The 559326-nt window shown below is 47.4% G+C and overlaps 10 protein-coding genes, 2 long non-coding RNA genes and 4 other non-coding genes across 37 annotated transcripts; 9 read left to right on the top strand and 7 right to left on the bottom strand.

Annotated features, from left to right (window-relative positions):
• The first annotated feature begins 65444 nt into the window (after positions 1-65444).
• METTL16 (methyltransferase 16, RNA N6-adenosine) lies at positions 65445-134598 on the top strand. Of its 2 annotated transcripts, none has more exons than XM_061390662.1 (10): positions 65445-65603; positions 71346-71473; positions 86221-86420; positions 92886-93026; positions 95432-95547; positions 98471-98613; positions 116930-116999; positions 117720-117809; positions 126564-126737; positions 126854-134598. In XM_061390662.1, the coding sequence occupies exons 2-10, from the start codon at positions 71346-71348 to the stop codon at positions 127475-127477; spliced, it is 1686 nt and encodes a 561-aa protein (XP_061246646.1). In that variant the 5' UTR covers positions 65445-65603; the 3' UTR covers positions 127478-134598. The 2 variants fall into 2 exon arrangements, with proteins under 2 accessions (XP_061246646.1, XP_061246645.1); XM_061390661.1 differs by lacking the exon at positions 65445-65603 and adding an exon at positions 65637-65893 and having other exon boundaries at positions 126854-128497.
• Positions 134599-141601: 7003 nt separating this feature from the next.
• MNT (MAX network transcriptional repressor) lies at positions 141602-158060 on the top strand. 4 transcript variants are annotated; one of them, XM_061390665.1, is made up of 7 exons: positions 142132-143846; positions 143952-144316; positions 147733-148312; positions 148854-148895; positions 149044-149155; positions 154172-154364; positions 154498-158060. In XM_061390665.1, the coding sequence occupies exons 2-7, from the start codon at positions 144286-144288 to the stop codon at positions 155253-155255; spliced, it is 1716 nt and encodes a 571-aa protein (XP_061246649.1). In that variant the 5' UTR covers positions 142132-143846; positions 143952-144285; the 3' UTR covers positions 155256-158060. The 4 variants fall into 4 exon arrangements, with proteins under 4 accessions (XP_061246650.1, XP_061246647.1, XP_061246649.1 ...); XM_061390663.1 differs by lacking the exons at positions 142132-143846; positions 143952-144316 and adding an exon at positions 141603-142125; XM_061390667.1 differs by lacking the exon at positions 143952-144316 and having other exon boundaries at positions 142132-143448.
• Positions 158061-162988: 4928 nt separating this feature from the next.
• Positions 162989-201168, bottom strand: SGSM2 (small G protein signaling modulator 2). 3 transcript variants are annotated; one of them, XM_061390653.1, is made up of 24 exons: positions 200792-201168; positions 195574-195649; positions 181420-181582; positions 181013-181174; positions 180682-180749; positions 180437-180582; positions 180036-180170; positions 179440-179564; positions 178981-179048; positions 178687-178847; positions 178397-178523; positions 176690-176824; positions 171733-171886; positions 170869-170933; positions 170621-170766; positions 170057-170185; positions 169645-169827; positions 167282-167659; positions 166948-167072; positions 166454-166536; positions 166199-166308; positions 165497-165593; positions 164806-164973; positions 162989-164590 (listed from the first exon to the last, which is right to left on the bottom strand). In XM_061390653.1, exons 1-24 carry the CDS (start codon positions 200846-200848, stop codon positions 164502-164504), a joined length of 3150 nt encoding a protein of 1049 aa, XP_061246637.1. In that variant the 5' UTR covers positions 200849-201168; the 3' UTR covers positions 162989-164501. The 3 variants fall into 3 exon arrangements, with proteins under 3 accessions (XP_061246637.1, XP_061246640.1, XP_061246638.1); XM_061390656.1 differs by lacking the exon at positions 169645-169827; XM_061390654.1 differs by lacking the exon at positions 176690-176824 and having other exon boundaries at positions 200792-201167.
• A 291-nt stretch (positions 201169-201459) lies between these two features.
• TSR1 (TSR1 ribosome maturation factor) lies at positions 201460-212551 on the top strand. Of its 2 annotated transcripts, none has more exons than XM_061390659.1 (15): positions 201460-202305; positions 202493-202596; positions 202922-203141; positions 203260-203394; positions 203774-204198; positions 204930-205089; positions 205470-205627; positions 205884-206080; positions 206822-206984; positions 207338-207448; positions 208619-208751; positions 209874-209990; positions 210372-210512; positions 210619-210693; positions 210821-212551. In XM_061390659.1, the coding sequence occupies exons 1-15, from the start codon at positions 202209-202211 to the stop codon at positions 210997-210999; spliced, it is 2415 nt and encodes an 804-aa protein (XP_061246643.1). In that variant the 5' UTR covers positions 201460-202208; the 3' UTR covers positions 211000-212551. The 2 variants fall into 2 exon arrangements, with proteins under 2 accessions (XP_061246643.1, XP_061246644.1); XM_061390660.1 differs by having other exon boundaries at positions 202227-202313.
• On the bottom strand, positions 206094-229707 carry SRR (serine racemase). 5 transcript variants are annotated; one of them, XM_061390676.1, is made up of 8 exons: positions 229563-229707; positions 216010-216181; positions 214254-214380; positions 213942-214045; positions 212778-212897; positions 212582-212656; positions 211890-212099; positions 206094-211561 (listed from the first exon to the last, which is right to left on the bottom strand). In XM_061390676.1, exons 1-8 carry the CDS (start codon positions 229571-229573, stop codon positions 211361-211363), a joined length of 1020 nt encoding a protein of 339 aa, XP_061246660.1. In that variant the 5' UTR covers positions 229574-229707; the 3' UTR covers positions 206094-211360. The 5 variants fall into 5 exon arrangements, with proteins under 5 accessions (XP_061246660.1, XP_061246662.1, XP_061246661.1 ...); XM_061390678.1 differs by lacking the exon at positions 229563-229707 and adding an exon at positions 227934-228092; XM_061390677.1 differs by lacking the exon at positions 229563-229707 and adding an exon at positions 227978-228092.
• LOC133233157 (small nucleolar RNA SNORD91 family) lies at positions 207590-207683 on the top strand. Its single transcript, XR_009731632.1, has one exon. It is a non-coding gene; the product is annotated as a small nucleolar RNA SNORD91 family (small nucleolar RNA).
• LOC133233156 (small nucleolar RNA SNORD91 family) lies at positions 208883-208977 on the top strand. The gene has a single exon (XR_009731631.1). It is a non-coding gene; the product is annotated as a small nucleolar RNA SNORD91 family (small nucleolar RNA).
• Positions 228101-428774, top strand: SMG6 (SMG6 nonsense mediated mRNA decay factor). 6 transcript variants are annotated; one of them, XM_061390647.1, is made up of 19 exons: positions 228108-228320; positions 230469-232203; positions 232746-232938; positions 233518-233628; positions 236801-236907; positions 237141-237219; positions 245149-245259; positions 245641-245853; positions 275310-275371; positions 282212-282357; positions 320326-320442; positions 322039-322207; positions 333839-334040; positions 406439-406615; positions 410319-410465; positions 420343-420496; positions 423357-423568; positions 423815-423896; positions 427055-428774. In XM_061390647.1, the coding sequence occupies exons 1-19, from the start codon at positions 228233-228235 to the stop codon at positions 427183-427185; spliced, it is 4236 nt and encodes a 1411-aa protein (XP_061246631.1). In that variant the 5' UTR covers positions 228108-228232; the 3' UTR covers positions 427186-428774. The 6 variants fall into 6 exon arrangements, with proteins under 6 accessions (XP_061246633.1, XP_061246634.1, XP_061246631.1 ...); XM_061390651.1 differs by lacking the exon at positions 228108-228320 and adding an exon at positions 228449-228578; XM_061390648.1 differs by lacking the exon at positions 228108-228320 and adding an exon at positions 229761-229878.
• Positions 313639-313711, top strand: TRNAK-UUU (transfer RNA lysine (anticodon UUU)). The gene has a single exon. It is a non-coding gene; the product is annotated as a tRNA-Lys (tRNA).
• On the bottom strand, positions 380094-380201 carry LOC133233099 (U6 spliceosomal RNA). Its single transcript, XR_009731579.1, has one exon. It is a non-coding gene; the product is annotated as a U6 spliceosomal RNA (small nuclear RNA).
• On the bottom strand, positions 397888-413135 carry LOC133231925 (uncharacterized). The gene is made up of 2 exons (XR_009731266.1): positions 413048-413135; positions 397888-407938 (listed from the first exon to the last, which is right to left on the bottom strand). It is a non-coding gene; the product is annotated as an uncharacterized LOC133231925 (long non-coding RNA).
• Positions 428775-428925: 151 nt separating the features above from the next.
• HIC1 (HIC ZBTB transcriptional repressor 1) lies at positions 428926-436219 on the bottom strand. Of its 2 annotated transcripts, XM_061390657.1 has the most exons (3): positions 434115-436219; positions 433408-433915; positions 428926-431935 (listed from the first exon to the last, which is right to left on the bottom strand). In XM_061390657.1, exons 2-3 carry the CDS (start codon positions 433847-433849, stop codon positions 429771-429773), a joined length of 2607 nt encoding a protein of 868 aa, XP_061246641.1. In that variant the 5' UTR covers positions 433850-433915; positions 434115-436219; the 3' UTR covers positions 428926-429770. The 2 variants fall into 2 exon arrangements, with proteins under 2 accessions (XP_061246641.1, XP_061246642.1); XM_061390658.1 differs by lacking the exons at positions 433408-433915; positions 434115-436219 and adding an exon at positions 432277-433120.
• Positions 436220-443061: 6842 nt separating this feature from the next.
• OVCA2 (OVCA2 serine hydrolase domain containing) lies at positions 443062-444558 on the bottom strand. The gene is made up of 2 exons (XM_061390680.1): positions 444246-444558; positions 443062-443882 (listed from the first exon to the last, which is right to left on the bottom strand). The coding sequence occupies exons 1-2, from the start codon at positions 444556-444558 to the stop codon at positions 443383-443385; spliced, it is 813 nt and encodes a 270-aa protein (XP_061246664.1). The 3' UTR covers positions 443062-443382.
• Positions 444559-444622: 64 nt separating this feature from the next.
• DPH1 (diphthamide biosynthesis 1) lies at positions 444623-458487 on the bottom strand. 5 transcript variants are annotated; one of them, XM_061390672.1, is made up of 12 exons: positions 458392-458487; positions 451211-451363; positions 451025-451088; positions 449280-449401; positions 448737-448894; positions 448496-448617; positions 446799-446867; positions 446243-446399; positions 446028-446128; positions 445284-445362; positions 444869-445009; positions 444623-444712 (listed from the first exon to the last, which is right to left on the bottom strand). In XM_061390672.1, exons 3-12 carry the CDS (start codon positions 451075-451077, stop codon positions 444623-444625), a joined length of 1092 nt encoding a protein of 363 aa, XP_061246656.1. In that variant the 5' UTR covers positions 451078-451088; positions 451211-451363; positions 458392-458487. The 5 variants fall into 5 exon arrangements, with proteins under 5 accessions (XP_061246656.1, XP_061246653.1, XP_061246652.1 ...); XM_061390669.1 differs by lacking the exon at positions 458392-458487 and adding an exon at positions 453174-453281; XM_061390668.1 differs by lacking the exon at positions 458392-458487 and adding an exon at positions 452647-453280.
• On the top strand, positions 457028-531597 carry RTN4RL1 (reticulon 4 receptor like 1). The gene is made up of 2 exons (XM_061390673.1): positions 457028-457475; positions 528492-531597. Exons 1-2 carry the CDS (start codon positions 457463-457465, stop codon positions 529817-529819), a joined length of 1341 nt encoding a protein of 446 aa, XP_061246657.1. The 5' UTR covers positions 457028-457462; the 3' UTR covers positions 529820-531597.
• Positions 458565-461418, top strand: LOC133231924 (uncharacterized). Its single transcript, XR_009731265.1, has 2 exons — positions 458565-458876; positions 461243-461418. It is a non-coding gene; the product is annotated as an uncharacterized LOC133231924 (long non-coding RNA).
• Positions 531598-559326: the final 27729 nt, after the last annotated feature.

Below are 559326 nucleotides of genomic sequence, written 5' to 3'. Positions count from 1 at the left end.
CTCATGTCCACTGAGTCAATGATGCCATCCAACCAGCTCATCCTCTGTCACACCCTTCTCCTGCCCTCAGTCTTTCCCAGCATCAAGGTCTTTTCCAATGAGCTGGCTCTTCGTATCAGATGGCCAAAGTATTGGAGCTTCAGCTTCAATATCAGTCCTTGCAATGAATATTTAGGGTTGATTTCCTTTAGGATTGGCTGGTTTGATCTCCTTGCTGTCCAAAAGACTCAAGAGTCTTCTCCCAAAGGGAACCCTCTTACACTGTTGGTGGGAATGCAAACTAGTACAGCCACTATGGAGAACAGTGTGGAGATTCCTTAAAAAACTGGAAATAGAACTGCCTTATGACCCGGCAATCCCACTGCTAGGCATACACACTGAGGAAACCAGAAGGGAAAGAGACACATGTACCCCAGTGTTCATCGAAGCACTGTTTATAATAGCCAGGACATGGAAGAAACCTAGATGCCCATCAGCAGATGAATGGATAAGAAAGCTATGGTACATATACACAATGGAGTATTACTCAGCCATTAAAAAGAATACATTTGAATCAGTTCTAATGAGGTGGATGAAACTGGAGCCTATTATACAGAGTGAAGTAAGCCAGAAAGAAAAACACCAATACAGTATACTAACGCATATATATGGAATTTAGAAAGATGGTAACAATAACCCTGTATACGAGACAGCAAAAGAGACACTGATGTATAGAACAGACTTTTGGACTCTGTGGGAGAGGGAGAGGGTGGGATGATTTGGGAGAATGGCATTGAAACATGTATAATATCATATATGAAACGAGTCGCCAGTCCAGGTTCGATGCACGATACTAGATGCTTGGGGCTGGTGCATTGGGACGACCCAGAGGGATGGTACGGGGAGGGAGGAGGGAGGAGGGTTCAGGATGGGGAACACATGTATACCTGTGGCAGATTCATGTTGATATATGGCAAAAACCGATACAATATTGTAAAGTTAAAAAATTTTAAAAATTTTTTAAAAATTAAAAAAAAAGAGTCTTCTCCAGCAACACAGTTCGAAAGCATTAGTTCTTCGGTGTGCAGCTTTCTTTATGGTCCTCATATCTAGAAAAGCACTAACTCCCTTCATGACGATATCAGCTCCTCATGACTAGACCTCTTGTAAAGTAAGCACTTGATTGAACTGATCTCCCCCTTTGCCAAAATTTTATATTGACCTTCCCCCACTACCTCTTTGGAGCAGTTCCTAAGAACTATCTGAGGTGCTGTCTCCTGGGCTGCAGTCCTCATTTTGCCCCAAATAAAACTTAACTTGCAACTCTCATGTTGTGCATCTTTTTAGGTTGACACCCTTCATGTTTTATTCCCTGAAGAGCCCAGAGAAGAAAGTAGCAGGAGAGAAGATCACAGAAACAGGTAGGAATTAGATAGTTCAGGGCCTTGAGAACGTAGTAAGGAGTTTGGATTTCATTTTAGAAGCTGTTGATAAAGGTAAGGACCCAAAAAAAGAACACATTTTGATTATGTCTTCTGACCTTAAAGACTTAAAAAAGTCCTTACCTTTTTACATATTATCTTACCTTTTTAATATGTAAATTTTCAAATATATAAAAGACATAATGGTATGCTGCTGCTGCTGCTGCTGCTAAGTCGCTTCAGTTGTGTCCAACTCTGTGTGACCCCATAGACAGCAGCCCACCAGGCTCCCCCGTCCCTGGGATTCTCCAGGCAAGAACACTGGAGTGGGTTGCCATTTCCTTCTCCAATGCATGAAAGTGAAAAGTCAAAGTGAAGTCGCTCAGTCGTGTCCAACTCTTAACAACCCCATGGACTGCAGCCTACCAGGCTCCTCCATCCATGGGATTTTCCAGGTGAAAGTACTGGAGTGGGGTATAACGGTATATTAACCCTCATATACTCATCACCAGGCTCTACAGTTATAAACTATGGCTAATCTTGTTCTTATTTCATTTATACACTAACTCATTTCCCCCTCATATTTTGAAGCACATGCTAAATACCACATTATTTTACTCATTTATCACATTATTTTACTAATAGACAGTTTAGTTTGTATCTTTAAAAGAAAAAAGACTCTTCTTAGGATACTTTGACCCTACCCTTTGGTTTTTTTTAAATATTTATTTCCCTTTCAATATTTATTTTATTTATTTGGCTGCATGGGATCTTCAGTCCAGCATGCGGGATCTCTTAGTTGTGGCATTTTGGGATCTAGTTCCCTGACCAGATATCAAACCCAGACCCTGTGAATTAGGAGCGTGGAGTCTTAGCCACTGGACCACCAGTGAAGTCCCCCTGCCATATGATTTTTGCTCGCCAAAGGCATGGAGTAATTAAAAGTTCTGGAGAAATTGGTCAAGCAATGCAGTCAAGCAATCTTTGACAATACAACTATCCTGGATTATTTGAGATCTCCCACTATTTTCTCATGAATGGTCCTTGATCCAATTAAAATGAATATTACTAGTAGAAATAATTTGCATGACATATACACAGAATGGGCTTCCCTAGTGGCTCAGATGGTAAAGAATCCACCTGCAATGCGGGAGACCTGGGTTCCGTCCCTGGGTTAGGAAGATTCCCTGGAGGAGGGCATGGCAACCCACTCCAGTATTCTTGCCTGGAGAATCCCCATGGATGGAGAAGCCTGGCAGGTCCCAATCTATGGGGTCGCAAAGAGTTAGACACAACTGAGCGTCTAAGCACAGTATAGCAGATACCCAGGATGGCTAAAGCTGCACACAGTGAAATTTAACCCAAGAGAATTGCATGTGGTAAAAATCATGGCCACAAAAGGACACTCGTAGTAATAGGAAAAGATAAGAGACTGAAAGAAAAACCCTGATAAGTAAATCAAATTTCCTTTGTAAAAGTACTAGAATTTTTCCCCAGTGGAGATAATTTTATTAAAATAAAAGTGAAAATAGAAAAATTGAAAGTGGTTTAACTCTGCAAAGTAGAGAATAGATCAGATAATGAATTTGACTAAATCGTCTGTCCTAATAAACACATTTGCCCTAAAAATTCACTGAAGTTGGTATAATTCTGATTAAAATACTAGGGCTCACAAACACTGAGGTAACATGTCCATATATATGTATTTTTTAAATTTTGTGGTGGCCACATTTTAAAAGTTTAAAGAGGTGAAATTAATTTCTATATTTTCTTTGTACTCTTTGATATCCAGTGTATATTTTTTAAAAGATTTGTGTGTGTGTGTGTGTGTGGACCATTTTTAAAGTCATTACTGAATTTATTACAGTATTGCTTCTGTTTTATGTTTTGGATTTTTGGCCCGTGAAGCATGTGGGATCATAGTTCCCCAAGCAGGGATCAAACCCACAGGCCCTGCATTGGAAGACGGAGTCTTAACCACTGGACCACCAGGGAAGTCCCTCCAGTGTGTATTTTATGCTTACAACATATCTCAACCCACACTAACCACATTTCAAGTGCCTAGTATTCCATGTGGCCTGTGGCTATCATACAGGACAGTACAGGTCTGAAGGAAAGACAATCCTAGGGTAAAAAGTGGTTTAAGCAAAGGCGTGGAGTTATAAGTGTGGAAGGCAAGCAAGTTATAGAAACAAGTGTTTCCAGAGTAGATGAAAAGGAGCGTATGGGCCTATGAGAGAGGGATAGGAGGAGGGTGAAGGCTTGAAGAGGGAAGAAGGTAGAAATGTCTGGACTGGAAGATTTCAAGTATTTTGATCACTAGTTTGCTAATGGGATGCTTATGGTTGTCTTTGTGAAGTCCATAATGGCCTTCCCAGGGGGCTCAGATGGTAAAGAATCCTCCTGCAACTCAGAACGGGGTTCGATCCCTGGGTAGGGAAGATATCCTGGAGAAGGGAATGGCTACCCACCCCAGTATTCTTGTGTGAAGACTCCCATGGACAGAGGAGCCTGGCCGGCTACAGTCTATGGGGTTGCAAAGAGTCTGACACTACTGAGCAAACGAGCACGCACAGACCATAAACCAATAACCTTCATCTTCCAAAGAGAACTTTTCTCTCTTCAATGGTGTCCTCTTTCCTCCTCCCAGCTGCTCTTCCTACTGTCCCTTCTTCCCCTATTGACGGAGCAGAGAAATGCAGAACTGAGTTCCAGGTCTCTAAATGATGGTCCAGGAAAAACCACTAATGCTAAGTTTCATCAAGACAGACCCTACATCATGATCTTTATGCTTTCTTTTTTTCCAAAGCTTTTTTTTTCTCAAACAAAGTATGGTACAGAATGCACATATACATGTAAACTAAAACAGAATTTCCCTGTTTGAAATAGGAGTTTGGGGGCACAAACTGACACCCCCTCTGACATACCATACCAACAGGACGCAATGTCTGTCATCTCACTGTGCATCCGCGACAGCATTCAGAACTCATACAAGATTCTTCATTTTATTTTATTTTTTTTAGGCTGTGCTGCACGGCTTGTGGGATCTTAGTTCCCTGACTAGGGAACTTAACCCCTGACCCCCAGGCCATGGCAGGGAAAACAATGAATCTTAACCACTGGACTGCCAGGGAATTCTGTATTTCTTCATTCAAAAAAAATGTAGTACATTAACTCCATCTTTCTTTAAAGTGAACAGATTGCAGCTACATATCCAGAACTTTCTATTTTTTCCCGGACCACAGTGCACAGTCCCTAGATAAAGATAATATTCTTTTCTCTATAATCACTTTTGACACATGTATATTTAAAAGTATGCAAAATTTTGTTCCAAATTTCTTCCTTATGAATTGGAGATTGTTTTAAACACCTGTGCATATTCTAAGACTGCAAACAGTTTAACAGGAGCACTCTCACAGGTGAGATGGTAATTCATATAGAACAGAAGGTCCATTTGTCCCACAAACCTCCACATGTTTATTTGTGAGTCTACCTTTTTCTGTGTCACTAGATATATGTTTATTTCTTTATTTCATTTCTTTATGACTTACGCCATAACAAAAAGAAAATGGAAAGTTCAGAAAGCATGTAGAGAAAGTCACAAGTAATCCCACAATTCAGATATAACCACAGTGAAAAAATCATATGCACCTTTCCATTTTTTTTTGCAGATATGTAAGTCATATTTTTTACAAAATTGGTTTAAGTGAAGTTTTGAATCTTAATCGTTTTTAATTGAAGGTTAAAAAATCAACATTTTCCCATGTCATTAAGCAGTCTTTAAAACACAATCTTTTCAAAATTAATTTTTATTGGAGTATGCTTGATTTCCCTAACGACTCAGCCAGTAAAGAATCTGCCTTCAGTGCAGGAAACATAAGAGATGCAGATTTGATCCCTGGGTAGGGAAGATCCCCTGGAAGAGGAATTAGCAACCCACTCCAGTTTTTTTGCCTGAAAAATCCCAAGGACAGAGCAGCCTGGTGGGCTATAGTCCCAAGTGTCATAAAGAGCGGGACACGACTAAGCAACTGAGCACATACACATAGTTGATTCACAATGTTGTGTTAGATTCTGCTATAGAGCAAAGTGACTGTCACACATACACATATAGCCACTCCTTCTTAGATTCTTTTCCCATATAGGTCATTACAAAGTATTGAGTAGAGTTTCCTGTGCTACAAAAGCACCATCTTTCAGTGGTTGCTAAACTGCCTGTCATTTAGTGTTTCTCACTCTTGGCATTTTGGATAGAACAATCCTTCATCATTTTTAAATATTTTATTAAACTTTTTATTTTGAGATGATTGTGCATTGACACGTAGTTATAAGAAATAACAGAGTGATCCCTTACACCATTACCCCTTACTCCAATGGTAATATCTTGCAAAACTATAGTATAATATCACAACTAGGATATTGACACTGATACATTCCCATCAATAAGAGGACCCTCCATGTTGCTCTTTTATAGTCACAGCTACTTCCCTTAAGTGTCAGTTTAAAGAACGTTATATAACTGGGGACTTCCCTGGGGGTCCAGTGCTGGATTCAGTCCCACATGCTACAACTAAAAAGGTCCTCCATGCTCCAACTAAAGGTTTTACATGCCACAACTAACACCTAGTACAGCAAATAAATAAGTAAATAAATAAATATTTTAAAAAGTAACTAAATCTTGATGAGATTTTGGTTGGAATTGCATCAAATATATATACAAAATTTGGAAGAATTGATATCTTAATATTAGTCTTCCAACCTATAAAAAATGGTGTATATCTCTATTTATTTGTATCTTCTTCAACTTCTCTCAGTAGTTTTCAGTTAGAGGAAATTACATATCTTTCATCAGATTCATTAGATTTATTTCTCCATATCGTGTTTTTGTTGTTGTTGTTTTGGGAGGCTGCATGCAGGATCCTAATTCCCTGACCAGGAATCAAACCTACATCCCCGGCATTGAGAGCACAGTCTTAACCACTAGACCACCACAGAAGTCCCCATATGATGTTTTATAATGCTATTGTAAATATTGTTTTGTTTTACAATTGCTTAATTGTAGAACAGTTCTTCTGTAAGTATACAGAAATGCAATTGATTTGTGTATATTGATCTTGTGTTTAGTAATCTTGCTAATTCATTTATTAGTTCTAGTAGGGCTTTTTTTGGGTAGATTCCATAGTGCACAATCATGTCATCTGCAAATAATAACAGTTTTACTTCTTCTGTCTAGTCATTATGGCTTGTTTCCACTATTAGGGGAAAATGGTCCACTATTAAGTACCATGTCAGCTGAAATTTGGTTCAGATGCTCTGTATCAGATTAAAAAACTCCCTTCCATTTCTAATTTGCTGAGGTTTTTAAAAATCATTAATGTATAGTTTTGAATTTTGTTAATACTTTTTTGGGGCATCTATTGAGATAATCATATCATTTTCTCCTTTATTTTAAATAAGATGAATTACATTTTTTTTAATGTTAAACCAATGTTGCATTCCTAGTATTAATTCCTTTGATACTCTAAATAGTTTGTTTTGTTTGAACTTTTTACCATGGGCATATATATACATATTAAAAATTAATCATTTTTAAAAATTTAATGTATACAACTGTAAATGAGCTGGGCTAATTCTGGGCATTTATCCTAAAGGAAAAATAGGATAAATGCAAAACTATGTGTCTATTCCAGGATATTCAATGTTGCTTTTTTTATAATAACAAAAAAAGTATAAACAACCCAGCCACCATTAAGGAAGTGGTAAATAGATTAATTTATATCCAGGCAATGACATAGTAGTCATCCATTAAAACTCATAACTTACATCCATACATGAGCATAGAAATATGATTAGGATAGTTTTTTAAATTTAAAAAGCAGATAACAAACCATATGTGTAGAGTAATACTAGTTTTTATTTTTTTGTTGTTGTTCCTTTTTTTTTTTTTTTTAGTTCATTTAATGTTTATTGCTTAATTCCTTTTTCCTGACATAATTTGGTAATCTCTATCTTTCTAAGAAATTATATTTCAGATTTGTTGACAATCTTTAATGTCCCTCAGGTTTGTTTCATTTTTTATTCTTTTTTTTTTTTTAAACTTTACAATATTGTATTAGTTTTGCCAAATATCGAAATGAATCCGCCACAGGTATACCCGCGTTCCCCATCCTGAACCCACCTCCCTCCTCCCTCCCTGTACCATCCTGGGTCGTCCCAGTGCACCAGCCCCAAGCATCCAGTACCGTGCATCAAACCTGGACTGGCGACTCGTTTCATACATGATATTATACATGTTTCAATGCTATTCTCCCAAATCTCCCCACCCTCTCCCTCTCCCACAGAGTCCATAAGACTGATCTATACATCTGTGTCTCTTTTGCTGTCTCGTACACAGGGTTATTGTTACCATCTTTCTAAATTCCATATATATGTGTTAGTATACTGTATTGGTGTTTTTCTTTCTGGCTTACTTCACTCTGTATAATAGGTTCCAGTTTTATCCATCTCATTAGAACTGATTCAAATGTATTCTTTTTAATGGCTGAGTAATACTCCATTGTGTATATGTACCATAGCTTTCTTATCCATTCATCTGCTGATGGGCATCTAGGTTGCTTCCATGTCCTGGCTATTATAAACAGTGCTGCGATGAACATTGGGGTACACGTGTCTCTTTCCCTTCTGGTTTCCTCAGAGTGTATGTCCAGCAGTGGGATTGTAGAGTAATACTAGTTTTTAAATACATACACAGACACACAGACACATACCCCAAGAAAGAGATCTAGAAGAATGAGGTAGGTCAATAGAAGTATTGACACTGAGAAATCTCCAAGACATATAAGTAAGTGAAAAAAATTAAATTGCAGAACAATATATGTAGTATAATCCCATTTATGGCAAAACAAAAACATTGTATATAAATATACAGTTTTATGTGTCAGGCTTCTTTGCTGGCTAACAACACAGATTGGCTAATTTAAGAAAACAACAATAGAATGAGTTTATCGAGTAATCAGGGTTCCCCCAGAGACTTAAAGAAAATGTTAAGAATTGGGTCTCAGAAAAACAGAAATCGTGCTGCCCAAGGGAACTGTTGAGAAACAACCAATGGGGTAGGTTCCTCATGTTACCGCTTTTGGAATGAACGCATGTCAATAGGTGTTTTCATTTTCCAAATCAACGTTCGAATTATAGGGAAAGAGATTTTTGATTGGCTGAGCTTGGGGTTGTGAAAATACCCATCCTTTGTCTGACAACCCAAGAGACTATATTCATTATAGATGGCTCTTTGAACAAGCAAAAATGGGATGACCCCTTTGGAATATAAATACACACATTTCTCTGGGGAGTGCATAGCCTTTCACATAAACTATGAAGAAATGGCACTCCCTGAATTTGTGCAGTTCAGCTGGTATGGAAAGGAAATTTACACTGATTACTTCTGAGCTTCTAGGTTATCTGAATTTTATTACAAGGAGAACGTACCCTTGTGTTCTCTGTGCTGACTAGGGCCAGAGCTGCCTGTGGCTCCTGTCTATGACAAATGCCAGTAGGAGAAAAAGAGTCCCACACAGGAAAACTGACATAGATAAGAAATAAAGAGAAGAAAGAACCTGATGAACTCTACATTCTAGGTCCAGTCATAACTGAGGTCACATCCATCCCTTCCCTTTTTAAGATTTAGAAGTGTGAGCCAGTAAATCACTGCCCCCTCCTATAATTTTTCCTCTTAAATTAGTTTGAATTTGACTTGCAATTAAAAGAATTGCAAATGAGAATAAGGAAAGATATCAATGACGTTAGTATAAGCACAGTAGCAAATAAGCTTGTCAGAAATAACATTGAAAAAATATAGCCAATATTATATAGAGATATAGTTATATATATAGTGAATAGTAATTATATAGTGAAAAGTTAACCTGTGAAATGGGAGGAAATATTTACAAATCATATATTTGATAAAGGGGTTAATATCTAAAATATATAAAGAACTCCTACAATTCAGCAATGCAAAATCAAATTATTTGAGTTAAAATTGAACAAAGGAGGACTCCCCTGGCTGCCCACTGGTTGTGGGGTGTGGGTTGGATCTGTGGGTAGGGAGGTAAGATCCCATGTGCCTTGTGGCCAAAAAAACAAAGCATAAAACAGAAGCAATGCTATAAATTCAATAAAAAACTTTAAGAAGATGGTCCATATCTTTTAAAAATAATGGACAAAGGACTTGCATAGACATTCTCCAAAGGTTATGTATAAATGGCCAAGAAGCATATGAAAAAAATGGGCAACATCACTAATCATCAGAGAAATGCAAATCAAAACCACAATGAGATATCATCTCACAGCTATTTGGATGGCTGCTATCAAAAAAAAAAAAAAAAAGGAAAGAAAGAAATAATAAGTGTTGGCAAGGCTGTGGAGAAATTGGAACTTGGAAACTGTGCCTGTTGGTGGGATTGTATGGTGCAGCCACTATAGAAAATACGCTAGTGATTCCTCAAAAAATTAAAAATAGAACTTCCAGGGGTGTTCTTAGTCACTTAGTCTTGTCTGACTCTTTGTGAACACATGGATTGTAGACCACCAGCTTCCTCTGTCCATAGGATTTTCCAGGCCAGAATACTGGAGTGGGTTGCCATTTCCTCATCCAGGGGATCTTCCCGACCCAGGGATTGAACCCATGTCTCCTGAATCTCATGTGTTGACAGCTGAATTCTTTACCACTGAGCCACCTGGGAAGCCCCTTGTTTTTTTTTTTTTCCTACATTTCTGTATTTTTTGTTTTATGTTTTTGTTTTATTATGGTTTTAACCATAATAAAAATATTAGCATATCAAATCTAGAAAGCACATTAAAACAATAACACTATGACAAGGAATGATTTACTCTAGGGATGTTAGATTTGTTTGACATTTGAAAATGTATTAAAACAATTCATCACACAAATTGAACTAAAAATAAAAACTGTATGATCATCTTGATGGGTGACAAAAAAGCTTTTAATAAAATTCAACAAGCACAATAAAAATCTCCAATTAAATAAGAATAGTAGGGTATTTCTTTGACATCATAAAGAATGTCCAGAAAACAGCAACCAGTATTAATTGAAAATATTTAAGATATTACTATTAAAGCCAAGAACAAGACAATGATGTCATTTGTTACTACTCTTAGTTACAATTATTCTTAAAATTCTAAGCTAATTCAACAAGATATAAAAAGAAAAATGTATAAAAATCAAGAAAGAGGAGACAAATTAATTTTCCCTCTTTATAGAAGAATAAATGCTCATTAAAATATTTAAACAACATACAAGATTAAAAGTAAACATTTCTCGTTATTCTGTCAATTCTATTACTCAGAGGTAATCACCTTCAATAAACCTTTTTGTATGTATATTTCTGAGATTTATATTTGGATTTTGAAAAATAAAATTGGGGTAATATATTATTATCTTGCAAAATATTTTTTAAAGTTAGCAAAATAGCGTGGACGGGAAGATCTTCCTGGTCGGGAAGATCCCCTGGAGAAGGGCATCACAGCCCACTCCAGTATTCTTGCCTGGAGAATCCCCATGGACAGAGAAGCCTGGCAGGCCCCCAGTCCATGGGGTTGCAGAGTCAGACACGACTGAGGGACTAAGCGCATAGACTTCCAGGTTGGTGCTAGAGATTTATCTTCTTCTCTTTAATGGCTTCACAGTATTTCATAGCATAAATGTACTATAATTTAATTCATGCCTTACTGATGAATTTTAAGTTGTTTAAATTTTTTTGCTATTAAAAATGCTTCAATGAATAACTTTATGCAACTATCTTTATTCACTTATGAAGGATAGTCTTTTAGAATCGAAATTGCTAAGCCAAAGGATATGGAATTTGAAAATTTTTACAGATACTCTCAAATTATTCTTCAAAAATACTTACAGTCCTGAGCATACCCACTTATCCATATTTTCACCAACAATGACATATTATAATTCTTGGCACTTTTACCCACCTGGTAAATTAAATCCCCCCCTAAAGTCATTATGTGTATATTATTTGATCATTTTCCTAGAAAAAGGCAAGAAAATAAGCTAGATAAAGTTTAGACTAGAGATCCTGTTTGTGAAGGAAAGTACTTCATACCTGGAGGAAGTATGAATTGTACTCTGGAGGGCAATTTCTCTGCATGAGTGAAAAATATTAAATATATGCATGTCTTCTGACCCAGTAATCAAAATCCAGGATTTTTCCCCTTGGGAAATAAGGAAGTGTATAAAGATTTAGCTGTAATAATTTTTACTGACGCATGGTTTATAGCTATGAAAAGTTGAAAACAACCTGAATATCCAACAACAAAGAACAAGAGATGATGGTTCATTGATATAGTCACACACAACACACCTGTGAGAAGTGATATTGTAGATTAAAATGTGTTGACAAATTAATATTTTCATGTTATAATGCTTAAAAAAGACCACCAAACAACACGTACAATATGGTGTCGATAAACATATATATAGTGCTGTATTATCAATCAGATTAATTTTGGTCAAATTTAATCTGCTCTAAAGGTAAATTCATTTTGAAGCCCAAGCCAAAACACCAACCCAAATGTAAGCTGAGCACCTGACATCCTAGCTAAGTTAACAAGAGTGGATGCAAATATAAAACTCAGAGATAATCCTGACATCAAAAGAAATGCCTGTTCTGGGACCTGAAGATGAGGCATCTTAATGAAATTAACAGCTGTTCGAATAACCTCTCTCTGTTTGTTTACAAAGAACACAAACTCTGCCAGCATATCTCCGGATTGTTCTAAGCGCCCCTGGGGACCCTGGGGACCCTACACTGCACCTGTCATTTAGAAGCTTATCCACTGGTTGGAAGAATCCAAACAAGATGCTTTCAGCGCCACATTGCAACGTACCCAGCAAAAAGGAGGGCCAGTGTTTGCTCTGTGACAATTCCCTGTTTTCCCAAGCCATGAATCAGCCCCATTGTCCCCACCCGCCTCTGTGCATCGTTCATTCTGTTCAGCACAGCTAATGGCCAAAGCAGGAACACAGCAAAGAAACCCAGACTCGGCAAAGAAAAAAACACGAGGCCCCAGTGTTTAATTCTGCTTGTGAAGAGAGAATCAAGATTTCACAAGGGCTGCTTCAGAGAAATGGCTGGAAATGTGTCAAAAGGCTAATTTCACAGAGAGGATCTAATTTACAGAATATAACTTGGCAGTGGACCAGCATTTTTCATCCAAAGGTGGAGGTGTTTCCAGATGTGATGTGAATGTGTAAAGATGTTCTGGGCACCACACCATGTCAGACTTTTCCTTACTGGCTTCCCTTCTACTCCAGTTTCCTCCTTCACTCCTCCTTCCTGTTTCTTCCCAGTTGGAAACAAATGCTAGTTTAAGCTGGGTAATTCTCTTGTTCTTCTTATACAAGCTGTTGTTCACTCAGCTGGCCTAATCCTTTCATGAAATTTATTTTATAAATAACAAAGGGGGAGAGATTTTTTGTCTCCCAGTTATAGCACCCATTGCCCAAAAAGTCAGCTCTCTTTTAATTAAAAAAATTTTTTTTATTTTTTGGCCATACTATGTGGCAATAGGGATCTTATATTCCTGGCCAGGGACTGAACCCAGAGTCCTGCATTGAAATTATGGAGTCCTAACACTGGACTCGAAGAAGGCAATGGCACCCCACTCCAGTACTCTTGCCTGGAAAATCCTATGGATGGAGGAGCCTGGTGGGCTGCAATCCATGGGGTCAATAAGAGTCAGACATGACTGAGCGACTTCACTTTCACTTTTCACTTTCATGCATTGGAGAAGGAAATGGCAGCCCACTCCAGTGTTCTTGCCTGGAGAATCCCAGGGACGGGGAAGCCTGGTGGGCTGCTGTCTATGGGGTCGCATAGAGTCGGACACGACTGAAGCAACTTAGCAGCAGTAGCAGCAGCAACCACTGGACTGCCAGGGAAGTCCCCAGCTCTCTTTTAAAATCCCCATAAGTCAGTCCATGGCCAGGTCTTTCTACTCTCTGGTAATTAAACTTACCTCCATTGTAATAGTTAGGACTCTTGGGTTGTAAGTAACAGAAACCCAGTTGAGTTTCAGATAAAAAGGACAATTTTTAAAGGACAGAGGGGTGCTTTCACAGCACCAAAAGACAGGTAGGAAGCGAGGCCACTGGAAGGGTCTGGAACCAGGAACAGTAAAGCAATCTTGAGCTCCTGCCTCTCCCCTCCCCTGACCTTACTCCTTTTCTCTCTACATATCTGTTTTTCTTTCTCCTTCAACCCACTTAACATGTGGGTTAGTAAGGCTGCTGTGTAGCTCCCAGTCCACACATTAAAATTCCAGCCAACTACAGAACGATGATCTGTTTCAGTACAGTCCTCAATTCCCCAAAGAAACAATCTCACCATCAACAAGGGTGGCCTGTCCCCCTCTGGTACAAATGGCCCTGGCCAGGGAGGCGGAGCCAGGTGGCAGCAAAATGGCTCCTAAGGGCCCCCTCCGATGATGTGCTATGTGGATGTGGTTCCCAGGGGTAAAGGGGTGGCTAGTGGGTAGAAGAAATGACTGAAAACATAAGCCAAATCACTTTATTGCTCTGCTATTGAATTATTTAGTGACAGATTTTTTTTTCTTGTTGAAGCTCAGCAATATACTTTAAACAATATCTCTAATTACATTTTCATACAATGAAGTTTGCATGACCATGGCCAGTTCACATGGCTGGGTTGAGACACTTCTCATGGGTAGTCCAAATGGCAGTCCTCCTGGATCTCAGCCGCACCAAATCGCTGAGTCTTTCCATTTTTCAAGGACCAGTGAGCTCAAAATGAAGTAGTGGGTATAGACTTTTGCTTCCTGTGCTCCTGAGTACCAGGCAGATTTATGAAACTCACCTGGATCCTGGAAAGGGCAGCTCAGTGTCTACCGAAGGTCAATAATGTATTGAAAATAGCACCGAAAGCTTTGCCATCTTAGCTGAATGCTTAACTTCTCTGAGTCTCTTTATCTGTAAAATAGGAGTAATAACATTTTTATTTCTACTTTCAGGGTTGACTGTGGGTCAAAGAGATTATATAAACAAAAGTACTTTGTAAACTATTAAAACTAAGTGCAACTATGTCATGTATAACTCCAAGTATCGCTAGATGTTGGTACAAATGAGGAAAAGAGCTCTTATATACAATATAATATGGCAGTTAAGAACAGGGTGCTTCTTAATTTCCAGCACCATTCAACAAATGGTGCTGGAAAAACTGGACATCAGTATGCAAAAAAGACTGAGCGACTGAACAGCAACAATGCAAGAAAGAAGAACTTTGATCTGCACCTTGAGCTACACACAAAAATGAAATGAGTCATAGACCCAAACATAAATATAAAGCTATAAACCTTCGAGAATAAAAATAGAGGAGAAAATATTTGTAACTTTGTTATTATTGTTCAGTCGCTAAGTCATGTCTTACTCTTTGTGACCCCATGGACTGTGTAGCCCAACAGGCTCCTCTGGGCCTCAGTCTGTGGGATTTCCCAAGCAAGGATACTGGAGTGGGTTGCCATTTCCATCTCCAGGGGATCTTCTCAGATCAGGGATGAAACTCTTGTCTCCTGCATTGGCACGCAGATTCTTTATTGCTGAGCTACCAGGGAAGCCCATTTGTGACTTAAAGTTGGGTAAAATTTTCATAGATAAAAAGGACAAACCATGAAAGAAAAAAATTGATAAATTAGGCTCATTAAAATGAAAACTTCTGCTCTTAAAGAGTCACTGTTAAGAAAATGAAAATGCAAGATTCAGACTGGAAGAAAATATTTGCAAAACATCTGATAAAAGATTTGTATTAGAAAAAAAAGATTTTGTTCAGGTCATAGAAAGAACTCTCACACTCAATAAGATGAAAACAACCCATTTTTTAAATGGTCAAGTAATTTGAACAGACACTTTACCAGAGAAGAGGAAAAGATGGTAAGTAAGCATATGGGGAAAAGTTCAACATCATCAGCCATTAAGGTTATGAAAATTAAAACCATAATAAGATACCATACCACACACCCACTAGAACAGCTGGAATAAAATAAGTTGACAATACCCAATGTTACAGAAGATACAAAACAGCTTAAACTTTCATGCATGCTGATAGACATGCATAAATGGTACAGCTTCTGTGAAAAACGGATAAACAATTTAAAGTAGTTAAACATACATTTACTGTGCAACCCAGAAGTTGCACTCCTATGTACTTACCCGGAGAAATAAAAACACAACTCTGCACAAAGACCTATATGCAAATGCCTACTCATCATTGCCCAAAACTGAAAACAAGTGTCCGCCAATTGGTGAATGGATAAATGCATGTATACTCTGTTGATGGAATACTATTCAGTAATAAAAAGGAGCAAGTGCTTGATACATTGACATGGATGGCTGAATTTTGAATAAATTGTGCTGACTGGAAGAAGCCAGGCTCCAGTGATTCCATTTGTATGACTGTCTGAAAAACTCAAAACTATACCCATCAGTTGCCATGGTGTAGGGGTAAGGGTTTGGGGTAGACTGCAGAGGGGCACATGTGGGCTTTTGAGGTGATAAAACATGTTGCTCTATCTTGATTGTGGAGGTAGTTACATGACTGTGTGTGTTGGACACAGCTCGTAGCACTGTACACCTAAAAAGTGAATTTTACTTTGTCTGCAGTATTCCTTATGGAACCTGACTTTAAAAAAAAAAAAGAACACAGTTTGTCAGTTCCTCAAAAAGCAAAGTTAGCATGTGATCTAGCAATTTCATTCCTAAATATACACCCAAAAGAAATGAAAGCTGGGACTAAAACAAACACAGCCACATGATTTACAATTGGCAAAAAGTGGAAACAACCCAGATGTCCATCAAGAGATGAACAGATAAACAGTATGTTGCATATACAAACGATGGAATATTATTCAACTATTAAAAGGAATGAAATTCTGATTCATGCTACAATGTGGATGAACCTTGAAAACAAAAAAAAAAACATACCAGAGGGACTTCTGTAGCAGTTCAGTGGTTGACTCCATGTTCCACTGCATGGGGCCCAGGTTCAATCCCTGGTCAGGGATCTAAGATCATATGGCAAAAAAAAAAAAAAAAATACACACACACACACATATCTTCTTTATCCATTCATTCATTGATGGACACTTGTCTCTCTCTCTTGGTTATTGTGAATAATGCAGCAATAAATGTGAGAGTGCAGAAGACAAGTATTGTATGATTCTACTTGTATGAGGCACCTAGAAAAGGAAAATTCATAGAGACAGGAGATGGAATACAGTCACCAGGGGCCAAAGGAGAGAGGAATGGAGAATTCTTATTTATTGGGTACAGAGTTTCTCTTAGAAATGATAAAGGAGGCTCTGGAAATGAGAAGTGGGGATGGTTGCACGATATTGTACATGTACTTAATGCCACTTAAAATTATACAGTAAAACAAAAATTGCTTCTGGATTTCTCTGGTGGTACAGTAGATAAGAATCTGCCTGCCATTGCAGGGGACAGAGGGTTTGATCCCTGATCCATGAGGATCCCACTTGCCACAGAGCAACAAAGCCCATGTGATACAACTATTGAGCCTGTGTGCCAGAGCCCACATGCCAAAACTCGTGTCTCTTACATCTCCTGCATTGGCAGGCAGGTTCTTTACAACCAGCATCACCTGGGAAGCTATGTTAGCATATTTTGCCACAACATTTAAAAAGAACACAGGTGGACTTGGGTATGAATCCTGACTCTGCTATGTACCAGCTGTGTCCTGTTAGGTAAGTTACTCAGACTCTCATGTATATGTGAAAGTGGTCAGGTCGTTTTGCAATTAAAACCAAACAAAACAAATACTGAAATCTTGGTAGCATAACAGACAAAGATTTATTTCTCATTTTTAGTGTTTATCTGACATGTAATGTTAGTCGGGGGGGAAGTGAGGGACTCTGCTGAAAGCACCTGGCCAATGCTGAATCTACCACCTCATCTGGAACTGACCTTTTGGGCACTACGTAAGGGGAGAGGGAAGCTGGAGAACCATGCACGGGCTCTATTCTACCAGCACCTCTGTGTCCCACCCAACTGCAAGGGACTGGGAAACGTGGGGGAGCAGGTGGATGTTGCATAACTCAGTATGTTCATCTGTAAAATAAGCATAGGAATTTTTTAATCTCAGGTTGAAGTGAAGAATAAAATGATATAAGCAAAGCACTTAGTATATATCATGAACCCTCAATAAAATGTTATGTTTCAAAAAAAAAGAAAAATAGAACCACCGTATGATCCAGATATCCCATTTTTGGGTATCTATCTGAAGGAAATTAAAACAAGTTATAGAAAAGAGATCTGCACTCTCACATTTATTGCTGTGTTATTCACAATAACCAAGATAGAGAAATGAGTGTCCATCAACAAATGAATGGATAAAGAAGATATATGTATGTGTGCGTGTGTTATTTTGTTTTTGCAGCCACGAGAAAAAGGGAAATCCTGTCATTTCTGAAATAAGAATGGACCTTGAGGACATTATGCCAAGTGAGGTAAGTCAGACGGGGAAAGGTAAATACTGTATGATATCCCTCATATGCGGAATCTTAAAAAAACAAATTCAAAAAAGCAGAGAATGTAATGATAGTCACCAAAGGCTGGGAGGTGGGAGAATGGGAGACACGTTGTTTAAAGGTATATACTTGTAACTAGTAAACAAATTAGTCCTGGAGACTTATAGTATAGGGAATATAAACAACAAAATTATACTATAAGTTTAAACTTTCTAAGAGACTAGATTTTAACTGTTCCTGTCACTAGATTTTAACTATTCCTGTCACAAGTCACTAGAAGAAAGGATAATTATGTGATAGAATAGAGGTGTTAGCTAACAATGGCAATTGTATTTCAATGTAAATGTATGAAATCAATCTGTTATACACCTTAAACTTACACTTATATATTGATTATATCTTCATTAAAAAAAAATTGTTACAGTCCATCCAGTTCTAGCATCTTATACTGAGGGTCAAGAGTAAGATGTGGAATTACTACATCTGTTTGTGAAGATTTTTTTCTTTTGATGTGGACCATTTTTAAAGTCTTTATTGAATTTGTTACGATATTGTTTTTGTTTTTATGGTTTGGTTTTTTGGGCCATGAGGCATGTGAGATCTTAGCTTCCCGACCAGGGATCGAACCTGCACCCCCTGCATTGGAAGGTGAAGTCTTAATAACCACTGGACCACCAGGGAAGTCCCCTAGATCTGTTTTTTTTAAGATGTCTGATATTGAACTCCACACAGATAAAAGCAACCATTTTGCCTCTGTCTCACCAGTGTTGTGTTCTAGTCAAAGCTCCTTCAGTTGTAAGGAGAAGAAATAGCTAAAGCTAGGAGAAGGCAATGGCACCCCATTCCAGTACTCTTGCCTGGAAAATCCCATGGACGGAGGAGCCTGGTAGGCTGCAGTCCATGGGGTCGCTAAGAGTCGGACACGACTGAGCAACTTCACTTTTCACTTTCATGCATTGGAGAAGGAAACGGCAACCCACTCCAGTGTTCTTGCCTGGAGAATCCCAGGGATGGGGGAGCCTGGTGGGCTGCCGTCTGTGGGGTCGCACAGAGTTGGACATGACTCAAGTGACTTAGCAGGAGCAGCAGATGAAAGTTTAGTGTAAAAAATAACTCGGAGAAAAGCACAAATGAGCCAGGAGCCTTGAGGAAGGGCAGGAGCCAGTCATTTTGAGGCCTGTGATCCTCTGAACCCTTCTGTGATGGTTTATCTGCTTCTGTAGGTGTATCTGCTCAGCCTTCTAGCTCCCTTGGAACTGTCTTCCCCTGGTCTAATTTCTTCCCAACTCTGGATTGCCCGTGCCCACAAACACGCTACACCATCTTTGATTCTACCTGGCCTTTCCATGAAATTGACTGTCTTGGATTAACAATTTCCTTCTAAGTTATTTCCTGAGACAGGACTCTGTTAGGTCAAGCTCATCTTTTCCAACCTGGCCACACAAACCACAAATAGCTGACCTGCTGGTGGGTTTACTCCCTTCAGATAAGGTGTTCCTTCTTTGGCTTATCAGCTTTAGTGCCTTACATTTTCTAGTTAGTAGAAGTGAATATTATCATAAAAATCTACCCTGTTAATTTGATATATGAAAAATGAGATTCCACTTTAATTTGCTTTTTTATTAGGAAGACCGAACATTTCCCCCTCTGTTTCTGTATTTGTAATCTCTTTTCACTTGTTTAATTTTAATGTTCTTCGTGTATTTCTCTGTTGCTCTTCCCACTTTTCCCTTGTTGATTAGTAAGACTATTAACCATTAGTCTATTATATGCATTGCAACTATTTTCCCCAGTTTGCCATTTGTACTTTAACTTGGCGGTGGGATTTGGCGTAAAAAAGTTTTTGTTGTGTTTTTTTGGAGTCAGAACTGTTATCTTTTCCTTCATGTTTCCCACCCTTAGGGTCATATTTAGAGAGTCCCTCTGCTCCCCAAGATTATAGTAATACTCATTTATTTTCTTCCTGGAACGTTTACGGTATCATTTTGTACATTACTTTGCATGTGGGATAGGGTGGATATAATAATAGCTAATATTTAAGAGGCATGTTTTGTGTGATAGGCACCATGTTTTCATTTTTTAACGCCCATTATCTCTTTTAATCCCCGTAATCATATGAGGTTGTCACTTTTATTACCTCATTTTTAAATATGGGAGAAATGAGACTTAAGGAAGTTAAATATCTTGCCTACAATTACACTGCTGCTGCTGCTGCTGCTAAGTCGCTTCAGTTGTGTCTGACCCTGTGCGACCCCATAGACGGCGGCCCACCAGGCTCCCCGTCCCTGGGATTCTCAGGGCAAGAACACTCATTGCCATTTCCTTCTCCAATGCATGAAAGGGAAAAGTGAAAGTGAAGTCGCTCAGTCGTGTCCGACTCTGCGAGACCCCATAGTCTGCAGCCTACCAGGCTCCTCTGTCCATGGGATTTTCCAGGCAAGAGTACTGGAGTGGGGTGCCATTGCCTTCTCCAATTACACAGCTAATCAGTGGCAAAAATGGCATTCAAACCCTATGTATATTTTCTCATTTCCTCGTAGAATCATTAGTCATTTGTTGTTAAATCCAGCATTTCCCTCACTGATTGAAATGCCACTCTTACCATCTAGTAGTTTTTGCGAAGTTCTTGGGTCAATTTCTGCCCTTTCTTTTCTATTGATTGTTCTGTCTATTTCTGTGCTGGTAACATACTGTTCTAGTGACTGTTGCATTATTTATATATTCTGTTATCTGGGAGGCCAAGTCATTCTTAGATGGTCTTCTTTTTCAAAATTTTCTTAACTTTTCTTCATTATTTTACCTTCCAGTAAAGCTTTAGAATTATGTTGCAAAATGCTCAAGACTTTCCACTGAGATTTCTGCTGAAAATGTTGGGGGCTGGGGGATATCTTGCATGCTGAGTTGAGTTCATTAGATTCCTCAGTTCAGAGCGAACACGGTCCTGTAAGTAAGGCCCTTGCTCATTTTAACCTCTCCCTTATTCTTGGTATACAACCTCCATCCCCTCCCACAGAAACACCCAGTGTTACGTGTTTGAAATGCGCCCTTGGATATGTATATATTCTTATAAAGCACATACTGCTGCTCTGTCGTGTGTCTTAAATTTACATGGTTGTATTGGTCTAAGGATCTTTTTGTGTTTCCTTTGTTTCAGTACTCAACACACTCTGCTGCATGTACATCTAACTCATAGATCCTCCTGCTGAACAGCACTGCAAAGCACCCAAATATTCCAAGAGTGATGGCCCCAATGCCTCATTTTCACAGCATAGCTTCAGTGAACATCTTTGAACATGGTTGTTTATGGACCTGAAATCTCTCTGGAGCACATCCCCCAGGTTGGGATGCTGGTTGTTGAATTTTTGCATCCCCAACGTCCCCAGTTCTGCCAGATTTCTTTCCAGAACATCTGTACCAGTTGGCACTCCCAGCATGACAAAAGGATTTTCATTTCTCTGATGCTCCTAATCATCTGCTATTTTCTAACTCTCGTTTTGTCCCTCTGGTGGATATAAAACGATATCTCATTGCTTTAATTTGCCTTCCATTGATTACCAGTGAATTTGAGCATCGCTTCTTACTTCTGTGAGTCACCTCCATTTCCCCTCTGGGAATTACCCACTGACAGTATTTGCCCATTTTTCTAGTTCATTTCCTTCTCTTCCTCTCTCTCTCCATGGTCTCTTGTCTTTCACATATAGATATTTAATTCTTCTGGAGTGTAGATTAGTGTATAGTAGGTGATAGGAATCACCTACTATTTTTATTTTTCTCCAAATAGTGAGATAGTTCCTCTGACATCATCTACTGAATAATGTGTCCTTTCCATATTGACTTGTGGTGTCATCGTCATCTGATATCAAATTCCCATAGATCTGGGTCTGTTTCTGAGCTCTGTTCTGTTCCTCTGGTTCATGTATCTAATCTCGCAGCATCACCATCCTGACTTTATGACTATGGCTTTATATTATAGCATAAAACTTGATTGAGCTAGTTCTCTCTTGTTGTTCTGTTTCCAAAATAAATTTAGTTACTCTGAGAAGAGTGAGTTTGTCCAATTTCTCAAAAAAAAAAAAAAATCCTGATGGTATTTTGCATGGAATTGCATTTAATTTATAGATAGACTTTGGGGAGAATTGATTTTTTAAAGTAATATAAGTGCATACATTTAAAATAAATTAGAACTACAAGGCTTATAATAAGGTTCAGCAATCCCTTGCTCTATCCTCGAATCTCAAGCCACAGCCCCCACACGCCACCACTTACACCCTCTTAGCTTTTTCTTCTGGTATTTCTCTCCATATCTCTAAACAAGATGTTTATTCTGTCATTTTAAAATGTTCCTATTTTAGATACTATCTATTGCTTTCTTACTATAGAAATAGGATTTTGCTCTATTTTACAGTAGATGTAGACACATAAGCACATCGTTTCTTATCCTCCCAATATAGTTTTACAATTTAAAAAAAAAACAAGCTTAACTTGTTATATCCATGTAATACAGCTGAGTCATACAGTAATATGCCACACTGAAGTGTCCTTTAACAACTTTCTGTTTTCCCTGACATTAAAACGACCTTGCTTTGCTCTGTTGGTTGGTTTTCCGTGTACTTATCACATGCTCAAAGTCTGCAGCAGCTCTAAAACTGCTCTCAGAGAACAGTTTAGAGTCTAAAACTGTTCTCGGCTTAGTCAAACACAGCTGTCTTGGCGATGTTGCCTCTGAAGCTTTCCATCCTCCTGCTCCAAAATAGATAAGTGATTCTAAGGATCCACTGAAAAACTGGATGTCCTTTCAGGCCATTCTTGGTCTCTGTTGGAGCCCCTGTTACACAGACCCATGGTATCATCGTGAGGGTGGAGATCATCCTCCTGAAGCTTACTGAGAAATTTACTTCTGTGGGAGATTTGTTTTTGGAGATCATGCATGTTCAAATATGTTTTTATTATCCCTTCACATTTGAATTACGGTTTGTTTAGACTTTTAGTTTGGAAATCAATTTTTCATCAGAATTTTGAAGGTGTTTCGCCACTGTCTTCTTTTTTTTTTTTTTCGCCACTGTCTTCTATCTGCCAACATTTATAATGATAAATTTAGTATCATTCCAATACCTGACACTTTGTGTGTATCCTGTCTCATTTCTCTTAAGATTTCCATTGTTTTCAGTGTTTTGAAATTTCATGAAGATTGGCTTGAGCGTGGGTCCTTCCTCAATAATCATGAAGGGCAATTGGTCAGCACTTTTTGTTTGAAAACATCCTTTAATTCTTGAAAATTACCTCATGCTTTAATACTTTCTTCCCAATTATTATTCTCTGTTCTCGTATTTCCTAAAACTTCTATTATTTAGTTGTTGGACCCTTGAAACCAGCAATTTTTTCTTTCCTCTCTTTACCCCCCCACCCCCTGCCACCTCCATTTTTGGAGATTTCTTTAGCTTTTCCTTCCAATGCATTCTGTTTACATATTTTTAATTTAAAGGAATGCTTCTTACTTGCTAAATATTCCTTTAAAAAATCATCCTGTTCTTATTTCATGAATGTGATATCTCTCCAAGCACTTTGGAAATGTTAATCATAGTTGGGTTTTTTGTAAAGTATCTTCTCTGAATTATCTCTATTTCACTGGAGCTCCACCAAATGTCTGATCCTTATCTATCCCTTTATTTCTAAGAGTGAGGCAGAGACAAGGTCATTAGGAACTCTGTAAGGAGAAGGAAATGGCAACCCACTCCAGTGTTCTTGCCTGGAGAATCCCAGGGATGGGGGAGCCTGGTGGGCTGTCGTCTCTGGGGTTGCACAGAGTCGGACACGACTGAAGTGACTTAGCAGCAGCAGCAGCAGCAAGGAAACAGACTCACAGACATAGAGAACAGACTTGTGGTTGCCAAGAGGGAGGAAAGGACTGGAAGCTTGGGATTAGCAGATGTAAGCTCTCACATACAGGATGTATAAACAGCAAGGTCCTACTGTACAGCATAGGGAACTTTATTCAGTATCCTGGGATAAACCATAATGGGAAAGAATATGAAAAAGAATATATGTGTGTGTAACTGAGTCACTGTAACGTACAGCAGAAATTAACACAATGTTCTAAATCAACTATAGGTAAATAAAATTTAAGAAAAAAGAATTTCACCCTTTTTAAAAGCTAATTAATATTCCATTGGATGTATTACCACATTTCGTTTATCTAGTCATCTATTATTATTGAGTCTTGTACACTGATCTTCTATTTGGTATTATTGCTAAATTCTATTTGCCTCTGAGAACTTGTTGATTCTGTTGGGTTTATATATAGATGATTATACCATCTGTAAATAATAATAATTTTGTTTTTTCCATTGTGTATTGGTATCCTATTACTGCTATAACAAATTGCCAAAACTTTCGTGGCTGGAAGCAACCAAATTTATTATCTTATTACAAAGCTACATATTTTCCTCCAATTATTTATTTACGGATATATAAATTCAATATATATTGATATGTAAATTCTCCATTGTTGATTTAAAAGATACATCTATTTTCATTCTCCTCTGGTTACCCCTCAATAGTCTAGTGCTGATAAATATTTAACAGCTGAGGGGCGGGGGAAGCCCTTATTTGTAATGTTTTTCCATTTCCATGATGTAAATATTGGCATCATGGCCAATTCAAAGCTTCCTACGTGACATCACTGGACGTGGAGAAAGGAAGAGAGGAACAACAGGACACAGTTATGTATTTTTACCATGCATATTAAAATAGATGTAAATAACCTCACAAACATAGATAACAGTAAAATGTAGTAAAATGAGTTTTTAATATTTTTTACTTTTGTTTTTAATATAATATAACATCATAATTGCTAAGTCACTTCAGTCGTGTCCGACTCTGTGTGACCCCATAGATGGCAACCCACCAGGCTCGCCCATCCCTGGGATCCTCCAGGCAAGAACACTGGAGTGGGTTGCCATTTCCTTCTCCAATACATGAAAGTGAAAAGTGAAAGTGAAGTCACTCAGTTGTGTCCGACTTAACGACCCCATGGACTGCAGCCTACCAGGCTCCTCCACCCATAGGATTTTCCAGGCAAGAGTATTGGAGCGGGATGCCATTGCCGCCTTCATAACATCATAATAAGGGTATATAAATTTATTTGAATGATGTTTGCATTTAACAACTGGCTTACTCAAAATATAACCTTCAGCTCTCACAAGCTGGATGAGGCAGTTCCAGCACACCACTGTCCCTAGATCAGTAAAATTCAAGCTTATATTTATATTCAAATATCAAAAATATATATCAAATTTTTGATAGATTTATTGAGAGATAATTGACATACAATAAGATGCACATATTTAAAGTATGAAAATTTATAAGATTTGACATATGTATATATCTGTTAAACATTATCATCATCAAACCTGTTTTAAGTTACATTACTTCCTGTGTATCTCAAAGCTGCTAGAGGTATTCTGTAGTTGTTGCTGGAATGCTTCATCCAGGGATGTTTTCAAGGAGACTCTTATATGATGAACATCTGATGCTTGGTTGTTCTACTGGCCTTTCCTGGAGTCATTCATCTATCTGTAGTCATCTGGGGTCTTAACTGCACTGAATGGTCTAAGATGGTCTTATTCACATGTCTGGCAGCTGGCCAGTAGGCAGGCTGCTGGCTGGGCATCCTCAGTTCTCTCCCTATGGCCTCTTCATTGAGCCAGGGCAGGCTTGTTCACATCTTGGTCTCAGGGTAATAGCCACAGCCTAAAGTGGGTAAGCCCTTTTGCACAAGCACTTTTCAAGTCTCTGCTTGCTTCATATTTGCTAATGTCTCATTGATCAAGCCCAGACTCAAGAAGTAAAGGACTAATTCCCATTCTTTGATGGGAGGTGCAAAGTCATTTTGCAAAGGGACTTGCATATAGGGATGGGAAAAATTATTGCAGCCATCTTTGTAAACAAATGGCCACTCCTATGAGCTATTCAATATATTTTCATTCAGTAAATATCATGTGCCATATGCTAGGACCTATGTATAAAAAGAAAACTGGAATATTTTCTGTCCTCAAGAAAATGTGGGACTTCCCTGGTGGCTCAGTGTTAAAGAATCCACCTGCCAATGCAAGAGACTCAGGTTCGATCCCTAATCTGGAAAGATCCCATATGCCATGGAACAACTATTAAGCTTGTGCTCTAGAGCCTGGGAGCTCTAACTCCAGAGCCCACATGCCACAACGACTAAACCCTGCGTGCCCTAGAGCTGGTGCTCTGCAGTAACAGAAGCCACCGCAATAAGAAGCCCAAGTACCACAGCTAGAGAGTTGCCCCCGCTCACCTCAACTAGAGAAAAGCCCACACAGCAAACAAGACCCAGCACAGCCAAAAATAAATAAAATCATTATTATTTTTTTTTTTAAAGTGATTGCACAAAGAAAACAGACAAACCAACATCATACTCCAGTGCAGCTGGAGTCGAAACACAGTTTAGAGGATACTATGCAAGTAGATGGGAGGCCACACGATTCCCACTGGGTGGAGGACACAGGAAGGCTGCCTGGAGAAAGTGACTGGTGTAAAGAGTCTGGAGACTCTCTCTACTTTGCCTTCTCAATGAGTAGAGAAGGAGGGAATGGAATAGGATAAAGAAGAACTGCTGCTGCTGCTGCTAGGTCGCTTCAGTCGTGTCCGACTCTGTGCGACCCCATAGACGGCAGCCCATCAGGCTCCCCCATCCCTGGGATTCTCCAGGCAAGAATAATGGAGTGGGTTGCCATTTCCTTCTCCAACGCATGAAAGTGAAAGTGAAGTCGCTCAGTCGTGTCCGACTCCTAGGGACCCCATGGACTGCAGCCTACCAGGCTCCTCCATCCATGGGATTTTCCAGGCAAGAGTACTGCAGTGGGGTGCCATTGCCTTCTCCCTAAAAAAGAAAAGAAAAGGAAAAAAAGAGACTTCCCTGGCAGTTCAATGGTTCTCTCCACTTCCAATGCATTGGTTGCAAGTTCAACCCCTGGTCAGGGAACAAGGATCCTGTGTGCTACAGGGTGTGGCCAAAGAAAAGAAGAACCAGCAGCCTTATGCTATAGCACAGGGAACTATATTCAATATCCTGGGATAAACCATAATGGAAAAGAATCTAAAAAAGAATGCATATGTGTGTGTATAACTGAGTCACTCTGCTTTATAGCAAAAATTAACATAACATTGGAAATCAAACTTCTATAAAAAATGGATTTTAAGAAAAGGGACTAGTAGCTTTAGCCAGACTTCAGTCTCCAATCGTCTTCCTTTTGCACATAAGTATGGAATCATGAAATCACCATGAAAGTCTGAAGTCAAGCAGAACCGAAGAAAAACCCAAGACCGTTTTTCCTGGGATTCCCCAGTCTCTCAAAGTCTCATCAGATTACATTCTCCATAAAAGATCCTTTGTCAAGGTGGCTTTCCCAGACCAAGCTTGTAGGCTGAGTGGCTGCTGCTTGCAGCTTTGGGTCTGGAGACAGTCTTTGCCACTCATTCTCACTGATGCCACTTGTGAAAAGTTTCTGCAAGAAGGCATTACCAACATCACAGCCATGATGCCCTACAGTTCTACAGAGGAGTGGGGTTGAAAATGTAACAGTGGTACAGAGTACATAAATACTTTCTGCTTGATAAATGATTGTTGAATTTTTTTTTAACTATTCAGAAGGAGGAATATATACTTAAAAGTTATCTGTGCTTACCTCTCATCTCGTCACCAGAATCTAGGGGGAGCAGAAAATTCATGATTTCCTATATTTGTTTCTTCGTTAGTTGAATGTTTTACAATCAGTAGAGCGTTCTGCTAGTACTTTAAGTTAAAACAATTTTGGGGGGTTTGAATGGCTTGTGGCATCCTAGTTCCCCGACCAGGGATCAAATCTGGGCCCCCAGCAGGGGTAGCACAGAGTCCTACTCACTAGATTGCCTGGAAAGTCCCACCTATTTTAAAAACTTTTTAAAAAGTCACAGGTCTGAAACATTTCCAATCGATACTACTACTACTACCAGTAATAATGCTTTAAATGAATCCTTGGTATGTGCTAAGCATTTTACAAGCATTAAGCATCTAAATAACTCTGAGTTAGATACAGTCATTCTTCTTGTTTTATAGATTAGGAAATAGAGACATGATTTCCCCAAGATATCATAGCTAAGAAGTGTCAGAGAAGAATCTGACTCTGTGCCATTTGGCTTAAGAGTCTATTAAAAAACACTGGTATGAAAATACCACTCTCATCTGGGGAATGGGACAGAGATTCCTAGAAATTGGAGAGTAAGCCCCAAAGAAGTAAATATAATTTCTTTAAAGCTTCCCATTTTACCCTTAAAATGCATCAGAAGTTACTTTCTGTCTCCTAAGACATGAAATTTATTTAAAAATAAAAACATGAAAATCATTTCCCATCAAGTCAAGTAAATGCTCCAGGCAGACATTCTTTGTCTGTCCTGGGGCTTCAAGTGTCCTGGACGCACTACTGTATATATTGGGAGAATTACTTGCCCCAGGTTGATAGACATAGACAAAATCAGTTCTCTGTGTCGCTGGCATTCCCTGGTAGATCAACAAGGGCAGAATGTTTTCCTAAGATCCTGTTGTTGTTGTTGTTTAGTCGCTAAGTCGTGTTGACTCCTCTGCAACCCCGTGGACTGTAGTCATCAGGCTACTCTGTCCATGGGATTTCCCAGGCAAGAATACTGGAGTGGATTGCCATTTCCTTCTCTAGGGGTTCTTCCTGCATTGGCAGGGGAATTCTTTACCACTGAGCTACCACGGAAACCCTGGAAGGGATCAAGCACCAGTTAACTCTGGTCTCTACCCAGTTTGGAGGAAAAAACTCTTCCTCATAAGTAAAGCACACACCAGATGACCCATCTGGTAACAGCTGATCGATTGGCAAACCTGTTGGCTTGGGTGAGGCATTCCTCAGGCTGGCCTTAGCTGTCTCAGACTTGGTCAACTCCTCCTCGCAGCCCACAGCCCACTTTCTAGGAATTCACATACAGTGACTGCTGCAATGACACAGTGCAATCCAACAATCAGTTGTTAAATGATTAACAAGTGCAAAAGTTCAACCTCAAAAAAAAAAATAGAGTTATATATTGGTAATGGTTGCACAACACTGTGAATGTAACTAAAGCTACTAAATTACACACTTAAAAATAGTTAAAATGGGAGAAGGAAATGGCAACCCACTCCAGTATTCTTGCCTGGAGAATCCCATGGACAGAGGAGCCTGGCAGGAACCATGGGGTTACATGACTGAGCACACGTGCATGAGGGTGGAGGGAGATGGGTTGGTAGCAAAAAACTGGTAGAACTAACAACAACAACAACAAAAATAGCTAAAATGGCAAATTTTATGTTACATATTTTCCTAAAAGAGTAAAATAATAAAAAACAAAACCTAAATTTATCTACAAGTAAACAGTATTTGGTTCTGGCCTCAAGGAAATTCTGGGGTTGTGCTAAGTCACTTCAGTTCAGTTCAGTCGCTCAGTCGTGTCTGACTCTTTGCAACCCCATGAATAGCAGCACGCCAGGCCTCCCTGTCCATCACCAACTCCCGGAGTTTACCCAAACTCATGTCCATCCATGTGATGCTATCCAGCCATCTCATCCTCTACTGTCCCCTTTTCCTCCTGCCCCCAATCCCTCCCAGCATCAGGGTCTTTTCCAATGAGTCAACTCTTTGCATGAGGTGGCCAAAGTATTGGAGTTTCAGCTTCAACATCAGTCCTTCCAATGAACACCCAGGACTGATCTCCTTCAGAATGGACTGGTTGGATGTCCTTGTAGTCCAAGGGACTCTCAAGAGTCTTCTCCAACACCACAGTTCAAAAGCATCAATTCTTCAGCGCTCAGCTTTCTTCACAGTCCAACTCTCACATCCATACATGACCACTGGAAAAACCATAGCCTTAACTAGACAGACCTTTGTTGGCAAAGTAATGTCTCTGCTTTTGAATATGCTATCTAGGTTGGTCATAACTTTCCTTCCAAGGAGTAAGCGTCTTTTAATTTCATGGCTGGAATCACCATCTGCAGTGATTTTGGAGCCCCCAAAAATAAAGTCAGCCACTGTTTCCACTGTTTCCCCATCTATTTCCCATGAAGTGATGGGACCAGATGCCATGATCTTAGTTTTCTGAATGTTGAGCTTTAAGCCAACTTTTTCACTCTCCTCTTTCACTTTCATCAAGAGGCTTTTTAGTTCCTCTTCACTTTTTGCCATAAGGGTGGTGTCATCTGCATATCTGAGGTTATTGATATTTCTCCCGGCAATCTTGATTCCAGCTTGTGCTTCTTCTAGCCCAGCGTTTCTCATGATGTACTCTGCATAGAAGTTAAATAAGCAGGGTGACAATATACAGCCTTGATGTACTCCTTTTCCTGTTTGGAACCAGTCTGTTGTTCCATGTCCAGTTCTAACTGTTGCTTCCTGACCTGCATATAGGTTTCTCAAGAGGCAGGTCAGGCGCTCTGGTATTCCCATCTCTTTCAGAATTTTCCACAGTTTATTGTGATCCACACAGTCAAAGGCTTTGGCATAGTCAATAAGGCAGAAGTAGATGTTTTTCTGGAACTCTCTTGCTTTTTCGATGATCCAGTGGATGTTGGCAATTTGATCTCTGGTTCCTCTAACTTTTCTAAAACCGGCTTGAACATCTGGAAGTTCACGGTTCATGTATTGCTGAAGCCTGGCTTGGGGAATTTTGAGCATTACTTTACTAGCGTGTGAGATGAGTGCAATTGTGTGGTAGTATGAGCATTCTTTGGAATTGCTTTTCTTTGGGATTGGAATGAAAACTGACCTTTTCCAGTCCTGTGGCCATTGCTGAGTTTTCCAAATTTACTGGCATATTGAGTGCAGCACTTTCACAGCATCATCTTTCAGGATTTGAAATAGCTCAACTGGAATTCCATCAGGTCCACTAGCTTTGTTCGTAGTGGTGCTTCCTTAGGCCCACTTGACTTCACATTCCAGGATGTCTGGCTCTAGGTGAGTGATCACATCATGAAGCAGGGCAAAGGCTAATAGAGTTTTGCCAAGAGAACACACTGGTCATAGCCAACAAGCCAAAGTCACTTCAGTTGTGTCCAACTCTTTGCGACCCTATGGATTGCAACCCACCAGGCCTCTCTGTCTGTGGAATTCTCCAGGCAAGAATACTGGAGTGGGTTACCATTCTGGGGTTGAGGGGATGGGAACTATATTCCAGGTGAATAGAACTACCAGCCGGGGGAGAGCAAATCTAATCCCATAATCTCTCACCAAAACTCCTTCAGTGGCTCCCTATTACTCTTGGGATAAATACCAAAAGCCTTAACTGGTTTATGAGACTCTGTGATGGTCATCTTTCTGACCTCATTTTGTGCCACTTCCCATTTTGCTTTTTCTGTCCCAGCCACCCCACAGACTGTAACCTGCCAGGCTCCTCTGTCCATGGGATTTCCCAGGCAAGAATACTGGAGTGGGTTGCTGTTTCCTTCTCCAGGGGATCTTCCTGACCTAGGGATCAAACCTGCATCTTGGGTGTCTTCCTTCTCTTCCTTTCAACATACCAAATTCCTTTCCACGTTGGGGGCTTTGCATGGGATTGTCCCCTTGCTTGAAAATCTTTTCCATCCCACTCTCTTCTTGGCTAACTCAATCCAAGCATCTCTTCCTCTAAGAAGACCCCCAGCATGTTACATCTGCTTATGGAACTATGTATCTTCCTGCAAATACAGGTGCAAATCACGGAGTTGCATTTGTTTAGAGAAAGAAGCTGTGATTTAGAGAAACTAATGTTTTGCTCAGGGTCACACGGCTGGGAAGAAGCAGAGTGAGGACTCAAACTAAACTCTGGTTCTGATGTCAGTGCCATTAACCATCACTCAAGTCTGTTTCAGGACAAGGCTGCAATGGTAAACCTCATCTCCCCTATTCCTGCCTATCAGTCTCAAGCTAGCTCAGCATCTCCCACCGCAGCCTTGGCATCTCCAGACAGCTCAGTCTAAATCAACACAGTCTTCCATTATAAGTAAACTTCTGACATATGGAGAAAGACTAGGAGAGAAGAGGGGGAAAAATCAGTGCTCACATCCGTTAGAATGGCTATTATGGGACTTCCCTGGTGGTCCAGTGGTTGACTCTAAGCTTCCAATGCAGGAGCCGTGAGTATGATCCCTGGTTGGGGAACTAAGATCCCACATGCCATGTGGCGTAGCCAAAAAAAAAAGCCCATTAGTGAAAAAAGAAAAGAAAAAAGAGAAATAACACATGGTGGATGGCTGTGGAGAAGCTGGGATCATTTTGTTATTGCTAGTAGGAATGTAAAATGATGTACCTGCTATGGAAAATGATATGGGAATTCCTCAAAAAATTAAACATAGAATTACCATGTGACCCAGCAATCCCATTTCTAGGTATATACTCAAAGAAAAGTGAAAGTGAAACTAGAATAGATATTTGCACACCCATGTTCATAGCAGCACTAATTATAATAGCCAAAAGATGGGAGCAACCCACAGGTCTGTCGACAGATGAATGGATAAACCAAATATGGTATATATGTATGAAGGAATTATTCAGCCTTAAAAAAGGAAAGACATTCTTCAATATGCTACGTGAATGAACACATTATGCTAAGTGAAGAAGCCAGTCACAAAAGGACAAACATTCTATAAGTCCACTTATATGAGGCTCCCAGAGTAGTCAGATTCATAGAGACACATAGTAAAACGATGATTGTCAGGGGCTGGAGGAGGGGAAAATGAAGATGGATGGTGTGATAGTTGTACAACACGCTGAATGTACTTAATTCCATCAAGCTGCATAATTAAAAATGGTTAAAATGGCAAACTTTATGATACGTGTATTTTCTCTTTCACACACACACACAAAGTCAGCGTTTCCTAGTAGGATTCCTTGGCTAGGCTTCTAGAGGCAAGAAAGTGAAGAAGCAAGAAGGGAGCTTTTAAGGACTTGGAGGGATGTTCAAGAGGGAAGGAGGATATGTAAACACAGAGCTGATTCACTTTGTTGTACAGCAGAAACTAACACAGCATTGTAAACCAATTATACTCCAATTTAAAAACACTGGGAAAAAATTTTAAAAAAAGCAAATTTCATTTACAAAAAAAAGAAGAAGAAGGGGAGCTTTGTCCAGGCACCTGGTCCTGTCTTCCTTTAGTGGTTTGCCTCCAGCAGGGTCGAGGCAAGGATTAGGGGGAGACAGAAGAGCTAAGTGGATGTTGTGAACTTGTCCGGGTCCCTGGGTTCTTTAGCAGAAAGACACTAGGTCCTGTCTGTCTCTCTGAAGCTCTCCCACCTCCAGCTGCAGCTGGCTCACCACTGGGCCCCAGTGGGACACGCAGGGTCAAAGTAATGAACTAACAGAACCATGCCTGGGCTCCTTCCCTCCTCTATTCTCCGGCAGTGTCTTCTGGCCTTAGGGGTCCTCCTGAGGGTGACTGTCCTGCTGCTCTGTTAGCCCCAACCATTTGACTTTTTTGTGTGGAAAGGGCCTCTGCCATGTGGCCGTCAGAGCCGCAGGGATGTGTGGGGGTGTCCTTTCCCGCCCGCTTAGTCATTCAGCCAGCCTGCATGGGCGAGGTGTCCCATCCTGGTCACAGTGCCCAACAAAAATGTGGCCCAACCAGGATGAGAGCAGGAAGCAGGGATCCGCTTGACATCACTGGGAGGAGAGGAGCCGAGGTAGCACCACACCTGTATCCTGATCATCGAAGGGAATTTTAAAACATTCTATTAAAATTTTTATATTTGATAACATATGTCCAGAACTCAAAAGCTAAAAAGTCAAATAAAAGAAAAAGGCCTAAAGGTGAAGCAGCAGTTCTCTGCTCCCAGATTCTCCTCCCAAGTCTAGCTCCTCAGATCCAACCCTTGTAACCCATTTTCACCTGTTTCTTCTGGTGTGCTCGTCAGACTCTGTGAGCCCGTGGACTGTAGCCCGCCAGGCTCCTCTGTCGCTGGAATTCTCCAGGCAAGAATCCTGGAGTGGGAAGAGGATTTAACTCTTCTTTCACCTCTTCTTCTCCCTCCTCAGTGTTTTTTTTTAAGCCAATTTTGGTTAAAGCCATACCTCACGTCTTGATTATTATGACTCTAAATTCCATTCCCTGACCCCCTGCCCCCTTCCCTCCAGCCTGCAGCCCCTCCCCCTCCCCGCACTAGTTGCCCTCTGGGCCCCTCTGAGGCTCCCTTCCTGAGGCTTTCCTTTGCTGAACTCTGAAGAGAATTGTTTTATAGCTATTTTTAAATGATTTCAAAAGGCTTAATAGTTCACTGGAGAAGTTTTTTAAAGGCCCAAGAAAGAAAGATAATATATTCTTCTACTTAAACATAACCATTAACATTTTGGTGTATATCTTCACAATCTTTCCTATATTTCTCAATATATCAAAGAGGGAAAGTGCTGTTTAGAAAATAAAGGCCATGATTGTTGCATTTCTACCCCTAGGAGAGTAGCTTGATTCCTATCTGAGCGATAATTCTTCCATAGAGGAAAATAGCTTGTTGGACCCCATGAATCTACAAATATAAAAAAATGGTACCTCCTCCTGCCCCACCAGAGTATGGTTAAGAAAAGGGAGAAAGTATTTTTGAAAAAAAAACAAAGCGAGCAATAAAATGGTAGCAATTAAGGACTGTAAAATTAAATGTTAAAAAATTAAGGCATGGAACAAACTGAGACAGAGTTTGAAAGAAGAAAAGAGTCTAGAGCCACATCATCCAACACAGTAGGCACTGGTCACAAGAGGCTACTGAAATTTAACAAAGTTAAAAATTCAGTTCCTCAGTTGCATTTGCTGTGTTTCAAGTCCTCAACAGATACACGTGGCTAGTGGCTACCCTATTGGTCAGCACAGAGAAGGATGTTTCCGTCATCACAGAAAACTATAGGATAGCACTGGTCTCTAAACAAAGAGCAAAAACTTGCAATATATGGGCCAGATTTAGTTCATAGCAGAAAAGCATGATAGTTTAAGAGGGTGGTCTCTAGAGCCAAATCGTGTTCTTCCATTTATTATCCATATGACTTTGAGCAACTTAACCTCTGCATCTCAGTTTCCTCATCTGTAAAGTGGAGATAATGATAGTAACTACCTAATAGGCTGTTATAAAGACAAAATAATTAATACCTATAAAGTAATTAGGGGACTTCCCTTGTGATCCAATGGCTGGGGTTCCCTGCTCCCAGTGCAGGGGGCCTGGGTTCGATCCCTGGTCAGGGAATTAGATCCCACGTGCTACAACTAAAAATCCTGCCTGCTGCAACTAAGACCTGGCTCAGCCAAATAAATAAATAAAAATAAATATATTTTTTAAAATTCATGTTTAAAAGCCATATAGTAAATACTTAATAAATACCTTGATTTGCCTGTTAGTTCCTAACAAATGAAGTTGAGGATTTCTAAATAAAAATCTAGGTTTCTGGCTTTTTTTTTTGTAATGCCTAGCAACCCTGGCTGGAGTTCCTGCAATGCTGCAATCAGCTGGAATGGAGTAGCAATTGCCCAGTTAAGATGGAGCACAAATCTCCAGTTGCCCACATGTTCTTTTGGGGCGTGTTTTACCTCAGCTCCTCTCAAAGCAGGTATCTTCCCCTTATTCGCACAAAGGCACATGGTAGGCTAGTGTGCAGCCCTGGGGGAGGTGGCGAACACATAGGGATCAAGAAGTGTATTAAGAAGGGAGAACGCACTGATGTGTAATGTTGAATTTGGAGCTATCACCCAGACTGTAGAGTGATTCTAAGCCTCACATCTTTAGTAAAAATCTGCTGCACACAGTTTGAGGTTGGCGAAGCAGTGCTTTTGGAGAAATGAAGGAATGAGGTGGTCGAGCAAGGAACAAAATTGGGGGTGAAAACAAGGTGAAGATACAGAATTTTGCAAGTTGTCCAAAAGACTAAGGAGCCCCTTGAAAAATCATAGGAGTTTTTTTTTTTGAGGATGGTCACTAGAGGACATGGAATAGAGGCTGGAGTCATTCTATTTGGATAATCAGGAAAGCATGACTCTTGAAGGCTGAAAATAGAGGCAATCTCTTGAGGCAGACATCTGGGTTATAGACTCAAGCACATTAAGGAAGGAGAGCAGAAAATCAGACTACAGTATTGGTAACTTTGTAATTTCCTTTTATCTCTTAGTGTATCCTGAACCATGTCATTATTCTTTTACATCAGTAATTCTCAAGAAGGCAAGAGGTCATATCAGAATCTAACCATACAGGTGCTTCTTTAAGCCACACAGCCGTATCAGTCAGGGATCAGGTGAGCAAACACAATCACTTCCAGCGCTTCCCTGATAGCTCAGTTGGTAAAGAATCCACCTGTAACACAGGAGACCCCAGTTCGATTCCTGGGTCAGGAAGATCCGCTGGAAAAGGGATAGGCTACCCACTCCAGTATTCTTTCCTTGTGTCTCAGCTGGTAAAGAATCCGCCTGCAATGCAGGAGACCTGGGTTCAATCCCTGGGTTGGGAAAATCCACTGGAGAAGAGAAAGATTACCCACTCCAGTATTCTGGCCCGGAGAATCTCATGGACTATATAGTCCATGAGGTTGAAAAGAGTTGGCCACAACTGAGTGACTTTCACTTCACTTCATATATGTACATATACATACATACATATATATATATGGACGATTTTAAGCAACTACTTTATTTATTCTAATAAGGAAAAGCATTTATTTGTGCATTGCACCATTTTCAAAAGCCATTATTGCTATTCAATTTCTGATATTTACTGCAGTGCTGGGTGCAAAGTTTGAAGCAGACCATTTTTAAAGACTTTCATTGAATTTGTTACAATATTGCTTCTGTTTTACATTTTGTTTTTGTTTGTTTGGCTATGAGATATGTGGGATCTTAGCTTCCTGACCAGGGATTGAACCCACAACCCCTGCATTGGAAAGTGGTCTTAAACACTGGACTGCCAGGGAAGTCCCCTCCAGTGTTTAAATAGAATGGATTCAGTACAAAAATTAGCAATAACCAAATCCTTGGATGGGCACATGGAATAGGCTCAGGGGGAGTCAGTCCCTCTGTCTTCCTTTAGAAGGGTGAGTCTTAGGACATACTTTTCTAGCTAGAATCCAAGTATCAGAAAGCTGAGACCACAAGGCTGTTGCTACTCACCCCAACCAACCTGGACACTGGAACGTGGAATTCTGCCAATGTTGCCCCCACAATTTCCTCTCAACATCTTTGAACCTGGAGACTGGATGTTGGCATCTCATGGCTTTGTTTGCCAGAAGCAAACAGTCCAAAGCAAGAAGAACATGGCATGACTTCTGCGTCACTTCCGCTTTTCAAATCTCATAGAAATGTATCTAAGTGGCAGGGCTTAATTTGTACCCAGAATCCTTGCTGCATACAATCTGGGAAGTAAATGCAGCTCTAGTTTTTCAGCCTCTGCAACAGAGGAAGGACCACTGGAGTAAATGCTGAAGAGTCCATCAACCCTATCTAACACATGATCACCTCTAGAGACTTATCAATGTCTCTGTTATGGGAAGAGCTATTTTTGCCTGCCCTGCTGTCTACTTCCCCCAATTTTCCTTTGGAGGATCACCTCTCTCACTTTCAATCCATGGCTGGGTGAGGCTGATCTCAGACCTCAGTCCCAAAAGAGGTACATGAACTATCCCTGGGCAATTAGAGTATTCCATCTCCTGCTCTTGCTCAGCATGTAATCCTTCAGAGAATATTTGTAATCCTCCTTCACAGGATGTGATATTATATCCCTGGAGATATCAGAAAAAGAAAAGACAGTTATTTACATTGGATTATGGAGACATGTACCAGCCTAGCACCTGGAGGTAGAATACTGACTCTTTATTTTCTGTGCTATGATTTAGCAATTGTCTGTCCTTGGTGATACAGATGAGCAAATCATTCACACATATCTTTCAGAGTTTCAAACTATCTACAAAAAAAAGAATCTTGATTTCAAACATTCTGTCTTTAATTAAATGAAGCATTAGATCACAATCTCAGTAATATTTGAAAGGGGGACTTCTGTGGTGGTCCACTGGTTAAGACTCCAATCAAGCTGTCAATACAGGGGACACAGGTTTGATCCCTGGTTTGGGAATTAAGATCCCACACGCCACTCAGTGTGGCAAAAAATGAAAAAGAAATAATAGTTGAAAAATATCGTCCCCATAAACCCTTCAGATTCAGCCTAATTTTCCTCCCCAACACACACTTATCCTAGCTTTACTTCTTATTTGCTCTTACTTCTTTCTTCCTAGGTTGGGATCTACATTCCTTAGCACGACTATCCGCACAAGCTGGGTCATTTATCTTTCCTAGAATTAAAGACAAGGACATCAAACTAAAGGAAGGAGGGAAAAGAAGTAGAGAAGAGTAATCTGTTTAAGAAGTTGCTGTTGACTATGTGTGCCTGGAGACACAAGTCTGCTTTCTGTGGGGTCCAGTCCTGTTTGGCTGAGGCCTGGGCAGTCTGTAGTGGAAACAGTTGTGAATGACACCAGGGGTCTGGCTCCAGACCTGCACAGCCAAGGGATCCTGAGTAATCTCTCTTGGGGAAGAGACAGTTTGGGATCAAAACGTACACATCGCTATGTTGTTTTTTTAATTTATTTATTTTTATTTCTTTTCTTTTTATTTATTTTTAATTGGAAGGTAATTGCTTTACAATATTGTGTTAGTTTCTGCTGTACATCAACATGAATCAGTCATAGGTATAGCACTGCTACGTTTTAAATGGATAACAAACAAGATCCTGCTGTATAGCACAGGGAACTCTGCTCAGTGTTATGTGGCAGCCTGAATGGGCAAGGAGTCTGGGGGAGAATGGCCACACATATATGTATGGCTGAGTCCCTTTGCTGTCTACTTGAAACTCACAACATTGTTAATCTGCTATACTCCAATATAAAATTAAAAGTTTAAAAACATAAAATGACTAGATAGTACTCATTTATTTTCTAGTTTTGATGGTTTACAGTCTCATTCTGAGTCAGTGTTGATTTGAGGGTAAGATCACAAAGCACAACAGAGTTCTTTAGAAATACCCCATTTGCAAAAAAGACGAGCAGTATCACAGTGAAGCAAGAGTTCTGAGTTAGGAGTCAGGAACCCTGGGCTTTGCTACCTGCGGCATCATAAACTGAGTAGCTCTGGGCACGTGGTTTGGCTTCTCTGTGCTGCAGAAGGAGAGGCTTGGAGCAGGTGGTATCTAATGGCCTTTCTAACTCCGTGGCCGTATATGAGCCCACGATCTATAGTCACCAAGAAGATATCAGCCCTAACATTTCACTGTGAAGTAAATCAGAAGGGAAAGTGAATGCCCTCAGCTGGGGGAAGAGGTTTGATGGCCCCCTGAGCTTGTGGGAAGCTTCCCTGCTGTCTGTCCCCGCCTCAGTCCCAGTGTTCAGATTTAAGGGTAGGGCTGGCCAGCTAAGTGAGCAGGACTTTGAGTTCTGCTGAGTTCTCCCATGACTAGAGTCCAAGGGTTGAAGACCAGACCTTCTCAGCAACTTATCAGGATCCATTAATGGCCCAGCCCAGGTGATTACTTGACAGGGAACTTTGGTTGACCTATTAAGTGCCCCAGAAGTGCCACTTTGGCTGGCACCCTCGTTTACGCCAGGGCCCCACAATGCAGAGGACTGTGACCTCCAAGTCTGGCTGCAGTGAAGGTCAGTTAAGGTCAACTGTCCTTGGAGATTTTCCAGGCTGAACCACTTAAGTGAGATATCATGTGGGTGAGGTACACCACTTCTGAAAAGAACATGGAGTAAGGAAGCCTGGCGGGGACAGAACAGGGGCCTGTGGGAGGAGGCAGAGGCAACCAGAGAAGGGGAACAAGAATGGGGGATTCCGGACTTAAAGCCCGAGGAAGAGCAGGGCTTGAGTTGAATGAAATGAAAAAAAGTATGAAGTCCAAGGGGACTTCCCTGGCAGTCCAGTGGTTAAGACTCTGCACTTCCAATGCATTGGGTACAGGTTCTATCCCTGGTCAGGGAACTAAGATCCACATGCCATGGGACATGGACAAAAAAACAATAAATGAAGCCCAAGAAATTAGTGCAGATAGATTGCAGTGCAGATAGATCATTATGTGAATAGCAAATTAAAATGTATAAAATAACATTCCAAGTGGCCTAATTATGTATGCTACCTTTCAGTGTTTATTTCCCTTGATTTTAAAAATAATGTAATTTAAGGTAAAAAATATGGAAAAGAATAACCAAGAAAAGAAAATAATTTTGCCCTCTAGTGATAACCACTACTAATATGTTGGTGTGTTTCCTTCTGGTCTTTTATTTTATGCATCAACACAATGGCACCCCACTCCAGTACTCTTGCCTGGAAAATCCCATGGACGGAGGAGCCTGGTAGACTGCAGTCCATGGGGTCGCTAAGAGTCGGACACGACTGAGCAACTTCACTTTCACTTTTCACTTTCATGCATTGGAGAAGGAAATGGCAGCCCACTCCAGTGTTCTTGCCTGGAGAATCCCAGAGATGGGGGAGCCTGGTGGGCCGCCGTCCATGGGGTCGCAGAGTCGGACACGACAGAAGTGACTTAGCAGCAGCAGCACGCAATGTGAGGAGCTTCCCTGGTGGCTCCTGCAATGCAGGAGACGTGTGTTCGATCCCAGGGTCAGCAAGATCCCCTGGAGAAGGCAATGGCAACCCACTCCAGTATTCTTGCCTGGAATATCCCATGGACAGAGGAGCCTGGTGGGCTACAGTCCATGGCGTTGCAAAAGAGTCGGACACGACTGAGGAACTACACAACAACAACACAATATACATTTAAAAGGGATGATACTATGTAAGATTTTTCTTCTAACCTTTTTTCACTGTGCACTATATCTTGAATATATTTTTCTTCTCAGCCAATACTGATTCTTGTTTTTAATGACTGCATGATGTTTGATCATACGGATGTACTTTTTTTTTAATTAACAATCCTTTATCATTAGATAATTAAACCATGTTTACTTTTAACTATTATACATATGCTTCTTTGAACCTCCTGGCACATACATCCTGTATATCTAATTATTTCTTTCAGATAAATTCCCAAAAGTGGAGTGCTAGGTCAAACTGTGGTACATATATTGACATGTTGACAAATTTCCCTGCAGAAAGATCATACCAATTTATTCTTTACCGCCGGGGTCTGATGCTTGATCCCCTTTGAGTTAACAGTTTTACACTTTTTGTATAAGACATCGAATTATTTAACATCGGAATTACACAAGTTTTATCCTTTGACCCAGTAATTTCGCTTCTGGGACAATATTTAAAGGAAATAAAAAAACAAATAAACAAAAACCAAAAAAGCAAAAAACAAAACATCTAAATCATATACACATAAAGGGTTTATGTAGATTGCTTGATTGCTGAGTGAATGACAGATTGTGAGGAGCAGGGACTGTCTGAATAAACTAGTTGTTTTGGGCAATCATCATTGGCCCTGTGGGTTGGAAAGGGCAACCTTCAGTGTGTCAAAGACTTCTCCCAGTCTTTACTCACTGAGGGAGGAGGGGCAGGCAATTACTCATAGTTTCCTGGATGGTACCGCCATTGTTTCAAGGGTGGACCACATGTTTATATCTTTCTCTCCACCCTCATTCTCCAGAACCTCCCCTTGTCTTCCTTAACGACCTCAGGCCTTCATTCACACTTCCTCCACCCTGTCTGTCAAAGGTGCCATGGTGCTGTCTCAGCAGCATTATCATGAGGCAGGATGATAGTTTAAGAGCATAACTGCTGTGTTCTTTCCCTTCCCCCAAATCCCTTTTAGTTCAACATCACCATCCCGCCATTTTTTTTTCATCCTCACCTCCCTCTGCCCCTCCAGGACACCTAGAAAAAAAAAGAGTCCATAAAATATTGGCTCTTGGGGATCCCCTGGTGATCCAGTGGTTAGAACTCACTGCTTTCACTGCTGTGGGCCCAGGTTCAATCCCTAGTCTGGGAACTGAGATCCCGCAAGCCGCACAGTGTGGGGTGGGGAGCTGGCTTTTAAACTTGAGTATAAAACCAAAAGATGAAGGAAGAGACATGTCAAAACTACAGTGAAAAACAATCTTCCCCACCTCCACATTAGAGAAAATAAGACCTATTTAGAGAGGAAAGGCAGGCGGAGAATTTGAAGAGGAAACAGAACAGCAGGAACTGTGTCTGACCCCACCTGAAGTTCAGTAAACCTCTTTTATTGTTTGAGGCAAGGTTTAGGCAGGCAACAAAGGAGACTTATTAGGCAAATCTCCCTCTGTTATGGTGCAGACACCATGGAGTTGAAATGATACCTTTGGGTATCTAGGCTTGGGACTGGAAACAGATTCTCCCAGCTTCTACAGCCTACTCCTGGCAGGGGTGGGTGGTGGGGACCCCTGGCTGGGTTAGGAGAAGTCACATGGACAGATAAGATGTGGTTACACATAAACAGGTTGTCAGGATACTAGGGGGACCCTTCCCAACTCCCACAGGCACAGCACCACCACTGCCCCCTTTCTATGAGTGAGACAGGGAGGGCTCACCTGTTATACTGGAATAGGAGACCACCGTGGGACAAAGCAGATGGAGATCAAGGAGAGGTTGGCCCCTCTTTGTTTACTCCTTCGTGATATTTGCATAATTCCTTCTGCAGCAGAGGTGAAGAACAAGATAGAGTAGAAAGATTCTGGTTATGACTGGGTTTACCTAGAAATGATTATGATTATTGATTATGTTTTTGTTCTAGAGAACTGGGGTTCTCTAGAACTTCCTGCAAGAGAACTTTCTTTAAGAAAGAAATTTAGTTCAGTTATAGGAAAATAATGGAAGTTGTATTTTTCTGCATGAGTTCATGCAATTGTGAAATTCGAACCTCCTTTTACTTTTTACAATAGTGAAAAATTGCAAAATCTGGAGTATTTGAAAAAAGGGGAACAATTTCATTGTGTGCAATCATTTAATGTTTGTATTATTATACAAGTGTATAAATACTGTATAATAATACAAAATGTTTATGATATAATGTGACAAAACAGAATATAAAAATATATGTCTTTTTTGATCACAACAATGTTTAAAAGAAAAACTTTATAGCACAGGAAACTATAGTTACTATCTCATAATAACCTATAATGGAAAATAATTTTAAAAATAATATATGTGTATATGCATAACTGAACCACCCTTGCTGTGCACCTGAAATTTGTAAGTCAACTGTACTTTAATAAAATATGTATATTAAGAAAAATTAAAATAAAAAAGAGATAAACCTCATAAAATATAGTTGAAATGAAATTCAAGAAGTAAATGTACAAAAATTAAATATTAAGTGGCTGTCTTTGGATGGGAAAGCAGTTGGTAATTTTTTTTCTTCTTTCTACTTTTTCTTAATTCTCTTCCATCAGCACCTTCTTCTTACAGTGAAACTTATATATCTAAATACATATATGTGTGTATTTTTTTAAGCATGGCTTGATCTACAGCCTGGAGGCTTAAAGAGATTGGAGAAAAGAGGGGGAAGATAAAAAGGATTTTCCAGGCCTCGTTTAACTGTTCTGCTGAGTGACTGAATAGGTCATGAGTTGTCTCCTTCTTCTTGCCTGGGAAGTAAATGTTGGCTGATGTCATAGCCAGAATGAGCCAAGAAATGATGGGTCATGATGAATGCAAGTCTGTGTTCATGAGAAATACAGGAAAATTCATATAGTCTCAGTTTTATGTCAGTGGTTCTCAGAGTGTGATCCACAGATTAGCACTCTCAGCTCTGATGATTAAAAGCACAATTTCTCTGGCCCCATCCCAGACCTACTGAATCAGAGCTCAAGGAGTAGGGCCCCATAAGGTATATTCCAACAAGCCCTGCAGGCGATTCTAATACCTGCTAAAGTTTGAAAACCATTTTCGTCTTTTAAGTTTTATTTCCATTTATTTTTTGAGTTGTTATTTTTTTGTAAAACTTTGAATAGTTTTGGATTTACAGAAAAACTGCAAAGATAGCACAGAGTTTCTTATGCCACCCGCTTCCCGCCTAACGTCTCCTATTAGTAACATCTTACATTAAAATGGCACACTTGGAGAACCACTTTTCTAATGAATACTCACCAAACAGCTTGCTTTAGACTCATCCCTGGGGTAGGTATCAGTCCTCAGGCCGGAAGGAGCTAAGAAAGGTGCTTGTCATCACCGTCACCTCTGTTCATATTTAAACAATATATATTTTAATGTAGTATTTTTTTTAATGTCCAACTGAAGGATAATTGCTTTACAATATTGTGTTGATGTCTGACAAACATCAACGTGAATCAGCCATAGGTATCCACATATCCCCTCCCTCCTGGTTATTTCATTTGATTCTCAATAGAAGTCTTAAAATAGGCCAAGGAAGTTCCCTACTTTACAGACGAAAAACACTGAAACTCTGAAAGAGTAAATAATTTCCCCAAGGGACTTCCCTGGCAGTCCAGTGGTTAAAAGTCTGCCCTTCCACTGCAGGGGTCACAGGTTCAATCCCTGGTTGGGGAACTAAGATCTTGTATTTTGAGGGGAACAATCGTAAATAAATAAATAAATAATTTGCCTAAGATCAGAAAAAAAAAAAAAACCAACCATGATATTTATTGAACTGTTCCAATGGGCCAAGTCTTACTGATACTGTATCAAGAGTGTCTCTATACTACCTCATTTAAACTTCACACAAATTTTATAAGTACTACTACTGTATCTTCATTTTGTAGTCAAAGAAACTAAGCATAGAAAAACTAAGTAACTTACTCGTGAACACACAGCTTGAAATAAAGGAACTGCATGTGATTCAAACCTGGAAAGTCTGATTCTAGGGCCTGAGTCCATAACCATTAAGCTATACAGTAAGTACAATGGCTTTGAAATGTATTAACTTTGCTGGGCTGAATTGCATTTCCCAGAATTCCCTTTCTGGTATGTTTCCAGTTAGCATGGGCCACCAGGAGTTTCTTGTAGTAGATTTGGAGGGTGGAAGTGAAGCAGCAGCCATTTTGTAGCTGACACATGTTGCTGGTTACCTGCTGCCTCACCTCATCAGCAAGAGGCAGAAGCCATGTGTGTAACTGCTTCACCTTCCCCTTACTCTTCCTTGAGCTTCTCTGACTCCTGGGCCAGGTGTGTACATTTGGTTCTGTGCAAAGAGCCCTGGCTTCTGCAGAATGCCCACACCATCAACATTTGAGGCAATAAGAACCAACATGGACTTCAGAGGTCCTTGTGGGCTCCAGCTCATGTTGTAAGTTCTAGCTTAGTCTTGCTCTCCTCCACATGACAACCATTTTCCCCTTCCAATTGCCTGCTCTGTGGACTTCAAGCTCCAGCATCAGACGTGAAGACAAAAGCCTTCCAGAAATTGCTTAACCAGCTCCCAAGATTATGTAAGTCCAAATCCCGGTAATAAATATATACAGACAATCTCTGCTTTGCATGGCAAAGCAGGACCATAAAATGACTGTGAAAGCTGAAATCATGCATAGCAATCTTAATAGTCAGTGAGAAAAAGTATCATTGTTCTGTGACCTTTAATTAGTTTGATTAAAACATTAAAAACTCTACTGTCAGTTATAACTGTTTGTGTGTGTTAGTTGCTCAGTCGTGTCCAACTCTTTGCAACCCCATAGACTGTAGCCCATCAGGCTCTTCTGTCCACAGGATTCTCCTGGCAAGAATACTGGAGTGGGTTTCCATGTCTTTCTCCAGGGGATCCTCCTGACCCAAGGATCAAACCCTGGTCTCCTGCACTGCAGACAGATTCTTTACCATCTGAGCTAGCAGGGAAGTCCATTATAACTATTTAGGAAAATGAAAAAAATACAAGGAAAGTTAACATTTACTCAGTACACTAATTTAAAACACTAGAAACATTGAAAATTAAGATGTTTTATTTCTTTGTAAAAGATTATCAGTGCTTGCCTTCTCATATAGTTTGTGATACAAACAGGCTCATTTTCTATGACTTGGCCAATTGTTATACCCATTTCTAAGTTTGGATCAGCTTCCCACATGTTATCCTTTGAATGTTCGACATCATGAAATAACCCTGAGACTTCCTTTATTGGGACCACCCAGCTAAGCTCCTGCCAAATTAATAACCTACAGAAACTGTGTAAGACAATAAATGTTTATTGTTCTTTAAGCTGTTAAGTTTTGGGTAATTTGTAGAGCAGCATTTGATGCTTTTGAACTGCAGTGCTGGAGAAGACTCATGAGAGTCCCTTGGACAGCAAGATCAAACCAGTTGATCCTAAAGGAAATCAACCCTGAGTATTCATTGGAAGGACTGATGCTGAAGCTGAAGTTCCAATACTTTGGTCACCTGACTCATTAGAAAAGACCCTGATGTTGGGGAAACTTGAGGGCAGGAGCAGAAGGGGAAAGCAGAGGATGAAATGGTGGATGGCATCATCGACTCAATGGACAGGAGTTTGAGCAAGCTCCGGGAGATAGTGAAGAACAGGGAAGCCTGGCCTGCTGCAGTTCATGGAGTTGCAAAGAGTCTGAACAATGGATAACAATTACAATAACAATCACAATTAGACTAAACACTGCAATTAAAGGAAAAAGATTCTCAAATGGATTAACAAGGAAGCACATGCTTCTTATAGTAGGCACACCCTAAATATCAGGATGCAGAAAAGATGGATATAAAATAATCCCAAAAGATATACCACTCAGCAACAACAAAAAACCCCAAACAACCCAATTAAAAAATGGGCAAAGGACTTGAGTAGGCATTTTTATGAATAAAATATACAAATGACCAACAAGCTCATGAAAATACACTCAACATTGTAACCGTTGCTGCTAAGTCGCTTCAGTCGTGTCCAACTCTGTGCGACCCCATAGACAGCAGCCCACCAGGCTCCCCCGTCCCTGGGATTCTCCAGGCAAGAACACTGGAGTGGGTTGCCATTTCCTTCTCCAATGCATGAAAGTGAAAAGTGAAAGTGAAGTTGCTCAGTCAGAGAAATGCAAATCAAGAGCACCAGGAGATACTATCTTACTATAATTATGATGGTTACTATTAAAAACAACAATAAAAACAAAACACCCAGAAAGTAAGTATTGGTGAGAGTTGACTGATTTTTCAGTAAAAAGGAGGAGGGTTTCACCATGCATATGCTAACAGTAACAACAAAAAACTTGCTGAGGGTATCTTTTTTTTTTTTTTTTAAGATGCTACTTTATTTTATTTGTAACATTTTTAAAAAACCATCTTGCTTGGACATTATGCCAAATATACTTTATCCCTTCTTTCCGAAGTACAGATGAACAAATATATATTCTTTAGCTTTTTCTTCAGCATATAGGGTCATAGTGATGAATATTAGATATTGTTAGCTCAGAGAAATCAAAATACATATAGTTATTTGCTTCTACACTAACTAAATCTTTCCAGTTTTCTGATTTCAGGCTGTTTGCAAACACCTTGGGTATTACAAATGTGTTTTCTTAATAGCAACATTCCCCGTTTTGAAATGTACTCCTCTTTTTTCCATGAGTTAAAAAATGAGACTCTCAGGTACGTTAGGATTGTGTGAAAACTGCCGTGTGGTGTGTGTGTGCTTAGTCGCTCAGTCGTGTCCGACTCTTTATGACCCCCATGGACTGCATGGAGACCGCCAGGTTCCTCTGTCCATAGGAATTCTCTAGGCAAGAATACTGGAGTGGGTTGTCATGCCCTCCTCCAGGGGATCTTCCCAACCCAGGGATCCATCCCAGGTATCCCGCATTGCAGGCAGACTTTTTTACCGTCTGAGCCACCAGGAAGTGTGTGTAAACTAGGAGTAAATAAACCTTGATGAAAGTAAAGATGGAACATTTTTGTTAAGATATTAACCGATGTATGTACTTTCTCCTTCAATCAAGCAGATAACAGGACTTGTGCTACTTAGTCTCAGGGAGAGTTTGTGACTTCTTCTGAAGAAATGATGCCAAGCAGGGCCCTGTGGGACTCCTGGTCATGGAAGTCTTTTCGTCCCCCATTTCTCATAGGCAAGACTACAGCCTCCATGACCTTCTCTCAGTTCCAAAGGGCAGAACAGTTGCTAATTAAAGAAGGAAAAGCAATGGAACTACCTGCAGCAAGACTACAGGACCAGAAAAGGAAGTGAAAGTCGCTCAGTTGTGTCCTACTCTTTGCAACCCCATGGACTATACAGTCCATGGAATTCTCCAGGCCAGAATACTGGAGTGGGTAGCCACTCCCTTCTCCAGGGGATCTTCCTAATCCAGGGATTGAACCCAGGTCTCCCACTTTGCAGGCAGATTCGTTAGCAGCTGAGCCACCAGGGAAACCCAAGAATACTGAAATGGGTAGCCTATCCCTTCTCCAGTAGATCTTCCCAACCCAGGAATGAAACCAGGGTCTCCTGCATTGCAGGTCGATTCTCTACAAGCTGAGCTACCAGGGAAACCCCAGGGTTCATCAAGATTAGGAGACTAGACCACCTAAGGCCCTTTGCTGTTGTTGTCATGCCTGACTCTTTGCAACCCCATGGACTGCAGCACGCCAGGCTTCCCTGTCTTCACTATCTCCCGGAGCTTGCTCAACCTCATGTCCTTTTAACAGCGATGCCATCCAACCATCTCATCCTCTGTCACCCCCTCCTGCTCCTGCCCTCAATTTTTCCCAGCATCAGGCCCTGAACACATCTTAATCTTGTTAGCAACCCCATCTTTTAAAATTTTGCAGAATATAACTGTTACTGCACATATGCCTGCCTGACTCGATAACCTTTCCCTACTCACCAGGGAGGGGGTCACAGTTCTTGAGGCTCTAGCCTACTGTGTTCCCCCTTTGCCTGGCAAAGTAATAAAGCCACGTCTTTCCTTTTCCTCCATAACTCTGTCTCCACATTTCTATTTGGCATTGGTGCACAGAGAGCCAAGATTTTGGCAGCGGAAATGAGGATTGAGAAGAGATGAATTTCTTCTGACCAAGGTTTCTTATGACTTGGGACCCTTGAACTTGGATGGGAAAAAAATTACATTTTTTATTTTCACTAACCTGTATCTGAAAAATAGCATTTCCTTCAATTATAAGTGTAGGCAACAAATTGCCTTCATTACCAGAGAAATGAGCTATTTTCAGATCTTTTGATGATTATTGCAATATGTTGAAATATTGTTTATATCTATCACTACCTCAAAAGTATGAAATTATTAGATCTGCCATTAGATCTAAGTACTTCATGTGTTTTTGAGAAAACCCATACGTTGCTCTATCATAAGTCTTTAAAAAATATTTTAATAATCGTACATCAGTATTTCCCCTCAGGCTGGTGGAAGGAAAGAAGCAGAGAGCTGTGAGACTGAGAGCAGGAAGGCTGGGTCCTCGGGGAGGTTGCGGCCGCTCACTGCATCCAGGGAAGTCCCAGGTCGCCAGGTTGGAATAGAAACAGTTGACAGAGCCACTTCAACCTGTGATGATCAATGCCTGAGAACCTGGTGGCCCCCCACCCCCACCCCAACAAAAGCCTTCCCCAAACTGTACTTGGGCTTCCCTGATAGCTCAGCATTAAACAATCTGCTTGCAACACAGGAGAGGCGGATTCGATCCCTGGATTGGGAAGATCTCCTGGAGAAGAAAATGGCAACCCATTCCAGTATTCTCGCCTGGGAAATCCCGTGGACAGAGAAGCCTGACGAGTTACAGTCCATGGGGTTGCAAGAGTCAGATACGACTTAGCAACTAAACCACCACCACCAAACTGTACATAATCTATGGGAATGGGAGATTTCCCCAAAACTGAGCTCCAGTTCTAATACAATTGAATTTGGGAGCTGAAGTCTTTGGCAGCTACAAAGACTCCTCTAGTGACTGAAAGGCATGGCTTCAATTACAGGACTTCTGTGCACTGTAGACAGGAACAGCACAGAAAAGGTTAATACCTTTTCTAGATCTTCAGATTGGAAGATCTAGCCCAGACTTGCTGTGTATAGTGTAATTTTAAACGAAAAAAGAACTCCCTTTTGTGCTATAGTCATGTATGACAGCTGAATAAAAAAAAAATAGAAGAGAAAAAACCATCTCTAGTTGGATTGCTGAGTGCCTTTGCTGGAATTCCTGAATAGGGCCTCTGTTTCAGACTGGGGCTGAAGTATGGCAGCCTGCGTGAGTCCAGAGCTTGGAGAGGCTGTGCACAATCCCAGCCTCCATGTTAGCTGCCTCATGAGTCAGGGGGTCAAACTGGGACCCCAGACATCTTTGCATCAAGTCCAGTTTCCACTGCCTCCATTAGAGTCCACGCTGGCAGCCTCACAGACCAACTCAGCTCTCTGTCTCACGTCCTCCATTTGGAAATGGAGAATGTCTTACCTTTCTCCATTTTGAAGATAAATTCTTAGCTCATGGACTGAAAGCAGGACCAGGCCAAAAGCTTCTTCTTCCTTTCTACCTTGTCCTCAAATTTCCTCCCCCAAATAGAAGACCCATTTAGGGGTGAGGAGGAGGACTAGACCTGCCCCCTTTAGCTCACACAGAGAGCTTGCTTTCCCCACTCCTGTTTCCACTCCTCAGGTCTCTTTTACCCTCAATGTACCACAACGCCTACAGGGAGTGGGGAGTAGGATCTGAGGGAAAGGTAGGGGTAGTGTTCACATTTTTTTTTTTTTTTTTTTTGGCTGTAACTCATCTTAGTTGTGGTCTGCAGACTCTTAGTTGCAACATGTGGGATCTAGTTCCTGGACCAGAGATTGAACCCAGGCCCTGTGCACTGTGAGCGTGGAGTCTTAACCACTGGACCACCAGGGAAGTCCCCACCTCTTTTGTTGTTCCCTACAACCTGACCTGTCCTACAGCTGAGCCTGGTGTGGGAAGGGAAGTCTCAGGCCTCAACTTGCCAAGTTGCGCAATGGACCAGCTGACAGCTGAGGCAAGCTCTTCCCGCCCCCAGATAATGTCAGTAGTTTGAAAAGCAACATCTTCTAAGGTTGAACACCTGGACCTTGGATGGAGCTGGGGCAGGGCTAGGCAACTGGCCGTAGGTTCCTCCTGTCACACCTCTGTGTCTCAGCAAGTATCAGGGAGGCAAGGTAATGGAGAGGTACGAGGCCTGGGTTCTAGGCACCTGCCAGTCAAATGTCCCCAGTCCATCCAGGTCTCCTCCTCATCTTCAGCTTAGTTTTTCCATTGAAGACAAGTGGGTGAAACTAGATGAACTTTAACATCCTTTCCATCTTTTAATGGTTCTCACACATTATCAGCATCCCCAAAGACAAGACTCTCTTGGACTTCTCTAGTTCGACAGCTAAGACTCTGAGCTCCCAGTGCAGGGGGACATGGGTTCGATCCCAGGGAAGGGGATTAGATCCCACATGCCGCAAGAAAGAATTCCCATGCTATGACTAAAAGATCCTTTTGTTGCAATTAAGGCTTGCTGCTGTTGCTAAGTTGCTTCAGTCGTGTCTGACTCTATACGACCCTATGGACCATAGCCCGCCAGGCTTGTCTTTCCCTGAGATTCTCCAGGCAAGAATCCTTGTATGGATTGCCACGCCCTCCTCCAGGGGATCATCCCGACCCAGGGATCGAACCTGTACCTCCTATGTCTCCTGCATGGGAAGGCAGGTTCTTTACCACTAGTGCCATCTGGGAAGCCCTGAAACTAAGACCTAGTACAGTCAAATAAAGAATTTAAAAAAAAAGAAGAAAGAAGGAAATCTTTGGGGACTTCCCTCATGGTCCAGTGGTTAGAATTTCACACTTCCCACGCAGGGGGCAGGGTTCAATCCCTAGTCAGGGAACTAAGATCCCACATGCTATGCAGTGAAAAAAAAAAAACCAACAACAACAACTCTATCTTACAGGCAAACCAATAGGATCTGTGAAACCCACCTAACCTATTCAACTGCTTTGGTCAAGGCAAAACCTCATCTCAGGAGCTCTGCCCTCTTCTGACGGATGGGTGGTGTTTGAATTAGGAAACATGGCAGAAGGTGAACAATCAAGGCCTTGGAGAGTTCCAGATGTGCTGAGCTCATAAGCAGGGAAGAAGGAAAGAGAGAAAGTGCCTCATCAAAGACGCAAAAGGAAGCCTGGAGAAGCAGACAGATGTGAAACCGGCAGATTCAAGAGTGATTTCTAGGGATGCATTCAGATAAGAAAAGTAGGTGGTAGGCTGGCTTGCTTGTTTAGAAGAACAATGTCCCAAGGATAGTCCTGCTGTCAGCAGAGAAAAAATGCTAAGCATGGCGTCAGCCTGACCAAGTCTGAAAAAAAAAGCCATTACTTAGTGATAGACACAGTCTATGAGAAACAGACTGGGAAGGGGCAGAACAGGGGCTTGCCCTGGTCTCTGAATGCTGAGATGGAAGTGGGTTTGAGCAACGTTCCTTTGGTCTCTTTAGGCCTGACATCTTGCTTTCTGGTCTACAGTGCCTGTCGGAGGAGAGATGGGGGGACCCAAGAATTAAATAACCTTGAGAGAACACAGTAGTGGCTAGAGGATTTCATCTTTCTCTCTCTTCATTTTAAAAATTTCAAGATGTTTGATATAGCCAAAAGAATATATGTTATAGAGTTATATATACTAAGTCACTTCAGTTGTGTTCGACTCTTTGCAACCCTATGGACTGTAGCCCATCAGGCTCCTCTCTCCATGGGATTCTCCAGGCAAGAGCACTGGCATAAGTTGCTATGTCCTCCTCCAGGGGTTCTTCCTGACCCAGGGATCGAATCAATGTCTCTTATGTCTCCTGTATTGGCAGGCAGGTTCTTTACCACTAGAGCCACCTGGGAAGCCCATATAGAGTCATATGGGCATATAGGCAAGTGGTATCTTCTTGGACCAAAGATCAAACCCGTTTCCTCTGCATCAGCAGGCAGGTTCTTAACCACTGGAGCCTCAGAGAAGCCCATCCCACAGTCTTTTGCTTTCCTTTATATTTACCCACAAGTAAATCCCCAATGAATTGCATAGTTTTGCTTATTTTTTAACAAGAATGCCTTTTTTTCTGTGATGACTATTTTCATTTTTTATGTTTCCAAGACTCATCCACGCTGATCTGTGTACAGTTCACTCGTCTGAAATATGCATAGTGTTCCACTGTGTGACTATGCCACAATTAATACGTCCATTCTTTTGTCCAAGGGCATTTGGATTCTTTTAAGTTTTTTTTTTTTTTTCTTTGCTCTTTTGGAAATTCTGCTGAGAACATCCTGGATATTTATGTTTCCTGGAGTTTAAGCATGCGACTTCCTATGGAGTATATACCCTGCAGTGGAGTTATTGGGTCAAATTGTTTTTCTGAGTGGTTAGACCCATTTATGTTTCACTCATTAGAGTTCCTGTTGCACTCCATCCCCTCACTGAGCTCAGAGGTGTTCTCCCACTTTCCAGCAGCATCCCTAACCTCGGTTATCTCTGCTGGTGACCATGGGGCACTCCCACCTTTCCCAGCCTGAGCCCATGATCCTTTTAAAGCCCCAGTGAACGTGGTGAGATGTTTCTGTGTATCCCTATGCTCCTAGCTGAGCACAAGAAAGGAAACAACAGGTTAGAGATAGACTGGGGGTCTTAGGGTCTATGTGACCATCAGAATTCCTGGATCATTTTGGAGAAGGAAGGCCAGTGGATAGATTTGTTAGTTCTGTCCTAACACGAAGCACACTGGAGCCCTGGAGTAACTGAAGAAGACTGATTAATTTCCCTCCCTACCTGCTCCCCGACAGCCTCTCCTGTTTCTCAAGTGAACACTATTTACCTCCCTCCACTTTCTCTTCCACTGTCAGTATTTCTCCAGGTGTGGTCTACCAGCCAGCTACATGAGAATCAGCCGTGATGCTTGTTAAAAATGCAGATTCTCAGAATCTAAACGAGAGTGGGCATATGTATAGGTACAAGTGATTCACTTTGCTGTACGCCTGAAACTAACACAAAATTGTAAATCAACTGTGATTTGTAACACTGAGGTATTTTATACCCCAATAAAAGTAAAAAAACACAAAAAGTTATTTAAAAAAGCAGATGCTCAGAGCCCTCCTCCTCCTGAACCAGATTCTCTGGGGTTCCGCTCAGGAACCTGCTCTGTAACAAGTTCCCCAGGTGATCTATATGCACATTGAGGTTTCAGAGCCGCTGCTGTAAGCACTGCCATCAGGGAGGTCAAGCCAAGGTCATCTCTAGGCAAGTTCAGACACTCTCTCAATACCTCCTCCAGAAAAAATGAGTTGAGGGACTTCCCTGGTGGTTCAGTGACTAAGACACCACACTCCCAATGCAGGGAACCCGGGTTCGACTCCTGGTCAGGGAACTCCATCCCACACGCCAGAACTAAGACCACGTGGAACCAAATAAATAACTAAATAAATGCTGTGCTGTGCTAAGTCGCTTCAGTAATGTCTCTTTGCGACCCCCATGGACTGTAGCCCACCAGGCTCCTCTGTCCACGGGATTCTCCAGGCAAGAATACTGGAGAATTGGGTTGCCATGCTCTCCTCCAGGAGATCTTCCCAAACCAGGGATGGAGTCCCTGTCTCTTATGTCTCCTGCATTGGCAGGTGGGTTCTTTACCACTAGCGCCACCTGGGAAGTCCCAACTAAATAAATACGTAATATTTTTAAAAATAAAGAGTTAAATCCCATCTTCTCATGACCCTTCTACTTCCCACTGTACCCCAGGGCAGCAGGGATAAGAACACTTAAATTGTAGCATCTGTGTGGTCCAGATGAGCATCCCACCCCTGTTTACAGTAGAGAGAAGCTGCAAACGGCTGCCTTTTGGTGGAGACCCAGTTTCATTACAGTACATCTTTCCAGTAGAATGCTATACAATTATTAAGAGAGACTTTGTCTTTATCATTGCATCTCCATTTTAATGGAACTGAAAATAGGTATTCAGACAAAATCTTGTGCAGGAATAGTTCAGTACTACTCACAATAGCCAAAACATAGAAACAACCCAAATGTCCATCAACTGATGAATAGGTAAGTAAAATGTGATATATCTGTATGCTGCTGCTGCCGCTACAGTCGTGTCCGACTCTGTGCGACCCCATAGATGGCAGCCCACCAGGCTCCCCCGTCCCTGGGATTCTCCAGGCAAGAATACTGGAGTGGGTTGCCATTTCCTTCTCCAATGCATGAAAGTGAAAAGTGATATATCTGTATAGTGGAATAGTATTATTCAGCCATAAGACAGAATGAAGTATTGATACCTGCTGCAACATGGATAAATGTTGAAAATATTACCCTAAAAGAAAGATGCTGGACACAAAAGGTCACATATTGTATGATTCCATTTATATGAAATTTCCAGAATAGGCAAATCCATAGAGATGGAAAGTATATTAGTGGTTGCCTGGGGCTAGGGGCAGAGGGAGGTGAGGAGTGACTGCTTAAGGGTTATGTGGTTTCTCTTGGGGGTGATGAAAATGTTCTGGTAATGGATGTGCAATACTGTGAATATAATAAAAACTGAACTGCAGACTTAAAATGGTCAAATAGCTTTATGTAAATTCGGTCTCAATAAGGACACGTTCAATTGTAACATCCAATTCCAACTGCCTTAAACAATTAAAAAAAAGATGTGTTTTGAGTTGAAGGTACTTAAAAACAAAAACTACCCAGTGTGCACATTTTACTTCCATTCCTCAAGGGCCGCAAACCCACTTTGCTCCAAGACCCTTGCTCAGAAGCTCTGGAGAGGTGCTGTGGGGACAGCACATCGTGGAGGTAAATAGATGCCTGAGAGCCAAATAGTCTGGGATTCCAGCTCTGGTCCCACCACTAACTTACTGCCGCAACTTCTGCAGAATTCTTAGTCTTCCTCCTCTCTAAAATGGGGCAATCACAGTCCCCATCTCATTCGGTGCTTGTGAAGGAGAAGAGAGAACGTCTTTGGAGCCCCAGACACAGCGCCTGGCCGTAATAAACACTTAGATCAGCTGTTTAATATTAGCAGAGGACAGCCTCTTGAACGCGGACGAATGGGAACGCCCCTCCAAGCCAGAGTGAGCAGTTTAATTAAGCCTAATGAAGCAAAGCAGGTAGGAGAGAATTTCAGAGAAAAGCAACATTAGCTCATCTTTTCTGGGCGCTGTCTCAGCGGCAGGTTCCCAGACCCTTCCTCGAGTGAGTTCGTCTCGCTACCCACCCCGCCTGGCCACCCGCCCCCGGCAGAGATGCGCCGAGAACCAGAGACGCGGGCGGCCGCAGCCCCGCCCCAGCGGCAAGGAAGGCGCAGCCGTGGGGCGGAGAAATGCGGGCAGTGGTCTGCGGCCTTGCTGGCCTTCTGGTCCCAGGCGGGGCGGCGGGGGTGGGCGAAGGCCGGGGAGAACCAGAGGCCTTCGCCCGGCGCAGCGCGGTGCGGCCTTCAGGGAAAACCGGGCTTAAGGGCCTGGAGGAACTTGAGGACCGGGCTGAGGCGGAAGGGAATTGGGGGATGCCAGGGCGCGGGGCGAAGGGTACCGGAACCCGGAGGTGGACGGGCGGGGACGAGGAGCCAGAGGAAGCGGGGACCTGAAGGAACCCGGGGGGTGGGTGTGGATTAGAGGGTTAAGCGAACCAAAGGGGAGTTGGAATCCGCCGGCCCCGCCTCCACGAGACGCCTTTGACCGAGCTCGGTGCCCTTCCCTTAAAGCCCACGCTTTGGGCTCCGCGCGAACCCTCCCTGTTCACAAGGCTATGATTACTCACTTGTCTCTTCCACTGGTCTGCGATTGTTTTCGAAGTTGTTTTTATTTCGTTTTAAACAGTGCACACAGGATCAAAACTGTGTCCCTCTTCTGCGCTTCAGCAGAGACCTCGGGGCTCCTTGAGAGCAGGCCTGGTCTATTTCCACATCTCCAGTGCCTGGCACAGGGTAACCTCTCCGCAGTTGGTGGTTGAGTACATAATGGTTGCCTGATTGAACTGCCTTTGCTGGGAGGCATATCCCACCCTTGGGACTCCAGAAGCAGAGGTGGAGGGACTGTGGCAGCGACCCTGGCTCAGAAGTACTAAGAGCTACTACACTCCCTTACGTGTGTGGTGGTGGTGTTCAGTGGCAAAGTCGTGTCTGACTCCTTGTGACCCCATGGCCTGCAACAGGCCAGGCTCCTCTGTCCCCCACTGTTTCCTGGAGTTTACTCAAATTCGTTTCCTTTGAGTCGGTGATGCCCTCTAACCATCTCATCTTCTGCCGCTCCCTTTTCCTTTTGCTTTCAATCTTTCCCAGCATCAGAATCTTTTCCAATGAATCGGGCTTTTCGCATCAGGTGGCCAAAATATTGCAGCTTCAGCTTCAGCAATAGTCCTTCCAGTGAATATTCAGGGTTGATTTCCTTTAGGATTGACTCATTTTGATCAATGGCGAGGCAGTAATGAGCAGTGGTGTAAAGTGTGATCTTACTTTTCTGCCCAGGAATTGAACCTGGGTAGCCGGAATGGTTAGATGGCATCACCGACTCGATGGACATGAGTTTGAGCAAGCTCTGGGAGTTGGTGATGGACAGGGAAGCGGCATGCTGCAGTCCATGGGGTTGCAAGAGTCGGACACGACTGAGCGACTGAATTGAGCCTGGATGAAAAGCCAGAATCCTAGCCAGGGTTAGAGGCTAGAAGCTATTTTCCCCTGGATCTTTGTCCCCAGTGAAAAATGCATTTATCATGGAGGCAAAACTGTAAATGCAGGTACAAAGTTTATTTCTAGACACATAGCAGACAAGTGGGAGAGCACATGGAGAAACAATTTGTTAAGACAGAAGCAAGACAAAGATGCACACCTGGAGAGAAAGGGTATGGATGTCCCCTCCATACCCTGAGGAGTGAGGAGGAGCACCGTAAAGAGGCTGTTAAGGCATTTATACAGGTCAGTTCTTCTGGGCCTTTGTCTTCCTTCAGGCCAATTAGCTGGCTTCTTTTCCCCTGGGATCCTCTTCTGGGTGTGCATGCACCCCTCTGCCAAGATGGATCATGAAGTGAAGGCTTCTGGGAGGAGCAAGACTCCTGATGGCCTGGCATTATCCCTTGACTTTTTACCTACAGGGCATCTTTCTGCATGTGTATAGTGTCTTCCTTGTCCCCAAAGAGGGAGGGGTGGAGAGCCCTTAATCCTTTACTCAAACAGGGTTTTGCCCCTCTTTGTCCTTGCTATGACTACTACCTTAACGTGTTTACAAGAGACAAACACTGGCTATTTACCCTGTTTCTGTTGTTACATCCATTTTGGAGGTCAAACAGGAGGCTAATTGTAAATGCCTTAACTGGAGCCCATCTATCTCTTGTCTCAGGAAATGCTAACAACTGTTAAGTATCCAGCTTGAAGCCCACTTCTTCATGCCTCCTGAAATGCAAAAAGGAGGCCAGTTGTAAATGTCTAACCTGGAGTCTATCTCCCCTCAGCTTGATTTCCTTGCTGTCCAAGGGACTCTCAAGAGTATTCTCCGGCAACACAATTCAAAAGCATCAATTCTTCGGTGCTCAGCCTTCTTCACGGTCCAATTCTCACACCCGCACGTGACTACTGGAAAAACCACAGCTTTGACTATGTGAACCTTTGTCAGCAAACTGATATCTCTGCTTTTTAACACACTGTTCTAAGTGTTGTGTGCTGGTGGACAATGTCAGAGCACACTCATTGCTCTTCCCTCTTCTGAGCCTCACACTATCCTTGGGAAGTAGGTATGGCTAATGCTGTAATTCTCATTTCACAGGTGAGAAAAACGAGATTCAGAGCCAGAAGTTAGGTGGAACCCAGCCTTGCCTGCTTTCTGAGGCCAGCCTTCCTAGAGCTCCTGCACCAAGCTTGTAGCAACTGATGCCAGGAGGGCTGGCATTCCTCCTGCTTTTCCTTTTGCCTGCTGCAGATTTCAGGGCTGCAGGGTGCAAAGAGGGGGCCCTGGACTGGTGACTACAGTCAATAGTAGGTGGAATGTTGGTAAAGATATTAAAATAGAGCAAAGTTGTCATTTAATACCAGTTCAAGCTTGATTCAATGCAGGTGTACTTGCCAACCCTTTACAGGGCTATGTACTTGGGGAGGAGGGTGAGCTGATGAATGAGACATAGGACTTGCACTCAGGGAGCCAAAACTTGGTAGGACATTAGCTTTAATATTTATATTTATTTATTTGGCTGTGCTGGGTCTTAGTTGCAGCACTCAGGATCTTTAGTTTTGGTATCCCAACTCTTAGTTGTGAAATCCAGTTCCCTGACCAGGGATCAAATCCAGGCCACTTGCACTGGGAGCATGAAGTCTTAGCCCCTAGACCACCAGGTAAGTCCCAGGACATTAGGTTTATATATAGGATATTTAGGAGCTCAAGAGGTTTATCTAAAAACAGCGATTCTCAACCAAAGGTACACAGCATACCTGTGGAGATTTTTAAGAATATCTGTGCAGAATATTGCTGTCAGTCACACCTCAGACACACTGGGTTAGAATTTCCTGGAATGGGATCAAAGTATATGGATTTAAAAAAAAGCTTTCCCTGGATTCTGATGTACATGCCTACATAAGACCTGTTGCTTTAATATGGTTTTTATTTTTTAACGATATATGGAATTCCCTGACAACCCAGTGGTTAGGACTCCGCCCTTCAACTGCCAGGGGCCTGGGTTTCATCCCTGGTGAGGTAACCAAAACTCCCCAAGCTGTGTGGTGGGGGTAAGGGTTGAGGGGGGAGATAAACAGTCACTGGACCTCCAGGGAAGTCCCTGTGCTAAATGTTTTATATATATATTTTAATTTACTTCTCACAGCAACCCTGTGAGATTTGCACAATGAGCAAATCAAGGCTTGAATAGTTTAAATTATCCATAATCAAAGGGCTAGTAAGCGGTGGGGGCAGAATTAAGGCTTTAATTTAATTTAAATCCCTGTCTGCAGAGCTATGATCTTTCTGGTTTGACCCACAGAGGAGCTGGCAATCTGTGTGATGCTAACAGAGAAATTCACCAGCAATCCACTTTCAACTTTACTAGTCATACCTCCAAGGCCATCTTCTGTTTTTACCTTTCCAGAAGCAAGCACTAGATAATTTAAAATTAAAAAGTCACTACCAACTAAAGACATAAAACTTTCTGTAGTATTCTGTTCCACCAGGGGACCCAGTGAACCATACCTTCCAGTACTGGAAGATACCCTGACACAGTCCCCTACTCCTGAATTTGGGCTGGCCCTTTGATTTGCTTTAACCAATTGAATATGGGAAAGCACCGGTCCTGAGGCTATCTTGCAGCTTCCACTTTTGCCTTTTTTGGGAAGCCACCATGGGGGGCTTCCTTGGTGGCTCAGAGGTAAAAAAAAAAATCCACCTGAAATGCAGGAGCCACAGGAGACACGGGTTTGATCCCTGGGTCAGGAAGATCCCCTGGAGGAGGGCATGGCAACCCACTCCAGCATTCTTGCCTATAGAAACCCATGGACAGAGGAGCATAGTGGGCTATAGGCCATAGGGTCCAAAGAGTTGGACATGACTGAAGCAACTCAGCATGTACACACGCAATCCAACATGTAAGAAATCTGGCTATTGTGTTGGACAGATTATGTGGAAAAGTCATGGGGAAGGAGAGAATTTAAGTCTGCAGGAAGAGAGAGGCCCAATCATTCTTGTTGAACCAGTCCCCAGCTGATGCTATGACCTACAGTAAGGCCAGCAGAAAAATGGCAGGGCTAATCCCAGACTAGATTTAATAGTGAGCTAATTACATGGTTGTTTTAAAACTTTTTTTTTTTAAACTCTCACTGTTTTTATTTTCAGTTATGCTTCTTTCTAGTTTTATTTATATACATACACACATTTTTCACAGTTGATTTCCCAGGCTATTGATAATCCCTTTTCCTCCACAGTTAACACTAGAACATAAACATTTTTCCCACATCATTTTAAAACATTCTAAGAACACTGTTTTCATGGCTGCATTACCGTGTTCTACCTAACTGGTCTCCATTTACGACCAATCCAGTTCCCTTAGATAAAATATTTATGATGATATTTTAATTTGAATTTCTTTAAGATCGATTTGTTGTTGTTGTTTAGTTGCTAAGTTGTGTCTGACTCTTTTGCAGCCCCGTGGACTGTAGTCCACCGGGCTCCTCTATGAATGAGATCTGCCAGGCAAGAATGCTGGAGTGGTTTGGTTTTTTTTTAAACAATTCTATTTATTTACGGCTGTGTTGGGTCATCGTTGCTGTGCACTGGCTTTCTCTAGTTGTGGGCAAGTGGGGGCTATTCTCTAGTTGCCTTGCATGGGTGTGTCATTGCAGTGGCTTCTCTTGTTATAGAGCACGGGCTCTAGGGTAGATAGACTTTAGTCGTTGCTATTCCTGGGCTCTGGAGCACAGCCTCAAATAGTTGTGATGCACAGGCCTACTTGCTTCCTGGCATGTGGGATCTTCCTGGATCAGGGATGGAACTCACGTCTCCTGCTCTGCCAGGTCGACTCTTCAGCACTGAGCCACCAGGAAAACCAGCGTTATTGTTGGTGGATAACCAAGAACAATCTGTTGTATAGCACATGGAACTCTGCTCAATGTTCTGTGCCAGCCTGGATGGGAGAGGAGGTGTGGGGGATACTGGATACATGTATATGTGTGGCTGAGTCCCTTCTCTGTTCACCTGAAAGTATCACAACATTGTTAACCAGCTATACCCCAATATAAAATGTTTTTGGTGTTAAAAAGTTTATGTTTTGGGGTGTTTTGTTACACGACAAATAATGAAAGCACTTCCTCACCTCTCCTCTAGTGACAACTGGTACATTCAGTTATGCATGAAGCTGAAGTCTTCACTATTTTTCTCAATTGTATTATTAATACAACAGTTTGCCAGAAGCTTTCACATTAATTACTAGGGCCCAAGAATGCTTTTTTCAAAAGAAAGAGGTGCTAGGTAGGGGTCCAGAAGCTCAGCCTTTGACCCTAGTTTTGTTACTAGCTGCATGCCTTTTGAAAGCCATTTATCTTTTTGTCTCAATTGTAAAATGGGGAGACGAATGCTCACTCTACTTACCAGAGAAGGGTAAAAATTAGTAAAGCCAAGTTGAAAAGTAAAACGAATTTTCAAAAGATACAAACATCTCGATATAAAAAAACCCAAACAACCCAGTCAAAAAATGGGCAGAAGATCTAAATAGACATTTCTCTAAAGGATACATACAAATGGCAAACACACACACACACACACATGAAAAGATTATCAACACCACTAATTATTAAAGAAATGCAAATCAAAACTAAATGAGGTATCAGATGGCCATCATCAAAACATCTACAAACAATAAATGCTGGAGAGGGTGTGGAGAAAAGGGAACCCTCCTACACTGTTGGTGGGAATGTAAATTGGTACAGCCACTATGGAAAGCAGTATGGAAGTTCCTAAAAGAAAAAAAAAACCACTAAAAATAGAGTTACAATATGATCCAGCAATCCCACTCCTAGGCATATATCCAGAGAAAGTTAATTTGAAAAGATACATGCACCCCCAGTGTTCATTGCAGCACTATTTAAAATAGCCAGGACATGGACACAACCTGTGCCCATCAACAGAGGAATGGATACAGAAGAGGTTGGGAACTTCCTTGGTGGTCCTATGATTGAGACTTCTTCCAATGTAGAGTGTGTGCATTTAATCCCTGATCAGGGAACTAAGATCCCACATGCTTCATGGCCAAAAAACCACAACATAAACAACAGAAGCAATATTGTAACAAATTCAGTGAAGGCTTTAAAAATGATACACAAGAAGACTAGTACATATACACAAGGGACTATTAGTCATAAAAAGAACAAAATAATGTTATTTGCAGCAACATAGATGGATCTAGAGATTGTCATAATGAAGTCAGAGAAAGAAAAATATGATATCACTTAAATGTGGAATATAAAAATACAGTACACATAAATTTATGTACACAACAGAAATTAGCATTGCAGATGGAAAAAACAAATTTATGGTCACTGTGGAGAAGGCAATGGCACCCGACTCCAGTACTCTTGCCTGTAAAATCCCATGGACGGAGGAGCCTGGTGGGCTGCAGTCCATGGGGTCGCTAAGAGTCAGACATGACTGAGCGACTTCACTTTCACTTTTCACTTTCATGCATTGGAGAAGGAAATGGCAACCCACTCCAATATTCTTACCTGGAGAATCCCAGGAACGGGGGAGCCTGGTGGGCTGCTGTCTATGGGGTTGCACAGAGTTGGACACGACTGAAGTGACTTAGCAGCAGAGAGAGAGGGGGAACAAATTGGGATATTGGGATTGACATATACACATTTTGTTGCTGTTCAGTCACTCAGCTGTGTCCGACTCTTTGCAACCCCACGGACTGCAGCACATGAGGCTTCACTGAGTCAGTAATACTATCCAACCATCTAATCCTCTGTTGTCCCCTTCTCCTGCTTTCAATCTTTCCCAGCATCAGGCTCTTTCCCATTGAGTCAGCTCTTTGCATCAGGTGGCCAAAGTATTGGAGCTTCAGCATTAGTCCTCCCAATGAATATTCAGGACTGATTTCCTTTAGGATTGACTGGTTTGATCTCCTTGCAGCCCAAGGAATGCTCAAGAGTCTTCTCCAATGCTACAGTTCAAAAGTATCAATTCTTATTTAAGCGTTCAACCTACTTTATGGTCCAATTCTTACACCCATACATGACTATTGGAAAAACCATAGCCTTGACTATACAGACTTTTGTCGGCAAAGAAATATCTCTGCTTTTTAATATGCTGTCTAGGTTGGTCAGCAGGTTGGTCATAACTTTTCCTTCAAGGAGCAAGAGTCTTTTAATTTCACGGCTGCAGTCACCATCTGCAGTGATTACAGAGTCCAAAGGTCTGTCATTGTTTCCATTGTTTCCCCATATATTTGTCGTAATGGGACAAGTAATGGGACTGGATGCCATGATCTATTTTTTTGAATGCTGAGTTTTAAGCCAGCCTTTTCACTCTCCTCTTTCACTTTCATCAAGAGGCTCTTTAGTTCCTCTTTGCTTTCTGCCGTAAGGGTGGTGTCATCTGCATATCTGAAGTTATTGATATTTCTCCCTGCAATCTTGATTCCAGGTTGTGCTTCATCCAGCCCAGCATCTCTTGTGATATACTCTGCATATAAGTTAAATAAGCAGGGTGACAATATACAGCCTTGATGTACTCCTTTAACAATTTGGAACCAGTCTGTTGTTCCATATCTGGTTCTAACTGTTGCTTCTTGACCTGCATACAGGTTTCTCAGGAGGCAGGTCAGGTGGCCTGGTATTCCCATCTCTTTCAGAATTTTCCACAGTTTGTTGTGATCCATACAGTCAAAGGCTTTAGCATATGAAGCAGAAGTAGACTTTTTTCTGGAATTCTCTTACTTTTTCTATGATCCAACAGGTGTTGGAAATTTGATCTTTGGTTCCTCTGCCTTTTCTATATCCAGCTCGTACATCTGGAAGTTCTTGGTTCACGTACTGTTGAAACCTAGCTTGGAGAATTTTGAGCATGACCTTGCTAGCATGTGAAATGAGTGCAACTGTCCAGTAGTTTGAACATTCTTTGGCATTGCCCTTATTTGGGATTAGAATGAAAACTGACCTTTTCCAATCTTGTGGCCACTGCTGACTTTTCCAAATTTTATAATATATTGAGTGCAGCACTTTCACAGCATCATCTCTTAGGATTTGGTACGTATAGTCAAAGCTGTGGTTTTCCCAGTAGTCATGTACAGATGTGAGACCTGGACAATAAAAAAGGTTGAACACCAAAGAATTGATGCCTTTGAACTGTGGTTCAACCTGAATATTCATCAGAAGGATGGATGCTGAAGCTAAAGCTCCAATACTTTGGCCACCTGATGCAAAGTGCCAACTCATTGGAAAAGACCATGATTCTGAGAAAGATTGAAGGCAGGAGGAGAAGGGGATGACAGAGGATAAGATGGCTGGATGGCATCATTGACTCAATGGACATGAACTTGAGCTAACTCAGGGAGATAGTGAAGGACAGGGAAGCCTGGTGTGCTGCAGTCCATAGGGTCACAAAGAGCTGGACACAACCTAGCAGCAACAGAAGAATTCCAGCACCTCCACTAGCTGCTTGTGGTGATGCTTCCTAAGGCCAACTTGACTTTGCATGCCAGGATGTCTGGCTCTAGGTGAGTGATCACACCATTGAGGTTATCTGGGGTCATTAAGATTTTTTTTTTTTTTTTGTATAGTTCTTCTGTATATTCTTGCCACCTCTGGCTCACACTACTATAGAAAAAATCAATAGATAACTAATAAGAACCTACAGCACAGAGACCGCTACTCAATACTCTGCAATGGCCTATATGCGAAAAAAATCTTAAAAAGAGTGGATATATTTATATGGATAACTGCTTCACTATGCTGTACACCCGAAACTAACACAATCTGAAAAAACTTGCTAGCACGCCCCCCCTCCCTCTAACAGAAAGAGCCGCAAACTCCAGGTCTCGCGACAGTTTCTCCTTTCTTCGGAAACTGCTACAGATCTCGCGATAATTACCTGTCCAATCACGAGGCTGAATGGAGGCCCAAGATGGCGGCGCACTGGGAGCGTAACATCTGCGTTTCTAGGATCTTCGCGCAGCGGGTGGTTAAGACTCTGGGGTTGTAGAGGTCCGCACTATACTAGTCGTCTGGCAGGAACTTTGACTTCAGAGGTGAGTCACTTAATATCACTCATATGGGTTGCGAGTCCACTTAACCTTTGTAGCACCCAGGTTCCCTATTCCCAGTTTCTGGGCCTGTGAGGTGCTGGCTTTGGGATCTAGGGAGAGAGACCTGATTGTGTATGTGTGTGCGTGCGTGCGTGCGCGGGGGCGTCTGTGTGGTGGGGATGGGTGGGAGGAGTTGGCAAATAGAATGGAGACTGGTACTGAGAAGGAAAGACCCCCTAGGCGGAGGCGGTTTAGAGAGATCCAAAACTGAGGCGGGAAAACAGTATGAGTGGGTAAGGTGAGCACGTGAAAGGAGTGGAAGAGATGGAGAACTGGCAGTGGCGGAACTGTGGAAAAAGTCGGATTTATGAGAAAGGGAGACGAGAGAAAATAGAAATTAGAAGTGGTAGGGATCTGTGCAGAAGGAATTAAAAGTTCTGAGAGCAGAATTTATTTTACAGAATTATGTATTAAGTAACGAGTGATAGTTGAAGAGGAATATTGAGGGTCGGGAGGAACCAAGGAAACAGAAGCATGGAGATGGGAAAGATGAAAGAAAGTGGAAGCGTCAGCTTACTTAAATGAAGGTCTACCACTTTGGCTTTCTGCACTGACTTGGGTAACCCGGAAGAAAAAGGTTCAGTCCTAGGCCTGAACCTTTTAGAGACTCAAGATGGGGGCTGCTTATCAAGAATGAGAGTTCTGTGTTTTAAGTGCCCTGGACAGTGTAAGAGTTCCATTGTGCTTTCAACCAAAAAACACTTATTGCTTACCTACTCTCCAGGTCCTACTTTAGGCTCTGGGATATCGCAGTGAAAAAGATAGACAAAGTATTTTCCCTCATGAAGCTTACTGGCAAGGCAAATTTTAAAAAGTAAAATATATGGAATGTCAGATGGGCAAGTTCTTTGAAGAAGACTGAAGCAACTAAAGGAGACAAAGGGTTCACTCGCTGCTCATTTAAATGGGGGTACTCAGAAAAGGTCGGAGAAGGCAGTGGCACCCCACTCCAGTACTCTTGCCTGGAAAATCCCATGGACGGAGGGGCCTAGTAGGCTGCAGTCCATGGGGTCGCTAAGAGTTGGATACGACTGAGCGACTTCACTTTCACTTTTCACTTTCATGCATTGGAGAAGGAAATGGCAACCCATTCCAGTGTTCTTGCCTGGAGAATCCCAGGGACGGGGGAGCCTGGTGGGCTGCCGTCTATGGGGTCGCCCAGAGTTGGACACGACTGAAGCAACTTGGCACTTAGCAGAAAAGGTATCAGTAAGAAAGTGAGGTTTGATCAAAGACCTGAACAAGCTGAGGGTACCTTGCATGTATGTATTTCTGGGGGAAGAGCAACTCGTGCAGACCAGACAGCAAGTACAGAACCCCTGAGGCAGGAGTGTGCCAGACCTGGTAGAGAAACGACGAGGAAGCTTGTGTGGCTACAGCAGAATGAGCCAGAAAGAGAAAAGTGTGGAGAGAAGAGAGTGACAAGGCTGATGCCAGGTAAGGGCTGACACTCAGTTAAACTCTGAGGAATGGGGTAGATTTAGTTAAGAACCCATTGCCTGTATAGGGAGCTCCTAGCAAAGAAGTGGCTTTATTGATTCGATGTGTATCTGTTCTGACCAAGAGGGTTGAATAATGGAGGGAGTGATTTTACCGTATCTGTAGTTTAATTTGTCCATGTGTATTCAGAGTGTCATGTGTGTTCTGTGATGTACACCGGACAGGGAGGAGAAAGTGGCAACAAAGGAGTTTGGAGGGATAGATTTATGTGTGGCTTGTTAATTATTTTGAGTTTCATCAGCCTAAAAGCTTTAGGAAGCTGCTGAAGGGATTTACCTAGGAATGTTCAGTTTTGCATTGGAGTGGGAGGAGGGGTATGTTGTCACCAGGATGAAGTGGATTGTTAGGGCAAGAGTGGTTAGAGAGACATCAGTTAGAGGCTATTGTAGTCAGCCAAGAAAGAGATGATTATGATCTCTGGCCTAGAGATGTGGAGTTGCGAAGGGTGAAAAATGGATGAAAATGAAGTGAAAGTGTTAGTCGCTCAGTCGTGTCCAACTCTGTGACCCCATGGACTATAGCTTCCCAGGCTCCTGTGTCCATGGAATTGTCCAGGCAAGAATATTGGAGTGTCTGTAAAGCAATTATCCTTCCATTAAAAAATAAATGATTGAAATTAAAAAAATGAAATACAATAAAAATTCTGGAGAAAAAAAAAAAAAGGATACTTTGGAAGTATCCTTTTGGAGAAGGAAGATATTTCCTTCTCCAAAAAATGGGCCAAGATATAATTAGGAGACAGAATAATCAGGACATAGTGTGTTTGAAATGGAGGAGGTGAGGTAGAAAAGGTGCTGAAGGTTTCTTGCTTTTGTGCCATGAGGAAGATCTTGGTGTCATTCAGCAAAATAGGGAAGATTAGAGGAGGACCTATTTGGGGTGGGTAGAAATGGTTTCATTTTGGACATGTTGTGCATGAAGTGCTTTTGAGCCTTTCAAGTGAGTGGTCTGGTGGGCAGTTAGCTGCATGATTTCGATTGTCTGCAATGAAGACAATTCTTTTTTGAAAATGGTTCTTAAATGTGAAAAGCTATCAAAAACCTGAGTGAGAGAGAGTGTTAACATTTATAACCATGTAAAGTTATATTTCTAACAAAGCCTGCAAAGGAAATGTGCTTACTGCTAGGAGATTCTATTGTTTAGTTGCTAAGTCATGTCGACTCTTGCAGCCTCTTGGATTGTAGCGTTCACGCTTCTCTATCCATGTGATTTTTTAGGCAAGAATACTGGAATGGGTTGCCATTTCTGTCTCTAGGGGATCCTCCCGACCCAGGGATCCAACCCGTGTTTCCTTCATTGGCAGTGGGTTCTTTAGCACTGAGCCACCAGGGACGCCCTAAGAGTTTACAGTAGCTGCTATGGCTGACCTGGGGAAATTAAGGAAAGAAGGACCTTCGTGAAGAGGAGATGCTTGAATTGTGGTAGTAAGGATGAGTAGGAATTAATCAGGTGAAGAGGGGGAGGAAAGAATGTTATAGGCAAAAGGGGTAATCTGTGTAAAGACCCTATTGCCCGAGTGGAGGGAGAGAAAGAAGAGCAAGGGCGAGACTTCAGCTCATGCTGAAGCTGCACTGTGCTGGGTCTTGTGTATATGCTGAAGTAATGTTTTTTGTTTTTCTCCTAAAAGTAAAGTTTTGAGCAAGTGGGCATGGGAGGAGGACACAGTGAGATTTGTGTTTAGAAATGATCCCTGCATGGTGGAAAAAGGCATGGAGAGAAAAAGCGTGGGTTCATGGAGACCAGTTAACGGGCTGCTGTAGCAGTGTGGGCAGATTGTATGGGCTGCTGTCGGTGAGCCTGGGGAGAAATAGATGGATCTGAGAGATATTTAGCAGGTAAAATCCATACAAGAGGGATAGAGAACTATCAGATGACTCTTAGGATTCTGACTTACATAGTACCATTTAGATGAATGTGTGTTATGAAAAAAGTAGAAAATGCACAATGATATAAAGAAAAGAAAAATCACCTACCATCTAGAGATATACACTAAATAAAATTACCAACTGCTTAGAGAGTTACTCAACTACTGCAGTGACTTTTCTTCTGGTTTTTATTTCTTGCTATAAATGTGTTAACTTTTTTCTTCTGTGTATTCTCAAGGAAAACAAAATTTTTGTTTTCATTTGGTTTTAGCTACCTAGAAATGGCAAGACTGAAATTTATAAAAGAAGTTGGAATAGAAGATGTTTTTTGGTAGAGTTTGAAATCAGGAAGTTAAAAAAAGAAAAAGATGTTTTTTGGAACTCTAGTGACTTCAAACCTCTGACGGTAGTGTTCTTGGTGGTAGATTATATTGCCTTCTGCCACGCTGATGCTTTTATTATTTATTTATTTGGCTGCACCAGGTCTTAGTTGCAGCATATGGGATCTGGTTCCCTGACCAGGGATTGAACTTGGGGCCCCTGCATTGGGAGCCTGGAGTCTTAGCCACTGGACCACTAGGGAAGTCCCACTTTGATGCTTTTAAAGGGTTTCAATTTTCTTCCCTGGGTTCAAAAGAAAAAGATTCATCATATGTTGCATATACGTTTTTTAAAATTGTGGTAAAATACATATAACAAAATTTACCATTTTAACCTTTTTTAAGTGTACCATTCAGTGGCTTTAAGTATATTCACAGTGTTGTGCAACCATTACTACCATCCATTTCTATGAGTTTTTCATCATTCTAAACACAAACCATATACCATTAAACAGTAATTCACCGTTTCACCCTCCTCCCACTCCCAGTAACCTCTATTCCACTCTGTATGAATTTGCCTATTGTTGGCTCTTCATATAAGTGTAATAATAGAGTATTTGCCCTCCTGTGTGTGGCTTATTGCCCTTAGCATAATGTTTTTAAGGTTCATACATGTTGTAGTGTGTGTCTGAATTCATCCCTTTAGGGTTGAATAATATTCCAATGTATATACTTCCCACATTTTGATTATTTGTCTGCTTGTGGATATGTGAAGTTGCATCCCACCTTTTAACCATTGTGAATAACTCTGCCATGAACATTCAGTCAGTTCAGTTCAGTTGCTCAGTCATGTCCAACTCCTTGTGACCCCGTGGACTGCAGCCCACCAGGCTTCCCCAACTCCTGAGGCTTGCTCAAACTCAGGTCCATTGAGTCAGTGGTACCATCCAACCATCTCATCCTCTGTCATTCCTTTCATTAAATCTTTCCCAGCATCAGGGTCTTTTCAAATGAGTCAGTTCTTCCCATTAGGTGGCCAAAGTTTTGGAGCTTCAGCTTCCTCATCAGTCCTTCCAATGAATATTCAGGACTGATTTCCTTCAGGATTGACTGGTTTGATCTCCTTGCTGTCCAGGGGACACTCAAGGGTCTTCTCCAACACCACAGATCAAAAGCATCAATTCTTTGGCGCTCAGCTTTCTTTATGGTCCAACTCTCACATCCATATATGACTACTGGAAAAACCATAGCTTTGACTATACAAACCTTTGTTGGCAAAGTAATGTCTCTGCTTTTTAATATGCTGTCTAGGTTGGTCATAGCTTTTCTTTCAAGGAGCAAGCGTCTTTTAATTTCATGGCTGCAGTCACCATCTGCAGCGATTTTGGAGCCCAAGAAAATAAAGTTTGTCACTGTTTTCATTGTTTCCCCATCTATTTGCCATGAAGTGATGGGACTGGATGCCATGATTTTCGTTTTTTGAATGTTGAGTTTTAAGCCAGCTTTTCCCCCATGAACAGTATGGAAAGGCTATGAGCATTCCAAGTACTTATTTGAATCTCTGCTTTCAGTTCCTTTGGATCTATACATGGGATTGGAATTGCTGGATCATATGGTAATGTTTAATTTTTTAAAGAACCACCAAACCTTTCCACAGCGGTCATACCATGTTCATTCCCACCTGCAATGCCTGAGGGCTCCAGTTTCTTCACGTGCTCGCCAGTACTTGCTATTCTCTCTCTCTCTCTTTTTTAATAATAGCCATCCCATTGTGTATGAATTGATAGCTTACTATGGTTTTGATTTGTGTTTCCCTAATGACATAGAACATCTTTTCATGTGCTTATTTGTTGTATACTTTTAAAAATATAGCTTCTTCTTTCTCACTTGATTAGCGAAGATGTGTTGGCTGTAACTGTTGACTTGACAACCACAACTTTTCTTGTTGATTTTGTTTAACTAAATATGCTGATTCCCGCCCTTTTTTTTTCTTTTTAAAGATGGCTCTGAGTAAATCAATGCATGCAAGAAATAGATACAAGGACAAACCTCCTGACTTTGCATATCTGGCAACCAAATATCCAGATTTTAAGCAGCATGTTCAGATAAATCTGAATGGAAGAGTGAGGTAGGTAACAGATGAAGAATTCTTGATACAGTATTATTCTAGTCTAATTTGAATGGACCCTGCGTAGTGGAAAGTATACTGGACTGATAGTAAACCTGAATACTAATTCTATACTTTTCCTTGAACTTCTCATCTGACCTTGGACAAATCACTTCTGTTTTAGCTTTTTAATCTATTAAATTAGACTGGACCAAAGGCTTTTAAGTTTCCTTCTGACTTAAAAAACCCCAGAAAGCAACAACAAGAAAAACCTCTTGATGTCCAGATTATTGCTTACTCAGCAGGGTAACTGCAGAAAGCTTAGGATTGTGCCCTCAGACCTGATGGGCGTCTGAGGTCCTTATTTTAAGTGTATATTTATTTTGTTGTGAGGTAGAATAATAACCAGGACCTCAAAACTGATTTCACTTCAGTATTACTTAAGATGTCACTAAATTCAAGTTTAAAAGTTAATTACTAAAAATTAAGAAAATAATAGGTATGGTGCTTCAGGAAGTGGCAGAGATGATGATAATGGTATGGGAATAACTGATGTTTGTGTTACACCCTTGAGAAGGAGATCTTTAACTGCCATCCTAAATTCTATGTGAGTTACAGAGGAGGGTGGAAATTTCAAGCCTGCCTGGGGAAAATGTGTTGATTCACCTGTGGGGAGGAAGAAGAGCAGGATTTGGGGAGAAGTGGGAAGGTCAGGAACAATAGGATCAGAAGGCTTGAGGCGTTTTGCTGACCTCAGCCTTCCTCCTGGCGGACTTGTAGGAGTGGAGGCCCCAGGGCAGGACTTAACTGGGGCTAAGGTATCCTACAAATCCTAAAACTTTATATATATATATAATACATATATATGTATTTATATTATTTTTCTGGGATATAATCCTTGGTTTTCACCAGTTTCTCAGAGAGATCTGTGACACCACCCTCCCACCAATATACAAGGTTAAGTCAAATACCCTAGAACTATGATTTCCAAGCTTTATTGTCTATTTCACTCAGTGAAAGTTGAGCACAGCTCCATGTATGAATGCTTATATTACTTACCATGTTACTATATTAAGCATCTTAGAAAACAAACTTCAAACTGGAAATTAAAAATATATTTAAATAAGAGTTCTAAAGATTCAACTTTGGCACCTTATTTCCGAGATCACTCTGAAAATACTGAGTTGGTGTTTCTCTGTGTTTAGATCACCTCTACCATTGTTCTTAAACCTTTATTTCATAATTATGTCTGTGGAGGTTTGTTTATCCTAGTAGCTTTAGAACAAATACAGTTTTGTTATTCTTTGTTTCTTCTCTATACTTTTGTACTTAATTTTTTTTCTTTTGCTTTTTTTTTTATTATGTGCTTAATTATTAAATATCTGTTGTTTTTTTTTAACTATTTTGTGCCATGTTCTGGGAAAGCTGCAGTAAACAAGAAAGACCTGGTCATGGCCATGTTTGGAGTTGACACACTAGTGGAGGAAGTGGACAAAGAAGCAGTTAGCCTTCAGTGTGGCCGAGCCTGTGGAGCACGCAGTGGAATCACACAGAAGGGAAACCTGACCCCAACCTTGGGATTTAGAGAATAATTTGAAACAGAAAAGTGGTCTTAGTTGTGTTCTGAAGAATGAGCCAGGTAGAAAGAAGAGTGTTACAGGCAGAGGGAGTGGCACGTGTGAAGAGCACAGAGTTGTGGGGGACTGGAAAAGCTGCTGAGGTGTGGTGGACACATGACCAGAGGTGAGGCTGAGAGGGCGATGCTTGCACTGCTGTATAAGGCCGTGAGTTTGGGATTTATCTTAGGCTCATGTGCGGTGAGTTCTTGTGTCTTCAGAATTACCCATCCCCATCCTTATCTACTTAAGTTTTAAAGCAAGTCAGTAGCATTCAGAATTGTTTCAGTTCAGTTCAGTCACTCAGTCGTGTCCTACTCTTTGTGACCCCATGAACCACAGCACGCCAGGCCTCCCTGTCCATCACCAACTCCCAGAGTCCACCCAGACCCATGTCCATTGTGTCGGTGATGCCATCCAACCACCTGATCCTCTGTCGTCCCCTTCTCCTCCTACTCTCAATCTTTCCCAGCATCAGGGTCTTTTCAGATAAGTCAGCTTTTCACATCAGGTAGTCAAAGTATTGGAGTTTCAGCTTCAACATCAGTCCTTCCAATGAACACCCAGGACTGATCTCCTTTAGGATGGACCAGAATTGTTTAGATAGATGTAATCTAGGAGCACTGTAGAAGATGGATTGCAGGGGGAATTAAGACTGGAAGTATAAGTGAGTAAGTAGGGACTGGTTTCAGTAATCCACATTAGATATATTGATGGCCTAACTCGGTAGAGGGAGGAGGGATATAGATCACTGGATGAATTTGAGAGAAATTGATGAATAGGATTAGCAGGACATGGTAGAAATTAAGAATGAGCCAAGTGACCTCAATTTAGCAAGAGATTAGGTGATAGTGCTGTTTACTGCAGTAAGGAACAAGGCAGAATGAGCTGGTTTAGGGGAGATGATATATTTTCATTTGGGGGCACATCGAATCTGAAAAGTCTATGCAGTATCCAAGGTGGGGTATTGGGTAGACAATTGAAAACGGAAGTCTGAAGAGAAGGACCCATGGTGATTTGGAGGTGGTATTAGTGAAGGCCTTGGTCTTTGAACTGAATTCTGATGGCTGAATAGAAGGGCGGAAGAGTTCCAAGTACAGAGAACAGAATTTTGTGAAAGGCCTGGTACATTTGCAGAGCTGCATTAGATGGGGCTAAAGTGGATATAGGATAACAGCTTAGGGAATACTGGGAGATGAGACCGAAAGGAAGACAAAGAACAGGTCACAAAGAGCCTTTCATAGCATGCAAATAAGAATGAACGTGATTGCTCAGACTTTAAGGAACCAGAGGAAGATTTTTAAAATGGTTAGATTTTTAAGATGGCTTTAAGATTTATATTTTTTAAAAAATCACTCAGAGCAGACCACAAAATCTGTTATCACAACATATCTGAATGGTATTGGTGTCTGACAAGTAGTAGACATTCAATAAATGTTTGCTGAATGCATGAGAATAATTCTTTAAAATCTTAACTATATGCCATTTATAGATACCATGCTCAAAACTTAAAATTGCCGATAAAAAATAAAGGGATGGGCAAAATCATGCTAGAAATGAGGCTTCCCTCCAAATTAAAGAAAAGTAAAATAGAAGACAAAAAGGCTCAATTTATTAAAAAAAGAAAACACGTTTGTCTTTTGTCTTCTGAGAGGAATAACTTTCAGAAGACTTAAGTGTTTGATATAGTTCAGAGACATTTTTCTTTGTAGTTCGAACCAAGTAGATAGAAATAAACAACAATGGCCTAGGGATTTTCAGAGGATCAGTGAATGCTTCAAAGACAATTAGGCAAAAATACTTTTTATATGTGCTCTTTTTCTTGGAGTTGTTGTTTAGTTGCTAAGTCGTGTCCAAATCTTTGCGACCCCATGAACTGTAGCCCACCAGGCTCCTCTGTCCATGAAGGACTTAAATCTTTAACCTATAATTTAGAACTTCACTTTTAAAAGAGTAGCTGACCCAGAAAAGGTTAAGAACTACTGATAGAGAGCCTAAATAAGATAATCAATGGGTTTGATTTAATGATATATTTTGAACTTTTTAATCTGCAAACATGAACACATATTGTTTTTAAATAGCTTGCACAAGCTTCTAACACTAGAAGTGACTGAGTTGGAACTCTCTAACTCAGTCTTCTGCTTCTCTTATTTATTGAGTTCAAAGATTAGAAAGAAAAAGAATTGCAGTTTTACAGATGGCTTGATTATTGTCTACCTGAAGAAACATTTGAGAATCACCTAAAATTTTTCAAATGATTACTGAATAAAATATACATATATACATATGTTTTAAATGTATATAAATAAATAAAGGAAAATTGATAGCTTTCCAGATACTAGTTGGAAAATATAATTACAATAAAAGATCCTGTACACAGTAACAAAGAGGAATAGGCAGATACTCGGCAAAGAAATACGTTAAGACTGTGTGCATAAAGCAACAGAATTGCTCTCAGGTGTCTAGGGGAGACAGTAAATCTAGGGACATGGTATATTTTTGGATGGGAGAGCTCAATACAGTTAATATGTCACTTCTTCCCCAAATCAGAATCCTCCTGAGGTTTTTGTGAAAGAAAATGACATGCCATGTCTTTTATTCAAAGAAAAGATGGTCAAAGCAAATATTCTAAATGGATGATGGAAAGGTGAAGGAGTATAAACTCTCCCAGATGGGTATTTAATATACTGTGAAGTTCAAGGAATTAAAACATTAGCAAAGTATTACCACAGGAATGGGCCCCCATTGTCTGGCAAAAAGTGGCGTTCATGTCTAAACAGCATGTGCACATTCAATAGAGTGAGTCCAGCCTGCACTCTACTCAGTACTGAACCTCCCAGAGGGAGTGTAGAGTGGACAGGGTGAATCTTCTATTCTTAATCAGTCTTGACTCCTGTGTCTTCCTCATAATGTGAACATTACAGTGCTGTGAATGATTAAAGAGATGTCACAGTGTTATTTTGGATTTTCACTTTACAGGGTTACTTAGAACCTGACTCCTAAGTAAGATACCACCCCACCATGTAAAGACTATAATGTAGAATAAGAGCATTTCAGGTTGTTAAGGGTGGAACTAGACAGAAACTTTTTTTTTTTTTAAGTAATGGATTTTTATTTATTTATTTTAGTAATGGATTTTTAATAGATGCAGTTGGAACAGCTGTGGGCAAAGTGCATTAGATTCCCTTTCCTATGTATTTTGCAAACTAAATTCCTGATGGTTTAATGATTTTAGTATATTTATTTTATTTAAATGCTAGGAAAAAATATATAGGTGAACTGTTGAATTTTGGGTATAGGAATAGTCTTTCTAAGTAAACTCCAAGGATAGAATTCATAAAAGAAATTTTATGGATTCAACTGCCTAAGAAATAAAAACTTTTACATATCAAGAAACGGTAAAAGTGACAACACATACAGTCTTAAGTATTTACAGCGTATAGCAAAGAATTAGCTCCCTTAAGGTGAAACACTCTTAGACGACAATAAGAAAAAGGAAAAAACCTTAATGTATAGGTTAAGGATAAAAATAGGCAATTTACAAAAGAAGAAAGACAAATGGACCAAATTAGCAAAGATCAAATATATACTATTCATCAATGGCAAAAATGTAGTTGAATAGGCATAGTGATAAAATGCTGGCAGGATTGCAGCTTTGACAGTTCTAAAAGCATACTTAAGTGAAATAATGTATGTTTGAAGATGTTTATTCCAGAGCTGTTTATAACAAGGAAAATTGGAAATAATTTATATTTCCAAAATTGTGTATTCTTATAGTGCAGTTCCCTACAGTGGAATACCACGTAGCCCAGGGAATGGGTATTGCAGATTATAAAACATGATTTTGTTTCAGACTGAAACCAAAGTATCTGCAGATATGCTGTGCATAGAAAAGGACTTAAAATCATAAACCTGGTGTTCACAGTGGTTGTTTTGTGATAGGCAAAGGTAATTTTAAAAGTTTTTGCAAGGAGAAGCAAATTTGTCTGTGAGGGGATGAAAAGAAGATGAAGCAAACTTGAGGAGAACTTCTCTTATTTTAATTTTAACAATGGGAGAGTATGAGTTTATGCCAATTTTAGGTTGGCAATAAGCACATAAGGGGTCTATGATTTGGTGGCTCAGATGGTAAAGAGTCTGCCTGCAATGCAGAAGCCCAGGTTTGATCCCTGGGTTGGGAATGTCCCCTGGAGAAGGGAATGGCAGCCCACTCCAGTATGCTTGCCTGGAGAATTCCATGGACAGAGGAGCCTGGCGGGTTATAGTCCACGGGTCACATAGTGCTGGACACAACTGAGTGACTACACACACACATGATAGAAGTAGAAGAGATGTCCTTCTCTTTAGGGTAAATGACCTACCTCCTTCTGGACGTCATCCCCCTTCCTGCTTATTTAGGTAAGAGTCATTTATGATTATATGCATCAGTAGCATGTTCTTTAACGGGCTTCCCTTGTAGCTCAGTTGGTAAAGAATTTGCCTACAGTACGGGAGACCTGGGTTCGATCCCTGGGTTGGGAAGATCCCCTGGAGAAGGAAATGGCAACCCACTCCAGTATTCTTGCCTGGAAAATTTCATGGACACAGGAGCCTCATGGGCTGCAGTCCATGGGGTCGCGAAGAGTCAGGCACGACTGAGCAACTAACAGTTACCTACTTTAACTTAGCTCAAGAAGATACACAAAAAAGAATGGCCAAAATACAAATCCAGCTAGTGATGGAAAAGGAATACCAGACAGAACATTAGACCTGAGATGGATTGAAGTGTCGTTTATTTGTTGAGCCCTGAAGTGCTCTCTGAAGGCAATCAGGATGTGGTGTGGAAAGAGGGGCACTTCTGACTGAATCATCCTAAGGTCCAGTCTTGAGAGTGCTAATTATCAGCTGTGAGGTTTTAGATAATTTTCTTAGCTTTACTGAGACTGAATTTCCTCATCTAAAAAGGAGGGATAAAAGGGCATACTTTGGATGTTTGTCATAAAGGTTAGCAATGACATGCGCAAAGTGACCTAACACACTGGAGACACTTAGTAAAGGATGTTTATTCTTACTGTTATTAAGCCTGGTATACTTGATAAGGTATCACGGATTGCTGGTGTGATCTCTCTCCCTTTGTCTCTCTCTGTCTCTTTCCTGCATCTGTCACTGCTTTGTTGTAATCATATCTGACCATTGCAATTAGATTTCAGTTTGTGCTTTTCCACAGTACCCAGCCCCACAGGAACATCTGCAGTCTACTTGAGCCCTGTCAGTTGAGTCTGAACAGAGTATGACACTTAACTGATTTGTTTTCAAAACCAAAGTCCTAGCACTGAAGGGCTGTGTCATAGTTTATGACTGTACCATTTTTAGCACCTCGGTGAAGACCTAATGAATAGAAACCAGTATTGGAGTAAGGTTGGGAGGCTTCAGCCTCTGTTGTTACATAAGGTTCAGCCTATACAGTGTTACAATGCTTGTTACTTTAACTATGGTTACAGAATGTATCTTTCTAAACTCCATCCATAATGGTGATACTGTATTCATCAATAGCAGAGCAAGAGTCATCATGGGGAAACCAGGCATGAGCCTGTTGACAATAGGCTGTTTTGTTTTATGGAGCTGGATGTGTTAAGTGAACAACAAAGACTGATGGAATAAATTGCTAATTTCCGCATGAGAGCTAATTTTAGTCCCTGTGCCTCCCTGTGCTCTCAGAAATGAGAATGAAAAGAGATCTTGCCTGTGTTCAGGAATTTTGAATGTCCCAGGGTACTAAAGTGACCTAGATAATTAACTAGAGAAGTCGGATGACTTCACTTCTGTCCTACAAAAAGATTTTCAACCCTCAGATTAGTGTCTGTATTTTCTTAGAAGTAAGTAAACAACCACTCGTGTGGCTAACAAAATCTGAGAATCAGCTCTTCATTGATTTTTGTTTATTTTCTTCAATTAGACTAGCTTTTGCTTGATGTCTTATACTTTTTGGTGATTAGGATGTAGTTCCTTATTAATAAGTTATATGTTCTATCCCATCAAAGTAAGTACATTTTTTTAAGTAATGAGAATTGTTTATATAAACAACAACTCTGTTTGAAGGCACTAAGAAAATATTAATTACACTGCTGTTTCTCTTGCTCCAAGTGTTTCATGAAGCCATGTAATTAATGCTCAAGCTGTACAACTATCTCTTGGTGATTGCTGTCAGTGTGGGAAATACTCTGGTTTGGTCTCCGAAAGAATTGGCCCACTTTCACAGAAAACAGGTACTCTGGAACCAAGGATCTGTTTTCCTTTTTTGAAAAAGATATTTTCAAAACTATTATTATACAAACATTTATATATTATACAAACATTTCCCATTACATTAATGGGGAAATTATGGAAATATATCCTTCTTACCTACATTTATAGTGGTAATGTTGCATACATAAAAGAAAAAAGGTCAAAAAAAGTTCTTCCACCCTAGAGATCAAATTACTTTGTTTTTTCCTTTCTGAGCCCTGACTTACTAATATATGATAATTTTTGTGGCTGTGATTTTGATACAGGTATAACCAAAGGACTTTTTTTTTAAGCCCCACTTGACTTGAGCATTTTCCATATAGTTACAAAACACTGGTGATGTTGTGTAACGTATATGCAGATAATACAAAGATATGAGCATGTCCACATCCAGAGGTGGTTCTCACCCTTCCAGATTGTTTTCTGTGTGTATTCATATAGAGGGTCTTTTTGTCTTATTTTTATTTTTACAAGAATGTGATTATAATGTACACACATGCTTTTTCCCAAACTTGGGGTTTTGTTGTTGTTAGTTTAATACATTAAAGAACCCTCCTCATACAAGCCTGTGGATCAGCCCAGTCTTACTGCTTTTCATGACTGAAAAGTGTTCTCTTGTGTGGATGCATTTCTGTTGACTACTTTCAGGTTGTTCCTAAGTTTTCTGTAAAACTTGATTACATTTAACTGTTTCCCTTATTCTTGGACTTTTTTTTTTTTTTTCCCCACATTTTACCAAATTTAGGGTAAGTCACTGGCCTTAGCTAGAAAAACTGGAGTACTCTTAACTGTACTTGAAAAGAGCAAATGAGAGTTTGGATGACTAAGTTTTTCTTCCCTGTCATTTGCTTGTCAGCTAAAATAGGAATACGCATTTAAAAGATCAACTTGATTGATCAAGGTAGTCTCTTACTATTTCGTAAGTAGGAGTTTGGTTCTTTGGCTAATAAAGGGTTAACAGTGAAGGTCATTTACAACTGCTCCAGAATCTTTGTTTTTATATGATATTACTGTCTCATTGCTTATTTGACCATAGGTGTGATAAGTTAAAAAAATTCTTAAATTTAGTTGTGGGTAGGTGTGAGTTGGTGGAAACTCAACAAAAGGCCATACATTTGGCTTTTGTTTCTGTTTGACAACCTGTTATTATTTTTATAACTGTTATTATATTCTAATTCAATTACATTTGCCATGTGAACTTTGGCTTCCCTACCCTCCCTCATCTCAAGAACCTTACATAGTCCAGTAAATTCCTTTACTTAAAGTCTTATCAACTAACTCCTTTTGAGTTTTAAAAAAATTGAGATATAATTCACAAATCATAAAGTCTTCATTTTAAAGTGTACAGTTCAGTTCTTACTAGGTTCACAGGTTGTGCAAACATCACCACTGTCTAATTCCAGAACATTTTCATCACCCCCAAAAGAAACCCGGTAACACATTGAGCAGTCAGTCATTCCCCACTACTCTGTCTCCTCAACCCCTAGAAACCACTAGTCTGCTTTCTGTCTCTAAAACTTTGCCTATTTTGGATGTTTCTTATAAATCAAATCAGAGTATGTGGCTTGTGTGACTTTCCATTGACTTTTAAACATGTTTAAGTCTTCCATTAAAAAATTAATAAAGAAACCTCTTCATCAGATCTGTCACTCTGCCCCCTCTCTCCCTTGCATAACTCACCTTCTTGAAGAATTATCTATTTTTCCAGTCTATTTTTTTCATACCATACTTAATCTTTTGCACATTTCATGGTAGATTCTAAATTCCACCACTCCAAAAGCAGCTCTTGAAAAGGTGTCACATTACTAAATCCAGTTTCAGTTTTCAGTTGACTTCTGAGAAGCAGTTTTCTCTGCTGACACTCTTACCCTTCGTGGACACCTTCTTCCCTTGGTGTCATTGGCATCGCGTTACACTCTCCTGGTTTTCCTTCTTCGGCCCTCTGTTTGCTGACGTAGCTTCCTCTGTAACAATTGTGCATACAGCCATTAAAGGACTCTTCTAGACTTAATGGGAAGCTCTTTTCCTCTCACTTGGTGTTTTCTCCTTAGACACTGTCACCTGTGCTGGGGTCTCATTTGTTTGTGCAGACCAGTTTTCTGAGTTCTATACCTAGAGGTCATGTTTACTCAATATCTGCACTCGGGTGTCTCAAACACAGCTCTCAAATATGATATATTTCCTCAAAAATGGTTCTCTGCCAGAGTTACCAGATTCAGCAAAAGGTACTGTCTGTCCTGTTGAGCAAGCCAGAACCCAGGAGACACCTGTAAACACACCCTCCCTCACTTTGCGTGTCGGTCCATCCGCAAATCTTGTAAATTTTCTTTCGTAAATGTGTCTAAATTGCTGTCACTTTTCCCTGTTTTTACCACTGCTGCCATTGTCCAGCCTTTTACGGCAATAGCTCTCTAATTGGTATCTTTGCTTCCACTTGGTCCATCTTTATTCCATACTAGACCTAACTCCTTAACATAGATTATAATTATCCTGATGTGATTAATAGGTCTTTCACTTTCAGAAGAGTCCTGAATTAATTGATAAAATTATATGGTTACCATAATTATAAGGTCCTCTGTAATCCAGCTTCTCTCTTCCTCTCCAGCCTCATTTTAAACCATGCGTGCTTACGTTGCTTTCTGCATGTTAGACACAGTGGCTGTCTCTCGGTACCAGGGATGCCCCGTAAGTTCTGTCCTGCCTCAGGATCTTTGTACTTGCTCTTCTCTTTACTTAGGACCCTAAAATGCCATCCACGTTCCCTTCTCTCAGTTCTTTGCTTTGTTAAATTTTCATTCTACTTTTAGGCCTCAGGGAAGCCTTCTTTGACCTTCCCAAGGCAGTTCCACTTAATATGTATGTTTCATAGCACAGTGTACCTATACTTTTATAGTATTCATCACAGTGACAATTTTAGGTATATTTGAATGATTCTGGGAATTAATATCTACTAGACTGTCAGCTTCATGAAGGGAGAGATTGTATTTGTGTACTGCAACATCTCCAGTATTTTGCATAATGGCCAGTACATAGCTGACATATAATATCTGTTGAATAAATAAAGGAATGAAGCAATCACAACCTCTCAATTCTGACCTAAAAAAATTAAAAATTAAAAAAAAAAAATTCTGACCTGGTCTATATAACTCAGTTGAGCAAAGTAGTATTTAAAAAGAGTGAAACACTATTATACTACTTTAAAAGTGCAGAGTAGCCAAGTACCCAACTCTGTTATTCCACTTTCTACACTAGAGATTGCCACCTTTCAGCCTGTGAATTGTATGAGACTTGCAGTTATTTATTGTCCATGTAGATGTTAAGAATCAAAAATTTCATAGAAAGATACAGGTTCCGGGTTTCATTTGAAAATGTTAGAGATTTGGCAAAGGTGGGCTGGCAAACCCACTTGATAATGATTAGCTAGAACTGCCTGGTGACCGTCCCCTTTGAGATGGTGGTTTGTGCCATCGGTTTAGTGCCACTAGTGTAGCCACTGGCCTGGCTGCTCGACCACAAACTATTTGTTGCTGACCACCGAGGCGAGGGCCTGTGCCTCACGTGTGGCTCAGCAGACATGTCTTTGTACGTGACTCTCCTCGCTGTGTTGATTTACATTCTGGCACAAGGACGTACCTTGTCAAGGATTGGCATTTTGAGTAGTAGCTGGTAAATATTTGAGTTTGCAGTTCCTGATTTTCACAATTTTATTCAAAATGCCAGTGCATAATAACATTGAGAAACGTTAGTGGTTCTGTCAGTAGGTACTGCTCTTAGAGAATACTTTTCATCGTTTATTTTATAAGGTATCTAGATTATTCTTGCTTCGATAGAAAAATGCTGAAATTTTGCATTTCAGGTTGTCAGGCTTGGACATAGACATCAGAATGGGTTTATATTCCTTTTGTGTGTCTAGCAATGATTGGGCTAGATTAGTGATAGATCGGGCTGCTGTTGTAGAATAAAGAACGTGAACTTATTTGAATGTTTTTAGTATGGTGCTCTGATGTGAACTTCTTTCCATGTGTAAAAATTGACTGTCGTCACTACGTCATTGAAGGAAGTGGAGTTCAGTTCAGTTCAGTTGCTCAGTTGTGTCCGACTCTTTGCGACTCCTTGAACTGCAGCACACCAAGGCTCCCTGTCCATCACCAACTCCTGGAGTTTACCCAAACTCATGTCCATTGAGTTGGTGATGCCATCCAACCATCTCATCCTCTGTTGTCCGCTTCTCCTCCTGCCTTCAATCTTTCCCAGCATCAGGGTCTTTTCAGATGAGTCAGCTCTTCGCATCAGGTGGCCAAAGCTTCAACATCAGTCCTTCCAGTGAACACCCAGGACTGATCTCCTTTAGGATGGACTGGTTGGATCTCCTTGCAGTCCAAGGGACTCTCAGGAGTCTTCTCCAACACTACAATTCAAAAGCATCAATTCTTCTGCGCTCAGCTTTCTTTATAGTCCAACTCTCACATCCATACATGACTCCTGAAAAAACCATAGCCTTGACTAGACGGACCTTTGTTGGCAAAGTAACGTCTCTGCTTTTTAATATGCTGTCTAGGTTGGTCATAACTTTCCTTCCAAGGAGTAAGCGTCTTTTAATTTCATGGCTGGAATCACCATCTGCAGTGAGTTGGAGCCCAAAAAAATAAAGTCAGCCACTGTTTCCCCATCTATTTGCCATGAAGTGACAGGGCCGGATGCCATGACCTTAGTTTTCTGAATGTTGAGCTTTAAGCCAACTTTTTCACTCTCTTCTTTCATTTTCATCAAGAGGCTCTTTAGTTCTTCCCTTTCTGCCTCAAGGGTGGTGTCATATGCATATCTGAGGTTATTGATATTTCTCCCGGCAATCTTGATTCCAGCTTGTGCTTCTTTAAGCCCAGCATCTCTCATGATGTACTCTGCATATAAGTTAAATAAGCAGGGTGACAATATACAGCCTTGACGTACTCCTTTCCTGATTTGGAACCAGTCTGTTGTTCCATGTCAAGTTCTAACTATTGCTTCCTGACCTGCATACAGGTTTCTTAAGAGGCATGTCAGGTGGTCTGGTATTCCCATCTCTTTCAGAATTTTCCACAGTTTATTGTGATCCACACAGTCAAAGGCTGAAGTGGAGTTGGCCCATCTTTTTTAAACACTTGACTGATTTCAAAGGAGTAAAATAAGATATTCTTGTTAGAATTAAAAATTAAGTTTTTATAGATTTATTTATTTTTTTGCTACATAATTTGTCTTGTTGAACCTGCTTTTGTACTGCTTTTCATTAAGGAAGGAATACAAAGGCAGTGTTAGCCTTCTTTTTTATTTTTTAATGTGAAAATTGATTGAGGCAATTGCTGTGCTATTGAGTGAAGCAAAACTGTGTTCATGGTTGCTTGCCCGTGGATTAACTCTCTTTTATCAGCCTCCACAATTGACAAAATTAATATATATCTACCTCTGATGCCTAGGAGTAGACCTCATTAATATCCCGTTAAATAGGCTTAACATATTTTAATGAGACTTTTTACTGCTAGCATATATTTATGCAGCAAACTTCCACTCCTGCTGTTTTATGGAAACTTGTCTTTAAAAGATCATAAATCCCCACCTAATGTAAAGTCAATCACTTTTGAAGTTATTTATCCTCCTGATTTTGTTCCAGCATTTTGTTGCTGCAAAGTTACTTCTTCATCTAACACTTTTCCTGCCTCTCAAAATAGTTACATTGACACCAGTTCTTAAGTTAAATGTAAATATGTCATATGACATATTCCTCCATATCTACTCAAGAGAAATAATAACCCATCTGTGTGAAGGCTTGTATGTGGATGTTTATTAGCGGCATTGTTCATGACAGCCAAAAAATAGAAACAGTCCAAATGGCCATCAAGTGGTAAGTGGGTAAACAAAATGCCAATGTAGTTATTCATCCAGTACGTAAACTGCAATGTGGTCGTCCATACAATGGAGTATTATTTGGCCATAAAAAGAAATGAAGTACTGATACATGCTACACCATGGATAAACCTCACAAATATTGTGCAAAGTGAAAGAATCCAGGTGTAAAGACCACATGTTTCTGATTCATTTGTGTGAAATGTTCACAAAAGGCAAATCTCTGGAGACAGTTACATTAGTGGTTGCCCAGAGCTGAGGGCAGAAATGAGGAATGACTTGCAAATGGGTACAGGGTTTTTTTGAGGGTGATGGGATTGGATTGTGGTGATGGTTGCATGACTCCGTGAATACACAAGAAACGATTGTGTCTTTATAGGTAAATTTATAGTATGTAAATTACTACTCAGGAAGCCTGCTAAAATTAGTCACATTTAAAATTTAATATTTGTAATATTTATTGTATTTAAATATGTTAACCTGTTTTCATTATTAAACATCTTATACTGGTTTCTTTCCACTTTTAAGTATGATTTTCCAAGAATGCTACTATCAAATCATGTTAATTGGTGATAGTAAAAATAGCCAGCATGTAGGCATTATGCTAGTACTTTTCACAGATTATCACAGCAGCTCTACGTGTAGGTATTATTATCCCCATTTTACAGTGGAGAAAATGGCCTCATAGAGGCTAAATAACTTGTCCAAAGTTACATAACTTAAGTAAGGAGACAACTTGGCAGGAACTAGAACTGAGGTACTCTGGTCCTGTATGCTTCATGTATGAGGATGCAGTATTTTTGGAGGAAATTTATGCTGCCTCTCATATACTGTGACTGTTTCACGCCCATGTGTGTTTGCCACTGCCCTGAATGCTCCTGCATAACTATTTCTGCGTGATCTCCTAGGAAATTCAAATGGGTGTTTGGTACTGCCCGGTTGCCATAGAGCTTTTGCAACATAGCGCATCTTACTAATCAGTTTTACTTCTTTTTCTCCACCTTTCAGTCTTAATTTTAAAGACCCTGAAGCAGTCAGAGCTCTGACTTGTACTCTGCTAAGGGAAGATTTTGGACTTTCTATCGATATTCCGCTGGAGAGACTGATTCCTACAGTTCCCTTGAGACTCAACTATATTCACTGGGTAGAAGATCTTATCGGTCATCAGAACTCTGACAAAAGTACCCTCCGAAGAGGAATTGACATAGGTACATGGCTTAAAATTCTTCCTTGGCGAAGTGTTAAGTTTCATAAATTTTGCGAAGTCTTTGCAAGTTCTTTGAAAACTCCTGGGTATTTATTGTGTAAAAGAAACTGGCTACAGATATCATTGTTCTTTGTGGGTACACCTGGGCTTTTCTGCTGTCAGTCTCTCTGAGAAGGGATTGTCAACCCCAAATGGCGCAAGGGGGTAAGAGAGTCCTGTTTTCTTAGCTTTTCAGATCACTATGTTTACATCTGCATCTGTTGGGCACTATTTTTACTCTGAATTATTTGGTGTTAGCACAGAAGTCCCCATATTGGGATGTTGTGGTGATGGCCATTTAATAAAAGATCATGTGGGCCTGAATACTTTTAGAAATCTCTTAGATTCGTAGAGAGTATTTAATCCAAAATTAAAAGGAAGGAAAAAGGCTATAAGATGTTCACTTAATTGTAAACTTCTACAATGGAGAAGACTGTCCTGTTTGATTCATTTGGGGAAATAAGTAGAGAAACAGAAGGAAATGAAGCTAGGGTGTGTTTTGCAATTATAAATGTATGTCAGTCATAGCCAGTGTTTTCATTTTGATAGAGTTTAAAATTTGTTAATCTGTTGGACTTTATTAATTCTTTATAGAAAGAATGAAGAATTAAAAACTCTGTACTCTATTTCTAAATATACTTAATAGGAGACAGTTTCTAGGTGATAGTAAATGTTTGACATTTTCAGGGCTCATAGTACATGACCTTTCCAGCAGCATTTACCTACCTCTCCTTTCTCTTTTAAATGCACTCTCCTCCGTTAGCTTCCATGACACCAGACTCTGGTTTTACCTTTTCATTTTTAGTCACTCTTCTCCCCTTTTCAGGCTTCCTTTCTTGTATCTGGCTATTAAATATTGAGAATTTCTGAAGCTCAGTCTTAACGCTTTTCCTATTTGGCACTCTACCTCTAGGCAATTTTGTCCATGTCTACGACTTTATTTTCTACCTCCATGCAGATAACCTACAGATTGTTTATTCCTCCAATTCAGATTACTTTTCTTGAACTCTGGTCCAAAATATACAGGAAACTTGGATATATCAAAGACATCTCAGATTTTGCAATGTCCAAGACCAAACTCAGACTCTCCCTTCCTAATCCAGGTCCTCTTCCTTTGTTCCTTGTTTCAGCAGCTCCCTCACAGTCCACCCTGTCATCCTTGATTTTTGCTTCTCTCCATTCTCACTGACAGTGTCTGTCACCTTTTACCCTAAAATAGTTTTCCTTTTTTAAATATTCCTTAAATCATCTACTTTTCTCCATCTCAGTTGCCACCATCCCAGCCCGAGTCACCATCATGTCTCCCTGTCTACAAAATAGCTTCTCAACTACTCTGTTGCCTTTCCATTCCAGAAAGTGTGCATAAACCTGTGTCTAATTATTATGTTTACCATTTTAATGACTTTCTCTTGCTTCTCTGATAAACACCCAAAACCTTTAGTAGGTCTATTAGAATTTTCATTGTCTGATTCTTGCCCTCTAGGTCTCTCTAACCCTTGCCTTATATTCTTTTTCTTTTTTGGGGGATTTCTACAGTTGTCTTTAGTTCTTCTAATCAGACATTATGATTCTATGTACATGTTGTTCCCCCTGCCTGGACTTTCCCACCTTCACCTCATTATTTCTCATTTGTACTGTACTTGCGAACTCTTCCCCATACTTGTACTTGTCAAGACCATCCCCAAGAAAAAGAAATGCAGAAAGGCAAAATGGTTGTCTGAGGAGGCCTTACAAATAGCTGTAAAAAGAAGAGAAGAGAAAGGCAAAGGAGACAAGGAAAGATATACCCATTTGAATGCAGAGTTCCAAAGAATAGCAAGGAGAGATAAGAAAGCCTACCTCAGTGATCAGTGCAAAGAAATAGAGGAAAACAATAGAATGGGAAAGACTAGAGATCTCTTTGAGAAAATTAGTGCTACCAAGGGAACATTTCATGCAAAGATGGACACAATAAAGGACAGAAATGGTATGGACCTAACAGAAGCAGAAGATATTAAGAAGAGGTGGCAGGAATACACAGAAGAACTGTACAAAAAAGATCTTCACGACCCAGATAATCACAATGGTGTGATCGTTCACCTAGAGCCAGACATCCTGGGATGCAAAGTCAAGTGGGCCTTAGGAAGCATCACTACGAACAAAGCTAGTGGAGGTGATAGAATTCCAGTTGAGCCATTTCAAATCCTAAAAGATGATGCTGTGAAAGTGCTGCACTCAATATGCCAGCAAATTTGGAAAACTCATCAGTGGCCACTGGACTGGAAAAGGTCAGTTTTCATTCTAATCCCAAAGAAAGGCAATGCCAAAGAATGTTCAAACTATTGCACAATTGCACTTATCTCACACGCTAGCAAAGTAACGCTCAAAATTCTCCAAGCCATGCTTTAGCAGTACGTGAACCATGAACTTCCAGATGTTCAAGCTGGATTTAGAAAGGGCAGAGGAACCGGAGATCAAATTGCCAAAATCCGTTGGATCATAGAAAAAGCAAAAGAGTTCCAGAAAAAAATCTACTTCTGCTTTATTGACTATGCCAAAGCCTTCGACTGTGTGGATCACAACAAACTGTGGAAAATTCTGAAAGAGATGGGAATTCCAGACCACCTGACCTGCCTCTGAGAAATCTGTATGCATGTTAAGAAGCAACAGTTAGAACTAGACATGGAACAACAGACGGGTCCCAAATCGGGAAAGGAGTTCGTCAAGGTTGTATATTGTCACCCTGCTTATTTAACTTATATGCAGAGTACATCATGAGAAATGCTGGGCTGGAAGAAGCACAAGCTGGAATCAACATTGCCGGGAGAAATATCAATAACCTCAGATACGCAGATGACACCACCCTTGCGGCAGAAAGGGAAGAAGAACTAAAGAACCTCTTGATGAAAGTGAAAGAGGAGAGTGAAAAAGTTGGCTTAAAACTCAACATTTCAGAAAACTAAGGTCATGGCATCTGGTCCCATCACTTCATGGCAAATAGTTGGGGAAACAGTGGGCTCCAGAATCACTGCAGGTGGTGACTGCAGCCATGAAATTAAAAGACGCTTACTCCTTGGAAGGAAAGTTATGACCAACCTAGCAGCATGTTAAAAAGCAGAGAGACATTACTTTGCCAAAAAAGATCTGTCTATTCAAAGCTATGTTTTTTGCAGTAGTAATGTATGGATGTGAGAGTTGGACTATAAAGAAAGCTGAGCGCTGAAGAATTGATGCTTTTGAACTGTGGTGTTGGAGAAGACTCTCAAGAGTCCCCTGGGCTGCAAGGCAATCCAGCCAGTCAATCCTGAAGGAAATCAGTCCTGAATATTCACTGGAAGGACTGATGCTGAAGCTGAAACTCCAATACTTTGGCCACCTGATGCGAAGAACTGACTCATTAGAAAAAACCCTGATGCTGGGAAGGATTGAAGACAGGAGAAGGGGACGACAGAGGATGAGATGGTTGGATGGCATCACTGACTCAATGGACATGAGTTTGAGTAAACTCCAGGAGTTGGTGATGGACAGAGAGACCTGGCATGCTGCAGTTCATGGGGTCGCAAAGAGTCAGACACGACTGAGCGACTGAACTGAACTGTTAACTCAAGCCTTATTTTGTAAGAAAGCCTCTGACTTTCCAGCATAAGATATGATAACGTTCCTTGAATATGAACTTAAGAAAACTGTGTATTTTCCTTCATGGAATTTTTTAAAAACCACATTCACTTGTCTGATTGATTAATGTTTTTCTCTGCCACCCAATTGCAAAGTACCAAATCTGTTATTAATACTTTAACATTCAAAGTCTTAGCAAAGTTTTTGGCACACAGTGGGACCCCACTCCAGTACTCTTGCCTGGAAAATCCCATGAACAGAGGAGGCTGGTAGGCTTCAGTCCATGGGGTTGCTAACAGTCGGGCACAACACAGCGACTTCATTTTCACTTTTCACTTTCATGCGTTGGAGAAGGAAATGGCAACCCACTCCAGTGTTGTTGCCTGGAGAATCCCAGGGACGGGGCAGCCTGGTGGGCTGCCGTCTGTGGGGTCGCAGAGAGTCGGACGTGACTGAAGCGACTTAGCAGCAGGTGCCCAGTAAATGATTTGTTGAATGTTGATGGATAAATACATCGTTCTTTCGACATTCAAAATTCTGAACACATGATATGAACTAAGCACTAGGTAAAAATAATGGGGTTTAAAAAAAGTTTCTTTTATGTTCCTCGCAGGAGATTGGCTGATGGGTTATAAAAAGCTTAAAAAGCTTGAGAGCCTATTTAGTACTAATTTATTTTAATTATGCCCCAAACCCTCTAAAATAGCACTTGGGGATATAGGAGGTTAATGGATTTTAGCTCTTCACAAGGGGCACTCTCACTGAAATCACATTCATTCTAATTAGGGTTTTATATAAATTCTTCCCCCAGACTCCATTAGTTTGCTCTAATTCTATGGTTATACACTTTCCATTTTTATTTATCATTGTAGGATTATTCAGTTCAGTTCAGTTGCTCAGTCATGTCCGACTCTTCGCAACCCCATGAATTGCAGCACGCCAGGCCTCCCTGTCCTTGACCAACTCCCGGAGTTCACTCAGACTCATGTCCATCGAGTCAGTGATGCCATCCAGCCATCTCATCCTCTGTCATCCCCTTCTCCTCCTGCCCCCAATCCCTCCCAGCATCAGAGTCTTTTCTAATGAGTCAACTCTTTGCACAAGGTGGCCAAAGTACTGGAGTTTCAGCTTTAGCATCATTCCCTCCAAAGAAATCCCAGGGCTGATCTCCTTCAGAATGGACTTGTTGGGTCTCCTTGCAGTCCAAGGGACTCTCAAGAGTCTTCTCCAACACCACAGTTCAAAGGCATCAATTCTTCGGTGCTCAGCCTTCTTCACAGTCCAACTCTCACATCCATACGTGACCTATTTAAAAATATCATTCAGCTTTCTGAGGGGATTAGAATGTAGAATGCAAATCTTCTGGTCTTAAGAATTGAGAAACTTGATTTTTTTGGCAGAGGGCAGGTCTTTCACCTTTGTTTATTACCCTGATGGCACCTTATCTTTGGACAGCTGAAGGGAGATGTCGTTTTTCTTTTCGCTTTTAAATGAAGTTGAAGTACGAAGAAAGGGAGCCGAAGAAAGGGAGCCCTTGTGTAGAGACTCAAGGGCCTGGAATCTGCTCTGAGTTGTTTTTTTTTCCTACAGAGCTGGAAGTGCTACTTAAATTTCCTTAATTTCCTTATTTGAGTGACTATCTTTCCAGAATGACTAGCAGGGTCTACATAATTGTGGATTCTGAGAGGGGCTTGAGTACCTTTTACCAGTCCTTCCCTTACAACTTCTCACATCCCCCAGAGATGTTTGCCCAGTAGCATCAGGGCCAGGATGTTGTTAGTAAACATGACAATAAATGTAGCATCACTGTGACTGTCAAAAGATCTTAAATGTTCTAGCCATCAGTCATTGTCGTGTCTTTTACTAGCCTGTTCTGAGTACTTAATAAGGAAGCAGTAAGGGGATCCTCGCTTTCCTCTGGGTTAGGCATTTCTCTGGCTTCTAGTTGTTCCCTAAGGCTAGACTGGCACCAAAATGTGGTCCTGGAAAGTTGGCTGACTACTGTGAGCCTCTGAGAAAAACACCGGCTTTTCTTCTCTTGAATATACTCTTTAGGATCTCATTGGCCAAATCAGTGAGTGGCAATTATTTGTGGTTAGTATATGCTTGTCCAATCTATGGTTAGAGGTTCTACATGCAAGTTTAGGACCAAACCCTAATTGTCAGAGAGAGATTTGCCAGGAGCATTTGCCTTTGAAGGTCTCCCTTGAAACTGTGGTGGGACCAGTTTATGACTGATGTTTTGAACCTGGATCAAATGTTTTTCCATGCTTCCACATCTGAGAAATAAATCCTTTTTACTTCTGGTTTCCTTCAAGTAACAACTTACAGATAGATATGTGGGAAATTGGGTGATTGAATATTATAAAAATCTTATACTCTCTGTATTTTTTCCTGTTTCTGTAGAATGGGATGTGTACGTTGATCTATGTAAGATATTCCTGTGCTGTTTTAACAAATTACATTGATTTCTTTCAAGAAAATTAAGTTTCATGAGATATTTAAAATGAAGACTTTTTATAAAGTAAATTGTTTTGGCAGTTTTCAGTTAGTCAGTCTTGTATTCTTGATCACCAGCCATACTTCATTTTACATATGAGCATACAATGAGTGCAGGAAGGTTTCTCTCCTCCAGGAAATGTGAAACTAACTATGACGTAAGACTAACATACATGAAACCAGTAGCTGCAATGTGTGTATAATCAGTACCAGCTTGTTGTTTTAAGCTGTTAAGGCTATAAGAATTCTAAGAAAAGAAGAATGGTGTTTTTGCTGATTGTTCTCACCTTCTGCTCAGGTGTGTGCAATGTGTTTTGAATTCTTATTTCACTAGGTACTGGGGCATCCTGCATCTATCCTTTACTTGGAACAACCTTAAATGGCTGGTATTTCCTTGCAACAGAAGTAGATGATATGTGCTTCAACTATGCAAAGAAGAATGTGGAGCAGAATAACTTGTCTGATCTTATTAAAGGTTAGCTCTGCAAAATCAATATTCCTTTCAAGTTTTGTTTGTTAACCTGTTTTTCTAATTTAACACATCTCATTATCTTTTGCTTTAACATACAACCTTTGGTTAATTTTTAAAAATTTGGTACAGTTGTAATTGGGTTTGCTGCTTTGTTATCAGAATCAACTCAGAAACAGAGTGAACGCAGCCGATCCTCATACTTTGTGGATTCTGTGTTTGTGAATTTGCCTACTTGCTAAAGTTGGCTTACATGTGACTATTTTTAGCCCCCAAATCAATACTTGTGGCTCTTTTGTGGTCATTCACAGACATGTGCAAAATGGGAAAAAATTTGAATCACCCAGTGTGTGTGTTCCCTGCTGTCCTTTCTTTTTCTTTTCCCTGCTGTCTCCTTTCAACTCTCACACTGTAAACAAGTGTTCTTTTCATGGTCTATTTAGTACCACTTTTTTCGTTGTTGCAATTCTGTGCTTTTTCTTGGTGATTTTGCTGTTTTTAATGGCCCCTAAACATAGTACTTGAGTACTAGTGTTCCTAAGTACAAGAAGGCTGTGATGTGCCTTACAGAAAATACACGTGTCAGATAAGTTTTCTTCAGACATATTATAGTACTGTTGGCCATGAGTTCAATGTTGATGAGTCAGTAATGTATATTAAATAAGGTGTCTTTAAACAGAGATACATAAAATAGGATATATATTGATTGGGTGATGAAAATGTAATCAGAGGCTTGAAGCTACCTAACCCTGTATTTCTCTTAGGAGTCAGTGGTTCAGTATTCACTAATTCAGTGTTTGTGGTGACTTTACTGCTAATGAGAACCAACTGTATATGAAGTAACCTAGTCACCAAGATTTTAAAAGGAAGAAGATCCCACTGTTGATTAAACTGTACTATCTTTTTTATTTCAGTATATGGAACTGTGCTACAAATAGTTAAATTTCCTTTGTGCTAAGTCTCTCAGTCATTTCCGACTCTGCGACCCCACCAACTATAGCCCACCAGGCTCCATAGGATTATCCTGACCAAAATATTGGAGTGGGTTGCCATTTCCTCACTCAGGAGATCTTCCCAACCCAGGGGTCGAACCCTTGTCTCCTGTGTTTGCTGTATTGCAGGCAGATTCTTTTTTTTTTTTTTTTGCAGGCAGATTCTTAACCACTGAGCCATTGGGGAAGCCCCTTTAAGTTATATAAGTACCGTAAGAGACTGATGGGGTGCCCTAACTTAAACAGTGTATCCAAGTAGAGCTTTTACTTTTATTTCTGTGCTTATTGTCTACATAAAAGGCAGTGCTTTTTTTTTTTTTTTTTGGCATTAAAGAGACTTTATGTCTCTCTTTGGAAGAAATAGGCTTTTCTTTAAGTTATTTATTTTTAATTGAAGGATAATTGCCTTACAGTATTGTGTTGGATCAGCATGAGTCCGCCATAGGTAAACACATGTCCCCTCTCTCTTGGACCTCCCTCCTATTCCATCCCACCCCTCTAGTTTGTCACAGAGCCCCAGTTTGAGCTCCCTGAGTCATGCAGCAAATTTACACTGGCTGTCTAAGAAACTGGCTTTTCTTACTAGTGTTAAACATAAGGGGAGATATTAATATATATAGTAAATGTTTATTTATTTGACTGCACTGGGTCTTAGCTACAGCCCACAGGATCTTCAATTTTTTTTTTTTTTTCCCGATCTTCCATCTTTGTGGCATGTGGGTCTTCTGTTATGGCATGTGAACTCTTAGTTGCAGTTCATTGCAGCATGTGGTATCTAGTTCCCTGACCAGAGATCGAACCTGAGCCCATGGTCATTGGGAGCGTGGAGTTTTAGCCACTAGACCACCAAGGAAGTCCCCTAATATATTATTAATGAGTTTTTTAGTTATCCATTCCTGTATTACAAATTACCCCCAAATCTGGCAGTTTAGGCAGTAAACATTTATTATCTCATTATTAATGTGGGTCAGGAATTTGGGTGTGGCCCAGCCAGGTGGTTCTGGTTCAGAGTCTTTCATGAGGTCGTAGTCTGAAAGCCTGGGGATAGAGATTTGCTTCCAAGATGGCTCACTTTCATGGCTGTAGGCAGGAAGCTTTAGTTCACTGCCATGTGGATCTCTCCTCAGGGCTACTTAAGCATCCTTGGAGCATGTCAGCTGGCTTCTCATAGAGCAAGTTGTTTAAGTGATAGGGCAAAGAGGAAGCCATATTGCTTCTTATGACCTAGCCTCAGAAGTGATACCCTTTTACTTTTATCATATTCTTCTCAATAAAAGCAAGTCATTGAGTGAAGCTGCATTCAAGGAGCGGGAAATCAAACACCACCTCTTGAAGGGACTAGTGTCGAAGAATTTGTGGATATATTTGAAAACTGTCACAGTATTAATAGTAGTTAAGTCTCTCTTTTTTTTCCCCTAGTGGTTAAAGTACCACAGAAGACACTCCTGATGGATGCTCTTAAAGAAGAATCTGAGATAATCTATGACTTTTGCATGTGCAACCCTCCCTTTTTTGCCAATCAGTTGGAAGCCAAGGTAAAATATCTTCTCCTTTAAAGTAGTTGAATATTTATCTACGTTTTCCTTGTTTGCAAAGATAAGAGCAACATTTCTTTTGGAAGCTGTATCAGTTAGGATGCTTCTGGTATCAAGCACCGGAAAATCTAATTCAGATTGACTTTCCAAAAAGGTTTATTGGCTTATGTATCTGAGAAATCCAGCAATAGCATGAACTTGAGGAACAGGTTGATCAAGGAGTTCATCATAGTATCAAGGCTGAGACTTTTCAAGTTCCCTTTGGCTCTGATCTGACCCTTGGTTGGTTCTGTTCTCAAGTTGGTTTACTTGTGGCAGAGTAATACATGGGGAGGAGGAGAGGGTGAGAAGGGAGCTCTTTTCTTTCTCAAACCGTTGAACATTTAGATTTCTTCTGATTGGACCAACTTAGGTTACAGTCTACTCCTGCATTGGGCTTTTTGACCTAAGGAAAGATCACTGTTTTTACAGCCAGCTATCATTTGATAGTAAACGAATGGCTGATTTAGTGTTCCAACTTGAAATGAGTATATTGATTTTATGAAATAAAATATATTTGCTCATGAAAATGGCTAAAAACAGCTCATATATTGGCTTAAAACAGCTCATACATTGGCTGAAAATAACTAAGCTGTTGAAAATCAATAAAATATTATTGATTTAACCTAATTTTTCCTCATCTAAAGAAAAGCTAATAGAAATATTAGAGGAAACAAGGGGTGGTGTGTATGCTTAAAACTTTGAGAGAATAAATTATTTTTAGAATCACTCAGATGCTCTAAAATACCATTTACATACCTCATAACAAATTCCACATGGATCAAATTTGAGTTGGGGGTGAGCTGGACAGAAATTTATTAGCAATAAGACATTCTAGATTGGAGCATGAAGTAAAGCAGGATTTAGGAAATTAAATTTTGGCTCTTGATACAGATAGATTTAAGAACTAAAATAGTCACTAGAGTACATTTTTAAGAAAAATATTGAGATATTCTATATACACGTAAAAATACACAGGCCATAAGTGTAAGCTGGATTTTCCAAAGTGAATGTTCTTGTAGAACGAGCTTCCAGATGAAGAAATAGACTATTACTGGCACCAGAATTAAATATCTTTTTACATCAGCTTTACTGAAATGTAATTTTCATGCCATCAGTTCACCTATTTAAAGGGTAGAATTTTATTATTTTTAGTATATTCACTGGAGAAGGCAATGGCACCCCACTCCAGTACTCTTGCCTGGAAAATCCTATGGACGGAGGAGCCTGGTAGGCTGCAGTCCATGGGGTCACTAAGAGTCGGACACGACTGAGCGACTTCACTTTCACTTTTCACTTTCATGCATTGGAGAAGGAAATGGCAACCCACTCAGTGTTCTTGCCTGGAGAATCCCAGGGATGGGGGAGCCTGGTGGGCTGCCGTCTCTGAGGTCGCACAGAGTCGGACATGACTGAAGTGACTTAGCAGCAGCAGCAGTATATTCACAGAATTGTGCAACCATTACCCAATTAATTTTGGAACATTTTCACCATCCCCCCCCCCAAAAAGCTCCACATCCATTAACAGTTACTCTTGGTTTTCTTGCAGCCCCCTTAGTCCTAGTCTACTTTCTGTTTCTGGAGTTGGCTATTTTGAACATTTCACTAAAATGGAATTATAAAATCTGTGGTCTTTTGTGGCTAACTTCTTTCACTGAACATAGTATGTTTTCAGGGTTCACCCATATCATACTGTGTATTAGTTTCTTTCTATTGCCGAATAAATACTCCATTGTATGGAAATACCCCTTTTATCAATCCATTTGTTCATCAACGGACATTTGGGTTTTAGGCACTTTTTGGCTATTATGAACAAAGCTGCTGCAAGTATTCTTGTACAAGTGTTTGCAGGAACATGTTTTCACTTCTCTTAGGTATATACCTAGGAGCGGAATTACTAGGTCATCTGGTCACTGTGTGTTTAATTGTTTAAAGAACTGCCAGAATGTTTTCCACAGTGGCTGCACCATTTTTTATTATAACTAGTGTGCGGGACTTCCAGTTTGTCCACATCTTTGTCAACACTTGTTATTATCTTCTTGGTTACAGCTATCCTAGGAGGAATGGAGTGGTAGCTCATTGTGGTTTGAGTGTGCATATCCCTGATGGCTAATGATGTTGAACATCTTTTCATGTACTTTTTGATCATTTGTGTATCTTCTTTGGATAAAGGCCTGTTCAGATCCTTTGCCCAGTTGAATTGGGCTGTTTTTCTTCTGACTGTTTTAAGAATTCTTTATTCTGTATGCAAGTCTCTTGGAGTGGGTATAGCCTTTCCCTTCTCCAGGGAATCATCCCAACCCAGGGATCGAATCCAGGTCTCTCACATTGCAGGCAGATTCTTTACCACCTGAGCCACAAGGGAAGCCCAAGAATACTGGAGTCGGTAGCCTATACCTTCTTCAGCAGATCTTCCTGACCCAGGAATTGAACCAGGGTCTCCTGCATTGCAGGCGGATTCTTTACCAAGTGAGCTATCAGGGAAGCCCCTTATTAGGTATGTTATTTGCAAATATTCTCTCCCATTCTGTGGGTTGTCTTTGTACTTTCTTGGCAATGTCCTTTGCAGCTTGGAAGTTTTTGCTTTTTTTTTTTTTTACTTTTACCACTTAATACCAAGACAGAAAACATAAAGAAAAAGTGACAGAATTGGTACATAAAAAAGTACAATGTTAGTATGTTTAATCAAACCCTTTAGGGAAGGAATATTTACACAAATGTAGTTGTTTCAAATGCCGTGGTTATATGATTTTTAAATCCTAAGTCTAGCATGGTACTTGGAAATTGAAATTATGTCGAAGCATTCTTACTTAGAACTAGGTTACAGAGACCTGGTCTTAAGGTATAAAAATTTTTCATCAGAGTTTTTGTTGTTGTTGTTCAGGGAGTAAATTCTCGAAATCCTCGAAGACCCCCACCCAGTTCTGTAAATACAGGAGGAATCACAGAGATCATGGCAGAAGGAGGTGAATTAGAGTTTGTTAAAAGGATCATCCATGACAGTTTACAGCTTAAAAAAAGATTAAGGTAAGTTGGTAAGAATATTTTCCCGTGTGTAATTCAGAAAGAAACCATGTCACTTAGAGGAAATGAAATCACTTAGAGGAAATCAATCACCGTGGTCCAAAGAATTAACAGATAAAAATGGAATTGGTTGAAGGTCCTACAGTCTGCAGAGACCCTGTTTCTGAGGGTGCTGTCATGCCTCTAATTGATTTGTGTTTCCCATAATCATGTGTACTACATGGATGGAAAGGAGGAAAATACCATATGATTGTACTGCTCCCATTAGTGTGGTCCCATGGTGGAGCAAAACTGATTCAAATATGGCTTTTGATTAGAAAACAGATGGGTTCAGCTCTGTCCTGTGAACCAGAATAAATTTGTTGCCCAGTCCTCGAAGCAATTTATGTTCTTGGAATCAGTCTCCCAAACAGTGACAGATGTGAGGACATTGAGCTGTCAGGAACTTAATGAAGGGAAACTGAGATCCCTAACCAGTTCCAGAGGAGAGTTAAGGCTGCTCCTTTTTAAAAGCTAATGATTTTGGACAACACACCTGTCATTAAGCAACGTAAGGTACTCAGAGAGAGCTATTTGTCTTGCTTGACTTCTCACCCTGCCAAGTGTTGTTGAAATGATGGATAATGTGCTGGTTCAAACTGAAAGGACTTTCAGCCCTGGGATTTAGCTTTGTGACACAAAGAATTTTTTGAAATTGTGGTAAAATACACATCATGTAAAATTTGCCTTCGTAACCATTTTTTAAGTGTACAGTTCAGTAGCATTAAGTACATTCATATTGTTGTGCTGCTAACCTCCAGAACTCTTTTCTTTTTGTAAAACTAAAAAACTAAACTAAGAAAGTTCTGTACCTATTAACAACTACTCCCTATTCTCTCTCTTCCCATAGTGGTTCCCCTGGCAACCACTTCTTTTCTTTCTGTCTCTTTGAATTTGACTGTTCTAGGTACCTCATATAAGTGGAATCATATATGATTTATGACTGGCATCTTTTACTTAGCAGTATGTCATCGATATGCATCCATCTTATAGCAGGTTTCAGAATTTCCTTCCTTTTTAGGGCTGAATAATATTAATATTCCTTTGTATGTATATACTGCATTTTGTTTATCCATTCATCTGTTGATGCGCACTTGGGTTACTTCCATGTTTTGGCTGTCGTGGATAATGTTGCTAGGAACATGAATGTGCAAGTATTTCTTAAGACCTGACTTTGAATTCTTCTGGGTGAATACTCAGAATTCCTAATTAGGGAAACCTTTTTTTTTTCTTTTGGACTTACAGGCATTTAAAGTTGTTTATTTTAGTAGAAGGCCAATTCCAAAATCAACACATACCCTGATTTGTTAAATGTGATTTTATTTAAACATGGAAGACAACTGGATTATTGGATGATCTGCCTCTCAGAAAACTGACACAATATTAAAGCCAAAGGTTAATGTATTTTTACCTTAATCGGTTTCTTTAACGATACTTTAGAGTGTGAGGAAGAAAGAGACTTAAATTATACTGAGTATTAAGAAGAGTGTGAGTAAGTAAATTAAATGTGAAGAAAGTAACAGCACTGAGACTCATGACAGTAGGCAAACAGGGCCATGTGGCCAGTTCAGTGTCTCTCAGCTTTTGAGGGAGCTGGAGTCACCCAGGAAGATGGGGAAGGTCATTTTCAGGAGCCTTTTAATCAGTAAATTTCTATTATTCCCGAAGTTCCATTTGAACTACAAAAAGTATGTTGTAAAGGAATACCATTCTAAGGGAGAGAAATTGGTCAATATATTCCAAGTCTGCCTGTACCTGGCTCTGTGGCTGCCCTCAGACTGAATGAAAGGTGAATGTTTGCTGCGAAGAGTAAATTGCTGGTGCCAGATGATTAGATAGCATCACCAACTCAGTGGACGTGAGTTTGAGCAAGCTCCGGGAGATGGTGAAGGACAGGGAAGCCTGGCATGCTGCAGTCCATGGGGTTGCAAAGAGTCAGACATGACTGAGGGACTGAAAACAACAAATTATGTTTCTAAAGAGTCGACCATTTCAAGGTTGGTGTCATATGTGGGAAAAGTTACCAGTTATAATCCACTTAAAGGGTTCAGCAGTCTTGTCTGCTCTGTTAGGACTCAGGCAGGTTGAGAGGGAAGATAAAAGGAAGAAATGTATCAGTTCATGCCCTCTTGCATATTTTTATTGTTGACATAAAGTTTATACCACTATGAAACTCTCAAATTTTAAAATGCTGTGGAAACTGCATATATTGAAGCTATGAAAAAATGAGAGGTTAAAAATAAGTATTTAAACTCCACCATCTCCTTAACCCTCTTCTTGTTCCGAAAGAAGTGCAGAAATTAAGCCAAATGTGTAACATTGCGGAGTGAAATAAGTTGTACTTGTTGGACTGGCCTCCAGTGGTGGCTCTCCAGGTGCCTCACTTGAGCCACGCTCGGCAGCAACTGCAGTTTTGTATCTGAAGGAATTTTGCAGCTGGGAGGCCCTTGGGAGAGAAGGTTATCCAGCCTCTTAGTCGTACAGGTTAGAAATCTGGGCCCTAGATCTTCTAATTCTGCTCTCATCCCCTTTCCACCACCCCACGCAGCCGCTGTAGCCCAGCCTGCAGTTAGACTTCTAAGTGCACAGCCTTTTCTTTACTGTTGAGATATAATTGACATATTGTCATTATTAGACAGCCTTTTTATCGTTGATGAAGATTTACAAGTGCTTGTCATCTTTACCTTTCATTCTTTGTGCCTGCGACTTGAGCTTACTTAATAGCATTTTCCTTTTTAGAGACTCACTCACCTAACCTAAATAAATCAGCAGACTTTATCAAACGCCTCATGGCCTGGGTTCCACTCTTATTACTGACTGTAGCTGACACCCTTTATGACAATGATTCTCTGATTTTTCCAGGAACCAGAGTTACGAAGTTCCAACTTAATGCTGGTTTAACTGCCCATTTTTGCTTTTTCTTTTCCATCTGCTGCCCCCTGCCAGATGGTGGGGACTTCATGGATGTGGGTAAAATCCACATATCTGGTGATCATCACCAGGTGCTGGGTAATAAATTTAACAATCTGGGCCTTTTGGAATGTGGTTCTTTGATTTTTAAAAGTTGTTTTCTCATTGATAAAGTGAAATAATGATAGCTACATCATGCCTTATAGGGTAGTCATATAATTAAATAAATATATATTTGATATAATAATAATAGTAAATAATAATAATGAATAGTAAATAGGGTAATTTTAACTCTTGTCCTATTTAGCGATCTAGCATATTTAACTGCTGTGGTCTGCTGTGTTGAAAGACATGCCTTATAGGGTAGTCATATAATTAAATAAATATATATTTGATGTAATTATAATAATAATAGTAGTAAATAATAATAATGAATAGTAAATAGGGTAATTTTAACTCTTGTCCTTTTTAGCGATCCAGCAGATTTAACTGCTATGGTCTGCTATATTGAACGAAAACATTAAAAGTACTTTGTTACTTTATTCTAATGTGGAGCCAGCCTCCTTTTCTGGTTTTAAAAACTGGATGCTAGTGTAGTTACATGGAGAAGGCAATGGCACCCCACTCCAGCACTCTTGCCTGGAAAATCCCATGGATGGAGGAGCGTGGTAGTCTGTAGTCCATGGGGTCGCTAAGAGTTGGACACGACTGAGCGACTTCCCTTTCACTTTTCACTTTCATGCATTGGAGAAGGAGATGGCAACCCACTCCAGTGTTCTTGCCTGGAGAATCCTAGGGACGGGGGAGCCTGGTGGGCTTCCATCTCTGGGGTCGCACAGAGTCGGACACGACTGAAGCGACTTAGCAGCAGCAGCAGTGTGGTTACAAGGTGCTATAAGTGGTAGTTGCAAGGAACAACTGTAAATTTCATAACTGAGCTTTTAGTTAATTTTCCAACTGATAGACTGTTTGGTTCTACTGCAAACTTTCTACACACTTGCCTTTATAAAAGGGTAAGCCACTTCATTTTCCTTATCTGTAAGTTGGGATAATACCTTTTATGGTATTAAATGTTAAAAGAACATGGAGACAGCTCAAGCAACATATGGGACAGTATAGTGCAAGGTTAGGGTGAATAATGATGATAATGGATTGTAACACATTGAATAAGGTAAACAAATGAAGTACATAAGGGATAAAGGGGAAGCTCTTTATTACATTAGAATGCCAACTAATAAATGTAGAAAGAATAATCAAGTTAGAGAAATCACCATTTTGCAATCATTATAGTAATTGATTCGTGGAGGAGTCAGCAATGGAGAATTTGTAGAGAAGGTATTTTTCATAGTTTCAAAGTACTTCCCTAATCACAAAGCATTTCTCAATTACAAAGAAATATATAGTAACTTTATAGTGGAGAGATTGCGGGGTACCACCTTGACCAGTTGATCACCTCGTGATACAAGTTGCCTGGAAGGACACACGGCATCTCTGTGTTCTTCCGGCCCCAAATGTTTAACCTGAATCTGACTAAGGAAATTTTAGACATACCAAACTTGACAGATTTTGTAAGACAATTTTTCAAAAATATTAAGGTCATGAAAGTAAAAAAAAAAAAAAAAAGACTGCAGAACTGTTCCAGATTGAAAGAGACTAAAGAGACTTGACACGTAAATGAAATGCATGATCCTAGATTGGATCTTACATCAGGGGAGAAAATTAACATGAAGGACGTTATTGGGATAATTGGTGAAATTTGAGTGTGGACCATATTCCAGATAATAGTACTGTATGAGTGTTAAGTTTTTGCAATTTGATCGTTGTTCTGTGGTTATAAGAGAGAATGCCCTTGTTTTTAAAATGTACATGCCAAAATATTTAAGGTTAGGGGCATGATAATGTCTGTAGCTAACCCTCAAATGGTTTAGAAAAAACACAGAGCAAGCAAGTGGGGGAAAGTGCAGTGAATCGGGATGAACAGTATGCTAGAATTATTTGCACTAATCTTGTATTTCCTGTACGTTTGAAATAATTTCAAAATAATTTTTCTTGAAACCTGCTGTCCCAAAAGAATTACTAAATGCTGTAATGAGTGGAGTGCTACTTTCATCATTAAAATAGTGTAATGGGTTCAAAGTCTCTTGGGTAGCTAGATCATCCTTTTTTTTTTTCTACTTAAATTTTGATTAGTTGTCACAAGATGCCTGTTGAGAGTAGTTAGGATCTAATGGGCAGACATTTTTTTTTAAAGTGAAGCTTAGGAAGAGTTTGCATGCCACAACTAAAGATCCTGTGTGTTGCAACTAAGACTTGACACAGCCAAATAAATAATTTTTTGTTTTTTAAGTGAAGCTAAGGGACTTCCTGGCAGGCCAGTGGTTAAGACATCATGCTTCCAGTCACTGCAGGGGGTGCAGGTTTGATCCCTGGTTGGGGATGTTCTTCATGCCACACCATGCAGCCTGAAAGGAAAAACAAAAAGATTCATGATACAGTATTTAGGTTACAGTTCAGTTCAGTTCAGTTCACTCAGTCGTGTCTGACTCTTTGTAACTCCATTGACTGCATCATGCCAGGCTTCCCTGTCTATTGCCAACTCCTGGAGTTTGCTCAAACTCATGTTCATTGAGTCAGTGATGCCATCCAACCATCTCATTCTCTCTTGTCCTCTTTTCCTCCTGCCTTTAATCTTTCCCAGCATCAAGGTCTTTTCTAATGGGTCAGTTCTTTGCATCAGGTGGCCAGAGTATTGGAGTTTCAGCTTTAGCATCAGTCCTTCCAATGAATATTCAGAATTGATTGCCTTCAAGATTGACTGGTTTGATCTCCTTCCAGTCCAAGGGACTCTCAAGAAGTCTTCTCCAACACCACAGTTCAAAAGCATCAGTTCTTCGGCACTCAGCTTTCTTTATAGTCCAACTCTCACATCCATACATGGCTACTGAAAAAACCATAGCTTTGACTAGATGGACCTTTGTTGGCAAAGTAATGTCTCTGCTTTTTAATATGCTGTCTAGGTTTGTCATAGCTTTTCTTCCAAGGAGCAAGGATCTTTTAATTTCATGGCTGCAGTCACCATCTGCATTGACTTTGGAGCCAAGAAAATAAAATCTGTCACTGTTTCTGTTGTTTCCCCATGTATTTGCCATTTACTGATAGGACCACATGCCATGATCTTCGTTTTTTGAATGTTGAGTTTTAAGCCAACTTTTTTACTCTCCTCTTTCACTTTCATCAAGAGGCTCTTCAGTTCTTCGCTTTCTGCCATAAGGGTGGTGTCATCTCCGTATCTGTTCAGTTCATTTGCTCAGTTGTGTCCAACTCTGTGACCCCATGAATCACAGCACTCCAGGCCTTCCTGTCCATCACCAACTCCCAGAGTTTACTCAAACTCATGTCCATCAAGTCGGTAATGCCATCCAGCCATCTCATCCTCTGTTGTCCCCTTCTCCTCCTGCCCCCAATCCCTCCCAGCATCAGGGTCTTTTCAAATGAGTCAGCTCTTTGCATGAGGTGGCCAAAGTATTGGAGTTTCAGCTTTAGCATCAGTCCTTCCAAAGAACACCCAGGACTGATCTCCTTTAGAATGGACTGGTTGGATCTCCTTGCAGTCCAAGGGACTCTCAAGAGTCTTCTCCCACACCACAGTTCAAAAGCATCAGTTCTTCGGCGCTCAGCTTTCCTTATAGTCCAACTCTCACATCCATACATGACCACTGGAAAAACCATAGCCTTGACTAGATGGACCTTTGTTGGCAAAGTAATGTCTCTGCTTTTTAATATGCTATCTAGGTTGGTCATAACTTTCCTTCCAAGGAGTAAGCGTCTTTTAATTTCATGGCTTGCAATCACCATCTGCAGTGATTTTGGAGGCCCCCAAAATAAAGTCTGACACTGTTTCCACTGTTTCCCCATCTATTTGCCATGAAGTGATGGGACCAGATGCCATGATCTTCATTTTCTGAATGTTGAGCTTTAAGCCAACTTTTTCACTCTCCTCTTTTACTTTCATCAAGAGGCTTTTTAGTTCCTCTTCACTTTCTGCCATAAGGGTGGTGTCATCTGTATATCTGAGGTTATTGCTGTTTCTCCCAGCAATCTTGATTCCAGCTTGTGCTTCTTCCAGCCCAGCATTTCTCATGATGTACTCTGCATGTAAGTTAAATAAGCAGGGTGGCAATATACAGCCTTGATGTACTCCTTTCCTGATTTGGAACCAGTCCATTGTTCCATATCTAGTTCCAACTGTTGCTTCTTGACCTGCATATGGATTTCTCAGAGGCAGGTCAGGTGCTCTGGTATTCCCATCTCTTTCAGAATTTTCCATAGTTTATTGTGATCCACACAGTCAAAAGCTTTGGTGTAGTCAGTAAAGCAGAAGTAGATTTTTTTTTCTGGAACTCTCTTGCTTTTTCTATGATTCAACAGATATTGGCAATTTGATCTCTGGTTCCTTTGCCTTTTCTAAATCCAGCTTGAACATCTGGAAATTCTCAGTTCACGTTTTGTTGAAGCCTGGCTTGGAGAATTTTGAGCATTACTTTGGTAGTGCATAAGATGAGTACAGTTTTGCGGTAGTTTGAGCATTCTTTAGCATTGCCTTCCTTTGGGATTAGGATGAAAACTGACCTTTTCCAGTCCTGTGGCCACTGCTGAGTTTTCCAAATTTGCTGGCATATTGAGTGCAGCACTTTCACAGCATCATCTTTTAGGATTTGAAATAGCTCAACTGAAATTCCATCAGCTCCAGTAACTTTGTTCGTAGTGATGCTCTCTAAGGCCCACTTGACTTCACATTCCAGGATGTCTGGTTCTAGGTGAGTGATCACACCATTGTGGTTATCTGGGTGGGTCATTATGATCTTTTTTGTATAGTTCTGTGTATTCTTGTATTCATAGTGTATTCATAGTAGAGAGTTCTGACAAAGCATGGTCCACTGGAGAAGGGAATGGCAAACCACTTCAGTATTCTTGCCTTGAGAACCCCATTTACGTTACAGTAAGGGTTAAAAGAAATATAAACTCTGCCAAGCCTATATTAAGTACCAATGACATATTACAAGCCTTGTCAAGTGTGTTAGTTGCTCAGCCATGTCTGACTCTTTGCGACCCCCAAGATTATAGCCTGCTGGGTTCCTCTGTCTATGGAATTCTCCAGGGAAGAATACTGGAATGGGTTCCCATTCCCTTCTCCAGGGATCTTCCCAACCCAGGGATCGAACCTGCATCTCCTATGTCTCCTGCATTGGCAGGCAGATTCTTTACCATCTGAGCCCCCAGGGAAGTTCTTTGAGCCTTAATTGTCTAAATATTTGCTTCCTTTCATCAGCTGAGGAGGTTTGTAACATCTTTCTTTTGTCTCTGTTGTTGAACTTTTCTTGGCTTCTGGTGATTCTCATCTCATGTCTCAAGGACATGGATGCAACTAGAGAGTACTTCAACTAAGTGAAGTAAGTCAATCAGAAAGACAAATCCCGTATGCTGTCACTTGTATGTGAAATCTAAAATACAGCACAGGTGAGCGTGTTTACAAACAGAAACAGACGACAGACAGAGAACAGGATGGTGGTTGTCACGGGGGAGGCGGGTGGAGGAGGGACGGAGTCGAGTTTCGGGATAGTAGATACCAACAGTTACAAAGCGGATAAATGACAAAATACCACTACATAGCACAGGAAACTATATTCAATATCCTGGGATAAACCACAATGAAAATGGTATAAAAAAGAATGTATATATGTATATAACTGAGTCACTTTGCTGTACAGCAGAAATTAAGACATTGTAAATCAACTATATTCAATGAAAAAAATTTTTTAATCTGTTCAGGAATGCTAATTTTAAAGGAAAGGTGTGAATCAACTGTTACTGTGTGAGCACGAATTGCTTTTAATTTCTCCATCTTACTCCTAACTTACCAAAGGCTTTTAATTCCTGCTTAATGATTTCTCCGTTTATATACTGTCTTCTTAAAGGGACCATATTTTTTTTCTTCCAAACCTTGTAAAGCTGCCAAATGAAATAGATTAGGATCTAAGTAAATTTACCCAGGTTTGTTTAAAGTAGTTTAGGTAGAACAACTATTTATTTGTGTTTTCAAATCTGGAAAAGGATTGATGATAAAAAAATAAGGATTGTTACCTGTTCTTGAACCCATAAACAATAAAAACAAATAAAGTACTGGTTAATGTATACTACTTCTAAAGCAGTATAATAGTATTTGTCATGCTTCTATAATTAAGATTTTCATTCATATTACTTAATGTAATGTGAACCATATGAAATTGCCAATCTTGAACCATTTTCAACTTATAAAAAAAAAAAAAAGACAATTTATAGTTTTAACCTGGCATGTGATTTTAGAGGCTCTTAAATCCACTTGAGTTTTAGTGACTATAAAATTCACTTTCATAGTAGCTACTTTCAGAGAAGGCAGTGGCAACCCACTCCAGTACTCTTGCCTGGAAAATCCCATGGACAGAGGAGCCTGGTAGGCTGCAGTCCATGGGGTCGTGAAGAGTCGGACACGACTAAGCGACTTCACTTTCACTTCTCACTTTCATGCATTGGAGAAGGAAATGGCAACCCACTCCAGTGTTCTTGCCTGGAGAATCCCAGGGACGGGAGAGCCTGGTGGGCTGCTGTCTATGGGGTTGCACAGAGTCGGACACGACTGAAGCGACTTAGCAGCAGCAGTAGCTGCTTTGCATATAAACAAGTAAATGTTGAATGTGTATCCCCTTAGTCTGAAATTTCTCTAAAAATAATGTACAGTTGGATGAACTTCAAATGACACGGGAGTAATTATGATGCTTGGTGAAAAAAGGAGGATACAGATTATGTATTGCTAGTGTAACTAATGGAGAAGCCAGTGGCACCCCACTCCAATACTCTTGCCTGGAAAATCCCATGGATGGAGGAGCCTGGTGGGCTGCAGTCCATGGGGTCGCTGAGGGTTGGACACAACTGAGCGACTTCACTTTCACGCATTGGAGAAGGAAATGGCAACCCACTCCAGTGTTCTTGCCTGGAGAATCCCAGGGACGGGGAGCCTGGTGGGCTGCCGTCTGTGGGGTCGCACAGAGTCGGACACGACTGAAGCGACTTAGCAGCAGCAGCAGCAATGTAACTAAGCTGTGTTATAAAGCAAGAAATATGCAGAGCATTACTGCATTGTTTACTAGTCTTAATGTCTAAAGATACAAGCTAGATCATATTTAAGTTTGTATATTTAAATAAGCTTTATTGAGGTATAACTTGCATATGGTTACTTTCTCCAGTTCAAGTGTATGATTTGATGCATCTTGACAGATGTATATATCACCACCACCACAGTTAAGATATAAAACATTTCCATCACCATAAAAAAGTTCCCTAGTGGCCTTTGCAGTCTCTTCCTACCCTACCCAACCTCTAGTGATCATTGGTTTTTCTACCACAGTAGTTTTGCCTGTTCTAGACTTTTAAATAATTGGATTTTTGTGTCTTGCTTTGTATTGTAAATATTTAAAATTTTCTATGTATTATTAGGTTTTGACTGCCCTCGCTAGGGGAGATTGCCCCTCCCTGGGCTCACCAATTCTTAGATACAGCAAAGGACCCAGCCTGAGTGAGCCTTGGCTCTGCAAGGCAGATAGATCCCTACTCTATCTGCCCCCTCAGCCCAGGAAGCCATCTTCCTTTGCCTGATCATCCCAGGGCCGGATGCTAGGTGCCTGGGGACCCCTTCACAGCCCAGAGCCCTTGGCGGTTATTCACACTAGTTGATCCTAAACTGTACCCCATGCCTTGCCTTGCCCGTCCTGAGGAAACCCCACTAGCGACCATGGCCTAAGCACTCCCCTCACTCTGTCGTCTGCTTCCTGACCACCCTGGTGTCTTCCCCATGTGACCCTGCATGGCGATTTCTGCTTGTAGGATTTGTTAGTACAATAAACTTTTTTTCTGAGGCTGTTTCCTCATTACTGTAAATGACCCAATGCAAAACAGGCTTTCATGTAACATGTATTGTATCCGTAGTGTCTCCCTTTGTATTGCTTAGTATGCCATTGTGTGAATCTACCAGAATTGGTTAATCCACTCACCAATTGATGGACATTTGGACCCTTTTCAGGTTTTGGCTAGTATGGATAACACCACTATAAACATTTGCAAACAAGTCTGCGTGGACTTAAGTTTTCCTCTATCTTGAGTAAATACCTGGGATTAGATTCCTGAGTCAGGTTGCCAGGCTGTTCTCAAGTGGCTGTGTTGTTTCCCAGTCTCACCAGCCATGTATGAGAGTTCCAGCAGGACTCCATTTGATGTTGCCATTTCTTTAAAATGTATCCATTCTATTGGTTTTATAGTGATACCTTGTTCTAGTTTTAAGTTGCATTTTCCTGATGACCAGTGATGCTAGGCATCTTTGCATGTGCTTGTTGGTCATTCCTGTCCCTCTCTTTTGTGTTAGACTTATATATATATATATATATATATATATATTTTTTTGTTTTTTTTTTTATGGATTCAAGTTGATTTACAATGTGTTAATTTCGGGTGTACATAGATTATTTCTTAGAGAAGTTTAAGGTACAACAAAATTGAGGGGAAATTACAGAGAGTTCCCATTTACTCTTGCCCCTATACCTCCCCCACAATCAGTATCCCTCACCAGAGTGGGACATTTGTTGAAATTGATGAGCCTACTTCACACTTCCAATTGATGAGCCTACTTGACACTTCGTTACCACCCAGAGTCCATTGTTTACATTCGGATTTATCCTGGGTGTTGTATATTCTGTGAGTTTGGACACATGTATATTCATCATTATAATATACATAATATTTCTACTGCCTTAAAATATCCTCTGTGCTCTACCTGTTCACCCATCCTTCCCAACTACTGATCTTTTACCATCTCTATAGTTTTGCCTTTTCCAGAATGCCATATAGTTGGAATCGTACACTATGTAGCATTTTCCGGTTGTCTTCTTTAACTTCAGATCAGATCAGATCATTTGCTCAGTCGTGTCCGACTCTTTGCGACCCCATGAATCACAGCACACCAGGCCTCCCTCTCCATCACCAACTCCTGGAGTTCACTCAGACTCATGTCCATCGAGTCAGTGATGCCATCCAGCCATCTCATCCTCTGTCGTCCCCTTCTCCTCCTGCCCCCAATCCCTCCCAGCATCAGAGTCTTTTCCAATGAGTCAACTCTTTGCATGAGGTGGCCAAAGTACTGGAGTTTCAGATTTAGCATCATTCCTTCCAAAGAAATCCCAGGGCTGATCTCCTTCAGAATGGACTGGTTGGATCTCCTTGTAGTCCAAGGGACTCGCAAGAGTCTTCTCCAACACCACAGGTCAAAAGCATCAATTCTTCGGCGCTCAGCCTTCTTCACAGTCCAACTCTCACATCCATACATGACCACAGGAAAAACCATAGCCTTGACTAGACAGACCTTTGTTGGCAAAGTAATGTCTCTGCTTTTGAATTCTCCATGTCTTTTCATAGCTTAACAGCTCATTTCTTTTTAGTGCTGAATAATATTACATTGTCTGAACATACCACAGTTTATTTATCCATTCACCTGCTGAAGGGCATCTTGATTGCTTCCAAGTTTTGACAGTTATGAACAAAGCTGCTATAGACTTCAGTGTGCATATCTTTGTGCGGACATAAGTTTTCAGCTTCTTTGAATAAATGCCAAGGAGCACGATTGCTGGATCACATGGTAAGAGTATATTTGGAAGACTCCCAAAGTGGCTTGACCTTTTTTGTCTTTGAACTGACAGAATGAGAGTTTCTGTTGCCCTGCACACTCACCAGCATTTGGTGTTGTCCGTGTTCTGGATTTTTGCCATTCTGATAGGTGTGCAGGGGTATCTCGTTAGTTTCTGTTTCCTTGATGACATATGATATGGAGCGTCTTTTCAAATGCCTGTTTGTCATCTGTATTTCTTCTTTGATGGGTATCTTGTTAGGGTCTTTGGCTCATTTTAAAATCAGATTGGTTGTTTTCATATTGTTGATTTATAAGTGTTCTTTGTATATTTCAGTTAACAGATAGGTGTTCTGTATTTTCTCCCAGTCTGTGACTTGTCTTTTCACACTCTTGACATATCTTTCACAAAGTTTAATGACATCCAGATTGTCAATTATTTCTTTCACGGATCCTCCCTTTGGTGTGGTATCTAAATCATTGTTACTGCCAAATCCAAGGTCATCTAGATTTTCTCTTATATTATCTTCTAGGTTTTATGTTTTACATTTAGGTCTGTGATCCATTTTGAGTTAATTTTTGTAAATGATACAAGGTTTGTGTATAGTTTTGGGTTTTGGGGTTTTTTTTGCATATGATGTCCAATTCCAGCACCACTTGTTGAGAAGATTATCTTTGCACCTTTTTATTTCTGATACTAGGAATCTGTGTCCTCTCTTTTTATTTTTTCCTTTCTCCTTAGCCTGGCTAGAGGCTTATTGAATTTATTGATCTTTTTAAAGGACCAACTTTTGACATAATTGATTTTTCTCTATCGATTTCCTGATTTCAATTTTTATTATTTCTTCTGTTTGCTTTGGATTTAATTTACTCTTTTAGCTTCCTGAGGTAGAAGCTTAGATGATTGATTTTAGATTTTTCTTTTCTAATGTATTCATTCAGTGCTATAAATTTCCCTGTAAGCACTGCTTTCACTACACAAACTTTAACAAATTGTATTTTTGTTTTCATTTAGTTCAAGATGCTGTTTAATTTCTCTTGAGATAGCTTCTTTGACCCATGTGTTATATATAAATGTATTATTTAATCTCTAAGTACTTGGGGATTTTCTAGCTCTCTTTCTGTTACTGAGTTCAAGTTTAATTCCCTTGTGGACTAAGAGCAGATGTTGTATGATTTTTATTCCTTTAAACTTTGTTAAGATGTATTTTATGGCTCAGAGCAGTCTATCTTGGTGAATATTCTGTGTGATCTTGAGAAGATGAATAGTTTATGTATGTCAGTTATATCCAATTGATTGATGGTGTTGTTGAGTTCAGCTATGTCTTGTCTTATTTTTGCCAGACAGATCTGTGCGTTCTGATAGAGGGTTATTGAAATTTCCATCTCTAAAAGAAGGTTCATCTGTTTCTTCTTGCAGCTCTATCAGTTTTTGCCTCATGTAGCTTGATGCTCTGTTAAGTACAAACACATTAAGGATTGTTATGTCTTCTTGGAGGACTGTCCCCATTTTAGCTTAGAATAATGCCCCTCTTTATTCTTGATAACTTGTCTTGCTCTGAAGTCAGCTGTGTCTGAAACAAGTATTTCACTTCTCTCTCTTCTTGCTTGCATAGTTTCTTAACACAAGTTGGGTGTAATTCTTATTTATAGGTAAGGTGTATCTTTTTCTGACTTCTTTGAGGATTTTTTTTAATCTTTGATTTTATTAAAAGTCATACACCTAGGTGCAGTTTCTGAATATTTTTTTCTGCTCAGTGTTCTGTTAGCTTTCTGGATCTGTGGTTCAGTATCTAACTGAATTAATTTGGGGAAATTCTCAGTCATTATTGTTTCAGATATTTCTTCTGTTCTTTTTTCTTTCTTTTCCTTCTAGATTTCCATTACACAGATTTTACATCTTTTGTAGTTGTCCCACAGTTCCTGAATATTATATTCTGGTTGTTGTTTTTTTTTCTCTCTCTGTTTTTCACTTTTGGCAGTTTCTATTGAGGTATCCCCAGACTAAAGTCTTTCCTCAGCTGTCTCTAATCTACTAATCAGCCCATAAAAGGCGTTGTTCCTTTCCATTATAGCGTTTTTGATCTTTTTCATTTTTCTTTGGTTCTTAGAATCTCCTTCTCTCTGCTTACATTACGCATCTGTTCTTGCATGCTGTCTACTTTAGCCATTAGGGCCCTTAGCATCTTAATCATAGTTATTATATTCCTAGTTTGATAACACCCAATATCCTTGTCATGTCTGGTTCTGATGGTTTCTCTGCCTGTCAGACTGTTGGGTTTTTTTTTTTCTTTTTGCCTTTTAGTGTGTCTTATAATTAAAATAGGAAGACATGATGTACTTGGTCAAAGGAACTGCTCTTACAGGTCTTTAGTAATCCATGGTAAGGTGTGGAGGAGGGGAAGCATTCTATAGTCCCTCAGTAGGTTTTAGCCCTTCAGTGATCCCGTCCCTCTGGGTTGTGATCTACACACATGCTTCTCAGTTTTTTCCCCTGCTTTGGTGGGAAAGGATGCCTAGAGTATGCTGGAGTTGGATGATATCCCTCCTCTGGGTCAGTCAGGCTCTGATAAAACCCCAAGAGGTCAGGCTCTGGCTAATTGGTTTCTCCTGGGGGCAGACTTTTTTAAGAACAGGATGCCCTAGTCTAATTCAAAATGGTTCCTTTTCCTCTCCCCCAGCCAGAAGCATAAGGGAATTTTTCCTTTTACTCACTGTAAGAACCTGATCAAGCTCCCAGATAATATATATAAAAGCATGGCGTCGCTGATGAGTGGGCACCCCTGGAGTTTTTATTTCTCAGACTCATCAATGCTGAGTCTCTGGCAAGTTGTCAGTTTCAGTGCAGGTTTCTCTACCTCAGCACTGTGGTTCCCGCGGAGATGTTTGCTGGTGGGTTTCTGCTTTAGTAAGTTGTTGCTTCTTTGTATTTGTCTGCCTGTCTCCAATTTTAGAGGCCCTATGAGTACTTCTGTTATGGATTTAAGAAGAGTTTGTTCAGCTCTTGTTTAGACAAAGTGGTGACTTACTGCTTCTTACATGGCTTATGGGATCTTAGTTCCCCAACCAAGGATTGAACCTTGGGCCCTTGGCAGTGAGAGCATGGAGTCCTAACCACTGGACCACCGGGGAGTTCTCCTTTCTGTCCTTTAAAGTTGTTGTTCTGTTGTCTTCTGGTTTGCATTATTTCTGATGAGAGGTTGATATTAAATATTTATGTTTATCTTTCTTCTTTTGAACAAAAAGTCTCTACCCACCCCCTGATTTTAAGATTTCCTTTTTGTCTCTGATTTTTGGTACTTTGATTATGAAGTGCCTTAGTATGGTTTGGTTTGGTGTAATTTTTATTTTATATTTTATAGTTGATTAACAGTGTTGTGTTAGTTTCATGTGTGCAGCAAAGAGATTCCATTATAAATATCGATTCTTTTTAAATTCTTTTCCCATTTAGGTTGTTACAGAGTATTGAGCAAAGGTCTTTGTGCTATACGGTGGGTCCTTGTTGGTTATGTATTTTAAATATATAATATGGTTTTATTTTATGTTTCTAATGTGGGAAGTTCATTGAACTTATATATGTTTATAGTTTTTATCAGTTTGGGAAAAATTTTGATCTTTTTTTTCTAATACTTTTTATCCCCCTTTTGTCTCTTTTCTGAAACTCAAATTATGTGTACAGTTTGATACTGTCCCATTGGTCACTGGTGCTGTGTTATTTTTTTCAACTTTTCTTTTTCTCCCTCTCTGTGTTTTATTTCAGATTTTTTTTTTTTTTTGCTGTGTCTTCAGGTTCATACATCTTTTCTTTTGCAGAATCTAATATGCTGTTAATCCAATCCAGTGAATTTTTTATTTGAGATATTGTAATTTTCGTGTCTTATAGTTCCATTTGGTTAGTTTTTATACCTTCCCTCTTTGCCTCATCATGTCTATGTTTTGTTATGGGACATATTTCTAAATAGCTGTTTTGATGTCCTCATCTACTAATTCCATCATCATCTTATTTCTTCATCTGTTTCTAATGATTGATTTTTAAATCCTGATTATGAGTCATTTTCCTGCTTCTTTAATATCTGGTAGTTTTTGACTAAATGCTGGACATTGTGTATCTGATGTGTGGGGGTGCTCCATTTCTTTGTAGTCCTTTAATGAGTTTTGGACTTTGTTTTATTGCTTACTTAGATTACTTGTGACCAGTTGGATCCTTTTTCAGGTCTTGTTTTTGTAAGCTTTATTAGTGCAGATACAGAACAGCCTCTCGCCCCCTTAAAAGCAGCATCCTTTTCAGGATTCTGCTACTTGCCGCTTTTTTTAACAAGGGCTTTCTGCTGTAGATAGTAGAACCACAAACTAGCTGTCTAACCACAAAACTGAAGTCCTCGCTGTCTGGAATCCAGTTGTTGTTCAGCTTACTGTTTTCTGAGAATTCTTTCCCCAGCCTCCACTCCCACACACAGATCGTTATTCTGCAAAATATTCCAGGGAACTCCTCTGCAGACGTCCAGAATTCTCTCCCTGTGCAGCTCCTTCTTCTCTTCTCTTTTGCTCTTCAAATTCTTACTGCCTCAGCCTTACTGCTCCAGTCTGTCTCAACAATTCAGCAGGATTTTGGGGTTCTATTTTAGTTTCCTTTCCCTGCATTGCAGCTTGGAAATTTCCTCCAGGCAGTAAGCTCTGGCAGTTGTGGGGCTCACCTTGTTTTTCTCTCTGAGATGATAGGTCTTCACTGCAGTTGTCCAGTTTTGAAAAATTGTTTCATATATTTTGTCCAGTTTCCTTTTGGCAATTTTCTTACTAATTAATCTGTCATAGCCTGAAGCAGAAGTTCCGTATAAATTTTATACTTTGCAAACTTTTTAGAATAATCAGAAGAGATAAAATCTGTCCTTTTATGTTTAACCAGTTCGCTTCATCTTCATACTCCCTCTCTTGGGTTTGTATTTGCTATAGAGAAAACTGATTTCATGTTCTGTTGAAACTTGAGTGCAGTATGTATTCTTAAGTTATTTGCAGGTGAGTGCATATCTCAAAGTACAGGTCATGCTAGATTTTACAGTTTGTCTTAATATGTTGTAAGGGGGTGTGTATCCTTGTTTTTGTTATTTATTAACTAATTTCTGTCCCAGAGCTGAATGGCCTTCATTCTGAGCATTATAAGTGATACCCCTCTCTCCTTCTACATACATATAGCACTGAAATAATTGGAGAAACTAAGTGACTTTTGTTTAAGTTGCTGTGGGCATGTTTTCCTTCTCTAGATTTATTCTCTGTCTAAATACATTATATCAGATCAGATCAGTCGCTCAGTCGTGTCCAACTCTTTGTGACCCCATGAATCACAGCACGCCAGGCCTCCCTGTCCATCACCAACTCCCGGAGTTCACTCAGACTCACGTCCATCGAGTCAGTGATGCCATCCAGCCATCTCATCCTCTGTCATCCCCTTCTCTTGCCCCCAATCCCTCCCAGCATCAGAGGCTTTTCCAATGAGTCAACTCTTTGCATGAGGTGGCCAAAGTATATACAATTCTTGTTTTTGTCACTTGTAACTTGACTCAGTATTTGTTTGCTATTCTTCTCATCTTGTTGGCTTGAGTAATGCTTGGTTTAAAAATGTAACCACATAAACAGTGTTTGACTTGGCTGCTTTTTTTTTCCCCCCAGATGGTATAGCTGTATGCTGGGAAAGAAATGCAGCCTGGCTCCTCTGAAGGAAGAACTTCGCATACAAGGGGTAAGGCTTTGTCATTACTATTCCAGTGTGACCACTTTTGATGGTACTTGAAGTATAGAATTTTCGTGTATACCAAAAAACCTGGATGTGTTTTTTGTTTATTTTTGCTTGCCCATTGCTTGTTTAGTTTTTTTAATGATGTAATTTTGGGGCTAATAGGGACTTTTTGCAAATCATTAAAATAAGGCCTTTTTTTTTTTTTTTTTTAAGGCCTAAAATGGAGACTACATAGCTATGTCTAGCCAGGCTTTGCAGGCTCTCTTTCCTAAAAAAAGAAAAGAAAAGAACGTTTGAATCGTTTTACCAGTAGTTCTCTGAAGGGCTGCGTTTTGAGTGTTTCATATATCTAACCTCGAAGCTGGAACTATAAATCGTCTCTCATGTTTCATGGGAGGAAAAAAGCCTACAACTTTGTTGAGATGGCTGGACGGCATCACTGATGCAGTGAACATGAACTTGGGCAAACTCCAGGAGATGGTGAGGGACAGAGGGGCCTGGTGTGCTGCAGTCCATGGAGTCGCAAAGAGTCGGACGCGACTGGGCGACTGAACAACAACGATTGAGTCACTGGTTATTAGGCAGCTGGGCATAGCTGTTTTTGGATGGTAGTGTTTGTTAACTGATAAAAAGAAAGACCAACCTATAATTTAAAATGAGGCAGCAGCCAGAAACATATTAGTAGAACTAACAGAATGATTTGACGCTGTTTTTTGGTTTCAGGTTCCTAAAGTCACCTATACTGAGTTCTGCCAGGGTCGGACAATGAGATGGGCTTTGGCTTGGAGTTTTTATGATGACGTAACAGTACCAGTAAGTTGAGACCTTCCTTTAGCTTTGCTGAAACCCAGTACATGGTGGGTTTTACTAGGTCATAAATCAACTAAATCTGTACTGTCTTGTTTCCCTGAAGTTTGCCCCAAATGCTTACATCACAATGGAGAGGTTGTGAACCAGGCACAGTCCTGGAAGGCTGTCTGTGGTGACCATAAAACCTTTCTCTCTGAATCTGTGCAACTCAGTGATTCTGAATCAGCAAATGTAAATGAGTTGGAAATGCATCTTTTAGCAATTAAAAAATTCAAATACAAACACCTTGTGGGTATGATTTTTCTGTTGGACATTCCTGAAGAATTGAAATTGAAGTCTGTTTTCTTTTATCACTGCTGTTTTCCTAGAGTAGCTGTCTCCTAGGGTTCCTGTGGATGTAGAAATTGCCATTTGGGATTGCGGGCTTTTGATGTGTAAAACTCAAGAGATCATTCGAGTAAAGGGTCCTGTCTTGACTTTCAGATGAGCACTGGAATATTGATGAGTTTTGAAGCTGGGTGATATAGTTCATTATCCTATTTTGTCTCCTTTGCATGTGCTTGACCGTGAACATTCTTCTGTAATTTTATGATCCACAAAATTCTCATTGTCCTCTGTGGTTGCTGCTATATGCAAAAGAAAAATGTTTTTGAACTGGTTAGCCGGAATAATTTTTCTAGGCTACGTAAGAGGTGGTAACAGAATAGCGTCTGTTTGTTCTCACTTTTCCCCTGCAAGAAGGATTGACTTCTGGTTGCCTGGAGCGGTCTGCCTTACCGTTCATGTACTCGTTGCTCAGCTTGAGCTGCCCCTGCCCACAGTATTTATGGAGGCCTCATACCTGGGCTTGTTCACCGTCTCCAGTCCCCTGTCTACACCATAGGCTTGTCCTGGGTGCTCCTCTCCCAAGGTCTTGGCCACGCTTTGTCTCCAGAGTCTCTCTTAAGTGTTGCTGTAACTGTGAGCCTCTTTCCTTCTCCTGTAGGGCAGAGGAGTAGAGATGTGCGGAAGTATGAGGGGACCGTTTGCAGGTGTTTCTGAATACATGAGCTCAGATTTGAAACTGAGCCTTCCTTTCCTGTACTCTGCAGCTAGGTGTTCTGCTGGATTGAAATAAGTTGTCCCAGTCAAGTCTGAATGGCCTGTGTGATGGAAGCCCAGACTTGCCTCTGTGCCATGCAGTAGGGTGTCCAGAGGTTAGTGTTTGAAATACTCACTGATTACCAAAGATGGTTGTGCTTTTTTTGACCTCCCTGAGGGATTATCCTTTCTGTCATCCTCTAAATAAGAATACCAGGGTTTTCCCAACAAATGGTTAAAATTGTTAGCAATGCCTCAGCTTATCCCTATGCAGACGCTAACAGCTGCAGGAAAATGGAGCTGCACCTGTTTCCGAGTGCTTTCTGTTGAACCTGCTTTCCGCACTTGTTGGCACCACAGGCAGAAGAGCTGATAATGAGCTCTGGCACCCTCCAGGCCATCTCAGGGACCAGCGACACCCTTGCCCTCTTGGATTAACAGCTATTTCAGATCAGAGTATCAAAGAGCACTGTGTTTCTGTGGTAGTAAAACCAGCTTACTTTGAAAGGGAATCAGCTAAGCCTTCCTCCCTCCCTCCCTGTCTTTTAGGTCATCCTTGAGGCCTGTTCATAGCTTCAGCCATGAAAGACTGCCTCTTGCTTAAGGGCCCCAGGCTTCTGCCACGCCAGAGTACTCATCCCTCCACACCACTGCCCCCAACCCAAAGCTGTTAATAATGCATCCCCAAGTGTTCCATTAGGTGCACTTAAACTGCTACAGGGAAAACGGCAATTTCTGATTTGTGGTAACCCAGCAACAGTTTCTTAGCACTGGTGCCCTCGATCAGCAGCTGCTTTCCCAGGGGTCCCAGGGCACTCGGGAGGGCTTCAGTGGGCTGCCCTCTTGGTTCTCCTTCTCGCTACTTGGACCTCTCCCTACTCCCTGCTCTTTGAAGTGGTCACCTCATTCTCCTTGCTCCTGCGGGCTATGGCGGGGAGGGAGGAGCATGCTGCTTTAGGTGAGGAGAGGAAGCCAAGGACTGGAGCTGGTTAAGCAGAAACATTGACCTACTTCCCCGCCCCACCCCCATTCCCGCCTTTTTAGGGTAAATGTGCAAGTTACTATGGCAACTTCTGTTTTCACTTATCTCAGGCCTACTGGCTTGCTTCTGTTGGTGCTGAATGCTGAAAAATTCTAATTTGCTGCTGATTCAAGTGCCCACACTAAGCCCATTCCTCTTGTCTGGATTTATTTTAACAGCCAAAAGACGAGTCCTAGTGTTGATAAAATTGTGTCTGTTCATTTCCGACTGATGACAAATATAAGGAAGCATATCATAAGGACTGTTCCTTACAGAATTTTAACAAGCCGCTTAGAATGCCTCTTTGTCCGAACTTCTCGCATTGCTCAAGGCATTATTTTAGCTTTGCTTTGCTTTCAGGTGTTTGACACTTGTTAAAAGAAAAAGGGGAAATAATGTGACTCTAATAAATGGTATGTACTCTTGGTCTGAGCATTGCCCAGGAACTCTGGTTTTAAAAAATGAGCCTCCTCTGTTCAACACATTTCCTCTGAGCCTGGGTCTTTCTTGTCCAGGGAGTCATAACTAGAGGGCTTTCTGGAGAACAGATGGAGGGAAGGGGTCAAATTAATTAGGTAGCCTTGTTAGTGTCAGAATGGGGTTCTTCTGACAGTGTTCCACTTCCTAGTCCACATGTACTCAAACTAATTCCAGATAGAGGAGGGATTCCGTGTAGGTGCTCAGGGGATGACACTTGGAGACAGGTATCAGGGTGGTACTTCAGGGCTCTCTCTCATTTTAGAGATCTCATCAGCAGATCTCTGGTCTGCTTTCGTCAGTATTATGTGTTGATTTTATTTATTGAGAGGATTCTCCTGTTAAGACATGGTTAGAGGGGATTCTCTGGCAGTCCAATGTTTAGGACTCTACGTTTTCACTGCTAAGGGTGCCGGTTCAGTCCCCTGTTGGGGAACTAAGATCCCATAAGCTGCTCAGTATGGCAAAGGGCAGGGGGAGGAAGGACATGGTTTGAAAACCAGTACTGTACCAGACTATAAATTATGCTCTAAAACAGATGTGATGGTTAGGGATCTGAGCTATTTAGCAAAACCAAAGTTAAGGTTCCTTCTCTTGTTACTTTTCTTATTGTGACGTTCATTGTGATAATACCAAAGAAATAAGATAGCATTTCCTATCGCTTACAATGATTAGCTTTACGAAAGAGAAGTATGGATACGAAAGTTCATATGAGTGAGTACTGAAATGAATGGTAGGAACCAGAATGGTGGAGAATTAGGCCATTCAGAAAAGAAAATAGTTCAGTCTGGGAGGACTTCATGGAGGAGGAATTGTCAATGTCTGACTCATAGTTGGTGCATAGAGTATTTGTTGAGTGTTAAAAGGAATATGATGTAGAACTTCTACTAAGGAACAGCATTGCAAGCATAATGTTAATCGGTATAGTAGATTTCAAGCACCAGAGATAGTCTTTGTTGTGATGTGAATGCTTCACACACATTATGTTATTTTATTCAAACCTGACAATAATCAAGTGGGTGGTATTATCCCCACTTTTTAGATGACGAAATTGGAGACTCTAAAAAATCAGGTTGAAGCCTTGCTTAGTCTGATTTCACAGCCTAAGCTCTAAGTCACTGTGCTGCCCAAGGACTGCCCTTGGTTCCATTCTAACCAGATATTACCTACTCAGCAGCCACCTTTCATGTAATGGTCACCTGGGTTCATCCTGAGCTCGCCTTTCAAAGAAAGGATGGCTCCTCAGTGGCTCCTTGTTCCTCCCAAATCTGTTTTTGACTTCCCTTCCATCCTAATCACTCCCTGTTTTCCTGATTGTGCTGCCTTCTACGGCATTAGAAGTTACACAGTCTTCTTATGATGCCAGGGTCATTGCTGACTGTCATTACAGCCTTTGGTCACAGCCCTTTCTCTGTCTGATCCTTTCTGTGGACTTCCCTTCACTGCAGCCCAGCTCAATTCTAACTTCTGCATAAAGCCTTCTTAACCAATTCCTTCTTAACCATGCAGCCTATAGAAATCTCTCTGGACCTATCTTTATATATATTTATTTGTCTGTGCTGGTCTTAATTGCGGTATGCAGGATCTTTAGTTGCAGCTTTCAGGCTCTTAGTTGCTGCGTGTGGGATCTAGTTCCCCGACCAGTGATCGAACCGTGGCCCCCTGCATTGGCAGCACAGAGCCTTAGCTGCTGGACCACCAGGGACGCCCCTGGATTTATCTCTTTCAGTCATTTGTATTCTGCATGAACTTACTTCTGACATAGTTTGTTCTGTTATTTTGTTTAACAGTGGCATGGTGGATTACCCTAAAACTATTGCCGAGTGTATAGAAACTGTCTAGGTTGAGCAGGTTACTTCTCTAAGTTTTTGTTTCTTCATCTGTAAGCTGGGGGTTACTGATAGTACCCACCACTTCAGGTTTTGAGAATTAAATGTATATAACACAGTGCCTGATACATATAGTAGGTGCTCAGTAAAATGTATTGTGTTATCATTCCCCACCATTCCCTCTCACCACCTCTGTCTGATGTCCCAGTGATGTTGAGCTGCCCTGATGATTCTAAAGCAAATCTTAGAGTGTATTATTTCATCTATAACTATTTTCATATTTATTTACAAAAGGTGTTTCATTTTACTTTGTGTTTTTAGGGATTGCCTTTTTTGTATGTGCTATTTAGTTTTGTTTGGTAATTGTAAAAGATACTCATACGTGGTTTCAAAATCAAATCTCAAAAAGGATACTATTAGAAGTCTAGCTTCATTCTCTTGTCTCTTTCACCCCAATCAATTCCTGTTCTCCTTGGGTTACTATTTAAACGATTTTCTAATTTATCCTCCCATTGTTTTTAGTGGGGTTGGTTGTTTTAATATAAGAAAATACACAGTTATAGCCACCTACTTTCTTAGATAGGTAGTAGCATTCTACATAAACTTTTTCCCCCTTTTTACTTTGTATTGTTTTTCCATATATCTAGGAATGATTACAGGACATTTTAAAAACAGCAACCAGTCAGATTAGATAACAATAGAAATGCCACTGGCTGTTAATAAAGAAGCCACACTTTTAGAGAGCAAAATACTTAGTCCACTTCATGGCATCAGAGCTGATACATATATGAAAAAGGCAAGATGATCTGACTGTCCATCCCAGCGCACTTCTTGTGTGTATTCCAGCCAGGTGTCAGTGTTGGCCCCTTGGCTTTATTTTTCCATAAATAGTAGCCTGTGCTGAATAACAGCTCACAGACACTCGGCTTGTTCCTGGAGGATCTGGAGCGGTAGCCATTCAGAATGTGGCAGAGCAGGGAAGACCCGCATGTGGTGGGCAGGAGCACGCCTTTCCCCTCAAGACCATCCTGGAAGCTGCTCTGTCTTATCAAGGAGGCTGTGGCTTCATGCCAGCAGATCTTAGTGAATGACCCTCTTCTTGTCCTGCAGATATGAGGTAGATCTGTGTTCTACTTTAGCCGTAGTTAGCAGCAGAGCTTCAGCAGAATGCGAATGCTATACAGATTTGTATCAGGTTACACCTGATTGGAAAGTCTTCTGACTGGTTGCACCACTGAGGTCTAGAAATTAAAGGAAGAGTGAAGATTTAAGCAGTTTAAAGACAGCTCTTAAGACTCCACTCTCCCAGTGCACAGGGCCTGGGTTTGAGCCCTGGTCAGGGAACTGGATCCCACATGTGTAACTAAGAATCGCATGTGACAACTAAGACGTGTGCAGCCAAATAAATACTTTAAAAGAGGAAAAAAGACAGCTCTGTTAGGTAAAGCATATTTTTAAAATGTAAGAACTGTTTTTGTCCAATTCATGGTTTCAGTGTGGTAACACTTGGAGCTCCTCCCATATTGATGATTATTCATTGAATCCTTACAGTGTAAAAGATACAAAGCCTGTGTTCTCTGCAGAATTTACAACTCCCCACCAAACTTTCACATTGTAATTTCAGCTGGGTGATATAGTAGTTCATCTTCGAACCCAAAATCAGTTGTAAATTCACCTTCTAGTTTTTTACATTAAACTGAATTAACCATTATTGATTTTTTAAAATTATGCTTTAAAATGTTAAATTGTTACTTTGTCTTCTAAACTGTGACAGTTTGAGTATAGCACTCTTCATTGAAAATATTTGTGGTTTGAGATTTAGCAAATTAAGATAATCTCAGTTGGGGAAAAACAGCTTCTATTTACTAGTGTTGTGACAGGGTATAAAATAACCTGCTGTTGAACCTGTGGGGTTGAATTTAACTATTAATTTATTAGGACCTGCTCCTGTATTTTACTCTGGTCCTGCCTACTGAGAATTTTCAGTATGAGCAAGAAAGGATGAGGAATGATTGCTATAAGCCAGACTTAAGTTAATCTTTAATCATTTAAAAGCTTTTAGAGTTTCTAAAGTATAAATTATCTGTCTCTTGAGTGCTTACCCAGTTTCTGTAATAAAACTAGGGAATCCTCTGGTGGTCCAGCAGTTAGGAATCTGCGCTTTCACTGCCGAAGGTGCAGGTTCAGTTCCTGGATCGGGGACTAAGATCGCTAAGCTGTGTGACATGGCCAAGAGTAAAACTAAATCCTGAGAATGTGTGTGTGAGAGAGTGAAAAGAACTCACTAAAGGTCTTCAGAAATACCAGATTTGTTGATTGACCGTTATATATGGTACATTGGAGCCAGGATGCAAGGTAAAGGAGCCATATATGAGATGGAGAAGTTTTCATTTTTGTTCTGGTGTAACAAGGCAGCAAGCTGTCTGTTTTGCTGTTTCTGAAAGTGGGTCCTTGAGAGAGCTCTTGTTAAGTTTGATGAGGGTGCATTTCTCTCCTTTAAGTTCTAGAAAAGCCCATTCTTACTTTTGGAGGAGAATATTGCAGGAAATGACAGACGCAGCAATATCTTCACGTTGCTGGTTGGAATTTGTGAGCACAAATGATTCCCACCTCTGTCCAAAGAGGGATGAGGTGCTATCCTTCCAGCCATACTTGTAGATGACCTTTGGTGTGCTGTCGGGGATGGCCCTGCGACGGTGACCTTTCCACGGTAACAGCTTTGGATGTCAGGAAGTGGAAAAAATAATTTGATTCTTGTCTCCCATCCTCCTCTTGCATACCACCATCTTTTTTCACCCCCAGCTTAATAATCATATATCAAGCTCCTCAGTGCAAAGTTTAGGCCCTCAGTACCTGGAGAAATTGTGTTTCTTATGTTGGCGATTGAGTAATAACAATGCTGCTGTCTTGGTGCCCATATGAATCTGTCTCATCTTGCCTGAAACATTAATTGAGCGGGTTCAGACTTCAGGGCTTGGTCTGCCGCTCGCTTCTCAGGAGCAGGCTTCTTACTCATACACACACCCTTTGTTTTTGGTCCTTTTCTTCTAAGCTTGTTTTCTGTTCTTTAACTTCCCTTTTTTATTAGTTAACATCTGGTATAAAGAGAAAATGTTGATTGTTTCTAGGAAATACCACCTAAAAGTGTTCTAGCATAGAATAAACTGGCTATTTTCTTGTCTATGTGGGGTAGGGAGTTGCTAGCTAGTTCCTACAAGGCCTCACCCAGTAACTGGACCTCACTGTGTGTGTACTTATATGCTCTGTTGCTGTTTCCAGGCACAGTCGGAGTTCACAGCCACACAATTATCATATGCTTCTTTTTAGGAAAAGATCTTCAGAGCTGGCTGGGTATTGTCTCTTTTTGAGCCTTTCTTATAATCCTGCTCATTTTGATCCTAACTTTAGAATTAGCTTAAATTCTTCTTCAAATTTTGATAAAATTTGTCTACAAGTCAGTCTCTTAAAGTATCCATAATTTATCTGATCTTAGCTAAGAGTCTAACTGAAAAAAAAAAAAAAAAGGCAACCTTTTACTTGAAAGAAATAAGCTTTAAATACAGCAGTGTCATTTGGTTTTTAAAATGGAACTTGAGTCCCTCTAGTGGTAAGAGTGTAATTCACTTTCCAAGCTTGAAATTTAAAGAAAGGACAGTCTTGAGTTACTGGAATCAGCTTTCAAATCCACTGTTCCTGTGGTTGCTACTGTCCCCTCTCCCCAGCCAAGAGGCAGTGCATAGGTGGGCACTGGCTTGGCCTTGACATGCCTGGATTCAGCGTCCTCTTCCGCCCATGCAATCCTGGTGCCCTGGTCGTTCCCAGCATGTGATCTCACAAACTGCCACTCACCAGCTGCTCTCTTTCAACAAGTCTCAGCACATATCAACTTGGGCTCCGTGGTGGTGATTTTAAGCCATGCATTTTTTATTTTTTTAATAGAAAGGAACACAGTGAGTCCCCTTGGGGTCCTTGAGTTGCCTTGAAAGAAATAGTTGCACAGGCCTGTTTTGGGCATAGCAGGTAGATGAAGGAGTTATATACTGATAGAACACAGGCAGAAAGTACCTGGGTTTGGGATTCAAATCCTAATTTTACAAATACTAACCATGTGACCTCAAGCAGATTCCATTGCTGCTCTGTATCTTAGTTTTTCCTGTCTATAAAATGGGGAGATGGTAAACCCATTTGGCATAGTTGTTTTAAGTATTAAAAATAAACATGCCAAGGCCTTTGTTCTTTTTTAGGGCTCTGCAGTCATGGAGATTCCCCCAGCTGAATTTATTATAACGCATGAGATTTGATTATTTGGATGACCTTCCCCTATTCTCCCATGCCCTCTTGTTCTTTCAGTCACCACCCAGTAAGCGAAGAAAACTAGAGAAGCCAAGGAAGCCCATTACGTTCATAGTCCTGGGGCCTATGATGAAAGAACTAGCCCTCAAAGCATCATCTCTGGGCCCTGAGACAGTGGAAGGCATTGTGGTTGTGACAACATGGATTGAAAAAATCCTCACTGATCTAAAGGTACCTGGTTGATAAGCACATTGAAGAAGTACTTACAAATAATCTTTTTTCTTTTTTTTTAAAAGGAGTTTTCAGAGGAGAAAAGTGATCTATAAAATTGTTTTTCCTCCAAACAGGTCCAGCATAAACGAGTTCCCTGTGGAAAGGAGGAAATCAGCCTTTTCCTAACGGCCATAGAAAACTCCTGGATTCACTTGAGGAGGAAGAAGAGAGACCGAGTGAGACAACTGAGAGAGGTGCCCCTAGCGCCCAAGGACGTGATCGAAGCCCTGGAAGAGAAAAAACCTCCCCCGAGGGAGTCTGGCAGTAGCCAGGATGTTGCCCAGGGCCCCCAGGAGAGTGCCCTGGGGGGCCCTGCTCCACCGGAAGGCGAGTCTGCCACTGTGGGGGGCCATGGCCCCAGCCAGGACTTGCTTTCCCAGGAGGAAAACCCAGAACCCACGGAGGATGAAAGGAGTGAGGAAAAGGGGGACATGGAGGTTCTGGAAGGTTGTAAAGGCTCTAGTAATGGAGCCCAGGACCACGAGGCTCCTGAGCCCTTCAGCAGCCCAGCGTCTGAAAAAGGGAACCATCTCCAAGGAGTGGCTGGACGTTACTTATTCAAGTGTCTGATAAACGTTAAGAAGGAGGTAGATGACGCCTTAGTTGAAATGCACTGGGTTGAGGGCCAGAACAGGGATTTGATGAACCAGCTTTGTACTTATATACGTAACCAAATTTTCAGGCTTGTTGCTAGTTAACTCCAAAATTCTCGCACATTTGGGAAAGTTCTATAAAGCAGCTTGCTTTGAAGAGTGGCCTGGGAGGGGTGGCAAGCTGAATTCCATCATTAGCCCACTAGTAACATTATGTGGAATTGTCTTAAAAAGCCAACAAATGAGTCAATTTTTAAACACCTGCCTCCTTTAAAAAAAAAAAAAAAGAATTACAGGGCATTGTAGTATGGTAGTTCAGAGAAAGAATTGTGGTGATCAGCATCAACAAAATGTCATCGGTAAACTCATAAGGGATTTAAACCTGACTTAAGCTGATCACCTTTGGAGAAGGAAATGGCAACCCACTCCAGTATTCTTGCCTGGAGAATCCCATGGACAGAGGAACCTTGTGGGCTGCAGTCCATGGAGTCGCAAGAGTCGGACATGACTGAGTGACTTTGACTACTTCACTAAGCTGATCGCCTTGGCCTCAGACTGGTTTTCTGAGGCCAAAAGGATTATTTTTGCAGTCTGATCCCGGTCAGAACTCAACAGTGCATCCTGCCTTCTGTGTCAGCCTTGGTTGCTTCTGAGAAGGGGTGACTTTCTCACCCCTGCCCGCCTGCCCCTCCACCCCATGGAGGTGGTATACCAGGGCAGATAGCTCTATACCCTCTTCTACAGTCACTTGCAAGACTAAAAACTTTGGGTACATACGATTGATGACCCCTGTGTCAGTCCTGAGAAAGGAACTAGCCTTTTGAGAGTCAGGGAGAGAAAGCTCAGTAATGCCAGGAAGAAGGCCTGATCAGGGAGCGCCTGGAAACGTTGAAGACAATCGGCACATTCCTGACTCTTGTCTGTTTTGGATGTTGCTTGTTTCAGAAACAGAATTAGGTAAGCAAAACTGCCAGATACAACTGCGATGCAGCAGAATGAAGCCATACCCGTGCCTCCAACCTGTTTAAAGAACTGTTTTGTAGCAGTTTGACTGGTGTGGATTTTTTTTTTAATTTGTTTTGACGTTTGAAGTGGAGCTAATATAAGAGTATTCAGAATTGAAAACTGTCAGTCCTGTTTGAATCCTGGGGTTGGGGAAGATACTCTCTTGGCTTTCAATGGATAAGTGATGGGTGATGGAAATGAGAAATGGAGCAAGATATATTTACATATAGTAAGTTGCTTAAGAAAGCCTCATCTATTGGCAGATAAGTTACTGCTAATCAAAGATGGTTTTGGCACAGGAGTTCGTTTGTAATCTCTTCTGTGTTTACCTGTTGCCATTGGAGAATTCTGAGGCCAGGGTAACTGTTCTTAAAACATGTTTCCTAATTGTGCTGTCAGGGCTCAGCAGGAATACCTCTGGGAAAGGCGTCTCTTTTTTGTCCTCTTGGTGTCTCGGTTACCCTCTGCTGTGCTTGGCTTTTACTGCTTGATTTTATACCAGCAGCTGAGGGTTCTATTTATCCTGAAAATTTTGAGTACAGTGCCATTGCCTGCAAAGAAGACTGTAGTTAAGCCACACTTTTGAAAGGTGGCTGTTGGTTGGGGCATAAAACTGATGACCTTGGCATACTTTGGCAGCAGCTAGAGCAGTCCTTCAGCAAAGATACTGGAAATGGAAATAGGACCATATCATACCTCTCCATGGCAGTGGAGACAGAGCTGCCGAAAAGAACATACGAACCAACCAGTGTTCTAAGCTGGTCCATGGACCTCTGGAGAACCCAGAGCTTCCTGGGTTATTTCCAAAGGCTCTGTGGACATGTTTGGGTTTTTTTCTGGAGAGAAGGGTCCCCAAGTTAGAGAGAGGAGCTACTAACTCACTGGGGATTAGGAACCGCTATGCTGGTTAGCCTTTGACAGGAAAAGGAAACTTAATGCCCAGGGTCCCACAGAGTCCAAGATTCAGCACAGGGCCTCGGATTCCGGTGATCCAGTCATCTCCTCCATCCACCCCCACCATCCTCTCCTCACCTCTCATAACATTGGAGTCATATGCTGGACCCAAACCTAGTTTCTGTCTTGATCAAATTTTAGGATACGTGAGTTAGGTAACGACTCTTCACTCAATAAAGCCGTCACTGTTGGCATGTTTGTTTCACTGTAAAGGAGTAGGACATGCTCATTAAGGATTTGGAAAGATCAAAGGAGGAAACAGCTTCAGTCACCCCTCGCCTCAGCCTCCGGGAGCATAGCCCCTGTTGGTATTTCAGTGTTTCCTTCTAGTCACTAATCTGTCTCTATAGATGGGGGGTGTGAGTGTGTGGGTTCAACTTTGGTTGTGTTCATTCTGCATATTCACTATGCTTTTTTCCTCCGCGCTGTCACAGGAGTGTATTATTGGTCCTCCTCACTTGTTCACAATGTATTTCAGCCACAGTATTAGCCTTTGTTAAGTCTAGTACTTAGAGATTCCCAGGGAATCCTCTGTGGGCCTGGAAGCACAAAAGAGCTGTCTTACGTCTGTGTGTGTTTGGTGCCCCAGGTTTGAGGCTTGGTGCAGTGGAAGATGCTTTATAGTTTAAGCTGATGCTCTTAGAGTTTAAGAAGCATATGGCTAGAGAGCCTTCCACTGCTGGAACTGTGAGTACAGTTTTTGCATTGGTGTGTCTTCAGTTCCTTCTCTGAGAAGAATAGTTTATTTCCATCTAATGAGAGAACATTGAAACATTTTTAAAAGACATTTAAAAATCCTTTCACTTACACATATACTTGATAATTGTGTGATATGGGGTAGCCTATACCTCTGATAAAAGGGGAAGATGAAATTTTTTTTTTTTTTTAAGAAATAGATTACTGTCATAATGTTGAGTGGTAACTGCCTAAGTGTCTGGAGGTCAAGTTCATGTTGATGGATTAGTATGAAATTCAGTCTTTGTGGTGGTATCTTAAATTCTGTTCTGGTCCCTGGCCTGGGCGTCTGATCTCTTGATAACGAAAGTGGGAACAGAAGCAGGACTTGTTTTCCAAGGAGGGGAATAAGCTGCTTTTGTTCTTCGGAATCTGCTTTGCTTCCAGCAGTGGGTTCCTTCACCCCACATCCTTGCCCAGCTATTCACACACCAGAGCATACTGCTTGTTCTCACAGGGTCTGTATCTCTGTGGTGGAGTTTCAGCTAGTCTTAAGGGAGTGTGTGGATGATATATACTTAAAATTTTAGTATGTATTTTTAAAAACATGAAACCTGTCAAAGCTTACCATATGATTACACCTGCTTCTAAGCTCTGACGTGTAGTAAAATTGCAAGGGGTGGAAAAGATGCAAAGGCCTTTAGAAAATTCTAGGCCTCCTAAAAGAAGCCCCTCCTTCTTACTTAAATCCAGGTGTTTCTGCTGCGGCCACACGAGGGCGTATGTGGCTTTTTTTAATCAGCTTCCCGGTGGGCGTGGATAAAATTGTGTCCTTGGTATTTTCTTGAAATAGCCAGATAAATATTTTTATGTAAGCAAGTACGTTTTTACGTTAAAAAACTTAGAGAGATGAAAGAAAGAAGGGAAAACTCACCACCCTGTGGTCTGGGCATAAGTTTTCAACCTTTTTATGTTTCTTTATGGTCCCAGATGATTTAAAGATTTTTTTTCTTTCCACCTGTCTTACTACTCTAAAATAGACCCAGGCTGTGTTAGTCCTTTGGATCAACTTTTTATTGGTCTCTAGTTAATGGGGTGCTAGAAGGGGACATTTCATGATTTTACATAGTAAGTTTTCCAAAACTACTATTTGTGTCGCAGGAAGAATAATAGAGCCTAAAGAAAGAAGCTGCTTTCAGCATTCCTAAGGAGTCATCTGCAGAAGGGAAGTCTCAAAGGTGCAACACTTTCACAGCCACATCTCTTGGAAAAGTTGGCACTCAGGAGAATCAGTTTGCTGAATGGGCATTAAGCCCAATAAAAACCCAGAGGACGCTTACTAGTGAGGATGGATTGGCCTCTGCCTCCTGGAGCAAGGTGTTGATGGTCTTGAACCTTCTCATGCTTCCGGGTGCAAACCTCTTGGTGCTTGTGCCAGCACCGTATTAAGGAAGCCTGGGGGGCTCACCCTGCGAGCAGTGGGACCTCACACACATACCAGAGGGTTCCTGCTCTGCTCTGCAAAGACATTCAGATCCTCTGTATGACTCACCCAAATGACTAAAACAGCAGTTTATTTTTTTTAATTGCTGGTTGGAACGGCTAATGCTCCCTTTTGGAACGGCTAATGCTGCCTTTTGGAGGGTTTGCTTTTACTCCAGGGGACCATGTTGTGACTGAAGGCCTTGCACCTCTGAATGCTCTCTGAGGTGCAGCCTTTTCTCCTCCCCTCTCTCAGCCTGGCAGAACCATTGGGGACTCCAGGCTCTCTTCAGGGAAGCAAGGGATCTCAGGTGCTGACTAGAAGCCAGGGAACTGAGATCAGGCGGAGTGGGCCAGAAAGTGCAGGGGCGTGGAAAACAGTGAAGGTCACAGACTTCACAATTCATCAGACCCGAGTCTACATTCCAGTTCCACTTACAGGGTCAGTCATTCTCACTGAGGCTTGACTTCGTCATACAAAAGGTGCTGGATTCTCAATTCCAAGAGTCATAAAATAGCAGTCAAGTGAGAGGAATACTAAAGCCCCTTGGAAGAGTCCATAAACGAGGGGTAGGCTCATTGCTTCTTAGTCTCTCTTGAGTTTTCACTTTCTGCTCAGAATATCTTCTTTCAAGAGACTCAGGTGAAAAAGCCAAGACCTCAGATGTGTCAGTGCAAGTATAGGCTGCCACTCTGACTGAGAGCAGAAATCCAGACTTCTGTGTAGTGGGAGGATAAACGGAACCAATACTGACTATCAGTCCTCTATGTCAGTTGTCTGGCTTAACCCCGCAAAGAGGCGTGGAGTCCCTGTGTGCTTGCGTAAAGAAGTGGCAGCTCAGAAATGCCTTAAATGACTTGCCCTAAGGTTGTTTACAGGGACTTGACCTCAGGTCCAGAGATAGGAGACAGGGATTTCATATCAATCTCGATTCGTCACAAGTGCTACACTTAGGATGGAAACGGACTCCTGGGCTCCATGGACCCATCTCTAGGGAAGGAAGCTTCGATGATACGACACGGGGAAGAGAAAATCAAGTCTTAACCAACTCTGCCATTGAGCATTTGAAGGTCATATTATTTTCCAGCCTTTGATCAAGGAGCAAGCTTTAATAAAATGAAATTGCTTATAATTAGTTCTTACACTACCAAATCTTTATAGAATTTTGGATTTGGCAGTAGTACAGATAATTAAGTCGATAGTGAAACCACAGTCTAGTGCAAGCACACACTGGATCGGAATCAATGTAAAATAACTGATAATTAGGTAATGACTCTTTGACAATGCATAATTGTATAATAAGGGGAAGAAGGATTTTTTTTTTTAGGCAACATCAAATATTTCACTTACGGAAAGCAAAACTGATAGACTTTAGATCTTGCTACAGAAGGGTAACAGTCATAAAAAATAGCAAGTCGTCTTCCCCAGGTAAGGGAATGGACTGTGTGAATCGAGAAAAGGAAAGGCTGCCTGCCATCTGGTGGGAGTTCAAGGAGTGTGGCTGAGAGTGGAGGAAACGGAGCCAGGAAATTCCCAGCTGGGGGAGCCTTGGCCGGCTCCAACAGCCAGCCTGCCCCCAGGGGAAGCTGCCCTGCGAGCACCGCTGAGCCTGGGACAGTGGGTAACCTGCCCCGCTACGTGTGTGATGCCAGTGGCTCCATGTCTCTTGCTGGGAAGTGGGCATTCCCAGTCTGGTCAGGATCCCTAATTGAAGTCTCTTTGTCCCAGGATTTGCCTTCAGGGGGGCAGATGTGGGGCTTCTGGAGCAAATGCTGGCCTCTGTTTTATTAATGGACACTTTCATTCACAAAGGGAAGTATTTCCTCATCTTCTACCCCAGGGGCCAGACAAGAAGGGCTGGAGCTCCCACTCGCACTGGTGGAGCACTGCTGCTATCAAGTAACTTGTGTTCCATGCCTGCTGGTTACTGCTGTGCAGAAGTCGCTGCCCCGTGATGCCGGATCTTCTTATTTCTTGAGGAAAGCTGGAAATCCAGGTTTATGACAAGTTTACTTGATGGTAAATCTTCACAACGAATTCAGTATTTTACAGAAACCTGGTCGACCATCAGTTTGTGGCCTCTTCTACCACCAGGTGGTAGAACTTACCTAAATATTTGCTGCCTCCACTCTCCTAACTCGTTTATTTCAGCCACTGAAGTCTGGTTGCTGCCTCCCCACCTCTTTAAAGAGTTCTCACCTCTTAACAGGGAGAATCCCGAAGATTCTAGTAGCCATGGGCCTGGTTTGTGCTTTTCTCTCACTTGTGGCCAACCTTATCCACTCCATGACTTTATACTGGTCACTCCTGCATTCTTCACACACAAATCTAGGCCTTTCCTGAACTTTAACCTTCCACATGCCTCACCTCCTGTCGGACATGACCCCCAGGACCATGGCTGTGCTAACTCAACTGATTTGCACCTGCGTCTCCCGTACTCTCCACCACATCCAGCCAGCTGTCCAGAATAGAAATCTCTGCTCCTCCCTCTCCTTCACCGCTAGGGTCTAAAAATCTTCCACCTGAGAAAGATCCTCCCAATTCCAGCCCAGCCTCTTCCTCCATCCCTGGTGCCACCACCTTAGCGCCCTTCTGCGTCTCTCACCTGGACTGTAAGGGTAGCCTGAACCGTTTCTGGGGGATTTCAGAATTAAGCAGCAGGAAAAGTGGGTTGGGGAGGGGTTGGGGAGAGGAGTAAAGAAACAGGAAGGAAAACTAGGATGGGAAGTAGACCCAGCGCCCCAGGTCAAATTAGTTGAGATCAAGACTCGGGTGAGGCTCTTCCTGGTCAAGCACGCCAGAACTTTCCCCCTTTAACATAATTTCATTTTATAAAAGTGATGTTTTCATTAGAAGATATTTATAAAAGAAGGAATAAAAGTTTACAATTCCACTACTCAAATGGAGTTGTTTTACATTTTGTTAGTATTTTTATATACATATATATATTTAAGCAGCAAATGTGGAATCAATGGTCTGTGTTACTGTTCTATAAATGTTTTCATTCAGCAATATGTTGTGATAAATTTTTTCTGGTTATAAAATTAACCTGTGTGTCATAAAACTTGTGAAAATAAAAGTTACCAGAGGTTGCACTGCCCGAAGACAAGCACCAGGTTTATATCCTGTTTTCTTCACATGCGTTTTTGTGAGCGGCACTTCATGAAACCAGTTGTTCCTTATTGGAAATCGAGATTTTCTCGTTTTCACTTTTGTACATAATGCTTTAGTGAATATCTTTGTACAGAAATGTTTGTGTGTTTTCTTCCTGCTTTAGGATAAATTTGTGTAAGAATTACTGAAGCAGAAGAGATAATGTGCTTTTAATGGCTTTTCCGTATATTACCAATTTGCTCACTGAAAACACTGTTCTCCTTTACCATTTCTTGTCTTTGCCACACATTTGGTGTGTGGATTTTAAAAATCCTTTATCAAGTGATTGGCAAGAATATTTTCATTGTTTTAGTTTTATTATGGTATTTGCAAGGCCAAACATCTTTGTGTATATATTTATGTTCCTATAGTTTTTGTTTTACGAATTTTAAGTCACGTCCTGTGTTCTCTTCTCTACCCAAGTGTTCATTTTGTTGCTGACATCCCAGTGGCACAGCTTGCCAGCATCTTCCTCCATTTTGTCATTTACCTTTTCCTTTTGTTTATGGTGGTTTTGTTTTTACAGTCAAGGAGCTTTTAGAAAAGTTTATATATATAATCAACTGTGTCAAACTGTTCCTTTCAATTCTCTTTGCCTTTATGGGTAGATAATCTCTTTCACCATCCTTGGAGCCAAAAAACGTTTGCCTGTATTTTATTTTGGCTCCTTTGACATTTTGTTTTGCATTTAACACTTTGAGTTTATGTAGGTGTGTGGTGGAAGTTTTAAGGACTTATTGTGTTTAGTGAACAGTTTAGAGTTACCACAGAGTAACTCTTCTGAGAGATGGCTGGTGAGCTCTAGCCCTGCCTGCCCTGTGAGGTGTCTGATGGGAACCCGGACTCACGAGGGCTGGGGGCTGGGGAACAAGTTGAGTCTGTCCTATCCCAGCCTCCAGCCTTGAAGTGGGAGGAGTCACTGGCTGGAACATGGCTCCTGGAGAGTGTAGGGTGTCCCCAGCACTGCCCCATATAGACTCTCCTGATGGGCCCTGGGCCCTTGGTAAGAAATCCTATTGTGGGCATGGAGCTGCACCCTAGATCAGGGTGGTCCGGCCAGTAAGAGGCCACTGCTGCAGGCCTCACACCCTCTTCTGGCTTGAGGGGCACCAGTCACTAGTGCAGGCAACTGATACCTTGGGTTTTAAAGACTTGATCTGCAGCCTTGCTTTTACCTGTGAGCTGAGATTGGCTAGGACCTAGATGGAGAGTCCTTTGTGTGGGGCGCTGATTGCATTCCAGCCCCTCTGCCCTGGGAGGAGCCTTCGGGTCCAGCTGGCTCTTGACTCACATGGCAAAAACTCTGCCTGTCTTTACTAATAACTTTGCCCAGTCTCACTCCCATGACCTGAATTAACTTACTCTCATGAAGCCGCCTTTTTTTTTCTTGCTTCAAAGGAGTAACCAAAGTCCTCGACCTTTCCCATCTGTCTTTCCACCCTGACCAGCTTCCTCCTTCCCTAGTCATTCACAGCCCCCATCTCTCTAGCTGCATAGCTTGCTTGCCAGCCACTTTGGTTTCTCAGAAAAGCTCAGTGTGTGTGGCTCCTCCCTATTTGCTTCTGAACTGCATTTCTTTCCTTATTACTCAGTGTCCACACCCAGGGCGTCTGCCTGGATAAAAATCTGCCCCTTTCCCCCAGTCACCTTTTCAGGCCAGACAGCGCCAGCGAGGAATGGCTGTCAACCCAGGCTAGCTCTTCATTCCTCAGAGCAGCCTGAGGCAGTTACAGTGTCCCGGAGGTCATCTGAGCCCTTGGATCCTAAGTTAAATTCTCTCCTTGCCTTCTCACTCACCTGCTAAGCAAAGTCAGTGATTCTGTCTTCAGCCAGCTCCCCATCATCAGCTATTGCTGGGAGGTTTTCGGACCCTCATCCCTGTGCTGGGCTGTCCCACATTGAGGAGAACCAAGCCACTCCTCACCCCAGCTGATACTAAGCAGCATTGTGACCTTGGATAAAACACCACTTGGGAGATTGATTTAGGTGATCATAACTCTCCTAGCTCTAACATCATGTGAGCCAATGAAGAGGGAGTCAGTGGACGGGAAGGTTGAACTTGACTGTCTGTTTCTTAGGTTTAGGAGAAGTCCTTTGACAGCTCGCCAGGAATAGAGGAAGGCAGATGAGGACTCAGGTGAAAACTTCCAGCTCTGGGGAGCCCACTTTACTGCAATTGAATGCATGCCCTATAGGATACACCTCTAAGAAAGTAATTTGGAATCCTGCTCATCATCATCCAGACTGATCTCATCAGGCATCAGGTTCAGTTTGCTAACCCAGCCTTAAATCCACTTAATTCACTTATTAGAAATATATGATTATCTGGGAACCTAACTTTCTAAAATGGGTAGATCAGTACCCTCACAGATGCTTTTATGGTCCTAGGATTTCTTGTGCTACATCCAGCATGGTGGGAAAGAGCAAAGCTTTACTTTTTCCATGTATCACTGTGGGATTGAGTTCAACTCCAACCTTTTATCCCACTCTGGCCTTGGCTACAAGGAGAGCCCAGTGTCTGGGCTCTATGCTTGACACACAGGATCTGTGAACATCTTGCAGTGTGTCCCTTAGTGTATTTAGTCTTCTGTCTTTCCCTCTTCATTGCACAGCTGACTTTCTCCCTTTGCTCTTGTTTTAACTGTAGTAGGTGAAAAGCTCTCCTAAGACAACGTGCATAGTTTGAGAAGTCAGGCCTGAAGGGTTAGGGCATGTGCGACTTGGGACCTGGTATATTTGTACTTTGGCTTCACACCTTTCCCCCTATCTTATTACTTTTATGCTTTGTAGGGTCAGAGAACTGATCTTTGTAGTTCTTAGGTATGTGTATATCTATATCAAATCTATATCTTAAGATTTGTGTATATATGTAGAGCTTTGTTGGGATGAATGGTGGGGTGATGGGAGATTGTCTCATTAAGGAATGTCACTAGCTCCACATACTAAAAAATTGAGGAGGTTGGGAATTCCCTGGTGGTCCAGTGGTAAGGGGGCTTCCCAGGTGGTGCTAGTGGTAAAGAATCTACTGCCAATGCAAGAGACGTGAGACACGGGTTCAGTACCTGGGTCAGAAAGATCTCCTGGAAGAGGACATGGCAATCCACTCCAGTATTCTTGCCAGGAGAATCCATCCCATGGACAGAGGAGCCCGGCGGGCCACAGTCCATGGGGTTGCAGAGTCAGACACAACTGAAATGACTTAGCACGCAGGGCACGCCAGTGGTAAGGGCTGGCGCTTTCACTATCACAGATCCAGGTTTGATACCTGGTTGAGGAACTTAAGATCCAGCAAGCTGAGCAGCATAGCCAAGAGAGAAAAATCAAGGGGGCCAAACTGGGCACTGGGGTGCAAAAGACTTCAGGAGGAAGAGTGGAAACAGAAATCCTCTCATGAGAATTACACAGTGACGGATGGGCCAGGTTTCCTCCTGCCCCAAAGATACTAAGCACTGGAAGCCATTTAGGAACAACTTTTTGGAAATGGCTGGGCTTTGGCTTACATCCAAAGCATGCTAACCTTTCTGCTGAAACATCAAAAAGACTTTCCCCTGAATGAATACAACAATGGCCAGCTTCTACCTGAGTTCCACCCTCTTGCAACAGGAAGTTGGGCTAAAACATTAAGCAGCCCTATTCATTCCTCTCCTTTTACCCTCCCCCTTACTACCTAAATGGTATCTCTCACCCCCACTGTCCATTCCCCAACTAGAGTAACCTTGGTTGATGAGAAACCCTGTCTGGCCGTTTTCAGGCTCCTGCATGCAGCAACAAGCCCAGGAAAAGCCTCCTTTCTAAACCCTTGCTTTTGCCTAACATCCCCTGGCTGCTGTCCCCACATGACCCAAATAAACAGATGATCATGTGAAGCCAGGAAGGCTGTTTGTTTTAAACAGTGAGCATCTCCACTAATCTCCGGACCAGATGGGTTATTGGGGACAAGGGAGAGGTTGGCATTTGAATTCTGTTCACCCCACTTTTACCTCCTGCTTCCCCACCCCTGAAGGCAAAGCTGTCTTCAGAACACTACTTTTCAGAGGGTTGCCTTTGTGATGTGACAGAGCTGGGTCCCTGATGAGTCAGAAGAATTGGACTTCAGTCGCCAGAAGAGACTTCAGGGCTCTAAAAATGTCATGACCACTTGAAGAAGGCAGAAGGGTGCAGTTGGAGGTAGCTCTCTGAGCATCCCGGGCCACTGGGCAGAATGGTACAGTGCTAGCCCCTAACAAAATGAGAACTTGGCGAACAACATTATCTCAAGTCACTTAGATATATATTAGACTAGTTCATGTGTACATACATGTGTGTCCATGCTGAGTCGCTTCGGTCGTGTCCGACTTTGCACCCTTCTGGACTGTAGCCTGCCAGGCTTCTCTGTCCATGGGATTCTCTAGGCCAGAACTGAGCCACCTGGGAAGCCTATATATATATATATATATACACACACATATATATACACACACACACACATATATACTGCTGCTGCTAAGTCGCTTCAGTCGTGTCTGACTCTGTGCGACCCCATAGACGGCAGCCCACCAGGCTCCCCCGTCCCTGGGATTTTCCAGGCAAGAACACGAGTGGGTTGCCATTTCCTTCTCCAATGCATGAAAGTGAAAGTGAAGTCGCTCAGTCGTGTCCGACTCTTCGCGACCCCATGGACCGCAGCCTACCAGGCCCCTCTGTCCATAGGATTTTCCAAGCAAGAGTACTGGAGTGGGTTGCCATTGTCTTCTCCTATACACACACATATATATATACATATACATATACCCCCAGTGGGTGAAGAATCAGCCTGCAATACTGGAGATTTGGGTTCAATCCCTGGGTCGGGAAGATCCCCTGGAGGGTATGGCAACCACTCCAGTATTCTTGCCTGGAGAATCATGGATAGAGGAGACTAGCAGGCTACAGTCCTTGGGGTCGCAGAGTCAGACGTGACTGAAGCCACACACACACACACACACACACACACACATGCATACATACATACATACATACATACAGTCTTAGGTGGCAGATAACCTTAAAAGAAGCAATGTTGGGACCAGCACTGATCAAAGCCTTCCCAGGAAAGAAGCATTCATCCTGCAAAGAAGAAATTGTTCTTTAATGCCCTGATCCCCTGTTGCTTTTCAACTTCAACATAAATAAAGCCAATGTCACCCAGTCACTCGTGTGTAATGGCCTCTCTCTGCTCAGCTACAGATGCTGGGGCAGTAACTGTGGAAAGATAAGAGCCCTCTGTAAACTGGTGCTGGCAAACAACCCCTTTCCTCCTGTTCACTAGGTTCTCAATTTCCAGTCTGTGCAGGCTTTCTTTCCCTGGGATGCATTATGCCCTCAAACGAAAGGCATGAAGCCAGCAAACATCATCTGTACCAGCTTTATATGTGTCTAGCAGTGTTAAGTGGTCAGACTCCCCTTTCCCATGTGAGCAGTTTGATACTCCTCCACCACTGTTTTCTAACTGGGCGCCCTGACCCAGAACTGTCTTTAGAAGAGTTATCTGTGCAGTCTGGGGATAAATGCTCCTCCTACCCGGCAAGGAGCAACTGGACTACTGAGTGGCCTTAGACAAGTACTTTCTCATCTCTGGACCTCAGTTTCCTTAACTGCAAAATCAGAGAATTGGGGTATTTTGTTGTTTAATGGCTAAGTCGTCTCCGACTCTTTTTGTGACCCAATGGAATGTAGCCCACCAGGCTCTTCAGTCAATGGGATTTCCCAGACAGGAATACTGAAGAGGGTTGCCAATCCCTTCTCCAGGGAATCTTTCCCCACCCAGGGATTTAACTCGGGTCTCCTTCATTGGCAGGTGGGTTCTTTACCATTGAGCCACCTGGGCTGACCTCAAAGGTCTAATTTGTTAACTGTAACCCCAGGCGGCCCCAAACTCTAATACTAGAAGCCACCGTTGGGAGTGCCAGCCCGGGTCCCGCCCTAGCGGCGAGCGCGGTTGTGGCTTGGCGGACTGGCCCCGCCCCGCGGCCTCAGTAGTCTAGCCATGCGAGGGCCGGGCTTCCGCCCTCCACGTTGTTGTTCCCGATTTGCGCCACACCCCCTTGGTCTAGGCTGTGGACGCCTAAGTCGTAACCGCCCTGAGCCCGGCCCCAGAGCAAAGGGCGGCCTCTGGGGAGACACAGTCGGACTCTCCACCCGCATCAGACGCGCGTGGACAAAGACGAGAGTCTAGGGGAAGGAAGGAAAGAGACTCAGTTTTAAAAGGAGGTTGGTGAAAAGTAAACAGCAGGTAGGGTACAACTGTAGAATTTCCCTCTCAGCGTCTCACTCTCCACACAGTGGCCCCATCCGCACCCGCGAATGTGACCCTGCTAGACACTGGCCCTTTAAACACAGGGCTGGCGGCGCGGGGTGTCCATGTGGAGCTGCTCCATGCCGTGTTGTCCTGCCCGCCCATTGGCCCGCGGCCCGGTGACGTCGCCTAATAGGATGCGAACGCACTGCGGGGGGAGGAACGGAGACAAAACGCGGAATCGGATTTCCACTCCGCTCCCTTCGCGGGTTCTCTGGCAGCCTCCAGCCGTCAGCTCCGCCCAGGGGCGGATCCCGGGGGAATTGCGACAGCAGGATGGTTGCAGGAATTAGGTCACGTGTAGGTAGAAAGCGGAGACCCAGGGGTCAGGCCAGTCTTTACCAACCTAGGTTTCCCTGACCTGGAATATTATTTGAGCTAAACTTAAGTCCTGAATTTTTCACCCTTCTTTACCTCCAGCAGGACAAATTTCGTTGTGAATGACCCTAACACGCAGCCGTTGCTCAACTTGTGGCTTGCAATCGGGGCGGGGCGAGGCGGGAGAGCGGAAATGCAGGGCGCGAACCCGGCTGGAGCTTCTCCCGCCCCCACCCAGGCCACGTGTGCGCGCGCGGTCTCGAGTGGGCGGGGCCAGGCCGCCCGGGCCCCGCCCCTCCCTTCTTGAGACGCCGGGGCCCTACGGGCGGGGGCTCCGGTCCGGGCTTTGGCTGCGGCCCCGGTGTAGTAGCGGGGGCGGCGGCCGGGGGCAGCGCGGCTCCTTCCCTTGTTGTGTGTGTCTGTGCCTCCTCGCCATCTTGTTGCAAAGCCTTTTCTTGTCGGCGGGACTCCTGGGGGCCGCGGGGCGGGAGGCATCAGAAGGGAGGAAGAGAGGGAGGGGAAGGAGGGAGGCAGTGCCGCCTTTTTTTTTTTTGCATCAGATTTTTTTAAATTTGCAAATTACATTTTGCAAATATCTGGGGAGACATTGATTTTTCTTCCTGTGCTCCCCCGTTCTTCCCTGCGGAGTGCGCTGCGCCGCCCAGTCCTGACGCCCCCCGGAGCTGATCCCTCCCTCCTGCCTGCCCGCCAGCCTGACCTGTGCCCGGCTCGCGGGCCGCAGTCTCGGCCCCGGCGCGCCCCCGGCAGCTCTCGGCGCGATGAGCATAGAGACGCTACTGGAGGCGGCCCGCTTCCTGGAATGGCAAGCACAGCAACAACAGAGAGCACGTGGTGAGCGGCCGGGCTGGGCCCCTGGGGCACCAGGGAAAGGGAGGCGAGCGACCCCGGTCCCCGAGCCTACGCGAAACCGCGCGCGGTACCCGCTCCCGGGCGGCCCGCGAAGCCGAGCAGTGCAAAGATCCGCGCGCGAGCCGCCGCCCGGGGAGGAGTGTTGTGGGCAGTGAAATTAATTAATGAATTCATTAACATGCAGCGAGGGACCCGGCTCCTGTAGGCGCCACCCCAACTGCCTACCACCTCTTGTGCACCTTTCATGGGGGTCTCTTTTGCTGTGGGCCAGCTGTGCCCTCGGTAGGGATGAAGATGTGCGAGCCGGGGGGGTGGGGTGAGGAATGGTGTTGCGTGGGGGTGGTAGACCAGCGCGAGTGTGCGTGTATGCACGGGGGTATGTGTGATGCGAACCTCGATGAGAGCGGATGGACGGACGTGTACACGGGCGAGTGTCTAGTGCACACGAGTCGGCGTGTGTGTAACGGAGTGGGGGGTGGAATTACTCTACGCGGAGCAGCTCCCCGGCTTCCCTGGCCCTGTGGGGAGGGTGCGGGGGGCGCTCCCGGCAGATCTACGCGCCTCTTGGGGCGGAGGCGGCCTTTGCAGAATGAAATGACATCGCGTGTCTTATGATCCTGGCCAGCCCCGCCTGACCCCGCCTCCCAAAGCTGGGCTGGGTCGCGCGACATGGGCTTGGGTGAGAGCCGGGCTCACTGGACATCTGCGAGACGGCCAGCAGGTCGCCGGGGGCAGACCCCGGGCCCCCCTTACTGCGCCCCACTTTAGCCGGTGTGGAATGTGGCGTGTCTACGCGTTCCAAACCCGCTCTCGGCTGGAATGTTGCGTGTGCCTGCGTTCCAAGCCCGTTGGTTACACCGGGTGGTGACGTGGACCGGCCCCGCCCCCGACCACGTGCACGGGGGACACTCCCGCTGGGGACAGCGCGGCCCAGCCCCTCCCCGCAGCCTAGTGCTCGGCTGGGGGCGGGGCCTGGGCGGGGCTGACGAGGGGCCTTGCGCCGGGTTGGGCCCTGGCTGTGGCCGCTGGGCATCTGCCTGGTAGAGCCTTTGCCCTACGTGGGAGGAGCCGAGCTCACCTGTCGGTTCTCGCCCCGGCCTCCCGTTTTTGCTCCTGGGGCGAGGGAAACCCTCAGAATCGCCGAGCGACGGGATATATAGAGCTCACATGCTCCCACTAACCCCACCCGCCCAGAACGTTCTCACCAGGACCCCCTGGCAGCACCCCTGACCGCGATGTGAAATGAGCCGGGCAAGAAGGGGCAAACTTTGGTGTTCTCTCGAAGCGGGGAGACGGAGATTTCAGGTGCCCTTATCTCCACGCGCCCTTGTTGGTGGCCCCAGCTTCAGGGTGCTGCAGAAATAGGGGCCAGGGGAAGACCTCCGTTTTCCGGACTGCTGCGAGGGTCGCAGCCCTGGATCGGCAGCGTGTGTGCAGTATCCGGGGACTGCTGCCCCCTCCAGCCCTACCCCCAGCCCCCGGTCGGGTGGATTGTGGTGGAGAGAGTGCTTCGCCCTCCTTTCCTTTCTGCCTATTGTTGCTTCAATGATGAGTCATGCAGGAGGTAGTAGTGTGTGTTGTGTGCGCGCGCGCGCCTGCAGCGTGTACCGCCGCCGCTGCGGGCGGGGGGAGTAGCAGCAGGCCACGGGCGGGGGAGCCGCGGGTCTGCCGGCTGGCCGAGTCGGTTCGTCCGGCCTCTCAAGGTCAAGAGTCACTTGAGATACGCTAGACTGAGAACGCTTGGGTTTTCGGAACTGAGGGGTCAGGACGTCGGCTCACGCGCCCCTCCCCCTTTCTTCGAGGTCCAGATCAGGGTCAGGCGGTGGACAGTGCAGGTGGTGACCGAGATTGTCCTGCGTGCGGGACCAGCGCGGCTCGGGGAGGAGCGTGCACAAGATTTGGAGAGATTGAGTCACCTGCTACCGCCATCCACAATGCAGTTCAGGAGTCCCTATTGTGTCCCCACTGTGTACCGCCCACTGTGCTAGAGGCGGCAGGATTGACCAAAGGAACACTCACTTCACCTTCACTTACCCCGCAGACTGGTTGGCCGTGTAAGGGAGGGGAGTAAACGCTCACTGTCAGTGTCTGCCACCCTTTCTGAAATTAGTCAGTCCAGAGCTGAGAGTAAGAATCACAAGGATGACGTCTGCAACACTTGGAAGGAACCTGGGTATGGCTCTCCACTAAGAAGTTGTAGCGCGCTGCCCCTCCCCCAGGTGGTGAGAACTAGAGGCAGGCAGTTAAGGCTTCTTGTTTGTGGAGCAGGAGGTCTTAGGGGATGGATGGATGGATGCTGGAAAGCCAGATTTACTCCCAAAACTCATGTACAGATAGCTTGATTTGGCTGCAGCAGCCTAATCTCTAGAATTCATTTTTTGCTCCTACTAGAGGTTTTGTTCTCTAAGTCGGGGTGGTGAGAAATGGAAGAGAAGTGGGGGTGCTGCTGCGGAGCTTGCTGACCAGAACTGCTTTCTGGGGAGTGTGTACCTGATGGGCAGCCCTGAACAGGGATCCTTTTGTCTGGGCCCCCATTCAACTTCAAGCCTCAAGTGATTGTTTTCTGACCTAGACCAGCCACTCTGTTCACGTGATGAGTCCAAGGATGTGTGTGCACCTTCATGTTGGTACACGAGGGGAAAGGGGAGGGCGAGGCCATCCTGGTGGCCAGCATGAAGGCCTGGTCATTGCTATCAATCAGAGAAGTTGACTCAAATGAGACCCTCTTCTGAGCTAGTCCCACCCTGTGCCTGCCTTGTGCACCACTGTCCCTATTACATGTAGAAGGGGAGAACCCCCCTGAACATTGGGAGGCCCCTGATACGGTCTCCTCTGGCCCCAGCTGTGTGCCGGCTGAGGTCCTGGGCCACAGTGGCTTCGGGGAAAGCACAAAGCCTGTACTCTTCATTGGGGGCTGTAGCCTTGGCCCCCGGGTCACCCAGAAGGGTGGTGCTCAGTTCTCTGGGGGCAGCTTCTGGGCAGAGCCCGGGGAAGGTGCCAGAGTATGTGTGTGCATGTATGGGAGTGAGAAGAGGGTGCAGCAGTATTTAGGAGCTTAAACTCATATTGCTGACACTCATTTGCTCCGCACGCTCTGTTTCCCTCTTCCCAGTGCACAGGAGAAGGGACCATACTGGGCAAGGGATGGGTCAGAACCGGCCAGGAGGAGACAGGAGGCTTTAGTGGGCTGGATCTGGCCTGGACTGCCACCCTCTTCAGCGTCAGTTAAGCTTTTTCATGCTGATCCAGGTGTGATAGATCTTGGCCATTCACCTGGGCCCTTCCTGGCACCTGTGAGCCTGGCACCTGCCTGGCTCCCGAAGAGAGAGGATATATGAGAAGGAGGTTGCCATCTTCTGGTGGAGCTTTGGAGTTGCCTTTATACATGGGGAATACAAGAAAGGAAGTACGGAGACTCTGAGGTTTGCCTCCACTCTGGGTCCCCAGAGCCCCTGACCTTGGGGCCTGAGGCCCTGTCTGTCGCCCTGCTTGTGGGAGAGGGGCACACTTGCCCCGAGGCCAGTGAAAGCCCAGGTCCTGGCTCAAAGGAATGGAGGTAGGGCTGTGTTGGGCTTCGAGCTCCGGGACCTTGTCTTGGGGTTGGGGTCTGGGGAGGTGCGGAGTGCACTCGGGGTGTCCTGGGCTGGGCCTGAGAAGGTCTCCTTGACTGAACTCAGCAGGTTTCTTTCCCAGTGTGGAAAGGGGAGCGCAGAGGGTGGGTTTTCTCCAGGGCCGCAAAGGAAGCCAGTGCTGGTGGCTGTAAAGCAGCAGGCCGGGCAGCTTCCCTTCCTGAGGGGCCGGGGGAGACACGGAAGAGGCTGTGCTTGCTGACTCCAGCCCTTGAATGCTGGCTGCTGGGAAACCACTGAGCGCTTCCCCTCTCAGAACACTTCCCCCTACTTCCTCCTGCACCTCTTCTTCTCGGCAGGAGGAGGGGCTCTGAGCAGGCCTGGCACACACACCAGTGGTTGATTGGCCAAAGGGCCCCGAGGCTGCATGTTTTCTGGGGTCCCTGGCCCAAAGACCTGTGGAGAGGGTGATGCTATCCTCTCCTACAGGGGCACTTGGCCAGCCTTGCCCCCCCAGCCCCACCCCTTGTGGGTGGTGGTGTGTTTGGGGCGTGTCCGCTTTGTGCTGTCAGCTCTGTTAGTCAGCAGTGTGGTGAATCGGGCAGGAGGGGAGGGCTGGCCTGCTCCCTGGCCCCAGCCTATAGCCAGGGAACTGGAATGGTGGGGCCTGGGAGGGGATGGGGCAGGGTGGGGATGGAGAGGGGCGTCTCAATCAGGAGGGGCTTCTCCCTTGGCCCTGTTCTCCGCCCACCGCTGAGCAGGCCTCCCCTTCTGGTGGGGCTTTCAGTAGAGATGCTGAACTGAGGCGTGCAAGGTTGTTGGAACTCTTTGCCTTGTTCAACCCCTGTTAAAAAGCCCTGCTTTCCTTTCTGCTTGCCTCTTCCCTTTCTAGTCTCCTGCTGGTGGTGGTGGAATAAGTTCCAGCACAACCAAGGGCAGAGAAAGACCAGGAGCATTTGGGGTATAAACCGCGATTGAGGAAACAGGCTTTGGGACCTAGCCTGGCAGTCCTGAGTCCCAGGCCTTGTTGTCTCATGTGTGGGCTGAAGGCGATGTCCCCTCCCTGCTTGCAGTGTGGGGCTCTTGTGAGACACATGGGTGTAGGGGGTGTGTGTGTGTTTATTTGCAGTATGACCCTCAACAAATCATTTTGCCTCTTAAAGCTAATTTGTCTCATCTGTGAAATGAAGGTAATGCCTGCCCTCTAGAAGGTAGCTCCCCAGAATCTAGGATTTGACTGCCTCTTCTCTTCTCCTGTGGGGCTTCCTTGATAGCTCAGTTGGTAAAGAATCCACCTGCAATGGAGGAGACCCCGGTTCGATTCCTGGGTCAGGAATATCCGCTGGAGAAGGGATAGGCCACCCACACCAGTATTCTTGGGCTTCCCTCATGGCTCAGCTGGTAAAGAATCTGCCTGCAGTGCAGGAGACCTGGGTTCAATCCCTGGGTTGGGAAGATACCTTGGAGAAGGCAAAGGCTACCTACTCCAGTATTCTGGCCTGGAGAATTCCGTGGACTGTATAGTCCATAGAGTTGCAAAGAGTCAGACACGACTGAGTGACTTGCACTTTCTCTTCTCCTGTGAGATCACTTGTGGACTGGCCTCTCCCAACCTCATCTACCACTCCCTCTCCTCAGCCTTGTTGCCCCTGCCCATCACCTGCTTAACACTTCAACCTGCAGTGTGCCAGGCCTCCTCCCGCACGCTCACTGACAGCTTCTGCTCTGTCCTTCCATAGCCCCTCTCTTCCCACAACCTGGGTTGTTAATCCTGTGATTTGTCCTATGCCCCTCCTCCCCTGGTCTATGAGCTCCTCAACAGCAAGGATCAGGAGTCTATTTTATTTGTTCACTGCTGTGCCCTGTGCCTGGCTGGGTGTGGATGAGTGTATGTATTTGTGCTGTCACTGGGTGGTCCCTGGCATGGGGTCAGGATGGGTTACAGTTGGGAGGACAAGGGGAGCTGGGGTGCCCAGGACAGCAGGCCCTGCTGAGAGACCACTGTGTTCTCTCTGTGCAGAGGAACAGGAAAGGCTTCGCCTGGAGCGGGAGCGGGAGCAAGAGCAGAAGAAGGCCAACAGCCTGGCCCGGCTGGCCCACACCATGCCGGTGGAGGAGCCCCGCACTGAGGCACCGCCTTTGCCTCTGTCACCGCCAGCCCCTCCGCCAGCACCCCCGCCACCACTGGCCACCCCAACCCCACTGACTGTCATTCCTATTCCAGTAGTGACCAACTCCCCTCAGCCTCTGCCCCCACCCCCGCCACTACCCCCCACGGCCCAGCCTCTGCCCCTGGCGCCTCGCCAGCCAGCCCTGGTCAGCACCCCTGGACTCAGCATTAAGGAGCCTGCCCCCCTTCCCACCAGGCCGCAGGTGCCCACTCCTGCTCCTCTACTGCCGGACTCCAAAGCCACTGTTCCGCCCACTGGCAGCCCCAAGCCCTTGCAGCCCCTGCCCACCCCCATCCTGACTATTGCGCCACACCCTGGAGTCCAGCCCCAGCTGGCTCCCCCACAGCCACCTCCATCCACGCTTGGAACCCTGAAGCTGGCACCTGCTGAAGAAGTCAAATCCAGCGAACAGAAGAAGAGGCCTGGGGGGTGAGTGAGGTGTGGCAGAGTCGGGGCTGGTGGGATGGAGAGAACTGCCCACAGCTGGGGCTGTGTGTGCAAGAGAAAGTGCCCTCCCAGCTAGCCTGTCAGAGCTGCACCCTCCTATATCTGGATATGTTCTCACTGTGCTGGGACCATCCCCACCCTGGGGAGTGGGGAATGGTCATTGCCCTCTGTTGTTCTTAGGCTTCTCTGACCCCTTCCAAGGTTGGGTCTGATGGAATCACCAGGCCTTTGGACTTCCTGGGTGAGGGCTAGGGTCCACTGGCTATTTCTCCCAATCCCAGGAGCCCTTCACAGGTGCACGGGTTGGGTGGAATATGAAGGGGTTGTGAATTATGAGCCTACCCGTGCCCTCCAGAGGTTGTATGCACCAGGACACAGGGCCAACAGTTTTCATCGCTGCTTCCCTAGGGAGAGAATGTCAGGGACAAAAAGCCTGTGGCATTTGGGGAGGGTGGGGGCAGGGGGTGGGAAGGCCACCTAATTGGGCCCTCCTCCCTGAGCTCCCTGTCTGTCTGGATTTCAGAATCGGAACCAGAGAAGTCCACAACAAGCTGGAGAAGAACAGGTGTGTGTGTGTGTGTGTGTGTGAGCTTGTGACTCTGAGCCCGCCCCCGCCAGCTACCCGGAAGGTCCCATCCTTGGTCCCCAAGCTCTCCTTGGACCTTCCCTCCCGCCCCTGACGCTGGCTGACCGGCCCTGCTCCCTTTCCCCAGGAGGGCCCATCTCAAGGAATGCTTTGAGACCCTGAAGCGCAACATCCCCAACGTGGACGACAAGAAGACATCGAATCTGAGCGTGTTGCGGACGGCGCTGCGGTATATTCAGGTATGCGGGCTGGGGGGAGAAGCAAGGCCCAGAGAAGGGCGGGAGACCGCCGCCGCGCAGGCTGCCTGCACGCCCCGCCTCCCCGCACGCCCCGCCTCCCCCCCCATGCGGCCCCGCCCGCCTCCACGCGGGCGCCGAGCACATGGCCCAGCTGACGTCAGTGGGGCTCCCCACCCGGGTGGAGGCGGCGTGACCGGCGCGCGTGCGCGGGGGAGCGCGGCGCTGGCGCTCGGCTCCCCTCCCCCGCCGGGCGGCCTTACGGAGCCCTGCCATCTGCACGGCCCCCGCGACTCGGTGTCAGCCCGGAATCTGCCCCGCCTTACCGCCTGCCGCGCGCTACTGCCCGGCGAATGGGAAGGACGTAGGGCAACCGGTGCCTCCATCGCCCCCGCAGTGCTGGGCGGGAACCGGATTCGGCCCCAGACTCTATCTTGGGGGGTGGGGGGGTGCTGGGCGTGGCTCGCTTACCACAGTGGAACCCATGAAATACGCCCCACCCCACCGCGCGCCCCGGACTTTTAGCTCAAAAGGATCAAGATCCTTGCAGTGAGCACACGTAGATGCCATCTCCCGACTTTGAGGATTAAACCTTGGGGAAGGGGAAATGCAGCACTCTGGATGACGAGTAGCCCTGGGGGTCACCGAACCTAAAACCTTACGTTCTGCCTCCCCCAGGATTTAAAAGAAGCCCTTTTTCAAGGCGCCCTCCTTGCCGTGTGGCCCCTGCCTTTGGGCACTGGCTCCTCTGGGCTGTACGGGGAAGGGGGGTGCCCGACAGATAAGACCGTTGCCATGACGGCCCGAGTTTGGTTTCCCTGGAAACCCGCCGAGGGTTCCGTGTGCCGGGAAGGAGGCTGTGGGGGTGGGGCAGGCGGCCACGCTCGGCTGCCGCGGAGCCGGGAGGTAGCCGTTGAGGAGTGGGAGGGATTTAGGCCTCCCGGACTGCGGGGGCAGCTTCGGGGTCTCCCAGTCGGCTCCCTAGGGAAGCTGAGGGGATGGGCAGCGTCACGGCTCCGGTGGGCCAGCCCTCCCCCGGCCTCGACTGCGGGGTCACAGCCCTGAGGTAACCGGAGCCTGACTTGTCGAAGGAGGCGGGCGGAGGCGCAGCCTCGGGACTACTCCCAGCCGGCAGCTCCCTCTCGGCCTCCCGCGAACGCACGCCCTTCCGCCCGCCCTCCGGGCAAGGGGGAGGGGCTGGCGGGACTCCAGGCCGCTTCCCGGCACGGGAGGGGCGGGTCCGGGTCCGCGGATTGGCGGGGCTGGGCAGGGGGCGGGACTCCTGCGCTCTCGGAGGGAGGGTGCGGCCAGCGGGGAGTGACGCAGCAAAGCCAGTCCGCGTGGGTGCGCTCGTGCTCCGGGAGGGGCGGGGCCTCGTTGGTGGCCGGGGGGGGGGGGGGGGGGGAAGGGGGGGGGGGGGGGGGGAAGGGGGGGGAAGCGGGGGGGGGGGGGGGGGAAGGGGGGGGGAAGTGGAGAGGGGGCCCAGCGTCGAGTTTCAGAGGGTCTCCGGGAGGGTGTTTTCTGGGATGTTTCTGCAGAACTCGGGCTGGAGACTTAAGTTGCTACTCCTTCAGCTACAGGAAATCATGTAGCCTGGGAGCAAATTCGTGTCTAAATTCTGCGACATTTTCTGTGAATATCGGTTTCCTCTTGTACTGCGATGATGCTAAAGTGGGAAAAAGTAATAATATCTTTGTGGTAAGGACGTGAGAATTGGTCATTTGTAAATAGTAACTTAATAGCAATTGTTGGGAGAAGGCGATGGCATCCCACTCCAGTACTGTTGCCTGGCAAATCCCATGGACAGAGGAGCTTGGTAGGCTGCGTCTGTGGGGTCGCACAGAGTTGGACACGACTGAAGCGACTTAGCAGCAGCAGCAGCAATTGTTGAGAAGGAAGAAGGATGGAACGGTGCGTTCCTCCCTGTATAGAAGTACTTAGGGCAGAAAGCCTTGATTGCAAGACGGTGGATTTGAAAGTACATCAGAAATAAAAGACTCAGTAAAACCAGCAGATTTGGGATACGGGCCTGGCCTGAGTGGGAAGCAAGGTGGCCCCTAGCTGTCCGTAAAAGATACTTGTCCTGGGGCTGGCAACAGAAGCAGAAATGCTGGGAAACTTAACAAGGTTCTCCATAAATCTCCAACTTCATTTATTCGTTCACTCATTCAGGTTTTTTTGGACAGCCCTGTGTCTGATTGGGCCGATAATAAGTGGGGAGCAAGGGAAAAAGTGCAGAACTCTGTCTTTAGGTTTGGTCTTGCTGCAGATTATAAAATAACCAAGCAGAGGAATCTGCTCCAAGGGCATAGTCAGGACAGGGGTCACAGCATGTGTTCGGGGGAGTTGGGGAAGTTGCTACTGAGGAAAGGGCCTTTAAGCTGGGACCTGAAGGCCAGGGTGACCAAGACAAGTGCCGGGCAGAGAGCCCAGCACAGGCCAGAGTTTTTCCAGTAGGAGGGAGGAAGATGCATTTTGGAAGTTGAACGTGGTCAGGAGGGTTGCTATGCTGAGATGGGAGTTGGAAGTGGGTACCAGAGAGACCACAGAGAGGGTGGAGACTGAGGACTTTTGTTGTGTGCTGAGGGAGGAAGCTTTGGGAAGGCTGTAGCCCCCAGCCAGAGCCACAGTGCCTTGGAGGTAAAGGATTTGAAGAAAGTTCTCAGAGAAGTGGACAGAAACAGGAAGTGGGGTAGGCAGGTACCAAACAACACATCCAGTCTTCTTAGAAAGGAAATGGGCTTAAAATGAAACAATAGGGACAAAAGTTAGACCTTGGGAAAACTTTCCAGGGATGTCTATACCTGTGGAGACCTGGACTAGGTGAGGAGTGGGGGTTTTGGCTCCTGATTAATTGTCTCTGAGCTGGCAGTCAGCCGGCCCCGCTAGTGCATAGAGTTCAGGACAGGCCTGAGAGCTGACTCACCCCACACCTCGTGATCACCGTGGCCCCTTCCGATGGCCTGTCTACCACTGGCCTCTCAGGGAGAAGCCGGGTGTGCGTGGGGGGAGTGGGGCAATGGGGGAGCTTTCTGGCAGAAATGTTGGTGGGGGAGGCAGGTTAATCTCGAAGCCAGGGTGATAGAGGGGGCTGATTGTGGCCTGGGACTGGCAAAAAGTGTAAAAAGTGTAAAGCTGCCGGCTTTCAGGACAGTGCACAGTATGGCCGTGTCTGGGTTACGTGTCACAGGCACTAATGGCTTGAGGCGTCTCTGACCAGTGAGGTCAGGAATGCAAGGAACATGGGGCTCGGGAGGGAGCGTGGGGAAGCTGGGCCTAGTCCATGTGTGGAGCTGAAGACCTGCGTGCCCAGGAGTTCAGGTGAACAGTTGGGAAAGGCTGTTGCAAGACTGCCCAAAGGAAATGGAGTCAGGGGAAGCTCAAGTCTCATGAGAGACTGATTCTCCTGTGATGATGGGGATAGACAGGGTAGATGTGGGGACTAGCACCCTCCGGTCCTCACAGGTGCTTGGCCAAGAGGTCACATGGCTGTGTCCTGGCCACCCGCAGTGTCGGGATGTAAGCTAACCATAGAACAGTGTGTACTCCTCTCACAGGGTTGGACTGGGAGAGCGTGTGTTGAGATGGAAAAACAAAACTGGAAGTACTTAGGGGGTCATGTGAGCCAGTGTCAGTCTCATTAAGGCTGACAGTCTCATTGAACGCTTGGGGTTAGGGGGAGCGGTGCGGTGTGGGGTGCCACTCCTAAGACGAGCGAGCCTGAGAGCAGGCTGGTGTACCCGGAGGACGTGAGAGGGGGCTGGGCTGTGGAGGAGCTCCAGCGGACGAGACCTGAAGGGGTAAGGAGGGAGACACATGGGGGCCTACACCTGGCCAGGACTGGCAAGCCTCGGCGACTAGAAGCTCGGGAGGTCAGGATTGTCCACATCGTCTGTTGAACCCTGCGGTCATGACATGCCTGGGCCAAGGAAAAGCTGGCCACGGGGAGGCCTGCGGGATTTAAGATGTGTTAGTTTAATAAAGTTTCAGACAGGAGGTCACAGAAAACAAGGAAAGACGGTGCAGAAGGGAGTTGAGGAACAGAATAGGAGCTGGCCTTCCAGAGCTGCTAACAAGCATCGGACGAAGGGAAACCGGAGACCCTTCTCATGGGGGAGTGTGCCCCGGGAGGGTCAGCCCCGAGAGGAGAGATGGCCCGTGGCCCTGGAGGCGTGGAAGGGGAGATCGGGTGGCAGACAAGGAGCGCCCTCCAGTGTTCTGAGTGACGGGATGGCCTCAGCGTCAAGCGGGGAGGGGCTTCTCCAGGGCGGCTCAGATGGAGGCCGAGGTGCTGTCCTCCTAAGAGCTGTTTCTCAGTGGCTGAGGCTGCTCAGGTCCAGGAGGGGAAGGAAGGCCACATCCCGGGGCCTGGGGAGTGTGGGAATAGAGCGGCGTGCGAGGCGGTGCAGGTGGGCACCGTGGGGAGGATATGCGCAAGTCAGCAGCTGTTCAGGAGGAGATGGAGGTGGTCAAGGAGGTGAGGTAGAGGTCTCAGAATCTGCTGGCCGTCCTGCAAGAGCGTTGAAGTTAAGGAGACGAGTGAATAATGAAGGGACAAAGGGCAGGATCGTCTGGGGATCCTTGAGGAACGGGTTCCATGGAGGGTAGCTCGTGGTATCCGCATCCATAGCGGCAGGATGGTGTGAATGGCGGAGCAGGCCTTGGGCACTGCCTGAGAAGTCTCCTACCCTTTCTGCCCTTCTCAGCAGAATGGAAGGAGATACTCCCAGGAGGGTGGATGGGGCAAGAGGCAACAGAGCCCCTCAGGACAGAATCATGTAGGGGTAGGGGAGGGACTGGCCTGAATCTGCACCTGCTTGTGAGCTCACAGCCTGTCCCCAGATGCTGGGCCTCCTTAGGTGGAGCCATGGACCGAGAGGCAGGTGTGGTTTCCCGCAGCTCCCTGGCAGCCTGGGCCCCCGATGCGCAGGTGAGGGTGGGTGAAGGAGATGTTGGTGGCACCATGGGCTCTGTGGCTCCTGCTCAGGGTGCCCTGTTGTTACTTGCCCTGTTCTCCAGTCCCTGAAGAGGAAAGAGAAAGAATATGAGCATGAGATGGAGCGGCTGGCGCGGGAGAAGATTGCCACGCAGCAGCGGCTGGCGGAGCTCAAGCACGAGCTGAGCCAGTGGATGGACGTGCTGGAGATCGACCGCGTGCTCCGGCAGACGGGCCAGCCCGAGGACGACCAGGCCTCCACCTCCACCGCTTCTGGTGAGCCCCGCCCACCCCACGTTGCCCCCACCCTTGGCCCTGTGACATCCCCAGAGCCCCGGGGGCATCTGCTTCTCCAGGCTCTCATTCCCCAGCCCTCCTGACCGGTCCCTCCCCGCGTGTCCCTCCACAGAGGGTGAGGACAACATAGACGAGGACATGGAGGAGGACCAGGCTGGCCTGGGCCCACATAAGCTGAGCCATCGCCCCCACCCGGAGCTGCCGAAGCCACCGCCCAGCACGGCCCCCGCGCCTCTGCCTCCACACCCACACCCGCACGCCCAGCCTGTGGCCCTGTCTCCTGCCCACCTCCCTGGGCAGCAGCCCCCGCCACAGCAGAAGACACCTCTGCCGGTCCCTCCGCCCCCACCAGCGGCCCCGGCCCAAACGCTGGTGCCCGCCCCGGCCCATCTCGTGGCCGCGGCCGGGGGCGGCTCCACAGTCATCGCCCACACTGCCACCACCCACGCCTCAGTCATCCAGACTGTGAACCACGTTCTCCAGGGGCCGGGGGGCAAGCACATCGCCCACATCGCTCCCTCGGCCCCCAGCCCTGCCGTGCAGCTGGCACCGGCCACGCCCCCCATCAGCCACATCACGGTGCACCCTGCCACCCTCAACCACGTGGCCCACCTTGGCTCCCAGCTGCCCCTGTACCCGCAGCCCGTGGCAGTGAGCCAGCCAGTGGCCGTGAGTCACATCGCCCACACCCTCTCACACCAGCAAGTGAATGGCACAGCCGGGCTGGGGCCCCCAGCCACGGTCATGGCAAAGCCAGCTGTGGGGGCTCAGGTGGTGCACCACCCCCAGTTGGTGGGCCAGACAGTGCTTAACCCTGTGACCATGGTCACCATGCCCTCCTTCCCGGTCAGCACACTCAAGCTGGCTTGAGGATGAGGCCACTCAGAGGCCCCCAGCGGGGGCAGGGAGGGAGACCTGTCCCCCACTCTCCCACCCACCAGCTCCACACATTCCAGCCAGGTCCAGGCCCGCCCTACCCATACCCACCCCCAGGCCTCCTAGGGGAAGGGGGTGCAGAGACTCTGAGCCAGGGGAGGGAGGGGGCTCAAGGAGCTGGGCACAGGGCAGGGGGTCACCCCGCTGCACTAGGACTTGACAGTGATGAGAGACGCTCTGGCCCACGTGCCACCTGTCTGGCCTGGTGCCCGCTCCAGGGCCGTTCCCATTCCCGTCCCCCACCCATCCCCTGACACCAGTGCGATGTGGACGTCGTGTTCTTCCGCCTCCCCCGCCCTGCCCACCTTCCTGTGCTGCTGCTGCTGCTATCGCTCTGTCTGGTGAGATGGCTGGGCACCCGGGCCCTCCCCTCCCGAGCCTCAGCCTTCTCCTTCCAGGGTTCTGGAGGGGGACGTGGGGAAGCAGGACTCAAGCGAGTTGGCCCTGATATCCAAGGGGACTGGGGAGGGGGGCGTTCTCTGACTACAGGGGACAAGTCCTAGGAGGTGGCTTGTGTGGCGTCCCTCCAGACAGGTGAGTGCCCCGGCCTGGGGCTCTCACAGGCTGGTTGCAGTCATTGTGATTGATCATAACAAGCTAGTTAAGAGAGTTCTCTACCAGTAGTAAACCAAACCCAAGCCCTTGCCAAGCTTCCAAGCCCCCGCAACTGCCCTACCACTGGGCTCTTGACTTCAGGAGGGCAGATGGAGGGGAGGGAGGAGGGGCTTGACTATCTCCCCCAGCCACCCTGCTGACCTCCAGCTGGGTCTGGCCTGAGAGGAGGGTGTGCTGGACCCTGTCCCCATCCCTGGACTTGACTTTGGCTTCCAGAAGATAGAGAGGAGGCCTGGGCTCTGCTCCGTGCTCTGCACTCCCTGGAGGGATGAGTGCGCCTGGACGCCTCCTGCTGCCTGGGAGACGGGACCAGCGTCTGGTCTGGGTTGCAGGACCCTGGCGCCATGTGGGTGAGGTAATCAGGAGGTTACAGTCCAGGGGCTTGGCCCTGGGGACCTGTGGGGAGGGAGCATGGCCAGGCCACGGAGAACTGTTGCTTCTGCCCCAGCTTCCCCTTCCCTGGGCTCATCTTTCTTTGCTTTGAACCCCTGCTGTCTCCAGCGGGCTGTTCTGCATGTGCCCTCCCCCAGGGGGCGCTGCTGTGTGCCACCGCCTTCCTGATAGGGCTGCGGGCAGGGCTGAGCTTGGGGTGGGGAGGAGCGAGGGGGCCTGTGTGCGAGGGCCACTGCTCTCCATGCCTTCGCCTCAGCAGACTGCTTTGGCTGCTCTTTTTATGTGGGTATTTATTTCAAGTGGCCTTGTGTCAGACACACTCAGTTACACACGTGCACACTCGGCTCCCCACCTGGACACACTCACCAGTGGCCTTTCAGAGTGTGTGGAGGTGGGGGAGCCAGTGATCCTGGGTGTGAAGTTTGCAATGATAGGTTGGGGTGGGGCAGGGGGGTGGTTCCATGGTTCACAGAGGAGGCCGACAGAGGTCTTGAGTAGATTGAGCCACCTCGGAACTCCCTTTCAGTTTCTGGTCCTGAAAACCTCCCTGGAGACTGTTTCTTGTCTCCCGGGGTGGGGAGACTTAGGGATACTTCAGAGGTTTCTAGGAGGTGACGCTGTTCCCCGCCCCCCACCCAAATGCAGCTCCCGCCTCACAAGCTTGCTGCCTTTCTGCACCTGCAGCCGCCGCCACTATCACCCTGTTTGGGGGGGAGCTGGTTTTACTCTTCCTGGTGTGATGACATTGGAAAGAGCAGAGAGAGAAGGGCAGGCCTGGCCCCCAGGAACAGAAGCACTGGCAAGCTGCCCTCCTCTCAGGCCTGCTCACCTTGAAACTGTTCTGTTAGCCAGTCGCCCCTCGGGCATGCACAGATACCTCATCCGCCCGCCGCCCCGTCCCTCCCCGCCCCCACCGCCGCAGTGGGGGGCCTCAGAATCTAGTGCCGAATGACTATGTCCAGATTGGTGACGATGGGTGTTGTTGCTGTTGTTTTTGTCGTTGTTCGTGAACGCTGTGATGCTGTGTGCCCGAGAGGGCAGCCGCCACCCAGCCCTTCCTTGGGCCTCTCCCCTCTGAGCGCTGTGGGGACCACATCTGTCCTCACCCCATGGGACTGCCTGCCCCTCCCCTCCCTAGCCCTTCCAGCCTGGGGGACGCACGTGTGTGCACGCGCGTGCACACACACACACACACACACACACATCTTACCTCTCATGCGTGTTTTACTTTTTGATGTTCAGAGTGGCTCACTGGCTGGGAGTCTTTACCTCGGGGAGAGCGGGAGGTTGGTTCCTAGGGGGGCCAAAGAAGGGCAGGGAATTCCTGGAGGGGAATTAGGGGGTCACCATAACCCCTGCCCTCTCCAGGAACAGCTTCTTCTCCCCACCCCAGAGTCCCACCCCCACCCCCCACCCCCACGAAGAGGTGGCCCTTGTTTACAGTGAGGACTCGGTCACTGTGTCTCCGTTTCCTGAAATATAAATTGTAGCGACCCCAGACTGTAGAGATTTTTATGTGTTTGGATACATCTGCTGTGTGGGAAAAAAAAAACAAAACAAAAAACTACAAAAACCCTAATTTTGTACATATTGTATTTTTACTATGGAACTGTATTCTAGTGGCTGTTCATGCTCCAAGACATTAGGTATTGAGACATGAATACTATCCATGTAATAAGCACTTGCCTGGAATAAAATATAAAATTGAAATAAACCTGCACTGAAACCCGAGACGGAGCTGCCACCTGCAGCATCTGGGTCGTTCTGTTGCAAAAGGAGGCAGAGACCTTGAGGGAAAGAGCCCCAGCAAGAAGCGGCGGCATCTTTTTCCTGTAGAGGGGTTGGGGTCTGGTAGATTCCAGGCTGGTGGGTTTTGCAAAGACAAGGGACCTTCCCGTTCTAATCCCTGAGGCTCCATCCCCAACGGGCTCTGAGACCTGCAGCGCTGGTCTCCCTCATACTTGTGCAGTACTTTATACTTCCTCAAACCATTTTTCACAAACACTATCTTGTTTCATCTCTTAACAGCTCGGTGAAGTAAACAGACCAACAGCTAGCAGATAAGAAAACAGGTTTGAGGGTGGCTGAGTGCCTTGTTAAGGTCACGTGACCAGCCAGGGCCTGTCTGGAGCGGCAGTCCTATGTCAGCTGGTGCAGAGCTGTCCCCAAGCACGTGCCACCCTGCCCCTGGGCCTGGCCCTGTCCCGGAGCTGGGGAATCCCACGCTCCAGAAAGTTCCAGCACAAAAGCTGGAGGGTCTGTGCACAGGAGGGCCTGATGCTTCCTGAGAGGGGGCTGCACTCTTGGGGTTGTAGTTAGAACAGGTCTTGGGGGAGGCAGTGTGTGTGCAATCTATAAGGCTGTCCTTACAGGGTAAGGAACAAGAAGAGGAAGTAGGTCGGGGTCAAAGATCCATGTTCTAAGCTGGGCCTTGAAGACCTTTGACCCTATAACATCTTTTCTCCCCAGTGTAGAAAGAAGTCAGCCATTTGGCCGGCTGGCAGGTGGGGAGGTAAGGGAGAGTAAGGTCAGGGAGCAGTCAGCTGGGCCAAGCCATAGGCCAGCCATGTCCACTCTCCCTGAAACTGCAGCCCAGGGAACTGACTCGGCTTCTCTTCCTGGGGTGGGTCTGTCTGAGGTGTGTGGGGGCGTTATCTTGGGGAAGGGCCTGGTGGCCATCAATCACTTGAGGTCCCCTTCTCTGAAGACCTAATCTCAGGAAAGGCCAGGCCCAGTGCCCCTCCCTACTGCTTAACAAGCTTGCCTGCTCATTTCATTTGTGAAACGTTGGTTCCCTCTGCTGGTAGCTTCAGGAAGTGTTCGGTCACTTGCACTTTAGGGAAGGCCCAGGGTTAGGGAATCCTCACACACCTCAGTGTCAGATGCTGTGCCCAGCACTCGGGTCAGAGATGAAGACTCTGCCCCTGGCAGTGATGACCCAGTATCCTCAGGGCTAGAGTACCCTGCTCATGCTTCCTGCTCCTCCCTTCCCCACACTGAGCCCTCAGCTGACCCATCGTTTTGGCTGTGTGGTTCCCTCTGGCCCTAAAAGCCCAGCCAGGGGTCTGGGAGTGCCAGCACTTCTGGGTGGAGCAGAGAAGGGGTGGGAGTGTGTGAAGGAACCAACCACTTCCAGGCTAGTTCTCAGGGGTCTTTGGTGAGCTTTCAGGTGGTGTCAACAGCAGAGGGAATTTTTTCTTTATTTTTAGAGGAGTTATCTACAATGCTGTGTTTCTGGTATACAGAAAAGCAATTCGGATATAGATATGTACACACACACATACTTTTCATATTCTTTTTCATTATGATTTATTACAGGATATTGACTATAGTCCTCTATTTTATATATAGAATTTGTATCTGCTAATCCCAAACTAGTCTGTCCATCCCCTGTGCCCTTTCCCCTTTGGTAACTTAGTTTGGTGTCTGTGTCTGTGAGTCTGTCTTGGTTTTGCACATAAGTTCATTTGTATAGTATTTTAAGTTCCGTGTATAAGTGGTAGCATATGTTATTCATCTTTCTCTGACTTCAATTAGTATGATAATCTCTAGGTAAATGCATGCTGCTGCAAACGGCATTATTTTCTATGGCTGAGTAGTACATCGTGTGTGTGCACCACATCTTCTTTATCCACTCATCTGCTGATGGACCTTTAGGTTGCTTCCATGTCTTGCCTGTTGTGAATAGCGCTGCTGGGAACATAGGGGTGCCTGTATCTTTTCAATTAGAGGTTTTTCTGGATATGTGCCCAGAAGTGAGATTGCTGGATCATATGGCAACTCCACTTTTATCCAGAATCTGGATACTGTTTTACTCAGTGGCAGCACTATGAAGAACTATGATTACATTCCCACCAACAGTGTAGGAGGGTTCCCCTTTCTCCATACCCTCTCCAGCATATTATTTGTAGACTTTTTTTTTTAAATTATTTTTCTGGCTGTGCTTCACTGCTACGTGCAGGCTTTGTCTAGTTGCAGAGAGCAAGGGCTGCTGTACGTTGCAGTGTTCTGTAGTTGGTACTCGTGGGCTTAGTTGCTCCTCAGGATGTGGGATCTTCCCAGACCAGGAAATGAGCCCATGTCCCCTGAATTGGCAAGTGGATTCTTAACTACTGGACCACCAGGGAAGTCCTATTTGTAGACTTTTTAATGATGACCATTCTGCCCAGTATGAGGCCTCACTGCAGTTTTGATTAGCTTTTCTTTGATAATTAATGATGTTAAGTATCTTTTCATGTGCCTATTGGCCATCATCTGTATGTCTCCTTGGAGAAATGTCTATTTAGGTCTTTTGCCCCTTTTTCAATTGGGTTGGCTTTTTTTGTTTTTTCACTTATGTGATCTGTTTGTATATTTTGGAGATTAAGCTCTTACTCGTTGCATCATTTGCATATATTTTCATTTTTTTATAGTTTCCTTTGCTGTATAAAAGCTTATAAGTTTGATTGAGTCCTATTTGTTGATTTTGCTTTTATTTCTATTGCCTTGGGAGACTGACCTAAGAAAACATTGGTATGATTTGTGTCCGAGAATATTTTGCTTATGGTCTCTTATTGGAGTTTTATGGTGTCATGTTTTATATTTAAGTCTTTAAGCCATCTGGAGTTTATTTTTGTGTAAAGTGTAAGGGAGTGTTCTAACTTCTTTGATTCACATGCGCTGTCTTGCTTTCCCAAAACCACTTGCTGAAGAAACTGTCTTTTCTCCATTCGCTTGCCTCCTTTATTGAAGATTAATTGACCATAGGTGTGTGGGTTTATTTCTGGGTTCTCTGTTCTGTTCCATTTATCTACATATCTGTTTTTGTGCCAATACCAGGCTATTTTGATTTATTGTAGCTTTGTAGTCTGACGTCTGTAGTCTGAAATCTGGGAGGGCAATGCCTCCAGCTCTGTTCTTGTTTTCTCATTGCTGTGGCAATGCTGGAATTGCTTTGGCAATTCTGGGTTATGGATCCATATAAATTTTAGGATTATTTATCCTAGTTCTGTGAAAAATGTCCTGGGACACTTGATAGCGAGTCCCATTAAACCTATAGATTGCTTTGGCTAGTATGGCCATTTCAACAATATTAATTCTTCCAATCCAAGAACGTGGGGTATCTTTCCGTTTCTTTGACTCATCTTCAGTTTCCTTTATCAATGTTTTGTAGTTCTCAGCATATAAGTCTTCCACCTCCTTGGTAAGATTTATTCCTAGGTTTTTTTTTTTTTTTTTGGATGCAATTTTAAAAGGATTTTTTTTTCCCCTGGTATTTCATTGTTAGTGTAAAGAAATGCAACAGCTTTCTGTATGTTAATCTTGTGCTCTGCAACCCTGCTGAATGTATCAGGAATTTTTGTGTGGAGTCTTTAGGATTCTCTTTATATAGTTACCATGTTATCTGCATATAATGACAATTTTACCTCTTCCTTTCCAATGTGGATGTGTTTTAAATTTCTTCTGATTGCTGTGGCCAGGACTTCCAATACTCTGTTGAATAGAACAGGTGAGAGTGGGCATCCTTTTTCCAGATTTTAGAGGGAAAGCTTTAGCTTTTCACCATTGAGAATTATGTTTGCTATTGCTTAGTCAAAAATAGCTTTTATTATGTTGAGATATATTCCCTCTATGGGCTTCCCTGGTGGCTCAACTGGTAAAGAATCTGCCTGCAATGCAGGAGACCCCAGTTCGATTCCTGGGTCGGAGAACATCCGCTGGAGAAGGCATAGGCTACCCACTCCAGTATTCTTGCTTGGAGAATCCCTATGGATGGAGGAGCCTGGCAGGCTGCAGTCCATGGGGTCACAAAGAGTCGGACGCAACTGAGTGAGTATGGCACATACATTCCCTCTATACCCACGTTGGCAAGAGTGTTTACCTGAATAGATGTTATAGCAGGGGGGACTCTGATCACTCCAGGCTACACGGTCAGCTTGGCAGTGGGGAATGGTCCCCTTGAGGAGCTTATTTATAAGGTCCTGGTCCCAGAGTTACTGGTGTCAGCTTGTTTCTTTACCTGGACGATGCTGAGTGATTTGACAGCAGGCCCTAGTCCCCAGAAAGCTAGTGTCCTCTACACCAGACGACGTGCTGGTGACTGCAGCCCTCATCTGGAACTATGGGTGATGGGCTGGCCCCTGAGGTGGGGGCAGGCAGACAGGAACCTGCTGTTTAGCCCAGCTCTTTCCATCCATCACTGCGTATGGCGTCTCCCGCCACTACTTTCCTCCCCACTCTCGCCTGAAGCGGGCATCTGGAAGACAGTGCTCAGTGGGCAGGAGGAGCCAAGGCCAGAGGGGCAGGGTCCTTTCCCACTGGCTAGAGGGGCTGGGAGGTCTTGTAGTTGAGCTCCAGCTCAACTGTAGCCAGTCAGGAGGGCGGGCAGGGACCCACATGCATCCAGAGGCTGGAGAGGCCATTGGTCAGGACTGCTGGCTCTGGGGTGAAGGTTCCCCCAAGGGTTCTCTCCATGTACTTAAGAGTCTGGCTCTCACCTTCAACCATTCCACCACCAGCGTCCCTCACTTCTGGAAATCTTGGTTCTCCTTTTTTTCACCATCCTGGCCTTGTGGAGCAGGTCCTCTTTACCGTTCAGTCGTGGAGCTTACAGAATTCCCCAGCGCACACAGTCACTGACTGTCCAGTGCCAGCCCACAAATAGCCACCAGAGCCTCAAGCATTGCCAAATGCTGTGTTTATTGGTCTGTTACACTGAAGAGTATAGTTTCTGAGCCAAAAAACATACACACTCTGCTCCTCACAAAACCAGAGTCACTAAGGCAGGCACACAAAGGCCACCATGCTTGGTGGAGGCCAAGGACTCACAGACAATGGATGGGCAATGGGGCAGGCTGCCCCTAAACAGGCTGTGCAGTGCCCGGGGCTGGGGTGACTGTGTGGGATGCAGAGGGGTTGCTGGGCTCTTTCCCATGTTTCTCAAACACAGGAAGTCACCAGACCTCAGTGATCGCTGGGCAGGCCCAGCCCCTGTGGCAGAGCAGCCTCCTGGCCCCAGAACAAGGACCATCCTGCATATACTGACGAGGGGGGGCAGTGGGGACAACGGAGCAAGCGGTATGACTAAGCCTGTCTGGGGTCAGGAGCTGGGGCCCCCCTAGAACCTCTGTGAATGAGGCTCCAAGGGGGTTCCTGGGTCTCTAGCATCCTCAGCATCCTGAGAAGCATGTGGAAGGAAGAGCGAGCCTTGCTTCTCGCCAAGAGCAGGCTGGGGAGATCCAAGCACCCTCCCCTCCGCCTCAGGGACTCAGCAGATGCCGGGGACAGATGGCTGCCTGGGGCTCCAGAGCCCGTTCCTGAGAGGAGGCCGTGAAAGGACCACCTCCTTAAAAGAATCACCCTGCGGTTCCTGTGCAGGTGCTTCTGCCACATTCTAGGTGGTTCTCCTGGCGAAAGCATCACTCACACAGTTTTCAGGAACGCATCTAACTCATGAAGCAGGAGCAGGGTGCTGAGTGACACCGTACAGATACACATGGGTGCCCTGTACAGGCTAATGGTGTGGGGGGTGATGGTGCACGCGGTCACCTCGAGTGGCCAAAGGCAGTGGCAGTGCTGCTAAGGTGGGTTGTTCCCACCAGGGCCCATGTTGGTGGGCTGTCCCGCAGTCTTGGGGGAGGGCCTGGGATGCAGCCCAGGACACTCCTGCATCCAGGACACACACCCAAACTGGCAGCTGTTCTGCCTGCCCCTGTTGGGGCCGGTGTGTGCACAGGCACTGGGCCTGCGGAGGGACACTCAGAAGAGATACAGCCCAGGGTCCCCTCAACCCACCCAGCTGGGGCCCGGGCAACCACAGCCCTCCTAACTCTACAGGGCCCCAGCGAGGCCACGGGGAGCTGTCCAGGCTCAGGACGCCAGTGGCAGTGGGGCTGTCCCCAGGTATTTGGGAGGGGAGTAGAGTAGGTGTCCCCCAAGGCAGTCAGTCCCTGAGGCTGACCCCTCCCTTCCCAGCCCTGACCTCAGGGCCTTCTGGCCCCTGCATCACCCTGCGGGGCCGGCACTGCCCGGAGTCGGATCCCAGGCTCACAAGCACTTTGTTAGAACACAGTGGGGCAGGTGCGGGGCCTGGGGGCCGGGGCAGTCTTGGCTGCACCGCCCCTGCACCTCGCTGTGTGGGGCCCCTGCCCGGGAGCCCAGGCTCTGGCGGGCGGCTGCCTCCTGGCCGCGGCCTCACTTGTTCTCTATGAGCGTCTGCACCTTGTGGACTAGGTCCCGGGCAATCCTCAGGATCTCCTGGGCGTCATGATGCTCAGCCCGCTCTGGGAAAGACACGGATAGCTGAAGGTGGGTGGGGGCTGCAGTATGGGAGGAGCCCGGGGTCCGCCCACCCGGCTGTATTTCCATCAGGACTCCTGACATTCCCTTATGGGCCAGGCCAGTATTCCTAAGACACCCCTTACCCTGCCCAGGCCAGGAGTGGAAGCCCCACTCAACAGCTCTGCTGGGGCAGCCGGCACCGCCGAGTGTCTCCTACCGTTGAAGAATTTGATGATGTCGGTGAAGTCCATGTTGTTGTCGCGGATTATCTCTCGGTAGGCCTCCACCAGGGCCAGGGCGATGAACAGGACAAAGTGCTCCGAGGAGATGTGCCGGGCTGCCCAGATCACCTCCCACACAGCGAACACATCCTCGTATGGCAGCTCTGGGGGTGGCGAGGGGGCTGAGATGGCCTGGCCGCCACGGGTCGCCTCGTGCCAAGACAGAGCTCCAGGGCCCTGGTCCTGGGATCGGTCCACCGTGGGAACCGGTGAAGAGGGCGGCTTCCAAGCAAGGCCCCGCCCTTCCTCTTATAGGTACAGCGCGCTACCCAATCGCGCCACTGGAGCTGGGTAAGCCCCGCCCTCCTCCGTGTAGTTCCTGTACCCTGGTCTTCCGCGGAGGCCACGTCACACTAGAGTAGCTCTACTTCTATAGGCCTTGGTGCTCAGGAAGACTTGGTTTGAAAACAGTTCTGAAAACCATTGCCTTTGGGTGATTTTCAACCCCAGCTGCACTGTGGATTGACCTAATGGCTTTTAAAGTCTCCACACTTAGTTAAGTCTGGGGCTAGCTGAGGCCCAACGCTCCTCGGAGCGGTTCTACACTGCAGTGTGGGTTGAGAACCAGTGATTCTGGGGATGTCCCACTGCCCCGACCCCAGGCCCGCCCTCCAGCCCGCCTCTCACCTCTCTTAAAATCTAGCAGGAACCACCGGTAACAGAAGTAGAAGTGGGTGTAGTCTCCATTCTGATGCATGAGTTCAAACAGCTCTGAGTCCAGGATCTGGTTTAAATGGAGAAAGGGCGCTGGACTGAATGGGTGTGGGCGCTTTCCCCAGTGCCCTGTCCGCCTGACCCCCAGGGCCCTCGGGTGCCCCCCTGGCAGCTGCATCTGCCCCTCCTGTCTCCCTCCCAGGGCAGGGCTGCACCCTGCGGCTCCACCCATCTCTCTGGGATGTCCTCTCTGGAATGATGCCATTTTCTGGGTGATTTCATCATTGACCACACTACTGGCCAGAACGTTCACAAGTATAAGCATTCATACGCCAACATTCCTCTTCGACTGATAAGGTTGAAAATGATGGGGTTTGGGGTTTTTATTTTTACTTAATTTTTAGTTCTACAATCCATCTCCCTCCACCCTCATGCATGGCATGCTCAATCATGTAACCCCATGGACTGCAGCCCTCCAGGCTCCTCTGTCCATGGACTTTTCCAGGCAAGAATACTGGAGTGGGTTGCCATTTTCTTCTCTTGGTTTTTATTTTTTAATGAAAGAAACTAAGCTTATACATAAAACACATTTTGGGAGCGCTCCCCAGCCTCCCGTGGATAATGAACAAGCCCAGCACTGTCCCATCACTTGCCCCCGCTCGCTGCAGACCTCACCTGGATAAGGGAGCGCATGTTAGCAAAGTGGGCGTCCATGGCACCCCCATTGGGGAAGTTCTGGCTCATCCTCTTCATGAGGTGGCTGAAACAGCTGTAGGCCAGCTGGTCTGTGGGGGAGGTGGGCGTGAGGCTGGCAGGGAAGGGGGCAGAGCTGGCTCATGTCCCTCCCCCCACTTCATGCAGACCATGCCATCCCCTGTTCCTTTCCCCACTTGGATTGGCCCAGGCCCAATTCCACTACCCCCTCCTCACCATTGTCCAGGACGACCAGGAGAGGTGCCAGCAGGTCGCACATGCCCTGCACGTAGCCCACGTCCAGATGCTCCCACACGTAGCTGAAACACCGGGGAGTCTCTGTGGCTATGCACTGTCCTCCCCTCCCCTCGGGGACTCCTGGGGAGACGACTGCTAGACCAGTCGGCTACCCAGAGGTCAGCCTTTCCTCCACCCTGAAGCCCTGGAGTGCTATACTGAACCATCCATAGCCACGGTTCTCAAGGCGCTCGGGTAGAAATGGACAAGCCATCACCACCCCCAACGTGCTGGCGGGGACCAGCTGAGGCTTCCTGGAGAAGCATGGCTAAAGCTGAGATCTGAAAGGCCTCAAGAATGACAGGACAGGGGACACACAGACATAGGGAGCCGGTGATGAGACAGGGACAGGGCAGGGGAGCAGGGCGCTGCCGGACCTAATGTTGCATGGAGCAGGGTCCCCGCCTCCCGCCCAGCCCAGCCCCCAGTGGCACCTGCACATGACGTCTCGGAGCCGCTCGAGGTTGGGGGGTGTGAAGTACCAGTAGTTGCGGTCACATCGCTGCACGTCCTTGTCTATGCGATGCAGGTTTAAGGCCACGGTGTCCAGTAATTCTATCTGGAAGAGTGGAGGGCCCTCAGGGGTGAGTCAGGGGCCAGAGGTGATGCCCGAATAAAGGAACACAGCGAAAGCAGGGAGCCAAGGGCCTCGGAGCACTGAGTCCTGTGGGCCTGCTGAGGGAGGGGCTCGGTGCCCACCTCCAGGACAGTCCAGGCCATCCCACCATCCGCCCCAGGGTCCCCAATGCCTGGGGAACGAGCACATACAGTGTAGGCAGCAGCGCACATGGCCGCGAGCTCCTCCCCGGCCTCCAGCTCGCCAGCCGGCAAGGCCTTCTCCTGGCCAGGTTCTTGGGGCTCGGAGACCTGGGCTTTGGGGTCCATTCCAGCGGAGCCTTCCTCCCCAGCACCGTCCTCCTCTTCAAAGCCCATCTGGCCCTCGTCTATACTCGACTGGATGCCCGAGGTCACGGAGTAGTTGCGGGAGGAAGGCAGGCCCGAGTCTGGAGAGTCGAACTCCACTGACTGCTGCTCCACCATGGCTGTGCCCGTGGGCCCGGCCTCCGCCCCTGGCTCAGCCTCTGGTCTGGGGTCTTCGGGGCCCAGGGGCCTTGGAGGCTCCAGGTCATCCACAGAGACGAACACCTGTTGGAGAGGGGGGCGTGAAGACAGCGGGGCTCACGCCTGCCCTCCAGCACCCCCCTCAGCTCAGCCTCTCTTCCAGGGTCAGAACCAAGAGGGACACAGAATTCTCCTCACATCCCTACTCCCACCCTATGGCTCCCCAGCACAGCCTCCCCAGGGGGGTGCCAAGCAACCCCCCAACCCAGCCAACCAGGCTCTGGGAAAACATGAAAATGCCGTCTCCAACCCCATCTGGCCTCACGTTGGTGAGAAAAAGTGGGAAGGGAAGAAGGGGGACGGAGGCCTGGGCACTCGATGGCCAGTGTGAGTAAGTGACCCTCTACAAACACAGAGGTCGTGGGCTGCCTTGGGTTGGGACAGCTTCCACAGTGTCGTGGTGTGGCCTCTGGGGCACACAGCTTGTTTTCAGGACTGAGAGTGCAGTAGTAGAAAGTGAAAGTGAAGTTGCTCAGTCGTGTCTGACTCTTTGCTACCCCATGGACTGTAGCCCACCAGGCTCCCCTGTCCATGGGATTTTCCAGGCAAGAATGCTGGAGTGGGTTGCCATTGCCTTCTCCAGGGGATCTTGCCAACCCAGGGATCGAACCCAGGTCTTCTGCATTGCAGGCAGATGCTTTAACCTCTGCACCACCAGGGAAGCAGTAGTAGAACAAGGCAGGAAACCTCTCTAGCAAGTACCTCATCAGTTAGATTAGCTGAGGATAAGCTGAGGAGAAGGAAGAAGGAAAAAAGAAACACGTTCTACTGATTGGGAATGGTCCACACACTCCCACAGACAAGTCACAAGGAAAAGAAGAGACATACGTGGACGGTTTTGTCTCATTTTTCTATTTGGACTATGGAGGGAAGGGATGCTTAAAAGGAGTTTTCACTTTGGGCAAGAAGCACGAAGTGCTGCTGGGTTAGTGCCTTCGAGAAAGGCTGCTTGTGTCCACAAGCTAAGCAGCTGGGGCCCTGGTTCAGACTCAGGGTTTAACAAAACCCAAAGCAGACAGAGAATCTGTTCACAAACATGGGATTCAGAACAAAGACCATGGAAAGGAGAGGATGACTTGGCAGTTATATTTCTTTTTAAGTCTTGCTCCAACTTGAGTTTTTGGTTAATAGGAGTTAAGGAACAAGAATATACATTATCTAAAGAGGCAGTCTTAAAGAAAAAAAAAAATAGTTAATAAAAGAATGTCCTGATAACTGAAACTTTGCAGTTCTAGTTGGGCCTAGCAGCCATAGACTGGGATTTGATGTTCATCTAAAAGTCAAGGGGGATGTGGGAAGAACCACACAGGCTCTGAACTGGCTTCTCATGGCCAACTCTATGAGATGGGACTGCTCCAAGTGCACACCCACCCCCAGCCTCAGCTCTAGGAGAAGCCTCTACAATCAGAGGAGCTGAGACGGGGCACCAAGCCCCAGAGATGGGAGGAGAAGTCACTCATCCTGTCACTAGCGGACTTAGGACTGGAACCCAGGGAAGCCCACTCCTAGCCTTGAGGTCTCTCTACAAAGAGGGAAAAGTGTTGAAGCATTAGTCGCTCAGTCATGTCTGACTCTTTGCGACCCCATGGACTGCAGCCTGCCAGGCTCCTCTGTCCATGGAATTCTCCAGGCAAGAATACTGGAGTGGGTTGCCATTTCCTTCTCCAAGGGATCACACCTGCGTCTCCTGGATTGCAAACAGATTCTTCACTGTCTGAGCCACCAGGGAAGCTCCAGAGAAGGAGGGCCTCCCTAATTCCCCATAAATCCACCCTCCTCTGCTAGTCTCTTAGGACACAACACAGCACGCCATGTCATTTATTCCTGCAACAAGCCAGAGGAGTGGGCAGCAGGGGGACCGTCATCCCATCTTTCAGTGGAAGGAAACAAGACACACGGACACGTGGAGGCGTGCTCCAGGGCCTCGCTGCCCATTAGCACGAGCATCAGAGGTCAGGCCTGCAGTGCTGGCGGCCCCGCCCCCGGCCCCCAGGTCCCGTCGGGCTCACATCATTGCTGATGGTGGAGTCTCGGTGGACGAGGCGCTGAACGTGGCTGTCGATGCTGCTGCCCGAGGAGAACTTGGTGAGTGTGGCCGGGTGAGCCTCCCGCTCCCGCTGCCTCACCACCACCTCGCAGGCCTTCCACTCCGCCAACACCCGCTGGTACCTCGCTGCCACCACTGTGTCCACCTGTGCTCAGACCACAGCGTGACCATTGGGGGGAGGGGCGCACCGGGCCCCCTCGGCAGCCGTCCTCCCGGGACAGCCGGAGACTCGGGCCGGGCCCGGGGTTGAGGATGGCGGGGCTGCTCTGTCCTGTCTCTTTCGGGCTGGGAAGAGACTGAGGTTTCTGAGGTGCCCCCCCTCCCCGGGTTCCCCTGGCCTGGCTCCCTGCCTGTGCCCCCGTCCTCCCCCTCACCTGCTCCATCTCCTTCTTGCTCATGCCAAACTTGTAGTGGCCAAGCAGGAACGGCCAGACATCCTGGCGGATCTCATGTTCCACGCCTCCGTAGTAGACCTGCCGCAGCAGCTCCAGCTCCTTGTAGTTCTGAGGGACCCAGGGAGGCAAGACTGTGTGGGCCAGCCAGGTGACCCCACGCCCTGGAGAGCCGGGGCCAGGGATGGTTCGGATGGCTCTGGGACCATCACATCCCGGCACTGCACCCCCCAGGCTAGAGCTGGACGAAGATCTACTTCAACCCCTCCAGGGCAGGAAAGGAGCCTGGAGGGATTTGCAGAGGCTCTCCCCAGGGCAGTGGAGTCATGTAGAAGCAGAGAGGACTCCCTGTCTGATCTCTTTCCTGTGGAGACCACAGGCCTGGTTGTTCGAGACTCCCCGTGACCCCCGTACTCCAAGGCTATCCGTCCTGGCCTGTCCCCTCTGAGCCTGCACCACGTTTCACCGAACACAGAGCACGGTGGTCGGCTCTCACTGCGGCCTCCCGCCCAGCCACCCCAGAGCCTGGTAGCCCAGAGCGCGCACCTTTTCGTCCTTCTGATACTTGCTCCACACGTCCTTGGTGAGGCCCCCCGAGGCCCCTGGGGGCCGGGCGGGCGGGACGATGTTGTGATGCACCAGCGCTGACAGGTGGGTGCGCACCGTGGACAGGTGGCGGCAGTAGGCCAGCCCTGAGGGGGAAGCGGGGGAGCCAGGAGGCCGTGACCCTGCGTCCCGGTGCCCGCCCCCGCCCCCACCCCCGCCCCGGCGGCCCCACCTCACCCCACACTCACAGCCGTAGAAGGCCCGGGACACGATCTGCCTCTTCATGCTCTCACACAGCAGCCTGAGGGGCAACCTGTGGGATCAGCCTGACTCAGGGCTGCTCCTCTGGCGGGACGAGTGAGAAGGGAGGATCTTCGGGCTCAGGGGGCAGGTGAGGGGCTCGGGTGGTGCAGGGAGCAGGATCTACAGCCCGGGAACATGTCAAGGGCTCCCTGGCTTTGCCAGCTACTCTGGGTAGAGCTGCTGGGGGCCCAGCCTGGTCCCCAACCACCCCAGGGATCTTGGCCAACTAACTTTGCGTTAGTACATCTTGGTGTCCTCGTGTGAGAATGGAGAGAGCCATCTGAGGGTCAACAGACATAACAGGGTTAGGATGAAGTTACAGGTGAAAATGCAGCTAGTGAAACCATCAAGGGTGGGCACATGGCCCTCTCACAAAGGCCACACACACACTGTTCCTGGTAACAGAGCAAATGCCCAGACACCTGCTGAAGCACCTCAGACGTCAGCATGATGGTGGGATCCAGGTCCACCCTGGGAAGAGGAGCTCCAGATACCGAGCACCCGCCCGGTGCCAGGCACAACTCTGGGCACTCACGTGCATTGTACACCTCATTCAGTGCTCATAGGCACCTTAGGGAACAGCAGGTATTATTGCCATTTCACAGATGAGGACACTGAGGCTCAGAAACATAGGAGCTCAGAGAGACTCAGTGACTTGGCAGAGCCACGTGGGGAACAAAAGTGAGATTAGAACCCAGGTGTATCCAACTCAAGACCACCCCGTGTCAGGCAAGTGACAAGGGCCCAGACCGACACAAGTGACAAGGGCCCAGACCGACACATGCACTCAGACGCGCAGGCCCACTCACCGGTCAGGTACACAGCTGCAGTGGCTGGGGGGCGCATAGGGGGAGCTGCTGGTGGAGCAGGAGAGGCAGGAGGAGCCCTGGCTGCACAGGGGCTGTAGGTGCCAGGCTGGCAGGCTGGGCCCAAAGCCCTGCATCTCGATCATGTCGCCAGCATCTGAGGGCAGGAAGGGGGCCACGGTCAGGGCCTGGCCGGTCTCCTCCCCCAAGCACCCTGCAGCATGCCCACCTCTGTGCCCAGAGCTGCAGCATGAAGTCGCCCTTTGGTGGAAAACCACAGGGGTGGTGCCTGCCTGGCCCAGGGTCCAGAGCCCAGAGATGGAGGTGGTGGAGAGAGAGAGAGGGTGCCTGACTCTTCCCACCTGGACTTTCTGAGCGTGATTCGGTACTTCACTGAGTCATGGATGACTGTGCTATGAGCGATGGGATAGACACTTGTTTTTCTAGAGGGAGGAGAAAGAAAGAGAAGGAACAAGAAAAGCCTGAGCTCTCTGAAATGCTGCCAGCTGGCTGGCCTGCCAGGATTCAGCCTGGTCCTCTTAAGCAAACGCTCGGATTTGCAGGAAGATGCCTGGAACACTGCAATCTCTGAACATTCCCATGCCATGAGTCTCCGCTGATCAAAGTCCCTGAAGGACCTCTGAGCCACCAGTCCTGGTCCACAGACCTCATCCCTCTGAGGGTTCTAGACCTGGTGGCCAGTGGCTGAGGAGGAGCGGTGCACCCTGCCTGGGCAGGTGCCCCTGCTGCCAGCCTAGCAGCGGGCGAGTTCTCCATCCCTGCCCAGCCTGATTGCCCTCGGTTCAGTGGCCTCCTGCAAACACATAGGTGAGCTGGCAGGAAGGGAAAAGCTCCCACACAGTTCCGCCACCCAGAAGAACGTGCTGCAGAAGACAGCTCCTTGGACATGTTTCCGCCACCGCAGACCAAGCCTCCTCAGCCGGCCCAGCTAGTCTGAATCAGAACTCAAGATCTTTGAGAGCTTCAAGGGCCCACGTGGGGCAGGCACTGCTCGTTGAAGGGTGGTGGGGGGGGACTCTGGCAGGTCCGGTGAGCCACAAAGATGAAGCAGAGTCATGAGGGCAGAAAGGGAAAGGACCAGGAAAAGACGCCAGCGGGGAGGGAAAGGACCGAGAAGCCTGAAGAAGATAAGGAGAGAGAGAGGGAGAGTGCTGTGTGTGTGTGTGATAAAGAGACTTCATTCAAGCAGTCGTTTCTTTCTGCGCATTACAGCCTGGGTCCTAGGCTGCTGTGAGTCTGGGGCAGACTCCAGCTCTGGGCGTGCTCTGGCAGGCAGGACTAAGCTGACCCCCTCCAGTCCCCTCAGAGGCGGCCCTGTCTGGGCCCCAGGGGCTCTCTTTCCAGATCCATAGCTGGGATTTTTTGATATCTGGCCCTTCAGCTCCACCCGGAGGCAAATTAAGGGAACACTCTGGGTGTGGGGGGGGGGCTGCGGCTCTGGGAGTGAGGGGTGCAAGCCATGCTAGATTCTGGGAAGAAGGAGGAGGGGACAAATGCAGGTGGGATGGGGCAGGAGCCCAGATCAGGCCCCTGCAGCAGGCAGGCAGGAGAGAGGCCCGTGGTGGGGGGAGGCAGGGGAGGGGTGGCAGAGGGCCCAGCCAGGTAGGCAGCAGCAGGTGGGCAGGCGGGGTGTGGGGGTGTGCCAGGTATAGAGGGTGGGCACACAGGAAAACGAGCTCATGCCCAGAAAGCAGGGCCCAACCAAGGCAAGTGTCCTGGGTCAATGCTCTTCACCTTAATTCTCCAGGAAGGAGCTGAGCCAGCCAGCATTGAACACTGCATCTCTGAATTAACCCAGTGCAGACAGCCGGAGCTCTGGAGTGACTGGGCAAGGGGCAGCAGGCTAGACGGGGAGGGTCTGCTGGGCCAGCTTTGACTCTGACTCTCTCCTCTGAGCATGAGGAAAGTTTGAAGCGAAACAATTAGGGTGGTCGAACCCCACAGCCCCTAAGATTCCGAGTGAAAGGTGCCTGGCCTGGAGCAGAATTAGAGTGAACAGCATCTCTGCTCGGTGGGGAGGCAGCCAGGGGAGGAGGGGGGGAGGGAGGGGGAGGGAGGGAAGGGTCTGGACCCCCGCCACTTGATTCACATGCACAAGTCAAGCATGTCGCAGGCCTGGAAAGCAACGGCTAGCAGAACGGACTCAACAGTGTTGTCATTATGGACTGGAGTGGAGGTGGGGCTCCCATACCATCGCCCCAGCCACCTGACGACACTGCTCACACACCTCCTCCCCTTTCTCAAGGGCTGGAGCCGGGGGCTGTACACTGGGTTGGCTTGACCCTGAGTCCCCCAAGAGTATGCTCAGACAAGCCCCCTTGCCCCTGCACCCTCTGAGTTTCTCTGACCTTGGGGGGCCTCAGTTCTCAGAGCATCCAGGGATGGCTTCCTCAGCTCCACAACCACCAAACAGGGGCTCTACTGGGACACCCCCAGCCTTCAGCCTGACTACCGTTTGTGGGGTGGGAAGGGGCTCCCCGACTCTCCTCACTTAGCCTTCCCACACTGCTCCAAGTCAGCTAACCTGGAAATGAGCATCAGCACTAAGCACAGGTCTGCAAGGAAAGTCCAAGTGGCAGGCCAAGTGCAGGCGACCAACGTGGGGAGTGAGGGTCCCCCAGTTCCTACCAGCTGGCCTTGGGGGGGGTCCCACTGGAGGGCTGGCAGAGGGGGCAGGCGCAAGGGCAGGGACGTGGTGGGTAAGGGGGCAGCCGGGGGCTGGGCTGAGGGTGTACCAGGCGTGTTCTAGGCTATGGACTGGGTTTCCCGTTACAGGCATGGCGGTCAAGCTCAGGAACTGGATTCTTTGGTAGAATTTTGTATAAGGAGAGTGTCGCATATTCCTGAATACCCCTGTGAAAGTGGAAGTGAAAGTCGCTCAGTCATGTCCGACTCTTTGCAACCCCATGGACTAAACAGTCCATGGAATTCTCTTGGCCAGAACACTGGAGTTGGTAGCCTTTCCCTTCTCCAGGAGATCTTCCCAACTCAGGTACTGAACTCAGGTCTCTCACATTGCGGGTGGATTCTTTACCAGCTGAGCCACAAGGGAAAGCCCAAGAATACTGGTGTGGGTAGCCTATCCCTTTTCCAGCGGATCTTCCTGACCCAGGAATTGAACCGGTGTCTCCTGCATTGCAGGCGGATTCTTTACCAACTGAGCTATGAGGGAAGCCTCACATTCTCTGTATAGGGGCAGGGAAAGGGGAGAAGGAATTACTCTGTGGCTGGGGGGCGAGATAAATTAGGAGTTTGGGATTAACATATAAATATATTACTATCGGTAAGATAGATAAACAAGGACCTACAGTATAGGACAGGGGACTACAGTCGGTATTACAATAACCGACGATGAAAACTAATCTGAAAGAGAATAGATACATCTATAAAACTGAATCCCTTTGCTGTGTACCTGAAAGTAACACAACTTTGTAAATCGTTTAAAAAATAAAAACAAATAAAAAGAATGGTAGGGAATTGTTCAAGTGCATACAGGGAGGCATAAACAAACAGGAAGATACTTTTGTAACAGTCTGCCTCACAAATGCTGTGTGTATGTGTGTGTACATTTCATAGAGATCCACTGACCTCGAAGCTCTGGCTCTGCTGTCTGCAGGTGAATGTGACCATGAGGAGCCATCAAGCCCCCTGCAGCGGGGCAACAGAAGCAAAGCGTTCCACATCTGCATTAAGGTCTGATGGAACAGAGACCAGCTGACTTTCATCCTGGACAATGGATGGTGTCAAGCTTCTTTTCCTACTTGTTGTATAAACCCCACCCTCATCTCCTAAAATGTTGGGGATTATATATTTAATTGGTCATTCTTAGAGAACAGAAAGGGCTTCCCAAGTGGAGCTAGTGGTAAAGAATTTGCCTGCCAATGAAGGAGACATGAGTCTCGGGTTCAATCCCTGAGTCTGGAAGATCCCTTGGAGGAGGGCATGGCAACCCACTCTAGTGTTCTTGCCTGGGGAATCCCCATGGAGAGAGGAGCCTGGCGGGCTATGGTCGGACATGACTGAAGTGACTTAGCACACGTGTGGAGTATAGAAAAGAGATAGAGATGAAGATTTTTCCACTAGCTCCTATATGGACACAATATATATTTTTAATGAAAAAAAAGAAGAAAGAAGTGAATCTGTGGCATGGGAATGCTTCCCCTCAGATCTGAGAGAGGGGGCCTCAGCCCTTCAGAACCAGTCTTACGTGACCTGGGCCTCACTGGTCCCCCGGCCAGTGCCTCTCCACCAGTCAAGCTCTGCCCCAAGAGGACTGGTGACCAGAGAAGCTGTGGGCACTGTCCTGTCATTTCCAGTAAAGGGGTCTTTGTAACCCTGGACTCAGGTCCCTGAGGGCGGGAACACAGCTGTCTGATATCTCTGACACAGATATTTCTAGATTTCATGCTAAAGTGCTAGCCGGGTCAACTGAGCTCTGGGTCTCTCTCCATGGTGGCCCCAACCCCTCCCCTGACCACAGGTGACTCCTGTCCCCATGAGCTGTCCCGCTCCTAGCCCTGCCGAGGAGGGGCCTGCTCTTCTGTTCTGTTTACGTCTTTCCAGACAGTGGGAGAGAGAGAAAGACACTGTCTTGGGTTTATCAGCATGATCCACCCCCGGAGGAACAGGGCTCAGAGAGCCATTCATTCCCAGGAGGGAACCAGATAATCAGACTTCCTACCAGGGAATCCCTAATCTCTTCCCTCTCAGGTGGGAAGCCTCCCCTCACAGGTTCGATGGGGAACCCAGAACCGGCTGCCCTTGGTCCTGTCCCTCTGGCTGGCGCCTCCTTCCACCCTCCCTGATCTGCATCCTGGGTGCAAGTCCTGTAATGCCAACACTGCCATCTGAGCCCCTGCGGTGGGTGGCACGTGGGCCCAGGGGATTGGGGCAGGGCGGGAGGAAGGGGTGGATCAGGGAGACAGGGAGGGATAAAAACCTTTCATCGGATTGGGAGCTGTGAGGTTCCGCGAGCAGATCATTGAGAGCATCGCGTGTAGTTTATCCTCCTCTTCCTCATCATCGTCCACCGAGGCCGCGCGGCTGGCCGCTAGGTGGTGGTAGTTAATAGTGACTGCTCAAAGAGAACAGCAGAGACGCAGAGGCGTGAGGACCCTGGTCCCAGGGCAGGAGGGTCCGGACTCCCTCCTTACAGAGTCTGGGGTCACCTTGAGCCTGCAGGGTGTGGAAGAGGGGACCGGAGAGCTTTTTGATGAGTTACTGGGGAAACGATGGAAGAAAGTGAGGGCTGGGAGGCAGCTACAGAGCTCACTCTTGAAGGATGCCCTCTCTAGGAAGAACAGAAGAGAGAATTGATGGGGGTGGTCAGGGTAGTGAAAGATAGGGGCTCCCCAGCCCTGCACAGCTGAGGCCGGGCATGACTGTTGGCAGATGGATCCCCGTCATTCTTCAGCTCGTGTCATAGACACGCTGAACCACATCTGAACGTCACCCTAAAATCCCCCTCTTCAGATTGAAAATCCAACCTTCCCAGGCCTTTCCGGAGCTGCTCTAGAAGAGCCTGAGTCATGAGTCACCCCACTGGGCTTCTTTTCCTTGAGGTGACCGCAACTGGGAAATGACAAGACTTGAAGAGGGCAAGTGGAAGCTGCAACAGCTGAGCTGAGCAAGAGCCCGAGATTAAGTGCCAGGTCGGCAAACACGGCTGGCCAAAGCTGTGTCTCTTCCTTGGCAGGCACACCTGGGAGGGGAGGGGCCCCACACCTCCTGCCCTCCATGCTGGTCAGGACCTCACGCTGTGGCTGAATGTTTGCAGTCTGCACAGTCTGTCCACTAATACAGAGACCACTGGTCAACAACTTGTTGGCATGAGTTAGTGCGTCTTGGGAGCAGGTGGTCTGGCTGGCAAATACATGCCCTGGGCTGGCACATTCTCTGACCTTACCCCCAGGCTCAGCAAGTCTGGCCGGGAGAAACCCGTGGGCAGTGCCCGGTGCTCATGTGTCGGTGATGCTCACTGTGGTGCTCTGACCAGAAAGGGAGCATTGGTAAATGCTTGTGGATCAGCCACCTGGAGCCCAAAGGGATTAAGTCCAGGGGGGCAAGACCCACGAGAGCCAAGCCGACTTTCAACTCCCGGCCTCCAGAGGCCCCTTGTAGCTCCAAACCTCACCCTAGATGCCCCCGACTCCCACTATTGCCTCCGCATCAGTAGCAGGTTGGGGGAGAGGCCTGGCTAGAGCAGAGTCAGGGAACAATTTGCACCCACAAACTGCCCACAAGGCAGCGCTGACCCCGCACCCACACTTCCCTATGGGGGTCAGGCAGCAGGCTGAGGCGAAACGGAGAGCTCCCCACCTTCTATTTCTAGTCTCATCACATTTTTTCCCCTGGGGCAGGGCATGAAAAGATGGCCAAGAGAATACCGAACAGTGACTTCTGAGCCAACAGACCTGGGGTTACGAAGTGAGGAAAAGACGGCTAGATAAACAAGAGGCTACTTCTCAGAGGGACGGTTTGTGGGGGGACAGGTCCCGTGTGAGGCTGAGTGACAACCTGCCTGGGTCACCCCAGCCTGGGCAGCGGGCCCTGCCAGCCGCCCCACACCCCGGCCCCAGGTGACACTGCACCCCCCACCACCCGGAGCCCCGCTCCCTTCCTCCTGAGCGAGGTTTGAGACACTCACTGTGCTCGTGTCTGTGGCCAGGGTAGATGATCCGGAACACGTAGTCGGTCGCTCGCCCCGTGCTCACATCGTCCGCGTCCATGGACCGCAGGCTGCTGCGCTTCCGTAGCCTGGGGAACACCTTCCCCTGTAGAGGTAGGGTGGGTGGTCAGCCTGCCCTGGGTGGGTGGGGTCTGATGCAGGAGACCCCCAGGCTGCTGCGAACAGCTCCATGTGCGGAAGGATGGGGGACTGGTGTGGGGTGGGGGCAGGAGAGAACCCAGTCCCTACCTCCCTTCACCCAGAGGTACCTTCCCCTGCTGGGTCCAGAGTGGGGGCTCCAGCTGCCCTCGAGGCAGAAGGCCGTTCTCCAGGCAGGACAGGAAGGATAGCAGGTGGCCCCCTTGTGGGAAGTGCAGCGGGGGCCTCTGGATGCCGTCCTGGCTCACCAGCACGAGCGTGCCGCCGCTCTCTGGGGGTAAACGTGCACCAGTGAGGCTGGGGAGAGGGCTCGGAGCCAGGGGCCAGTGGGAGGGGGACAGGAGGTCCGTGGGCCACGCGGCCTCTTTCCCCTCACCCCTGCGCCCAGCACAGGGGAGGCTCACTTTGCTGGTGGCAGTGGATGCAGACGATCTGACTGAAGGGCACGACCAGGGCGTAGTCCCAGTAGACGCTGAGAAGAAATCAGATTGGTGTCACTGTGCCCAGAGACCTGTCACCCCGCCGAGACGCCGTGAGACTATCCAGAGGATAGCGTGACTGTGGCTGAGAAACAACCTCGGCCAGCTGTGTCTCCTGGGGCCCCGTGCTATCCTTGTAGCAGAGAGCCTGGCAGTCGCAGCTGCCCAGAACTTGGCTCAGACAAACCTCTCCATGCCCAGGCCTGGCTTGGTCTGAGAGATTCCGGGAACCTCTCCAGGTAGCCTCTCCCTGCAATTCTTGGCGTTGGGTAAGAAGTGAGGTCTGCCCCCTGGAGCAGGCTGGGTCTCTCCATGCCCTCCCCGCCAGGGAGCAAGCCCCAACTCCCTTCCCTGACTCCTGGGAGGGGGTCTCAAAGCCCTCACCTCTTTTCCAGCTCAGAGTCCCCCAGAGTCCCGTTCATGAGCTGGTTGGGGGTCCACTTAAGAGTGAGGCTCTCTGCAGACTGGTGTAGGGAGAGGTAGCCAGGGACAGCCTCCATGTCCTCCTTCTACAGAAAGGAGACACACAGAGGACAGAGAGGGTGAGGGCCTGAGCGGCTCCTGGGATGGCCTGTGGAAGAGGAGCTCCAGGTGGGTCCAGGGGAGGCCAGACTGGGCCCATCACAGGATCTGGGCCTGGGAACCGGGAGGAAGCAGGGGCGTCATGTGCCCCTTGCAGACGTGGGCACCTCCTTTCCCTGCCTGGCTGGGGCCACTGCCTCTGCCCCGTGAGCCTCTTGGCTAGCAGATGTGTCCGGGTCAGTCACACCCAGGCTGGGTGTTCCCCCTGCCTGTTGGCCGCCATTCCTGCCCCCTGAAGGCCTGGTCTCAGTGGGCCGGAGCCGATGCCATCGTGGCTCGTGACAGCTCAAGGTTGGGCGTGAGGTGTGTGAAATGAAGCCTCTGAAGGAAGGGCTGGATGTGGCTGGAGGTCTGGGCCCCTCAGGAAGAGGGGGGGGGGTGGCGTTGGGCTCCCCTACCGGCTGCACCAGCACGTTGTTCTTGCCGTAGAGCAGCCGGGCCCTGGAGTTCTGGTGCAGCGACTCCACGTACTCGCGGGCGCAGGCGGCAAGCCTGTCCTCCGATGCACTGCCGCTTGAGTGTCGCTTGCGGATCTGCGCACAAAGTCATGGCTTGGCCCCCGGTCCAGGGAGATCAGCGTGGGCGCCAAGGACCCCGAGAGTCCTTCCTGTCCCCAGTTTGCCCTCGGCCTTGGACCAGCTCTGTGCTCCTGGCATTTATTTAAGAGCCAGTGCGGGGAAGGCTCTCCCGGGCTGGCCGCTACCGCCTGTATCTGCCAGGAGCACACAGGCTGACTGCCCTCGCCACAGGCCCAGGGGCCCATCCTGGGTGAGCACGGGGTGGGAAGAGGGACACCTACTCCTAGGGCTGGGCGCTTCGCAGGGGAGTCCTGGCGATGCGGGGGACCCCGGATACGGTGTCTCTGGACCAGCTCATCAGCAGAGGGGTCAGTCCAGTAGTGGTCGGCTGTCTTGAGCTTGGTGTACTCCAAGGCACAGGGCCCCACTGTGGAGACAGGAACCATCAGCTCGGGGGTGGCCCCTTGGCACCTGCCCCGGAGCCACCGCTGTGGGCCAGCACAGGCCTCTCTGATCCCAGGCTTACCTAGAAGAGAGGCCAAGATGGGGCCAAACACAGGGTCTGCCAGTAATGCCTCCTTCTCGTAGTACTTGCTGCCAGGAAAGAAACAGACAGGGTGACCGCAGGGCTCCGGGCCTCCTTCCAGGGCTGTCAAGCTCACCAAGGAGACATGTCCCCACCCAATCCATGTCCAGTAATCAAGCAGCAATGAGTCCACAAGGGCTGAGCTTTGTGGGTGGCCTGGGGTGGTCCCTGCTTTCAGGGTGCTACAGGGAATGGCGCATGCCTAGAGACCATGGTGGGCAGTCAGGCCTGGGGTGGGAGTGGGGAGCGGGTCTCAGGGAAGGGCAGTCACCTGCAGTTCTCCACCAGGTACTGCACGACCTTGTCCAGCACTTTCTCCATCAGCGCTGTGCGCACCCATATGTGCTTCAGGGCCTGCAGGCTGAGGGCTGGGGCCTTCCCGCTGGCAGAGCCCTGTCTCCGCAGGGTCTCCTGGTTGCCTGCCAAGGGTTTCCTGCAAAGAGAGAGGTGGGCTCCAGGAGTGTGAGGGCTTGGGGGGCAAGCCGCAATGCAGACTGGTGGCTCTGGGAACAGAGTCTGGTGCCACAAGACGAGAAACCAGAGGACTGACTGGGAGGAGGGGTTGGAGATGAAAGGGCCACCCCCCCTCATCACCCTTAGTCTGGCCCCTCACCCGAGAGGCCCTTGGAAATGGACCGAGCAGAAGGGAGGGGCGGGGCGGGGCCGGCCCAGGCTCACCTGCCCTCCACTTGCTGCTGCAGCTCCTGCACCTTGTGGCAAATCTCCCCGGCCACCAGGCACGTCTTCCCCACCTTGGTGAACAGGGCTGCCATCTTGTCACTGCGCAGGAAGCCGGCAGCGCGGCGCCTCAGCTGATGCAGGAGGCAAGCCTCCACCGCACCTGGGCCACAGAGGGGACGGGAACTAGCCTAGGCAAGACAGCGAGGGGAGAACACCCCTCCCTCATACCTGTGGGGAGCACAGGGGCGAGGACTGCCCCGGGCGAGGACTGGGAGGTGCGGTTCAGGCTTAGGGCGGCCAGGGAGATGCACCCCGACCTCCTCCCAAAGTGCTCCCACTCGTGCCCCTGCTCCTCCCTGCCCAGGGTGGACCCCTGGGGGCTTTGACGTGCCATTCCATCCCCGTCCCCTCCCACCACCTGGCCTGGTATGTCATGCCTCCTGTATGTGGCATCGTCCTGAGGCTCTGAGGACAAAGCTGCCAGGGCGGGTGGTATGGGTGACTCCACCCCTGCCCACGAGGGCAAGCGCGGACAGCACCCCCAGGACAGGGGACGAGGGGAACACACAGCCCGGCAGCCCTCCTGGAGAGCACCGATGATGCGGTTGCTAAGGAACGAGGCTCTGGAGGAGCTGAAATATTGATGAAGCCACTGCAGAGATCAGACCTGACAGCGGCCCTGAATTATTGATGAGCCCTGCGGGAGTGAGAGATTTCTCCTTCCCATGCAGGGAGGGCTTCCCTTCATTCATTCATATTTTTAGGGGCTAGGCCTACTCTCCGTCTGGACGCTGCTTACAGCAGACAAGCTCCACAGGAAGCAAAGAAGGGCGTGGTGGGGGAGGGTGGGGAGCTGCCCTGGGCACAGACAGATGCTAAAAAGAAATTAGTGTGGAAGTACGGGGGAGGAAGGGGCTTGGCCATGACTGAGGCCAAGCTGATTGTTTTACAGCTGAGGAAGGAAAGGCCCTGAAAGGGGAAGAAGGCTGATTCGCATCACAAAGTGGCAGAGATGGGAGGAGGAGCCAGGGCCCCAAACATGGGCTGAGCCCCTTTCACCTCCTCCAGGTGCGTTGGGGGTGGGGGCTCAAGGTGGGAGGAGGTCTCTTGCCTCATGTGTTCTCTTTTCACAGGGACTGGGCTGGAGGTGGGCTTCCCAGGTAGCACTAGTGGTAAAGAATCTGCCTGCCAATGCAGGACACACAGCTCAGTTCAGTTCAGTTCAGTCGCTCAGTCGTGTCCGACTCTTTGCGACCCCATGAATCGCAGCACGCCAGGCCTCCCTGTCCATCACCAACTCCTGGAGTTCACTCAGACTCACGTCCATCAAGTCAGTGATGCCATCCAGCCATCTCATCCTCTGTCGTCCCCTTCTCCTCCTGCCCCCAATCCCTCCCAGCATCAGGGTCTTTTCCAATGAGTCAACTCTTCGCATGAGGTGGTCAAAGTACTGGAGTTTCAGCTTTAGCACCATTCCTTCCAAAGAAATCCCAGGGCTGATCTTCAGAATGGACTGGTTGGATCTCCTTGCAGTCCAAGGGACTCTCAACACACAGGTGGGTTCAATCCCCTATTCGGGAAGATCTCACATGCCTCGGAGCAGCTAAGCCCGTGAGCCACAACGACTGAGCCTGTGTTCTAGAGCCTGGGAGCTGCAGCTACTGAAGCCAGCAGGTCCTAAGCCCGTGCTCCGAAACAAGAGGAGCCACACACCACAACGAGAGAGTAGCCCCTATTCGCCGCAACCAGAGAGAAGCTCGTGTGGCAACAACAACCCAGCACAGCCAAAAACAAAAACAAAACTATATTTAAAAAAAAAAAAAAACAATCTGCATCTTAAAAAAAAAAAAAAAGAGAGAGAAACCGGCACTTGGGAAATAACCACTGAAAGCAGCAGCTGTCACCTAATTTCTGCCTTTACTGTTACGGTCACTGCTGTCCTGTAAGTTTTGGCTGTCTCTCGCACTGAGGTTGAGACGTTTAGAGAGTCCCTAGGGCCAAACTGGAGGCTGGCCAGCTCAATGAGAGTGGTCCCGGGGTGGGGAGGGAGGTTACCGTCCCTGCCCTCTCCTGGGAGTTCAGGCCTGGGAGACGCAGCCTTTCCCTCCTGCCACATTCATACATGTGTGAGCATGTGTGTACGCAGACAGGTGTATCTACAGGGGTCATGTGTATATGAGGCATGTGGGGGAATCTTCGCTTCGGAGTCACATGCCCCGCTCTGTGGTAGGTCCCTGGAGGTCCTATGTAGCCCTGGGGCAGGGAGCACAGATGAGTGGCCTTTTAGTCCTAGGCTCTTGGTCCTGCTGCAGCTACACGCCCACACCTGGAGGAAAGTGGCAACTGTTTCCTGGGCTGGCAGTGCCCGTTCAGAGAGGGAGAAAAACAGAGAGGAACAGGAACCAGAGTGGCAGCAGGCGGCACCAGTCCTGCAGGGGACCGAGCTCCTCAGTGATGTGACTAATTGCTGGGGTAATGAGTCATTAGCCTTCCTACCTTCCCCCAGGCGACCGTTGCGTGGCACGCACGAAGCCAGGCTGGGGAGCTGGGGATCCAAGCAGCGGCCTAGCCTCACCCAGCCTGCCAGGCAGCCTCTGGGCACGAGGCTGCGAGTTCTCTGGGAGTGGGCGGAGGCATGCCTCCATAATCACCGTGAGTAGGGAATGCTGAGAACAGCACACCAGGTGCCCCCACTCACCCTGTGGCCCTGAAGTGCCTCCTGTGAAACCCGGGCAAGGTGCCAGGCAACATCTGCAGCAGGAGAAACCTCTCTCGCCTCTCTACCTTCCAAGCAAAGTAATCAACCCTCTGCCAAAGTAACACCCTCTGCCAGGTGTTCCTAGTCTGAGTCCCCAGGCTCCTTAGTCAGGACTTGTTAGACCACACTATGCCTCCCCCGTTCCCAAAGGAGTGAACCTCGCAGAGGAGAAGTGCGTGTGATGAAAGATGTTATCGTGTGCAGTGTGTAGGCAAAATGAGATCATAACACTTGTAATAATTGAGAATTACTCTCCTGAGAGGGTCTGTGGATGGGCTTCTGGACTTTCCAGGGAGCTCCTAACTTTGCACACAGAATCATTGGCCTGCTCCCACATGCATAGGTGGGTGGTTCTTTTCTGAATAAGGAATCCTTGACTTTTGGTTTCTAAAAGGGGTCTCTGACCCCAGAAAATTTTAAAACCCAGCTCTAAGACTTCTGGGTTGAGCAGAATCACAGACATGTCCACTGATCGACACTCGCAGAGATGCAAGCACAAAGACCCGCCTGGTCCCTCTCCGTGTACAGTGAACCCACACTCAGAGCTGCAGCTGCAGAGCCACCAGCAATAATGTCCACCTCTCCAGCTGCCACACTCCCCAGGAGGGCCTCTCATGGACCATTAAGCTCCCCTTCCCAGGGGAAAGGCCACATAGAAGCCTCTGGAGGAGAGGGCCCTGGCAAGGAGACACCCATCACAGCCAAATCACCAAGTCAGCCGAAACCATCCCCCTTCTGACAGAGCTGTCCTGGCCCTGGTACCCCAGCAGTGACATGAAGGCTTCAGATACCAGGGTTCCTAGTACTACCCACAGCCACTCCGGATGCTCCCAAAGATGGGAAACATCATCCTGATAGTCGTTCGGCTCATTTCACGTAAGAAAAACACAGACTGATTAAGAACAAATCTACACTGTTACTGTTTTTGATGACTGGTTGGGATGGAAGCATTTGGGTGAGTGAATTGAAGCAGAGAAACAGACATGACTCAACAAGCTGGATCTTCTCACTGCCTGCCTATGGTGGCCTTTGGAGCTGCGGTACCAGAGGGGCCCAGGGTACCCTCTCTACTCCGTCATCCTGCTCCACTGACAGCAAGGCTCAGGGAACTGCTGTCAGTGAGCCAGGATGAGAGTAGAGAGGGCACCCTGAAGCAACTTTGCACGCACACAGGCATGCACACAGGCACGACACATTCGTACGGTGTAATTACAATGCCACTCTGAAAAGAGTGAGGATGCGCTCTAGGAGCTCAGAACAGAAAAGTCTTTAAGAGACCTCTGGATGACAAAAAGGGTGGGGTAAACAAAAAACAGTTTTTTTAAGATTAGGATAAAAAACTCTGGAAGGAGGCACAAGAAGCAATATAGTCTTGATTTCTGGGCCAGGTTACTGATTCAAAATAATAATCATAATTGCATCATGAAAGGATGCCAAAGATTCTCTCCATTCGGGAGGTGAATTGTCACACAACTCAGAAAGGCTCGGGATCTGTCCATGGGCACCCCACCCTTCACCAGCACTCAGCAAGTAGGATCTGCAGGTTGGTTTGGTTCCCCACTCTTACAGGAGCACCCGAGCTCTGCTTAGGGCAGCCACTGGTGATCTGAGCTGCGCAGGGACCGAGAAACAATTCCGTGGGCTGAGAGAAGCTCTGGTGTCTCAGGAGCCCACAAGAATGGATTAAAGCGAGTGGGGCTTCTCTGGCGGTCCAGGGGTTAAGACTCCGCACTTGCACTGCAGTGGGTGGGGGTTCAGTTCCTGGTTGGGAACTAAGATCCCACGTGCCACGAAGCACAGCCAAAAAAAAAAAAAAAAGAATGGACTAAAGCCATGGCTGCCCAGGAAACGCAGCAGTAGGGACTGAGAAGGGTCCTCAATCAGCCCTGGGTCCTCAGCAGCAGCCCCGGCTCTCATACGCACGTCCACAACTAAGCTGCGTTCAGCAGCCAAGGGGCCTGGACAAGCCCAGAAGAGTTATAGGGGGGCCCACTGAACGGACTTCCAAAGATGACGCTAGTTGGCTGAGGTGGAGGACTCGGCGTCCAGAGTCAGCACAGCCTGACGTGAAGGCTGGGCCGGAGGCTCCGAGGCGGGAGGGGTGGCTAACGGGATGAGCAGGTGTGTTCAGTGTCCCAGCCCCCACCTCCGCCGGCTGCCATCTGTGCATCTGGCTAGTTCAGCCTCTGAGCGAGGAGAGTTAAACAGGTGGCTGGTCTGGGGCCTGGAGTTCTGGGGGACTTGACTCAGAGCAGAATTTTTAAAAGTCTTGGAGGGCAGAACCAAGATTTCCAGGAGAGGAGCAACCCCCCTGGAGATAGAAGCCGGGGTAGGATGGGCGGCCTCCTTTCACGCGGTGGATAAAGTGGGCGGAGCAAAGAGGTGAGGCCGGCATCGAAAGTCTCTCCCTTCCCCACTTCCCTGGCTGGCTATTTCCACCCAGGGATTTATAACAGCTGCCTCCACGCGGAATGAGCATTTCTATGGTAACGGGGGGTACATTTTCCCTCCGCCTGCACTGGTGATGCTGGCTGTTTGCTTCAGCTTTGTGTGTTGGGGGGGGTGGGTGGGGGGTGGCATTCAGCTTTGTTCAAAGCCCTAAAACAAGAAACAACTCTCCCATCCAGACTTTCACTGGGAGGAGACAGCCCTTCCCTGAGATTCCGGAATTACACAGGTGAAGGAAATGAGGTTCATCCCGCACATACCCATCTTCCTTGTCCCGCTGGGGATGCATGGCAAAGTCCATGTGCAGAGCTCACACTGGCTGCCCAGGGAGCCAGGCCAGTGCCAGCCACACCCAGCTAGGCAAGGGACCCACTGTCTCAAGGACATCAATCCAGCAAATGTCCCTTCTCTTCGCTGTATCTTTCACTTTTCCCTATTAGATACTTTCCATTTGTATATAAGGGTTTGCCAGGTGGTGAAGTGGTAAAGAATCCACCTGCAATGCAGGAGATGCAGGAAGCCAGGGTTTGATCCTTGGGTCAGGAAGATTCCCTGGAGTAGGAAATGGCAACCCACTCCAGTATTCGAGCCTGAAAAATTCCATGGACAGAGGAGCCTGCCGGGCTACAGTCCATGGGGTTGCAAAGAGTCGGACACCACTGAGTGACTAACACTTCCCAGTATTCTTGCCTGCAAAGTTCCATGGGCAGGGGAGCCTGGCAGGCAGTGCATGGAGGTCACAAAGAGTCAGATGCAACTGAACACGCATGCATATTTGTAAATAAATATTCTCTATTTTCTTCAATTAAAAAAAATAAACCACCACCTCCCTTGGCCCTGTATCCCCACTTAGGTATTAAACCATTAAGCTGCTCCCCTTTATGTAACCTCTCTCAAGAACGTGGTGTATGTGCCACACAGCTGGATGGTGTGGTGACTGTTGTGACAGGTCATTTGGGGCTGTCTCCCTGAGGAAGGGCTTGGTCTTGATCTCCAGGGAGAGACTCCGGGTGCCCTTCCTTGGGGCGGTCTCCGTAGGCAGCCCGAGAAGGCGGGACAGGGTGGGGAGGGTGGATATGTGCCACGGTCCCCACCCCCCTCCAGATAGGCACGCCTCTGGCTCTGTCAAGGTCGAGGATTTCCCACGGGCACTGATGGATGGGGAGACAGAGCACCGAGAGCTTTTCTTTTGGGACAGGGGAGCTGCAAACGCTCTTGTTTTTCTTACAAAACCAGCCTTCAGAGCCCGCTGCAGCGGTTGTGGTCAGCGCTGAGGTTTCAGGCCTCTGGCTTTCCCTATAGAAGCTCCCTCATGGTGGTGCAGGGGGGGTCCAGTGTCTTGGGTTTCTACCCTTTTTCCTCTTTTTGGAATTTCACCATGACAGGCCACTGCCCAACTGACCATCCTACCCCTGGGCAGCCAGATGATGGCTGGTCTAGTGTGGGCTGTTGAAGACAAGAGAGGGTAAGGTTTGTGCTCTTCTTGTGTTTGCTCTCTAGAACTACCCAGGTCCCCCAGCCCAGACCCTATCTCTGGTTTAAAAGACCAAGGATGGGAAGGGGAGGAAGCAGCCTCAGCCAATAATAGGTCCTTCCTGGTTCTAGCTGGGGGTCCAGGATCAGGGAGGACCCTTCAGAAACATCTGGTCCCTTCCCTTGTTCTTCCCACCTCCCCTGGGTACCGAGTCTAGACCGTGAAGCCCCCACAGCTCACAGATGTGTGTACACAGCCTTGGGGACAGAGCCTGGGTCAGTTTGGGAATAGGACTATCTCTGTGTGTTGAGTGAACACAATGTCATCAGTCTACAAGGCAAATTCAGTTATGAAAACTCAGTGACTAGCATGTAGTGCTGTGAAGTGAGTCGCTCAGTTGTGTCCGACTCTGCAACCCCATGGCCCATACAGTCCATGGAATTCTCCAGGCCAGAATACTGGCGTGGGTAGCCGTTCCCTTCTCCAGGGATCTTCCCAACCCAGGGAGCAAACCCAGGTCTCCCACATTGCAGGCGGATTCTTTACCAGCTGAGCCACAAGGGAGCAGGACTTTAGACCCCTCCCTCCTGTATCCAACATCCAGGTCCAACACCCAGAGGGTGGGACAGATTTGCATACTTATTTGTCTCTTCTGTAGGCTTATATGCCCAGAATCCTATTTAAGGATGCCTTCAATACAGATGTGTTGAAATAAAAATATTTCCTGTAACTGCTAAGTCGCTTCAGTCGTGTCCGACTCTGTGCGACCCCACAGACGGCAGCCCACCAGGCTCCCCCGTCCCTGGGATTCTCCAGGCAAGAACATTGGAGTGGGTTGCCATTTCCTTCTCCAATGCATGAAAGTGAAAAGTGAAAGTGAAGTCACTCAGTTGTGTCTGACCCTCAGGGATCCCATGGACTGCAGCCTACCAGGCTCCTCCATCCATGGGGTTTTCCAGGCAAGAGTACTGGAGTGGGGTGCCATTGCCTTCAATAATAAGTTACATATACTTGCTATTTCTATCTCTTCTTCCATCCATCCTCTCCTCTGCTTCCTTTTTTTTTTTTTAAAAAAAACAAAACATTTCATTATGGAAAATTCCAAACATATACAAAAGAGGATGATAAAATGAACCCCCATGTACCCATCACACACCATAAACAAGGCTTGACCAATCTTATTTTAGTTATACCACCTCCAACCACTTCCCCCTTATTCCTAGGTTATTTGGAAACCAATTTTAGACATCCTGTATTTTTTCCCATAAATATTTTAGTATGTATCTCTAAAAGATGACTTTTAAAAACATCTGCCTAATACCTGTACTGCACCTACAGAATTAATAATAATTTCTTAATATCTTCAAATTCCTAGATTGGGTTCCCAGAGTTCAAATTTCTGATTGTCCAGATGCTCCAAGTTCCCAGGAACATGGATTCCCAGAGGGAATCCAGGAGAAGGTTCTAGGAGGCTTTATGGGGAAGGTTATAAGATCACTTTCAAGAACAAAGCAGAAGGTCGCTGGTGGTGATGACACTTACTGAGCACTTACTGCATACTCCATGCGGTGTGCTTTGCCCCCCTCACTCCTTTAACCCCTCATAACAACCTTATGGTGTAGGTTCAGAGTTGCTGAGTAAGTGGCCATGGTGGCATACTTGGTGACATGGTCAGTCTGTGAAGCCAGGTCAGGTCTGTCGGACTCCAGTGTCTCGGTCAGCTGCAGACCACTGCCACCTGCCCTCAGCCACGCCCCAAGGCAAGGGGAGCGGAGCCAGAGCCCCAGAGGGCCTTCCTGCCTACCCGATCACTTCCGGGTGCAAAGTGGGGAGCCACATATGCTAAGAATGAGCTGTTTGTTCAGTGCGAGCAGGAAGCAGAGAGAAGGGATCCCTTTCACTGAAGGGAGGGAGACTGAAAACTGCCTGGCGTCTGACTCTCAGAACCTGCGGCAGCATCCCAGGTGGGATGCATCTTCCCATCACACCTGCTTCTCTCAGCTCATTAGTATCTCCCCGCCTTTCCCTAGAGGAGCTAGCTACTGCTGCGGACCTTCCCCGGCTAATGAAAGCCGCTTAGCAACAGGGAGCTGGTTAATAAAGCCCTGGTGTGGTTCCCAGCTCGAGACTCCACCCCCATCTCCCATTACAGCTCATCCTCAGCCTGAAGCAACCTCAGGTGGACCAGGCGGGTGGAGGGCAGGGAGCCTGGGGACTGATGGCAGGGCTGGCCCCCTCTGGCCTGGGCCCACCCCCAATGCCAGAGGATATTTACGCATCTAAGAACCTGCTTGGCCAGGCCTGGAACCTCTCTGTGGGCCTCCTAAGGCCCTTCTACCCACTGGTGGTTAAAAATCCAACCTCAGCGCCCAATGGGGATGGACCAAACAGAGACACTGGGGAGGCAGACACTCCCAGACCTGAGCTGGGAATTGAGGGGAGGCCCAGTGCTCCTCGGTGGAGCCCTAAATTACCCCAGACCCCTCCATGGGAAGAGAGTGAGCAGGCATATTACAAATGCAGAGTTCAGACAATCCGCTGTTTGACCCTGAGCTTGAGTTGCTCACAAGGCACCTTGCCCTCTGGAGGAGGGGGTGGCGGGAGATACTGGCCTACACATGGGGGTTCAAGATGCGGAGTGAAAACAGAAAGCATTCATTTCACTCAGCAGTAAGTGTCCACAATCAAAAAGTGTCAAAGGCCATATTAGGAAAATGCAAACTTGACATGACTTTTCAAGATAAAGGGGAGAGGGGCTTCCCTGGTGGTCCAGTGGCTAAGACTCCACATTCCCAATGCAGGGGTCTTGGGTTCGATCCCTGGTCAGGGAGCTAGAGCCCATATGCCACAGCTAAAGATCCAGCATGCCACAACAAAGACTCAGTGCAGCCAAACAAATAAAAAAACAAATACATAAACTAAAACAAAAAGATGAAAAGGGGATATCAGAGAACCATCTCCCACGGTGGGGTTTGGGTCTGTTCTCTGGGAGGGGGGGTGCAGTCACCAGGTCTGGGGGGCTGGGAGGGGGCATCTCAGGGTAGCGCTGCAGCCACGCTCCTTGGTAGGAGAGCAGCACACAGAGATCCCGTCCCTGCCGGCCGGGTGTGCCAGCAGGGCCTGCTCACAAGGCTTCCACCTGCAGGGGCCTGACCAGCTTCTAGACAGACAGGTTTAGAAACAAGCACAGCAAACACACAACAAAGCGTCTTCCTTGCCAGGCCTGGAGTCTCCCTCTTCCCCTTGAGGAACAGGAACTTTCCTGGGTTTACCCGGGGCTAGGTGTTGACCCAGGGATTTTTCAGTTCCATTTTTAAGGCTCTCCAGAAGGTGATGTTTCTGGTCCAAATGTCTATATTCTAAGGAAGCTTAGGGAAGCTCTTCTAGCTCAGGCTCTGTCCTCTTCAGTCAGACACCCCCTAGCCATCCTCTGCCATGAACAGAGGGGCCAGGGCAGGGGGGCCCAGGATCCCAGGCCTCTACAAAGCTCAAGGGAAAGGGGTCACTCGCTGCATAGCTAATCCAGTCTCCACAGCCTTCACTCCGCTCCCTTTCTCTGCGCTCCCATTTCCCCTCAGAATAAAGCTGACTTCTGGATATGGCCAGGACCACTGTAAGACCCAGGGCAGGGGACTTCCCTGATGGTCCCTGGTTAAGGCTCTGTGCTGCCAATGCAGAGGGCATGGGTTCCATCCCTGGTTGGGGAACTAGGGTCTCACATGCCATGCAGAATGGTCAAAAGAATTTTAAAACCAGACCCAGGGGAAGAATGGATCCACTTCCAACTAAAAATGCACTTCTGAACGTTTTCCCAGTGGGTGAAGGAGCCTGGCATATCAGACTCTCCAAAAAGCCAAAAGACTGGAGTTTTCCATCAGTACATGCCTATTCTTCCTGCCTGCCCCAACACCCCCAGGAATCCCTGGTTATGATTCCACCATGTGATGCAGGCAGGAGAAAGGGCTGATAATCACTGCTTTAAACCAACCTTATTTTGAGCCCAAGCTGGGATCCACCTCACCACTGAACACCACCATTAGTACAGTGTCAGGATTCCTCTTCTCGTGGGTCTCAGATGCGCGGCTCAACTTAGCTTTATTCTGCTGGCAGCCCCTCCTGCTGGCGTTCCCTTTAGTGACTGTGCACTGAGCCCAAGGCAGAGGCAGCAAACTGGCAGAGGCTTGCAGATGCCTCTTGAGCCCACACAAATTTTTTTTTAATGAGAGTTAGTTATCAGCATTTAAAAACTGGGACATTTCATACAGAAACCCAGACTGCTGGCTTCTCTTAAAATAAAACAAAGGCCACGGCAAGCCCAGGACCAGCATTCCTGCAGAAGCTGAGTGGTGGCTGCCCCCTTCAAACCTGGCCAGGGCTGTACCCACTCCTGCCCACTGCCTGCTGTTCTACATCCGGATTTTCTCATCTGACCCTGTGGGCATTTCAGTTTGCGCTTTGACCTAAGGTACCTCCTGAAATCCAGCCAAACTTGGGTCAGTTTCATAGACTCTTGATCTATTTCAGTGACCGAAACTGACTGAAAGTGCGAGAATCATTGCTTTTGAAGGTGGTATCGCTGCCTGCTGGAAAGAGCCATGCGCTTCAAGGCAAGAGGCTGAAGTGAGAGCCTTGCCGTTTCCCCGGGACCCCTGGACTGATCAGAGGAGAGCAGGCAGTTTCTTCTCGCCCTAATGGTGGGATGCCCACAGCTTCCCGCCTGCCTCTCTTCCCCCGTCCCCCCACCGCCACCCACCTTCGGCATCCATGCACAAGCTGTTTTTGCTATTTCATTGTTCTGCGTTTGCTGTGTGTGCTCCGGACGAAACTGAGCACCATTGCCATGGTGCCACTGGGCCACCAGCAGAGCCCTTCTGGTGACAATGACAGACAGTGGCTGATGTCAGGGGGACTCAGCATAGGTAGAAGGGAGTAGGGTTCTAATACTCTTTAAAGTCACTTATTGCGAGACCAGCATGGTTTTTCCCCAGTAGGGCTTCTGCCAGAGAAAAGGTGGGATTGGATTGGTCCTGTGGACCTGAGAAGAGCTGCTGCTGCTGCTGCTGCTGAGTCATTTTAGTAGTGTCCGACTCTGTGCGACCCCACAGACGGCAGCCCACCAGGCTCCCCCGTCCCTGTGACTCTCCAGGCAAGAACACTGGAGTGGGTTGCCATTTCCTTCTCCAATGAAAGTGAAAAGTGAAAAGTGAAAGTGAATTTGCTCAGTCGTGTCCAACTCCTAGCAACCCCTTGGATTGCAGCCTACCAGGCTCCTCCGTCCATGGGATTTGCCAGGCAAGAGTACTGGAGCTATGTCATCTCAAAGAATCAACTTACCCAAAAGGGAGATGGTAGGACCTCAAATCCTGCAAACCTAGCTTCAGCCTTAATGCCCAGAAGAGGAGGAAAGACGGACGTTTTCCTGAGCTCTTACAAAGGTAGGAATGTTCACATGCATCATCTCAATCCCCAGGAAAATTCCTTGAGGTGGGAATCACCACCCTGTTTTTAGAGGAGCAGACTGAGGGTGACAGAAGTCAAGAAACGTGTCCAATACAACTTGAGAAGAAGAGCATCAGGATTTGCCTGAACCCTCAGCCTGTTACTCGGGCTCTGCTCACAGGCCGCCTCTCCCCAGTCGCTTCCCACATTTCTCTTTTTTTTTTTTTCATAGCTGTTACCACACCTGTTACTGCAGGATATATTTCTGTGCTTTTGTTTTCTGTCTGCCTGCCCACAGAGTGTAATCCCCTGGGGACAGAGAGACAGTTCACCTCGTCACTGCTGTTTCCCTGCCTGGTAAAGGAAGCGTCTGGAACCTGGGGGACCTTCGGTGTCTGCTGCTGGACGGGTGGGAAGGGCGGCTCTGTCAGCCTCACCAGGCTACTGTGAGAAGTGTCCCTCTCTTGATCTGCTCCTTTGATTCCTTCCCCTCAGAAATGCACAACCTCCCTTCCGTGAACAGCAACCACAACCTCAGAGGCCAAGGAAAACAACACAAAGATGGCAAACGACGCAGAGCCACTAAGCCCAGGCACCACGACTACGTGCTCGGGAGCCCGGGAGCCGCAACTACTGAAGCCCACGTGCCCCAGAGCCTGTGCGCCGCAACGAGAAGTCACCGCAATGAGAGGCCCACACACCGCAACTACAGAGGAGCCCGTGCAGCCACAAAGACCCAGCACAGCCAAAAATACATAAATAGATACTTTTGAAAAAGATGGCAAATTCAAAGTCAAATTCCTGGAAATCCAAGAAAACTCAGTTGTGTGCAGAGACAGTCTTGCTCCTACAAAGGCAGAAATGTTCACGCTGAGCAGGAAGCGGTGGCTTATTACAGACTTTCTCTTCTCTGAGCGGGGAGGTCTTGGCTAGACTTCCTCGATCCTCCTGTGGATTTGCATGCAATTGAGTGTCTGGCGAGTTGGGAATGCTGAAGCAATGCAGGTGGGATTGATTAGAAAACAGATATAGCACAGAAAGCATCCAAAGGCAGAGGCCCATCCCCAAAGTTAATGCAAGGATAAACCAGCACCGTGGTTCCCCAGCCCAACTACTGAGGCCGGCAGTTCTTAAAGTGCAGTCTCTGGACTAGCAGCACTGGCACCTCCTGTGAACTGCTTAGAAATGCAAATTCCTGGGGTCACCTCAAAGATACTAGAATCAGAAACTCCAGGGCTGGGACCCAGGAACCTATTTTAACAAGCCGAACAGGTGACTCTAGGCTTCCCAAGTGGCTCAGCAGTAAAGAATCCGCCTGCCACTGCAGGAGACACAGGAGACATGAATTCAATCCCTGGGTTGGGAAGATCTCCTGAAGGAGGGCATGGCGGCTGCTGCTGCTGCTGTAAGTCACTTCAGTCATGTCTGACTCTGTGCAACCCCACAGATGGCAGCTCACCAGGCTCCGCCATCCCTGGGATTCTCCAAGCAAGAACACCGGAGTGGGTTGGCATTTCTTTCTCCAATGCATGCAAGTGAAAAGTGAAAGTGAAGTCGCTCAGTCGTGTCTGACTCTTCGTGACCCCATGGACTGCAGCCTACCAGGCTCCTCCACCCATGGAATTTTCCAGGCAAGAGTACTGGAGTGGGAGGGCATGGCAACCCACTTCAATATTCCTGCCTGGAGAATCCCATGGAGAGAGGAGCCTGGTGGGCTACCGTCCATGGGGTCACAAAGAGTGGGACATGACTTAGCCACTATAACACAACAACAACAGCAGATAACTATGATGCTAAAATTTGAGCACTACTGTCTTTAGGGACTAGACATATAAAGCAGATTCTTGGGCCCTGGAGATCCTAATTCAGTAGGTCTGGGATGGGACCCAACAAGATTTCATAAGCTTCTGAGTTGATTCTGACTTACAACCCGATTTAAAAACTACTGACCCTGAGGACTCTTCCTGTGGCCCCAGGGCAGTATCCTCAGTTTTTAAACCCCTCTCTCATTACCCTCCAGTCACTCACTCACCACACAGAGCAAGGATGTGGCTGCTATCTTCATGCACAAACTTCCTGGTGACAGCCTCCTCCATGATTTGCTTCACCTGTAAATAAATGGGCGGCACCATTATTGATTGATTGGCTCAAAGGCCTGTGAGCAAGTAAATAGCTTGGCTTGCCTGCTTGGTCTGAGTTCAGCCACTTGCAGAGTAGAGGATAGGAATGGGAGGGGTGGGGAAGCAAAGTTTCTTCAATACAGACATTGCCAAATGTCTTGGAAAGTCAACCAGGAAAAGGTAGCCTGCCTGGCTCTTCTGTCCATGGGATTTCCCAGGCTGGAATACTGAAGTGGGTAGCCATTTCCTTCTCCAGGGGATCTTCCCAACCCAGGTCTCCTGCACCACAGGCAGATTCTTTACCAACTGAGCCGTCAGGGAAGCCAAAAAAGGTGCTATAAACCCACTAATCCATCAGTTCAGATATTCCAACCCAGGAGGAAGGGCCGTGCTGTGAGAACAGGGATGGGATGCTATTTGCTCATCTGTACTTGGCTGCAGAAGGCTTGTCCTTCAGGGACAAATTGTCTCAGTACAGGCCGCAGGAAGACACCTGACCCTCCTTTTCTCCCTTCTCCGAGGGGAGGGTAGGTCCATCCAGGTCTCAGGGACACTCCCCACATGCTCACAAGCCCAGCCTTCTCTCTGTCTAGGCAAAACCCTATGTTCGGGTTCCTACCTGAATGTAAAAGCTTCAGAATACCTTGTAAGGTAAGCAGTCACAGCTTTCTGTAGAAAACACTTTAAAAACCTTTTAAATTGATGTACAATAAGTATATAGAAAAGGGTATATATTCATTGGAAGGACCATTGCTGGAGCTCCACCTGATTCTAAGAGTTGACTCACTGGAAAAGACCCTGATGCTGGAAAAGGTTGAAGGCAAGAAGAGAAGAGGGCAGCAGAGGGTAAGCTGGTTAGATAGCATCACTGACTCCATGGACAAGAGTGGTGGGAGACAGTGGAGGATGGAGGAGCCTGGCATGCTATAGTCCAGGGGGTTGTACAGAGTCCAACACTACTGAGCAACTGAACGAGAACAAATATATCATAATTACATAGCTTGAAGAATTTTTACAAACTGAACACACCTGTGAAAGTAGCATCAGCTCAAGAAACAACACGTGACCAGCACCCTAAAGTAGCCCTGGACTCTGCCATGACTCCTTCTAGTCACTACTCCTTTCCAAGGTACCCACTACCCTGACTTCTAACATGGTAGAGCACATGTGTGGGATTTTGTGCTTTTTATAGATGGAATTGCTCAGTGTGTAGTTTGTGTGACTGTGAGATTTGTTCATGTTGTATGTGGATGTGCATTTTTCATTCTCCATTGTGTGAACAACCCATAGCTGACTGGGATTTGGGTAGCTTCCAATTTGGGGCTGTTATGGACAGTGCTGCTATGAACACTCTAGATGTGTCTTTGTGTGAACATGGGGCTCATTTCTTTGGATTTATATTTTTAGGCAAGGAATTTCTGATGAGGGTATTTGGCATTATGAGATTTTTGCCAATTTACATTCCCATCAGCAGTATAGAAGGTTCTAGTTGCTCCCAACACTGAAGCCAAGCACTTTTGATGCCCTGGGGGAACCTGTGTGGGTGTGTGTGTGTGTGTTAGTTGCTCAGTCGTATTGGACTCTTTGCGACCCCATGGACTGTAGTCCATGAGACTCCTCTGTCCATAGAATTCTCCAGGGAAGAATACTGGAGTGGTTGCCATTTCCTTCTCCAGGGGATCTTCCCCATCCAGGGGTTGAACCTGAGTCTCCTGAATTGCAGGCAGATTTTTTAACCATCTGAGCCATCCGGGAAGCCCCTGGGGGAACCTGCCAAGAGACAAATACTAATACTGAAGATTAGAGGGATGGATTACCTCAATCCCTGTCTTAAATCTTACTGATTTAGTGAGCTCTGGTCAGAGCGAGCCTTGCCATTCTTTGGACAGTGTCCTGTGTCCAGCGTCCTGATGCTGCCCTTGCTCTCCAGGCCCTCACTTCTGTTTGTAAGGTGGTAGAGCTTCTAAAGTCTGGGAAGGATGGAGGAAGGACCAGGAGTCTCCTCCTTACTGCAAAGTGCTCATGGTTAGTGGTTTAGGTAAAGGAGGATCTGATCGATCCTGCACTCTAAACTATTAAAAGCTTCCTAGATTACTTCCCAAGGGGTGTTTACATTAAACAGAGCATCATGTCACAGCTCAAAGACCAGTAGACATCTAAGGCAGGCTGCTGGGGCAGATTTTTGGATTAGGAGGACCTATAGATGCCTTTAGTGGCTCAGACAGTAAAGAATCTGCCTGCAATGCAGGAGACCCAAGTTTGATCCCTGGGTTGGGAAGATCCCCTAGAGAAGGAAATGGCAACCCACTTCAGTATCCTTGCCTGGAAAATCCCATGGACAAAGGTGCCTGGCAGGTTACAGTCCATGGGGTTGCAAAGAGTCGGGCACGACTGAGTGACTAACACACACACACACACATACCTATGCCCTGGGAATTCCCTGGCGGTCCAGTGGTTAGAACTTAGTGCTTTCACGCCCGGAGCCTAGGTTCAAACCCTGGTCAGGGAGCTAAGATCCTGCAAGCCATGCAGTGCGGACCAAAAAAAGCAAAAGGACTACAGGTCCTTTGTGAAAAGCCAGCTTAGTCAACAATCGCCCCACTGTCTCTATATGTAGGATAAGAAAGGATATGTTTCTCTCAAAATCAAGCCCTGAAGGTCAAGGGAACCAAGAGTTCAGAGCGGGTCAACCTCTATCAGGTCATATACAGAGCTGTGGCATATCCTGGACATTTCTCACATTTGTCTAAGAATCATTCTCAGAGTAGTACAGACAGCCCTTCTAAATACTGCCTTCCCTGAAATCTCTGCTATCATCCCTGACTAACCCCGAATTTGGAACGCACCAACAATCCTAGCACATGCACCCATAGTTTGGGTATAGCTACATTTTTACTCTTGTTTACACTGTTCATATGAGTCTCTGTCACTACACTGTTTCCTGAGGATAATCACTGGGATTTAAGATTTCTTTTTTCCTTGGGGAGACAAGACTTAGGGCTTAAATGTTAACGTGATATACGCCTGGACTTAAAAAAACTTTTGGCCACGTCACAACAAAAGCACAATGGAGCTTCTCAAACACAGTTGGAAAGGTGATGGCTTCAGCTGCCTCTTTGCCAACAGGAAGTAAGGAAACACATTTAGGGCACAATAGCCAGGCTATAATTAATGCAGAGCCTTAATTATGAGCCTTCCAGAATTCTATAAGAACCCTGAGCCTTCTCCAGTCCTGAAACCTCTCAGTTCAGTCGCTCAGTTCTGTCTCTTTGCACCCCCCCCCCCACCCGCCATGGACTGCAGCACACCAGGCCTCCCTGTCCATCAGCAACTCCCAGAGCTTGCTCAAACTCATGACCATTGAGTCAGTGATGCCATCCAACCATCTCATCCTCTGTCGTCCCCTTCTCCTCCTGCCTTCAATCTTTCCCAGCATCAGTGTCTTTTCAAATGAGTCAGTTCTTTGCATCAGGTGGCCAAAGTATTGGAGTTTCAGCTTCAGCATCAGTCCTTCCAATGACTATTCAGGACTGATTTCCTTTAGAATTGTATGTTTTGATCTCCTTGCAGTCCAAGGGACTCTCAAGAGTCTTCTCCAACACTACAGTTCAAAAGCATCAATTCTTCGGTGCTCGGCTTTCTTTATAGTCCAACTTTCACATCCATACATGACTACTGGAAAAAACATAGCTTCAACTATACAGACCTTTGTCGGTAAAGTAATGTCTCTGCTCTTTAATATGTAACCTCTAGGAAAGGGGAAAGAAACCAATATGGTAAACTTTTCTATATCAGCTAAATATCAGTATCCCTATTTTAGAGATGTAGAAATTGAGACTCAGAAAGGTTAAGTAACTTATTCCAGATCACAAAGAACTAGGTCCAGACTATTTCAAAGTTTATGCATTCCCATCAGACTCTGTAGTCTCCAAGATCAATAGGCCTTATTTACCAAACATTTATTGAGTGCCAATGATCACTGAGATCAAACCAGTCAATCCTAAAGGAAATCAACCCTGAATATTCATTGGAAGGACTGCGGATGAAGCTGAAGCTTCAATACTTTGGCCACCTGATGCGAAGAGGCAGTGCATTGGAAAAGACCCTGATGCTGGGAAAGATTGAGGGCAGGAGAAGGAGCGACAGAGGATGAGATGGTTTTTGGATGGGATCATCGACTCAATGGACGTGAGTTTGTGCAAACTCCCGGAGATAGTGAAGGCCAGGGAAGCCTAGAGCACTGCAGTCCATGGGGTCGCAAAGAGTCGGACACGATTGAGCAACTGAACAACACTGAGTGCCTACTGTGTGCCAGGCATGGATATAGAGTTCTGGATAAAACAGGTGTCCTGCCTCATGGAGTTGACTGGGCTCCATTCAGAGGCTGCATCCATTCTAATCCACTCTGGGTTTGGAGCTCTCCAGCGTGCCTCTGCGGGTGAGTCATTCACACGGGCACCTCCCCTTCCCGCCCCCCCCCTCACCCCGCCCCATGAATTGAAATGGCTTTTAGGGCAGGGACAAAGTAGAGGACATTAGTACGTACAGGGAAGGACTTCTCTTTGTGACATGGGCGGGGGGGCTCCTCAAAAGAGAGGAAAAAAAATCTGAGTCTTAAAAACCATTCTCAAAAAGCCCCCTTGGCCTCTGGGTATGGAGGTGGGCGTGGAGTGAGAAGATGTGGTGTGCGGCGAACCCTCTTGCACCCGAGACTCAGTTCCCAGAAAGATAACCGAATGGGGTGTAGGGCAAACCGGAGCTAAGCCCCCAAGTCACCGGTTTAGCGCGGGCCCCGCCCCCTCCCCAGGCGGCGAGGGCAATGAATGGGCAGCTCGGTTCTCCAGAAATCGCCGCCACCCCTCCCCCTCGGTCTCCCAGAGCTGCTGCTGTCACAGGGCGGGGAGCTGCGGGATCGCGGAGCAAACAAACCCTGAAGCGCCGGCCTAGCCCCTGGGGCCGAGGGGTGCTGCCCCCTGATCCGGGAGTCGGGCGGGAACCGCAGTCAGTCCAGGACCGGCCCCCGTCCGAGGCCGGTGAGCGCCCGCACCCTGGGATGGGCGCAGATCTTTCTGTCCCGTGGGCCGTGAGGACAGGGACGCGAGCCCCCGGAGGTCCGTGCCCCGACTTTACCTCCTTTTTCACGTTCCACAGCAGTTTCTCTTTGACCGCGTCCTCCGCGCTGCCCATCTTGCGGCGGCTGACCCGGGGAAGGTGCCCAGCGGCCCCCTATGCCCCCCACGCGCCCTCGCCGCCTCCGCGCCTCTCAGCTCAGCGCCCCACGCACCAGGCGGAGCCCCCGCCCGCCGCGCTCCCCGCCAGCCGCCGCCGCCACCACTGCCCGGTGCTGGGCTCCGCAGCCATCTTCCGAGCCCCGCACAGACGTCAGGAGCCTGGCCCGGCCCCTTCCCACTGCCGGGGGCGGGGTGGGGGGGTGCGCTCAGCTACGGGGAGGTGGGGGGGTCGGGCCGGGGGGAGACTGCGCGTGCCTGGGGGCGGCGTGCCCGGGCGCGCGCCCCGCGGGCCGCTGTCATAGCAACGCGCCGGCTCCAGCCCCGAGGGCGCGAACCCGCATTGTGAGCGCCGGTCGCCCGCCCTGCACAGCGCTGGGCCGAGGAGGCGGGGCGCGCCCCTGGACCCCCGCCCCAGGCGGCTAAGGGGGGCAAGTCGCTCTTGCGAAAGCTGGCCCCATCCAGCTGGATGTTCCGTGATTCCTACACGCTCGATTTCCCGACGGGAGGGGCCGGGACCCCCGCGCCTCGAGTCTGATTACTGGGAAGCCCGTGTTGGTCCCCCGGCTGGGAGGAAGGTGGTGGCGCGCCATCGTTTCTTTAAAACCCCCTGCTGGCTGGGCACCCTCCGTTGCAAACCTTGTTGATAGGGGAGTGGGAGAGCAGCCGCCCCCGTCTGCAGAGGCGCGGCTGGGTCTGAGAGCGCCAGAGTCACGGTGAGCCGTCCCTCCTCCGAGGGGTCGCCACGACCCGTCTGGCTTTTCTCGCAGCTACATGGGACGTGGGGGCGCGGGTTGGAGTAACTGGGACCAGCGGGAACTGGCACGGAAACTGGAGGTGAGACAAGCACCTTCAGCACGATTTGCTTGGTAGGCTTAAGCAGCCCCACCTGGGAACGGAGGGCGACAAACGGTGGCCCAAAGTGACAAAGAACACCTGCTGCTCCCAACCGAGGAGCGGCGTTCACAAAGATAGCTGAGAGGAGGGGCTTAGCCCTCTATCGCACAAATGGAGAATCTTCCTAAGTGATGCAACATGATAGCGCAAAAAAAATAAAAACTCAAGGAAGCATATCGGCCCTCCGAAATTGAAAGCCCAAGCCTCGAGCCCGCATCCGGTGTTTTCAAGTCCCCCAAAGCAGACCACTAGCCTGGGAAAAGTTTACGCGGAGGTTTCGCCTAGAGGCTTGTGTAAATAAACCTCGCGAGAGATCGCGAGGAGCCCCGCCCCACCAGGAGAGGACACGCCCCCGAGGCGGGGACCGGAAGCGATCTATTCAGCCCGGAAGTAGTGGTGACTTGGTACACGTGAACGGCAGCATGGCGGTGCATCGCTCTGGCCCGCTTAAGCAGCAGAATAAAGCGCATAAAGGCGGGCGGCATCGGGGTCGAGGGTCCGCGCAGCGAGACGGCAAGGGTAAGAAGGTAGGGTTGGAGGAAGAAGAGCTGTTTAATCGATATTAACTGCTTTTCTTCGTGCCCAGAATGAGCTCCTACTTCCAGCCTGGACCCCGCGCAAAGGGTCTAAGGAGGGCAGACAGGGGTCCCCTTTCTTAACCTGCTAGTGCTTTGCGCAAGATCAGAAAGGTCTGATATCCTTCCAGGCCGTCTAGCACCGAAAACCCTAAGCAAGAAGGTGAGAAAAGATCTCAGCAGGGTGGACCAGAGGCATCGCGCCAGCCAGCTCCGAAAGCAGAAGAAGGAGGCGGTGAGAGGACTCGGGTTAGGGGATTGGTGTGGCTTCACAACCTTTCTAGGCGGGTAATGCCTCGAACTAGAAAATGTGACCCTGGGAAGGGCTCAGAGATGGAGGATAACTCTAGAGCACGTGTCAGGTGTGCAGGCCCAGACTCAAGCTATAGCTTTCTTTGCCTTGTGCCTACCTTCTGCCCACCTCCTTGGCATACGTGACACCTTTTAACAAGAGAGATGCTGGTTTGGAGGCTGAGAATGGGCCTCTGTACTGTTGGAAATGCAGTACTGGAATAAAGTATTGAAACATTGAGGTGTTCTCTGATGCTTTCTTTCCTCAGGTTTTGGCAGAAAAGAGACAGCTTGGCAGCAAGGATGGCCCTCCTCATCAGGTACTGGTGGTGCCCCTGCACAACAGGATTTCCCTGCCAGAGGCCTTTCAGCTGCTTCAGGATAGGGACACTGGAACTGTACACTTGAATGAATGGGGAAGCACCCATAGCTTTATGCTATTATGCCCCCGCTTGAAACATCGGTGGTTTTTCACATCAGCAAGGCCAGGTTAGAGTATGCAACAATATTTCCTATCATTATGTTTTGAGCATTAATGGTAATACTTTGTAAGTAAAATGTCCTGATGTCAACCACCTTTTCCTACTGACTTTGTCTTCTATTCCAGGGGATCTGCACACTGTGTTAGACATGGCTAAAGTGGCTGATACCATCCTGTTCCTCCTTGATCCACTAGAAGGCTGGGATAGCACCGGGGATTACTGCCTTTCTTGCCTGTTTGCTCAGGGCCTTCCCACCTATAGTAAGTGAGTTGGAAGTATTGCAGGCCAAGAAAGGAAGTGAATTAGCATTTATTGTTCACCTCTAATTTGCCAGATACTATGTCTAACACTTGATATTTTTGGGGGGGTTGTACGAGTATGTGTGGCCTTAACTTGGTCCATTATTTACAAGTCATATATCAAGGTGCCTTTTTATTTCTGGACTGCCAGTTGCCCAGAGAAAGGAGAAGATTATGAAGTTTGGTTTTATTGTGAAATTTCTTTAGGGTAACTTGATTGTTGGGTTGCCCAGTGATCTCTGGGCTCACAACTAAACTATTAGCTTGTTTGTGAACTGCAGAGGGGGATTTTCATATAGTGAAGCAACAAGTCATGAAACCTTTTCTCTTTTGCTTACAGCATTAGCTGTCCAAGGGATTTCTAGCCTCCCGCCGAAGAAACAAATAGATGCCAGAAAAAAGCTAAGTAAAGCAGTGGAGAAGCGCTTTCCTGAGGACAAACTCCTCCTGTTAGATACTCAGCAGGAGGCAGGGATGCTGCTCAGGCAGTTGGCTAACCAAAAACAGCGGCATCTTGCCTTTCGAGATCGGCGTGCCTATCTGTTTGCTCATGCTGCTGAGTTTGTGCCTAGTGAAGAGAGTGACTTGGTGGGCACCTTGAAGATCTCAGGCTATGTTCGTGGTCAGGCTCTGAATGTAAATAGCGTGCTGCATATCATTGGACATGGTGATTTCCAGATGAAGCAGGTAGATGCCCCTGTGGACCCTTTCCCTTTAAATCCGAGAGTGATCAAATCCTCAAAGGACTCAGGCATGGCAATGGAGGTAAGATTGGTGTTCTTAAAAACTATGTCTTGTACATTGATGGATGAGAACTAATTAACGTCAGAGAACGTGGTACGGCTACACTCTTGGACAAATATCCTAGTCCCTGGAGGTAATTGTGAAACAAGGCAATAGTCAACTACAAATAAGTTGATGTGTCAAATATTTATTCAGTGCTTTGTAGATGTTCTGCATAGCAATTGGCTCTGAGTCTATAGGTAGACACAGATGTAGTCTCTCTCCTTAGATAACTTAATTAGGTCAGAAAAATGGCAAACACCTGTGAAATAAAGATTGAGAAAGTATGGTTGAGCTACATACCTGCAGTGGAAGTGAGGAAAAGACTGGCAAGATTCACGGAAGAGATTGACTTTTGCCAGGTACTGAGAAGGATGAATGTGTTTTATGAGTTGAAAAGAGATGGAAGAATATCTCAGCAAATAGAGACAACATGAGCCTTGGCAAAGTGATAGATCAAAGGGTTTTTTTGAACTCTGCGGATAACAGTGGCTGGGAGTAATAAACAGGTAGGCATGGGATCAGATTATGAAGGCTTCAAGAGCTCAGCAGACTTATAGATTTAGAATGCTAGGAAATAGAACTATTTGAAAAATCCTGACAAGTTTTGGCTTTCTATTTGAGGACTGTGCTCTTCTAGATCTTCTAATTATGTTAGATTTAGTAGATTTTTGGCTAACACTTAATTGACTGTCGACTGTTCGGGTTTTCAGATTTGTGCTGCAGATGCTGTAGCTGATATGGAGGAAGACCTGAAGGTTCTAATGAAGGCAGACCCTGATAAACAAGAATCTTTGCAAACAGAGGTTATCCCAGATCCAATGGAGGGGGAACAGACCTGGCCCACAGAGGAGGAGCTGAGCGAGGCACATGGTTGGTGTTGGCAAACTTGAAATTCATCTGGCCTAGAATTGTGGGTTTTGTCTAACTGCTCACAGTGAGGACCTTAAAAGGTAGATGAGGCAGTACTGGAAGTCTGTCTTCTCTTACCTCCAAAGGCTGTAGTTTGCACTGAGCAAACACTGGACACAGCTTTGTTCTATCTCTAAGAATTACTTACTGTTTTCTAATGAAAGGGTAAATAAACTTCCAATTCATTGTAAGACTTGCTTGACCGTGTCAGTATTGCTAGTTCTGAGGCAGCTGAAATAAACTTGTAAGTGCCTGCCAGAGTTCCTGGTATTGGTAGCAATATATCCTGTGTCATAGAGGAGAGGAGGAGGTCTGTAACTTCATCATGTGGGCTTTTACAGACTTACTGAAGGAAAGTTCCAAGGTAGTGAAGAAGGTTCCCAAAGGAACATCCAGTTATCAAGCTGAATGGATTCTGGATGAGGATGGTGAAAGTGGTGGGGAAGGAGATGAGTACGATGATATAGAACACGAGGATTTTATGGAAGAGGAATCTCAGGTAAGGAAATGGGCCCTTGGGCACCCTCTGTGTATAGCCCCCAGTGCAAGGCAAGGTGCGTTGCTGACCGTAAGGGGTATGTGTGGTCTGTTTCTTAGGAATAGCTTTGTAGTTGCCGGACTGAGTCTCTGTTTTATAACTCATTCTCTATTAGAGTTAATATTGGTTTGGACTGTGTATCTAGTAAATTTCAGCATAGTGGCCTTTTGTGTAAAGATGTGGGTTTCTTCAGAAACTGTGATCCTTCATTCTATAGGATGAGGGTAGTGAAGAGGAAGAAGAGGAGGAATGTGAAACTATGACTATAGGAGAGTCTGTACGTGATGATCTGTATGATGAGAAAGTGGATGAAGAGGCTGAGGAAAAAATGCTGGAGAAATATAAACAACAAAGACTCGAAGAGATGTTCCCAGATGAAGTAGATACCCCCCGTGATGTGGCTGCTAGAATTCGGTGAGTCAACAAGTCCAAAACCAATCAACACATTTTTATTTAAAACTTGCATGGCTCAGAACTATGTCAGTGTGATATAAAAGAAGAAAAAACACATTGTTCTTCCTCCCAAAGCCTAACCTTACAGGGGAAGGGAACAGACATACAGGAAACAGTCATATATATTCACATTCTACACTGTGTAGTACAGGCTAATAATGTTACAGAAATATAATTGTGATTAATTAGCAAATGCTTCCTTTGGAGCTAAGACTCAATTAAACTATATAACATTTGAAGATTTGGGGAAGTTTGGGTAAAACAGCAAGAACAAAAGAGTTAGGGGTGAAGGTGATCTTGTCTGCTCTAAAGGTGAGTCTCAGTAAAACCAGAGTTTATGCTGGTTCTTAAAGGGGTAAGGCTTTTATCAAGGACCCTGCTAGTCAGGTTAAAGAGCCACTCCCGGATATGCAGCAGGGAGCCACTGTTAATACTTTAAAGAAGCTGGGGTTTGGTACTGAAATACTTGTTACTGGCTCTTTTGGGGGGTGGTCCTGATATAGGCCATTAGGTTATTTTGAAAGGTAGTTCCTTTAAGCTAAAGCCTTAGCCATTTATTTAATTTTTAAAAGTAAAAAATTTTTTTCCTTTTTTTTTTTTTCATTTTAAGCCTTAGGCATTTTAAGTGAGGTGAGTGAAACAGTTAAGTAGCACCATATAAACGTCACTGTGAATTTCTTTAAAATATCCTCTATATTCTAGATTTCAGAAATACAGAGGCCTTAAGAGCTTCCGGACATCTCCGTGGGATCCTAAGGAAAACCTCCCTCGGGATTATGCTCGGATCTTTCAGTTTCAGAACTTTATTAATACCCGGAGACGCATCTTTAAAGAGATTGAAGAAAAAGAAGTTGAAGGAGCTGAGGTATCTGCTTCCCTTTGTTCATCCCTATAATTAGCTTATTTGCCAAGGTCGTGTCTGTCCCCTCTCCCCATTCATTCTCTTGGCATGAGTACCTTAATGAGTTTTATGCTGCGTACAGCTGACTTAGAGAAGCTGCTGAGTTACTGATCAGAGTGACACTGGGAACAAAGAGGTGTCAGATTTTAATTGGGAAAGCTTAATCTGGGTGGTTGAGGCATCTGTGCAAGGCAGTCTTGGAGGGTGAGCACTGGCTTTATCAATGTTTGGGAGACTTAACATAGTTGGAGAAATGCTTCATCATTATTGAGACCGTAAGAGTAACTGCATAATCGTATTCTGCTTTCTCCTGGCAGGTTGGCTGGTATGTCACACTTCATGTCTCTGAAGTCCCTGTCTCAGTGGTTGAGCACTTCAAGCGAGGCACACCCTTGATTGCATTTTCGTTACTACCTCATGAACAGAAAGTGAGTTAGTGTCTTGTGGGAAATGGGAATTATGGCACTTTCCAACCAGTTTTGTCTGACAGCCTAATGTTTTATGTGGCTTACGTTTTGCTTCTTGGAATGTGACTCTGCCTTTATGATGAGGAGTAAGGGGAGGATAACAAGAGAAGTCAATGATGGTTTTACCTACATGTCTGAACCTGTCTGATGCACCTCAGTGATGTCATCTCTGTATGGTTCTGAGACTTCTCTGACCTAAGTATGTTTGTCAGATCAGACTTTAGTCAAGGATTGGCATCCATAAAAATAAAGAGGGCTTCTGCCAAGGTATGGGCTTCCCTTGTGGCTCAGCTGGTAAAGAATCCACCTGCAATATGGGAGACCTGGGTTCAATCCCTGGGTTGGGAAGATCCCCTGGAGAAGGGAAAGGCTTCTGGAATACTGGAATACTCCAGTATTCTGGCCTGGAGAATTCCTTGCACTGTATAGTCCATGGGGTTACAAGGAGTCAGACATGACTGAGTGACTTTCACTTTCATGCCAAGGTATAGATCTTTTTTCTCTTGGCCAGCATCATGTAGGTTGGGGTGTAAGAAAGCTCTGGCCTTTGGTCAGTGTGAGTAACAGTTGAAGCAAGAAGGGTCTTGATGAGTGTGGTTTGGCAGTGTGTGGTTAGTGAGTGACTTGTAGCCATTGATTTTGTGGTAGATGTTGAACCCTTGTATGTTACACATGGGAAGGTCAACTAGTATAGCAGGGACATGAAAGTTCTGAAAGCCAGCTTATTTTCAATTTGAATGCAAGTTATTAGTGAAGGTAAAAGATGGATTTGTGTTTCATCATTTATACTACACCATAAATTAGTATAGGGCTTCCCAGGTGGCTCAGCAGTAAAGAATCTGTCTGCAGTGCAGAGATGCGGGTTCAGTCCCTGGGTCCGGAAGATCCCCTGGAGAAGGAAATGGCAACCCACTCCAGGATTCTTGCCTGGAAAATCCCATGGACAGAGAAGCCTGGCAGACTACAGTCCATGGAGTCACAAGAAGAGTTGGACGTGACTTAGTGACTAAACAACATAAATTAGTACTGTCAGCTCTTCGGGTGCACCCAGTCTGCTGGTTTGGTTTGCCTTCTTTTACTTTGGGTGTTCTACTCCTGATATGAAGTTCTGTTTCTTTACTTGGTCCCCAGATGTCAGTACTTAATATGGTGGTGAGCCGGCACCCTGGCAACACTGAACCCGTGAAAGCTAAAGAGGAGCTGATCTTCCACTGTGGATTCAGGCGCTTCCGAGCCTCACCTTTATTCTCTCAGCACACTGCAGGTAAGCAGCAGGGAAGTTTCTGGGTTTTTGTTCATTTTACTGTCTTTTAGGGGACTGTGATTTTGTGGCAGGGGGTGGGAGTGTGAGAGGGTGGGGATGGGGTGTGCAGAATACAGCATTTCAAACTTTGGTTTAGGAGCCAATGATGTTTCCATTCAAAATGTCTGAACCTGTCTGAAGCATCCCAGTGATGCAAACTCTGTGTGGTGCTGAGGCTCCTGTGCCATGAGTATTTGCTGCAGAGTCAGTGTTGAATAGGGATCAGCAGCTTTCAAGTAATGATGTGTCATGGAACCCTTGGCATCTGATGTCCCAGTGGGTGAAGTCTAAGGGGTGGCCCACAGTTGGATAAAGCAGAGGTGTATGGCTTCTGAGATCTTGAGGTTAGATGAGAGTTTGGACAGTGATGACCAGGGATACTCCTAAGACAAAAAATGATTGTCCTCTTACAGTCTTTAGAGTGGGAAGATATTTGCAGTATGTCGGGGCTTCTGAACGTTACCCACACTCTCAGCCCCCAGGGTTGGCCAGAGGAAGGTGAGAAAAGGCAGTATTAATGGATGCTCTGGATAATTTCTTTGCTCACCAACCATTCTGTCTAAATGAGGGATTGATATTGCCCTTTTATTTCCCTATAACTTTCAGTATTAATTTAAAAAAATGTATTGTCTATATCTGCTTTTGTGCTTTAGTGAGAATTGAGTAATTAGAAGAGAGACTCAATGGTCACAAAGCCTAAAATACTTACTCTGATTATAGAAAATGTTTGCCAATCCTTGCTCAAGATTAAGAGCTGTTGAATTAGTGGAGTGTTTTTCTGTAAAACACCGATTCTTAAATGAGGTAGGGTGATATGTATCAGGATCACCTGGAGAACTTTTTCAAACCCCAGAATACAGTTCAAGCTTCAAGACTCTGCCTCCTACTTCGAAAAATCACTCTGCTAGGACAGAGTTGTATTTTTCAGTTGTACAGAGGCCAGAAAATGCTTGGAGAACTAGTAGGATAAAGAAACATTAGTTGCTTTAGTTTACGAGTTCCAGTGCTACAGCTTTTGCACAGGCCTCTGGATTACCTATTGTTTCTCAAAATACGTTCTGGTTTTCATTCTTTTAATGGCAGCGGATAAACATAAATTTCAGAGGTTCCTGACTGCAGACACAGCCCTGGTGGTGACAGTATATGCCCCGATCACTTTTCCTCCTGCATCTGTGCTGCTTTTCAAACAGAACAGCAATGGTAAGTTGCGTTCACAGAGGTGAATAGGCCTGCAGGTCCTTAATAAGATTAACTGGTCTCTGTATTTAAATTTGGGAGTCAAATGGTAACAAAAAAGTTAATGATGTTTTTTAAATTGTCCCAATTTCAGGATGACAAGTGGGGTTTTATCTTGCTTGCAAACCTTAGCTAATTGGTAGAGGCTGCTCAGGTGCTCTGTTTAGGCTAGATTCTGAGGACAGGCCCAGCAGGAATATCAGTGATCTTGGCCATGAACCCAGGAGGGCCACATAGTACATCCCCACTGGGTTTCCCAAGATCTCTCATAGGTCTTTAAATAGACTGGACAGTAAGTGAAGGCTTTGACCAAAAGCCTCCTGCTGCTCTGCTTTTCCCCCCCAGGAATGCACAGCCTCATTGCCACAGGCCATCTCTTGTCAGTGGATCCAGACAGGATGGTCATCAAGAGAGTTGTTCTGAGTGGTCATCCTTTCAAAATTTTTACTAAGATGGCAGTGGTGCGTTACATGTTTTTCAACAGAGGTAGGTGTGACAGAGGGGATCCAGTTGCCTTTGTGGGATGAAGGTTGGGTTTATACATTATGGATAGGTGTTTCATCTGGTCTTCTCTGTGTTTCTTTATCTTAAGAGGATGTACTGTGGTTTAAACCTGTGGAACTGAGAACAAAATGGGGCCGCAGGGGCCACATCAAGGAGCCTTTGGGTAAGAGAATGTGCGATGTGGGAGCTTGTGTAGACTTCCCCAGCGCTGTTAAACGACCACTGGGTTAAGAGACCACTGCTTTAAAGTTTTCTATTAATATGACCAACTCATTCTGTTTTCATTCTAGGTACTCATGGTCACATGAAGTGCAGTTTTGATGGGAAGCTAAAATCTCAGGACACAGTACTGATGAATCTTTATAAGAGAGTTTTCCCCAAGTGGACTTACGATCCATATGTACCAGAACCAGTCCCCTGGGTGAAAAGTGCGATTTCTTCAACACTGCCTGAAGTGGACATGGAGTAGTGGATTCAGTGGGATTCTGTCTCACCGCTACTAGTGAGCACTCTAGGGTGGGAGCCTGTAGCTGTGACTGCCCAGTTTGTCTTTCTACGTAAGCCTACTTAAGGGCTCCTGCTCCTTTGTGCAGAAGACTTTTCTTGGCTTTGAGGAGGCGTCTCAGTTAAGTATGGATGTTTTTCTAGTTCAACTTAGTCCAAAAACATTAAATCTTACTGAAATACACATTCTCCAGTAGGGTTTTGAAGGCTGTTTTAGAGGGGAAGATAGGAACTTGACAATGACCAGGAGACAAAATTTCCAAGTGTCTAGATAGACACTTGAGTCCCTTTTCTTCCTTTTGCACATATTAAACAGAAACAGATTGCTAAGGAGCTGCCTTTTCATCCTGCTTCTTCACCCAAGTTAGGGAGGTTAAGTCTACATTTCCACCACTGAGCACAATACAGATGTTCTTTACTTCTGCAGGAACTGTTCGAAAATGCTGAGACAGCACAACGGCCACTCCAACACCAGCTGTAGGTTCAATAAGCAATTTCATCCTCTCCCACACCAGCTGGGTTGCATACTGTCGGTACAGAAGTAAGAATTAGTGACACGGGAAAAGGGGGAAAGAGCCTAGTTGGTTGGCCTTTATGATTAAAGGCCAAATGGGGGTGTATGCCCAGTCTGAGTATTCCTATTTGTGATACATTTGTGTTTGTCAGTGAAGGGCCAGGGCTTTTTTCATTCTGACTTGCTTTACTGTCTCGACACTCATCTAGAGCACCCTCTTACATGTTATGAAATCACCTAGTCAAGTCCCCTTGTGGGTTAGTTGCCGTTTACAACAGGAGGGTTTTTGCCTAAGAAGTTGCTCCACTCTTTTGTTGTTTTCTTTCCTCTTGGAGCCTCACCTTAATTTCATCCTCTGTGACAGTGAAGACATCATCCACGAGGTCTCTTATAATAGGCCAGGTGTTTAAGCCAATGCTGGATTTGATACCATCTGCTATGGTTTCCGGAGGATAGGGGTTGGGGGTCAGTTCCCCTTTCAGTTTGGACTGGTAGCAGTCATCTGCATTCAAGGGTTCAGCAGCATATACCTTCACACTGGGTCTCAGAGCCTAGGAAGAGGAATATTAGATACCTTACAACTAGCCACAGCCATTTTGCCCGCATGCTTGCAGTAAAACAGATGGTACAGTTAACACATTTCTGCCCAAGAGCCTTTCTTTTAATCTATGTAATGGAAATAAGGCCTTTAAGCATTTAAATTGTTTTCCACTCTGGCCTTCAGTTGCCTAGATCACAGCTGGTTCTGCTGGTGACTTGGGAAAGGAGTAGCTCCTGACCTGCACAGTAAGTTGGTGAGATGGAATTCAAAGGACTGCGAGGGTGCCGCTCACTGTAACGGCTCTTGTGCTGTAAAGTTTTCATTTAGAAGAGGGCAGTGATGCAGAGCAGAGCCTTCCATCCCAAGTGCCAGGGGGATGATAAGAAGGAACGGCAGTTTGGGGGGAATGCTGAGCAAGTATTCACAATGTACTGTAATACAAAATAAACTTCTGTGCCTGAAGTGGGGAGTCCTCCAGAAGCTGTTTCTCACCTTCACTGTAACGGCTATTCCAGCAAGCATTCCTCCTCCTCCTACAGGTACCACCAGTGCGTCTACCAAGGGAACCTTCAGTGAAAGTGTAAAGTATTAAAATAGGTGTGTTAATAACCAGTTTTATATGTACATATGAAAGAATTGGTTCTGTGGCCAAACATCAGCATCACTGGCAGCTAAACTAAGCTGTTACCTGGTTTAGCACTTCCATGGCAATTGTCCCTTGCCCAGCTATCACTGCAGGCTCCTGGTTGGGATGTACCATAATGCCTTCTGTTTCTTCCACAATTCTCTTTGTAATATTTTCTCTGGACTGAAAGAGGACATTACCTTAGCTTACTTTATCTGTATTTAATAGAGTCCCCAACAAGTTAGATTCAGTCATTTAACACTTCATTGGCTGCTTTTCTCAGACTTGGATCTGGCACTGAGGATATGACTGAACAAAATAGCCCCTGCACTCAGTGGAGTTACATTCTAATAGGGTGGGATGTAAGTAAATACAGGTATGTCTACATGCTTTGGAGGAAAATGAACAAGTCCTGTGTGTCTCCACAGAATATTCCAGGGAGAGAGGAACAGCAAGTACAAAGACCACAGAACAGGAGTGCTTGGCTTTGAGAAGCTGCTAAGTTAGTGTGGTTGGTGTGGAGTGTTTAGGGGACAGTAAGTGGAAGATGAGATCAGCAAAGAAGTAATGGGCCAGTTTGTCTGGGCCACAGGTGATTGCAAGAACTTTTGTTTCTGGGACTTCCCCTGGTGGTCCAGTGGCTGAGACTCCATGCTCCCAGTGCAGGGGACCAGGTTTCCATCCCTGGTCAGGGGACTAGATCCCACATGTTGCAACTAAAAGTTTGCATACCACAACTAAAGATCCCACATGCCATAATGAAGACCAAACATCCTGAATGCCACAACTGAGACCCATCTCTGCCAAATATTGAAAAAATACAGTATGATTTCTTAAGGTTGTTTAAAACAACAACAACAACAACACTTTTGTGTCCACTGTGTGTGAGGTGGAAAATCATTGGAGAATTTTGGGCTGACAAGTTGCCATTTACTGATACGGGGGAGACGGGAGGTGGAACAGTGTTAAAATGTGTTTAGTTTTAGGCAGTTTGAGATACCTATTAAGACACCCAGTTGGGAATATACAAGTCTGGGCTAAGAGTAAAGGTCAGGACTGGAGTTAGAAGTTTTAAACTAGGAGACCATAACTAGATCATCTGAGTGAGGGGCGTGCCAACATTTAAAAAGGAAACAACAAAGGAGACTGGAAGCTGCACCCAGTGAGACAGAGAGGTTTCATATGACTATGAACGCTGTTAAGGTGGTGCCGAACATTCTTCCTTACCTCTTCGCTCTGTTCACTGTATACTATAGAGGCTCCATAGGCTTGTATTGCCAGTTTTTTACAGTTGGGAGCTGTTTCCGGCACTATGACATAAGCAGGAATCCCTGGGAGGGAGAAACAACGTTTAGTTAGTACAAATTTACTACTAAATTTGTTAGTACAAATTTAGGATAGAAATCTCTGTTCAGTTTGCTTGTAATCGGGCTGGGAAATTTATTTCCATGGCTATCACCAATCTCACTGAAAGTTAAGGATACTTTTCCACTCCTCTCTGATGACCCTACTCAGGACCCTGAGAAATTAGTCAAGTACCTTCCAATCTGGCAGCAAAGGAGAGAGCCTGGCCATGGTTTCCGCTGCTGTGAGCAACAACAGCTCTGGGCTTCTCTTCTGGATGGGCAGAAATCAGGCCTCTGATTGCATTAAGGGCACCACGAATCTAGAAAAGAGGGATGGTGAATTAATCCATTTGTTTTAAATGTTTCTTTAAAAAAAAAAACAAAAACCCACCAGCTTTAGATTTTTCTCTCCCAACACTGCACACCCAGTAAATTGTATTGGTTGTACCTCCTAAATATCTCATGTTCATCTTGGCCACTACCTCGGTGAGGCTTAATTTCTCAACTGGGAGTTTCTGAATCTCAGCTGGTCCTGCCTCAAGGATCATTCTCATCTAATAGTTCTGCTAGATTATGAAAATTACCTTTTAAAAACATGTTACCTTTTTCATTGATTGCCTATCTGTAAGAAAAGTACAAATTCTTTAAAAGCTGCAGCCTTTCTAACATACCTAATACATTACTTTCTAACATGTCAGTGTCATAGCCATCTTAAGTTGCTGCTAGTTTCCTGCCAGGTTAGCTCACACCTCTATTTCTTGACATGCCAATGTCTCTACCTGTAGTTTTTTCTCTCCCTGATCTGGCTAGAAGTATCATCTTATAAAACTTGGATCAAACATCACCTGGTTCAACCTTCTTGCTCTCGCAGGCAAAATTAGGTACTCCGTTGGCTTCCATGTTCCTTGTTTGTATCTTTGTATCTTTTTATTTGGACTGTGCTGCATGGCTTGCAGGATCTTAGTTCCTCAACCAGGGATCCACCCTGGGCCTTTGGCAGGGAAAGCACAGGGTCCTAACCACTGGATGGCTAGGGAGTTCTATCTCTGTAAGACACTTGTCATCAACCTACTTTTGTCTTCCCCTGAAAGTATGGCTATAGGGCAAGGCCTCCAGTACATACACCTGGTATAGTTAGTGAAAATATGTGCTTGATGTGTGACAAGTGAAGAACAAACCATGACAGAAGCAAAGGGCATAAGGAAATAAAGAAGTTTTTGTATTGTTTAAAAGTTCTCAGTTAATGGGTGCCAAAAAAAGGTAAATACATGATATCCTAAAGCTACCACTTAACAGGTACTAATACTTCTCAGCACAGTCCAAAATGTAGTTTTCAGATTTTTACTTGAATGAATCTTGAAGTTCATTCTAATGAATGAAGTTCAACTAATGGTCAGAAAATTCTGATAATGAAGAAACACAGAAACCTATTTTTATGCAAAGGAGAGGCCCTGACATATATTACAGAAAAAGGTTTTGTTATATGAGGGCTGAGCTAGGTGTAGACCTTTTTTATTCATAATGTATAAACACATAGCAAGTGAATGCGTAAACTTGGCTACATCCAGCGTGATCACACGTGTTGCAAAGTCATGTCGCAAGGCACTGGACACGACTGAACAACACAGGTGTCCAAGCTGACAATTGTGCTCTCTGTTCTGTCATTAGAAGTTCCCCTTTTCATCCCCAAACATGTCCTAATATGGATAGTAAGCTGTGTGTGATCACCTTAATTATAAGGGATTTTGAGATAGTATAAAAGTGGCTCTGGAACACCATGATGCTAAGTAACTAGGACTTAAGCAAAGGAAAAATTTGACAACCCTTTCTTTAGCTGTAAGAAGACATTAATTCTACCTACCTCACTGGGTGGTCAGGAGGATCATATACATTTATATGTGAAAGTGGTTTGAAAAGAAACATGATACACTATCAAAAAGGATTGTTACCTTAAAAGATCCAGTTTTCTGGAAGAGTTCACATTTGAAGAAAAGATTACGTCCTGTTATTTGATTCAAAATGGAACTTGTTAGTACTGGTGTGAGGTGAATAAAATCTCGAATGTTGATATGAGCTTTTTCAACATCAGCAAAGGAGATGCAGTACTGATCACACATGGTTCTGTAACCCAAGAATAAGAAGGGGGTCAAAGCAAGCCTAGACTTATGTTTAATGAAAAGGTTTTGAAAATGCACAACAGACCCATGGAATGTACATCCCCAAGAGTGAACCATAATGTAAACTATGGACTTTGGTGGTAATGGTCTATCAATGCAGGTTCAACTGTAACAAATACACCACTCTGGTGGGGGATGTCAATAACGAGGGAGGCTATACATGTGTGTCGGAGAAGGCAGTGGTACCCCACTCCAGTACTCTTGCCTGGAAAATCCCATGGATGGAGGAGCCTGGTAGGCTGCAGTCCATGGGGTCACTAAGAGTCAGACATGACTGAGCAACTTCACTTTCACTTTTCACTTTCATGCACTGGAGAAGGAAATGGCAACCCACTCCAGTGTTCTTGCCTGGAGAATCCCAGGGACGGGGGAGCCTGGTGGGTTGCCGTCTATGGGGTCGCACAGAGTCGGACACGACTGAAGTGACTTAGCAGTATACATGTGTGTGGGCAAGGGGCATATGGCAAATTTCTGTACCTTCTTAGCAGTTTTGCTGTGAATCTTAAACTCAGAAAACTAACACTCAAAAACAGAAACAACAAAGAAAGAAAATGCATGACACTGGAAAATAGACTCGGCCTGTGGTGTTAATGTGGGAACCATCTTCATTACTGGGGTTCCAGAATTTCTGCGTAAGGGAACATCTCTCAAAGCTGACTTTTTTGGTGTATAAGTTTCTTCTGTTGAAACTTTATAGGAAATAAAAGTTGATTCCTGGTGATTCTGGAAGGCTTAAAGCTCAGCCCTCACCTATACCATCCATCTGTTGCTACTGCCACTGGTCTCTACTTTTTCATCATTGTTGTGAAGCTTAAATAAACTGGTTTCAAAATCTGCTATAGATTTTTATTTTAAAAAATATTTCACAATTTACCAAGGGGAAAAATCGCCTACAATCCTACCATCTTAATTCACTTTCTATGTTTCCTCCTGTTTTTTCAGTACGCATGTAACAGTTAAAATCAAACCAAAGACAGTATTTCATCTACCCTTTTTCCATTTGGCTCAGTTTCTTCAAAGTTTTCCTAATTATAATTTCCAGTAACTGCATTAAGCTTCCACTTTTCACTATTTTTATTGTGATTCTCTTTTATTTCCTTAACAAAGGGAATGCATATTCAATAGAAAGACAATTTAATTTGGTTCCTCTCCAAAGACAATTGCTACTGAAGTTCTGGTATCTCTGTCCAGGCCCATATATATATATATATATATATATATATACAGACAAAAGTTTTTTGACAGGTTTGGTAACTTGCTTTTTTCAGACAGTAGTAGGAATATAAACCTTAGCTTATCAATCAATATTTTATATGACTTTTTAAAAAAGATTTAAAATTTTTTATTTTTTGGCTGTGCTGTGTCTTTGTTGCTGCACAGACTTCGCTAATTGCAGGGAGCAGAGGCTACTCTCTCGGAGAAGGCAATGGCACCCCACTCCAGTACTCTTGCCTGGAAAATCCCATGAACGGAGGAGCCTGGTGGGCTGAAGTCCATGGGGTCGCTAAGAGTCGGACCTGACTGAGACTTCACTTTCACTTTTCACTTTCAAGCATTGGAGAAGGAAATGGCAACCCACTCCAGTGTTCTTGCCTGGAGAATCCCAGGTACGGGGGAGCCTGATGGGCTGCTGTCTATGGGGTCGCACAGAGTCGGACAGGACTGAAGCGACGCAGCAGCAGCAGCAGCAGCAGAGGCTACTCTCTAGTTGAGGTACACGGGCTTCTCATTGCCGTGGCTTCTCTTGTTTTGGAGCACAGGCTCTAGGGCACACAAGTTTCAGTAGTTGTGGCACACAGGCATTGTTGCTCCACGGCATGTGGGATCTTCCCCCACTGGGGATCAAACTCACGTCTCCTGCATTGGCAGATGGATTCTTTACCACTGAGACACCAGCCCTTATGTGACTTTTTAAATCACTAGTACTTCTTTTTACAAAAATACCATAGTTTTACATAACTCTGTTGAACATTTAAATTTTCCTTTTTTTTGCTATAATAATGATGTAATGAACAGACTTGTTGCAATATATTTATTTCTATACATGGTTTGGGTAGATTCCACCAGTGGCATTTTGCATTAAAAGGCATACATACTTAAGGCATTTGACACCCACTGCCAAACTGATCAGAAGAGTTAAGTTAAAGATTGTCAATTTATACCCCATCATCACTTTCTGAGGAATGACTATTTTCCTTTACCCTTATCATTTTTATCTGTCAATTTACTGAAATATGTCTAGTAGTTTAGATTTAATTACTAGTGACTGAACATTTTTTCTGTATATTGGCCACTTATTTTGTAAATCTTTAACATACTATACTGAATCATTTTCCTGTGAAATATAATACATTTATAAAAATTCAAAATTCTATTGATGCTTGGGGCTTTTCTGGATTTTGTTCCATTGATTAGACTGCCAATTCCTTTAATAGTATTACTATGTTCTTCCCCTTCTAAAATTTCTAGAATTTATTGGCTTTTCTCATATATCAGTTCTTCTAAAAGAACTTTAGAAATCCTTTACCAAGGTTTCCAGAAATTCCACAGTACAATGTACAAGTGAATTGGGGTCATAACTAACATTTGAAAATGTTGAACCTCCGCATCCATTAACAATGGATGTCTTTTAATTTAGTAAAGTCCTTTTGTTTTAGGTTTCTTAGTAAAGTTATCATACTTTATTTGTTCCTTGTATAGACCTGATTAAATTTATGCCTAAATGCAACATACTTATGTTGCTTTTGAGAGAAGGCATTTTTTAGATTTTTAAACTGCTTACTGATGATGTATATGAAAACAATTTTTATCATGTAATTCAATACTTTATCAGATTATCTTTTTGTATCTAATAGTTCTACAGTTTAAACAATCATGCCATCTGCAAATAATTTGCCTTTACCTTATAAACATAACCCTGGTACCTTTTCAGTGACTTCATAGTTACTGGTTTATATGGATTTGCCATTGCCTCTTGAATTAATTTCAGTAATTTTTTTTTGGTAAAATCACTTAATTTAAAATTTATTAGTATAAAGTTGTACATATTAATATTTCTAAGATTTTCATATCGGTAATATTCAACAAATATTGAGCACCTTCTATATGTCAGATATTGTTTGATCTGGGGATACAGTATTAGAAAAGTAGACTTATTCCTCTTCTCATAAAGATTACAATGTATTGGTCAGGTGTCTTAATAAATAATCCAATTAAATATGTATTTGTCAACACTGAGATGTTAACTTAGGGAGGAGTATTAGGATAGGATAGTATATTGAAAGGCTTTATTTTAGATCAGTGAAGGCCTGTACTGTGAAGTACAGTACAGAAGTGAATTTTAGAAGTGTATGTAGAAGTGTATGTAGAATTTTAGTGTATGTAGAAGTGAATTTTAATTTTTCTGTGAATAATTAGCTTTTTTTTGAGAAGTAAAATTAAATTATGACCTATAAGATGAATAGGCATAGTAGTGGGGAAAGTGTTTCAGGTAGAGGGAATAATAATAATATGTGAAAGCTTTAAGGAGAGAAAGAGCTTGGCATTTTCCAAGAACTAAAGGATCAATGTATTTGAAAATGTGATCAATGGGAAATGTGATAAAGAGATAAGAAAAGTGAAGTTGGCAGAGTCTAGATCATAAGGGACCATGACTCACAGAACCTTTTTTAAGAGTAATAAAGTGCCATTGGACTTATGATTACCAGGGAGGAAAAGGAGGGAGGAGAGAGAAATTGGGAGGTTGGGATGGACATATACACACTACTATATATAAACTAGTTAACTAATAAGGATCTACTTTATATAGGACAGAGAACTCTATTCAATACTCTATAATGACCTATATGGGAAAAGAATGTAAGAGTGGACATATTTTATGTATAACGGATTCACTTTGCTGTACCACAGAAACACAACATTGTAAATCCACTATTCTCTGACAAAAAAAAGTCATTGGAGAATCTTGAGCAGGTGACATGTAAGAATTCATATTTACAAAAAGTCACTTGCTACATTACAGAGTGATGAATGAAAAGGAGGAGATAAAGAGTTGGAATCAGGGAATACAGTTATGAAATATTACAATTGTCCATATGAAAGACAACAGGGGCTTTGATGGTGAAAGTAGAGGCAGAGAAAAATAATCTTCAAGATGCATTTTGGAAAAAACAACTGAAAAATGGGTGAAGGACTTGAATAGACATTTCTCCAAAAAAGATATACAAATGGCCAACAAACACATGAAAAGATGCTCAACATCTTTAATCATTAGAGAAAGGCAAGCCAAAACCACAATGAGATACTACCTTATGCCTATGAGGATAGCTACTATTAAAAAATAAAAAAACAAATGGGAAAATAACAGGTGTTGGCAGGATCTAGAAAAACTGGAGTCCTTGTGCACTGTTGGTAGAAATGTAAAATGGTACAGCTGCTGTGGAAAACATTGTGGTAGTTCCTCCCATAATTAGACAGAACTACCATATGACTCAGCAATTCTATTTCTGGGTATATACCCAAAAGAATTCAATGAGGGTCTCAAAGACGTATCTGTACATCTATGTTTATAGCAGTATTATTTGCAATGGTCAAAAGGTGGAAGCATCCCAAGTATTCATCAACAGATGAATGGATAAACAAAATGTGGTATATACACACAATGAAATATTATTCAGCATTAAAAAAGGAGATTCTGACTTGTGCTATAATATGGATGATACTTGGGGATATGCTAACTGAAATATCAATCAGAAAAATCCCATATGGTTACATGTATGTGAGGTACCTACAGTAGTCAGATTCATAGACAGAAAACAGAATGGTGGTTGTAAGAGGCTGTGGGGAGGACAGGGGGATGGGAAGCTGTTCAATGGGTACAGTTTCAGTTTTGCAAGATGAAAAGAGTTCTGGAGATTGGTTGTACAACAATGTGAATGTACTTAACACTACTGAACTGTACACTTAAAGATGGTCATGATGGTATATTTCATGTTACATGTATTTTACAATTAAAAACACACACACACATTTTGGAGATTATAATTAGTTAGACTTCTTGGTTACAAGTGACAGAACCCCAATTTGAACCTGGCATAGGCACAAGATGGAGGCGATGAGAATTTATTGGCTCATGGAATCCAGAAAAGTTGAACCATGGAAAGGGCAGGAATATGGAGCATTAGGAACAAGTGGAACCAGGGACTTGGAGGTTTTCCAGGACTTTCTGTTTCTCACCTCTGCTGCTTTCTGCCTGTCGGCTTCATTCTTTTCACTGCAGACCAGCTGGTTCCACATGGCAGGACACATGGCTGCTGACAGCTCCTGTGTTTTGCATTTTATGGCTTCCACACTGGAGGGGGTTTTCTTTTTTTCTTAGTTTTGGTTTAAAAAGTTCTGGGTAGGGACTCTGGTTGGCCCATCTTGGCCCAGGACCAGTGGCCAAGAGTATGAGGTCATTTAAGACAACACCATGCAATAGTTAGAAGTATTTACAGAAACATGAAAAAGAAACAATGATTTCTAGAACACAGTATCAAATATGTATGTTTAAAATACATAGATACACAAAACTATTACATATTATTCAAAGATACATGTATTTTCAAAGGACATATATCAAACACATTAGAGTGGTTTCTGAAGAGGGAAGGAACACGAATGGGAACTGGAATGTAGGAAAAAAAGAAAAAAGAGAAAGGCCTTGTTGATGATGTGAACCAAACAGTATGACTGCCTGAAATCTGTACACCTGAGGGAAAAATAGGAGCAAAGTTCAGTTCAGTTCAGCTCAGTCGCTTGTCGTGTCCGACTCTGCGACCCCATGAATCGCAGCACGCCAGGCCTCCCTGTCCATCACCAACTCCCAGAGTTCACTCAGACTCATGTCCATCGAGTCAGTGATGCCATCCAGCCACCTCATCCTCTGTCGTCCCCTTCTCCTCCTGCCCCCAATCCCTCTCAGGATCAGAGTCTTTTCTAATGAGTCAACTCTTCACATGAGGTGGCCAAAGTACTGGAGTTTCAGCTTCAGCATCATTCCCTCCAAAGAAATCCCAGGGCTGATCTCCTTGCAGTCCAAGGGACTCTCAAGAGTCTTCTCCAACACCACAGTTCAAAAGCATCAATTCTTTGGCGCTCAGCTTTCTTTACAGTCCAACTCTCACATCCATACATGACCACTGGAAAAACCATAGCCTCGACTAAACGGACCTTTGTTGGCAAAGTAATGTCTCTGCTTTTCAATATGCTATCTAGGTTGGTCATAACTTTTCTTCCAAGGAGTAAGCGTCTTTTAATTTCATGGCTGCAGTCACCATCTGCAGTGATTTTGGAGCCCCCAAAAATAAAGTCTGACACTGTTTCCACTGTTTCCCCATCTATTTCCCATGAAGTGATGGGACCAGATGCCATGATCTTCGTTTTCTGAATGTTGAGCTTTAAGCCAACATTCACTCTCCACTTTCACTTTCATCAAGAGGCTTTTTAGTTCCTCTTCACTTTCTGCCATAAGGGTGGTGTCATCTGCATATCTGAGGTTATTGATATTTCTCCCAGCAATCTTGATTCCAGGTTGTGCTTCTTCCAGCCCAGCATTTCTCATGATGTACTCTGCATATAAGTTAAATAAGCAGGGTGACAATATACAGCCTTGACGTACTCCTTTTCCTATTTGGAACCAGTCTGTTGTTTCATGTCCAGTTCTAACTGTTGCTTCCTGACCTGCATATAGGTTTCTCAAGAGGCAGGTCAGGTGGTCTGGTATTCCCATCTCTTTCAGAGATGCTGCGCGGGCGCCTGAGGGCCTAGAGGAGCTATTCCACGCACGTTCAAGGTCGGGAGGGGCGGCGGTGAGGAGATACCCCTCATCCAAGGTAAGGAGCAGCGGCTGCGCTTTGCTGGAGCAGCCATGAACAGATACCTCACGTCCAAGGTAAGACAAACCCAAGTAAGATGGTAGGTGTTGCAAGAGGGCATCAGAGGGCAGACATACTGAAACCATAATCACAGAAAACTAGTCAATCTAATCACACTAGGACCACAGGCTTGTCTAACTCAATGAAACTAAGCCATGCCCTGTGGGGCCACCCAAGACGGGCGGGCATGGTGGAGAGGTCTGACACAATGTGGTCCACTGGAGAAGGAAATGGCAAACCACTTCAGTATGCTTGCCTTGAGAACCCCATGAACAGTATGAAAAGGAAAAATGACAGGATACTGAAAGAGGAACTCCCCAGGTCAGTAGGTGCCCAATATGCTACTGGATATCAGTGGAGAAATAACTCCAGAAAGAATGAAGGGATGGAGCCAAAGCAAAAACAATACCCAGTTGTGGATGTGACTAGTGATAGAAGAAAGGTCCGATGCTGTAAAGAGCAATATTGCATAGGAACCTGGAATGTCAGGTCCATGAATCAAGGCAAATTGGAAGTGGTCAAACAGGAGATGGCAAGAGTGAACGTCGACATTCTAGGAATCAGCGAACTACAATGGACTGGAATGGGTGAATTTAACTCAGATGACCATTATATCTACTACTGCGGGCAAGAATCCCTCAGAAGAAATGGAGTAGCCATCATGGTCAACAAAAGAGTCTGAAATGCAGTACTTGGATGCAATCTCAAAAATGACAGAATGATCTCTGTTCATTTCCAAGGCAAACCATTCAATATCACAGTAATCCAAGTCTATGCCCCAACCAGTAACGCTGAAGAAGCTGAAGTTGAACGGTTCTATGAAGACCTACAAGACCTTTTAGAACTAACACCCAAAAAAGATGCCCTTTTCATTATAGGGGACTGGAATGCAAAAGTAGAAAGTCAAGAAACACCTGGAATAACAGGCAAATTTGGCCTTGGAATACGGAATGAAGTAGGGCAAAGACTAATAGAGTTTTGCCAAGAAAATGCACTGGTCATAGCAAACACCCTCTTCCAACAACACAAGAGAAGACTCTACACATGGACATCACCAGATGGTCAACACTGAAATCAGATTGATTATATTCTTTGCAGCCAAAGATGGAGAAACTCTATACAGTCAACAAAAACAAGACCAGGAGCTGACTGTGGCTCAGATCGTGAACTCCTTATTGCCAAATTCAGACTTAAATTGAAGAAAGTAGGGAAAACCACTAGACCATTCAGGTATGACCTAAATCAAATCCCTTATGATTATACAGTGGAAGTGAGAAATAGACTTAAAGGACTAGATCTGATAGATAGAGTGCCTGATGAACTATGGACGGAGGTTCGTGACATTGTACAGGAGACAGGGATCAAGACCATCCCCATGGAAAAAAAATGCAAAAAAGCAAAATGGCTGTCTGGGGAGGCCTTACAAATAGCTGTGAAAAGAAGAGAAGCGAAAAGCAAAGGAGAAAAGGAAAGATATAAGCATCTGAATGCAGACTTCCGAAGAATAGCAAGAAGAGATAAGAAAGCCTCTTCAGATATCAATGCAAAGAAACAGAGAAAAACAACAGAATGGGAAAGACTAGAGATCTCTTCAAGAAAATTAGAGATACCAAGGGAACATTTCATGCAAAGATGGGCTCGATAAAGGACAGAAATAGTATGGACCTAACAGAAGCAGAAAATATTAAGAAGAGGTGGCAAGAATACACAGAAGAACTATACAAAAAAGATCTTCACGACCAAGATAATCACGATGGTGTGATCACTCACCTAGAGACAGACATCCTGGAATATTAAGTGGGCCTTAGAAAGCATCACTACGAACAAAGCTAGTGGAGGTGATGGAATTCCAGTTGAGATATTTCAAATCCTGAAAGATGATGCTGTGAAAGTGCTGCACTCAATATGCCAGCAAATTTGGAAAACTCAGCAGTGGCCACAGGACTGCAAAAGGTCAGTTTTAATTCCAATCCCAAAGAAAGGCAATGCCAAAGAATGCTTAAACTACCACACAATTGCACTCATCTCACACGCTAGTAAAGTAATGCTCAAAATTCTCCAAGCCAGGCTTAAGCAATATGTCAACCATGAACTTCCAGGTGTTCAAGCTGGTTTTAGAAAAGGCAGAGGAACCATAGATCAAATTGCCAACATCCGCTGGATCATCAAAAAAGCAAGAGAGTTCCAGAAAAACATCTATTTCTGCTTTATTGACTATGCCAAAGCCTTTGACTTTGTGGATCACAATAAACTGTAGGAGCAAAGGGAAGGAATAAAAGAGAAAAGAAAGGAAAAAACAAAATAGAAAAAGGAAAAGACAAAGTACTATCATTGAGAGTAAGGGGCAGTTTTTAAGAGAAAAAAAGGGAAAATATTGAAGTTATGAACTCCATACATGTCCACTATAGAGACAGAAAAGACGTATCTTGATATTGGATTGAACGGGGTTACTGAGGGAGAGGGAGGTATCAAGGATAACTTCTGGGTTTCGACTTAGATGGTGGTATAATTTACTGAGATATTGGAAAAGACTCTGATGCTGGGAGGGATTGGGGGCAGGAGGAGAAGGGGACGACAGAGGATGAGATGGCTGGATGGCATCACTGACTTGATGGACGCTGAGTCTGAGTGAACTCCGGGAGTTGGTGATGGACATGGAGGCCTGGCGTGCTGCGATTCATGGGGTTGCAGAGTCGGACACGACTAAGCGACTGAACTGAAGGCTGGTAAAGGAACATTTTAGGAGGAAAATCAGAAATCTGATGAGCTAAGTTTGCACTTCCTATGAAGCATTTGATAGGATGTCTTTTGGATTTTTAAAAATTTTTGCCAGAAATGTGTCTATTATATAATGTCTACTTTATTTCTGAAGAATGAGTGCTTTGATTTATACCAAGTGTTATTCTTTTTCCTTAATTTATGATTTTATCTTTATTTCTTCCATTTTTATTTTCTAACTTTATTGAGTATGTAGCTTATTACTTATTTATTAATTTATTTGGCCACACCACATGGCTTGTGAGATCTTAGTTCCCTGACAAGGGATTGAACATGGGCTCTTGGCAGTGAGAGCAAGGAATCCTAAACACTGGACTGCCAGGGAATTCCCAAGATAACCATCTTAAAAAGTCAGGTATGTATCCTTCCACATCCTTTTTGATATATATAGAAACTTATATTTGCAATAAATAGTTTTGCTGCTCTCAGAACCATACTCTGTATCTTGCTCTGCAATTGGTTTAAAAAAAATACATCTTAAATATATTAGCACATATTTTAATTCTTTAAACTCAGCTTTCATTGTGATACAGGTCTAAATATGGTTGTCTTTTCATTTATTTTTACTTGGTATTTCATTAACCCTTTAAATCTGAGAGTTGAAATTAACTTTTAAATTCAAAATTTCCACCAAATTAGTAAATTTTCTTCTGAATATTACCTTCTGAACTCATATTTGATTCTTAGTTTTCTGGATCCATTCTCCATGTCTCCTTCATCTCTCAATGTGTGTGTGTTCGGTCAGACTCTTTATGTCCCCTGGGGTGTAACTCACCAGGCTCCCTGTCCATGGAATTTTCCAGGCAAGAATATTGGAGTGGGTTGCCATTTTCTACTCCAGGGGATATTCGCGACCAGGGATTGAACCTGAATCTCCTGTGCCTCCTGCACTGGCAGGCAGATTCTTTACCACTCAGCCACCTTTCTATTACATTTCCCCTCTGACTTCTAGTAAATTTTTTTGAGCTGGTTTTAACTTTTGGCATATCTCATCTGCAGTTCACTGAAACAGTTGCATTAATTTGGCGATCATGTTTATCCTAGGGAAGCTCTGTTCACACTTTTCATCTTTAAAAAAAAAAAACTGTTCCAACATTCTGTCCAATTTCACTGTGATATCGACTTAGTTTTAAACATTTTTTCCTATTCCTTTCATGTTTTTAAAGCCTGCCATGCCATTTGCTCTGTCCACGCCAATCATTCCTCTTCTTTTGTTGTCTACTGACTTTTTCCATCTGTTTAGCCTTCTGGAGGGGAAGGGCCTGCCACCTAATAGTAACTGCGTAAGTTGTCAGTCTGTTCACATCTTTTATACCCATTCAGTTTAAGGACTAATTAGTAACTATTCTTTGATGGTATAGAGGTCCGGTAGGCTGTGTGCCACTGGGAAGGAGCAAGAGGTGGAGGAAAGCAGCCTGCTCAGGAACAAACAGTAAAGTACCAGTTACATTTTAAAGATGAAAAAAGAACAAAAACAAAAAGAAATCAACCTGAGATCCAGCAAAGTCAAGTGATTCTTCCAAAACTTCAGTGATACAGCAAATTCCCAAATCGCCTCATCACACCTCCTGACTTATTTCCACACAACCCTTCCCTCAGCAAGAGCCATCTATACTGTATTTAAAAAAAAAAAAAAAAGGAAGTTTGGGATATAAATTGCCATAAAGGAAAAGACTTTTGAGTCTCTGGTCATTATCCATTGTGTCATCCTGGGCAATTTGCTATGGTCCTGACATTCAGTTCCATCACCTTTAAAAAAAGCGAGGGGGTGGGGGCACAATAGTAACTACCTTCCAAGATCGTGAAGGTCCCAAAGTAAAAGCCCGATGCACCAGTCCGGGCCTGTGGCGAAGAGACCCTGGCCTAAGACGAATGGAGAAGGCCCGGGCAGACTCCGAGCCCCATGCCGGCACCGGTGTCCTCGACGGCCACCACGACAGCAAAAGCAGTCACCGCCGCAAACGCTCGCCTCGCTCGGCCTGACCCGGCCGGGCCTGACCTCACCTCACAACCCGGGCGCCGCGCCTCCACCTCCAGCCTCAGCTCACCTTCCCGACCACACCTCTGCGCACGCGCAGCGCCCGTCGGCCCCGCCCGGCTGTTCCCGCTGGAGCGATCGAGCGTGCGTTCGGCGCCGTTCCTCCCTGTGCGGCCACCGTCGTTTGGGGAGGAGAGCGGGAGGGGGCGGGGAAAAGGGTGGGAGGTGGGTGAGCGCGCGCGCGCGCCGCCTGGCCGTCGTGGTTTCCTGGCTGCGCGCGCGCGGCGCTGGCGGAGTAGCTGCAGCTGTAGCAGCAGCCGAGAAGATGGCGGAGGGGTTGGAGCGTGTCCGGATCTCCGCGTCGGAGCTGCGAGGGATCCTGGCCACTCTGGGTCCACAGGCCGGGAGCAGAGGTGAGTCGCGCCGCCCAGCTGCTGGGCCGGGCCTGCCCGCCCCGCCTCCCTCCCCTCCTCTGCCTCCTCCCCGCTCGGTCCGCGGCGCTCCCGAGCCCCCGCCCCTTCCCCCAACAGTGGGGGCGGGGGCCGAGGGCGGGGCGGGCCCTCCCCTCCCACCAGCCTGAGAGCCCGTGTGGGGTCGGGCTCCGCCGCCTCCGGCCCCTCCGGGAGAGCCCAGACCGGGTTCCTGTTTCTGCCCCGTTTCTCACGGCGAAGGTGACTTGTTCCCCATTGCCCCGGCCCTCTCACACCAGCCCGTGGGTTCCCAGCTGTTGGGGGAAGCGACAAGGAGTTGGGCGCCGGGGTCTGGGGGAGGAGGCCCCCCGGAGTGTATGGTTCCCCGAGGAGTCAGCCGCAGGCCTGCCTCGTCTTATTTCCCCTTGGAGAGAAGGGGCTGGAGACTTGAAGAAGAAAAGGTTCAACAGCTTGGGATTTCCTTGCTGAACTTTTTCCCGCAAGGCAGGCTTCTGAAGGCTGCGCCACCGGAGGGATCCAGGACCTCAGAGAGCTGATTGTACTCTGGTTCGGCTTTGTCATGTGTGGGAGCAGTTTGTTTTTTTTTTTTTAAAATCAGAGAGAATGTCTAACTTGCAAGTGAAAGCCTCCAGCCACACCGGGAAAACACCGGGGAAGATTTTAGTGTCTCACCTCTCCTTGGTTAGTCAGGGGAGTTCGTTTAGGAATGGTAGTTCTGTTTCTGCAGGCTTATGGCCGAAGTTTGTGAAATTGATTTTCTTTGGCCATCTGAATTAATTATTCGGGTTGTTTTCTCTCTCCTCTCTGGAAAGTGGTAGTGGTTCTTCTCTGCCCCCCACCCCCTCCCCACAGCTTACAAAGGCTGCTGAGGGTGAGTTATTCTGGAGTTAAACTGCTTTACCTTTATTCAGAGTGAATGAAGCAGTCTTTTAAACTTTGGAAAATACTGAAGCGGTATCTTAAACTTCAGGGTTTTGTTTTTTGTTTTTTTTTTCAATTTTGTTACACCCATGGGTGTAAATATTGGAGCATGTGACCCTTGTTATGAGCTTGTTTGCACTGGTGTTAACAGAACAATACTAGAATTTTCTATAGCATTCCATTTTGAGTACTCTGTAATCTCACCAAGTCCAGTTTCTTCCCTCACTGAACAGTTTAGTGGCTATTTACACTTGACTCTCCCCTTAACAGTTAAAGGTAACTGATCAGAAAATTGATACTTGCTTATCTGTCATTCTGCAAGTTCCTGGAGCCTGGAGAGTGGTTTCTGAAGTCCAGTTTTCTTCTTGAGTGCCCCAGTCCTTGGTGTTTTGAGAGCATGTCACAATACTTCCATCATCCTCCAGGGAAAGCTCCCTAATGGAACTTTTTCCTTCTCATATTCCATCATCATAGTAGCAGTTAGTCTCAGTATTCTAATGATGATAGTCTGAGTAGTGTTTCCTTGAAATGACTCTACTGGCTGCTGTTAGAGAGTTAGTGAGCATGAGTGGAGATGAAGAATGTGAAAGGAACTGCTTCCTGTTTGCTTCAACCGGAGGTATGCGATTGGGTAGTTGAAAGCCTCAAGAAGAGGATTGTCCTGGCCAAATTCAGTGACTGGAGTTGCAAACTTTTTCTCCAGAGATATCCAGAACTGTGGATTGTTATATGCATACTCCTCATTTTCTCTCTCTTCCCCTATTAGTATGTTAAAAGGACTTAATCACCCCATAAAAAATGTTAGAGGCAGAAGAGACCACAATGGAGCTGAGAGCTCTATAGTAGAAAAAAAAGTCCAATGTAGAACTGGTCAGAGATCTTTTATTCTGACAGTGATGAGGTAGTTTAGGGTCTTGTGGATCCGAGTATGATTTGGGTAAAAATCAAAAGAATATGATTTTTTCCCCCTTACTTCCCTAACTCAAGTGTAGGTAGCTCCAATATAGTTAAGTTTTTAGTTTTGCCAGATGCTGAACAAATATCTTAAACCTAGTAGAATTTCCATTTCTGCAGAAAGTTGCTTCCTTGTCCATCAATATGAACACTTGGATGTATAATTCTTGCTTTACTTTTAGTGACAGTTTTTTTCTTCTTCTTCCCCTTTATTCTTCCACCTTTTCCTCCCCAACACTCTCTCCAACATGGCAGAAAACATGAAGGAGCCCAGGCAGCGAAAAGATAACAGGCGCCCAGATCTGGAAATCTATAAGCCTGGTCTCTCCCGACTAAGAAACAGACCTAAAATCAAGGAACCCTCTGGGAGTGACGAATCGAAGAATGAAGTTGTAAATGACAGAGATTCTTCTGCTGTTGGAAATTGTACCCAACTCATTAAAGATGTCTGCAAAGACAACCCACAGCAAAATGGTCCTGTAGACTCAGAAAATATTCAGGCACAGGAGTCCTTTCCTGGGACTGTTGGACAAGAGGATCGAAGCCTAAGAATTATTAAGAGAACAAAGAAACCAGACATGCAGATCTATCAGCCTGGAAGGCGTTTGCAGACTGTTACCAAAGAAGCCACCAGCCGGGTGGAAGAGGAAGAAATCCTCAACCAGGTAGAGCAACTGAGGGTAGAGGAAGATGAGTGTAGGGGAAATGTGAAAGAGGAGGTGGTGAACAAGCCAGACAGAGAGGAGGCTGAAAAGAGCCTAAGTGGTGACAGAGTAAGGGCTGCAAAGGGAGAAAAAGGAAAGAGGGTAGAAAGGGGGGAAGGGGTGAAGAAAGCAAACGAAGACTCGGCTCAGGGGAAGCCGGGTTCTGCCAAGCGCTACTCCCGCTCAGACAAACGCAGGAACCGCTACCGCACTTGCAGCACCAGCTCGGCGGGGAGCAACAACAGCGCCGAGGGGGCTGGCCTGACTGACAGTGGAAGTCGCCGCCGCCGCCAGGATCGGACCAAGGAGAGGCCCCGACTGAAGAAGCAGGTGTCTATGTCCTCAACCGACTCCTTGGATGAGGACAGAATTGATGAGCCCGATGGACCACGGAGGAGCTCAGAGAGAAAGAAACATTCAGAAAGAAGCTGGTCTGGCCGAGGGGAGGGAGAGCAGAAAAGCAATGGTAAAGAAAATCGAGGTACTCTTCGAGTCACTTTTGATGCAGAAACCATGAACAAAGATTCCCCAGTGGTGAGGTCGGCCAGGGAAGAGGTGGATAGGTTAAAGCCAGACAAAGGCTCGAGCGGTGGGGGCAAAGGCTCTGAGAAGCCGGAGTCCAAAAACCTGAGACAGGAGCTTCGGGGTCGCGGTCGGGGCATTCTCATTCTCCCTGCCCACACCACCCTGTCAGTCAGTTCAGCCGGTTCTCCAGAGTCGACGCCTTTGGGACCTCGGCTTTTATTTGGAACTGGTAGCAAGGGATCTCGGAGTTGGGGCCGGGGAGGCACCACTCGACGATTGTGGGACCCAAACAATCCTGAACAGAAACCCGCTCTAAAGAGCCAGACGCCGCAGCTACATTTCTTGGACACTGATGATGAAGTCAGCCCTACCTCTTGGGGTGACTCACGCCAGGCCCAAGCCTCTTACTATAAGTTTCAGAACTCCGACAACCCCTATTACTACCCCCGGGCACCAGGCCCTGCCTCCCAGTATCCTTACACAGGCTATAGCCCTCTGCAGTACCCGGTAGGCCCTACAAACGGTGTGTACCCAGCGCCTTACTACCCGGGCTACCCAGCTCCATCAGGACAGTATGTGTGTAGCCCTCTCCCTGCCAGCACCATGAGTCCTGAGGAGGTGGAACAGCACATGAGGAACATGCAGCAACAGGAACTGCACCGGCTCCTCCGGGTGGCTGACAACCAAGAACTACAACTCAGCAACCTGCTCTCCAGGGACCGCATCAGTCCTGAGGGCCTGGAGAAGATGGCTCAGCTCAGGTATTGGGTGGGGGGGAATCCCTATCCTGGCTAAAGGGGAGTAGGAATAAGCTGGAGGTGTACAGGGCCCCATAGCTGAGGAAGGGAGAAGCCTTTCAGGTAAACTCCCGGGTGTTACCTCCCTTTCATATTAATTTTTGTAAGGGAAGGGAAGTTAGAACGGAGCAGAAAAATTTGTTTCTAGTCCTAGAAATGATCGTGCTTCCCACTTTTTAAGAAGAAAAAAATCTTTTAAGAGAGCATGGACTCTGGATATGGAAAAGGAAAGACTTTCTAAAGTGCCGAGAAATAAACAGCATGTACCCTGTTACTTTGGCTGTTAAATTCAGGTAGAGGTACATGGGGAAGAACTACTTTCCTAGACAACTTGTCTTTAGAATGACATTCTGCTGTGCAGAATGGAAGCTAGAGTGAGAGCTATACCTGGTGGCGTTTTGGATTTCCTGCCAAGGAAGGTGTGTGATTTGCAGGGACCTCAGGTCTTGGGTCTAGCCTTCCCTGTGGTATATTTGGAGCTAGAAGTTGCATGTATTTTATTCCAGAGCTGAACTGCTGCAGCTATATGAGCGCTGTATTCTATTAGATATTGAGTTCTCTGATAATCAGAATGTGGATCAGATCCTGTGGAAGAATGCTTTCTATCAGGTGATTGAGAAGTTCAGGCAGCTTCTCAAGGATCCGAATGTTGAGAACCCAGAACAGATTCGGAACAGACTTTTGGAGCTCTTGGATGAGGTAAACCATCATCTTTATGCCCTCAGGATAAAGGCTTCAGCATCCTTTAGTTGTGATGAGTTTTTACCACCCGAAATACCATGTTTTATAATAGAACATTGACGACAAACGTTATGCTTTTTTCTTGAGTTTAGGCCTACCCTACCTCTGTTGCTTCCTTGACACTATAATTTAACCGACAGGTGGAGTTAGTTTTGAGCTTGGAAGCTTTCTGAATGTCTTACCTGGAATGTGTGTTCATGTGTGTGTGTGTGTTTTTGACTGCACCTTGCAGCATGTGGGCTCTTAGTTCCCTGACCAGGGATCAAACCCATGCCCTCTGCAGTGGAAGCTCAGTCTTAACCACTGGACTGCCAGGCAAGTCCCTGTGTATGTTTTCATATCTTTAAAACCACAGAAAGGCTTATGCTATCAGTTTGTCTTGGGTTTAGTTGGTGGCCACTAAATACTGCACATACCTCCCTTAACATCTGCTGGCTGAACAATAGCAGAACTGTGAAAGGGTTACTTGCCCCAGTTTCTGGGTAGAATGAATCAGAACAGGCTGATTTGGCTGATTCTTATTTTTTCTCTTTATAGGGTAGTGACTTCTTTGATAGTTTGCTTCAGAAGCTGCAGGTCACTTATAAGTTCAAACTGGAGGACTACATGGACGGTCTTGCCATTCGCAGCAAGCCATTACGAAAGACAGTAAGCCAGCTTCTTTATCTTAAACTTATTCATTCACTTAGTAAGCATTTATTTAGTGTTAGTTCATTGGAAGGACTGATGCTGAGGCTGAAACTCCAATACTTTGGCCACGTCATGTGAAGAGTTGACTCATTGGAAAAGACCCTGATGCTGGGAGGGATTGGGGGCAGGAGGAGAAGGGGACGACAGAGGATGAGATGGCTGGATGGCACCACCGACTCAATGCACATGAGTTTGGGTGAACTCTGGGAGTTGGTGATGGACAGGGAGGCCTGGAGTGCTGCGATTCATGGGGTCGAAAAGAGTCGGACACGACTGAGTGAGTGAACTGAACTGAACTGAATGTGCTCGTCACTGTGCTGGGTGTTGAGGAAACAAGAATGAAAGACGAGCGTTCCCCCACTCGTCTGTGGGGGAACAGATGAGTTAAAGCAACAGTTATAATGTAATGTCATAAATACTGTAGTAGTGGTATGTATAGAGTGTAGAGGGCATTGGGTCTGCTAGAGACTGATGGAGGGGTCAAAGAAGGTTTCTTAGTGACTGTCAGGTTGAGTTTTGAAACATGACTAGGAGTGGAAGGGGCAGTTTAGACGCAGGGCACAGTGAGAGGACCACACCTTGTTGGGAAAGTTGAAGTCAGCGTGCTGATGTCTGTAATGTGGGTTGGGCTGTTGGAGGAGGTAAAGTTAATGAAGTAGGAAGGGATGGATCATAAACTCTTAGGTGTCATGCTGAAGATTTTGGGTTTTTTTCCTGAAAGGAGTGAGGAGCTGTTGATTGATTTTCAGCAAATGGATGGCATAGATATGTTCTTGGGAATCACTCAGCAATTAGATGAGTTTGGGCAAGAGTGGAGGTAGGAGAGTTGGGTGTGGGTGTGAACTGAGGTAGAGGAAGTGGAGGTGAAGAGGAGACAGATTGGAAGACTGTAGGGAGCAGCATTGAATTGCCGGCTGGTTCAGTATGAATGTCCAGATCGGAGGCGTGAGGAGGAGTCCAGATCCTCCCCACATTGTGTGTCCTAGAAGAGAGGCTTCGAAGGAGGAGGTTAGTTCTGTTTTGAATCAGCTTGAGTAGAGGAGCTGGATATGAACAAATGAATGTTTTGGTCTGTCTGGAGCTCAAGAGAAAGAGCTGGAGTGGTGATAGAGATTCAGAAGTTGTCAATGTATAGGTGATAGTTGAAAGGACCACCTATAAAGTTGGGAAACTAGGAGAGCCAGCCTGAGAGCAGGGAGTCAGATTTTAGGGTGGTGGTGGGTAAAATGGTCAAGTGCTATAAAAACCCTCACATGTCACAATTGCTGAAAAGTATCGGTTGGGTTGGATGACCTTATCACCAGTTACGTTACTTGGAGAGGATGGAAACCAGATCAAAGTGAATGAGAAGTAGGGTAGCAGATACAATGAGACGGTAGCCTAGGCTGTTGTAAGAAGGCTGTGAAGGCAAGGAGGAAAGGGAAGTTAGTAGTTAAAAGACATAGTGCCAAGAGAAGTTTGCTTTTAAGCTTGGAGAGACTTTAGTGTAAATGTTTGTTGAGAGGAAAGGGCCAACGGAGAGTAAGAGGTCAATTCATTAGAGAAACGAGTGTGATTTATGGAGCAGAGCCTTCCTCTTGCCTTTCTGCTCCTGATCAGTTGCCACGCAGAAGCAGTATTACTAATCAACAAGTACTTGACGAGTCCCTCCTACGCACCAGGTGCCATTCTAGGCACACGTAATTCAGCCTGGAACAAGAACGCTGTGGTCCCAACTCTCAGAGTTTAGTTTGATTAGGGGTGAGTACAGGTGTTGGATTAGTAACTGCAGGTGTAGTGACTTCTGCAAAGGGTGTTGTGGGGCTGTGGTATAGGTGTAAAGGGGCCTAGCGGATCATAGAGGCCTGAGGAAGTCATGGTTAAGCTAAGGCTGAAGACCCAAGATATTAGCCAGGTGAAGTGTTTGTTGCTCAGTCTTGTCCGACTCTTTGCAACCCCATGGACTGTAGCCCACCAGGCTCCTCTGCCCATGGAATTCTCCAGGCAAGAATGCTAGAGTGGGTAGCCATTCCCTTCTCCAAGAAATCTTCCCAACCCAGGGATTGAACCCCACATCTCCTGCATTGGCAGGCTGATTCTTTACTGCTGAGCCACCAGGGAAGCTCCTAACAGTATGTTGTAACAGCATATACATGTTATGAAGTGATGTTCCTTAAGAAGGCTTTTTTGTTGAGCTCATGTCTTAGGGTAGTTAAAGTTTTACTCTTGTCTTCTCATTGAGGGACAGATGCCAAGCCCATCAGTGAGAAAACATACATGTAGTATTCCCAGTCCTGGATGTTGTGGGTGTTTGGTAAAGGATTGTAACTTACTGTTTTAGAGAATTATTGCTGCTGCTACTAAGTCGCTTCAGTCATGTCTCACTCTGTGCAACCCCATAGACGGCAGCCCACCAGGCTCCGCCGTCCCTGGGATTCTCCAGGCAAGAGCACTGGAGTGGGTTGCCACTGCCCTCTCCATTGTGTGAAAGTGAAAAGTGAAAGTGAAGTCGCTCAGTCGCGTCCGACTCCTAGCGACCCCATGGACTGCAGCCTACCAGGCTCCTCCATCCATGGGATTTTCCAGACAAGAGTACTGGAGTGGCTTGCCATTGCCTTCTCCGTAGGGAATTATTATTGTCCTGCAAAGGAGATGGAGTACAGTAACACAATACAGTTGTATTGTTTGAGGAGAGAAAGATGATGGAAGGATGGAAAGGAAAGAACAAACAACAGTTTTAATACTCTATTTGTATATCACTGTGCATGGCTTGTGGAATCACAGTTCCCCAACCAGGGATCATACCCAGGCCCACAGCAGTGAACGTGCTAAGTCTTAATCACTGGACTGCCAGGGAAATCCCTGTATATCACTTTATAATTCATAAAGTATTCTTACACATTTTCCCTCCAGTTTCCCTGTGAGATAGGTATTTTTATATTCCGATGGAGAAGCTGAGTCCCAGAGACTTAGTTGAGGTTACCCAGCTACTACAAAGACAGGCAGAATGTTTTTCCATTTGACTGGACTTTGTTGAGGATTGCTGGTCGCTTATTAATGTTGCTCTGTGATTTTGACCCTCTCCCTGTCCTTTGGGGTTGAAGTTAGAGTTTCTTGGGTAGATGCTGCTAACGGGTCGTTTCTCCTGAAGGTAAAATATGCCTTGATCAGTGCCCAGCGATGTATGATTTGCCAAGGAGATATTGCCAGGTATCGGGAGCAAGCCAACGACACGGCAAATTATGGGAAGGCGCGCAGGTACTGTTGCCTCTTGTTCGTTACTCCTCTTCCCCTGTGTGGCTTTAACCTAGGCCCTGTTGAGAGCAGTGGCCCACCTGAGCTGCGTCCTGTACATACGTCCTACAGGTGCTCCCATAGGCCTCATGCTTTACCACTCGAGGGTTACAGCTTAAGTAGTAAGGGCTATCAGCTGATAAATTGGGAAAGTGTTAATACAGAAATATTTTTTAAAAATTGTTTTTCTGTTCTAGCTGGTACCTGAAGGCCCAGCATATTGCTCCGAAGAATGGGCGCCCTTATAACCAGTTGGCTCTGCTGGCTGTGTATACGGTAAGAAATTTTGGATGGGGCAGTATTTTGCAGGCAGTATGTAAGATATATGGATTTTGATAGCATCAAGTCCTGGAACTAGAACTCATCTGAACACCCAACCCAAAGTATACCCCCTTCTGTCTGCCATCCTCACACTCCTTTTGTTAACTGTTGCTTTCAGAGGTAAGCTGTGAGGGACTTTTCACTTCAGTTGAATCCACTTTCAGTACACGTAAGTTCCCAGGGGAATGCTTACGTGGCAGCCAAACATTACTCGCTGTTTTTGACCAAGGTTTCTGCTCTGAATCTTGTCATGTTTCCCTTCCCTAGGTTGAACTAGGTTACTCATCTCTAGAAGGAAAGGAAGGCTCCCTGTATGTCTCCCCTTTAAAGTCCTCAACTAAGTATACCCTTCCTTCCTTTTCCCGGATCATCACCTTATTCATCTGAGCTGATTTTCACCTTAGGAGTCTTTTTAGCAGAAGCGCAGTAAATGCCAAATCGTACCTGTCTGATCTTGCTGAACTCCTCTAAATGTGGCTCTCACAGTGAGCCTTGGGATCTGACAGAGCCCCTAGTAAGGAAACTGACTTCAAGGGGGAGGGGCCAATTGCAGGTACCAAAGGTTTAAATACAAGGGGCAGTTAACGTGTTCATTGGCAGGGAGAGTTTTCTTAACGCTGTAAAATTCATTGCCCACATAAACAGCGTTTGAATTGATATTTTTATCCTTTATTCCACACACACACAAAAATTCCTAACACTTTAATTATGGATTGACATTGTTAATAAGGAATGGGGTTTAAGGATACACTTTTTGCGGAATCTATGAATTTCTCTCTCTCTGCTTTCTACCTCTGTCCTATTCTCTTTTAGATATGTGTTGAGATTTTTTTCTCCCCTCTTTGTGGCTTTTTCTCTCCCCTTTAGTCTTATTTGTTAACTAGAAAATATAAAAAAAAAATTTCCCCTCAATGGCTTTAAAAAAATTGTGATAAAATTCATGTGAGAAAATTAACCATTAATTACGGTCTGTACCTAGGAGTGAGATTGCTGGGTCAAATGGTAATGCTGTGTTTCCCTTTTTGAGAATCTGCCAAGCTGTTTCTTATAGTGATTGCAGCATTTTATATTTCTGCCAGCGGTATAGGGGAGTTCCAGTTTCTTCATGTTCTTGCTGATGTTTATTACTTTTCATTGCTTAGAGTTTGACCAACCTCGTGGGTATGAAGTGATATCTCATTGTGGTTCCCTCCTCCCTACCTGGGGACTGTTTTTTGTTCTTCTTTAGTATATTTTTTAAATTTTTTGGTCAGTTTTAGGTTTACAGAAAAATTGAGCAGAAAGTACAGAGAGTTCCTGTATACTTCTTCAACTCCCAGTTTTCCCTATTATTAACATCTTTCATTAGTATAGTACATTAGGTATAGTTAGTGAGCCAGTACAGGTACATTTATTAATACTAAAGTCCACAGCTTACACTTGGGTTCACTTTTATTCTTGTACACTCTGTGAGTTTGAACAAATGTATCCATGTGTCCACCATTACAGGATCACAGAATGTTTTCAGTGCCCTAAAAATAATAACCCTGTGCTTCGCCATTCACCCCTTTATCCTTCTTCCCTCCCCCAGGCCTCTGTCAATCACTGATATTTTTTACTGTCTCTCTAGTTTTGACTTTTCCAGAATGTCATATAGTTGGAACCACCCTGTATGTAGCCTTTTCATGTTGGCTTCTTTCATTTAGCACTTAGAGGTATTTTTGTGACTTGATAGCTCTTTTTGTTTATTGATGAGTAGTATTCCAGTGTATTGATGTACCACAGTTTATCCATTCCCCTATTGAAGGACATCTTGGTTATTTCCAGGTTGGAAATATCCTTGGACTATCAAATGCTAGAAACATTTGTGTGCACGTTTTTTTGTGGACGTAAGTTCTCAACTCATTTGGATAGCTACTTAGGAGTGTGATTGCTGGGTTGTGTGGTTAGGGCATATATAGATTTGGAAGAACCTGTCAAACTGTCTTCCAAAGTGGCTGTACCATTTGGTGTTCCCACCTATTGCTGTGCATCCTTTTAAGCATTTGGTCTTGTCAGTGTTCTGGATTTTGCTCTTTCTAATAGGTTTGCAGAATCCTATTTGTGTTAGGCTTTGTTTTAACTTACAATTCCCTAATGACAGATGATGTACAGCATCTTTTCATATGCTTGTTTGCTTTCTGTGTATTTTTGGTGAGATGTCTGTTTAGATCTTTTGCCCATTCTTAAATTGGATTGTTTTCTTATTGTTGGCTTTTTTTTTTTTTAATATTTGGCTGCGCTGAGTCTTAGTTGTGGTATGTAGAGTCTTCAATCTTCCTTGTGGCATTCAGAATATTTTAGGTGTGGCCTGTGGGATCTAGTTCCCTGGCCAGGAATCGAACCTAAGCTCCCCTGCATTGGAAGCATGGCATCTTAGCCACTGGACCACCAGGGAAGTCCCTGTTGTTGAGTTTTTAGAGCTCGTCTATTTTGGATACCAGTCCTTTATCAGATATGTGTTTTACAAATATTTTCTCTCAATCTGTAGTTTTTATCTTCTTAGTGTTTCTCACAGAGCAGAAGTTTTTAAAATCAATGAAATCTAAGAACTTCATCACCTTTTTTTTTTTTATGGATTGTGCTTTCAGTGTTGTATCTGAGAAGGCATGGCTAAACACGTTACCTAGATTTTCTTCTCTGTTATCTCCTAGGAGTTGTAGAGTTTTACATTTTGCACGTAAGTCTGTAGTCCATTTAGAGTTAATTTCTGTGAAAGGTGTAATGTCTATGTGTAGATTCATGGTTTTGCATGTGGGTGTCCAGTTGTTTTCAACACTATTTGCTGAAAAGACTCTGCTTTCTCCTTTAAACTGCCTTTGCTCCTTTGTCAGAAATCAACTGACTGTATTTGTGAAGGTGTGTTTCTGGGTTCTGTGTTCTGTTTCATTGATCTACTTGTTTATTCTCTGGCCAGTTCCACACTGTCTTGATTACTATAGCTAGCTTTATAGCAAATCTGGAAGTCAGGTAGTATCAGTATTGTGTAGGCTATCCTGGATTTTTTTTTTTCTGCCTTTTCACGTAAACTTTATAATCAGTTTGTGTGAAGTGGTAGCTCACATTTGATTTGCACTTCCCTAATGTTTAATGATATTTAGCATCTTAGTAAAGTAATGCTTAAAATTCTCCAAGCCAGGCTTCAGCAATATGTGAACCGTGAACTTCCTAATGTTCAAGCTGGTTTTAGAAAAGGCAGAGGAAGCAGAGATCAAATTGCCAACATCCGCTGGATCATCGAAAAAGCAAGAGAGTTCCAGAAAAACATCTATTTCTGCTTTATTGACTATGCCAAAGCCTTTGACTGTGTGGATCACAATAAACTGTGAAAAATTCTTCAAGAGATGGGAATACCAGACCACTTGATCTGCCTCTTGAGAAATTTGTATGCAGGTCAGGAAGCAACAGTTAGAACTGGACATGGAACAACAGACTGGTTCCAAATAGGAAAAGGAGTACGTCAAGGCTGTATATTGTCACCCTGTTTATTTAACTTCTATGCAGAGTACATCATGAGAAACGCTGGACTGGAAGAAACACAAGCTGGAATCAAGATTGCCGGGAGAAATATCAATAACCTCAGATATGCAGATGACACCACCCTTATGGCAGAAAGTGAAGAGGAACTAAAAAGCCTCTTGATGAAAGTCAAAGTGGAGAGTGAAAAAGTTGGCTTAAAGCTCCACATTCAGAAAACGAAGATCATGGCATCCGGTCCCATCACTTCATGGGAAATAGATGGGGAAACAGTGGAAACAGTGTCAGACTTTATTTTTCTGGGCTCCAAAATCACTGCAGATGGTGACTGCAGCCATGAAATTAAAAGACGCTTACTCCTTGGAAGGAAAGTTATGACCAACCTAGATAGCATATTGAAAAGCAGAGACATTACTTTGCCAACAAAAGTCCGTTTAGTCAAGGTTATGGTTTTTCCAGTGGTCATGTATGGATGTGAGAGTTGGACTGTGAAGAAGGCTTAGCGCCAAAGAATTGATGCCTCTGAACTGTGGTGTTGGAGAAGACTCTTGAGAGTCCCTTGGACTGCAAGGAGATCCAACCAGTCCATTCTGAAGGAGATCAGCCCTGGGATTTCTTTGGAAGGAATGATGCTAAAGCTGAAACTCCAATACTTTGGCCACCTCATGCAAAGAGTTGACTCATTGGAAAAGACTCTGATGCTGGGAGGGATTGGGGGCAGGAGGAGAAGGGGACAACAGAGGATGAGATGGCTGGATGGCATCACTGACTCGATGGACATGAGTCTGAGTGAACTCTGGGAGTTGGTGATGGACAGGGAGGCCTGGCATGCTGCGGTTCATGGGGTTGCAAAGAGTCAGACACGACTGAGCGACTGATCTGATCTGATCTGATCATATGCTTGTTAGTCTGTTCAAGTCCTTTACCCATTTTTTTTAAATCAATAAAATAAAATTCTTTTAACTTATTTAGTTTTTAATTGAAGGATAATTGCTTTACAGAGTTTTGTTTACTGTCAAACCTCAGCGAAAATTTTAACTGTGATCACACAGAAAGCAAAATTTGCCGTCTTTAAAAGCATACTGTTTCAGTAGTGTTGAGTACATTGCCGTTGTTGTGCAGATTAATCTCCAGAACTCTTTTCATCTTACAGAACTGAAACTCTCTACCCATTAAACAGCAACTCTCTGTTCTCCCCTCCTTCTGGCCATTGGTAACCACCTTTCTTCTTTCTGTCTCTGTGAATTTGTGTACTCTAGTTACCGAATATACATGGAATCAAAAAGTATCTGTCTTTTTGTGACCGGCTTATTTCCCTTAGCATTAAATCCTCAAGGTTCATCCATGTTACAGCTTATGTCAGTTTTCACCTTAAGGCTGAGTGATATTCAGTTGTGTATATATCATATGTTGTTTTTCATTTCATTTCTCAATGGACGTGTCTACCTTTGACCATTGTGAATAATACCACTACGAATATGAGTGTACAAATACCTCTTTAAGACCCTGCTTTCGATTCTTTTGGGCATATACTCAGAAGTGGAGTTGTTGGATCATGTGGTAATCGGGCAATAGCATTTTCAGTTTTCTGAAGAATCACCATACCAACAGCTGTACCACTTTATAGTCCCACAAGGATGCCAGTTTATCTGCGTCCTTGCTAAAGCACACTATTTTTTGTTGTGTGTGTGTGTTTTTGAATAGTAGCCAACCTAATTGCTTTCAAAGCTGTATGGCATTGTGGTTTTGACTTGCATTTCCCTAATGAGTACTGGTTTTTTTATGTTCTTTTTGGCCATCTGTGTATCTTCTTTGGAGAAAAGTCTGTTCAAATCCTTTGCATATTTTTAAACTGAGTTGTCTCTTTGATTGTTGAGATGTAGCAATTCTTTACGTAGTCTGACCTTAATCAGATACATGATTTATAAATATTTTCTCCCATTTTACGGGTTGTCTTCTCACTCTCTTGATAGTGCCTTTTCGACAAAGTTTTTAATTTTGATAAAGTGTGGTTTATCTATTTTTACTTTTGTTGCTTGTGGTTTGATGTCATAGCTAAGAAACGCTTAACCAAATTAAAAGTTAAGGTTTCTTATTTATTTAAGCGAAAATGCAGAAATCTTTTTTTTTAATAGTTTTAATTCCTCTGTTTAGGTCACTGATCCATTTTTGGTTAATTTATGGTGTGAAGTAAGGGTCTAATTTATTCTTTTGCATGTGGCAATCTAATTCCCTTAGCATCATTTGTTGAGATTATTCTTTCCCCATTAAATAGTCTTAATACTTTTAAAAGTCAGTTGATGTATGATAAATTTACTCCTGGACTCTCAATTCTCTCTCTTGTGTGAATACTATGTTGTTTTAATTACTGTAGCTTTGTGGTAAGTTTTTAGATTGGGGTATGTGAGTCTTCCGACTTTGTTCTTTTTCAGCATTGTTTGGTGGTCTGGGGTTTTTTGGAAAGCCATATAGATTTTAGGATCAGCTTTTTCTTTTCTGCCAAAAGAGTCACTGTGATTTTGATAAGGATTCACTGAGTCTTTAGAGGGCTTTTGGTCTGTTTATATCCTTACAGCACTAAGTCTTTTGCTGCAAAAACATAGGATATTTTCCATTTATTTAGGTCTTCTTTGATTTCTTTCAGAAATGTTTTGTCATTTTCAGTTTAAAAGTTTTGCGTTTCCTTGGTTAAATTTATTCCTAAGGTATAAATAAGGTATGTTGTTTTTTTTGATGCTATTATGAATTATTTCCTAGTTTCTTTTTCAGATTGTCTATTACTAATATACATAAATACAACTGATTTTTGAGTATTAATCTTGTGTCTTCCCTCAGTGGTTTGTTGCCACACAAATTAAATTGTTACGTGTTTTTTTCATGGACCTCTGACCTAGGTTAGTACTCTTTGCAAGTTCTTTTCTTCTGTCCCTCTTTTTCTTTCTCTGTCTTAACCCAATTAATTGTCTTTTAACATCACTTTCTCAACTTTTCTGTAACTTTTCTTTCAGTGGATCCCAAGTATTTGCTGAGAACATGCTGTGCAGGTTTTGCTAGGTAATTTGATACGTTCTGTCCTGAAAAAAAACCATTGAGAAGACAAGTGTGTACAGACAACAGTACAAGTTGCACTTGATAGCATATGATGCAACTGATTGTTGGAAATATAATTTTCTATGCCACTAAGAAGGAAAAATGTGAGCTAAAGTAAGATGATGGTAGATATTGATTGTGAGTTGTATCTTGATTTCAGAGATGTTAAAATATGAAAAAAATCATTGTGGGACTGATCAATTACTGTAAAATCACGGGAGTGGCATAATTAGAATAACATTAAAGATAGCTTTCATTTAACTGACTGAAACCATGTATCAGATATTCTGTTAAACGAACAATTATGCGAATTTTATTCTTTTCAGGAGCCATATATGTTGGTGAATATCTTCATTTTACAGATAAGGAAATTTTTCTAGGTTGACTTTCTTAGGCTTATACCTAATTGGTGGCAGGACCAAATTCACACTCAGGCAGTCGAGCTTAGAATGTGTATCTTTAACCATGTTAGATGATTGCAAGGGGGCACTTTTAAAGAGTAAGTAAGTGCTGGGGAGAGAAGGAAATAGTAGTCTAGGTACATTTCGAGACAGGGAAAGGGTAAAGATGTATATGATAGATAGAAAGGCTTTTGATTTTCTTTCCTTCTAACCCTCTCCCTTTGATTTCCTTATTAATTGGTTGTAGAACTGGACTTGAAGTGTTTATTTGCTGAATGCATTGAGCCATAGTTTCCTTTCCTCAGTAGAGTCAGTACCTTGTAGTGCAAACATGAACTTAGGAGCCAGGGAGGCCTTGGTTCAAATACTAGCTTCTCAGAGGTTTGGCTTTGAGACCTTATTGGCCAAGTTATATAATAATCTTCCTGAACTCCTGTCTCCTCATCGTTAAAATGGAAATAATAATGTCTACGGGGCAGTTTCCTTGGGTTTGGAAATACTGTTTCTGAAGTGCTCATCATTTGCCTCACAGTTACGCTTAATCAGTGATATTGCCATTGTTATTTATAATTTAAATATGATAGTAATTAGTACATGCTGACCATTTTCTTTCTCTGAAGAGAAAATGTAATTGCTTTCATATTTTGTAAGGCTTTTTATTCTTTTCCCCTGCTTTTGAGTGTGTGGCTTTAAGAGTAGCTTACATTGTAGGCATAGTCCTGGGTGAGAAGAGAGCTCTGTTGTCATCACCGTGGCTTCTTCTATGGATAGCTTTCTCATTTTCTTGTTGGAATTCCTCACAGCTTGGGAGGGATGGTAGGGTTTCCTGGGTTGGCTGACTCAGGCTGGAGTCTGGAAGAGAACTGGTTGAGTCAGTGTCTCTGACCTCTTTCTGCAGAGGAGGAAGCTGGATGCTGTCTATTATTATATGCGCAGTTTAGCTGCCAGCAACCCTATCCTGACTGCCAAGGAGAGTCTCATGAGCTTGTTTGAAGAGACCAAACGGAAGGTGAGTAGGGATGCAGGCAAAATCATTTCTTCCTAGAAGAATGCATTTCTGTTACTGTCTCTGTGTCCTTTAGGAAATGACTCATAGTGTCCTCAAGGGGTGCCGTTGGTCTGTGCCATAGAGTCAGTCTCTGTGCAGAGCCAAACTCATCTTGAGGAGAGCACTCCACGAGGGCCTTTGGGTGTACGTGTTCCACAGCATATGGTTTACAGAATAAGTAGCTTTTATGAGACAAAACAGATGATACTCTGTACTTTGGAACTATGGCTAAGTCTTTACTTTTTACAGTTCTTAGCGAACAAGCTCAGGTGAGATGAGCACTTCTCTTTATTGGCTGAATACCAGGAGAGTCTGAGCTTACATGTTTGTATGTCATTACAGGCGGAACAGATGGAAAAGAAGCAACACGAAGAATTGGAGCTGAGCCCTGACCAGTGGCGGAAAGGGAAGAAATCCACTTTCCGGCATGTAGGAGATGACACCACTCGCCTGGAGATCTGGATTCATCCATCCCATCCCCGGTCCTCCCAGGGCACCGAGTCTGGGAAGGATTCTGAGCAGGAGAATGGGCTGGGCAGCCTAAGCCCCAGTGATGTAAGTTCCTGGGAGCGATGTCATGAGCACGACTAGCTGAGTAGGCGTGAGAGCCTGGTGCATGGCGCCATGGAGCACTGCGCAGACGTTTCCCATTCATCTCAGGGAGTCAGACCACTTCAGGCTCCCTGATGCTCTATACATGTCCTCCACCTACATTTCCTTTATGTTTACTATGCGCTTCCCTCTTTCACCACTGTGTGGCACTACAGAATTTAGTAAAAGCTTTTCTAGATGAAGATGAATTTAGAATTAAAAGTTTTTTGCTGCCCTGGGTTCATAGTCATCAGTATGATGCTTTAGGATTCTGGGTGGGATATTTGAAACTAGGGAGAGGACACAGTAATTGGAAAATTGCAGATGGCGGGTTTATCGTGCCCTGAGAGCAAAACTTATACAGTGAATGGCGAGATGAGCTGGGACCAGGTCTTGAAAGGTCATACAATAAGTAGTTTGACCTTTTACCCAGAAAGTCATAGGGAGCCATTGAGTGCTTTAAATAGGGAAATGTCAGGTGTGCATTTTAGAAATAGAACTCTGGATGTTTTGTGGAAAGTTTGAAGAAGAGTAAGACTAGAAATAAGGAGAGTAGAAGGGTGCAACAGTAATCCAAGTGAGATGTGAGAAGGAACTGAACCAGGAAATGGCTTTGGAGATGGGGAAAAGTGAACAGAGTATATTAATGAGGTTGAATCCAAAGGGCTTAATTGGGCATGGGAGCTGAGAGAAGTAGCACTTAGGTTTCTGACTTGAGAACTGGGTGAACTGGTCCATTCCCTGAGATAGAGAATAAAGGTGGAATTGGTTTTAAGAAAAGTACGATGAGTTTAGTTTTGGACATGTTGGAATTTCTGTAGGACATTGACGTGCAGATACTTAGAGACTATCAAATATCTGAAACTCGAGAGTGATTTGGGCCAGAGGTGAAGATACTTGAAGGCATCCTCTTATAGAGATACTAAAGTCATGAGAGAGAGTTGATTCAGCTACTCAAGGAAGGGACATAATGATAAATAGGTTGAAGACCTATGAAAGAAAGGAGGTAAATGGCAGGAAAATGTCCTTGCAAATGATGAGAAAGGAGTAGGATCCAGAGCACAGGTGAGGGGGATAGCGGAAAAAAAAGATGAGAGATCCGTCTTTCTTGTGCTTGAGGGAAAAGAGGAATGGATAACTGGGGGTGCAGGTAAGATCGTGAGTATTGTAGGAGGAAGGTGAAGGATGGCCTTTTCACGTTGTCTGTTTCCTCTTTGAAGTTGGAGGGTTGGCTGTCTGCTAAGAATGAGTCAAAGGTGGTGGGATAGGAGGACTCATCCTTCAGGGTTTAATTTAGAATTCCCTTTATCTTCCTCTGTCTTTGGTCTTCAGCTCTTTTCTTGATGACTTGGGAAGAAGTCATTGCTTATAAACGAAACTACCAGCTTCCTGTGTGCCATGGTGTGCATGGGGCCCCAGGACGTGAGGGTGCTTCAGAGGGGTTGCTACTGTGGCAGAATCCTCACTGCTGCCGCTTCTAGTTTGGATGGTACCACCTCAGACCGGAAGTCTACTTGAATGGGAGACAAACTGTTCTATGGGATTAGCTCCACTGTGTGTCTTTAAAATGAAAGCAACAATGACAGTTTGAGAAAGTATTTTATGGCATTTTTTAGGGAGTATCCCTCATTAAAGTTATAATTAATGTTTTATAGATCTCTGTCTTCCATTAGGGGTTTTATTTATTTTTTTAAGTAGTATGTTTGTAAGTTTGTATTTTTATTCTTTTTTTATTAAATTATTATTTTTTAATTGTAGTATAGTTAACTTACAATGCCGTATTTGTTTTTGGTGTACAGCAGAGTGATTTGGTTATATGTTTTTTTTTTTTTTTGGTTATATGTTTTTTATATATATATATATTCTTTTTCATATTCTTTTCCATTATGGTTTCTTATAGGATATTGAATGTAGTTCCCTGTGTTATATAGTTAGGTCTTGTTATTTGTCCATTCTATAAGCATTTGATTGTGCTACCTCTAAACTCTGAATCCATCCCTCCCTTACGCCATTCCTCCCTTGGCAACCACAACTCTGTTCTCTATGTCCGTGAGTTTGTTTCTGTTTCGTAGTTAAGTTCATTTGTGTCGTATTTTAGATTCCACATGTGCGTGATATCACATGTTGTTTGTCTCTCTCTCTGACTCACCTCACTTAGTATGATGAGTTCTGGGTCCATCCATGTTGCTGCAGTGGCATTATTTCATTCCTTTTCATGGCTGGGTGCTGTTCCCTCACACACACACACGCTCACATCTTCTTTATCCATTCATCTGTCAGCGGACTTTTAGGTTGTTTCCATGTCTTGCTGTTGTAAACAGGGCTGCTGTGAACATTGGGTCGCGTCTATCTTTTCAGATTAGAGTTTGTCTGGATATGTGCCCAGGAATGGGATTGCTGGATCATATGGCATGTGTTTTTATTCTACGTGCATCTAAGAGAGGCATTTTCAGCTACACGTTGGAGCCATTACATTTTATTATATTTAGTACATTTTTAATTATGCAAGTAATATATTAATGTATTTTTAGTAAAAATTTCAAATAATTACATATATATGCAGAGTAAAATTTGATAATTTGTTTTCTGAACTATTGGTGAAGCTCTTTGTATGTTTTCAGCCTCTGCATCATCCTGGAGTAATCATTTCCCTTAATTTCTTTTAAAGTTACATCTTTGGGTTTGGACTCTTAGTTCTGTAATACCAGCACAGGAGGAAGAAGCCTACAGTTTCATAGCTCTCTGTCCAGCTAGGAAACCACACTGCCTTTTTTGACTGTTTTCTCAGGCCCAGGTCATCTTCCCATATCCTTTTCTTTGATACAGTGGGCCTCAAGAACTCAGTTCACTCTCTGTTCCCCAGAACAGGAACATACATTGGATGAGAAGTGAGAGTTTATTCACAGACATTTGAGTAATTAGGCTTTGGAAATGCAGAGATGAAAATAACCAAAGATGATTTCTAGCCTTAAGGAGCACTCTGTCATGTGGGGAAGATAGAAACATAAATATTTGATTATATTATAATGCGGTGTGCTGTGATAAAGGCAAGCATGAGAGGCTATGGGAACAGGAATTAAAGGCACCTAAGGGGTACGGTTAAGGAAGGCTAGACTGAGGAGGCAATTTGCAGCTGAAGGATGATGTCAGGGCATTTCTACTCTTGAGGCATAAAGGCTTAGGGAGCTGCAAGTCATTCAGTGTGGCTGGAGGCTAGAATGTGAGCAGTGCTCTTGCTGGAGATGTGAGTCATCCTTTACCCCTTCTTTTTCAGTTAATACCAAGGGCTATTACTCTGCCTCCTAAACATAATTTTAATCCATCTACTTTTCTCTTATTTCTACTACCACTGTCCTGGTCTAAGCTGTCATTCATCATTTCAGTAATCCACAGAGTATTGAAAGCTCTTAATGGTCTTCCCACATTTATTCCTGGTCCTCCTTAGGCCTTTCTTTTTAGATAGTAACCCAAATGAGCTTCCAGATACACATTTCTGATCATGCCACTTCCCTCTTTGACAGTCTTCAGTTGTTTCTCTTTGCTCTTAGAATCAGGTCCAAACTCCTTAAAATAGTTTACTGGGCCCTGCAAGATTGGCCTCTGCTACTTCTAACCTTATCTTTTATCTCTCCACTGCCCCCACCCCCGACTTTGTTCTTGTCCTTTGGCTATACTGGCTCCTTCCTTGAAGGGCCCAGCTTCTTCTCTGGCCCTTGGCTATGACACATTGTCTTTGCATCTCTGCCCTTGGCTATGACACATTGTCTTTGCCTGCAGTTCTGCTCTCTCTTAATCAGCTCCACTCTGACTCATCCTTAAATTCTCAGAGTAAATATCACTTCCCTTTTCCAGGGAAGCTTTTCCTGATCCCTGAGCCTGGCTGTTTCCGCTTTGTAATGCCATGTTTCTAATTAAGTAATTATTTATATATTTTTGGCTCTGCTGGGTCTTTGTTGCTGTGCAGGCTTTTCTCTGCCGAAAGTGGTGGCTACTCTGTAGTTGCACTGTGCAGGCTTCTCATTGAGGTGGCTTCTTTTGTTGTGGAGCACAGGCTTTAGGGCATGTGGGCTCAGTGATTTCAGCTCCCATGCTCTAGAGCATAGGCTCAGTAGTTGTGGACCATAGGCTAAGTTGGCTCCTTGACCTGTGGGATCTTCCCGGACCAGGGATTGAACCCATGTTTCTTGCATTGGCAAGCAGATTCTTTACCACTGAGCCACCAGGGAAGCCCTAATTAAGTAATTTTAGATGCAGTTTTTCTCTTGTTGGTTGAAGTCTCTGTTGTTAGATTCAAGCCTTTGTGAAAGTGGGGTCCATATTTGGTTGTTCATTGCCTTATCCCCAGTGCTTGCGTATAGAAGATTCTAAATAAATCTTAGTTGAGCATATAAAGGAGGGGAGGAAAAGTGAGGGATGAAACTGTAGAATTAGGAAGGGCCAGGTTCTTCATAAATATTGAGGAGTTTGAGTATCTAATATTAAGTATTTTAAGCAGGGGAATCACATAATCAGATTATATAATGATCACTCTTTTCAACACTTTTAATGTTGAAACATATTTTTTTTAATTTGTTTTTTGTTAATTTTTTTCTTTGTTTTTTAAAGGAAAAGTTTTTTTTTTCTTTTTTAATTGCAGAGATAACACCAATTCACTGAATCTAAGTCAAACAAAAACAAAGTTGAAAATGAGATTCACTTGTTTTCTTGCCTTCAGAGGAACCACTATTAACTATTTGGAAGTTCTTTCAGACATTTTTCTAAATTTTTACAGGTGTGTGTGTATGTATACATACGTGCCTACAGACACATGCAATGTATTTTTAAGCAAAAATGGGTTTATACTATATATAAACAGCATACAGTTTGCTTTTCTGAATTATCCACTGGACATACATATAGTCACTTCTGCTATAAGGTAACACATGCGTTCCTAAAAATCACTGTGCTATGCAAAATTGCACGATAAAAACCACAGAGCTGACGGGGAAAATGGGGTTAGGAGAATAACACTCAAAAGCTTCCTCAGTGACATAGTTCAAAAAAGAGATAAGAACCTAAGAAAACAGTTGTTGTGTTTTCTCCATGTTCATTGGTTAAGGAGTATGTACATACTATCTTGAAAAAGACATAAAGTTTACTTGTAGAAGTGGGTTTGGAAGCATTGCCGCTTGTGAGTTCTTGTGAAATGACAGAAGGAGAGTCACTTGAAATTGGACCTGCAGGTAGAACGCCAGATGGGCTTAGGCGTGGCTCACAATGCAAGCGCACGTGGTGAACTGCAGGAGCTGGTGAATGCTTGGGGGGGGTGTGTGTTTTGTGTATTCCTGTGCAGCTCCGTTCAGCTGGGTGGAGTTTTCTGTGTTTACCTGTTGTTTCTCCTGAACAAAATAAAAGTTTGTGTTAGACTCACATTGTTCCCTAATAGGTTGATCATGATGGAACACATTTATGTCTTCAAAATAAGGGTTACAGCAGAACTGTGTTTCCACTTGCCCAAGAATATCTTTTTTTAGTACGTCCTTAGTATGGCTGTATGATATTTTATTATAAACGTGTATGCCATGTATTTATCTGTGTAATTTAAATATTTGCTTGTGTTTTACTTGCTTATTCACTTCAGTTGTCCTTTTTGAGTGATTAGCTTTGACAGAAGTTGCTCCTTTGACAACTCCTGGAGAGTTTCTAGCACAGACTTCTACAGTTGCTACAATTGAGATCCATGAATAAGAAACAGAAAATTTGGCTTCAAGTGGTTGTTAGTAATGATAGTCAGCTCCAAACTAGTTTGTTCTCTCTCTGCCAAGCGTGAGCTTTGGCTTTCTTTCTGAGTGGCTGCAGGAGGTTAGCTTGTGGGTTGTTGGTTTTCAGCCTTGAGATGTGGTTTGGGTTAAACATGCAACCTGGGGAGGGACTGCCAGCCCCAGCTGTAAGTGGCATCCTCTGAAACTATTGCGCCTCACATTTAAACTGTCTCCCTGCCAGCTAGGCCACTCCCAGTTCAGTGTCACTAGGGTTCCAAGCATTCTTTATTTACTGAATATGCCTTCTGCTGTGTCTCAGCTCCCTTTGAAAATCAGGAAAGTGTCCTATTTAGCAAATGAGTTGTTGCTGAGCGTGAGTTAATCTAAGGATATAAAATGATGGCATCAGAAATAATGTTCATACTGAAAGGTGAGAATCTCTGTTGGAAATGCTGAGGATTTTCTGAGACCTGATTGCTCTGTTATCAACATCTCGAATGCAGTGTAGCATGTGTCCATCTGCTGGTAAAGAATGAGCAGATGATAGTGAGAGCTGTTCGTTAGATGTTTGTCTCTCAGACTTCAGTGAGTTCTGTTGTGGCATGATTTGGTTTGCCATGCTCAGCATTTTCCTCAACCCATTGTGATTGTTGTATGTATAACACCCTCGGTGCTGTATGTAGAAATATGTCTTTAGACAAGGTAAATGTCATTGTATATTTGGCCAAGCTCTCGCCAGACCTTCTCTTTGGCTCCTCTGAAATATTTTTGGAAGGTCAGACTAGACTGAATCTCAGTAGCTACTAATACTTGTCATTAGGCCTTTCCTTATTTGAATCTTATTATTTCACCCACCAAATTATATTGTTTGCCTTGGTCTTTTTTTTTTTTTTTTGCTCCTCATTCTTCTGTCACATTCCATTATTTTATTTCTTTGCATAGTATCTTTTTTTTTTTTTTCCAGGATTTATTCAGATCTGGAATTTAATGCAGTTACCCCTGAATTTTTAGAGCGGAAGACTAAATTCTGGGTCTAGTGCTTAACCAGACTGGTTAACCTGTACTGTTGTGCCAGTTTTGTGCTAAGATCATAAAGATAAGTGCAACATTGTTATATCCTCAAAGTGTTTAGAGCCTAGTTCATGGGTCAGCCAGCTTTTTTTATGAAAGGCCAGATAGTAAATGTTTTGGATTTTGTAGGCCATATGGCCTCTGTTATTACTCAGTTTTGCTGTTTTGGTGCCAAGGTAGTCACAGACAAAAGGTAAATGAATGAGCATGGCTGTGTTGCAGTAAAACTACTTACCAAGACAGGTGGCAGGCTAGCTTTGGCCTGCGGGCCTAGTTTGCCAGCCTCTGGGTGAGTGGGAGGAATGGCTCCATAAAGAGAATGTTTCCGTCAACAGTTGATTATTGTTGTTTGTGGTAGTTATGTTCTGTGAAGTCAACATAGACATTGACTGAGCAGGTACTAAACGCTCTTAAGGGAAATTCAGGGTTAGGTTCCTATGAGCCTCTGGTTACAAGATTTTCATCTACTGATCAGTACACGTCTATGTTTCAGTTTAAAGACACCTTATTTAATATATTGTTGGTTCATTAACATTGAATTCATAACCAACAGCACCCATCATGCCCAAGCAAACTTACCTAGCACATGTATTTTCTCCTTAAGGCACATCACAGCCTTCTTGTGTTTAGGAATATTAGCATTTCAGCACTGTGCTTGGGGACCATTTTAATCAGTGCATAAAAATGTGGGAAATGTGGCACTAAACAGGCCACAGAAGGGACACTTGTTTCAAGTGTGAGAGAATCACCTTGCTCAGTCTCAGCGGGGAATGTGCTTATCAGGCGACTCAAGTTTTTTTGCTGCTCTGTGCATGTTCACAAATGACTGTGAAAGCACCGTGACTATTGATTTCGGTGCTACTAATAAGTTTTAGTGAGTCTGTGAATTCACAAATGCAAAATCCACAGATATGAGGACCGCCTATCGTAGTGTCGTGAGGGAGTATGTCTTGGGTGCCGTGGAAGCACAGAGAAGGGCATAGTCCAGTCCAAGTGGAGGCATGGGTTGTGGTGGGGAAAGGAAGGGCCAATTCAGAAGGATTCCAAGAAAAGTTAACTAAGGAGAGTGAAAGAGAATGTTCCGAGTAGGAGGAACAGCCTGAGCAGAAACAGAGGCTATGGACACAGCAGAGGGTTTGCAGGGTATCTGAATCTGTGATAATTTGGAGGAGGATGTGAGAAAGCTGGAGTGGTAGAAAGACTGAACCTTCCACAAGAACCATTCTCTGGTTTGGTGCTGTAGGTATACATGGGCGTGGTGGTCAGGAGGTTGGTCCCATAACATCCTTCTGGATTCTGGAAATAACATTTTGTTTCTGGAATTTCTCATTGTTTCCTTGTCGTGTCTGCACTGCTAATTCAACAAAAGCAGTACCATTCCATTCATTAAGTTTGGTAGGGTGAAAGTTGACTGAATTTTTTTGCCCCGCAGTTTGCTGATTAAAAGGACTACTCTTTTAGATTGTGCTTTAGGCGAACTAATGAACGTGGAGAAGGTACTAGTGTCTCTTGTGTCTTGGTGGTTGGAGGAAATTGCTAATGGCTTCAATTAAGAAGGGCAAAGTTTTTTTTCATACTTATATTTTTATGGCTTTTAAAAGTTCACAAAGCCAACACATGTTTATTGTAAAAAGTTTGAACATGCCAATAAACACTATGTTTTATCACCTAGAGGTAACTATTATTAACATTTTAGGGTATGCTCTTCCTGGCATTTAGATCAGAAACGTCTCATGCTCATTATGCTGGAAAATCAGAAGAGAAAAATCCGTGCCTAATTTTTAACCTAGAGTCTGGTTGGGAAAGTGGTATTTTAATTTCTTAGGTCAACAGAGTTATCCATATCTTGGTCTTCATCAAAGTAGCGCAGTTAGAGTGACAACCGTAATGTCCTCTCTCGTGCATAAAGAGAAGCTTCTCAAGCCACATGAAGAAGGAAGAGTTCAAGAAAGGTTAGGCATCTAATAGGACTTATTGCTTTTGGAAGATTGAGTCTGAAAGGATACATTTCATGGGGAAGCATCTTGAGTGAGGAATGAATTGGGGCATAAAGGATTAAAGTGAGGCTCCCTGGGCTTATAAAATTTATGACCTTGTTTGGAAAGCTGGATTCTTGTTGGGGAAATTTCTAGGCAGTTATGTTGGGGTTGGTTTCTAGGTGGGTGGGAAAAGGGATTGGAAGATCTAGTAAAGGAGTGGTTGCCTTTTTAGATATTTTAATTAAGACATATTTTTGAATGGGGTAATATAGTTTGTATGTCTATATATAAAATATAAATTCTATATATATATAAGAGGGATTCCTGAGTGGCTCAGTGGTAAAGAATCCTCCTGCCAATGCAAGAATCACAGGAGACACGGGTTTGACCCCTGGGTCAGGAAGATCCTCTGGAGGAGGAAACAGCAACCCACTCTAGTATTCTTGCCTGGAAAATCCCATGGACAGAGGAGCCTGGCAGGCTACAGTCCATGGGATCGCAAAGAGTCAGACACAACTGAGCGACTGAGCATGCAGGTATTTATCAGGTAGATATGTGATCGTCCGTTAGTGGTATGTCATACATACTGTTATTCATCTTTGCTTTTTTTTTTTTTTTAATATCACTATTGGACTTGGGAGTTAAGAGATCTTTCCATGAGTGATAGCCTGCAAGTCCATTATATCTCTTTAGGATTTGGTAGCTTGTTAGCTTTCGTTAGTTTTGTTCAGCATCTTACATGTCAGAGGCAGGACAGTGCAGAGGTTAACAGCTTGGGTTTGGGGAAGTCCTCAGTTAAGTCCTAGCTTTATCAGTTATTAGCTGTGAGACTCTGGGCATGTTCTTTAATCTGACTGTGCTTCGGTTTCCTCATTTGTAAGGGGTGATAACGGTAGACTAAATGAGATAATGCACGTAGAGCAGTGAGTGGCACATTGTAACTTCTCGTACAGTGGTAGTACTTGTTACTGACATGTTTTTGTTATAATGCTCTTTTAAGCTATTAGGTTTGATTTTGCATTTTTCAGTTTCTAACCAAAGTGAACCATAAGGCTTGATAATTCACAAACTGACAGCCCACTGTCTAAATGCAGACTGTTCATTTGATCTGAGGAGTTCTATTTAATTATGAAAAATTTCAGACACACACAAGAAAATAGCATAACGAACGCTCATACCTGTCACCCATATTTTCTACATTTGTTCTGGCTTCTTCTCCGGTCATTCCCTGCTGAAGTATTTTAAAGCAAATCCTAGATATCACATCACTGCATCCGTACATATTCCACTTCCCTACATGCCTTTAAAAAAAATAACGGACGTTTTCTTAAGTATCACAGGGCCATTCCCATGCCTTTCCTTGGTGTCATTCAACATCTGATCTATGATTTCATTTCCCAATTTATCTATCAAATGTCTTCTTATAGTTGGTTTGTTCAACTCAAGATCTACATTATGTTGTCTCCTAAGTCTCTCTTAATTAAGACCAGCTCTGCCTTCCCTTTTAAACATTTTCTTCATGTCACTTGCTGCTTAAAGAAGCAGGTCAGTTGTCCTGTGGCATTTCCACATTTCTGGATTTGTCTCTGTTTCCTCATGGTATCATCTAACCTCTTCCTCTATCCCCATATAACTCTAAATGAGAGTCAACACAAAAGCATGGTGTGACACTTTGAGCCTTTTTGGCAAGAGTACTTCACTGGTGGGACTGTGTGCCTCATTCTGTACTGTGTCAGGAGGTGTCTGATTAGTTCAATAACCAGAGTTCAGGTACAAATAGATTTTGTTGGTTTTATTTTAAAATTGCAATAAGTTGCCAGCTAATTCTCAAAAAAAATAAATCAAGATCTGGCAACAACTCGCCAGAGCTGAGCGGCCTGCTCTCCCTTAGTTTGTCACTAGCCCGTCCCCTCCTGTGCTCACGTGTTGCTTGCTTACACCGCCCACCTTGCCAGTGCAGGCATTTGATTTGTGATCCATGCTCCACAAGGGCCACCAAAGTAAGACATTACAGTCCAGGTTTTTTAGGACCTGTTTAGGTGGTTTCTCAGAGATTCCGTTTAGGATTGCCAGGCGCATCCAGCCAGGCCTAACTTGGGCACAAGGGAAGTGCCTTCGTCGTTGGGCCATAGGTGTTTTGCTGGGGACGCTGTCACTGGTGCTGACCCATGACCCACTTAGCAGTGCATCCTGCTGCCTGCTGGCTTGCCATTTGTCTGCTGCCCAGTGGTGAGCCTGGGGAGTCCAAAGGTATCACTTCTGTTTCCTAATGAAATTTGTGCCTGTGGGAATTGAGGCCTACCTGCAGAGCTCTGGGACAGAGCTCTTTCCTCAACATCCTGTTGCAGCCAAGCTTGGTGAAAAGTGAGAAGTTACACTGCCTAAGCGTGTGAACTGAAAAGTTTTAGGCTGGTTTTTGTGAAGTCTGAATGCCACCCACCAAACCAGATGGTTAGAATAAGCTTTTCTGATCTCAGGTAGTTTTCCCCTTGCCCAGGACTTTGAGTAACAATCTGAAATTTCTGGCAGAGTGAGAACCTTGTTTGCCAAGGTTTTGGACTCATCTGCCTAGAATTTTGTGTGCTGCCCCTGCCTGCATCTCCTGTGTCCATGTTTTCCTGGTGGTTTTTCCTTCGAGACTATGTGATAAGTTCCTTCAAGGCTCTGTGATAAGTTGATGGTTTCCTTTCTGACTCGGAATATATGGCTCTACAAGGCTGGAAGTTATATGAGGTATATGTTTTTTTTTCCTTGCCTTTAATCAAGAGTCCAGCAATGTGAACATTGGCCAACAAAGGAGCACAGCTTCACTGTGAGAAACCCAGGCCAGGTGGCCTGGTAGCACAGAGGTCTCATGTGCTCAACTTGTTTGATTTGCTTGAAGGCTTTTTTTTTTAAGTATGCTATGCAGGTGGCATTTTCTTCAGACCCATCCTTTGTCTTGCTTTTCAGTGCCCCTTGCATAGCTTGTGCACCTGAGCTGCTGCTGTTGCTGCCACCACTGTGCAGAAGAAGGCTGTGATGTGTGGGTGGTACACGTCTAATGCCTCCACCTTCTCCTTACCCCCTGGCCCCCCACCCATGAACACAGCTATAGATGAGAGAGCATGGTTAGAAGGCAGGCTGCCTTGCCTTGTGTTGGAGTGAGTTCCAGTTCCTAGGGTTGAATCATGATCCTTCAGGTTGGCATTTGTAATGCTAGTGCCACTATGAAGTCAGAATAGCTTTTGACCTGATTTCCTCTGGGTAGCGCAAGCATTGATTTAATTTACAATAATAGAGAAGAGTTCAGTCTCTATGCTGGTAGGTAAATGTTTTGTCCTTGGTAACTCAGTTATTTCATTGCCCCATAATTATATCATCACAGCAGAGAATGTTGGCTTAATTTTTTTGCCTCATACATACAGAGATTTTATATCTGTAAGGTGGACACCGTGTATGTTTTCAGGCTTGCTGTGGGTATTAGCCTCATGTCGTTGATGTGGTCCTTGCCTTTTGTAAAGTAGTTTGCAGTGTGTACCCCATGTCATTCTCCTCCACCCTGGCAACTATTTGAAAATATTTTTCTGTGAACTGAGATTTGACAGCGTGTGGTGACGGTCATCCGAGTCTCTTTCTGCAGGACAAGGCTACAGCTTTGCTCTTTTTCTCATGCCATAAGAAAGTTATCTCACGACGATAACTTGGTGAGATAATTGTCAAAGAAAAGCAGAACCGGGACTGGGTTTTTTTGGATCTTGATCCTATGAGTGTGTGGTGAGGAACATCCCTACCAGGCGAGGACTGACCTGCCTGCCTGGATCACTGCTGGACTCTCAGGCCGACGTCTGTCTTTGTCTCTTTGTGGTTGGCCGTGAGTGGAAGTTTCTCAAAGTACATTGGCCCTACCTGCAAACCCTAATGCCTCACATGACCTCGGTCACCAAACCACTTCAGGGCTTTATTTTTATCCCAGCCGTTTCGTTTCAAGATGTGAGGTTGGTTTCTTTCCTCTAGCAGAGCACAGTTCTCTAGGGGGACGAAGCAGAGTGCCAGGGTGCAGTTGAGGCTGGTTAGACACCAAAACCACACTCTTCGTCTTTCAGGGCTTGAGACGTGACATAAGCCATGCTGCAAACACCAGCTTCCACATGGTGAAGAAACCTGGTCAGAAACTCGCTTCATTTAGTGTTTGTGTTTATTTAATTTATGTCTTTAGACAAGTACAGTGAGGAAGAGGTGGACCTGCCTCATTCTGCTTCAGCCAGAAATCTAATTCTAAGAATGGACACTGGCTTAAAATCCAGTATTTCCCAGCTTAAGGTTTTTCGTCTTCCCCAGGGGCGTTGATGAGAACTCTCACAACTCACCAGGTCTCAGGAAACCGGATTACCAACATATCCTGTTCGCGTGCTTGTGTGTATTCTGTGTTACCCACAGGCCACTTTCCACCCCACGTGACCTTTAGTTACCATCCGGAAAGTCAGGACCCAGATACCAGTCAGATTTTCCAGGCTTTGGTTTGGTTTAGACATTTTAGAAAATGTTAACAGTAGTAATTTTACAGAGACTTTCTCGCATGGCACGCATAGTGAATGGGAAGTTAGACATCCTGAAGGGAGGAAGAAAGGCTGCCCCTGTGCTCTTTTCAGTAACATGTTTGAAAATGTGAACATTCACAAGAAAACTTGCTACTGAAATGCACAGGGATGGAGAAGAGTACTATCTGATTGGTTAGAAGTCGAGTCCATGCCCCAGTTCTTAGGTTTCAAGACTAAATTCTGAAGTTCTTGTTGCCTTCTTTATAAACTTGTAATGCTTATTATTGGAGTTGCTGATAACACACTGCATTGAATATTATTTTAGTCAGCATCTCTCTATGTAAATGGACTGTAATAAGTCAGATCATCAAGACTGCCGTGGCCTGCAGGCTGTACTGTGCAGTCCTAAGCTCAGTCGTGTCCGACTCTTGGCAGCCCCGGGAACTGTAGCCCGCCAGGCACCTCTGTCCATGGGATTCTCCAGGGAGAATACTGGAGTGGGTTACCATGTGCTCCTCCAGGGGATCTTCCCAACCCAAGGATCGAACCCAGGTCTCTCCCGCCTTGCAGGCAGATTCTTTACCATCTGAGCCACCAGGGAAGCCCTAAGAACTACTTTATTACCTTCTTATGTAAGGAGTTGTTTAAAAAGAAGAACATGTGACAGAGAGATGAACGTGGCCCACAAGGCCTAAACTGTTTAGTGCCTGACCCCTGTACCAACTAAAGGTTGGCCCACCACTGTTCCAGAAGCTGGACGGGTGAAGGCAGGTAACCCAGATGTCCTTTAGGACATGGATTCTCAACGGAGGTGTTTCTGCCTTTTGGAAACACAGTTCACTTTTCGGGTCTGTCACCATGGCATGTTTTGGCAACCCACTCCAGTGTTCTTGCCTGGAGAATCCCAGGGACGGGGGAGCCTGGTGGGCTGCCGTCTGTGGGGTTGCACAGAGTCGGACACGACTGAAGCGACTTAGCAGCAGCAGCAGCACCATGGGATGTTTAGCATTCCTGGCCTGTCCACTAGATGCCAGTGTCTGGCCTCCACTTTTCCAAGTATCCCCTGGGAGGGGTGGAAGTATTTTGGTTCAGAACCACTGATTTAGCACCTACTGAGATTAGAAAAACACCTTGTTAAGGTTTCTTCCTTCATTTCCTCTCAGTCAGAGAAACAGACTTGGCATTTGGTCCTTCACGGCATAGGGATCAACCACAGTGAGGGAATTCCAGTCACTGGCGGAATAAGGAGAATTTTCAGTGTAGAATAAAAAGGTTGTAACGAAGCCATTTAATGAGTGTGTTTGTTGCTTGTTCACCCTTCAAGATACTCATTCAAGTTGGCGTATGATTTGTGAAAGGTTTGTTTTGATGTTGGCCATCCCTTAAAAAGCATGTTCCTCTCTACGTGAGAGGAAGAGTAGCCATCTTTGACCTTAACGTCCAGATGATTTTGAGATCTGTGGGAATCTGTACGGTGTACTTGAGAGACTTGTTCAAAGCCAATGTAAAGACGTAGTTTTGGCATCTCCTGAATAACCTGATATCCAGACTTAAGCCAGAACTCTGGGGTTAGAGAATTTTCCAGCCTGGGAGAGCCGACTGAGAAAAGTCCTCCTCTGGCTGCTCCCCAAGTTAGACAAGGGAGCAATCAGCTGCTGATTTCCAGCCAACTGGAATGTATGTGCGGGTGTGCTGTAAATCGTCCCCTAGGATCCAGCTCCTAGCCTGCGAAGAAATTCTCATTCCAAGTGAGAATGAGACCCTTCCCCTGCACCCACGTTCAAGCTGCAGCTGCTATAGGAAGAAATGGAGGAGTGAGACGATGTTACTAGTAGTGAGTGGGAGCGGCTCACTTTCTATCTAGCATTCTGTCTGGGGTGGAGGGAGAGACTGCACTGGCCTTTTTGTTTTCTCCGTGTTGCCTTTCTCACCAGTTTCCTATGTTTCTTTAAGTTTCTGACTGTGCTCGTGGAGAGATGTATCTGCAGTCCTGTGATTTGCCTTCCCTCTCCACTCTTTAAGGTCCCAGGATTTCATCTGTCTGCTCTTTTTTTGCTGCCTTGGGTGTGATGTTTGGGCTAAGGTAGAGAATGTGAAATAGCTGTCTTCTTGGCGTGTGATCTTACCCCAGTCGGCAGACTCTTTGTTTGGCTCCAGGGGGAAACTTGGGTATTTCCCCTCCTGAAAGTGTTTCCCTTTACTCATAAATATTTAATATTGAAGTTGCTGCTCAGTTTTATTTTCCCAAGTATTGGTATTTAGGCTCTCTAGACCAGAAGGAACTTAAAATACGATCGAGATGCTTTCTGATGCTCGAGTCCCTGTAAAAATCTATTTACCACACAGTTTTTTTATTAAGAGTTTCAGTGATTTTTCCAGTTGTTTTATTTTCTCTCTCTACTGATTCAAGGTTTATTGAGAGACTGCTCTGGGAATCGTGAGGCGTCTCTCCTCCTGTTGCTCTTCACATGTCATTCTTCACATGTCATTCAGGCCCAGAACGTGCACCCGGGTGGCGTGTTGGGCCCTGGTAGCATTGCTCTGACTGAATTGTACTTTGGTGTAAAGTCATCATTCAGTTCAATTCAGTCGCTCAGTCGTGTCCAACTCTTTGTGATCCCATGGACTGACGGCAGCACTCCAGGCCTCCCTGTCCATCACCAACTCCCGGAGTTTATTCAAACTCACATCCATCAAGTCAGTGGTTCCATCCAATCAACTCATCCTCTGTCGTCCCCTTCTCCTCCTGTCTTTAATCTTTCCCAGTCTTTTCCAATGACTCAGTTCTTCATATCAGGTGGCCAAAGTATTGGAGTTTCAGCTTCAGCATCAGTCCTTCCAATGAATATTCAGGACTGATTTCCTTTAGGATGGACTGGTTGAACAGTATGAACAGTAAGATCATCAGCCTATATTAAAACAATAAAGAGGTCTAGGGAATTATTGCTGTTTGCATTACCAGGTCTCGTGGAAACTGCGGGAGAAGTTTTTGCTTTTAGTATCAGAGATAGTTATGTGGTGGGTTTTTGGTATTTTGTTTTTAACCTCATGCACATTTACTAATTTGTTAATTCAGAATAATTCTGTAATTATTCCAGAGGTTAGAACTGAACTTGTAACTGGCTTTATAAGTGTCAAGAGTTTCTGGCATGGTTTTTTTGTCATGTCCTTACCACTCCTGACCTCTAATCTTTTATCTCTCTGGCTCCTCTGTTTTCTTTTTTAATTTTATCTTGCAGTACAGTATATACCTTTATACGTGGCCCTAAATAACTTGCTTCTCAGTTTTATATGGGCATTTTTCTCTTTTCTCTTGCTTGTTCAGTTGTGAAGCCTTTTTCTCAGGTCAGCTAATCATCTCTGAGCGGATCAGGATTTTTCCTGTCCCCATTCAGGTCATTTCCATAAATACTTAGTGAATATTTTTGTATGTTGCTCATTGTTCTAGGCACTGCACCTAGAAAGGAAAATGATAAATAGTAGTCCTTCCTTCAAAGATACAGTATAGTAAGAAAAATGGATATGTAAATAAATACTTACAACGAAGTGTTGTGTGTGAATAGAAATATGTACACCATGCAGAGGCAGTGCAGAGGGAAAGAAATTAACTCACGGTGAGCAAGGAAGGCTACGCAGAAAAGTGCCGTGTCCTTCATTCTGAAGATGAAACAAGCTCTTCAGGGAGGTGTGGGCAGCAGAATTTTCTGGCGTGGATTAAAATCATGGTGCTTGCTTCTGAGATTCTTAGTCAGGAGTCTGTCATTGGAACATTTTAGGCGATGGTGCAGATGTCCACACTGATGCTGTCTAATCAGTCCACTGGAACCGAAGAGTCATCACAGTGGATACTTCTAGGCTTTTGATTTGGCCCAAGCTTAGAAGTGAATCCTTCAAATAGTTCTTCTCTGCTTTATTTTATGCATTAGCAAAGGTTGAGTCATCCTACAGTCATGCCTTCCATCATTCTGGGAAGCTTTCTGAGCCAAGCCCAGCTTGGCTTGGGAATAAGTTATGCTTTGTGTTGTAACCATTGGCAATAAGTTCTAGTCTTGCTCTTCACACGCATAGTAGGACTGCAACTACTGAAGCATATGGGAGAGAGGATTTAGAATAATACCTCTGCCGATTTGCATTTTTTGGGGTGTGTCTTTCTTGGTAAAGATACTAGAGTCTTACTCTATCTGATGAGATTTTGAGCTGACTTGTGCCACAAATCTCTGAGATATTCAGCCCTAATTTGTAAAGCAAACTATTTGTAAGTCAGTTGACATTCTCTTTGAGGAATTTCTTTGGCATGTTTTCTTTAAGACTTCTGGACAGATCTGTAAAACAGTATGGCTTTTAAAATACTTTGAAGTGACATGTATCAAAAGGTTGGCTAAGACTCTAGTGGATGCCCGTGCTGCCCTCAGAAGCTGTCCCTTGTGGCTGAGGTAGACTTGGAGTCAGTTTTTCTGGATCATATTCCTAAATTTCTTTTTATTTTTGCGAACATGTTTCTCAGGCTCTTTCCTTGTTTCTACATCTGAAAAATGGGATCCAGTTTGCACCATCAGCTGCTCTGGTATTTAACACCCGTGCAGCTTTCTTGCATCTGGGTGGAGCCACAGACTTTCAGCACGGTCACCTTCATTTTTACCACCTCAGGTTAGAGTTTGATGGGGTTAGGACACACGGGGTAAAGGGTGTTGGCATGAAATAAAGGCTTTTTGTGGGACAGCGGAAGAGGTTGTGGTAATTTAAAGAAAACTGTATTACAGAGTCATATACATACAGGAAAGGGCCTATATCAAAGCCCTACAGTCTGATAAACTGTCACAGACTAAGCAAACTGTGTAGTCCAGCGGAACTGGTTTTTGACTTGCCGTTTCTGTGCTTCCCTTTCCTTTGAACTCTAAACTCACAGTCTCCCTACACTTTGAATAGGAGCAGTGAGAGGGATAAAGCACTGTAAGTAAGTTCGGAAGAAGTTAATGCTCGTGATTTCCCCGCTTTCTGGCATGCCCAGGATTGATTTTCTTTGTTGAGAGAGGATAAGGAGAGCACAGAGGAGAATTGCATCAAAGATAAGACATTTGAAAGTGTTTGCCATGTCTTTTGAACCAGATATTTTGAGTCTGGGAACCAGCACCCAAAGGATATGACTGACAGAAAACTAGATGGAAGCAGGCCTTCCTCCAGTCACAGTGAAACTGAGTCTGTCACCAAAAGTGCTGTGGTTTTCAGCCTCGAAGTTGAGCACTCTGGCTATTGGGGGAACAGTGACATCACAGCCTGCCTGCTCCTGGAGATGCTTGGGTCCAGCTGGGATGTGGGATCCCTCACGTTCTGTGTTGCACGTTTATGGCCTTGTCTTTGGTGTCTAGGTAAATGCCAGGCTGCGTCAGCTCGTGTTGTCACCCCTGTGTAACCCATTTTTATTTCAGCCGTTTTCTTCCCCAGTCTACTGCTGGCTGCCAGTGAGGTGTAGAGGTGCCTCTGCTGATAAAGAACAGATACAGAAGTTCACATCCAAACCTGAATAACCATTTTTAACTTGAAACACTTTTCCTAGGAGTCGATGGGCCAGAATCCTTTCCTTATTTGGTGCCTTGCTCAAATCCGAAGCTCATGTGAGGTTGTCAGAGCTCCCTGTCATGCTGGCTATTTGCTTTTTTGGTGCCCATGGCAGAATGGTTTGTGAAACCTTCTTTGTGACCACATCTTTCTTAAACCGAACCCTCGTTCTCCTCTGGGTTCTTAGACTAGTTCTTACTCCTCCCTTTCCTGAGAGATTCAGGGGTTTTCCTGTATTGTGGTAGGTGGTAGGCGGGGGGGTGGAGGGGGTATGTTTTCAGACATTTTTTTCCAGACTTTGCACAGTCCCTTGGTGATAGTCTGTAAATGCACTTGTCTTCTTTGACTCTTGAAGAACTACTTCCTTATTAAACAGGCGGATTGGGGATTTGTCTAGAAAAATGTTAGGGTTTTTATTTTACTAGTTTTATTACTGCTATTTTACTGACATGGAGAATAAGCTTTTATTCGCTTTTCTCACTTTTCTTTTTTCTCCCTTCTGGCCGGCATTATCCTCGGGTGCAGTTGTTAAGTGCTTCCACCAACGTGCATGATACGATCTGGACTGGAAATGTCTACTTCCCTTCATGTGCAAGACTTCTCTCTTGTTTGGACCACTGGTCTCTCAGTGAATGATACCCGAGCCACTGATGGGTTTTTCTTTGGGGTTGCCTTAGCTTTTGGCCTTTAGAAACATCCTCAGTGTCATTCCTGGTTCTGCCAAAAGGTTGCCTTTTTTTTTTTTTGAGGTGAAAGATGAAGAGCTCAGAGTCTGGAAGCAGACTTGGGCTGGTCGTTTAACCTCTCTGTGCTCAGTTTTCTCATCTGTAACATAGAAATAATAGTAGTACTTCCTCACAGGATTGTGGAGAGGTGAAATGAGCCGATAGTCCTAAGGTGCTTAGAAATGTGCCTTACACGGAGAAGGTGCTGGGGAAGTTTTGACTGTCACTAAGGCAGCTGACCGTAACACTTGCTTTGTTTGGCTAGGCGAACTTGAGTCTGAATTGTGTCTGAGTAGCTTGATGGTACTTTTAACTCCTAAAGCACAGAGCAAGCTCTGTAAATTTAACCTGTCCTTAGTTGGGAGCTGCCCCCAAGCTTCTGAAAGGTGCCGTCGAATAGTTAAAATCAGCTATTAGGCCACACTTCATGCTGTGTGAATTATATATTTGGGCAAAAGAGTAGAATGGTTCCTCCAGTCCTTTGCTCCCTTGGCTGAGCCTCACTTGTACCTCAGAATGTGTGTCTTTTCTTGCTACCAGGGGGTACACCAGAAATTGTGAAAGTGGGGAGTATTGTAATCTTAGAGCAAACTCACATCCATCCATGTCTTTAGCCCACTGTCCATCACTGTTGATCATTTCTTGTCCTGAGATACAGAAACAAATCATTCACTAAAGGACATCAGCCTAGAGCAGAGCTGACCACTGTGGTAGCCACTAGCCATATGTGGTTGCTTAATTGAAATGAAATAAAACTAAAAATTCAGTTCCTCAGTCACAGGAGCCACCTTTCACTCATTTCCCACCTGTGGCCAGTGACTACTGTATTGGTCAGTGAAGATAAGGAATATTTCCATCACCATGGAGAAATGCTGTGGGCAGAGCTGGTCTAAAGACAGACGTGTATGTGACTAAGATGTACCGTGAGACCCAGAATCCCAGAGGCATGTGAAACAGTCTCTGCGTCTAGAGGATAAGGTGTCAAGCTCAGCCTGGAGGTAGGGTTTGGGAAGAGGGGTTTAAGCAAGGAAAGGTAGGGCTTTGTTAGACATATTTAATATAAAGGAGTACGTGCGAAGGCATTAGACAGAAGACTGGGCGTGGCAGCAGTGAGAACACTGTGAGTTGAGGGCACCTCTCTGTCAGCAAGAGGGGAGGCAGGAGGAACAGCCAGAGACCAGACTGGACAGGCTGTTTGTTCGCCATGAATTTGCAGGTCACTTTGTATGAGCCTGCTGGCCGTGGTGAACAAAGTCCACAAAGCCATGATATGTGCGTACAAATCGGCAACAAATGCTGTAAGAGCGCGTAAACCAGAACAGCAGTTCTCAAACTTTGCTGTACAGTACAGTCACCTGGGAAGCTTTTAAAAATCCTGACGCCCAGGTTTCACTGCCTCGCGAGGTAAATCAGAAAGAATATCTGAAGATAGAAGCCAGGCATCGTATTTTTCAAAAATTCATAGGCAATTCCAGTGAACTGTAAAGGTGGGGAGCTGCTGGGCTAGAGGGTCAGGATGGCCACCATACCCTCCTCCCACGTGTCCTCAGAGGGACTGTGCTTGACATGTTCAGGAATCAGGAAGCTGCAGGAGCAGAGGAGGTAGATTATCACACAGGACTCTTTGTTGGCCATTGTAAGGACTTTGGCTTTTGTTCTCACATTAGCCGTGGTCTCTTCTTGGCCAGTCTGTTGAGCTGGAATATGGCAGATGGAGCAATTACTCAGGATCAAAACCCTTAATTCCTGATAGTACTGTTTTTCTTTGAACACTTTTGGATTTTGCCGAATTATCCTCCAGAAAGGTATGTGTGTGTATATATATATATATACCTGCACACACACACACACACACACACACACACACACACACACACACACACATGTATATATGTATTTAAACTTTTTATTTTATCTTGGGGTGTAGCAGATTAACAACGCTATGATAGTTTTAGGTGGACAGCAGGACTCAGCCATACATACGTGTATCCGTTTTCCCCCAAATTCCCCTTCTGTCCGGGCTGCCACAGAACATTGAGCAGAGTTCCCTGTGCTGTACAGTAGGTCCTTGTTGGTTATCCATTTTAAATACGGTAGAGTGTACATGTCGATCCCAAACTCCCTGTCTCTTCCCCCCATTCTTACCCCCTGGTAGCCACACGTTTGTTCTCTTAGTCTGTGAGTCTGTCAGAGAGAGATTTAAATGCTCATGGTGATGAGTATGTTATTTCCCTCCAGCATTAATATTAGTACCGGACTGTTTTTCTTGAGTTTTTTTTTTCTGTGTATTACCTGGATAATCTACCTTACCATTATCAAATCTGTATATTTTAATAGATTCTTCAATAGTCATTTACTGAATACATATTAAGTACAAACACTATGCTAGGCTGTTTAAAAATATTATTGAAAGGAAATAAGAGAATTTCCAGTTTATTTCTAAAGATGAAATCTGTGTTTCACTTAGTTTGAGTAAGACCTCTACATGATTCTAAAGACTTCTACTTGGTCTGGGCCACTGCTGGTCTCTGTAAATTGAGTTAGTTAGAACTGAACCATTGGGAATTAGGGACAAAGGATCATTTGAGCATGGATTGATCATTTTCTTTGTCTTCCCTCTTTTTTCTCTGTTGCCACTGGAGGATTACAGCAGTTTCTAAACTGGTCTCCTGGCCTCTGAACACTTTTATCTTGCCCCTCCCCCCCAAAAAAAGCTAAAATTTCTAAACAGTAGCCAGAACGTCCTTTTAAAATTAGAGCTTTGCTTATGTCACTACCCTGCTCAAAACCATTCAGTGACTTGATCAAGATCAAACTCTTTAACAGGGACTTCTGCAACTTGGCCCAGCCTATTTCTCCAGCCTCCTCCTTGCAGAATCACTCACCTGGCCAGGCCAGCGTGCCACTCTTGGGAACATCACTCACGCTGTCTTCTTTTCTTAAGACACATAGACGTGACTCTTCAATCTACTTTTCCTCGGACATCTCTGATGCTTCTACTGTGGAAGTAGACAGCATCCTATACTTGCCCAATCATGGTGCTCTATAATTGTGTTACCCACCGAGCAGAGATTCTCTCTGCTTTGTTCATAGTTCATGCACAGTGTCAGGTACCTAGACGATGGTAAGTCAGTTTTTGTTGAATGAATGAAGGAGTGGGGTGGACACAGGGTGAGAAGGACCTCACTCACCATCATCAACACACTACTGACCCATTCATTTAAAAGATGGTTTGAACTTGTGTATGTGCCTTTGGAAAGCTATTTTCTAGTCGTCCACCTGACCACCAAGTGGGCGCTTCAGCCCTTCCTCTTCTCTCCCACTTTGTGCAGATGCAGAGTTGTCCCAGTTCCCCCATTTTTTTGGGTGGATGGGCATGAGAGTTCCCAGACTCTTTGAGAGAGATGAGTCAGAAAGAAGACTCATTCAGAAAGTAACTCAGTCAGAGCAACAGTGCTGCCCTTTGGCTGAACTTTCTCTCTTTCCCTGTGTACCTTGAGATGCTAAGTTGGTGGCACTTCTGAGCTCTAGGTTGTCAGACCACACAGCACAGGGATTCATAAACCTTAGTCTGGCACTTTCCCTTGATTAGGGTTGTTTTGGGAGAACTTCTGGCCCCCTGGTCCAAGTGAAATGCTGATTGGGCTTGGATGTGTTGTGTTTTCACCGGGCCCCTTAGCCTCATAGTGGCTTCCAAGCTGGAAGCCTTGAGACCCCATTCATATTTCTCTCTAGCTTTCGGGGCATTTGAGGTCAAAAGCTGTGGGAGCAGCAGTCTTTGGCATTTGGTGTGTTTTGTGCTGTCATCACAGAACAGGATGGTGTTTGCTGAGAAGCCGGCAAGAGAGATTCAGTTTAGTTAGAACTCTGCATCTTTGGGCTTTTAGAATTGGAAGGAGCACTGTGGATTGGTGATTCCCCTGCACTGGTAGGTGGGAGGGTAGCTGTCAGAACTTCCTGGGGGGATGGCGCTTCTTTTAAAAAAGCCAGGAGCATCATTGCTGTTTCCACTGTGTGAGTGGTAGCCCTCAACTGTTGTGCAGATCCATACATTTTTTGAGACCCCAGTGTTACAGATGAGCCCAGGGATCAGCAAGCTTTTTCTGGAAAGAACCAGATAGGATTTTAGGCTTTGGGACATACACTCTCTGCTACAGCCACTCAGCTCTGCCTCCATAGGGGGAAAGCAGCCACAGACAATACGAAACAAGCAAGTGTGTCTGTGTTTCAGTAGAACCCTATTTGTGGACCCCAACATTTAAACTTTATATGATTTTCATGTGTCATGAAAAATTCTTTCGATTTTTTTCAGTGGTTAAAAAACATACGAACCACTCTTCGCTCATGGACCATACGAAAAAACCCTTTGGCCATAATTTGCTGACCCATGATCTAGCCCAGGGTTTCCTAGTCTGTCTGTCTTTCAGAATTACCTGGAGACATTTTCAAAATGCTGACTCTGAGGCTACTTCTCCCCTCCCTGAGGACTCTGATCCTGAAGGCCTGGGGAATCTGTATTTTTTACAGAAGGCCTTCTTGTGATGTGTACATGATCAGGGGTGTGGAATTGCTGATACTCATCTCACCCGGCCTTCTCATTTTATTTTTTGTCTGCATCACTGAAAACCTTTATTACATTTTATACTGAGTATTATTCCATTGTATGGATAGAGACCACATTTTATTGGTCTGTTCATCAGTGGATATGTTTTTCCGTTCTTTGGCTGTTGTGAATAATGACCTATGAACATCTGTGTGCCAGTTTTTGTGTGGACATATGTGTTTGTTTCTCTTGGGTATATACCAAGGGGTGGGATTGCTGGGTCATACGGTCACCTCCTTCCTTTGCACACACTTGCATCTTAGGACGTGGTCTCCCCCACCGGCGCTCACACGCCTGCCTGCCCTATCCCGCGTGAGCTTCCTTCGCCTTGAATGCCCTGCTGAACCCAGCACCTGCACGTGTGTGTTCTCAGTTTCCCAGTCACGTCCAGCTCTTTGTGACCCCATGGACTGCACAGATTGTCCGAACTGTCCATGGGATCCTCCAGGCAAGAATACTAGAGTGGATTGTCATTTCCTCCTCCACAGCCTTCTCATCTTATTGAAGAAAGAGCCTTAGAAATTTTATGTGACTTGTCAACAGTGTAGCAAATCAGTGGCATAACCAAAATTCAAACCCAGGTCGTGAACCCAGTTCAGTGGTCTTTGTTCAAACTGTTCTATACCACTTCCTACCCCCGTAAACAAATAAGCCATAAATACAGAATAGTCACAGATGCGTGATTCTTTCTCTTTTCTTTAAACCTAGTGCCAGTCACCCTCCTGAGAGCCAGCCAGTACTCTGAGCTCGGCTGTCCCCCTGCTCGCCGGGTTTTCCGGAGCTGACTGCTGATTTGCCGTTCAGCCCCATTTCCCTCTGGTCTGCTGGCTCTAAGTAGGGGAGATAATGAAGCAATAGCAAGTAAATTGCTTTCGTGTAAGACTTTGTTGAGGCAGCACTAAGCTGCTGTGTGAGAGTGAGAACTGTTGTTTGAAGGGGTCCCTAGTTTTAAGAGGCGTGTTTTACACTTGAGTTCACATGGCTCCAGTCCAGCCATTTAAGTAGGACATCGCTACATGGAGTTTGGGCTTAATTAGAGCTAATTGAGCTGTCATCCTGCCCAGAATGGTTCAGGGGAGAAGAAACTGAAGGTGAGGAGTAATTCACCATACCTGCTCCACCTCCGCCTTGGCGGGGCTCTTTGGGATTTGAGGATTGATTTTTGTGGTTTGCTCTGTCTTGTCCCTACAAGGCATCTGAGTCTTGCCACGTGACTTGCCTTTGCATTGTTCTTCATCTGTATCCTGGAAAGAGGAATCCCGGACGTTCTAATGAACAGTTTTCTTCCTACTGTATGGCGGTTATACTGCTGACTTACCCTTCGGCTTCCACGTTCTACATCCTCACTTTCTCTGTCATCTTAGATCTCCCCGCCACAGACTTTTCTGCCCGAGGGACAGTGACAGGGAAACACAGTCCTCCTGTCACCCTCATAGTCACAAGGCCTTGTCCTAGGTTTCGGGGCATAAATGGGGAGTTGGCAAGTTCATATGTTATTTGCTTACCTTTTATTCTTGGACTGCAAGTTCTTTGGCTTTGAGGACCCTGTCTTGTTAGTCTCCTCTTGCTTGTACCTGGCAGGGGGCACTGGGGTGAAGGTGGGCGGCTTCATCTCTGTGCTCCCAGTCCTCTCCACCCTGTAATCTCAGCACTTGAGGTAGGTGATGACTGGGCTTTGATGGCAGGCTCTGAGAGTCCTTGACTGTTTCTAACAGGTACCCTTGAAACTTGGCCTTCCCCCACGTTGTGTCATATTGACGGGTATAGAGCCATTTTTAATACTTGGTATATAAAAGTAGAGGCATTCCAGATGAATAAATTAGAGAACGATAGTTTATATTTCCCCAAACCCTTTAAAGATGCATGCTGGAGTTCCTCTTAATATTAAGTTTTCTCCTACTGTCCTTAAAATGATTAACTTTTCAGATATTCAGTTTTCCATACAGCTCTTTCGAAGGAGGAACAGCTCTCTAAAATTGAAATTGGGCATATTTCAGAGTCCTCTCCTCTGGTGATACCTCACTGCCTCTCAGCAGCTTCTTTCTCCTTCCTTGCTCTGCAGTTCACAGAGCACTCAGGCAGTTCTGAGTGCTGATAACCACCACAGGCATAAGACATTAACTCCTCAGAATGCTTTAATTTGTATTATTTCGTTTTATCCTTTTAGCTCTGAGTTAGGTGACATCAGTGGTAGAAATTCCATTTTACAGTTTAAGAACAACCCAAACCATTTTAACTCATAATCCCATAGTTAATGGCCGGTATACTTTACTGTGAGTGTCGTACCCACTATTAGTGTCTCTTTGGGTCGTTGCTTTTAGATGGTATAGAAGACTCAGGTGTCCACAGTGAGTTGGTTTTGGACTTTGAACCAAAGAGCCAGCCACCCTTTAATAATTCTAACACCTCTCAGCGCTAACACCCAAGAAGCATTTTTGGTTTCTGGTGACCAGTATGTAATTGCACAAGGAAGGTCTGGAGGCAGATAGCTTCACCATACGAGGAGAAGTGGTTCTTTCTCCACCTGGGAGACCATCCAAGTGCCCTGTTAAGAATCGAGAAGTTCCAAACGTGAGGCCAGTCCGGGGTGATGTGTTGGAGAGAGAGGAAGCTCAGACTGAGACCTTCCTTACTGTGGACTTGGTGTCAGTTAAGTTGTCCTAAAGTTCTACCTCAGCATGTGCTGACTTCATGTTGATATCTATGATGATGCTTAGTCCCATTTTAATCAACGTGGAACAAATCTACTTTCTCAGAATAGCATGCTTTACCTCTCTGTACAATGTACACATTTTAGCTCCTTTCCTGCTCAGAATATTGGTGACAAATAGAAACTATATTTAGGGTAGCAGGTACTTTCAGACTAAAAATAAAGCAGTGGTTCTCATTAACCAAGGTCAGAGAGAATGTGTGTGTAGTTTGAGTTTGCTAAGATTCCCTTCACTGTCACTAGTTGAGAAACAATGCATCGAAATCCGCTTTCTACTGGATACAGTTAAAATACACTAATGGTAGGTGTGAACTCAGATAATTAAGTCGGAGTCATCTGCTACCCTGAGGGTGAGACCTTTGGGAAATACGTAGCTAGAATCACAGTATTAAAAGAACCCATGGTGCGCTCATTTTATTGCAGGAGGCGTTGTGGGTCACGCAGTATGTTTCCTGCCTAATCGGTAAAGAAAATTGGAAGAGAAAACTGAACTACTCTTTTAGTGTTCTTCTTCCCTCATCAGCCCTTCATGAATAAGCTCACCAGTTCTCTTCCTGAGACAGATGGCAGTTTAAGGGGAGGAGAACTGTTTTGAAGTCAGAAGACCTGGGTTCAGGTTCTAACTCTGCCATATACTGGTTTACGTTGCTTCAGTTTTTGAGCTGTGTTGCGTTGGGGGATAATAACTGGCTTGAATTAAATGGGTTAATACCGTTTATCCAATGACCTTGTATGTATAAATATAACTGGTTATGGATGAGTTAACCAGTTTATGATTGACAGCTGGAAAAAGGGACAATTGAGTTAAAACAGGAATTGAGAGAAATATGTATTTTTATCTTTTTATTTTGAAATAATTTTATACCCATGGAAAAGCTATAAGAATAATACAAAGAACTCCTGCATATGCTTCACCTGGTTTCCCCAGTTATTAACGTTTTACCACTTGCTTGTTGGGAGAGGATGTTCGGCTGACAGTTGAGTGTTTACAGCACACTGAGCGTGGGAGGCACTGTTGTCTCCACTGAGCAGAAGGGAAATCTTTGGGAGGTTCCATTTGTTGAATCTCCATCGTGTAAAAGGGAAAACTCAGGGAGGTTACATCTGTTGCCTGAGACCCCATAGCAGGTAAGTGGCAGAGGTTTGAGGGGTAAGTTTCCACTACCTTCCTTTGCATTCTAGCCCAGGCCTTGCCACTAACCATGGCAGAACCACTGACCATTCGTTTTGCAGCAATTCCTCATCTTTCATTTCTGTTCATGGAACCCAGTGTCCCCCCAGTCCTGACTCACCTCTCTATAGAGACAGGTTACCTTCCTTAAAGTATCCTTTTTAACTCCAGAATTCGATGTTTGATCTGATGTTGCTGATTAAATGTAATTCGTTTAAGCAAAAATAAAGACTGAAAGACTAAAGATTACATGCAGTTTGTGGTTGAAGTCGCTGGTGAGGTGAGAATGCCCCCCTTTCCTCACACTCAGTTTCCGTGTGAAATTGGTGGCACTGCCACAATTTGATTGCTTTTCTCTTTTGCAAGAGTATAAGCCTTTTGGGCAGAGCATCCAGGGTGCTGGACCGTTCCTTGTCCTAAGCACCCACTCTTGAGGGATTCTTGATCCTTCTTCCTGTCTGGTTACAAGGCCCTGAGCACATTTCTTCCAGGAGACCAGGGAGGATGATAGGGTTTGATTCTGAGATTACTCCTACTGTCTTTGAAGTTTTTTCCCTCCCTTGTTTTGCTCAGAAGAATCTCTTTCCTAGTTTTTGACAGAAGTAGATTTTCTAGAACCTTGAATTGAGGTTGCAAATTTGGTGACTCATGGATGTGAGCCAGATACGGCTGGCAGATGCATGTTTTTGGCTTGCCTAATGTTTAAATTTTTTGTTGTTGTTGTTAGTAGCTAACATGTAAAAGCCAGAGGATTTCACATAAAAAACCAGCACTCAGTTTTTATTTAAAAGAAGAAAAAAGAGAAAGATTTTAACTTTGGTTTTAAAAGCCAGAGAAATAGAATTTGATGAGCTAGCTAGTGGTGGGTTTCCTTACCCTTGGTTTCCAAAGAAGAGTTTTGCTTTTGGGGTACGTAGAAAAACAGCTCTTAAGTAAGAGTATGGACTTAGGCAGGATCATCATTATTCCTGTCTTGCCCTTGTCTCTGTTTCATTTTCATTGTATGAGGCCAGAGTGACTTGTAGATGGCAGAGGGCGACAGGCATCTTGCTTTCTGCGCTGCTTGGCTGGTACTCAGTGCTTCGCTCCCTGCACTCAGGCACTGCTGCCAGCAGGGGGTGCTGTCTCCTCACTGAGCCTGCAGTCCTCTTGGCTCAGCTGAGCAGCAGCTGTTGGGCATGGGCTCTGGGTCTGTGTGAGAGTTTGGGCATGTTGATTTGGTTCCCATCCCTAGTGCCCACCCCTTAGACCCTGGCCAGGTTATTGTGTCACTAGGGACTCTGTTCAGTAACAGGAAACTGGGGAAAGTTTAATTGTTTTCTCCTCTCTCTTTTTCCCATGCAGCTGAACAAAAGGTTCATCCTCAGTTTTCTCCATGCCCATGGGAAGCTGTTTACCCGGATTGGGTAAGTGTGCAGGATGTTTATTTTATTTTCCTACATTACAAGTCATTTTGGAATTTAATATTGTTAGCAACTAGACTATGTTTGTAACTGAGGGCACAGGGTGTGAATTCTTAGGGGCCTCCACCTTCCCTCCCCTTCCCTCCACTCACTCTCCTCCAGTGCTCATGAAGTTTGGGAAATGTTACTCTCCCCCCCTCTGACTCCCCTTTCTCTACCTTTATTAAAACCCCCTTTTAACCACAGTCTTTTTCCACCCCCCAACCCTAATCCCTCTGGGTTTCTCTTTCCTCTGCCTTCCGGCTCAACCCCTAGTGAGCTCCTCAAGGAAGTCATGCTCAGTCCCTGGGTGCAGCTGCCAGGGGTCCTCCTTGGGGGAAAATACTATCCACTCACTTTCCCTTAAGGAGAAGGGAAAAAGAGTGGACAGTGATTTTTTTTCTCCAACAGTTTCTCCCACTTCAAACCATACCCCTTCCTCCTGTGCTCAGTGTCTGGCACCATGTTGCTGAGCTCAGTCAATGCTGAGACTTTTCTATAGTCTCACTGGCCACCATGGATTTCCAGATAAATCTCAGGGAAGGTGGTGTGTGGGAGACCCTGTCGTTTAGCGCTTTAAGTCTCTGGGGAGAGAACACGTTTCGAGTGTTCTTTTGGTGGGTCAGAGTTTCTCCTGACTGTGAAGCCGGCGCCCCTGTGCTGAGTGCTTCGTTATTCCAGGAGAGGAACAGGTGGCAGTGCCCGCAGGTCTTCTCTGCGTTGAATAAATTCTGAGTTGGAGGTTTTCTGGTGAACTACCCTTTGAGGTGCTTGTTTTAGACTCCAGTTGCTCCAGTTGTTGTGTTTCCCTTTCGCTTTCTGTCATAACCTTGTAAGTTTATCTCTTAACGCTCTAGAAGGTTTCCTTAGTGGGAGAAGCTGAAAGGCTTTGTCCTGTTCGGAGGAACATTGTTGAACGTGTTGGCGGACTAGAAACTGTGCCTTTTACATACTCATGTATCATCAACCTGGGCAAGAGTGACGAGGATGGCCGTAGTCTTGAAATGACTTGGAAAACTTGGAGCAGTGCCAGTAGATGCCTGTCTGCTAGTAGATATATGTGTGAAGTAACCACTCAGCAAAGGAAGCTAGGTCCCTCAGTAGCAACACCCACCCCCCAACCCCCCGCCCCCACGCCAGCTCTACTCTGGTGGGAGTTTTTGCTCAACACTGTTGTAACCCTAGTGCCTGGCATGTAGTTGATGCTCAGTAAATAGCTGTTGTAGGAATAAGTGAATCATTACAAGAAATGGGTAGATTGCAAAAGACTGGAGAGAAGGAATCTAGAATTCTTTTGGGTCATCGTAGACCCAGGCCAGTCAGTAGTGAATAATGTGAAGCTGCAGTTTCAGGGTGGGTAAGACGATATTATTTCATGCAATAGCACAGCATATCAGAAAAAACTACTGTACTACACTTAAAATAGGTGCCGTGATTCTTCATCTCTTTATTCTTTAAAAATTCTCATTAAAAAAAAAATCTTTCCTTTAGTACCTTTGTTGTCAGCATCTTCTCTCTGTTTTTCCTTTTGCTGTGTTTGCCCTTTGAATGTTTATGTACCATGTTTGCTCTAAGGCACGATTTTTCAACCTCTGTACTATTGATATTTTGAACCTTATAATTCTTAATTGTAGGGGCTGTCCTGTGTTTAGCAGCATCCAAAGATTCTACCCACTACAGGCCAGTAGCATCCTTTCCCTTCACCCCCAGGTGTGACAATTAAAATGTCTCCAGACATTGCCAAATGTTCCCTGTGGTGCAGAGTTACTCCTGATTGAGAACCACTGCCGTAGGCATTTCTCAGCTCTGTTAGAAACTTCTGGGACTAAAAAAGTTAAAAGTCTTGGTCCAGAATATAGGAATGTTTAGGATATATATATATATATTATATATGTGTTATGTATATATATAAAATCAGATTATGCATTAGTTAAAACCCTATTTTTCCCCCTTTTAAATTTCTCATGTTTAGATGTGTTTTGGAGGAAGTTTGGAAAAGAGTCGCAATAATGATAAAAAAAAAAAGCTAGAAATGATTTCTGAGAAGATAAATGAATTTTTTAAAAATAAGATAACCAAAGGTTTACTTAGAGACAGCTGTTGGGGGTACCCTAACTGTGTTTAACTATTAGAGTCATAAGCAAATAGTTTTGATTTCTGTGGGATGACAGCAAGAGAAAAATAGGCTTATGTTGCAGCTGGAGAGGTTTGGGTTATATGTAAGAAAATTTCAGAGGGAAGGTGTTCAGGAATTTTCTTCTCTATTGAAAAATGAGCAGATTATCTCATTTGTCAGAGGTGGTTTCCTGTGGTCCAGATTATTTTTCAAGATCTCTTCCATTCCTGCATATAACCAACTCTGTTGGCAAAAAGATAAGGCCGGTCTAGTTCCACCTTCATAAACACTGAATTGTAGTAGTGTTCACATGAGGAAAATGCATGTAAATTCTGGGCACTTCAGCCCCTCAGTGAGTATTCCTCTCGTGCTCTCTTGGAGGTGAAAAGAGAATTGAGCCCCATATTTATTCTGGAAGGCAGAGAAACAGCAATAATTTTTCTATTGGAAAGAAAAAAAGCCCCAAACTATAGAAGTCTGTAAGACCAGAAAAGCGATGAGCCCAAGCCACACACAGCAACATGGACTGCTGCCTAATTACCAAGAAGATGTGAAATGTGGGAGGCGTTGAAAATGAATTAAGAGTGAGGAGATTGTAATGGGGAGCAGCTGAAGACACATCCACTGTCCCGCCTGCCTGCTGAGAAAAGCCCCAGCAGCGTGGCCCTCCCAGTCTTCGTCCTCTGGGCCCGTGTTCCCTGCTGCCTCCGAGTGCACTTGAGGGCCTACTGTGTGCCACACCAGTCTCCTTTCTCTCAGCAGCCGGCAAAAAAAGAAATTCCAAGTGTTTGATGGAATCAGGTGCCAAGAAGAGTTTGTTTTTCTCTGCTGACTAGTTCTAAGACCTCGAGAGGGAACGAGTCAGAGCGTCTGTGGGCTCTGGTTTCCTTATCAGTAGTTTAAACAGATGAGCTCCAAGGTCTGTTCCAGTCCTTATGTTCTATAGCCCTGTGATTTTTGTTTCTCATGGCTACCCTGTCACACGGCCGAGTTGTTTGGTTTGGTTTGATTTTGCTATTGGTTTGCTCCTATCTTGTACAGGTTTTAAAAATCAAGATGTTAAGAAAAATTAGGGAGCCTGATTCTTTTCCGCAGAGAATATTGTCAGGCCAGCTGTGTTCCCCAGTATCTGAGAGATCGGGTCCTGCCCCGTTACTCACTGTCTGAGTCACTCCCGAGTCTGGTCCCAGTGCTGTCTGAAAGATTGATTTCTTGAAACTGCCATTCACAGGAGACTAGGTGTCTCTCGAGATCTCTTCAGAAGGCGATCACTTCAGCCGGAGAAATGCACATCGTACAAGTGATCATACAGTTTTAAAAGACAGGGCCAGAGTCCTCCCGGGCTCAGGGAACAGAATCGGGCAGGAGTGCTGTGTGGCTCCTGACAGACACTGGCTCTCCCGGGGAGGGGCACAGCGGACCCGCCTGGGACTCCTCTGAGGGGTCGGGAGGCCGGCCATCTGTAGACTTGGGACTCGTGACGAAGAGAATAATTTAGCTTCCCATTGTAGCCTAGGTTGAAGTTGCCACTTTAGTTTTTTACTTGCTTGCCGAGTCATGCTCTTTGCACACTTTCAAGATCTCTTGGAATTCAAAGACTCATGTGTTTATTTTGGACTTCGAATTGTTAAAAATATTATGTTTGTGTCTTGATTTACTTTTTAAAACTAGAAGTGTATTATATACAAAAGCCAGAAGTATCCATCGTAGGGGAAATCTTTTTACCGTATACAGTGCTCGTTGTAAAATATTTAGAAAACCCAGCAAAAAGAAGAAATAAAAAATTATTCCTATTCTCACTATCCAGAGATAACTATCCACTGTTAACACTTGATGTATATTTTTATCTTCTCTTCCATACATCACACACATGTATTCTCTTATTTATTTTTTATAAATATCTATAAAAGGGATCATATTAAACTACTTTAAAACTGTCTTCAGTTAATATATATTAAACTTAAAAACAATCTAATACAGCTTCTAAAAAATATAATTCAGTTGTATGGATATGCCATCTTAATTATTTGTTGTTGTTGGACGTTTTAGGCTGCTTCCAGTATTTTGCTGTTATAAATTGCCATCTTTTTATGCTTTCTCACCTCTTTCTCTGTTGCTGCTACTGCTGCTGCTTCTTGTGTAAAACTTTTACAATTATTACATAAGTAATATATAAAAATCTCCTTGTAAAAGTATAGTGTGCTTTTCTAAAATTTCTTTCAACTCTTTCCCAACCCCTGTGCCCTCCAAAGAGATAATGCTGGATACCAGGTTGTGTATTCTTTAGACCTTTTTATTGCATTTGCATAATTACTTATGTAGCCATAAAAACCATCATTTTATTTTGTGGGTTTTTTCCCTAAACAAATTGTATTCTGTCATTATCCCAGTGTTAGTATAATTTTCATTCTGCAATATGGAGTGGAACAAAGAGAAAGAAATAAAACTACTTACAGGTAATTGGAGACCAAAACCAGAGAGCATTTTGGTTACAAAATTGGGTACGAGAAATGCCGTTATTGAGCTCTGAGGAAGAATCTTTTATCTGCATGTCCTTCAGTTGTTGCCTCACAAAGCTGATGTTGTCTGAGAACTTCATCTTCCCTCGTATCTCAGAAGTGGAGTTACTCTAACTCATACCCTTATGCATTTGATTTCCTTTTCTTTTGTTTTAATCATTGTGAACTAGTTGAAAGGTGAACAACAAATTTTTTTTTTTTTTAACTTAAAAAAAGACGATGTGGACATTTGGCCTGGTGCTCGTTTGAGCCTTAAGTCTGACCTAGGGAGTGATAATGGCTGTTTCAATTCGCATCCCGGGAAAGAGTCTTCCTCAGACACAGCCTCGAAGCAGGACCGTCCCACGTGACACTTCTGTCGTGTCGTTCTGTGCTGGCTCTCTACCGCCTTTCAACACAGAGACACATGGCTCCGAGACTCGCCCGGTGTGGCTGCTTTTCAAGCAGAGTGAACTCTGCGATTCTCGTAATGAGAAGTGCTAGCCCCCCTCCCCACCTCCGACCAGAAGGAGTGCTGCACAGTGTCAAGGTTTAAAATGAAACCTTTGTTACAGCCCAGGGGGAAAAATGGATCCAGTCCAGCCCCAAACATATCACTCTCTGCCATTCCAAACCGACCAAGAGTTTTAATGGTTCTGAAACTTTTTAGAGGTGGGAGAAAATCAGTGTGTTTTGGTAGTTTTGTTGCTGTTGGGTGGTGGCGGCAGAGTGTGGGGTGGGGTGGCACTTGAAATGGCATGTGGGGGCAAGGAAGCAAATGCCTGGCATGTTTTGTGCCAATGAAAACGAGGACAGCTCAGCAGAGAAGGGCACTGGAACGTAAACTGTAGTTGACCCGTAACTGTGGCATGACTTCTGGGTGCTGGGGGGTCAGTCGCAGGAGGTGCCTCCAAGGGCGAGGAATGAAGCTTGCCAGGCTTTCAGAAAGCTGTGGAGTTTTCTAGCCTGGGGAGGGTGCTTACTACACACCGGAGAAAGGGTTGAGGTTCAGGTGAAAGCAGAAGCACCTTTCCCTGGGACTCGAGACTGTGTTGTATCCTTTGAGGAGGATTCCCTTCCCTGTGGCTTTCCAGAAGCTACTTATTAATCCAAGCTGGAGCTCTTCCTCACCCTCCTCTCCCCTCACCCCAGTACACAAGCTGTGGACCACAAGCAGTTTGCTTGCTTGTGAGGGGGTGTGAGGATGGATGAAAAGATACTCTGATGACCGTGAATTGTTCGGCGTGGCCCTCAGGCCCATGTGCCTGGTTTTTTTCTCTCTCTAGCACCGAGTTTGAATTTGCTTTTTATTTCTGAGGACTTCAGCTGTGGTTTGTTCCCGTTGCCAGAGGAGCTCCAGGCATGCACCACTGTTCTGTGGCCACGTTTGGCAAGCAGCGGTTTGAATGACCTCTCCTTAGGAGCGCCGGGTCACTGGCTAGATTTCTGCCTCCCTACATTACAGGCTCTTCCTGTATTGGGAGTGGCAGTTGGCCAGGGCATTATATTTCCACTGGCCTGAAAACATACAGACCCTGATGAGCAGAGCCCTTGTGAGAGGGAGGAGGACAGCAGCTCAGGAAAGGCCGAAACCGATCATCGGGGCCCCCGGTTGAGGGGTTCTCCAGGGGACATTTGGGGTCCTTATGTGGAACGATTCGTGTGCTGGTCCCTAAGTTGACAGCAGCAGAACTGCGTCTGAGAGCCTCTCTGAAGTGAAGCTTTGAGTGAAGAATCTTTAGATTCACAAACCTCTTCCTAGAATATGGTTTTCATACTAGAGAGTTTGGGGACTATGCTGGCCTTAGAGCTTAAAGGAAATTTGTTCACTATTTAGAAAAACTGATGGTTTCAGAGAGAAACTTTGATTTCAGCTTGAATCCAGTTATTGCCAGAGGTTAGGAAATAGCATACCAAAGCGTAATAACTCATGGTGATTTATCCAAAAAATTGAGTTGTTTCCATCTCTAAACCCTGAACACGTCTTTCTTTTAAATTTGTTCACAACCTTAGGGTACCCGGAAGGTTTGTGAAGTCAAAGAAGCATCCTAGGTGTTAGCTGTCTGCTTTTCTGAGAAAGAGAGAGAAAGAGGGAGGGAAGAAAGGAATGAATGAGTGCGTGTATGTGTGCGTGCACGCACTGAGTGCTCTCAGGAATATGCCTCACTGATGGGCTGGCTGTGCTTGTAGGATGGAGACGTTCCCTGCAGTGGCTGAGAAGGTCCTTAAGGAGTTCCAGGTGTTGCTGCAGCACAGCCCCTCTCCTATTGGAAGTACCCGCATGCTACAGCTTATGACCATCAACATGTTTGCTGTACACAACTCCCAGTTGAAAGGTAAGGAACATCCAGTTTCTTAATCTAGACAGATAAAGATTAATCTGTCTTCTTTCCTGTGCTGCCATGCCACTGCAGAGTCACACACACACACACACACACACACCCCCCATCCACCCACCCACCCACCCACCCCTCCTCTTTTCGTCCATCGCCTTTCAGATCTTTCATGTACCCTCCAAAATCCGTATGACTCTCTAGTGCTTGGGTGGGATGGTTGGAGGGAATCATGGGTATAGAGCTTAATTTGCAAACCCAGAGACGCTGCTGCACATCTGGCTGTGCTGAAGGCAGCAGCAAGGCCTCTCGGAGGCTGCAGACCCAAAGCCTGTCCCGGGGGGGAGGCATGGCTGAAATGTTTCATTGCAGAGACCATACGCTTGGCAGGGATGGGGAATAGCTGTTTCTGGACTAATGTACCCTGTTTGTTCAATATGGAAAAGTCTAGTTCCCTATGGGATATCCCTTGTGGGAGTCTGCCAGGGAGTAAGAACAGAGAATTGATGAGCTTTGGTGACTCAAATCTGGAAGCAAAAAACTCACCAGCCCCAGAGTTTGGCAGATGTAGTGGTATGCATTCTGAGATGCTTTTCTGAACACTGGGTGTTTTGTTTTTTTTTTGACATGAGGTGGGAGGTGGGGAAGGAGAAATGGGGGAGGGGCTGATTGGCAGGATTTGTAAATGTTCTGGTGACCAGGTCACAGTGGAAGGATGTTAACCGGATCCCTTCCCCTCTCCCCCACCCCACTGAGGTAAGGATGATGTGGTTTGACTTGATGGAAATCTGTAGCCTGGAGGTGACATTATTTTGTGTGTTTGTTTGCAAAGGAGACTTGGTCCATGCTGCCAAAAAATCATTTCAGAGCCTCAACAGAGAGTGTCTGGTCTCAGGATTAGAAGGTTGTCACCTGCAATCCCAGGAAGTGGGAATTCCCTTACAGAGACTCCATTGTAAAGCAGACCCAGTGTTTCTGGACAGAGTCTCGCTGGTTCTTTCATGGCACCTTTTCTTAGTGGTCTCTGTCACTCTGAAGTTGGTTTATTTCCCTTTCCCATTTGTATTTAGGATTGTGCTTCAGCCTGCTCTGGTCAGGTGGGGGGTGCTCTCCCTGGTGAGCAGGCAGCTGCGCTTTCCTCTGAAACTCGGCTTCTCCGGGGACTCCGCCAGGCCCTCTGCTGGTTTGCGTGGGCTTTCCGTCACATCTGAAGCCTAGAGGGAGTTCTCTCGTGCGTCTGCCGCAGCGTCCACAGCTCCTTGCAGAAGGTGAAAGGCCCAGGTTGAGGTGCCATTTTGAACTTCTCTGAATATGTCCGGGAACACCACTGAGAAAGCACGCAGTCCTGAGGGGCAGTGGTGGTTTCCAGGAAGGAGGAAATCGAGTTTGTAAAGGGTGGTGAGGCGGTCAGTCCGGAGGGGAAGGAACTCTATCCCTTCCTCATCGCTTGAGGGTCTCGAGGGTCGGGCCACCGGGTGGGAAGCTCGTGGGCTCGGGGGAGTGGAGCCTCCCGAGGTAGCTTCCTGTTCACTTCCCTGCCTCCATCTGGCAGCGTCGCAGTCAGTGAGCCGCCTGTCACAGAGCGCAGCCTCTGCCAAGGTACTGTTTCCCCATCGGGGAACCTGGAGGTGTGAATGTAAAGGCCCCACAGCTCTAGTCTGCGGAGCCTCTGTTGTCAGCAACTTCTGCTCCGCGAAAAGGAAGATGTTGGCCTTTTCATAGGCCACCAATGAGTCCTTTCCTTGGAGCTGTTGTAAAGTTAAAAGTTAAGAAAATATGGGTGAAAGGAAGGTGAGACAGTGAGAACAGAGAAAGAAGGAAGTAGTGCTTTCCCCTTGGAGGCCAGCATGCTTTTTCTCAGACTCTTTACCATGGTCGCTCCTAACGAGGACCTGCTTGCCAGGAAGGACGCGTCGCAGCCTGTGCGTGAGACCCCGCCACCGGCTCCGGCTTTGTCCTGACGCTCACCTCCACGGGGCAGCTGGGGCCGAGAGCTGAGGTGGTCCAAGGGTGTTTCAGGGAAAAACAGCCCGGGCCACAGGATGTAACACTCAGCTAGGACAGAGCGCTCTGTGGACATGCTGCCAAGTACCCGGTGTGCAGCTGAGGCGGCTGTCCAGACCCCACTGTGTGGGCTGCCATTGGGAGAGGGGTGAGCAGAGCACTCAGCGGGGCTGGCTGGTGGGAAGATGCACTTTTCCATTTCCCAGCATGTGAGTCATCTTCGCTGGGCCCCTGTGCTGTGCTCGCACGGACAGTGGCAAGAAGGGGGTGTTGTGGCTGAGCTGCCGCATCTGTGCCGGGGGTGGAGCGGGAAGGGGGTTGGGGAGAGGGTAAAGATTTAAATCCTTCACTAATCAGCAGCAGTTTGAATCACATTTTTATGAGTAAGGAAGTGATAAATCAGCCCTTGAGTGTTCAGCCCCCGGGTCCCGTCAGCCGGTGCCCTTCTGAAGGCTGCCCTCCAGGCCGGTCGGCTGGCTGTCAGAGCCGCCACCCAGCCACGGGACCCCGGCTGTCTGCAGCCAGGAAGCGAGGGCCTGCTGCTGCCTGGCCCTCCCAGGTGCTTGGGGTCTGTGGTGATTTGGCAGTCGCTGCAAGTTAACAGAACATCTGGGCCATCATTTTTCTTTCCATTCCTTCTTGGACTTGTCCTTCTGGGTGGGTGTTTGCATATGTCAGTTCCTGGACTCTGTGGAGAAGGAACGTTCCAGCCCAGAGCAGAGGTGATCTGTGTCCCCCAACGGCCGTCGAGATCCTCTCCATCTATGCCTGGCCCTTCCCTGGAGATGTGGTGCCTAGGGAGAGCCACAGGGATAGCCTTATGAAAAAGCATGTCCTTTGCTGTGGCCTCTAACTCGTTTTTGTATGGGCTCGGTGCTACCCTGGTATAAGTCCTCTTTTCAAAATATCGGAAATGATGCTAATAGTGTGATTATTAAAATACTTTTCAAATGTGCTTTCCTTGGGGTCGAGAGACATAGAACTCTTAAAGAGCTTCAGGCACCCCAGAAGGCCCAACGGAGGGGAAACACTTAGATGGTCAAAGAGGCCTTTCTTAACTTACAGTTTTCCCTGGAGCTCAAGGAGGCAGAGGTCGTGAGATTTGTCCCCCTTCCAATAAAAGAAAGTAAGTTGACTTTTGCCACATCATTTAACCAGTGAACCTTTCAGGTCTCAGCAGTGATCTTAAAACTCACAAGTTCAAGGCTGTTGATACCTTTATCTCCTCCCATCAGGTGGGTGCTCTGCAAGAAGCCTGCTGGAGTGGGACTGCAGAGAGTCCAGAATCCTACTAGTCTACATTGAAGAGGTTGAGGACAGAGACATGCGAGGGATGTTCGGGTTTCCCTTAGCAGAGGGCCTGGTATTTATCAGGCACTCAGTAAGCATTCACTGAGCACATGGACGAGGAAGTCCATGGTTCCAGGCCGACCGTCACTGAACAGTGTGTTCCCTTCCTGGCCTGTGTCCAGAATTGCCCTTTGGCGAGTAATGGGTGGTGGCGAGATAGGTGGTTCCCAGGGTGATGTCACCGCCGGTCATCGGAGAAGCGGGGCCTTCTCCACGTGCCTCAGCATTTAACACTTCAATAGCCACCCGATTGGCTGATGTGGTGCTGGAGAGGGAATGGTTGATCTAAACCACAAGCACTCCCAAGAATTTTAATTTTTTTTTTTTAATTCTGTAATGTAAGGAAATAAAGCTCTCGTTTCTTGAAGAGGAGTAATCGAAGCAGTATTTGTGGTAGGGCACCCCTGGAACCCCACTGCATCTCCCATCTGTGCCCAATTTGCTCCATTCTGGTCCCCTTGTTTCTTCCCCCTGTTTTCTCTCCCTCTTGCTCTCTCTCTCACTTTGTCTTTTTAAAAAATATGTTTTTATAATTCCTGGAATCAAAACCATTGCAGGCACACACTGTTTTATTTTACTGTATTATTGGATTATACTTCCTATAAATCATTGGATGTTATTCATTGGCCACCACTAGAATAACTTCCCTTTTCTGTGCTCTGGCCCCTTCTTTTTCCTCCTCTTTTTCTTCATCTACCAGTTCACAGAGGAGGCCTCCGTGTCAGCCTTGCAGAAAAGCCCTGGTGACAGCAAGAGGGCACCCAAGAGACACTGCTCGTGTGTTCGCCGTTGGGGCTTCCTGTTCTTAGGGAACGTTTAGGGGCTGGCATTGAGCTAGGGCTAGGCTGGCATTCCTTTCGTTATCATTTATGCTCGCTTTTATGGTTTGTTAGTAATCCTGAATTGCAGGAGGTGGTGGGAGGGGGTGCCACCTGCCTGCCTCCAGAGGGATAGAGACACGGGACCTGTCGACAGGGGACCCACAGAACTTGACCCCAGTGTGTGGGACGCTTGAAATGGGAGCCACTCACCTCCAGGCTGTGGTCATGTATGCAGGTTGACCCTAGTTTGTGAAGTTTACAGTCACAACCAAAATTTCTTTGTCTTCAGCAAACCACCACCTTAGAGACCTTTGGTAAGGCAGGGTGCTGCCCCATGCAGCTCACTTCTGTCTGCATCTCTCACCGGAGCAGAATGTATCAAGTGCCTAATCCCCTGCTTGTCAGAACAGCTGTACAGGAATCCACCTCTCAGAAAGGGTAGGCCTGAGTTGAGCTGTGTAAACTGCCCCTCTCATCCCTTCTTGTCTGTCTCTGGTGATAGAAACTCTTGGGCTGTTTCTCCCCAAGGACCTTTGCGTAGATTTTACAGGTAGTCGGCACTGCCTGGCCTTCGTTTTCAGGACTGCTCAGTTGAGGGCAGATAAACAAAGAAACAGCCAGCTTGGCCCCCAAATTATGTGAGAAATGGATTCGGAGGTCAGAAGAGGCAAGGCTTTAGGAGGCAGACCAGGGGAAGGACGCATCCCTCTGCCCTGCCCTCTGTTCCTCCGGGGGAGCTACAGCTATCAACAGGCTGCTTAGCATGGATTTCTTCCCTCAGAGTTCCCTGGAACAGAAGGAAAAGCTAAGGAAGTGTTTGTCGTGGGATCTTCCTATCTTCCCTACTCTGAATTCCAGGGTCCTTGTTTTCAGAATGAATCCGTTATTTTAGGCTGAGGAAGGAGAAGCAGTTGTGAAAAGCTAAAGACATGAGAAAATCCACTCATATCAATAAAATTAAGCCTCTTACCATGTCGGTTGGTGAAATGGTTTCTGGTTTTGCCCCAGGGTTACAGTGTGGTTTGATGTCCGTGGCTGCTCTGTGGGGCAATGGAGAAGTGCAGTGTCCCGTCACCACCTCATCTTTACTATGGGCTAGAGACCTCATCTCTGCTGCCATTTTATAGCTTCTCAATTTGATTTTTTTTTTCTCCTGGATGGATGGACTTGTTCTGAAAGAGAGACGTTATTGGGGGGATGCTGGCAGCAGGACTCTCAGCTGCCTTTTGTGAACTCTCCTTAAACTCTTCCTGGGGAGTAAAATTTTACATGTTACAGGGGGCGTGGGCCAGCTCTCTGCTATTTGTTGAATACTCAGGGAACATGAGTATGTTCTTGGGGTGGGGATTAGGGGGAGTAAGTTGCACTTTGGACCCTAACCAACTAAATGTTGGTCTGGGGAAGAACTGTAAGCTTTCAGATGTAGTGGCCAGGAATGACAACAGAACAACATTGTGGTCATACCTGATGAGATTTTATGGTTGCTGTATATGTATTCTCATGTGATGTCTCCCGTCAGCCTCTGACTCTTTGCAATCCCATGGACTATATATAATCCATGGAATTCTCCAGGCCAGAATACTGCAGTGGGTAACCTTTCCCTTCTCCAGGGGATCTTACCAACCCAGGGATCAAACCCAGGTCTCCCGAATTGCAGGCGGATTCTTTACCAGCTGAGCCACCAGGAAAACCCAAGAATACTGGAGTGGGTAGCCTATCCCTTCTCCAGCAGATCTTCCTGACCCAGGAATCGAACTGGGGTCTCCTGCATTGCAGGCAGATTAACTGAGCTACCAGAAAAGCCCCGAGACAGATGGGACAGCTATTTTGTGTCCTATTTCGTCGATTTACAGACTAGAAACATACTAGAAAGGCTGAGTAACTTTAGGAAGGTCACAAAGGTAGTAAATTACACCCAGGTCTGAAGGGTCCAGCCTCCCGTGTCAGATGGCACACAGAAATTTCTTTGGACCTGATTGAGACAGCTCAACACAGCAAGCAATCGTTCCCACCCTGCCTCACCACCACCTCCACCCCCCAGTCTAAGCAGCTGCATTTTCCCTCTACTAAATAATACAGATAGCTTGGCACACTTAAACTCTGTCCTCTTTTCCTTTTCTCTTCCCCAGTTAATATGCTACTGTTGTCAGCTGTTTTAATTATTTTTTTACTTTTAAACCTTGAAAGACAAGTTGTTGTTTTCACTTTTGTTTTGTTTTCATTATTATCATGATTGTTTTGATGGTAAATATTTGTTTAGACTCACCTATATATTTACTACTTTCTTTTCATTCCTTTTTATATTTCAGACCTCCCTGGGATCAGTTTCTTTTCCTTTTTTTTTTTTTTTGGCTGCCCCTCCCTGTCTGTGGGATCTTAGTTCCTGGATCAGGGATGGAACCCAGCAGTGAAAGGGCAGAGTCCTAATCACTGGACCACCAGGAATTCCCTGGGACTGTTTTCTTTTTGCGTGAAGCATATTCTTTAGAATTTATTTAGTGACATTCTTTTGATGACAAACTTTTCCAATTCGTATTTGTCTGAAAACCCTTTATTTTCCCGATTCCTTTATATTCACTGGTAATAGAACTCTATATTAACAGTTGTTTTTCTTTAGCCCACTGAAGGTACCTTGCTGTCTCTGGCTTGTTACTGTTTAAAAGTCAGCCGTCAGTCTAATTGTCCTCTTAAAAATAATCTGTGTCTCTGGGTGATTCTTAGGTCTTTTTTTTTTTTTAATAAACCCTTTGATGTTCTACAGCTTTAATGATTTTCTAGGTTTGTACTTTTTTTTTTTTTTTTGCTGGGGATTTATAGGGCTTCATGTATCTGTGAGTTGATTTCAGCAGTTTTAGAAAATTCTTAGCATTCTTTTTTTACATACTGCATCTGCCCATGCTTTCTCTTCTCCTTCTGTCTTAAATGTCTCTTAAAACTTCTCTTTCATTTTTGACTCTCTCTCTCTCTCTTTTTTTTTTTTTTGGTGCTGCATTCCTCGTAATTTCCTTAACTCTGTCCCTGAACCTTTTCTTAGCTCTATCTAATCTGCTAAACATGCCCTGCTGAGATTTTATTTCAGTTATATATTTTTATTTCCAGATTTTTTTCCTCCTAAATCTGGTCTTTTCCTGTTAGTTTCTTATTTCCTGAACATATTTGAGAGTTTGTCTTTTATTTAATTTCTAATATATTAAACGTGTTATGTTAGGGACTCTGATCAAGGGGTCCTTTTAGGTGAGGTTCTGCTAGTCTCGTATTTCTGCTGGTTGTTGCACGTGTGCCTTGTTTCCCGTGTAATTAAAAAAAAAATTTTTTTTTTCTCTGTAATCTGCTAATTTTCTGTGGGAAATCATTAGTGGGAATTCTTGGAGACCTGGGATGAAAACGGGGAAAAGGTTTGAGTTTGCTTTTGTCCACAGTCTGGTGTAAAGAGTCTAAAATAATCATTCTGAGTAAAATGCCTGCTTGAGGGTTTTCAAACCGTTCAGGTAATGCGAATTCAGGCTGCACACCCCTGTGAGGGCTAGTGTACAGTCTGCACTTTCCGTGCACTATTTTTTTTCTCTCTTCTAGTCAGCCTCAGGGTTTGATATAGTCAGTTTTTTAGCTAGTTGTCTTATCACGAGGCTGAGGATGGCTTCTGATTCACCTTTGTACTTGGGTGTAGCTCTGTGGGACCTCAGCTTTATGGCAGGGGTCTTGGGCATCCTCTTGTTGGCTGTACCCACAAAGCCTCAGAAACCCAGAGCTCAAGTTCAGCAGGTAGCAGAGGTTCTTGGGGTAAAGCCTGGCCCTGTCCCACACTTAACAGCTCTAGTTTTCTGTCTTTACTCAGTCCCTGGCCAGAGGATTCCTTTTTAATTTATTAACTCACCGCTGCTTTCTAGAAGGATTTTAAAAATGCTCTTTCCAGGATAATTAGTTGTTTCATTGGGAGAGTAGACCTAGGTTCCTAGTCTGCCTGCCGTGTTACTAGAGGAAATGCTGTTATTCCTTTTTTCTTTGAAACATCAGACTCGAGCATTTTTTCCTAACCTCTGCCTGTGAACAGTGTGATAGGGGCACCTGTATGTCGGGTGGCGAGAGCATGGTAGGCTGGGCAACTCCTTTTCCAGCCCTTGCAGCCTAGTTTTATGGCAGATGGTTTATGGGCTCAGATTTTTTTATTTTTCCAAGAGATGGTCAAGGTATACACTACTCAGAGGACTAATTGACAGATGGGGAAGAAAGGTAATGGAAGGCAGGGATAGAGGCCTGTCGCTGAAATGATAGAAGCCATTTATTGCCGAAAGGGTGTAAGCTAGGGATCTGGACAAGAGTGGTCTCTAGTTTCAGCCACATCACACTCCAGAGCTGGTAAACTCTGTTGGCCCATAAAAATCCTTTCCATTAGTCAGGGTGCTCTGTGCTTTTGTTCTTGACTACTGCTGTCCTTAGAGCTGTTTGGTTGGCTTGTATGTCCCAGTTTCCTTTTTAGAAGGCAGATTGTCATATGGTTAGGAATTTATTTACTGTAATTGGAGTTTTCTGGCTTCTCGAGTCCCCTCTTCAGATATCAGACTCCCATCTCGAAGCTTAGTTCAGAAACTGCCCACGTGATCCCTTGCCCCAAGTGCCAACAGCAGATGCAGCAATTGACACGCTGCAGGGAGTTTCCAACTGCTGGGCAGGTTTCTGAAATCCAGACACGTGCTGTTCACACGTTGGCTTCTGAAGCAAGGATCAGCGGTTGGAAGAGGGGAGGGGCTGGCAGGCCTGGAGGGAGAAAGATCTTATAATGCCTGCCCAGGGCTTAAGGCTGTGTCAGCTTTCTTCATCCCTCCTCCAGCTGGCGTTGGCAGGACAGAGTAAATCACTGTGGAGTGGTTATGAGCCCAACTCACTAGGGGCTTCTCTGAGGCACACCTGTGACGTCATCCCGTTATCACTGCTTGTTCTGCATAACCTCTTTCCACCTCTCCCCTGAGAGAGGGTGATGCCCAGAACTCGTGTCAGGGCAGTGAACAGAGAGAAATGTTTGGTAATCATTATTTCGAGATGCCTGCTAAGGACACAGTTGTAGGCTATTGACACATTCTTCAAGATTCCACACTGAAAGCAAAAACCCTCTTGCAAACATGCCCTGGATACCCTTTGTGAATCGAACTTGTTTTTAAACATGAAGAGAAAGATGATCCAGAAAGACTTGAAACTCCTAACTGTGGTCTCTCTTGTTCCCATTTCCCCTTTTTACACACACATACACACACACATGTAGTCTGCTCTCCAGAAAGACTTGAAACTCCTAACAAGCACTCACACACACACAGGCTGCTCTCCACAAGCCTCTGCTGGCTTCCCATTTCTCTCAGAGCAAAAGCCGTGAAGGTCTTCACAAGGCCTTCCGGTGTAGACTCTCCCTCCTCCCCACTGCCCTCCTTGCTGTCTCTGGTCTCATTCAGACCACACCCTGACTTGCTTACTTTGTTTTAGTTACTCTGGCCTTATTGCAGGTCCTCTGATGAGCCAGGGGCTTCTCCCACCTTTGGGCCTTTGCATTAAAGTTTCCTCTACATGGAAGCGCTCTTTCTCCAGCCATCTGCATGGCCTGTATCTCATCTCCCATGAGTCTGTTCAAGTCTTAGCTCCACGTGACTTACTCTGACCATTCTGTTGACACTGCTGCACTCCCACCTGTTCTCCTATCGCCCCCATCCTGCTCTGCTTTTCTTTTTCATAACACTTGTTCTCTAAACACTAGATAACTTGTGTATATCTTTTTTTTTTTCATTTTTTTTTCACATTTTTCAAAAGAATTTATTAAGAAACAGAAAAAAGGGTATAAAGTACACAATCAAAGAAATGAAAGAGTTTACAACATGGATTCTTCAGGCCGGTGGCAACTAAGAAATATTTGCTGGGCCGACACCAAGGGTACGGAGACCCCAATCCCATTTCCAATCCCATTTCTCTTGGCTGCTAACCAAACCAGCTCAAACTTCCTCCTAAGAGAAGTCAGATTGCCTTCCAAAATCTCCCCGAACTACTTCCCAGTTGCCTTTACAGCCCTTCTCTGCCTGGTCCCCGATTCCTCCTAGGCTTCAGGTGAGGTCAGCTAGACCCTTCTGAGCCTTCTCCACTCCTCCAGTCACTCTGTGGTTCCTCAATCTGTTTTTGTTCCCGTCCAGATTCATTTAATTACATTCATGAACCAGTTGGGCTGGCTTGTTCTGCTGCCTTTGGTCAAGTTACCTGTTTTTCTAAGCCTACATCTGAACTTGACCTTTCTCCTGTTGGGAAGGACTTCTTGAGCAGTGTCTCTGGCAGCTCTCTGCCCCAGTTAGTCCAAGGCTACTTTCTCCCCCAGACAGAACTCTGCACCCCCATCCAACCTCCCACTTCCAGGTGGCTCTGGTTCTCAGCTAACCTGCCTGGGTGGTGGTTTAGTTGCTAAGTTGTGTCTGATTCTTGAGACCCATGGACTGTAGCCCGCCAGGCTCCTCTGTCCATGGGATTCTCCGGACAAGAATACTGGAGTGGGTTGCCGTTGCCTTCTCCAACTTGTGTGTATCTTTATTATTTGTTTTCCTTCACGACTCCTCTGCAAGACTGTAAGTTCCCTGCAGTTAGGGATCCCTGGCCTGTTTTACCCACTGATGTATTTATTGTGAGTATCCAGGGCAGTGCCTCGTGTGCTGTAAGTTTGAAATAAGCAGGTTTTGTGCTGTGCTTAGTTGCCCAGTCGTGTCCGACTCTTTGCGACCCCGTGGACTGTAGCCCACCAGGCTTCTTTGTCCATGGGGATTCTCCAGGCAAAAATACTGGAGTGGGTTGCCATTCCCACCTCCTGGGGATCTTCCCAACCCAGGGATCAAACCCAGGTCTCTCGCATTGTAGGCGGATTCTTTACTGTCTGAGTCCCCAGGGAAGCCCAAGTAGGTTTTGAGTTGAATTGACATCAAGAATAAAGTTGGTCAGCAAGTCAGTCTAGACACTGAAAGTTGAGTGGCAGGGCCACGGGGCATCTGCTATTTGGGCTATTACTTACAATCATGTTTTTCCTTGTTTTTTGTTAATGTGCCACTTCTGAATATGTCATTTCCAACTGCCTGTTTTATATCCTGACATTCAATTAAAGTACATTAAATGTGTCTTGGTGTTTACTGTTAATACTGGATTCAGTGTCTTCACGGCTCTGGAAGCAAAGTTTCTTTGAATACAACATGAGTTCTGTCCCCTGTCATCTCCTAAATCTTTCATCATAAATTCTCTGTCCTTTCTTCCTGCCCATAAATATCCTTTTATTTTTCCTTGTCTACTCATTTACTATATTTTTTTATTCTCACCTTACTGGAGCAACTGTGTCCTGTTTTGTGTAAGCTAAATAATTTTTTAAAATAAGTTTTCACCTTTTGGGTTTTGTTGAGTGCTGGAAAAAAAAAAAAGAAAAAAAGTGGAAACCACCTGTAAACCGGCTTCCCAGCAGTGACATTCCTTCCTATATGTATGTGTGAATATTCAAGTTTTACAGTTGAAAGTATACTGAGTATAAAGTGTTTGATTCTGTTTTCACTTGTTTTATAAGTATTCAGTTATGAAATTCTTTGTAAATATATTTAATGGCTGAATAATATTCTCATGTAAATGTGTTAACATTAATGTAATCATTACCCGTTTTCACACATTTCCCCCACTTTTCTCAGATTATAAATAATGCTTTAATTAACGTCTTTTAATAAATAGGAAACATGCTTTTCCTATTATTTCATTGGACTGTATTTTTAGAAACTAACTTTTAGGTTTAAAAGGTTTGAAGCCTTTTAACGCTTTTGATACATGGTGTGTAGGATTACTTTCTTCAGAAGCTGTGCCAGCTTACAGTCTTAGCGGCAGTGTTTGAGAACGCCCAGTGACCACCTCTTGCTAGTTCTGAGTATTGTTAATATTTTATAGTCCTTAGCACAATGTCGGCATTCATAAAGTTGTTGAATAAATGACAGAAGAAAACCTATCTCTGTTTTTTTTTCAATAGACTATTTTTTAGAAAAGTTTTCAATTCATAGCAAAAATGGAGTGGAAATACAGAGAGTGCCGTACTATCTCCTGCCCTAAACGTGCACAGCTTCCTTGCTATCAACATCCAGAATGAGTGGTTCATTTGTTACAGTTAATGAACCTGATCATCATCATTACCTAATGCCCATCGTTCACCGTAGAGTTCTCTCTTGGTGGTGTTCTGTGGGTTTAGACCAGTGTAGAATGACGTGTATCCTCCGTTATGGTATCGTATTGCCCTGAACGTCTGTGCTCTGCCTGTCCATCCCTCCCACCCTCCCTTCTAACCCCTGGCAAACACTGATGTTTTTACTGTCTCCATAGTTTTGCTTTTCCAGAATGTCATAGAATTAGGGTCCTACAGTAGTATGTAGCTGTTTCAGATTGGCTTCTTTCACTTAGTCATGGCTTGACAGCTCTTTTTTTCCTCTCTAAAGCACTGAGTAGTACTCCATTATTTGAGTAGACCACAGTTGATTTATCCATTAACCTGCTGAAGGATATCTTGGTTGCTTCTAAATTTTGGCAATTATGTATAAGGCTGCTATAAACATCTGAGTGCAGGTTTTTGTGGGGACTTAAGTTTTCAGCTCATTTGAGTAAATACCAAGGAGTGTGAGTGCTGGGTCATATGGTAAGACTGTGTTTAGTTTTGTAGGAAACTGCCAAACCGTCTTCCAACCTGTCCTGTTTTCAATTGCATTTCTTTGATTATTGGTGAGAGTGGACATTTTTTCCTGTGTTTTATTAACCATGTATAGTTCTGTGTGGTCCTGTTCTCTGCAAATTTTTTCATTCCTCCCTAATATTTTTCCTACCAGTTTATTTGAGGTTTATAGTTGATATAGCAAGTCCTTTCTGTGTTCATTGGTGATTTTCTTACTTGTATTTGATTCTTAATTATATATATTTTTAATGTACAAAAGTTGTAAAAAATTTTTATAGTTAAAAATGTCATCCTTTATGATTTACTTCATTGCTCTTAAAGCTTAAAAAGGAGACGTTTCTAGGCAGCTCTGCAAATATATTTTCATTTCCATCAGCTGGAGGGAATTCTAGCCCCATTTGTAATTTCATTCAGTTGGTAAGAGATGCGAGGAACCCTACGCGCTTAATGAAATAACACCCAAGAGTTGTGACAGTAGATCTTCTGCATCAGATGTAAAAGTTCTGGACCAGCATAGCAGCCCATTTTTATACATTTCGCAGAGTGAGGTAGAGGTGGAGTCACCAAGGGCTGCACTGTCAAGAGTCAGACCTTTCCCCTCACTTCACCTCACCCCACCTCACCTCAGGTGACCGCTTGCCAGCTGGGAAGAGCTCAGGCCTCGAAAGTTAACTTGGGTGTGTAGGCGAGTGGTCGTGTGGTCTTGCCATTTCAGGGAGGAAAGAATACGGTTGCCTTTTGTGGCTGTCCTGCTTTTCACTAAGGAATGAATTGTCAGTGTGTAACAGAATATTAATAAGGAAGTACCATCTTTATTTGGTAGCAAAAGCTCTGGGAGTAAACAGTCTATGGAGCAGAATTGCAAGGAATTAAGGCTGTGCCGGGGGGGCACAGAAGCCACCAGCACATGGAACTAGACTCAGCCAGAGACATTTGGATGTAGATGTTTCCCGTAATCTCTGGTAGCCTTTCCATTAGTCAGTCTTGGCCTTGGAGGCACTGTGGGCTTCCCAGGTGGCACTAGTGGTAAAGAACCCGCCTGCCAAGGCAGGAGATGTAAGAGACACGGGTTCGATCCTTAGGTAGGGAAGATCCCATGGAGAAGGGCATGGCAGTCCACTCCAGTATTCTTGTCCGGGAAACCCTATGGACAGAGGAGCCTGGCAGACCGCAGTCTGTATGGTCTCACAGAGTCGGATACGACTGAAGCAGCCTAGCACACACTCACGTGGAAGGTGTGCCAGGGCAGCATCTTTGTGGAACCAGCGCACCTGCCTGACGGGCTCAAGGTTGTGCAGGAGGAGGACAGAGGAGAATGAAATATCTTTGCTTTACGGAACTCAGGGAGAGTTACAGGGCTGGAACAGATGTGTGTGTGCCGCCAAGTCAGGGGAGTCAGATCATCACATTTCTGTTTCCTGGGTGAATGACTCCTAGGGGTGGGGTCAGCTGCCAAAAATGTGATCTCTCCTTCCTCTGAAGGCTGTGTGGTTATGAACTTTGCAGTTGATCACATTTTTGTAAAATAATACATGTTATATACACATTTCAGCAGAAAAAAACTTAAATCATGATTCCCTGGGATAGATTAAAGGTGTCTTTAATTTTCTTTGTTTTCTTTGGGTTCTTAAAGTTTTCTATAGTGATCACAGTGTTTTTGTATTAAACTTATTTTTAGAAATTGTAATGACAAAAAAATTGAAGTTAGGTAAAATTAGGTTCTAGCTCTGATTGTGTTACATGCTGTATCATGCAAATTAGTTAACAGCTTCTAAATCTGTTTTTATATCTGGTACCTTGAGCATAGAAGACATTTATTAAATATTTACTGATTTAAACCTTCTCACCATAATTATTTGCCACTGATTGCCAGTATCTCTCTCCCTCCCTTACAGGAAGATCCTATTTCCTCTCTTTAACTTGAGGTTCAAACAAAGCAACTTTGATTTTGAGGGTTTTGTTTTCTCAAAAACAAAAGTATTTTGTGTTCTTTTGACATTGCTGATTCTTCTCTCTTCTTTCATTCCAGAAGAATTAATAACCTAACAGACCAACTAGAGGATATTCAGCTGTACTAAAAAATTCAATTATTTTAGCTTCATGAAATACATAGATCCCTCAACTAGAGTATTTACTCCATGAGAACAAGAGAAGACTATATATTTTATGAAATCCCTAGCAATATCAAAGCTAACTTCAGAATTAGGTACTTAATCATTAATTATCAATTGATTAACTTACCAGGGTTTGGGATTATATAAAATGAGTTTAGGCATGTAAGAAATTAGCAACTTAATTTTTAAAAAAAACTGGTATATTTCTTGCAGCCAAGTAAACATGCGTGTTAAAAAACTTACACACACAGATATATATGTACTCCCTGCTGCCCGCCCCCCCGGGACCCGAGGCCACCCTGTGCAGCTTGTGGGAGCTTAGTTCACAGACCAAGGATTGAACCTGGGCTCCCATAGTGGAATCCTGGACTGCTAGGGGATTCCCAAAGATGTTACTTTGGTTTTAAGACATTCTGTTACAGTGGCTTTATGCAGTCTCCATGGTGACAAGCCATCAGTACCTTCACTTTGAGATGGTAATGCTACAGTGGACTGCTTTGAGAAACCAGGAGTAAGATCTTCAACATACTTCTCCCCCCATTTTTTCTTTACCCCAAACTATGGGGCCCTCTCCCACTGAAGACAGTAGGAAGGCGCATTTGTAAAGACAGTCCTCTTAATTAACTAATGCTCTGTAGCCCATGGCTGGTGCTCCTTCCCACAGGAGGCGGAGCAGTTCAGTCAGCCATCGTGGTACCTGCTGTCAGTTTCGCCCTTGCTCCGAAGCCCTTAAAGGCAAGGAGCGTCCTGTTGGGAAGTGGTGGAAATGCCTCCACATATGTGTGCTATTTCTTTAAAAGAAAGTTGAGCGGAAGTGATGCTGTGGGGAACATCTGCACTCGGGCCGAGCGGAGAGTGAGATGCGCTGCAGCTGGTGTAAGGCCCTGGCAGGCTGAGGCGCTGCTGTCTGTTGGGGTTTACTTCTGTCTACATTGAAACATGGCTTTGGGAGGGGGTTGGTGGCCCGCTGCCAGCCTCAGTTAGCCTGCCCTTCTCTTTCCTCTTTCCTCCTCACTCCCCCCGCCCCAGCTCCCCTCCTTCATGCTTTAAAGTCACATTTCCAGGCCAGACGTAGAATTAATCTCTGGGCACTTCACATTGCTGGCAGCTGAAAGCAGGATGTGGGATCTTTTTTTTCTCTCTCTTTCTCTCTCTCTGCGTCTTGGCTGACTTTTTTACCTCTCGAAGAATTTGGAAGGCCGTGAGACCCCCCCCCCTCCTCCCTCCAAGTACTGTGGAGTTTTTCAGCACGCTGATCACCCTGCTGTGGCTTCACCCTAATAGACTTCATATGTTGATGCAGTTGACATCAGTATCAAACTATTTTACATGTGATCTGGTGTATTTCCTGAGGAAATCTGCAAGATATTTATTAAGAACTAATAAAATAAACCTCTCCATGAGTTTTTAGGTAGTTTTCAATTTTTCATGTCTCTCTCGTTTCCTCTTATCAATGAGTTGCTATTTTCTCTCTCTACTCTGACCATCGCAAAAAGGAAACAAAAATAAATGTTTTAAACTGTTCCTGAAGGGACAGAGAGAGAATAGTTCTGCCATGATGTATCAGCCGGGGCTGTATTTTTAGTGCAGCATTGTAGAAACTAAAAATATCCTGTTATAGTGGATCCTTTTTATAGGTCTGTGTGTGTGTGTGCGTGCGCGCGCGTGTGTGTGTATGTGTGTGTTTATAATGTTGTACGCACAAGTGCCTTTGTGCATCGACAGCCGCTCTTCCCATTACAGCTGGACTCCATTAGTCCTTGAAAATTAATGTAATCCCAGTTAAGAAAAAAATTAATTACTCTACCAGAGCTGCATTATATCCAAAGCTAGTGTTAGCTCCCTAGCTGGCAGCTTAGTTTGAGAGGCTCCAGGGGCCCACGGAGCTGTGGCTTTGGTGTCACAGCCCTTGCTGTCGGGTTTTTCCCATTGAGATCATTCCTCAGTCCTTCCTTCAGGGTCAGGCATGTGATATGCTGAGAGTTAGTGCAGACCCCGCCTCAGTGAACTGCCAGGTTTCAGTCTGGTCGTCCCCAAAAGGCGTGTCCGCCACAGGCTTCACTCACCTGCCATGGCAGGTTTTCTTATCAGGATTCCTTAAAAACGAGGTTCTTTGGCAGCACTTGATTTTTTTTTTTTTTAGTTTTCTCTGGAGGAGAAATACTGTTTATCAGAGTCTCAGAGAGGCACAGGATTTGCCTTCGAGGGCTGTTCGTGGACAATTAAGAATGATAGTCACGTCTTGTTCCTCCTTTCTCTCTAAGCTTGGACTAGTTTGTCTCATATACACCTTCTGTTACAAATGAGCGTGTCAGAGTTGACTGCTCGTTTCTAGTCAGACTGCACCGCACCAGCCCTGGATGAGGGGCCGGCTGGCTCAGCGGGTGAGGAACGCTTCCAGCTCTGTAATCAGTGTTCTGGGATGGGGTGCAGGGCACGGCCCAGAAGTCGATGCAGCCGGCCTCGCCTTCACGGTACAGCTCTTGTGCAATTGCCCGCACTTGTTGTTGTTTTGTGTCTTTTTCTTCTTTGGGGGCCTAGATTTGGGGGTGGGGTGGCAAGGAGAGAGAGAGGGGTAGGTGGGAAGGATGGTTGTTTATTTCCTTACTGGTCAGACTCTCCAGGCTCTCTGCTGAGAGTCCGGCCAGGATCCATCTGTCTTGGACTGCAGCTCGCTTTTTCTGCTGAGCTGGGGCGTGGGCAGCACAGGCCTGTGTAACCCGTGACAGGCCTCCCAAAATGCCATGATGGCATGGATCCTCTCGATGCTGTTCAGAACAACAGCAGGGTTAGTGGCCTTTTGTGTCTTTTTGGGCACGGGCTCAGCCTCTTCTGCGGCCCTCCTATCCCCTCCCTCTGGTGACTCCATATCCTCCCCCGGGCCCCCTCCCCATCCCAGTCTCGCTGACAACTGGTTGAGTCCTTGGCTTCCTGTACTTGATCCCCAGGCAGTGTACTTCAGTAAAAGTAGTAATTAGGCCTTTTACAAATTTATTTTATTAGTGAAGAGAGTTAGTAGGTAATGGGCTGTAATTCTAACACAGCCAGTTTGGAGATTAATAAAAAATTTAAAAAGAGCAGTTTTTACCAGAGGCAGTGGGCCTGTTATTTCAAGTTCTCAGTTGAGCCGAAATCAGAGCAGCGTGGGACCCGTGGCGGGCTGTGCTGCTGGGAGGGTGCAGGGCCACGTTCCTTGTTGTTACAGTCTGTGCAGTGCCCGTCCTTGAGGGTGTTTTACGCTGGCATTGGAAAAAAGGAAACCTTGTTTTCCAAGAACTCTGCTCTCTCTCAGCTTGATAAGCATTTAAAAATAAAAGCTGCACAATTGAAATTGGCAGTGCATCCTCATTCTTTTGTCTCTCTGTTTATTTTTTTCCCTCATCCCTCAACATGTGTGCTACAGCCCATGGTTATTACACCCTCAAGAATGATGGCCTGGAACTCAGCAAACTTGCACCAAGGTCTGCCCGCCCTCCACTCGCCGTTTGAAGCTGGCTGAGGCATCAGGGCCCAGCACTGAGAGGCTGGGCGGATCAGCCTCCACAGCTCCATCTGTGGCACATTCCCTTTTCCCCTGAAGCTGCTGCCTGGAATTTTTAGCTTCTCCAGAATCCTGATTGTCAAGCCCAATCTTTCTTGTTAGTTTTTGCAGTTAACTTAATTGATTTGTTTACCTCTCCATTGGAGGAGCTCAAAAAGTGCTTTGGCACTAATCAGGAGCAGTCCTGGCTTTTTAAATAAGATTCTTCAGAGCTGAAATTGTATAATACTGACCCAGAGAGAAGAACAACTACTATGGCTTAGGCTAAGGTGATGGTAAGTCCTGGTTTGCCCAGTGATTGCCCCTGTTTATGAGTTACTAATAGCACGCCCTTTTGCCCTCACAAGTATCCCAGTTTAGGAGATAGATTTTAGCATCACCCTAACTTAGATGAATTTAGAAAAAGACAGGGGGGAAAAAAAAACACTCCAAACCAAAAAAACAACTCACTACAAACTGTTAATCCTTTGTCTAGAAATGTAATGGCTTGTAAGTCAGTGCCAAACCCTGCCCTCAGCATTGCATGCGGATTCCACTGGAGTCATGCACATGTGACCTCAGAAAGGATTGCCATATCTCTGGCTCTGTGAGCAAGGACTGGCCTTCCTGCTGGAGCAGGTCCTGGTCAAGCCAACTTTGAAACACCATGTCACTTGCTTTAGCATTTCTGGCTATCATTGCCTATTTGGTTGAGTCAGAATCTGGAGTTGGCTTTTGGTGGGGTGTGGTTTCAGGTTTGCCGATTTTCCTAGTTGATGCCTGTGAAGGCTTGGTGCCTGATGTAACCGAATAGGGTGTTACTTCAGGTTAGTAGTCCTTGTTTTTGCTTGGCTGGTTGGGCTGAACCTGGTATTACCGTTTCCCAAAGAATATTTTTGGTTTGAAAACTGAAGGTCAGCAGTTCGCAAGCGCCGAGCTTGAAGCCAACTCTGTGGTTTGTCTTGTGCCACTGGGCCAGCAGCGCTGCAGGCCGGATCGATTGATCTGCGGCAGTATGAGGCCACGAACGGCAACTGCCAGACAAAACTCCGTCTCCCCCCACTTCCCCGTCCAACCTGTCTCTCTGCCCAGATCCCCTTTCTTTTTCCTCATATGTCTGTCTCACTCTTGGTTATGTATTTCGCTTTTTGGGTCTATCTTTTTCCATCTCCCTGTCTCTTTCCATAACAGTTTTTAATAATGTTTTAGTTAGTTCCAGCCTTTTCCCTGAATGGATCCCATTGGAAAATGCATTTGAAAGGAAACAGTTATACACTTCCCTTCCTTTGAAACTCTGTTGGCACCTTTTCCAGTGCAGTAAACCATACAACATGTATTTTCAAAGTTTCCAAACACAGACACACTGGCGTTAAATTTATGAAAAAATATTTTATTCAGCTGTATGGTAACTGTGACTTTCAGAGATGCTGATCAGATTTGAAATTGGTGCTGACTTTCGGAATTCCCGACAGGTTTGAAATCTCTGCAGGAAGTAGAGCCACACCAGCTCTTGGGCATCTGTGATGCCTTGGCCTTGGATTGCAGGACTCGGGTAAGGGACATAGGTGTGAGAATCCCTCAGCCACACCAAAGGAAAACAGGGAAGGCCAGTGTGCCATTGAATATCACGCCTAGTTACGTCGGGCACAGGAGCAGAAATAAAATTGTTTACTCCGGTCTAGGACTGGAGGTCACGTAACACCTGTTTGTGTGGGATGTCATTTACTTTAGGGTGCCATGGCTAAGAAGAGCTTGTTTGTTTGTATTCAAAGCAATGATGATGTCACTGATGTCTGTAAGTGATTACCTCCCCCCTCCCTCCTTATACCTGTGGCCTTCTGTCCCCACCCCTCAAAAAAAAGTGTGCTAGAATCAGTCTATTTAAATATCTGTGGATTTGACTGAGGTTTGAATTTGGTCCATAGGGACAGTGAGCCTTCTCAAGGATCCCAGCTGTTAATTCAGAGGATCCCTGGGAATACTCTTGAAAGAAACCTTTCAGAAGAAGGTTTCTTCCAAATTGCTTAAGCAGCTGAACTCTGTCTTGGCTCACTTATATTCATGTACTGGACCGTTTCAGCTTTTCTTTGCTTACCAATCCAACGGTGGATCTGCCTCAGGGCACTCAGGTAGAGTCTGTGCCTGTCGCTGTAGGACAGAAGCTGCCAAAAACAACCCAGCAAAAGCTGAGTGCCCTGCAGGCCACGTGTCCCACTCAGCTTGATTAACCAAGGTTTGTTGAGCATTTGTTGCGTCGTGTCTCGTTCTTCTTCGCTCTTCTGGTAGTATTTGCCTTTGTTGACAGGAGACTTTCTTGAAGTGCTTTTGGTGATAATGACTGTATTCTCTGTTCTCCCCTTATCTCTGCCTGTGTCTTGGGTCTTCCCTTTCTTATCCACACATGAAATATCAGCCCTTTTTATTACCTTGGCCTTCCTCTCTCCAGCCTTTCCCTATTGGTGTATTGTAAAATCCCATGGTTTTAATTGTCACCTTTCTGTGGATCGCTCCTAAATCTCTTTCCTGCCCAAAACTTTCCTGAGCTCTAGGCCACATTTGTAACTCCTTGTTGGATGTTTTTACCTGGAATCTCAAGCTTGCTAAAAATTGATTCATTCTGTTTCTCACATGTTGCAAGTCAGGTTTCCCAGGAAGCATACTCCTAAGATGGAGGTTTGCATCCCCAGGAAGTTATTTGGGGAATGCTCTCAGGACCACTACCCAAGGGGGCATGATGGAAGCAGGATGGGGAACAGAGAGAAGTTGAACTTCACTGCAGATCTAACAGAGGCCTTAGCCAGTCCTGTACGGAGCTGTGGAGCTGCTTAAAGGGGCTAACCCTTCAGAGTAGTCCCAGATTAGGCCAACAGGGCTGAATCGTTATACACCCTCCCTCCGTCCACCAGTCGATGAATGTGAGTTTTGGCTGGGAAGGGGGAGTGACATTGGAGAAGCGCTTTTCTTCAGCTGAGAGCAGGTCTGGGAGAGGGATCAGCTGAAATCTGCGGCTGCCAGTACTCCTGCCAGCTGGGAGAGCGAGCGTGTTCGTGCTGAGGGGGGATCTGGGCAATGCACCAGATCAACCCCTGCCCCGGAACTGCTCCTCCAGTGCAGTTGTTCTCTTACTGGTACCAGTGTCCTCCATTTATTCATGCTGTCTTGGTCTCACTGTTTCTAAGTTGAGATGTAATTTATGTAAAACAGTAAAGCACAGATTTTAAGCGCTCGGTTTGATGAGCTTTAACAAATGTCAGCCCCACTGTCTAGTCCTTTTTACCATGTATGTTAGGAGTGTTTGAAAATGACAAGAACCAACTTGAAGTAGCTTAAGCAAGAGAGGAAATGTATTGCAAGGAACTTGAGGACAAGGGTATTGTCCTGCAAAAGGGACTGAAGCCAGGAAAGCCTTTTTCTGCACCTCTGCTTCCTTCTGCCTGCCCCCATTCCCGGCAAATGGTAAAGGTTCAGTAAATAGTAGGTCTGTTATATCATTTTTGTATATCGTATTTTAACAGTTATCTGACCCTTTTAAATGACTATGTGTTTTATTTTACATATGTCCCATAATTTATTTAAACAGTCATGGACACTTAGGTTGTTTGCAGGCTTTTCCTGTCCAAACTTTATAATGGTGACTTTCTTCATTCATTTCACACATTATCTATATCTCTTAAGGTAGTTTTCACTTTTTCTTTGGTTCATAGTTAACTATGCGTGGGGGATCCTATTAGATTTCAACTCCTTGAGGGTCCAGCTTCATGTCTGATTCTTCTTTGAAAGCTCAGTGCCTAGCTTAGGGCTGTCCCATGTAGTGGCTGCTTAGTAAAAGCTGACTGTGCGTAAGGAAATGGATTAGTCCACCGCTTAGTGAGGTACTACTCAGAACAGATCGTCTCCATTGACCAGGCACTGTGGCAAGTGCTTGGGATTTACAGGAGTCTGCCTGTAGACCCTACCCTCATGGGATTTCCGGCCTAGTGGGGAAGCTTGATAAATCCTGTGCTGGAGTGGCTTTGAGCCACCTGCTAGGGGCATGTTATGGATGGAACTGCTTTGAGCCCAGACACAGGAGGCCTGTCAGGGAGCACAGCACAGGTTTAATGTATGTTGGGTCTTGAAGGCAAGACTTAGACAATGGAGAGGAAAGAGGTGGGTTTCGGAGAGGGAGGGTGGAAGAATGGCCAGTCAGGGCCACAGAGGCGGCAGGTTTGCTATTTTATTTCCTCTTGGCTGTTTTCACTTGTCTTTTGGGCCCACTCTAAGGGGCAAGGCAGTGCTCTAAAAATAAATCTGTTAGGTCTTTTGAACTAAGCAGAAGCAGGTCAGTTCTGTCCTCCAAACGGAGGAAATCTCACCAAGAAGATGAAGTTGAGCTGGTGCTTAAAGACTGCCTGTTTGGCAGGGGGTGCTAATCCCAGAATTACTGAGCTTTGTTCTCAGCACCAATGTTCAAATATAAATTTAGCTTTTAAATCGCTTTGCCCTATAGCATGCTGTTGAACTTTTTGTTTTGGAAATATCCCAAAAATGTACATAAATCAAAGTTTACAGTTTAGACCATTTCCCTTTCATATCCACACATTATGTTTATGCATGTATATATTTAAGAGCGTATATATTTTAATGTATCATTTGGTCTTCTTAAAATAAGACTTTTATAGCATATGTCATGTTCCCATTGATCTAAGATTCTTTAGAATTTTAGGATACTGCAGCCTTTCATCATCAACTGCAAGTGGCTCTTGCATTTGGTTTTCTCTGACCCTTGGTCCGTGTTGCAGACTGATTGTTGGCCAGATATGTTAGACATCGGCGATCTCTCTACTTAAGGAAACCCTTTGTGGAGGCTTTTGGAATAAGAATTACAGTCTCCTAATTTAGCATTATTTTAACTTAGTTTTAAAGAGTTTCTTAAAGCATTATTTATCTATCAATATATAGAATATTCCTACGTCTGTGTTTTTGGAAAAACATTCTTAGACTGTGATATATAATTATTTTGTCTCACCACACAGATAACTTCAGGATAATATTTCTTGGATATCTTTTAATAGTATGTGGTATAATGCCATGTGTTATAAAGGCCTTTCCAAGATTATTGCTTTTTTTTTTTTCTTTTCCACACAGTATCCTTTGGACAGAGTCAGTGTTAAAAAATTATTTTAGGGACTCCCTTTGGTGGTCTAGTGGTTAAGACTCCAAGCTTCCAGTATAAGGGCACAGGTTTGATTCTGGTCTGGGAACTAAGATCCCACATGCTGCACGGTGAGGCCAAAAAAAAAAAGTTTAGAACTCAGTGCTGAGAAAAGATTTGTTTTTCCTGAGGAACTGATATACTTATTCCTTTCCAATACTGACAAGTATACTATTGTTGGTGTTTCCTTTTCTGCTTTGACTGCCAGGAAAATCCAGAGGCAAATTTTAAGTTCATTCATGAAAGATTGTTAACCTGCATGATTGACATATTTATATTTTTCTTCTTGGTCCTAATTTTCTACATTTAATGTTATTCATTGTAGGTGATGTTGCCCTGTGTTGTATATACATTGCCCTACCTTGCGTATACTGTTATATACTGTTACACTGTATGTATGGATACTGTCTGTACTGTATGTATATTACATTGCTGTATATACTGAAGTATAAAAGAATAAGTATAAACTAAAAAGTTTAAACCTAGTTTAAGGCAATGTATATAGGTTTCAGCCAGTATTGTTGACAAGCTGAATACAAATACAAATACAAATTCTAAAGGGGATCTCTTTGCAGACCTTCTCAGTCAGGGTACTAGCTGGTGCCCCATGGGTTTCTAGTCACCTTCACGGAGTGCTTTCTCACTTTTCTTCCTTGGCATAATTATTTTATTTAGCTATCATTCTGTTGATGTCTTTTCTGCTTTAAAAACACATGCTCCACAGTGGGTGGGGTTGGATAAAGTCATTACTTACTTGATGTAGGTTGGGCATTGATCTTGGATTGTACAGCTTTGAGGAGCTTTTCAAGGCAAGTTGCTGGAGCAGGCTGGGATGAACATGCAGATCTGGATACTCAAGAGGAATCCACCCAGGAATTATGTTTCATCATTGGCCTCAATTTTCAGTACTGACTCCTCCAAATTTGTGTGATGGCTGTAATCTTTGCATTCTGGAAGCTTCTCAAAAGGAGTCCAAGAGATCCTTCCTATTCTAGGTACCTCTCTGCCCTACCTGTCTCAGGGTTGTTTTATTTTTGGCCTTGTTTGCAAACTGTCAAACTCTTTTAAAACATCCTTCAGTAAACCATAAAATGAAAATAACTTGAGTTAATCTGTTAAAATGAAAGCTGAACATTTCTCTGCTCCGCTGCCTGCCATCTCAAAGGAGCCTCTTCTGAATGAGGTGTCTGCTGGCGTTATTTTTCACTGACTTACGTTGAGCCCAAATTGCTCCTGAAACGTCATACCAACAAAGGTGGGTTTCAACCTGCTTGAATCAGATGCCAAACCTCTGCCTGCTCCATCAGAAGCGATGTAGCTGCATTAATTCCTTCACAGCTTTACAGCAGAAGTTTTCTCTCTAGGTTAGCCAATGGGCATGCCTCTTAGGAAGCTTCTTTTGCTTCTCTTCTCTGCAACCTTAAGTAACTTCTGGCTCAAGGCTCCCCAGATCTCCTGATGGCATTCCACAGGGATTTAGCTGCCTGATGTGAAATCAAGAAGCTGCCACTCTTTTCTGTGCCTCCTTTGCTTCACTCAAATATTGGGAGAGAGACAAGCTTCCCCAAACCTCTGGCAAGCAGTGTAGAAGCAGAGACACTGTCCTCCAAGATCTACTTGTAACTCCTCCAAATGTGACGCTGGAGTGGCAGGCATGCTTCCGCTGGGCCCCATTCCTGAGAGGCTTGGCTGGTGCCAGCATGCCATTCTGCTGGCAGCAGCTCAGCTTGCCCAAGAGGGGATGTGCAATGAATAACCCTGGAATCAGGCTGGAAATTCCGAGTGATGGAAATATCAATCTGGAGATATAACTAAGGTGGAAATAGCCAGAGTACGTTTTCATTGGCAATTGATTGAATTTTCCCAGGAAATCTATTGGAATTCCATTTCTAAGATGGCATGGGTATTTCCTGGAAAAAGCTGAGCACTCATTTAAAAGTGTTTTCAATTTTCCTTGAAAAGAGTAGAAGTGGTTTGCCATCTGTCTTGCCAAGATGTATCAATAAAGTCCCCAGGACATTTCTTGGTTCTAGAGCTCCATGTCGAGGAAGAGGGAAAGCCAAGCTCCTCTCTGGAGAGGGCCTAACACCTCTGGAGGTCATGTCCGTGCCTTCAGAAGGTAGCAGTTATGTTACAGCTCCATAAGGAGCTTTGCAGCCAACCAGACCAAAGGTTTGAATTTGCCACTCAACCATTTATTAATATCAGCTGTGTGACCTTGATGAACAGCATTAACTTACCCTCTGAAGCTTTGTTTTCTTGTCTATAAAGTAGGGAATTTCATGGCTGCATCACTTTGCTGACAAAGGTCCATATAGTCAAAGCTATAGTTTTTACAGTAGTCATGTATGGATGTGAGAATTGGACCATAAAGAAGGCTGAGCATCGAAGAGTTGATGCTTTCAAATTGTGGTGCTGGAGGAGACTCTTTGAAGAGTTCCTTGGACTGTAAAGAGATCAACCAGTCAATCCTAAAGGAAATCAATCCTGAATATTCATTGGAAGGACTGATGCTAAAGCTGAAGCTCCAATACTTTGGCCACCTGATGTGAAGAACCAACTCATTGGAAATGAGTTTTTTCCAATACTGGGAAAAACTGATACTGGGAAAGATTGAAGGCAGGAGGAGAAGGGGATGACAGGGGATGAGATGGTTGGATGGCATCATTGTCTCAATGGACATGAGTTTGCACAAACTCCAGGAGATAGTGAAGGACAGTGCAGGCTGGTGTGCTGCAATCCACGGGTCTCCGAGAGTAAGACGTGACTTAGAGACTGAACAAAAACAACAAAGTGGGGAATGTCAATGCCAGTTTGCAGTGTTTTTCTCAGTATAAGGGTTATGTGTGCAAAACACCCTATTCAGACGAGATCGGGTGTGTTCAGGGTGGTATGGCCGTAGACAAAACACCTTATTCAGGGTCTTTGTATGTGTTGGATACTCAGTAGATGTCCACCTTTCTTGATTAAATCAGTCTCTAAGTTGTAAACTCTGAGAAATCTGAAGAGTTGATTCCCCTAATTTAAAAAATGTTTTTAAGAGTTTTACTGGGATGTAACTGTATTTTAGACCACATATACTCAAAGCGTGTAAGTTGGATGAATTTAGACATATATATATATATATAAATATAAATATACACATTTGTGAAACCATCATGACAGTCAAGATAGTGGACATATCCTTCACCCTTAAAATAAAAGTTTTTTGTGCTCGCTTGTAATCTATTCTTCCCTAACCGTCCCCTCCCAGTCCCAGGCAACCACTGATCTGCTGTCACTGTAGATTAATCTCAGTTTTCTGAAGTTCAACAGTGAGTTCTCTCCGCCCTTCCTCACCCTCCCTCTGTCCTGCCTTTATTCCAGATTGATTTTGACATTCATCAGCATTGTTGAGTGATACAGGAGTTTGTTCCTTTTCATTGCTGACTGGTCTTCCATTGTGTGGATATACCACAATTTGTTTATCCATCCCCTTGTTGATGGATATTGGTTTTATTTCGTTTGGGGCTGTTAACACATAAAATTGCTGTATGCGATCAAGTGTTAAGTCTGTGTGAACATAACGCTTTCGCTTCTCTTAGGTCGGTACCTAGGAGTGGTATACCTAAGTCATCTGTTTTAACTTTCTGAGAAGTTTCCCACCTATTTTCCAGGGTGATTGTATCATTTTATATCCCTAAAGCCATGTGTAAGGAAGGAGTTACGTTCTCTGCATCCTCACCAATACTTGTTATTTTCTGTTTTTTTGATCATAGACATCCTAGTTGGGGTAGAGTTTCTCATGGTTTTGATTTCCCTAATGTTGAGCATCTTATCAGAAGTACATGTTCAGCATGTTCTTATTTGCCATCTGCATATGTCTTTTGCTCATTTTTTGGTGTATCTTATTAATTTGGAAGAGTTTTATATATTCTTGATGAGAGTCCTTTGTCAGATATATGTTTTACAAATATTTTCTCCCAGTGAGAAAATTTTTGTGACTTTTTATTTTTGTCTTTTAAAAAGTAAGTTTTTTTAATGAAATCTATTTTTTTAATTTGATCTTTACAGATTTATTGGCAAAGGAGCAGTTTAAAATAGTATTGTAGCTCATGCTGCTAATTGAAAAAATCTTAATATCCATCTGATTAACAGTCCAAAGCAGTGCAGCCCTGAAAATGTATAAGCAGTTTCATTTATGAAGATAACAGTGCTAGGACTTGTGCATTAAAACAACTCCCCCCACCCCACCTGCCCTTGTTTGAAGAATGTACATACCATTTGTTTGAGATTTATACCTTTACTTATTTTTTGAACAGCAAGAACATGTTTAAACAGCTCACTTAGCTTCTGCAATTCGTTCTTGTCGTCTTTCTTCACTTTCTCATCACCTTCACTTAGTGCTGCTTGTCATGGATTTTGCCAGTCCAATGAGTCGTAGCCTTGCTGATGGAGTTCTCCTGCTTGACTCCTTATTCTTTGGACAGAAGTTCTGTTTTCAGTGAACTTTCCCTTCTTTTTTCTTACTTTGCTTTTGGTTGCCCCTGGCAGTTTCTTGCTCAGTCCAGATAAGGAACCACACGGATGGGCATGTCCAGCATCTCAAGCCGGGCAGCACATGAGAACAAGGGGTTGAAAGGATTCTCAACTGAGAAGCTATCCTCAGAATGTCTTAGTCGTCCTTTTCTGTGTAAAAGAGAAACATTGCTGGAATCCTGTGTCCAGTCTTTTTGGGTTTTGTCTGTCGGCTTACTTGTTTTAAATTTTTTGTTTTGAAATAATTATAGATTGACAGGAAATTGTAAGAAAAATATATATATATGTTGGAAGGACTGATGCTGAGGCTGAAACTCCAATACTTTGGCCACCTCATGCGAAGAGTTGACTCATTGGAAAAGACCCTGATGCTGGGAGGGATTGGGGGCAGGAGGAGAAGGGGATGACAGAGGATGAGATGGCTGGATGGCATCACCGACTCTATGCACATGAGTTTGAGTGAACTCCGGGAGTTGGTGATGGACAGGGAGGCCTGGCGTGCTGCAATTCATGGGGTCGCAAAGAGTTGGACACGGCTGAGCAACTGAACTGAACTGATACACACAGGAGGTCCTGTTCACCCTTCATCCCTCCTTCCCTAATGTTAGCATCTTGCATAACTTTAGTGCAGTGTCAACACCATGAAATTGACACTGGTACACTCCTGGACCTTATTCACATTTCACTAGTTACATATGCACTCTTGTGTGTGTGTGTGTGTAGTTGTGTGCAGTTTAACCACACAGGTAGTTGTTTTCTTTTTTTTTTTTAATTTTATTTATTTAGCTGCTTTGGGTCTTAGTTGTAGCACACGGCATCTTCCATCTCCATTGCAGCCTACAGGGTGTTTTGTTTTTTTTTTCTTAGTTGCAGCATATGGGATCTAGTTTCCTGACCAGGGGTTGAACCCGGGCCCACTGCATTGGGAACTCAGAGTCTTAGCCACTGGACCACCAGGGTAATCCCTACACAGGTAGTTTAATGTAACTGCTTCACAATTAAGATACAGAACCGTTCCATCGCTGCAAAAGCTCCTTCATGATGCTACCTTCTAAGAACCATCCCTCCCTTCTATCCCCAGATGCTAACCCCTGTTTTCTATCTCTGCAATTGCATTATTTCAAGCATATTATATAAATGGGATCATATAGCAGGTCATCTTTTGAAATTGACTGTTTTCACCCAGCGTAATTCCATGACAGACTGTCCATGTTATTGCCTGTATCAGTAGTCTTTTATGAGGCTGAGTAGTATTCCATAGTATGGATGTTCCACTGTTTGTTTAACCATTTATCCAGTGAAGAACATTTGGGTTGTTTCCAGTTTTAAGCTATTGTGAATAAAGCTACTATGAACGTTTGCATACAGGTATTTGTGCAAACTTAAATTTTCATTTCTTTGGAATAAATGCCCAAGAGTATAATTGCTGGGTCATATCATAAGTGTATTATTAGTTTTGAAAGGACTGCCAAACTGTTTTCCAGAGTGGCTGTACCGTTTTATATTCCAATCGGCTATGTGTATATGGTCCGATTTCTCAGCACCCTCACCGCTTTTTGGTGTTGTTACTATTTGTCATTTTAGCCATGCTAATAGGTGTTTAATGATGTCTCGTTGTAGTTTTAACTTTAGTTTCCCTAGTGGAATATAACTATATATTTATATCCCATATAAATGTAAAGGTGTAAACTGTGAAGATACTGAACAGCCTTTCACGTGTTGATATTTCACCTGTATATCCTTTTTGGTGAAATGTCTGTTCATGTCTTTTGCCCATTTTCTAATTGGACAATTTGTTTTCTTATTGGTGAGTTTTAAGAGTTCTTAATATAGCCTAGATACTAGTCCTTTGTAAGATACATAGTTTCCAAATATATTTTTCCAGTCTGTAATTTGCTTTTTCGTTGTCTTACAGTAGGGCAACAGATTTTAATTTTATGAGATGTATCATATCAGTTTTCCTTTTTTAGACATTGGCATCAAGTCTGAGAAATCTTCACTTAGTCCTAGGTCCTGAAGACTTTCTTCTGTTTTTTGTTTAAAAGTTTTATAGTCTTATGTTTCATATGTAAGTCTTTGATCCATTTTCAGTTAATTTTTGTGTAAGGTGTAACATTTAGGTTGAGTTTTTTCTTTTAATGGCTGAGTAGTATTCTATAATATGGATATTCCACAATTTGTTTAACCATTCATCCATTGAAGAACATCTGAGTTTGTGGATATCTAATTGCTTGAGCAAACATATGTTGAAAAGGCAGTCATTCTTTGACTTAACATCGGGAAGAATGACTCCTCCCAGTTTGTTCTTTTGCAAGGTTGTTTTAACTATTCTAGGTCCTTTGCCTTTTTGTATAAAGGTTAAAGTTTTATTTTAGGATGAAGTTTGTTTTTGTCTACAAAAATCTTTGCCCAGATTCTGATAGTAATTGTGTTAAACCTATAAATCTTTATGGGCAGAATGGATATCTCTACAATATTGATTCTCCGATCCATGAACATTAATAAGTCTCTCCACTTATTCTGGGTCATCTTTATTTCTTTCATCAGCATTTGTAGCTTTCAGCCTAGGATCCTATTCATATTTTGCTAGATTTATACCTAAGTACAGAGAAGGCAATGGCACCCCACTCCAGTGCTCTTGCCTGGAAAATCCCATGGATGGAGGAGCCTGATAGGCTGTAGTCCATGGGGTCGCTAAGAGTTGGACACGACTGAGCAACTTCACTTTCACTTTTCACTTTTATGCATTGGAGAAGGAAATGAAACCCACTCCAGTGTTCTTGCCTGGAGAATCCCAGGGACGGAGGAGCCTAGTGTGCTGCCGTCTATGGGGTCACACAGAGTCGGACACGACTGAAGCGACTTAGCAGCAGCATACCTAAATATTTCATTTTCTTCGGCAATGTTGGTGTTTTTAATTTCAGTTTTCACATAGTTATTGCAGAGCTTTTGGTACAGAACTGTGGAGTAGTCTGAGGTTTTTATGTTCATAGCAAAGGAGAGAAGAAGAGTTGGAGTTTGAAACTTGAATCACAGGCATTTGAGAACCAGGTATGGGGAATTCCCTGATGGTCTAGTGGTCAAGACTCAGTACTTTTACTACTGAGGGCCTGGGTTCAATCCCTGATCAGGGAAGTAAGATCCTACAAGCAGCGCAGCCAAAAAATATACAGAAACCAACTAAAGGAAAAAACCACAAGGTATGAAAACAGTGTATATGTGTAAGAGCAGGCAGACTGGGCTCAAATCCCAGGTTTGACACTTACTGGCTTTTTGAGCTAGGGCCAGTCATTTAACTTCTCTGAGCCTATTTTCTCAGTTGTCAGAAAGGGAGAATAACCTCCTGTGCAGATCTTTTGTAAAGCTCCTTGATTTTATACATATATATATATATATATATATATATATATATAAACACATACACACACACATATGCTCTGTACCGGTCTCCCTATATCTTAGTTATTATTTCTGGCCACAGTGGAATCATCGTTTATGATCCACAAATGGAGAGGCAAGTGTACCTGCTGTTAAGAGCAGCAATCGTTTCTTGAACCACTTCACGGTGCTAATTTTTAAGGATGTGAAATCTTGACATAGCTCTTGTCCTCAAGGGGCTGATAATTTTGTTGAGGAAGGATGCTGTATGTATAAAAACTCCAGGACTAGGCATTCCTTGTCCAGTCCCCAGTGTGGTGCAGACAGTGGGTGCACCAGGGAGCTTTCTCTTCCTGGGTTCTGTTTGCCCTGCTCGTGCCCTGCTCATCAGTGTGGCTTCTGGTTGTTGTTGATGAGAGAATGCGTGGAGGTAGGAGGGGGTGTGTACAGATTTAGGGGAAGGGGGTCATGTGGGAATATGTAATTAATTTTTATACTTTCCCCAGTAAACCATCGACCCTTTTTATGATGTCATGAGGGATTCCTTAATTTTGCAGCTGCTTCCTGGTTACGTCAGAGGGGAGCCTCTCACCCCACAGCCTGGAGCTGCGCTCCTACAAGAATTGGAAACAAATGAAGTGCTGAATATCTAATGGCTTCCACAGGGAGAGCCCGTTCAGACTTCCCAGGCCTCCTTCTGCAAGGTCTTCCTCAAGTATTTCTGACCCCCTGAAGTGTCTTTGTTCTGAAAAGACAGGACTGGCCCGCAGCCAAGTGGGCGGGAGCCTGGGGACTCTGTGCCGCACAGCCCCCCTCCCTCCAGGTGTTCCACAGTCCCAGTTTCTGCCCCTCTCCTGGATCTCATTTGGTGGGTGTTTCCCTTGTTGGGATCTCAGGATCCTCTGGAACCTGCCAAGATTATCAGCAAGGGTCCTTTCCTCCCCGCATCATCTCCATCTTCTCTTCTCTCTTCTCTTGATTTTCCTTCCACAGTGTTTCTCACATCTGTGCACGCCTTTCAGTACCCTCTCCCACCTCTCTTCTAAGAAAGATGTTACATTTATTTGGCATTATAAAGTTTATGAAGTGCTCTACATGTCACTCCTCTTCATTCAAGCAAGTTCACGTCCTCTTAGCTTCCCAGCCTGTTTGCCTCCCTGTCACTTTTTTCCAGCTACGCTAATCCATCCTAAATGCTTTAGCTAGATTTAGCTGGACCTCCTCACTCCCTCTTGGGTCCAGCCTGTGTTTGCTGCCCTGGCATCGCAGGCCCTGTGCGATGGGTCCCTGTTTTATGACATGCCGAATATAGTGCTTGCTGTCAGAGTACGTGCTGGTGTGTCTCTACCTGCGTGCCTCTTTAGCACGCTCCATCTTTGTTCATCTTTTGCAGCATGGATGTGTTCTCTTCCATGAAACCTTCCGTGATATACACTAGCAGGAAATAGTTAGAGAAAGCATCTTATTTCCGCCTTCCTTATGGAATGCCATAATACATGGTCTTGAATTACAGTTATTTGGGTGTCTGTGTAGTATTCTCGTCTTCCTTATTAGAATATCATCTTCTCATGGACAGTATCCTGTTTTCCATCGTACCTCCACAATTGAGCCAAATCAACAACTGTGGAGTCAGTGGGAGAGGTCACTTTGTCGGGAGGCTGGGATTTCCTTTGTCCCGACATCTACCCGCTTGCTAAGAGAAAGTTAAAGAGTTTATAATCCTGGAAAATCCAGAAGGACAGTAGGGTCTCAGAGAGAAGACACATTCCCTCCCATGTTCCTCTGTCTTGTCTCAGACACATTTTGCTCAGAGATACGTCCTGGATTGCCTTCCACCCAGTCAGCCTATGTTCTGCCATTGTGCATGAATATAGTTTGGCTGTATTGGTGCCTGATTTTTCTGACTCATTCATCATCCTCTCGAATGATGAATTTTATTCCCTGGGGAATAAAGTGATGCCCTGATGGCGTGGACATCTCTGCTTTTGCTGTGAGATTTTTGTCTGGTTCTTATAAAAGCGACTGCCTCTTCCACCTCCCTGTCAGCCAGCAGCTGCCACAGGGAACTCTGTGTCTTGAGCAGCAGCAGTCGACAGATGCTCTCACTGCCCACTTCCTGTAGACGGGGAGGTTTTGGTGGGCTGCTCAGGAGTGGTGCCAGCTCTGTGTCTGACTGGTGACTGACTCATGAGAAAAGCAGCCTCATGTCTGAAAGATAAGAGCCAACAAATCGCCTCCAGGTGGTGTTAGTTTGGAGGTGACTGACCATTCATTTCCTCTCTCTGGGAGGAGCCATTGGGGACGGAATCAGTGAATAAGTGGTCTTGCCTGCATTTTTCTCTGGCTGTTAGTGAAGCCGCTGAGCAAACAGTTGGTCCTCTCTGCTGGAATGGCGAGTGGACCCCAGTGCCCTCCGAATGCCCTCTGTGGCCGTGGGGGTATCAGACTTATGTGTCATCTGTCCTGTGTCTTCTCTTCATTACGCCTCTCATTCTTTTGCTAGGAGGTTGGCTGTGTGTGCCAGGCCAACTCTGCTTGTCTGTTGCTACCAGATTATTCCGTGACCAGCCAAACCTCAGCCCTGCTGATCTGATTTCCTCCAGATCTCCCCCTGACCCAGGAATTGATCAGAAGTGATGGTTCTGAACTGCGGTCCCTTGGCCGGGCTCCACGGGTCTGGGCAGGTGGGCCTGCCTCGCCTCCGCGCCGCTCCCCTCTCCCTGCTCCCGCCTCGTTCCCATTTCCTGCAGGACACCACTCTGCCATCCTGGAGCCGTCAAGCACAGCTTTGCTTTGGCAGCACCGTCGTGCACACACGGGTGGGAGAGGGGCCGTGTTTATCACTTTTCCTGGAGATTATCTGTTTAAGCACTTCTCTGACAGTTACAATAACAAGGGCAGTGTGTTGTGTTTCCCAGCAGAAGGACACTTGCTGTTGAAAGATGTATAGCACTAATTAGAAATACATAACATCCGGCCACATGGCAGCCTTCTCCCGGCCGCTCCATTTCCTGATTTCATACAACTTTGACGACAGTTGGTTTATGTTTTCCATGAATATGTTCTCAGAAAAATGAGAAGGTCTCCTCGTTAATAGGAGCGAGAAGAGTGTTTCTGCTTGAGCAGGTATTTGGCCAGAGGAATGGTGGGAGCCACAGTCACCTGCCCCTCTGAGAGCGCGTGGGAGGGGTTCAGACTTCAGGTGACTCTCTGGTACGAGACATTTCCGTCTGACTTCCTCAGCCAGAAGCTTTCCCCTACCCCCTTGAACAGGCCTGCTTTTGGAAAGAAGGGGAAAGGCTGTTTCACAATGTTAATGAGTTCCTCAGCTCATGTCAGGCTCCAGCCACCTGACACAAAGCCAGAGGAACCCAGGCAAATACCAAGGCGAACAATGCTTTTTCCTTCCCCACCCCACATCACTTGTTGGCCTGGCCCAGCCCCCTCCAGGGATATATATGGGCCTCTGTGAGGGTGGCGCCAGTTTCCTAGGCCTCACCTGGGATAGGTGGGCCTGGGACCCTGGATGCTGCTTTCCTGCCTACTTACATCATGTGGGTCCTTCTCAAGGACTGGCATCTTACAGCCTCTAGCCCACAGAAACCTAAGTGAGGCGGACAGCATCTCCCGAAGATACCATAGCACTTAATACATTTCTCACTGGAGGCATGGGGTCTGAGTCACCATGGTTACTTGGAGGTAATAAATAACCCATTTAGAAGGTCCTAAGATTGCAGGGACCCTGTTTTATTTGTAGCTTTGTGTGTGTGGGTGCTCAGTGTGTGCTTATGGTACCACTGAGCCGTGGAGGAGGGCAGGCCTTCCAGAAGTGTTCTATGTGCAGAGCTGACCAAGACCCAGGCATTCTGATCCCCAGAGATAACTGTGGTATCACCACCTGCTTGATCAGCACAGGACAGTGTACTGATTTGTATTAATACCTCCCCATCCATCAGACCCAAACACAGCAGGGAGTGCTGTCAGGCCCTTCCCGGGGAGATGGAAGGGTGAAGGGTGAGGTGATGTAACCGTGGCCAGGGGCAGAGCCGTCATGCAGCTGCCTTTCAGCCACAGCCCTGAGAGGTGGTTGATCCCTTCCAGACATAGCAGAGAGGCTCCAGTTGTTGCTTCTTTACCTGGTCCTCAGACCTTCCTGCAGGAAGCTTAAAAAGGAGCCAGGCTGGACTCCCCAGAGGCCTCCGTGTCGTTCCTAAGCAGTTGATTCTCCCCTTGAGTCTTGCTTTGTGCACTTTGAGAAAGTGTCTAACCCAAGGTTGCCGTTTGTCATAAAAATAGAAATGGTCTGGGTGAAAGTCATCTCTCTTTGCCCTGTCTTTTCTTTATCAAGGCTGATGAGAGTATCTTGTTGTAGTCCTAGGCTTCTGCCAGTCCTTGGAGCTCAGATATCCACTTCCGTCTCTTCTGAGGGCCTTCTGTGTGCAGGTAACTTCTGCCTGTGCCCAGGAGTTCCCGTGGACAGAGGAGCCTGGTGGGCTGCAGCCCATGGGATCACAAAGAGTCTAACACAGCTTAGCAACTAAACAACAACAGCTTCTGCCCAAGATGTCCTGTTGATGAGGGGACACTAATGTGTACTCAGCGTGTCGTCTGCCAGGATGTGGCCTCCACTCATCCTCTCCTAACTAGCCTCTCCTAATAAGTCCCTCTGTCCAGGACTCACTCTCCCGTTCTGGGCTCTGTTGCTGCTGGTAGTGCTGGGCAGGGGCCTGGCCTGGGCCAGGGTGATTTGGAGAGTGCCGTTGTGTATAGTGAGCATGGAGGGGAGAAGCTGGCAGCTTTCCTTGGGATGGCTTCCATGTCTCCCCCTTCCCTGCTGTCCATCCTCCCTCTGCTTGGTCCTTGGATGCTCGTTTCCTTTCTCTCTAGCAGAAGTTTAGGGCCTTACCAGAGGAAGAAGGAGACGGGTGATCTATTCTCATCACATGGATTGTTACCACTTCCTTACTGCCTGCCACAGTTGAATTGGAAAGTTCGAGGCTGACATTTGGGACCATTGGGCATCTGGCAGGCTGGTGGGAAAACCACAAGAGAAGAATTGCTACACTGATGCTAGTCATATGTTGGGACCTTCTGAGCAGCAGCCTGTTCCTTCTACCCCCAGGGCTTTCTAAAGTGGTTTGGGGCTGGCTTTGCATACTCCAGTCATGTTTGTTCCTGTGGCCAAGACGGTTAGGAATAACTGTGGTTGTATAGCATCTCCTGGAGTAAAGACTTCAATTAGGCCCCATTGAAAAGCCGAGTGTCAATGAGGGGAGAGGCGAGAGGGCTCCCCCTTGACTTCCGAGGTTAAAACGCAAGCAGGGACAGAGATCAAACGTGCAGCTCATTATGCTTTTAACACTTGGAGATTCCGAGAGTTCTCCCGTATTACAGGAGGAATTAACAGATCAGCTGCTGCCAGACCAAGCAAGCCTGGCTGTGGATTCTGCCGTCCTGCGCATATAGGGGTCTCCTCCCCTGGGGCTGCAGCCTGGCCTGCTGCCTTCCGCTTGTCACCTGTTTCTCTCAGGGCTGCATGAGGTGACCGTCAGGGAGGGCCGCTGACAGGGAGCGGGTACAGACAGTGGTTTGAGGGTTATGTGCTGTAGCTCCTGCTAAAGGATAGGCCCGGCCACCACCAGGGTGGCTCCTTTCCCTGACCCACAGCGGGAAGGAAGTTGGTCAGGCTCAGGAAGTGAGGGGCATAGACTGCTAATGTTAGAACCAGGTTTATTTCTTAGCCCTAGAGGAATGAATAGGTGAAAATTAAAGCTAATACTTGCTTAAGTGCTTATTGTGTGCCAGGCACTGTCCTTTATAAAATTTGACTCATTCAGTGAAAAATATATTATTTCTAAGTGTCGTGTGTGTTCTCTGAGGAGGAGGAGGAACAGAGAGAAGGTAAGGCTGGAATCAGGTTGGTGCTTTAAGAAAATGACTTCTAAATCGGTGTTTTTCTCATCTTAATTGGTGACTGTATTCCTGCCATCTATACATTAGAGAGACTGAGTTAACATGACTTCCTGTTCACTGTGGGTTCATGTCGTCAGCAGAGAGCATGCAGTTTGGGCTCCGACTGTACACCTGGGGTTACTGGTCTCGGGGAAGTGGTGTGAAACAGAATTCATACCAGGGAGCCCTATAATAACCATATCGGGCACTTAACCACATGCCAGGTATCCTAGTGAGTGCTTCACATGCGATACTTTGTTCAACCTTTTGACCGCCCTTTGAGAATGGGAATCTTCCAGCCCCAGGCTCAGGTGAGGAAAAGGAACTCAGTGACACGACCAAGGACTTCCTCCTCATAAGGTGGGGAGAGGACCCCTTAGCCCCCAGGACACTGATGGACTTGCCTTTCCCCTTCCCAGACTGCTTCTCGGAGGAGTGTCGCTCTGTGATCCAGGAGCAGGCTGCAGCCCTGGGCCTGGCCATGTTTTCTCTCCTGGTGCGACGCTGCACCTACTTACTGAAGGAGTCGGCCAAAGGTAAGCAGACAAGGGCCCCTGGCTGGTGGGCCTTCCAGCTCCTGGGTCCCGTCCAGACACGCTCAGGAGGCCGTGCTGCGTTCTCCGTGTCTTCTCCCTCTACTCCAGGCTCCCTCTTGCCAGCATGCCCTCTTCCTTTTGCCTACCTGACTAGTCCCACTTCCTCTCCGGCCCTCTTTCCGTTCTGTGGAAAGGAAAGGAGACTTCTTTCATCCTCTGTCTCTCTTCTCCTTTAACAGGATTTTCACTGTACCTCTGAACTGCTGAGTGTTCATGCAACTTGAAAAATGAGTTTTCCTTGATGTTCATAATTGATGTTTTGGTTTCCACCTCTCTCTCTGTATGTCCTTCTTTGTTTGGTACCTACCTGGTGGGGGCTGTAACCGCTGTGGACCAGCCATCTCCAGGAGACTGACTGGACCAGATCAGGGGTTCTTTCTAGCCCCTGAAAGAACTAGCTCCTGAAAGCCACTGCTTTTTGAGCAGTGTCCCCATGTCCTTTAAGTCTGCCCTTAGAATTCCAAGCCTGACTTCTGGGCCATGTAAGGCAGGGCTGAAGGGTGCACCTTTCTTTCAGCTTCTGGATCAGTTGTGATGAATAGTGAGGCCCCTCTGTTGTTCGCCAGCCACATCAGCCTTTGGGAGTGCCTCTAGCGGCTGGAGTCGCCTATTTAGAGCAAGGGAGGTTAATTGGATAGAATCTCAAATTTACAGAAAAGTTTTGGGAATAATACTCTCTTACTTACCCCTCACCCAGACTCCCTAATTGTTAACTTGCTACCACACTTGCTTTAAGTTCTCTCTCTTTCCATACGTACACGTATACGTATTATTTTCTTTATGAACCATTTGATCATAAGTTGCAGACATGGTAGCTTCCCCGCCCCGCCCCTTCCCGCACCAGATACTGGACTGTGTACTTCCTAGTCACAAGGACCTTCTCCTACACGACAGTGCTGTTATCACAGTCAGGAAGCCAGCGTTGATACAGTACTATTACTGAATCTACAGACCTTACTGAGTTTGTATTAGTTGTCCTAAAAAAATATTTTTTTTCTGGTCTAGGATGCACTCCAGGATCAGACGTTGCATTTAGATGTCATGTCTCTTTATAGTCTCCTGCAACATGGATGGTTTCTGAATATTCCTTTGTTCTTCATGCTCCTGACATTTTTGAAGTATGCAGGACATTTATCTTGTAGAACACCCCACTGTTTGGGTTTCTCTGATACTTCCTTACCATCAAATTCGGGTTGTTCCGTTTGAGTAGGAACCCTGGTGCCATGTCAGTGCTGTGCTGAAGGAAGGCTAGAGTGGGTGTGGGTTGGAGGCTGGAGGCCAGGGTGGCAACCCTGTCGCCAGGCCGCAGGTGGAGCACAGGCAGCTGTGTGCAGGGCAGACCCAGTGCACTGGTTCTCTCTCTGTCCTGCTTTTCAGAATCCCTTAGGTACTGGCACTTGTCCTTCGATTCTGGGCCTGGCTGTCCTGTGGATGGGGTCTCCCTTCCCTGGGAGCTGGCTGCTGTCCCAGCGCCCCACTGGCCGCACGCAGGGCCACTGTAGATCTAGGCCCAGCTCTTACCCTTTGCCTCTGCAGCTCAGCTGTCCTCTCCTGAGGGAGAGGAGGATCAAGATGACATCAAGGTGTCCTCCTTTGTCCCGGACCTGAAGGAACTGCTCCCCAGTGTGAAGGTCTGGTCAGACTGGATGCTCGGCTACCCAGACACCTGGAACCCTCCGCCTACCTCCCTGGAGCTGCCCTCACAGTGAGTCAGCCCTGCCTGCCCGAGTTCCCACAGCCCCCTCCTGTGGCCTGCTGACCTGTGTCTCCCCTCTTTACTTGAACTTGGGTATTCCCCTTCCGTGAACACCTCCCAGGCCCCTTCTTCTGCCTGCTCTCTGGTCCATTCCTCCTCCTCCTCCTCCTCTCAGTCTCTCTTTCTCTCACTTCATGGCTTGCTCTGTTCTGCTCCTTGCCCTTGATCTTGTGAGTTTTCACTGTGCACTGCTCACGCTCACCGTCTCCGCAGCTACTTCCCAGGTCTGGGTGGGTGTCGGTCAGTGTGTGAGACCCTCTCTGTCTCTCCCTTTTAGTTCGTCTTCGTGCATCTCTCAGGCCCTTGCCGCTTCTCATGCTGTCCTGCGCACTGTCTCCCCATCTCCTTCTCACGATGTGGTGTGTGTGGGGGTGAGAGCATAGACTGCTTTGCACTCACTGCATCCCCATCCCCCGCAGCACATCCTGCCTCGTCCCCCTGGCTCTAGATGTTGGTGTGGGGAAAATGTGTGTCTGCTGGATCTCTCTATGTAGATCTCTTTGTGTGCCCATACGACTTTTTTCTCTCTGTTATAAAAATTGTGGTAAAAAATAAATACGACAGAGTTTGCCATCTTAACCATTTTTAAGTCTACGGTGCATTCACGTTGTTGTGCGACCATATAGAGTGATTTCTTGTGTTCATAACAGTGTGTGAGTTGTAGCTCTGTGTGTGCCTGCTTGGGTCTTGTTGTCTGTGCGTGTCTGATTGTGAGGGTTTTTTTGTATTAATGTGTGTGTGTCTGAGGGGATTTGTCTACTGAAGGCTCTGGGCGTGCCTGTCCATGTCTGCGCATGTATACGTGTCCACGTGCTGTGTCCACATCTGTGTCTGGGTCTCTTTGCAGGGCTCCTGTGTCCCCTGAGGACTCTGTTGCACTGTGGTCTGACGCCCTGTGTCTGTGTTCATATGTGCGTCTGGGCCCATGTCAGTCCATCTCTGCTTCGGTCCTGCCCGTGTCTCGATGTGTGGCTGTGTCCTGTGGGAGTGTCTGTTCCTGAGCATCTGTGCCCAGGACTGCCTGTGTCCCTGTCCATATTTGTCTGTGAGTGTATCTCTGTGTGTCAGTCTAGGTCTCTCTGCTGGGGGCGGGGGACGTTTCTCTATATGTGGGTCTTCCTGTACCCATCCACCTGCCTCTGTCCATTCCTCCTGCCCATCTCAGCTTCTTCCCGCCTGCCTCTTCTCCCACCTCCCTCCCTGCTGTTTGTGTGTGTCTGTATCAGGGGTCAGCAAGCTGTGGCCCATGAGCTAAGAATGGTTTACATTTTTAAATGGTTGAGAGAAAGATCAAAAGTATAAGACTTCATGACTTGCAGAAAGTGTATGAAAAGGGACCCTGAAAAGCGCCCATAAAGCTGTACTGGAACACAGCCATGCTTGTTTGTTCCCTCTGTCCACGCTGCTCTCGCGCTGCAGTAATAGGGCTGAGCAGTTGTGACAGAGACCATACTGGCTGCAGAGCCGAAAGTACTTACCGTCTGTTCCATTATAGAAAAGGTTTGACGGCTCCTGCTCCATACCCGTGTTCCTGTGCGTCTTGTTCTTCTGTGTGCTCAGGTCGCTGTGTATGTTCTTCTGTGTGTTCAGGTTGCCGTGTATGTGTGTGTGTGTTTGCCTAAGAGCGCCCTAATGTGTGTGCACCCAGGCCTGTTTCTGGTCAATTCTGTTGACTGTCCATTTCTCGTCCTCATTCTTTCTCTTTCCCTGTCTCGGTTTCTCCCTCGGCATTTCTCTGTCTGACCTTTCTGTCTCCCTTTCTACAACCCCCCTCCCTCCCTCTTCCAGCAGCTGTATTGGGGTCTCTGGCAGGTGTGGTACACGCACAGTTCCTTCATGCTCTGTGTTGGGCGTAGGCGTGTGTGTTCGGGAGCAAGCATCCATGCCCAGCGTCTTCTCATTCTTGCCTAGTGCTCTTCCCTGGGAGGGGAGAGTACTGGAAGGAGGAGGATGGATGGCTAGGATGGTACATTTCTAGGGAGTGGGGAGGGGTGCTTCTCTGGGCTGGGAGCCATGCCATGGGAGTCTCCAGGCTCCTGGGTGACATGCAGAGGTTTCTGGTCAGCAGTTAACTGACCTTTCCATGTGGACTGTAGAATCTGATTCTTTCTTGCCTTTCCTTCCTCATATATCTCCCTTGCTCCTCACCCCAGGAAGCCACCCCTGGACCGTTCAGCCTGCCCTCCCCAGGACCCCCAACTCTGGCTCTGTAACCCTGTGGGTGATGCTCACAGCACCAAACAAATCTCTGCATCTTTCCTGTGAACCCTCTTAAGTTTCCAGGACGCACTCCAGGCTGAGGCCCGGTGAGCCAGAGTTGAACCCTGAGCTGGGCAGCTGCAGATACATAAAGGAGCAGGCTGATCTGGCTTGGGGCAGCCAGTTCTCAGCAGCGTTCCCTGAAGAGTTAACATGTCAGCCTCCGACTTTTCAGGCCATTAATCTGCAATGCCGACTAGGCAGTTTGCAGTTCTGGAAAGAAACTGACAAGGAAGGACTCTTGCTCACCAAGTATCTCAAGCCACTGCTTCTGAGCATGTGCAGGGGTCACAGTGTCTTCCTGTCTTTCACTTGGCCTGGGGGAAGGCAGACCATCTGCTCCTGGAGCTTGGGCCTTCCCTGGGTCACTCCATCTCACAGTCTTAGGTATGGTCGACCCAGGTCGTTTCCCCATATCCTGGCCATCAGGCTGGCTAACTGCTCTGCTGTGACCTGTCTCCCTTCTCCCCTCCTCCCTCTCCCACCCCCTTGGCTTTTGTTTGGCTGAGGAAATGGAAAGCTCACACAGGAAGTGCTGGGCCTCATTTGCTCGAGGTGCTGAGTCTGTTTTCTCTGTGGATGCTGGAGCAAATGGACCGTTGCCGGCTCATGCGAGCTGCTGCCCATCTTTGGGCAAGGGCTCAGTCTGCAGCTGGGCACGTGGTCCAGGCTACATCCACCCCCAACTGGCCTTCACCTCCAAGGCCAGAGGCAAACGGGGCTGGGACATGTGAATCAAGTTTGCTCAGTCTTTTCAGACTTTCCTTCACAGGGATAGCAAATCTGACCAAATACTGTGAATCTGATTGCTTAGTAAACAAGTTCCTGTAGCTGTTAACTTACTCTTTGATGAGTCCAGACTAGGCTGGAGAAGTCAGTGTGGTAGAGAATAGAGTCCTTCCTGCACTGTCTGCCTTTGCAGTCAGAATCAGTGGCTGGTTGTCTCTGGAATGCAAATTTAAGCATAGAGGAGGGGCCCCGCCATCCCGGGGCCTGACCACAAGGTACGGTGGTTTGATGGCTGGTGCCACTGGACAAAGCAGACCTGGTCTAACCATCACCCCATCTCATAGTCTTCAGATCCAAGCTGTGGAAAAGTGGAGTAAGAATTTACCTCCCTTCTTTCTGGTTTCTCATATAACCGCCTAACATTCACTGAGTGGATGCTGTAGTTGAGGGATTGGCAGGGTTTGGTGGTTCTTCTCTAGGTTACAAAATGACATCTCCCATCCACTGATCTTCCATACTGTGGAGCCTTTTTCTTTTAAGGCTGTGAGGAATAACATACTCCAGATAGTTCTGTAGATGTCAGAATAGAAATCCCTCTGACACACTTGGTCCCTATGCTGCTCTTCACTTTGGAACGTCTGGGAATGATCTCAAGAAAGTAGGAAGGAAATCGCTTCCACCTAACACCTCTCCTTCGCGTGTTTTCATTAGTCTATGCCCGCATTTGTTTTCTGCAAAGTCAGATTCCTCATTGATCCTAAACTAAGGTGGCCAGAAAGCCTGTGCTTCAGTTTTCTTCTCCTCCAGAAATGCCTACTCCCACGTTGTCTCCTTGACACATTTGGACCCTTGTTTAATCGTTCTTCATTCCCTGTCTGCCTTTCATTGTGTTACCATGTTTCCTTGCACAGTCAGTCACTTGGAAGCATCCTCCACCTCCTCAGGGCAATTCTAAACCACATCATGAGGTCTCCCTGGTTTTCTCCTCTTGGCCCGTATTCCTCTTCTTTCTGGTCACATTGACTGTTCCTTGCAGGAGCCACTTAGGCACGTATGGAGCACTTGTTCTGATGGTGACAGGACTTCCCTGACACTGCAGAGTGACAGGGGCAGGGCTTCAGAGCCATTTGTGCCTCTGCACACAGTGGCACTTAGTAGGCTGGCATTGGCACGTGGGCACGTTGACCTCCCATTCGTGTCTTTTAGGAGTTGTAATGGAATGGCTTTGTATCGGAGATTTGGGTATGGAGGTTTGTATCAGGGTGTGGAAAGTTGCCTTGAGCCACTGTAAAAGGCAGTGTAGAGTGCTTTGGTCTGTTTAGAACAGATCACAGTCTTTGGAGGGGCCATTCACATGTTGGGGGTTGGAGGAGGAGTGGGGAGCACAGATTCTGTGGCTTTCGTGAGAGGGGAGGGGCAGCCACTCCTGACTCTGCCCAGGGAGCATGAGGCCGTTGTGAACATCAGGTGGTGGAGAAGAGCAGAGCAACGGGCTTCCGCGAGCCCACGCGTAGCCCCCTTGCATCCCAGGACCTTTGGCAAGGCGAGGTCAGTGGGACAACCTACCTCATTTCAGAGGCTCCACCAAAGCCAAATCTTCCCTCATCTTGATCTCTAGTTCTCAGTAAGTGAAAGAGTCAGGGGACTTTGAGAACATCCAAACCTAGCCCAGCTGTGGCAGTTGGTTTATTGCTTTCAGCTGGTACTTGAACCCAGGTCCTGGTCTTGGAGGCTTTCCCAGGTTTAATCCCCGGAGCTTTCTCTGCAGCTGTATGACACTGCGCTGACCCCGAATGAGGATAGGAAAATAGAACCGGTGCCAAGCCAGAGTCTCTTTTTCATTTGGAGTCTGGCTGTCTGCCCATGACCAGGGTTACATAATGGGAAACATAGCTGGGGCTCTGGAGAGCCCGCGCTTCACCAGGCTGCCCAGACCTTCGCATTCTGATGCTATATATCTTCCTAATTGTAGCTCGGATGCATTTATCACACTGTTGGATTGGAGTACTGTTAAAAAAAAAAAAAACTCCAGAAATTCCTGGACTTGCTGCTTTTCCATGGTTTGCCTTGTGTAGTCTACGGAGCATGCTGGAAATGACCTGGAGGGAGCCCCCTGAGGTGCCGCCACCTTGGGAGACGTGGGGACATGGAGGGAGCGTGCAGTAAGCTCATTTCCGCAGGGAGCCCGCCTGTGCTGACCCTGTAGACGAGATAGACATTCCTGAGTTAAAAAGAAGCTCGTTTGCTCACCCTCCTAGGGCAGCTCTGAAATAAGAACTAATCCCAAGCCTGGTCGGCACCCCTTCAAGGACGCTTAATACGTCTTCCCAGAAGGGCATTTTAGGAGGTCACTAAGTACTAGTCCATCAGCACTTCCCTGAAGGAAGTGGTGGTGACTGTGGGAAGCCCCTTTGCTACCCTGGCTCCCCACCCAGTCTCCCTGGCTCCGGGTTGGGGCGTCAGCACTCTAGCCTGGCACCAGGGGGTTCCTCTTCCTCCAAGTGCTGAGTGTGGGGCACACGTGATCTCTCCCACGGCAGGAGCCGCCGTCCCCCGCCTCCCCCGCCCCCCCACCACTCAGGACTTCTTGTGAGAGGAAGGGGTGTTGGCCCAAGGCTCCAGTCTGACCCCAGCAGGGTACAGCCGCTGACCCCGGGAGAGTACTTTCCAGCTCCAGGCTGAGGTTATTTGGGTCCAGTGTGTGCTAAACTGAGAAGACGTGTTGGAGTGGTTACAGCTCAGAACTCAGAGAGGCCGGAACCGTGAGAATCCGCACCAGGGAGGCCACCGAGGACTCCACTCAGGCCGTGGAGACGTCGAGGTCCCCTGGGGACCGCTCTTTCCCAAACACACAGTGCTGATGGGTTTAACACACCATCATCATGAGACCGAGGCCATACGTCCGAGCGTAGCTTAGGAGAACTGAAGTCAAATAAGGCGCTGACCTAGAGAGAGGTTGAGGGAGGCACAGGAGAGGTACTTGAGAAATCCTGGAATGAGGTTACCGTGACCTGCTGTTGGCCATAGGGCTCCAGCTGCACTGCTGAGAACATGAAGTTTATGTTCTCAGAGAAGTGCAGGGTGACTGGGCTGCAGATTGATTTTGCCCTATTGGGCAGAATTAATTTCAGCAGGCACTCTTCCAGGGGCCCAGGTTGACTTGTTTGTGTGAATTAGAAAGGCAGAAAGGATCTTCTTTAACCGAGTCTCGTAGTTCTCAATGGTCACCTAATAAACAGTGATGTTCTTGGAGGATGGTATCTGGCCGCCCATGTCTTAACTCCTAGAGCAGTGAGCCCTGATAACGTCGTCTCCTGTTTATATCATGGTGGCATCTGGAAAATACACTGTGGTTCCCGAGTCTCAGAGAGAGCTGCATAGATCTCCCCCACCCCGACTCAGGCTCTGCCCCATCCTGCCGAGCTGCCTAGCCTGAGACCAGAACCAGAGCCTCAGCCCACTGAGAACAGAGTTGGCTTTCCAAGGGGCTTACCGAGCTCTTCAAGCCCAGGTACTGTTCTTTTGACTCTACCAGACTTGTTGCATTCAGGTCCGTTTCTGCTGTTGCCTGCTCATTTCCTCCAGTTTCCTCCAGTTGGGTGGGTGGGGGGAGGGGGTCCTGCAGGGCTCCCATGGGGGTTGGAACCCCGCGTGAAGGGTGGTGGACTAGAATACGATGGTCCGTCGGCAGACAAGTTTGAAAAAGAGGATATAACGTATCTTAAGAGCAACTTCTCTTGCTGTGGCCTTTAGCCTTTCCCCTTTGTGGCTGTAGTCCACAGACCATCTCTTTTTCAGTTTTCTTGTGCCTGGCTTCTGTGCCATCTTAGCTGTTTCCAGAGCTCCTCACTCCAGGAACCAAAGACCCAACTCGTTTCCCATCTGTACCGCTTCTCTGATCTTCCATAGCTCCGAAACACAATGCAGGGCTTCTTCTCACTCAACTCTTTCCGGGTTTGTTCTGCAGCTGTGGCGTTTGAATGTTAGTGTTTAAACAAGCTGGTATTACACAGGAAATGGCCACCTCCACAGGCCCCTGCAGGCTTGTAACATGGGGTCATTGTACTTGATATTAATCACCAGTCAGCCTGTTCCCCCAGTAAAAATATGAAGGGGTGTGTGAGGGCTCAGTCCTCCTCAGACTTGCCAGAAGGATGGCCTGAGCCCCAGTGGGGCCCTCGTCCTCATTCTCTGAACTGTCGTCCCGGCCTCGGGTGGAGTTAGCAGAAAAGTTCATACCTGACCTGCTCCCTATAAAGCCAGCAGATCTGCCTTCCTTTCTGAAGTTTAGGAAGGAGCTTGATAGAGATCTGTGGTATAACTTGCCTCACACCTGAATCTTTCCAAGCACGTTGTAGTTGAGTGGCATGTCATATGAGGAAATGCCAAAATTGAAGAAACCAGAAACCTACTGGTCCACCTGAGATCAGGGCTTCTCAGATCCTTGTACCAAAGCTGCTTTTCAAACGCTGTTTGCAGAACAAACCCCAGCCCGAAGGGTTAATCTGATTCCCCGAGTCAATATCCCCCCAAACAACCGGCCAAGAGTGTGCGTTGGTTCATTTCTGTGAAATGTGTTTCCCTAGTCACCTGGGCTGGCCTGGGCTGCATTGTATCGGCCGGCAGCTGCACCGCACTCAAACTGACAGCTACATTAAACCTTGGAATTCTGAGGCAATAAAAAGTAAATTAACTCTTATTTTTTTCCTTTCCTGGTGGAGTAAATGAATGCCTGTCTGTAGGGAAGTGAGCAAGCCTTGGTCCTGAGTGCATACCTCTAACTAGCCACCGCTGGTCGGTCCCAAGCTAGGATCTGGTGTTCAGACTCCAGCCAGAGGTCTACTTTCCCGGTGTGTGGCATGTTCTGTGGGGTTGGACCACTGGGTCACCCTGCAGCCGCCGATCCCTGCTCACTAGTCACATCACAGCTGCCTGAGAGGCTCCCTTGCCGCCATTCTAAAGGCCATAAACAGACTCGCATGCAGTTTCATGTTCTCTGGCTGCCTTGTGTCTGTTTGGGGGGAAGATTTTTTTGGACTCTGGGAGCTTTTTCCAAATACGAGCTGGGACCAGAACAAACCAGAGGGATTTGCCCAAGCGGATAGTGCTCTAGAGGGTCCATTTAGAACCACTGGTGGCTTGAGCATGTCTGGAAACTCTCCTAGGGAGTCATTTCCTAAGTGTTTCTAGAAGAATGGGAGCGCTATAAAGTTCCTCACAGCCACCAGAATTGGACATCGGGCCCCTTGGCCCGGGCCAACCTTGAATCCTTAGCATTCAAGGGCTACAGTAGGGTGAAGGTTGGAAGGCACTCCCAGCTGGGATAAAGACTAGAGCAGGAAAAGGCTAACTTTTCCCCTTCTACTCAGACAGGAAGCCCTGTGTTCACCCACGGAACTGACCTCTCAGCCCAGAGGCCTGATCAGGGTAAGCTGAGGTGACGTTGCCCAGGTTCCAGGAATTACCTCATCCCATTGCAGACATCTTAACTTTGAGCTCAGACATCTCACCTAGTTTTTCTAAGTACTTCTTCCTTTTAGTATTAGTTTCCTGACACTCCCTTCTCCCCCACCCTCTGTAGGGAGTCACTGTATGGTCCATGGGCACCTGGTCAGTTGTTGTGTTTATGGGGCTCAGCGAGGAGGGAGAGGACTATCGGTGAGCTATGCAGTGATCTGGGGCAGCCCTACTGCGGTACCAGAAGAAAGAAACCACTAGATCTGCACACCCATTTGGAGGGATCCAGACAGAAATGACCTTTCCTTGGAGCATTTTGTGTATTTATTCCCTTGGTTCTGCTCAGTCTAGCTTGGCCCCTTGGGCCCCTTGACATTTCTGGGGTGGGAACTCAGGACACTTCCTATGTCTTTTGGCATCAGCTGCTGTTTACAAATCAATACTAGGGTAGGACCTCCCATCCACTGCATTTATGCAGTGAGTGTCCAGGTTTGGGCACAAGGTGGGTGGTAATGGGCGAAAGGCAGATGTGGTCAGGGGTCCCTCGTGGTGGCCAGCAGTCTCTGGGAGGAGTCCGTTTTGGTTTATCTGAGCCTTAGGGACAGGGAGCATGGTAATGAGAACCACATGGTACCACATATTTCTTCGTCTTGGATCCAAGATGGTAGGGGTGGGGGGACGAGAGAGGGATGTGGGGCCTCCCATTGTGGCAGCCATGGGTAATTTTCTGCCGCCTCTCCCTGGCTTGAGATGCTGCTGCTCCCCACCACCACCTCGCCCTGCCCCCAAGTACATCCTGAAGCAGCCTTGACCTGCACAGCACCAACCAAGGCCCCCAAGCCAAGAATTCAGCTGGGAGACTTTTCACCTTCTTCCTTCTCGCTGTCGTCTTTCCTGTTTATTTTCCAAATTGCTGCTCTGCAGCCGAGCAGTGCCTATTGGCCAGAGCTCACCACTGCTGTGGGATCAGACTCAGGCAGTGGGCTCAAGTGGCCAGCAGGGCACAGGGGGAGGAAGCGGGGAGCTGGAAGAGCCTCCCTGTGCGTCTCCCATGGGCAGCGCTAACCTCGGAGGCGGCCCTGAGCGGCCCTATCACATCCGGTGCTTGTCTCTGCAGCCGGGACCGGAGGATAAACTATCAGAGCTGTGGGGCAGTGCATCATTCCTCTTATTATTTTCTTCTCTGCAGATGGGGTCGTGGAAAGTTCAGTTCCTTTTAACCCTCCAAGTTCTGTTTATTCTACAGCTGGTAGCCTGAATGCCGCGTTTCCCATTACATCACAAAGGGGCTCAGGCAGATCTCCGCACAGAAACGTGTTGCAACTGTTTATTTTTTTCCATATTTAAACATTTCTGACAGCCAAACTCAGCCGAGCCAAAAGATGGAGCTTTGTGAATGAGTCCGGTCGTCAGTGTCTGTGCAGAGAGAGAGGCCTTAGAAAGCTCTCGCCCCTCCAGTGATTCTTCCCAAACACGTTCTCGTTCCTGGGCAAAGCCTGGGAGGCGAGTCATTGTGCGATACACGTGTGTTGATTATGTGCCGTTGTGTGATTAATGGAGCTGTGTTCCGCCTGGTTCCCAGGACACTCTTGAAAACAAGATGTTTCATTTCATGGCCTTTTCCTCATGCAGTGATTTCAGTAAATAAACCAGTGCAGGCTCCTTCCACCTGGATCCAGGCAAGGAATCCTCACACCTCCACTCCACTCTCTCCCCCAGCATCACCTTCAGTGCCATGGCCCTTGAACGCCCTCTCTTCTGCCATCTCCCAAAAGCTCCCCATCTCCGGGCGAAACACACTCCTCAGGTCTGAGGCCCCTCCCTGGCAGATCCGGCTCATGCGCAGTGACTCCTCTGGGAAGATTCCAGGATGTAGCTCGCTCTTATAGCTCTCTTCTGCTTCTCGCCTCTCACCACCCCATCTCTTGAGCCTCATTGTAAAGCTTTTCTTTGTCATTCTGTGCAGCTCCTTTTAGAGTACAGCTTAGCATCCATAGGGCACTTGCCTGTTCCAGACGCCCTGGTTAAGGTATTCTGGAAAAGAAAGTGAAGTCCTGTACAGCCCAGGGCCTATAAACTTGGCGGGTCCCGGATCTGACCACAGTTTGACTGTTAGAGCTACAGATGAAAAAAGAAAGCTCTAAGGATCCTTAGCACTCACCAAAGCAGGGATGTGAGCCACAGGAGAGTTTTGACAAATGACAGTGACAGAGAAATGAACCTCCTTTTTCTGATTTGGCTCTGAAGTTCAAACTGGGGTGAGCCGGACTTTTTCTTTTCAGGAGTTCTTAGCATGTTTGACCAGGACCTGGTGATACGCAGTTAGGGTGAGCAGCCAACCCAGTTTGCCCAAGACTGAGGGGTTTCTGGCGACCTGGGACTTTCAGTGCTAAAACTGGGACAGTCCCAGGCAAACCAGAAGAGTTGGTCACCCTGTATGTTACCTTCCGCTTGTGTGGGAGAGGAGGGGGAGAGTGGTGGCCCAGACAGTACTGATATTGTTCACCTGCCGAAATGCGTGGGTGGCTTTTCCTTCCCAGGAGGGTCTTGGCAGGCCAGGAATGAGGTTTTTGTTGGGTGTGTTTGATTGTTTTCCTCCTTACCTATAGGAAGAGATCTCTAAACCACTGTAGGGGACTGGGGTGGGAGGCAACAACCACGTGACTCGTTGCCTGGTGTGTCTGGTCCCTCTGGCTGTGTAGGAGGAGGAGAGATTGGCGTGGTGTTGCTGTCTGTGTGGCATATACTTGGCTGGACAGGAGCAGGGGAATTCTGGGAGCCGCCTCAGGCACTGGTTGTCTTGAATGTTTGAGTAAGTGTCTCAGGCACACTGTCTGGAAAGGTGACAGGACCTGCATTAGGCAACTGATTCTCTAAATTCTTTTTCCTTTCTGGTTAGGATTAAAAGCGTCCCCCTAATCAATTTCAACTTTGCAGAGATGGACACACACACCCACCCACCAGATTACTGCCACGGGCACAGTTTTATCTCTGAGCTCTTTGGGTTAGATTTCCTGGCAGATGCCAGCCGTAGACGGCATTTGCCACAAGCATGTCCCTGCCCACAAGTGCTTAGACGGCTTGAACTGGTCCCTCTCTAGAGCTGCTCTTCTTGTCTTCCCTCCTTTCTCGCAGGGTTGCTGTGGATGTGTGGTCGACGCTGGCTGACTTCTGTAACATACTGACTGCAGTGAATCAGTCTGAGGTGCCACTGTACAAGGACCCGGACGATGACCTCACCCTCCTCATCTTGGAAGAGGATCGGCTTCTCTCGGGCTTTGTCCCCTTGCTGGCTGCCCCTCAGGACCCCTGCTACGTGGAGAAAACCTCGGATAAGGTCAGCCCCAGGCCAAACATCCCTCCCCCATTCACCCCTCCTCTCAATTCTCCAGACTTTTTTATTCTTGGGAAGTTTTCTGTGCAAACGGAACATGATTAAGTCATTGAGGAGGGTGTTAAGGGAAAATATCGACCTTTTAGCCGCTGACATCCAGCTCTGTGTCCTGAAAAAAAAAAAAAAAAGCCCTCTCGACTTCCTTTGGTGTGTGTGTGCGCTCGCTGGCATGTTGTATATACGATCATTTCCTCACTTGTTTAAATAGTGCAGCTTGTGTTGGCAGTGCTCTCACTCAGCTCCAAATGGTTTGCATCATGCTTAAGGCACCCTCCTTCCTCCCCCCTTCATCCTTCCCCCCAGCCACAAAACTCTGCACTAGGAAAACAGCCAGGGCTTTTTCCCTTCTCTGAGGAGGAGAGTGATAAATAGGTGACTAGAGAGAAGCAGACACCATGTGTTAACTTACAAAAAAAGCTTTTAGGAATATGAAGCATTCCCCGCTGCCTGGTTTCTATTTTTCTTCCTCTGAGGACCGCGTTTTAACCTGAACTTTTTCCTTGTCTGTCTGTTTATAGAAAACAAAGCCCATTGCCTGTTGCCCTGGTGGGGACTGTGGAGCTCTTAGTCTCTGCATAACAGTTGGGGCTGCGGCCAGGTGTGGAGAGTAGAGCTGTCCTTTCTGCTTCCCATTCCCGTGCAGCAGTTGCTGGGCTGGGGAAGTCGCGCCCACAGACCCCCGGAGCAGGGTCTCCTATGCCAAGCAGGGGATCCCTGTGACTGACCCCTGTGCGGAGTTGTTGGTGTCACATCCCCTAGGGGAGAGCCTTTTGGGGAGAGTCCCACAAGTGGCTTCTCAGAAGGAAAGCTTTTGAGCTAGATGAAGTATGTATAGAAAGGCAGGTAGATTTTTTTTGTCGTCGTTTTAATGTCAGATAGTAAAAGTTAAAATCCAAACATAAACTACAAATATGAGAGATTTTATGTTGAATGCAAATTTTTTTAATTCATCTTTGTGAAAAAAGGATCTGTGTTCCTTGCAGACAAGTAAAAAGGAAAAAAATGTATCCACAACTCCCTTTACCCAGTGGTAATACAACTGTTGTTTTTGCTGATTATATACAGTCATATTTAACTTGAGTATATGCACACACTTTTTTTAAACACAACTAAGGGTCATATTGTACATGTTATTTGTGCTCTGCTTCTAAAAATTTATTTGGCTGCGCTGGGTCTTAGTTGTGACATGAGGAACCTTAAGCTGGGGCATGTGGGATCTAGTGCCCTGACCAGGGATAGAGCTCTGGCCCCCTGCATTGGAAGCGCAGAGTCATAGCCACTGGACCACCAGGGAGGTCCCTGTACTCTGCTTTTTTCATTTGTATTTTTTAATGTATTCTTAAATGGAATCATGTTTGAGGATCACTTAGTATTCATTTCTATGCAAAGATTTCTTTAACCAGTCTTTGCTTTATTGAACAAAGGGCCTGTCCTGAATTTCTGAACTACGATAATCAGTGAAGTGATTCCTTGTAGAATTTTTTTTATATATTCCCTTTGGTTAAATTTCTGTAAGCAGATAAAGGTCTCGACATTGACATATCAATGGAGTTTAAATGCAGTTAATGACTAATACGGGGAATGTGAGAACCTTTCTTTCTAGAGAAATACTCATTTTATATTTTTCTAGCAAAAAGTTGGAATAAAGTCCTGCTGTTCTAGTCTCCAGAGGGAATACTGACGGGGAGTTGTAGTGTGTGAGGCTGAGGACAGCTAACACAGTGCAGACTTTATGGAAGATGTTCAGTTGGAAGAGTTGGAAGAGAAACTGGGCAACTTGGGCCAGGGGAATCCTAGTACGTCCTGTTCTTCTGTGATCATAGGGTGGTCTTGACTCTGGGGGTGCTTTTGGAAATTGGCTATTGGGTTAACTGCCTTTCAGTGAAGAACACAGAAGGAGTCCGAACCAGCTTTAGACTTGCTAAGCCTTTCACTGTGTGGCATGTGGAATCTTAGTTCCCTCACCAGTAGTCGAACCCGTGCCTCCTGCAGTGGAAGTGCAGAATCCTAACCCCTGGACTACCAGGGAAACCCCTCTCCCAGCTTTAGTGTGAGCATATGATACATGTGTATGATACAGTATATGATATACAACAGCATGTGCTAAGTACATGACTGGCAAGAAGAACACCAAGCCTGTGGTCCGTGCCCTCAGCCTGTGGTCGTGCCCTCAGGCTGCCCAGGGCAGTCGCAGCTCACTGAGACTCAGGTAGTCTGAAGGTAGTCTCCACCTCAAGGACTGTGAAATAGGCATGTCTAATACAACATCTCCAAATCCAGACTTTGGAATTATTTTCTCCTCCAAACCTGAGCTGTCTTCAGTCTTCTCATGTTGATAAATGGCAGCTTTGACTTTGGGGCTGCTCATGTCAAAATTCTTGGGGTTATTCTTGGCTCCTCTCTTCTCACACCTCCATATCTAATCTGTCAGCGATCCAAGTCTTCTTTACCTTCAAAATAAACACATACAGTGCTTTCTTACCACTGCACCCTAGTTCGATTCAGTGAAATGCCTTCTGATTAGTTTCTCTAGCTCCTCCCTCCTCCTGCTTTCCAGTCTATTTCCAACACAGCCACTGGAAGGATCTCTTTGTTTCTATTTATTTATTTTATATTTGGTCGTGTGGCGTCTTCGTTGCCACACACCAGCTCTCTCCAGTTGCGGTGCACAGGCTTCTCATTGCAGCGGCTTCTCTTGTTGTGGAGCACGGGCTCTAGGTGCGTGGGCTTCAGTAATTGCAGTTCCTGGGCTCTAGAGCCCTGGCTCAGTAGTTGTAGTGCACGGGCTTTGTTGCTCCATGGCATGTGGGATCCTCCTGGACCAGGGGTTGAACCCATGTGCCCTGTATTGGCAGGCAAATTCTTGGTGTTTTTTTTTTTTTAATTTATTTTTTTTATTTGGAGGACAGTTGCTTTACAATATTGTGTTAATTTGGAAGAGAGGTTCAAGAGAGAGGGGGCATAACATATACCTATGGCTGACTCATGTTGCTATATAGCAGGTGAATTCTTAACCACTAGACCACCTGGAAAGCCCAGAATGATCTCTTTAAAGCATCAGTAAGATCGTGTCCCTTCTCTATGAACTCTCTGGTCCAGCTCCTGCTACTTTGCTTGTGCCCAGTATGCCCTAGTCACGTTGGCATCCTTGCTGTTCCTCAGACCAGCCGCACACTCAGGGTCTTTGCACTTGGTTTCCTCGTAACCTGGAACACCCTGTCCCCAGAACACTGTGTTGCCCTCTCACGCCCTTCGCAATGCCACCTTGGTTGGAGAGGTCTTCCCTGGCTACCCTATGTAAGATGCTACATGCCTTCCTGTGCCCTTTTCTCTCTTTCTCTCCATGGCAGAGAAAAATAACATCTCTTGAATATCTAGCATGTGTCAGTCCCTGGACAAGCTACTTCTGTCCAGTATTTAAGTCCACACAAAGTGCCTGCCAAGTAGGTATTAGTACCTTCATTTTATAAAAGAGAAAACTGAGGCTCAAGAAAGGAGCGAAGAGTGATGATCAGCTCTTATGAAGTATCTCCACCACCGACCTGGAAGATCAGTATCGATATGGGGGACTCTTTAGGGACTCTCAACCTTTTGGATATCTGAAGAAGACAGACATCTTCTCCAGCTTCTGGTGTTCACGACTAAGAAACGTAAAGTATCTCAAGGACTTTGTAGTGGCAACATGAGAATTTCATCGTGGTCGAGCATGGTCACGTTTGGCCCAGCCTGGATGTGCACTAGACAGGCGCTCACTGAGCAGACCTACACCACTCCTGTGTGCACAGCAAGAGAGATTCAGACGTGTAAGGCAGACACCCACCTAGTTTGGAAGATAACTTGTGGCATACACAAAGATGTGACAAGCAAACAAGTTCATTTGCATCTGTAGTTAAGGAGGAACTCTTGAAATTTTATTGAATTGGTAGTTTCCCACCGAAGGCATTGCTCAAGGAGCACTGACTTGGCATTAACCGATCACTGTATTTCCCAAGTAAATTCCAAGAAACTCTAGTTTTATGGGTTCTTAATAGTTAGGTGAAAAAAAGTTCCACAATCATGTAAATTAGAGTAACACAGTATTAGACAGAAGCCGTTACTGCAGGACTTTTTGGAACTTCTAATGTCATGTACGTTGCAAGGAGGATAGCCTTTGCTACCTTTCCCAAACTTGCTTCACCCTTGATCTTTTTGATTTGCTGAACATCTTTCAGGGTTAATATTCTGCCTAAAAGAAACAAACCGTAATAGAAAACCCAGGCATGGGATGAACAAGAGGTTGAGAAAACAGGTGGCTGTTGGGATTATTCAAAAGTGAGATAAAGAGTATAGGTTAGGGTAAAAGCAACAGAGTGGAGCTGGTTACATGTAGACAGAAATATCGCCGACGCTGAACATGAGAGCCAACTAGGAGAAAGTGATGGAGAAGGCAATGGCACCCAACTCCAGTACACTTGCCTGGTAAATCCCATGAACGGAGGAGCCTGGTAGGGTGTAGTCCATGGGGTCGCTAAGAGTCGGACACGACTGAGCGACTTCACTTTGACTTTTCACTTTCATGCATTGGAGGAGGAAATGGCAACCCACTCCAGTGTTCTTGCCTGGAGAATCCCATGGACAGAGGAGCCTGGTGGGCTGCCGTCTGTGGGGTCGCACAGAGTCAGACACAGAAGCGACTTAGCAGCAGCAGCAGCAGGAGAAAGTCATGTTAAGTTCATGAGTGGCTGCTCGGCACCTTAATTCAGAGGTTTAGTATTTTACCCAGGGCCATGTCGCTATGTGAGGTTTAGAATCCTTGTCTGTATGACTTCAGAATATCATATCCTTACGGATGATTTGACATCCAGGATTTGCTTCAAAATAACCTGGGGAGGAAGGAAGGTGGATAGGAGTGTAGATGGAGGGGAAAAGGCCAAATGTTGATCGTGATAAATCTGAATAGTGGGTTTTTGCTGTTGTTCAGTTGCTAAATTGTATCTCTTTTCAGTCCCATAGCCTGCAGCACCCCAGGCTTCCTTGTCCTTAACTATCTCCTGGAGTTTGTGCAAATTCGTGTCCATTGAGTCGGTGATGCTATCTAACCATTTCATCCACTGCCACCCCTTTCTCCATTTACCTTCAATCTTTCCCAGCATCAAGGTCTTTTCCAGTGAGTCAGCTCTTCACATTGGGTGGGTACATGGAGTTTCTTATATTAATAGTATTCCACTTTTGTACATATATGAAAATTTCCATAAGAACAAGTTTTAAAACCCTGTGTCCTTTTTGCTGCATTATACTGAATAAGCATAAGTGATTGAAAAAGTAATCAAACCATAATAATAGTAAGTTTAAGATTTTGCTTCCCTGGTGGCTTCCCCGGTGGCTCAGATGGTAAAGCGTCTGCCTGCAATGCGGGAGACCCGGGTTCAATCCCTGGGTTGGAAAGATCCTCTGGAGAAGGAAATGGCAGCCCACTCCAGTATTCTTGCCTGGAAAATTCCATGGATGGAGGAGCCTGGTAGGCTACAGTCCATGGGGTCGCAAAGAGTAGGACACGACTGAGCAACTTTACTTCACTTCATTTAAGGTTTTGCAGTCAACTGGTCAGGTTCCAGGCGTGCTAAGCTCTTTACACATATTTCCTCACTGAAACCCCAGTAACCCTGTGGGCAGATAGGAGAAGTGGTAAAAAGGAAATTGTTTTAGGAGAAACCTGTTGAGTTCATGTTATATGTTAGTCTATATCAAAAAAGCTTAATTATCTAAAAAGCATGCATGTGACTGTATAGCTATAGGTAGTACTGAACAAGGATTTATTTAGTGACAGGCTGTTTCTTTTCTTAGGCTCTGAAGCTCTAGCCATTTAATGAGAACCAAATCATTTATGTCATAAGTAATGAAGTAAGCTATCCTCATTCTGGCTTCCCCAAGTAGGCTAACTTGTGTGATCTTCTGCGTCTTCATTCCCATGTTGTTATCTGACCCAAGAACTCAGTGAAGAACTTTCCAACAAGTTAATGCTGGGGCAACTGTTAAGCTTGATTAAGAGAGAGAGATTGTATTATAAGGTGATGTTTTTTAGTCCCCTCAGTTGTGTCCGACCCTTTTGCAACCCCATGGACTGTAGCCACCAGGCTTCTCTCTCCATGAAATTTCCCAGGCAGGAACACTGGAGCGGGTTGCCATTTCCTTCTCCAGCAGATCTGCCTGACTCAGGGATCGAACCCATGTCGCCACATCTCCTGCGTTGCACGTAGATTCTTTACCTCTGAGCCACCAGGGATGAAGTTAGACATCTCACAAGCATATCCCATTCATCCTTACAGTCATCTTTGCTTTCTGTCTGGATGTAGGATCCCAGGAAACTGTCGTTAATACATAATTGAGGTTAAAAATGAGGTTTAAACTGTCCAACTTTTGAAACCATTGGCTTGTCCATTTCTTAAATGACAGTTTTGGCAAGTTGCTTGTTGTACACATAATTATGCAAACATTTTAAATAGAAAGTATAGAAAAGCACAGGAAAATTAAAATCACCTACAAACTACCACCTAAAATTAGCTAGTGTTAAGGTTTCGTATGTGTCCTCTCAGTCTCCACCCCCCGCATGCTTATACATGTGTATTCTTTTCCTTTAATACTATTGGAATCATATAGCATATGCTTCTTGTTTTGTGCTTTTTTAAAAAAAAATCCTTGTTTTTATATATATACGCACACACACGTATACATACATACATAGTTTGGGGACAAAAGTTGCCTTTGTTTTTTGGTGATCTGGAAAATATTCATTTTAAGTGGGACTAATTTTTTTAAAAACATGACATAATCTTCTATTCTCTGAGTATCAACATCAAGAATGAAAGGGGGGGAAAAAGTCAGTTGACTATCCTATATTTAAGATGTAGAAATTAGGACTGCTTACAATATGTATTTTCTTTTTCACACAGTTGCATTTTGTTTCTAAATTTATAATTATTTCAAATTTATTTTAAATGTTTTCAGTTCTCAGTTTTTAGTCTGTTTATTCTGTGGCTGTCCCATTTTTATCTTCTTTACTTTGACTTATTTGTTATTTAGAAATGGACATTATAGAATTTTTCCCAGCAAAGATAACATGAAGGCTTTTTAAAAATTAAGGTGATTTTTGTAAAATACAGTAATATATATATATATATATGCAAAAGAATCAAACAGTTCACAAAAATGTATAGGCAAAAGTCATGATATAGGGATAACCACTGTTAACAATTCGATATTTGTCTTTTTATACCACTTCTATGCCCATTGAAATATATTTATAAACATATATACATATATGATCAAAATGATAGTGTGGTATACATTCTCTTCCTTACTTTGTTCTTTTCATTAAACAATATATCAATGACATTCTTCATGGCTGCTATCTGAACACTTGTGTTTTGAAAGTGTTCTTATTTTGCCCTTGCACATGAATGGCAACTTAACTTAGGTCAACTTTTTTCCCCTTTAAAACAATAGCTATTATTCCATTGCATTAGCGGTTAGGAAAAAATGAAGAGAAGTCTTACTTTTCTTCTTTTGTAGATTTACTTTTTTTTTTTTCCCCCATACAGCATGGGTAACTTACAGCTTCTTAAATCTTGAATTTCAAATTATATGAGGATTTGTTTAGATGTTGGGCTCTGTAGTTTAATGTTGTATGGCATATAATGAGCTCTTTAATAAGCAAATGCAGTTCTATCTTTGGATCAGAAAAGTTTTCATGTCTCGTGTCTTTGATTACTAATGTGTTTGTTCTTTTCTTTGGTAATTTCTTTCCTCCTGACGTGTATGTTAGATCTCTATTCTTTGCCCTCCACATATCTTTCTGTCATCATTTTATTTATTTATTTATTTATTTTGCTTTTACCTCTACAGCCTCAAAAGGCTTCTCAAGTTTTTCCTCTCTGTAGTTGGTTCAGATTTTTATAGTGTTGATTCTATTCTTCACTGCTTCTAATTCAGTTTTTTAAATCTTCTGTTGCATTATTTGTCTCCTTATGTTATTTCCCTGTCTTATCCTGGAATTTTTATATTTTTGCCTGCCTTTTATCCAGGTCTCTTTTATCATTTTTGTTTTTATCATTTTTTTTAGCATACTTTACAAAATCTGTGATTTTAAAAATCCAATCCAGTGTGAGAATAAAGCAGATACTGTCTTTTTCATCTAACATCTTTCCTCCAAGTATTCGGTTTCTCTCCCTCTTTGCATGCTCCATTCCCTTTTTTTACGTTTCAGGCTGTTTTCCTTAGGTCCCAAGCTTGTATTTCTGCAATCCAGTTCTGGCCATTTATGTTTCTTTAAAGGTTTACTCATTTCTGATATTTTGTCCATAACAGGTTAGGTAGATTCTCACTGGATGCCTTCTTTGTCTACAGATATTATTTAAAATCCCCTTCTCAGGTCTAAATTTGGTTGATAAAGGTTTGTGCTACCAAGTCACCACCCTGAAGGGCATGCATGGGGAGGAGGCCAGGTGGCGTGCATTCTCAACATGTGAATTTATTCTCTGTATTTCTGTCCTGTGTATAATGGAGCTACTTAGAGAGCTAGCATCCCATGTCCAGTTTTTGTTTCACCTAAATGATAAGGCAGTTTCTGACCTCCTTCCCAGAGCTGTGGCCTACCATGTCAAGAAGAAATTCTACCCTCTGGCCACTTCCCATTTACATTTTTCGGGGCCTCTCTAAACTGCTGATTGTGAATGGTACTAATCTGTAGCTGCGAAAAGTCTTCCAAGTGGTATTCTGCATCTGCCCCCACATCTTCACATTTTGTGGTAGGCAGAATAATACCCTCCCCCAAAGATGGGCCACATCTTGTTCCCCAAAACCTGTTAAATAAATTATGTTACAAGGCAGAGGGCCTTTGGAGATGTGTTTAAGTTAGGGATGTTGAGATGGGAACGTGACCTTGGATTTTCCAGGCGGTTTAACATATTCACGAAGGTCCTTACAAGGAGGCAGGAGGGTCAGGGTCAGAAAAGGGAGACGTGGTGATGGAACCAGAAGTCAGAGAGAGATTTGGAAATAGTATGCTGCTGGCCCTGAAGATGGAGGAAGGGACCATGAGCCTTGGAATGCCAGGTGACCTCCAGACACTAGAAACGACAAGGAAACAGATTTTTCTCACAGAGTGTCTGGAAAGAAGAGCTCTGCCAACACCTTGATTATAGGACTTCTCATCTCCCAGCCTATAAAATAATAAATTATGTTGTTTTAAGTCATTGAATTTGTGGTATCTTGTTAACAGCAGCAGTAGGAAACTAGTTGACTCTTCCAAACTGAAGAATTTTGCCAGGTTCTTCATAGTTTCTTCTCTTTCTGCTTTCTTTTTATTTTGCCTTTTAAATTATGAAATATGCATATGGGAATATGTAAAACAAAAAGACTGATCACACGGTGAACAGCTGTTATTACCACCAAGAATGTCAAGAAATAGGACAAGAGTCATTAATTACGTTTCATTCAGCTTATTTTGAAGGTTCTAGCCAATACAGTAAGATAAGAAAAAGTACTAAAAAGACAACTGGAAAGAAAAGAAAAAAAAAACTATCTTTGTAAATAATGTGATTCATATGTAGAAAATAAGGATAAATTATTCAGATTAATAAGTGAGTTTAGCAAAGTTGTTGGATATAAAGTCGGTGTACAAAAATCAATTCCATGTCTATATACTGCTGCTGCTGCTGCGGCTGCTAAGTCGTGTCAGTCGTGTCCAACTCTGTGCGACCGCGTAGATGGCAGCCCACCAGGCTCCTCCGTCCCTGGAATTCTCCAGGCAAAGAGTACTGGAGTGGGTCTCCAAGTGCCTTCTCCGGTCTGTATACTGACATCAAGCGAAGTAAACTTTTTTTTTTAAGTTGCTCTCTTAGGAAGGGAAGCTGTGGATTGGCTCTTCATGACCTGTTTCTAGCTATCCTCCATCCACCTGGCAGTAATTCCGTAAGGTTTATGGCAGATGGATAGCATTCTCCCATTTAACAGCTGTTGATTGCTATGTGTCAGGCGCTATGCTAGATTCCGTGGCCCTTGCTGTGAACGTGATTGACAAAGGAGGCATTGTGGGGAGTGGGGGCTGTGCTCTGTGTATTCAGTTTGGTCACTTCAGTTGGGATTTTGAAAGTAGAGTTATTTAACTCAGAAGCGTATGCTTTTAAGTTTTTTAAAATTATTAAAGTCTTTGTTTTATAAAATAGATGTTCCTTTGAAGCAATATTGGAAAAATCAATATTAGTATTCAGGAAAGAAAGATCTCTTGATCTTCCTGTCTTCTATCCTGGTTGGATAGATGGATGGACAGAGAGATACATGTGAAGTTTTTTGCTTTTGAACAGAACTATAGTGAAAGTACATATATTGTTTTGTAATCTACTTTGGTCATTTAGCAGTAGATGTATCCTGGATATAGTTCCATATTCACTTGTAATGTGAACTTTAATGACTGCATTATATTAACATGTATGGACATACCATGATATTTTAGTCCTCAATAAGACATTTAGAAAGTTACTGATTTTTCACTTTTGTAAATGGTGCTATCTCAAACAGTCTTTACATATTTTTTTTTAATCAGTTCATAAGGTAAATTTTTGAGTAGAATTACTAGGTCAGGGCTTCCCTGGTAGTCCAGTGGTTAAGAAGTGCCTGCCAACGCAGGGAACATGAGTTCCATCCCCGGACTGAGGAGATCTCATACACCACCAAGCAGCGAAGCCTGTGCACCACAACTACTGAGCCTGCGCTCTAGAGCCCACAAGCCCCAACTGCTGAAGCCCACTCATGCCCTGGTGCCTGAGCTCAGGAACAGGAGAGTAGGCCCCTGAAGCCCACTCATGCCCTGGTGCCTGAGCTCAGGAACAGGAAAGTAGGTCCCGCTCACCACAACTGGAGAAAAGCCCGCGGACAGCCACGAAAGCCCAGTGCAGCCACAAATTAAATAATCTTTGAGAAAAGAAAGAAACAATTACTAGGTCAAAGAGGGTATACAGATTTTTAAGACTTTTGATAAATAATGCTAAATTGCCCTCCAGAAAAGTTTATAGCTGTGTAAACTGCAGAATATCATCTCTGTTATCTAGCATCCTCACTAACCATGAATAGTTTGATTTTTTGTAACTAAGCCAAAGATGAGCGAAAATAGCATCTCATTGTTTTGATTTTCATTCTTTGTTTACTAATAGGGTGTTTTTTTCCCCTAGTGTTATGCTTACTGAGTATATGTATTGGTATCATATTTTATAAATTATGTTCTTTGCCCATTTTATGATTAGAATGCTCATCCATTTTTTCTTAATGATTTGTAAAGGTTTTTTATGAATAACTTTTGAACTTTCTTTGGTTACCCTCATACAAGAGGTGTTTTATTTTTATACTGAATAAGATAAGAGCTTTTTGAAACTTGGAAGGGAGAGTACTCTCTAGTTTTTAGGCACTAAAACATGTATGTTCCTTTGTCATACTATGCTGGATAAGATCTCTTTTTTTCACCCTTTGAATTATTTCTCCTTCTTGCAGTTCCTTCTCTATTGGCCTGTAGATATCTAAGGAAAAATTGTTTCCAGTCAGGTGTTTAGAAATAAACTATGAACTGTGTTTATTTCCTTCACTGTTTTGCCTGTTTAATCAAAGGGGCCCTAGATACTGTATAAGGGGCTCTAGTGGAGAAGGCAATGGCACCCTACTCCAGTACTCTTGCCTGGAAAATCCCATGGGCGGAGGAGCCTGGTGGGCTGCAGTCCATGGGGTCGCAAAGAATCTGACACAACTGAGCGACTTCACTTTCACTTTCATGCATTGGAGGAGGAAATGGCAACCCACTCCAGTGTTCTTGCCTGGAGAATCCCAGGGACGGTGGAGCCTAGTAGGCTGCCGTCTGTGGGGTCGCACAGAGTCGGACACGACTGAAGTGACTTAGCAGCAGCAGCAGCAGCAGCAGCATGAGCTCTCTAGTTGTGACTCGTGGGCTTAGTTGCCCTGTGGCATGTGGGATCTTCTTGGACCAGGAATCAAACCTGTGTCCTCTGCATTGGCACATAGATTCTTAAGCACTGAACCACCAGAGAAGTCCTCTGTCTTTCTTTTTCTTTTTGCCTCTTCTCACTTGAGGTATAATACGTTGATGGGCCAGTTTGTATGATGACTCATTTCGCTGGTGGCCCTTTGGCACTAATCTTTTGTATTATGTATTTCTCTCTGCTCCTTGTTGCCCTCCCTCACCTTTTTTTGTGTGCTCTCTCTTACCTCTTTACTAATTGTATATAAATTTATAGAACTACTAATTATCACTTCCATTTACTTCCATCCTTTCAGTTTATATCAGTGACTGTGATTTATAGAGGGCTTCTCAGGTATCACAGTGGTAAAGAATCCACCTGCCAATGGATATATCTCAGTCTGTTTATCCATCCACTTGATCATGGCCATTTGGGTTGCCTTATCTTTCAATGTTAGGAGTAAAGATGCTGTAAACATTAATGTACTATCTTTTGTGAACAAATGTTTTTATTTCTTTGGGGTAAATTGCTAGAAATATCAATAGAATTGCTCTGCCCTATATAAATGACTTTCTTAAACTACTGAATTATTTTCCAAAGTGGTTGCACCATTTTACTCCCACTAGCAATGGATGAGAGTTCTGGTTGCTTTGCATCGTTGCTGACATTTGTATTTCTAGTTTTTATTATTTTAGCCCTTCTCACGTATCTCATTTTAATTTTAGTTGGTGTTTTCCTAATGGTGAGCTTTTCATGTGTTCATTAGCAATTCATAGATCTTCATTTAAGAAGTGTCCAAATCTCATGCCCATTTTAAAAAATTGTTTTCTAATAGAGTTGTAAAAGTTCTTTCTAGACTCTGGACACAAAGCCTTATGAGATTTTGTCCTGTGAATATTTTGTTTAAAATCACTGGACATTGTGGATAATTTGTTAAAGAGATTCTGGACTTTGTTAACCTTCCTCTGCAGAGTATTCTTTGTGGTTCTTTTTTAAGAGGCAGTTATATTACTGCTTGATCCTCCTGAACTGGTATAGGATTAGCTTTTATACATTATCAGTGCAGCTGTGTCGGAACCTAGGCTGTTTCTCAAGCCCCACTGACTTGGTGACAATCAGCTTCCAAGCCCCATCTCCTCTGCCAGTGTTGCTTTAGGCTGGGTTTTAGGAACAATTAGTGCACATTCAGGTTAGGTCTAAATCTAGAATGTGGCCTCTCTGGAATCTCAGGTGGTTTTCAAGGGATGTTGTTGTTGTTTAGTCGCTAAGTCGTATCTGACTCTTTGCGACCCCATGGCCTGTAACCTACCAGGCTCCTCTGTCCGTGGGATTTCCCAAGCAAGAATACTGCCATTTCCTTCCCCAGGGGATCTTCTTGACCCAGGGATTTGAACCTGCATCTCCTGCATCACAGGTGGATTCCTTACCCCTGAGCTACCACCTCTAATAGCTTTCTTTCCCACTTTTAGCCGTGGAGCAGCTGCCGTCTGGTAAGCCCTGGTCATCTTGGCCTACATATGTACAGTCTAGCCTTCACATACTTGTGCACTGAGGACTCCCACATGGACTTCAAGCCCTTTCTTTGCACAGCTTCTTTCTGTTCATTTCCTTACTCGCAGATTCAGCCCTTTCAGCTGCCTCAAATTCTGTTCTCTGTCTCCTCAGCTCCTCAGGACAATCATAATATCCTTGGGATTCAGCTTTCTGTGTCATGGTTGGAAAATTATCCCCAAGCAGCGGATGGAGTGATTGCAGGCTCATTTCATGAGTCTTTTCCCTCAGGGATCAGTGTCTTGCACTGCCTGTTGAGCACTGCCTAAAAATAGTTACCTTATATATTTTAGAGCTGTTTCTGGGGTGAGGACCAGTCCATTACCATCGTGGTCAGAAAAATAAGTTGGACTGTCTTTACTTTTTTGTTTGTTTTTTTTTTTTTACTGTTCTGCTTTATTTAGTTATGGCTGTGCTGGGTCTTTGTTGCTGCACGGGCTTTTCTCTAGTTGGGGTGAGCGAGGGCTCTTCTCTAGTTGTAGCGAGCGAGGGCTGCTCTCTAGCCGCAGGGCTCGAGCTTCTCATAGAGGTGGCTTCTCTCGTTGCGGAGCATGAGCCCTGGGGCACGTGGGTTTCCGTAGTTGTGGCTCCCGGGCTTTCGAGCACAGGCTTTCGGTAGTTGTGGTGCACGGGCTTAGCTGCCCTGTGGCGTGTGCACTCTTCCCAGACCGGGGATCGAACCCATGTCTCCTACATTGGCAGGTGGATTCTTTACCACTGAGCCACCAGGGAAGCTCCTGTTTTTACTTGATAATTACAAAAGTAGTTGATGCTCTCTGCAATAATATTAAAATAATATAGACTATAGAACATGAGAATATAACTTCCTCCATTCGAAAGATGATTGTTATTAGCAGTTTAGTAGCAGAGTGTTGATTTTTCTAATAAATTTCAAATGCATGCTATGTATATATTACCAATATTTTTTGTTTTCAAAATACCTTGAACTGTTTCTACCTCAGTTCATATAGATCTATACCATTTTTCAAGTTGCATCACGTTTGATTGTATAGGTATATTTATCTATCTTTCAGATGATAACTGAGTTATGTCCAATTTTTGTTATTACATACAGTGCTGAAATGAACTTCATTATGCTTGCGTTAAGTCTCTGTATACTTACAGGACTGTTTCTGTGGAATAGATTCTTACGAGTGGAATTGCTTTGTCAAAAAAAATATACATATTACTATGTTGACAAATACTGCCAAATTGCTCTTCAAAATGACCATACCAGTTGACACTCCTATTAACACTATGCACATTGTTTCTTCATACGCTCACCAATACTCTTTATTATTATATTTCAGTTTCTGCTAATTTTCTAGGTTTAAAAATGTATCTCACTTGGACTTGCACTTGTTTACTAGTGGAATAAAGAATCTTTCCATATGTTTATGGTATGTTTATGTTTTTTCTTCTCTGACTTGCACATATATATATTTATGACCATGCCCACTTGCATATTCTTTATTATCCTGTTTGATATGCAGGAGTCCTTAATATACTGTAGGTAGTTTTATATGTTGCAGATATTTTCTCCTGATTTGTAACTTGTTTTATAATCTTGTTTATATTTTTTACAATGTATGACTTAAACTTTATAGAGTCAGATCTGTCTGTCTTTTTCTGTGTGGCCACTGGGTTTTCTTGTTACACTTTCTTCATCTTGGTGTATACTGATTATTGTTCTTATTAATTGTTTAACTTGATTTCTCTGAAAAGAAAAGTTTGTGATTAGCGAGCAGCACTGTGAGCTACGCAGGCCTCTGTTGGAATTTTGGCTGTAAAGAAAGAACCGCCACTTCTAACTGCTGCATATCTTCCAGAACTGCAGTCACTTAGAACAAAGATTTTTGAAAGGTTTGATGTTTTTGTGGACAATTTTTTGTGATATCACTATTGTCTGTGGCAGGAAAAATGAATCTTTAGCTGCCTAAGGAAAAAATCCAAATGTTTCTTAACTACCAGTAAACTCAGAAGCAAGCAGATGAAACAATGTAAAACCTCATTTGTAGTGAATGCTTATCTAGCAATAGTTGGGTTTTATTTTTTTTGCTCATGGACACAGCCCCCTCTAAAGTGAAGAAGAGAAAAATGAGAAACTGTTCTTAATTCTAGAGGCCAGTGGAAAACGTGGTTTTCATATGTGCAGCAAAAGCTTTAGAAGGTTGGAATTGCACAATGAGTGTAGGTTGAGCAATTGCTTAACGAGGCATCCACGTTGGGGGGTTGTCCTTTGCTCTTGTGCAATTAGGGAACTCCAGAGCTGCCTGAATAGGGGATTTCCTTTTATTTCTTACATACCATTTAAAAATTTTACTTTTCCCCTCCTTTTCAGCATTCTTTTTATTTTATTTCTTCAAATTCTTACTTATTTGTGGTTTATTTTCCCTGGTATTTTGTTTCCTTTTTTTCCCTTTTGTTGTAGTTGTCTTTTGTTTTTTAGGGAAGAGATTAATTAGTCTGACATCCACATGTCACCACCTCTGTGACTGGGAGTAGAAGTGAACCTGGACCTGACTCTGCAGATGGTGGGAGGTTGGTTACTGATGGCTTAAGGTTTCTAGTTCAGCTTCTTCTCACAGTTGCCCTACTCAGCTGATTCTGAGCGTTTGAAATACGGCGTACTGATCAGCCAGTGTTCCTTGACTGCTCAACACTAGAATTTCACAGACTTTGTAATGAGTTTTCAGAGGGTTTTGCCTGCTTTGCTTTTAATGGCGACTGACACCTCCCGATGATGATCAGCTGCAGACTTTACTAGAAAGTAAAGCCAGACTTTAAGCTTGAAAGCCTGGGAGCCAACCAATGAGAGCCAGAGCTCGACCGGACTTGTTTCTCTCTTGGCAAAAAAAAGGCCTCATTTCCTCCCTTCTTCCCTTTAGCCTGCTCAGTCACACTCATGGTAGATGGTACTTAGCATGCTGCTTATTCTGATTCTCTTCCCCACCTTACCTTTGTCCTGGGAATTTTGGAATCTCTTCACTCTCCACTTTGCTCCGTTCCAGAGGAACAGGAGAGGTAGTGGGGTCAGAGTGCCAGAAAAGCAGAAGTTAAGTATGTGGATTTCATAGCCGCATGTATGAGTGTTTGTGGGGCAAGGAACTTCTAATGGAAAACATTTGTGTTGCATCGAAAACAGAACGAGGCCTGGTTAGAGTCTGTCTGCTCTGTCAGTCTGTTCCCTACCAGTACTAGTCATTGTTCTCCTGGGAGTCTCCGGCGTATTGTGGTTTCTTCTGCTCTTGCCTAGTCCCCTAATCTTGCCAGAGTTTTGTGTCACGGGTGGCCCCATTCGCAGTTGGGAGTGAGACTGCAAGGGTGGTGACTAATGGCTTCGAAGGCCCTTAAGCCCACGTATTGGCTTGGAGACCCCTTTTAGGGAGAGCCTGACCGGAGGGAAGGGTCTCAGCGCAGACAGTGGGAGAAGCATGCTTAGACTCACACAGACGCCCTTTTAGTCCCTGCTTTTACTGCTAGCAAAGCACAAACCAGAAGAATGGAGACCAGAGGCAAAGACTGGCTGTTTGGGCTTGCCGTTTCATTTGTAAATACTTGGAAGGGATGCACCTGGGCGCCTCTGACAGGCTGATGTCAATCAGGTGGCCTGGTGGAGCCCCTTTGGGAAATACAGAAAGGAAAGTGCTAATTCCCCCGAGGATAGTGTCAATCCAAGAGACAAGGGACCTGTAACTTGAGCTGTTTCTTTTTTTCCCCTCCAGACCCTCTGAAATTCACATTTGTTCATCTTTTTTTTTTTTTTTTTAAGAAAGAAAGAAAACAATAAGAAAGCATCAGCTCAGAGTTCTCTGGGTCCCCAAGAAGGCACTCCACCAATGTGGTTTTCCCATTTTCAGGTTTTTGGCTGGTGAATAAGATTGAGCAGAAATGCTCCTTCCCCTGATAACAATACATTCAGATGCAGGATCAGGAGCGTGTGGATTAAAACCAGACGGTGGATGATTAATATTTTTGCTTATAGAGGTAGACATGGCAGCTTCCTCCATTTAAATGAAAAAGCCCTTTTCTCTGCATTTGTATGTGTGCATATGCTTACAGGCCTGTGCTTTTCGAAGGTAGGAGCAGAGAGTTTCTAGCTTAGCTGTTATTTCCAAGTACCGTTTCCTTCCTCTAACCTGAAGCACCCAAGAAGTACTAGAAGGAATAAGCTGTGAAGCAGAAGTGTGAAGATAAGCCACTAAAATGAAAGTGGGAATGTAGTCCCTTCTTCAAGCTAACTGCCTTCACAACTCTCCAGGTACCACTGTAACTAACACACACCTTCATCCGTTCGACTTTCTCACTCCCCGTGGTCCTATGACCACCTTATAATAAGGAGTATAATCTTTCTTTCAAAATATTGCACCTTTGAAAATGCTCGTAATTTCATTATTAGATCATCATGATATTAAAAGAAACTTTATTATTACAGTTATGTTGTTGTTTAGTAACAGGTATACTTGTAAGATTTTTTAACTTCACTCACTGGCAACATAACAAAGATTTCTTGGAGAATTCTTGTAATTAGATCTTGGCAAGTGTTTGTTTACTATTTTAGAAAATAATGTTTTGGAATTTATTTTTATTTGGGTCTGTGCTCACTAACCCATTCAGGCTAAGAGGCTTCCAATTAACTTAAGCCTCTGATTTTCCCCATGATTTTTAAACTTGCATACACTTTGCCCTTTGCAGAAACAGAGACCTCTGCCCAAATGAAACAGGAAATGAAAGGGGAGGAGGAAAACCAAGCTGGGACTTGGTATCTTTTAATCTGCATATGGAAGATTGCATTGTCTCTGTAACTGTGAAAAGTCTGGGGGACAAATGGTATAAAATTCCTTATATTTCAACAGAAATATAGGTCTTTTTAAAAAAATCTTGCGGCCACACCATGCAGCATGTGGGATCTTAGTTCCCTGGTCAGGGATTGAACCTCTGCCCCCTGCCTTGGAAGCACAGTCTTAACCACTGGACCACCAGGGAAGCACCAGTGTAGGTCTGTTTCAGAGTTGCCTCCATTTTCAAGGTGAAAGTGTCAGCTCTGTCACAATCTAGCTATATTACATCCCCAGGTAAGCCCACTCACAGAATGGAGTGGAATTCCTCAAGTTCATCCCCTTCCTCAGAGACCAAGATTTGTTTGTTTACATACATGAAAATCTACTCTTTGTTACACAGTTTTGACAAACATACAGTCATGGAACCACCACTGCAATTAAGATACAGGATATTTTCATCACCCCCAAAATACTCCCTCATGCAGTCAGACTCCCAGTGCCTGGCACCCTCTCATGTTTTACTCTCCCTATGATTGCCTTTTCCAGAATGTCATATTGAAAAACCATAGAGTGCCCATTTAACTCGCTTCAGTCATATCCGACTCTTTGCAAGCCTATGGACTGTAGCCTGCCAGGCTCCTCTGTCCATTGGATTCTCTAGGCAAGAATACTGGAGTGGGTTGCCATTTCCTCCTACAGGGGACCTTCCCAGGGATCAAACCCATGTCTGTTGTCTCCTGCGTTGGCAGGTGGATTCTTTATCATCAGCGCCACTGAGAAAAGCAGGTTCTCCCATTTAACTTTAGGGTGTGCAATAATGTAAAAATCTTTTAATCGCATAAATGTCCATTTTATTCTGTTTCAAATAACCACCTAAAGATTTCTTTATTAATTCAAAATAATCCCTTTTAAAAATTTTACCCTGTTGGAAATAGTAGCTAGACTTCGTCTTTTTTGTTGTTGCTGACATTAATTATTCTAATACTCTTATTAGCATCTCTAAGACCCATTGAAGGAAACAAAGACCATAAATGAAGCTTCCCAAACCAGATTTTCTTACTTGTTTTAAACAACAGAAGTTCTTGGGTTAGTTATTTTTTTACACTTTTAATTTGATTTTTGTTTTATAGATATCTATAAAACAGCTGTTTATAATGAGAAAAAAAAATACAGTAATTAGCTTTTTTGAATTGGCTTCAGTCACATAGCATAAAGCATTTGAGAGTCATCCATGTTGTCTCCTGTGTCACTAATTCATTTTTGTTGCTGTTGCAGAGTAGGATTCCATGGTATGGATATACCACAATTTGTTTATTTATTTACCAACTGATGAGCATTTGTCTTGTCTGCAGCTTTTGGTAGCTGTGGATAGAATGACTGCAAACATTCATATATAGGTTTTTATGTGAACTTGGGTTTTCATTTCTCTTGAGTAAATACTTCGGAATGAATGGACGGGTCATTTGTTAAGTGTAGGTTTAAATTTATTAGAAATTACCAGACTGTTTGCAGAGTGGCTGCACCGTTTTGTGTTCCCACCAGCCACGTACAAGAAGTCCAGTTTCCCCACATCCGTGCCAGCACCGGGTACTGCTGTTCTGTTTTGTTTTTAAAGTCATTCCAACAGGTATCCCATTGCAGTTTTAACTTGCATTTCTCAAATAGCTAATGATGTTGAGCATCTTTTCTTGTGCTTGGTAGAGTGTCTTCAAATCTTTTGCCTATATTTAAGTTGGAATGTTTGTTTTCTTACTGTGTTTCGAGAGGTTTTTATGTATTCTCATTGCAGGTCCTTTGTCAGATATATATGTTGCCCGTATGTTCTCTCAGCCTGTGGCTTGTCTCTTCACTTCAGAGACTTAAGGTTTTGACTGATTAAATGCTGAGTGTTAGAGGTTTCAGGCTCTCTTGGTAGAAGAAAGTAAGGAAATTGAGACCTTCGTCAGCAGAAAGATGTGAGGACCACCCCTTTTGAAGCTGTTTATTTAAAATACAAGAAGGGGGAAAGGAGTGCCCCAGGACTGAGTTGTGCAGACAGATGTCTGAAGCTTTCATTAATTCCTTCTCCTCTCTCCTGTCCCCACCTATGGTGTGGATTCTGGGCTCTTGGCTTCAATGGGGTTCTTCAGTTCCTCCCATCACTTCAGCCCCACTGAGGCCCCTCCAGCCCCGCAAACACCAACAGAACGCCCGAGAGGGCAGGCCAGCTTCTCACCAGAGTCTATTCCAGACTGAAAGAGTTTTTGATAAGTAATCATTCCCAAGCCCTAAAGTGATAGCCTCCGAGGAGTCACCCACTTTGAAGAGCTTCTTTCATCTCCAGCTGGCCTCTTTTCCAAACAAGCATCGGCAGCGCCTAAGCAGGGCTCTGCCACTCAGGCTTCTGCCATGAGAAGCAAATTGGCAGCAACAGGCCGCCCCCTGGGGCAGTGGAATTCGGTTCTCAGAACATACATTAAATGTGGATGAGATATTTATTTATCATGGGGCTCTTTCATGTTGCATGGAATTCCTTCCACAGGGCAGCCCGCTTAGGTATGGAGGAGAAAATATGTTCTGCCCCTTTGGACAGAAGTCAAGAAAAGGTTCGATGTGTAATCTTGTCCCTTTTTTAATTGCTGACATTCTTAAGGTGTTTTTCTGGGAATTCCCTGACAGTCCAGTGATTAGGACTCTACACTTCCACTGCAGGGAGTTCATCTCCTGGTCGAGGAACTCAGATCCCGCATGCCACGTGGCACAGTCAAAAAATACATTTTTGGAAAAGGTGTTTTTCTTAAACAGCATTGCCACTAGCCAGACACTGCCACTAGCAGAGTTTCTTTATGCACATGAGATGGATCACTGATACTGCATGTGATGGCCAGAGGAGGCCTGCTTTAGTCTTAGAGGTCTGCCCATTTTTACAGGATAGTGCAGTCTGGTCAAGGCTCTCTGACCCCAGTAGGAGTGATGTGTACAGAGAAGAATTTCTGACCCTTTACTAATCTCAATTATTTGAATGCCTTTTTGTAAACAAAGCATCTTTTAGGAAAGTGCAAAACTTTTCCTGCTCATGTAGGTACAAATTTCCCACTTTCCTAAAGGACAGATAGCTTCAATTAAAGATAAAATGTGAAATAAAATGTTCGGGCTTTAAAAACAAAGGGAGGGGTTAAAAACAAGTCCTGCCATAAATCTGCAAGTATGGAATCTGAGGGAAATGATCCCATCTGGAAAACTCTACCAGCGGTGCCGTGGCTGGTTTGTGGAGCAGTGTGGATCGTGGAGTGAAAAAAGACCCCGCAGTCTTGAAAGATGACAGCCTCCTTAATTGATGTCCATTTCAGCTGGTGCTGTGCCAGCTTATGTTGGCCCCAGTCCAGCGTGCCTGTAATTTGGGAGCCAGGTGTGAAGCATTTTTGTTCCATCTTGTTCCCCAGCATCTACAGAAGCCTCACGCACCTCACTTGAGGCAGCAGCACTCTGTAGGAAACAGATGTACAGGTAGAGGTGGAAGGAAGTGTCACAGCTGGGTTACGGATATTACAAAACAAAAAAACACACCTCCTCCACACACAAGTGAGATCTGGGCTTGGGATATAGGGGAAAGAGTACTTCACAGCCTCAGTATAAGGTGTGACTCCCAAATATACTAATTACTCTGATACTCATTTGTGCTTTTTAAAGACGCGTCTTATTGCTTTAAGGAAATGGCGCCCCATTCCAGTATTCTTGCCTGGAGAATCCCATGGACAGAGGAGCTTGGGGACCTCAGTCCATGGAGTCACAAAGAGTCGGACACAACTGAAGCGACTTACCATGGCATTCATTCTCTTATTACTTTAGAGTTACATCCACTTCTTGTGGATAGAGATCTGTAGTGATTTGCCTTCTGGAAAATCAACTCAAGATTTAACTCTGGAAACAGCAAGTGCTATATAAAAAATACCTCAAGATGGCCGTTGGAGTTGGTTTTGATCACTTCCATGGAATCAAGGAAACAACTCTCTGAAAGGTCAGCTAACCCCTTGAGAGGTAGGGACACAGCTATATTCCTTGGGGGATCCTAATGAACACGGTGAAGACATCTGTCCGAGGCATTCAAGTTGGAACCTCAAGAGCATGGCTGCATCTGGCCCAGGAAGATGATTTTCCCAGAATCCAACCTGTCTTCTTTCCAGTGCTCAGGCTAACCTGACAGTAAAGAACAGGCAGTTCTGCCGTTCAGGGTTACAAAACATAAGCAGGATTCTCCCTGTAGGAACATTAGAGTCCTGTGGCTGTGTAACTTCAGTGCGGGAATTGGTGCTTTGCCACTGACTTGCATTTTGGTATAAGGCAAGTTTGAGCCTTTTAGAACTGAGAGTCAACTCTCTTTTCTAGGGGCCTAATCTGGAAGCAGACCACTGAAGTAGTACTTCGGTGTTCCTTCTTTTATCTCAGAATCCCACACAGATGGAGCCAAGGATCGTTTTTGGCCTTGAGCATCAGACCACGCAGTCAAGGAGTAACTGCCAGCCTGCCTAGGTTGTGTTTTGCTCTGAAGGGACCAGGCTCACAGGGCAGCCTTTGGCTCACTGATCACATTAATTGGTTCTTCCTTACGTTGTCAATACCAGAAGCTGGAAAATCCTTATACCAGACTTCTCAAGAGGGTGAGGAGCTAGGAAGGGTGGCTTTCTTCTAATTAGAATCTTACTTTTTAAAAGAGTCACATCCCATTTTTTAAAAAATGTAATTGTTAAAATATACATAGTATAAAATTTACTGTTTTTAAAGATTACAGTTCTGTGGCATTAAATCCATTCACATTGTTTTTGCATCCATCACCATCCTCCGTCCCAGGACTTTTTCATCTTCCCCAACTGAAGCTCTGTATATTGAACACTGCTGCTAAGTCACTTCAGTTGTGTCCGACTCTGTGCGACCCCATAGACGGCAGCCCACCAGGCTCCCCGTCCCGGGGATTCTCCAGGCAAGAACATTGGAGTGGGTTGCCATTTCCTTCTCCAATGCATGAAAGTGAAAAGTCAAAGTGAAGTCGCTCAGTCGTGTCCAACTCTAGCAACCCCGTGGACTGCAGCCCACCAGGCTCCTCCATCCATGGGAATTTCCAAGCAAAAGTACTGGAGTGGGGTGCCATTGCCTTCTCTGATATTGAACACTAAAACTCCCCATTTCTCCCTCCTTCCAGCCTCTGGCAACTGCCAGTTTCCTTTCTGTCTCTGATTTCGACTACTCTCTGAGCCTCATATAAAGTGTTACCATACAGTATTTGTGTTTTTGAGACTGGCTTATTTTACTTAGCATAACATCTTCAAGGTTCATCCTGTTGCAGCCCATGTCAAAATTTACTTCTTTTTAAAGGCTGAATAATATTCCATTGCATATATACACTACATGTCGTTTATCCAGTCACCCGTGGATAGACGCTTGAGTCACTTCCATCCACCTTTTGGCTGCTGTAAATAAATGCTGGATAATACAAATATCTATTCAAGTCTGTGCTTTAACTTCTTTTGGGTATATACCCAAAAGTGGAATCACTGGCTTCCACGTGTTTAATAGTCATCTTGTTTAATTTTTTGAGGAATGGCCTATGCACAAGGCTTCTAATTTTTCCACATCTTTGACACTTGTTATTTTCTATTTACTTGAAGTTAGCCGTCCTAGTGGATGTGAAGGGATAACTCAGTGTGGTTTTGATTTGCTTTTCCACACTGAGCAATGATGTTGAGCACCTTTTCACATACTTATTTACTGTATGCATTTAAAAAACATAGTTTCTGCTTTCTCACTTGATTAGCCTTGGGATGCCTGAGCATTAACTTTTTCTCTTTGAGGCAAAGGAAGGCAGGATGGAATAAAGAAAGGGTCATGGAAATTCCCTGGTTAGGACTTGGCACTTTCACTGCTGTGGCCCAGGTTCAATCCCTGGTTGAGAAACTAAGATCCCACAATTCAAAAGGTCAAAAAAAAAAAAAGAGAAAGAGTCAGTGTGGGCTCTGATTCTAACTCTGCCACAGGCTGGTTGTATTGCCTTGGACAGTTTATATAACCTCTCTGGGCATCTGTTTCATTTTCACTAAAACTAGGAAACCTACAACTGCTCTATCCAACTCAGGCTTTTGTGAGGATAAAAGATCAGGTTTGTGAAAGAACTTTGTAAAGATTTTGTAAAAGTGGAGAAATGCATATTCAAATAGTTTGCCTATTTTAAAAATTGGATCATTTGTCTTCTCTTGAGTTGTAGAAGTTCTTTAAATGTTCTGGTTAAAAGTCCATTATTGGATATGTAATTTGCAAATGTTTTCTCCCATTCTGTGAGTTGACTGTCTTTTCATTTTCTTGAAATTTTTAATTTTGATGAAATTCAGTTCATCTATTTTTTTGTCTTTTGTTATTTGTACATTGGTATTGTGAAAGATTTGGCGGGGGGAGGGGAGCCGTGCCGTGCGGCATATGGGATCTTAGTTCCCTGTCCAGGGATTGAACCTGTGCTCGTACATTGGAAGCATGGAGTCCTAAGCACTGGGCTGTAGGGGAATTCCCATAAAAACATTTTTAAACAATAAAAACTGGGAAGTTTTATCACCGAAACACCCTAATAAAGGAAGTTCCTTCTGCAAGTACATACTTTAGAAAACTATCCCAGATGCAAGAAGGATTGGTTTGCCATGATAGTAATTATAAAATTAGATCAGATTACAAAAGGAACATGGGATTGGGAGGCCCCTTAGAACTGACATCACAGTCAGTCTTCTACCTAATTAAGAAATTGTCTCCCAGGGTCCTCATAGCTTCTGCTTCAGATACTTCCCAGAGTTTACTGTGTCATGAGACAGTCACTATTAAAAAGTTCTCTCTCAAACTGAACACAGTCTGCCTTTCCATAACTCCCACTTACTGGTTTTAGACTCTGAGAATCACAGAGCCTTTTTTTTTTCTTATGTCTGACACATCTTAATATACTTAAAATTTTCCTTAAATTTTCTTTTCTCGCAGGTAAACATTTCACCAGTGCAATCAAGTAGATTATTAACCAGCATGATTGAATAGAATTTCTTCTGATGATGGTGCAGAAAAATTTATTTCCTTACCCTCCTATACAGTCGCTGCTAGCCATGTGTGACTATTGACTATTTGAAATGTGACTGAGAAACAGACAATTTAATTTTAGTTAAACTGAAATAGACACATGTGACCAGTGGCTTCTATAGTAGACACTCCAAGCCCAGGTCATTCTTCCTGGGCAGATTCCTCTATATCCCTAGTTGTCAAATTGTGTTGCTGGACCAGCATTGTGAGCTGCACCAGGGAACAGGTTTGGTAGGTAATGTTTAGGTCTTCCTCCAGACCTGTGAATCAGAAACTTTGAGGGTAGAGCCCAGCAATCCATAGTAACCAGCTCTTCTGGTGATTCTAATGCACTAACAAGTTCTACTTCCCAAGGTTCCTATTAAAAAAAAGCAGTGCTCAGACATGGTCTGACCTGCAGTGATTCTACCTGAAGAAAGTTTCAGTGGCTTAAAAATAAAGTTTGAATACTACAGCGTAGATATCACATTGACTGTATGTCATAAAATAAATAATACATGGTCGTGAAGAATTTTTAAAAATAAAGTACCAGCTGCCGTTCAGAAGAAAAAGAGTTAATGAGAACTTTCTCCTGAATCTCACACATAGTCTTACAGTGCTGGAATTGGAACCCTGGGCTGGATTTGATTCTCGGCCTGATACGCTTTCCAATCTGTCAGGCTCTTTCATGAAATAGACCCCACTATTTGTTTGGTTCAGTGTCTCCCAGAAGAGAAAAATCTAGATCTTTGGCGTGTATTTCACCCTACCCCCTATGGGGGGCGTTCCTGCCTGATTCTTCAGTCACTTCCCCACTGGTTGGGTGCTTCTCAGAGAAGGCAATGGCACCCCACTCCAGTACTCCTGCCTGGAAAATCCCATGGACGGAGGAGCCTGGTATGCTGCAGTCCAAGGGGTCACTGAGGGTCGGACACGACTGAGTGACTTCACTTTCACTTTTCACTTTCATGCATTGGAGAAGGAAATGGCAACCCACTCCAGTGTTCTTGCCTGGAGAATCCCAGGGACGGGAGAGCCTGGTGGGCTGCCGTCTGTGGGGTCACACAGAGTTGGACACGACTAAAGTGACTTAGCAGCAGCAGCAGCATAGTCACACCGGATACCCTGGAAAGATCTCCCCTTTTTAGGGTTTAACATACTTCACCTATAAAATTATCTTGCTTTAATATTATTTTTGTCCTCTTAAGCTTGCAATCTAGAAGAGGAGCTGGCTTGTTTTGTTGCTGGCCTTGAGCCAGATGTCATAACTTTAGGCAGTGCCACGCTACATATCTCCAGCAGTTTGAAATGGAGAACGGAGTTAGAGATAAGATCAGCAGCTTTAGGTGATGGCATTGTTTCAAATAAACCATGCATGACCCAAAGCTTCCACTTCAAATGGGGAATGAAATTGCTTCATCCTTTGACAGCTTGCTCCATGAAAGAAATTTATCTTCACTTAATTGCTTTAGATCCCAAGAGGCTACATACAGTAATTTTAGGAGATAATTATATCAGAATTTTAAAATATGTGACTGTGAACGTGAATAAGCAACTGCAGTGGACAGGAAGGGACCAAAGGTCCTGCTAAACTTGCTGGTAGATTTCTGTTCTCATTCCTGGATTCCCCTTGGGTCCTAGACCACTTACTCTCTGAATCTGCTGATGGAAAGGCTGTCCTCCACAGATAGTCCTGTGCTGTCAGGGTTAAACCTTCTTGTCTACTCCTCACTGTAGCTGGGTAGCATTTTGCTCAAACTCCTCCCGAAGCTGGGAGGGATCAGGCTGGCTGGCTGACTTCCGGCTGCATGTCTTCAACTAGTCCGGCTGGGCACAGTCTGTCTACACTGTGGGCCAGAGCCACTGGGGGTTCCGGTCAGTGGCAGCTGAAACCAGCAAACTTGTTGATTTTAAAACATGACTATTTAGATGTAAGAGATAAACTTCCTGTAGATGGGGACAGGCTCCTTAATCTAGGCATGTTTGAATTTCCAGGCCTCCTTTTCCTGGCCTTTCTATTTGAGTCTAAAGCATCCACTCTGGCATTTTCACTAATCCCAACTACCTGCCCTTACCCCACGTTTTTTCTCTCATTTCTGAAATTCCAGCCTTTTCCCCCCCACCTCTTATGAAATAATTATGTTTCCATGTTGTGATATAACAGCCCTCAGAAAGCCTGGGGGTACTTTCTGAATGTGGACACAGTTGTCTTGGGTCATCTCTCACCTCTTTGTGCCTGCATCTACCTTTAAGACTGTACACCGGGACTTCTCTTGTGGTCTAGTGGTTAAGAATGTGCCTTTCAGAGCAGGGGATGGGGGTTCCATCCCTGGTAGGGGGACTAAGATCCCACATGCCATGGGCCGACTAAGCCTGCACACCGCAACTACTGAGCCCACACATTGCAACTAAGACCCAACACAACCAAAAATAAATAAATAAATATTCTTTCTTTTAAAAATAAAAAAAGACTACACACTGAACTCCTTGAAACCACTCTCTTCTGGACATCCCCCAGGCGTCTTGTGTAGTGCTGAGGATTTCACAGGGGCTTAATAAATACTTCCGTAGTGAGTAAGAGCCAGTGGGCCATAGCTGGATGACACAGTTACGGGCACTCCTGCTGTAGAGACAAGAGAACTGACTTGGAGGTCTAGGAAGGGGACTTTCAGATTCTGTACTGAAATCAGTGAACACCTGAGCCAATGTAAGAGGGAAGGAGCTGCTGAAATCAAGGTGGTTCAACTCAAGCAAGAATCCGCAGAAATAGGAATTCCCACCTCCCATCAAGGTCTGCCCAGGCCAGTTCTGGTGGAGCATTCTGCTCCCTGGGGTCATTCTCCAGGTGTCCTTTGTCCCTTCTCACTTAATCAGGGTCACCCGGACTCCTCAGATAAGTCCGAGGGGAGTGTTGCCTTTCCTTTTAAACTCCTCCCCGAGGAACCTGACAGCTACAGTGAGTAAGCCAATTTGCATTTGAAAAAAAGGTCGCACTGGTTTGCCTCTGAGGGAAATCTGCAGCGAGTACTGTCACATCCTTTCTTGGATTCACATCAAGGAGTTTGAAGAAATTATACTTTTTTTTCACATCTAAAACACGAGCACCTGAGCAACAAGCTGGAGAGGTCATCAGGGTCAAGGTGTTTGTTCTAATGTGTGTTTTTTGAGCTAGAAAAACATCTGTCTGGTACCCTCTGCTTCTAGAGCTTTTTCTCTGCCCTGTCTATCCACCTGGTCGTAGAAACCCTAAAAGAAGTTGCCCACTCCTCAGCTGAGATTCATAGATCATAGTTAGAAATGGCTTGGGCTGTCCACACAGATGGAGCAGGCCAGGAGATTGTTGATTCCTCAGTCCTTTATGGGATTGGGTTAGCATTGTGGAAAAAGTATTCCGTCCTTCTCTGAGTTAAATCACCTGTGGTATTATTTTAACCAACCTCCCATCCCCATCATGAAGACACTAATTCTTCAAGTTGACAGATTGCTTATTTTGACAGCTTTATTTGCTGTACCATGCCTTCTGTGGTCAGCAATCTTGCTTCAGGCCATTTCTTTTAGTCTGATCTTCTCGGAGCAGAATTTGCCTGTTTCTCCTCCTGTTTTATTTAATTAAAAAGGACATGCTAGACTTAGATTGGATACATAAGAACTTATCAAGAAGGATAATTGAACTTCAGATGTCTTTAGACCAAAAAAAAGCCAAAAAGAGGGTCTGGGCTTTGGGGGGAATTAATCATCTCTGGAACTTTTTTTTTTTCCCCCTGATAGATTCCATGGGTCTAGTTATTCTGGTGTATTCAGTAAACTTTTGCCCTAAGGATGTCTGTCTCACTGAGGACTGTGTTTGTATGTATTTTGAACAAATCTGTGTATTCTTCTAGAAAAAAGATAATTGACCCAAATCCCAAATAGGGAAATGGGTACTCCTCAAGAATTTACTGGCTGTCAGGAGTAGGCTAAGAAAAAGCATTTTCATATAGGCATTGAGAAGAAATGGGATAGATCAAATAGAAATGAGGAAAAGATACTCAATTTGCTTTTCTTTGCTAGAGCTCACTCCATAGGTGGCACTGTCCAATAACAGGAGTCACTAGCTATGTGTATCTATTTTAATTAATTAAAATTGTTAAAATTTAAGTTTTAACTTCAGTTCTTTAGTCATACTAGCTATCTTTCAAATGGTTAATAACCTGCGTGTAACTAATGGCTACCGTGTCGTCAAAAGTAGCTTTGGAAAATTTCCATCATTGCTGGAAGTTCTGTTGGACAGCTCTGCTATGTGGTAAAATCAAGAGGTATGACTTGATTATTAAGATTGGGGGGTAATGACAGAAAGGATGTAGAAAGGGAGATACTAGGATTTGAAGGGCAGAAGTCATCTAATTAGAAATGAATCAGGATCAGAGATTGTGGACTCCAAAGAGTGGAAAATTACAAGATTCCTATCAAGATAATTTAGTAATTTCAGTCACTAAGTTGTGTCTGACTCTTTGCAACCCTGTGGACTGTAGCCTGCCAGGCTCCTCTGTCCGTGGGATTTCCCAGGCAAGAATACTGCATGGGTTGCCATTTCTTCCTCCAGGGGATCTTCTCCACCTGGAGATCAAACCTGAGTCTCCTGCACTGGCAGGTGGATTCTTCACCCCTGAGCCACCCAGGAAGCCCCAGTAATATATTTAGCAGGATTCACAATACGAGGTATTATCTCACCAAAGAGGTCAATTTTCACCATCTTCTGAAAGAAATTTCCTACTCTCATAAGCACAATGTCTTTTCTTAGATTCTTTTTTTAATCCTTTTCTTAGTTTTTATTTTGGCTCATACCCCCTACCCATCATTATCATCTGCTTTTCCTTTTTTGAATGCCTCTCCCATTTTCATTGATAAAAAAATCAGTATTCTGCATAGCACTGTTGGGATGTGTTGTTTCACTTGATTCTCACAACTCTATGAGGTATTGCCCACATTTTACAGGTGAGAAAACACAGATGTAAAGAGCCTAGTTTATCTGAGATCATATAGTAATAATAGTCCAGAACCCAGATATATCATTGAGTATTGAGTGAATATGAACCACCAGACACAGAGGCATAACCACATAAGGTTTTATTCTCTCGTGTCACAGTCCAGAAATAGGCAGTCCAGGGCTAATGTGGGCGCTCCACCACGTGGGCAGGTACATGACCTCTTCCAGCTCACGACTACAACATCGCAGAATGTGGCCCCATCCCAGGATGGCTGCTTAGAGCTTCAGTAGGCAGCATCACAGGGGACGAGGACAGACTGGGTCCTCCTCACACTTTTATAGAGACTTCCTCAAGATTTTACATGAAACCTCTGCTTAGTCACATGGCTACCCTAGCTGCAGAGAAGGCTGGCAGTGTAGTCTCCTGGTTCGCTAGAAATGTATCCAGCCAAAAATCAAAGTTCTTTTACTAAAGAAGAGGAGGAGACTGCAACTTCCCTGGTTCAGGCATTAAGACTACATACAGGCTTCCACCGCAGGGGGAGCAGGTTTGATCCCTGGTAGAGGAACTAGGATCCTGTGTGCCATGAGAGCAGCCAAAAAAAAAAAAGGGAGAGCCTGGGTGTTGGGAGGTAACCGGCAGCCTCTCCTTCAGCAGCAGTTTGCTTTTGTGGTCTAGTGCTTTCCCTCTGTTTCATGTTGTCTCTGTTTCATTAGCTAATGGTTTAGTCATCCAGGCCTCCAGGGCTCCAGTTTTTCCAAAGAATTAAAACATAAGCTCTCTCTCTTTCTCTCTCCCCCTCAGTTGAATAATTACACTAAAAGCTCTGTTAATTGAGGACTTGTTATGTCTTAATTATTATTATTCTAAGACTTTACATGTATTCAAACATTTATCCTCACAACAACCCTTAGTGGTAGGTACCGATCAGCCTCCATTTTATATTAGGGAAACCCAAGTGCAGAACCATTAAATGACCTGCCTAAGGTAACACAGGTAGTAAATAGAATCAGAATTCAAGCCCAAGAAGTCAGGCCCCAGAGCCCGTCCTCTGAACCATTGCTACTAGACACAGCCTCTTGGGGAGGTGCTGTAATTGCCTAATCCTTCATCACACTACAGACATGCCTTTCCGCTCCTTGGGATTATTCATAAACTGTGTTAAAAGCAGTATGTTTGTTGTGTTGTCTTGCTTTTCCATTCCCTCTTCCCTGTTTTCTGTTCTTTTTCCAAACCTGAGGCTGAGAAAAGAGATTGTGATATGCTTTAGGTTTTAGAAAGTTCATCTCCCTAAACTCCTGTTGGAACTTGTAAGAGATTTGCTTGGTAATTAATTAGGTGTCTGTAGAGAATCCAGAGGTTCAAAGTTTCTTTATCTTGTTAACAGAAATTTTGTCTCCAAATATATTTAAAGTTTTCTCTTCTCTCCCACTCCCCAGCTTCAGTGGTGTAGTCCCAGCTGTGGCTGGTGAGGGTACCACTCATTTATCATTGTGTCTCCCCCGTGGGTGCCCCACGGAGACTGGCTCTTGAATATATGGTGGTCAGTAGATAGCCTGGGCTTCTCTGCAGGGTCTGACATTTCCACTTCCTCTGGCAGGTGTGATGTGTGTCACTCTCCTAATACTACATACTCATTCAGAGACAGTCCCTTACTTCATGGACCTGATGTTCTAATTGAAGGGAGACAGGCAGTTTAAAAAAAAGTAAATAAGTGAAATAAATTCAGCTCTCTACCCAGTTGTTTTGTTTTGTTTTTTCTTAAAGCAATGATCCTTACATTAAAAATACAATAGTTAGCAAACACCTGGGTACATTCCACCCAGCTTTAAAAGAAATAATACATCATAGATAACAGTGGGAAGTCCTTCTGTATCCTGATGGATCCCATTTCTCTTTTTCCTTTCCTAAAGGTAATCACTATCCTGAATTCATTATATCTGTGTATGTTCTTAATGGCATATATATCCATCAACAGCATAGGATTATTTTGCACATATAGACGCATGGCACACTATGGCCATCATCCGCTGTGCTTTCTTAACACTACAGCGTTTAGATTTACTTATTTATGATGCGTGTTTCTTTCACTGTAATTAATAATCTAATATGAATATACCATAATTCGTTCATCTCTTTTCTTACACATGTACAATTTTTTACCACTACTGACATCACTGCAGTCTCTTTTTCCTAATGTGTGAGTTTCTCTAAGAAATATATTGGAAACAGAATTGGTGCGTTGTAAGGTGTGCTCACCTTCAGCCTTGCTGGCTGCTGCCGTACTGCTTTCTAAGCGATCACACCAGTTTACACCCCCTATGAAGGTAAGTGAGTTCAAACTTTTCCACATTCTCATCAATACTAGGCAGTTCCAAACTTTTTAATTGTTAGCAAGTTGATGGGTTTTAAGTGTCTTGTTTCAGGTTTCATTTTCTTTGTCACTAGAGGGGTTAAACGTTTCTTCATGTGTTTATTAGCCATTTGAATCCCATGTTCACATTTCTGCCCACTTTCTCTCCTTATTCTGATTGGTTCATATAGATGTGGGGGTCTGGATATGAATTTTCTGTCCACTGTGTGTATTGGAAATCTCCATAAAACCCTTGTACAGCTTTCATGGCTGTTTTGAATGTTGTATTTTCTAGTTGATTATTAATGGTATAAATATGAGTGCTGTTCTTTTCTATTGCTATATCTGCCAACCCTAGTATTATGAGTTCTAATAATAGATGACAGAATAACAGAAATTCTTAGTTTTTTCTGACTTAAATAGCAGTGCTTCTAAACATGTATTATTACATCTGCTATTTGCCATAGATTTCTGATAAATATCTTTCATCAGTTTAAGTATGTTCCCTTCTATTCCTGGTTTGCTGAGGTTGTTTTTCATCATAAATAAATGAGTTAAATTCTGGTAAATATTTTCCTTCATTGGTTGATGATCATGTGGTCTGTCTTTTTTGACCTGTTAGTATGGGGATCTACATTAATACATTTCTGATGGAGAACTGTCCTTTCCTTCCTAAAATAGTTCAGTGTGTTCTTGTTCTTACTATCTCATCCCCCAAATGAACATATTCTAGACTAGTTTCATAGGAGATAAATCTTATTTTGATTTATCATTGAATCTGAAGATAACTTTGGGTAGTACTATCATCTTAACAATATTAAGCTTTCCAACCTATGAACATGGGATATCTTTCTATTTATTAGAACTAAATTTTTACTTGTATTTAATTTTAATTTAAATAGCCACATGTGGCTAATGACTGTTGTATTAGCACAGCCCTAGAGAATCATCTTCAGATTTTTTTTAATTAATTTTTATTGGAGTATAGTTGGTTCACAATGTTGTGTTAGTCTCTGCTGTACAGCAGAGTGAATCACTTACACATACACATACATCTGGTCTTTTTTTAGATTCTTTTCCCAGATTTTCTTTCTAAAACATTGGACAACGGTGACACCTGCAGAGGCCTTGTAGTACCTGAATCATCTGACAGCTCAAGGTGACTGCACATATGAAAAGCATGGTTAGATAGGCCTGCCTCCAGGAGGCATAAGTCTCTCCCTGAGGTGATTGTGTAGGCTCTCCCCCCATCCCCCACCCCACCCGAGATAGGAGACAACCACAAGTCACGCAGCATCCTGTCTCCTCTGTTTTCCTTTTGGAAGTGTCTGGTTTGCTCCAGAACTAAAAAGAACGTACAACTTTTTAAAAATTAGCAAAAGACAAACTGCCTCTGGCAGAAATGGAACTCCTTCTGCCTCTTCTTATTTTCATATAAACAGAAACTATGGTACCCAAAGTGGATCAAATGCTTTAAAATAAATTTCCTTTCTAAATGAAAATGGTGATTATTTTAAAGCATTTATACCTTGTTCATCTCTCTGATGCTGTTCTCGGAAACAACAACAAACAGCAGCAAGGGCCTTCAGGCGCCAATAACTATTGTGCTTCCAATTCCATCTTCCTTGAGGGTCAAGAGTCCAAGAGATCCCTGCACATTAGAAACAAAAAACAAATAATACTAGAATTAACTACTCAGTCAATTAGTTAATTAGTTAAACAAACTAGAGAACCCCCTTTCCAAGTGCATTCTCTCTCTCCTGCCAGGGAGGAAGTAATGTTTGGAGGCAACAGAGCTGTGTCCTTAGTACACTCCACAGTGGGCTTCCTGCTCCCCTGCTGAGCATCTCTCCAAAGACTTCCTAGGGAGATCTGCAGATCCTCTGGGAGTAAACAGGAAAACTCAGTAAATAACACTGGGGATCTTAGAGCTTAGAGGCTATCACACACTTTTCTGGAATAAGGTCCCTTTGGCCTTGGACAGCCAGGAGTAGGTGTCTTTGTATAAACATTTTATTACGACTGTCTTGCAGAGGACCCCTCCAGTCAGCTTCTGGAGCAGAAATGGGACCTGTTTGTCCTAGCCTGCCCATAACCACTCTCCATCAGGCTCTCCTGAAAAGAGGCTGGAACATCGCCTGTGTGTTCAGAATTGGTCTAGCTCAGCAGCAACCCAGTTCTCTATGCTTTCTCTACCTTTCTGCCCTCTAGCCTACACCCTACCCTCCTTGTCATCTCTCGCCTTGTAAATGGATAACTTCTTTATTGTAGCATTTGGTTTTCCCACACTAGCATTGATCTATCACCACTCTACCCAAATTCCTGTGCCTAGCCACTTGGGTGTTCTGGTGTCAGAACTCAGTAGTGTCCCAACTGTCCCACCCAGCTTCCTCAGCTCTCCTCTTTCTCTCCTGGGCTGTTGTGCTGGAATGATATTCCTCTTGGATTTCAGTGTGTGCAGTCTTCTTTGGGTGGAGCCTTGAGCTGTTCACAGGAGTGCTGGTAATGTCTGGCCGTCAGTGCTGCCAAAGGCAAAAAGCTGGCCTCTTCGCAGTTTAAAGCACATAGTTGGATTGCTGGGGCAATGTTAGATGGAGGGTGGGGTGAGCAAATACCACTCTCTTCCTACTGTGTTTTCAGGAAATGATTATAAAACAGCTATAAGTGCGATTGAAGCCTACAGAATGGATTGGCAACCTCCCCCAACCTCCCAAAAAAGAAAAAACACACACACACACTCTCTCCCTCTCTCTCTTTCTCTCTCTCTGTCTCTCTCTCCCCGCTTTCCCCTCCACTCCTCGACTCCTCCATTAGGCTTCATCCCAGATCCACACCCTCATTGTTCTGCTGGACTTAACTTGGTACTCTTTCAGAGCAAAGAACCTTTGTTCAAGTATCTCCGTTCTCTTCCCTAGGAAAGAACTCGAGCATAATCTGCTGAACAAGGGCTGAACTTTCCCTTTAGGCAAACTGTGGGTTCTACTTCCCTGTCCTCTCCGTTCCCAAGAGCAGTGTGGGCAGACGCCTGTATAGATGGAGGAGTAACCAGTGCCAAAACTTAATCCCTCAATTAGGGAGTAGGGTTTTCAGGACTGGTAGTCAAATTGTTTGCAGAGACAGTTGTCAGTGAACAGCATCTCTGTGCCATCAGCACACCTCCATTCCTTTCTTCTAGCTGCCCTGTTCCCCATACAGCCCTCTCTCCCAGTTCCTCCGTGAGGTCTAAGCCACATGGCTCTTACGAATCTTGTCTGGAGTCTTCTAAAGTGGCAGGTTTGGCTATGCAGAGTGTGGCATCCCAGAGTCTGCCCCTCCTCTCTCGGCAGCTGTTTGCCACTGACCGAGGTGGCGACTGAGCCTGTGTGTGTGGCCGGAGTCAGTGATGAGCCTCCCACCCAGGCCTGGGGAAGCCCTCCGCCAGTGTGGTTCCTGTGGCAGCAGCCAACACGCCAGAGCTCCTCATACCTTCGGGGCTGTGGTGTAACAGCCAGCTTCATGCGGTGGCATTGTTTAGTGCTGGTTGACTTGACTTCTCGGTCCCCACCCTCTGTGTTTCAAGGCGTCTGGCCGTGGCCCAGGAGAGAAGAAGCTGGCACTTGGAGAGTGGCTTCCTGCTGCCTCTCTTGTAGTAGGAGCCAGGACCACCTTCCATTCCTGCCTTCCTACCCGTGTGTCAGAGGCAAAGGGCCCCTCTGTGCTCAGCCTCCCGTTGTGGGGTTTCAAGTTGCCTAAGATCAGGACGCGGCTATCTGCCAGGTTATCTGCCCAGATAAACATTTATTGTTTACAGGGAGGTGTTTCAGCTGCTCTGGCGGATCCCACTGGTGAGATCTTCTAGTTTCTTGAGGTTTGAAGCCAGTGTGTGGGGCTGACGTCCAGACAGAGAACTGCTGGAGCTGGCGAGGTTCTCTGTGACCGGCCAGTCTGACATTGTTCAGCCACGGCCCCCCTCCCCACCGGGTGCCAGAGCCAAATTCATAGCTCTCAGTTCCCAGCCCTGCCTTCTGGGTATTGAGACTGCCTCTACTTTTTCAACATTTCTAGCCTTTCAAATTTGAAGATTTGTATCAGAGCAAATGTTATGACATAAGCAGCTGAAGACTACTTCTAGGTGGCAAAACCAACATTCTGACCTGTTTTCCTTAATAGCTACTGAGACAGCCGTTTAGTGAAGGCAGCAAGGATAAAGATAGGTGTTTTTTTGTTTTTTTTTTTAATGCAAACATTCATGTCCACTGCACCCAAATATACATTGCCTTTTTATTTTCTAGTGACAGATAGAATTGGTTTTCGGTGTTTTATTATATTGCACGGTTGGAAGGTACTTGCGCTCACTTATCCTCCACATCTGGATTCTGTCACTCGTCTTATAATGTTGCTTTGTCATCCATCTGTCCATCCATTTCTCCATCTATCATGTTTCTTTTTGATCTGTGTCATCAGTGTATTTCCTCTAAGTCCTTCAGCATGAACCTATGTCATTAAGAGTTCAGTATTTACTTATGGTTTTCTCTTTTGAGATAAATTTACATACAGTGATATGGACAAATATTGAGTGTACCTTTGCTAGGTTCTGACAAATGCATATACTTCTGTAACCCAAGGTCTTTCAAAATCAGAAGTCTTTTTATTACGCTCCCTTAGCTCCACCAGTACCCCCAGAGGCAGTTCTTTGTCCTGACCTTTTTTTCCCCATGATAGATGAGATGTGCTGTTTCCAGAACTTCATAAGAATGGCATATAGTTTTTTTAATAAGGCTTCTTTCATTTAGTAGAAAGCTTTGAGATTGCTTTATGTTGTCATACTTCTCAGCAGTTCATTCCGTTTTGTTTCTGAGTAGTTTTCCATTTTATGAATATATCACAGTTTATCTCTTCTCTGATGGATGGACAGATGGCTGTTTGTCCACCTTTTTGTGGACATGTGTTTTCTTTTGAGTAAGTGCCTAGGATTGGAATTGCTGAGTTACAGAGTAGATGTGTACATTTTATTGGAGATGGTTAGACCTTTTTCCAGAGGTGATTGCAGTATATTCCATTCACATCCTCATTTGGAGGAGAGGGGCAGTATATCAGTGTGGCTTTTAATTTGCATTTTCCTGCTTACTAATATAGAATTCACATGCTTTTTTCACGTCCTTACTGGCCACCTATATGTCTTCTTCATCAAGGATCTGTTTTAGATTTCTTGCCCATTTTCTTTCATTGTGTTGTTTGTTTTCTTGTTGGGTTACAAATTTCTTTATGTATTCTGGATACAAGTACTTTGTCGATATATATGTTTTGTGACTGTTTTCACTCAGTCTATGGCTTGCCTGTTTATTTTCTTAACAGTGTCTTGCTGAACAGAAGTTTTTAATTTTGATGTAGTCTAATTTATCATGTTTTTCCTTTATGGCTGTTATTTTATGAGAACTTGAAAACCCAAGTCATATACACTCTCTCCCCCACCACCCCTCCCTACAACAGTTTCTTTTGTTATTAATATTTTGTATTCGTGTAGCTCATTTGTTGCAACTGATGAGCAGATAAACTGGTACATTATTATTAAAAGTCCATAGTTTAGGGTTCACTCTTTGTGTTGTGCAGTCTTGGGTTTTGACAAATGTATAATGATGTGTATCCACCATCATCGTATGACACGGAATAGTCTCACTACCCTAAAAATACCCTGTGCTCCACCTGTTCATCCCTCCCTCCATCACCTCTAGCCCCTGGCAACCACTGGTCTTATTTCTCTCTCTCTAGTTTTGCCCTTTCCAGAGTGTCACATAGCTAGAATCATACAACCTTTGGAATCATGTGTAGCCTTTTCAGATTGGCTTCTTTCACTTACCAATATACATTTAAGGTTGTTTTTACGGCTTGATAACTCATTTCTTTTTATTTCTAATATTCCATGATATAAAATAATGTTTATCCCTGAATAATATTCATGGAGGTGGTATGAATGTATCACCGTCTGTTTATGCATTCATCTACTGAACATTTTGGTTGCTTACAGGTGTTGGCAATTACTAGTAAAGCCAGTATAAACATTTTTGTGTGGAGGTAAGTTTTCAGCTCACTTAGGTAGATACCAAAAACTGCAGTTGTTCGATCATATGATAAAACTAAGGCTTCCCTGGTGACTCAGATGGTAAAGAATCTGCCCGCGATGCAAGAGACTCCAGTTTGATCCCTGGGTCGAGAACATCCCCTGGAGAAGGGAATGGCTACTCACTCGAGTATTCTGCCATGGACAGAGGAGCCTGGTGGGCTACAGTCCATGGGGTTGCAAAGAGGCAAACGTGACCGAGTGTCTGACACTTTCAGTTTCATGGTAAGATTAGTGTGTAGCTTTGTAAGAAAATGCCCAGCTGCCTTAAATGTTGCTATACTGTTTTGCATCCTGCCAGCAATGAATGAAAGTTCCTGTTGCTTCATAGCCTCACGAGCATTTGGTGTTGTCTGTATGTTGGATTTTAGCCATTTTAATAGGTGTATAGTGGTAGTTCATGATTGTTTTAATTTGCTGTTTTTAAATGGTTTATGATGTTGAGCATCTTTTCATATGTTTGCCACCTGTGTATTTAGTTCAGTGAGCTTTTGCCCATTTTTTAATTGGGTTTTTTGTTTTCTTGTTAAGTTTTAAAAGTTACTGATTGATGTTTAAATGTTTGAACAACTGTGTTTTACTTAAATAAATCCTGTTTGCTGTATTGGATTTTCCAGTGTTTGGGTAATATTAATAATGTTGTGATATCTTATCAGGTTTTGGCATTAGTTATACTGACCTCATCAAATGACTTTAGAAGTTTACTCTCTTCCTCCATTTTCTGAAAGAGTTTGTGTAATACTGATGTTAAATCTAAGTTGGTGAACTTCTGGCCATAAAGTGGTTCATAATAATGTCTTCTTGTTATTTTGATGTCTTTAAGATCTGTATGTAGTGACATATGGGTTATTTAGAAGTGTGTGGCTTAATTTCCAAGTATTTCAGGTTTTCCTGGATATCTTACCGTCACTGATTCCTAATTTAGTTCCATTGTGATGAGAGAGCATACGTGGCACTATTTCAGCCCTTTTAAGTTTACTGAGACTTGCTTTATGGCCTCTCACATATTTACTTGGAAGACCATAACCGTACGCGCAGTGAAAAGAATGTATTCTGTATGTTGGGCATAGTGTTGTATAAATATCAATTATGTCACAGTGGTTGATAGTGTTGAGATCCCCTGTCTTTACTCTTATTTTGTCTTGGTGTTCTGTTAATTTCTGAGAGAGGAATGTTAAAATCTCTTAATATGATTGTGGGTTTTCTGTTCTTCCCTTTAATTCTGTCAGTTTTTGTTTTCTATATTTTGGAGATCTCTTGCTAGGCACATCATTATGATTATTTTAGCTTCCTGATGAACTGACCATTTTATCACTGGAATGTCCCTCTTTCATCTCTGATAATACTTTGCCTTAAAATCAGTTTTTTTCTTGATATTTATATAGCCATTCCAGCATTCTTATGTTTTTTGTTTGCATGGTATATCTTTTTCCGTCCATTTTCTTTTAAGCAGTCTGTATCTTTATATATAAAAATCTCTACTGACAGGATGTAGTTGGGTCTTACACTTAATCCATAATGAAAATCTCCTCCTTTCTAGTGAAGTGTTTAGTTTATTAACACTTAAAGTAACTAACCTGATGGTTGAATTCAGGTTTACAATTTAGTTAGTTGTTTTCTGTTTGTCCCTGCTGGGTTTTTTGTTCCTTCTTTATATATATATATATCTTCTTTTTGTGCCTACTTTCCTGTCTTCTTTTACATTATATGATTTTTATTGAGAATTCCACTCTAACTTATTTATTGGGGTTTTGGGTATTTCTATTTGCTGTTTTTCAGTGGTGGCTCTGTAGATTATAGTATATGTCCTGAACTTTTCAGACTACTTAAGAGTTGCTGTTGTACCACTTCACATAAAATGTAGAAATCTTGCAAGCATACAGTTCCAGTTACCCATTGCTCTTGTATTATTTTAGTTGTTACATGGTATATACTGTATACAATAACATACATGTGTATATAATATACTGTATACCTAATATACTATATACACCAACATGACAGTGTTACGAGGTTGTGTTTGGGTTTTGGTTTTTTACTTCAAAGACATGCAAATTTTATTTCTACTAAATGTTAGCAAATATTTGAAATAAAATGCTAAATTCTTGTGCTGATAAGGCTGTTTGTACATGTGTGGTAAAATACATGTAAGATTGGGAATTCCCTGATGATACCGTGCTTTCACCGCTGAGGGCCCAATTTCAATCTCTGGTTGGGGAACTAAGATCCCGCAAGCTGTGATCAATATAGCACACACATGTACATGTACACACATATGTGTGTGTGTGTGTGTGTGTACATAATATGTGGCATTAATTTTACCATTGTGTCTATTTTTTTCTTTGTGGCACGTGCTTTTGGTGTCTTGTGCAGAAATCATTACTATATCCAACAATGTAAAGATTTTCTCCTATGCTTTAAGAGTTTTGTAGTTTGGGCTCGTAAGTTTAAATTTTTGACCCATTTTGAGTTAATTTTTATGTATGATGTTAGGTAAAGAACCAACCTCGTTCATTGGAATGTGGATATTCAGTTTGTAAAATGTTATAATTTTGCATTAAACAAATCTATGTGTCTTTTTTAATTTAAGAAGGTAGAAAAGTTGTTGTTTGTATTTATCCAGATACTTACCATTTCTTTGTGAAGAGGCAAGTATCCAGGCAGTATCATTTCCCTCTGGCTTGAAGAGCTTTTGGCTTTTCTCCTAAGGCATGTGCTACAAATTCTCTTAGTATTCTTTTATCAGAAAAAAAAAGTCTTTATTTCATTTCCTTCTTTGAAGTTCTCTTCACTGGGTATATAAAATTTTCAGTACTTTAAATACAGTCATCTTTTGTCTTATGGCCTGTATAGTTTCTGATAAGACATCAATTAGCATTTATTAAGATTGTTGTTCTCTACATGTAGTGGGGCATTTTTCTCTGGCTGCTTTCTAGATTTTTCTCTGTATCTGGTTTTCAGTAGTTTACCTATGATATGTCTAGGCATGATTTTCTTTGTATTTCTCCTGCTTGGGCTTCACTGCTCTTAAATCTACAAATTGTCTTTCACCAAATTTGGGGGACTCGCAGGCATTATTACTAAAGTTATTTTTTTCTGCTCCAATCTCTCCTGAGATTCATTTACACATATGTTAGGCCTTTTGCTATTGTCTCCCAAATCAAGGGCTTTGTTTATTTTTTTCCTCTTCACCTTGAGTGATTTCCATTCTTACTTCAGATTTACTCACTTCTTTGTCATGTCCATTTCCTTTGAAGCACATCCAGTGACTTTTTTATTTCAGATATTGGATTGCTGGGTTTGTTTTGTTGGCTTCCTTTTTTTTCCTTCCAGTTCTAGACTTTCCATTTGATTCTTTTCCAGTTTCTATTTCTCTGCTGAGCTTTCCTATGTTTTCATTTATTTCAGTCATTTTCCTTTATCTCATTGAATGCCATTATAGTAACTTTGTCACTAATCTTGCTGTTAATTTTAACATTTGTGTCATTTCTAAAGTGGTCTCCATTTCCTATCTTTTCTCTTAGAAATAGGTCACATGAAATAATGTGTGATATCACTTATGTGTAGAATCTAAACAATACAACAGGACTTCCCTGGGGATCCAGTGGTTAAGACTCCTTGCTTCCACTGCGAGGGCCATGGATTTGATCCCTGGTCAGTGAACTAAGGTCCCACACGTGCCATGTGGCACAGCCCAAAACAAAAAACAAACCAGTGATTATAACAAAAAAGAAGCAGACTCACAGTTGCAGAGAATAAACAAATTGCTGGGAAGGGGACAATATAGAGGTAGGAGATAAAGAGTTATGAATTATTCAGTATAAAATAAACTACAATGATATTGTACAGAGGGGAACATAGCCAGTGTTTGACAGTATAAGTGGGAAATCTTTGAAAGCTGTGAATCACTGTGTTGTGTGTCTGTAATTTAAACATCAACTATACAATAGTTAGAACTGGACATGGAACAACAGACTGGTTCCAAATAGGAAAAGGAGTACGTCAAGCCTGTATATTGTCACCCTGCTTATTTAACTTTTATGCAGAGTACATCATGAGAAACGCTGGGCTGGAAGAAACACAAGCTGGAATCAAGATTGCCGGGCGAAATATCAATAACCTCAGATATGCAGATGACACCACCCTTATGGCAGAAAGTGAAGAGGAACTAAAAAGCCTCTTGATGAAAGTGAAGGTGGAGAGTGAAAAAGTTGGCTTAAAGCTCAACATTCAGAAAACGAAGATCATGGCATCTGGTCCCATCACTTCATGGGAAATCGATGGGGAAACAGTGTCAGACTTTATTTTGGGGGGCTCCAAAGTCACTGCAGATGGTGACTGCAGCCATGAAATTAAAAGACACTTACTCCTTGGAAGGAAAATTATGACCAACCTAGATAGCATATTCAAAAGCAGAGACATCACTTTGCCAACAAAGGTCTGGCTAGTCAAGGCTATGGTTTTTCCAGTGGTCATGTATGGATGTGAGAGTTGGACTGTGAAGAAAGCTGAGTGCCGAAGAATTGGTGCTTTTGAACTATGGTGTTGGAGAAGACTCTTGAGAATCCCTTGGACTGCAAGGAGATCCAACCAGTCCATTCTGAAGGAGATCAGCCCTGGGATTTCTTTAGAAGGAATGATGCTAAAGCTGAAACTCCAATACTTTGGCCACCTCATGCGAAGAGTTGACTCATTGGAAAAGACTCTGAGGCTGGGAGGGATAGAGGGCAGGAGGAGTAGGGGACGACAGAGGATGAGATGGCTGGATGGCATCACTGACTAGATGGATGTGAGTCTGGGTGAACTCTGGGAGTTGGTGATGGACAGGGAGGCCTGGCGTGCTGCGATTCATGGGGTCGCAAAGAGTCGGACACGACTGAGCGACTGAACTGAACTGAACTGAACTGAAAACTTCAGTTAAAAAATACTTTACAAAAAGAGTAGGTCACATTGTCTTGTTCCTTTATACATTGAGTGATTTGAGATTTTACCCTGTGACTGTAAATGTCCTGTGGAGTTTGTTTTGTTCCTCCAGAGAAGGGTTTTGCTTTAGTGTATTAGGCATTTCGGTTGCTTGGACTCAAATTGCAGTAGGTCAAACATCCATTTTGTTTGTCTGGTCTTGTTGTTTTACTGTTTTTTACATTTAATCTACACATACATGGTTTAGAAGTCAGGCCAGAAATTTGAATATTGTGTATACACAGAATATGGGGCTGCTTCTTTGTGGCTATACAGAGATTTGAGATTTCAAATTTACTCACTTCTATATCATCTCCATTTCCTTTTAAGCACATCCAGTGACTTTCTTATTTCAGATATTGGATTATTGGGTTTGTTCTGTTGTGTTGGCTTCCTTTTTTTTCCTTCCAGTTCTAGACTTTGCATTTGATTCTTTTTCATTTTCTGTTTTTCTGGTGAGATTGCCTATGTTTTCATTTATTTCAGTCATTTTCATTAATCTCACTGATAAAGAAAATATCATTGAACTATTTTGATATTTGAAATTAATTTTTATTGGAGTACAGTTGATTTACAATGTTGTGTTAGTTGTTTGTTTTTCTTTTAAATAGCCAGAACAACACTTGGAATCAAGAATAGTAAATATTTTTTCAATAGGCAATAAATACAGTGAGCAAATTCAGTTATTCCTTTTTCTTTTTTTTTAATTCCTTTTTAAAGTTAAAAATAAAATGGGTCTTTCAAATAATGAGCAGTACCACTGTAATTAAGAAAATGATCTTGAAAATGTTTAAAAGAGGAATTCTCAGGTACTTTTGAGCATTGGCATTTTTATGTCTTTTTAAGGAGACCTTTTCAAATCCTTTGCCTGTTTTTTTTGGAGTATTTTTCACTTAAAGGCCTTTCTGACAAGGATTTGAACCCTTTTCAGTCATTTACATTGAAAATATTTTCTACAGTTTGTCACTTACCTTCCATTATTTATGGGATTCTTCTCAAATGTCAATGATTTAAATTTTTACATAGCCAAATCTTTAATTTTCCCTTTATGAAATTTGTTTTTATACTTTAAAAAGTCTTCCTAACTTCAAACCAAATGAATATTCATATTTTATTCTCATTATTTTACTTTTTGAAAAATTGTTATTATTTAAAAACAGTTTATTTTTCTGAATGGTGTGAAATAGAGATCTAATTTAATTTTTTAATTAATTAATTAATTTTAAATGGAGGATAATTACGATATTGTGGTTTTTGCCACACATTGACATGAATCAGCCATGTGTGCACATATGTCCCCCCATCCTTAGCCTCCTCTATAAATAGTTTATAAAGTAGCATCAGTTATTAAATGATTTATTAAACTTCTAGCTTAACTAAAAGTTAAGCTTCATTATATACTGATACATGGATACGCTATGCTAGAATCTGTTTTTATACATAGATGCAAATGCATACTAGCATCTGTTTTTAGGACTTTTATTATTTTTTGCTAGTCTGTTCTTGAAACGTAACCTTGCCATTTTAGTTACTGTAGCTTTGTAATGTGTTCTAATTCTACTGATGTGAGTTTACACACATTCCTTTTATATTTTATTGCTGTATACCTTTGGCTTTTCCCATCTACTTATGCTTTATACAAACTTCAGAATAATTTTCAATCCCACTGCACCCCCCCCCCCAAAAAAAATCCTCATGGTATTTTTTAGTTGAGATATAATTAATATGTAACATATTAGTTTTTGGTATACAACATAATGATTAGATATATGAATATATTGTGACATGATCACAACAATAAGTCTCAGTTCAGTTCAGTTGCTCAGTCATGTGCGACTCTGTGACTTCATGGACTGCAGCACGCCAGGCCTCCCTGTCCTTCATCAACTCCCAGAGCTTGCTCAAACTCATGTGCATCAAGTTGGTGATGCCATCCAACCATCTCATCCTCTGTCATCCTCTTCTCCTCCTGCCTTCAATCTTGTCCAGCATCAGGGTCTTTTCCAATGAGTCAGTTCTTCCATCAGGTGGCCAAAGTATTGGAGCTTCAGCATCAGTCTTTCCAATGAATATTCAGGATTGATTTCCTGTAAAATTGACTGGTTTGATCTCCTAAGTTAATAATGTCTAGTTAGTATCCCTCACCACACATAGGTACAGATTTCCTATTTGTGTGAAGAGAACTTTTGAGATGTACTCTCTCAGCAATTTTCAAATATGCAATAAAAGAAAAAAAGGACATATCTACAAATTTGTATGTCATCCTTGTGTAGGAGGGCATGCTAATTTTCTCTCTGTGGTTCCAGTTTTACTATATGCACTGCCAGAAAGGAGCAGTCCTCATGGTATTTTGATTGGAATTGCATTCACTTTAAAAATATCTTTGAAGAAAATTTGACATTGTTACAAGTTTTCTTATTAAAACAATGTATTCTCTGGACATCAGTACTTTTATGTCTCCCATGTTTTTTATTGATTTTCTTGCTATAATGAATGGGATTTTTTTCAGTACACTGTCTATATAGTACTTGGGGAAAGCTAACTTTTATATTCTGCTATCACATCAAATTTTCTTACTAATTCTCTTCTTAGGTGATCATTTATTCATTAGTTTATGTGATTTTTTAACTTTTTTCATTTACTTTCACTGGATTATAGTAGAATTACAATATTGTGTTAATTACTGTTATACAGAAAAGTGGCTCAGTTATACATCCTTTTTCATATTCTTTTCCGCTGTGGTTCATCATAAGATATTGATATGGTATATCCCAAGAATATATAGTTCCGTGTGCTATACTATAGTACCTTGTTCTTTATTCATTCTATGTATATGGCAGTTTGCATCTGCTAATCCCAGACTCCCACTTGGACCGTCTTCCACCCCTCCTTCCCTTGGCACCCCCCAGTCTGTGTCCCTGACTCTGTTCTGTTTCATAGATAGGTTCATTTGTGTCGTATTTTAGGTTCCACATTTAAGTGATGTCATATGGTATTTCTCTTTCTCTTACTGACTTACTTCACTTTGTATGATAATCTCTAGTTGCATCCATGTTGCTGAAAATGACATTATTTGTTCTTTTTTATGACTGAGTAGTATTCCATTGTATAGATGTACCACATCTTTATATGTGGTGTGTTTTAAATTAATGTTTTCTAAATTTGACTGGTCCTTTTCTTATTGGGATGAACCTTATTTGGGTTGCATTTTAGTGGTCTGCTACATTTGATGTGCTGTTTTTTTACTTAGGGTGTTTATATTCATTTCCATAGTGGGCCTGGCCTCTCTTTTCTGTCTTTACTGCTTTTTTTCTTTGTGTATTGGAGTATTCTGGTGTACTGACTCTATGCAAAGAAATGGGAAGCAGCTTTTCTTTTTCTGTGACCTGACAAGTATATAGAGTGTGTTACTTATAGAGTCATTCTTGACTGTCTTGCATGCTCTACCTTCAGCCTCTCAGCAGTCTTTTTACTCTGCCTTTGAAATATGTACAGAATCCAGCCATTTAACAATGATTTCTACTAATACCACCCTAATCCAAAGTATTCCTTTCTCTTGCTTAGACTGTTCGTGTAGGCGTGTTGTGATCTTTTCTCCCCTTCAGCCTAGTCTCAACACAACAGCCAGGGTGATCTTAAGATGTAAGTTGGATTAGCTAATACCACTGCTCCAAGCCCCTCCAGAGGATTCCTATCTCACTCAGAAGAAAATATCAAGCCCTTGCCAAGGCTTACATCCTTTCTGACCTCATCTCCTACCACTCTCCACTTACTCTTCACTGGCCAAACTGGCCTCCTCATTCTTTAATCATGCCAAACAACTCAGGTCTCTGGGCCTTTGCACTTCTGTTCTGCTGTTACCCAACTGCACAGCTTACTTCCTAAAGTCCTTCAGATTCCCGTTCAAGAGCCAACCTTATCAGAAAGTTGTCTACCAGTAATAAACGGTAAAGAATGGACATCTACCCCAGGCACTCTCTGTCCCTTCACTGAACTCTTATTTTTCTTCTTAACACTTTGCGTCACCTGCCTGACAAGTTGGATTTTGTTTTGTTTTTGCTTTGCCTGTTGATTGTCCTCCACCAGAATGTAAAAACTTTTATTTTATTTACTGTGCACTCCCCAGTGCTTAGAACAGTGCCTGGAGAATGGATCCTGTTCCATACCATGAATAAATATTTACTGACTGAATAGGTGAATAAACTGAAGGAACTTACCTATAAAAGCACCTCAGCCTCTAGTAGTTTTGAAAAGAAAGCCTCTGACACCTCCTTTTTTCTGTTTCTTCCCTTAGTATGTGTTTTTTTAAGGCTTTTTTAGTTTCTGAGTCAGTTTTTTAGGCAGAAAAATATGTTTTAGGTAAGGTTATTAAGCTATAACAAATACATACAATAAATAGTTCAGCAGTTAAGTGTTTGATTCAAAGTATGAGTTTTGACAAAAATATGCGGTAGTGTAAACATCACCACAGTGAGGGTATTTTCATCACTTCTTGTGTCAGTTTTCTTGACTGACCTTATCCCGAAATATCATCCATTTCTCTAAAATCTTCCCTTTTTTTTTTTTCTGTTCTCTGACTTTTTTCTTAAAATGTTAGCTATTTACATTTCTTCATTTTAAAAAACTAGCTCTTATATTTATTGTCCTCTAATTTATTAACTTTTATCTTTTTTTTCTCTTATTCTTGTTTTTTTCTTCTGCTTGTGTTGAATCTTCTGTGTTTGCTTGTTTCTTACTAGTTTACTTAAAAGCTTTATGACTTTGAATATGTGATTACTAATACTTTGGCTGTACTCTAATCCATTTAAATATATACTCTTCCAGTGGTCATTTTTAAAGTAGTCTTTGATTATCATTTTGATTTTTTTCTTTTTGATTCTAAAGTTATTTGGAAGTTTGTTTTTAAAGTTGGGTTTCTTAAACTGTTATTAATTTCTACTTTGGGATTTTTTTTCTTTAGAATTTAATTTATTGAGGTAAAATTCATATAACATAAAAGTTAACCATTTAAAGTGAACAATTCAAAGGCATTTAGAACATTCAGTGTTGTACAACCAATACTTCTATATTCATAGCATTTTAATTCCAGTTGTTTATCTCTGATTTTTAAAATAAAATACATTAAGTTCTTTTCCTCTACTTATCAAGTGGAAAAATTGAATAGGATATAACTAGCTCTCAGTTTAGTTAGGATTATGTTCAGCTGCAAGATGCAAAAGACCCCCCAATAACAGTAACTTAAATAAGATAGACTTCCCTCTCAAGTGGAGGAAGCCCAGAAGTTTTTGGATTTGACACTCCATGGTGTCATGGACCAAGTTTCTACTTTTTTGATGTGCTTTTTACTTGGTTTTCATTTCCAACAACCTCTTAAAGTCTAAGATAGCTATTGGAATGCCAGCCACTTCATCTGCATGCAAGCCAGTGTGAAGTAGAAACAGTTAAAGAAGGAATGCAATTTTTAAAAAAATTTTAATAAGGGCCTTCCCTGGGAGTTCATACACATTACAGTCTACATTCTACTGGCCAGAACTGAGTCACTTGGCCAAACCTAACTGCAGTGTAGACTGGGAAATATTTTTATTCTATTAATAGGTAGACCATGAAAAAAAGTGTTAGTCACTCAGTTGCATCCAACTCTTTGCAACCCCATGGACTGTATACACAGCTAAAAATCAAGGGCTCTGTTACAGAAGAAGAGAAGGAGAACAGATAATGGGAAACAACTGGCAGTTTCTGCCACACACCCCCACGCATAAGTGCAAGACTTCCTGCTTCCTCCTCTCACCACTCCTCCGTTTCCTAGTTTGTATAGGTATCATAGGTATCAGTGAGATTTTAGTTTATCTGAGAACATCTTTCTTTTGCCCTTCTACATGAATAGGGCAGTGCGGGGCACAGAAGTATGAGGCCAGTCAGATTTGTGTGGGTTCTTTTGTTTTGTTTTTTAATGCTAATAGGATTATTTTTTCTCATTGTCCTTGGAAGTTAAAGACTGAACCAGGGTATGTCTCAGTCACAGATGGCAAATGTCTCATAGGTGCGTTTACATTCTGTGCCAAAGACAGGCATTACTAATTAATTGATCACAGCACTCTTTTCCACTGAATACAAATTTGTATTCATTTTTTAAAAAAAATACAAAGCCCACTTTTTTTTTGTCATCTCTAATGAAGGTGTTGGTTTCAAATTAAGTTTTTTAGCATGAGCTTTGAATATGGAGAAGGAAATGGCAAGCCATTCCTGTATTCTTGCCTGGAAAATCCCATGGACGGAGGAGCCTGGCAGGCTGTAGTCCATGGGGTCACAAAGAGTCAGACAGGACTTAGTGACTTCACTTTCTTTCACTTTTGAATATTCAGGCTCCAAATGTCTCTGTCTCTGTTACTTGGGAAAGTTTACTTTTCCTTCCCCCTCCCCTTTCCTTTCTCATTTTTTAAATTATTGCTCTTTTCCCATCAGTCTTGATCTTTCTGGAATAGCTTTTTAAAGATTTACTCTCCCCTGCCCATTATTTTCATCTCTATATTCTCTTCTGCGTTACAGAAGAGACTCAACCAAATCACGCATATCAGTAATTTGCTTTTCTTTTGCTATATTTAGCTGCTGCTTATAGCTTTACCTTGGAGAAGGCAATGGCAACCCACTCCAGTACTCTTGCCTGGCAAATACCATGGACAGAGGAGCCTGATGTGGCACAGTCCATGGGGTCGCTAGGAGTCGGAGACGACTGAGCACCTTCACTTTCACGCATTGGAGAAGGAAATGGCAACCCACTCCAGTACTCTTGCCTGGAGGATCCCAGGGACGGGGGAGCCTGGTGGGCTGCCGTCTATGGGGTTGCACAGAGTCGGACACGACTGAAGCGACTTAGCATAACATAGCCTGACCTATAGTTTTTCCTGATTATTTTCTCATATGACTGCCTTCTCTAGATTGAAATGCAGTTTACTGTGGTTTGTGTGTGTGTGGTGTTGTTTTTTACTTGTTTATTGAAGGTTAACCTTCACTAAGTAATATGCACTACTTGTAAATTTGAGTTCAGTACCTTTTACATATGGTTCTATTCATGCTAACTGTGACCCCCATCAAGATACAGAATATTTCTCGAATCCCAGCAGGCTTTGTTATGTCCCCTCTCTTCCCTCTCCCTTAACACAGGTAACAGTTATCCTGACCTTGTTCACTGTCTGTTAGTTTTGCCTGTTTTTGACATGTGTATAAATAGAATTATATTGTATTCAGTAGATAGCCTTTGTTTCTTTTGTCCAACACGGTCTATGAGAGAGTCATTCAGGTAAGAGTTCACACTGCATTATTGCCGTGTAGCATTTTGTGTATAAATACACTAAAGTTTACTACTTCTCCTGTCGATGGACGTTTCTTTTACCAATCTTGGTTATTATGAATAAAGCAACCATGGACATACACTCTATTTCTCTTTGACGCGTACCTAGGAATGGGCTTGTTAGGTTGTAAGGTAGATGTGTGTTTAACTTCAGTAGACACTGCCAAGCAGATTTCCAGGGAGCTTGTACCAGTATACATGACCACCTGCAGTATACGAGAACTTCGGTTGTTCCACGTATTTGCCAAGTCTTGGTTTTAGTTTTGGTTTTGGTTTTCATTTTAGCCTTTCTGGTGGGTGTGCAGAAGTATCTCGTTGTGACTGTGATTCACATTTCCCTGGTGAATAGTGACGTTGAGAACCTTTTCTTCTGCTTTTGGTCACTTGGATGTCCTCTTCTGTGGAGTGCCTGTTCCTGACTTTTGCCCATTTTTCCTTTCAGTGGCTTTTCTTTTTCTTACCAATTTATAGAATAATTTTTAAAGTACTCTGAATATAAGTCCTATGTTGGGTATACATGTTTGTATTAAAAATACCTTCTCTCACATTTTCTCATACCTTCTCTCATATTTTCACCCTTGGCTCATATTTTCACTTTTAATGGTGTCTTTTGATAAACACAAGTTCTTAATTTTTATGAAGTCAAATTTATCAATTTTTTTCTTTAATGGTTAATGCTTTTTGTGTCCTATGTAAGAGCTATTTGCCTACAAGATCATGAAGATATTTGTCTGTTCTTTTCTTCTAGAAGATTATCTATCATTCATACTTAGGTCTGTAATCCATCTCAAATTAATTTTTGTTTGTGGCATGAGGTAGAGACAAGGTTAATTTTTTTACATACAGGAACATTTTCCATTGATTGAGCATCATTGACTTATTATGTAACACACGTGACTTTATGTTGGGGTCCATCTCTGGGCTTTATGTTCTGTTCCAATGGTCTGTTTATCTCTCCTTGTGTCATTACTGTTGAAGATTAAATGAAAAAGTCCAGAGTTTTTGCAATGACTGTTCTAGAGACATATTCACTTATTCCTTACATTGGTATCCTTCTGTTCATTTTAATACCTTTTCATACGTTAGGTGATTTTTTTTCCCCCATCCTTTCTTAGGCAGTCTGTACTTTTTCATATTGGGGTCTCAGGTAGGGGTCTGTTGAGATTTTCAGGTGCATATAAAAGGAAAAGAGGAACATTTGATTTACACTGCTGGTGTTAAACACTTCTAGAGTGGAAATTAGAGCTAGAGATAGTCATGGCAAGGAGCTAACCCTTCTCTTTGCTGTAATAGACCAATTTCATGTTCTCATTCTGGGGTTCTTGCCTCTTTAAGAAGCCAAACTCAGCTCTGTCTTCTCCTGCCTCAACGTGGCCAACCACAACAGTTGTAATCCAGCAGCCACTAAGTTTGTTCTGATACCCTGGTGAAGCCAGTTGTGCCCTTCTGAGTGGACCAGAGCCCACCTTGGCTCTTAGCTTAATTGCTCCAAGAAAAGGGCATCAGTGGGGTATGGCTGCTGAAGTCTCATCTGTGTACTTATCAAGCAGGCAGAGGGTTGAACATCAGTTGTCCTTTTCCTCATTCCAGTCCCATCTGCAGTTTGTCTTACAGAAAATTCCTCATAGTTTCTGGTATGTGGTTGCCTAGTACTGATATATACTTTCTTTTTTCTTTTTTTTTCCTTCAGTCATTTCAGTGGAAAACTAGAAGGGTGGACAGAGTAACTAGATGCATGTACTTAAAGCCATTCTAATTACAAGTCAGTGCTAGATTTTTTTTAAATGAGTTTCTTTGCAGGGCCAGAGGGGTGTGCAGTATGTTGTCCGGTGTGTGGAATCTTAAGCTTCCTAACCAGGAATCGAACCTGTGCCTCCTGCAGTGGAAGCAGAGTCCTTACCACTGGACTGCCAGGGAAGTCGCTCTTTAAATGAGCTTCTAGCCTTCCAAGTTGAATACTTTGAAAGTTCACTGATTTTCTGAAAGTAAGTGTTGGTCTTCCTGTGTTTGGTCTCAGCTCTGCAGCTTGGTATCTCCCCCCACCCCCCTGCCCACAGCTGGCACATGAGTAGAACCATAACCCAAAGGCCCAATGAGCAGCACTGCAGAAGACGGAGGCAATGACAGACACCCAAAATGAAGTTGGAGGGCTTGTTTTGAAATCACGGGTTTCCTACGATCTGCTCATATGCCTTTATTTAATAAAACTGCTGCCTCGTGTTTCTTGCCAGCTTGTCAGGAGAAACTGACCCTGGGATGTGGAATGACCCAGAATCTTGTGCTCTTGTCGAGCCAGAGCCCTTTCCCAGGCCAGCTTGTTGAAGACCCGGCTAGGGAGCAGGGACTGTTTCCTATAGTCTTTGTAAGCCTGGTGCTCCTTATGATACTCAGGAATTGCTCAGTAAATAAGAATACATACTTAGAAGTTTAGGGCGCTTTACACCTAGCTTTTTTTGTTTGTTTTGCTTTCTAATGTAGCTAAGGTACATAGATTTTCTGTGTTTTATTTTTATTTTTCATTCTCTTGTGGGAAAAAAAACAGAAAGTTTATATTTTCTACCTTGTAATTCAAATACGAGAACCCAGAACAGGACCCCCCACCCCCCAGTAATATTTTTTGAGGCGGAAAGCAGTAATAGGAAAATGTAACTCAGAAGACCCTGAGTTTCAATGGTAAAGATACCTCCTTTCTCCAAGAATTAGGCCTGATCAGGGTTCAGCCCCACTCATATGGAATTTGAGGGGATAAATCACAACTGAAGACCTTGGCACTTCTGTAAGAAATTTAAATAACAGGCAGACATATAGAGATTCGTAAATATGTACTTGGTGCCAGCTAAACCACAGAGAAGATACTGCATTTGTGGCCCAGGGAAGTTAAATATTTGTGGTCAACTTAAAATTCAACATAAAACTCTCATCTGTGATGGAAACTATCCAGAAACTGCATGGAGGGCGTGCTAGCTGCATGAGCTCTCAAAGGCCTCTCCTCTCACCCCGCCGGGCTGGAAGAGCAGGCCCCTGCCCCTTCCTTCACACTGCATAGCTGGCAGTCCTTGTTAGGAGAGAAGGGATTCCCTGGCGCTCTGGGTACCTACCCCAGAAGGTAAGGCCATCTCTGCTCTGTGGCTCACTCCTTCACGTCTGATCAAACAGCACTTGATCTAGGAGCCTTCTTCTGTCAGTCTTAGATTAAACAGCTGCCCTCTCTGCTAGCCTGTTGCTCTCTGTCACTCTTACCCTACTTTATTTTTTCCTAGTTCTTCCCACTACTTGTCCCTGTATTTGTTTGCTTGTTTCTCATTTCCCAAGAATGTTAAGCTTCATGACAACATGAACATAATTTTATTGACTATTGTATCCCTCGTGTCTCAAATAAACCCTCCTGTGCAGAGCAGATGCTTAATAAATATTTATTGAATGAATTCAGTAGAATACTTGAAAATGTTTGAGGAAGTACAGTCCGGGGAGCCAAAGAGTTGTTGTCCCCTGATCCCTGGAATAGGGTACCGTCACAGCAGAAGCTCAGACTGTAAGATCAGCCGGAAGCCCCTCAAATACCCTCCAGTGGTGTGGCATCTGCGTAAAGTCCCTGCTGGGGAGACAGGCACTTGCAGACCGTGCACGCGCCTTCAGGTGTACCTCTTGCCATAAAACCCGGGTTACAAGTGGAGATGGAATTAACACAACTTCGTTTTCATTAGAAAGTGTGACAGTGTTTTGTTTCTGGCCTTCAGTTTTGTTGAGGACCCTCCTGATGTTGTTTGCTCTGTTGTGGGAGTCGGGGCAGCGTGCAGACTGGAGCACATACATGTACTGTTCCCTTTCTTTTTTATATATATAATTTTACTCATGTTGGCTGTGCTGAGTCTTCATCAGTGTGCGGGCTTTTCTCTGACTGCAGGGGCTGTCCTTCACGGCAGCATGTGGGCTTCTCGCTGTGGTGGCTTCTCTTGTTGCGGAGCACAGGCTCTCAGCTGCGTGGGCTTCAGGAGCTGCTGCACGTGGCCTCAGTAGTTGCGGCTCCCAGGCTCCAGAGCACAGACAGGCTCGACAGTTGTGACTCACAGGCTTAAACACGAGGCATGTGGTAAAAAACAAAAATCAAAATGAAGAGTACAAATGGCTGGATTTTAAAAACAACCTTCCCACCTCTCATTTCTACAGCCTCTGCCAGCTTCGTTGCCAGTTTCTGGGGTGGCCAGCAGAAGTATTTGCGCACATACTGCCATGTATAATTAACTGTGGTTCTATACCTTTTACATATATTGAACCCATGTCTCCTGCATTGGCAGGAGGATTCTTTCCCACTGAGCCACCAGGGAAGCCCTCGCATTCTTTCTGGATATGTCAGTGCAGTCCTCATGACCCAAACCTGTTGTCATTTGAGACCCTGCCTGGTTGCGGGTCTGTGGTTGCGAGCACTCCCGGGCGTGTTGGACCTGATGGTGACTGATGGACTTTACTGATGAATAGTTTTCGTCTGTCTGCTTTCCCTTGCTGCTTTTGCTGAGTCTTTGAGTCATCCCAACACTGAGAGATTCCGTTGCAATAAACATGGTTGGTTTTCTGGATCTATTCCAGAACCTTACTGTTGATGATCTTTAGCATTTGGTATGAAATGTGCTACACAAATGATGTTGACGATCTCTCAGATATGCTGTTAAGTTGTTTTTTTTTTTTAATGGCAATGTGTATATCACCATTTATATAAATATGTGTAAAAGGTGTAGAGCCATAGTTAATCACACATGGCAGTATGTGCATAAATACCTCTGCCGGCCACCCCAGAAACTGGCAACAAGGCTGGCAGAAGCTGTAGAAATGAGAGGTGGGAAGGCTGTTTTTAAAATTCAGCCATTTGTACTCTTCGTTTTGATTTTTGTGTTTTACCACGTGTCTTGTGTTTAAGCTATTACTGAACAGCTTCCATTTGTCCTGGTACTTGAAGCCCAGGTGCCACCATCTCTTCAGTGGCTCCTAGAAGAGATGCTGTTGTTGAACTTCTCTTCTGCTTTGTCAGCAGCAAGAATGACTTTAGTCTATGTAACAGAATTCAGCGACGGGATTCAGTTTTAGCTCTGTGTCTTCCATTTTAAAACAGTTTAGGCTCTGTGTAGGCTTCACTAGTACAGGCTGGTACAGAAATTTTGTGTCTCTGTCTTACCAGCATGAAGAACTGAAACTATACTAAGCAGTTTATACTTGTTTGTATGTCTTTCTGTGTGTGTATGTCAAGTAAACAGCGTTCAGAGTTGCTGGCTCACTGTCTCTAAGCCTGTTCTTAGTCTGATGACTTGGAAAGACTTGGTAAAGAATCAGAAATAGACTCGAGCAGCAGCTTTTTCGGTCTCTTTTTCAGCTCCTGTGAGGAGAATAGATCAGATGAGACACCATCAGTGCTAATGCCGTTTTGCCAGAGTGACCTGTAGAAAAGTCTGATTAAAAGTCTCGTTACGAATCACAATATTCATTCTGCTCCATTCAGATCATAAGAAAACTACACCTAAGTTATTCGTTCCATCTGGGCTTGCGTTTACCCTCTGTGAAATGGGAATGCTAGTAGGCCCTTCCTAAGATTTTGACATGGATTAAGTGAGATAACATATGTGAAAACGCCTAGGTTCTACATATAAAAGTCTTTCTCTGTGTATATACACATATATATGAAATTGAAAGTGTTAGTCGCTTAGTCGTATCTGACTCTTTGCAACCCCATGGACTGTAGCCCACCAGGCTCCTCTGTCCATGGAATTCTCCAGGCAAGAATACTGGAGTGGGCTATCATTTCCTTCTCCAGGGGATCTTCAGGACCCAGGGATCGAACCTGGGCCTCCTGCATTGCAGGCTGATTCTTTACCATTTGAGCCATCAGGGAAGCCCATATACATATTCTTTATACTAATTGGAGGAGCAGTTAAGACGACTCCAAAGAAACGACCAGGTACAGTCCAGTCCTGCGTCAGACTCCCGTGTATCCTCCCCTCATGCTGTGCAGTTTATGTGTTTCTGTTGCTGTTTTCTGTAATTCATAAGGATCCCCCACCATCTCACTTTTCCACTCTTTCAGCTCTTGCTGTTATCTTGTGGCTTTGGATGTCAAAAAACTGTTAGATTTGCCTTTTAGGCTAAGATGCAGGCCCAGGCCCTGCTAGAAATTAGGCAGAACTCAGGTTGATTTTCAGATGGCAAAGCAGGGGCGCTTAACAGCTGTGTTAGCCCAGGAGTCTCCCATCACAGACACCTGCAATGAGGGTTTGTGAGCCCTTGAAGGAGAATGGCAGACACCACTTTGGAAATACAGTCATGCTGTCCTGGGTGCCCTAGCACCTCCCATGCTGGCCTCCTTCGGCACCGTTGCTCTGCAGTCCCACCCTCCGCTCAGCCCTGGCACTTAGTCCCATGAACATGCCACCTGCCCCCTCTCTCTCTCTCTCTCTCTCTCTCTGGCCCCATCCTTTAGCTGCCCGATTTATTTTTTCCACATCCTCACCCTGTTCCAGTTCCAAGCTAAATAGCCCTCACAGATGGCTTGTTCCATCAAAGCTGTTTAAGAACACAGGACAGTGAACCGAGGTCCAGAGGAGCTGCCAGAGCCCCAGGCTGCCCGTCCCATGGAGGCCCCAGACAGCTTTGTCATCAGCTCCCTAGAATCCACGGGCAGGAGCAGAAAGGCTGGCAGGTTGGGTGGTAGAGTGTCTCCTGAACACTGTAATCCTCTACAGCTAGCAACTAGTTCTCACTTAGATTTACAAGTCAGAGCCTGGAGCCGGCTACATCGCATACTCCATTTTCCACAGGAGGCTGAGCACTTTGCTGCTGGCATCTCTCCCCCACTTTTTTACAGCATGGAAACCCAGCAGGAAGTGGCAGTCCCGTTTGTGTTTTGGATCATGGTCTGAGTCCTTACTGAACCTCTTGTGAACTCCTGGAGAGGCCTAGATCCCTGCTCTGCCTGACCTGAAGGGCAGTATTCCCAGCTGTCAGCACATCCTTGGGAAGCGGGTGAGCCTCAGACGCCTATTAGAAATCCTGCCGAGGAGAGAGGATCCAGAATTTCACTCTTTCTTTCCTGTCAGCAAGGACACGGAAGTTTCCTGTCTGCCTTGTCATCAGCTTCAGAGCGTTTTCTCCTGCATGTCCCCACATACAACGCAGTGGTCCGCGAGCTTCTGCCCCAGGCACCGCCTCAGCACCCGCCTTCCCTCCGTCATATCAGAGGGGTCCGAGCAGTTATGTCCTCGTGACAAGGCGGCCTTTTCCTTGTCCTCCCAGTTATTCCAGTGGGACTTGCGACCTCTCTGGTCATGGTCTCCCTCTCTCTCCCTTCCTTCTCCCACTTCCCTCTTCATCTGCAGCCTTTGTAAGTAGATTCCTCTCTGAGGTCACTGAGGAAGGGCAGCGTGTGCCTTTTGCTGTGGTACAAGTCTCCTTTCCCTCAGAAAGCGGAGTTCCCTGGAGAGCCCCCCTCCCTTCCTCCGTTAGAAGCCCTGCTGGCAGCTTATCTGCTTGAACTCGGGCATAATAGGGCAGGGAATGATGCTGTGTGTGGAGCGGTCTGGCCAGGCGGAGGGAAGTTAACTCTCAGCTGGAGAGAGCGGGCAGTTGAAGAAGCGTCCCCTGGAAAGAGCAGAAGAGAAGGAAAGGGAAAATCCTATGAGAACTCAGTCTCTCAGCATCTCCTCCCTCAGCCTGGCCTCTCTACGGAGAAGGAAACTATTGTTCTCTCTCTTCTCCGCCTTCATATATTGCTCCAGGATCAAGGATTGCTAGATGAACCACACACCCTGTTGCTCTCACCGTAGAAGTTTCTCAGGTTGACAGATTTGTGGAGCCTGTGGGTACCAGGAAGGAGCTTTGACTTCCTTTGTCTTGCCCCCAGGCCCTCTGATGGACTTTTTTCTCTACAGTCCATCCCGAGTCCAAGACTGCAGAGAACTTTCTGGGGATACTCACGTGTGTGTTTTAACTTGGCATCCCATAGTGACAAGTTTCCCATATTCATTCAGCTCATCAGCTGACCAGGTGAGGTCTTACCCACGCTGTGTCTGGGGAAATAAATGAAATGAGCTGAATGATAGAGCAGGTAGCCCAAGAAGGTTTTGATTTGAGTGTCACTGCTCAATGGCACCCCACTCCAGTACTCTTGCCTGGAAAATCCCATGGACAGAGGAGCCTGGTAGGCTGTAGTCCATGGGGTCACGAAGAGTCGAACACGACTGAGCGACTTCACTTTCACTTTTCACTTTCATGCATTGGAGAAGGAAATGGCAACCCACTCCAGTGTTCTTGCCTGGAGAATCCCAGGGACGGGGGAGCCTGGTGGGCTGCCATCTATGGGGTCGCACAGAGTCGGACACGACTGAAGCGACTTAGCAGCAGCAGCTCTTGCCTATAACTTAGCCAAGCTCCCATTTGGTTCCCGTTCATCTGCATGAACCGGAGTTCACCAGAATTGTTTCTTTTGTTTTGGGAGTGGGCCATTGGGCTCCTGCTGAGCTGGGGGCGGGTGGGGCAATATATCCTTGAGTGAAACGGACTTGCAGTAGGTCCCTTTCTCCAAAAATACCGTTACTTCCTTAAGAGGCTACAGAGTATAATGGACTTTGGAGTAAGACGCGTGCTGTGTGCGTGCTAAGTTACTTCAGTCATGTCTGACTCTGTGAAACCCTATGGACTGCAGCACGCCAGGCTCCTCTGTCCATGGGATTCTCTAGGCAAGAAAAGAGTACTGGAGTGGGTTGCCATGCCCTCCTCCAGGGGTCTTCCTGACCCAGGGATCAAATCCACGTATCTTGTGTCTGTCTCCTGCATCGGCAGGCGGGTTCTTTACCCCTAGCGCCACCTGGGAAGCCTGGAGTAAGACACAATGGGTTTAAATTCCAGCTTTGCCCCTGACTGGATGTTTGTTTCCTCCGGGCTTCAGTTTCTTCTTCCTCTTTCTGTCTCCCAGGATTACTGTGATAATCAGATGAAATAGTGTGGTGCCTAGCAACCATCAGCTACCACTTCATCTCCAGCACAGCTTTCCCAGTAAAATGGGCTATTTCCGCCACCGAGATGTTGTGACCCATGCAAACTGCAGAAGTAAAGTGCTGACTTGGTCTGCACGCCGCTGCCCTGAACCTCCTTAACGGGCTTCTTGCATGCTCATGAGTTTTTGTTTCTAGAATGTGCCCTGCCCTGAGTTTGTTCAGTTTTCTTTTTCACTCGTAAGAATGTCTTTTCATGATCAGTACCCAGGGGCTTTAGAACGTCTGGACGGTGGTTCTCCTGGACGGCAAGCCGTTTCCTCAGTGCCCACCAGAGGCAGACTGGTCCTCTGAGACCACCCCTTCTCTCTTCCCACCTTGACTTTTCTTAAGCCGCCCTTCCTGGCCTCCGCTCTGGTGAGAAGTAGTCCAGAAACCTTGTCCTCCGCCTCCTACAGGGCACACTGGCTTGGCTTGTACCCTCCCAGCGGCCTGGTGGGAGCTGCGGGGTGTCAGAGACGACCATGGGAAAGAAACGGCTCACAGGACGAGCCCAGTGCATGCGCCAGCAGCTCCCACTGCCTGCTGGAGCCGGCTCAGTGAGTCGCTGACAAGAGTCTTCAGAACACTAAACAGGTGATTAAAACATCAGTATAAGTCTTTCCAAACTTCACAGAAAGCCAAAAAACTTAGCTTGGACACCACCAGAAATTTTCCGCTCTGGAGCTTTATAAACTGGTCTGATGTTTCTTCCTCTGCTCTGTGGCCAGAGGGGAGCTCTGTGCTAATGATTCATAAAACCTTCCGAGTCTCCCTGAGGGGCCAACCATATGAGAAGAACCTGTACCATCTTTTCCCATCCGGGATTATCTCCCGGCTCTCACTGTTAGTTCAGATTCTGAATCTTCAGCCCTTCTTTCCAAAAAGGCCAAACCCAGCTCTTGGCACCATCCCCCGTGACAGAGCCAGGCTCCAGCGTCAAGGTCAGTGGCAGAACCGTCTTCCTCTCCTTCCCAAGATGACTGCCCAGAGTCAGAGAAACCCCTGAAAATGGAAAGAGACCTTTGGGATCACCTGCGTCTCTGCAAACTGGGTTGGGTGACTTGCCCACCATCACGTAGGAGAGCATGCAGTGAATGTCCCTGCAGTCCTGTAGCAGCTTGGCTGCCCCAGAGAAGGGCAGCAAGCCCGGGAGTTCTATCTTCACAAGATCAGCGGCAAGAGGCTGCCCCGTTTGGATTTTTTTATGATCAGCCCTTTTCCCTGCGGAGACTGTAAGAGTCTCTGGCTGAAGCACAGGTGATGCTTCAGGCCCATCGAGGGCTGGGGCGGCTGGAGCGCTCCAAGCAGGGGCCCATTCCCAGCCCCTCCACTTACCAGCCGCCTGAACCCGAGCACATTCCTCCTCTGTGCCTTGGTTTCCTCGTCTGTAAAATAGAGGTTCTGACAGCACCAGCCTCGTGGGGTGTTGAGGGGATTAGATGAGGCACCATGCATGGCTGTGATGGGTAGAGCCGCATGCAGCGGGTTTTGTTTTTGTGCCCGGGAAGCCCCAGTGGTGCTCTAGCAGGAAGTGGATCTGGTGAGGTGGCAAGAATGCTGGCCTAGGAAGTCATTGCATCTGGCTTCACATCTCATTAATTTTTTCTCATCTCTAGTATCATTATCTGAATGTAATAGTTGCTGCTTCATAGGGTGCTGAGGGTTTCTAGATTCAAGACTGCCGTGAAAAATGTAGCCTGTTTCTTTGTACCTTCCCCAGAGTTGCATTTGAAGAGTGGACTAAACTTGCGGCTGCCTCCTCTTAGTCTTCCAGCCTTTAAAGCAGTGATTCTCCAACTGCAGCGTTCCTAAGTGTTAATAACAGGAACGCCTACTTAAAGTACACATTCCGAGGCCCTGTCCCCAGAGATACTAATTTATTTAGTCCAAAGTGGAGTCCAGGAATCAGCATTTTTAACCAGTTCCCTGTGTGATTCAGTGCAGGTGGTTTTTAAAATGCTTTTTAGCACTCGGGGTGAAGAAAGGGGAGCTAATATTTATTGAACAGCTTGTATATGCCAGGCATTTGGCTTACTTAAACCTTATCAAACTATAAATAAACTTCAGTTCACTTTAGTTGTTACCCACGTTTGTCGTGTCTCCAGCCATGAGACCCTGTGCGACTTAGGACTCAGGCTTCTAGATGGAGAGCCTGAAAATGCAGCTTACAGTGGCCTCAGGTCCCAGCCCTAAACTCAGGGAAATTCTCTTCACTGTATTTTTAATGTGCCATGGGGATTCTCGAGATACAGGTGTAATGCTTTCCTCCAAGCATGACATCAGTGCTTTGAAGAGAATGAGTCTCACCTCTTGCTGAGGTGTGTTGTACCTTGCCCTAGGGCACCAGCCTGCAGTGAAGACAAGGCAGGCCGTGCCCAGAGCTTGGCTTCTCATGGTATCTTATTTCAAACTAGAAACTCTGTAGGTAGCCTGTCAAAAGAGAGCATCATTCCTTATGGAGCCTGAATCTCCATGGGGAGCACCAGCCAAAGCAGAAAGGAGCATCTCTGAGTCTGTCCAGGGTGTCCCGTTGTGCAGCACAAGGAGCATGATTCACGGTTATACAGTGTGGCCAGCACCCCCGCCCACACGATTGTGGCGCCTAGAGTTGTCCTCAGGTCCCAGAGTTGCCGTCAGCCTCCACAGTCGGCCATCCACATCGTCCGACTACCCATAGTGTATATTAGAGGCAGCAGATAGATTTTTCTTTAAATACACACACACACACATACAGATTACATGCCTGTCCTCAAGAGCCTTCCTTAAGAGAAAACAGGATAGCCTAATGGGAGAAAGATACTGTGAAGCATAAACAGATGAAATTTATGGATGTCACGAACTTGAGAAGGAAGGTGGCATTCTCAGATGACAAATGAAGGACCCAAAGAGAACTTGATAGGCTCCAATGAAAGAAGTAAATAATTACACGAAATCCAATAGGAATAAACCTAAAATCCTACTTTATTCAGAAAGTCAGCACACACAGCAAGTAGTGTGCAGGACAATACTGAATAATGGGGTTTTTATAGCGTGGGGAGGCCTCAGTGAAGGAATGTGATAAAGGGAAATAGTTAGTGGAGGGCTTGCACGCAGAGGAGGGAGAGATTATTTAGCCACATATGTGAAAACACTTTGGGGATTTGTTGATTAAAAGCTCACAATGTGCCACTAGGGCAAAGTGGTGAACAGCAGAACATGTGCTTTTTTGGCCGATTCGCAGAATTGAGGTGTCCAGGATAGAACAGGGAGGAGCTGTGTGTTCTGTTCTCTGCTGCCAGACCGCACGTGGGCACTCCCTGCAGGAGACATTCGTCTCAGTGAAAGTCTTAGTGAGAGAATCCCCAGGATGTTGAGGAGACAGTTGAAGTGAGGAGCAGTGGAAGGAAGTGGGACTGTTTAGCCTAGAGAAGGTGTAACAGAGCAGACTTCAAAAAAATTGGAGGCCGGTCAGACAAAAGCAGAGTTAAGAACTTTGTCGTGGCCCCACAGAACAGAATTGGAAGCACAGGGAGGCAGATCTGGGCTTGAAAGGGATAGACATTTCCACTAATGAGAACAGCCCAAAGGTGGGATAGGTCCCCTAGAAGGGAACGAACCCCCTTGTAGGCTGAGAGCAGTAATGGACCTCTCACACAGCATGGTCAGGATGAAAGTCAATAGGAAAAAGAATCTGTTAAGTAGGCCATAAGAAAAATTACGTATATATGTCTTCAACATGAAGCGATAATGGTTTTAAGAGGCTCTTGAGTCCTCTGCACCCGACATAGACAGGAAAGGGCTGGCTCGCTGGGAGACGTAGCGGGTTCCAGGGAGGCTCTGAGTGACTGCTAGCTCACTTTGCGGCGTCAGTACAGGTGTGGAGGGCTCCCCATGCTGTCGGAGAAGGGGCAGAGGGCGTGGAGGCCTAGCCCGTAGGTGCTAGAGGGGCATCTGGGGATTTGGAAGAGGTCAGTGCCAGGTTACTGTCGGATCCCTCCTTGGCCTGAAAGTCCTGTGAAGTCAAGGACTGCATCTGCTTTGTTCTGTCTTTTTTAAACCATGTATGGTTTTTGTTTTTGTTTTTTTTAATATTTATTTATTTGACTTCCCTGGGTCTTAGTTGTGGCACTCGGGATCTTCAGTCTTCTTTATGGCACGCAGTATCTTTAGTTGCAGCATGTGGGCTCTAGTTCCCTGACCTGGGATCGAACCTGGGCCCCCTGCATTGGGAATGTGGAGTCTTAGCCACTGGACCACCCGGGAAGTCCTGCCTTATTCTATTCTTGCACAAAATGCCTGGCATGATCCTTGTTACATAGCAGAGCCTTAGGGAAAATGTGTGGGCAGTGGGCCAGCAGGCTGGACAATAACTTCTTGAAAAGAAAGAGTTTGAATCACACTTAAAGGAAGGTGAGGGAATGAATTGATTGCATGGAAGTAAAGGCCTGTAGGTCGAGGCAGTTTGGGGAGTCATCTTTAGTCTCAGAGGTACCAGGGGGCAAATGGCATGCAGGGGAATGTTGAACAGGGGTACCTGGAGTTGGGGGTTAGGGAGAAACAACGAGGAGGGAGTGAGGAGATGTCTGTTGGGGAGGCCTCACACGGACCGTGGGGAGCATTGAGAAGAGACGGGGATTTCACCTGGTGCCAAGGCTGAGCCCGAGGGATTTCTCCCTCCTGACTTCTTCAGGCTCTCTCCACCTAAAAGGGATAAAGGAGCGTGTGCCCAGTCTCTACAGAGGGCTTTTGCTTCTCCCAGGCTTCCTCTTCCTCTCCCCTTGAAGGAGAAGAGAAATGAGAATTCTGCCCTTTTGGGTGCCGTCAGTCTTTGGTGGGGCAGGTATCTCTCCTGGCAGCTTGATTCACCTGCTCTGAATGTGCCCCACCCCCTTCTACTGAATCCTCACGGTCTAGAATGGGGCCTCGTGCACACAGTAGACACTTAGTAAGCGTCTGTGGAGCTGAGTGGTGATTGGGTGTGTTGAATGCTGCAGGTCTCAGCATTCATCCCCACACACATAAATAAAACCAGAAGCAAACTGGGTGATGGAGCGTGCACACGAACCCAAGGGGCGGCCTCCTGATGCTGGTTGTCTGGAAGGCAAAGAGGCAAGTGGCTCGGAGCGACCAGAACTCCAGATACCGTGCTCCTGGCCCAGAACTAACCGGCAGTGTAGAAGCCGACTGCATGTGGATATTTGTAGACTGAGACAGACTCAGGCCTTTCCTCCCCAGGGGCTGAGCTTGTAGCCTCCCCTGCTGGTTCAGTGAGTGAGGGCCCCAGCACCAGAGCTCCAGGTTTCAGAGCAGCTGAAGCCAGCCAGACCTGAAAGGCTTGTGTTGGCAGTGCCAGTATCCGCCCAGCCCCTGCCAGTGCGGGTGGCTGCTCTCAGAGCCTCTGCAGGGGAAGCCGATTGGACTGCAGCCCGAGCTACTGCTGCCTATAGCTTGCTCCCTGCAACGCGCTCACTGTTGAGAATGCACCTTGCTCATACAGTCGGAGCTTAGAGCTCCAGGGGAAGAAAAAAGGTAGTTTCTTTCCACGAGGGAACGGTTCAAGAAGAGCCAGCTGTCCTCTACCCAGGAGAGCCAGGACTCCTCTCTCGCTTTGTTTAGAAGGTCCAAGCTCAGGAAATTCAGGTGGGTAGAAATTATTTTTCTTGTGTCGAGAGACCTGGAGCAAGGATGCAGCTTGTCTCATGTAAGGAGGATACCATTAACAGAGGCAGATCTGCCACCCACACCCCAATAGGAAAGGGCCAGAGGGTTAAGGCAGCTGTGATTCACCACAGGACCTTACTTGTGGTGTGTGCATTAGTGCCACGCTTGTCCTAAAGCCCCAGCCCTGGGGGCCCCTCTGGAGTCCTATAGAAAGCATGCAGGCCTGTGGTTAGGTCCCGAGTCCTTGTAGACAGTAGGAAAGGGGCCACTGCAGAAAGGCTGGCCCTTCCCTCCACCAAGTGCCTTGTCCAGTCACCTGGATCCAACACCTTAGCTTAAAATAAACTGTTTCAGCAGCTTCAGCAGCCAGGTGAGCATGCCAGGGCCTTTCCCCTCAGCCCAGGGCCGTGTGCCCTTACCTCTGAGCCTGGCTTCCGTACGTCTCCGTGGTGTCAGACGGAGTCCCCCTCCTGCCTCTGAGCAGAGCAGGGCAGCACAGAAGAAGAAGCATCACAGCCACTCATGTATTTAGCACTTTTTGAGCCCAGGCACCTTGCTGTATATTTGAGATGCATTATCTCTCTCAAACAGCTTTGATCCGGGGCTCAGAGACATTGAGTAACTTGCCTGAGGACACACAGCTAGAAAGTGTCCATCACCACTTGAATTTAGACCTCTACCTGTAAAGCCCAGGCTCTTCACCAAGCTGCTGTATGACCTCAACTTGCCTGTTCCCAAAATGGACCTGTTTTTCCTTCTGTACTTACCTTCTTGCCACCAGTGTATGCTCCACTTCGCCTCTGTTCTCCCACCTCTCTTCCTAGTGTGAACATAATCTCCATCTCTCTCACCCTTACCAAGTCTTCCTACCTGACCATTTGCCAGTTCCCACCCACCCCTCTCTAGGAAACTTAAGGCCAGTGCACGCGCGCGCACACAAGTACACGGTGGGGGGGATATGGGTGGGGATAGCTGGCTGCCATTCACTCTGAACAGGCATCTGTGCCTTGCCAGCTGATTGGTAACAGCCCGCATTGCCTTCACGAAGAAGAAAACACAGCTGTTGGGACCAGACATGTGGAATGGTGTGGCTGCTGCAGGGTGGGTTTGCCCAATGATGTGAGCATTTTGCCTTGTGACCCGTAGACCCCTCAGCTGGCGCAGACCAACCGTAAGCACTGAGTCTGGACACTGGGATCAAAAGAGACTGAGGGCCAGGCCTGTGCTGGAAGCAGGGGGGTCCTGCTGCAGCAGGGATGGGGAGCAAGTGACCCGCTGACCAAGTGGAGGCCCTGGGACAGGATACCCGGGGCTCGTCAGGATCCGTGTCTGGCACAAGGACCCAGACATTTTCTCCTTGTCCACTTTGTCATTCAGCGCCTGCCAGGTTCTTCCCTCCTTTCCCCTCTGACCTGTGACCCTCTCTCAGTGCGGTACCCATCCGTCCTGATTCAGCTGGGCTGGGAGTATCTGTTTCCCCCTCATCGTGAGCAGCTGCCTCGGCCTTCAGAGGGATTGTGCATCCTCAAAGCCAGCTTCCCTCCCCTAGGAACGTGAATAACCCCTTTCCTCTGTCCCCCCAGCTCCAGAGGATTCCCTGTGTCTGAACTTTCATTGGCAGACCTCTTCTCAGGCTGACCCACCCTCGGCCACTGTAGAATCATCCTTCCAGGATGACCGACCCACCCTTCGGTCTCCTGTGAGGATGAGTTGTGTATCACTGGAGGTTCTCAGTTTGTGAAAACACTGTAGTCTGAGTCAGTTTCTTGTAGCCAATCATGCAGGCTTGGCTTATTAAAGATGATAATTAACCCATTGCTAATTGACTTCAGCAGCCAGCCGGGCGGGCCTGTGTTTTACCAGCCTTGGTCGTGGGTTTATAGGCTATGTTAAAATTTCTTAATAATCTCAGCAAGACTTCACTTTTCTGTCTGCATCTTATTTGCTCTAAGGACATTCTGTGAAATTAACAAGCTATAAAGTTTGATTGAAGGTTTCAACAAATGTGAAAGTAATTGGCTCCATTTAGAGAAACAAGAAAAATAACCTGTAAACTTGAGTTTGTAGGGGAAAACCCGTGTGATTTCTCTCTGTAACCAGAGGAGCAGTAGCAAGCAAGACTTTTTAAAACCAGAAAAGAAAAAAAAAAAAAAAATAGAACTGGCTGATAGAGCAAGTTTAAATTCTGACCGCCCCAAACCAAAAATTTAGAAAAAGACATTTTGCAAAATGTAGCCAGCCGCTCCAGTGTCTGTGCCTTCCAGGAGGCCTGTCTGGAGAAAACGGGGGCCCAGTAAAGATGCAGCGAGTCCCTCATTCTGTGGAGCTTGCATCCAGAGGCCTGGTTCAGCTCTCTGGCCCCTCCTCCCCTTCCCTGGCTGCTGTTAAGTCTCACAACTTAACATGCATCTGTGGTACCTGCTGCTCAGTTCCCCGTCGCTCCCTCTCCCTCCACCGCCTTCTATAAGAGCTTAGATCTGTTTTTCTGTTTCTTCAAGGCCTCTCTGCACAGGCTGTGCTGATGCTCTGCTGCGTGGCCATGGAGACCCACCGGTTTTCAGAGAACACCATTCGTTCTCTGCTCATCCACCACCCCACCCAAGATATGCCCCAGACTGCCTTCCCTCTTCTCTCTTTACCCTGGCGGTTTCTTCCTGCTTTCCTCTAGACCTCACCTTCCTCTGGGCACCAGCCTCCACTCACCACATGCACGCTCACGTTATCTCTCTCGAAGGGACTGAGCCCAGGACAGGCCAGGCTCCCATATCGCCAGCCACATCTCACTTTCAGTTTTCCTTTCTGCTGGGTTCTTTGCGTGTGGACCTGACCCGGGTGATAGCTGGAGCCCTGAAGCTCGAGGTTTCAGTTCCCACCAGCGGGGCACGCTGCCCCAGACGGCCTTTGGGGGAGGGGAAGGGGCTTTCTCTGGGTGCCCTTCTTTGAGCCCTTCCCTGACCCAGAGCCCCAGTTTCCTTTCCTTCTTTCTTTTTAAATTTTATTTATTTTTGGTTGTGCTGAGTCTTCGTTGCCGCGCAGGCGTCTCTCTAGTTGCGGCTAGCGGGGGCTACTCTTCTTGTGGTGTGTAGGCTTCTCCTGGCAGTGGCTTCTCTTGAGAGCCCCAGTCTCCTTTCAGAGCTGACTGGAGTGAGACATGAGAGGCATTTTGTTCAGTAACTTTGGAGTTCCTCGTAGTCTCCTGCACCATGAGTCCCTCCAGGAGGACGATGACTGCCCCTAGGAAGGTGCGGGCCTCAGGTTCGCCAGGTCTTAGGTTCCCCAGGTGTTCCCTGGCCACCAGGCCTTTTCCTTACCTCCATCACTGGTCCAGCCCCACCTGTTTACAGCCCAGATCTTTCTCCTCTAGAGAATCTAGAATTTGCCCAGAGCTACAATGTACATACCACTTACATTCTCTGTTTTTCATTGATACAGAATGGAAAAATGTACTCACGAACAGAGCTATTGTGGGGATTATGTCATAGACTGCATCTGGGCTCCTTCCTTTCTGAGCGGGGAGCCCAACTTTAACCCCTCTCCTACCAGGAAATCCTCCTTGGCCAGACAAAGCTCGCCTTGGAGTTGGCTCTTTGTGGGTGGTTTAAAGGGCTTCATCTGTTGTGACAGCCCTTTTTATACACATTTAAACTTTTCTTGCCCAACTCAAGTGCTGGAGGCTTTGTATAGGAGGAACCTACCCTGCGGGGTTGGTGCCTCCCATCTGAAAGCAGAAGGCTTCAGCAGACAGGCCAGTGGGCTGGAGACCGAAGGTGTTTCTGGGCCCCCGGACAAGCCCTGGACTTTCTGCCTCTCAGAGTTCCCAGCTCCTTGATCGCTCCAGCCCCACTCTTTACCCCCGCAGTGCACTCTGAAACCTAAGGAGACTGTACAGCCGTGGCTCTCCTCCCCCATAGTTGGATCACGAAGGCAAGAACACCCTTCCAAAAGGCTGGGTGACTTCTCTCTCTCCAAACTTGCAGAATTCTTTTTCATACCCCACTTAGAGACCCCATTGGATCAGCGCTCCTTTGAGAATCATCCAGGAGCTCCTTGCCCTCCAGGAGGAACTGATGGCCACAGCAGACAGAAGCCCCCAGAAGCCAGGTTCCTTCCAAACAGAGTGAAAACTAAAATGGGGGTAGGTGGTGGAGCAGGGGCTGGGGAAGGCAGGCGACACTGCTTCTGTGTGTGTGTCCACGTAGATGACAGCTCCCTGCGATCCTCTAAGGATGTGCCGTGGGCCGGCTCAGGATGTCTGCATCCCTGGAAATCCCCGTATCCAGGAGCCCCACGTCCACACATGTGGCCTTCCTCCCTCTTGGCCAGGAACTCGGCGTGCCCTCCGGCCCATGCCCTAACAGCAGGAATTGTCCGGCTCGCCTGTCAGCACACACACCCCCAGGCACACTCTCGTCTCCTGGGCACATTTCAGCTGCACACTCAGCGGGAGCGCCAGTGTACCCCTCGCCCCAGGGTGATGCTAGGGACCACCGTCAGGTTTTTCCTCTGTCCTTCTCTCACTCCTTCACCCCACCTCCTCTCCATTCGGTGACAACAGCCTCACACCGAAAAGGAAAGTCCTGGCTCCATTACATAATTCTCCATAGTGCAAGCAGTAGCTGGGGCAGAAGGTCAGAGGTCACAGTGGGGTCAGGTGGCTGACACACACTGTAACGACAAGGTGGTTAAAATTAGACCACAGAGAGGAAACTGGCAGTCTTGTGGAAATGCAGAAGTTTCCTCTGCAAGTGAGAGGCTGGGGATGCAGGGAGGCCGCTGTGCGTGCTGGTTGCCAGGCTATTACTCATTTCAGCTCTGTTCTTTAATGCCTCTTAGCCCCTGCTTCTGTATTTCTAGCCTTCCTCATCCCATGTGTGAAGACACGCGATGGAACCCACGGTGACCCGCTCTGGCCCGGCATGCACTTCTTCCCTCTTTGGAAGCACAGGACTGGGCACCCCAAGCTCACGACAGCTGTCCTTCCCTCAGCCGTTCCCGGGTGGCTGAGCACCTTTCAGGCCAGCCTCCCAGGTGGTCGAGGTATTCAGCCTGCGATTCAGGCCTCAGTTGCTGCCCAGGCCGTTGGTGGGGCCAGCAGAGGCGCTGTCGGTCCTGAGCCGTGTGCCTCCGTCCTGGGCCTCCATCCAGGCTGAGACGTGGCCAACGATGGAGGCGCATGGCTCAGGGCTGACAGTCGTGTGCGGTCAGCCTCCCCCAGCCACCCGGCTGCCAGAGTGGTACTCGTCTCCACCGGCTCCTGGCGGACTTGGGTCCTGCCTGCCTCATCTTTCCCTCTGGTACAGCCAGGCTTCCCTGCACCTCTCAGCCCTCCCCATGCGCCTCCCTAGTGCCCCGCTTGTCCCCGGCGCCCCTTGCCAGGGAAATGCAAGATGTAATCTCTGCCACCAGGGGGTCGGGCATTATTACCCAGGCAAGGGGGATAACGAAGACACCTGCGCACCACTGAGCAAACAATCTGAGACAGTCTCCAGGTTAGTTACCACGCTATGCGGAGCAGCCAGGGCAGTCTGTGTCACACGATAGGATGGGAGGCATGGTGTTGGTGGCAGGTTGGGGGCCGGAGTCATGGTCATGGAGGGGCTGCCACCCTGCAGCATATTTGGCCACCACAGTGTTTCCTTTTGGGAATGGCCTTCACTACTTGTGAGCTCCAGATCCAAGGGGAGCCCCTCTCCTCCCTTGGTGAGTGCCCTCCCAGAAGGGAGGAGAGGACCCCAGAGGTCAGGGAGGAAGAAAGGGCACGAGAAGGTGCAAAGCAGGTGGGTTTGCAGGTTTCGCAGGAGAAGGACCCCAGGCAGGGTGACTGGAAACTTTATCTCAGCCACTTACAAATGTGATGATTGCTCAAGACAGTGATTTCATTTCAGCTAAATCAGCCCCAGCTTCTCTGACAGGACTGGCTTGTGTGCTGATGTGGCCACATGGGAGCGGGACAGCCCAAACCCCTGGAGGAACAGAGCTCGGTGGAACACCCTGCTTCCACCTGCTTTGCCTGTCTCCCTTCTCCTGACAAGTTTCCTGCTGGACCCCCGTCTCTTGAGCACAAGAAGCTCTTAGGTGGGGCAGGAACCTGTCAGGGGAAACCTGAAATGAAACAGCCAAGAAAGCCCTCATCATTCATTTCTCACTCAGGCTGGAAGTTCTCCCCTCAGGAGTCTGACGAGAGTGGAGCTGGGAGCAGAATGGAGAGTGGCAGTGAGAGTACCAGGACTCCAAGTTCTGTGACCATCAGCATCTTACCCTCCACCCTTCCTTCTATCCAGCTAGATACCATATCAGGACTTAAGTCAAAGAGAGGCAAAACCCCAGAGGACAACGGTCATTGGTGCTGGGGGTGTCCACTACCCTAGAGATGACCTGAGGGGAGATGGTGGTGACTCAAAGATCTTGGCCTTTGGCCTCATCTCACATACACACGATCCCGCTCACTCTCCCCACGCACCCCCACCATGCAGATGACACATTTCTCGGGTGCCCCTAAGCCTCCAGTCAATGTCTCTCATCTTCCCTTTTAGAAAGTGCTGTTTTTCTTCTCTCTCTCTCGCCCCGTAGGTTATTGCAGCCGACTGCAAAAGGGTCACAGTGCTGAAGTATTTTCTGGAAGCCCTTTGTGGACAAGAAGAGCCTCTGCTGGCATTCAAGGGTGGAAAATATGTGTCAGTGGCACCCGTCCCAGACACCATGGGAAAGGAAATGGGAAGCCAAGAGGGAAAACAACTGGAAGATGAGGTACAATGCGGGAAGAGCCCGCTGTGGCCAAGGGACGGCTCCCCCCAGCCCCGCTCTGCCCAGGGTTCAGCGTTGACCCCTGGCTATTTATAACCACCCAGAGCAGTGGCGATGCCGACGTGACCAGCCGGCTGGCTCCTCAGGAGTGCACTCTGCTGGTGCCCCTTCCTGCCAGTCCCACCCCAATGCCTCCATCTCGCTCTGCTACGAGTTCCAGATGCTTCTTTTTAATGTTGCATTGGAGGAGAAGGGAGGGAAGAAAGAGTTTAATAATGTGCAGCTCTGGCGGCTTAGGGAAGGGGGTCGGGGGGGTGGGGAGTGTTAGGGTTCAGGCCGAGGATCAAGTTTATGGATGTGTGGAGCCCAGCGCAGCACAGGCCCGAACTGCAGCCTCCAGCGCACGTACAGGAAGAGCTGACATTGCTGGCCCCGTGTGGAAAATCACCCCCTCCCTCGCTCCCTCCCGCCCTCCCTCCTGCACATCCTGATGTGATTAAGGAATTCTCCTCTTGTTTGTTTGCCCTTGGTTGTTCCTGTAGCCCTTGCCTCACTCACTCCAGACAGTGTATGTGAGCGTGTATGTGTGTGCACCAGCCCAAGTGCCCACCCCTTAGACCCCGCTGGTGTTGGCCTCACCGTGCATGTAGGTTTCTTTCTGGGGGTGACTGTTACTGCGGTTCTGCGTGCAGGGGGTTTGTGTGTCAGCTTAAGTTGAACACTGCTGCCAGCTGCCCCACCGTCTGTGGGTGGTGAGTCGGTGTGAGGTGGGGCACTGTGGGTGCGACTGTGGGTGCGTGTGTGCGTTTACTGCCGCTGCCCGCTGCCCTGCTGTGTGTCTGGGTGTGGATGACTGCTGGGGGTGCACACAGAGCCCACCTTGCCTGATGCTCATCTCTGCCCTCCTCTTTGCCCCCCACCCCGCCAGTGTTAGAGGCAGAGGGGGCTTAGGTGGGAAGGAACGTGGGACTCAAGGAGGAGACGGAAGCAACTGCAGCCAGAGGCCAGGTCAGCCGTCGGCCAGCACAGTCATTTGGCCTGTGGCGGTCTCCAGCGCCCGGTGGAGCAGGGCGGGGTTCGGGGATGAAATCAGCAGCAGGCCCGGGAAGCCAGATGTCAGCTGGATGCTGTCGCTGGTGATCTGAGGCAGTGATAGAGTGGCCACCTTTGCTTCAGAGTCTTCAGAGCAGCACAGTCTTGGATCGGCTTCATTGGAATAGCCGGAGAACCCCACCCCACCCCTAATGACACAGGGCTCTGCTTCCAGGCGAGAGGTAGTTCCAAGGATGAAGCTAAGCCCATGATTCCAGGCCCTCCAGATGAAACCTGGGCAGGGAGTAACGGGAAAGAATGAGCTGTCAGTATGGGAGGAGCCAGTGGGCTTGCTAAAGCCACCGGGGTGTCCAGGCTCTGGGCAGGGCAGAGCAGTGCCACCCAAGCCCTGGGCACCGTGGAGGGAAGCCTGGGCGGGGTAGCGCCCCAGTGGGCTCTCTCAGCCGTGTTTTAAGGCTGAGGCAGGCAGTAGGTGAGTAAGGTAGCTCTCCAGGGTACTGCAGGAGATGTCCCCTGGCCCAAGAGCCTGCAGGACCAGATCCAGGGCAGCAGGCAAGCCCAGAGGGTGGGGCTCCGCCCCTCACAAGGAGCAGTCCAGCTCCTGGCCCTAGATCTCTGCTGTGCCACACTGTCTCCCTCCTTCCAAGGCTTCTTGCCCAGACAAAGGTTGTGACCCACGCTGTGCTGCCCACTTCTTCCTTTTCCCACGAGCCTCCTGGGTTCCTTTGTGTTAGTGGCCCCTGGGAAACCCTGCTTACCCTGGTCTGTGTAATTTCATAACCCTGCACTTCCTCGTTTGGTGTGAGAGCTGAGCCAACCTCAGACAAGCCTCACTGACCCTCTTTTGACCTCAGTCAGGCTCAGCGCAAGCCCCATGATAACCCTGTGTATCGCTGATCAGAGCACACAGGGGCAGTGTCTCCCATAGGCCGGCCAGGGACCTGACTCCCCTCACCCCGTCCAGGTTATCCCCTAAGACAGGAAGTAAATGTGCAGAGAGCCTTCCTCCTTCCCAACCCCTGGGCCACTCTGGAAGCGGGTGACACTGCAGGAGCCTGCAGATTGTCAGATGAGTAGTGACTGCAGACAGCACCCCAGACCCCGAGACCTCTTAGGTTAGTGGCAGTTCTGAGATCTCGTCTAGTGGCCCCTTCCTGAGATCTTGTCCCTCTCCACCCTGTAAAACTGAGCCACTTAAGGTGATCGAGAGAGGAAGAGGGGAGCTGTTCATTCAGACATCTTTCTTCATGAGCAGAACAGAGTCTGTCTCCTTAAGGATGCTGCCGAGACACCTAACCCCCTCACCCCTCGATTCTCCTAAGACAAGGCACTGCCTGCCCACTGACACGCTCTGCTAACCACTTTCTGCAAACCGTGTCCATCGGAATGCCATCGCAACGGGCAGTTGGAGGAAAGGGTCGCCTGTGTTGAGCAGGATCCCTGTGGGCCTGCGGGAGCACAGCTGGGCTGCTAAAGCTGGCCTTGAGCTCCATCTAGGTCCAGGGCCGCACCTGCACCGATGGGGTTCGTTGGTAGGAGCGCAGACTTTGGAATCAGACTCACTGAGGTTTGAGTCCCTGGTCTGCCGCTTGCTCACCTCGTGAACCTGAGCAAATTGTTTAACTCTCTAGACCTCTATTTGTTCATTTATTAACTAGGGGTGATGAAAGCATCCATTCACAGGCTGTTGTATTAAATGAGTTATTAATATGTGAAAAATGCTTAGCTGGGTACCTGGCTTCATAGTAAGCACTCAGTAAGTGACAGCTGTTACTGTCATAATCATCATCATCATTATCATCCAGTTATCACTCAGACCCAGGAATCTTCTGCTCAACCACCCCCTGTTACCGTGCTAACACTGTCCCTCCAAGGGAGCTCTCTCGGGCAGCTGCATGTTCTCCACTGACCAAGGCCAAGAGGGAGGGAGTGAGAAGTAGAGCCCAGGACCACCCGGGGAGTAGTGGCTTCTAAGAGCGAGGCTGCAAGCAGGGAGGTGCCATCCCTGGGGAAGGTGCCTCCAGCCTGGCAGGAGACTCCTTAAGCCAGCCCGCCTTCTCCCGGTCTGTCCCAGCCCCCGGAGGGCAGCCGTGCAAGGTCGTGTCATGTGAATTCCCGTCATGGGGCCCCCAGCCCTCACACCGCCAGCCTGTGGTCTTAAAGAGAAACCAGGGCAAGGTCCGCTGAGCTGCAGCATCTGCTCCCTGACGCCGTCTGGGGCGAGGGCGCGTCCACGCCCAGCTCCCAGCTGTTGGCCAGAGTGATTCCTATCAGATCATTAGCATGAATTACACTTCAGTTGGGTGGTTTAACTTTCTCTTATCGTTTTCCCCTTTGGTGAATTTCAAAATGAAAATAGGCCCAAAGTTTGACGTTTGGAGTATGTGCAAAGAAGAAAGGTCTGTGACTGTAGGCATGGAAGTAGATACAGTGTGGATCTGTGAGTGTGCAAGAGGAGGACCCTGGAGTGCACAGGAGAGCCAGGGGAAAATGTGACACTTCCCTGAGCCGAGGGGAACACACAGCGTGGGGCCCTGTGCAGGGAATGGTCAGAGAAGCCCGAGTTGAGATGCGGGAGGGACCAAAGGGTGGGTCTGGTCAGTGCTGTGGGCTCACGGTCTCCTCTCTCTCCTGACGTGCGCCCCCGCCGAAGGAGGAGGACGTGGTGATTGAAGACTTTGAGGAAGACTCGGAGGCCGAAGGCAGCGGGGGCGAGGATGACATCAGGGAGCTTCGGGCCAAGAAGCTGGCTCTGGCCAGGAAGATAGCGGAGCAGCAGCGTCGCCAGGAGAAGATCCAGGTGGGGCCTGGCCATGCACACGGTTCTGGTGTGGGTGGTGGTCTGCTCAGGGCCCAGGGGAGATGGGAGCAGGGGAAAGCAGGACCCTCTCGCTGGGACCTGACTGGTTCCACCACCTGTGTTCTTCCTCCGCCGCTCAATTCTGGTTTGGCGCCTGCAGTCCCCCTCCTCCTGGGATCCAAGGCAGAGTCAGGTTCTTCCCCAAGAATCTGCCGAAAGCTCCTCCCCTTGTGATGATCTGTGATGCCGCACAGACCCGACCTTTCACACAGTTTCGGGGGTTTCCCAGTTCCCCTGAGCCTCGTGCAGACACTCCTGGAGAAACCAAGGTTCTCTATTGAGAACACCTGTTCTCGGGGGTGAGCTGGTGTCATGGCCACAGTCCGGCTGCATGTATTCCCACTGTAGTAGCCAAGCCCCTCTGGATAGGACACGCTAAACCCTTCAGAGAGAAACTCTCCATCTCCACACCAGGATTCTCACATCAGCGGGCCTCTCGTGGACCCGTATGTCCCTGCCCGCAAACTTTTCCTTATGGTTCTCCCAGGTCCAGCTCTTGTGCTGTAAGCTCACTTCCTCTTATCTATTCCTCTTATCTGTCAGGGCAGACGGGGAAGGGCCAGCCACACTCCTGCTTTAAGACTAGCTGCACACGTGGGGAAGTGCCAGTCCTCTTCAGGGATGTCTGTCTTCAGCCCTCTCTTCACCCACCTCTGGCCTTTGGGATGGAGCACAGTGTGTGTGGTCAGGCTGACCTGATGAGGCTGGGCTCTACCACTCACCAACCATGTGTCTTCGGGCACATGGTTTTACTTCTCCGGACCAGTTTCCTCATTTGCACAGTAAAAGTAGTGGCAGCACCTCCCTTGTGGAATGGCTGTGAGGCCTGCAGGAGCTGGTGCACATAAGGCCCCAGCACAGCGCGTGGCACGTGGGGTGTGCTCGCGGCACACCGAGGGCTGACAGCAGACTGATGGTCCACCAGACAGAGCCCTGCCCTGGGAAGAGCCCTGTCTGTGGGGATCCGTGGGCCTTTAGACATGTGTGTACCAGTCGACCAGTTGGAATTAAGCGTGGTACCTCTACAGCATCAGCGTCACGGCGGTATGGCCGCTGCCTCCCTCTTTTCGTGATCTCTGTAAACCTCTGTCCTGGCCCTCAGAGCTTCGTCCTCAGGATGTCTGTCTTCCTGACCTGAAGCTCTTTTCTTCCTCATCAGTCGTCCCAAAAGTTGTGTCCATACTGCCACCTCCATTTCTTAACTCTCACCCCAACAGTTATAGCGTCGACTGTATCAGAGGTCCCCAAGTACCTGTCTTTGTTGATTCTTCATTACGCTTGAGTTCCCTGTGGCTTTGGGCCCTGAAGCCACCTCTCTCCAGCTCACAAGGACCTTCGTATTCTGTCTGTTGACCACACCAACCTCCTGGGCTTCTAGACCATCGTTCTTTATTTGCTCTCCTCATTCCTTTCTCTTACTTCTTAGTCTTAGCATGCAGAGTTGACACTCAGCAGATATTTTTGTTCAGTGGGTTCATGAATGATACCAAAAAGAGCGTCATTTTTTTTTTTTTTAATTTTTAAAATTATTTATTATTACTTTTTGGCTGTGCTGGGTCTCCGTTGCTGAGTTTGGGCCTTCTCTAGTTGTGGCGAGTGGGGACTCCTCTCTTCACTGTGGTGCTCAGGCTTCTCTTTGCAGTAGCTTCTCTTGTTGCAGAACACACGCTCTAGGGCAAGGCTCAGTAGTTTTGGTTCACAGGCTTAGTTGCCCCGCAACACGTGAGATCTTCCTGAATCAGGGATCAAACCCATGTCCCCTGCTTTCGCAGGTGGATTCTTAACCACTAAACTATCAAGGAAGTCTGAGAGCATCATCTTAAAGTTCCTCACTGGCTTTTAAGCCCTCATGTCTGCTTTTTTTAGTTTGTAGTTTTATTTATATTTGGCTGTACCGGGTACTCACGGCTACACAGGTGTTTCCTCGTCGCAGCGAGTGGGGGCTACTCTCTAGTTGTGACGCGTGGATTTCTCATTGTTGCGGAGCACGGACTCCAGGGTGTGCAGGCTTTAGTAGTGGTGGCACGTGGGCTTAGTAGCTGCGGCTCCCGGGCTCTAGAGCACAGACTCAGTAGTTGTGGCGCACGGGCTTAATTGCCCCACAGTATGTGGGATCTTCCCAGCCCAGAGATTGAACCCATGTCCCCTGCACTGGCAGACAAATTCTTTACCACTGAGCCACCAGGAAAGCCCCCTCTTGACTGATTTCTTATCAGATCGTGTCTGTCCACTCATTCATGCCCTCCTCTCCTCTCCATTCCCATCGCCACAGTTGTTGCTTTAGCCTAGGGATTGACTAGACTGGAGCCAGCAACCTGCACTGCACAAGTCTGACGGGGTCCTGTTTACCTTGGAGTCTATGAATGGCAGCTCCTGGAGTTGTGGAACCAGGTCTGTGAGCCAGGCTCACTGCCTGCAGTGCATCATTATACATAGTTTCACCGTTCCCTTCCCAAAAGAGCCATTCCCCTGCCCAGGAATCATCAGCACCTTTGCTTGGCTAATAAAGTTGAATTCCTTACTGTGGCATCTGAGGCTGTTCCCAGTCTGTTTTCCCAGCCTCTTCTCCCATTCCTCGTGAGCCCTCACAAGCTGTGGGCTGTTGGGCAAATGCTTTGACTTCCTCGAGCCCGTTTCCTCACCTGTCAGACGAAAGTGGTGACAGCATCTCCCTCAGAAAACAGTGCATGCGAAGTGCCCGTCCATCCAGACACTCCGGCCCCGCTGCCTGGACAGCACCAACCCTCCTTCCTCCCACCGTCCCCAGACAGCGCTCCCCTTCCCCATGCTATGTCTTGCTGCTCCCTCAAGCCCAAGTACCCTTTTTTCTGCTCTACATTTCCTATTACCTGTTGAAATTCTATTCTTCCCTCAGTCCCCAGACGAAACCCCATCTCCCCAGTGAAGCCTTCCCCGACTCCCCCTAGGAGGAATTCACCTCTCTGCTTAGTGCTCCTGTGGCACTGATTTATACTTCACTTGTGAAATGTATATCGCGTCTCAGATTACACTTATTGCTGGGCTTGTTCCCCGGCTGCACCACGAACTCCTTGGAATCAGGTCCTGCGTCTTCCGCTCAGTGTGGTAAGCAGTGCTGAGCACCTACCAGGCTGGTTACAAGGGGACATGGGGGTGAACCAAGGAAGTCCCGCCCCAGAGTGTCCACTGGCACGGAGGTCAGTGACGTGTGGTGGGCGCGAGCCCTGTTACCAAAGGGGAGCACCGGCCGCTGGAGGAGCGCATGCCGAGGGGACCTGGCCTTGTCCCGAGTGCCATGGGCAGCCCGGCCTCACGGGTGACAGGCGGTACCTGGCAGTGGTCCCGTGCGGGACTTGACTTCCGGGGCCCGTGGCCGCTCCTGCCTGGGGAGCCCATCCGCCCCTTGGCTCCCTCGGAGCAGGGTGCTCGGGTCCAGGCACCAAGGGCCTGCTGCGGGCCGTCAGGCTGGGCGGCTGGGGCCCCTTTAAGAGCAGGCCCCACATGCGCTGCTGCTGGCGGCCTGCCTCCTGTCAGCCCTCTTCCTCCAGCCTCACGGCCACAGGAGGATTTCTCAGCAGAGAAAAAATTCCCCCCTTCCCTTCTCCCTGCCCCCCTTTAATGCCCGGGGCCCTTCACTTCCATAATTCTTCATTTTCCAGCCTTGAACGTAAGCCAGACACATCTGTCTGGCCATATGCGTGAACCCTGGAGTCTGTGCCGAGGTGGCTGTAAAACAGGGCCGGTGAAGGCCCTTCTGGGAGAGCACACACATGTGTGTGCCCTCGGGCCATTGGCTCCCTGCCCAGAACTACGGGGCTGCAGCGCTCCAAACCCATGTTAACCTTTTCTTATTTTTCCTCTTTTTGTTTAATTTAAGGGGGGAAAATCCCAAGGAAAAGGTATAAATTGTCCTGGGAGTAGGGGAGAGGCTCCTAGCTGGAGAGGCCATTATTGTTGGCAGGTACCTGGTCACACTAATACAATAAGGAAGAGAGGAGCATCGGGTGAATTAAGATCGGGGAGATGGGCTGTAAATTACACGGCTCCGAACCCCCTCCATCTCCAGGGGTGTTAACCAAGAGGTGTAAGGCAGGTCCCCAGCTCCCAGCGCCTTTTACAGATGCAGCAAAACAGGAACCACACATGTTTGGGGAAGGGGATATGAAGATGGGGTTGGAAAAAACCCTCCCGGCCCCCATGCTGGCTGTAAAGTCCAACTGAGATCTGGGGCCGGAGCCACACCCCCGCTTCCCCCGCTCCCACCTAGACCCCTGGGCCTGCGCTCAGCTGCGGGATGGGGGGAGGCCAGGCCTGGCCTCCTCCGCAGCCTGTCCCTCCCCGCTTCCGGCGTTGCACAGAGGCTGGTGAGTGGGGCCGGCTGGAGGTCAGAAAAGGGGTGTGGGCAGCTCTCGGGACCTGTGCAGCTGGAGCCTCAGCGCCCAGGCGGGGCCCTGGACGCTGGGGGCCAAGTCCGCCCACCCAGGGAGGGCTTCGAGACGGCCCCTCTCGGCTCAGCCCAGCCTCCGCCCATTGCCCGAGGCGGCTCTGCGCCTTGCCCTGCTTGTGCCCATCTTGCTGCCTCTGCCGAGTTCCTTTTGTTCCCATTGCCCTTCTTGGGAGGTGTCAGAGACCAGAGCAGGGGGCCTGGTTTGCCTGGGAAATTGGTCAGAAGTGTTTCATTCCTAACCAGGCCCCCAGGGCAAAGCAGTTGCTGAAAATCCTCCTCCGGGCTCGAGGCGTGGCCTCTTGGCACCTCACCCTGGCCCTGTGAATCCCCCGCCTCTCTGCCTCCACGAGGCTCTGCTGTGATTTGTGCTGCTGTCGGGCGGGGTCAGGTTTCCTGAGCAGTTGCAAACATCCCACCTGAAACATAACAGGCTCTTCCTCTGGCCACAGCTATTGTTTCCCTCGGCGTTATGGCCACAGCCTTGCTCCATAGCCAGCAATGACATGTGTTCTGAAAATAGCTTTGCTCCCCTGTCCCCTTCCCGCCCACCCACCCTCCTGAAGATGCGGTCACTCCTTTGTGACGGCCCCAGGAGTTTCATGCTAAATATAGCTGCAGCCCATTCACACTGCCACCCAGCTGCGGGGGGCGGCGCTGTGGAACAATGGGGCATACACAGAGCCCCCACACCTGTATGGAATCCAGCGGAAGGCGGACACTCAGCCCTGGCTCCTAACTGTCGGAGACGGGGCGGGAGCCAGCGCACTACCCGGCCAAGGGCACGTTCACGCCCCGACAGGAAGGCACAGCAGCCCATGGAGCTGGGCAAACGCCCATCCCAGAGTTTGCTTCAGCCACTCGCAACTCTCTGGTTCCTGCAGCATCCACAGGGGGCTGAGAGACCTCCTGAGAGAGGTCAGGCTTTTCGGCCGAAATACCCTTGGGCTGCTGCTTGGAGCAAGCCCAGGGTTGGCATGCTTGGCCCTGCCACTCCCTGTCCATCCTGAAAGGGCAGCAAGAAGTAGCGGGCAAGTCATCATAATTATAACCTTGAAAAAGACAGCAAGTATATGTTAAGCTCTGTGGTACCGACTCTGGATATCCAGAGAAGGGACCCTAAGCAGAAATGTTCCCATGAGCAACCCCCCCGCAATGAAGATGCTAAGGGAAGCCAGTGACCCAAGCTGCTTTGTGGAGCAGATGCAGAATCTGCACCCGTGGGTTTCTGCAGCTCAAGAAGGAATGCCTGGGAGTTCCCTGGTGGTCCATTGGATTAGACTGGAAGCTTCCACTGCAGGGGGCTTGGGTTCAATCCCTGGTTGGGGGGCTAAGACCCCACATGCTGCACAGTGTGTCCCCCCCAAAAAAAGAATGTCTGCCTGCAATGCCGGTTGTTATCTCACCAGCTTTTCCTATTTTATATTTCATTTCTATTTTTCCAGGTTTTTAAATTTTTTTTAAATACCCCCACTTAACTTTAAATAGTTAAATATTCCACATAACTTTAAAGACAAAAGGAATAAGAAACCACCAAGAGCACCGTGAATCTCATAACAGAGATCAGCAGTCCACCGCCTCGCCATCCCCAGCTCTGCTCCCTAGTGGCTGCCCCAGATAGTCACCCCCACTGGATATACACAAGGTGAAAAATGGAGTTGGGCAGGAAGAACGGAAACTGAAATTGGCTGTTACTAATATCAGGCATCTAGCTAGATACTTTCAGACACAGGATGAGCGTGGAAATTCGCCGTGTTACCAGACTTCTCATTTCTGGTGAAGACATTGGTCTGGCCAGAGAGGCCCAGGGATCAACAGTCCCATCAGCCTGTGGCTGCAGTCCCTGTGGAGCCCTGAGCAGAAGGAAGCCCTGCTCTTGACCTGGCGCTGTTCTGTGACCCGAGCTCCTCAGTTCCACGACTCCCGTGTGAACTAACAGCGGCACCTTTATTTGTAACTCTCAGTGTCTCAATTCTCTAAAAGGGTCAGCCTCCCCCAGTCATCCCCAGCACGTTGAAGGAGGAACTTAACCTGTGAGGGAGCCCTTCCTGGGGACCCCGGCCCTGTAGCTTCCTCCTCAGATGTCGCTGTGGACCAGCCCCCTCCCAGGTCCCCACCAGCCTGCTCCAGGGTGCCTCCGGGCTTCAGAGAAAGTTGGTTACTGAGTGCCTTCAGACACAGAGTTAAGTTCTTCCTTCTTCACACTGGATGACATCATGGTCCCTGTCGCCCCTGGTCTGATCCAGCATGTCCACGCTTTCCCTAGGGTTCCCAGCTCTGCATCAGAGGACCACTGCGGCCCAGCCTTCGCCGCAGCGAGAAGGGTTCCTAAGGACCTCTCCTTCCGGGTCAGCACACTTGACTCCGGGCCAGGGCCAGTCTGTCTGAATCACAGCATTCCAGTTGCGCCCCCCTCACCCCCACCAGAGGCTTCTTTAGCTTTTTGCTCATACAAACAAAAATAAATCTCACTACCGGCCTCTGAACTCCGCGGCAGCATGCTTCCCCTCTCCCCAGCGTCCCATGGCTCTGAGTGGGGACTTGGCACTCGCCCCACCGACATCACTTTTTCACTCCCTGCGCATCCTGTGTCCTTCTCTCACCGTGCGACCCAGGGATCAGAGTGGGACGTGACGGCCGGCACAGGCGCCGTGCACAGCTGCCAGGAATCTGACGGGTAAAATCTGGAAAAGTTGGGAGGGCAAATACTAAACACACACACACACACACACACACACACACACACCCCGCCACTCAGAGGACCGGAAACACCGACACCCACAGACAAGGGCCTGCGATTCCCAATCCTTCCTCGTCTGAATTCTCTTAAGGGGACTGGGCTAGTGTCATGACCCAGGCATGACCCCCCCCCAGAGGCCTACTGGTACCCCCAAAAGAAGGGGGAGCAGCTTCATCAAATCTCCTGAGACCCAGGAGGGCATGTGGGGAACAGGAAGCAGTGGTGCGGTGACTCACTGGGCAGAAACCAGGTTAAGGGAAGTTGTCCGCGGGTGTCCCCGGGACCGGATGGTGGCAGCACAGCCCCGACCACCCTCAGCAGCTCGGTCCCACCCACCCTGGGGACCCAGCCAGGCTGCCACCTCCCCACGACGCCATGGCCTCCATTCACCTTTCTGGCCCTGAGCCAGCACTCAAGGAACTCAGACGGCGCACACTTCCCTGGACCTTGTGCCTAGATTTTTCTTCCGTCCTGTCATCAAAACACCCAAGCAGGCTCAGCCCCCCGCCTCCCTCGGCCACCTGGCCTAAGGGCCCCGCCCCCCCCCCCCCCTGGTGAGGAAGGCTGGTCCGAGGTCTTGGGAGCTCATTGTTCCTGCAGGGTAGAAAGAGCAGCCAGTGCCACTTCCTTAGGGTCAGCCTGAGGGCCGGAGGGTCACTTCTGGAGGCAGGAAAACTAAAGACATGACAGGTCTGAGCCAGGGAGGCGGTGGCAGAGATGCCATCCTCAGGGGAACCCGACATGAGGGCTCATCCTGCCGCTTCTCATTGAGAAAGACAGAGGTCTGGGGGCCCAGGACACCAAGAGCACGTTCCTGGCAGTGGAAAGGCGGGTAGAGAGCCCTGAGACCTGGGAAGAGGGGTGACGGGACCAGAGGCTGAAGCCCCACCCGTGAGGAGAGGCTGGGGTGTTCGCTGAGCCTGAGCGGGGACCGCTTCTTGCCCTCACAAAATACCCACGCCATCACACGTGTTCTGTGTCGACTCACTCACATTGAGAAGTAATAGTTTTTAAATGCCCAGGCTGAGTTCGGTGGAATGTGTCACCCACTAGCTGGCAGCCCCAGGGGAGGGCCGGGGACCCAGGTTCCTGGGAAGGTGGCCCGCGGGCCAGGTGCTGTCCCTCCCTGAGTGAGAGCCGCGGGAGACGGCAGCCGAGCCCCTGGGCCGCGTTTCCCATGCCCGCCGGCGCTCTGTGCCTTCCACCAGCTGTGGTGGCAGTGGCAACAGTGACTTACTCAAAGGGAAAGGTCCCCAGCAGGTCACAGAGGCGCCACCCCCGGCATTCGGAGGCATGCCCTTTCAGTTTTACTGTCACTGCCAGTGAAACCTGAACACCTTCCTCACTGACTGTTGGTGGCCAGGGCCCAGCCCCTGGGCCCCATCTCAGTTGGCACGCACATCTCCTCCCCTGCTCGGGGCTCGTGTCTGTGTGCCTGCAGGTTGGTGTGTGGCAGGAGGCCACAGGAGGGCTGGGCATGGCTGGGACCTGCGCACCGGGCCCCTGCCAGGCTTGTTTTGGTGCCCTCCAGCTCCACACATGGGGGCACGGGGTCTGGGTAGATGCCCACAAACCAGCTTGCTTCCTAGCCATGGTTCCCAGAAGACGAAGCAGCCAGAGAGTGATCAGGGCCCGTAGTGACAGGTGGACCAAAGCCTGTCTCCCAGGGCCTCCGCCACGCATGCCCTGTCAGTCTTGAGGAAATTGGGCTTTTCCAAATGGGTATGAAAGCAACCCTGAAAGATGCGAATGTGTAAGACTGACAAGCTCCAAGCCATGAGCTTTCGGAGGTGTGCTGCCCAGGCCACTGGTGCTGCCCAAGGGGTTTTTTTAGTGATGCGTAGGAGACACGCTGACTCTACTGCGGAAATTCAGCTTGAACTGGTAAACATGCTGGGCGCTCAGACTCCCGATACCACGTATATTATTTGCTGAGCCACAAAAGCGAGTTGACTTGAAGTCCACCTAAAGAAAAACACCAAGTAAACAAACAGTATAGACTGTGCAGAGTTGTGGCAAAGCAGCGCGGGTGGAACACAGACGACCCCCACTTAGGGAGCACCTGGCTGGTCCGGGGAAGACGGTCTTCATTCTCCTCAGTCCAGATGGCATTCTCTATAGACATGTGACTTGGGATGTCATCCGTCCCGCTGTGTGAACTCCTGCCACTCTGGGAGACATTGGTGTCGATTATTAGTTGTCAGCATCACTTTTTTTGCATAGGTTTTGAGGTGGTTCTTTTTTTTTTTCTCTCTTAACGACATAGTGAAGTAAGTGGAAATGACAGATTCTGTCTGAGTATATGTGTATGTCTAAAGTATCTAGATTAAGAAGTACCTCCTGTATTCTCAGTAACGTGTGTGAAACCACCCTCAGGCACCTTGTTGATTTTTAGCCCCAGGTCTTCCTTTCAGAGCCCCGTTATTTTGAATGCCATCAGGGTCCCTTCTCAGTCCCACACGGGGTTTTAGTCACACCCTGTTCCCCAAGCCATTTGGTCTCCGTGGGTTTGTCTTGGGCTGGCCCCACGGGGTCTGGCTGTCCGTCTGGAGCGGGGGGTGAGGCTGAGGAGACAGGGAGCTGACGCACACGGTAGTCAGGAACTGGGCTCACCCGCCACTGGCCTGCTCATCCACCACTCTGTGTCCCCGTAGGCTGTCCTGGAGGACCAGAGTCACGTGCGGCAGATGGAGCTCGAAATCAGACCCTTGTTCCTCGTACCAGATACCAACGGCTTCATTGACCACCTGGCCAGCCTGGCACAGCTGCTGGAGAGCAGGAACTACATCCTGGTGGTGCCCCTCATCGGTGAGTCAGGGCCGGGCCCACCCTGCACATGCGCAGCGAGACCCCTCTGCATGCACGCGCCGCAGCCCCGGGGCCCAGCAGGCAGAGCCCTGCTGTGTGTGTAAGACGGGATTTGCAGGGAAGTTGGGAATGCGTGGGGCAAGGGAGACTGTTTAATAATCAAAGCAGTTCGAATTATTATGGTTGATCCGTGGCTTAAACTGCTTGAGCAAATGGACTCCTGTGTCCCAGCAACCAGAGGCTGCCCGAGCCCAGCCCTTGTTTTTATCCTTATAAAGCTCGCAGTAAAACAGCAAAGCTGGTTCCCGTTATTGGTAAACACTCAGCCCTGGCAGATAACGGCAGTGCTGCTGGGTGGTCTGGCAGGGAGGCTGGGAGGATTTTGAAGTGGTTAGATGCCTTTGGTCTGATGGGCTCGTAGCTTTTCACGATCATTCTGTTGGTTCGAGGTAGCGTTCTTCTGGCCAGTGTCACCCTAAGGCCAGGCCAATGGAGGCCCTCCAGCGCAAGCCCGTGGCTCCCGCCTGTGGATTCCTGCCACTTGGGCCCTCACCACTGTCTGGTCGCTGTTTGTTGGTACAGGGTCAGCATCTCAGGGCCGGCTCGCGCGCTTCCACCCTCAGGCTGGAGGAGCCCAGCTGGGCCATCTCCAGGGACTGTCTAAGGCACCCTGGTCCTCGGAGCCCTGTGGTGGGTCGGCTTCAGGAGGGGCCCCGGCCTTCTGTCTGTACAACTCACACAGCTGCTAGTGCTGAGAGCTGTCCTCTGGAGGGACGGGGTCTGGGAGACGACTGGGAAGCCAGGGCTGCTTAATGTCCCCTCTCAGCAGCCACTTGGAGCAAGTTTGGAAGCCCTGGCTTCTGGACGGTCTGCCAGACTGGCCGTCTGCCTGCCAAGCCACCTCTGACATCCATGCCAAGATGTTCCATTGGGCCTCCCCTCCCAGTCCCCAGTGTCTTAGTGCCAGATGAGGGTGGAAACAAAGGGCAGGAAACATCCGCCCCTGCAGAGGCTCTAGAACCCTGGGGGGTTGTGGGAAACACGTTAGCACCACCTGAGAATGTTGGCACTGAAGCGGCCCTCGGCCCGCCTCCACCCTCCCTGTCTTCCTTCCCCCTCCCCATGTGGCCTGGCCAGAGCCTCTTCAGCCCAGGCCCTGAGACCCACAGGAAGGTTTTCTGTTCTTCAGAAGTAGAGCAGCTTGTCTGCCCGGGGCCAAGCCAGACCCTCGTGTTGCTGTAGCCACCCCTCTGCCTTCACCGGGTCCCGGGTGGGGCAGCTTTCAGGAGAGCAAGTCCCCGTGCTCTCCTGCCCAGGAGATTTTCAGGAGTAAGAAAGTGAGTTGGCCGCTCTTTGCTGGATGGTCAGGAAATGGGGTAACTGAGAGAGGCGGCCACGTCTCAGGTTGCTCATCTAAGTCTTGGAAGGAGCCTCAGACACCACCCCAGCCCGACGAGTTCTTGGTCACCAGCACTGATGGGGCCCACCATGTGCTCAGTCTCCTTGTTTCCGAGGGGGCCCATGAAAGGCAGAGCAGCAGCCCTTGGCCTTGGCGAGCTTATGGGCCAGTGGGGGAAGCCAGATTATGTGGGGAGGGAGCAAATATATAAGGGGACCCAGAGGAGATGGCAGCTATAGAATAGTCAGCCCCCAGGGGCACCGGGAAATGCCAGCTCTCTCACGGGAGGGTGGGCCCCTGCCCTGTGCCCAGAGCACAGAGAGTTAAGCCGACAGCCTCCCCGCTTGTCTCTTGTGCTCTTTAACCTGCTCCATGCTCCTTAGGCCTGACCCCAGCGTCGAGAAGCCCCGCCTGGTGCAGAAGCACAAACAAGCTTCCCCTTTGAAGCCTGTTTAGTTTGGAAGCAGGAAAGAAGATTTTGGGATAGAATACTAGTTTTTCACGTTTGATGTTCTGTTTGGTGTACCATACACTCAGCCACCACTACTCCGCAGCCTCAGCCATACGTTGTGTGGACGCTGCAGCTTCAGGTTGCTGAAGGCATGGGGGGGTGTGTGTGTGTGTGTGTGTGTTCGTGTTCCTACATGGGCCCTTTCCAGAAAGTGTCTCTGAATACCCAGACAGTGAGTGCCAGGCTCACCATGGAACAGCGTGCTCACACCGACTCCCCGAGCCATGAATCACTGTGCTGAGGAGAGGCCTCAGACCCCAAACTCTCCCGGAGCCCCCAAGGAGTGCATATTTCCCACTTGACCTCAGGCTCTTGGCTGGAATTTTGGAAAGAATCTTCACCAGAAAATGAAGCCGTGTCCCAGACACATAGGCAGGCAGACACACACACACACACACAAACACACACACACACACGTGCAGTATCAGAGGAGGTAGAAGTGCCAAGGGGATGGTTCAGGGGACCAGCAGGGTTCCTGCATGTGAGGCCATGACCCCACTTCCCACCCCGTGACCTCCCCGCGCTCTGCCAGGGGCAGGCATAGAACAGCTGGGGGCCCGGGCGGATGAGGGAGGGTGCCCCTCTCCCTCTAGCTGCTGAATACCCCTGCCTCTCCTGAGGGACCCTCTCGATTTGATTCTATAACTGAGGAATGCGATGGAGGGGCCAGGTTTCTTCCTCTGAATACAGCAGCTCCAGAAAATCCTGTCAATTCCTCCCAGGAGAAGGGTGGGGCCCAGGGGAAGAGGCAGGAAAAGGAGAGAACACTTGGAACATCGAAGGCACTTCTTGCCCTCCAAGGGCCCCCGGTTTCATGGGAAGACTCTTGTGGGGCCACGTGGCCTCCAGGGTCGGGTAGGAGCTGCCTGAGAAAGCAAGGCCTCGGGTGCAGACAGACAAGACAGACGTGATTGCTGAGGCTGATTCCTTGTGGGACTGTGTCTCCTCAGTGATCAATGAGCTGGATGGCCTGGCCAAGGGGCAGGAGACAGACCACCGGGCCGGGGGCTATGCCCGCGTGGTGCAGGAAAAGGCCCGAAAGTCCATTGAGTTTCTCGAGCGGCGATTCGAGAGTCGGGACTCTTGCCTGCGGGCCCTGACCAGCCGTGGCAATGAACTCGAATCCATCGCCTTCCGCAGCGAGGACATCACTGGCCAGCTGGTGAGACCCAGGGCAAAACGGGAGCACTTGAGCCAGCCTTCAGAACAGGGGAGGGAGGGGCTCGAGGCAGGCCCCCCAGCCTGGGCCTCCTGCCCCCAGGGGGCAGCTGCCATCGAGGCCCAGGAGGGGGTTCCTTGTCCCCTGGGTAACTCTCAGCACAGTGGGACCTGGCCAAGCAGGGCCAGGGCGTGGATGGGCGGGACACTGAGATGTGACCCCGGTGGCACTCACCCTGTCTTCCTCCAGGGTAACAATGATGACCTGATCCTCTCCTGCTGCCTCCACTACTGTAAAGACAAGGCAAAGGACTTCATGCCCACCAACAAAGGTAGCGCTCTCCCTCCGCCTGGGGACCTTCCCTTCCCTCCCTACCTTGTCCTACCTGCCTCAGACCTAGGTCCCTTCCCTGACTCTGGCCTGGGAAGTGTAAAAATCAGGAATGAGGCCTGATACAAGCCTGAGGCCAGCCCAGTTCCCCCCTACACACACACACACCACCCCGTGCTGGAAGTCAGACCCCCCCCGACTCCCCCAGCCTCAGGTGGACCCTCAGCCAGCTAAGGACGGGCCTCTCCCAGGAAGCTGGGCTTCAGGCAGTGAACTTTCCTGCTCTGCAAGCATCCATTTCCTTTCTTGGGTCCTCAGTGAGTTCTCTGACAGCAAGAATGTCTTTATGATTCACTGTAGCTTATTCCGGCCATGGTCTCCTGAGCCCAGCCCTCTGCCGCTCTGAGGACAGTCCCCAGCGGTCCCTAGGGCCCCACCTCCCTGTCCTTGGTCGTGCTCACCCTCTCAATTCATCTGTGAACGTTTACCCTGTATCAGGCCGGGCTGGAAGTACTTCCCCAGCTAGTAGTCGTCCTTTTCATCCTGTCTCTCTGGCTGTGTGACAGAGCACTTTGGAGGCAGGTGAGACCTTGCAGACGGAGCCCTCAGCCTGGTTTTCAAAACCCTTTTGGTGAGCAGAAGCCCGTCGGGGAGTCAGAGACTCTCTTCAGGGTGCTTGAGCACCTTACCCTCATCCCAGAACCGTCTCTTGCCTGAGCTGGCCTCTGAGAGTCAGTGAGGCTCAGGTGTTCTGCTCCTGGCTCCCAGGACTCCAGACATTTCTTCTTCTGGAAGGAATTCCTAGGCTCTCCTAGCTCAGCGTCATCTGCACAGCTGATAATTCCCACCTCTTGGTTTCTGTCTGCGTGTGTGCAGCCTTCTTGTCCTCTTCTCTGCGTTGAGGTCGCCCAGCCCATCTCTGCTCGCTTCCCCATCCTGCTGCCCGGCGGGCCCAGGACTGCCTTCCCTCCAGCCTCCTCCCGCCGCTTCAGCGCCGCCCACGCCACCCACGGCCCTGTACCTGAGGCGGGTGACGCGCCCACAGCTGCTGTTCCTCAGAGGGGCCTTGCTACGTGATGGGCCTGCACCGTCCCTAAGGGGCGGATCCAGAGCATCCCAGTGCCAAAGAGGAGCCCAGCTGAGCCCAGCAGAGGGGTGGGGCTCTGCTCCCAGGCAGCTTCCTGGAGGGGCACCTTCTGAGGGCAAGGTCAGCCGGACTGCAGAAGGCCTTGTTGGGAAGTACGGTTCAGATACCGCTGTGGCCCCACCCAGCCTCAGAGCTGTTTCTTTCTCAGCAGAGACACATTTTGGCTTTGGCCCTAGTCTCCCCACCCCCCACTTCACCCCCAACAGCCTACAGGAACCCATTGGCATCCTGGGGACCGCCCCTATCAGAATTACATCAGCAACGGCTGGTGTAATCAAACCCCATTTGTCAGTGTGAATTCTTAGCAGATTAACTTGTCAGATTCACAGAGAAACCATCACCAAATGTTTATGTGTAAACGATGTTGAATTTTAAAATCATGTGGATTATGGCGGATGGGGCCTGACAGGATGACAGTCTCTGGTTTCTAACAAAGTGAAGTTACCAGTGTCAAAACAGAGGATGTTTATTGTTCAAAATGTCTCAAAGTATCCACAGAAACCCCTGCAGACCCCTGCCAGCAACGCCGGGCCTCGGTTGGCCGCTGGGAGGCCTGGGACTCGCCTGGTCTGAGTCCCAGCGCGGGAGCAGTGGGGCGGTGGACAGACCCGGGCCGCCCGCTGCGAGCCCCACAGGGCACTGCCCGTCACCCCGCCCCACCCACACCCCCCTGAGCCGCTGGGCGTCTCAGAGCATCTCCTCTCCCCACGGCCGCCTTCCTCACCCTCTCAGTCCGCCACGGCTGTTCACCTCCCACCACAGCCTCCTTCCGCTGCTCCCCTTCTCTCACCACCATCAACCCTGCGAGCCTCTCCTCCCTCTTCCCCCAGACTCCTCCCAAGGCTGACAGCCAGCTTGCAGCCTCCCTGCCTGGAGCTGGCAAGCCTGAAACTGCTCAGGTCCGACATGGCTATTTGCAGTCCCCCAGCCCCGCCAGGCCCCCGTGGTCAGGAATCCCTGCGGGACATTTCCTGGGCCTCACTGCCTGCCTGCCTGGGGATGAGGAGTGGACCTGCCACTCAGGGGGCCTTAGCGGGGTTGGGGGTGTCACTTGTGAGAGTCCTTGGCCCCAGTTTAAATTCTCCCCCATACATTAGTATTAAAAAGTTAAGGAATTGGGGAGAAAGACATCCTGCTTAAAAAAGTCATCTAAAAAGAATGAAGGCGCTTTGTTTGTGCTGACATAGAAAGATCTTTAGAATTTCAGTGAAGTAAGTATGGCTAGTATGACTGAAACATTACAAGAGAAAAAGCTTATGTGACAAGTATCTATACTTGTAAATGGGCATAAAGAAACCTGGAAACATACACAGCTTACCCTGGGACAAGACAGAGACATAAGGAAGCTCACGGGGAGGACAATCAACTTGACCTTCCTTGTTCTGTGCTTAAAAGGTTTATACTACAGACAAGGATTACTTTTATTTACTGGTGGGAATCTTTGGGCTCTAGCCTCAGGGCCACCTTGGCTGGCCTCTGTCAGGGGACCCTTGCCCTCCTCTCCTCAGAGCTAGCACCCCTCCTCACATCCTGGGAGCCCTGGGTACATTTCATGTTCCATCTTGCACTTCCTACTTCTGAATACTTCAAGCATCAGGCTGCTGGCCTTCGGGCAGGCAAGATAATGCAGAAGAGAGTCTTATGAGCCCAGAACTAGCCCTGCAGTCAGAAGGGACAGGAGGCTGCTTCTCCTGCCTCAGCTCAGAGTCCTGAGAAGAGGGGACTGCAGAGACTGGTGGGCTGGGGGGCTCGCAGGGCACGAGGCAGCCCAGTCCTGTGCGGGGGGCAGGGGTGCATAACAGAAGGCCAGCCCCGGCCCATGACGGCCCTCCCTCAGCCTGCAGGGGAGGGGCGCCCTCTGCTCCTGGTTTGTGTGAGGGAAAGGCCCTGTGGGAGGGCCAAGAAATGGTTGCTCTTGAGCCCCCCGGACCGCTTTCCCCTCCAGAAGAGGGGAGGCAGCCAGGGCCTCCGCGTCCTGCCCTCTGAGTCCCTGTGCTCTCTCGTGCCCACAGAGGAGCCCATCCGGCTGCTGAGGGAGGTGGTGCTGTTGACAGATGACCGGAACCTGCGTGTGAAGGCGCTGACCAGGAACGTGCCTGTGCGGGACATCCCGGCCTTCCTCACGTGGGCCCAGGTGGGCTGAGGGGGCGCAGCCGCCCCCCACGGAAGCGCTCCTGAGAAGGCCGCCAGGCGCCCGGTGTAGCACAGAAGACGCCCACGCGCCTGAGCCACCAATCCACCCAGACAATAAACCATCCTCTTCCAACCCACGCCGTGGCCGTGCTGTGGGGGAGCTGCTCCTCACAGAGCCCCTCCTAAGGGTGGGCGGAAGTGCTGGGACCCTCCTCGGCTGCCAGGATTTAGCAGGGAGGTGGCTGGCTGCAGCGACGGCAGGCGGGCGAACCAGATGGGCCGCCCCATGCCCAGCCTTTCTCCCTCCCCCTGTCCAGATCAAGGGCCGGCAGAAGGCCTCTTAGCCCGGAGATGCAGCCACTTTCTCAGCTGGAGATGGCGCAGGGCAGGGTTAGCATTTCCATCAGATGCAGGTGAAACCATGGGTCCCCTCAGTCTTCAGAAGCCCTGACCCGAAAGTGTCCAAGAGGCCTTGGTCATGCCATGAGGAGAGTACCCAGGAGGTCTGTCTCCCTGATGCCTGGATGCCCCCAGGGACTCCATTTGGGTTCTGAGCACCAACCATGTGCTGAACTGCAGCCCTAGGCCCTCAGCTCTTCTCCCGCCGCCCCGCTGCTCTTCTCCCTGCCCTGCCGCCTGGGTCCCCTGTGCTTGGCCACCTGCTCTCCCCTCAGTTGGTCATGGGTCTATAGGGAAGGCCCCTCTGCTCTCTCAGGCCCATGCCCCCTGGGTTGCCTTTGCCTGCTCCCTCTCTCCTCAATGGCTTTCCTTTTGCTCTCTTCCTGCTTCACGAAATTTCTTGCCAACTCCCCCTCCCTCTCTCCCTCCTGAACCATCCCCCTTCTCCCCCCCTTTCTAGTCCTTCCTTCTCACCTTCCTGGCCCCTCAGTCCCTTGCTGTGGAGCTTCTCTGACTCTTTCTTCTGTGGTACCTGTGGCAGGAACCTATGGCAGGAACCTAATGTAGCTTTCCTGCCCCTGAGCTCCTTTCCCAGGCCCCTGTGCTCTGAGAAATGCTCAGACTAGTCTGAGGGTAGGGCAGGCTAGTGCCCACGAGGAGCATTGCCTGACCTGGGGTTTGCACCCCATTTCTAGCTCTGCCCTGGAAGGTGCAGGGGCCCTCTGGCTATGCTTGGAGTTCTTGTTGCTTCTAGCTGGCACCTGTGTTCAGTCTCCCTCCAGAGGCTTGCCTACCGGGACTGTGTTCTCCCAAGCCAGGGACAGGGCTGGAGGAAGACTTAGGGGAAGACAGGGTTTGGAGACGAAGCCAGGAGTCAGTTTTAATGGGACCAGTGGGGAAGTCCCCCAGAGGCCCCTGACTGACTACACAGCCTGCCCAGACGGTGGGAACAAGGCAGTGCCCTCCCCGAAGCCCAAGACTATGCCAGAAAGATGGGGAGCAGGAGAGCCACAGCCAGTGATTTGAGGGTACAGGGCTCAAAAGACTGGGCTTTGGGATATAGGGTCCCTGGCCTCTCCTTTGAGATCCCTTCTCCAGGATGAAGGTTAATGACATGGATGGGAGACCCCCATCCCTCCTTTCTGTTCCATTTGCAGCCCTGGTTTTGTTTCCTGAATAAATTTTTAGTTATAAAACATACTGGAGCTGTTGCTGACCTGTCTATGGGGCTGGGGAGGGAAGGTCCAAGCCACTGCACCTGTCTGAGGGTGCTGCTTCTGGCCCCAGCACCCACCCCCGTGTGCCCCACCCAGCTCCTCCTGCAGGGCAAAGAGAGCCGCTGGGTCCAGGGTCCTTGGTTACTGCTTTATTGCTGTTTGGTTCGAGTATAGAAAATGGAAGCGGCTCTGGAAGAGCCTGTGTACAAGGTAGGAAATATACAAACGAGGAGGGAGCTAAAGAGACCACGTTCCAGCCCAGCCCAGCCTGGGCTCAGGGTGGGGGGCCGCCCAGGGCGCATGCAATAAATATGGTCCGGGGCCCCAGGGAAGGGAGGGGGGGACCACCGCGGGAGTGGGAGACCGGGTAGGCCAGGGCCATCTCAGCCCTCTGACTCCAGAGGGCGGGAAAGGTTAGCCCTGGGGCTAGTGCCACTTGTGCAAAATGAGGAACTTCACATTATCCGTCCCGGGGCGGGCGGGGGCTGGGGCGGGGGGGCCCTCCGGCCGGCTCAGTCCCCTCCCCGCTCCCCAGCTCTGCCCGACGCTCCGACCCCAGCGGGGAGATTCACAGTGAGAATGGGTGTGGTCGCAAGGGCCGGAGGTAGGGCTGGGAGCGCCCCAACAGTGGCACCCCTCCCCCCCAAGAGCAGCACGGAGCCGGGAGGTGGGGGCCAACGAACCACAGGAAGAGGCGGAGAAGGGCCCGGGGTCTCCTTTGGTCAAAGCTGATATCAAAAATATAAATCTCCCTTCCCCCAACCCACCCCCGTCCCGGGGTTTCCTCCCCCACCCCCACCCCCACCCCCGGGCTAAGGCACAAAGCAGTGAGGCCAGGTGAGGCCGCCGCCCCTGCGGCGACGCTGCCGAGGCTGCTACTGTCGTCCGGGCGCGGGGAGGTGGGGGGGCACCCGCCTGCTGGTGGCCGCCGCCGCCGCCTGGGGGCGCGGGCCGGGGCCACACGGAGGGCAGAGGCGCACTAGGTGGGAGAGAAACGGTCGATGGTTCGGCCGTCGGGGCCGGCGGCCAGGTGCGCGCCCTGGCTCAGCACCTCGGCCGCCTTGTCGGGGCTGAGGCCCAGCTCCGCGGTGAACTTGGCCAGCGGGTAGAGGCTCTCGAGCGCCACCTTGGGGTCGTGCAGGAAGTGCGTGGTCTGAGCCAGCAGCTCGGCCGCAGCCGCCTTGTCCTGCTGCTTCAGGCTGAGCTGTTCGGCCGTGAGGCGCGCCACTGCAAAGACGCCCTCGGGGAAATCGAGCTTGCCCTTGCCGTCGGGGCCCGGGACGCCGGGGAGCCCCCCCAGCCCCGCCAGCGCCCCGGCCGCGCCGGCCGCGCCGCCCACAGCGTGCATCTTCATGTGACTGATGAGGTTGCGCTGCTGGGCGAACTTGCCGCCGCACACCTGGCACTCATAGGGCTTCTCGCCCGAGTGGATGCGCATGTGCTCGGTGAGGCGGTACTGGCGCGTGAAGCGCATGCCGCACGCGTCGCACGCAAAGGGCTTGAGGCCCAGGTGGCTGCGCATGTGGCGCGTCATGGTCCCGCGCTGCGTGAACTTCTTCCCGCAGATGGTGCAGGGGTAGGGCCGCGTCAGCCAGTGGGTCTTCTCGTGCTGCCGCAGCGTGGCCGGGTCCTTGTAGCTCTTGTCGCACGACGCGCAGCGGTACGGCCGCAGCAGCTCGCCCAGGCCCCCCGGGGCCCCGGCCACCTTGTCCCCACCGCCTCCAAAAGGGGGCCCGAGGCCGGCGGCCCCCGCGGCCACCTCCGCTGCCTCGGCCCGGCCGTACAGCGCCTCCTCCTCCTCCACGTGCGCCTCCACGTGCGCGTTCAGCTGCTCCGAGCTGGGGAAGCCCTTTCCGCACGGGATGCAAACGTACAGGTTGTCGCCGAAGCTCTCGGGCTCTCCGTAGGCCAGGTGCGGGCACGGGTAGCCCTCGAGGTGGCCGCCGGGCGGGCTGGGGTCCTCACTGCTGCCCGTCTCCTCACTGCTGCTCTTGTAGTCGTCGCCGTCGCCGCCAGCGCCAGGCCCGTCCAAGCTGCCCGCGTAGCGCGGCGGCGGCGCCAGGCCGAGCGGAGGCCCCCCGGGCGAGGCCGAGGGGTCTCCGCCGCGCTCCTCGCAGCGTTCGCTGGGGGAGCCGCGCTCGCGGCCCAGCTCGTCGCCGTAGCTGCCCAGGCCTGGCTCGTGCTTCATCCAGCGGTAGAGGAGGCTGGGCCCGTCGGGGCGGCCGGGGGGCTCGGATCCCGGGCTGCCGCCGCCACCTCGGAACGGATCCGGAGGCGGTCCGGCCTCCTCCAGCTTCTGGAAGGGCAGCGGCGGCAGCGGTGGCAGGGTGAGTGGTGGCTCCTTGTAGGCGGCGGGGCCGGCGCTGGGAGGGCTGTCTGGGCGTGGGGGCAGCTCTCGCTCCCCCGGCGGTCGCTCGGGAGGCGCGGAGCCCGGCGGGCTTTTCTTTGACAGGTCCAGGCCGCAGAGCGGGGAGCAGCGGCGCTCCGGGGCGCAGAGCGCGGTGGCCGGGCCGGGGCCCGAGGCGTACAGCTCGGCGCAGTGCGTGTTCACAGCGGCCTCGGGGCCCGACGGCGGCTCGGCGGTGGGCGGCGGCGGAGGCCCGGCCGGGGAGGAGTAGCAGGCCTGGATGACGGGCGTGGCGGCCCGCAGGCCCCGGCCCGGCCTCCCGTAGGGTGCGTAGCCGCCGCCGCCGCCGCCGCCGCCCCGCAGGTGGCAGTACTTGCCGTGGCGCTTGAGGCGTTTCTTGCACAGCGCCACGAGGTCGGGGATCTGCAGGTAGCTGGCGGCGGCCAGCACGGCGCCCAGGCTCGGCTCGGCCCCCGGGGCCACGGCAGCCGCCGCCGCAGCCTCCGCGCCATCCGCCAGGCGGCCGGTGTAGATGAAGTCCAGCACCAGGCGGAACACGGCCGGGCTCACCATGTCATGGTCCAGGTTGAGCAGGTTGTCGTGCACCACCAGGGACTTGAGGTAGGCGCTGCTGGCCGCCAGCACGTTCTTGTGCGCGCGGAAGAGGGCGTTCTGCACCACGATGATCACGTCGCACAAGAAGCCCTTGGTGCGCTGGTTGTTGAGCTGCAGCAGCAGCTGCCTGGAGTGGCCGGGCGCCTCCATCGTGTCCAGCATCGTCTGCCCAGCACACTCTCCTGCGGGGACACACACCGGCTGGGTCAGAGCCGCACCGAGCCCTGGCTGCCTGCACCCAGCCCGGCGCTTCTCCCCTGCACTTCCCCTTCCCCTCAGCTGGGCAGGGGCAGGGGCATGGAGCACGGCGGCCTGGACACGGGCGGAGAATCCGCGGCCTCCAAGAATGGGCGCCTGGGCCGGCCGGCCTGGACCAAAGAAAGGAGCCGAGACCGGCCGGCGCAGAGGAGGCCAGGCTGGCCGGCACCCCCAGGCCCGGATGCAGCCGGGCACTCTGCCTGGGTTCTGGGGGCTTCCGAGGAGAAAACTGTTCCGGCGAAGCGACCCTTGTGGAAACAGTTACCCGATTTGAGGAAAATGTCCGCTTCAGGAAAAGTCATTCAGGGCTGAGAAGTTTGCCCAAGTGGGATACAAGGGAGCCGAGTGAAAAAGCGCCTCCCGCCTCCAGAGAAGTTGCCCCAGTTGGGGGAAGAGGTCCGGAGGAGGGCAACGCGGTGCCCGCCGTGGCGCCACCCTGGCCGGGGGCTGTCAGACCCTCGGCTGGGGCCCCGGGCGGCGGCCGTGGCGCGGGAAGCGGAGGCAGCGGCTGCCGTGGCGGGCAGAGCACGAAGGCCGGCCCGGCGCGGGGAGGGCGTTATATCGGGGCAGGAGGCTGAGGCAGGAAGCAGGTGGGGGGGAGGGGGGAGCCACGCAGCTCCCAGGGGAGGGAGGGGGCAGCGCCCCGGGCGGGCACGGCGCACAGCCGGCTGCGGCCCTGACCCTGGCCTGCGCCCCACCCGCGTCCCGGCCCCGGCCTCGGCCTCCGCTCTGCATTCGCGGGCCCGGCGCCTCCCTCCCCGGCTCCCCTCGGCCCCTTCTCCACGGGAACTCCGCCGCCCCAAACTTGGGGAAAAGTTTCCCAACTTCAGACAGGCCGGGAGGAGCGCGCCAGCCCCAGTCCCTCGGCTCCCAGCTTTTCCTCTCGGCCCCCAATTTCAGCTGCCAAGCGGCCGCTGGGCCTGAACTGAACCCTGAGCTCCCCGGCCGTCCGCTCGCCCGCCCGACCCCATTCGCTGCCTGGTCCCCAGGGCCTCGCGCGCGGCCCGTTACCTGCGGCCACAGCCCGGCCGGGCTTCCCTCCCCGCGGCGGTGGCAGCTCCTAGTCGGCGCCCCACCCGCCCCGCTGCCAGGCGCCGCGCTGTGCCAGGGCAGCGCCCCTGCCAGCCCCGCCCGCCAGCTCCCCTTCCCTTCCCTTCCCCTCGCCTCTCCAGCCCATGTGCGGGCAGAGCCGGCCCCGGGCCGCTGACCCCGCCGTGAACCCGGCGCAGAGCAGCGGCCCGGCGGTCCTGAGTCCTCTAGGGGTGACACCCGGAGCCCTGAACGCCAGCCGCGTTGGGGGCTCCCGCGCCGGAGGATGCGCCCCAGGCGGCCAGAGCGCGAGGACCGGACTGTTCGGGTCCCCTGTCCCTCCCCGGTCCCCAGCCCTAGGACCCACCTGGGGGGCATGTCGGAAGCCCCGGGCCCGGCTGCCGGCGGATCCAGGGGGGGACGTGGCTGCGCTGCGCTGCCCTCCGCCCGCCGGGCCCCCGGTCGGTCTGTCCTGCTGGTCCGTCCTCCCCGCGTCCTGGTCGCGTCTCAGCCCCGCCGCGCTTTCCGCACACTCTTATCTGGAGCGGCCCGGGCCGGCGGGCGCTGCTGCAGCTATGGCGCCACCTCGCGGCCGTGCGGTACTTTGCGCGGCACAGCCACGGCCTCCTTCCTGCGCACCTGGGATGGAGGCTCGCAGATGACGAACTGGACCCAGGAGGGGGGCCTGTTCTCAGATTCAGCCTTCCAGATGTGCCCACCTGGAGTCCCCAGCCCCGGACCTGCGAGCCCCACAGAAATCGGGGTTTTGAGCTGAATGTTCCTGTGTACATATTTCTAAATTCTGACATTGCTCCAATTCAGAAAAGTCCGGTCTTCAAGGAAGGGGCAGTGGAAGGGAGGAGGCTTCGGAAATCCTAAGGAAGAAGATAGACAAGCTCTTAAGGGGCTCTCATTAGATATCGCTGGATGGCACTGTCCATTTGTACACCGGCCCCCCAATACACCCAACCTCACTCAGCCACGTGGGATAGGTATGCACAGAATAGACCCATTTGCACCCAGACCCTCTCCAGGCATTGACACCCGTGAGCGCTCATGTTCGCAGACACACACCTGTCCCCTTCCGGAGTCCAAGAACCGGCTTTCTGTCATATTCAGGGTACTGCCATATAGAGCCCTCCATGACCCGGGCAGAGGTGGTACCCAAAACCTCACCCTGAACTCGCAGACCTCTACAGGGACCCCAGGAAAGGTGACTGGAAATGGCTGGACAGCACCTCTTGGGGGTCCCACAGAAGCGACCCAAGCCCCCAGATTTCCCGTGTGAGCTGTGTTGAGGGACGACCAGCTTGAGCGACCTCGTCGAGAGAAAAGTCACAGGAGGGCCTGCAGCCCGGGATCCCCACAAGGTCCTGCACCCCCACGTGAAGGTCCAATTCTTGCAGATGACGCCCCCTCTAGGAGGGGGGGACCCGGCGCTGGAGCGCGGGCGCTTGCACAGCTAACTCCGGAAGTGTCCCCGCGCCGCCCCAGCACATCAGGCCGGCAGCCAGCGCCTGTGCGGCTGAGTGGGCCTCCGCAGCCCACGCTCCGCCTCTTCCCCGCACCTCCTGACCCCCGCCCACACGTGGAGGGTAGGAGTGGGTCCCCAAGAACGCCTGCAGCTTCTGATTGGCTGCGCTTCCCTCAGCCGCCGAGCGCGAGAGGCTGGGGCGCAGAGTTACCATAGTAACCGATGAGGTTCGCCCAGATCGCGTCTCTCCGAGGCCTTGGAAAGCTTAGCAACCGCGCAGGGCCGCTGGGCCGTGGGGGCCGCGTTCACCAATCTCCCCCGGCTCCGCGCCATCCTCCGCCCCCATGCCCCCGCCAGAGGTAGTGGCTGAGTCATTCATTGAGGGGCCGCCGGCGCGGCCACCCGCGGTCCCAGACACCAAGGTCTCGGGCGCCCCCCAGAGGCTCCCTTCCCTCAACAGTCAGAAGGCGGCTCCTGGTCCCCACGGGTTCTTCTGACACCCATTGCGTCCCGAGTCTTTACCCTGTTTCCACTCTGTGCTCTGGGTACATCTGATCAGAGTCCTCTTTCCCGTCTCCCTAACCCCTGTCCTAGGGTGCTCACTAGGGAAATAGTGAGGTTCCAAGAATGAAAATGGTGGGCTCCGGAGCCGAGAGCCTCCAGGGGAGGTGGACATCCATTGACATCTTGGCGGAGGGATGTGCTGCCACACTGAGGTGGAAAAGTGTATAGAGTACTGGGCAGGGAGGCAGCTCTCAGATCTGGGCTTTGATGGATGAATAGGAGTTCTCCCCCAGGCAGGAAGACATTCCTGGGGAAGAGAACTAGTAGGACAAAGGCTGGAGGCCAAAAACGGAGAACTCTAGGTGGCCAGATGGCAAAGGGCATGCAGGACCTCTTTGACCCCATTTCTGCTGTAATCTTTTCTCCCCATGATGAGGCCAGATCCTAGCCCCACAAGGATCCAATCAGCCCGGTCTCTGTGCAGTGGCGTCTGTCCACTGTAGGCCCACCCCAGGGCCCCTGTGCCAGTTTTTTTCTTTAACAATCTCCCCAGATTCCTGCTCCCCCAGTCCCTACCCTCACACTGTCCTTATGTCTGTATGGAAGGGTCTGACATACCTGCACCCGCCTAGCTGCCTTTAATCTTTGACCTTTCCCTCCCTCCCTAGTTCCATCTGGCCTGGCCTGGCATTGCCCCCTCTCCACCCTAGCCCAGCTCCTCTCTCTGAACACACTCCCCTCCCTCGTTTAGAATTTTCCTCAATTGATTGAGCTAGGCTTGGCCAGGACCATTCATTCATTCATTTTCCTACTCCTATCCAGGAGAACTTCACCTAATATAGCATGGACTCTTCTTACCAATTCTGACCTACAGAAACTCTTACTCCTCCAGGAAGGGGTGTCAGCCCAGCTACCCTCCCCCAAGACTCTTCTCTGCTGAGCTGTCAAAATCCCTCCTTCCACAGATGGGTCCTAAATGAGGCTTGCTGGGAGTCAGGCTCTGAAACTGTAGTCTGGTCTTCCTCCCTTCCACTTACTGAGGCTTCCTTTCCCTTCTCCTGCCACCTTTCCCCCACCTCCCCCATAGAGCACCCTCTTGCTCATTTCTGGGGAGTCCAAGCCACTCTCCTCAACTTTTCTCCCTTCCCTCGGGTCTCCAGCTCCTGGATTCCCATTGAGCGTTTTCTTCCACGCCCAGCCTCCTCCTACAACCCCCTGGACTCCCCCCCCTCCTCCCCTCATGTCCCTGACACCACAGTTTTAGGTGATGTTAGAGGCCCCTCCGGGGGTCCAGCTTTTTCTCCGCATCCTCCCCCCACCCTCGCGCAAGGGTGACGACACCACAATAGCCTTGAGGGGTATAACGCCGCCACCGCGGGGCATCCAGTGATGTTACAGAGCCGTCGGGTCCAGGAACTGAGGAGTGGGAGTAAGGGCTACTGGGTGAGGACCCTGGAAAGCCGGGGGGTGGGCTGGGGTTGAGCCCCTAGATGTCCCAGAGTGAATACATTTATAATGGGCCTGGCCACACTCCCTGCACTGTCCTCTCGCTGGCCCCCAGCCCGCAGTTCCGGAAAGTTAACCCCTTGTAGACCCGTACGGGGGGCGCGAGCTCTCCTCCCCGTTCCTGCTTCCGTGCGCCCTCCTCCCCTTCCCAGCTCCCCATCGCCTCAGTCCCTATCACCCCGCCCCACCCCCCCGCCTCGCCACTATAAATAGCCCCTCTTCCCGTTTCCTAAATTCCCTGCTGACGTCGGCAACGCGTCAGTGTGTAGGAGCCGCGGCCGCATGAATGAGCCGCCGCACGAGTACTACGCGTGCCTATAAAAGCCGCCGCGCCAGCCGGGCTGCGGGAGGCGAGCGGGCGCGGGCGCAACACAACCGACAGGTAAGCGGGACCGACCGACCAATGGGCGACAGATGGACGATGCACGGACATGGACTGGAAGGCAAGGAGGAGACCGACAGGAGGCAGGTTAGAGGGGCCCCAAAGGGGTGGGGTTGGGGACAGGGTGGAGGGGACGAGGGTCCCCTCGCAGCTGCTGGAGCTGGAGCCAGAGGCGTACGCAGAACCCCGAGCAGCACCTGCCTGCGCCCGGATGGATACGCAACCACTTCGGAGGAGCATCGATCAGAGGACCGACCAGAGTCCCTGCGGCTTTTCCTGGGGCTCCTGCGCCATCCTCCCAAGAAAGTGGGACGAAGGTGCTGGCGCCCCAGGAGACGCGCCCCTTCCTCTCCTCCCCGCAGAGCGGTGACTCAGCCTCGCTGCCCCCGGTCTGCTGAGCTGGGGCGCCGGCGAGAGACAGACGCCCACCTACCCGCCCCCCTGCCGCACCTTCCTCAGGATCCCTCCCCTCATTCAGCCGGGGCGCCCCCTCCCCGTCCCGTCGAGCTGGTCCCTCCGCGCCCCCAACTTCCCGCCTCTGCATGAGGAGCTGTCCTCTCAGGACCAAGCGGGGGCGGGGCCTCGGCCTGACTGCCCCGCCCCGCCCCCATCACCGGCCCCTCCCCCCTCCCCGCATCCGGAAGTGCCTCTCCGCAGGGACATCTTTGACGTCATAGGGTTTTGACGTCAAGGGCCGCGTGCCTGTCCGCAAGCGCCGGGGCCGAGAAGGGTTGGAGACGCGGGGCAGAAAGAGCAGCAGCGCCCCCAGCTGTGGGCGACGGAGGCACCCTGCCCGGGCAGCGCGCCGGCACCTTGGCTCTAGACTGCTTACTGCCCGGGCCGCCCTCAGTAACAGTCTCCAGTCACGGCCACCGACGCCTGGCCCCGCCTCAGGACCGCGGACCCGGCCACCTGCCGCGCCCCCGGCCCCTCGGTCCCCGAAGATCCCTCAGCCCCGCGATCGCTGCCCGCGCCGCCGCTGTCCGCGGTGCTGATCCAGCGCGGGCACCGCCATTGGGCCGTCCCGTCCCCAGTCCCCAGGGGCTACTGAGGGGCTGCCGGCCCACACGCACTTCGCAGAGCCAAGAGCCCAGAGCCCCGTCCCTGCAGCGAGCGCCGCCCCCCGCCCGCACCGCCGCCGTCCCCCACTGTCCCCCCCCCCCCCGCGGTCCTGACGTCAGCCCAACCCGAGCTGCCGTGGTGCCGTCAGCAGCGCGCGCCCCGCCCCCGCGTCTCCAGGGCAACCGTGGCTTTCGATTGTTACTGTGGGAACCGGAGGTAACAGTCTACAGCCATGGTCGCCCCGCAGCACGCCCACGCGCCGCGCCACGCAGCGCACCGCCCGGCGGGATGGGGGAGACTCAGATCAGGAGGAAGCGGAGGCGGCGTGTCGAGAGCCCATGTGTCTGCGGGGGTGGCGGGAGGTGCCGCACAGGGAGGCGGGCTACTCCGGAGCCGGGCATCCAACGAGGCAGAGAAGGAAGCGGAGTATGCTCTACGGAGTATGTCTGACTGTCCCCTTCAGTGACCATCCTGTCCTCCTAGCCGAGGTACTGCAGCCAAGGGACCGTGAGAGAATGGGGAGTTCTGGGATTTGGGTTCATTTTTACCTCCTTGGAGGGAGGGAGGGAGGCCGCAGGCACCTGGAAAAATATTTGCATCCTGGGAACCGAAGGGGGTTGTCGGAGGAAAGGTTTTCTAAATGCGCCACGACCTCATTCTTCCAGGAACGCCTAGCTGAGTAGGCAGAGGGCAAAGGGTAAACCTTGAACCCATTGCCTGATGGAGTCACAGCCTTCCCTCCCTCTCTCTTTCCCTCCGAATCTTGAAGGATAAGAAGGATCCCCGACCCTCAGGAAGCGTAAAGCTTGTAAAGTTAACCCGTCCCTAAACGGCTGTGTGAACATACCTGCATCCTCACCTCACTCTATCTCTAGGTGCTGGATTCCAATTTTTGACTGTCTCAGATTAGCCATAAAGAGGGGGAGTAAATACCAGAGGAGCTCAAGTCCTCTTGGGCTAGTGAAGTGTAAGCAATGACCTCTTCAAAAACATTCTGCCTGTCACTTGCCGCCGCCACCACCATCACCCACTTCAGGGCTGACTGTTGGATACTGGGTGCAGGACCACCAAGGGACAGTGTTGGGAATGATTAATGCAACCCAGCCCTGCCACCATTGATGCAATTTTTCTTGACCTCTCCATTTCCCCTTTTCTAAACTGTTTCCAACACAGTTGGTGCTGGTTTCACAGCTAATCAATACCCACACTGCCTGTCTCCCACCCAAGGACACTGAGGGCTTAGATGAAAAGGCACCTGATTCTGGCATCCAGTGCACATCGGTGGGCAGACTGTGTGCACCTGCCAAGAGCACACAGGGAGGCAGGAGGCCCCACCTGCGTCACCAACTGGCTGTTAAGGGGCCATGTTGTTTCCAAGCCTTCTGTAAAATTTTTTTGGGCAGGCCTGTTGTGAGGACCAAATTAGATCATGTAAGTAACAACCTTTGAAAACTGCAGAACGCTATTTTGATCTTAAATATTCTCTTAGGCTACTATGTGGAGAAGGCGATGGCACCCCACTCCAGCACTCTTGCCTGGAAAATCCCATGGATGGAGGAGCCTGGTAGGCTGCAGTCCATGGGGTCACTAAGAGTCAGACATGACTGAGCGACTTCACTTTCACTTTTCACTTTTCTGCATTGGAGAAGGAAATGGCAACCCACTCCAGTGTTCTTGCCTGGAGAATCCCAGGGACAGGGGAGCCTGGTGGGCTTCTGTCTATGGGGTCACACAGAGTCGGACACGACTGAAGCGACTTAGCAGCAGCAGCAGCAGGCTACTATGTCCTTGTAAGGAGGTGGTGGTGCTGGGGAGACCTCAGCTCTGGGCACTGAGAATGAACAGGGGAGTGGGGGGACACATTTCTCTGAGCAGAAGCTCTAGGACTGAAGCTGTTGAGGGTTCTCTGCTTAGGGACTCTCTCTCCCAAGAGCTTTAGGAACTAAGGTGGAGTGACAGGTAGAAAAGATAAATGGCAGGGATGATTTGGAAAGAAGAGATGAAGTCTTTTGCAGTTTGAACCCATCTGCAAGTGGTCAGAAGAGGGGGAAAAACCAGAGGACTGACTGTAGTTAGGACTTGAGTATTTTGAAAATCATTCAGGGCACCATACCCACAACCTACTTTATGGAGTAGGAAGGTGAGGCCCTTGCAGGACATGCTGTCCAGTGGTGAGTAGTGGCCTCTCTGCTCATCTTCTGTGCAGCAGCAGAGAAGAAAATGACTAGTCAAGGTCAAGAACGGCAGTTCTTGGATCTGAGTCCAACTCTGGGGAAGTTAGCTTCTCAGTGCCTCTTGTCTCAGTTGTAAAACTAGGTTAGCATCTACCTTATGAAGCTGTGAAATTAAACTAGGTAACTAAAGCTTCTGCTTAGCACAAGGCCTTGCATAGTTAGAACTCAATAGATGATATTCCTCTTCCTGTCTTCTGGACCTCATTATCCTGAGTTGAAAATGTTAGATCAATGTTTCTTAGCCAGAGAGCTTGTTTCCCTCTTCCTAGTAGAGTGCCTGAGAATCAATGTTTTTATTTTTTTCAAATTACACATATTTACCAGAGACTTGGGCTTCCCTGGTGGCTCAGAGGTTAAAGCGTCTGCCTGCAACGCGGGAGACCTGGGTTCGATCCCTGGGTCGGGAAGATCCTCGGGAGAAGGAAATGGCAACCCACTCCAGTATTCTTTCCTGGAGAATCCCATGGACGGAGGAGCCTTGGGGCTACAGTCCATGGGGTCGCAGAGTCTGACACGACTGAGCGACTTCACTCACTCACTCAATCACCAGAGACTTACACTCTATAGAGACAGTGGTTTTCCAGCATTTCATTGCATGACAGTGACCAGGATGGTGTCAAAATGCAGATTCCTGGGTCCTAGTGATTAGCTCAGTAGGTCTGGAGTTGGTCCCAGGAACCCAAGGTTTAACATGATCCTGACGCAAATGGTCCATAGAATCTGTGTGGAGGGGAATAACCCCCTAATATTCCCCATTGTTCCTGGAGGGCACGATGGGAAATGATGTATCACACTTGTTGGGAACACGTAGATCGTATCGTGTTTCCTTCTATGCTGTGCTTAATTTTCTGACTCTTTGCGACCCCATGGACTGTAGCCCACCAAGCTCCTCTGCCCATGGGGATTCTCCAGGCAAGAATACTTGAGTGGGTTGCCATGCCCTCCTCCAGGGGATCTTCCCAATCCAAGGGTTGAACCCACGTGTCCCACCCTGCAAGTGGATTCTTTACTATCTGAGCCACCAGGGAAGCCCATCATACATTTTGATCCTCAGGGGAATTTCCACCTTTTTCACTTCTGCTTCACCAGATCCTACTCTGGTCTTCAATTTCACCCTTCCAACTTTAAACACTGCCTTAATATTCACTCCCCAAATGTCTTTCCCTCTATCATTTACTCCTCCCAATAATTCCAAGTAGCAGCAACTGGGGTATGCAAGGCATCATGTTCACCTCTTGAAGCCTTGCTGAAGAGGGAAGCCTGTGATTGCCAGGAGGGCTTGTGAGCCCTTAACTGCAAACTTACTCACTGCTTTTCATTACGAACTGCTTATTTCCAGAGAAGAAAGGAATCCGAATTTTTGTGTGCCATTCCTAAAATTTTAACTATCACAAACCCAATTTTCCCCCTAAAATTCTATGGGCCAAATCCCATAGGTCTGTAGGAGTAATTCAGAGCATTTCAGTCTCTTCCTTTTGCCAAGGAAGGGGTCCCTTTAAAACACCAAGAGCAAGGCAGTAGCAGCCTGTAGCACAGAATTTTCTTCCCACCCCGACTTTCTGCCTAGGCATTTAAATCTAGCTTTTTTTTTTTTTTTTAATATTGCATGGTGCCTACCAAGTCGCTTCAGTCGTGTCTGACTCTCTGCAACCCTAGGGACTGTAGCCCACCAGGCTCCTCTGTCCATGGGATTCTCCAAGCAAGGATACTGGAGTGGGTTGCCATGCTCTCCTTCAGGGGAATCTTCCTGACACAGGGATCGAGCCAGCATCTTTTACCATCTCCTGCATTGGCAGGCAGGTTCTTTACCACTAGTGCACCTGGGGAGCCCTTGTAAGTCTCAGAAAGCTGCTATCCATAGTGAAGAACTCAGGATTTCAGATGATTTAAGGCTCTTAGTCTGGCTGCCTCAGGATGGGCTACGGCATTTGTGCTGCAATTCCCTAACCCCAATTCCTGCTCAATTACTAATTACTTGGGGCAGCCATGCTTACGGGCCAGATAGGGTATGTTGCAATCTTCCAGAAAAGAAACAAACTGGTGAATCTGCAGAGGAAGGGCAGCCTGGGGAAGAAGGCACTGGAAGTGGAGGGAATAGCTAAAGCGAGCAGTCTTTAGAGTGCCTAAGAATAGATAGCTGAGTTGGTAAAGAATCCGCCTTCAATGCAGGAGACCCCAGTTCGATTCCTGGGTCGGGAAGATCCCCTGGAGAAGGGAAAGGCTACCCACTCCAGTATTCTGGCCTAGAGAATTCCATGGACAGTCCATGGGGCCACAAAGAGTCGGACACAACTGAGCCACTTTCACGATAACAGCATTTTCAGACCAGATGGGCTGCTTAGGCCTTGGCTGTGACCGCTACAGAGTAGCATCCATCTCCAACTCTGCAAACAGGGTTAAGTTTGGAAAAAGGTTACCTCTGTGCTCTGTTTCCATCTAGGTCTAGCACCATCCCATCCTTCACTCACGGTTTAGAGAAGCTGACAGCTACGGCGGAGAAAACAAATACATGAACCTGGTTCTGACAGGCCCACACACAACTCTTACGGATCAGGATCAAAGGAGCTAAAACTCAGTATGGCCCAGGCAGAGCTTTGCCAACTGGTCTCTTCCCTAAACTTCTCAGATGTAAATTCTTCCCTCCTCCAGGGAGGAGTCCTTTCCTTCAGCTTGGGACTTAAGACTTCCATCAAAAATGTGTCCATGTGCACATATGCGTGAGTTTGTCCTAGGGGTTCGCAACTGCAAACACCTCCCTGCTTGGTGCTGCCCTGGAGGCTGTGTTGATGGCCAGGAATCCACTTTTTAAAAAAAGATAAAAACGAGTTTTCCTGTGTATCTTTTCCAGGAAAAAGATGCTCAAAATCCAAATCACTTTATTGTGTGGCAGTTAGCGCTGGAAAAGTCTCAGCTTTTCCTGTCATCCCCTACTCATTCAGGATGCCAAGGTCAAAGTCCATTGAGGCCTCCTAATCCTCCCCCTTTTCTTTGAGTGCAGAGCTGGGCTTATGAGTCTTAAGTACTGATATTTGTCTCTTAATTGGAGATGGTGAGGTGCCCTAATAGTAGGGAAGATTTCTAGGTAGAAAAAGAAACGCAAGGATTACAGAGGCTGCATCAAGGTCATGGGGGTGGGGGGAGTGGAAAGGGGATGCAAAGGCAAAGGCCTTTGTAGAGCTTTCAGTCTGCAAACTGGTCCAAGAACTTGAGGTAGGCCTGGCGCTGGGGTGCAGCTGCTGGAATGAAGTGGCCACCAGAGTGGGTAAGAGTGACGGCTCCATCGAAACGGCTACACAGCTGCATACTCTCCTGAGAGGGGATGACGCCGTCAGTGTCCCCGAAGACATGGAGGGAAGGCAGTGACAAGGGGCCCTGCATGATGGGTTCCATGAGGCCAAGGCCCCGCGGGCAGAAACCGGATACGAGGATGACAAACCGGGGCAAAGGGAAGCGGGGATCGCCGCCTTGGCCAAGGGCACACACAAGAGCGGCCAGCGCGGCCCCCTGACTGAAACCAAGGATCCCATCGAAAGGCCCCAGCTTGTTCAGTGCCTGTGCCACCGTTTCCAGAGCTTCCTCCAGACCTCTGCACGCCGTGGGCTCTTCCAAGGCCAAGAAAACGTCTGCCTCCTGTTCGGAAAACCACCAGCCTTGAGGCTGCTCCTCCGGAGGGCAGGGTCCTACGGCGATGAAGGACAGAGTACAGAGTTAAGGCAAGGGGAAATCCAGGGGAAATGAAATAAAGGGAGTGAGGGAGGGTTTGGGAATGAGGGAAAGAGAGGTGGCTGAGGCAGAGTAGCAAGTCTGGGGAAAATGAGGCGGGGAACAGACTGACCTGGAGAGGAGATGGATAGAAGTCTGGGAGGACCAGGCAGGAATATAAGCAAGGGGCTAGGTTGGCAGAGATGGCGTGTATGGGCAGAATGAAGTGGGAGGATGGCAGGAATGTGGGGAGGGACAGGGTGGCTGTGTGCAGGCAGGTGTTACGCGGACGAAGCAAGACAGAAAACTCTGGGCGCATTTCCGGGCAGGGCTCCTCTCACCGGAGTCTGGCCTGGCGCCCTCCGACCCCGCTGCGTCCACGACCGGGTGCGGGCCGCTGAGGCACACGAGCTCTGCGCGGCCCCGCAGCGCCTTCCGCAGCGCTCCGGTCTTCTCACGGAAGCCCCGCTCGCTCTGCCGAAAACCCGCCAGACACAAAATCCGCAGAAGCGGCTGCGCAGCCATCCTGCATAGCGCGTGCGCGACAGAGGAACCGGAAGCAGCCTTTCCCCGAGCGGAACTTGAACACGAAGGGCGGGACCCAAAACAGCCACCACCCTGGAGGCGGGCCTCAGAGCAAGCGAACATTGCCATGACAACGGGGAAGAGGGTGCGGCAGGTCCAGAAGTAGGGCTGATACCTGGGAACCAGGAGCGTCTCAGAGAGCGATCGGCGACACCTCCTCGTCTCTGCAGCTGCAAGCCTCGCAAGCCGCGGCTGGAGAGGGGCGCGCGGGCCCCCCCTGAACCTGAGGTGGCAGACTTTGGTCACGGTCCCGCTTCTGCGACGTTCCCCACCCCCCTGTCGTGCATTTCCCTTAGCAGCCGCAGGGCGGCGGCCTCGGCTCGCGCCGCCTGGGCGGCCGCTCCCAGGCCCCTCGGTCTTCCTTGGTGTCCCTTCCTACCTTCCCCAGGGCCAGCCGGCCTGGGACCTGGAGCAGCCGATCCCGCCCGTGGTTCACCGTCCACGGCCCCAAGGAGCTGCTGGCGTAGAAGTCCATAGGGTAGGGCTGCTGCCAGGAAATGTCCCTCAAGGCCACCGCCGCCTGGGGGAGAAAATCTGGACAGTGACACTTGCCGACATTTTTCTACGCAGGATTATTTAATTCAGCCCTCACGATGACCTACGAAGGTCCTATTATACCCATAGCATAGAAAGGAAATGTGAGGTTCAGAGAGCAGGAAGGGACTTGCGCAAGGCCACACAGCTAGGAAGTGCCTCCGCTGTAACCTAAGTGCTGCTCCACTGAGGACCCCTTCCAGGACAGAACTAAGGGTAAAGCCCATTCTCCCCCAGGGATTTTCAGAACCTAGTGTTACCTCATAGGGTGTGAGCAGCGGCTTGGGGAAGGCTGTACCCCAGTCGATGGACAGGCGTGGACATGCCACCTGCACCCACCTATAAGAAGGGAAATCAGGTCAGATCCTGGGGGAGGGGGTAGCCTCCCTGTTCCTGCCAGCATGCTGAAGAACATGACTGTGTCCCCAACACACTCAACGGGGCTTACTATTAATTCGAAAGTAAAGACTGTCACCCACTGCTGTTTAGAATAGCACTATGACATTGTTTTCTTGTTTCCTCCAATGTGAGCTTTTTTAAGGTTTTTATTGAATTTGTTACAATATTGCATATCTTATGTGGGATCTTAGCTCCCCAACTAGGGAATTGAAACCTGCAGCCCCCGACACTGGAAGGTGAAGTCTCAACCACTGGACAGTCAGGAAGTCCCTGACTATGACCTTTCTGAAGAGAGGGCTTGGGCAGCATGTTTGCAATCAGACCCCAGGATAAAATTTAGCGCCTGGTCCAATGCAAGTGCCAACCACCCCTCAAACTCATCTCACACAGAACGACTATGACGTAGCCGTTGCCTGTGAGCCCCCAAGCCAAAGTTGGGTTGACCCATAGCCAAAAGTAGCCCCTGCGAGATGAGTGCTCTCTAAACATTAAAATTTCATGGTCATGGGAGCACAACTCCAGCCTGCAATAGGTGATGGGCAGAACCCAGATTCTAAGCTTCCTTAGCCAGTCATCGCTAGATAGATTAAGGTGGGGAAACGTACACATCCACCTCGGGAAGGAGGCTGAGCTTGCTGGGGAAGATCTCAGAGAGCAGCAGCCTCACGAAGGGAAGTCCCAAGGCTTGGAGCCGAGATTCCAGGTGCTGTTGGGAGAGGGAGGCAGAGCTGGGGTGATCAAGCGGCCAAAGTAAATCCCTGGGCCTCCTGATTTTCTCAGCTGGGTTCCCAGCTAGTCCCCTTTCCCAAAGCCCTCTAACCTCCAGGATCTTGGGACTGCCTTGGCGGCCCAAAGTGCCCAGGATGAGACCCCAGGATTTAGCTGACCGGGCAGTGGCTATGGCTTCCTGGCGGTTGGCCTGCATGCGCTGGTGGTCATAGTGCTCTCTGGACAGGACCTTGCTGTAAGGGTCGTATCTGGAAAAGAAGCTGTCAGGGTCACTGGGACAGCCACTCACAGAACTTGTGCTGTACACACAGCTCCCTCATGCAGCACCTTGGTCTTCGGAACCTTCAGGCTCCATGCAGGCAATTAGGAACAGAGGCAAGAGCAGAAACTGCTACTGGGAAGATCAGTTCCACAGCTGGAGCAGGCATGAGTGAGAGAGGGTTCTAGGATCTGGTTGTGGATCCAGTGGATGAGGAGGTGCTGTGTAGCAGCAACCCTACGTCTGGGATCCAGATTTAGAACCTCAGATCCTCAGGGCTGGGGGCTGTTAAGTGGCCTTGGGGTGAGGAAATTTGGGGCTGACTGAGGGTCTCAGGGTCAGGGGACTCCACCCCCTTCCCAGCGGGTCAGCCCAGTCTAGCCAATACCGGTAAGCAGAGATGTTGGGGTTGGCGATCATGACAGACTCCAGGTGGAAGCGGCCATCTCCAAGATACCTGCAGCAGGGAGAAAGCGGGCCATGAGGGTGGGATGGGGCACCAGAAGCAGGCACCGGCTTGGAGGTCCAGAGGACTGAGTTCTTGGCTGGTTACACTGCGGTGTATATGAACTGGGACAAGCCATCCTTTAAAACCCCTCCTCCCACCCCCAAGGCCCTGGCTGTCTCACATGTAAAATAGGAGTTTGAACTGGAGGACCATTAAGGCCCCTCTAATTATGTAATGCAGAGTCTAAGAACTGCCCCTATCCCCACCCGAACCTTCTAGGGGAAGAGGAAAGAGCCAGCCAGGGTCATGGGAAGGCTCTAGAGAGACTAACATGGAGGTAGGAGGACAGACTGTCCCTCACCTAGCTCAGTACGGATGTGGGAAGTGGTGTTCAGGGTGTCATCTGGGCCATAAATGAGCTTTCAGGGTGTATATATAGTTTGACTACTCTCTGCTCAAAATAGCTCTTGGGTCCAGTTACTGAACTGTAATAAGAGCCACTGTTTACTGGGCTCATGCCTTCGGTGTACCAGGCCTGGGCTAAACACCTGACATATATGACTTCACTCAGTCCTAACAGGTAATCCTCCAAGTTACCCATTTCACAAAAGATACTAGTGAGGTTCAAGGATGTTGAGAAACTTGAATCCCCATTTCAAAAAAGATACAAGTGAGGTTCAGAGATGTTAAGAAACTTGCCCAAAGTCACACAGCTCTGTTAAGCAGTATACCTGGGACTTGATTCTAGGCTTAAACACCAGGCTGTATCAAGCAGGGCTAGGAGATGCTGTCCTTAACTGTACCTTCCCAGATCATGGAGGCCACAGCATGGAAGACAGTCCACGTGGCAGCTCCTTCTCTCTTGGGAGACCACACCAAATTGTGATGAATGGCCAACACACAGTCGGGGTGTTCCTCCCTCCAACAGACACCCGAAGCCCCCAGGGGCAGGCATGTATGAGCTGAGAGTTATGTATGCTCAGGCAAGAGGGAATGCCCATCTGGGAGCAGGGCTGCCAGGGAAAGGGAAGGCCCTGATGTGGGCCTCTCTGGGGGCAGGGATGTCCTATGTGGGTGCAGCAAAGCTTGTAGGAGCAGCATCAGCAGCCCCGGAAGTGGGGCTGAGTCAGGGGACTGCCCCTCCGCCTTCCCTGCCATTAGCTAAGAATGGGGCTCCCCTCCTCAGTCTTAGCGGGGGGGGCTGTCGGCTCCGAGGCTGGCTGCATTCACACAACATTAAGCATTTCTATTACCTAAAATAATTAGGCAGCAGGAGACACGCTGCTCCTGCTCGTTAGCTGTCCAGATGCTAAATTAATGGGGCTGCAGCCTGGGCGTGCCCATCCATCTTCTCCAATTATATTTGCACCATTTTGAGCCCCACACTTGTCTGCCCCCATGAGGCCCTCATTCCTGCCCCACCCTGGGGATAGTCTTCTGGATGTTGGCCAGAGCACTGGAGAGGGAGCTGGGGAACCTGAAACCCTCTTTGGTCCCCATCTTGCAGGGTGACCTTGAGCGAATGGCTAAGGAATCTGAGACTCAGTTTCCTTTCCTGGACGATGAACCTCAGCGTTCAGAGGAACCTAGGGAACTTTTCCTATGTCTCTATGACTGGCCCCCCATTTTCCACTTACACCACAGCCTCCACCTCCTTGGGTAGGCAGGGAGACGTGCAGCCCAGAATCTCCCCAGGAGACAGGGGCTTGCACTGTGGGACACTCACACGATACTCAGCTTTCAGCTCTTGGGCGGCTGCCTGTAGGGAGAATGAGGGAAGGGAAGCAAGTGGACGGGGAGGGAGAGCCAGGCCCAGAGAACCAGCCTGGAGCACCTGACGTGGGGATCCAGGAAGAGCCCGGAGACCAGCTCACTTACCTGCAAGGTTGACACGAACTGAATGGTGCTGACCAGCGCAAGGGCACTGGCTGGGGGAAAGGTGAGGCGGATAGAGTCCAGGAGGTGGGCAGTGTCTATCCGGATGTCCACAAAGACATACAGCACCCGGAAGTCTTGGGCCGAGGTGTCCATGGGAACTGGGAGGAGAGAAGAGTTCAGGAGACTGTTTTGGAAGGCAAGAGGGGCAGAGGACAAGTAGCTTCAGCCTGAGGACAGTCGGGGGGTTCGGGGAGGTGGGGAGGATAGTGTCACGGGTCTTTTAGAAGCTCCATCTCTGCCACTCAACTGGGGGGTCCAGCCTGCTCTACTACCAACAGCCTTTCAAACACCCACAACTGGGACAGCAGCATGGTTTCCAAGGCAACCAAGTCCAAAGGCAAGCTCCACCCATGGAGCAGGAAGGCCAAGGCCATCCCAGATGCCAGGAGGGACCCATGCGCGCAAGCAGCACCAGGCACTGCGATGGAGACGAGCGTGCACTTCCGCCTCCCTGCCGGGTCTGGGCGCCCTGGCGGCCTGTACCCAGGCAGCTGTGGCCATAGTGGACCAGGAAGTCAGCTCCCAGGGCTCTTGCAGTGAAGTCGTCCACACAGCAAGCCCCGTAGGTCACGTCTCCCATCACCATCACTTCGGCCTCCGTGAACCTGTGGGGGTGGAAATGAGGGGACAGTGACACAAGGAGTGAGGTGGCAGAGAGACCTGAATGTGGCATATCTCAGGGCCCAGCTCTGCTCTGCCTGCCTCTCCCAATCCCTTGGGTTGGCAACTGCCACTTCTGCCAACAGAGTAGGAGGGGCCCAGCTGCTACCTCCCCCAGGTCTGGCAGCAGCTCCTGGAACTCTAGCTGTATGCGGATGGACTCTGCAGCGCCCTGGTTCCTCTGCCCAGACTCCAACTGCAAGAAGGACCCCCGCCCCCCAGCCTCAGCCTGGCATACATATGGGTCAACCACAGACCTCCGCTGCTCTGACTCATCCCACCCAGAGCCAGATGCATGCACATACTGGCAAAGACACCGGTTTCCACGCCCTGGCACTGTGACGCGTGGTGGATGCGCATAACCTCCCAGTCGCCCAGAACCCCTGCTGCCTTCCCACCCTTAGTCAAGGCCCTCTGTGCCAGGATGGGGGAACCCATGAACAGCTCCCCCACAGCACATGGTGCCACCCACATGCCTCATGCGTCAGAAGAGTGGGCTATGGCCAGCGCACTGCCTTGGGATCTGCTGCCAGGCCTGAATCACTGGGGGATGGGGGTGGGTGAGGAAGACCCCACAGCCCCTAAACTCACCACAGGAATGGGGCCAGGGGCCCAGCTCTTCCCTGAGACCCACCCCTGGGGCATGGAGTCCGGCTCAGGGACAGGGAGGTGGGGGGGGTGTCTCCCTGTTCTTCTCCTGGGGGTGTGGTGGGGAACACTGAGCTGCTGCCAGGCAGCGCCCCTCCCCCCACACCACCCCTTTCCCCAAATCAGGCTGTGCACAGAAGCAGATTATTCAGCTCCTTAGAATGCAGCCCAGGCGTCTGAGTCAGCCGGAGCACTTAATTTTTTATAGATTAAAATGTATGCAAATTGGCCTGAGCCCCAGAGAGCATCCCCAAGGGGCAAGAGGGTGGGAGCAGGGAAGTGAGTCTGTGGCTGCGGGATGCTAGGCGGGGTGGGGGGAGGGCAGCAGCAGGGAAGTGGGAGGTTCCCATCACGAGATGACCTCCCTTTCTTGTTTCGCCTTCCCTGTTCCTGTGCCGGTTCCAGATGGCTGAGCGCTCACCCCCCTCCTGAGGATGGCTCATTGTATTGAAGAAACTTAGATGAGGGAGGTGGAGGAACTGAATACCATCTCCTAGGCACTTCTCCTGCTGCCAAGCCCCCCTTGCCCCGCTCCTCCAAATGTGCCAGAGAAAAAGTCTCCCCCCATAGCCAGACTCCACGCTGACCACCCAGCCCATTCTAGGGTCAACTCTAGGGGCTCTCAGCTTCTTCCTGAGGCCCCACCATCTGCTCTGGGCCCAGCTTTGAAGACAATGAAATTGACTCATTTCTCCCTCCCAACTTCTTTTTTTTAGGGAAGGGGAGATTTATAGAGACAAGGAGGTATTGTAGCAGGCTAGGAGTTTAGACTGGGGTTTTTCCCTTGGTGTGTGTATGGTTGTGGGAAGGAACACAGTAAGGCAGAGGTCCAGAAAGGAAAAAAAAGGATGTCGATAGCCAGAGCTATAATGGACACTGGGAAGGTCTCGGTTCAGCTTCCTCAGTGCCCCAAGGCTCACCTTTCCAAGATATCCACAATGGTACAGGCGAAGAGGAGGAGGCCTTCGGGCATTTGTAAGGCCACTGCAAGAGAGTGCAGAGACATGAGAGCACAGGGCTGGGAAAAGGCTGGGATGGGAACACCCCCCTGGCTGGGTCAGACCACCTCTCCAACTGTACTCCAGCTCAGAGCTTGGGGGGCTCACCCTTCTTGGCCTGGGCCTGTTGGATCCTCCAGATGGTCTTGGGAACCTCAAAGTTATAGTTGGAAGGCAGGACTTGGATGGCCGCCTGCAGCTGGGGATTGTTCAGGATCTCAGCCGGGATCTGATTGGCCAAGCGGCCCCGAGGGGCTCGACCTAGGATAAATGTGAGAGGCCTGAGTTGGTGCCTGGCCTAAATCACAGCCAGACCTGATGGAACTGTTAATGCCACCCAACTTTAAGGCCCAGATCCCAGAAGCCAAGGAGATTGGCCCAGCCTTCTTCCCCACTGAGTTCATCCTGAAGCTGGAGAGACAACCCACTGAGCTAGGAGGAAGTCTGTGTAACTAATTTCCATGTTATGAGATTATTGGGAATCAAGGACTTGAATGTGTAGCTCACCCTGAGAGTAGAGCTGGCACCAGGGGACACAACTGAGGGGAAAATGGGAAAAATATCCACACAACTGCCCCTTGATAGAGAACAATCCTGAGGAAAGCCCAAGAGCCCAGCCAGCCCAATCAGTCTGGGAAAATGTCCCTCTGCTCCCAGGCCCTGAGAAAGCCTTGAAGTTCTGAGATCCTAGATATGAGATCTATAAACAAACTGTTATAAGTACTAATTTAAAATACTTTCTTCCTTACTCGAGTCCCATTGACTATGTCTACACTGGTTAATTCTTGCTTCTTCCCTCTCCTCATTCAAAAGGTAAATAAGCACCATACATTTAACCAACTTAAGTTCCCTAGTTCCATCATTCTCCCCCACTTCCCATTCCTGGAAGGCTGGAAAGAATACACTCTAGTCAGGACTGTAGGCAAACAGGTAGGATAGAAAAGTGGTCTTGCCCTTTAAGGGCTTGTAGTCTAGAGGGCGAAATGTAGGGACACAAATAATTACAACCCCCCACCCCCAAGATTAAAGGAGAAGAAACACTGTAGTCCTTTAGGAAGCCTACAGCCCCTTACTCGGCATCCTTACTTCCCACAATGCAGTTTAGCCCAACCTGGGCATCTCTTTAGGCACCAGACAGTTCAAGAGTGTGAAAAGGCGAGAAATGGGACTCATTTAGCGAGTATTTATTGAGCCTGTACTATTTGCCAGAACTTCTACCAGAGATCCTGCTAGACTGACACTTCAGCCTCTGTGTGTGGGTACGTGTTTGGGGCAGCAGTAGACACAGGGGTGATGATGGTGATGGTGCAGTGGAGAAGTAGAATGGCAGGCTGGGACCCTAAGTCCCGATCTGAATGTAACCACTGCTATGGTACTTGTTCAGTTGTTTCAAAGGCCTTGGAACACCAGTTAAGTGCCTCTGGGCCGGCCCTCACAGAAGCTCCTCTGACAGGCCCAAGTCCCTAGTGGTTGCAGGGTTGTGGGAGCCGCTAGTCCTAGCAGCTCAATTTGTCCCAAAGGCCAGTAGGCTCCTCCTTCTTTACCATTTGGCTGTAACCTTTTGTTTACGTCAGTATTCGCCGGTAGACGGTGAGATCCCTGAGAGCAGGGTTGCAGTCTAGTCCCTGCACCTAGCACAGGCCTGGCATTCAGCGGGCGCTCCATAAGTGCCAGGTTAATGAAACCTTGTGCCTCTTACGTAAAGCATTCTCTGAAGGCAGACTTGAGGAATGCCCCGTCCAACACGCCTGGCTCCTTCCCTCCCCGTCGGGTCCGTCTCATCCTTGAGTCTTCATGAGTCTGTCTGCCCGCCAAGGCAGGGAGGCAGCGTTTCTGGCTTGAGGATTACAAGCTTCTAGGAGGGGTTGCTCCCGATGGTGCCCTAAGGTCGCATAAGAAAGACCGGTCCCCCTGGACTCCAGCGACAGTGACTCGGAGCGAGTGACTACGAGACCCTCCGAATCTGGCGGAGAACGGCATCGCCGCCGTTAAAGTGGGCTGGTCCTGTCCCTGACTCAGGGGCCCTACCCCGAGATGCGAGGTCCGGAGGCCGCAGCGTCCTAGCACCCACCTCTGCCCGGGCCGTTTCGGCTGCAAGACTCTGCGGCCTCGGCCGCCACCAGCGCCGCCATCGCCAGCGGACCCACGTTGGGACCAAAAAGACAGCGCTAGAAGAATGCAGAGAGCGCAGACAGTGCGATAGATCGCCGATCGGCCAGCGAGGGGCGGGGATTTGCGGGGCGGGGACCGTGAAGGAGAAAGATAGGGGCGGGGCCAGAGTGGGCCACTTGTCTCAGCCGGGAAGGTCGGGACTCTTGGGAGCCCCTAGTGGTCGTCGACCACTGTGGTTCCGTTCTCCCGGCGACCCTGTCCCCTCCTCCCCTTGTGAGCAGCCTGAACCTGGCTCTCCTGGACAAGTGCCCTCCTTTGTAAAGACTCCCTGCCCTAGTTCGGGGGACGCAGTCTTGTAAATGGAAGCACCGCCGGGTCTTCCTTCAGCTCCCCTATCTGCCCTCCTGATAAGCCCTGGACACCTATGGGCGGGGCCGCATTCTCTGCCTCAGAGGATCCCATTGTCCCTACAGGACAGAACTCAGCGCCCACTGAGCCAGTGCCAAATTGAGTCTTGAGGCCGATTTCCGGAGTGCTGGGATGCCCTTACACCTCTAGAACCGACAATGTGGAAGGTTCACTGTGAAAAACTGCTACCAGGGTAAGGACTCCAGCCTGAGTCTTTCCTGGGAGAAAAGGGAAGTCCAAGGACTCGACTGCCTAAACCTTCGGGATTCTGGCCAACGTTTACCCCCCTTGGCTGCTCCTCTGGCCTAGGTAGCCGGCCTATAAGCTCCTGGAATCCCAAAGAGAAGGCAAAGTGGCCAGTGGGACAGCCTTGACCTTTGGAAGAGCCGACTGCCTGCAGGACTGGCTTTCAGCAAGGTCTGCCCCACAGAGCAGTCACCCCCAGGGCCTTTTGCCCACCCAGCCCTCTGGCACCATCTTCCTCTCTGCTCTGTGTGAACACAGCTGGCCCTTTAAGGCAGCTCTGTGGCCTCAGGCTCCCCTGGAGGCCCTCCCTGCTTGGAAACTCCTAATTAAGGTGCAGAGAGAAGTGAAAAACAAGAAACCAGGGACAGGTCCTGCCTGGGACACTGCCCACAGAGGAGGGCTGGCTGGGCAGGCTGGGAATGAGCAGCCGGGGGGCAGACCAGAAGGGGTCAGTGCTCTGCCCCTCAGACCCCCAAAGAATGCTCTTAGGACAGTCACACCTTTGGACAGGAATGTGGCCCAAGGAACAACCCATCAGTGTGATGAGAGTCCAGCCTGCGCTTTCTCAATCCCTCAGGTTCTCCAGACCCCCAGTGTGGAAGATCTGAATTCCGGGGTCCACTTGAGTCCAGCCCCTCCACATTCAGGACACGAAGGCCCAGTCTGTGGGCAGCTTTAGCTCTGGATGCAGCTGAGAGTCCCAAGAGGGAAAGACCCGCTTCAGTACAGAGTGATGGCCTTTCCCTAGCCGGCCCCGCACCCCTTAGGACCTTTCCCTCAGCAGAAGTGGGGCCCACTGGTAATAGAAGGCCCCCATCCTCTTATAGCACCACCCCACAGCCTCTGGCCTGAATGAATTGTGTGGCCCCCTTTAGCAAACAAGCCTGTGCCTGAAGACCCTGCTGTGCAGGACACTGGGGGCCGTCATTCAACTTAGGCCGAGAACACCTCCATCTGTCCGTGGGGGTCTCCCTGCCAGAGTTACTCAGCAGTCTGAGTAATTACTGCCTGACAAGAAGGCGGGCACAGCGCACCCCCACCTTACACTACAGCACCCGCCTACAGTCGCCCCCACCCCCTGGCTGGACTCCAGAACAGCACCCAGCCCTCCAGAGGCCTGAAATAACTCTGCTTCTCACACTCACGCCCAGCCCCAGCCAACTTTGCCTAAGATACTGGAGATTGCAGGGCAGGGGGTCATGGGGAGGCGGCTTGGGGAGGTGGAAGGAGGTTTATCATACCCTGATGCAGGCTCATACTTCAGCACTGATCTGCTGTGAGATGCTGAGCGAGTTGTTCAACCTCCCTGACCTGGGTTTTACTGGCGGAGGGCCTCTGCAGCTCTGTGTCCTCAGAGTTCAGCTAGTGTCTGCCTGGCAGGGCTCAGACAGGATTGCTCAGTCCAGTCCTGCAGCTAGTAGAGGCTAAGAGAATGCCTTACCTGGGGTTTCTATTGCAAGATGGACCAATCTTCTTAATCGTCAGCACAAGCTCACTTTCTCACCTCCAAGCCATCTACACATTCCTTCCTGCCTGTCCTAGTCTTTCCCCTTCTCAGCCTGATGAATTCAGCCCTCAAGACCAACGGCACCTCTTCCGTGAAACCTTTTTGGGTGGTCTTTCAGCCCCTTACAGAGCTAGCAGAGTCCCCACCCACACTGCCTCTTCCTAGCACATTCTAAGATAGCTATGGGTCTTCCCCTACAGAAGCTTGCCATAAGCTTCTGAAAATCCAAGGCTTTGTTGTTGTTGTTCAGTCATTAAGCCACATCTGACTGTTTGCAACCTCATGGACTGCAGAATACCAAGCCTATGTAGTTAGCACAAACCTCAGTGTTGCTGAATGCATGTATGAGTAAATGAATGATACTGGCCTTCTTTTTGAGCTTCCTAACATGGCAAGTTTATCTCCAAGGAATCACACGACTCTCTCACTTCAATTAGATCTCTGCTTAGATGTCACCTGCTCAGAGTGCTTTCCCTGATCCCCTCTTATCAGCTCCAGAACAAAACCTGACTTATTTTTTCTTCTTCCAAGCAAGATCTCATCTGGACTTTCCTAAATTGGTCCCTAATAACGGTAAATTTCACAAGGACAGGGACTTTGCCTTTTTCATTGACTGAATCCCGGAAGACTAAAGCTCTATACTGACAGTCCCTCAATAAATGTGCCTTTAATGGGTGACTTAGGCCACTCTTTTCCCCTGTTCAGGACCCCTCTTATCTCAGGCCAGTAGGGGGTGCCGGCCTCCACCAGGGACTGGTCCGGCCTTAACCTTCTTTAAGCTCAGCCCAACTGGTTCCCAGCTGGACCTGCTTTTTAGGCGGTGCCGCCTCCATTTTCCACGAAGCCCCAGGCTGGGTCTGTATAGACTGAGGGACAACAGAGTTCCCCCTAAGCCGAGATAGTCTGGCTGAGCCCCACATCGGTCTTTCCCTCGCTAGGATATGCAGCTGGGCCTCCCCAATGCTTGTTGCCAGGTCTAGACTAGCCAGGGGGCACATCGCACTCGCCTCCCCCCAAAAAAGAACATGTCCTAGCACTCGGGATGCGATGCGGCTGGGTTTGCTGGAGCTGTCCTCGGCAAGGAGGAGCCGTCGAGCCTCTGAAGAAGAAGCGGAGTCGGCCAGTGAGGAGATGGGCAGGGGTGCGGGCTTGTAATCAAGGGCTCTGGGCGGCGGTCCTCGCATCCCAGCCGGTGGGCAGAGCGCACGCTTCCAGCCGCCTGTTTCGGTGACCTCCATCTGCGAAGGGCGCTCGCCCGGAGGGGGTGGGGCTGCGGGTGCAAGCTTCGAGAAGCCCGCGGAGCCCGGGAGGGACTCTCGAGTGGCCCGACGACCGGCCCGGGGACTGGGGCAGGTACTTGGACGGACGCGGGCCGAGGATCGTCCCCGGGGGCGGGAGCGGCGAAAACACCTTGGGAGGCGGCGCCGCGCGGCTGAGCGGCGCTGCCCTGGGAATAGGACGGCGCTCGGCACCGCGAGCTGAGAGCACTTTCATAAATTTTGTATGGGAGGCGCTCCGTGAGCGGGGGCGGGGAGCGCAGAGAGAGAGGGAGGGAGCTAGAGAGCGGGGGAGGGAGGGAAGGAGGAGAGGTGGGGGAAGCCGGGGGGAGGAAGGGAGGCGCCCCACTCCGCCGATCGCACGGTCCTGCAAACGCGCGCCGGGCGCTTTCCCCGGAGCTCGGTGGTGCGTGCGAGCGCCCTTTTGCAGCAGCCGCGGCGGCGGCGGCGACCCGAGGGGGCGGAGAGTAGGGGGCCGCGGCCAGGGGACCAGGGGGCGGCGTCCCCCCTCAAAACCGCCTGCAAAGTGCTCGAGGTTGCAGAAGCAGGCCGCCGGCTCCGCGGAGAAAGCAGCTCGCCCCGGGGGCTGCCGGGCAGAGCCGCGGTTGCCGGTGGGCGCCGGTGCCCTCGGCGTGGGGCTCGGGCTCACCATGCCCCTGTGGGGCCGGGCCGCCGGGCACCAGCGGATCCCCGGCTTGCCCCCGCCTCGACGCGCACGGATTAGCTGCAGCCGGCGCCCGACGATTTGAATCCGGACCCCGGGAGGGAGCGCGCCTAGGCCGACCTCGGAGTGGCGGCCCCGCGGCCAACATGCTTCGCAAAGGTGAGTTGGAGCCGCAGGGGCAAGTTGGAGTTGTATGCGCACGGGGCAGAGTCGCGAGCCTGGGAGCCACCCGAGAGCCGCCCGGCGCCGGGGCTCCCGGTCTGGGAAGCAGCTCTGGGAAGGCTAGCGGGCTTCGCGGGGACTCAGCCGCAGAGGGAGTGGTGCTGGGGGAGCTCGGCCCCCGAGGGGGCCTAGTAGCGAGACTCGGGATCTGCTCCCTGAACCCAGCGGCCAGGCCTAGAGATCTGGTTCGGCGAGGTCATTTGGAGACCACAGTGAACTACCTGTGATGGAAGAGGAGCCGGCCTCCTGGGACCTTAGCTTTGCCGGTATAAAGTTTTTCACTTGCAGCCTCCATCCCCCTCGCGGACCCACGCCGCCAGCTTCCGCCGCTTAGGCGGGGCCGGGTTCGACCCGCGCTCCGGTGCAGCCGGCGGTCAGGCGCCGCGCAGCCCGGGCGCTCACTCACCGCGCGTCCCGGCTTCCCAGGTGGGGCCCGGACGCGGGCACCTTCCCTGCACCGCGCTTTGGTGGTCCCCAGGGATGGGCTCTGGGCATCCAGCGGCCGAGGGTTGGTGGCTAGCGCCCGAGGTCCGGTTCCTCAAACTTTCCTTCTGCCTGGAGAGGAGGGATTGGAAGGCGGAGGCCGTGCCAGGAGCGTGCGCAGCCGGTGCCAGGCTTAACTTGAGGACAGCTGCCCCCTCCCCCCAACCACCACCTCACTACGACCCTCGGGCCGCCGGGCTCCTAGCAGAGCGCTGCAAAGTTGGCGCGGGCGCTGGGGAAGTCCCGCCGCGCCCCCACGTGGCTGCCGCGCGGGGAGCGGTCCCCAGGGCCCAGGGAGGGCAGGTGACCACGCCGTGAGCCCGCGGGCTCCGCCACCCGCCGCTCGGGCCTCTGCGTCTACCTCTCTCACCTCCCAGGTCCGGGCAGGCTGCGGCGCCCCGCCGGGACCCCCTCGTCCCTGGCCCGGGCCGAGCGACCGGTGAGCCACCCGCGCCTGCGGCTGGCTGCCCTGGCCCTGCGGGAGCCGGCTGAGGTGGGACCTCAGGTAGCGGAGGGGCCTGATCCCTGAGCTCCGCGCTCCAGCCTTAATCCGCCCCTGTTTCCATGGCAACAGACCGAGGTGTCGTAAGCACGGAATTCTGACCTCACAGTAGGATGGGAAAGGAGAAAATGGGCAAGGGGAGGTGACGCGAGGAGGGGGAAGCGAAGCCCAGGGATGGGCGGAGAGGAGCAGATGTGGGGGTGATGGAAGAGACCCCATAAGCTGGTGGGACAGGTGCGTGAAGAAACCACGTCTGCGCTGGAAGCCCTAAAGGCTGTGTGGCGGTCCTGGCTGGCTCAGGCCAACCGATGAATCTGGGTCGCCCCACTGTGTGAATAGCCACCAACTTGTGTGTGACTTGTATCCTCCACGTGGGTCAGTGCTGTGCAGGGTGGGTGAACGCTGACTGCCTTTCACTGTGGGTGGGAAGTCTCTGCGGCTGGTTGGAGACACCACTCCAAGGATACACTCCAATTCCTTTCCCCAGCTAGAAAGGGACCAAAAGTCTTTTCAGCACCCGCCAATGCTGGCCAGAGTGTGTCTGCACAGAGAAGGTGCCTTTTTTTTTTACAGATCTGGGCAGCCTGGACCTGGATCCTGCAAACTTGCCCCAGTGGGGAAGGCTTCCCGGGTAGTTCTGAAGGCCGCCATGTCCGGGCTGCAGGTCTGTGATGGAGATAATAGAGAGCAGCTGACATCTCATTTCCCTTTTGGTCTTTTGTCAGTTTACAGTTAAAAATGAGCCACGAAGCAGCCCACGCATTTTATTTATATGGTTGAGGTGTCCAGGGAGGCTTGAGCAGCCTCCAAGAGCCTTTTCTCCCATCCTCGCTAGCCAGAGACCCAGCTTGGGATGAACCCAGTGCATTCTGGGGCCTGCTCCCCAGCGGGAGGCTCCTTACCCTGCCCAAGATATGGCCACTGGAGGCTTGGCAGTCACGTGTGTTTGCCACTTGGGCTATTTTTCCCTTCCTGCATAGCTCGGTTGGTGAGAGAGATTCTACCAACAAAGAGGTTTTCACCTGGATTGGCCGGAGGGAAGCAGAGCAGAGAAGTCCTTTGCTGCCCTGGGCCATTGTGTGGGCAAAGGGCTTTTATTTTGGTCCTAGTCTGGGTAAATCTCTCCCTTGGCCCCTGATCCTGGTCACCAGGATTGGTCTCTCTTGTGCATACATAACACAGGGCACTCAGATTTTCTGTGTGGATTCTAGGTATGTGCCCAGAGACAAAGATATGCCTGGGGCTGGTGGCAAGAGAGGTGGCCATTGAAGTTTCTGCTTCTCGAGTGTTCCCAAAAGCTCCTGGCAAAAATGTCATAGGATGAAAAAAAAAAGGTCATAGGATGGATTCAGGTATTTGTCGCAATTTCCCTGTCCATCAGATGCAGAAACCTACCTGGGGTCCTGGCCCTGGGGAAAGTTTCATAGTTTAATTATGACTTGGAAAAGGGTTTGAAAGATGATGAAAGAGTAGCCTTTCCTAGATCCCGGGAGGAGAGAGGACCGTGAGCCCTACATATCCTGCGGAGAAACCCCAAAGAAGGAAGAAGGTAAGAGTAGGCATAGGACCACAAGGGTCACGTCTCTGATTTCTGGTTGTCCTATGACAGTTAATACGGTGTTGTCCCTGGGCAGGACATTTTAAGAACTGGGGGTGCTACCTTGCATCTCTTAATGAACAGACTCTCCTGGCCACAGCCCCACCTCTGTGAACCTGAACATCCTCGAGTCCTCAGTGGATCTTGCTGCTGACTGCGTTGGTAGCTGAAGGCTTCAGCAGCTGCCCTGCTGGCTTTTCCATCTCCCAGCCTAGCCTGGCAGAACCGGGGATATAAAAAGCAAATCTCTGGTCAGAGATGAGAGGCAGGCAGGGCAAGTGAGGCCCCGAGCCACTCAGCACCATCTAGGAAGGAAGAGTGGCCTGCTGGGTTTTTGCTTGGCCAGAAGTGGCCTGCTTAAGGTCAGGATCTATGGTTTTCATTTTTAGAGCTATAAAAAACAGAATGCCAATCAACAGCCTCTGGGTGAATACAGAACCTTTCCTTAAAGTTTTTGTCTTGTTAAGCAAGGAAATAGAGTGCCAAATAGGCTTTGTTAAGTGGCAGTCTAATTAATAATTTAAAATCGTGTAGCTGTCTTTCATTAGAATTTATCTGTACATCAACCACAAAATCAGTCAAACACACTCATTTATAAGTTAATGCCATCCCTGAATAATTCAGCAAGAGCTAGATTAAGGCCTACAACCCAATAAGATGCATTTTGTTCTTTTGGTTTCCATAGCCAGATGGGCTGGCCTGGTGGCTGGATTGGGTCTCTTTTGTGGGAAGAAGGGAAGGTAGGAGGCAGAAGGGACCATGGGGTTGTCAGATGCTTGGTTGATTTGCATTCAGAGGTCCCCTAGGGAATCAGAGAGTCTCCATGTGTCCAGGTATAAGCAGGCTCCCCTTAGAGCTGTTAGTGTTGTGGCCCTCCTTAGCCCCAACAGTGAAGGGAAATGGAGAGTGTTCCACAGCCAGCCAAGACATTCCCCTTTCTACTAGAGGAAGTGTAGAGAGGGGAATTACAAGATCCCTGTGTAGAGGGATGAGTTACAAGCCTTTTTAGCCCAAATCTAGGTACAGAAGTGGAGTTCCAGTCTTCCCAGCACAAGTCTGTCCCATTCAAGGAAAGCAGCCCAATGAAACCAGTTACACTTAGAGAGTTTCCTTAACTGGGAGCTTCTGGACTGCTTTTCCCCTCAAAGTTCCTGGTCCTTACACCAGCAAAGAGAAGCCAGGATGAGGAATTTTGAGGAAGCACCAGGTCACCTCAACAGAGAGAAGAGGCATAGTGGCTAAATAAAGTCCTTGAATGCATTTCTCACCAGTAGCGAGAATAAAAGCAAGGAAAGAAATGCAGTGCTCCCCGTTTGTGAGCTAAGACGATGTAGAAAATGTGTTTTGGTTCCGCCCCTGTCATGCCAGCACGAGGCCAACTCTTCACCGCAGTTTCCAGGTCTAGTTGCTGCAGAGGAACTGTTCAAGACCCAAACTCCCAGCGTGGACGCACTGACTCCTCTACTGCAGGAACGAAACCGAGTTTCTGATCTCGGACTCAGGCTGCTAAGCTCGACCCCCACTGCCCTGGAGGGTACAGTGGCTCTGTTTTAGGAGACCAGGTGGATAACCAGAGCAGACAGTGGACTTGACACGGGGAGAGGTTCTTAGCCAAGTCTGAAGCGAGGAAGTCTCATTAGGAAATGGAAAAGACAGGGGAGGCTGGTAGGACTGTTTGCCCCCTGACCTGTGGCAGAGTTGACAGCAGATGGGATCTAGGAGGGAGGCTTGTGGGGGGGTGAGTCCAACTCCAAGCTTTGAAGTCAGGGCCTGAGAAAGGACAGAGCAGAAGTTCAGTCTCTGGAGATGAGAAGGAGGGGGCAGGCCTGCTGAAGGATGTCAAGAACGGATCTGTTTGGTGCCATCTGCAGCGAAGTAGTGGTTAAGGTTAAAGCAGAGAGGAGATGACAGGGAGGGAACAGATGGCCGAGGAAGCAAAATAGCTGGCAAACAGGAACAGAGCCTCCAGGGACAGCAGAAGGCAGGACCTCCATGCAGAATGCCGGAAGCGGCCCTTTCCTCGGGGTGCACTGGCCAGGCCACCTGGGTGGAAATGAGTCTGACAGAGGAGTGATGCAGGCACCCCAGGGTGAGGGCTTCCTCGAGGCTTGGGAGGAGACCTCACATGTGCTTAGTCGCTCAGTCATGTCCAACTCTGTGGCTCCATGGGCTGTAGCCCACCAGGCCCCTCTGTCCATGGGATTCTCCGGGCAAGAATACTCAAGCAGGTTGCCATTTCCTATTCAAGGGGATCTTCCCTGACCCAGGGGTCAAACCCATGTCTCTTGCATCTCCTGCATTGGCAGGCAAATTCTTTACCGCTAGTGCCATTTGGGAAGCCTAAGAGAACACTTAGGGAGACGTCAATCCCAAGGCGAAGCGGGGGTCCAGAAGCAGGGGCCTCCTTGGATGCCGTTGAACTGGGGTGAAAAGGTACAGTCGACTTGGGGTCCATCACTGGAGCAAGGGGAGGCCACTGTGGTCCGATCACGCCTGGCCAAGCCTGCTGGGAGGAGGCATGGATGCGAGCAGGGAATGGGCAGCAGAGAATGGACTGTTCTTCCTCACCTGCCTTGAATCCAATCCCACCGGACTCTGTCCACATGCTGACAATAGTGGCTTATAATTAGTGACGGGCCAAGCTAAGTGGACTCCATGCCTAGCCTCAGGTGGTCTCCACAACCACCCTTCGAGATCAGTCTGTGCTCGTCCCTGCCATACAGATAAGGAAACTGAGGCGCAGACCAAATGAACTCCCTGACTCTGGCTCACCCAGCTGGCACACTGAGTCAGGATGCCACCCCAGGTCTGTCTGCCACCACGCTCTTTGCCTCGCTCTCTTAACCTCTCAGCTCCACTGCCTCACACGCCCATGTGCCTTGATTTATGTGACATTTGTTTTGCGAGGTGCCGGGCACTGCTGAATCTGAATCACTCGAGTCTCATTACAGAGTTCCCTGGTAGTTCCCGTGCACTCTTCTTCCGGTGTTCCTCCAGGAACGTCTCTGGTTGGGACCTGGGGCTCCTGAGACCCCAAACCCCTCTCTCAGTTGCCCTCCTCTACCCTGTTCCCCCACCCTTCTCTCCCCTACTGCTTCCTGCACTGCTGTCTTCATTGCAGACAGAGATCAGACAATGAAGCATCCTGTCCGCTCTCAGGCCCTTCAGGAAGGCGGGGCCCTGGCTTATCAGGGGGCTGGGCACTCTGCATATGTTGCTCTCCAAGGCTCCCCTTCCAGGCTGTCCTGGTGGAGCAGCTAACACAGCCACACCCCAGAATGGTTGGTGACTGGGGAGCAATAGCCCCAGGAGGTGGCACTTGGCAGGCTGGATGAGGGGCCGGCGTCCCTCCACCTGGCCCACCTCCTCTGGAGAGTTCCCATGGCCCAGCCCTGGCCAGTCAGCTGGGCAGTAACCGCAGGTCCTCCACACAGGGTTTCTCCTGCCCACTTCCAGCCACGGATGTGTACCCGAGAGACCCATTCTTCCTGCAGTTTGGAAAAGAAAAGAGAAGGCGGAGAGTCTAGTGGATCTCATCTTGGGTGCAGAAGAGCACATTCCCACCTCTCAAGGAGGAGCGCCCCTCTCCTTGGTGGGGGCAGGACGGGGTGTCAGAGCTAACAGATTCAGCAGGGTGCTTTGGAACCTGTGATTATCCTCTAATCAGTCAGTGAAGCTGGGATCCAAACCTGCAAACGTCCCCTGCTAGGTGATTCAGAAGAGGGGCTGTGGAGGCCTCCAGGCCCACCCAGCAAGAGAGTTGCCACAGTGCTGTGTGTGTGTGTCTGCGCGCAGAACCACACCTGGGGAGCGTGCAACAGGTTCCAGGAGTGCTCGCCAGAGGCCCCCGGTGGCAGAGCTGAGCTTCCCGGGTGCCTAGGTTGGCACTCCCTCCACTGGGACCACCGGCAGCACGAGCGGCTGGTGAGCCACTCAGTGGGGGCCCCCTGGGAGTGGGCGGGCGGGCCAGCACTGTGCGTGCCACATGTCGGGAACAGAGCTCCAGTGGGTACGTGGCTCGCCCACCCACACAGGGGGGTGGGCACGACTTGTCATCATATGTCTGCCAAGGGACACAGGACCGCAGCCCTAGGAGATGAGGCCTCCTGGTAGCTCCCTGGGCTGATTCCACAGGGCAGTGGCTCTGTGGTCGGGGTGGATTTGCAGGAAATGGAGCAAAAAATTCTTCCCCAAGTCAGGAGGAAAGCAGAGTTCCCAACTCTCAGCCCACAGAGGTGGCATGAGAGTTGCTACTGCCTCTGAAATTGTTGGAAGCAGGGTTCGCCATCTCTCTCTCCAGGCACCTGAGCCAATGCATGCATCATGAAGGGGGCTTTTATGCAGAGATTCATGAGGCCCTAGGGGGAAAATTGGCATTCTTCTTACGATGATTTATTTATAGGGCGATTGGATGATGGGGATACGGAGGCTAAGGTGCCTCCATTAGTGAGAAGCGCACAAGGCAGGAAGCCTTGCTCTGCCTTTGACATTTCAAGAGGCGACTCCTACCAGGGAGCTGCTTTTTCTTTTAGAAGGTTTTACCTTTAATGTTCTATTCATGGCCTTGTCTGAGCAGGCTGGGAGGAGGTAGGAGTAGGCGGTGCAGGGGGCTTTGGGGGAGACAGGCCAGGGTCGGTCACTCAGTGGCCAGCGTGGGGCGGCCGGGGCAGGCTGGGCACGGGGCGAGAGCTGTGGTCACGGACTGGCAGCCCGCCGGCCAGCACGCCAGCCACCTCCACGGCCTGAGCTGCAGGCGGCCGGCCACGCAGTGTTTACTCTGCTGTCTGTCCCTGTTTTCCCTGGCCGCCCGGCTCCACCGGCAGCAGCAGCCTTTCACAATCCTGGCTCTGGCCTGGCCAAGGCCCTTTTCTCGCTATGGACTCTGGGGCTGTGGACAGAATCCCAAACTTGAAGCCCCGGGGCTGGATTTGCTTCTGTCTCTGTGACTGACTCACTAGGACCCCGGACGCTGGGCCTCAGTTTCCCCATGTGTCATATAATCAGATTGATAATTTGGCAAATGTTTTGGCAGTAGGAGAGTTTCTTCAAATGATGTCCAGTGTCAGAGCCCAGAATACAAAGCAGATAGCTCAGGTGGCCCTGGTCACACCTGGCTCAAGGGGCCTCCTCCTCTGGCCTTACTGCTGCCCTGGAAGCTCCTCCAGTTTGGGGGCTGGGGAGTCCCCTGTGGTCCCCCACTAGCAAGCAGTGCAGGCAGGAAGGCCACTGGCTGTGTCATGTGCTGTGTGCTGACCCAGAGGACACCACACTGCCCAGGCCTGGGTTGGAGCTCGCTCTCGTGCAGTGGGACTTGGACTCCTTGTGACCATTTAGCTCGCTGGGAGAAGCTGTCTACACTTGGAGTCCGCTTACCCTTACCTACCGCTCACCCCTCAAAGAGAAGAGATTCAGTGGTCACTCCATTGCCACCCCTCTGGCCTGACACTGACCCTACTGGACATTTTCCTCATCTCACCTGACCTGGTGACCCTTGACTATGTTTTCCATAGTTTCCCTCGACTTCCCCGATGGCGGCTCCCCTGGTCTTTCTCCTGCTTCTGTGGCTCCTTCTCAGCCTTCCTTGCCAGCTTCACTACCGCCTGCCATCCTTCCAGTGTGGTGCCTCCTGGGGGCATTGCCCTGGGCCTGTCTTCTCAGGGTGTCAGCTCAGCCCTGGGGACGTCAGCTTGTCTACAGCTGCAGGGTCCATTTACTGACCGCTTCCCCTCCACATCTTATCGAGAGCCAAGATGTTCCTTCTGATCTCCAGGGCCATCCATCCAGCTGACCCCCCACCCCCAGATGTCTCCACTGCAGCCGCACAGGCCCCTCAAACCTGGCATGTGTGAAACGATGCTCCTACTTCGACCCTGAGCTCTGAGCACCCTTACTTCTTCCCCATTTCTCCCATTTCAGCATGTACACCACCATCCTGGAAGGTACCATCAGTCGGAGAACTGGACTCACAATGAGCCCCTCACCTCAGCCCACCACTCCCCACAAGTCCATCGAGCAGTGATGCCCCTTCTCCCTCAGCATCCTTTGCACCTCCCTTCCCTGCTTCCACCCTAGCCTTTGCCACCATCCTCTCCTGGACCACACCAGCAGCCCCCCTGCGTCTACTCCTGCCTTCACCCCATCCAGCCTTCACATGGTGGTCAGAGTCTACAGTGCCACAGGATCTTGTCCTTCCCTTGTTTAAAAACCTTCAGTGATTCCTTGTCTCTCAGGGGCTAGTCTAGACGTCCCAGCTTGGCAGTCAATCCTCTTCTCTTGTCCCACCTACAGCCCCACTAAGCTCTCCTCTCCCCACTCTCCGCTTTGAACTCTGAGGTCCAGGTCTAATCACCTTCTTTCAGTCCCCCAATGGAATTGTTCTCTCTCTGTCTCATCTCTAAAGATTTGCACAAGCACCCACTGTTGCCCAGAACACTCCCTGCTTCCTTCTTTCCCTTCACGCTCATCCTTCAGGATTCAGCTTACATGGCACTTCCGCTCGGAAAACTTACCCGGGCTAGGGGAGTGGTCCTCAGTGTCCCACTGTTCCCTGTACCCCGGTCACAGTACTCAGTTTATTTTATTGCAATTACCTGTATGTCATTAGCCTTCCTCACTGGATGGCAAGTTCCATGAGGAAACAGCTTCCTCTTTATCCGCCTCCCCAACCCTTCCAGATCTGTTCTCCACTCTTCTCCACGTGCTGTCTGTCCCAGGAGTTTGTTCTGTTGAAGTTTAGCCATGAGCTTCCAGTCGAGTTCAACCGATGGGTGGGTCACAATGGACTCTGTGTCCCTCCATCACGGGTCGGCCAAAGTTTCTCCCAGAAGTACAGCCTGAGACAAGGGTTCAGGTGCAAGTCTCTATTTGGGAAGGATCCTAGGGAACACACGGAGAGGAGCGTGGAAGTGAGACAGGGAAGGGAAGAAGCCAGTGGCAGCTGTGCTGCCTGAGCTCTGAGCACCCTCACCCTTCCCCATCTCTCCCATTTCAGCTTCTGCACCGCCATCCTTACAGGCACCATCAGTCGGAGAACTGGACCCACGGATGAGCCCCTCACCTCACCCCACCTCTCCCAGAACTCAGACCCACTGGGGAATTTCAGATACAGTCTAGAACATGCACCTCAAAGTTATTTCACCCCAAGGGGAGGGAGCTGGGTGCTTATACACAACTCCGGTCCCTCACTGGGTGAGTGTTGTTCCCCTGAAGGGAGCAAAGATAGTTTCTGTGCTAGAGAAGGCCCTCAGGCAAAGGAATGCAGGTTCTGGCAGTTGGATGTCAGTCTGGTTTGTGCTGAACCAGTGAAAGTTCTCCCAGCAGCTCTGTCTCCGCGCTCGTGCTCAGTAAGAGCTTCCTCCCCTCACTCCGCCCCAGGGATGGGGAGTTGGAGGGATAGGGGAGTTGGAGTTAGGGGAGGGGGTGCCATGGGAGGAGGGAGGGGGCTGTAAAAGACATTATCTATTAGGGTTTCCTGGGGCTTCCCTGGTGGCTCAGTGGTAAAGAATCCACCTGCAATGCGGGAGACCTGGATTCGATCCCTGGGATGGGAGGATACCCTGCAGAAGGAAATGGCAACCCACTCCAGTATTCTTGCCTGGAGAATCCCCGTGGACATTGCTTGGTGGGCTACAGTCCATGGGGTCGCAAAGAGTTGGACGTGACTGAGACTAAGCATGCAGCACAGACACCCACTGTTCTCATCATCATTATGTGCTCATCAAAGTACTCAGTCTGACAGTGCTCTGTTTTTCCTACCAGGACCCGACTGAAAACAGCATCCTGCAGAAAATAAAATGTAGCGGGAGTATGACACTGGGTAAACAGTATTGAATCAATAACTAATGTCGTGTCTTTATGAGTTGACTAGCGATGTTGATTGAATGACTGTACACTACGCTGGAACACAAGGAACTTAGTATCAAAACCCAATTTTTAAATTGCTCTGTAACTGCAAGAAAAAGTAAATCATGATAACTTAGGGCTTTAAAAAAAAGAGAGAAAAAAACTTTATATTAGGAACTAGGAGAAATTTTTTTTTCTTTCCTTTTTTCTTTTTATTTGTCACTGTTAATTTTTATTTATTTACTTTTGGCTGTGCTGGCTCTTCATTGCTGCACAGGCTTTTCTCTAGTTGCGGTGAAGTGGGGGCTCCTCTCTAGTTGCGGTGCATGGGCTTCTCATGGCGGTGGCTTCTTTTGTTGTGAAGCACAGACCCTAGGGAGCAAGGGCTTCAGTGGTTGCAGCACATGGGCTCCGTTGTGGCTCCCAGGCTCTTGAACACAGGCTCGGTAGTTGTGGTGCCTAGACCTAGCTGCCCTCAGTATGTTGGATCCTCCTGGATCAGGGATCGAACCTGTAGCTCCTGCATTACCACTGAGCCACCAGGGAAGCCCCAATATTACTATTTTTTTAGTGAGGAGGGTGGAGAAAGGTGTCTCACACTTTTCTCTGTGCAATGCCTCATTAAGAGCAGAAAAGGCAGGTAGTATTAGCCCCAAGTTACAGATGAGAACACTGAGGCGCAGAGGGGCCACTGAGCTCATCAGGGCCTAGGGCGGTTGCTGCCTCACTCCAGCCCAGCTCCACACCTCTGTAGGAGGACGAAGCCAACAGGCAGAGGAAGACTGGGCAGCCGGGCCACAGAGGACTTCCAACAGGGCAGGGGCTGTGCTGGGGGAAGAGGCAGCACTCTCGCTCACAAAACTTTAGGGCTGGACTTGGCAGGTTTGTATGGAACAAAATTTGCACTATTGATTCCGTGGCAAATGGAAAACCTCTCGTGGACATTCTGGGCTTCAGAGATCTGAAATGTTTAAATAAGGCTGGACCGAACATGAGGAGATAAAATTGCCAGGCCAAGCTGAGCTCAGATGGTGCCTGGGGTGAGAACACGCTGCGTCTTTTGCCTTCTCTCCCGTCTGTGAAAATGACTTTTTCTTTGAACCACTTCCTCTCCTTGCAGGGAGGGCTCCCGGGTTGCTGCCCAAGCCTGCGGTAGATACAGAATCTCTGAGCAGGGGAGAGAGGCTGGGACAGTCCACAGGGCCACGCTCAGAAGAATACACCAGCCCAAAGGGGAACTGTACCACCAAACTGTGGGGCGGCAATTGGCCCCGGGGCTGCCTCGAGGTAGCAGTGCTTATCATCTCCCTGTAATTGGCCCACTGCCCCTGGTGGGCTGGTATTTCCACCTTCAGTGAACAAATGTGATTACAGCGATTCAAGATATCTCACTGGAAATGGGGAATTATTGCAAAGAGATGCGTGACCTGGACTCTAGAAACCTCCACGAAAGGGGGTCCCTCTAAGAAGGAGCAGCCTCTGTGTGATCCCCCTCATGGACTCCTCTTCTACTCAAGCCAGCTATTACTGCCCCCACCCCACTGTCCCCACTGTCCGCACTCATGACTTTTCACTTCTCATCAGGCCCAGTATGGCCACCCAGGGTGGCTTCTTCCTCCTCTTCTTTTTTAAAAATTTACTTATTTGATTTATTGGCAACACACAGGATCTTTGCTCTTCATTGCAGCATGTGCGATCTTTTAGCTGTGGCATATGGGATCTAGTTCCCCAACCAGGGATTGAACCTAGGCCCCCGGAATTGGGAATACAAAGTCTCGGCCACTGGACCACCAGGGAAGTCTCTGGGCTGCTTATTCTTCAAGACGGCCTTTCACCCCTCTCCTCCCACCACTTAATTGCCCCACATCCTTGGTATTCTCAGCTTTATTTATTTAGGCCATGCCGTGCGGCGTGAAGAATGTCAGTTCTCCCACCAGAGATTGAACCTGCAATGGAAGTGTTGAATCCTAACCACTGGACCACCAGGGAATTCCTATTGGTATTCTCAGCTTTATTTCCCAGAAGGAAGACCCCAGCTGAACCAGCCATGTTTTTCCGTGTCAGACCATGGATTATCTGTCCATAGATGAGCTGGACATCTTTTATCGTGTCAGCCAAGAGAGGTTTGGGAGGGCTCCCTCAGTTTGATAAACATTAAACATTTATTGAGTGCCTGCCTTCTGCTGGCTTGGCCCTGAGGATGAAGCAGTGAACAAAAACCAAATCCGCTGTTCTCATGAAACTTCCATTCTAGTGGGGAGAACAGACAATAAATGAGCAATCAGAGACTTAGCTGGTGGCCCAGTGGTTAAGAATCTGCCTGCCAACACAGGGGACCCAGGGTTCAACCTCTGGTCTGGGAAGATCCCACATGCCTCGGAGAAACTAAGCCTGTGGTTCAGTTGTTCAGTCATGTCCGACTCTTTGCAACCCCATGGACTGCAGTACATCAGGCTTCCCTGTCCTTCACCATCTCCTGGAGTTTGCTCAGACTCGTGTCCATTGAGTCGTTGATGCCATCCAACCATCTCATCCTTTGTTGTCCCCTTCTCCTTCTTGCCTTCAATCTTTCCCAGCATCATGGTCTTTTCCAGTGAGTCAGCTCTTCACATCAGGTGACCAAAGTATTGGAGCTTCAGTTTCAGAATCAGTCCTTCCAGGGAATATTCAGGGTTTATTTCCTTTGGGATTGACTGGTTTGATCTCCTTGCTGTCCAAGGGACTCTCAAGAATCTTCTCCAGCACCACAGTTTGAAGGTATCCATTCTTCAGTGCTCAACATTTTTTTATTGTCCGGCTCTCATATCCATATATGAATACTGGGAAAGCCATAGCTCTGACTATATATGGACCTTTGTAGGCAAAGTGCACAATTACCAAGTACGCGAGCTTCAACTACTGAGCCCATGCACCCTAGAGCCCGTGCTCTGCAGCGAGAGAAGCCACCACTCACTGCAATCAGAGAAAGCCCACATGCAGCAACGAGGACCAAGCACAGTCAAAAAATAAGTAAAAAAAAAAAAAAAAAAAAAACACCCAACAACAAAACTGCCGATCAACTATACTCTGTTAGGTGGGCGTAGGTGCTTAGAAAAAGAAAAGTAACAGAAGGTTCATTAAAGAACAGAGGGTGACCAGAGAGCTGTTATTTTAGAAAGTGGCTAAGAAGTCTTTCTGATAAAGTGACATTTGAACAGAAGCCTAAGGGAAGTGAGGGAAGGCTCTCTTTCGCTACCAAAGCTGCTTCTGCTTGGGAAAACCTCTCGAGATGGAGGAAGCAGTGAGTGCAAAGGCCTGAGGCAGGAGTGCGCTTAACACAATGCCTGCTGCCTTGGGGGCTGGAGCTGTGAGCAGGGCACACTTTCTGAGATGAGCCCGTGGAATAGTCTCGGGTTCCTTTGGAGAGGACCAGAGCATCAGGGTCAGCCCAAGCCCATCAGTCACTTGGCCAAGGGGGAGGAGCCAAAACCCAGACCAAAGAGACAGCTACAGCGGATGGGGAGGAGGAGTGGTGGGTCTTGGGCCCCCCCTTCCCACTGAGGTCAGACAACCTCTCCTCCTTGGCTCCTAATGAGGTTCAGGCACAAGGTCCGAGGTCAGTTCCCATAAGACCTTGCCTTTTACACAGAACTTAGTTTTCTGTAGTGTCATCTTTTTCACCTGCTGCCTCATTTATACAGAAAACTTCTCTCCCCAGAGTAACATTTTTGAACTTCGCAACTAATGCGTACACATGGCAGAAAACACTGGAAACCCACAGATTGGCAAAAAGAAGAAAATCACTGTAACCCCACAACCCAAAGAGTGGGAACGCTTACCCCTCCCAGGGTGTTTGGTGCGTCCTTCCTTCTACTGCATGAAATGTGCCCCGTCTGGATGAATTAACAGTAGTTCTCAAATGCCTTTCTATTGAATGGCTGCAGAAGGTGCCTCATCTGACTGCCTGTCCTCTGGCTTGCGTATGGAGGCTGTTTGCTGCTTTTTGCTGTTGGAGACCATGCCACAGCCTGCATCTTTGTATATGCCTTGGTCCATGTGCTGTGTGGGCCTCTGGGCAGGAAAAGAGAAGGGTGAAAGGTCAAGGGCTTCCTAGGGAAGCCATCCTGGGAGGTCAGTAAAGTCCCATAGGTAGGTGGGCTTGACACTACCCCAGGCAGAAGACAGCCAGACCCTAAGTCTTCTGGTTATTCGGAGAGGAGGGTGTGTGTGTGTGTGTGTGTGTGTGAGTGTGTTGGGGCCATGGACATAGAACAGATCTCCAGTGAAGGGGGCTGTGAGCACACCAGAGGGGGAAGATGAATAGAGGGCACTGGCTTTCCTTGCACTTGGGGTGGCTTGTGGCCCCAAAAACTCCTGAGGGTGGAACATGAGAAAGGGCAGGTCCCTAGCTTCCGATCTGGACCAGGGAATTGGTGTGATTTTTATAGATTTGCAGGCTCTTTGGTGCTAGAAGAGACCTTATAACTCAGCTGAGAAAAATCGACGCCCAGAGAGCCCACGTGGTTTGCCCAGCATCACACAGCATCAGGTGGCTGCGTCCCAAAGCTGGTCCACAGCACACTGGCTGGTGAGATTGGTTCCACGCCCCTCATCTGCCCAGGAGCCCTAAGCCAGTCTTTGCCTGTACCTCTGTTTCAGAGGGGCCCTCGGTGGTGACCTCTGCAGCTATGCTCGTGGCTGTCCTTGCTCAGTGGAGGCTTGCTTCCGAAAGATGAGTCTGGTGGGCAGAGCTCAGTCCAGGGGTCAGCAATCGAGCCCTTCACCTCCAAGTGGGGATCAAACATGTTGGATCTGGTCAGACCCAAGTTCAAGTCCTGGGAATGATCTTATTTCTCTGAGCTTGACTTATTCCATCTGTAAAATCGGGCTACTAAGAGTACCTGTCTTGGAGGGTTGTGAAGCTTAAGTGAGATGACGCTGATGAAGTTCGTGGCACTTTACTATGACCCAGAATGGGAGTTCAACCGATGCGGCCGGAGTATGAGCAGCGTGAATGGCAACTCCCTGTGCCCTCCTTCCTGCAGCTCAGAACTGGCCGCCCTCTGAAGCTTTGCCTCTCTGTGTCCAGGGCTGAGTCCTTGTGAGTGGACAAAGTGACACAGGCCAGCCCTGGCCAGTGGGAGGAGTCTCAGGGATGGGTCACCTTGTTTGGGGGAGACTGGGTATGTCCTCAACTTCCCGCCCCCTCTGCCTAGAGTCTGGGGGAAGCCCCATAAGGCAATGCAGGGGACGGGGCTTTGCAAAGCATCCCCATGGGGTTTTCACTGGCTCAGGAAAGTAAGAAGAGGTTGAAAGCCTCCCCAGAAAACTGGGACATCATCCACCAGCCACGGGCTCTGACTTCTCCTCAGCTCTTTCTTCCTTCCCTCCAAAGCAGGTTCTCCCTGATCAGAAAGGAAAACCCGGCCCCCGCTCAGTGACTCTGTCTCTTGGCCTATGAGACACGTCTTGCCTGCTTCTTCTCAAAAGTATCCCTGGTCTGCTCCCATTTGCCTACTGTCTTTGTATCTCGAGCTGAGTAGCTGGGAGCCGAGGCTATGGAGCCAGGTGGGCGGGAACCAGGGCCCTGCTCTGCCACTTACCAGCTGCCTGACCTTGGGCAGTTGCTTTTAATTCTCTGGGCCTCGATTTCTTCATCTGAAAACTGGGGCTAATGCCAGCTGCCTCTCGGGGTTCCGAGAAATCGTGACAAGGTAGGTGGAAAGGGCCTGGGAAGGGCCTTCCTGGCAGGTAGCAATGCTGCTCTCCTGCCTTCATCAGCTCCGTCTGTTGGCCAACGGTCCTTGACTGAGGCCGACTGTGTGCCAGGCTCTGCGAGTGTTCAAGTACCAAAATGAATGCCACGGTCCGCTTCCCAGTGGCTTTGCCTCTTGGTCTTTTTCCTCATTGTAGATCCCCCCTCCTCTTCCTCTTTATTTATTTTTTTCTCTGTTTAGGGCCCCATCTGGCCCTGATGTGGAATCCACAACAAAAGAGGTTGGGGGGTGTATACCTGACCGGGGGCTCAGGCCTCAGTTTGCCCTACAGGATGCCTTGCATCTTTGTACCAAGCTGGTGGCCTGCCCCCACCCCCTTTTCAATAGGCTGATCCGGCCCTGGCAAGAGAAGGGTGTGTCTGGAGAGCTGGCAGTGCCCCTGGGCAAAGCCCTCAGAAGCCTGGGGCAAGAGCTGTCACCTCCTTCACAGAAGAAGCAGAATCGATTTCTCTCTCTCTCTCCACTCCCTCAAAAAGAGCAGCAATGAGGGAAGGGGCGGGAGTGGGGGCTGAATTGGTGGAGGGTTTGCCTGAGAGATCAGCCGGGGACACATGCTTGCCTGGGCCCAGCCCCTGCAGCCCCAAATGAGGGCACAGATCTTTCTCTTCCACACCCTCTCCTCCACTGAGAAGGGGCCCGGCTCCTCCCAGTACTTGGGGTACAGAGGCTCCCTGCTCACAGGCTCTTCCCAACCCACTGGGAACTGGCCAGGGAGGTTTTTTTTTTTTTTTCCACTAACAAGCTCACCACATTACAAGCATTACAATTTCAACAGAAATAACCAAAAAAGAAAAAGAGAGAAAGAAAAGGGAAAGAAAATAGTCCTTGCACAAATGCCACTGCAGTGTCTGCCAGGACCTAAGATCTGGTACTATCTATTTTTTAATAATTGAGGGTAATAAATATGTATTTCTTTCTCCTCACCATACCCCCCGCCCCATCCTCCGCAGCTTGTCAGCTCCCTGCGTCTCTCCTCTGATCAGACCAAGTCTTCCCCAAGCAAAAAAAAAAAAAAAAATCCTTTAAGCAAAAAGGATTAAAGCCTTGAAAGTAGGTCTGCCTGAGCTCTTCTCCTCCCGCCCCCTCCCCCAGGGTTGGTGGAGAAAAGCCCCTCAGGGGACAGGAAGGGTGAACAGGAGGCGGGCTCATGCTGCAAGACCCCAGTGGGGGCCTCAGGAGCTGAGGGTCACACCGGCTCCCTCCCTGCAGCCCAGCCCAGCCTTCCACTGGTCTCTGAGGAGGGGCTAACCTGGGAACTAGGGCCCCCCAGGCCCCCACAGTATAAAACATAGAACAGAGGGCTTCAGTCTCTGTTCCGGCTTGGCTTTGCGACCTGGCTTTGTGCTTTAGGGTCCTGTGTGACCTTAGAGTGAGCCCCTGAGCCTCAGTTTCTCCATCTGTAAAATGGGAATAAATAGTACCTACCTCACAGAGGATGGAATAAAATAAAGATAGCCCAGTGCCTAGCACATGGCAAATACAAAACAAAATTATTATTTTTATCCAGTTCTTCTCAGACACAGAAAGTGTTAAAAAGCAAGTGTTAGTCACTCAATTGTGTCTGATTCTTTGAGAACTCATGGACTGTATAGCTCGACAGGACAGGCTCCTCTGTCCATGGAATTCTCCGGGCAAGAATACTGGAGTGGGTAGCCATTCCCTTCTCCAGGGGATCTTCCCGACCCAGGGATCGAACCCTGGTCTCCTGCACTGCAGGCGGATTCTTGCAGAGAGCAGTCTGTAATCTCCCATCCTAGTGGCCTTCCAGTTTGCAAGGGCCTGCTAGGCACACTGGTTTTTCATGCATCATTTCTAGAACCCCAAGAAGAGGGGGTTGAAACTGAGGCTGGGTGGTGTGGTTAGGAGCCTTGCCTAAAGCTAGTGGATCAGAAGAAATAGAACTGAAACTCCAAGTAGGGCTTGCATCCCATCCCCCATTCTGGTCCTGCCAACCTTTCCTCCAGTGCATGTGACTTCTGAGAGGGCACCCAGTATCCCTGACTCTGGGCCCAGGTAGCCAACCAGGAATCAACCCCAGGAAGGTCTGGCCTGGCCAGGAAGGGAGGGCCCGGGCAGGGGCAGCTGTGGCCTTCCTCAGCAGCCCCGCCTTTCTCCCCTGCAGCTGCCAGCCTTTGCAGTTTTGCTGAGGCAGCAGCCCCGCCAGGCCCAAGCGGGCCTCCCTCCCTCTGAGCCGGGCACATGCACGCAGGGCTGGCTGCAGGTGGCAGGCTGTGAGCTCTTGCACCCACCTGGGCCCAGAGCCCCTGGCGGGTCCCAGTGCTCTGTGCTTGGCCACTGGGCCTTGAGGGCCCCCATGCCCACCCCTGGGGACAGCCCTGCCCTGGCTGCTCTGGGCCCCAGGCAGGAGAGGAGCGGCAAGGCCGCCAGGCCGGAGGGCAGGAAAAGTGGGGAGGGAGGTGGCTATTTATAGCCAGCTTTGCTTTTGTTCCTTTTCCAGCAATGCTTCTCTTTAAATAGGAGCAGGGCTGGAGGCTGCAGCTCTTCCCCAGTTGCCTATATACAGTCAGTGCGCATGCGTGTGTGCCTGTGTGTGTGCGGGTGTGCAGGGGGACACACATGTATAGGGATGAGATGTCAGTGGATACTTCAGTGCGTGTGCATGTGTGTGTGTGTGTGCAGGGATGGGATGAGGGGACGGTCAGCTCTGTGGGCACGTTCACCAACTTGTGTGGAGGTGGAGAGGGGTGTTCTTTGTGTGTGAACGTGTGTGTACTAGCATATGCACATGCATGTGCAGGGATGGAGCAGCTCTTTGTACGCATGTGTGTTTTTATTAGTGGACACACACATGATGGGTGCCGCGGCCACTCTTTAGTTGTTCTGTGGGGGGGTGATGTGCATACATACACATGTAGAGATGGGGTTGGGGTGGGCTGGGAATTTGTGGGTCCACCGGCACGTGTAGAATGTGATGTGAGCAGGACTGTGTGTGTGTGTGTGTGTGTGTGAGTCACTCAATCGTGTCCGACTCTTTGTGATCCCATGGAATGTAGCCCCTTCTGTCCATGGGATTCTCTAGGCAAGAATACTGGAGTGGGTAGCCATTCCCTTCTCCAGGGGCTCTTCCCCACCCAGGGATTGAACTTGAGTCTCCTGCATTGCAGGCAGATTCTTTACTGCCTGAGCCACCAGGGAAGCCTGGAGCAGTCCTTTAGGGTGGGTCTACGTCCTGTAACAGGATTGTGGGGGAGTAGTCACCATGGGGTCGCTAAGAGTCGGACAAGACTGAGGGACTTCACTTTCACTTTTCACTTTCATGCATTGGAGAAGGAAATGGCAACCCACTCCAGTGTTCTTGCCTGGAGAATCCCAGGGACGGGGGAGCCTGATGGGCTTCCATCTATGGGGTCGCACGGAGTCGGACACGACTGAAGCGACTTAGCAGCAGCAGCAGTCACCCTGTGTATGTATCTGTGCGCGCGCGCACAAGCGGGTAGAAGGTTGGAAAGAGATGACAACTCTTATTGTATGTACAGCAGACCACAGGCTCACTGAGGGCAGTGACCCTGTCTACGCAGCACTCTGCCCCCACCGCACCTGATCCGATTGGGGGAACGCTAAATGGATGACTAGCAGTTGTGTGTGTGACGGAGTAGAGGGCCTCTGGGAGGATCCTTTCTGGCTGCGGAGGAGTGTGCCAAGCCCGCGCATCCAGCGAGCAGTGTTAGAGCACCCCCAGAGCACCCCGAGGCCCAGACTACTCCCATTTCTCTCCCTTTCTCCGAAGCCCGCCAGGCGGGTGCTGGGAGCTTGCCAGGGCGTTGGCATGGCGCCGCCTTCGGCAGAAAGTAAAGCTCGACCAGATGCTGGGCGAGCCTGGTGAGGAAGGGCCCGAGCTTTAGGGGCGGTCCTGGGTGTCCAACCTGGCCCCGCGTCTCCTTCTCTGCTTCGGATTTCACAACTGTGCAATGGGCGAGTGCAGCCGGCTCAGGGCTGCTGGCGGGATCAGACCCGGGAGGACTGGAGATGCGGTTTAGCCCAGACCCGCCCTCCGGCAGCGGTCTCCGATCCCGGTTGGGTCTGCGGGCAGGACGCAGGTGGGCGAAGGAGCGTATCGCCGAGCGCCGCGCCCCTCCCGGGCCACCGGCCTAGGCGCCCTCGGGGTGGGAAGCGTTTCCAGGGCGGCCCGCCGCTCCCGCGCGGTAACCCAGATCTGTCACCGCGGCCCAGCGTCTCGGCAGCAAATCCCCGCCCCGAGAGGGGTCGACTGGAGAGGGGGTACTCGGGGGTCCTGGGCTCCCGACCCAGCCCTCTCAGGGAGGCTGGGGTGCGGGGCGCCCAGTGTGAGCCCAGCCCCCGCCCCCGGGCCCCGCCCCGCCGGCAGCTCGCGATCGATGCGACAGCCCTCCTGCCCCTCCCCCAAAGGCCAAACAAAACATAGTAAATATTTAATCCGGGCCAGGGAGCCGGGAGCCCTCCCCACCTCCCACGGCAGCCGTCTGGCTCCTCTGCCAGCCCCGGCCGTTCTCCCCGGTAATGAGGCCGGAGCAGCAAGGATCGATCGCGGCCCGGGCGGGGTGGGGGTGGGGGCCCGAGCCCTCGGGTGGCATCGCTGTTCGCCCCCATTCCGCTCCGCCATCCCAGACCCAGGAGACTCGAGCCAACCGGGAGCCTGAGCTTGTCCGAGAAGGCCAGCGAGGAGGAGGTGGGGGGCCGCTGCGCCCCTGCCCACCCCCATCTCAGGCCTGTGTGAGCTTGGGTCCTGGGGGAGGAAGGGATGGGAAGAGCAGAGAAACAGCCAGGCGGAAGGGAGGCAGTGAGAGTGGGGAGACCCACTCCTGAGCTCCTGCCTTCGGGCTCCACCAAGGCCTGGTGGCCCAAAGCCTGCAGCACCTTGGGTGAGGCCTGCTGGCGGGGAGGTGGCAGGGCAAGGATAGCCAGGGTGACCAGCCGGGAGAGGCTGGTGAGGTATCTTTTTTTTGGTGAGGTATCTTTATGGTGCTGTCCTCCTGGGTCTTGCCCTGGAGGATACCTAAAGGGGTTGATGACATCCTTGCTACTCATCCATTCATGCAGCAGTTCATGATTGAGCTGTATGCCAGTCCTAAGCTACCAGTAAGGGGACACACAGGTTGGGAGCCTGCAGAGAGATTGCATTCCAAAGGAGGAAACAGTTGATGAGTCAACACATAAGGTGATTTCAGAGAGTGGTGGGACTTAGTGTAGAGAATACACTATGAGGTGATATTGTGCTTGGCCAGGAGAGGACCAACTTTAGCTAGGGTGGGCAGGGAGCTGCTGACAAACTGAGACAGAAACATTGCAGGCGGTTTACAGCAAGTGCAAAGGCCCAGAGGCAGAAATGGGTGCGGCTTCTAGGACCGGAGAGAAGGTGGGGGGAGGCTGGAGTTGTAGTAGTGAGCCGGAAGGAAGCTGGCAGTGACGGATCCCGTAGGATTTTTTGTAGGCCACAGGAGGAGTTTGGATTTTATTCTAAGTGCAGTGTGAAGGCATTAGAGGTTTTAAGCAAAGGAATGGCATGAGGCATGATCTGATTTACATTTTTAAAAGCTTCTGCTGGCTGCGGTATGGAGAAGAGAAGCTAAGGAGTTAGGAATGGAGGTTGACAGGTCAGCTCAGGGAGGCGGGTGAAGTGGCAGACAGGAAGGAGGCTGGTGTTCTGCCTGGATCAGACAAGGACTGCAAAGTGACCATTTAGACGTGTACAGCAGGCCCTGGCAGGGCCTCCCAGCAGCTGGAACAGCCTGTTCCTGGACTCCCGGCTGCTTAAGTCCTGTGGGGCCTGAGCAGAAGCTGATTGCCTGGATTGCCCCCATCCTCTGTCCTCGACCCAGACTCCACAGAGGGCAGCCCAGGAAGTTTTTTCAAGGAGCATTAGAAAATGTTGACATGTTTTTTGAAACAATTTCAGATCTGATATCTTGGCCAGATTGAGTTTGTAACCAGCTTTATTGTTTAAGCCTGCTGGGATTTCATCAAAGGCGTCTGCTGTTTACCCAGAACCATTTCATTGGAGAAAACAGCAAACAGACCTGCATTTCTATCTGATTTCACTTTTTCCCTTTTCTCATGAATTTAAGCGCATGTGAAAAGCAAGACTGATAAGGCAAAGCAGCTTGGCTCAACCCTGAGGAGGGGGCTCAGAATGAACACAGCAGAGGTTTATAAATAGAAAAGTTAGGGGTGGCTGGCCTCCACTCTGGCAGGCAGAGAGATACTTCTGGTCAGCAGCTCGCTCTCTGCAGGGTGGGGAAGGGGGTCCACAGAGCGGGTGATGGAAGGTGGGGAGAGTTGCTGTCCACCCCCAGCCTGGCCAAGATTTCTAGGCCCTCTCCTGGTGTCTTTACCTGTTTCCAGATCACTTCAGGGACTGGCAGCAATAAAAGACTAAACATCAGCTCCCACTTGAAAATCAGCGGTGACCTAACCTCGGAGCTGGGTTCAGTGAGACAGACTCCCACTTTCCTGGGAATAGGCCGAGCGAGGAAACAGATCAAAAGGCAAATGGGAGAGACTCCCCTGGCAGTCTAGTGGTTAAGACTCTGCATGGCCAGTGCAGGGGGTGCAGGTTTGATCCCTGGTCAGGGAACCAAGATCCGACAGGCCTCGAAACTTGACCAAAAAAAAAAGTCAGATGGGAGCCAGAGTGCCAGGAATTCGCCTTCCTCCCCCTCCTCTGCCAACGCTTGGGATGCAGCCCCTTTTCCTGCCAGATGGCTTGAGCCAGGGCAGAGCAGGGCCCAGGGACGGTGGTACCAGGCTCAGCCCCCCTTGTGCCTCCCTGAGGAATCTGCACTCGTGTTATCGCTACCTGCCTAATAGGATCTGGTGCCTTTAAGCAGGTCTGTGGACCCACCAAGTGTTTCAGGCCAATGGGGGAGATGCCAGCTTTGCAGCCTGTTAGGAGAAGGTGTCGGAGAAGGCAGTGGCACCCCACTCCACTACTCTTGCCTGGAAAATCCCATGGACGGAGGAGCCTGGTAGGCTGCAATCCACGGGGTTGCTAAGAGTCAGACACGACTGAGCGACTTCACTTTCACTTTGCACTTTCATGCATTGGAGAAGGAAATGGCAACCCACTCCAGTGTTCTTGCCTGGAGAAATCCAGGGACGGGGGAGCCTGGTGGGCTGCCATCTATGGGGCCGCACAGAGTCGGACACGACTGAAGTGACTTAGCAGCAGCAGCAGCAGCAGCAGGAGAAGGTGTTCTGAGAAATTTGGGTTCATGTGCCTCGTTTGGTTGCTTGAGCAATAGCTAGTTAAGTGCACGGATTGCTTGGCATACAAGCCATCTCTTACCACTTGTACTTGTACTTAGGCCTACTTGAAGGTCAATTGATCTGAACCAATTAGCAAGAGGATAAGGACCTGTGTATCTTCAACCAAGGGGAGATCTTGCACCAAGCCATCTAAGAGGGCTGATAGAGATCTTGAGTGCCAGGCTTAACCAATGTGCTGTCCCACCTTCCAGATGGTGCTTCCATCCACGGCGAGAGTCAGCCCATCTTTTCTCTGGGGTGAGCCTGTGGGGAGGAGCGTGAGGGAACAGCAAGGTCTTGTCCTCCAGAGCCAATTCTAGGTCCTCCCGCTTGTGGAAGCTCCCCTCCCCCACCCTCCTTTCACAGATAACACAGTAAGAGTTCAGCAGGCTGAGTTCCATCCCAGTGGGATCAGGGCATCATCCCAGGCTTCCTGTGACAGTGGGTGAACCACCCACTCCAGATACAGGGCCTACATCCAGGGCCTTGGGAATATTAGCTGCCATCTGCCGAGGGGCTAAGTCATCTCATCTTTATGAGCCCTCCTCCTGAATACCCCTCCTCCCAACCCAAACAGGTGTTATCCCCTTTCCTAGACAAGGGTGCTGAGGCTTGGAAGTGGGAGGCAACTCGTCTGCTTGTGCTGCCTGAGCTGTCTGAACCCAGGCCTGGCTTACTCTGGAGGCTAGATCTTTCCGCTTGGCCGAACTGCCGGCAGCCTTCCCCAAGGTTAAGTAGGGGCAGGGCCTTCTTAGGAACTGGGGGAATAGGAGGAACAAGCTCACCAGCTGGCAGGGACGAGGCTGAGGAAATTCTGACTGTGGGCAGCCTTTGCCCTCCTTTGGTCCTAGGAGGGGTCAAGTGTGTATCCTGCTAGGAGAGTTGGTGGGTGTTATTGTATACAGTGGGCGTGGGCACAGGGGGACCCTGCTCTCTGCTTTTGAAGCATCCTGTCTCCAACCCCTGGGCTCCAATCCCGGGGCTGCTTTCTCAGCATCCCCCTGAAGGATGGAAGGAAAGCAACTGCATTCTTGATACCTTCTCCTTGCACTCAGGGTCCAGAGGCAGCAGTCTGCTGTTACCCCAGAGACTGGAAGTGTGGTCCACGAGTGGGACCAGGGAGCAGCAAGTGGACTTTCCTGCAAGGAGGTTTTTGACTTCAAGTGTCCCCAGAAATGGGCCGGGTCAAAGGAGTCATGGGGGTGGGGAGTGGAGGGGAGGTGGGGACTGGGAAGGCTTTGCCATTATTCCAGTTCTGCTAGATCACAACAGTTCTTGGAAATTGCCTCAGATCTCACAGCATTTTCCTCTTAATAGCCTCGATGGTGGTGAATCCTTGGCCACTGAGGATAGGTTTGATTTTTTGGGAAAGGCCAAGAATAATCTGAAGCTGTGTATTGTGAATAAACAGACAAGACATTTTCAGAAGGTGGTTTGTTTTTGTTGTTGGGATTTTTTTTTTTTTTTTAAGTTGAAAGCAAGATGGTACTTAAGAATTGAACCACTTTTGGAATTCCCTGGCAGTCCAGTGGTTGGGGGCTTCCCAGGTGGTTCTAATGGTAAAGAACCCACCTGCCAATGCAGGTTAAATGTAAGAAACACAGGTTCAAGCTCTGGGTCAGGAAGATCCCCTGAAAGAGGGCATGGCAACCCACTCCAGTATTCTTGCCTGGAGAATCCCATGGACAGAGGAACCTGGCAGGCTGCATTCCACAGGGTCACACAGATTGGGACACAGCTGAGCAACTTAGCATAGCACACAGCACAGAAGCTTATTGTTTTAGCCAGTGGTTAGGGAATCCCCATCAGGGATTCCCTGGTGGCTCAGATGGCAAAGAGTCTGCCTGCAATGCAGGAGACCCAGGTTCGATTCCTAGGTCTGCTTGAGAAGGAAATGGCAACCCACTCCAGTATCCTTGCCTGGAAAATCCCATGGACAGAGGAGCCTGGCAGACTACAGTCGATGGGGTCTCAAAGAGTCAGACACTTTCCTTTCACTTTCCTAGGACTCTGTTTTCACTGCCGAAGGCCTGGGTTCAATCACTGGTCAGGGAACTAAGATCTTACAAGCTGCATGCTGCAGCCAAAAAAAAAAAGAGAGAGACAGAGAGAATTGAGCCACTTTTCTCACAAGAAATTTCCAGAAGTATTTCAAGTGATGGCAGTACTTTGAAACCGAAGTGTATGTGGGGGTGCTGGGGTCTGAAGGTGACCACTTCAAAAGAAGGGCCAGGGAGGGGAATTGATCCTTTATGGAAGCACTGCATGTGCCAGACACTTTACATACATTATCTCAGCTGCCTGAAATCATTTTTGGAGTAAGGCCTGTCTATAAAAAACAATTCATCAATAATCCATTATCTTGTCTACTCTGTACTTCTCACTGTAATCCTGTTAGAACAAATGCTTAGCCCATTTCACAGGTGAGGAAACTAAGGCTCAGGGAAGTTGAATGACTTAAGAGCTTGTAAGTGTCAGGGTCAGGATTCAAACCCAGGTCTGACTGGCCCCAAACTCAAGGCTGATTCTTTTTTGGCTGGGTAAGTTCTGGTGTGCCCAGCACACTCCTCTCCCCCCGCACCCCCGGCCACCCGCCAAACACAGATTTAGTTTCATTATGTCAAGGTGACGTCATTTAGGCTACATCCACCACTTTAAAAAAGAAAGCAGGTCATAAAGGAGTCATGTGCTTGGCCGAAATGCTGACTGTGTGCGGTGGCAGGCGGCGTCAGCAGGCGTCAGGGGACGCGTGGGTGACAATGGCAAGGCGTGAAGTATGGTGTTTATTAGGCACTGGCAAAGGCCCGAGAGTTCCAGATGCCAAGTTGTGATAAGTGGAAACTGCCTGTCTCGGCTCCAAACACGGAGCAGGCTCCCAGGTCTGAGCCTTTGAGTCAGCTGGATGCTTGGACGGGCCGACCCTCACCACTGGCAAGACAGGGCTCCTATTATTATTATACCAATGATAATTCATGCTGATGGAACACTCCTTATGTGCTAGGCATTGTGCAAATGCCTTACCATGATGGTTTGATCTCTCTGTATAGTCTCTCTCCCTCTTCTTTTTCTTCTGGCCTTGCCTCAAGGCTTGCAGGATCTTTTTTTTTTTTTTAATTTATTAATTATTTTGGGCTGCACTGGGTCTTCGTTGCTGTGCGTGGGCTTTCTCTAGTTGTGACAGTGGGGGCTACTCTCTATTTGTGGTATGCGGGCTTCTCCTTGCGGTGGCTTCTCTTATTGCGGCTCAAGGGCGCTGAATGTAGGCTCAGTAGTTGTGGCCCAGGGGCTTAGCTGTTCCACTGCATGTGAAATCTTCCTGGACCACAGATCGAGCCAGTGTCCCTGCATTGGCAGGCTGATTTCTAAACACTGGCTTGTGGGATCTTAGTTGCCTGACCAGGGATCAAACCTACGTCTTCAGTGCAGAGTCCTAACCATTAGACTGTCAGGGAATTCCCTCTCTGCATGTTTTTAACCTCTTTGACTGGAGGGGGGTCTGCATACGCTTAGCTCCCAGTTGGGTCCTCAGCCATGCAAGTTGGCTCCTCTGAATTCAGTGAATGAATGAAAGTCGCTCAATCGTGTCCGACTCTTTGCAACCCCACAGACTGTAGCCTGTCAGGCTCCTCTGTCTATGGAATTCTCCAGGCGAGAATACTGGAGTGGGTTCCCATGTCCTTCTCCAGGGGATCTGCCTTACCCAGGGATTGAACCGAGAATCCAGGGAGAAACTCTTTCCCAACATGCAGTTTGAACCCTTGCTCTGATATAGCCACATGGCAGTGAGGGAACTGGAGTCCCATGAAAGGAAGGGGTGCAGGTAGAGGCTTGGTACACAGCAGCTCCTCTCCCGGAGCGAGAGCTCCAACTGGACTTCTCAGCCACAGTCAGTCACATCTATCTAAATATAGCAATTCCACTTCCAGGAAATTATTACTGATTCCCTTGCACCTGTGGGCAGAAATGCACATATAGGAGCGTGCACGTTATCATTGCTTGTAATAGCAGAAACGGGAAGCAACCTAAATGTCCGTCAGTAGGGGATCGATTGGGTAGATTACAACAGCCCATACAATCGGATTCTGTGCTCTAAGGAATGGGTGACTGTGTAGCGCTGATATGGGCTAGATGCCAAGATGCATTGCTAAGTGAAAAAGGAGTGGTAATATACTGCACTCCCATTTGGATTTTAAAAAGAAAGATATGCTTGTATGTGATAGAAATTTTCTGGAAAGACCACAAAAGAAACTATTAACAGTGGGATGCCTCTGAAGATACTAGGGACTGGAGGTCTGGGAGAGGAAAGGAGACTTGTTTTTCATTGTATTCCCTTTTGTGTTTTTTGGAAAAAAAATTTTTTTAACTATGTGCATGCATTATCTTTTTGATTAAAAAGAAAGTGTGTGTAGGGGAGGGGAAGTTTAAAAAAAATCTCCAGGTTTTATCTGGCTTCTCAGGTACTTTTTTCTTCCCTGTCTCTGTGGCCAGGTCCTGACTCACAGGCCTTTTCTCAGCTCCGCTCTCTCAGCCCCAGCCCATGCCCACCCCTCCCCCAGGATCCATTACCACCTCTCACAGGTACTTAAAACCTACCTTTTCGCATGGAAATACAAATAACTCTAATCTAGAGAGAAGGTTGAGCTTCATTGCACTTACAGAACAGACAGAAATCAGCTGGCTCTGAGATGCTCGATAAATGTTTGCCGAATTGAATTGAATCTGTGACTCGGTTGGTTACACCGAGCAAGGCACTAATTGGCCAAGGTCAGCCATCCAAATCCCACACAGGTTGGCTCTCTGGATTCAGAGAGGGGCTCTTTCCCTGCATGCATTCAGAACCCTGGCTCCGACATGACCTGGGGGCGCTTTTCGTGTATACCGTTTCTTCTAGAGACACAACTCAGAGTGACTTGAGGAAGCAGGATAGAACAATGGTGTAATCGATACGGAGGTCCAGCTCTGGAACGATTCTGACTCAGAAGAGCATCTGGAGAGGGGCCCCAAAACTCCATGATGACTTTTTTTTTCTTTTAAGTATTAGCCGCTTTGATCTTTTTTTTAAAAATATTAATTTTTAGCTGCGCTGGGTCTTTGTTGCTTCATGGGGGCTTTCTCTGGTTGCAGCCAACGGGGGCTTCTCTCTAGTTGCAGGCTGCAGGCTTCTCACTGTGGTGGCTTCTTTTGTTTTGGAATGTGGGCTCTAGAGCACGGGCTCAGTTGTTGTGGTGCACAGCATGTGGGATCTTCCCAGACTAGGGATCAAACCTGGGTCCCCTGCATTGGCAGGCAGATTCTTAACCACTGAACCACCAGGGAAGTCCCTGGCCAGTTTGATTTTATTCTAAGAAGTTTTAAATAGTGATAGAAAAGATGGCATCCTCTGTGACAATGGCAGTGACTCACCTGGTGCTGTATATGTTCAGCCTGAGGCTGGAAGACAACCCCTTCACAGGCATTTGTAGGAGAAATGAAAGCTTCAGTAGTCGGTTGTTTTGGTGGACTACATTTTTCGTATTTATGTTGCACACGACATAAATTGTACCATTCTGAGCGGTTTTAAAGTGTGCCGTTTTGTAGCATTAAGTACCTTCACACTGGTTTGCAACCCATGATGACCGATTTTAATGGGGCATGGTTGCTAAAAAGTAGAGAAAGGCCACCAAATTCATGGCCACTTGATTTCTGCTTAAGGAGCTCATCCTTGCTCGGGATTGGCCTGTGTCCCACATAAGTCTTCCAGATTCCAGCTTCTGAAACTGCCATCCAGGGGAATTCCTTCCCTGCTCTCTGTAATCATCCACAGGCATTGACAGTCCAGTAGAACACCAGAGTGGGGAGGGGGTCATGGAAGACTCTAGAAACAGAGATATAGGTATCATAATTTGGTGACATTTCTCCTACTATTTATTTCTTTTTTTCCCCCATCTCAAAAATTTTCTTGGAGAAGGCAATGGCACCCCACTCCAGTACTCTTGCCTGGGAAATCCCATGGAAGGAGGAGCCTGGTAGGCTGCAGTCCATGGGGTCGCTAAGAGTCAGACATGACTGAGCGACTTCACTTTCACTTTTCACTTTCATGCATTGGAGAAGGAAATGGCAACCCACTCCAGTGTTCTTGCCTGAGAATCCCAGGGACGGGGAGCCTGGTGGGCTTCCATCTATGGGGTCGCACAGAGTCGGACGCGACTGAAGCGACTGAACAGCAGCAGCAAAAATTCTCTAGCCTACTGGAAGGAAAGAGTATATACCCTTTGCCCATGATCACTTTCTCATTCTTGAAATAAAATCCCCACCCCCAGCACTTCTCCAGACCTGGCCAATGTGTGATGCCCCAGCACCTCTCTCCAGGCTGTGATCCAGCAGCTTGCTGCAGGCTCCACCTCCCTCACAGTAGAGACTTCTTGTCCCCATAAGAGTTGTTCTGATGAGGAAGCGTTTGCCTGCAAGAGCAGTGAGTCAGAAAGTTTGATGTGCCTTCCAAAAAAAAAAAAAAAAACCCAAAGCAGCTATAATCTTTGGCCACACTAATAGAAGTGTCCAAATCTAGGACACTGAGGGGCCTGCTTTGCTATCTGCTGAGCACCCACTGAGTCATCCGCTTTTTTGTCATCTTCCACCAGTCCAGCCCATCCCCTGCACATTGCTCAAACATATCCCCCTCTCTCCATGTCCCCTGCTTCTACCATCTTAAACCAGGGCCCTACATCTCACACTTGGACTATTGCAGTAGTCTCCTGATTGGTGTCCTAGCTTCTTCTCTTGTCTCCAGGCTTTGCCCTGCAGAAAGGTGATGTTAGGGAAAATGATCTGATCATATCACTTTGATTGTTTAAAATCCTCCAGTGGCTTCCCACGTCTCTGGGATCAGAGGCTTCGTTTTTTAACAGGGCTTTCAGGGCTTCGTGTAAACTGACCCCTTCTGCCTACGCCTCTGATCACACCTCACATGACTTACCCCTCTTACTGATTTTCTGTCCCTCACTGTGTCAGCCTTCATCCTGGTCAGGGTCCTCCCACAAGCAGATGATGCTGCCTGTAATATTGCCTCTGCCCCACCCCCTCACCTGGATAATTCCTTCTCTTCCTTTAGAGCTCAGCTCAAATGACCCTTCCTCAAGAAGCGGCCCTGAGCCTGCCAGACTACAGCAGGTTCCCCAGTTACAGGCACCCAGGGCATCCAGCATTCATTCATTTGGTCACTGAACAAACATGTAATGACACCTGCCAGATACTAGGAGCCTGGATGGTGAGGAAGCCATGGTGAACGAGACAGGCAGAGCCCTGCTGTCATGGAGCCCACATCCAGGGCAGGTCAGAGACGAGAAAGCAATGGCAGGCTGATGAGGACCGTGGAGGTGACAGCACAGAAAGTGGGCGTGGGCAGTCTGAGATAAGGTGCTCAAAGAAACCTTAGGAGGAAGTTACATTGATCAGAGAGCCAGGTGAATGATGGACGGAGTATGTGGATACTGGGGCAAGAGAGGGACTGGGCGGAGGGGAAAACCAGAACAAAGTCCCTGAGAAGAAGTGTGCTTGGCGTGTTCCAGGAACAGAAAGATGGCTCCAGTGGCCAGGGCACAGGGACCAGGGGAAAGGAGAGGGCAGAGTGCTCAGTTCACACGAGACCTTTGGGTCATGAGACGATCACGGCAGGCTATCCTCGGGGTGATGAAGATCCATAGAGAAAACTGGCTTATATATTTTTTATTTTCTTGTTGTTTTTTTTTTTAATGGAGGATAATTGCTTTACAATATTGTGTTGGCCTCTGCTATACATCAACATGAATCAGCCACAGGTACACATATGTCCCCTCCCTCCTGAACCTCCCTTCCATGTACCTGTACATCCTGAGTGAGTGAGTGAAAGTCGCTCAGTTGTGTCCGACTCTTTGCAACCCCATGGACTGTATAGTATTCCAGGCCAGAATACTGGAGTAGGTAGCCTTTCCCTTCTCCAGGGGATCTTCCCAACCCAGGGATCAAACCCAGGTCTCTTAGATTGCAGGTGGATTCTTTTCCAGCTGAGCCACAAAGGAAACCCAAGAATACTGGAGTGGGTAGCCTATCCCTTCTCCAGCAGATCTTTCCAACCTAGGAATCTCCTGCATTGCAAGCGGATTCTTAGGTTGTCACAGAGCACAAGGTTGAGCTCCCTGTGTCACACAGCAAATTCCCACTGGCTGTTTTACATATGGTAATGAATATGTTTCCATGCTATTCTGTCAATTCATCCCACCCTTTCCTTGAGGGTTGGGACACTCAGTTTAGAAAGGCGAGAAACTCAAACTGTTGAAACAAAAAAAAAGAAGTCTCCCAGGCTCATAAAACTGCAAGATTCATCTTCAGGTGTGACTTGGTCACCAGGACTTGGTTTCCGCTTCTTAGCATCTTAGCATGACTTCTCTTGCATCAGCACGTGCTCAAAAGGCCCGGCAACTCCAAGTTCACACCCCGCTCCCTCTCAGAAAGAGAAGGCTTATCTTTCTGGGTATGACGTCACAACCCTGGTTTGGCCCTGAACCAGTCACTGAGGCCTGGGAAGGTGTGCTGCTGGGGAACTGTAACCAGAAGGTGGGGACTGTGTCATGGGTGGCCAAAACCCCCCAGAAGTTGCAGTCTGCAAGTGATTTGCTAAGAAAGCCCTTTTTCTTTTTTGCACTTGAGGATGTACTCAGAACCCCATTTGTCCTTCTTGTCACCATGGCAGCCCCAGAGTCACCCCACGTGTCTTGTTTGACCTCCTCATTTTGCAGGTGAGCAGGCTGAGGTTTAGCAACTTTGTTAAGGTCACACACCACGACTGCAGTGGAGCCAGGATTGGCATCCAGGCATCACCTGGTGGGCAGACCCTGAGTCTGGGGCCAGCCTGCCAGATTTGAATCCTGGCTCTGCCTTTTGTTAGCTGTGGCCCTGTATTCTTTTCCTAGGGCTGTCATAACAAATTTCTACAAATAGAGTGGCTAGGGAATTCCCTGGCAGTCTACTGGTTAGGACTCCGTGCTTTCGTTATACCGGGGCCCAGGTTCAGTCTCCACTTGGGGAACTAAGATCCCTTAAGCTGTGTGACATGACTTTAAAAAAAAAAAACAACCACACACACATGCACTCACAAAGAAACAAGCAACAAAGAATCCTAAATTGAGTGACTTAAAACAGCAGAAATGTATTCTCACGGTTCTGGGGGTAAAAAGGAATCTGAACTTAAGGTGCTGGCAGGACTGTGTTCCTTCCAAAGGCTCTGGGGGGAGCTTCCGGTGGCGGCGGCTTCCAGTGGTGGCTTGTTGCCCTCGTGGTACTCCTGTCTCCGCCCCTGTCTTCACCAGGCTTCTCTCTTCGCTGTCTTCTCCTCTCCTGTCTCTTAGAAGGACGTTCGCTGTTAAATTTAGGGCCCATCTGGGTAATCCAGCATGATCTCATTTCAAGATCCTTAATTACATCTGCAGACTCTTTCCAAATAAAGTCACATTTCCAAGTACCAAGGATTTGGATGTGGACATATATTTTGGGGGCCATTCATTGAATGGTTTTTCCGGTAGTCATGTACGGATGTGACAGTTGGACCATAAAGAAGGTTGAATGCTGAGTGGATGCTTTCAAACTGTGATGCTGGAGATGACTCTTGAGAGTCCCTTGGAAAGTGAGGAGATCAAACCAGTCAATCCTGAAGGAAATCAACCCAGAATATTCATTGGAAGGACTGATGCTGAAGCTGAAGCTCCAATACTTTGGCCACCTGATACCAAGAGAGGACTCATAGGAAAAGACCCTAATGCTGGGAAAGATTGAGGGCAGGAGGAGAAGGGGTGACAGATGATGAGACGGTTGAGTGGCATCACTGACTCAATGACCATGAGTTTGTGAGCAAACTCCAGGAGATGGTGAAGGACAAGGAAGCCTGGTGTGCTATCGTCCATGGGATTGCAGAGTTGGACACAACATAGCCACTAAACAACAAAACTGAATCCATTCCGGGGACCTTGGACAAGTCACTTAACCTCTCCGAACCTCAGTCTGTCATCTGCAAAATGGGAATAATACCACTTCATAGCATTGCCTTGAGGATTAATATGAGATAATTTTTGCTGGGTCCTTCACAGAGGACGGAGCATGTAGTACTCAGCAAATGTTAGTTATTCTGAACACAGGTCCAGTCTGGTCTTCTTGTGGGCTTCTCTGAAGTGGCTTTCTTTACAAGTAGACTTAGGTAGGCTTGGGTTCCCTAGTAGCAGTAGAGACAAGTCAAGTAGTTGGTGTCTTTTTTTCTTTCTAATATTTATGTATTTGGCTGTGTCAGGTCTTAGTTGCAGCATCTAGGCTTTTCTCTGTGGTGAGCAGGCTTCTCTCTAGCTGTGACATATATCCTTAGTGGCAAGTGGGATCTTAGTTCCCCGACCAGGGATCGAACCCACGTCCCTGCCTTGGAAGGCAGATTCTTAACCACTGGTCCACCAGGGACGTCCCTAGTTGGTGTCTTGATGGAGACTCTTTGGCCGAGTTTAAGCCAAGTGTCCCCTGCTGGCTCTTCATTTGGGGCCTGTTCTGTTGTCCAGGCTCCCCCTTCCTGAGGCCTGCAGCTGAGAGGCGGAGTTTTTTGAGGAGGTCTCCTGTCAATCAAACTCTCACCCTGGCTCCAGGAGGCCGGCCTGGAACCTTATGATTTAGAGTGATGGAATGTAAATTGCAGAGAGTCCACGCTTCCCATTCGGCTGAGGCCCCATCAGCATCTCATTCCCCTGCCCTGGGGCTCCTCCAGGTCTCATCTGGTGGATTCTGTCCGCAGAGCACCTCCGCGGCAACCACCACGACGGCTTGCTTCTTACATCTATCACACCTGCACTGTGACAATGTAATTTTTATCTCCGGTTGTTTATTTCTCAGATGGAACTACTTGTAAATTCCAAGAGGAAAATATATCCCCGTGTGTGACAGAACCAGCCCAGGGCGATTAATCTGGGCTTTTAAGCTGGGAAGGCAAACCTGGGTGATGCTGCTCCATGTCTAAGTGTCTAACAATCAACCATGGCCATTAATTGTCCCCCAACAAAGCACTGGCCCCAGGAGGAATCAGGTTCAATAGGATCTGATCCAGCCGGATGGGATTGGGGTCTTCATTCCCCATCTGTTGGGTGGCAAGCAGACCCCTAGGGACAGAGAGTGGGAAGCAGGTGGCTTGAGGCCAAGGGGTTGGGGGAAAAAACCAATATTTCAAGGCTTAGTTGACAGTGGGTGTGAGAAGGAGTGGGGACTAAGGGCATCGGTGTGCCCATAGCAAAGGCACAGGCTAGTGTGGGTCCAGCAGATCCAGGTTCAAATCTGAACCTCACTACCTACCATCACTTTGGGGGAGTTCCTTTAACCCTCATGCCAACAGAGGGGTTTCTTAGTCTGTAAAATGGAGCAAAGAATATTTGCTCCATAGAGTAACTGAGAGAATTAAACAAGCAACGTGTGAAAAGTTCTTATTGCATGGAATGGGTGGTTTGGTTCTTTTTTTTTTTTTTTCCCCCTAAAGGCCTGGGGCAGCGCTCAGGCCTGCAGAAGATGAAAGTCACAGAAATAATCAGAATTCTGGAAGGAATTGGAAGGAATTTAGAGAACACCTCATGCAAAGTTTAGTAGAGGTTTGGGGAATTGAAGAGACTTAGAAGCTGGATGGGAGAAGGCAATGGCACCCCACTCCAGTACTCTTGCCTGGAAAACCCCATGGACGGAGGAGCCTGGTGGGCTGCCGTCTATGGGGTCGCACAGAGTCGGACACGACTGAAGTGACGTAGCAGCAGCAGCAGCAGCAGCAGAAGCTGGATGGAACCCAGTTTCCTGACAGCCACCATTGTACATCATCACATCATACTGCCTCCATTGCAGGGCCCTCAACCTGGGCCTCGCTGCCTCCTGCAGGGCCAACCAATGGCCCTCAGCAGCCATAACCCCCTGCAAGGATATGCACTATTCTGTGTGTGAGTGCATTTTAATGCCTCCAGAGTTTTCATCAGATTCTCAAAAGGTGCCCCCATTCAAGGACTTCTCTGGGAGCACAGTGGATAAGAATCTGCCTGCCAATGCAGGGGACATGGGTTCAATCCCTGGTCTGGGAAGATCCCACATGCTGCGGAGCAACCAAGCCCGTGTGCCACAACTACTGAGCCTGTGCTCTGCAACAAGAGAAGCCACCACAGTGAGAAGCCCACGCACCGCAATGAAGAGTAGCCCCTGCTCACCACAACTAGAGCAAGCCTGCACAAAGTAACGAAGACCCAGGGCAGCCAAAAATAAATGAATAAGAATTTTTTTAAAAAAAGAAAGAGAGAGTCATGTAACGTTAGAAAGGTTCCCCTTTCTATATTTTTAAATAAATATTTAAAAAATTCAAAAATATTGAGGGCTTTTTTGGACTCTGATATTGAGACTATTGGGGGGTGGAGGTGGGGGTATTGCCCGACCCTCCCACCTGCATTTGATGTTCTACGCAGGTTCAATCATGATCAAAATCTGACTGTAATCTGGGGTTTTCCTTGGCCTCAGGGCCCCACCAGCCCTTCTTATTCTACCCTGGTTCTTCCTATTCTTTCCCTGGAAAACCAGCTTACATGTGCCAGCTAGGAGCAGGGTGTGTGTATGTGGTGGGGGGGGGGGGGCGGTTCCAAGTTTTGACATTCTGGGCTGGTTCCAGATTTTGTGGAGTTTACATAATTTAGACTCCCCTTTTTATGAAAAAGTGTAACAAATCATGAGAAACTTCCCTGGTGGTCCAGTGGTTAGGAGTCTGCTTTGCAAGGCAGGGGATGCAGGTTCGATCCCTGGTGGGGGAACTAAGATCTCACATGCCAAGGAGCAACTAGGTCCACGCTCCACAGCCACTGAGCCCATGCACTCCGGGACCCACAACTAGAGCCCTCATGCCTTGAGGGAAGATCCCACATGGTGCAAGGAAGATCCCATGTGTTGCAGCTAAGACCTGAGGCAGACAAACAAATAAATCATTGTGGTTAATCTCTAAGTCATGTCCAACTCTTCTGTGACCCCCTTTGACTATAGCCCACCAAGCTTCTCTGTCCATGGGGTGTCCCAGGTAAGAATACTGGAGGGGGTTGTCATTTCGTTCTCTAGGAGATCTTCCTGACCCAGGGATCGAGCTGTGTCTCCTGCATTGGCAGGCAGACTCTTTACCACTGAGCCACCAGGGAAGTCCAAATAAATGAATAAATAAATATAAAAAAAAATAAGTCATGAATACAGAACTAGGTGCAGGGCCTTGGGAGGACTGTGGATGCTTTGTCAGGATCCCTGTAAATCTGCCTCTGCTGGTGTTGTTACTAAACAAGTGTCCTCAAGAGAATATGGGGTCTCAGCATAGCTCAGCCACCAGGTCTGTGGCCTCCCAGGGGCGCTGACCCAGTTTTCTGGCTGCTGCTCCACTGGGTGCTTGAGATGGATGTGTGAAAAGACCAGCTTGCCCTCAAGGAGCTCCCAGTAACAGAAGACCCAGTTTACGGGTAAATGATGACCCGATGGCCACTGCAGCTCCTGCTTTTGCTTTGCTGCCTGCTGAGCCACCATCTTCCTCATTCCCCCAGCTCAGCAAGTGGTGGGGCCTCCCCGGCTTCACTTTCAGGGTTACCCCACAGATAAAAAGGGTCCTGGCCGTCTGTTTCTGTGCAGGAAGAGGAGAGGGCTGTCTGCAGGGCCTCCAAGGAGGGGTCCCAGTGTCTGTGGCATGGCCTCTTCCCATAGTTTCTGTTGAGGTGAGCTGAGTATGATGCTTTGTTCAGGCCCAGGTTTGGGGCAGGCCCTTTGGAAGATGGAGGGTTAGGGGGCATAGAAGCTAGCTTCATCCTTTTTTAAAAAAAAAAAATGTATTAATTAAATTTAATTTATTTGACTGTGCTGGGTCTTCACTGCTTTGCAAGGGCTTTCTCTAGTTCCTGCAAGCAGGGGCTAGCCTTCATTGCAGTGCACAGGTTTCTCCTGGCAGTGGCTTCTCTTACTGTAGAGCCAGGCTCAATAGCTGTGGCAGCATGTGGAATCTTCCTGGTCCAGGGATAGAACCTGTGTCCCCTGCACTGGCAGATGGAATTTTAACCAGTAGGCTACCAGGAAAGTCCCCTCCATCTTTTTTTTTTTTTTTTGGCTGTGCTGGATCTTAGGTGCAGCATGAGGGATCTTTTTTATTTTTGCAGCCTATGAATGCTTCGTTGAGGCATGTGGGATCTAGTTCCTTGACCAGGGATCAAAGCTGGGCCCCCTGCATTGGGAGTGCTGAGTCTTAGCCACTGGACCACCAGGGAAGTCCCTTCCCTCCATCCTTGCCTTATCTATTCACCTGTATTTGCACGACACTGAAGATATGATGGCAAGAAAGATGCTGTTGGGAGCAAGAGGCTGACCCCACAGGACCCGGATCTGGCTCTCGCTTTGCCAGTTTGTACTTGCGGGCTTTGTGGAGGCCTCTGAACCTCTTTGCACTTCCAGTTTGTCATCTAGAAGATGGGTAATAACACCTGCCTTGCTGGAGTGTTGAGAAGGTTAGGGATTTCACACATGTAGGGCTGAGCACAGTGCTGACCCTGAGGTCAGTGGCTCTAAATTTTCACTTACTGTTATTGTTTTGGAAGAGTCATCCCTGCCCCGTTGGAGTTTCCACCCTTTTCTCTCTAGCATCTTGGCAAGTCTCCTTTTCTGCTGGGTCCTAGAGCTTCCTGGGAGAAGACTGGTCAAGGCCAAGGCATGGATGGATCTCCCAGGGCAGTGCCTTGGGCAGTATTGGTTGCAACAAATTGGAGCAGGCCAAGCTGGAAGGGGTCGGTAACTCGGGTGGAGCTGGGTCAGGATGGGCAGATGAGGAAGCTGCAGGAATGAGGGATGGACAACCCATCTCCCTACCCTGCCCTTCCAGCCTGTTTTCCTAATGTCTCTGAAAGGGGGTGCATGTGTGCTCAGTCACGCAGTCAAGTCTGACTGTTTGCGACCCCATGGATGGTTTAGCCCACCCTGCTCTTCTGTCCATGGAATTTTCCAGGCAAGAATACTGGAGTGGGTTGCCATTTCCTTCTCCAGGGGATTTTCCAGACCCAGGAATCAAACCTATGTCTTCTGCACTGGCAGGCAGGTTCTTTACCACTGAACAACCTGGGAAACTCTCCTGGAAGCGCAGAGCTGAACAAAGGGAAAACCAGAATTTTCATTTGCCAGTTTCCTAAGAGGGAAGTTTCTGTCTGGTACCATGGGTAGGTGACTTCCAGGAACCTGCTGGCCACTTGTTCCCTGGTAGGACCACAGCCATTCCCTGGAGGGGTCCCAGGAGAATCACTGGGGTCACTTTGTCCCACCAGTGCCTCCCTGCCCTTCTTGCCCAGGGTGGCTTCAGAAAGCAGCGTGGATCCAGAGACAGGGGCCATTTCTGGCCCTCGGGGAAACTCTGCTACCCTTCCGATAAGGATTTAAACAGGTTGTTGAGCGGGCCCACTAATTAATCTTTTGTTTTTGTTTATTTTAATTTTTTGCTATTAAAGTAATACACACCATCTGTGGAAAATTTGAAAAAAAAAAAAAAAGTATAGAAAACTCTAAAGAAGCAGGAGAAAAAGCCCAGACACCAAAGCAGAGTCAAGCACAACTGTTAACATGTTAATATGTTGGCTGAAAAGCAGAAGCTTTTAAAAACCCCATGTAAACATCAGTGTCAAAGGCTGCCTGGGACTTCATGGAATTAATCTTTTTAAGAAAACACATCTGAACCAAGTGCATTTGGAGTGTAGGGGATTTGCAGGCACCCCCCTCCAGGCTGGGGAGTGTGAACAAAGTCTGGGTCTTCAGCCCCTGGGGTTCAGCAAGTCTTTCCAGGAGCCTCCCAGAAGGTGGGATGGGGTTTGCCTCAATCTCAGAGATTTCCTTCTCTACATTCTTGCCCAGCAGGAGCGCTTTCACACTTGGCCTCTCCGCCTGCCGCCTGGGGTCTGTGGAAGGCAGTGAAGGGTAGAGGATGGAAGAGAGGGATTGGCGGGGTAGGGGGGAGTGATACTCTCCGCAAAGAAGAGCTATCCACTGGCCAAGGGGTGGAGTCAGCTGGCCTGCTTCCCCTTTTTTTTTCCTGATAGGGGTGGTGGGGAGCGCCCAGTCCTGCTGAACTGCAAGTGAGCAGCACCTGCCCTGAGAAGATGAGTCCTTAGTGCAGGCTGCAGAGGACCCCATGGAGAGCGCGGCCTTAGGGGGAGAGTGAAAAGGCAGAGTCAGGGGCGGGTGCAGCAAACAGCAGGTGGAGCCAGGCAGAAGACTTGATTGCCCCCACCCCCTGCCCCTTGACTCAGCACTCCTTTTTAGTTATTTATTTAGGCTGCGCCGGGTCTTCTGGCTGCGTGTGGGCTTTCTCTAGTTGTAGCAAGTGGGGGCTACTCTCTAGTTGCCGTGCATGGGCTTCTCATTGGGGTGGCTCTAGAGCATGGACTCAGTAGTTGTGGTACACTTAGTCACCCATTGCATGGGAATCTTAGTTCCTGGACCAGGGATCGAACCCGTATCCCCTGCATTGGCAGGTGGATTCTTAACCACTGGGTTACCAGAGAAGTTCTTCAGCATTTCTCTGCGGCTGCTGCTAAGTCGCTTCAGTCGTGTCCGACTCCATGCGACCCCATAGATGGAAGCCCATCAGGCTCCCCCGTCCCTGGGATTCTCCAGGCAAGAACACTGGAGTGGGTTGCCATTTCCTTCTCCAATGCATGAAAGTGAAAAGTGAAAGGGAAGTTGCTCAGTCGTGTCCGACTCTTAGCGACCCCATGGACTACAGCCTACCAGGCTCCTCCATCCATGGGATTTTCCAGGCGGTAAATGCAAGGATGCTGGCTGGAGGTAGTCAGCCCATCTTTCATCACAGGGACCCACCTCTGAGAGGCCGCCTGCACAGGTTACTGAAAAAGGGGTGGAGATTGGAATGCCATGTGCTGAGTGGGAGGCACCCCAGCATCAGTGACTTATGCCTCGTGGCACCAGCTTCTAGGTCCTAATAGAACTATTTATTTTTCCGGGACTGAGGGCTGAGAATTTGTCAAGCGCCATGCTAAATGTTCTATGTTTATTACTTAACCATGACAGCAGCCCTAGGAAGCAGGTGTTTTCCCCCATTTTACAGATCAGCAAACTGTGAGGCGACGTGACTTGCTCAGGGCTACACAGCCCCGTTGGTCATCTGCTGGAATTCAAATGCAGGCCTGCTTGCAAACAGCCGTCTTAGCCACTATTCCTACTGGTTGTTGGTGCTGGGAGAACCCACCTGGAGAGTGGCGCCAACCAAAAGAAGTCCACCAAAACCCTCCTCTGAAAGCTTCTGCTCCCTTAGCACCTTCTCTGGGGACAGAAGGTGTATTTATGTGCCAAAAGAGAGCCTAGATCCCGGAGGCGGAGGTCCCACCCGTTCTCATTCTCGGGTTTCTCTGAAATGCTGGGTTTGGGCTGGGCTGGAGTGGGGGGCCAGTCTGTAGCGGGTCAGGACTCGGACACGGATTCTGAAGTCGGTGACCCCTCCTGGGCTAGAGACAGCAGTGGAGGCCGCAGCACGGGTGCCTGTACCTGGCAGCCGCCCAAACCGCGACCCCCAGAGGCCATAGCGATTCCTCTCTCGCCGAGTGGGCAGGAGGAGGGGCAGCAGGAGGGTGGCGGCGGGCGCGATCGGATGCGGGATGCGGATGCGGCCGCTGGCCTGCTCCCGGACCTGCTCCCACCTTGGCCGGCCCGGCGGGCGCTGGTTGGCTCCTTGGGAGCGCCGCTCACCCAATCACACACCTGCACAGTTGCCAGGCAACTGGGACTGAGTTGTAACACCTCGGCGGAGAGAGTCAGAATTCTGTTTTTATTTTCCAGGCTGTTCCAAGTCTCTCCTTAGAAGTTGTAGAAAAATGGCATTCGGTTTACCTCCTCAGAGGGACCACACCCCCCAACCTCCCAGTTTCCAGCCCCCAGCCCCCAGCCTGGAGGTCTTCCACCAGACTTGCCCCTAGATTCCGGCGCCATGGTTCCCTCTTGGGGCCCAGGCACCCCTGGGAGTCAGGCATGCAAAGGGCCTTGGGAGCTCCTCACAGCACCCTCATTTTGGGAGTCATCCTCAGGGGAGCTGGGGACTTCTGCCTGAGGCAGAGTGGCCTATCCAGGGAAGACTCTGAAGGCAGGGAAGAGCAGGCTTCAAGGTTGCTGGCCTCCGAACGACCTTGGGATGGCCTTGGGGTGGGCGTGGGGCATGGCTTGGGTCTGCTTCTGGCTTTACACACGGCTTATTATCTGGGTGTTTCCCAAATTTCAATTTCTGCTTCACACCTTCTCAGCGTCTCACCCATCTGTGATCCACCTGCACTAATTTTTCATTTCTTTTCTCTTCTATATATTGACCCACTTTAGCTTAAATAGATGTATTTAAAAGGGAAACTTGATAACACCTCTGTAAATGGAGACAGTAACACTTGCCATAAATAGAAAGTAACTGCAGAAATAAATACAAAAAAACAAAATGTTATTAAATTTTAGCACATGGAGTCTGATCTGGGAAAGCCATAATGACAACAAAACAATGCTTATTAATGTTTACTCTGTGCCAGACACTAGCTAAACACTTTACATGGATTAGCTCTTTTAATCAGATATTATTCACGTTCCCATTGCACAGACGGTGAGACTGAGAAACAGAGAAGCTAAGGGCTTCGGCAGAGGGACATATAGACACTAAATTATGAACTAAGTTTCAAATGTGAGTCCTTGGTGGTCCAGTGGCTGGGACTCTGTACTCCCAAGGTGGGGGCCCAGGTTCAATCCCTGGTCAGGGAACTAGATCCAACAGGCAACAACTAAGAGTTTGCATGTTGAAACTAAAGATCCCTGCAACGAAGATCGAAGATCCCATGTGCCACAACTAAGACCAGGCACAGCCAAAAAAAGGCTGAGTCCCATCCAAAAACTCGGAGAAAGCAATGGCAACCCTCTCCAGTACTCTTGCCTGGAAAATCCCATGGATGGAGAAGCCTGGTAGGCTACAGTCCATGGGGTCACGAAAAATCGGACACGACTGAGGGACTTCACTTTCACTTTTCACTTACATGCATCGGGAGAAGGAAATGGCAACCCACTCCAGCATTCTTGCCTGGAGAATCCCAGGGACAGCAGAGCTTGATGGGCTGCCGTCTGTGGGGTCGCACAGAGTCGGACACGACTGACGTGACTTAGCAGCCGCAGCAGCAGCAGCAGCATCCAAAAACTGTGCGTCTCTACAGAGTGATACCTCTGGTTCTCTGCACTGGTAACTGGGTGGTGGCCCTTTCTGGAATTAGGACAATGCTTTGAGCCCCAGCTGCAGTGGTTTTTTCCTGGGTCCAGGACGTATAACCTGCTAGGTGCTCTTGTAGTTAAACCACATATTCAGCCAACAGCCCTATGAAGTGTCTCATTTTACAGCTCAGGGAACTGAGGCTCAGAAGGCCAAGTCACTTGCCCAAAGTCACACTGTTGCTGAGTGGAGGGCCAGAATGTGAGTCCTGTCTCTGCGGCGCTGACTCCATCTTGCATCTATTTGTAGCTCTGCTTCACGTGCCTGCAATGCAAGAGATGTGAGTTTGATCCCTGGGTTGGGAAGATCCCCTGGAGAAGGAAATGGCAACCCACTCCAGTGTTCTTGCCTGGAGAATCCCATGGACGGAGGAGCCTGGCAGGCTACAGTCCAGGGGACCGCAAAGAGTTGGTTTCGACTGAGCACACACACACACAACTTCATGTAGAAAAATGAATCTAATGCTTAGTAAACACTATAGCAGAAACAAGCCCTCTGCCTCTCACGAGGAATCAAATCCCCACCTGGGGAGACTGAGCATTTGTGGAGCCCAGGCCAGGCTATGGATAGACACTTCCTCTGAGCTGAGTCTTGATCTCTGGAACCGTGGCCTTCTGTTGGTGGGTAAAGACCCCCAGGGCCAGCCCCTAGGCTCTGGGCCTCCCTATACCTCAGCAAAACCCTGCTCCCTGGCCAAGGATGTTTGTTTGTCTTTCTTCTTTACCTCCCCTGAAACATAGTCCATCATCCCTTATCAATATGAGCAACTGCTTTTCTCACTCCAGAGCTGGCTTATTCTTACCTGGAAGAGAAAGAATAAGGGAGTCTTTGGAGAGAGAAGAAAATCATATGTTATTTTTTAAAAGGCATTCTGAGTAAGTGTTGAATAGAGTTCAAGAAAATTGCCTTAAAGACCTGCTCTCCACAGGGAAGGTGTTTCTCCTGGCTCCCAAGTATTTGCAAACTTAATTGCACATTTGTATGGGCTACTGTTTTTATTTCTTCCTGGTCTCAGAGGTGGGCTTTGAAGATTGTGCTCTCTCTGTAATGGTTTTCTTTATCTCAGATAAATTTTGCACACCTGCAAAGTAGAATGGCTTGAAAGAAACTGTGTCAGAATTGGCTCTTGATTTAATAAACCTGCAAATGAAGGAGGGTTTGATGAGCTGATGTGATGTTAGCCACCCCTGAGCCTCCTGTCACAGGGGTGCAGCCTGGTCCCACTCCCCCCCGCCAAAGGGGCTGTGCTGAACTGCAGAGCCTCAGCCCACATCTCTGCTGAAACCCTCTCTTTACCCGAAAGCTGAAAGCCAGGCGGTGTGGGGGAAGACCTGTTTCTGCGTGGGTGTTTGGAGACTTTTAGGCCAAGATGCTAATAAGAGGCTTTTAGGTTAATTGTAAAACCACAGGTCCCCTCTGCCAGGGACTTCTCAAACCTTCCGCACCATATTTTCTCAAAGAACTAGAAGGTTCATTTTGGGCTCTGGACCATGCGGGGAACAAATGAGGGGTGAGACCTCAATGCTTGGAGTTGATGGGAGTGCCAACACCCAGGGCAGTGGAGGACCCCAGACTTGTGCACAAGCCCCTCTGGGCCTCTTTGGCCTCCACCCCATAGAAATGTGCCCCTTTCCAGAGGGTGAAGGTGCTAGCCCTTCCCCCACCCCACCCCTGGAGTCTGACCTATTTGTTTCCAACTGTGACCTCCTGCCCAGCCGACAGGTGGCATGGGGAGGGAAGGCAATTAGAGGCGGGGAGGAAAGTGCTTGCTGGGTATTTATCCTCATCCCTGACCGAATGTCTCAGCTCTTGCCCTCCTCACGCAGATTCTGTGTTCTGGGTTGATTTCCAATCCCCTCCCTTCTGTCCCCTCTTCAGGCCTAGGCGTGGTGACACTTGCCTGCTATTTGCCATCCCTGAGGATTGCCGAGGCCCCGCCCACACCTTGGTCAGTTGTCCCTTTATTGAACTATCCTCAAAGTACCTAATGGCACCCAATGGACTCAGTGGTCCTGGGCACATCATTTCCCTCTTGGAGCTTTGGTTCTCACACCTATAAAATGAATTTTATTATTCAACAGTTTGCTCATGTGGTTGAAACAAGCACAAAGTGCTTGACCCAGGGCTTGGAGGACAGTAACTTTAGCCTTTGGGGACAGAAATGGTGTGTGTGGGGGGCTGGTCAATCATCTCTGTCCTTGGGAGTTGTCTGTCCTGGTCTGCCTGTGGCGGTCTTACATCCTGCTGTCAGCTTTCCATCCACAGGCCAGGGCCTGTTGACTGCCTGGTTTAGGAGTGGGGGACCAGGAGAGCAGACTCTCATGGAGCTTGGGAAGCTGGTATTTCTTTCTTTTTAAATTTTATTTATTTATTTTCCTAATTTTGGCTGTGCTGGGTCTTGTTGCTGTGCGGGCTTTTCTCTAGTTGTGAGTGGGGGCTGTTCTCTAGTCACAGTGCACAGGCTTCTCATTGCAGTGGCTTCTCTTGAGGAGCACGGGCTGAAGGATGCATGGGCTTCAGGAGTTGTGGTGCATGGGCTTAGGTGCCCCGAGGCATGTGGGATCTTCGCCAACCAGGGATTGAACCCATGTCTCCTGCTTTCTTGTCCTGTTTGCTCCATAGACGCTGTGCATCCGACTGATACATGCACATTCTTTTCAGTCTTTATTTATTGTTATCAGGAAACAAAACAGTCACAGATTTCATGCAACATGGTGTCCCCTGAGAATGCAAAAGAAAGAAACAGATGATACCAGATATTCCTGCTGGAGCAGCCAGGTGTGGGTTGGACCCTGGACTGGGTCCTAAAACTGTATTTCAGCAGCTGCTTCTCTGCATAAAGGAAACATGTCTGGGTCTAGGCAGCGGCTCTCTGACCTGGTCTACTCTGGAGTCTCATTCAGCCTTTGGGGTTGAGAGTCCAGGGATCAAAAGGAGAGTGGAGGAAATGGGCCTGGTGAGGAGTCTGTGAACCGTTAGTGTTTATGCAAGTATCTATCTAGGAAGGTGAGAAAGACAGGGAGGATGGGTCTCTGCTCTCAAGAGGATCAGAGCTAAGTTGGGAAAATAGCAGTTACTCAGGAAGTGATGAGAGCCCCAAGTGGGAGAGGGATAAGCCAGCACTAGTCCAGGGCAGGCTGTCAAGGAAAGCTCTCGAGAGAAGGGTACTTGACCTTTGGGTGAGGACAGTGTGGAGAGGGCATTTCAAGGGAGGCCAGCTCAGAGTCTGGGGTAGCCAGGCTGAAACAGCAGTTAAGTGTGGACTGGGAGTAGCCAGAAATCCGGGTGTTGGGGGTGGGGAGGGGGAAGCAAGGAGTGGGTCCGGCTTATTCAGAGCCTTAAATACAGGTAGGGTATTTAGATCAGGAAGTAGGACTTTGGGAGCCCTTAGAGGAGGGATTCTTAACCTGGGGTTCCCAGATGGACTCAGAGCATCCCAGAAACCCCGAAACTGTAGGGTGCCGTGGTTGAAGGGTCTGGGCTTTGTCTTCAGACCTTCCTGCACTGAGTTCTAGTGCTGTTTTCTAGTTACTCCTTAACCTTTCTTTCTTCCAAATTAATTCTTATTGGAGTGCAGTTGGTCCACAATGTTGTGTTAGCTTTTACTGCACAGCGAAGTGAATCAGTGACACATACGCATACACACGTTCTTTTTTAGATTCCTTTCCCATCTAAGTCAGTACAGAGCATCGAATAGAGGTCCCTGCACCATACAGCCCGTTCTTACTAGACTACTGTTTTCAAGTAAGTGTGATCTGTTGCAGATGATGAAATAGTTCTCATTTGCAAATGTCTCTGAGTAGTTGCTTTCTTGTCACTGTCCATTTTTTCTAATCAGGGACTAAAGCACACAATTACCACAGGGGTCTGTGAAGTTTTTCTTGTTAAGAGGAGGCTTTAGTTTTGAAAGGCATAAAGCATCTACAAGTAGGAATTAATATGCGTGCACTCACTCACTCAGTTGTGTCTGACTCTTTGTGACCCCCATGGACTGTAGCCCACCAGGCTCCTCTGTCCATGGGATTTTTCAAGCAAGAATATTGGAGTGGGTTGCCATTTCCTTCTCCAGAATGCTTTTTTAAAAAAATTAGTGTTTGTTTTTATTTATTTGACAGCACTGGGTCTTGGTTGCAGCATGTGGGATCTAGTTCCTTGACCAGGGATTGAACCCAGGCAGCTTGCATTAGGAGCTCGGAGTCTTAGCCAATGGACCACCAGGGAAGTCCCACTCCTAACCTTTTTGAGTCTGGCTTTCTCATCAGCTTTCTCATCTATGAAATGGTGCTAAATGGTAGTATTTAGCCTGCAGTATGTTTGGGGTAATAAGTCCAGATCATGGACATGCTGCATTGCACACGGTCACTGGCTTGCTCTAAAGATCTCGGTAAAGGGCAGCTGTCATTAATATGCTGCAGAACTGTGAGTGACTTCTCCAGGGAGAGGGTCTCCTACAGCTTTCATGAGATTCCCTAAGGGGTCTCTGATTCAAAAAATGTTAAGCACCACTCACTGCTTGAGAGGTTTAAAAATAGCGGTGTGCTGAGCAGCAGAGAGCAGTGTTTATGTGAATGACACATTGGTGGTGTGGGCCTGGGGGCAGGGCCTCCAGTGCAGAGTCTTTCTGTTCATCTCTTGGACACGCCAACCCTCTGTCAGTTCATACCCGATCATCAAGCCTTGCTGAACCCCAATTCAGCCAAGCCCCTGCTCAATGCCGACACCCAGAGACTAAGAACAACATCAGTGAGAGGGAAGATGTGTGGAAGCCAGTCTCCAAAGGTGGCCCCCATGCCTCCCGTCATCATAGCCTGGAAGGGTCCCTTCCCACATGGAATCAGGCTGGTACACAACTGGGTTTAACCAGTTGGATGCAGTGGAAGTGGAGCTGTTCCCATCCAATCCCATCCCCAGTTCTTGATCAAAGCCAGCATCTTCACTTTCCCAAGTCTGAAGAAGATTTTGGGAGATCTGAGCCATGGTGAAAAGTCTGGGTCCCCTGGCTCCTCTGGAGAGATCACAGGCAGTGACCACATTGAGAGGAGAAGCCCCAAGACCATATGGAGAAGGAGAGAGGGGTTCAAGAGTCCCAGCTTCTTAGTTCTGAGCCCAGAGGACCCAGGGCTCTCCATCATCTGTCTGCAAGCACAAGAGATATCCTGAACGAGAACAACAGAATAACCATCCCACAGAGCCCATGCAGCCCACAGAGCCACAAGGTCATGAGTTTTGTTTTAATGGCTCAAGTTTGGGATAGTTTATTACACACGTGGAAATAAATGGACCAACCGAATGAGAACATGTAAAGACAGTTTACTCAGAGCTTGCCTTTTGAAGTAACAATCACTTACGTTTTGGCAGAGAGTCCAAGACAGGCAGAGGAGTGGGAAAGTTTTACAGTGGAAAAAAAGGAAGGCCTCAATTGTGCCCTGATTGGCCTGGGGAAGCTAGGGATGGACTCATTAGAAGTAGGGCATCCTTGGACTTCCCTGGTGGTCTAGTGGTTAAGAATCCACCTGTCAGTGCAGGGGATACATGTTCAATCCGTGGTCTGGGAGGGAGGATTCCACATACCTCGGGGCAGCTAAGCCTGTGTGCCACAGCTACTGAAGCCAGAGAGCTCTAGAGCCCATGCTCTGCAAACAGAGAAGCCACTGACCGCAACGAGAAGCCTGCACACTGTCCTTGCTCACCGCAACTAGAGAAAGTGTTGAGCAGCAACAAAGACCCAGTGCAGCTCCAAATAAATAAATATTTTTTTAAAAAAGAAGCAAGGTATCTTCTATGTGTGGTTAGGAGCATATTTGGTTTTCCCTGCTTAACCTTAAGTTGCAAGCGGGGACAAAAATTAGGGAAGCTAGTCAAGTTCTTGCTGGTTGGGGCTGATTGTCACAGGGGTTACTGTTTGGCTTCCTGGACTGTTTGCTAGAGGTGTGGACTGATTTCCTACAAGTCTGACTTGTTGGTAGCAGGCTGCCTTTTTGGGTTGGTTACTGTAGGTAAGGGGACAGTTTCCTGGGCTGGTTACTGCAGACTGAGTGTCAGAGTTCTGTTTTTCTATGTGGTTTGGCATTACCTGTTTGTATATTCAGTCTCTCATATGACAACAGATTCCTGCAAGTGAACTGATGATAGTGAAGCCGTGTGGAATGAACAGAGCTTTCTAGGTGAGCCCAAAACAAGGAAAATCACACTTAGCTTGCACTAAGCTTGAAGAACAGGTGAGAACTCGCAGGTAGATGAGGGAAGGAGGGACATCTCAAGGCGAGGGAGCATGACCCAAGGCCTGGAGATGGGGGAGACACTGCGCCAGGTGGACCAGGTTGGCTTGTGACAGGAGCTGAATGCTGGCTCAGGATCCAGGGCACTGGACAAAGAGGGTCACAGCCATTGGAGTGACAGGGTCAGAAGGAGGAGCTGGAAGGGAGAAACAATGAAGGTAGATGAGCAGGCAGCTGCTCCCTTGGGAAGGAGTTTTGAAAGTGGAAGCTACAGGGGTGAACAGGACTCAAGGGAAGAGAAGAGAAGAAATGCAGAGTCCAGGTTTTGTGCAGACTGAAGACTCAATGGTCACTGAGAAGGTGACTCAGGGAGAGGGGAGGAGGTTTGGAGGGGGGTGATAGTCGTTTGGGGAATGCTGAGTAGGAAGAGTCTGGATGACCCCAGGGGACGTGCACGGAGCCTTTGGAGATTCGGATTTGGAGCTAGGAGTGAGCTAAGGGAGGGATGAATTTGTGGGGGTTCTGGTGGCCCCCCAAGGACTGTGGATAGAATGGGAAGAGGAAGAGGTACATGTGGCAGGGGCTGAGAAGGAATGTCCGGAGTAGACCCGAGTTGGCGTTGACCCTGGAGAGAGCTGTGTTGAGGAAATTGGGGGCAGAGGAGATTTCAAGGGGCAATTGATCCAAGAGAGAGACTGAAAACAGTTGGATTTGGGCAGAAGCAGGGAGTTTGTGCATGAGAAGCAGGTGGAATCCCAGGGCAGGGGCTGGAAGTGAGAGGAAGTGGGCTGACTGCGAGGAGAGAGACTTTTCAAGTGGTTTGCCTCTGACTGGCCTGAGTCGGGAGGAAAGAGGCGGTGGCCGCAGGGCGATGTTGGTTTGGCAGGGTTTGTTGTTCAATGGGAGAGGCTAGAGTGAGTCTCAAGGCGGAGAGGGAGCAGTCGATAGTGGGGGCAGGGAACTGGAGTAGCTGAGAGGGCACACACCAGACAAGGAGGCAGCTGTCAGAAACCACGGCCTCAGGCAGAATCGGGCTGCAGGTGGGATTGCGCTGGTCCACAGCGTGTTTTGTTTTGGGTGGAATTTGCTGCTAAACAATGACATGTGAAAATTCCCATTCCCACTGTCCGGAAAAATCAAAGCCCTCCCCTCCTCTCCTTTCCACAGGCAGCAGGGGTTGGAGCCTGGGCCTCTCCAGATGGGCCTGGCTTCCAGGTGGCCACCTGTTCATCCTACCTGCCCTTCTCACGCTTTGTGTTTCCTGTTTGGCCCCAGGAGACATTTCCCAGGTGGCGCTAGTCATAAAGAACCTGCCTGCCAATGCAGGAGACCTAAGAGACGCAGGTTCGATCCCTGGGTGGGGAAGATCCCCTGGAGAAGGGCACGGCAACCCACTCCACTATTCTTGTTTGGAGAATCCCCATGGACAGAGGAGCCTGGTGGGCTATAGTCCACAGGGTCGCAAAGAGTTGGACACGACTGAAGCAACTGAGCACAGCACAGACGTTTACACTGAAACCTCGGGGTGAGGAGAGGTGAGAGGGCAGACCAGAGCCAGCCTCAGCAGGGGGCCTGATGTGGGAGGGTGCTGAGAAGGTGAGGAGGCAGGCCCGGAGGCCAAGGGTAGTGATTTAGGGAGAGTGGGAAAGGTTTGGAAAGGCCATGAGGAGGACGTGAGAGGAGGCTGTGAAGGTTACATGGAGTGAGGCTGGGGGGCAGGGACCTGCAGTCCAGCCTACACCCCCGGGTGATGGAACAGAAGCTGGAGGGAGGGGAGGGCGTGAAGGAGGCTGCTCTGTCCTCCAGGAGCCTCTGCACCCACCTCCGTGTCCTTTGGCTCTGTTAGTGGGTCTGGGCTGTCCCCAAGCCTTGGGGCCACACAGACAGGGCCCCAGAAGACAGAGCCTGCCCTCCTCTGTCCTAGGGACCCTCCCAGGCTGGGAGCACGCTGGGAAGCTCAACATGGCACCCCGAGGGACTCAAGTCCAGAAGGGCCTGTGTACGAGTGCTCCCGAGACTCCACATCAGAGCCATCTCCAATCCTCTGCGGCAGGCCTTCAGGAAACACACGTCCCCTCCCTACAGCTGTCCGCCCTTTGAAGTCCCTTCTGTCTGTGCCTCTGCGGCTGGTTCTCTGTCACCTGGGATGGGGCTTGCTCTTGACAGGAGAGGGGTGGGTATCATCCCCGAGCCTCCCCAGGTAGCAGCTCTCAGCGCACACCTTGAGATGAAAACATGCCGTCCGCACCCTCTGCAGGGCTCCGGTCTGCGTCGTGTGGGGAACGGTGTGAGCTTGCACACATGTCACAGTATCACGTAGAGCCGGAATGTAATTAGGCGATGTTGGGGAAAAATTCCGTCTGTCTCCTGGGAATATTGGCATAATGAGCCATCACAGAGGACCCAGGAGGCTGGCGGGGGGCTGCTGACCTGAGCCGAAGGCTCAGATCATTCATTAGCTCTGGAGGTGCTCCTGATTTGTTCCTGCTCCTGTTCATGTTCCAGCTGCCTAAATAAGCTGGCCCGATCCTGAACAGAAAGCAGCAGATTTAGTGGAGAGCCTGAAACGGTAATCTGGGCTTTGAAACAAGAAAGCGAGCAAGTTGTGTGTTTCTGGGGTGGGGGAAAGACAGAAGCCACAATCATCCATGGTGACATGCAGCCATTTGATAAATTGAGTCCAGGTAAGGGCGGAAAATCGTGGGGTAAAGGAGCCAGACTTTCTGGAGTGTGGACTGGGTGTGTGGCTGGCAGGGCAGTGGGCAGGAAGGCCCACCGAGGCCTGAGATTGGGCTGAGAGGGGCCCGGAGTTTTCGGGAGAGCCACCTGGGAGAGGTACAGGCCAGTCCTGCTCTGAGCTAATTCCTCTGCACCCTCGAGGGGCAGGCGGACCCACTCAGAGTGCTCCCAGCCCGCCCTCCCGCATAACGCGCTGGGTATCCCTGCCAAGATGGGCTTCCCAGGTGGCTCTAGTGGTGAAGAACCAGCCTGCCAGTGCAGGAGATGTGAGAGACTTGAGTTCGATCCCTGAATCAGGAGATCCCCAGGAGGAGGGCACGGCAACCCACTCCAGTATTCTTGCCTGGAGAATCCCCAACCTGGCAGGCTACAGTCCATGGGGTTGCAAAGAGCTGGACGTGACGGAGCATGCACACACGAGGGCAGATTCCACCTGGAAGTTTGAGGGGCAGGAAGCATCAAGATACAGGCTTGCCTCTGACTACAGAGTGAGTTCCACATGGACTGGTTTTTCTTCTTAGCTCAGAACCTGCTCTGATCTTAGAGGCAGGGGTGATGGGAGCTATGAGGCACCAAGGGACAGGAAAGGTTTCGCACAGCCCCGGGGCAGCAGGGGGCCTTCGGGATGGTTGGGAGGCTGTTTTCTGGCAGAGACAGCCTGAACAGGCCTGGCTGGCCAAGCGGAGAAAGGCAGGGGGGACTGTGGTCCACAGACAGGTTAATGGCTCCTGCCTTGCACACAATTCAATTTGCCCTCCTGAGCCTCCTGGCTTTGGGGAAGGGCCTCTCCTCTGGGAGCCCAGTTGGACTCCCAGAGCCACAGGGCCTAGGTTGGCAGGGCCTGATTGGATCAGGAGAAATAAAGAATGTGGGACTCACAGACAGTCCAGCGCCCAGAGGGGCCATTGGCTCAGACCCATCTTCAAAACGCCGTTGCAAGTGTCTGTAATATACATCGCCATCTCCTCCCACCTTCCCATGTCTCTGAAAGGTAGCTGCGAATGACTCAGAATCAGAAAACTTGGAACCGGTCTGTTTTTCTCTGCATCTGTGCGGGTGTCCAGCCCATGCCAGGACCAAGCTGGGGGAGAAGAAACATGAAAAAGACTCCATCTTTTCTTTCTCCTCAGTACCTTGCATCTTGTATCAAACCCAACTCCTAGACATATCTGTGTCTCCTTATTGTGGGAAGCTAGGGAAAGAGTTAGGGCAGGAGCCCGCAACCTGTGGGCTGCAGACAGGTACCTCCTGTCAGGTCAGCGGTGGCATTGGATTAGAAATAAAGTATAATAAATGTAATGTGTTTGAGTCATCCCAAAGCCATCCCCTGCACCCTGGTCCAGAGAATAACTGTCTTCCATGAAAGCAGTCCCTGATGCCAAAAAGGTTGGGAGACCGATGAATTAGGGGACAAACTGCAAACCAGAGGAGACATCATGGACTCCAAACCAGACAGGCTGTCTCTTGCCTCTAGGCCTTTGACCATGGCGGTTCCTTCCACCTAGCACAAAGGCCAGGGGGAGCTTCTACTCACCCTTGGAGGCAGCCTTTCCACTGTGACCCCTCCACTCCCCGGCAGCACAACTGGCTCCCACCCTCACCCATGTCTCTAAGAGCGTTTTCAATGCTCCATCATGGCGCTGATGCTGCCCTCCTTAACTCAATCCACAAATAATTGTTGAGTGCCTCCCAGGTGCCTGGCACTATCCTGGGGGTTGGGACATGACAGGGAACGAGCAGATGAGAGCAAAGACGATAAACATGTAAACAGATAATTAAGAGGGCTAAGAGGGCAATGGCGCAATGTACTTCTGCAATCAAGAGGGACTGCGGTGGGCGGGGGCGTCTGCTTTAGACAAAGAGATGATGCTGGAGCTGTGGCTTGAGTGCTGAGAGGGAGGTGGTCCCACAAGGGCCTGGGGCAGGGTGGTACATGCAGGAATAGTCAGAGCTAAAAGGCCAAGGCAAACATATTGTATCATTCCATTTGTATGAAACTTCCGGTATAGGCAAATTAGAGACGGAAAGCAGATTAATGGTTGCCAGAGGCTGGGGCGGGGGTGGGCGGCGGGGGGGCAGTGGCGAGGGAGGTGGGGAGCAGGAGGCAGGATGGGAATGATTGCTAATGGTTATGGGGTTTCTTTTGGGATGATGAAAAGAATGAGCTTGCTGGGACTTCCTGCAAGTCCAGTGGTCCAGTGGCTAAGACTCTAAGCTCTCAGTGTAAGGGGCCCAGGTTTGATCCCTGGTCAGGGAACTAGATTCCCCATGCCACAACTAAAGAGCCTGCTTGCCGCAATGAAGATCAAAGATCCCACGTGTCACAGATTAGACCCAGCGCAGCCAAATAAATAAATACATTAAAAAAAAAAAAGAATGAGCTTGCTGTATTCTAGGTACCAAAAGGCCAGTGTGGGAAAAATGGTAGAGGATGGGGCTGGAGATGTGATGAGAGCTGATCATGAGGAAGCGCTGGGTTGGTGAGAAGCTTGCATTTTATTCTGGTACAGTGGGGGAGCCACTGGGAAGTCTTCAAGCAGGAAAGGAACAAGATAGCACTTACCATTTTTAAAGATGCTGGTGGCTGTGTGTGGGCCGTGGGTGGTGAGGGGACCTAAATAAAAGCAGGGAGATTGGGTGGAGAGGCTGCTGCTGGGGTCCGGGGGAAAGACGATGGTGGCCTGGGGCAGAGTGCGGGCCGTGGGGATGGAGTGATGAGAACCGACTTAGGGTTTATTTTGAAGGTAGAACTAGTGGGACTTGATGGATTAAAGGGAAAGAGACTGAGGGCTAGGGAAGAATGGAGAATGCCATTTACATTTTCAACTTGAGCAACTAAAAGGATGGGGTTGGCGTTTACTGAGATGAGGAAGCCTGTGGAGGGAACACCTTTGGGGCACTCAGAGTTTGAGCAGCTTATTAGATATCCACGCACAATGTCAGGGGAGCCGTTGGGTGGGCTGGTCTAGAGTTCAGGACTGAGACACATGTCTGATCTTCATCCCATGGAGACAGTATTTAAAACCTGAGCCTGGGTGAGCTTCCTGGGGATAGGTGTGGGTATGGAAGAGAGAAGATCCCAGGGCTGTGCCTAGGGAGTCAGGCTATGTAGAAATCAAGCCAAAGAAGAGCCCCCAGCACAGCAGACCAAGAAAAGCAGCCAGCAAGGCAGGAGGAAAAAAACGGCAGTTCTACCTCTGCAGTGGAGAAAGTGTTTCTAGAAGGGAGGGCCCACACTGTTCAGTGAGTGCTGCTGAGAGGATGAGGAGATGGGGACAGAGGAGTCATCTTAGGACTTAGCAGTGTAACTAGAGATTGGGCTCCCTGTGAGTCCAACTTCCCTGATAACTTGGTTGGTAGAGAATCTGCCTGCAATGCAGGAGACCCTGGTCTGATTCCTGGGTCAGGAAGATCCCCTGGATCAATTCCCGGGTCAGGAATATCCCCTGGAGAAGGGATAGGCTACCCATTCCAGTATTCTTGGGCTTCCCTTGTGGCTCAGCTGGTAAAGAATCCGCCTGCAATGCGGGAGACCTGGGTTCGATCCCTGAGTTGGGAAGATCCCCTGGAGAAGGGAAAGGCTACCCACTCCAGTATTCTGGCCTGGAGAATTCCATGGACTGCACAGTCCATGGGGTCGCAAAGAGCTGGACAGGACTGAGCGACTTTCACTTTCACTTTTCCCTGTGAGTCTGAGCACCCAGCACATGTGTGCTGTGCTGTGCTTGGTCGCTCAGTTGTGTCACCCAGCACATAGTAGATGCTTATTTAAAGGTTGGAAGACTTGAAATGAGCATGTTCTGGACTATGCAGCATAGACTGCCCAGAGCATCAGAGTTCGAGCTAGAAATCAGTTATCTATCAAGGGGAAGTGGCTGAGGAGCATGGGCCACTGGGGAGCCCATTGTCACAGGGAGGCTGAGGGTCGCTGGGAGGCTGGTGGAAGCCGGGGAGCCCAAGGAGCACAGGATGCTGGCTTGCCCATCCGCACATTTTGTGAGGGCCTTCTCTCCACATCTCCCCTTTTCCTTCAGGAGGTGATTCATATTTCAATATATTCCAGCTGAAAAAGGATCCGATTTTGAGCAGGTGGTAAGTCAGTACACGGAAATTTGATATATTTTGACTAATGCAGTTTGAAATTTGAAAACTGCAGACGATTTTATTCAGGATCCATTTTTATACCAACTCATTATTGGGGGGAAAAGGCAAGATTTCAGGTTTCTGGAGGAGGATGTGTGAACCCAGGCCTGTCACCACTAAGCTTCTCTAAGCAGGCTTGACCTGGCCAGCCGGCTTGCTGCCTGCCTCGGCTGCCTCGCGTTCCTGCTGAAATGCTTTCTTTAGCTACCCCTTTCAAGCATCCCCCTGGGGTTACTAGCCCAATTTAATCTGACCTTTGGCCCTGCCTCTGTCGCACCAACTCCGGCAAATCCCCAGGGTTGGCACTTAAGACAAGTTTTGTGATAACAGTCAATGGTATTACACAGAATTTCCACTTCTTTCCCCATCTGCCTCCTCCATTTCCCCAGCCTTGCAAGTGAGAAGCACAAGGAGAGGAAATAAATAACGACGATGGGGTGGGTTGAGAGGGCTGGTGAAGCTGTCGGCAAGGGAGCAGAGACAGTGTCTGTGGGATGCGGTGAGGGTCCCTGAGGGGCCAGGGGTCTCTAAGAAGAGAGAGAGCTGTCTTCCCATCGATCAATGCCAGATCCAGCTTTGTCTGGGTCTTGGTTCCCCATCTCGGGTGAATCACTGCACTTTGTTGAGCCTTATTTTTCTCAGCTGTAAAATAAGGATATGAATACCTTCCTAATAGTTTTTTGGGGGAGGACTTCCCTGGTGGTCCAGTGGTTAAGAATCTGCCTTGCAACACAGCGTACACAGGTTCGATCCCTGGTGGGGGAACTAAGATCCCACATGCCAAGAGGAATCTAAGCCCACATGCCACATAACTAGAGAGTTAGTGCACCGCTACAAAAGATCCAGCACGACTCAACGAAGAGCCTGTGTGCTGCAACTAAGACCAAATGCAGCCAAATAAACAAATATAAATAAATAATCTTTGTGGGGGAATATCTAATGAGTGGGCTTTCCTGTTGATGCAGTAGTAAAGAATCTGCCTGCCAATGCAGGAGACGAAAGAGTTGAGGGTTCGATCCCTGGGTCGGGAAGATCCCCTGGAGGAGGAAATGGCAACCCACTCCAGTATTCTTGCTGGAAAATCCCATGGACAGAGGAGCCTGGACGGCTACAATCCAGGGGATCGCAAGGTGTCAGACACGACTAAGCGACTGAGCACACACATACACTTCTAAAGAGTATATGTGGATGCTCCCAGGATGGTATATCTGTCACACAGGAGGGATTCAACATGTGTTTATCTGTGCTTCCCCACCCCAGAGGTCTCCTTTTTGTAGGAGGCACACAGCTTTTGTCTCCTGAGTAGCTCACAGCCTAGATGGGAAGAAAACCCTGTGGTTGGTGACTTCTTGGGCGTGGAACGTAAGTCTGTATAGACTAACCTTTCTGGGTGACTTGTCATCGTGTATCAGGAGGACTGATAATGAATCTCTGATTTAGGGAAAGAGTAAAAAAAAAAATTTTTGGATAAAGCGTTATGCATAAGGATGTTCATTTCAATATTATTTAGTTTTAGCTTAACTGACTCTTAAAAGAATCAATAGGTACATTCACACGGTAATAAATTGGAAACTCCTGACAGGTATACAAGTGAATTTCCCTTCACACCAGTCCCTAAGCTTCCAGGAGAGTCTCCCAGGAGGCAAATAATATTACCAGTTTTGCCATGATAATTTATAGCAGCGAAAAACGGAAAACAATCTAAATGTCTCAGAAAAATAAATTATGGTCTGTCCATACAATAGGATCCTCTGTAGTCTCTAAAAACCATACCTGATCTTTCGTCACTTGACTGTGGTTGCCTCTGACCCTCAGCATCTGCTGTTCCCTCTGCCTGGAATGCCCACTCACCCAGTGGAGTCCTTCTCAACCTTCAGACTCCCAGCCCTCCCACCCCCGTGGACAAGGGGAGCCCCCACAGTTCTCCTGGCTACCTGGATCTCTCTCCTTATACTCCTCCTTCAGTTCAGTCGCTCAGTCATGTCCAACTCTTTGCAACCCCATGGACTGCAGCACCCCAGGCCTCCCTGTCCATCTCCAACTCCCGGAGTTTACTCAACTCATGTCCACTGAGTCGGTGACACCATCCAATGATTAGATATGGATATGGCCCTTCAGTGAGGGTCTGTTTTCCCATCAGACTGTATTCTCCTGGAGGGTGGGGTCAGTCTGTCTGCTGGGCTCCCCAAGGCTGCTTTAGAGCAGAGACTCACAGATGGAGGCACCTGGAGAGCAGCTGAACGAATGAATAAGTTAGGCAGAAAACGCAGGCTACAGAGCTGCATATATAGCATGATCCCAGTTTTATTGCTTTAAATAAAATTTTTATTTAAATTTTATATATCCCTACGTAAATGAAGGAACTCTCGTAAGAAGGTACAGGAAGGCCCCGTGGATGATTGTCAAGGATAATAGGATTGTGGTGATTTTTCTTCCTTTTTAGTTCTATACATTTCACATTTTCCACAATTGGCAAGTATTATTTTAAAGCTAAAACAAGTAAGGAAGAGTGACTTTAAAGGAAAACCTTGTGGGGGAAAATAGGTAGGGCTTGGGGACACCGGGAAGCCCCCCGCCACCTGGACTAAAGCTCTCTGGATAAGGGTCAGAAGCTGCCCTGTGCTGGTGGCTGGCCAGACGAGGGTCCCTGAAGAAAGGACGGGGCTCTACCAGCAGGGAGGAGACAGCAGTTCAAGGCCTGGGACCTAAGATTCTCAGCTAAACTCAGCAGGGTATTTTTTTTTTTCTGTAGGATTTATTTATTTTATTGAAGAGTAAATGTAAGCAAATATAAGGTATAAAAAATAAGAAAGTTAACATCCCTGAGCCCGCTGCTCAGTTTAACACATAGAACACCACAGATCCATGTGAAGCATTCCCTGCCGAGTGTCTTAAGGAGCCAATCGAGAGATTCTGCAAAAGGGTCAAAAGAGAAAGGTCTGTGAGGTGAGGCCTGAAATGCCTGGTAAATTACTCTCTTCGGCATGAGGTCTCTCCTGCTGCTAAAACTTACTGTAAAATATATATTGTATATATTTGGACTTCCCAGGTGGCTCGAGTGGTATAAATAATCCGACTGCCAATGCAGGAGATGCAGGTTCGATCCCTGAGTCGGGAAAATTCCCCCGGAGGAGGAAATGGCAACTCACTCCAGTATTCTTGCTGGGATAATCCCATGGACATAGGAGCCTGGTGGGCTACAGTCAATAGAGTCACAAAGAGTCAGATACGACTGAAGTGACTGAGCACGCACGCATGTGTTTACCCATAACAAGCCATCTCAGCCAACTCTAGCACCTGGTTTCCTTGCTTTGGGCTAGAATTACATCAGCGAAATCATTCAATCATGCACTCACCAGACAAGCTTGGATAAGCTCCACATACCTGGCACTAGTTGGGGGTGGTTCCCCCCAACCCCAAGGAAACTTAGGGCACTGCTCCCACAAGAAGAGCAGGAATTGGGGGAGCAGCGCCAGACCATGGAGGGCTTGGGAGTCATGCTCAGCAGGAGGGACCTCACATCTGTGAGGATTCTTATTTGCAAGCAACAGACACCTGCCTTGACTAATTTAAATAAAAGGCAATTTTTGGGGGAGTATACTGAGTCCTTCACAGAATCTCCCAGAGGGCTGGGGACTCCACAGGTAGGAAAAACAGCCCAAGGGAAGGCAAAGACACCTCCAGTGAGCACCTCTAAGGTTCTCACCGCAGCCTCTGCCCCCGTTGGCTCTGCCACTGCTGCCATCCTGGCAAGCATGTGTCCTGCTCGGCCCCCTGTATATCCGCCTCATTAACTCCCAGCTCAGAAGTCTGGGGTGGTAGTGTCGAGTGGCAGAGCCCCGACCCTGGGTCTTGGTGGAGCTGCAAGGGAGGCTGGGAAAGGGAGGGCTGGACCTTTTCAGCTTCCACGGGGAAGGAAAGGCTCATCTACATAAACTGGAAGATCTGCCAAGTACAGGAAGAGGGTTTAGCTGCTGGGTGGCTGACAAGAGTGACAGATGTCCACAACATACTCTCCTGAAGGCATCTGGGGAAGACTGTCAGTTCATGGAAGCCAGGAACTGGTTCTTTTATTCCCAGAGCCCTCTTGGCATGGTGCCTGGTCAGAGGAAAGTAGGGGAGTAAATATTTGCTGAGCTAATGCACCGTCAGGGCTTCCAGGTGGAGCTAGTAGTAAAGAACCCACCTGCCAATGCAGGAGACATAAGAAATCCAGGTTCCATCCTTGGGTCTGGAGTAGAAAGTAGCAACCCACTCCAGTATGCTTGCCTGGAAAACTCCATGGACAGAGGAGCCTTGTGGGCTACAGTCCATGGGGCTGCAAAGAGTCAGACACGACTGAGCACACACATGCGCACACACACAGTGCAATGTCAGCAGGGGAGTGACCTGAGCAGGTTTCACGGGAGGGGCCAGACAGCCCCACCTGTCCAGTGAAAGGTAAGGGGATCTTGGGCAGAGCCTGGGGCAGTGGCCGTGGAAGCCTGGGTTTGCAGGCACTTTGTCCTCTTGTTCCCACAAACCTTGTGTGTGACCAGGGTGTCTTGATTTCTCACCACACAGAGGGCCTGTTTCATTCCGTTTTCTTCCTCCTCAAACTCCCTCCCTCTTCCTTCCCTCAGCTCTCAGCTGATGACCCCACTTACTTCCGGGAGAAAATAGAAGCCCTCAGAAGCTAACACATCCCCCTCTCTTCAGGAGGAACACCTGCACCAGAGGTGTTCTTTGGACCTCTGGATCTTGGTCTCTCTGGTCCTCTCACTCCTAAGCCATCAATTTCTCTCTCCCTTTCCTCCTGGATCACCCCCAGGAGCATGCAAACAGACTCTAGTGTCTTTTCTTCCATCTTAGAAAACAAACAACCTCCCTGGACCCTACACCCCTTCGGGTCCTGCCCAGACTGTCTGCTCCCTTCGCATCCAAGCTTCCCTAGTGAGTGGCCTCTGGGTGCTCCCAGCTGCTGATCCCGGAGTCCCCTGGGAGCCTTCATCCCTCTCCTACTGACAACAGGCTGGGCCCTTTGAAGGACCTTGACCAGTGAAGCGTGAACTGGAGTGACATGCACCCCTGGAAACGAAAGCCTCAAGTGCCAGTCCTCTGTCCCCTCTGCATCCCTGAGCAGAGGGGCAGCTGCCCTGCCTGAGCAAGAAGCCAGTCTTTGTTTCTGTGGCCGTGGAGATTCTGGGTCCCTGGTCACATCAGCGTGCCCCAGCCTGTCCTGACTGATACAGTGCTGTCTCCCCTCCTCAGCTCCCATTCACTCTTCATCCCACTCCCACATGCCTTCTGCCCCTGCTTTCTACCAGCAACGAACTTTCCAGCATCACCCATTACCTCCACATTGTCAAATACACTCTCCAGTCCTCAAGGAAACTCTCAGCCACTCTCATCACGACTAATTCCTCCTTCCTTCTCAAAACACTCTTGGCTTTGGTCATGCCACACTTTCCAGGCTTTCCTCTGACCTCATTGCCCATCCTTCTCCTTTACACACCTTAAGAATTGCTGTGTTGCCAGAGTCCGCAATCCTTTATCTTCTCACACTCTCTCTCTCTCTTTTTTTTTTTTGGCTGTGCCATGCATCATGTGGAACTTCCCTGACCAGGGATTGAACCCACACCCTTTGCGTTGGAAGTGCAGTGTGTTAACCACTGGACCGCCAGGGAAGTCTTGACTCTAACTTCTCTCTTGACTCTCAGAGGTGACCTCATCCATTCCCATGGATGGAAATACCATCTCTATGCTGGTGCCTCCCACGTGTGCTTCTCACCTCTGGGCTTCAGTTTTGTACAACTTTGTAAGATTTATGACTTTGTTCATCCTAGGCGGAGCTCTTCGCGGCCCCGGCGCCTGTTTTCCTAGGCTCCTCCCATCTTGCTGTACTCTTACGCTCTGCAGCCTCCTGTCTCCCTTACAACGGTCCATCCTAATGTCCGTCAGCTCTGCAACCCAGATGTTTCTCGGCCTGTCCACTGCTGTCTGTCTCCATGGCCCCTACCCCTTCTGAATCCTCCATGTCTCTCATGGATGACAGCCATAGGCCTCGCTGCCTCCCTTCTTGGTCCCACAAATCCATGCTCCCCCCAAATCTGATCAGGTTGCTAGTACTTCGGTTTCCTGCCAGAAACAGAATCAGATCCAAAATCTGTTTATTTATGGCTGTGCGGGGTCTTCATTGCTGTGCGCCGGCTTCCTCTGGTTGCGACAAGTGTGGGCCTCTCCTTGCAGTGGCCGGAACGTGGCTTGTTTCGGAACGTGGCTGTAGGCGCACAGGCTTCAGTGGTGCAGCACGTGGGCTCAGTGGTCGTGGAGCACAGGCTCTAGGTTACACAGGCTTCACTACTTGCAGTTCCCAGGCCCTAGAGCACAGGCTCAATAGCTGTGGCACGCAGATTTGGTTGCTTCGCAGCCTGTGGGATCTTCCCCGACCAGGGATGGAACCCATGTCCCTTGCATTGGCAGGTGGATTCTTATCCACAGTGCCTCCAGGGAAGTCCCAGAACTAAACTCTTGACTGAGCCTTTTAAAGCCATTTTTGACCCCATCACACGTCCCTCTCATCCACACCAAGTTCAGTTCTGCCCCAGGACCTATTCACCTGTAGTTCCCACTGCCTGGAAAGCTGTTCTTCAGCTCCTTCTTAATGTTAGGTGTCAACCCAAGTGTCACCCGCTCCTCAAAGAGGCCATTCATTCATTCATCTGTCTTAAACCTCCTTCCTGTGTCCCCAGTGCCTACCGCTCTGTCAGTTTGGGCGTCTCTGGTTGTTTAAATCATCTCCCCCTAGACTGTAAGCTCCACGAGGGAAGGAGTTACGTCTCTTACTGTTGTAGCAGCAAGCACGGAGCTGTTCCTCACATGAATGAAAGAACTGGAAGGCAGATTCAGAAAGGGGTGATCGATAAACAGGACGTGAGTTCTGAAGGCCTTTCACAAACAGCAAGGAAGGAGTGGCTGCTCCAGGGACTCAGAATGAGGGGTCTTGGTGGAGAGCTCTGCACCTGCTTCTCAAAGGCTGGGTTCCATCTGTTTTCCTCCAGGGATTGGTAGAGCAACCCCCGCAACTCCCTTCTCTCACACGCCTTCAGGAGCCCCCTAGGAAGGCATCTCAATGGACACTTGCCCCCTGAGGACTGTCCCAACCCTGCAGAGGTTCCCAGCCCCAGTTATCACACCATAAGGGTGTCAGGGGGCCTGTCTGGTTGCAGGTGGGCCTACAGTTTTCTGGGGTTTGTGGGGACAGACAATTGGTTCCAGATGGAAGAGACAGGGCACAGAGCCTTCTCTGAAGCCCCTGGGAAGGGCTGGCTTTCAGAGGCCCTTGTCCTCAGCCTTGGAGTCCTGGAGGCCACAGCCCGGGTTCTGGGGCCCACAGACTGGGAAGCAAATTTGAGTAGCAGTGAACACATATTATAAGCCCCAGGGCAGCTTTGCAAAGTGAAGATAGAGCTCATATGACCAGGGCTTTGTGCAGAGAGCTGGCCATGTGTCGGGGGATGGACTGGGAGAGAGAGCCAAGTACAAAGGTCAAGACCTCGTCCCCCCCGCCCCGCCCCGCGGCCCCACCCCCACCCCCGACCTGCTATGCCCTGGGGCAGCAAAGGCCTGGCAGGAACTTGAGGTTGAGCCCTGACTTGGAATCTAATCCATCAGGTCCCTCTGCCAGGCCTCTGGGGTCTGGGAGCGCCAAAGTGGGTGGGGTGAAAGCCAGGGTCCACGGGGTGGGGGGCGGGGAGGCAGCGGCTTCCTCTGATGGAGTAGCGATAACGGTAATGCAGCCCTCAGCCTTGGGGATGCCCAGCCCTCAGCCTTGGGGATGCCCCGCCCTGCAGCCGGTCTGGGTACCAGTTCAGAGCACAGCCTCAGTGAGTGCTGCCAACACCCAAGAAGGAAGGTGCTCTAAGTCCCCATTCCCAGACTGAGAAACTGAGGCTGCAGAGGTTTGGTGGCCTGTCTGAGCTTGTCCAGCTGAAACGTGCTGCCTTTGGGACTGGTCCCAGGCCCAGGCAGTTCATGGACACAGAGCTGCCTGTGCCGGCCTCCAGTGTAGCCCCCCACCTCTCCATCCCACTCAGGGACCCCCGCAGTGAGGAGGTGATAGACACGGTTAGGCAGAGGAGAGAGGAGGCTGAGTTTGCTCCAACAAGGCCTCCTGAGAGCTTGGCGGCCCAATTAGCACGGTTCCCGGCCAGGCCCGCTCGGGGGACTAGCTGCAGCAGATGAAAGCTGAAAGGTTATTCCAATAAGGTGCCGCCCACTTCCCAGCTGAGAGTGATCCTGGTGTGCTGGAGGGGCTTGGAGTGGGTACATAATTCAGCGTGTCAGGAGGAGAGCAGGAGCTATAGGCAAAGCCAGAGTGGGCGCTGAGATAAGACGGGGATGTCACGGGCGGGCGTGCCTCTCCTTGGAAGAGGGCCCTGCCCGCTCCCTGGGGTGGAGTTCAGGAACGGTCAGGATGAAAGGGCTGGGTGGCCAGCCCCCTCGATGGTCTCCAGAGACAAAGGTGTGCTGAAACATTCACATGCGGGCACGCAGGTATGTGCACACGGCCACGTCCACACACATAGATAAACATACATGTAGATGTGCAGACACTCACACACACACAGGCTCTGTCTAGGTCCCAGGCTGCAGCCACAGGGCCTGAGGTGTGGGTCTGAAGAAGGATCATGCCCCATGCCTGCCTGTTTACTCGCCCCTCATCCTGTGGCCAGAAGTTTTTTGGGGGGCCATGGCACTCCTGGCCCCCAGATAGGTTGACTGAGATTTGTTTGGGACTTTCAGATATTAGCACTAAAAGTCCTGTGTCCTGGGAAACTCCTGAATCCCAGACAAACCTGTGCTGGTCGCCTGCCCCAGGCCCCAGGCAGGCCCGGCGTGTCCCCTCCCTCCCCAAGTCCTCCTCTGTCACCTCCGTGCTGGCCAAGGGCCCCTTGAAAGAGAGCCACAGCTGAGTCTCTGCTCACCCCAGAGGCCTGTGCACTAATCAAGACCATTATGTTTATTGAGCACCTACTATGGCTTCCCTGGTGGCTCAGAGGTTAAATCGTCTGCCTGCAATGCGGGAGACCTGGGTTCCATCCCTGGGTTGGGAAGATCCCCTGGAGAAGGAAATGGCAACCCACTCCAATATTCTTGCCTGGAGAATCCCATGGACGGAGGAGCCTGATGGGCTACAGCCCATAGGGTCGCAAAGAGTCGGACATGACTGAGGACTTCACTTCACTATGAGCCAGGCTCTGGGCCTAGAGTTTTCTTCCTGAGTACCTACTGTGTGTCGGGCACTGTTCTAGGCCCTGAGGGCACAGCAGGGAACACTAGACAAGATCACTCCTCATGGAACTGCCCCTCAAGTGAGGAAAGACAGAAAATAACATCAATTAAAAAGTGACGGGAATTTATTAGGAAAGAAGAAATGTTATGGGGAAAAGTAAAACAGGGAAGGGGTCATTTAAAATAGGCTGCGGGGGGAGGGAATTCCCAAGCAGTCCAGTGGTTAGGACTCTGTGCTCCCACTGCTGAGGGCCTGGGTTCCATCCCTGGTTGGGGAACTAAGATCCCACGAGCCGAGTGGTGCGGCCAAAAATATAAATGGATTGAAAGTGTTAGTCACTCAGCTGTGTCCAGCTCTTTGCCACCCCATAGACTGTAGCCCACCAGGCTCCTCTGTCCATGGGATTCTCCAGACAAGAATACTGGAGTGGGTTGCCATGCCCTTCTCCAGGGGATCTTCCCATCCCAGGTCTCCTGCATTGCAGTCAGATTCTTTACCGTCTGAGCCACCAGGGAAGCCCCTAAATAAATAAACAAATATTTTCAAAGGCTGCTGGGGAAGGCCTCCCTGAGCAGGTGACATGGGGAGGGGCTTGAATGGAGAGGTGAGGGCAGGAACCCTGCAGGTGTCCTGGGGCAAGCTTCCAGCAGAGTGGACGGTGCGTGCAGAAGGCTGGAGACAGGATGTGCCCGGCATGGAAAGGACAAGAGCAGGGAAACCCAGCTCCGCCCCGGCTGGCTTCTTTGTCTCCAGAAGTGACCTGGGCTTGGGTGTGGCACAGAGGGGCAGTGCCGTGTGGCTGGAGGCGCCAGTCACTCTGTGAGCACAGGAGGCTTGGCCTGAGGCCGTTATTGGCAACAGAGCCATCCCGTTAGCATCGATTGGCTTAGAGAGGAGCGCCAGGCCAGGCTGGGGCAGCAGCGGGGCCAGGAGCTGAGCCCCGGGCAGGGGGGGCAGGCTGCAGAAGCAGGAGGACTGACCACACGGCTGACCGGTCTCTAAGCCTCCAGAGCCCCACGGAGCTGCCTGGTGGCTCCAGGGGATATCAGCCCACTGGGCTGGCGCCCTGCATGGGTGTGGGGAAGGGCAGGCACCAGACTCAGGCCAGAGTGACGCCCGAGACCTTGGGGCCAAGGAGGGCAGACCAGGCCTCAGATGAGGATGCCCTCGCTGTCCTGCTCGCCAGCGGTGTGGCCTTGGCCGGCCCCTCCCCTCTGTGCCTCCCACCTGTGGGGTAGCAGGAGGATACCATGTAAGGAACCTGCTACTCGGTTCTGGTACAGGGTTGGGTCCCGTTTGGTTAGCTCCCTTCCTGTTCTGGGGGAAGGGAAGCTGCAGGGCCCCTGAGACAGGAGCAGGGGCCCTATCAGTGGTGCTGGTCCCAGTGGGAGCTCACTGGCTTCCCCAGCCCTGGGTAGCCCTTACCCAGCTTAAGCTGTAGTTACAGCCTCATAGGGAGTTCAGGCTACTTAGAGGCTAAGAGAAGGGCTGCGGTAAGATAGGGCCTGCTGCCTACTTCCCCACCTCAGTACTTTGGCACGTGCTGTCCTCTGCCTGGAATGCCCTTTCCACCCAACTCACGAGGTCCAGCCCCTATGGAAATTTTCACAGGCACAGCTTATGAATGGGCTGCTGAGTCTGGGTGAGGGGCCTGCCCAAGCCCAGGCTACTCACCCAGATCCTCACAGGTCCCTGCTCAGCAGGTGAGGGATTTGGGGATTTGAGGCAAAGAAGACATGAAGACTGGCTTCTCAGGTGGCACAGTGGTAAAGAATCCACCTGCCAACGCAGGAGATGCAAGAGATGCGGATTTGATCCCTGGGTCAGGAAGATCCCCTGGAGTAGGAAATGGCAACCTACTCTGATATTCTTGCCTGGAAAACTCTATGGACAAAGAAGCCTGGTGGGCTACAGTCCATGGGGCCGCAAAGAGTCAGACACGGCCGCAAAGAGTCAGACACAACTGAGCGCGCACTCACACACACACACACACACACGGGACTTGAAGACACTAATGGCTCTCCTTTTCTGCACACCCTTTGTGCTGGCAGGGGAGCAAGAAGACTTCATGGAGGAAGTGGCACAAGGCAGCAAGTGCCTTTCCCATCACACACCAAGGCGCCTACTCTGGGCCTGGCACCTGCTGGACAGTCTGGTATTGAGACCCCCATCTGCTGTGTGTGTGTGCTCAGTCACTCAGTTGTGTCTGACTCTCCATGGGATTCTCCAGGCAAGAATACTGGAGTGGGTTGCTGTTTCCTTTTCCAGGGGCATCTTCCCAACCCAGGAATTGAACCCACCTGCCAAGTTCTTCCCAGGCCCCTCCCTACCCTGGCACTCTGCATACTCCAAGACTTTGGTGACAAGTGTTGAATGGAGGAAGGAATGAATGAGGCTGCAAATCTGTGTGTGGGAGGCCAGGAGGTCTGGGAGCAGCCGAGTAGACAATCAGGTGGATGCCCCTGGAGTAGGCGGAGAGCAGGGGGAGGAAGGGGGAGCAGGAGAGGAGACAGTGGAGGATGAGAGCCAGAGGAGGTCCAGAGTTTGAGTCTGCACCTTACTTTCTCCAGCCCACTCAGGTAGAGTGACCTCCTTGTTCCCCAGGACATGGCAAGGAAGCTGATGGGAGGAAGCATAAGGCTCCTCCACGGAGACTTGTATCCATGCTAATTTGCAATCTTAAAATGCACAGCAAAGGCACCAGTGTCATTGTTAGTACATTAATCAGTAATCAGTGGGTCGGGGCTCCCATGGGCCACACAGAGCGGGCACGGGGGCACAGGAGGAGCTGTGGCGAAGCAGTGCCAGCCTCCCTGGGAAGAAATAGGCAGGGTGATGATCCATGACCAGGGCACATGCTGGCTCAGGCAGAGGAGGCGGGGTAGGCTGGGAGAGCTGGTCCAAGGCCTTGGAGATGGAACCAGCTTCCAGGTTGGAGAAGCAGACTCAGTTGAGACCACTCCCACTGTGGTAGGGAGCAGCGGTCACTGGCCTGGGTCCCCTGGCATCTCAATAGTACCCGAGGATGGAGAGCAGCTCTAAGCATCGCCTGGGGTCCCTGCCTCCTCCTGGGCCCCTCTCAGGGGAACAGCCCCTCTCAGGCTCCTGCCCTGAGTGCCACCTTTATACTCCTTCCCCCACCCACGATATCTGACCGCTCCCACCTGCCAAAATGTGTTCATATGCTGACTGCTAAGGCCACACCTAGATTTTTGGACTTTTGGCTCCTTTACCCAAACCAGGGTCTTTGCCTGGCTTCCCCTGTACCCCAACACCTCCAGCCAGGGGCACCTGCCTAAGGGAGGGGTGTGGCTTTTATGGAGCACCCCCAGCTTCTCTGAGGATGACTTCAGAAAATCCCCACCCACAGCCTTTCAAAGACGAAGCCACAGCAGCAGGCAGAAGGGCTGTCTGCCCCACCCCAGGTCAGGGGGCAGGAAACCTCCTCCCTCACCCCCACACCACACAGGGTGGTTCTGAGGCTCTGAGGAATGTGAGCAGAGCACTCTGTAAACTCTGTAAGCTGCACAAATGTCGGCGGTATTAACACTGAGCCTGCCAGGGCTCAGCCTGCTCCCACTGCGGGCCACGCTCCCTGCCTGACTTAAAGGAAGGAAGTGCCTTGTCTTTGCAGGACCCCAGGGGGTGGGGGTGGGGGTGGGGGTCTTTTGTGGCCCTGTCCTCTTCAGCACAGTGAGCGCCCTGAATGTCCCTGAGCTAGGAAGGGGACCCTGGGCTCCCTCATGGTGCCAGGGCGAGGGCGCCTCCCCAGGGCCATCTGGGCCAGGAGGAGGAGCAGAGATGAGCAAGGGGAGATGGGGTGGTGGGCTGTGTGGAAGATGCAACCGGTATTTGCTGGGCCCTCCTCCCAGCCCTGGTGTTGGAGGCTCAAGGCAGTGGGCAGGCTCCCTGAGAGTCAGCCTGGGTTTGGGGGCCAGGCTCCTAGGGGGTCCTCCCACTACTGAAGGGCTGGGGCCCCCTGAGGTCAGACTCCACTCAGGGAGTGCTGGCCTAGCGATCCTCTCCTACTTTTGTTACACACGGGGAAACTGCGGGGAAACTGCGGCTGAAAAGGACCCCCTGCCTGGGGCTGGGGCTGCAGACTGTTCAGTGGTGGTGATGACTGTTCAATGGTGGTGATGACTGAAGCGGGGCAGGGGCCACAGAGAGCATGGCCTAGCCCAGAATGGGAACTCACAGCTGCTCTGCCACCATCGCCACAACTGCCGAGGTCATAATTGCTCTGAAATCGCAACCCAACACAATTATGCAGAAACCGAATTATGTGCGATGATTTTTCTGTGTTGGAAACGTTGAAGCCGGGTGATTACAGGGGGACAGGAAGCAGCTGCCACTCTCTGGGAACCCATAACTCCCAACAGCTGGGAGCTGTCGCTTATTTACGACGCCGTTTCTGGGAGGAAAGAGAGGGTGGCAGGGGTGGTGAGGTCCGCTGGAGCCCGGGCAGGCAGCTCTAGGGCAGCGGCCGGCCCGAGACCGGGAGTAGGGGCCCGCCCGAGAGTGGCTGGGAGGGTTAGTTCTCTCATCCAATATGCTCTGGGTACAGCTGGCAGCCGGAAGAACCAGCCGAGCTGCCCCAGGCACCCAGCTCTCCCCAGAGGCCTGTGATCAGCCAAGCTGGAAGGGAAGGATCAGGAAGCCAACCCCAGCAGGAACGAGATGACGGCCTGGCCCTGCAGGGTGGGGGTCTACAGGCCTAGAGCCGGTCCCCACAACACTGGCGTGTCTGCCAGGCTGCCCGGGGCAGCTGCGACCCTGGAAAAAGGCAGGTAATGACGATCATCCATAATGAGGCTGCTGTGATAATGAGTGCGTGGCTGTTATCTGACCACAGGCTGGACACATCCGAAAATAAATTATTTTAAGGATCCATTAACGAATGCCTAATTAATGCCCAATTAGAGAGAAGCTACAGAGGAAATGCTCTGGACAATCGAGAGGCAAGGCCTGATTTGCAGTGGTAGCCTGGGATCTCCAGAGAGCTGGGGAGAGGGGAGGGACCAGACAGTGGACCGTAGTGGGGGGCAGTCTCTCTCTGGCTACTCCTAGGACCCCAGAACCATCAGTCCTGGTGCCTCCCACAGTCCTCCTCTCTCTCTGTCTCTCCCTCTCTCTCTCTCTCTCACACACGCATACACACACGTGTCCTTTGCAGAGAAAAACTATTATTACTTAGAAATGAGGAATCTTAAGTCATGGGGGATGATGCATGCTTGAGGACGTGGAAGGCACTGTAAATGAGAAATCTTTCAAGATAAAACTTTGGTGACATGCCTGCTCGCTTTGTTTGTTATTGGGAATAATTGAAATAAAAAGACTCTTCAGGAGCCCATATGAGATATTTACTTTGTTAGAACAGGAGCCTGCCCCACTATCTGCTCATGCAGATAAAGGCAAGTAAGTGGCAGAGCTGAGACCCCAGGGGGACAGGACCCCCGAGGCTGGCTGCTGAGTCCACGGGCTGTGACCCCAATCCTAGCCAGGATGACAGGGCCTAAGGGGGCGGGGCTCAGAAGCTGTGGGCGGGGCTAGGGCTTTGCAGGGTGGGGCTATAGAAGTCCGCCAGATGTAGGGGGACCGCAGCCTCTACACCAACGCACCTCACAAACCAGGCTGGAATAGAAACCCCCAGAAGAGATGGGGCGCCAGGGCATGGGAAGCCATCAGGAGTCAGGGGGCTATGACCCCAGACCCCAGATCGCTGTGTGGCTAAGACGAGGACAGAGCCCCGGTGACCAAGGAGGCTCACATACCCGTGGAGCTCGGCTTCTCTGACCGTCTCCCACGTCCCGGGCAGCCCCCTGTGACCTGGCTGTGCTCTCTCTCTCCCCTCCAGGGTGCTGTGTGGAACTGCTGCTGCTGCTGCTGGCCGGGGAGCTGCCTCTGGGCAGCGGCTGCCCGCGGGACTGCGTGTGCTACCCCGCACCCATGACAGTCAGCTGCCAGGCGCACAACTTCGCCGCCATCCCCGAGGGCATCCCGGAGGACAGCGAGCGCATCTTCCTGCAGAACAACCACATCACCCTCCTCCGGCAGGGCCACTTCAGCCCCGCCATGGTCACCCTGTGGATCTACTCCAACAACATCACCTTCATCGACCCCAACACCTTCCAGGGCTTCGTGCACCTGGAGGAGCTAGACCTTGGCGACAACCGGCAGCTGCGGACGCTGGCCCCTGAGACCTTCCAGGGCCTGGTGAAGCTCCACGCCCTCTACCTCTATAAGTGTGGGCTCAGCGCCCTGCCGGCCGGCATCTTTGGCGGCCTGCACAGCCTGCAGTACCTCTATCTGCAGGACAACCACATCGAGTACCTCCAGGATGACATCTTTGTGGACCTGGTCAACCTCAGCCACCTGTTTCTCCACGGCAACAAGCTGTGGAGCCTGGGCCAGGACACCTTCCGGGGCCTGGTGAATCTGGACCGGCTGCTGCTGCATGAGAACCAGCTGCAGTGGGTCCATCACAAGGCTTTCCACGACCTCCGCAGGCTGACCACCCTCTTCCTCTTCAACAACAGTCTCTCTGAGCTGCCAGGTGACTGCCTGGCACCCCTGGGGGCCCTGGAGTTCCTCCGCCTCAACGGGAACGCCTGGGACTGTGGCTGCCGGGCGCGCTCCCTGTGGGAATGGCTGCAGAGGTTCCGGGGCTCCAGCTCGGCGGTCCCCTGCGTGTCCCCTGAGCGTCTGCACGGCCAGGACCTGAAGCTGCTGAGGGCTGAGGACTTCCGGAACTGCACGGGGCCGGCGTCCCCGCACCAGATCAAGTCGCACACGCTCACCACCACCGACAGGGCCGCCCGCAAGGAGCACCACCCACCCCACCACGGCCCTGCCAGGGACAAGGGCCACCCACACGGCCATCTGCCCGGTTCTCGGTCAGGCTCCAAGAAGCCGGGCAAGAACTGCACCAGCCATAGGAATCGCAACCAGGTCTCGAAGGCGGGCTCCGGGAAGCAGGCCCCCGAGCTGCAGGACTACGCCCCTGACTACCAGCACAAGTTCAGCTTTGACTTCATGCCCACATCACGGCCCAAGAGGAAGGGCAAGTGTGCCCGAAGGACCCCCATCCGTGCCCCCAGCGGGGTGCAGCAGGCCTCCTTGGGCACCTCCCTGAGGGCCTCGCTCCTGGCCTGGATACTGGGGCTGGTGGTCACTCTCCGCTGAGGAAGCGGGGTGCCAGCACCCAGCACTGCTACATGTCCACCAAGGAACAGGATTTCTTTTCTATTTTTACAAGTGGAGGATCTGCTGGGTTTCAGGCAAAGGCTGGTAGAGGCTTCGGCTGCTGTCTGGGCCCTGGCCGGTGGATTATAAACCCAAAGTGTACAGCCCCAAGCAGAGGGGGGTTTAGTTCATCCCACCCAGCTGTTCCCAGCCAGCCCCCTCGCCGAGCAACCATGGACAGCATCCACCCAGCAAGGCAGTTAAAGCCGCAAGGTGAATCCTTCATTAGCAACAATGGGACAGTGCCCCACGGGAGCTGAGCTCTGTGGAATCCTGGTCATTTGGAGATGTCTGAAGGGGCCCCGCCACCCCTGGAGGAAGCAGGACTCAGCGAACAGACGAGAGGCTGGGCCCGCCAGCTATGTGGGGGCATGTGAGCAGGTGGCACTTTGGCTCTTGCCTGAGGCCACTTAGTCACCCTGCCCTGAATCCAACCATGTGCCACCTTCAGTCCCTCCTTTGGGGGTAATGCCTCTCATTCCTGATGTCTCAGGCAACGCTGGCAGACCAGGCCCAGCTGCTGGGCTCCAAGAACCAATTACCAAAGGCAAGATCATCAGAGGCTGAAATTCAGAACTTCATCATGTGCAATGGGGTTCTCACAGGAGGTGCAGTTTTATAACTATGTCCACTTATATATATATACACACTCTCTACATATATATACACAAATGCACAGGTCCTTTCCCTAGTCCCTTACCTAACTGTATGTCTCATCATGTTTATAAACTATATGGAAAACTGTATCTGCGGAACTAAGGGTTGTATTGGTGATTTCTAGCAAGAAAGGAGTTCTAGGATTTTTGTCTAGAATCCCAACCTGGCAACGGTAGTCCCCGCGTAACCTGGGCTTTCCTGGGCCTGGGGCCAAAGGGCAGTGGGGAGGGTCAGAGAGAAGGGGATGCCATAAGAATCACTTCAGGGGACCAATATTCTTAGATATTTAGAACATCACCATGTTTTTATATGCAACACAAGACCGTCTGCCACCCCAGAGCACCCTATCACTCCCAGTACAGCAGCAATTGGCATCAGGGTGAGAAGCTAGAAGCAGCTTGTTGGACATCAGGGAGCCAGGCTCTGGGAAGGGGCTGGAAGGAGAAGGGGCAGGAAGGCGATTTGGGTTTCTTAGGCCAGCAGGCGAGGCAGCATTCACAGTGTTAGTCCAACAGGCTGGGCAGTGTCGTCAGCCTAGGGCTTTGCCAGCAACAGTCTGGACAGGCCAGGGAGACTCTGGGCATGAGCCCAGGCCTCCAGCATGGCTCAGCTGCTGAATTTTTCCTTGAGGCTCTTTGGTGGGCGTCCCAGCAAAGGTCCTGGGTAGGGTGGCAGGAGGGTGGCATCAGGCGGCCTTAGCAGAAGGGGAACAAAGAGGGCATTTCAAGAACCATCTCAGGCACTTTTGCATTACGGAGGCCCCATCCCTCCTGGACCCTTTGAAGGTGCCCCGGGGACAGGGAGAGTTCAGGGGGGTGGCCAGACTCAGGGGTCAGAAGTGGGGATGTGCAGGGAAGGGAGCAGGAAAGCCCAGAGACAGGGGAGAGGGGCTCAAGTCAAGGTCAGCCATGCTGCTGGCTGGGGTCCGAGCAGGAGCAATTGTTTTTGGCTTTGCACAAACCCGAATTCCCCACCAGAGAAGCTGTGTGTCAGGTGCAAGAAACATTGAATCCAATTAAGAGAGAAAAATAATAATAATAATAAAATTCTCTTGGAAAGAACCCTGTTTCTCAATTCTTAACCCTGCATTCCTAAAGGAGTGGCAGATCCCAGGCTTTCGTGGGGGTGGGCGAGCTTGGTTAGGCTCAGCTCTGAAAACACAAGCACGTTTGTCGGTGGGAGGTGCTGTTTGAAGCAGGGGCACACTGACTCACTGGGACACGTGTGCCTGCACACACACACACACACATGCATGCACGCACACGTTCTCGGTTCTTCACTCTCTGACACAGGATGCGACTTACTTCCCATGCTGTGGCTGCACTGGGTCGGCACCATTTCTGTGGCTGTCCCCAGAGCAGGCTGGCCCTGGATCACTCCTGGCCTGTTCCTAAGAGCTTCACCCGCAGCAGCTGAGCTGTCGATTCTTAAGTGGGCTCTGGGGGGTAGTTGGAAGGGAACTGCCAGTTCCCAGGACCCAGAGGGTGTTCCAGGAAGCCAGAGACTGACTTATGGAATAGTGGATGTGTGTGGGGTCTGGAGGCTGCACCCACCTCCCTGGCTTTGAAGAAAGGAGTGAGTTTCCCCAAATAGAAGAAAGAGGCTGTGTTTCCAGGCCTGGACAAATCCTCCTAATTACAGGGCTGGAAATGTGCCCTAAAGGGAGTCTGGTGGCGGCAGAACAAATTATCTGCGTTTGCTCCCAGTGGTCTGCCTGCTCTTACCCAGGCCGGTGCCAGGCCTAGCTGTCCCCTTTAGAACCTGAGGATGCTGTTATGTTGTTGATTTCATTTCCAACTTTAGACAGCACAGCCCTCGGCGGGAAAATCAAGGGTCCAAGCACTTTATTACATTTTTTTTTTAAAAGACTTTGTAAGTCCTGTAATATGGGAGTGAAATGTCAGGACAAGAAATGCTAATGTTTTATAAATGATCCACTTCTGTCAAGCACAGCGCAGTCTCTGGTTGCCGACTGTTATTAGAGCTGAGGCAGAGGGGCCCAGGATGCCAGGTGTGTTTCAGCAGCTTGCTCCTCTAAGAGTAGAAGGAATAAAAGCAGCTCTGTGGTGGATGACATCACTTGTCACTCAGTGGCTCATACGCTACTCAGGCACAATGACACCGTTGTGCAGAGCATTGGAGCAAGCTGACACGTTGGGAGCTAAGCCAAGGCCCCTCAATTCACCAGACCCGGCGTCTCTTCTGGGTGGTTCAGGGCAAAGAGGGGTGGGTTCCTGCCCGGAGAGTTCCATCCTCCTCCCAGAGGCTAGGGCCATCCCCCACCCCTTTGTTCCTGGTGGGGCCAGCCCCTCTGCCGTCTTCCCTCATTGCTGTCCCCAGGCCCCAGGAGGGAGCCATCTGCTCATCTGCCACCAGTGGTCTCAGCGTTTCTCTCCACAAGTTCCTCCCCAGACCCCAGAGCTTGGCCAGCTCCCTACCCTTCATTCAACAAGCTTTAAACAAGGATCTACTTATGCCAACTATTGGCCCAGGCTCTGGGGACCTAAAAGTGTGAAGATGTGGCTTTGCCAAAAGGACCTCAGAGCCTAGATGTGGAAACAAGTATGGGATGGGTGAAATCAGAGTGGGACTGGTGTCTCTGTAAGTGCACCCCATTACCACCATGAGAAACTCAGGCAAGGTGGGGGCTGTCAGGGAGGGCTTCCGGGAGGAGGTGACACTCGATGGGTCTCAGAGGATAAGGAGGCAGCCAGAGAAGAGTGTGGGGAGTGTTCCAGGCAGAGGGCTGGAGGCATGCAATAGCACCACGTTTGGGCTATCTGCAACCAACTGTGAGTTGAAGACTGGGAATGCTGTTGGGGGAGGTGTGGGAGGTGAGCCTGGCAAGGGAAAGGCCCAGGGATCCTACTTGGGGAACTTGGATTCTACTCCAAAAGTGTAGGTGTGAGCCCCCTGCCTTGGGGTCCTCGTCCCTGCTCCAGACCCCCAGCGCCTCTGCTAGCACGTGGCCCGCACCCGTGGCACACTTGCCAATGTTCCTCAACAGTGGATTTCATCATCGAAACCTTGCCTCTTCTGCTCAGCCAGATCCTTCCCTCGTGCCAGCAGGCTGGAGCGCTCCCTGGAAGTGTGCCTGGGCCACAGTCCCATTCCCAGACACCTGCTGCTTCCAAGCTCGGAAATACCCCAGAGCTGTTTTATCTCCCAGACTCCTTCCTTCCCTATCCGCAAAGGGCTCACCCCTCAGCCCCTCTCCTCGCTTCCACAGGGCTGCCCAGACACCTCTGCATGCGCTTGCTCCAGCAGACCATCAGTGATCCCCAGAACTCCCCCAGACTGCACCTCCCTTTTTTCCTCTCCTGCTGGGGCTGTTCATTACCAGGGAGCCAAGAATCCCATTTAGCAAATGTTTACTTGCCACCTAACTAATCACTCAGCACTCTGCCACTATGGCAAATGGGGGGTTCCAGAAGGCCTGTCGGCAGGTTTGAGGGGGCTGGGAGGAGCCAGGAAGGCTTCTTGGAGGACAAGCTGCAGCATCCGGGGTCAGAGGGAACAGGTTTGCTCTGGGAGTGGGGCTCCCTGAAGTCGGCTGGGAGCCTCAGGGATTTGGTGGTTCCCAGCAAATCTGCCCTTGAGTTTCCACCACTCAGACTATCCCCACCAGCCCCTGGGTGGACCTGACTCTGGGACCCAGCTCCTCAGGGGCCTTTTCCACCCTGACCTGGAAGATGTCAGCCTTGCTTTGTGTATCTTCTTTGCTGGATCCACAGCGAGTGTACCTTTTGATGGGGTCCCTCTCAATATCTAATGTTCAGCCTCTTGACGCAATTGTGGTAGCATTACAGCTCACCTCCTCCCACCCTGGCTCTCTGGTCTAAGTAGGAGTTTAGCCCATCAGCTATTACTCCCATCCCGTGTTACCAATTCCCCACCATCAGCTTGTAATGGGCCAATTTTCTTTTACCTTCTGTCTACTTGGGAAATATCTCAAGAACCTTTGTGCATTAAAATATCCTTTTCAACTCTACTCGATATCTCTTTCTGCTCCTCTAATTGTCCCTTTTAACTCACTGTGCTTTCAGTATAAATCTCCCCGTCTCCCTTCTTTGCAGGCTGTTAATAAATACAAGCTCTAAAAAAGTATACATAAACATCTACTGTTGGCTAAATAACTCACAGTACAACCAAAAAGCCAGGAAGAAAGGGAGGCTCAGCATGAGACCTGCCTACCTGTGCTGTCTCTCTGTCTGTCTCTTTTAAGAGGGCCCCTAGAATCAGGGTGGGTTGTGGTCTTAAAATGTCCACTGGGCGAGGCAGCAGAGGATGCCCCGAGGGAGAGCGAGCACAGGATAACTGTGAGTCCATGTTGACATGCTCCAAAAGCAATGCGGGAGGGGTGAGAACAAAGGGGACCCTTGTGTGGGTAGCAGTGGCTAATTTAAGTGGTATTTCAGTGAGCCGGCCCACAAGGCCCCTTACCTCCAAAAGAAGTGGGTCAGCCTCCTCCGAGGTACGCCACCCGCCTGCACGGATGTGGCCTGCCCTGCATCTCTCTGCTTTCAGCTCTTATTTCTCATTACAGCTCTCCGTTTCTAAGCACCAGGAGGGTGGGGAAGGCTGTGCCTTTTGTGTCACGGATTCCTGTGTGGCAGCGTGCACATTAATGGCATGTCTGAACAGCAGAATTTGACACTGCTGCTGCAGAGCAGGCTTGGGTCACAGTGCTGTCCAAATTGGTTGAGGCTCCACCCCACCCCCACCTCCTCCTTCACTCAGGCATTTTGGGGAGCCCCTGCCAACCACAGTTTCTGTAGCTCCCTCTCAGAAAATAGAGGAAGCGAGAGATGTATTAAACTCTTCAATCTCTGTAAGTACCATTTCCCAGGAGACAGACTAAGGGAGAAGGAAACACAAGTGCTCAGGACCTAAACAGGTGGGAGGCCTCCGAGGCAAGAGGCTCTGGATCACCCAACCCCCCCAGCTTCAGGGACGGTCATGGGCAAGACAAGGATGCCTTCCGAGTGGCAGCTGACCAGAGATGGAGGCAAGGCAGCATCCAGGTGTCTGCTCACTGCTCCAGCCAGAGAGAGATGCAAGGGACAGCACCAAATAAGACGTTCTCAGGGACCAGGGCCGGCAGGCCAAACCCACCAAGGGAACTGTGGTGAGGGGATGGGGTCCCGGTGTGGACTGGTGCAGTCCAAGAGAGACCCCGAAAGACACACACACAGTGTCACTTGGAGAGAAAAAACAACCCTCTGGGGCATCATGAAGCCAGAGTCAGAGGCAGGGAAGATGCAGACAGACAGACAGGAAGGTGCAGTAGGGAGAAAACCGCATCTCTCGGGCACTGTGTCCTGTCACCGCCCCTGTGCATCCGAGCATGGGACATTCACATGGTCCCCAGATTGGATGCCCACCACATGCACTGATGAGGAACTTACCTTCCAGCCACCAACATCCCCCTTTGTTTGGGAAAAAAAAAGTGACAATATTATTCACTCCGTCATGTCCAACTCTGTGCAACCCTGAGGACTATAGCCTGCCAGGCTCCTCTGTCCATGGGGAGTCTCCATGCAAGAATTCTGGAGTGGGTAGCCATGCCCCCTCCAGGGGATCTTCCCGACCCAGGGATTGAACCTGGGTCTCTCCCACTGCGGGCAGATTCTTTGCTGTCTGAGCCCCCAGGGAGGATTACAAGGAGCATAGTCAGGAGCAGGGTGGAGGGGGTTGTCATGTAGACACCACTCCCCACTGCCCAGGGAGAGTGGAAGGTGGGGTGAGTCCTGCCCGCACGCTGGTGACCACTCTTTAGGGACTGGTAGGCATGTGACCAGAGACAGAATCTGGTCTGAGCCCTGGGGGGCAGCATTTCCCACTGAGCTTTGACCCTGAAAGTGCTTGTGTGCCTCCCAGCCCCGAGGAGGCTCCAGAGGACTGAGTCCTGCATCTTCTGGAGGCCGTGTCCATGGGCATGTGGCAGGTGCCTCTCCGTATTGGCATTCCGCCCCCACGCTCGGGATCACTGAGGTCTCCAAGGTGTTTTTATTCTTTATCCCAGCGTCTGAGCCTCAGAAGCCCGGAGGTCCCTGACCCCTCGTCTCGCCTGCCGCCCAGAGAGTCTCTCACTGTTTCATCTGTGGCATTTAAAGTGCCACTGAGTGTCTGGCACTTTGCAAGTCTAAGGCACAGGCTCTTCTGAATTTCCGCACCAGCCTCCTTTCCCGATGCCACTCCAGGCTCATCTCATCTGTGTCTCTACTGGCTGTGAACAGAGTTCATCGGAAAGGTGACTCAGACCACCCTGGGGGCCCTACATGCCCTCAGCTCTGTGCCCACAGAGGCAGGAAGGGTGGAGACTGGATATCTTGGGTGGAAGGTGCTGTAGGAGAGGCTGCTGTGGACTCCACACCCCCAAGCTGTCCCCGATCGGCTGGACCTGTCCTGCGGCGGCCCTTCCCCACTCCCTAGACCAGACGAACATCCCTCCTGGCCTCACAGGTGATGCTCCCAGGACAGGGGTGGGGGGCTTCTCCCTGCAACCATTCTGCTGTCTTTGGAGCGCCTCTCTCCTTCCCTACCAGCCCAACACTGGGCCCAGCCTGGCCTTGGTCTCGCCAGCGGCCACCACTCCCCTCAGCCTCCTCACTCAGGGACAGCTTCATCTCTCAGAGTTGCTGACCCACTTCAACCCATGAGGCCAGCTCCAGCAAGGCCATGGCCCTGTCTTCTTGGGAATCTTTCCTCCACATCTGTTTTTCTCTCCTAAGACCAGTGATGACTGACAACAAAAAAGCAACTTAGAACTGGGTGGAATTTCAGAGTTTTTTAAAGTCCCCTTATAGACACAACCTCAGAGTTAATTGGGAAGTGTCACCTCTGAGGAGAGTGGATCACAATCCCCATTTTGCAGATGGAAAAAAATAGTCTCCTGATAATTCAAATCCATGCGTTTGAGCCCAAGACTGGGGTCTTCCCCAATACAGCTCTGGGCTTTCTTCCCCGAGTGGAAGACCCCCTCCCACATGACCCAAGGCTAAGAGTGGGAACAACCTGTGTGGGGTGGGACTCAACTCTTTCTTCCCACCCTCAGGAATTTTACCCTCAGAAGAACTGATTTGCAGAATCAATCAAAAGGCAGAATCTTTCCCTAGATGTTCTCTCTGCATTCCTGACCCCCTAAACTTTCCCAAACTGGGTCACTGGGATTGCCAGTGACTGGAGGAGCTGGCAGACACCCCCACAAGTACCGGGGTACAGTTACAATGAACTCCCACGCTGGCACGGTTATTTCTCCAATTTCTTTCTTTTTTTGTTTTTTTTTAAAAATAATTTTATTTATTTATCTTTGGCTGTGCTGGGTCTTCGTTGCTGTGCGGGTGTTTTTCTCTAGTTGCAGAGAGTGGGAGCTGCTCTCTAGTTGCGGTGAGCAGGCTTCTCATGGGGGTGGCTTCTCTTGTTTCGGAGCATGGGCACACGGGATTCAGTTTTTGCAACATATGGGCTCAGTAGTTTTGGGTCCCGGGCTCTAGAGCACAGACGCGGAAGTCGTGGCACATGATCTTAGTTGCTTCACGGCATGTGGGACCTTCCCAGACCCAGGATCGAACTCGTGTCTTTTGCACTGACGGATTCTTCACCATAGAGCCACCAGGGAAGCCCCTCTCCAGTTTCTTGACAGTGGTCTCTGGGTCCCCATTTCTGAAAGGACCCCACATATTGATAGTAGGGCAATCCCACTAGTAAAGGCAGAGAAAGAAGAGCCTGCCCCATGTTCCTTTCCCCTGCAGGCAGCTCCCGCCTTGTACAGGAGGACAGTGGGTAAGAGCCACTCAAAGTCGACAATTAGACCTGCGAGAACAATGTGGAGGTCCCTATGTACAAACAGAAAACAGGTACCTTCCTAGCTGCTCCTCTCAAGTGCCTGCATTTTTTATAATTTTTTGTGCTTTCGGTATTTTTTTATTTTTTGGCCACACAGCACAGCATGTGGGATCCTAGTTCCCCAATCAATGATCAAACCTGCACCTCCTGCAGTGGAAGCAGAGTCTTAACTACTGGACCACCACGGAAGTCTCTTCAGTATTCATTTTTTTTAATTCATGTATTTATTTGGCCGCACCGGGTCTCAGTTGCAGCATGTGGGAACCAGTTCCCTGACCAGGGATCGAACCTGGGCTCCCTGCATTGGGAGCATGGAGTCTTAGCCATTGGGTCACCGGGGAAATCCCCCTTCAGCATTTTTGATAATTTATTTTTGGCCTCTCCTCAGAGCTTTGTTGAGACTGTTTTGGACATTTAGATTTTCTTTTCGTTGTTTTTGTTCATTTGGAAAATTAACTTACCATCATCATAATATTTTCAGTCAAATATATCTGCTTTTTGTTTGTTTGGAGTATTTTCATGAATTTTGAAAGTTTGGTTCCAATATTAAATCGCCTAATAGAAAATTGGCTAAAACATGAACAGGCAATCACTAGCTCAAGTAATAATTTTTCGTAGATGATAGTATATTTTTTTATAATTTATCTTGGTGAAATTTTTTTCCATTTTTAAAAAACATTTAAAAAAATAATAATATAGGTTCACAGAAGTTTCCCATCCCCTACCCCACCACAAAAGGGTACAAGGAGGTCCAGTATAGACTTCACCTGGTTTACCCCAATGGTAACATCTTGTATAACTTCAGGTTATTTTGCTTTTTCAATTCTAAATTTATTTTCAATTCATGCTATTACATATTTAGGTAGTTTTCTATTTAAACAACTTTGATTAGGAAAACAAAGTTTTCAACTTTATTGGAACTTTATTCAACTTTAGGGACAATGATATAAATGGTTACACTTTTGCTTGGATGTTTCTAAATGAAACACTGGGATTTTAAGTGTAAATATGTCACTGAAATGAGAAAGATGAGAGCTTTGTCAAGAATCAGGATTCTGAAACAGAGCTGGGGAATGAGGGAGTGTGTCCTTAAACTGTGTGGCTCTGATGCAAGGCCCTCTGGGGAAGTGCAAGTTTCTACAGAGAGCTTTTCATCAGATCCTCAAAAAAGTTAAAAACTGGGAGTCTAATTAAAGCCTCAAGTAATCCTTGCTGCCGGAGAAGGCAATGGCACCCTACTCCAGTACTCTTGCCTGGAAAATCCCATGGATGGAGGAGCCTGGCAGGCTGCAGTCCATGGGGTCGCTGAGTCGGGCCCGACTGAGCGACTTCACTTTCACTTTTCACTTTCATGCATTGGAGAAGGAAATGGCAACCCACTCCAGTGTTCTTGCCTGGAGAATCCCAGGGACCGGGGAGCCTGGTGGGCTTCCGTCTATGGGGTCACACAGAGTCGGACACGATTGAAGCGACGCAGCAGCAGCAGCAGCAGCAGCAGCAGCAATCCTTGCTGCACTTTCCACCCTGCCCCATAGGTGGCGCTCTGCCTTCCAGATGCCATCCCTGGCTCTCAGGGCAGCAGTGGCCGGAGATCAGGCTAAGGCAGTAGTGGAAATAGTCCTTCTTAACCAGCTTGGCTTTGACCAAATCGTCTACTTCACATGAAGGAAATGAGGGGAGGGGGCAGGGAAGACTGAGAGACTACGAGAATAAAATGGCAACAGCCTTTCAAACCCAGGTTCTTGGACTTCCCTGTTGGTCCAGTGGTTAAGACTCCATGCTCCCACTGCAGAGGGCACGAGTTCAATCCCTCCCTGGTCAGGGAACTAAGATCCCACACGCCAAACCCAGGTTCTCTGCTTCCTCTTCATTCCAAAAGACATGGCAACTGCTTCTGGGAAACAATGGTCTGAAGACAAGGGGAGCCTGTGATTGTGATATTACTGATTTGTGATGAAACATTAATGTAGCGAACTTTTCATTAAACCAAAGTTATTCAATATAAAGATAATCCTTTCTTCTGAAATTGAGTCCTGGTGTTGGCTGGGAGATGGAGAGGGGTGTCCTGAAAGGACCCCTCCTTTTGTGAACTGATAGAATCAGTGCACAGGGGCTCTTGTTTCTCCACGTCTCTCCTTGGCCATCCCAGGGAGGCCCTCCAAATTCTTTCTGGAATTTTCCTGCTCTGGGGAATCGCAAGACCCTGAGAAAGGTGATTTTGGAGGAGTCAGACAGTGCAGTCCTGGCCTTATACTCTCCTAGCCTCAACCTCATCCCACTGAAGCAGTGAGGTCTCCTTACCTGCCCCAGCCCCTCCATTCAGCCTTCTCTCTCTTTATTACCTGCCTCTCCGTTATTTGCAGATAATTATCTGCAATAATTAGCCAATTACCCTTAAAGACAATTATACTCTTCTATCAGCAAACATTGATGTTCTTTTCTTGGGTCTTTTAATGAAACCAATATAAAGGAGACACTTCATCTACAGAGTCAGATGGTCCCCTTTGAGGAGGGTTTGAGTTCAACATTAAAATTTAAACATCGTACCTGGGGGCTGGGGGTAGGAAGGGATGGGGCGAACTTGATCCCTCTTGAAACAAGAGAAGCTGCTTGGAAAGGTAAGGAGCCCCGGGGACCCAGTACAGTGTGCTCTTGCTCTCCCCAAGCTAATGAGATCTAAAAGTACCCATGCGATGAGCTCAGCCCTGCAGTGAAATCACTCAGGAGCGCTGCCCTCGTTGCCGTGCCTCCTGTCGGTGACTGACCACAGCTTAAATCGCCCCCCGGCCAGCCCTGGGGACCTCCCGAGCTAATCGCTTCAGGGAGCTTGATTGAAATGTGCACCTCACCCTTGGCTGCTCATAAACGCTTTATCTTGGGCAAAGGCTGCCCTGGAATGGATGCTGGCATCTCCCAAGTCAGGAGGCCAGAGATGCTGGTGAGGCAGGATCCAGGCTCACAGAAAGAACTCCATTGCAGCTGTTGTATTAGAAAGGGTGGGGGGAAGCTGCAACTTCATCTCCTTGTAAGCACCCCTTTCTTTATGGGTTGGGCCCTACCCAGTGGCTATTTGTACATAAGCCGTCATGGGCAAAACACCAGCAAGATGCAATTTTTTTCAAAGTTAGAAGAAAAAAAAAAAAGACTCTAAAGTCTGCTCCTGCTGCGTTTATAAAGAGCTGTTTTCTTCCCCGGCTCTAGAGTGTGGTGGCTCTAATCTGAAATTTCTTTTTAATCATAGCAGGAGTCCCAATTAGCATGTTGGGTATCTTTCAAGTAGAACTGGGAGTTCCATGACCACAGAGAGCAGAGGAAATATTACGTGTGATGCCTCCGAGGAAGAGGGCAGAAGAGGCCAAGGCAACGGGCCTATGTACACATGTGTGAATAAACATGTGGATTTTCAGGCTGCCTTCCCACTCACAAGACCAGCTGTGCACACCCCGGGGTCCCTGAACCCCAACATTATACCAGGATCGGAGCATGGCTCTCAGTGCCAGAGCCCCAACTTTGCCTTGTCAGCGAGCTAGTGTGCAAACACACGGAATATGTGCCTGGACTTACCCTTCCCAGAGAATATGGGGCAGGGGTGGGAACCCAGCCCCACTTACAAAGCAGCAGGCGCAGAGTTTGGGGTGTCTCCCTGCTCTGCATGGGAGGAGTCATACCCCCTGACTCAGCTGGCACTGGGGCCCAGCTCCGACCTGAAACCGCCAGTGACCTACTTTCCTTTGTTGTTGTTTTTGGAAGTGCTGATGTCAATGCAGAATTCAGCAGAGGCTGAGTGAGAGAAAAAAAGAGATGGAGAAGCGAGGCAGGGAGGGGAAGAAGGGAATGAAGGCAAGCAATGGAAGGTGGGGGGCGCCAGACTGCGTCAGACGGCTATAATGGTGGCAGGTCCCTGCAATGGTGCTAAACACATACTATTACGTCCCCGCAGGGCCTGCCCAATATAGCAGGGATCGGTGTGGGCCCTGCCGCTTCAGGATAAGGGAACAGGGCCCAGGCTGCCTAGAGCTTCCTCTCCCCATGGTGTACATGTGGGGGGCGGAGGAGATGGCGGGCAGGCATGCCCAGGTGTGCCTTCCCTCGTAGAAGGAGCCATGCATCTCCCCAGGGGGGCCTGAAGATGCGGAGTTTGCATCCATCTGCTGAGCCGTCCGTGAGGCTCCAGCCGGGGCCACCCTGACGTGTGGGACCCGGTGGAGGCTCTGCACACTTGCTAGTGCTGGAAGAAATTGGTCTTTGGGGACAGAAGGCAGTTTCCTCTGCTCACCTGCTCCTTGGTAACACACAAGACAGAGCTCCACTGGCAGCTCGCCTGCTCCCCGCTACCCCCGCCCGTTCTCAGGAACCTGGGGAGAGCTGCAGGGTTTGGGGTGAGAAGAGCTCCGGATGGTCTTGTTATAGCAGTAGCACTGCGGAGAACTATTCCAAAGAACTTTTCCTTCTGGCATCTGAGATCTGAGTCTCATCCCTTCCTAACTGCCTGGCTTTCCATCCTCCAGCCGGGGTTGAACTTCAGGCCTGGGATGACAGAGGCTTATGCACTTTCCACCCATTTGCAAACCCCAGCAGCCAGCTGCACCGCCACAGCACCACTGCTGAGCAAAAACCCACAGCCAAAGCGTCTGACTTCTTCTCCCGCACTGAGCCCTCCCCCAGGACACTTGGTCAACAGATTCTTAATGAGAAAATCATTTCAGATCCACATTTTCAGGAAACCCAAGGCCAGAAGCCCCGTGATTCCACCGATGCAGGCGTTTCCCCATCCACATTTCACCTGGGTGCCAAAGGTACTCCATTCCGGTGGGGTGGGGCGGGAAATGCCATCCTCTGCTCTCTGTCTCTCGGACCTTTGGTCCCCAGATGAGCTCGGGCACATGATTAAAATTCTTCTTTCCTGCTCCATAAGCTCATACATTTTTCAGGCAAAGAAATATACGGGGGAGACAAAACCCTCATACGCTGAAATTAGCCCCCGAAAAATAGGTTACCTGACAATTACTTGCTTCTAAGTGGAGCATGATCTAGTGGAGGAAATGCTGGAAGGGCTGCGGGGACCCCGCCTTCGACTCCCAACTTACTGCCTCTTAACCTCTCTCAGTCTCTGGATTTAGAGGAAGGATAATAACTCTCTCCACCTCCCGCCCTCGGTGGGCTGGTGAAGGCGTCATGAATCAACGTCGGGAACGCGATGAAGAGGCCGGGTCCAGGACGCCGTGTAAGTACACAGCATCGCCAGCCACCTCTCGAATCTACACGGAGCTGATTTATTTACTTCCCGAGAAAGAGACAACAATCATCCTATTTACACTTTGCGCTGCAGCTTCCGCGTCTCCCTCTAGCCCCCCTTCCTCTGCTCCCGCGAAGGACTCCATTAAAGACAAGTTGCCTTTCTGCCCAGGACAGCTCCTCCCTCCCAGCCTCTCTCTCTCTCTGGCCTCACAGATCACAACCTTCTCTTCCAAATCATAACCCCTGCCCACCAAACACGCCGCCCTGCTCTGTACGTGAGGCCACCACATGTCCACACGAAGATGGGAAATGGATTCCTCAGGCACGAGAGGCTTCCTCGTAAGTCAAGTGAGGACGATAAGCAGAGGGGCCTCCTTGATGGTCCAGTGGTTTAAACTCTGTCCTTCCAATGCGGGTTTGATCCCTGCTTGGGGAACTAGGATCCCACATGCTGCATGGCACGGTCAAAAAAGAAAAGCCAAGCAGAGGTGCGTGGGCGGTAGCTGGCCGTGGTTTAACTGTTCCGTCATTTCAAGTGTACCTGGTGCTTGAGTTCCTCGTGACCACCCAGGGCTGCAGACAGGGGGCACTGTGCCTGGCATGGGCCCTCGGTGGGAGACAGTCGTCATACGCCTTCAGCTGTGGCTGATGAGAGTAACATTTGATTTTTCCTTGCCTTTTTCACTTTTGACAACTCCATTCTCAGCAGCACTCAGGACTTGGTACTTTCACACAGACAGAAAAGAATATTGAAAGGAAAAAATAGGAAGAAGAAAAAAGAGAAAAAGATGGTTTGAAAGGTTCTCATTAGTCCCAGGAAGGAGAAAGGCTGCCTCCGGAGACATCCAAGCCAGGCTTGGAGAATCCAAGTCGGCACGTTGTTTGACATTCTGTGGTGACAGGGTCCAGTGCAAGGGCTCCTTGGGTACCACCTGCCAGGAGACAGGATAAATGTATCCTCTCTGCTCAGAGCACAGCCGAGGGACTGGCTCCCCAGCACTGATGTGTGAGGAACATGTCAACAGAGGTCCCCTCGAGAATGATGTCTCAATTTCCATGCTAATGCTGGGCTGCCCTGGGAAGAAAAGCATCCTTCTGAAAAGCAAGATGGGCCACCATAGCTCAAGGAAGCAGACCCAGGGGTTCTGGTGTTCTCTCCCAGGAGAAAGCAGGAGCTCGGGTGGGTGCTGTGATGAGTGGGATGAAATAGCCCAGCATGCTCACCCCTTCTGTGTGGTCTGCCTGCAGACCCCTCCCAGGCTGATCAGCAGCTCCTGGAAAACAGTGCTGGCTCCTGCCTGTCTCCAAAGGAATGTCACTGCCAGGCCTCCTAGCTTATCTCCCTAGTGCTTTTGAGATCAAAACCCCAAACTCGTTAACTGCAAACTTTGCTGAGGGAACAATACCCACCGAGGTGCGGAATGTGGCGCCAACTCTCTCATTAAAGTGTCTTTCAACATGAAAACTCACTGCCAATGACAATGGGCACTTGGACGCTGCCAGCTCAGAATAAGATGCTGAAGAAAAGAGAGGAAAACAGCTGTGTCCAGGTCAAAACAGATTAAATTTATGGCTGGCAGACTGTGGCTGGAAGCTGTTTATTGCATGCCTGGTGCTACCTTTATTTTTTAGGTGATTTTCAAAAATGTTATTTCTGCTGGTGATTTTTGCATGGGGCTTATGCCTTGTGGCGATGGCCCTGTGTTTCTTCATGCCTGGCTCAGACATCATTAAGTAATAAAACCCCAGCCACTAAGAATACAATACAGTTGTACCTGGTGCAGAAGGAATCAGATCCCAGGGAGCATTTGGAGATAGAGAAGGGACAGTTGAGCTGAGGCACCTCACAGAACAGCCCCAGGAGCAAGGGAGGCAGTTGTTAACAGGATATGATGGACACTTGGGTGGTTGGGTCCAGGGTTTCCCTCACTGCCCCAGATAGCAGAATAGCAGCTGCATAGTGTTATAGGGCTGCTGAAGCAAATAACCACAAGCTGCGTGGCTCAAAACCACAGAAATTTATTCTCCCCAGTTCTGGAGGCCAGATGTTTGAAATCTGGGGGTCAGTAGTCTGGTTTCCTCCTGAAGACTCTGAGGGACAAGCTGCCCCACGCCTCTCTCTAAGTTTCTCATAGCTGCCAGCAATCCTTGCCATCCTGGACTTGAGGCAGCATTACTTCCATCTTCACATTACTTCCTCTGTGCCCTCAAGCCTTCTCTTCTAAGCACACTTGTCATTGACTTTAGGGTCCACTCTAGTTTAGGATGGTAATGGCCCCGGTGGCTCAGATGGTAAAGAATCTGCCTGCAGGGCAGGGAGCCTGGGTTCGATCCCTGGGTGGGGAAGATCCTCTGAAGAAGGGAATGGCTACCCACTCCTATATTCTTGCCTGGAGCATCCCATGGATATTCCTGGCAGGCTATCGTCCATGGGGTCTCAAAGAGTTGGACACGACTGAGTGACTAACACTTTCACCGTCTAGTTCAGAATGATCTCATCTCAAGAGCCTTCACATAATTTCATCTGCAAAGACCTTCTTTCTGAGTGAGGTCACACTCACAGATTCAGTTGGATATATCTGTTGGGGAAACACCATTCAACTCACAGTGACATTAGAAGTCATCTGGGGAACTGCTTCCGGGGCAAAACTTTCTAGTCCACTTCCCACTGTACCCTCTGCCTACCCTTGAGGTGCCTGGGACTTTGGCTCTGTAACAAAGCCACCACCACACCAAGCCTTTCCTCAGAGCCAGGCCACATCTTTCTAAACCATGTCCCTGGACTGTTACTCAGCCATGAGAACCTTAGAAACCGTGGAGGCAGTTTCTAAGATGGAAGCCACCACAGAGCATCTCCCCACAGAAATCCCCAGGAAGGAAGAAAATCAAAGGGAAGTGTTTGCTGAACCCTGTAGCCAAAATGCTCCTGCTCACAGTCTGTCCTCTCCCAAGCTCTGAGCCGCAAGGGCCAAGCCCAGGGCTCCTCTCCTTCAGGGATTTTGCAAATGTTTACCAGCCTTTTCTTCATGGAAAATGGATAGAAGCTCATTATATTCTAAAGTGACCTCTTATGTCATTCATTAGTTTTGATCATTACAAAATGCTTTCTTTGGTTGAGTTCAAAGTGACTTCCTTGGAGGACTTCCCTGGTAGTCTAGTGGCTAAGACTCCTTGATCCCAAAGCGGGAGACCAGGGTTCAATCCCTGGTGAGGGATCTAGATCTCCCATGGAACAACAAAGAGTTCATATGCCAAAACTAAGACCCAGCAAAGCCAAATAAATGACTTTTTTTTTTAAGTGACCTACCTGGAATGCTGTCCTCCTACTGTCCCAGATTCCTTCAAGAACTCTGCAAATGAAGGTCACCCTTGGGCTCAGGAGTTCAGGTTTTATTCTAATCAGTTGAGGGGGTGAAAAATATACCCTCCGCCCAGAGGACACAGGGCGCTGGCAGCTGGGCCAGACTGACCAAAGGAATTTCAACCCTTCCACGACCATGGACAGCAATCATTACTGCAGTTTTTAAATTTAGCCCATTATATGCCAGGTAAATAGCAGAGAGGAAACACAGCTCCCCCATCAACAGAAAATTGGATTAAAGATTTACTGAGCATGGCCCCACCCATCAGAACAAGACCCAGTTTCCCCCTCAGTCAGTCTCTCCCATCAGGAAGCTTCCATAAGCCTCTTATCCTTCTCCATCAGAAGGCAGACAGACTGAAAACCACAATCACAGAAAACTAACCAATCTGATCACAGGGACCACAGCCTTGTCTAACTCAATGAAACTATGAGCCATGCCATGTGGGGCCACCCTAGACGGACGGGTCATGGTGGAGAGTTCTGACAAAATGTGGTCCACTGGAGAGGGAACAGCAAACCACTTCAGTATTCTTGCCTTGAGAACACCATGAACAGTATGAAAAGGCAAAAAGATTGGACACTGAAAGATGAACTCCCCAGGTGGGTCCAATATGCTACTGGAGATCAGTGGAGAAATAACTCCAGAAAGAATGAAGAGACAGAGCCAAAGAAGAACAACACCCAGTTATAGACGTGATTGGTGATAGAAGCAAAGTCTGATTCTGTAAAGAGCAATATTGCATAGGAACCTGGAGTGATAGGTCCATGAATCAAGGCAAATTGGAAGTGGTCAAACAGGAGATGGCAAGAGTGAACATCAACATTTTAGGAATCAGAGAACTAAAGTGGACTGGAATGGGTGAATTTAACTCAGATGACCATTATATCTACTACTGTGGGCAAGAATCCCTTGGAAGAAACGGAGTAGCCATCATAGTCAACAAAAGAGTCTGAAATGCAGTACTTGGATGCAATCTCAGAAATGACAGAATGATCTCTGTTCATTTGCAAGGCAAACCATTCAACATCATGGTAATCCAAGTCTATGCCCTGTTCAGTAATGCTGAAGAACCTGAAGTTGAATGGTTCTGTGAAGACCTACAAGACCTTCTAGAACTAACACCTTCAAAAAGATGTCCTTTTCATTATTGGGGACTGGAATGCAAAAGTAGGAAGTCAAGAAATACCTGGAGTAACAGGTAAATTTGGCTCTGGAGTATAGAATGAAGCAGGGCAAAGGCTAATAGAGTTTTGCCAAGAGAACGCACTGGTCATAGCAAACACCCTCTTCCAACAACACAAGAGAAGACTCTACACATGGACATCACCAGATGGTCAATACCAAAATCAGATTGATTATATTCTTTGCAGCCAAAGATGGAGAAGCTCTATACAGTCAGTAAAAACAAGACCGGGAGCTGACTGTGGCTCAGATCATGAACACCTTATTGCCAAATTCAGACTTACATTGAAGAAAGTAGGTAAAACCACTAGACCAATCAGGTATGACCTAAATCAAATCCCTTACAATTATACAGTGAAGTGAGAAATAGATTCAAGAAATTAGATCTGATAGAGTGCCTGATGAACTATGGATGGAGGTTCATGACATTGTACAGGAGACAGGGATCAAGACCATCCCCAGGAAAAAGAAATGCAAAAAAGCGAAATGGCTGTCTGAGGAGGCCTTACAAATATCTGTGAAAAGAAGAGAAGTGAAAGGCAAAGGAGAAAAGGAAAGATACACGCATCTGAATGCAGAGTTCCAAAGAATAGCAAAGGAGAGATAAGAAAGCCTTCCTCATTGATCAGTGCAAAGATATAGAGGAAAACAATAGAATGGGAAAGACTATAGATCTCCAAGAAAATTAGAGATACCAAGGGAACATTTCATGCAAAGATGGGCTCAATAAAGGACAGAAATGGTATGGACCTAACAGAAGCAGAAGATATTAAGAAGAGATGGCATGAACACACAGAAGAACTGTACAAAAAGATCTTCACGACCCAGATAACCACAATGGTATGATCACTCACCTAGAGCCAGACATCCTGGAATGTGAAGTCAAATGGGCCTTAGAAAGAATCACTACGAACAAAGCTAGTGGAGGTGATGGAATTCCAGTTGAGCTATTTCAAATCCTGAAAGATGATGCTATGAAAGTGCTGCACTCAATATGCCAGTGAATTTGGAAAACTCAGCAATGGCTCAGGACTGGAAAAGGTCAGTTTTCATTCCAATCCCAAAGAAAGGCAATGTCAAAGAATGCTCAAACTACCACACAATTGCACTCATCTCACACGCTAGTAAAGTCATGCTCAAAATTCTCCAAGCCAGGCTTCAGCAATACATGAACCATGAACTTCCAGATGTTCAAGGTGGTTTTAGAAAAGGCAGAGGAACCAGAGATCAAATTGCCAACATCTGCTGGATCATCAAAAAAGCAAGAGAGTTCCAGAAAAACATCTGTTTCTGCTTTATTGACTATGCCAAAGCCTTTGACTGTGTGGATCACCACAAACTGGAAAATTCTGAAAGAGATGGGCATACCAGACCACCTGACTTGCCTCTTGAGAAATCTGTATGTAAGTCAAGAAGCAACAGTTAGAACCGGACATGAAACAACAGATTGGTTCCAAATCAGGAAAGGAGTACATCAAAGTTGCATATTGTCACCCTGCTTATTTAACTTATATGCAGAGTACATCATGAGAAATGCTGGGCTGAATGAAGACCAAGCTGGAATCAAGATTGCCGGGAAAATATCAATAACCTCCGATATGCAGATGACACCACCCTTATGGCAGAAAGTGAAGAAGAACTAAAGAGCCTCCTGATGAAAGTGAAAGAGGAGAGTGAAAAAGTTGGCTTAAAGCTCAACATTCGGAAAACGAAGATCATGGCATCTGGTCCCATCACTTCATGGCAAATAGATGGGGAAACAGTGTCAGACTTTATTTTGGGGGGCTCCAAAATCACTGCAGATGGTGACTTCAGCTATGATATTAAAAGACACTTACTCCTTGGAAGAAAAGCTATGACCAACCTAGACAGCATATTCAAAAGCAGAGACATTACTTTGCTAACAAAGGTCCATCTAGTCAAGGCTATGGTTTTTCCAGTAGTCGTGTCTGGATGTGAGAGTTGGACTATAAAGAAAGCTGAGCACAGAAGCATTGGTGTTTTTGAACTGTGGTGTTGGAGAAGACTCTTGAGAGTCCCATGGACAGCAAGGAGATCCAATCAGTCCATCCTAAAGGAAATCAGTCCTGAATATTCATTGGAAGGACTTATGCTGAAGCTGAAACTCCAGTACTTTGGCCATCTGATGCAAAGAACTGACTCATTTGAAAAGACCCTGATGCTGGGAAAGATTGAAGGCAGGAGGAGATGGGGACGACAGAGGATGAGATGGTTGGATGGCATCATCGACTCAAGGGACATGAGTTTGGGTAAACTCTGGGAGTTGGTGATGGACAGGGAGGCCTGGCGTGCTGCAGTCCATGGGGTAGCAAAGACTCGGACAGGACTGAGGGACTGAACTGAACTGATGCTAGATACTTACAAATATTATTTCTAATCTACACAACAGTCTGAAAGGTGTGGGTCATTATCCCTCATGCTTTTCACATGAGGGAATGAATCCTGACATCGGATAAGTGGAGGATGTGGGATTTGAACTCATATCTATCTAATTACAGAGTCCTCAGATTGTGCCCACCCCATCTCTGTCTTCCTCCTGTGTGAAGGAACAGTCTGCTTTCCGTGCCTGGGGACTGAAACTTGAGGAAAGGATGAAAATCCTTAAAAGGAGGATGAAAGTGAAGCAGAAACTCCAGCTTCACATCGAAACCAAGCAATCATGTTTTATTTCCACTTCCCTGAACGTATAGTTCAGTTACATTCAGATTGAAAAACAAGAAAAAAGCACAACCAGTGCTTGAGAAATGTCAAGTATTACATTTCAGCGAACGTGTACAGAACAATCAAAAGGTTGAACATCCCCAAACAGACGCAGACCTTCACCAAAGTCTCCTTCAGAGACACACCGCCAAGATGTGGAAAGAGAAGCTCATGTCTCCAGCCCAGCTGATTTTTCTAGAGTATAAGTTCCATACTTCCAGAGTCTGCTTTCACTCCGAGGAGAAAATATAATACTTTTTATCCCTGGCACATTTATAGAGGGTTTTACGCTTTCTCTTTGTCACAAATCATTGCATTTGATGCTCACTTCCACCCTTAGAGGTGGGGGTCATGGCAGGGGTTACCCTCCCCTCCCCACACAGGCATGGACAGCAGAAAGCCAAGTGGGCTGCCCACTGTGGAGTCCCCGGGGATCATAGGGGAGCCATCAAGTCCTCTCTTTTCTTTATTATTCTCCTAGCAGGAGTCCCACAGTTCCTTTGCAAGCCTCCAAGTCACAGGAAAAATATGACAATTCAAGATCCCACCAAAGAGCTGGAGCGAGAATAGGAAAGATGGTCAGGGGAGAAGAAGGACCATGGGGAGAACCCAGAAGAGAGGCTAGGGTCACTAAAGTCATGGTGGGGTCAATTCAGAGACTCGATCGCAACTTCTGCCCCAGGGAAGGGACACCGGAAGTGAGTAAGAACAGCAGAGCTCCTCCAAGGAGACAGGACCACAAGCCTTTTGAAATTAAATATTCTTCCCACTTGCAACACCTTTTCCCTGGGACCCCAAGCTTGCCCTCAGCAAAGACAGTGTCGGCCCCAGAGAGAGCTGGAAGGCTGGTGGCAACTGGTCCCCTCTGGTGTGCCTGTGGCCAGAAGATCTTAGATGCAAGCGCTTCTCTGAGGTCACATCATCTAATGAATTAAAGTTAACAGCTAAACAGCTAAAGAAAGGCCACAGAACTTGACTCTGCTACCACTCTGCTTCTAAGTGAATACTTTGGGGATTGCCTCATTCAGTCATCAAATGCCAGCATTTCCTCTGAACAACAAATTGATGACAGGCGATAGGCATCCAGAATACATGAGCGGACCTAGACTTCCTTCAGAGGGTCAGATCTGCTTTTGCCTTATGCAAAACCCCCAGGACACAGAAAAGCTGAACAGTGACACTTCAGAAGATTCTGTGGGCTTAATGATTCCCAACTACAAGGACACAGGCTCCTGCAGCAACGGAGCCCTAGAACTTTGCCCTCTTCCCCTGTGGTCTGGGAGACCCCTCCCTGTAAAAGAATCCCCTGTAGCCTACACTTCTATTTTGGGGAGGGGGGTACTCTGCTCCTGTAGAAGGAAAGAAGAGTGGAGCTATTTACATGGTCATTTTTGTTACAGGATTGAAAGCCTTGAAATGATCACAAAAGGAAAACAGGAAAATGCCTCCTAAAAAGAGCTGAGGCAAATTATTATAGCAACCGAATCCTAAAAGGAATTTTCAAGCAAAAATATGGCTCATGTGAAGTTGTTATGGCAACTGACATTTAAAAGTAACTGGATTTGGGCAAGTTTCTTCCTCCACCCTCTCTGCAAAGTCTTGCAGGAACTTCATGCTAAAATTATGCTTTAATTTTAATTAGCCAAATAGGTCATAAATATAGCTTATTCCCAAATCCTTACAATGTCTACCCTGCAAGCAGCTGATCTACTAATGAGGAAATATTTCTACAAAACCCACTTACCATTAAAAAATCCGATCTAATATTTTTCTAATATAATTTATCAATTTAAACACATTGCATAATGTGATATTCTGTAGCATTCCATTAAGATGATAAATAGCAGTGGGGGGTGGCGGGAAAAACCAAGAGACTAAACATATCGCAAGCAGTGTACGTGTATTTAAATAACCCTGGCCGTTGCCAAGGAAAGCACACTGTTCCCATCCTCAGATACAGTCTAAACTCAGCCGCGTATCCCTGACTGTAAGGGTATTAATAGGACATAAGAAGAGGGGCAATAAGAAATGACAGGCAACTTCAGAAGAAATAAAATTTCTATTAGGCTTTGTTATAAGATTACATCAAAGCAATTCATATGTTTTAATCTGCAGAGAGAAAAAGCAACTACTTGGGGTTTGTGCCTGGGGGCCGCCTCTGTGTATCACCACACAGTTTGCATAATGAACAATTTTCATTCAATCAGGATCTCAGCAAAGATAGCTCCCACTCCAAAGGTCCTAGACAAGGGCTCCTAGTTTTTATTCTCCCAGCTCCCCCTGCTGGAGGAACAGCATCTAACAGGGAGAAAAGGATGCCGGGGCTGCTTTCTAAGCCTCTGCTCCAAATTCAGGTCCTTTATTAGAGACCTGACTTTATAAATACCCGCTTCTTCGAACGGGAAGGACCTGGGAAGGTCCTGTGAAAGATACCACCAGCGTGCACCTCCTTTAGCAATTCCTGTAAGAGGAGAGAGACTGCAGGTTTGCCCTTTCCACTCTCCACCGAATTAGGGATTTTAGAAACTTCTACTGGCATTCTGGCCCAAACACAGGGGTCGACTGAAGTTGCTGGAAGTTGACTGGTGGACATGGACCCGAGTGTACAACCCCTCATGTTATTCCTACCTGGCTAACCATCTTTCAAGTTTCCCAGCTGTCCAGGTCTTCATAAAATAAAATGGGACGGCGGCGGGGGAGGGAGAAGCTACCCAACTGGAATTGCATTTTCACGCACAATGGAAAACATGAAAGCTGAACAAATCGTTTTGGAAAAAAAAAAAAAAACTGGCACAGACGACAGTGGCTTGGAGGAAGGAGAGTCCTGGGCGAGCTGTCTGCGCCAGGACCTGGGCTGAGGCCTAATCCCCGTTGATCCGCGGGGTTAGCGCGGCTCCCGCTCTGCTCTCTCCACCGAAGCTGCCGCAGAACCGCTCCGCTCCATCCACCTGGCTCCATCTCCAGCCCCGCGCCGGCTGCCTTCCCGCGGGGAGGCCGCTCCGGGAGGGGGAGCGACATGAGGCCGTGTGAAACTGTTTTTCGAAAACCTGGGATGATCATTTAAATGTTTAAAATATGCACATGGTAATTCAAAACTAATTACCCTGAGCACATTTGAAACGTTTATGCCATCATCTCTGGATCCTGCCTACTGATTGTGCGGTACAGCTCACTCCTCTGTTTCTATAAACTGCTCCAGCGATTTTAACTTCCAGGCTAAATCAGGCAGCGCCCGCCCTGCCTCTCGCCCCGGCGGGTGGAGGGACCCTTTTTCGGCTCCACCAGGACAGGAGGCTGCGCCCTGCAGCAGCCCTGCGCCCCCCACCCCCTCCCCGGAGAGCCATTTGTCATGGTCAGGTAGCCCTGGCTGCCTAGTCATTGCTCTCAGTGCTGTTCATAATTGTCATTTCCATTATTTAATTTAGGTTAAAATGACCTCTCTCCGCACCTATATCTTTACTCCGGCCCCGGGCGGGGGATGTGTGGGGGTGCATTTCCTAGTTCACTCAGGCACAGCAGAAAGTTGCCTTGACATTCATATCCACTTGGCCGCTTTTCCATTTTTTTTTTTCGGTTTTTTAATTTAAATTTAAAACATTTTTTTACAATGTTGTGTTGGTTTCTGAAATTCAACAACAAAATCAGCCATAATTATACATACATCCCGTCCCCCTATCCCATCCCTCCAGGTCACTGAAGAGCACCCAGCTGGGCTCCCTGCGCTACACAGTAACTTCTCACCTGCTGTCCCTCTGACACCGGAGAGTGTCTGTATGTCACTGATGCCACCTCCACTCGTCCACTCTTCCTCTCCCCCACCGTGTCCACATTCGCGTCTCCATTCCTTTCCCTACAAATAAGTTCATCAATGCTTTTCCATTTGGGGGTGAACCTGGGAAATTCAGGAAGACCCGGGTAAGGTGGACTCATGCACCAGCTCTCTTGAGAACAAGAGGACTGAGCCCCCCAGAGGGAGCAGCAGCCATTGCTGAGCCCAGGTTCCTATAGCCAAGGGCACACATGTGCACACACACCACCTCACAAACCGTGCTCATACACCTGCTTACAGACCGGGGCTAATTAGACCTAGGCAGGTCCTGAAGCAAATTCGGCTCCCCATTTTCCAGGATAAAATGAGTTCCTCGCCTTGGGGACACTATACCAGCAGCCCAGTAGCTGAGAGACTGAGAAGGGTGATGCTGAGGCCAAAATAACTTCACCTTCCCTGGTTTATTCAGAGAGGTTGACCTTGGCCAAGAAGTGGAGTTGAAGGAGGCGCAATCCCAGAGTCAAGGAATGAGCACCCATTTATAAATGTGCTCCGGATGCCAGTGGTGGGTGTTAGGCATTAAAGAATACAAAACTGGGTTAGAGTCCCACAGCCGGCTGAAGGTTGATAGAGTGAGATTACTGGGTTTAACTAGAGCCATTAAGAGGCTCTTCATTACCCCCATGGCACCGCCACCAAAGCTATCACATGAGCCATAATGCAAGGGAGAATTTTCATTCCATCAACAAGAGAGGGAGCCAGTCTATCTCTGTCCAAAGAAAATGAGCCGCCCAGCATGAAGCTGGTGAGGAATGGAGTGTACAACATTCCAATAACATTCCCTGCAGGATTTCCTCGGCGGTTTAGTTGGCTAAGCAGAGAGGCTGCACTGGAGCAATCTGCCAGGGTTTCTGGCTGGCCTGAACGCCGGCTCAGGAAGCAGCCGACAATCGGTCAATTAAAGACAAAGGATGCTAGCTGGGACTCACATTCCAAAAGGCTTAACATTAAGCTCCCTGTAAATCAAGGTCCAGGCCGCTCTCCTGATGCTCAGCAATCTCACTTCCTATTTCTCTACAAAGATCAAGCCCTTGAACCGAGCTGATTTCCTTGGTAACACTGCACCCACTTCCCTTTCTCCTGCGCCCACACTGTGTGCTCTTCCTTCAGCTGGAGATGGATCTCTTCTCCCTGCCAATTCATTTTCCTGCCCTTGCGATGACAATTCACATGTGTTGGGACTGCCTCCGCCAGAGTCTGTTCCCTCCTCTCCACCGGCTCCTTTCCCATAGCTATCATTTTGTGTTTTTTTTGGCTGCAGGATCCTAGTTCCCTGACCAGGGATCCTACCGGTGACCTCTGCAGTGTAAGCTAGGAGTCTTAACCACTCACTGGACCTGCAGAGAAGTCTCCTACTTTGCTTCTTTATAAGAAGTACTCTACCATGTTGTGGGCCTTCCCCCTCACCGATGAAAATTTAGAGAGAACGGACTGAGTCTTATATTTCCTTTGCATTTCTTCTGGCATCTCAAATAGGGTTTTCACATTAGGAGACAGCCTTGCTAGATATACTGACTGACCTAACGGTTTTATAGCTGGAGTGAGAAGTCAGGAAAGACAACCCAGCTTATCCCCCGCTTTCACGCAGAGCAAAAATTGCACCCCTCATTTAGATGTTCCCAGCGTCCTATAACTTGCCCAAAGCCAGATTTATTGCTCCTGCTGTAAAGTGTATCTTCTCTAAGCCTCACTTAAAAGCTACCACTTGGCAGAAGATCAAGTTAGAAGTGCAGGATAGCAGGTGATGGTGAGGGTAGGGGCGGGTGGGGAGGGTGGGGTGGAGCAAATAATTGAAGCTCGGAGAACTACCAGCTCAATATTTAACCTAACTGGTAATTTGCTGTGACAATTATGCCACGAACGGAACACCACTACTATGCAAGAATGTTGCTTTCTAATTAAGAAGGCCCTGCTTTTCCTAGCCTCCCGGCACTTGAATAACACACACACAAGGAGACTCAGCTCCAGGAACTAAAGGTTCGAATAGGAGGCATGTGCAGCTTGGCCGGGGTGTGCACATCTGCCAACGGGGAAGCCTGCTAACACCTTCAGATGGAGAAGGCCAGAGAGCCTTGGGGGCCTCTCACAACAAGAGAGCCGTTTGACTGACAGGCATCTTCCCTGGGAGCCCGGGTGCGTGCTTTCACTGCAAATGGACGAGCTTTCCCACCGCCCGGCTCTCCGACCAGGAAGGCTCGGCAAGGGTCTGATCCGTCAAGAGTAACTTTAATAAGGATATTCATAAAAAGTCCACGGCAACGAGTCTTCAAGGTGGAGAGGAAGACGCGTACACAAACACCCTAACCGCTGGCAGAAAGACAAAAGAATATTATTAAAATCATAGCCATAAAGAAGGATGTTGCCATCTTCTAAATTGACTGCTAGATTCATGGAACATGGCTAAGCAAGACAAACTGTTTTCTGCTTAATTAGTGGCTCCTTTACGGAAGGTTTGCTGCCTGGAGAGAGCCCATTAGAGGTGGGGAGCTCATTTACAGGAATGCACCTCCGAAAGCTATTCAAATTTTAAATAAATGATGGAGAGAGGAATTGGTGGTGGTAGTGATAGAAGCAGGAGGGGAGAGGTTTGCTGTGGAGACAGAAAACTTCCACAGAAGACCAGCTTTGCATTCCAAGCCTAAGTGCTTTGGAGATCAGCTTTCCGAGGCAAACATAAGCCTCTAAAATTTTAGGCCAATAGAAATGACCTCTGTACCATGGCTGACTGAAGATATAAATAAACTTCAACATGAACAGCAGTGTCAACTGTGAGAGGGGAGATGAGAGCCCAATCCAAGCTTATTTTTAAAAAGTCCTGGTTGTTCTGACTGCGTTTCGGGGGGAGGCATTCATGGACACAAAGCTGCCGCTCCCTGCAGTGAGCTCTACTGCTTTCCCAGCACCAGCCCCTGGTTACCTAACCAAGGAATGGAAGCTGCCCCACACAAGTTAAATATAGGCTGACTTATCTGCATTTTACAAGCACCAAGAATGTTAACTGAGGAAGCTGTCATTTTTAATGACAGCACAAACTTCCAATTACCAACCGGGTAATACCCCAGGGAGCAGGTATGATTTTTTTATAAGAATGGCTCAAAATTATTAAAAGTTTACACGATTACTTTTGAATTGGATATAAATATATCTCACGAGGCAGGTGGGATTGTTTTTCATGTGGTCTGTATTCAAGGCTGAAAAAGAAATGAAAAGTCTTTTTCTGAGATTTATCAAGAGCTAAGGAGGAGGGGGTGGTCCAAGGAGACAGCTATCAAGAGCCTGGCAAAGCTGGAGGGCTGCAAAAATGGCCAGGTGGTGGGTTGGGTCTCAGCCACAAGGTCACGGGCAAGTCACAAACTCATGTGACTTGCAAGCCCAATGCAAGAAGAGTTATGTATGCTCAGTTGCTCAGTCATGTCCAACTCTTTGCAGCACCATGGACTGTAGCCCACCAGGCTCCTCTGTCCATGGGATTCTCCAGGCAAGAACACTAGAATGGGTTGCTATTTCCTTTCCCAAGGGATCTTCCTGACCCAGGGATCTAACCCGCATTTCCTGTATCTCCTGCATTGGCAGGTGGATTCTTTTCCACTGTGCCACCTGGGAAGAGTTACGGGCCTGGCAAGAGATAGTACAAGCAAGTCCTTCTATACCAGCCATGGTCAAACATTACTTCCACAGGAACCCTGTTTCCTTTGATGCTACTTAAAACTCTAATGGCATCTACGTGGCTTCATCTGCCTGTGGTGAATATAGAATGAATAGCTGTTAGCAGGGGTTGCACGCATTTTCCATATAGATCAGACAGCCCCTGACCTAAATGAAGGCTACAATTTGTGAGTCTCACATCACCTAATTCTTTGTGAAATCTTTTCTGATGACTCCAGTCTCCAGTGATCTCTCCATCTACTGAATTTTAATTTGAGTTGTGATACTACTACTTAGCCCCAAGCCTTGCTCCAAATAGACTGCAGTTCTTGGGGACAAGGTATTTTGATGTAGTCACGTAGGGGAATTCCCTGGTGGTCCAGTGGTTAGGACTCCATGATTTCACTGCTGAGGGCATGGGTTCAGTCCCTGGTCAGGGAAGTAGGATGCCACAAGCCATGCGGTGTGCCCAAAAAAGAAAAAGTCACCTAGAGGGAGAAAATGGCACAGGTGGTCAATGAAGACAGGTGCTATGTACTTTTCTCAATGATTCGAAACTGCCATCGCAAATATAATGAAAAGATTTTAATAATCATTATTAACTTTAGATAAAAAGCGGGTTAATTTGGGACTTCTCCAGTGGGCCAGTGGTTAAGAGTCTGAGCTTTCAAGGCAAAGGGTGCAGGCTCAATCCCTGGTTGGGGAACTAGGATCCCACATGCCATAAAGTGTGGTCAAAAAAATTTTTTTAAAAAATCAGGTTGATTTATAATGCAAGTCAGATGTGTTCTCAAAAGCCCATTTCTCATAGAAAACAAGAGGATTCAGACCTCTTCTTGGCCACCACCATGTCCATGTGATAGGTAGGAAGAAGCCACCATGGCTCCAGCCCTCTCCTCCCAAGTCAACCACCTGCTTTTGCTCCAGAGGATTCTAGTGCCTGCTTGAACCACCTGCCAGCT

This window comes from Bos javanicus, chromosome 19 (assembly GCF_032452875.1).
Source record: "Bos javanicus breed banteng chromosome 19, ARS-OSU_banteng_1.0, whole genome shotgun sequence".
NCBI classification, from domain to species: Eukaryota; Metazoa; Chordata; class Mammalia; order Artiodactyla; family Bovidae; genus Bos; species Bos javanicus.
This window is presented reverse-complemented; position numbering and strand designations above follow the sequence as displayed.

What these genes read in the sequence shown, in the direction of transcription:
- METTL16 (XM_061390661.1), top strand. Translation starts at nt 65,735, where the DNA reads ATGTGTGTGCGTGCGTGCGTGCGCGGGGGCGTCTGTGTGGTGGGGATG. An exon ending in CCGAAGAGGAATTGACATAG is followed by an intron (nt 86,421 to 92,885) that starts GTACATGGCTTA and finishes TTATTTCACTAG; the next exon opens with GTACTGGGGCATCCTGCATC. An exon ending in CAGCTTAAAAAAAGATTAAG is followed by an intron (nt 98,614 to 116,929) that starts GTAAGTTGGTAA and finishes TTTTCCCCCCAG; the next exon opens with ATGGTATAGCTGTATGCTGG.
- MNT (XM_061390663.1), top strand. Translation starts at nt 142,053, where the DNA reads ATGAGCATAGAGACGCTACTGGAGGCGGCCCGCTTCCTGGAATGGCAA. An exon ending in AACAAGCTGGAGAAGAACAG is followed by an intron (nt 148,896 to 149,043) that starts GTGTGTGTGTGT and finishes CCCTTTCCCCAG; the next exon opens with GAGGGCCCATCTCAAGGAAT. An exon ending in CGGCGCTGCGGTATATTCAG is followed by an intron (nt 149,156 to 154,171) that starts GTATGCGGGCTG and finishes CCTGTTCTCCAG; the next exon opens with TCCCTGAAGAGGAAAGAGAA.
- SGSM2 (XM_061390653.1), bottom strand. Translation starts at nt 200,848, where the DNA reads ATGGGCAGCGCGGAGGACGCGGTCAAAGAGAAACTGCTGTGGAACGTG. An exon ending in TGGCCACAGACACGAGCACA is followed by an intron (nt 176,825 to 178,396) that starts GTGAGTGTCTCA and finishes CTCTTTGAGCAG; the next exon opens with TCACTATTAACTACCACCAC. An exon ending in ACATGCGCTCCCTTATCCAG is followed by an intron (nt 165,594 to 166,198) that starts GTGAGGTCTGCA and finishes CATTTAAACCAG; the next exon opens with ATCCTGGACTCAGAGCTGTT.
- TSR1 (XM_061390659.1), top strand. Translation starts at nt 202,209, where the DNA reads ATGGCGGTGCATCGCTCTGGCCCGCTTAAGCAGCAGAATAAAGCGCAT. An exon ending in TTATGGAAGAGGAATCTCAG is followed by an intron (nt 205,628 to 205,883) that starts GTAAGGAAATGG and finishes TTCATTCTATAG; the next exon opens with GATGAGGGTAGTGAAGAGGA. An exon ending in AAGAAGTTGAAGGAGCTGAG is followed by an intron (nt 206,985 to 207,337) that starts GTATCTGCTTCC and finishes TTCTCCTGGCAG; the next exon opens with GTTGGCTGGTATGTCACACT.
- SRR (XM_061390675.1), bottom strand. Translation starts at nt 221,501, where the DNA reads ATGAAGCCGACAGGCAGAAAGCAGCAGAG. An exon ending in ACAGTGAACAGAGCGAAGAG is followed by an intron (nt 212,898 to 213,941) that starts GTAAGGAAGAAT and finishes GTCCTCTTTCAG; the next exon opens with TCCAGAGAAAATATTACAAA. An exon ending in TCACAGAGGATGAAATTAAG is followed by an intron (nt 211,562 to 211,889) that starts GTGAGGCTCCAA and finishes CTGTACCGACAG; the next exon opens with TATGCAACCCAGCTGGTGTG.
- SMG6 (XM_061390648.1), top strand. Translation starts at nt 229,788, where the DNA reads ATGACTCTACTGGCTGCTGTTAGAGAGTTAGTGAGCATGAGTGGAGAT. An exon ending in TCCCTGGAGCTGCCCTCACA is followed by an intron (nt 322,208 to 333,838) that starts GTGAGTCAGCCC and finishes CCTTTCTCGCAG; the next exon opens with GGTTGCTGTGGATGTGTGGT. An exon ending in GAAAACAACTGGAAGATGAG is followed by an intron (nt 406,616 to 410,318) that starts GTACAATGCGGG and finishes CCCCCGCCGAAG; the next exon opens with GAGGAGGACGTGGTGATTGA.
- HIC1 (XM_061390657.1), bottom strand. Translation starts at nt 433,849, where the DNA reads ATGTCAGAATTTAGAAATATGTACACAGGAACATTCAGCTCAAAACCC. An exon ending in GCTTCCGACATGCCCCCCAG is followed by an intron (nt 431,936 to 433,407) that starts GTGGGTCCTAGG and finishes GTGTCCCCGCAG; the next exon opens with GAGAGTGTGCTGGGCAGACG.
- OVCA2 (XM_061390680.1), bottom strand. Translation starts at nt 444,558, where the DNA reads ATGGCAATGTTCGCTTGCTCTGAGGCCCGCCTCCAGGGTGGTGGCTGT. An exon ending in GGGCGCCAGGCCAGACTCCG is followed by an intron (nt 443,883 to 444,245) that starts GTGAGAGGAGCC and finishes TCATCGCCGTAG; the next exon opens with GACCCTGCCCTCCGGAGGAG.
- DPH1 (XM_061390668.1), bottom strand. Translation starts at nt 452,767, where the DNA reads ATGGAGCGCCCGCTGAATGCCAGGCCTGTGCTAGGTGCAGGGACTAGA. An exon ending in CAAAAGGTTACAGCCAAATG is followed by an intron (nt 451,364 to 452,646) that starts GTAAAGAAGGAG and finishes CATTTATCCTAG; the next exon opens with GTCGAGCCCCTCGGGGCCGC. An exon ending in AGTTCGTGTCAACCTTGCAG is followed by an intron (nt 448,618 to 448,736) that starts GTAAGTGAGCTG and finishes TTCTCCCTACAG; the next exon opens with GCAGCCGCCCAAGAGCTGAA.